The sequence below is a fragment of the Stegostoma tigrinum genome, chromosome 16 (genome assembly GCF_030684315.1).
Source record: "Stegostoma tigrinum isolate sSteTig4 chromosome 16, sSteTig4.hap1, whole genome shotgun sequence".
NCBI classification, from domain to species: Eukaryota; Metazoa; Chordata; class Chondrichthyes; order Orectolobiformes; family Stegostomatidae; genus Stegostoma; species Stegostoma tigrinum.
Genome location: NC_081369.1, coordinates 12,278,504 through 12,855,219, shown reverse-complemented (window position 1 = coordinate 12,855,219; position 576,716 = coordinate 12,278,504). Strand labels below are relative to the sequence as shown.

Here is a 576,716-nt window from a genome sequence, read left to right as displayed (position 1 = left end):
CAACCCAAACTCTGGGTTCGCTATGTAGATGTCACCTTCATGATTATTAAACGCACAAGACTGGAAGAAACCCATTGACACATAAACAACATCCTCACCAGAATAAAATTCACAAAATAAGAAGAGAACAATAACTGACCACCCTTCCTGGACATCATGGTAAAATGTAAGGACAACAGGGAACTCCAGACTGGCATATACAGAAAGACCACACGTATGGACCAGATATTTCTTTACATAAGCAACCACCCCAACACCCATAAATGGAGCTGCAACAGGATATTATTCAAATGGGCCACAACACACTGCAGCAACCCAGAATATTGCAAAGCTGAACAAGAGCACTTGTACAGAGTGTTTAAAAGGAATGGACAGCCAAAAAGCGCAATCCGCGGTTACCTCTGCAACAGACCACAACAAGAGGACAGAATACAGCCAGTCACCCTACCGTACATCAGAGACATATCAGAGATGACCACAAGACTACTCAGATCCCTACATATCAGGGTAACCCACAAACCAACAACCACCCCACAACAGCTACTGACGAACTTAAAGGATCCCATACCCACAACCAATAAAATGAACATAATATACAAAATACCATGTAATGTTTCTCATAGTCTTTGCAAACTGGAAGAAAACTGACAATACAGATACGCAAACACCAACTGGCCACCAAGAGACACGACCAGTTCTCACTGGCCTCATTACACACAGAATAAGGACACAAATTTGAGTGGGACAACACTTCCATAAAAGCACAAGTCAAACAGACACACTGGAATTCCTGGAGGCCTGGCATTCCAACCGGAACCCCATCAACACACTGGTTTGTATATCAGGTCTAGTTCACTGAAAAACAGAAGTCCAAGTGATGCCAACCGCCCCAGCAAACAGAGGCATTTAAATAACAAGTGGGACAAAACACCAACGCTTCACTAGAGGGACACTGACGATATTACCTAGCAGGGTGACGAACTGTCTGCAATCAAACACACCAGCTCGGCGAGCAAGTCTACAACCTCATCCACACAACCCCAGCTACCAATCTTCACAAAAACTTCAAATAAAATGTTAGCCTCGTAATAATGGTCATAAAACTACTGTATTTTAATTTTAATAATCACCATCTGGTTCATGGAAAGGAAATCTGCTGTAACCTAGCAAGCCACTCAGTTCTATCAAACCAGTACAGCAACGTTAAATAAAATAAAGAACTGTGGATGCTGGAAATCCGAAACAAATGCGGAAAGTGCTGGAGAAACTGAGCAGGTCTGGCAGCATCCATGGAGAGAAAACAGTTAACATTTTGAATCCAGTGACCCTTCTTCAGTTGAAGAAGAGCATTCGGGGTTAGGCAACTCATTTAACAGATGTATTAACAGTTACTGTGTAACTTTTGGTTGTCATTTAAACCCATCTAGACATCAGGAAAAGAAATCTGCCATCTTTTCCCAATCCAGCCTACATGCATTTTGAGAACCTTCATCATGTGGTTGGCTCTTAACTCCCTCTGAAATAATGCTAGTTAAGAAAGTGACCCACCACAAACTTCTTGAGGGCATTTACCCAGGAATGAGCTTAAAAACAATTGAGTCAGGGCTGAGCTAACTCTGTAGCCTGCACGTTGATGGTTCCTAGAAGATGGGAATTTGCACTGCCGTTGATGTCATACCACACGCAAGGTAAAGCTCCCAGTTAAGTCAAACTAACTTCACGTGTTTACCAAACACAGATTTCACTCCTGATCTCAAAACATTGAGGGTTTTAAGTTCTTTCGGGCTGAACCAGACCCTGGCAAGTAGGAGCCAAGGGTCAGAGGTCAGAAGATTGTGGCTTTGAGTTCCAATCTAGGAAACGTTGACTCAATGTTGACAGTTCATTGCGGAATACCAAGGGAGCACTGCACTATCAGAGGTGCTAGCTTTCTAATGAACTTTTAAACTGAGGAACAAAAACAGAAGTTGCTGGAAAAGCACAGCAGGTCTGGCAGCATCTTTGAAGAAAAACTCAGAGTTAACATTTCAGGTCCAGTGACCCTTCCTCAGAACTGATTGTTCCCAATTTATAGCATCCAGCAGTCCTTTTGGTTTCAAACTGAGGTTCCTGAGGCACATAAAAGACTCCAAGATGCTATTGGAGTCTTAGCTCTGGTTCTGTTGTTATCACACCTTTCAATCACAAGGCTCTGAGTTCAAGTCTCACCAGAGCTTGAGCATCTAAATCAAGGTTGATGTTCAACTGCAGTACTGACGGAGCACTGCACTGTTGGAGGTGATGTCCCTCAGATGAGATGCTAAACTGATTACTGTCTGCTTGCTTGGGTAAATGGAAAAGATTCGTGGGTACTATTTTGAAAAGCAGCAAAGTTATGCCTGGCATCCTGGTCAATGTTTATCTCTCAGTTAGCATCACGAGTAGATAATCTGGACATTGTGACTTTGCTGGGTGTTTTTTTTTCGGAATTCACTGAGCGCAAATTAGCTGCTGCTTTCCTACAATGCAACCGTGACTGCTCTTCACAAAAGATACGATATACGTAAAATGCTTTGGAACACCCAGATGTTGACAATGTTATGTAAATGCAACCCTTCTAAAGATGTGGTTTTCAACCCACTACAAGACCCAATGGCAAGAGGAATGAAGACCCGCATTGTAACACAGCAAGAATAAGGCGGGGTTGGCAATAACCAACCATTGCCCCTTGACCCCATCCTTCCACCTACTCTCCTTCCCTATTCTACTTTCCCTCTTCCAGGCTTTTTCTCTGCTCCCCATCCCTCCCTGCCCTTTCTCCTAACTGCTCCCTTCCTTGACCCTACCCCTTCTTCCTCTATGACTCCTTCCCACCAATCTCGCCTGCATTAGCCCAGTCAGCTGCCATTCTGAATCTAACAGGTGAGAGCAGCTGGCCCACATCCAGTGGGAACATTCCTACATAATTACTGTACAAATGGACTAACCACTGCTTCACAATGCTCTAGATATGGACTAAGCAGCACTTCATGTAGCTGTAACAAAACTACAGCTCCTTTATAATCTGACCTCCCATTAGAAAGACTGATTTCCATTAGCTTTTTGATCATATTTTGTACCTGATGACTGTTTTTACTGATCTGTACATGGACACCTAAATCCTTTTGGGGTCTCCACATTTTTAATGCTTTGCCACATTTAAAGCCATCTACACTTTACTGTTGCAAAATGGCTGGCTTGGTGAGTACCTGTGTTCAAAGCCATGCGCTAACAATTTTGTCAACATCATGAATCTACCAATGTCTCTTCGTAATTTTGGCTCTCATCAAATCCATGTGTCATCAACACACAAAGGGACACGGCTCTCTATGTGTTATCTAAGTCATCAACAAATAGAGTGACAGTTGAGGACCCAGCACCAATTATTGTGGGACACCATGAGTCAATTTCTTCCAATTCAAGTACACACTCATTATCTTTCTTTCTGACTTCTACTATCTAACTAATGTAACCTAGCTAATGCTATGTCTTTCATTCCAAATGCTATAACTTTAACTAATGTCTCTGATGTGCACTCCTATCAAATGCCTTCTGGAAGTCCCCAAATTGACTATATCCATAGACACTCCCTGTCTACTATTTTTCCTACTTACTCAAAAAACATTCGATTCCTTAGTCCTGATCCCTCCTTTACATAGCCATGTTGTATTTCCCCAGTCAGCTCAAATTTCTGGAAGTCATCAGTCACTCTAATTACATGTTCCAACAACCTCTGACTATCTGATCTCTACTATTAGGGTTTTCTTTCCTCATCTTTCTTAAATACATTTGCAATTCATCAGCCTAAGAGCAATTCTTAAAGTGAGAGAATTCTGGAAGATTATAACTAAGATTTCCACAGTTTCCTCACCTCATTCTGTTAAGCCCATCAGTTGGAAACCATCAGATCTTGGGACATTGTTAGTCTTTAGTGTAGTGATTGGAACGAGGTCAGCACAGGTCCACCTCTCAGATTATACGTTTTCTGTTTGGGGTTGTTAACCTGGTCCAATCAAGGAGCCCTGGCTGACAGATATAAACAGGAGTGAAACATCCTTTTCATTCTGAGAGCTGGCTCTGATCTAGCTGGGCCAATGTCAATGACTCTCTACTTGTCAATAAAGGGTGACTTGGTGATGGGATACTGGCCTTTGTGTAGTTATTTTAGAGGTGAAGAGAGAAAAGTATGCTCCTGAAAAATTTGCTTGCAATAGTTGTCTTTGAGTTGGGGTAAGCATTTCTGGTATCATGCCATTATTTGGGAACCCTGACTTAGTCGATCCTGCCATCAAAGACTGGGCTCAGTATGTGGAAAGAACTTTTTTCTGGGCAAATGACATTGGGGTAGACACAAAGCAACGAGTAATTCTCCTGAAGCTTGTGGATTGGCAGCTTTTTCAGTCATTCGAAGCCTAACTTCCCATCGGCGTCAGATACTAAAACCTTTCAAGAGTCGACAGATTTAGGTAAGGAATATTATCACCTCAAGCCTCCTCTAATTCTGAGATGCTGTCGGTTTTGTTCGGCAGATTGAGGGCGAGGGGAGTCTGTATTGGTATTTTTGACTATTTTAAGGCAGAGGCATGTGACTTTGGTTTAACCTTTAATGAGATGCTGAGAGACTGTTTGGTACTGGGATTAATGATGTCATCATGCAAAAGCGCCTACTAACCTGAAGCCCAACCGGACTTCCCACAGGGACTATAACTGGCTTCGTCATTCAACAATACGGCAAGTGGAGCTTTTCAGTTACAGGGTATTCTGATGGGAGTGAACACCCTCTCCAGGCCGACTGAGCTTGGGGAACGCCATTTGAGTGAAGGCAATTGTATAGCCTCACTCAGGACATATCCTGAGCAGAGGGACTCTAGGTCAGTCCACAGCAAAACCTCAAAGCAAAACCAAGCTTCGGCCAAATGGTTAAAATTTTCTTGAGGATCTGGACTGGAGAGCGATTGTACTTGCTGCCGGTAATACAGACCTGAGACAGCGCAAGAGTCCCACTAGGACTGAATGGAGTAAGAGAACTCAGAGGCTGGTGTCCAGGACAGTGCATGCCCTGCAAGGCCCACCTACTGCTGATTTGGAACAGTTAAGTTGCTTAGTGATATCCAAATCAGAACCAATCAAAATAAACGTCTAGTTAAATGATCCTCCAGCGTGGCAATATCAGTGATTGCAGAACCAGTCTTTCACCTTTAACTTTTGTGTAAGACCTTGGCCAGGCTGAGAACCCACACCAGGGAATCCTCACAGACCACGGGTACAACGTTGATACCAGCCTCTTATGAGAAGCAGCTAGTTCAGTTACCAGTTCAGGCCCAAGGCTGATGCGGCAAAATTAGTTGAGAAAGATTCAATGTAATTGGTTCAACATTTTTCAATTAGAAAAGAGCTGCCTGAGTGAAGTCCTAATGAAATACCCAGAAGATTTTCAGAGGGTGTAGGGACTATCTGAGCAGCCATGGCGACATGACATTTTGACCAGGAAGTAATTCCACGACTTTGCAAGGCCCGTCCAGTGACATTTGCCTTGTGTGCAAAAGTAGAGGCAGTAATCACAAGGCTGAAAAACAAAGGGATCATTAAACCAGTCCAGTTTGTGAATGGGCAGTGCCGATCATACCCATCATCAAGCCCAATGGGTCAGTTCTCCTTTGTGGGGATTTGAAACAAACAGTAAACCACTTTTCACAGCTGGATAAATACCCAACCCTCACATAGAGGATTTATATGCAAAGCTAGCAGGGGTGACTGTCCTTCACAAAGCTATACGTGAGCCATGCATACCTATAATTGTGATTAGATGAGGATTACCAGAGGTATGCTATGATTAATACCCATAAGTGTTTGTACAAGTATATGAGACTGCCTTTTACAGTATCATCAGCCTCCAAACCTAATACCTGACCATCTCGAAGGACAAGGGCAGCAGACACAAGGGAACACCACCATTTGCAAGTTCCCCTCCAAGTCACACAACAACCCGACCTTGTCCTACAATGAAACCACGATGAGTCAGATTCAGACAACATGAAATTCCTTTTGTGTCAGTGTTGTCAGCCATTTCAGGCAGGAGAACATCAAATCCCATGGAAAAATAAACGAAAATTCCAGACTGGAAACTCTTGACTGGACAACTCTGTCTAAACTTGTCATTATGACTCTCCTGACCATTCAGAGTGGTGTTAGGCCACACAATCAGAAAATCCTGGGCCTTTGTTCACCTGTTTGATGTTGCATTTTCCCTATGAAAGGATGTGCAAAACTTGCAGGTATAGCTACACTTAGGACAAAGATAAAAGTTTTCTTGATTGAAGAGAAGAAGAAATGGATGCAATAAGTGGAAATCTGTGGAAAGCAGACATTGTGAAGCAGTGGGAGATTCGACCATTACATTAGGCGCCTATTTCCTGCACATGCCTTGAAAGGGTGCACTAGTGTACTTTAGATCATTGTCGGACTCAATCTGTTTAACTTGGAACATACCGGATATTGCCACCAATGTGTAAAGGACTGTTGCATGAGTGGTGTTTTTGATTTGCTGCACAAACGTTGAAGTAGTCAGGGACCTGTATGTCATCATTTCCTTGGACATGAAAACTATTTGTGTGACATTACAAAACAGCTCAGAAAGAACGTTGTGAAACTTGAGAGATTGTTGAGAATGATGGAATCATCATCTTTCACACAACTTGAGAGTTGATCAACCATCAATATAGTCAAACGACAGTAACGTAGGCGGGAAAGTAAGTGGTGAGACTGGGGTTATTTTCCCGAGAGCATCGGAGGCTGAGGGGTGACCTTTTAAATGGTTATAAAATCTTGAGGGGCATGGATAGGGTGAATAGCCAAGATCTTTTCCTCAACCTGGGGGAGTCCAAAACTGGAGAGCAAGGTTGAAGGTGAGAGAGGAAAGATTTAAAAGGGACCTAAGGGGCAACCTTTTCTTGCAAACAGTGGAGCATATTGGAATGAGCTGCCAGAGGAAGTGGTAAAGGCTGATACAATTACAACATTTAAAAGGCATCTGGATGGGTACCTGAATAGGTAGGTTTCAGAGGGATATGAACCAAATGCTGGCAAATGGGACTAGATTAATTTAGGATATCTGATCGGCATGGATGAGTTGGATCGAAGGGTCTGTTTCCATTATGTACAGCTCTATGACTCTAAATAAGACATTTGCAAAGATGAATGGACCAAAATTTGGCAATGAAATTTAACATGTTTATGTGTGAGGTCAATCATTTTGGCTGGAGGAATAGAGAGGCAATTTATTACCAAAATGGAAAGAAACTTCAAATTGCTTTGATGCAGAGGAATCTGGGTATGCAGGTACAGCAGGCAGTGGGAATGCAAATGGAATTTTGGCATTTATTGCTAAAGGAATAGAATATAAGAGTAAGACAGTGTTGCTGCAACGGTACATTAGTAAGACCACGCCTGGAGTATTGTGTACCGTTTTGGACACCTTACTTGAAAAGGGATGCAATTGCACTGGTAGCAGCTCAGCGGAACTTCACTGGATTGGTTCCAGAGCTTGAAAGGCTGAAGAAAGATTGAGCAATTGGTCTGTACTCATTGGAGTGCATAAGAATTGGAAGAGATCTAATTGAGGTACATAACACACAAAAGAGGATCGAGAAAGTGAACATAGTTTGGATGTTTCCTCCTTGTGGGGCAATTGCAAATAAAAGGTTGTTGTTTTCAACCTCCAACCCTCCTGTCCCTTCCCTTAAATCGATGTCTCCTGGTAACTGGCCCCTTGACTAAGGAGAAAGTTTATTGCTATTGACGCCATCTATGCGCCTGTAATCTCATAAACCTCAATCAGGTCCCCAACCCTCTCCTGCTGTTGTGATTGGAACCAGGTGGATCTCATTGACAATGAGATCCCTGATTGGGGTGTTTAGCCTGGGCCAATCAGCTCCTCAGCCTGGCCAAAATGGCCATTAACAGGTCCAAGCAGCTGGAGGGGATCATTTCTGCCAACTATTTGCTCGTCTTCCGTGGCTGTGTTAGAGCTCAGGTAACCTTGGAGAGGGCACATGTGACATCCACCAACAGTCTCTATGCCTTTAGGGAGAGGTGGGCTCCACAGAGGGTGGAGTGCTTCATTTCCCCTTCCAATTCTATTTGGATCTGATCCCTACCCTCCACTTCACTATTTTTTCCATGTGGGCATTGCCCCTAGTGGGGGCCTGCTTGTCATTGGTTCCCTGGCCACATTGGCGTTTTTCCCCGGTGGTGGAATATTAATAAAGTTGTTTACAAAAGAAATATAAACAGGAGATTCAGAATCTTCCCACTTCAGGGACTGACTCTGAATTGGCCGGCTGCAGCCAGTGTGCTGTGCATGTGTAAATAAAAGGTGACATAGTGATGGGATACCAGTCTCTGTGCAGTTAGAATATAGAACACTGAGCAGTGCAGCACAATACAGGCCCTTTGGCCCACAATGTTGTGCCAAACTATTGTCCTGCTAAGATCAATCTACCCTGCATACCCCACATTTTACTATCCCCCATGTGCCTATCCAAGAGTCGCTTAAAAGTCTCTAAAGTATCTGACTCCACTACCAGTGCCGGCAGCGCCCACCACTCTCTGTGTAAAGAACCTGCCTCTGACATCTCCCCTATACCTTCTTCCATTTGCCTTAAAATTATACCCCTTGTAATAGCCATTTTCGCCCTGGGAAAAAGTCTCTGACTACCCACTCTATGCCTCTTATCTGAGTTATTTCACCTGCCTTCTCTGCTCCAAGAAGAACAAATCTTTCTTCGCTGCTGAATCCATCCGACCCAGGCAACATCCTGGTGAAACTCCTCTGGACTCTCTTCAGTGCACTTACATCTTTCTGACGGTACAATGACCCAGACTGTATGCAGTACTCCAGCTGGAGCCTGACTAATGTTATATACAGCTCCATCACAATCTTTCAGCTCTAGTATTCTAAGCTTCAACCAGTAAAGGCAAGAATTCATAGGATCCCAAAGTGTGGTAACGGGCCATTCAGTTCATACCAACACTCCAAGGAGCATCATTCCCAGACCCACCCCGACACCATCCCTCTACTTCCCACCCTAGACGCTATGGGCAATTTAGCACGGCCAACCCACGTAACCTGCACATTTTTGGACTGTGGGAGGAAACTGAAGCACCCGGAGAAAGCCTACGCAGAGATAGAGAGAATGTACAAAGTCCATACATGCAGTCACCCAAGGCTAGAATCAGACCCGGGTTCCTGGCACTGTGAGGTAGCAGTGCTAACCACTTAGCCACAGTGCTGCCTGTATGCTTCTGTATCTGTATGCTTCTATATCTGTATGCTTCTATACCTGTCCTACTGCCTTCAGGGATGTTTACATGTACACCAAGGTCTCTCTGATCCTAAGTACAAGTTATCACGTACTTGCCCTTTTGGTCCTCCCAGAATTTGGAAACCAGAACTTTGAGTGTGCTCTTTCAGGGAAGGAGACTTTGTTTGGACGCATTTTTTTTAGTGTAATATTCAGTCATTCTGGATCAAAACATAGACGTTGTGCTTTCTTTCACCAAAATGCAAGTAATGGATTTGTACCAGTTAGAGTGATATTGTTCTGTCCAATGCAATCCATTCCTGATTCAGCTTTCCTTGAATGTGAATGCTTTGCTTCCAAGGAGGGTTGGTGCAGGCTGGCTGTCACATATCGGACATAGTACTTTAAAGTTGCCAATAGCATCGAAGCTGTCTGGGTAAGTGTTAGTCCGGTCATGGGTGGAGTAGATTTTTTGGTCTGGAATCTTTGTTGCAACTGTTACCTCATGGATCGTAATAATACATAGATCAGTACATTCTGACTAATACTAGCTGATTCAATGAAGTATAAAGCTTCGGTTGTCTATTCCAAGGGGTTGTACTGATGTTTAAGTAGGATATTGCCAAAGTATGGGATGTCAGGCCCATTGTAAGCCGCTAGATTGAAGGAAAGGATTCTGTTTTTCTGACAGTATCCATGTTGTGTGTGACATGACCACAGGTACTGTCTGATGACCACAGGTACTGCTGAGGAGCTCTGTAAACTATGTCATTGCAGCTATTTCTTGGACTTTGTTAACAAGCTTGTGCACCTTGAATCGAACTTTGCAAATGTCCTTGACATTGTTGCTGGACTGATACTTCATCACAGGCTGCTGTGATGGAGCATTGTGTTGCATTTGGGTTTCTTTGCATCCTTGACATTCTGTGCATTTGAACCCAGTGTCCTCTGGTCCTCAATGTCCTCACAGCTTGCGTGTGTCATGAAATACCGGAGACCATCTAAGTAGATGAGACAAGCCACGTACAGACGGCTTGTGTTACGCAAGATTTTGATGTTTTACTGACTCTTCTGATGAGTGCAGTAGTTGTTACAGACTCAAGCAACCAAAGATGCTGTTGCCCACAATAACGGCATTGAACCTGTGCCCTTTTTCCAACAAGATGTGGACGTGCCAGTGTTGGACTGGGGTGGGCAAGGTCAGAAATCACGTGAAAGCCACCAACATTCAGAGCCTGAGTCCTTCTTCACCTTCACCGGTGATTGTTTCACCTGCTGCTTTAGGACACAAATTCAAGCCTGTGTATCCTGAGACTGTTTCACACATTAAGCTGGTCTTCTCAGAGTTTGAAAATTTTGACAAGATCTTTCCTGTTGGGGGTTGCTAAAGTATTAACTCTTCTTAAACCTTCCATTTCTTCTAGCCATAAGCCATGTGACTGTCCGCTTTTCTTTGTTGGCTATTTGATCAATGAAAGCAAGTTTCATTTTTTGAGAATAACTGAAATTCAGTCAGGAGATCAAAAGCATGCCAATCCATGCTGAGGATTTTGTTTTCTATTTTCACTTGGGAATTCTCAGTGCACCGTATCTTTACTGTATTGTAGAAGGATCATCACTGAACACCTGCTGAAGAGATTCAGGAGGCCTGACTTCATATCCTACCTGTTCCAGAGGTGTGTAATAATATGTCCAAACAGGCTGATTAGATAGTAGATTTTTTGAAGGTGCCCATAGTGTGAAATGGAAAACAAGGACTACAGTGATTAGAGATAACAAGGTGTAGAGCCAGATGAACACAGCAGGCCAAGCAGCATCAGAGGAGCCAGAAAGCTGATGTTTCGGGCCTGGACCCTTCTTCAGGAAAGGGTCAAGCCCTAACCCCCACTACCGTGATTAACCAACCGACCAACTCTGATTGAAAACAACATGGGGTGCAATACAGCATCAGGCCACCAGGTGTCAGTCCTACTCCAAATGATTTGGGTCATAGCTGCGCCAATTCAACAGAATGCTTCTTTCAGTTTGATCCCCCGAACGCACAGGCACAGGCAGTCTGAGGAGGGGCTCTCAACCCTCACTCGGTTTGTATAGTAAAAAAGGTCTACACTGAATTTCGGCTTTCACAACAGAGAGGTTGTACTACTAACGTTGTATTCAATTGTTGTGATTTCCTACCCTATGGACTGAGTCTCTAAGCACAATTTTCCACAACATATGAGCACATGACTTCAGAGCAGGAGTAGGCCACTCGGCCTCATGAGCCTGCTCTGCCATTTAAGAGGATCATGGCCGATATGATTACACCACATTCCTGTCTACTCCAGATAACCTCTCACGCCCTTGTTTATTAAACATACATCTGCCTCTACCTTAATGTTTTTTTCAAAAGACTGCTTCTATTGACTTTCAAGAAAGACAGCTCCAAACACTAATGAGTGTCTGAGATATAAATGTCCTCCTCGTCTCTCCTAAACAGTAACCCCTTATTTTTGGCCTAGATAGAAAAAACACATCCTTCCGACATGCAATTTGTCAAGATCACCCCCCACCCCACCCCGACCCCACCCAGGACTTTAACTGTTACTTTCAAAATTCCAGCAGATGCATGCCTAACCCGTCCAACCTTTCCTCATAAGGTGAGGAATACATGGACCCATTCTGGGTATCAGTCTGGTAAACCTTCTCTGAACTAACTAGATTAATTTGAAAGATTTATTGGGAGAGCGGAAGCTTTCGACTTTGAGAACAATAGACTTTCCTAAGGTAAGGGGATCAAAGCAGTCAGTGAAAACACAGTTAAATGGAAATGAAGCATCATTCTACATGAGCTAATGGAATGACTCAGCAACCATGGGGGAACTGAATGCCCTACTGCTGCTGCGATTGGAGTGTGCACGCTTTCCCCAAATGTTGCCACTGGCTCTGAGTACCATTGAGATGCCACAGCCTCCACCCGACATTGTTCAGATGAGAGGTTAAACGTGAAGGTTTTGAACTTGAAGTTTTCATACCGACTCACTTCTGTCAAAATGTCAAGCACAGCTGGGCAGATGCAAGACGCTGTGAGTAATTGGCAGAACCTCTCACAACTGCAGAACTCATCAGTGCTCAGCATTTACTTACTGAGTCCAGAGTTATTCTCTTCCCTGACTTCACTACCAATGGACTAACTTAAATAATTCATTGACTGAGATCTGCTTCAGTGCAACCCAAGGATAGAATCTGGATCCTCTCCGGTCTCAGAGACAAAAGACAAATGTTCAAGTCCTGGACCTGCTTTAAAGAATGACCAAAAGACAGAATCCTGGTGTCAGAATACTGCCTGAAGAAAGCATTGGGCTTTCAAGCAGCAGATAACCTGGCACATCTACGTACAAAGGGGAAATAAGATAATACAAAGCTGGTGGAACTTCAGACTATACACTGAGATAGAACAGAAAGATACAGATTAACAAATGGTGGGCTGATGTTCGGAAGGTGCTCTATAATAAACTCTTGATCTGGAATCAGTCCCTGACTTCTGCTGAAATAAGGGGAGGTGGTGGCCTAGTGGTATTATCACTGGACTGTTAATCCAGAGACCTAGACAATGTTCTGAGGACATGGGTTTGAATCCTGCCAAGGCAGACAGTGGAATTTGAATTCAACAGAAAAATCTGGAATTAAGAGTCTAATGATGACTCTGAATCCATTGTCGGTTGTTAGAAAAACCCATCTGGTTCGCTAATCCTGTATTGGCGCCGCCTCTTGCTCCCCAGAGGAGCTTGAACAGTTCATCCACTTCACCAACACCTTCCACCCCAACCTTCAGTTCACCTGGGCCATCTCCAGCACATCCCTCACGTTCCTCGACCTCTCAGTCTCCATCTCAGGCAACCAGCTTGTAACTGATGTCCATTTCAAGCCCACCGACTCCCACAGCTACCTAGAATACACCTCCTCCCACCCACCCTCCTGCAAAAATTCCATCCCCTATTCCTAGTTCCTCCGCCTCCGCCGCATCTGCTCCCACAATGAGGCATTCCACTCCCGCACATCCCAGTTGTCCAAGTTCTTCAAGGACCGCAACTTTCCCCCCACAGTGGTCGAGACCGCGTCTCCCGCATTTCCCGCAACACATCCCTCACACCCCGCCCCCGCCACAACCGGCCAAAGAGGATCCCCCTCGTTCTCACACACCACCCCACCAACCTCCGGATAAAACACATCATCCTCCGACACTTCCGCCATCTACAATCCGACCCCACCACCCAAGACATTTTTCCATCCCCACCCTTGTCTGCTTTCCGGAGAGACCACTCTCTCTGTGGCTCCCTTGTTCGCTCCACACTGCCCTCCAACCCCACCGCACCCGGCACCTTCACCTGCAACCGCAGGAAATGCTACACTTGCCCCCACACCTCCTCCCTCACTCCTATCCCAGGCTCCAAGATGACCTTCCATATTAAGCAGAGGTTCACCTGCACATCTGCCAATGTAGTATACTGCATCCACTGTACCCGGTGTGGCTTCCTCTACATTGGGGAAACCAAGCGAAGGATGGGGACCGCTTTGCAGAACACCTCCGCTCAGTTCGCAATAAACAACTGCACCTCCCAGTCGCGAACCATTTCCACTCCCCCTCACATTCTTTAGATGACATGTCCATCATGGGCCTCCTGCAGTGCCACAATGATACCACCCGAAAGTTGCAGGAACAGCAACTCATATTCCGCTTGGGAACCCTGCAGCCCAATGTTATCAATGTGGACTTCACCATCTTCAAAATCTCCCCTTCCCCCAACGCATCCCAAAACCAGCCCAGTTCGTCCCCTCCCCCCACTGCACCACACAGCCAGCCCAGCTCTTCCCCTCCACCCACTGCATCCCAAAACCAGTCCAGCCTGTCTCTGCCTCCCTAACCTGTTCTTCCTCTCACCCATCCCTTCCTCCCACCCCAAGCTGTACCTCCATCTCCTACCTACTAACCTCATCCCACCTCCTTGACCTGTCCATCTTCCCTGGACTGACCTATCCCCTCCCTACCTCTCCACCTATACTCTCCTCTCCACCTATCTTCTTTTCTCTCCATCTTTGGTCCGCCTCCCCCTCTCTCCCTATTTATTCTAGAACCCTCACCCCATCCCCCTCTCTGATGAAGGGTCTAGGCCCGAAACGTCAGCTTTTGTGCTCCTGAGATGCTGCTGGGCCTGCTGTGTTCATCCAGCCTCACATTTTATTATCTTGGTTCACCAATCCTACTGGTTGCAGCAAGACTCCAGACCGACAATAATGTAGCTGACTCTTAACTGCCCTCTGGGCAATTAGGGATGGGCAGTAAATGCTGGCTGAGCCAGTCATGCCCACATGCCATGGATGAATTTTTTAAAAACTGAGCCCCTAGGATGGTCACTGTCTAGCACTTGTGTGGCTCGAATGTTACTTTCCATCTAAGCCCAAGCCTAGATATTGTCCAGGTCTTGCTGCATCTGGAAAAACCATTTCAATATTGGTGGAGTTGTGAGTTTTGCTAAACATTGTGCAATGGTCAGCAAGCATCCCACTTCTGACTGTGAATGAGAGAAGGTCATTGATGAAGCATCTGAAGATGGTTGGGCCTTGGACACCCCCCGAAGGAACTCCTGTAGAGATGTCCTGGAGCTGAGATGAGTGACCGCCAACAACCACGGCCATCTTCCTACTTGCCAGGTATGACTCCTACCAGCAGAGAGTTTTCCAACTGATTCCTTTATGCTATGTTTAATCAAAAGCAGTTCTGTTGCAACTCTCTCTTTCCCTCTGGAATTCAGCTCTTTTGTCAATATTTGAACCAAGGCTGTCATGAGGTCTGGAGCTGAGTGACCCTGGCAGAGACCAGGAGGAAGCTAAGACGGGTCATCCACTTGGCTGATGATGGATATAAATACTATAGCCTTGTTTTGTTGCACTGATGTGCTGGGCTCCCACAGCCTTGAGGATGGGGTCGTTTGTGGAATCTCCACCTCCTGTTGGTTATTCACAACTGGATGTGGCAGGACTGCAGAGTTTTGATCTGATCTGTTGTTTGTGTAATTGCTTATCTCTGTTTATCACAATTCCACACCCTGACGTGCAAGTAGTCTGGTGCTGCTCCCTCTGTGTCTTCCTGCACTCTTCATTGAACCAGGATTAACTCCAGGCTTGATGGTAATGGTAGAGTGGGGGATATACCAGGCCATAAGTTTACAGATTGTGATTGAATACAATTCAGTTTTGGGCTGCTCGATCACATTTAGCATGGTATTCCTGTCACACAACCTATTTCAATCCCTTTCCACTGTTCATGCAATTTATCACCTGCCAATTTTTCCAGTATTTGCTGAGCTTCGAAGTTTGTCATTATCTCAGTGAGTGGAAGAGCTAACAATTGATATTAGTTACAGTACCCTAACAACATTGCAAACTGACTTTAACATGTTAATGATTTACATTTAGAGGATAAGCATTGGCTCTATTTCTTGTCTCTTATATATTCAGTATACACATACTAAACATTATGTCTGTTATCAGTCATTCTCAAGGCCTGCTTTTAATCTCGCCTCGTCATTCCCTTTGTTTCTTTATAGATATTTTTATTAGTCTCCTTTCAATTTTACCTTAACCTTTAAGACGATTGGCTTTTGGAAAAATCCCTCTGTGTAAATCTCTTTGTATGTTTTATTTCTTCTTTCTCTCTATTCATTTTGTTTCTTCTCTCATTTTCACGTTCCCTCCTTCATTCCAGACATACAAATATAAAAAGCTGGAGTAATGCCAGAGAACCACCCAAATCAATGCTGACATTGTACTCTGTATTTTCCTCACTGACCCAATTCAGATGTTACTTATTTCACTGTTAGCTACTGTAATTTAAGGCATACAGGCAGACATAACGATTGCAAAGATAAGAAATCTTTCTCGAGATCCTTCCATGATCTACCCATTGCAGTGTCTAATCAAAACACTCCAGAGAATTTTGTCTCCACTGCTCTGCACTGCTTTTGTTCATTGTCTAAACATGTGCTTCCTTATAATTACCCTAAGGTGTTTACTAGCTTTTGCATATAACCCCTTGTCTGCAGTCACACTAAACTTTACCAACTCCCAGGCATCTCTCAACAGCATCATTTAGTGCCTTTAAGCTAATAAAATATTCCAAGTCCTTTCAAACCAGAATTGTCAAACAAAATTTGACATTGAGATGTCAGGGTAGATGGCTGAAAGCTTGGTCAAAGAAATAAGTTTTAAGAAGTGTTGTAAAGAAGGAAAGAGAGGCAGAGATGTTCGGAGAGGAAATTACAGAACTGAAAGCCTTGACATGGCTGCTAATGTTCACGTGATGAAAGCTGGGCTATACAAGAGGTAAATGGCTGTTGGAATTAATACTTAGTACCTTCGTGAACCCTTTGCAGAGAGCCAAGAGACACAAAGGGAAGCTATAGGTTTGTCTAAGAAAGCGCAAAGCTTGAAGTTTTTCTCACTTCCCCTTCTGCCCCAGTTCCTGTTGCCCCTTGAAAATGATTAGAGGAGTATTGGAGCACAGTCCCTCAGCTTGGCCCTTCGGTGCAAACCTGTCATCAAGTTGTTTTCAAGATGGCTCTCTAGCTTCTACAATAAGCATTTACTGAAAAATGGAGCCCCAGGTATTAATAGGTACAATCTATCCTTGCGGTGCTCCCTTGATGAGCATCTTGGATTACTCCATGCTGTTATCCATGTTTCTGAAACATTCTTCAACACCTACACAGATACTGTTGCAGGTTCTCCAACATTCATTAAAGATAGGAACAGGAGTAGGCTATTCGGCCCCTCAAGCCTGCTCTGCCACTCAATATGATCCTGACTGATTATCAAGCTCAATACCCCTAATTCCACCCTCCCCCATGTCTCTTCATTCCCTTATCTCTTCATACCTACCTCCTCCTTGAAAACACTATGTTTTTGCCCCAACCACTTTCTGTGGTAGTAAATTCTACAGACTCACCACTCTCTGAGTGAAGAAATTTCTCCTCATCTCAGTCCTAAAAGGTTTACCTCTTATCCTTAAACTATGACCTCTGGTTCTGGACTCACCCACCACGGGGGACATCCTTCCTTCCTCACTAATGCTCTAAATATTTGCAGCAAGACATCCTTGTTCTCGCACTTAAATCCTCTCGCAGTGAAGGCCATCCTACAGTGCACTTCCTTTACTATCACCAGAACCTGTTATTTACTGGCAGTTACTGGAACACAGGGACACTCAGGTCTTGTTGAACATTTCCTCACTCAATTTACAGCCATTCAAATAATAATCTGCCTTCCTATTTTTGCCACCGAAGTTGGTAACCTCACATTTATCCACATTACACTGCATTTTCCGTGCTTTTGCTCGCTCACTCAGTCTGTCCAAATCATGCTGCAACATCTCTGCATCCTCCTCACAGCTCACCCTTCCACCCAGCTTTGTTTCAACTGCAAATGTTGAGATATTACATGAGGTTCCAACATCTAAATCATTCACATACATTGTGATAGCTGGGGCCTTAGAACTGATCCGTACAGTGCCCTGCTAGTTTCTGCCAGAAGATAAGACCCACTAATTCCGACTCTTTGTTTCCTTTTGACTATTCTGTCTGATATTCAGCACAGGGAGCCTGACACCAGGAGTAGACCATTCAGCTGTTCGGCCCTCTTCTACCATCAGTTAAATCATGGTTGATCTTTATCCAAACTCCATTTATACATATGCCTTGCAAAAATCCATCATTAAGGTCTTCATAAGAGTTTCCCTGATTAATCAATGGAGTTTGTGAGGTACAAGTTTATATATCCTGCTGTTGCTATCAATCTGACTCTAACCTGACACTCCTTCCTTTAAATTGCTGTCATCTCAGCTTGCTGTTTTTCCACTGGTGCTCTGTGCCTCACTGACTCTCACTTCTGAAATCTAATTCCCTGGATCTGGTGGGGTTGGTGCTTGTAGAATCTGGTGCTCTTGTGAGGCAGGTGTGCTCAATGCCACTTCCCTATCCTGGAAGACCCTTCTGCAAAAGGGAAAGTGAATTTGAATTAGTATGGGGTACACAGACAATGTGATGTACAGTGTAGCTGAGTGACTGAGTGGAGCAGATGGGGTACTTTGGTCAATAATTGAATCAAGTGATTCAACAGAATCAGTTGAAGGGAGCCTACGAAATGTGGACTAGCAAAGAAATAAGTTCTGCCTCCCTACATCCTCATTAGCCTCTGCCTTAGTTCCTCAGAGAGTCTCTTTCTTGCCGTAGTTGGGAAGGCACATATCAGTTGTTCCATCCCAGTGCAGGTTTACTGCTGCTGCTTAGGCGAAAGCGTCAATTGTAAAAAAAGACCATTCAAACAATGGTAGATAAATATGTTTGAACCTAATTGTTGATACTTCCTCAGGCACTGTGGTACTGGTGACTCCCATAAGCAGGGTGAACATCAGGAATGTGCCTGGACTGCCCAATGTTTAACTACACAACAAAATAACCAAAGAAGTTACAACAAAAGGATTCTCATCTTCTCCCCAAAAAAATCTAATGATCTGAACTGATTTTTCACACCCTTTTGAGGGAGACTGTGAAAATGTTTAGTGCGATGAGGCTACATGCTAATTATATCATTAGAATTGTAGTATTGCATTCACTCAACAGTAAACTGAAGTTTTACCTTATGCTGCAGTGATAATATCAGCTATCTCTGCACCAACTCCTGAGCAGAAGTGTGAAATTCCAAGACTTCACAGAAGGTAATTGGAAGGACAGAAGACTTTGAATCTGTTTTGAAAGAATGGGCATTTATAATTGAATTGTACATTTCAAGAAATTATATGAGTTGGTCCAGAAAATGTGAATGTTGTGTGACCAAAAGGAAGCCTGTTATTTTGAGAGTGAGCAAGTAGTATCTTACAGGAGATTTGAAAACTGAACGATGGGGTCACTGGTTTACGGGACACAATACGGTTATGGTGTTATAGTGTGTTGAGTGCTTACCAGTTTCAGAATGCATGCATCTCCTTGCTTTCAGTAGCATTTAATAATGCTCCATATCTTGGTAATCTTCCTTAGTCTGGAGAATGTTTTTCTTTCCCTTTAACGTCTCCCATGAATGTCAGAAGAGACAGCAGACTTGTACTCAAGTTCATTTCAAGAATTTCTGTCTACCTCAAAGGCTACCACCTTCTTCTACATCCTCCTCTGATCTAGGTTCTCTTCATTGACAGAGATAGATCTGGGACCTCTTCCAGCAATGTGTTAAGTACAGGTGAAGAGGGTTGGAATAACTTTCCTGTTTTTCTTCCCTCCCTATAAGGTGCATTCAGACTTTGAAGAATGGATTAGCTAATCCAGTGTATGTACTTAACTATCTCTGTGCTGGTTGTAAGGTTGTACGTCTTTTCTTGATTTTTTTCTAAAAATGGTAGGAGGCAAAGGTTAATAATTTTGAAAACAAATTTAGTAAATAAAATTAGATGGTTAATATAAGTCCCAAACTGCGATTCATGCACTGACTAACCACACACACAATTACAGATTAGAAGAAGAAGAAAGTAAAACTAGCCAAATACTAAGTCCTGAAACATTAAAGATAAATTTTGTGGAAGAATTACCGATGTAAAAGGAAAGCCGTAGTTATATTGAATGGGAGAAGAATGCTGATTAGTTGACAAGAGTACTGTCTTTGGTAGAGGCATTGCTATGGAGAATGCACCAGCTAGGTGATAGCTGAGAGCTGGTTGCAAAGCGAAGTTAAAATTTTAAATTTAAATGTGGCAGATTGAATCTGATTGGTTCAAGGCATTGGCCTAAGAAATGAGCCGGTGAATTGCTGCCACCTATTTTGCTGATTTGAAACATGCACAGTGCGTGTACATGTTCTTTCTGTCTACAAAGAACAGTGCCCTGTTTATATATCTAGCTCCTGTACGCACAAGGGTGCTTTACTGTGAGCCTGACTGACAATCCTAAATTGGCTGTCACTGTAATTTTTTGCACACTCAGGATTGTTTAATAAGTATTGTCCTATTGCAAAATCACATCTAATGTTGGACACCTTGCTTTGAGTTTTGCAAACACAGGGTAGTTGGACAATGCCAGCATCTACTTGTTGCAAACAGCTGAAGGGATATGCTGTTTGATATGATCCACCAGGCTTTGGGATGTACAGCCTACATACCTGAGGAGGGCCATCCACTTTATTGCAGACTACAACATATTTCATGCAGCATCTCCACTCAAAGGCTCTCGCCCATCTCATCCTCCACTACTGCTCACCCTTCCTGCCCTCCACTCCCTCACTCATTGGGAATACCTCATCATCTCTCCTCCTCCTGCATCATCATGAGCTGCTCTTCCATTCCACTCTCATCTCACTCAGTCCCTCCTTTTGTCTTCTCACAGGAGGAATTGCCCCATAACTGGGCAGTGGGGGCCAGTAAGGTGGTCAGTGTGGCTGATACTGCCCCTCTCTGAGGAGAAGATCCTAGAGACGGCAGGAGAGGATTGAGCCCACTCACATGGAGACACCAAAAACTCTGTCTTGAGGTAACCCAGTGAGCTTCATTGAGTTGTGCTGTTCTGCTCTTCTATTACCACTTACCATGAATGCATTCTTAACACACTCATGCTTCTACCTGTATTGCACAATGAATGGCCTCACTTCTCTCCTGCAGGCAGGAGCAACACTCACACAATCTCTGCTCCCAAAGACAGCAGCTCCACAGGCCATTAGCTCAAACTCCGTCTCTGAGGAAGCAGCCACAAATCTCTCAGGGGATACACCAGCAAGACTTTCTCCTGCAGCCTCCACCCGCCCAGTGCCTCTCACCTTGGTGCGTACTCAATTTTGATTTGATCCAGGAGCAGGTTCTGGTCAACACATCACTGGCACGTCCCTGCAGCTGGCTGAGGAAGAAACGGCCCAAGTCGTTGGGCCCCCAGAGGTCTGGCCAAGACCAGGGAGCTGCTCAGACCAACACACAGGATGATCCCATTGTATCTGATTTTGTAGAAATGCACAGACAATGACAGGGACAACAGACAGGTTGGTCAGTGACAGTGAACAATATTTCACTGACTCCAGTGTGCATGCATCAAATATCTCCATGTCAACGATGGTGGTCACCATGGAGGTGCAGGTCCAACAATTCAGAAATCGGGGAGGCAGTGGTGCAGTGGTAATATCAGTACAACAGTAAAGTGGAGGCCGAGGTGAATGCTTTGCAGTCGTGGGTTCAAATCCCACCATGACAGCTGGCCATTAAAGACTTGTCTAATGATAACCATTGTCAATTGTCATTAAAAACCCATTTGGTTCACTAATGTCCAGTAGAGAAGGAAACTGCCATCTTTACCTGGTCTGCCCTACAAATGACTCTAGACGTGGTTGATTTTTTAACTGCTCTCTGAAATGGCCCAGCAAGCCACTCAATTTAAGGGGCAATTCGGGATAGGTGACAAATGCTGGCCTGGCTTGTAAAGCCCACATCCACAAAAGACTAAAGAAGACTTACAATCCATCACTTTAACTGGTGTTGGAGAAACTTGGCAGGCTTGGCACCATGTGTGGAGAGAGAGAGAAACAATTCATGTTTCGTGTCAAAATGACTCTCTGGCCTTCCCTCATCGCCACTTAATTTCAAACTGTTCAAATAGTGCCTAGTGCACTTCTACTTTAGTTAAGATCTGAAACCTGGCTATTGAAGCTATTCTTGTTCGCGGTCCATTGATTAAAAATATCTGTAAATGTGTTCAGACAGGTTTTGACACAAGAGGCTGGTTTCGTTAGAGAGAAGAAGGTTGAGAGGTGACTTAATTGAGACATATAAAATAATCAGAGGGTTAGCTAGGGTGGATAGGGAGAGCCTTCTTCCTAGGATGGTGACGGCGAGCACGAGGGGGCATAGCTTTAAATTGAGGGGTGAAAGATATAGGACAGATGTCAGAGCTAGTTTCTTTACTCAGAGAGTAGTAAGGGAATGGAACGCTTTGCCTGCAACGGTAGTAGATTTGTCAACTTTAGGTACATTTGAGTCATCATTGGACAAGCATATGGACGTACATGGAATAGTACAGGTTAGATGGGCTTGAGATCGGTATGACAGGTCGGCACAACGTCGAAGGCCGAAGGGCCTGTACTGTGCTGTAATGCTCTATGTTCTAACCACTATCACTCAGCATCAGCAGTGAGAGGGGAACGGGGAACCTCAACCTTACTCTGGGTGCCTGTCACAGAGGCAGGGTAGTGTCAGCAGGCACCCAGACATAGGAGGACACACACACACGCCAGGACAGTTCACCTCCATCCTTCCTGCAATCTCAAACTGTGTGAAAGTTATGACTGAGGTAGTCAAATCTAATTCTGGGCACTAGAGTCACAAATGCTGCATGGTTGGTCCAGCAAATCTTCCAGTCAACAGGGTTTTCTACAGAGGAGTCCCCATCCACCCCAGCTGCGGGCCCCTGGGCTGTCCCTAGATATATGGAGAATAAATGCACTGAAAGCACAAAGGTGGTACTGATGGTACCTGATTTTAAATACACTTTCACATCTGTAGATATGCACTTTTCAATCATGACTTTTCTGATTAACTATCATTCTAGCTACCAGGTCAGAGTCAAATAAACTTTTGAGGAGAACTCTGATGTGAAAGGTAATAGGAACACCTTTTACCAGGGTTTTGTTTCCACTCATGTTCCATTCTCACTGTCACCTTGAATGTGCGACGATACGAGTGAGTACATACTTCACTGGAGGCAAAGATTTATTCTATATATGTGTTTAAAATGGAGACCATACCCATTTGAGAAAGGGAGATGATCAGATTTCAACTCATTGTGCAAACATGTCCACTCTGCTCTCACTGACAGACATAGAAACACCTGTCATTTCTTTTCCTTATTGTGTTGCGGTCCCTACGAATCCCATCAGCTTTTAGGCTCCCTATGTTCCTATCCAACTCTTTTATTTGACAATAATATCCCTAATTTCGCAGCTCAGCCCTTGACTGATGCACCATATGAACTATTCTCTATCCTCCCATTGGAGCCAGGATGACGATGGCTTGTGGAAATCACAACCACACCCCCACAGCATCTCATGTCCTCCCATGCTGTATCAGGTTACACTCTTTTACTCGTAGTTGCTGCTCCCATTATCATCGTCTATTCAGTGTCACAGCAGAATGCAGCCCATCTCCAGACTAGAATTCCCTACTTTCCACTATATTGACCCTGCCAAACCTCCCCGATAAATCTGTCCAAATCTGCCGCATTCAATGTGGGGAGTCAAGTGATGAAGTGTGTTATGAGTGAGTCTGAGTTCAGCCATGATGATATAGTGAGCTGGAATTTTACCCACACTGACTCCTGTGGAGGAAAGGTGGAGGCAACCACGGTCCCCAGAATATGCCATGAGATGTTGGTGAATGGACATTAAAGTGGAGCCCTGGAGAAGCAAGCAGCGAGTTGGAGCTGCCAGGTAATCGTTCTGACTTTCATGTTGCAATTTGGCACTGACTAGTTTCTCAGCAGTGAAGGGGACATCACAAGTTGCATGTAAATGGGGTGATACTAACTAATAATGGGATACAAATGTGTGGAAATATGGTAGTTACGAGGTTCAGAACCTTCTGCTGAAACCTTCAGGGAAAAGTCTGAATTTCTTGGTGTCAAGAATCATATTTTTACATTCCCAACATATTTTCCTCACTGAGCTAGCAAGAGCTGCAGATGCTGGAATGAGCGATAACAAAGTGTGGAACTGGAGGAACACAGCAGGCCGAGCAGCATCAGAGGAACAGGAAAGCTTTCTCTTTTTATTCTTCATTTTATATTTTGATGTTTCAGGTTGGGACCCTTCTTCAGAAATGGGGAGTAGTAGGGGAGCTCAGAAACAAATAGGGAGGGGAGGAGTGGGGCTGGGGAAGGTAAGTGGGACGGCCTTACGTGGGTGCAAGTTGACAGTGGTGGGGATTGGTCAGTGAGGTGGGAGGAGCAGATAGATGGGAGGGAAGATGGACAGGTTGTGTCAGGTTAAGGAGGCAGGGATGAGAGGGAGGGTTGCTCATGGGATGAGGCTGGGGGATGGGGAGATTTTGAAACTGGTTAAATTCATATTCGGGCCATCGGGCTGTAGGCTCCCGAGGCGGAATATATGGTGCTGCTCCTCCAGTTTGTGAGTGGCATCGTTCACTTCCTGCCGTTGCCCACAGAGCTCAAAGGCTGGGAAAATGGTTTTTCAAATCAGAGCCAGACTGTTCCTTTTTATTTTGGAGGTGTTGCTACTGGAAATGTTATGGTTTTGTTTCCTGTAAGATTCTCTGTCAATTTGCAGGATTGTGCAGATCGTTCACAACTCAGCAAACTGGGCTTAAGGCTTAGCTGTTAGACTGAAGGAACCTTGTGGAGGGAAAGCGGCCTGCCCTGCCTATACTTTGTTTGGCATAAATATGGCCGCTGTGAGCTGGTGGCTGGCTTTCAAACTGTAAAGGTCTCAAATAAGGAATCATGGGAATAAAATTACGCAACTGAGTTCTCACCACTCTTTCCCCCCACCCTCCCCCCACCACCACCACCAACTCAATCTGGGCCAAAACCTTTCACTGTTAATGGAGAGGGGGTTGCATTCTCCTATAATGAGTGCAACAGTGGAAGTTTGCTTACTGTGTCTGACAAGCATTGACTTAATACCAGCGCAGTATTCTCTTTTTCTCTTGGACTAATCCCTGCAGTTGTTTAGACTTGTCCCTTTAAATCCATTTTGGATTTCCGGATGCTTTACAAGCGTGAAGTTGTGAGAAGGTCTGGCAGCCGCCTTAAAGTTCATTAAAATGGTGGATTTAGTCCACCTCAACCAAGACAATTTACACTTGGAAAGTGTGTGTGAAACCTGCCAATGGATCTAAAGATACAGCACATCTTCATAACATATATTCAACAAAATCGTACCACAGAAAATGCTGGCATTCTTTCATATTTTAGCAACACTTTAAGAGCAGCTGCCAACTAAATTATGTGCAACCCCTCCCCAGGTGCAACACTCTCACAGTTGATGTACGGTGCAATGAATTAAATGAGGCAATTCCATGGATTCCAGTTTAAATCTGATGGGCACTGACATGTGGAGTCATTTTCAATCATTTTGAATCCACCCTTACATTAATGTAAATTACTATTGTCAGAAAGAGGAGAATGAGAGGTGGAGCGAGAAGCTAAGTATAAATTACTGAAATTCAAATCACATTAATGTATATTTTGGATCCTGTTACAGCCATCTAGGCATTAAATGCTCTAAATAAAACATCTTGTTGTCTTTTACAGCTTGAGCTGTGTAAAAACTTGTATAATTCAAGTTAAGAGCATGGAGTTGTTACGATGCAAAGAACTGCTTTTGGATTGGGATCATAATCTCTTTCCGATCTTGGGAAGATCTCTATTTATGAGGTGCTGAAAGATGATTTGGAATATTGCCTGATGCATGCATTATCTTGTACATTCTCCAAGGGAAAAATAGCTGGTTTATTTCACAATTAAAATAATGGCTTTATGACTAGCTCAGACATTCCAGTGAACTGTAAGCATTGGCAGAAATTACAAGCACACATTCCCATTGAAGATGCAATCAACTGAGTTGAGATATGCACATTGCAATAAGAAACCTATTACAAATAGAGGTGTGTACACTGAGGCTGGCACAGAGCTTCCAAGGAAGTGGTCATATTAATGCTTATTTCCACATGTCCCAAGACAGAGAGGAATCAGTGGAACTGAATGTAATTATAAGGCCAAGGTGCTGCTCCCTGTCTCCTAACCCTTCCTATCCTCAGCACTGTTGAGGTTATCCTGCACTGTTTGCTGTTGCATGCCGTTATACTGCTTCTTCTTTAATGACTGGATCGATATGGAGAGTTTCAGTGCAGGCCAGCCTGTCTGTCTGGATATTGATCACTGGGCTGCATTCATCATCATCTCACCCTCAGCTCTCTTTCCTGCTGTCAGCTCATTAATCATCCTCTGAAACAGTCCCATGTGTCCCACCCACACTAGTAACTGCAACCAAGCTAAGCTTTTTAGGATAAATGCAAGTCTGGTAAACATATCTGGATTGCATTTATGATGACGACAGGAGGCTGAAGCTTTTCATGCTCAGCAACAAATTATTAACAGCCACGTTCTTGCACTCATGGAAGAGAGAACTTTGTGATATTAGGTGTCCTTATGAAACAGTATTGTGTGAACCATGCAATAGGGTAATATATAGAACGAGGCATAATGACCCAATGGTCTATCTACCATACAGCTCTTTTGGCATTTGGGAAACAAGAGTGAAAAAAGCTGATTGGTTCAAGGCTAATATTGTTGTGATGGAACATTGCCATGAACCCAATTAAATCCATTCTCCGATAATAAAATGTGAGGCTGGATGAACACAGCAGGCCAAGCAGCATCTCAGGAGCACAAAAGCTGACGTTTCGGGCCTAGACCCTTCATCAGAGAGGGGAATGGGGAGAGGGAACTGGAATAAATAGGGAGAGAGGGGGAGGCGGACCGAAGATGGAGAGTAAAGAAGATAGGTGGAGAGAGTGTAGGTGGGGAGGTAGGGAGGGGATAGGTCAGTCCAGGGAAGACGGACAGGTCAAGGAGGTGGGATGAGGTTAGTAGGTAGCTGGGGGTGCGGCTTGGGGTGGGAGGAAGGGATGGGTGAGAGGAAGAACCGGTTAGGGAGGCAGAGACAGGTTGGACTGGTTGTGGGATGCAGTGGGTGGGGGGGGGGAAGAGCTGGGCTGGTTTAGGGATGCAGTAGGGGAAGGGGAGATTTTGAAACTGGTGAAGTCCACATTGATACCATATGGCTGCAGGGTTCCCAGGCGGAATATGAGTTGCTGTTCCTGCAACCTTCGGGTGGCATCATTGTGGCACTGCAGGAGGCCCATGATGGACATGTCATCTAGAGAATGGGAGGGGGAGTGGAAATGGTTTGCGACTGGGAGGTGCAGTTGTTTATTGCGAACTGAGCGGAGGTGTTCTGCAAAGCGGTCCCCAAGCCTCCGCTTGGTTTCCCCAATGTAGAGGAAGCCACACCGGGTACAGTGGATGCAGTATACCACATTGGCAGATGTGCAGGTGATCCTCTGTTTAATGTGGAATGTCATCTTGGGGCCTGGGATGGGGGTGAGGGAGGAGGCATGGGGACAAGTGTAGCATTTCCTGCGGTTGCAGGGGAAAGTGCCGGGTGTGGTGGGGTTGGAGGGCAGTGTGGAGCGAACAAGGGAGTCACGGAGAGAGTGGTCTCTCTGGAAAGCTGACAGGGGAGGGGATGGAAAAATGTCTTGGGTGGTGGGGTCGGATTGTAAATGGCGGAAGTGTCAGAGGATAATGCATTGTATCCGGAGGTTGGTAGGGTGGTGTGTGAGAACGAGGGGGATCCTCTTGGGGCGGTTGTGGCGGGGGCGGGGTGTGAGGGATGTGTTGCAGGAAATTCGGGAGACGCGGTCAAGGGCGTTCTCGATCACTGTGGGGGGAAAGTTGCGGTCCTTAAAGAACTTGGACATCTGGGATGTGCGGGAGTGGAATGTCTTATCGTGGGAGCAGATGCGGCGGAGGTGGAGGAATTGGGAATAGGGGATGGAATTTTTGCAGGAGGGTGGGTGGGAGGAGGTGTATTCTAGGTAGCTGTGGGAGTCGGTGGGCTTGAAATGGACATCAGTTACAAGCTGGTTACATTGGGAATACATTGGGGAAACCAAGCGGAGGCTTGGGGACCGCTTTGCAGAACACCTCCGCTCAGTTCGCAATAAACAACTGCACCTCCCAGTCGCAAACCATTTCCACTCCCCCTCCCATTCTCTAGATGACATGTCCATCATGGGCCTCCTGCACTGCCACAATGATGCCACCCGAAGGTTGCAGGAACAGCAACTCATATTCCGCCTGGGAACCCTGCAGCCATATGGTATCAATGTGGACTTCACCAGTTTCAAAATCTCCCCTTCCCCTACTGCATCCCTAAACCAGCCCAGTTCGTCCCCTCCTCCCAATGCACCACACAACCAGCCCAGCTCTTCCCCCCCACCCACTGCATCCCAAAACCAGTCCAACCTGTCTCTGCCTCCCTAACCGGTTCTTCCTCTCACCCATCCCTTCCTCCCACCCCAAGCCGCACCCCCAGCTACCTACTAACCTCATCCCACCTCCTTGACCTGTCCGTCTTCCCTGGACTGACCTATCCCCTCCCTACCTCCCCACCTACACTCTCTCCACCTATCTTCTTTACTCTCCATCTTCGGTCCGCCTCCCCCTCTCTCCCTATTTATTCCAGCTCCCTCTCCCCATCCCCCTCTCTGATGAAGGGTCTAGGCCCGAAACGTCAGCTTTTGTGCTCCTGAGATGCTGCTTGGCCTGTTGTGTTCATCCAGCCTCACATTTTATTATCTTGGAATTCTCCAGCATCTGCAGTTTCCATTATCTCTAAATCCATTCTCCATCATTATAAGTGAGATCCAAGTGAGGAAAATCTGAATGCCAAGAACAGCCACTCAAAATCTAACAGGCTACTTGGCATTGCACCAAGGACTATGGTTAAATCCCTGTAGGATACCTAAATGTCCTTTAACCCAATAAAAGTCAGGGCCAGGTGTGAAGAGATCAAAGGCAAAAGGTCCATCAGCAAAAAAATGGTCCATTGAAGTCAAATGCAGGAAAGGTCATCACTGACTGCTGTGAACAGATGGAGACACAGGTGGAACATTAATTGAGTTATATTCCAGGAAAAATACTGTCATACTGTCTGGACACTGTTGCAAACTTGCCTATAATAGCAGAGCTGCAAATCAAGCTACAATGAAGGAACTTAGCAAAGACATTGACCTATTTGCCACGGGAAAGCTCCAGGTACTGATGCCCTACCATGAACACATCAAGCATAGGAAACCCACACTCACATTGCATCTGCTTCTATACAAAGGTTTCTTCCCTGCTGGTAGGAAGGGGTGTTTCCGCAGGCCATACCTGATACAAAGATTGTCACCCAGTACGTGGACAAGAGTGACTATATTAATTAGAAACATCAAGATATCTCCCTGCTGAGCATCATGGAAAAAGGATTTCCCCGTATTGTTCTTATCAGATCACAGATGCTGTTTGAACACACTAATCCTGAAACCCAGGAAGATGTGGCATTAATATGATAGTGTCAGGCTGGCAGTTGCAAGAATAATGCCTTGAACAAAGGAAACTATTGTACATTGTCTTAGTTATACCTACAAGCTATTCAACCATGAAAGCAGAGGTGGTCTACATCAGTTGCTGGGGAAAATTAGCTGACCACCGAAAATGCTCAATGTCTTTCTATACATGACAACATGCTCAATGAGGTCAGCTATGATGGAGCAAATTTAGAACTTCATGAGATCCTCAGTGGGGTCAATCAGTGTCATGTTAGGGCACCAACATACTTTGACACGTTCATTTCTTTGCTGCTGTCATATGCCTTCAAGTCGCCTACAAAGAGAATAAACGTAGCTACCGGGAGTATCAGAAAGTTGGTTAGCTTTGCTCAACCTAAAATCCAAGACAAAGCTGGGCCACATCAGAGAGTTGGTTTACACTGACAATGCCACACTAACATCCCATACCATGAAATACCTGCAGCAAATGTACAGGCTCTCACATGGCTGGGAAGAGTTTGGCTTGACCATCAGCTTCAGGAAGACAAAACATCATGACCTATATGAGTGCCATAGTGCCACTGATCAGTGTTGCAAATACGACACTGAAATTTGCTGATAGCTTCACATATCCAGTCTCCATGATTGCCAACAATCTGTCACTTGATGCTGAAATCAACACACATCACAAAAGCTGCAGTTGGTAGATCCAAGCTGACTGAGATTGTGGAACAACAGCAACTTGCCTGATAACTCTGTGAGACTAACAAATCCGTGTCCATGGCACACCAAAGAAACTGGACAGCATTTACTAGGCAGAGAAAAAGCTGTTGCTACCTTTGCGGTCTCAAACATATCCTCAGCATCTCTTGGTTGGGCATTGTCACTAGCACAAATTAAAGGATGTGCATATACCAATTCTATAAGTCTCCCCTTGATGCTCATAATATCTGCACTAGCTTGGCCAGAGTCAATAGATGGATAATGGATGTATATCCAAAAAACTTCTGTACAGTGATTCGGCCATAGCATAACAACTTTCGGAAAATCAACACTCCTGCAACAAGGAAAGCTCAGAGCAAGGTATGAAGAAGGCAGCTATTGATACTGAAAACGCGGGCCAGTCACTGACAGTTGTGACTGCTGAAGGTGATTTTCTGGCATCAAAAGAGATGAGCAGAAACATAAAGCTGAAATGGCTGAAAAGAGAGTCCAGAGAAAACAGAGGCCAGCAAATTGTACACCTTCTCAGCTCAGCATCTTTCTCTGCAGCAAATCTGATAGAAAATGACGTGCCACAGTGGGATTCCTGAGCCACGCTAAGCAATGCTTAACTTAGAATTGACCCATCTTTGGCATAAATCTTTGTGTTATGAGATGGAAGGCTGCAACGTGTAATGGTCTATATATTCCAATGCATATGATATACATTGTGCAATCTATTAATAAATGTAGATTTCTGCATATTATTTGAGCAATATGTGTTGTAGGCATTAATATACTGCATATTTATTCTATAAGGTACTGCATGGTATGTTGAATACATTAAACTACAAATAGCCTGTACAAAAATTGTGTTCAGGTACTCTTTATAAATAATTTCTTTAAGAGCATTCTGTTGTTCATTCCAATAACGGGTTCATGTTTTCAGGAACTGTTTGTGATGTTTCTTAGTTCTTGAGGCCATTTAAAAATACAAAATAAGATCTATCAAACATATGTACATTTTAGACAAAAACCTGAAGAAGACTGGGTCAATAATTCAGAGTAAGAATGGTTGTAATCTTATGCGGTCACTTTTCATCTATATAGGATTGCAATATCTATTTAATAACTAAGGTTTCAATCTCTTCTATTTTTAATTATATCTGATCGATGGATGGAATAGTGCAGGTAGCTCAATGCTGTAAAATGATAGAATTTTTCAGCAAAGAAAGAGGTGATTTAGCATCATGGCGAAAGCAATCCAATTCATCTAATTCCCCTGCATTCTTCACAGCCCTACAACCTTTATTCCTCTTTCAAGGATTTATTCAATTCTCTTTTGAAAGTTATTGTTGAATCTATATCCACCACCCTTTCAGATTGTGCATAGATTGCTGTAACTCCCTGCACAATAACAAATTCTCCTCACGTCAGCTCCAGTTAATTTTCAAAATTAACTTAAATCTCTGCCCAATTGTTACTGGAAACAGTTGGTCCTTAATTACCTTATCAAAACCCTCTATGCTGTTGAACACTTCAATCAAATCTCCCCTTAACCTCTGGGGAGAAAAACCCTCAGTAGCTGTAGTCTATTCCTTTCTCTGAAGTCTTTCATCCCTGGTGCTATTCTAGTGAACCTTTTCTGTTTCCTCTCTGATGCCTTGACATCCTTCCTAATGTATGCTGCACAAAAATAAATACAATACTTCAGCTGGGGCCTAACCAATGATTTATAATTGGTTTAAACTCTCAGGAGATCCTCAAGAAGCCTCAACTTTTATCTGCCACTGCCAGCAAAGATTAATGGAGTAGAAATCATTATGTATTGTGTCTGTTTCTTATAATGTACACAGACATCAGATCCACTGACAAATTTATGGGAACTATTGAATTTAATGAACCATTGAATTTTGAGAAATGCATTGGGCTTGCCAGATGATCTGATCGAACAGGGTGCCATAACATGCATGAGAAATTCAGTGACCAACTCCAAATCTTAATAGAATTATATTTTGATTGGTTTGACTACCTCTTAATTTAGGGTTTGAATCTTAATTTTGTAGATGTCACCTAGAATAATGGTACAGACTTGGTTAAATAATGGCATTGAATGAGTTCTGACTGAAGGTCATTGAACTGAAAGTTTAACTCTGTTTCTCTCTCCATGGAGGCTGCTTGAGCTGGTGGTGTATCCAACTTTATTTATTTATGTGTGGCCTTTATTTCCAGCACACACAATATTTTTCCCACTACAGAAAGGTATTCATAAATTCTATAGGGAATGCAGCAGAAACTCCTTTACCAGTGTGTGATTCAAATATGGAACAGTCAACACATGAAAAGAAGTTCATATGAAGTACTGGCTTGTTTCTGTGCTGTATATGCGATGAACAAGGCTTGATAATTTTTAGCTGAAAAAGACCGTCAGGGGAGGGAGGGAAATCACCATGAAAATAATCAAGGTATTGACAGACCAGGAGTCAGTAAGCAAAGAAATGACAGGATGAGACTAGGTGTCATTGAAGAAATGGCAGCAGGTGTTTGGATAAGCACACGTTTATTGAAGGTGGAAACGTGATGGTGGACTGGAACACTGGAATAGATAAGTTTACAGGACATTCAGCAGCTAGTACGCTGAGGCAAAGAAAGTAAAGTAAAATAGAATTGTGTTTACACAATGTCCTTCACAAATCAGGAATTTCCAATGTATTCAAATGTAGTCAACACCCTTCGAGTACCATCTACCAAAAACTGCACTGGACCAGCCACATGAATACTGCAGCCACAATGGCAACTTAGAGGCTTTGAATCCTAAGGTAGAATCCTGCTGTCTTCCCAAAACTTGTGCACCATCTCCGAGAGACAAGTCAGGAGTGTGTTAGTATGCCCTCCACTTGCCAGGATAGGTGCAGCTCCACCAATATTAAAATTACACTGCAGCAACACATCAAGGCCTTTTCAACAGCACCCACCAAACCCACCTCTACCACCTATGAGGATAAGGGCAGCAGATACATGGGAACACTGCCATCTGCTACTTCCCTCAAAGTCACACACCATCCTGATTTGTAAATAAGTCACTATTCCTATAGTGTTACTGGGTCAAAATCTTGGACTGACTTACTTTCAGCGCTGTGGGTGTACCTACCCCAGAAGGGCTGCAGCAAGGCAGCTCACCACCACCATCTCAAAGTCAGTTGGGGATGGGCAATAAGTGGTAGCCCAGGCTGTGCTGCTCATATGCACAAACCATTCTTTAAAAAAAGTCACTAGACCCAAAAACGTTGATTCCGCTGTCTCTCCACATACGCTGCTAGACCTGCTGAGTTTCTCCAGCAATTTCTGTTTTTGTTTAAGATTTCCAGCATCCACATTTCTTACATTAAAAAAAAACTAGTTGTAATGTCAACCAGAGGTAGGGAGCATAGAGCACCAGATATTGGTAACTGGGTGCCTGCTGGACGATTGGAGTTAGTACTGCGAAAGCTTTGGAGATTGCAATCCCATTCGGACCAAACTTTTATTAGTTTCTGCGGGATGCCTTGCTCTTGTCACTAAGAGTGATAAATTCCGGTAATGCCGCGGCTTGTGGCACAGACAAAGTTGCAGTGCACGTCATGGAAGTGGAATATGCTAGGATTGAGCGAGACATGTCACTTGGCCGGGCTGGCTTCATTCCGCTTCCGCTCGTTCGGCAATCATCGGCAAGTTCCGGCCACAGGATAGGGTCATGTGGTGGGTCGGGCGGTCCAATGTGGAGGCGCGCGATGGGCAATGTGTAAACGAAGTTTCGTGTCGCCGGCGCGCAAGCGCAGCGCGACACCGCGGCTGATGCCGGTGGTATGCGCCTGCGCGTTTCGCTGTTGGCGTTTCCGTGTGCGCGCGCGCTGCAGAGGGGCGTTGAGGGGGAAGGAAAGAAGTTCCTCGGGAGGAAGTGAGAGCGCGAGAGACGCCGCTGCGAGCCTGGAGGAAGTTGAGAGCGTGAGAGACGCCGCCGCCGCGAGCCTGGAGGAAGTTGAGAGCGCGTGCGCGCGCGTGTTTGTGAGTGCGAGCCGGCAGCAAAAGAGCCGTGTCTGACCCTCCGTCAGAGAGCGAGAGAAGCGGGAAAGATGCCGCGGGTCGTCCCCGATCAGAGGAGCAAGTTCGAGAACGAGGAGTTCTTCCGTAAACTTAGCCGAGAATGTGAGGTGAGAGAAACCGGCGCCTGACCCGGGAGTACACGGCGGGGGGGAAAGTTTGCTCGAGTTGGCGCTCGGCTGAGTGGGGGGGATGATGATGATGGAGGGGAGGGGAGGGGAGGGGAGGGTGGTGGTTGTTGTTGTTGGAAGGAGAGGCCGGGTCGGTTAGGGTCAGGTCCCGGTGAAAGAGGATGGGTGCACATGGCCACCGGTTTTTATAGCGGAAATTTCCCCACTTTGCCCGGGAGTCCTGGTTGCCGGGAGAAGGGAAGCTTGCCGCCGGGGGAGCCCGACTTTTAATTACTCCGCATTGTCCGCTGCCGACGGTTTAACTTTCTTTCCGCTGTTTTCTTCTCCACAACACCCTTCCTCCTCTTCTCTCTCCCCCCCCCCCCCCCAACCCCCGCCGAGCAGATTAAATACACAGGTTTCCGCGACCGGCCGCACGATGAGAGGCAGATGCGGTTTCAGAACGCCTGCAGGGACGGCAGATCCGAGATTGTGAGTAAAACTGATCCTTCACTTAGTCACGGGCTCCAACCGAAAAAATAACGATACGCATTAAGTCAGCTGGCGGTGGGGTGCCGGGGGGGAGCGGTACCGTCAAGCTGCCCCGGGGGCATTCTTCAAACCCGGCTGCTACATTGTTCTTTGACATCCAAACGGGAAAAGCAGTGAACACCCGCTTGGTTATCCAGCATTGGGAGGCAGGGGTGCAGGAAAGTAGGTTACTTTTGTAGTTTGAACCCTGACGGAGGGTCCCACCCACTAGAGTGAATAACATTTTTTAACATGTTTTTGTCTCTGCAGCATTTTGAATTTATATTTCGGATTTCTCTTTATCGGTAGTATTCTTTTGATAGTGATGACAATTTTATAAATAAATCTTCATATAAGTAATCCTAACTACTCCAGTTGAGATGATCGACATTTTATGTCGGCTATCAGATGAACGCAGGACAGTCTGGGATGAGATAAAGTTCACGCTCGCCTGTTTTGTAATGAGTTAGCCTAAATGAGCTACCTCCTAAGGATGAAACTGGATAATGAAGACACTGAGCAGTATGCTTTTTCTCTTGACTGATCTGTCAATATAAATTACATTTGGAGCTGCCAACTATTTTTTTTAGTCCCCTTGGGAATGTCTGCTTTCCTGGAGCAGAAAAATAATTGGTCTCTAACATTTTTGTTTGAAGTCAATCGCATTACACAACTTTTAGACCTTTTGTGCCACACTCCTTTTTTCTTTTAATGTTTGCAGATGTACAGGTCTTCCCAATGGTTCATCTGGTATGCAGAGGTCGCAGTATATTTGTAAAGCATTTGTAGAAGCAAGCAGGATTCCACTTGAGAGAACAAGGTGTAGAGCTGGATGAACGCAGCAGGCCAAGCAGCATCAGAGGAGTGGAAAGGCTGACATTTTGGGCCTAGACTCTTCAGAAGAAGGGTCTAGACCTGAAACATCAGCCTTCCTGCTCCTCTGCTGTGTTCATCCAGCTCAAAACCTTGTTATCTCCGATTCTCCAGCATCTGCAGTTCCTACTGTCTCTGAAACAAGGATTCCACTTGATACAGACATTTCATTAAACTGCGATAAATCAATTTTGCACACGCACTTTGGGGATTGGGAGATGCTGGGATGTTATATACATCAGACTATCTAGCAAATGTGTATTTATATTAGGAGGAAATGGTGAATTACACATCATTTTGGTTGTATTTGTACAATCGCTTAGGACAATTTGTGGAATGGCAAATTGTCTTTGGGGCCTTCATAACAAATTTGAGTCAGCATACTGATAAGATCATTAGAATCGTAGATTTCCTACAGTGTAGAAGCAGGCCATTCAGCCCACCAAGTCACACTGACACGCCAAAGAGCATCCCAACCTTGTAGGCTTGCATTTCCCATGGCTAATCCAACTAGTTTGCACGTCCCTAGACACAATGGACAATTCAGCATGGCTAATACACCTAACCTGCACATCTTTGGACACTGGGAGGAAACCAACACACATGGTTGCCTGACACTGGAATTGAACCTGGTTCCTGGCGCTGTGAGCAGTGTTGATCACAGAGCTACCGTGCTGCCCATTTTTACCACTAAGATTTAAGAGGGTTTTCTCTTTATGATATATGTGAAATTAATGAAGGATTATTTTCCTTATTTTATACATACTTATTTTAAGCCGATACCACTTCTTCAGCTGAGATTAGATAACTAAGGCTGTTGCATTTGCTTTTAATTCATTTATAGAATAGGGATAGGGTCCGATAGTTGTTGACAATCCTTTAGTGCTCCTCAAGATAATGTGATCATGATCTCACGTTCTTGAATTCCTGCAGTTTGTGATGTTCATTAGAAACCAAAAGAATGAAATGCTATCTTTCTCAAAGGTTATGTCGTTGTCTCACTGCAGATTCTGCAAGATGTGTGTACTTAATATTTTCTGTAAATATTTCTCATGTTTGGCCTTTCCTCTATATTTTGATGATCTCTTCGTGAAGTGGTTTTAAAACTTTGATTTGTTTTAAAAGTTAATTATGTCTATTTGGATGGTAGACAGATGCAATGTTTTTTCAATGCATTTGTTGGATTGAGTTGCTGTTGTATGAATGAATGTGCTGTAATTTGACAAATTGAATCCCTGGTACACCACAGTCCAAAATTGGACATTACTGCTGCGTCAAAGAATTAATGTAGAGATTTGATCTCTTTGAAATTGTCTACTTTGTAGACTTACTGTTCTAGTCTTGCACCTGCATTTTCCTTCGTTTCCCTTTCTACATTGCTCGCTTCCTTGCTGTCACTGTCCAAAACAGAACATGCACATGATATTTGCACTGCAGGGTTCATGCTGCACTGCCAAATTGAATCCTGCAACTTTGAATATTTTATTGAAGACTGTGTAACTGAGCAATGTTAATATTGTAAAAATCTCTCTCTCATCCTTGTTTTCTCCTTACTTTCTCAAAAATGAACATAATTGCTGTATGTTTGGCTTTTCACAGTGCATAATTATTCTGGCACTGATTGTAATTTAACTAATGCATGGGATATTGATTAGTGCAGTATCCCAAGTTTCTGACATTTTCTGGGCCATGTGTCAAAGCAGAATCAGTTGCCTGTAACTGTATGCTTGATAAAACATGGGATCATCATTTCATTGTCATTCCAAGGTTTGGAGAATACTGTGCTGCCAATCAGATTATTAACTCAGGATGTTACTCCTGTTTTAAACAAAATGACTGCATTACTTATTTAAAGTCCTGCTCTCTGATAGAGTTTGTATTGATTTTTCTGAAAGGCTTTTGTGGCCTCTGGAACCAATCTATCTCTGCAGTTTTTTCCGGCAAATTGGCATGGAGAACAGCGGCAAACTCCCACCCGAGAGTACGTGGACTTCGAGCGTGATGTAGGCAAGGTAAGAAACTAATACTAGTTTTGTTCTGAGCAGGGGCAGTCTACGTAGCCTAAACTGCATCCTGCTGTAAGAATACATAGTTTTAAATGTATCTTGCTATATAAATATGAAGCAGAAAACCTTTTGCACAGTTACAATATTTGTTCAATTGTGCTGAATGTTTACAGTATGGTGAAGCAATTGGGAAAGCTATAAAAATAATTGATTATGTGGTCAGACAATAGATAAAATCCTTCAAGAATTATGCTGAGATTATAGTATGAGATGATAATAAGGACTGCAATCACTTATGGTAATTGTGGAATAAACTGTTTTTTTCTCTCATGGAAACAACTTGGAAGAATGAACTGGCAACAATTATATATGCCTGTAGCCAGAGAAGGAAAGAACCCATTAGAAACAAGGGATAAAATCTCCAATGCCCAGCATCTCCTTTTATCTCTATTTTGACTGGACTGAGCTGCAGGACAGTATTGGGTGATCAAAACAATTGTATCTGCATATGTAGGAGAGTTGTACTGAAAGGGATGAAATTTGGTGGACTGAATATCTCTCTTTGTTCTGCTGTTTTTTTTAAAACAACTTTTATCTTTTCAAGTCCGTGCTAATTCAGTAAACTAAGATGTGAACGTGGTGTTGGACAGTGGTGCAGAGAGTCAGAAGTCAAATGACACCAGGTTATAGTCCAACAGGTTTATTTGAAATCTCTCTGGCTTTTGGAGCGCTGCCCCTTTAACAGGTAAAGCTAGTAAACTAAAATAGCACGTCGACACATGCAAATTATTTTGGTGACATCTGTGTTGCTTTTTTCACAAAACACAAGTCGATTAAAGTATTCCAAAATGGCCTGTACGGTTCATGTAGGTGAATTAAAAATTTGCATTTTGAACTTTGAAAATGACTAATTTAAGTGTCTGAACATCCAGGAGCCCAGATTTTATAGATACCAAGTGGTTCCTAAAATAAACTTTTACGTATCATTTCTTTTCAATAAAATATTGATGCAGTTCAGTGAGAACCTGTTTGTTGATGGAGTACAAATGACCCCACCTCTTCCTCTGTTACATTGTTGACTGTATCGGCGCCACCTCTTGCTCCCCAGAGGAGCTCGAACAGTTCATCCACTTCACCAACACCTTCCACCCCAACCTCAAGTTCACCTGGGCCATCTCCAACACATCCCTCACTTTCCTGGACCCCTCAGTCTCCATCTCAGGTAACCAGCTAGAAACTGATGTTCATTTCAAGCCCACCAACTCCCATAGCTACCTAGAATACACCTCCTCCCGCCCACCGTCCTGCAAAAATTCCATCCCCTGTTCCCAATTCCTCAGCCTCCGCCGCATCTGCTCCCAGAATGAGGCATTCCACTCCCGCACAACCCAGATGTCCACATTCTTCAAGGACCGCAACTTCCCCCCCCCGCAGTGGTCGGGAACGCCCTTGATCGCGTCTTCCCCCATTTCCTGCAACACCTCCCTCAAACCCCACCCCCACCACAACCGCCCCAAGAGGATCCCCCTCGTTCTTACATATCACCCCACCAACCTCCGGATACAACGCATCATCCTCCGACACTTCCGCCATCTACAATCCAACCCCCCCACCACCCAAGACATTTTTCCATCTGCACCCTTGTCTGCCTTCCGGAGAGACCACACTCTCCGTGATTCCCTTGTCCGCTCCACATTCCCCTCCGACCCCACCACACCCGGCACCTTCCCCTGCAACCACAGGAAGTGCTACACTTGCCCCCACACCACCTCCCTCACCCCCATCCCAGGCCCCAAGATGACTTTCCATATTAAGCAGATGTTCACCTGCACATCTGCCAATGTGGTATACTGTATCCACTGCACCCGGTGTGGCTTCCTCTACATTGGGGAAACCAAGCGGAGGCTTGGGGACCACTTTTCAGAACACCGCTTGGTTCGCAATAAACAACTCCCCCTCCCATTCCTCAAGACGACATGTCCATCATGGGCCTCCTGCGGTTGCACCCAAAGGTTGCAGGAACAGCAACTCATATTCCGCCTGGGAACCCTGCAACCCAATGGTATCAATGTGGACTTCACAAGCTTCAAAATCTCCCCTCCCCCCACTGCATCCCAAAACCAGCCCAGCCTGTCCCCACCTCCCTAACTTGATCTTCCTCCCATCTATCCTTTCCTCCCACCGCAAGCCGCACCTCCATTTCCTACCTACTAACCTCTTCCCGCCTCCTTGACCTGTCCGTCTTCGCTGACTGACCTATCCCCTCCCTGCCTCCCCACCTATACTCTCCTCTCCACCTATCTTCTTTTCTCTCCATCTTCGGTCCGCCTCTCTCTATTTATTCCAGAACCCTCACCCCATCCCCCTCTCTGATGAAGGGTCTAGGCCCGAAACGTCACTTTTGTGCTCCTGAGATGCTGCTTGGCCTGCTGTGTTCATCCAGCTCCACATTTTTTATCTTGCTGCAGGTAGATGGGCACAAAGAAATCAGTGTTCTCCCTCTTATGTTAGAAGAGCATTGCAAATAATTTCACCTTCAAAATTTGCATATATTTCTTTTCAAGGCTTTGGACTGCTTAGTCTTCTCTTTGTCATGGGTGAATCTCTAGAGTCCATTATACTGTTTTAAAAAATAAAAATACATCATGGTTTATTCTGACACAGACAGCATGATCGTAATGTGTAGGTTGTTTGTGACAATTTTTGTTAAATGTTCTGGGCAAGCACCAGTATAGTGGTATTGTTGTTCAACTAATAATCCTGAGCCCCAAGCAAATGCTCTGGTGATATGGGTTTGAATTCCAAACTGGAAAATTTGATGTCAATAAATTCTGGAATTAAACGCTAATTCAGTTGTTGATTGTCATAAAATCCCATTTGGTTCACGGATGCCCTTTCGGGAAGGAAGTCTGACGTCCTCCTCTGGACTGACCTACCTATGACTCCAAACGCTCAGCAATGTGGTTGGCTATTACCTGCCCTGTGGAATGGCCTGAGACCCATTCAACTCAACGGCAATTGGGGATCAGCAGTAAATGCTCACCTTGCCTTTAATATCTATATTCCCATGAAATAATTTTAAAAACTTGTCCAAGAATTTTGTTTGGGGCTGACTGGCAGATTAAGGATTTAAAGGTTGAATGGATTAGATAGAAATTACTGTGAAATCAAACCAAGTTGTATCTTTAATTTGGTATCTACTGTAGTTGACATATATTAAGGATCTAGTATTGATTTTATGTAAGGTACAAAAATAATTCTTCAATGAAATTACTAACTCAGCTGCTTAACAACAGGTGTTGCAAGTCAGAGTCTGCAACTTGGTGAACGAAGTATCAAAGCCAATGAGGGACGTTGCTTCCTAATTGTTTAGTTTGTTCATGGGCTGAGGGTATTGCTTATAGGTAGCATTTATTGCCCAACCCTAACTGTCAGAGGGCAGTTGAGAATTAACTATATTGCTGTGGGTCTGGAGGCCAGATCAGGTAAGGATGGCAGTTTCGTTTACTAAAGGAAATTAGTGAACCAGATGGGTTTCTCGGACAAGTGGCAACAGATCAATGTCATCACTAGATTCCTAATTCCAGATATCTTTTATTGAATTTAAATTCCACCATCTGCCATGGTGGGATTCAAACCCAGAATGTTATCTTGGTCTCTGGGTTAATACCATTGACAATACACTAGACCATTGCCTCCCCTCTGTTTTGACTAATGGGTATTGTTTGAGACCATTGGTTTGCCTTGAAGCATCTAAACCAGTTCCTGTGCTTCATTTGTTTTAAAAGCATGAGTTTATTCCCAGATTCATTTTGAATTTCTGACCCTAGGGCACTTTGTAGTTGAGTTTTTAGTTTACCACTTGAAATGTTTCATTTTGAAATTGAGTTCAAAATTGTGTCTCAGTATCTGATTTTATCTTTATCTGGTCAAACATAAGATCATGATTTTGTAAGTATTGCTGTATACATGTTCATTTGTATTTTGTTTTTAGATTGATTTTTATGTAGCATCTCAAGTAACTGTACTGAGCTGATTATGTTCTCAGAATTGCACAACTCAAATTAAGAACCACTTCTAATGTAAACTTGCTTAGTGCAACACCTCATTATGTGGGTCATCAGTTGAAATTACTATGAATAATTTACACTGAAGATTTAAATTTAGTTTCTCTTTAAGTATGAAAATTCTGCCCCAAAATGTATTCGTTTGCCACAGACATGCACTTTCAGAAACCTACAATAACACCTGAGTCTTGAGATGGAAGGGCCAGTTGTTAAATTTTCTCAATTTGTATAAAAGCTTGAGTGAGCGCTATTGTAGAAACTGGATTGTCTGCAAAAGTATGAAGTACATTTCACGAGTCCACTGGCTTCAGAATGTCTTTTGCTGCATGGGACTCTTTCTTCTCTGTCTTAATTTCTCATCATTCCTTCAAGGGAAAAAGAGGTTGGGAACTAGACACTTGAGGTATTTTGAATAATGCATGGAAAACTTGACAGATTCTGTAGAAAAGCTTTCAGTTGGACAAATGAGTAATCGCTAATACATTAACCTGTCTATGGTACAGATGAACCCATGAATTAGGTGTAGGTCAGACAGTCATTCAGTAAGACCATAGTTGATCTGATTGCTTCATGAGAGGCACGGATAGAGTCGATAACCAGAGACTTTTCCCCAGGGCAGGATTGACTGCCACGAGGTGTCATAGTTTTAAGGTGTTTAGGAGGAAGGTATAGAGGAGACGTCAGAGAGAGGTTCTTCACCCAGAGAGTTGTGAGCGCATGGAATAGTTTACCAGTGGTAGTCGTGGAAGCTGAGTCATTAGTGACATTTAAGCGACTGCTGGACATGCACATGGACAGCAGTGAATTGAGGGGAATGTAGGTTAGGTTATTTTATTTTTGGATTAGGGTTATTCTACGGCACAACATCGTGGGCCGAAGGGCCTGTACTGTTCTATGTTCATGTTTCTGCGTATTCCCTCACACTCTTGCTGATCAAGCATCTGTCTACCTTTGCATTCAAAAAATGAAGAATTCTTCCTCAGAAGTTGGAAGCAGTTCTAAAGATTCCGAAGTTAGAATTTATCCTTCTGTAGCAGATACAAATTTAGTTGATGACCCTGCCATTACAGATTTGCCCCAGTAAACCTTCTCTTGAATTACTTTCAAAGCATTACCATTCTTGCTTTTAAACATGGTGAGCAATATTGCATACTCGATGAATTCCAAATGTGTTCTCACAAGTGCCTTTCCTCATCACTTACTCTACTTGTATAATGACCATTTTGTGATTCAGACACTAGGATGTCAAGAATCCTGCCCATGTCAGAATTCTGCACCCTCTGTTTAGATACTTTAAATTATCAGTTCACTTGCAGTAGCTCAATTTTCATGCTGTCATATTTGTACTTGTTTAAACTCAAAGTAGTGAGCAGGAAGTCATCCTTCTCTTACTCAAACTGTTTGAAATTCAGTCATATTCTCACTGCCACCCAGGGCTGCTTTTACTGAGGTTAGTAATTAATCCAGTATCATTGGTTAAAATCACATTTAGTTTCGCCAGCTCTCTGGTTGGCACTGTAACTTGCTGACCTAAGAAGTTGTCACGAAGACATTGATTCAGTTCCTCCTGTAGACTTTCTCCTGTCTGATTCTTTCCAGCCTATATGTAGGTTAAAATCCCCCATGATAATTTCTGTACACTTTGTCAATCTCCCATTATTTCTTCCTTTGATATCCTGACCCAATGTGTGGTTGCTTGCTGGTGGACTACGCATGAATCCCACGAATAACTGTCTGCCTTTGTTCTTACTTGTCTGTAGCAAGACACTTCCATATCCTGGTTTTTTGAATTATGCTCATATCATTTCTAATTGAGAGCAATTCTTCTACGCTTGCCTCACTACCTATCCTTCCTAACTGTCACGTACCCCTTCATCATTCGGTCCCAATCTAGGCCATTCTGCAGCTACATCTCAGTGGCTACTGGAATGTACTTAGCTTGTAGCAGTTCATTGGTTTTTGTTTTGAATGCCGCATGCATTTAAGCAGTGTCTTAAGTTTTGTCCTTATTTTTGTAACCTGCGGCCTTTATCTGTTGGTTTGCTTTTAGGTTTGCATTTTCTCTTTCTTACTGTCACTGTCTGTCATCTTCTACATTTAATTCCTTCCTCTTGCTTTTTCCCTACTCGTCAGTTGACCACAACTTCCCAAGTTTGGGCCTTTGCCCTCACTGTTTATAACCCACCTACTTCCCTAGTTATGCAGTTCGCAAGGACTCCAGTCCCAGTATGGTACAAGTACAGTTTCTTACTAGTGTACTTTCCTTCTTGACTTTGTTTCATCAACAAAATTTTAGCAACCATGCCCTGACTGCTTCATCCAAATCATTTTATGTAGATGTCAGACTTGTAGTTTTCTGCCTTCTGTCTCTCTCCCATGGACTTGAGTAAAGGAGTGATATTTCCTATTATCCAATTTAAAGGAACTTTCTGAGAATCTAGGAAATATTGGAACATTATTGTCAATACATCAACCTCAAGTGCTTGAATGAAATCCCATTGAGGTCTTGTCAACCAAGCAGTTTTGATAATTTCCATCATACTACTTTCCCTTGTGATTGAGATTTTTTTGGGTTCCCCTGTCCCTTTAATTTCATCTTTCTGGATTATTTCTTGTGATATTTTTAATTGACCTATTTAGGCATAAAACACACATGGAGCAGGTGGGATTTGAAACAAAGCTTTCTGGCCAGAAGCAGTACAACCCTACCACAAGAACCCTTACATTTTGTGTATTCTTAATAATGAAGATTGACGTAAGCTACCCGTTCATTGTATCTACCAACTCCTTATTTTCCATTAATTCCCCTTTTTCTATAGGTCTAACATCTGTACAAATTGTTGCGAAGTGTTTTTGTATTTCGAGTTAGATTTCACTTGTATTCAAATCTTCCCCGTCTCATTAAAAGTAGCAAAGAATAATTTAGAAATGTTGTTGGCCTACCACCCATTTTGTAATTACAGCAAACTTCCTTTTAATCGGCACCTTATGAGCTGGTACTTTTGATAAACTGGCAAAAGCTATAAACCCCAAACACTGGAAGGTTACCATTTTATCACAATCTCTGCAATGTCTGAGTAGTCAGTAGAAGGTGAGAGTGAGAAGTCCCTCTGTTGGCAAGTTTTATTTAAGATAAAGTTGCATTATTATTTAAGTGATTGCTGTTTTAAAAAGGGTAAAGCAATGATGTGTACACCCCCTGCTATTAGTGTGTGTTCTTACATTGATTATGTGGACCTTATGATCAACAGGAATTTTTGCTCAACTGGCACACTCCTGTCCTATTGGTGCATTTACTATATATGTTTTTTTTCTTTGAATTTGACATTCTCTGTAACTTGACCACCAATGGCAAGTTCTCCCCTTGGAACCTTCTTTTCTTATAGTAGTCTGAATTATCCCCTGAACTGTTAGCTGTTGTATCTCAACAGATCTTTTCCTTATCCTAATTAACCAGTTCACTTTAAGCTCACTTTGCTTTCATGCCCTCACAATTGCACATAATTTAGAATGCTAGTTTTGGACCCATTCTTCTTTGCCTTTTAATTGCCGTTAAAACAATCATGTTGCAATTGCTCCTACCTAGGATAGATTCTAATCCAGGCCTGAACAGATCTCCTGAGCTTTTGCGGTAACAGTCAGTGCTGGGCACTCACTCTTCGCAGAAAAGTATTCCAACTTGGTCACTGTGTTGTCATCGCGTTCCTTTTTGCACACACTCTTTCTTGTACTTTGGTGCTGTTTTCAGTAATCTCATCCACGCTAACCCCCTCACCCCATCCAATCTTGAAGCACCTTGGGCCTTTTGGGGACTTGCAAAAACTGAGGCTGCCGTAGTTCTACCTTATTTGCAGTCCCACCCTTTTCCCTGATCATTTACCAAATCAAAGACCCTTAAAGTGTGTGAGTAAGGATGCCCAGGTAATGTTCCCTTTGTGTTGCAGTTCTGTAGTTTGGCCTGTAGCTCAAAACGTAAATTGAAGAGCAGCAATCGCTTATTGCAAAAGTGGTTGTCATAGATCGTGCTGTTATCCAGGAGCTCCCATGTTTCACATTTGTAACACATCACCTGCCCTGCCATTCCTAGTTTAAATTCACTTTCCATTATTTTTCCTTCTAATTCCCATCAGATCCTGTATGATTGTAAAACTTAATCACTTAACCAGACTACTGGCCAAACACTCAGCACTCCAAATCATATTTGTCATATTGAATCCTCTTGTTTGTATGCTTCTGAGCTATGGTTGGCTCAACTGTGGTACAGAGTATATGAAAACCTGCCCAAAGGTGTTGTTTTTTTTTCAGTGCAGGAGAAATCAATGGTGAATGTAAACAAATACAGTGACTGAAATGAGTCTCCATTTGTAACAGTTATTTTTCCAGTATGTTGTTGCCATCTCTTTTTCTGAAACAAAACTTATTCCTTCCTGTTCAGCAGATTAGGACAATAAAGTTTTGTAGTTTGTTGATGTGACAGTTGTAAGTTCATAAAATAACAGTTGTAGGTACAGTACAATATCCGACAGGCTGTCCTTGCCTCCACGTGGCTTGCACATCCACTTAGTTAGATTTTATTTGGTTTCCTTTTGTTTCTGCTTTGAATTACAGCTCCAAATTTCATTATCCTTTTATTTTAGTTATATGTTTAATAGTTGTTTACTGTCATTTTTGTTGCTTCATTTTAGCATATTGAAGTGAAGTAATTGACCAATAAACAGGTGACCTTCCCAGATAAATAAAATTTCAGGGTATAAAAGAATAAAAGCAAATTAGTGAAATGATGATATCTTGATGTAAAATTTGTGTTAATGCAAATGCCTCGAGGAGCTATATTCTTGGTTTCATGATGTGACTGTCTTGATAAGTCAACATTCTTGTATGCAAAGTGTGGTTAATTGTTGAAACAATCAAGCAGAATGAGACTTGTTTTTGAGCTTCCAAACCTGTATGATTAAAGTGTTGGACTTCCCGTGATAACTTCCTTCCCGCCCTTGGGTCCACCTCAGAATCCACCCTTCCCAAAAAACAGTAATGATCTGTAGGATTGTAACTCCAATCAGGGAAACATGAAACCATGCAACAATTTGGATTTGTCTCCAATCACTTTGTACTGTAATACTTTATCTTCCAACTTCATTTACTTTAGCATTTTGTGCTCTTTTCCACTCTATTAATTCATCACATCATGGCTACCTTCTTCAACCAGTCCTGCTAATTATTGCTGTTTGATTTCACTCTATGTTTATTTAGGAAGAAAGAAATGGGAAATTTAGGGTTTGGGGCCTTGCTCATTTAAAACGTTTTTCTCTGTTATGGAATGAAGGAATTTGGGGTTTATACAAAACACCTGAGTAAGTAAAGCCAACATGGAATGGTGATAACACTGGAACTGGAGGAACACAGCAGGCCAGGCAGCATTGGAGGAACAGAAAAGTTGACGTTTCAACTCAGAACCCTTCTTCAGACATTGGAATGGTGGCAATATTCGAAAATATCTTTAATGGAAAATGAACATACATTGAAAAAATATCCGTTTGACTTAAGGATAAGGAAGTAATTTACTCTGTTGTGAATATATTTATAAAGCACTGTGAAGGTGAGGGGAATTGTATTTTACATGGAATAGTATTAGTACCTGGAAGCCCTCCCAGAAACAGCAGGAAAAGCAGAATCAAAGTATAAACAATGCTTGAAAAATGTGCGAATTGGGATTAACCAGTTATGTTTCAGAAAGTCACTTACGAGGACATGTGCTTCCAGAGCTATAAAATTCTGCCTTCCAATTTGGTTATCAGTCCGAAGTAATTCATCCAAGTTCATTATTTGTAGCACCTTCTGCTTTTTAATAAAGTGACCAAAGCTGATTTAAAAAGTTTTGGTCCATACTTTGGAATGTTATAGATATTTCTGGTCTTTATGTTTGAAAATAGAGAAATACTGGAAATCTTTTACATGAAAAAAATTATACAAATCCTTTGCTGTGGTAACTACTAAGTTTGGGCTCCCCTCTAGAAAAATGGCCTGATAGAGGCTAAGGCAATGAAAGGTTTTGACAGGGTTTACATTGTTGAAAACAGTTCTGCTATGGAGCAACACCACAGTTTGTGGCTATAATTATTAAAAAGCTAGTAAAATTCAATAAGAAAGTTGGGAAAAAGTTTAAGTCTAGAATAATTAGAATGTGCAATCTACTACTGTAAGGAATAATTGAAAGAGCACAAATTTCAGAGAAAATTAGATAAGTAAGTGAGGGAGATAGGAATACAAAGATGTGTTGACAGTATGCTGAAACTTGTGGGAAATATAAAGACTGGTATAGGATGGCTGGACTAAATGGTCTGTTTCTATGCCATAAAATTTCACTATATGGACAGTTTGGAAGCACTCTTAACTTTTACTTCATTTGTAAACTTTGACAGAGGTCTGCTAGTTTCGTTAAAGAGGAGGCTTTTAATTGCAACATGAGCAGCTATTGTGCCTTAAGTTTGGTGTAACCTATTGGAAATAAAGCACCACTTCCTGAAGTCACTACAAAAGTTAAAGATTTTATAAAAGTTTTCAGAATTCCTCAAATTACTTGGCAGCATCTGTGGAGAGAAAAACAGTTAACATTTCAAGTTAGTATCATCCTTCTTTCAAGCTGAGATTAAATTACTGGGGAGGAACTGGTTCCAAAGAAGAGTCATGCTGGACTTAATAACTCTCTTTCTCTCCCACTTGTAATGCCAGACCTGCTGTGTTTGTCAAGAATTTTGTTTTATTTCTGATTTTCCAGCATTTTCAATATTTTGCTTTTGCTTATCACCAATCTATTTGTCTTTTGGCCCCAGGTTGACAAAGTACGGAACAGGTTTCTGTGCTTAGCAAGAGTTATTATTTGTTATAGATCAATAGATTCTGACTGCAGCGAAACAGGTACGAATTGTCAACATATAACAATACTGGTTAAAACGCTAATCCCTGTGAACTTCTCTACACACAAAAAAAACATGATGTCTTGGGTGGACGGAAAGGCTGGGAAGGCAGTTCAATAGCACTGTCTGTGCAGGAAGGAAACAGTGACAGGTACACACTTTCATTGAAGTCTCTTTCTTATCAATTAGCAGTCACATTGCTGAAAGGAAATAAACCAGCTATCTCCAAACTTGGTGTTTGTTTTTTAACAGCTTCCCATCCAGAGGTTTGATGGCTTCTGCTATGAGCACTCACATCCCCAACCTGTTCACCTACCTGGGGGTCAATCTCCTATTTGTTGGCAGGCAGGAGGCTTTTTATCATTGATAACTGGTCACCATTTCAAAGAGCATTCGGCGCAGCACCCTGGCTCCAGTTCGACTTTTCCCCTTTGCTCAAATCAGCAGAAGTCTGAAACTAGAGTTTCTAGTAATTTGCTTTTTTTTAAAAAAGTGCAATAATCCTAGTCTTTTAAATCAGTCCTTTTCCTATTTCAATCCACAATCAAAAAATAGGAAAATAAAAAGATTCTGCCTTTACACATTTCCTGCATGTGCACGGATGTAGTGCCAGACAGTTTTTTAAAAGTTGATTATTTTTAAGTGCAACTCTGCTTTATTTGCCTGAATTATGCATTTTTTTGCAGATTGCTATCTTATGCTTATGTTATCAATAAAATCAAAATAAGTATTCTGAGCTATCATTCCAAGAGTAGGCTGTTGGAATGACGATGATTGACCACCACCACTCCAACATCTGCTCCCACCACCACCCCCTTCACCCCACCTTATCCAGAGCCAATTACTTTGGTTGCACACTAGGTGCTTTTAACTGGAGAGTTTCCATGTTGTTAAAATGCCAATTAAAATAGTACTTTGCATTAAATACTTTGCGATAGTCTTCTATCTACCAACTGAATTAACTGAACAGTGTTAAGAACTCAGTGCACAAAACCGTGCTAGTGAATGAACAATGAAATATTGGGCCTCTGCATTCTTTTATTATGTGAAGAACTTTGCATATCTGACTGATTCAGATGAGCTGCTTTGGAAACATGGAGCATACTTTAAAACTGGCTTGGCCCTTGAAGTACAGGATAGTTGGTTGGCGGGGATTTGGAAGAGTCATACTCTGTCCACTTTCTCATATCAGTCATTTACCACATTTTAAAATTTAAATGGCCAGCATCTGAGGCAACCACTTTGACAGCTCTTGTTGAAGACTAAGTATATAGAATGAATGCGAGAGTAGAGTGCTGAGGCACAACGTGGGAAGAGGGCCAGTGAGGTGAAGAAGTTTTAGGTAGGGTAGGGTTACGTTATCAACTCCTGGGTGATAAGAGACGTTGTTGGGTTCCACGGAAAGAGGGGAGTTGGTGTCAGGTTCTGCTTCAGGACGTGCAAGTTATTTGGGAACTGAACAAGTAATTGCCAAATAGGCTTCCTTAAAGTGCATGCGAAGTCGAGACCTGAGTGTGATGTTTTACTGCCATTCCAAGATCAGGAAAGGAGTCTCTGGATATAGTAGTCAAGGCCATTGTTTGGCATGATGCAAAATAAACAAATGAAATGCTGAGGAGGTAGTAGTTGAGGAACTGCAGATGCTGGAGAATCTGAGATAACAAAGTGTAGAGCTGGATGAACAGAGCAAGAAGGCTGACATTTCGGGCCTAGACCCTTCAGAAAATCTTATCTGAAAAGCTTTCTGAAGAATGGTCTCGGCTTGAAACGTCAGCCTTCCTGCTCCTCTGAAGCCGCTTGGCCTGCTGTGTTCATCCAGCTCTACACCTTGCTATCTTAAATGGAATGTTGAATTACTACAAAAATTGAGTAAATTGAATGAAATCAAATATGCCATTATAAAAACATTGGTCAGACCTTATAAAATATTTGTGCATTTTTATCCTTGCTTCTGTAAGGATATAGCTGACCTGGATGTGATCTTTTTCACAAGTTACTACTGCCCTAAAGTGTGACTACACACCATGCACTAGATCCTTCTTCCTCAGCAATCAGTCCTTTGCTAAACAACCTAACATTGGACAGTAATCAAAGTTTGAGGTGTAATTACAAGTCTTCTGAAGCAGTTTCCAGAATGACTTCTTACACCCAGGTTGCATTCCAGATGATAGTGAGCATGTTTTCACTTCAAAACTGAATGTCTTCTCAATGCTTAGGAAGTTCTAACAACAAAATGAGTGCCAGTCACACAAGCTTTCTGCACTTGAGGGAATGGAGAGTTGGAGGAGGGATTTGGTTGGGAAGTACATTCTGTAGTTCCCAAGGGGGAAACAACATTTCTATACCAAAAACAACAGTAACTTGGCAAATAGATTTGTTTTTGTCACTGGCAGGATATATGTGGTTAGATTTGGGAATGCCTGTAAGAAAGAATAGTAATGTTTTCTGCATGGAATTCTTGATAATTTAATCCTAGTGAAAAGTTATGTATTGCAAAATATTCAAATTATGCATAAAGCTAAAGGCAACTTTAATATCTGGTCACTAGCACAGTGCTTCCTCACTTCAGGATCTTTGGTTTATTCAATCACAGTGTGGGTGGCAGAATCATCTTGGCCTTCAGTGCTGTTTCTCAGCACATGAAATTTCATTTATTTTTTAAGGCACAAATGCCGGGAAATCATTGCTTTTTTTTTGGTGTGGATTTAATGTTTTAAGAAAAGTATGTAAAATTTAAATGGCTGTTCCGCAATGTTTCAGAAAATTAAGAATTTCTAGAAAATGATTTGAATTTTGGTCAACAATCACATCAAGTTGTGAGAGGCCTGTGTAACTAGGTTTTTATGCTCCCAGCTACATTTACTTGGTCAAAACCTGCGCAAATATGCATATGAATGCTAGTTGCGTGCTTGTTAATATGGGACCAGGAGAACAATTAGCTGCCTCTTACCAGGAACTGTTCAGTGCCTTGTGTAAAGTAGGTTTCAAGAAAGAAAGTGATTTTTTTTTACCCCCCAAGGTTCATCCTAAGCAGCTCTGTATGACTGCACTCAAGGGGCTGTACCCATGGACACGCACTGAGACAAAGGTCAGCCGTGCCTGGAAGATCGTCAACTCTATTTTGGAAAAAAAAAACTCCTGTTTACTATGCCTAAAACTCAGTGACCTTTCAGTGCAAAGAATTGTTCTCGGTGTTGTGTTCTGGCACATTTCAAGGAGGAGGACTATGTGCTGAAGAATGCACTAAAGCTTGGGCAGTGCCACAAAGGTATAATGGGAAACGTTCACTGTCTGTGGCCTTTCAGCCATGTAGTACCAAGGACTGGTAAATTGTAGAACCCCTCAGGCTGAATTCTTGAAGTGATTCACCAAAGAGTGCAAAGTGCACAATTGAGAAGTGGTATTTTGCATTTTTCATCATGTTTGCTTTGAAATGTTTTGTGATGTACTTGGATGCTTTATGAGCGAAGTAATTGACAAAAAAAATTGGTGACGCTAAGACTCAAGTTGAAATTTCACTTGGCAATGATTCCAGTTATCCTGCAGTTGGGACAACGTTGAAATGAGATTGCAGCATTGAGTCTTCCACTGACCACTAAGTGGTATCAGCTGGTTGTGTTAACACCCCAAGTAGCATCAGACTGGTTATGCTCATGCAAGAAAGAAACAATCACATCTGCATAAACTAACTGACCATTTGAATTTGAAAAACTTGTGCCTGTTCCCTGATGGAAATTTGTTTAGTGATTGATCAATAATGAATATTCCATAATTGTTTGTATGTTACACAAATGTAGAAAAGAATTTAGTGTGTTATTTCTCTATAAACATCACTAAAAGAACTGAACTGGCCATAGTCATCGTTGGCTGTGGTCAACTTGCTTAGTTTCTTTCATCACACATTCCTAAGATTCAAATGTACTTCACGAGATAAAGTATTTTAGGCTGTTCTGTTCTTGTGAAGGGCATGACGTCAACGTAAATCTGCATTTATAACTCTACCCAGTCGCATTATGCTTTATTCATTGTTTGACAGAATCTCTAATAGTGTTATTCGTGGTGATCTCTGTGTTTCAGATATCCCACTATTCCCAAAACCTTCGATTCCCTGGCCTAACACGAAGCTACCTACCTCCACCTTAAAAATAATCAGAGATGCTGTTTCCTCCACCAGACAGAAGGTCCAAAGTCCCTCAACCCTACAAGGGAAAATATTCCCCTTATCTGCCCTAAAAAGGCACCTCCTAATTTTAGCTTTAGCTCAGGACTTGCCCACGAGAGTAAATGCCCTTTTGACAAGCATGTTGTTAAGGCCATTCATGATCTTGTACTTGAATAAAATCACCATCTAGCTCTCACTCACTCTTACCCACATAACAAGGATGCAGACTATGCCCTCGTCGCAACATATTTTGCTATGTATCATTGTATTTTCTGCAAATTTAGTCACCACAAAGGTGGCAGATTTCTTCCCTTACAGGACATTAGTGAACCTGATGAGTTTTATGAAATTTGACAGTGGTTTCATGGTCGGTGTTAGGATGGCTTTCTAATTCAGTTCTTTTAAATTGAATCCAGGTTTCACCATCTCCCATGGTGGGATTCAAGCTTGTAATCCAACCTGATGTTCTGGGAACACCAGCCTGGTGAAACTACCACTGCACTATCGCTTCATTTTTTGTTTAGGCCAGTATATCCATACAACATGAACTACTGTTTTATGTATTAACCTTGCATGTAGAACCAAATCAAATGCCTCCCGGAATTCCAAGTACAATACATTAAGCTCCCATTTATCCAGAGAGCAGAATACTCCTTCAGAGATTTGCAGCAAATCAGTTAAACATAATTTTCCTTTTGCTGACTCTTCCAGGGTTCCTTTACTGGACGGTGCACAGTTAAAAGCATATTTTTTTAGTGATTCATTGTACTACATTTCCAATGACGTAATTCAAGCTAACTACCCCATTGTTTCCTGCTTTCTGCACCCAACTATCCCCCACCCCTAAAAAATGAGGGGCTGTTGTTGCTCCATTCCAGTCTGATGGAACATTTCCTGACTCTTGACAAATTTTGAGCAATTAACACCAGCATGCCTAGGAACTCAACCACCTCTTTGAAGATGAGAGTATGGAACTGAAGAAGGGTCCTGACCCTAAACGTCAGGTTTCCTGCTCCTCTGCTGCCTGGCCTGCTGTGTTCCTCCAGCTCCACAGTGTATTATCTCTGACTCCAGCATCAGCAGTTCTTACCACCTCTTTGAAGACCCTGTTTGGGCCAGAACATTTTTCAACCATCATGAATTAATCCTGTCCTAATATACAATTCAGTAAAGCCTGTCCTTTGGTCTTTCCAGAAAGTGCTGAGAGAACAAACTGAGTGCATTTTCAGTTGTTATGTTCCTGGTCAGAATATATTTGTAAGCAGCCCTGGTCATGAAAACAAATTACCAAAGTCAGTTCAGTACTGTGGTTAAAGACCAGGATGTTAGCCAATTCTTATTACCCAGTTTTCAATTAAAAAAAATCGAAAAATATGCGAATTCTGTGTTTACGTATTTCATCAAGTTGCAAATTTAGTTTGATTTCTATGCCTACCTACTTATGAGTAAAGAGCAAATCCTTCAGAATATAAAACAAAGGTGATGTTGTTTGATTGAAATGGGCAATGGCGAAAAATGAGGTGTTAATGGTTGCTACTGACTAAGAATTTAATTGGATTGACTTTTTTTGCAGGTGTTAGGATTCTTCTTGCACTCATCAAATACTGAAACTGCAGTTTTAGTCATGGAGCGCACCTTGGAACGGGAATGGTATTTATTCTAAATGCTTTTCATAGCTAAAATGTTTATGGCAGCTGCTGGAATTGGGAGAAAAGGTGCCTTGCTGAACTTTCATTTGTCTGAACAAAAGGGACTGTTGTGTATTACCAGTGTCCTTCAATAAGGTGGAGAGGTTAATAATGTAATTATAGCGCACTTAGGTAAGATTGTGGTACAGTCCAAATAACTGAAAATTTGTGTTCTTCATCCAAAAATAATTTCGGTGTCTACATTGAAGTAAGTTTTAAAATTAGTTGACTTCCCATCACCCAAAAAGATTTCTTGTTTTAGACTTCCACGCTGCAGACCAAATAGCGTCATGATCGTTAGCAATTTAATATTTGAACAGAATACCACCTTCTCAAATTTGACACATTGATCAGATGGTAATAAATGACATAGATGGCATAAAATTAGACATGTTTATAGACTAATGAGTAGGCATAGCTGACAAACTGATGTCAGTGCTCGTAAATGTGAATATTTCTACTTTAGGCTAGAATATACCCACAAGTTGAATGTGGGGAGGGACAGGGAAGTTTTTTTTTTAAGATTAAATTCGGTTACAATGGTGTCTGGAGTCTGCTTTGGCTAAGGGAAGATATCACTGTGGGGTCAGGATTCTGCTGTCAGGGTGTTAGGGTTCAGGCATATGTATGGTGTTTTTTTTGTGCAGGTGAATAAGAAAGAATGCTGTGTCCTAAGTTCGTAAGGTAGGCAGTTAGAGGTGGGAGTCAACAAGTTGGGCAAGGCGGCTTGCAGTGTGAGGCAATTCGTGTTGGAGTTTAGGTTTCTGTGTGGTTGGGGTATTCATGGCAGAGGGGTGAAAGCTCTGACTGTGGGAGGAATACATCCGCAGCACAAGTGTCAGGTAGCTGGGGTGCTCAGGTGTACACAGTGTGTATTTGGTGTCTGCTGTGATGGTCAGGGAGGGATGCCTCTAGGTCAGTTGCCATGGAGGGATGGTTTATTGTGAGTGATTGGTTTGTTAATTTTGTTATTGAGCAGGTTTTACTTTTGCTACTTTTTTAAACTAAATCATCTGAATTCTTCCGAATCTTCAGCTCCAGCCCAAGTTGAAGAGTCTTTATTGGAGAGTTCCTCGGGCTGAGTGATTGCCCCATCAGATCGTAAACATTTCAGGCAATTTACTGCATTGTCAATGCATCAGGACTTTGAAGAGCTACCAACATGTATTTTCATATTTGCAACCAGTCCGTCTCTATCTTTATGTTATTGAAGCTGAAAAACTGGATAAGTTGTTCCAAATGTCACTGTTTACCATGTTAACTTTTTTTAACGTGCAACTACAAGTTTCCTATAAGAGAAACATTTCGAAGGATTTTCACTTGGTTCATGTGGTTGTTAGGAATCCTGAATGTAACTAGGAGACAGGATGAAAGATTAGTTCACTTTCTTTTTCATTGTCTTGCCTTGGGAAATCACTTTTCTAAACTTTGAAACCATGTTTTTGCTAAATTTACTTGTAGCTTTATTTCTGTTAATAGCTCTGTGATAACTATTTTGTGTTCCTTCTCTTTAACAGAAACAATCCTTCACATGTCTGGTGAAAAATGGTCATTTGCACTTGTTCTGTGCAGAATGCTTGAAGATCAGATGCACTTAAAGTAATAGCACAACATAGCCAGGCACATTTTGGTCCAAAGAAAATACATGAATTAAGTGCAGGATTAGGTCATTCTGTGCCATTCGGTATGGTCATGGTTGATCTGGTCACGCCACATTCCCAGCCACTGCTGATTACTTTTCACCTCCATACTTGAAAAAAATCCATCTGCCTCTGCCTTTAAAAATATTCAAAAATTCTGCTTCCATTATTGAGGAAGAACGTTTCATAGACACTCAATCCACAGGTGGAGAGATTTGTCTTCAGACTTAAGTGGGTGACTGCTTATTTTGAAATGGTGACCCCCCCCAGTTCTAAATTCTTCACAAGAGGAACCTTTCTTTACAGATCCAACCTGTAAAGGCCCCTCATCAGCTCGCATATTTTAGTCAAGCTATTTCTAAAATCCCAGAGAATACAGACTTAACCACTGTTCATAATGTAACCTCCAACTTTCCTTAATAAGGTAGCCATGTCCTGGTATTAATACATGTTTGACTACCTCTAAATTATTTCCATGCATTTACATCCTTCTTTAACTGAGACCCATGCTCTGCACAAAATTCCAGACGTGGTTTGATTAATAACTGAGTTAGAACATCTTGACTTTTATATTCAATTCCAGTTGTAAAATATTAATTTTTGTAATTACTTCCAATACTTGATACTGATCTTTGCAGTCTCTGACACCAAGATCTCTGCATCTCAAGAACTCTGCAATATCAAACCATTTAAATGATTTTTATTCTTGCCAAACTGGATAATTCCACATTATACATTACATTAGACACCATTTTCCAGATCTTTGCCCGCTCAGTTAACCCATCTATACCCTTTGTAGCCTCCTTATGTTCTTTTCATAACTTACTTTCCTATTTATCTTATATATTGTTAGCTAATTTACCTCCACCCCTCATCCATGGCATTTATATACATTATAAAAGTTGAGACCACAACACTAATCCCTGTAGCATGCCACATGTTGCATCCTGTCAGGCAGGAAATTGTCCATTTGTCTGTTTTTCATACTAACTAGCCAATCTTCTTTCCATACCAAAGTCACTTCCGACGCAAGTGCTTTTATTTCTGCAGTAACCTTGGAGAGTATATAATATGAAGTGATAAATCCTCCCTTGGTAAATATTAACCCAGTTGACGTTCCAAGCTTTGAATTTACAGACATATTACATAAAATCTGTTATTGGTGTTGAATATTTACACCCAACAGCTCACGTACAAAAAAGTATTTTCATGTGAGGCTGACTTTGTAAATGAATATTGGGTCTTGATGAAGAATTAGTGTAATGTCGCATTTCAAGTAAGGTTTGCTGTTCTTACAAAGTCTTAAGTGAATTGCCAGACCCTGTGTGCTTGCTTGTTTTTGCTTGTGCCATGGTAGAAATTGGTCAAAAAACTCGAATTCACTCATTTACCTAAGCTTCAGTATTTTTATATAAAGCCACTTATGCTTAAGTGTTGTACAGCTGAAAGTCTCGGTAACTACTGTGATCAGTCAGTATGCCCTAATCCCCCCAAAAAAAGCTGTTTACAGTTATACCATCTGATCCTGAAGTTACTTAGCCTCTTGGCTTTTTTGTATATTGAACAATGATTAGGAATGAAACTAATGTTGACCGTTCTATGTGGTTGTGCTCATTTTCCATATTGACCATATATCATGATAAACATCTTGTCACGGTGGGCAGCAAATTACATCTTCCTCTAGGCCTGGTGACTTTTCACTTTGTTCGCCACTATTTTTTTGAATAAAAGAATGGCATGACCTGCCTCTAAATTGAATTGCGTGGAAAATAAGAAACTGCTCCATTCAGAGTGCATATTGATCAAACTATTACAGAAAACATTAACCCAAATATGCTTTTTGTACCTTGATTAGGCAGGTAAAACAGAGCTGCTGTTTTTGACCAATCCACCCTCTGTCGTTTCTATCGGACAATTTGAGGCATCCTACTGAGATGTCATTGCTGTGTTATCCTCAGGTCATTTTATGTTTAACTTCAAATGAGAAGAAACTAGCTTGTTTTGATGAATTCTGGCACCTGTGAAGATTCTAATGTTTAAGCTACACAATCTTTGTTGCTCCCTTGCTCAGTAGTAGGGGTTGGAAGGTTTTTGATAAGTCACCTAGATGAGTTCAAGAGTCAGTCACTTTTAGTCAGTGAGCTAGTGAGAGGCAGGCAAGGGTCTCCAGACTATTAAAGTGCTGCTGTCAGGTGGCAAAGTGCACGTTAACATCAGAGCTCTTAACAGTTCAATGGAGTTGCACAGCAGCTCTACTAAAGAGCTGCTTACTAGACAAATTTAAAATAACACTATAAGCCGCAGTGGCTTGGTGAAGCTAGTTACTTGGTTAAAAAGTTGGAATTGTATCAGTCATTAAATACTTGTGGGAAATCCTAGAAAATTTTGTCATTGAAGGAGGGATTCAACTACCGGGTTACTGTAGCATTTTGGGTCAGAATGATTTTGAGGAAGCTCTGAGGCTACCTCATCAAACATGAAGATTTACTATCGTTTGTTAAGAAGGCAAAGTTTTAATGATTTTTGGTGACTCATTGTTACTAATCTCAGGGTTTATTGCTAAGAAATCTGAGATCTATCCTAACCATGTCTGTTGTTTTGAAATGCTCTTGTGAAGGCTTCAACCAAAGTTTGTTAGTTCATGTTAATTCTGGATGTTGGAATACAAGTTGTGCTATTATAGGGGATGCATTGTTTCTACTTAAACTTTGTAAAGTGAAGTTTATAGATAACAAAGCGTGGAGCTGGATGAACACAGCAGGCCAAGCAGCATCGTAGGAGCACAAAAGCTGACATTTCGGGCCTAGACCTTTCTGAAGAAGGATCTAGGCCCAAAACGTCAGCTTTTGTGCTCCTAAGATGCTGCTTGACCTGCTGTGTTCATTCAGCTCCACGCTTTGTTATCTCGGATTCGCCAGCATCTGCAGTTCCCATTATCTCTAAAGTGAAGTTTATTTTGTTTTTAAAAACTTAAAGTTTGAAGTCCAGGAGTTAACAATTCTGAAATTTGATCTCGTTAATGACCAGTAAATATAATGGTCTTATCCAGGATTATAGTTTGAGGTAATATCATCTTGGATCATAACAAACTCAATAGGAAAGATTTCAAGAGGCCATAGTTGGTGGAATGGATAGACAGTTGCAATTTAGCTCAGAAGTGAGAGGTAATAAATAAGAGAAGATTTACAAAAGTAATTTCATATATAGTTTCTTCAGTTATTTGAATAATTAGACAAACTGGGATTGTTTTCTTTTTGGAGTAGAGTGGATCCAGACAATTTTTGATCGGTGCTCAAATTCATGAGGAGTTGAGTATTTTGGGGAGAAACATCGGTCAAGTACTGGAAGGCACGGATTTAAAGTGGTTAATCTGCTAAAGGCTATTTGAGAAAAAAATCAGTAATTACAATCTGGAATGCACTGCCTGAGAGGGTGCTAGAGATGGATTCAGTTGTGGCTTTGATTGAATTTGATGCACGCCAATAGGGGAAGTAAAATTGTGGGGTTGAAGAGGAAAGGGCTTTGGAATGAGATTAGCTAAGTTGTTCTTGCAGTGAGCGGACATATACATAATGGACTGAATGGCAACCTCCTATTCTGTGTAACTAACCTTGCATGTTTATCACCTTGGAGAAGAAAATTGCTTATTTTAGCCAATAAATATGTGGCAAAATTTGACAGTTTTTGCTAAACTTTTACTAGGTACTTAAAGTATAATGTTGATGCAACATCAAGTACATGTTCAAAACTGATGTTTCTCTCAGCATTCTTCTACAGCCTTTGCTTTAAATGCCTGAGACCAATCTGTACAATTTGTCACACAGGCAAATTCTAAGGAATGTACTTTAAGGGAAAGTGCAAGTCATGGAGTCTGTAAGTAGTTAGTTTAGAACAGACAAGGCAGCATAGCAGAGCCTTTCCAAAACCTCAGATTCTTTTGGAGCATAATGTGGGTTTTGGTATTTAGCTCTGTCCCATGGATTCACTTTCTGTTCTTTTAGTTAAATGAATGATTTGCCTCAGGAAGATAGTTTGTTTTTCACAATCCTTTTAATGGCATCAAATTTCAGTGTTGACCAACACATTCTCAGGAAAGTTGAAAAATGTATCTTTTGTATTCTGCTTGAAGATTGCTAATTTGCATAGATTCAGGGAAAATTACAGGATGGTAAAAATGACAAGTTGGAGTTAAGGATCAAAACTATATTTGCTTACATAAGTGCCAGATGATTGCTTAGTGTAGAAGGAGTAAAAAGGAGAGCCTGCATACTGGCTATTTCTGGATGGTTTATATGCAGTTTAAGGTGCATTTTAAATTTTTCCATATCTGTCGAAATCAATTGTAGTAGAAACTAATGGGAACAAACCGGGTGAAACAGTTACACCAATTTCATTGCAATTAATTATGGAAACTACTTGTGGTTCATGTAGGAAATATTACCTTCCCGCCATCTTCCCCATTCCCAACTAAGAAAAACTGCATTAGAATGCATGGGAATTTTCTCCACAGAACAAACTGATATTAATATTTATAATTTAAAAAATATTATTTAATCGCTGTTAAAGGTGTGAATTGTATGACTACTAGTATTAAGACTTAATATAATTTTTGCCAGTGGATATTGCAATAAAGTTGGTTTTTTTACATCTTTCTGGATAGGATTTTTGAGGAACATGGATGAGTAGAGCAGCAGCGTGGGTATTTGATCTACTAGTTGGCTTCCCAAAATTAATTCTGATTTTTGTCTGACAACTTTGTGGGTAGTTTGTGTGCAGCAATTCTCCAGACAGAATAACTCTAGGTAACATTCGATGTTCTCCTTTCCACTTCACTATGTTTCTGCTTCGTCCATTCTGATTGTTGTTTAGGAATAGAGGAGTTGGGGGTTGGAGGGGAAGAGTGACAAAGCATGTATCTGATTTATGCCAGAGTAGTTTGACTGTTTACTGCCTGCGCTTTTGGCTGATTGAACTTGTATCTTGTATTTGGGTGTTAGAATGTTGGATATAGTGGCTTAAGCAGTTTTTGAATGAACAGTGCAATGCCAGTTGACTCATTTCAGTTCATGCTGTTGGGCAGAGTAGTAAGTTAATACTCTGCATTTGTCTTTTTGCCTTGCCAGACTTTGATTTAAAGAATATGCCGCGTATTGTGTTAAGAATAATTGAGTGACTGTCAATGCTTAATACAGTTAATAGAGTAGGTGGAACAACAATTTCCGAAGTCCACGTGTTAAGTCAGACCCCCAAATATTGCTGTCCTACGTATCCGTAAGTTGTGTTACACCAGTTCCCTGCAAATAGACTCCGCATTAGGCAGGAATTGACAGAATTACAGAGTTGACCTATTTGCCTACTAAACATGCCAGAAAAGATTCATACTCATACGTTCAAATTTTTAATGTCCTACTAAATGTTCATGACTTCAGAAAAACCTCCTTGGCTGTGAAAGTTTCTGTTCACAAACATAGATCCTAATTTCCTCGGAATGTAATCATTGGAGATTCTGAAACCTTACCCTTGCTCTTAGCTCTCTCAATCCTATCTTCCTTTTACCCCTTCATTCACCAGTTATGCATGATTTTTGTCATTAACCTTTCTGATTTATTGTTCCTGGGTAAAACACCTGTGAGTCTGAGGATACTGAACTCTATTTGAAGAACCATGCCGTGTCTTGGGTTGCTTTACCACAACGCTTACCTGCAGAGGAAGAATTTGGGAGCATTAAGTCACCACGCAAAACTCATGAAAAGCCTTTGGTCACCTGTAGACATCCTTTTACCACTGATCTGGGCCCATATATCTTTTCAGTCTATGCAATTTCTGAGGCACAAGTGGGTTTTGAACTTCTAACATAGATTTAAGATTCACTCCCAACATATTTTCTCTAATTCTATTCAACAAAACCAAACTTGTCGCATTATACAATAGTCAAGAATATGACTACGGTTAAAAAGTTAGTTATTACATTCAAAAATGTATAAACTCCTTTAGTTGTTTCATTTTGTCAGTTGTTACCAGCTGGAACACTTGTAGACCTGAGTGCAAGTTTATAGGAATTTGATTTTTTTTTTGTTTTCCATTATCAGATTTAATTTGAGCACTCAGTTTTCATTCTTCCCTTGTTTACCGGCATTACTTTTGTGAAAATGGTAGTTGTAAGTGCAGGCACACATTGATATATAGAAAATTGACTTGCTAATGCTTTATTTTAAGTAGCCCTTATTGCTCAGAATTTGATGAGTCGCAATGAAGTCTTTTCTCTTCAAATAATTTTTGAATCTTTTGGTGTGGCTAGAAATAAAATACTTACAAACTTGCTTGGGACCCTTAGCAGCAATTCTTTGTTTATCATAGAGTAACAATTGAAACATTTTTTAATTCGTGGAACATGGGTGTCGCTAGCTGGCTAGCAATCATTGCCTGCCCCTAGCTGTCCTTGAGGTGCTGTTAGAGAGCTACCTTCTTGAACAACTGCAGGCCATATGCTGTAGGTTGACCCATAATGCCATTAGGTAGGGAATTCCAGGATTTTCACCCAGCAATAGTGAAGGAATGGCAATATAATACCAGATTGGGATGGTAAGTAGCTTTCAGAGAAACTTGATGTTCCCATTTATCTGCAGCCTCCATTCTTCTAGATGAAGTGCTCATGGGTTAGAAAGGTCTTATCTAAGGATATTCTATCAGATGCACTGCAGAAATTCACTAATAGCATACATTGTTGCTACTGAGTGTCGGTGTTAAAGGGAATGGATGCTTGTGGATATTTCACTAATCAAGCTGGCTGCTTTGTCCTGGATGGTGTCAAGCTTCTTAACTTGTTGGAGCAGCACTCATCCAGGAAATTGGGGAGTGTTCCTTCACACTCCTGAATGTGCTTTTTGGATAGTGGACAGGCTTTGGGGAGTCAGGAGGTGAGTTATTTGCTGCAGTATTCCTGGTCTCTGACCTGCTGTTGTTACCACTATATTTATATGGTGAGCCCAGTTGAGTTTCTGGTCATTGGTAGCCCTGAAGATGTTGATAGTGGGGAATTCAGTGGTAATACCATTGAATATCAAGGGGCAGTGGTTAGGTTGTCTCCTATCGGAGATGGTCATTAGCTGGTATTTGTGTGGAGCAATTCTTACTTGCCACTTGTCAGCTCAATCCTGGATATTAGCCATATCTTGTTTGAATATGGACTGCTTCAGCATCTGAGAAGTTGTCAATCTTCAGCAAACATCCCCACCTCTGATTTTCATGAATGAAGCATTTGAAGATAGTTGGGCTTAGGACACTACCCTGAGGAATTCCTGCAAAGATGTTCTGGAACTGAAATGACTAGATGTGATCCATTGGTCGCTTTGCTGTGTCTGTCACTTGCTGCTAATGCTAGTTGGCACTCAAGTAGTCCCATTTTGTAGCTTCACCAGGTTGTACCTTGTTTTTAGATATATTGCTCCTGGTATGCCTCCCTGCATTCTCCATTAAACAATATAGGGTTGATATCATGGCTTGATTGTAACGATTGGGTTGCAGATTGTGTTGGAATACAGTTCTGCTATTGATGGCTCGAGGTGCCTCATTGCATAGTCTTGAGTTGCTAGATCTGTCGAAGTCTCTCCCACTTAGCATGGTTAATAGTGCCACGCAACATGATCTCCTGCCTTTCCCTATATCGCTGTGCACTATTTCTGTCCAAATAATCATTCAACACCCCTATGAATGCTTCAATTGAACCTGCCTCCTCCTCATTTCCAGGCAAGACGTTATATAACTACTCATTGCGAGATTTTTCTCCATCATACTTGGTTTGCACATCACTTTAATTCTCTGTCATTCTTTTCCTTTTATTTCGGCAGCAACTTCTACCTATCTTCTTGGTTCAGGCTGTTCATGATTTTGAAAAGCTCCATCAAATCACTCCTCAGAGTTCTCTCCAAGGAGAACAGTTCTGACTTCTTCAATCTATCCTCATTCTTTAACATCACCTTCTTGCTCTTGTATTCTGTGCCCCTATTAATAAAGCCAAGAGCACTGTGTGTTAACTGCTTTGTCACTCTCAATGGTCTCTGTGTACTTTCACACTACAGTTTGAGAAAAGCAACACCTCTACTTCCCCAAGAGGCTAGGGAAATTCAGCATGTCCATAAAGTTTCTCTGAACTTTTTAGGATGCTGTCTTTGGTGTATCTATCTGAACGCATCATAGTGTGGTATGGCAACTGTTCTTCCCAAGACCAAAAGTAACTGTAGAGAATTGTGAACACAGCCTAGTCTGTCACGCAAACCAGCCTCCCATCTGTTGACTTCGTCTATACTGACCATTGCATTGGGAGATCAACCAACATAATCATAGACCCCTCCCACTATGGTTAAACTCTTCCATCCTCTTCCGTTGGGCAGAAGATATAAAAGTTTGTATATATGTTTGAACAGATTCAAGAACAGCTTCTTCCCTACTATTATCAGACTTTTAAATTGACCTCCTTAGTGTGAATGTTGACCTCCCACCGTCTCGCCCTCGCATGCTGTGCACCTTCCAGGCAGCTGTAATGTTCAATCTTGCAGTCATATATGGTATGATCTCCCTGTACAGCTCATAAGACAACACTTTTCATGGTACCTCACTGTGTATGACAGTGATCAAATCAAAATCAAACACAGATGCACCCTACTCTCCTCAGAGTCTTTCTTGGAAACAAAGTCCTAGCATCACACTGTGGGCCCTGTGCCATTGTGCTAAATGGATCAAAATTTAGAACACATCGAGGAACTCAAAACTGAGTATCTGTGGGGTATTGTAGGCCATCTACTGCAGATCTTATTCAACCATAGCCTTTAATTTCAGGACCCAGCATATCTTTTCCCTCTGTAATTACCATTAAACCAAGAAAGTATCTCTGATTCAACAAGTAGGAGAGTATGCTAGGAGCAGCACCTGGCTTGCCAATAAAGAAGTGCTGACCTGGTGCAGTTACAGCAGAAATACATCCATGATGAACAGTGAAGCAGCACATGATAGATGCAGTGGAATGATTCCCATATCAACTGTCAAATCCAGCTGTAAATGATAATGAGGGGTTGAGCCTAGCATCTTACTGCAAAAGAAAGAGCTGAAACATTTGGAATCCTCTTCAGCTTGAAATGCCAAGTGGGTTGAACCATCTCCACCCGAGTCCCCAGCATTGCAGATGTCTGATTTTAGCTGGTTTGATTCCCTCCGTGATACAGAGAAAACGGCTGAAAGAACATGTTACCAGAAAGTAAAAATACATCAAAAACAAAGACACTGTGTATGTTGGAAATCTGAATTCTGAAGAGTGGAATTGAATTTGAAACATAGCTTTGTTCAGAGATGTTGCCAGACCTGCTGAGTTCCTCAGGCACTCTTTATTTTGTTACGGAAGAGGTTGTGGGACGTGACAACATCCTGTTTCTTTCTTTCTATACTGAGGACTATTCCAGCTGTGCCCTTAATCAAACTGTTCCAATACACCTACAATATGGGAGGTCAAATATGGCATAAGAGCCAGACATATACAATAATAATGAATTTGGGTATGCAAATAGGCAGATCTTGGGTGGCTTTTATTTAATAACACAAATGAGAGAGACTGCACATTGTTGAAAAATGTACAGTGCCTGTAGAGGCTACAGTCCCACAAGTGACAATACCCTTCCAGTCCCTCTTCAAGCAGGCATTCATCATTTGAGACCTTTTTCAACAATGTGCAGTCTGTCTCTCGTGTTATTAAATAAAAGCTACCTCAGTTCTGCCTGTTGCCATACCTGACCTTATTACAGTTGTACGTCTCTGGCTGTTAGGCCATGTAGCGATGGTGATAAGATCTCCTGAAACACTATAAAATGTAATCTTGTTAATAGTGAAGCAATCTAATAAATTCTAATGATGTTCCAAAGTTTTACAGCCAATAGACTGTTATTGGAAGTGAACTTAGTTGGGAAATATGGCAGACTCTTTGCACGGAGCAAAGTCTCACAAAAACAGTCAGTAATTCAAGGATAAATGGTGTCTGGCATGCTGAGGACTTCCTGTTAATTTTGAATAATTTACAAGCTCTCTTGTCCAGCTATAAAGTCTTTTGGTTAAACAATGGAACTGCATATTTAGCTTTCCTGCTCCTCTGCTGCCTGGCCGGCTGTGCTCATCCAACTCCACAGCTGGTTATCTCAGACTCCAGCACAGGCGGTTCCTACTATCTCTGCATATTTAGCTTCATGCTCCCAACCTTTCAGATGGAATTTTTTTTTTCTGAGGTGCATTTTTAATTGTTTTTTGGTCACTTATTTCTACTTCCTCACTGTCTCTTGATCTTCTGTTTTCTACTGTTTACCCTTTCACTCTACCTTTTTCTCTATCCCTTTTTTTTAATATCACCAATTATTTTCTGTATGTTTCCATTAAGAAAATTTAATTTTACTTGGTTTGCCTTCAGATAGAGGTCCTGGTGAGTGAAAACTATGTTCATCACTGGAGTCTGCAAGATGTGAGTTTTTTCCCCTTCCTTCCCAACTCCTTGTACTTTGGCTCGGAACTGCCACGCTTTCCTGTTGTACAGTAGCCACTTTGTCTAGTACCAGCTGCTGATAAAGCAGATCCCAGGGTAATATTTTCCCTTCCTTACTGGAGAAGAAATCTGGAGTGGCAGCTCAAAAATCCAACAAACAGAAAATAAACCTAATCAGATGTTGCAAAAGATCTTTGGGACTAGGTATTACTCCAGCAAAGGGCAGAAGAAATCTTCTGTGGACTAAGTCTATTTAGCTTACTGTACATTCTGACCAGCTTGATAAGGTATCTATGGAGGAGAAAACGTAGTGCTTGATGCAAGTTCTGGCCTATCCTAAGCTTAGAGGTTTCACTTGTGATGGATTTAGCGTGCTTCTTTTTCTTGCGGTCCTTAGACCTGGAACAATTCCACTTAGTCCTGTATATCTGTGTCATGTTTAGCTAATTTAAAGCAATCTTGAAGTGTACATGATGTTAAAGTACACTTTCCTCCTCCTTCCTCGAACTTCCTGATGACTCCAATGAGTCAGGAGCAGGTGGGAACAGTGTAGGATGCAGTGAAAATAGTTGTGGTCTGTTAGTAGATGAATAGTCAGATTCATGTGACTGTGCAAGAACGATGAGTCAGAGCTTGGTTTCTACGTCGGAATGCAGATCTCTGAAAGACTCTTTTGGGGATTTATGATTTGGGGGAGGGCAGACGAGTTGTCTGTGGTCTCTGCCATTTCCTGTTGGTGTGGATTTGCTGGACGTTGCTGTGACTGCACTGATTCATGGTCTCCAATTACAGAAGCTGTGGGAGGGCATGGTTACAACTGCTACCTTCCTACCAAAACCAGAAACACACTTCATGAAGATAAAAGCAAGATTTTGAGTTGTAAGAAGAGAGAAAGGATTTAAGATGTGGTCATGCAGGAGCCCAAGGTTGACCAGTTGCCATGGATCAAGAAACGGCATCTGGCAAGTGTTAGCATTTTGCTCTGTCAGCTATAATTCATATGTTGTGTAACTAAGCATTTTAAGAGAGCTTAATGCTAAAGAACAGGCATAAATTTGTTTGCACGACTGAATTTGTGCATACGTTAGAAGCAAAAGTACTGGTAACCAAGGTATTTTAGCTTTGGAGTGGCCTAATCTCTTGAGCGGTGCTATGGAAATTGATGTCTTTAATTTCTAAACTAAATATTGAAATTGAACATATTAATTTCATTGCTGCAAATGACTTCCATTTATGTAAAAGTGTATTATTTAGACGAGATTTCTGCAGTTTATTGTTTAAACCTTTTTAGTCAACCAAGAACTTGTAATTTCTCATGCATCTAACAATCTGAAATGATTGTGTAATCTATTCTTCAGTCTTACTTGGGAAAGGGCAGAGAAATTTTAGTGAACAGAATAAGTTCATTTAAAATTAGAAACCGAATCTCATTGCACCCATTTCAGGTTTAACCTCTGGAAGCTAACCTGTTGGGGGGTAGATGGGCTCTTGATGTGCCTAAAAGATTGAAGAGGTTTTTTTGTTTTGCTGTTGGCTGGCTTTTCTGGACTCGAGAGACCTCAAGGGAGGTAAGAATGACTCTTTCAAAAATAGTGTGCTTACTCGACTACTGTTTGCATAGAACCTCCTCCCTGTTTCCTCACCCTCTCCCATCACCCTCTTCTTGCCACTTCCTCCTCCCTAGCTCTGAGCATGCGTACGCACGCGTGCACTTACAGACATCCTTTCTCTCTCTCCCGGAAGAATGGCTGCTAGTTCCCAATTCTGACTTGCAGTTAAGTGCCATTGTTTAAAATTTAGCAAGACCTCAGTTTCGCACACCCCACAGTCTCTACTGTAAATATCAAGACCATCCTTTGTGCTAATGTGTCGTCTAAATTTGCGTGTTTTGAAGATAATGAAAAATTAAATGGAGAGTCAGAAATGTAATAGAATCTCTTTGGGGGGTGGTGGAAGAAGACATGACTTCTGGAGGAAGTGTGTGGTTTAACGGTTTCCGACGTAAACTTTGTCCTCTTTCAAGCTAAACTGATTCTTATAACTTGAATAAAATTGGACTGATGTGATGGAGGTGTGATGTTAGAGAAAGATTGAGATAAATGGACTGAATAATCTGAACAGTAGTCTGTATAGACATTAAGGTATTGTATGGAAAATTTACTGACAGCTGGCAACTGTGCAGGCAGTTGGAGGCTGACCACGGTGTACAGGAAGTCATGAGGACAGAAGTGCAGGTCAGCTGACCTGTAGCTTGAGTCCAGCAAAATATAGCTTTCCTTTTCTTAAAAGGGATTTTCTTGCACAAAAGTCTTGACAAATTTTCTGTATAGAAGCAAAACTCTTGCCCAAACACTTTCTCCAGCTAATTAAGTAGAGAAATTTTGATTGAGAGGAAACTGATGAGAAACTTCAGGTGATAGGCTAAATTGAGTTTGCAGTTACCTCAGGTGTCAGTAGGTAGTATGCAACTGACTGTATTTTGTTCCCGGTGTGCTCCAGCAAAAAAAGTCCTTATATTGATTATGCTGTGATTATTGATCTTCCTTTTGTTGTCCACATGTTAATTGTTTGAAGGTAATTAGAATAGTCTAGAATAATGACAATATTCATAAAACCTTTTACTAAATGTTAGATTGTAACAGTTTCAACAACATTGAGAGCTATTGTAAAGTATTCTTGATGTGAGTTCCTTCACTTTCCTTTGAGAATTATAATGTTACCATTATTACTTGCGGTTTCATTATGGACAAATAGAATGTTGTTCTGAAGGGGACAAGTCCTGGAACTTTAGCTGTTTTCCTAGAACGCATCTGCCTACATCTTGTATTTCACTAGCAGAAAGCATGTATATAGCATAGATAAAAGACATGATTGAAGTGTGAATGTCACATCAAAGATTTCACCAAATATTTTTTCATTTCCAATGTTAATATTGCATTGTCCTTTGAAGGCACACAGTTTAAGGCAAACTGTAACACTCCTGTGCTGCTTGCAGCTAATGTATGACTTGGAGAAGAGTATTGCCAGCATTTTCTGTTTATTTCAGAAAGGCATATGTCAGAGAAGTGAAACCCTGATGTGTGGTGTCTTCTGTTGGCACTGTTGTGTTTAAATTTGAACAAGTTTCATTCCAAAATCAGTGTGAACTTGCTTTTAATAGCAACATTCCATAACCTCTATCAGCAAATTGAAACAATTAACATAAAATGCAGTAAGTCAAGCTAGCAAAAAAAGCCCCCTTTTTTTCAGGCTCCAAAAATAATGTTTTTGCTTATATGCTAAATGCATACAGCTTCGCTCTTTTTCATTCTTGTGTCCCATCCGGAAAGTTGTTCCCAGTGACTTGGCCGGTACTTATCCCTCTATTGAAAAAATATATTGCGTTCTTGTCATGTTGCTGTTTAAAGTCAGAAGTCGCACGACACCAGGTTGTAGCCCAACAGGTTTATTTGAAATCTCAAGCTTTCAAAGCACTGCTTCTTCAGATGAAGTCATCTGATGAAGGAGCAGGACTCCAAAAGGTTGATATCAAATAAACCTGTTGGACTACACCCTGGTATCATGTGACTTACGACTTTGTCCACCCCAGCCCTATACCAGCACTTCTGCAGTATTGCTATTTGTGAAGCTTGCTATGAAAAAATTGGCATTTCTTGTATTTCAACAATGGCTGTGTTTCAGAAGTATTTCATTGGCTGTGAAATTTTTCTGAGCTATCCTGAGATTGCACAATGTGCTACATAAATGCAAATCCTCTTTCCAATTTTTAAACAAGAATGTGGTATGTGGAAATTTTAATGCCGGGGTAGGTACAGCTAAGCAAATTAAGAAAGCCAGAAGAGTATTTATTCTTCCTTTAACACTTGTCCATTTTGATTTAAATTTTGAACAAAATAAATAACCAGGACCCTGAAATTATTACCTTACTCAATTTTTGTTTTGTACTCAATTAACTGAACCATAAAGTAGTCTAAAAGAAATCCTAACTGAATCTATCTGATCAAATCTTATGTCAGAACATGAGCTGGAGTAACCTTTCCTACTTCTGTGCCTCTTTGCTCTCATATTACAAAATAGAATAATTTTTGTGAGTAAATGTTCGAATCTGCAGTCAGTGTCCCAGATGGATACTTCAGAGGAAATAACTCTCGAGTCACTCCAGTTCTGAATCACTAAAATGAAGTACAAGTTTAAAAAGACTGCTAAGCATATAGCATATCTGGAATTTACTCTAGAGCAGAGTCACACCACACGGAGAAGAGTATTATTATGTGATTGTAGTCAGTATAATGATGGATCCTTAGTTGAAGCAAGGAAGCAGGAACCACAGAATCTGGTCTTCCCCATGGGTATGAGCACCTGTAAGCTGTGAAAGTAAAGGAGAAGGTTGTAAGGACATAGGATTCGTAGTGCGCAGGAGTGTGTGGTGTGCAAATTCACGTTCACGTCTGTGGAAAATCAATGATGAAGACGACAAATGGCAGAAACGTTGCGTTCATTGCATGTGAGCTAGAGGTCAGGAAAAGCACATTCATGAGGCCCCAGCTCTAGGTACACTTGACATGATTGTGCTGGTGGCTGTCCAGAGTATGAATTACTGCTACAGAGATAGTAGGAACTGCTGATGGTGGAGAATCTGAGATAAGATGTAGGGCTGGATGAACACAGCAGGCAGAGGAGCAGGAAAGCTGACATTTCTTGTCTGGACCCTTCTTCAGAAATGGGGGAGGGGAAGGGGGTTCCGAAATAAATAGGGAGAAAGGGGGAGGTGGAGAGAAGATAGGTGGAGAGGAGACAGACAGGTCAAAGGCAGGCTTGGAGCCAGTAAAAGTGAGTATAGGTGGGGAATTAGGGAGGGCATAGGTTGATCCAGTGTGGATGGACAGGTCCGTGAGGTGGGATGAGGCTAGTAGGTAGGAGATGGGGGTGGGGCTTGAGGTGGAAGGAGTGGATTGGTGGGAGGACAGGTTAAGGAGGCAGATACGATCTGGGCTGGTTGTGGGATGCGGTCGGAGGAGGGGAGGAGATTTTGAAACTTGTGAAGTCCACATTGATACCATTAGGCAGCAGGGTTCCCGAGCGAACTATGAGATGCTGTTCCTGCAACCTTCAGCTGGCAACGTTGTGGCACTGCAGGAGGCCCAGGATGGACATGTCGTTCGAGGAGTGGGAGGGGGAGTTGAAATGCTTCATGACTGGGAGATGCAGTTGTTTGTTGCGAACCAATCATAAGTGTTCCATAAAGCGGTCTTCAAGCCTCTGTTTGGTTTCCCTGATGTAGAGGAGGCCACATTGGGAACAGCGGATACAGTATACCACGTTAGCAGATGTGCAGGTGAACATCTGTTTGATGTGAAAGATCATCTTAGGGCCTGGGATGGGGCTGAGGGGTAGGCGTAGGGACAGATGTAGCACTTCCTGCAGTTGCAGGGAAAAGTGCCGAGGGTGGTGGGGAGTGCGGAGCGGACAAGGGAGTCCCGGAGAGAGTGGTCCCTCCGGAAAGCAGATAAGGGTTGGGAGGGAAAAATGTCTTTAGTAGTGGGATCGGATTGCAGATGGCGCAAGTGTTGGAGGATGGTGCGTTGGATCCGGAGGTTGGACAAGGGGGATTCTGTTTTGGTTATTATTGCGGGGATCGGATGTGAGGGGTGAGTTGCAGGAGATGTGAGACACGGTTGAGGGTGTTTTTGCCCACTGTGGAGGGGAAGTTATGGTCCTTGAAAAACGAGGACTGCTTTGTCGAACACCTGTGACAGGTTCGCAACAAACAACTGCACCTACTAGTTGCAAACCATTTCAACTCCGCCTCCCACTCCTTGAACAACATGCCCGTCCTGGGCCTCCTGCAGTGCCACAACAATTCCACCTGCAGGTTGCAGGGACAACATCTCATATTTCACTTGGGAACCCTGCAGCCCAATGGTATCAATGTGGACTTCACAAGTTTCAAAATCTCCTCCCCTCCCCCGACCGTGTTCCAAAACCAGCCCAGCTCGTATCCAGCTCCCTAACCTGTCCACTCACCAATCCACTCCCCACCCCCCCCCCCCCCCCCCCCCCCACCTCAAACCTCACCCCCATCTCCTACCTACTAGCCTCATCCCGCTTCCTGGACCTGTCTTTCCTCCCTGGATCGACCGATCCCCTCCCTAACTCAACACCTACACTCACCTTTAATGGCTCCAAGCCTGCCTCCTTGACCTGTCTGTCTCCTCTCCACCTATCTTCTCCTTTATCCTTCTTCTGTCTGCCTAGCCCTTTCTCCCTATTTATTTCAGAATCCCCTTCCCCTCCCCAATTCATGAATTATTACTGTTATGGTAGGTATGGACTTCCCATCCTGCTTGCTTGATGATTTGATAGCCTTGTTTCTCTGAGCAGCTACATTACGCCACGGCATAAGCATTCTGAAGAGAGAACTGAAACAAAACCTAAGGAAAAACTGGAAGCATACAACTCAGTTAGGATATGTAGAGAAACGAAGTCAATTTAGGGTCATTCTTTGCAACTGAGAAACAGGTGACAAGTATGTCAACAGCATCAGAAACTGAGAAGAAGGAAGCACAGACACATTGAAATTATAAATTCAGAGGGAGATTAGAAATGTCATGATGTAGCTGATATTTCTATTGAATAACAACATTGCTGTATTTAAAACCTGGCGATAAATGTGAGTTGAGCTCAATTTGTGAAAGTTAATATTGGTATGGTCAAGATATTTTGATCAAATTGCAGGATGTTTAGCAGAGAAATGAGATTTGTTCTTAAGTTTTTACCGAACTCTTTTCAGATGATATGTTGAACCGGTGCCTCATTTACTTGGTTGAGTTGATTTCAGTGACCTCACAGCAGTTTCAAGGAGACATGCAGAATGTCTGCAATTCTGCTTAAACTTATCCCTCAATAGATTAACTAGTAATTTGCCTTGCAGCCCTTTGGCATTCACTTCATCATATCTTCCTAGAAGGAGATCTTAGAAAAACTAATTCAGAAGGTAAGGACACTACATGTTACCTAACAAACGGGCTAATTATAGTGGAAGAAGAGCCCCTGAAAATCTAAGCAGATTTTTAAGAAAGTGAAAATAGGACTTAAAACTTTTATATTGAAGACAGTTCACGTAAACTTTTACTCTGAGATAAAATAACTGAAAGGGTGATTAAAATGATTAAACTTCATGGTTTTATTCTATTTTATTTCCTCTGACAGAACTCAGAATATAGGAGCATGCAAATTAAAACTTGGATTTTTCAAGAGTAAAATCATGATTCTGAACAACTTATCACGTCATCTTGATATGTGCTCGAAGAACAATCATAACTTCTTTAATCTCTACGCAGACTGAAATCCCTGAGTATGAAGTCCCCATCCTGCTTGCTTGATGCTATGATTGCCTTATTTCTATGAACAGCTATATTACACCTGTTCTGCATCCTGTCCAGGTCTTGACATCCTGATTCAAGCTGTTATCTGGAATTGGGTACCTGAGAGCTAGCCAGTGTTTACAAAGATTTAGCACAATTTTGCTCACTTTAATATTCTCTTTCTCTCTGGCTGCCTTCTGACTTGCCCTGCACTTTATCAATGTATGAAAATTACAGCAAAGTGTTACCCCCACCCTGCACTCTTAACATCATGCCATTTCAGTTCATACTGTCTCTCAATTCTTGTCAAAATAGCACCATTTCATATTTCTGTGTTGAAGTGAAAATCTATGCTGCAGTGTAAAATTGTTGAGTTGAGGAATGGTCACATGGGATATTGCAGTGCTGGCAGTACCTGAATCCATGCTTGGGGGATAAAAGCCAATTGAAATTCAACATTGCGGGCCATACAAGTGTTCAAAAAAGAGGTGATAGGAAATGAAGTCCTTCACAATAGAAAATAATTGATCTCAAAGATCTGACTTGTGCAGTATTGTCGTCGGCTGGGGTTGTAAAAGAAAAAACAGTACATATACTGGTATGCTACTGTGTGTGTGTGTCGGCCATAAAGTAGTGGAAAAGTGATACACCAAAAGGTTTGCAGACTAAAAACAAGGAGCGATTAGATTGGATACAAAATTAGCTTGACAGTGGTAGACAGAGGGCGAGGGTTGTTTTTCGGACTGGAGGTCTGTGACCAGCAGTGTTTGCAAGGATCTGTGCTGGGTCTACTTGTTTGTTACTTACAAAAATGATTCAGCTGAGAACATAGGAAATTTGATCAGTAAGTTTGTGATGACACCAAAATTGGCTGTATAGTCGGCAATGTAGAGATTATCTAAGATTTTCAAGGGAACTTGATTAGATTAATTTAGATGAACACTTGGTAAGACGAATAAGGCAGGACTTGTACAGTTAATGGTAGGCTCCGGGGGGTGTTATCAAAAAGATGTAGGGGTTCAGGTATTTCAGGTTTGTTGAAAGTTGTGTCGATAGGGTGGTAAAAAAGACTTGGCATGCTTGCCTCCATTGCTCAGATCATTGAGTATAGGAGTACAGGTGTTATGTTTTGGTTGTGGAGGCTGTTGGGGAGGCCACTTTTGGAGTACTTTGTCCATTTCTGCTATACCAAGGATATTATTAAATTAGACAATGTGCAGAGAAGATTTGCAAAGATGTTACCGGGACTGGATTTGAGTTATAAGGAGAGGCCGGATTGGCTTAGACTTCCTTGACCGGAGCGTAGGAAGTTGAGGGGTAACCTTTTATAGATGTTTACAGCAATGAGGGGCGTAGGTAAGGTAAATGGCAAGGGTTTCCCCTAGGATAGAATTCAAAACTAGGGGACAGATTTTTAAGGTGAGAGGAGAATGATTTTTAAAAAGGGACCTGAAGAGCAACTTTATGCAGGGGGTGGTTCGTATGTGGAATGAACTGCCAGAGGAAGTGGTAGATGCAGGTGAAGTTACAACATTTAAAAGACATTTGGATAAGTTAATGAATTGGAAAGGTCAGAAGGGATATGTACCAAACGCAGGCAAATGGGACTAGTTTAGTTTAGGAAACTTGATCAGCATGAACAAGTTGGACCAAAGGTCTGTTTCCACGCTCTTTGACTCTATAACTATTGCATTATGATGGGCTTCAGTTATTTTAATGTGCACCAAGATAATAATGCAATAGGCATAGAGGGAGAAAAGTTCCTTAAGCATGTTAAAGAGAACTTTTGGTCATTGTTTCCAGCCCAATGAAGATAGAAACACTGCATTTGGTTATGAGAAAAGAACTGGGGCAGCTTTTGATGACTGATCAAAATATCAACTTTCAAAATTCTGGAAGAAGACCAGGTATAATGGAGCAAAAAACTTTGTGGGAAGGGTAAACTTCGTGAGTTAGGTATAGAATTGATCGATTCTCTTTAGATAAGCAATGCCGATGCTGGAAATCTGAAATAAAAAGCAGGAAATACTTGAGAAACTCGGCAGGCCTGGAAGCATCTGTGGAGATAGAAACAAAGTTAACGTCCAAAATGACTCCCCTTCTAAGCTGAAGAAAGGTGAAAACTGGTGGTTTTTAACAAATTAGCTAAAGGTAGGAGGAGCAAGTGGAACAGAAGCGAAGGTTAGAGGGCAAAAGAGATTAGAGATCATAGTTGTCACAGAACAAAAGACAAAGGTCTTGACAATGATTATGGGGAAGAGAGGTCCAGAGCAATCATTAATAGAGGTGTTAATACAAAATATAGGTTGAGTGAAAACCAGACAATCAGTGGGAGAGAAGACAGGGAAACAAAAATGGAGGGCTCAGTTCATGATCTGAAATTATTCAACTCAGTGTTGAGTCCATGAGCTGTTAAGTCCCTCAACAGAAAATGAGATGTGTTCCTCCAGCCTGAATTGGATTTAATTGGAATGTTGGCTCACGTTTTCTAAATTAGGTCTGCTGCAATGAGGCTAATCCTCTTGAGGAAAGGAAAGACAAGACCCTTAAGACTGGAGCTCTTAGCTGACTATTGACGAGGTTAAAAAACACATGGAGGGGCTTTATAGTTATAAAGTAGGGTTATAAAGCTTGCGGAAAATCGGGGAAACCAAATGGAGGCTTGGGGACCGCTTTGCAGAACACCTACACTCTATTCGCAACAAACAACTACACCGCCCAGTCGCTTCAAAATCTCCCCTCCCTCGACCATGCCAAAACCAGCCCAGCTAGTTCCTGCCTCCCTAACCATTCCTCCCACCTCATCCCCTACCCACTAACCTCATCCCGCCACCCCGACCTGTCCATCCTCCCTGGACTGACCTATCCCCGCTAACTCCCCAACTGCATTCACCTTCGCTGGCTCTAACCCCGCTTCTTTGAACTGTCTGTCTCCTCTCACTCTATGTTCTCCTTTATCCATCTTCTATATGCCTCCCCTGTCACCGTTTTTTTTTCAGAATCCCCTTCCCCTTCCCCATTTCTGAAGAAGGGTCCCGACCGGAAACGTAAAGCTTTCCTGCTCCTCTGAGGCTGCTTGGCCCACTGTGTTCATCCAGCTTCACACCGTGTTATCTCAGATTCTCCAGCATTGGTAGTTCCTACTATCTCTGGTTATAAAGTATATTGTCTGTTCAAGAACCAAACTGAATACAGGTGGTACAGAGAAGATCTAAAAAGAAAAAGGGATTAAAGCATGACAGATTAGAAGCTAACCCGTAGCTTTTTGGTAACATGGTGGAAGAGTAGGGCTCATGGGAGATCAAAAAAGGCAGAGGACATCCCTGACTAAATTACTACTTCTGCATTTGATCTCAGTGGAGATACTGTTAATGTAGTAAAAAGGTGACTGTATGATATTGGATAAGATGAAAAAAGTATGCAAATTGGTAAGATTCAAAGCAGAAAAGCAATTTAGTCCACTTGGGATGTTTCTTCAGCCAAACTGAGTTCCTCTTGCAGCCAGCCATGCTAAGCGAGCTAAATAGACTTTTTGAACTGGAAGCAAAGGTGGAACCGACAGATGCTCTGACTGAAATACTCCAATCTTAATTAGTTAGAGTCTCAATCCTGTGCTGGGGATAGAAAAAGATTCCCCATATCTCTAACCTAAAAAAGTGAACTCTAATTTTAAAATTAGAGTCCTTTAGTTTTGGACTATAGAGTAAGTGTCCTTTCCATATCTACCCTGTCAAGACTATTTGGCATCTGTTGTACTACAAACACATCATCCCCTGCTGCTCTAAACTCCTGTGGACACAAGCCCTGCCTGTCCAACCTATTTTCAAAAGCTAGTGCACTCATTCCAGTTATCTAGTGAGCCTCATCTGAATTACCTGCAACATATTTTCTTTCTTTAAGAAGACCAAAACAGCACACTGTATTAGAGGTATTTTTAAAAATTATTCATGGAAGTGAAGATGGAGTCTCTGGTTAGGCCAGCATTAATTGCCAATCCTTAATTGTCCAAAGGCAGTTATGAGTTGACTACATGGTGGATCTGGAGTCACATGTAGGCCAGACCAGGTAAGGGTAGCAATTTCCTTTCCGAAAGGACTTTTTTTTTCCTGGCAGTTGTTTCATGGTAATAATTAGACTATCAATTCCAGATATTTTTGTTTTTACGTTTAATTCAGCTTCCACCATCTGCCATGGTGGGATTAGAACTCAGTTTCTTAGAACATTACCAGGGTCTCTGAGTTAACTGGACCATCGCCTCCCCTAAATTGCGGTGGCCTCAGCAATTGTTGTGGTCATTGCTGTGGTCTTGGCAATGTCCTGTATAACGTGAATATATCATCCTTGCTTCTGTGATAATGGGAACTGCAGATGCTGGAGAATCCAAGATATCGAAGTGTAGAGCTGGATGAACACAGCAGGCCAAGCAGCATCACAGGCGCACAAAAGCTGACGTTTCGGGCCTAGACCCTCCGTCAGAGAAGGGGCGGGGGAGAGGGTTCTGGAATAAATAGGGAGAGAGGGGGAGGCAGACCGAAGATGGAGAGAAAAGGAGAGAGGTGGTGGGGAGGTAGGGAGGGGATAGGTCAGTCCAGGGAAGACTGACAGGTCAAGGAGGCGGGATGAGGTTAGCAGGTAGGAAATGGAGGTGCGGCTTGAGGTGGGAGGAGGGGATAGGTGAGAGGAAGAACAGGTTAGGGAGGCGGGGACAAGCTGGGCTGGTTTTGGGATGCACTGGGCGAAGTGGAGATTTTGAAGCTTGTGAAGCCCACATTGATACCATTGGACTGCAGGGTTCCCAAGTGGAATATGAGTTGCTGTTCCTGCAACCTTCGGGTGGCATCATTGTGGCACTGCAGGAGGCCCATGATGGACATGTCATCTAAAGAATGGGAGGGGGAGTTAAAATGGTTCGCGACTGGGAGGTGCATTTGTTTATTGCAAACCTTGTGGAGGTGTTCTGCAAAGCGGTCCCTGAGCCTCCACTTGGTTTCCCCAATGTAGAGGAAGCCACACTGGGTACAGTGGATACAGTATACCACATTGGCAGATGAGCAGGTGAACATCTGCTTAATATGGAAGTCATCTTGGGGCCTGGGAGGGGAGTGAGGGAGACGATGTGGGGGCAAGTTAGCACTTCCTGCGGTTGCAGGGGAAGGTGCCGGGTGTGGTGGGATTGGAGGGGAGTGTGGAGTGGACAAGGGAGTCACTGAGAGTGGTCTCTCCGGAAGGCAGACAAGGGTGGGGATGGAAAAATGTCTTGGGTGGTGGGGTCGGATTGTAGATGGCGGAAGTGTCGGAGGATGATGCGTTGTATCTGGAGGTTGGTGGGGTGGTATGTGAGGACGAGGGGAATCCTCTTCGGGCGGTTGTTACGGGGGCGGGGTGTGAGGGATATGTTGCGGGAGACGCGGTCAAGGGTGTTCTCGACCACTGTGGGGGGAAAGTTGCAGTCCTTGAAGAACATGGACATCTGGGATGTGCGGGAGTGCAATGCCTCATTCTGGGAGCAGATGCAGTGGATGTGAAGGAATTGGGAATAAGGGATGGAATTTTTGCAGGAGGGTGGGTGGGAGGAGGTGTATTCCAGGTAGCTGTGGGAGTTGTTGGGCTTGAAACGGACGTCAGTTTCTAGCTGGTTACCTGAGATGGAAACTGAGGTGTCCAGGAAGGTGAGGGATGTGTTAGAGATGGCCCAGGTGAACTGAAGGTTGGGGTGAAAGGTGTTGGTGAAGTGGATGAACTGTTTGAGCTGCTCTGGGGAGCAAGAGGCGGCGCCAATACAGTCATCAATGTAACGGAGGAAGAGCTGGCGTTTGGGGACTGTGTAGGTGCGGAAGAGCGACTGTTCCACGTAACCTACAAAGAGGCAGGCATTGCTTGGGCCCATGCGGGTACCCACGGCCACCCCCTTTGTCTGTAGGAAGTGGGAGGAAGCAAAAGAGAAGCTGTTGAGGGTGAGGACGTGTTTGGCTAGGCAGATGAGGGTGTCAGTGGAGGGTGACTGGTCAGGCATGCGGGACAGGAAGAAGCGGAGGGCCTTGAGGCCATCTGCATGAGGAATACAGGTGTATAGGGACTGGACGTCCATGGTGAAAATGAGGTGTTGGGGGCCAGGGAATTGGAAGTTCTGGAGGAGGTGGAGGGCGTGAGGTTGGGATGGAACGTGTTGGTGAAGTGGATGGACTGTTTGAGCTGCTCTGGGGAGCAAGAGGCGACGCCGATACAGTCATCTATTTACGGAGGAAGAGGTGGCGTTTGGTAGGTGGGGAGTTCGTGGACCAAGGGAGAGAAAATTGAGCCCAGATAGGTGGAGATGAGTTCGGAGGGGCAAGAGCAGGCTGAGACGATAAGTCGACCAGGGCAGGCGGCTTTGTGGATTTTGGGAAGGAGATAGAAACGGGCCATGCAGGGTAGGGGAACAATAAGGTTGGAGGCTGTGGGTGGGAGGTCCCCTAAGGTGATGAGGTCATGGATGGTATTGGAGATGATGGTTTGGCGCTCGGAGGTGCGGACATGATCAAGGGGGCGATAGGAGGTGGTGTTGGAGAGTTGGTGTTTGGCCTCGGCGATGTAGAGGTCAGTGCGCCATACTACCACTGCGCCTCCCTTGTCTGCGCGTTTGATGGTGAGGTTGGGGTTGGAGCGGAGGGCTGTCCGTTCTGCGGGGGAGAGGTTGGAGTGGGAGAGAGGGGTGGAGAGGTTGAGGCAGTTGATGTCTCGACGGCAGTTGGAGATGGTTGAGGGAGGGTAGGAGGCCCGGGGGTGGTGTCCAGGAGGAGGACTTGCATTGGAGGCGGGTGAAGGGGTCAGTGGAGGGAGGGTTAGGCTCCCGGTTAAAGAAGTAAGCGTGGAGGCGAAGGCAGCGGAAAAACTGCTTGATGTCCAAACGTGACTGGTATTCGTTGATGTGCAGGTGGAGGGGGACAAAGGTGAGCCCCTTGCTTAGGACTGACGGTTCGTCCTCGGTCAGTGGGAGGTCTGGGGGGGGATGGTGAAGATTCGGCAGGGGTCTGGGTTCCCAAAACCAGCCCAGCTCGTCCCCTCCCCCCACTGCATCCCAAAACCAACCCAGCTCGTCCCCTCCCCCCACTGCATCCCAAAACCAGACCAGCTCATTCCTGCCTCCCTAACCTGTTCTTCCTCTCACCTATCCCCTCCTCCCACCTCAAGCCGCATCTCCATTTCCTACCTACTAACCTTATCCAGCCTCCTTGACCTGTCCGTCTTCCCTGGACTGACCTATCCCCTCCCTACCTCCCCACCTATACTCTCCTCTCCACCTATCTTCTTTCCTCTCCATCTTCGGTTCGTCTCCCCCTCTCTCCCTATTTATTTCAGACCCCTCTTCCCATCCCCCTCTCTGAAGGGCCTAGGCCCAAAACGTCAGATTTTGTGCTCCTGAGATGCTGCTTGGCCTGCTGTGTTCATCCAGCTCCACACTGTTATCCTTGCTTCTGTGTTCAATTTCTTTTGTTTTTAAAAAAGCATTACATTAACCACCTTAATCACTTGCTATACTGAATGTTGTTTGTGACTCGTGCACTAGAAAACTTGATCCCCTCAGTACCTTAGAATTCTGTAGCAGAACTGCTTTTAAATAATACTGTTCTATTCTTCTTACTACCAAAGTGAACAACTTCACGTCCTGTCACATCTGCCAGATTTTCTTGTGTTGTCTGTCAACTTATTTATATCACTTTGCATCCTTGTTATATCATTTACACAGCATACTTTCCTTCCTACAGGTAGTTCTCCTATAAGGCGATAGTTGCATCCTTGTGTGACGTCACACTATAGAAAATTGCCATAGAAAATCATGTTATAGAGAAATTTCTATCTGTACCGCAGAAAGTTTGCGTTATCCAGATAGCAGATATTCATCTATTGCGGTATAGCCAATTCGCGTTAATGAAACCTGTACCTTGGTGTCATCAGCAAATTCAGCCGCCATGCCTTCAGTCTCCCCAGTTAAGTCCTGACATAAGTACTTGAGGACCCAGTGTAGACTCCTATAGAACTTCTTAATTCATACAGTATGATAAACAAAGACACAGTTATGCCTACTACAGATTTGGTCAATCCCCTTAGTATGTTCGCGTAAATGCTTCTGGTTTGAGCAGTAACATCTCGTGAAGAAACTTGTCAAATGCCTTCTCACACCCTAAGTATAGTTCATCAACAGACTCACCTTTACCTACACTGCATTTACTCCTTCAGCAAATTCCAATAAATTGGTTAAAGATTTTTTTCCATTCACAAAACCATGCTGACACTTGCAAACTACCTTGGATTTTACCATGTGCTATTCTGCTTCCCGAAGACAGATATCAAGCTAGCTGTCCTTTTAGTTTTCAGTTCTCTGTCTTGCTCCCCTCTAGCTGTATTGGAAAGCAATGGAACCTAATTTATTCAACATAACACGTTTAATTCATTAGCCACTTCTTTGAACACCCTAAGTGTGGGAGATATTTATAATGGTTTTTCACTCACTACATTTATTAGCAAAGGGACAATGGCAGTAATGATTTTTTTTAATTGCAAAGTACCCAAAAACAAACAAAACAGTGGTTTGTCGGACTGAAGGAAGGTATATTGTGATAGGACTGGTATAAGCCACTATTGTTTTTATGTTTATTAATAGCTTCAACTTGGGCTTACAGGATATAATTTCAATTTTCAGTGAAGACCAAATTTGGAAATGTAGTTATCAGAGGTTGATTGTCCCAAACTTATGCACTATGACAGAAGGGCACATTTATAACATTCAAACAGCAGTCTTGTGATATGGTGTGCAGAAGCTTTATTTTTGATTTTGTTAAAAGCTGGAATAATTTTTTCTGTCTAGGCGAGGCAAAATCTTTTGATCGTTCAAGTAATGTTCTGAACTTGTAATAGTGGGAACCATGGATTTGTTGTATGATTAGATCATCCAAAATCTCTCTCAGCCTGTACTTGTGCTTGTCTTTGTGAAATGGAGTTGTGGCACATAATTCAAATAACTTCTGAAAGATTATTTTTATTTGAAAATGTTATTTCTAATTTATTTCAAGTGGTGAACGACCAGGTATGAAACCATAAACTGTTAAGCTATTCTCTTCTGTTTGGTTATAAGATGCTACAGATGCATTATTACACCATGTTTGAATACAATTGATTACAGCCTGAAAATATACGGATCCTGAATAAATAACCAAAATTTTAATCAGTCTACTGATCTACAGGCCTTTGTGGAAAGAGGGGTGTGCTCACGTATAATATGAATTGTGTACGATGTGCATGAGACATCAGTGTTTTCGTGAAACTCGGAAGCCACTGCTCAGAGTCAGTGCAGCTTTCTTCACAGACTTATCGCTTACACCTTCACTCTAGCATTTAGAATGTCATCTTCAAATGACACCCCTACTTTGCACTGAAGTATTTGATAGTTTCCTGGATAGGAAAACATCCTTCTGACATTTATTAAACAGGAAAATGGGTTTATGTTTGGTTTCCTTATAACATGATGTCGCCTTGTAGCTGAATGAAGAATTCAACTGATACCAAGGGAACTTATAAATGTTTTGATCGTCGGAGTAGTAATTTTAGTAATTATGCTATTAATTTATCAATTTCATAGTTTCAACATCCTTACTAGCTTGTGAAATACATTTGGAGCGAGCAATTGCCATCAGTTCTTTAAATTCATTACTGCAATTTGTATTCAAAATAGGTGTGCCTGAAGGCTCCAATGATTCTTAATGGAGTTTGTGTGATCTGGAAAGGCTGGATTGACCTCCAGCGACTTGATGGTATGGGCTGTCTGGAGTTTGATGAAGACCGTGCACAGGTAAGCAAGGAAATTGGGCCAATCAGTGTTGTTGATCGTAGACATACTATGCTACACAGTAGTGGCAGTTGGATTTTGCCTTTGATTTCTTGTTAAGTGCTAATAACACTGAATGTTTAGGCAATATTAAGTTAAAGAAGGCAGAAGTATTGTTAGTAGTTTGCCATTGTGCCAGCATGTTATGAATGTCTTGTTTTGGAATCTGACTTTTAGATTTAGGAATTAGTGTTTTTTGGTTGGAATTAATGTTTTAACTGTAGATAAATGGCATCTGGTTGTGAAATTGGTAAATAACCCAGGGGAATGTACTTTAAATGAGTTTGCAGTTAAAAACTAACCTATATTTATCTTAAGGTCAGAGGTATAAGTATAAATTTTGAACTTGAAATCTTGAAGTGTAAATCCATTCCTTGGCTTGTAAAGGAGTCAGACCGTCTACACTTAGTTAAACCATGTATTAAACCCTACTGAGATGCTGAATCAGGATGAAGTCTTAGTTAAAATGTTCTTGCCGACAGAAATAAGCAATTAAATGTGGAGAATTGACAGGCAGTTGTAACTTTGCTTTGGTATGTGCTACATCTCACCAGAACTAGTAAGTCAACTGGAGGTGTTTGGTTTGGTCAAGTACTAACTTCTTTGTTCACAGCAAAGCCCTATAGCAGAAAGCAGTCAACCAAGGGAAAGCTGGTTATCTGCTGACAGTTGGAACAAGGTATTGACCAATTCACAATCCCAGGAACTGTGATGAAAAGTGGAAGGTTATGTCGCCTGTTATGACATGGGGACAGCAAGCCAAACCAAATCAGCCTCCTTATGCCCGGATTCATAACATGATAAAAATTTAAAATATTCAGTGACTCTCAAAATTGCTCAATTGTCCTTAACTGGACTTTAAGAATAACAGTCAAATTTGGAACATGAATTAACAATTTATTAATAATATAACTGTGGCAGGGCATGGATAAGCAATAAGGCAGTCTCCTTTAGCTAGAAACGCACTTCCATGTTGACACAGTTAGAGATAAATTAAAACCAATTGTTATTTGCCAGTTCAACAGATTTGATTGGTACCAGGCCTTCAGAAATCCTTAGTTAATGGAGTTATAAAAGACATGTCAATTGAATTCCAAAGTCACTGATTCATGCAAACAGATTCAGTAACTTTCTATGATTACTTATCCACTTATTACAGAGGTCTGTATTCTTTGTGGAACAACTAAGAAGTTGACAACTGCAGTGAAAATCAGTGCAAAATCCAGGAGCACCATGGTTTTGCTTCAGAACCCTAGTCAGAATGTTTCACTTTTTGCCCCCTCTTTAAGCAGCATTGTGCCTTGCCAGCCTGCACTGATCATCCTTTGATCAGTTCAACATGCAACCAGTTACCAGTCCTAAGCCTAAAACATCTTGTTACTGGAACACCTATCATGTTCTTAATCACAGTTTAATTATTATACTATCTTTCAAGGGCAATTTCCATAACAAACAAATTCACTTGCGCACTCTTTTCCAAAACAAGCTGCTGTTCAAAGTTCAATTCTTGACTTTGACTGTCAGTTCCAAACAAAAAAAAAGTGAAATGAAAATAAAATAATGCAAGGACCCCCATAGAATCTTACCTCAGAGATTAGGAGGACACTAAGGAGCATTGAAGTTAATTTTAGAGGGCTGTGGCATATCTTTTGAGTTGGTCCTAACAAGAATTAATGTGCCTTTGGGATTTTGTAAGATGAAGAATCCTTTCTCAATTCAACGAAGTGGTAGGGAGGGGATGAGAATAAAGTGTAGAGCAGAATTTATAGCATTAGTTTTGGTTAGTTTGAAGTTTGCTTTTGTCTTTTTGAAAAGAAAAAAATGCTTTTATTTAAAGTATTGTGTAGTGATGAATGTTGGGTAATTGCTGAGGGCTTTGATTTTTTTCAAACATTGTCATAACCTTGTTAGGGGCTCTTAATTTTGAACTTGGCTAATGCTTCCAGTACAAAGAAAAAGACCTTTTAAGTGACTTCTCCCATTAGCATTGGCCCATTTTTTAGAAATGTTTAAGTCAGTGTACCTAAGCTATGCTTAATTTGAGATTTTGTTTCCCAACTCTGAGTTAACTAGCTCAACTGGGCAAAAGTACTGTAGCCATTGTATTAAAAAGTAGTATGAGGATGAATGCAGTTGAATTGTAAACTTATAGCATATTTAACACTTAGTGTAGCACAAAATATAGTATATATCATTAACACATTTGTCCTATTAACTGGTTTATAACTTATTATTTACATTGTGATGAATCATTGTAGTTAGGTCCTCCTTCCATGTTTGCACAACCTTTTGGGCTACTTCTTTTCAGAGCCCCTTGCATTCTGAAGAATGCATGACTTTCTAAAGTTGTTGGTATTGAAATGTTTTGTAATTTGATGTCTACAACCTAACAGTTTTTTCCATGGCATCAGCTTCCCCTACACTCTATTGATAATACTTTTGAATCAAAAGGTACAGAAGGTAATTTGGCTTTATGCTTGATTTCTGTGCTCCTAGCACACTACATGAAACCAACTAAGTATTCATCAGAATGGAGGGTGATGGACTGAGATGACACCCCTTCTTGCATGGATTCATTAATGATCTATGGAGCAACCCAATGTCTTGGGCAGAAAAGGGATATCCTCATTAGAGCAATTCTGACTACAATGAAAATAATGCTAGAGAAACTCAGCAGACATGGCAGCATTTGTGGAGAGAAAAGCAGAGTTAACAGTGAGTCTGATGAACCTTTATCAGAACTGGACTCAGCGTTAACTGTTTGTTTCCCTACAGATGCTGCCAGATTTGCTGAGCTTTTCCAGTACTTTGCGCCTCTTTTTTTGTGCAGAAGCCTTAAAGTAGAAAAATAATCCATCAGTACTGCCGCATGGGTCCCTATGAAATTGTACCATTGGAATCAATGATACAAAGCACTTCTAAAATTGTAACAATAACTAGATGGTGCTGGCCAGTAACTAATCTGTAAGTAGTTGATTCCTTGGAAAAGATGTTTTTGAAAGGACTCTTCTGCTGCTGACCCCATGTCCAGCTGTGAAAGTTTGAGCTCCGAAGTGTCAAAGCTGGTAACTGCACACCACTGTCACCTGCGCTAATATGAATGCTTGCATGATTCCTCCCTATTTAGGCATCTGTTTGAAGTGCTGAGGTAACGTGCTTAAAAAGCAGGTGCTAAGTATCCAGTTTCGGGTCGTGTGTAATATTTGCTCATTCATAGAATTATCTCTCCCGAATACTTTGGACCAGTAAAATTTATCCGAGGTAAAGTGAAATTGAATAGTAGGAACTGAATGCTGGGGAGTGATCCTTGTAGTAAGATACTGACGGCAAGTAGTGTATCAATTTTATCGAACTTCAAATTTCCCTGCTTTGTGAATGGGCTATTATTGCTTTGGATTTGTGCTGTATTGTGATGAAAAGAGGCATATCTTTCACTGTACTAATTCATTTCATTTTTATTTTTTACATTCTTGAAATAAGGAATTTCATGCTTATTGAGTGTTTATAAGATTTCAGAAAAGCGTTTAATGAGATTCAGAAAATCCTTGGAACTTATTACTAATTCTCATGATTATTGCTATTTTATTGAAACTTGCATTCAGTTACACCTAATTTTTTTGCAGCAGGAGGATGCCCTGGCACAACAGGCATTTGAAGATGCCCGAAGGAGAGCCAGAGATTTTGAGGAGAGGGAGAGATCTCATCGGGAGGACATGGAGGTGAGAGGTTAGGACACTTTTTGTGTTAAGTTAAGGAAGGCAGGCATGTTACTCTGCAATAGTATGTAATACTGTGTTCTCCCCACTCCTGGAAAATGTTGGGAAGGTACTTTTGGCAAAGACTAGTGTCATAGAAATTAGGAGCTGGGGTAGGCCATTTGACCGTTCAAACCTGCTTCTCTGTTCAGTATGATCTTGGCTGATCATACAACCCATGCCCTTTGATCTCTTTAGCTCCAAGTGCCATATCTAACTCCTTCTTTAAAAGCCTTCAATGATTTGGCCTTGATTGCTTTGCAGTGTAGAATTCCACAGGCTCATCACTCTCTCGGTGAAGAAATTTCTCATGTCATTGGGAACATTCATCTTGTGTTTACTTGTTTAGTTCTGATGCCATTTTATAGGTTTCTAAGATACTTCTTCCTCCCCCTGCCCAAAATTACTCTTAAAATCAACTAAATATAGTCCTAATCAATCCTGTCTGTCTTCATACATCAGTCCTGCCATCCCAAGCATCAGTCTTGTAAACTTTGTTGCACTTCCTCAATATCCAGAACAACCTTCCTCTGGTAGAGACCAAGATAGCATCCATTACTCCAGCTGTAGTCTCACCAAGGCCCTTTTCTCAAATCCTCTCACTGTGAAGGCCTTCAGTGACTGGTGGACAATGACATTCAGGCCTTGTTGCACCACCTCTTCCCAATCTATTGCCATGCAGATAATCTGCCTTCCTGTTTTTTGCTAAAGTGGATAACCTCACATTCGTCTACTGTGTATTTGTCCACACATTCAACTTGTCCAAATCATACTGAGGCATCTCTGCCTGCTCTTCTCAGTTCATCGTTCCACTGCTACCCAGGTTGAAAGTGTTACATTTTAGTTTTCTCCTATAAATTAGTTGTGTATATAATGAGCTCCAAGCATTGATCCCAGTGGTATTGCCTGCAACTTGGAAAAAGACCAGATAATTCCTACTCTGTTTCCTGCCGTCTAAGCAGTTCTTTATCTGGGTAGCTAATAGTGCTACTGAAATTAAGTGATGATATTTGGAAAACCAGATTTCCTCCTCTTTTATGGGAATGCACCACATTCATGGTCCGAAATTGTTTCCTTTGGAGTACGTGGAAGTCTGGAACTTCAATTACGTAGATATGTTGGAGAGGTTTTCCTCGAAGTTTGAGGTAGGGGGAATAGAGGTACTTGGTCAAATTTAAATAGGTAAAGATTGTTCCCATTTGTGGAAGGATCATGATCCAAAGTGCGCGCAGGTTTATGGTAATAGGACCAAGATAGGCTCGCAGTATTCCAGATATGGTCTAATGGCATCATGTGAATTAACAGTTATTACATGAAAATATTTGAGATTTGAAATGTACTGTCTGAATATAGAGGAGGCAGGCTGAATCAAGGCATTCAAGAGGGAATTTAAATTATGATCCAACAGAAAGAATGAAGGACAGTGAGAACATGCAGGACATGGGCTACAAGGACAATTACTGCTTTTGGACAGTCAGCACAGACCCCATAAGTTTAATGGCCACCCTTTTTTGTGCTGGAACCCTTCTTTACACAAAGTGAGAAATGATAAACAAAAAAAAATTCTGGAAATTCTCTGTGGCTGCATCTGTGTGGAAATCTGGAGTTCTGATCAAATTGTTCACCCCCAACATTAGTAATTGTCTCTCTACAGTTCTGACAAGATAATCATTTCTAGTTTTTTGTTTTTATTTGATTTCCATCACTTGAATTATTTTTCCTTAGTTTAACTGAGAAACTGTAACACTGGCTGAATGGCCATTTATAAAAATACTCCAGTTAGGACCAGCTGAAGTTCCTCTCAAAGTAAATTTGAACATGCTCGGATTGCCCCATTATTATACTAGTATATCATTTCCAATTTTTGCTGTGCCCAAATGTTAAGTAATCATCTGTTTCCAGTTTTCTGTTTCAAATTGAATCCATTATAAACTCTCTCAAAATTACAGCAAACTCCTTGTCTCGAACTGACTTAAATCCAGCCCAGATAGAGATTTGACCGTCATGGCCTCATTACTATAAGAAATGGGAACAGAAGCAAACCGTTCAGCCCATCAAGTCTTCTCAGCCATTCAGTTAGATCACGATTTAAAAATCTGTTTCCTTCAGCCTTAATTGTACTTAATGACCCAGCTTCCACAAACGTCCATTGTAAATATTGCTATATGTTCACTACCATCTGAAGAAATTCTTCATTATCTCTGTCTTAAGTAAGCAAACCCTTACACCTGAGAAAATACCATCTGATCTTTGTTCCTTAAGAGACTCAACCTGTCTATATCCACCCAGTCAACTCACCTACCTCCCCCTAGCATCTTTCATGGTGGTCTCATCTCATTCTTTTAAACTCTAATGAGTACAAGTCCAACCTACTCGACCACTCCTTTATAAGAAACTCTTCCATGCCTGGGATCAACCTGCTGAATCATCTTCTGGACTACCTTCAATGCCATTATACCTTTCCTTGGATAATTTGACCAAGATAGGTTCACAGTATTTCGGGTATGGTCTAACTAGTGCCTTGTATAGTCGTAGCAAGACTTATTATTTTTATATTCCATTTCCTTTTGGAATAGAGGCTAACAGTCCATTTGCCTTGCCTATTTACCTGCCTGGATGTTAGCTTTTTGTGGTTCATGCATAAAGAATTCCAAATCTGTGTAACAGCTTTCTTCTGTCTTTCTCCATTTAAATAATATTCAGCTCCTCTGTTCTTACTGTCAAACTGCATAACCTTACGTTTTCCCGTATTATATTCCATTTGCCCACCCACTCAATCTGTCTATACTTGTCAGCTGTTTGTGACCTCGTTACCTGCCTTCCCACCTATTTAGTGTCATACACAAACTCTACAATTGCACATTCATTTTCAAATTCCAGGTGATTAGTATATATTGTATACAAATTTGGCCTTAGCACTCCACTAGTTTTCGACTGCCATCATAAAAAAAAATGCCCTGCTTTTTCCCCCCAAGAATTGGTCTTTTATTAGCTAGCCAATCCTTTACCCTTGTTAATATACTATCCTCACCACCTTGGGCTTTTGTCTGATCTTATTAAATAACCTTTTGTGTTGTATCTTCTGTTCAAGCCTTTTGCAAATTGAATACTGGCTCCCCTTTATCCATCTTGCTTGTTATTTTTTCAAAGAATTGTAGTAAAATTGTCAGGCATAATTTCCCTTTCATGAAGGCAAGCTAACTCTGCTTGATCGTGTTGTATGTTTCAAAACGCTGTGCTATTACATCCTTTATAAGACTTAACATTTTCCCAGCAACATCCATTCGGTTATCTGGCTTAATAGTTACTTGATTTTTGTCTGCCTCTTTTTTTAAATAACATTGTAACATTGGTAGTTCGGTAATCCTCTGGGATTTTTCCAGAATCTAAGAACTCTCAAAATTACTGTTAATGCGTAACCATGTCTGCAGCTACTTCCTGTGATATCCTAGGATACAATCAGTCAGGCCTCTGGGACGTATCAGCTTTTTGCCACGTTAGTTTCTGCAATATACTTTTTCTGATGGTAGTTACTTTATTTCCTGCCTCTCTTCCCCTTGATTATTTAATATTTTTAGAATGCTGTTAATGGCCTGGACTGTGAAGAATGATGTTTAAGTATTTACTCAACTCCTCCTCTGCCATTTTCTGGTTCCTAAGACTCATTCTTGAAGGGGCCTATGTTCACTGTGGTCCTTCTCATCACTGTTTTATTTAATGAAGCTCTTGCTGTTGATTTTTGTTACTTGCCCTCAGTTTATTTTCTCTTTTTTGTTTTCAGTCAACTTTTGTTGGCTTTTAAAATTTCTCCGTTCCCCTTTTTGCAACTTGGTCATCATTCTTTGCCATTTTAACTTAAACATTAAACATCACTTCTGTAGTTTTGCATAAGCTGCAGCCTGATTTTAAATATTTGGTCACGAAAATGTGATTTGATCCATGGCAATGGGGCTTCTATTAAGAATCGTGAAACAAGATACAAAGGTTACAGTTGTAGTAATAGCTCACCTGTAGTTATTGTTCCTTTTTGATGCTCTGTAAGACTGGTTTGACAATCAGATTCCTGTTGAACTGGAGTCCATCTTTTGCACTCTCTGAAACATCCAGGTGGGTGGGATATCCAACGGCTCAGTGCATAAATACAGATTTAGCAATTGATCTATTTTTAAAATAAAGATGAATTTTAATATTTAAAACATAATTTCAAAAATATTAAACTAACCCAGCTGTGTTTGATCAGTTGGGTGTTCTGTAAGCATTCCAATATTATACAGTGGCTGTGATTTTTCCTGGCAGGAGACACGCTTCTGTTTTTCTTTAAATCTGTTTAAAGAAAAAAAAATTGAAGTGTTTCCTTATTTGAAATAACTTTAATAGAGAACAGATTACAGTTCATTCCTTTAGTAAACAGAAATAACTATCATTACTCCACCCACTCTATCCTCCACCACCCCCTACAGAGTTTGCGTCGCCAGATTTCACAGCATCTCGCAGCTTGCAAGTATTACCACTCTTGTCTGAATACAGCTACATAGATATGGGAGCACTGTTGATGTATAATAGTGTAACATGTCTGTTATGCCCCTCCATTCTTCCCCTCAACCCCTTTCAGCATAATCAATCTTTGTATTCCTTGCCTACTGTTCTTTCTTGCAACTGCTATAATCTATGTCTGTCAATCTTTCAAGTGCAGTGATCCTGCTTTTTGTGTCCCTTTGCTTCCTCCACCCCATCTGAGCATGCATGCATCCTCCTCTCCCCATGCGCCCTCTCTTATTTATATAGTAATCAGTTTCAGTTCGAAAGAACAATTCAGTGACACATGCATCAAGATCCATTAACAGTTCTGTACGTTTTGGTATGCCCTTGAGTATCACCATATTGAGCTGTCTTGAACTATGTTTGAATTTTGCTATTCCCTTCATGTGAAATTCATCTAGCTTCATGAAACAATGCCAACTGAACAAATGGCAAATTGTTCAGTTATATGCCTGTATTCTTAATCAAAACTACCCAACTCAATTATTAATAATGGTCTCAAGTCCAAATATTGTCATTGATGTTTTTCACTGAATTTTATTAGTTTTAGTTCACAATAAAAGTCTTCTATTTGTAGCACCTAACCATGTCTCCTACAACAAAGATTTTGATGTATTGCACTAGTTTTGAATAGCACTGTTCACTGCTGCTATGCAAGAAGCTATAATAGATTATTTTAGCAGGATCCCACGACTCGCTTGAGGTAAACAACCACGTGATCTGCTTCTGGTAGTTATGACTGTGGAAGAAATGTTGATCAGAGTACTAGAAAATCACTCACCACTCTGTTTTAGTGTTATGGTCAGTTTTTTAAAGTACACCCAAATCATTGGGATAAGATCTTGGTGCAATATGTCATCAGAAAAACATTTGATTAGTGTAACCCTTTCACGTGTATTGTTACTATTCAAGACTGCTCAAACCAAAGTATAATTCTGTGTTAATCCAAGATGGATGAGCTTTCACTGCACTGAATTCCATTTTCCAATGCAGTGTTTTTCGTGGGATGTCAGTATCACTGGCAAGGCCAGCATTTGTTCTTCATCCTTTGCCCTTGAAATATAAGGAGCAAAGATTTACCTGGATTTTGCCAGGAATGGAGGATTTGAGTCCTCAGAGGAGGCTGGATTGGCTGGGACTTCTTTGAAGCGTGGGAGGTTGAGGGCTGACCTTATAGTGGTTTATCATGTGGAGAGGTATAAATAGGGTGAATAGCAAAGGTCTTTTCAGAGAGCAGTTAGGGTTCTGACATGTGGACCAAACCAAATGAGACACTTCCTTCCTTGAGGAATGTTCAATTGACAATAAACGCCAAGATCACAATTAATGAGGTTATCTTGAACTTAAATTCCACCAGCCACTCTGCCCATGTGGAGACACAGCCTATAAATTACTAGTCCAGTGAAATTACCACTATGCCGCAGTTTCCTCTTAACAGGGGAAATGGTACCATTTAATTCTTTGTGCTGTTCTCAAAGTTAGCTTTCTGTGTATCTTGTATTAAGTCATTAAATGTCGCAAATAATTCAGGCTCCAGAATAGATGCTATAGGAATGCTCATCATTCCAATGTAAGTATGTGAGCATTGTCAAAGACAGCATTTGTTTTCTTTTACCACTTGAGATCAGTATGTTGCTTTGTAAAGGTGTTTTATCATACCCTTAGAATGACTGTCTTATTCCAACAGCAAGCGTTTTGAGTTTAAAAAGACATTAATTGTTATCATTTTTACCTCAAATTTTAAAAAGTGATATCTTGTTCACTTGTATCTCAATAAGCTTTCAAAAATACACATGTGGGTAAAGCAATATGGTTCAAACTTAATATTGTCTTGGACATCTCTTGTGACAGGCCTGTAGTTTCATCTTTAAATTTGAAATGAAATCCTGATAATGTGAAGGAAGCTCCCAGAAACTGCAACGTTTCTTTTAGTCAAATTTACTAGAGAACCAAGCCATAGGGGAGGTGCCAGAGGACTAAAGAGGGTTGGTGGCTAATATTGTGCCTTTATTTAAGAAAGGCTGTAAGGAGAAGCCAGGAAACTACAGACTGATTCTGATGTCAGTGGTGGCTAAGTTGTTGCAGGGGATCCCGAGAGAGGATCTACATGCATTTGGAAAGGCAAGAACTGATTGGAGATTGTCAGCATGACTTTGTGTATGGGAAATCATATCATACAAACTTGATTACATTTTTTTGAGGACTTAGTCAAAAAGATTGAGGACAAAGTGGTAGATGTTATCTACATGTTTAGTAAAGCCTTTGAGAAGGTTCTGCACGGTACACTAATTAGTAGAGTTAAATCAAGTGGGACAGCTTGCCAATTGGATGCAAAATTGGTTTGACAGTAGTAGACGGGGTGGTGATGGAGGGTTGGTTCTCAGACTGGAGTCCTGTGACCAACGGTGTTCTGCAGCATTCGGCAGTGGGTCCAGTTTTGTTTGTCATTTATATAAATGATATGGATGAGAATTCAGAAGGCATGGTTAGTAGGTTTGTGGATGGGACCAAAATGGGTGGTATAGTGGACAGGGAAGAAGCTTATCTAAGATTACAAAGAAATCTTGATCTGTTGAGTCTGTGGTTTGAGGAGTGCCAGATGGAGTTTAATTTGAATAAATGAGGTTACTGTATTTTGGTAAAACAAACAAGGGCAGGGTTTGTACAGTTAATGGTAGGACCCTGGGTACTGTTGTAGAACAGTGTGTCCCAGGGGTTCAGGTACCTGATTCTTTGCAAGTTGCATCACAGATAGATAGGGTGCTTAAGAAGGTGTTTAACATGCTTGCCTTCATTGTCAGACCATTGAGTACAGGAGTTGGGATGTCATTTTAAGGTTGTACAGGAGTTTGGTAAGATCACTTTTAGAGTAGTGTGTACAGTTCTGGTTGCCCTGCAATGATTAAGTTGCAGAGGCTTCTGAAAAGATTTACCTGGATTTTGCCAGGAATGGAGGATTTGAGCTATCAGAGGAGGCTGGATTGGCTGGGACTTCTTTCATTGAAGCGTGGGAGGTTGAGGGCTGACCTTTATAGTGGTTTACCATGTTGAGAGATATAAATAGGGTGAATAGCAAAGGTCTTTTCCCAAGGGTGGGCAGTTTCAAGACGAGAGGACATTCTTTCTCCTTTCATCTTAAAAATTTTTAAAAGGGACCTGAGGGTGGTTTGTGGATTGATTGGTTTGTCTGTGGAATGAACTGCCAGAGGAAATGGTAAATCCAGGTACAGTTACAATATTTAAAGGGCATTTGGACAAGTTGATGAATAGGAAATGTTTAGAGGGATTAGGCCAAATGCAGGCACATGGGATTAGTTTAGTTTAGTTTGGGAAACCTCAGCATGAATGAGTTGGAACAAAGGGTCTGTTTCTGTGCTGTATATCTGTGACTCTATCCATGTACCTCATAATCATATGCACCTCGATCCAGTTTTGTCTCAACCTTCCAAGGAAAACCGCTTCAGCCTAATAAAATAGACTGTCCAGCTAGGGCAATATCCTCAGACATCTCTTATGCACCCCCTCTCATGCAATCCTGTATATACTGTGGTAACCAGAACTGTACACAGAATCCAATTTGTGGCTGAACCAGCACAACCTCCCTACCGCTCCCGAAAAGGTAAGTATTCCATCTGAATTCATACCATCGTATCTACCTGTTCTGTTGCTTTCAGGGATCTTTAGATATACTCACCGATGTCTCTGATCTTTAGTACTTTCCAGAGTTCTACCATCCATAGTGTAATCCTTTTGTCTTATAGTACCCGTCCTCACTTCAGTACATTACCGCTCTCTCTTTTTCTGGATTAAATTCCATTTGCCATTGCTCTCCCCAGCTGATAAGTCATTAATATCGTCCTGCAGGTAATGGCTGTCTCTCCATTATATTTATCACCCTACTGATTTTCATGTCCTTTGCAAACTTTCCAATTTTATATTGGTACATTTAAATCCAAATCATTAATGAATACCACAACTAGTAAGAGGCCCAGCAACTGAGTCGTCCCACTGGAAACAGACTTCTCTCTACTATCACCCTTTACTTCCTGCCTCTCAGCCAGTTTTGGATTCAACTTGCCACTTTGCCTTAGATCCTTTTAAATATTGCTATCAACAGCAGAATTATACTCCCAACATATGCCAGGCTATGAGGTTGTAGAGCATCTCCCAGTCAACCATTGTGATCAAATCACAAGATGAACCCTGGTTACATGAAGAGTGCAGGAGGGTATGCAAGGAGCAGTGCCAGGCATACCTAAAAATGAGGTGTTCATGTGGTGAACCTACCAGACTGTGTGTTAAACTTGTTAAACAAGTGTTAGACAGCTAAGTGATCTCGCAGCAATGGATGGGATCTAAGCAGTGCAGTCCTGCCATATCAATCTTGAATGGTGGTGGACAAGCAAACAACTCAGTAGAAGAGATGGCTGCACAAATATTCCCATTGACAATGATGACAAACTCTGTAGCTGGAGTTATGCTTAGCACACAGGAAGAAGGCTGTGGTTATTGGATGTCAGTCTTCTTGGCTTCAGGACATCTCTACATGAGTTCCTCAGGGTAATGTCCTAGGCCCAACCATGATCAATGATTTTCTCTCTGTCATAAGGTCAGAAGTATTGTTATTTGCCAATGATTATGCAATGTCCAGCATCATTTGCAACTCAGCAGCTACTGAAGCAGTTCATTCATCAGCTATAACTGTGGGTGAGGTGCTGATGACTGGAGGGTGGCTAATCTTGTACCTTTAAAGCTTATAAGGAAAGACTGGGGAACTTTAGACCTGTTCAGTCTGACTTCAGTTATGGGTAAATTGTTGGAGGTGATTATAAAAGGTAGGATTTATGGACAATTAAAAAGGCAAAAAATTAATTAGGGATAGCATGATTTTGAGTGAGGAAAATGGTGTTTGTCAAACTTTTTAAAAAAGGTTGATGATGGCAGAGCAATAGACTTTGTTTATTTGGATTTTAGTAAAGCCTTTGACAAGGTTAATTAGTAAAGTTAAGTCACATGGGATTCAGGGTGAACTTGCCAATTGGATGCACAATTGGCTTACCAGCAGGTGACGGTGTAATGGTGGAGAGTTGCTTTTCGGACTGGAAGCCTGTGACCAGCGGTGTTCCACGGATCAGTTCTGGGTACTCTTTGTTTGTCATTTATAAATGATTTGAATGAAAATATAGAAGGCATGGTTAGTAAGTTTGCAGTTGACACCAAAATTGGTGGCATTGTAGGCAATGAAGAAGGTTTTCTTAGATTACAAAGGGATCTTGATCAATTAGCTCAGTGGGCTGAAAAATGGCAGCTGGACCTCATTCTGGATAAATGCGACCACAAACAAGGGTAGTGTTTATACAATGAATGGTGGGCCCTTAGGTAGTGTTGTAGAAGAGGGACCTAGGAGTGCAGGTACATAATTCTTTGAAGTTTGCGTCACATATGGACAGCTTGGTTAAAAAGATGTTTGGCACACTTGCCTTCATTGCTCAGTCCTTTGACTATAGGAGTTGGGACGTTATGTTGAGGTTGTACAGGACACTGGTGAGGCCTTGTCTTGGAATACTGTGTCCAGTTCTGGTCATCTGGTTATGGGAAGGATATTATCAGGCTGGAGAGGACTTGAGATTTACCAGGATGTTGCTGGATGTGGAAGGTTTGAGATGTAAAGAAAGACTGGATAGGCTGGGACTTCTTTTGACTGTAGGAGGTTGACAGGTGATCTGATAGAAGTTTATGAAATAATGAGGGGTAGAGACAGAGTAGTAGTTGACTTTTCCCTAAGATGAGGAATTTCAAGACTAGTTTTTAAGGTGAGAGGAGAGAGATTTTAAAAGAGACATGGAGCATGTTTTTACACAGGGTGGTTCACATGTGGAATTAACTTCCTGAGGAAGTGGTAGATGCAGTACAATTAACATAAAAGATGTTTGGATGGATATATAGATAAGAAAGGTTTGGAGGGATATGGGCTTAGGAGCAGGCAGGTGGGACTAATTTAGCTTGGGATTATGTTTGGCACAGACTGGTTGGACTGAAGGTATTGTTTACATGCTGTATGGCCTATGTTCAAATGCAGCAAGAGCTGGAAAATATCCAGGCTAGGGCTAACGAGTAACATTCATGCCACACAAATGCCAGGCAATGACCATCCCCAGAAAGAGAATCTAACCATGGCTCCTTGATATTTAATGGTGTTAACCATCGCCGAATCCCTCACTATCCACATCCTGGGGGTTAACAGCGACCAGAAACTCAACTAGACTCACCATATAAATACAGTTTGACTGTAGGAGCAGGCCAGAAGTTAGGAATCCTGCAGCAAGTAACTCACCATCTGGCTCCCAAAGCCTGTCCACCAACTACGAGGCACAAGCCGTGTGTATGATAAATACTTCCCACTTGCCTGAATGCGTGCAGCTCCAACAACACTCAAGAAGCTTGACACCATCCAGTACAAAGTAGCCTGCTTAATTAGCACCACATCCACGAGCATCTACTCCCCTCACTATTGACATTCTATAGCAGCATTGTGTACGATCTCCAAGACGCATTGTGAAAATTTGCCAGATATTCATAGCACCTTCCAAGGCCATGACCACTTCCATTTAGAAGGGCAAGGACAGTAGATGCATTGGAATTGCCTGCTACTACCCACAAGTTCCTCTCCAAACCACTTACTGCCCTGACTTGGTAATATATCATCATTCCTTCACTGTCATTGGGTCAAAATCCTGGAATTCCTTCCCTAATGGCATTGTGAGTCTGCCTTCCAGCACATGGACTGCAGCAGTTCAACAATACAGCTCGCCACCACCTTCTCAAAGGTAACTAGGGGCAGACAACAAATGCTGATTGGTAGCCAACAACACCCAAATCACATGAGAGAATTGAAAAATATCCTGATACCTCTAGAATCTAAAGCTATCCCTCCCCATTTCTTTCACCCACATATTCATCAATTGTATCGTTCTATTCCTATGCTCACTGCTGCATGGCACTGGGAGTAATCCAGAGATTGCTACCTGTTTGAAGTTCTGCTTTTCAACCTCCTACCTAACTCCCTAACGTCAGCTTGTAGTACTTTGTTTTTCTTTTTTTCTATTGTCTGGGTCCCAACATGGATCACGATATCTGGCCATTTACCCTCCCCCTTCAGATTGGCACTCTGACATCCTTGACATTGACAACCAGAAGGCCACTTACATCCTAGGCAAAAGTACCTGCCTGCTCCCCTACAGATGAATTCCCTACCCCTCTAGCAGTTCTGTATTACTTCCTCTCCATCCACCTACACAGCTGAACTGCCCACAGTGTTAGTTCTGGCTAGCCTCTTCAGAGGAACCACCACTCTTAATGTTTCCAAACAAAATACCTGTCTAGTACCCACCTATCTGGCCACTTCTGCCTCTGCCTGCATTTAAGTTGCAACATGACCACATTCTGAAATATGCAGTTTTCAAACCTGTCTGCTTTGTGAACTGCACTGTAAATCCTCCAACTGCTGGTTAACCTCTAAAACCCAGAGTTCAGACCTAGTGGGAGGCACTGCCTGCACACCTGGCCACCCAGACTGCCAAGAGCATCTTAAGATTTCCACCATTGTGCAAGATCTGCAAATCACATTCCTGAGTTCTCCAGAGGTATTGCAACCTAATAGGATATAGTTTTAGTTTACCCTTATTCTTTCTTAAATATAGACTAAAAAACGGTATCCTTACGTCTTGAATCCCACTCGGTCTACAGCTGGCCTGTCTGCTTTCTGGCAAGGGTCCTTACCTCATCTGCTGTATTGTGATGCTGACTGCCTGACACAGGACATCACCTTGCCTACTCCTCTCAATATCAAAATATCAATAAAATGGCTGAGTTTAGAGTGCAGATCAGGTAATTTGAATGTGGCCTAGTCAGATTGAGTAACAATTATGCTCTTATTGCATTGAAAGATGGTCATTGATGCCAGAGGAAAGAAATCTGTTCTTTCGGTTTTTTTGGTTCTTCCTCAGAATTGTACTGAGGAATGATCACTGGACCCGAAACATTAACTCTGTTTTTCCCTTCACAGATGCTGCCAGACCTGCTGAGCTTTTCTAGCAACTTTGTTTTTGTTCCTGATTTACAGCATCTGCAGTTTTTTTGGTTTTTAATAGATTGTCCAGTCCACTTGATTGCCTGGTCTGACTTATCTGGGGCTTCTGAGTGCCCTGATTGTCTTATGTTAGTTACTGAAGAGTATAAAAGTTATAAGTTGCTTCCCAGTGAAGACTTTTTAAATTTTGCACCTCTTGCTTGCATTAAGCATTTCTTGGATGTTCGTTATAAGTGTGCATAATTATATTAGGGAGCTGTGATTGAATAAAAGTATGAAGAATAATGAAAGGAATCCCACCTTGAGGGGTTAGATGAAATATTGTAATTGTAACAAAATTGAAAGTAGTTTCACGGAAATTAAATTTTAAGTTGGATCACCATTTGGGAGTGGGGGGGAGGAAGGTGAAGAATGAATATTAAACTTTCATTCTCGCATTGTTCCAAATTGGTGTGCCATCCTCCTTTCCCTTCCATTTACTGTTAGCTCTGGTTTCTGTTTCATGTGCATTGTGGCTTAATCTTGCCTATGCAGTAGTTGATCCATCTGAAAATTGAAATGTTATATTTTATGAATTCAATACATACGCCATAATACCTATATTATGGAATGATATCATTGTCACTGGATCAGAATTCTGGAAGTGGCCTCCAAAGAGCACTGTAGGTTTAAGTACTCGTCCCCTCATGAGCTACAGTGGTACAATAACACAGCTTACCACCACCTTTCCAAAGGTTATAACAATGAGCAGTAAACGCTGGATTAGTTGATATTGCATGCATTCTGAACAAATTACATAAAAACTAATGTTAGAAATTGCATCTCATGTCAACCATTAAAGGCTTTTGTAACTTTGAGGCTTTTAAGGTAAAGTGAGTGTCACTTATTTCTAAATTGGCTGGACTGAGCATGCTAAAGTGAGAAAAAATACACATGGCAGCAAAAGGAACTGACTGAAATTTGTTGCAAGAGGTGATTTAAAAAAAAATTATTAATGTATGTGCGTGTGGTGAGTATCTTGAAGAAAGTAATTGTCAGTCTTTTTATTGCACCGGAGCCCCCCCTCAGGGGAGATTTTATTGTCCAAAGCTTGTGATGTTGCTTTTAGCACCATCCAGTGTTTGTAACATGAATTGCATTTATACATGAAGAGTCCATTGTCATGGGAAACTAGTGTAGACATTGTTGAACAGCAAAACAAGATGGAAAGATGTTCTGCCGCTGTCATGGTAAACATTCTATATGCCTCAGTTGCTTCTGTTGTATTTCAGATTTCAGCATGTCATGCAAGTTTTGTAGTAAGAATGAATAGACTGTTGGTAATTATTTTAAACATGCCTTTTCATAGACTAGAGATAATGGGAACTGCAGATGCTGGAGATTCCAAGATAATAAAATGTGAGGCTGGATGAACACAGCAGGCCAAGCAGCATCTCAGGAGCACAAAAGCTGACGTTTCGGGCCTAGACCCTTCTTCAGAGAGGGGGATGGGGGGAGGGAACTGGAATAAATAGGGAGAGAGGGGGAGGCGGACCGAAGATGGAGAGCAAAGAAGATAGGTGGAGAGGGTGTAGGTGGGGAGGTAGGGAGGGGATAGGTCAGTCCAGGGAAGACGGACAGGTCAAGGAGGTGGGATGAGGTTAGTAGGTAGCTGGGGGTGCGGCTGGGGGTGGGAGGAAGGGATGGGTGAGAGGAAGAACCGGTTAGGGAGGCAGAGACAGGTTGGACTGGTTTTGGGATGCAGTGGGTGGGGGGGAAGAGCTGGGCTGGTTGTGTGGTGCAGTGGGGGGAGGGGATGAACTGGGCTGGTTTAGGGATGCAGTGGGGGAAGGGGAGATTTTGAAACTGGTGAAGTCCACATTGATACCATATGGCTGCAGGGTTCCCAGGCGGAATATGAGTTGCTGTTCCTGCAACCTTCGGGTGGCATCATTGTGGCAGTGCAGGAGGCCCATGATGGACATGTCATCAAGAGAATGGGAGGGGGAGTGGAAATGGTTTGCGACTGGGAGGTGCAGTTGTTTGTTGCGAACTGAGCGGAGGTGTTCTGCAAAGCGGTCCCCAAGCCTCCGCTTGGTTTCCCCAATGTAGAGAAAGCCGCACCGGGTACAGTGGATGCAGTATACCACATTGGCAGATGTGCAGGTGAACCTCTGCTTAATGTGGAATGTCATCTTGGGGCCTGGGATGGGGGTGAGGGAGGAGGTGTGGGGACAAGTGTAGCATTTCCTGCGGTTGCAGGGGAAGGTGCCGGGTGTGGTGGGGTTGGAGGGCAGTGTGGAGCGAACAAGGGAGTCACGGAGAGAGTGGTCTCTCCGGAAAGCAGACAGGGGTGGGGATGGAAAAATGTCTTGGGTGGTGGGGTCGGATTGTAAATGGCGGAAGTGTCGGAGGATAATGCGTTGTATCCGGAGGTTGGTAGGGTGGTGTGTGAGAACGAGGGGGATCCTCTTGGGGCGGTTGTGGCGGGGGCGGGGTGTGAGGGATGTGTCGCGGGAAATGCGGGAGACGCGGTCAAGGGCGTTCTCAATCACCGTGGGGGGGAAGTTGCGGTCCTTAAAGAACTTGGACATCTGGGATGTGCGGGAGTGGAATGTCTTATCGTGGGAGCAGACTCATAGACTAGTCTGGTTGACTTGCTTTAAGTCAACCTCTCAGTGGTAGAGAATTGACCATTATCTAATGCTTGCTTTTACTGAGGGATGTGGTCCATATATTCTGTGTTAAAGCCTTTCTGGGGCATGACTTCTCAAAAATAGATTAGTCACTGACCAGCTGCTAGTTATGTCTCATCTTAGGTGTAATTTTACTATCCTGTTAATCTCTTATGCAATCAGCAGTCTGGTATTAATGCACAGCAATTTAGAAAAACCCACTCTCTTCTGGGGCAAAATTGATTTTAAATTGTAATGCATCCCTTTTAAGAACCTTTTTCCTCTTTAATCCATATGTAAAATGATGTTTCAAATATGGACAGATTTACAGAATTAAACGTTATGAATGTGGAACTGTGCATCATTAAAATTAAAAATCAGTTTAATTGAAGATTAGATTAGATTCCCTACAATGTGGAAACAGGCCCTTTGGCCCATATAGAACATAGTGTACTCTAGCTGTCTTTACTTCATAAGCACATGGGCAAAAAAGATTGTTGTTTGGGTCCAAATGAATATTGACCGATTGCAAGTAAATGATAAGAAAATTCTATTGAACAAAGCTTCAAATATTTGATTATACCTGAAATAACTGCAGCTGCTGTAAATCAAGAACAAAAACAGAAGTTGCTGCAAAAGCTCAGCAGATCTGGCAGCATCTGAAGGAAAATCAGAGTTAAAATGTTTTGGGTCGGGTGACCCTTACTCAGAACATTCTTCAAAAATGCTGCCAGACCCACTGTGCTTTTCTGGCAACTTCTGTTTTTGTTCCTTCACATATTTGAGGTATTTGTAGCTTGTACATAGAAGAAACATCCTGGTTGGGTGCTATTATTTTCTGCGACTGTATTTTCTTCTTGGAAAGATAGGTGATATTCACCAAGCAATTGGGAGGGGGAGGTGAGTTGAATCCAAGGAAATAGGGTTTTGCATCTGTGTTGAATATATATATATATATATATATATAATACTGGTTAAGATAAATAAGCTTCATCTGAAGAAACCATCAAGGACTAAAATTTTGCCTAGAACACCAATGTGTAAAATTGTACTAAGAAACTATATTTAGAAGGAAACCTTTATATAAAAATACTAATTGGCTGAAAGCCTTTGGTTCAAGTTAGTAACATGTATCCAATTTCCCATACAGAGCAAAAAACAAATCTAGATGGCAGCACAATATCAAAAATAAGGGTTTTCTTGCAATCCTTAGACTGTATATTATCATTTGTTTAGTTATTGTTTACTGGAGAAAGGTGTCTCCAAATTACGCAAGTGCAAAGTCCATTGATGGGAGTGGCCAGTGACATTGAGCCCAAGATTGTGAAGTGGGAGCCTGGTGTCCCTTAAACTCATCTTACTTCATCTGAGACTGAATCAGTGATGGGTAACCTAGTCTGCTCATGGAAAGTGAGTGTTCTTTAAACATTAACATTAAACCGCTGTTTTCATTTAACCTATAATTCTGTTTAAAAATTGTTGATTTGTTTTCTCAATTTGGAGAAGTCTGGGTGAAGAGTTGAACCTTTTAAGATAAGTCGAACTGCTTTGACAGGACTGCTTATGGGCCCGGGTGCAGTAAATTGCCCAGCTAACTGGAAACGTCTTTTCTCCATAATTGAGTCCACTACAATGTCTCTGACTCCCCTAGAATAATTTTTTGCTCTCATAGGTCACAAGCTGGTGCAGCAAGGTTCCTAATCTAGAGGTCTCCAGCCTATTTATCGGGTTGTCTCTGGGCAGGAACCAGACAGAAGAATGATTAAATTAGCCCAACAGTAACTCCCATGCAAGGTACAGGTTAAAACTCAGACCAGTATCCATAAGGATAGGGTTTGTTTTTCAGGATGTACGTGCCATGTCCAATAAACTACTGAAATAATTCCATGGCAATCCTGCCCATTTTTATTAACATTTTTAATCTGGGCCTAACTTCTGTCAGAAATTGGTTTGGGTAAATATGCATAGACTCAGTAATCCAGGTATCTGTGAATACTGCTTTTATTTGATAACTCAAAGGATTATATTGTTACTAACTAGCCCAATATTTTATTGCATACTGTTAATTGCCCTAGTTTTGAACTAGTGCCTTGAATTGTTGTAGTTACGCTCATGGGCGACGGATTTGAAAGAGGCTGTCAGTGGCACCTTGGTGAATTACTGCAATACCCCTCTTTTATGGTACACATTGAACACCTGCTACCATTAAGGCACTGTGCAGTAATGTTTTTAAGGTGGTGGATGTGATGCTAATCAGGTAGATTGCTTTGTCCTGAGTGGTGTCAAACTTATTTCTTTGTTGGAGCTGTACTTATCCAAACAAGTGGAGTGTATCCATTGCATTGCTTACGTGTGCCTTATAGCCAAAAAAGAAATTTAAACTGCCTGGATCACCTGGCATTGACCAAGGTACTAGAAATATCAATGGTGCACACAAACCCCTAGTGACGGTGCAAGGTTCTCCTTCCTAACATTCAGGGTCTGGTGCAAAAATTGGGAGAACTATCCCAGGAATAAATCAAGCTGCAATTTAATGTCATCTATGAATATGACTGTCCCAAACATTGCCATCATCCTTAAATGCGTCCTGTCCCACTGGTAGGAAAGAGCCACCAGAGGTGGCAGCACAGTGGTATGCACTCAGGAGCAAATTGCTCTGCGTCTAGTCAAAATCGATTCTTGACCCCATCATATCTCATGCCGTCAAGCATGTGAAAGAAAAACAGATCAGCACCTATTTGCTACCAATGTGCGCACACCACTATCACCACCACCACCTCCCCCTCATAAGGAATCTGCATTCCCTGTTGAACACCATTTGAAGGAAGCGCAGAGGAAGATGAGGGCACAGAATACACTGAGTAGGGAACTTCAGTGTCTGTCACCAAGGGTAACTCACTAACACTGGCTGGCTCGGTCCTGTGGCATAGCTGCTAGACTGCAGCAGGTCATGAAGGAACAAAAGAACGGGAAAAACTTACTTTACCAAACCCTTGCCATTTTCCCTGTTGAAGCTGTGTGTATTCATTACATTCCTTGTGAGAGTAACCTTTACACTTCACACTAAGGATACCCACTGGAGTTGCCCCTCCCCCCCTCCAACCTAAGGTATTGACTCACTCATTTACATCTGTCTGGAAAAGAGAGTCCACAGACTCCAACTCAAACAAATGGTCTCTTTTTGACTTCAATGGAAGACCTTATGTATTTAAATTGCATCCCTATTTCTAGTCTCTCCAACAAGGGAATTGTCCTTTGACACTTATCGTCTTTGGTCAGAACATTGAATACAGGCGTTGGGACGTCATGTTGTGGCTGTACAGGACATTGACGCCACTTTTAGAATACTGCACACTAAACTTGAGAGGGTATAGAAAAGATTTACAAAGTTATAAGGAGACACTGAACAGACTGGGGCATTTTTCCGTGGAGTTTCGGAGACTGAGGAATGACCATACATAGGTTTGTAAAATCATGAATGGCATGGGTGGGGTGAATAGTCAGGTCTTTTGTGTAGTGTGGAGGAGTCCAGAACTAGAGGGCACAGGTTTAAGGTGAGAGGGAAAGGATTTAAAAAGGTCTTGAGGGATAATTTTTTTCACACAGTGGATGATGCATGTATGGAATGAACTGCCAGAGGAAGTGATGGAGATGGGTACAATTACAACATTTTAAAGGTCTCTGGATGGGTATATGAATTGGAAGGGTTCAGAGGGATTCGGGACAGATGCTGGTAAATGGGACTAGGTCGGATCGGAAGAACCTCAAATAGATCATCTCTATTCTTTTAAACTCCAATGGATGCACAACTTGTCCAACTTTTCTTAGATAAAACTAATTTCATGAGCTTGTGAAGCTTCTCTGAACTGCTCCTAATCCAACTATGTGCTCCTTTAAATAAGGAGCCCAGTGTGGTCTTCCCTATGCCCTGTACAACTGTAGCAAAACATCTCCTTTTGATTTTCATTCTCCTTGTAATAAATGAATTTTAAAAATTGCCTAATGAATATCGTGAGTCTGCACTGAAGAGGAGAAAATGCTAAGGAGACATGAAATATTGGATGGGATAACTGCATGTTATAAGAGGTTGAACATTTTTTTTGAAGGCATATGAATCTTTCAGCCCTGGTAAAATGCAGTCTGGGCTGTGAAAAGAAACAAAAAAAGCAGAGCCTCTGATCATTTATTCAATCCTAAGGCCAAAGTGCTAGAAAATTGGAAGACTGCTCAGCTGTACAGACTGTCTAAAAAGGATGGGAAAAGGAATGAACTGAATATTTACAGGCCTGTCATTTGATGGAGAAAATTCTGTGGGATGGCCAATATTGCTTCTGGCTGAGCACAGATGACCACTGACTAATGGACTGATTGGCCTCTTCCTATGCCACATGTTTTCTGTTTTGTTTTGATTCTTGGACTTAATATGTCTCTCTGGAAAGTTAAATAGGAAGGAATGAGGGGCAGATGGTAAGTTAATTGTTCATGGAATTGGATTAAATTCATTGGTCATTATAGGTTTTTGGTGAAGCTGATGGGTACAATACATTTTTTGTACGTAATGATACAAGCAATTGGATCTGTTAACCTTTCTGCACAGTATTCATGTTGCAAGCTTTATCAATTAATGGACATGGGAATATCTAGATATCACAGCTGGCAGACTCAAGATTAAGCCCAACTCAAACAGTTGGCCAGGCTCTTCTGAAACTTAGCTTTGGGAAAATAGATTTAATGGGAATGAAATCGAAGTATTTTGTGGCGTCAAATAGAAAATAACTTTTCATTTCGAGCGTTGGGTGATAGTTGCATGCCAACGATTGAATAAATAATCCATCAAAGTGATAATGAAAAGTGATGCTTGTCTCATATGTATTGCAACTTGTGCATTTTCAATACTATTCCTGGGTGTTATAGATTTAATATTGTGATTCCTTGAATCTGGTAGTAATATGTGGGAAACGGGTAAATGTGAAAGAAGATTTTTGTGCAAATAACCTGACATTATAATGAATATTGTAATAACTGTAGTTCTGATAAGCATTCAGTTTCAACTGCCTAATTTTCAGACCTGCAATAACCACAATGTTGTATAGCAGGTGTCGATAAGATATAGAATCAAAATTAGGCCATGAGGCCCATACAGTCTGTTCTGCCATTGGTCATGGCTAATGTTTCTCAACCCCGTTCTCTTGCTTTCTACCTGTAACCTTTGATCCCCATGCTCATCAAGATGCTCTATCTTTCTCTTAAATACACTTGGTGACTTGGCCTCCATAGTCTTTGTGGCAATGAGTTCCATAGATTGATCACCCTGGTTGGTTGAGAAGGTTCTTCCTATCTTATTTCTAAAGGGTTGTAACTTCACTCAGGCTATGCCCTCAGGTCCTGGTCTCTCCAACTGGTGGAAACATCTTCTCCATGTCCACTGTATCCAGGACCCCCCAATATTCTGTAAGTTTCAATGAGACTACATCTCATCCTTCTAAACTCCAGTGAGTACAGATCCAGAGTCCTTGACTGTTCCTCATGTGACAAGCCCTTCATTGCCAGAATCATTCTTGTCTTCTGGACCCCCTCCAAGGGTTCCTTTAGATACAGATAAAAACAATTCGGTGTTCCAAATCCTGTCTGACCAGAGCGTGCTCAGCCTCAGTAGTGTATCCCTACTCTTGTATACTAGCCCCATTGAAAAGAATACTATTATTGCATTTGCCTTCATAACTGCCAACTGAATCTGTATGTTAACCTTTAGAGAATCCTGATCTAGGACTCCCAAGTCCCTTTTATGCTTCAAATTTCTGAAGCCTTTCTCCACTTCGAAAATAGTCAACACCTGTATTTCATCTATCACTTCTTTGCACACACTCCTGGCATGTCCGTGTCCTTCTCCACATCCACCTCAACACTACCTCTCTTCTCCCCCCCCACCACCCCGCTATCATCTTCATTTGCTAACTTAATAACAATGCCATCATTTTCTTTGTCCAGATCATCAGTGTATAACATGATTAGTTGTGAACCTAACACTGACCGCTGTCAGCATGCTCAAACACCTCCCGTCTCCTGATGCCTTGATACCAGAAAACACAGTTTCTTACTTTCCAGTCATTCCCTGTAGTCTGAATACTATCTTTGTTTCTCTGAGAGAACTTTAAACATCTGTGACCAGATCTGGACAATATTAAGAGCAATTGTGCCTTGCTTTCCTGTGCTAAGCCATCACTAGTTTAAGATTACTTTGAAAATTAGAGGTACCAACCTGGTTTATTCTCCTACTGATTTATCTCCTTAAAACCTTCTATCCTGGCATCTTGATCTTCTAATGACTACAAGAAGCTCCTGGAATTATCTCTCATTGGGACAATGTTGTTGTCTGTACTGTTTACATGCCCCTGCCAAGGTTCTCTGCCTTACGTTCCTGCAATTGCTTTGTGCACAAAAACAAAAATCACAGTCCCTGCTCAGCCATAGCCTTGCATCCCGTATAATTCTGGTTTTTTCCCCTCTTTCCTCCCTCGTTATACAAAACTCAATTCTATCTCTTCAGATTACTGTGCCACCCAACGTCTCTTAACCTGTTGCCCTTAAACATTCTACCACGCTAAAGTCATGCCCATCTTTCTCAGATCCCATGCTTGAATCTGTATTCTGCTTTTTGCCATAATTGCCTGCCTTTACCATAGCACCAAATAGACCTAAGCAAAGTCGCAAGCATCTTCCTCCCTGACTTTTGTCTGAGGTGTTATTTCTTCTCAACTTGACTGCAGGTTTTTGCAGCCATACCATCCTGGAGAAGCAATTCCTTAGTGATATTGTTGCTAGACTATTAATCCAGACACCTCAGGTAATATTCTGGGGACCCAGGTTCAGATTTCACCGTGGCAGATTGCTGGTTGTTGCGGGAAATACCCATCTCGTTCACTAATGTCCTTTTGGGAAGAAATCGGCAACCTTTTCCTTTTCTAACCTACATGACTCCAGACCAATAGTAATGTGGTTGACACGCAGCTGTTCTCTGGGCAGTTAGGCAAAGAATGCTGGCCTAGCCAGTGAAGCCCATAACCCCATGAATGAATTTAAAGTCCTCTTCAATGTCTTATATCTATCCAGCAACATGAGATTGTTCTTGCTAGCTTTCGCATGCTCCCATGTGATTTCAGCCATATTTAGCAACTAATCACACCTTACTCCTGGACCGTTACCTCTTGACTGTCAGGGATCTAACTTTGCCTTGCTTTTCTTCATTCATAGAACATAGAACATACATGTACAGACCTTTAACGACAACATCAGAAAACAATGGAGTCAGCGGAGGCTTGGGGACCGCTTTGCAGAACACCTCCACTCAGTTCGCAATAAACAACTGCACCTCTCAGTCGCAAACCATTTCCACTCCCCCTCCCATTCTTTAGATGACATGTCCATCATGGGCCTCCTGCAGTGCCACAATGATGCCACCCGAAGGTTGCCGGAACAGCAACTCATATTCCGCTTGGGAACCTTGCAGCCCAATGGTATCAATGTGGACTTCACCAGCTTCAAAATCTCCCCTTCCCCCACCGTATCCCAAAACCAGCCCAGTTCGTCCCCTCCCCCCACTGCACCACACAACCAGCCCAGCTCTTCCCCCTCCACCCACCGCATCCCAAAACCAGTCCAGCCTGTCTTTGCCTCCCTAACCCGTTCTTCCTCTCACCCATCCCTTCCTCCCACCCCAAGCCGCACCTCCATCTCCTACCTACCAACCTCATCCCACCTCCTTGACCTGTTTGTCTTCCCTGGACTGACCTATCCCCTCCCTACCTCCCCACCTATACTCTCCTCTCCACCTATCTTCTTTTCTCTCCATCTTCGGTCTGCCTCCCCCTCTCTCCCTATTTATTCCAGAACCCTCACCCCATCCCCCTCTCTGATGAAGGGTCTAGGCCCAAAACGTCAGCTTTTGTGCTCCTGAGATGCTGCTTGGCCTGCTGTGTTCATCCAGCCTCACATTTCATTATCTTGGAGTCAGAATGTATCTGTGAAACTTACATACTAGCAACAATATTTCTACAAATTCATTAAAGTACAAATATTTTACCAGTTGAAAACGCAAGTTTGACATTGGTTACAAGTCTTTTCATTGGTAATTGATAGCTAATCTTCTGTAAAATGAATGGATGGATTTCCAGGAAAGGGCTGTGGTGGACAGGTAGCCTCAGTCCAGGAAGAATATTGGGAAATTAAGTGTTTAGTGGAAAAACCTCTCCATATTGCAGTTTGGTTACCTGGCTCCCTTTTGACTTGTTCATCTAATTTTGTTCTTTCTTGCTATATAGCAACGCAGGCAGGACCCCAATCCCGGCTCCAATCTGGGGAGCGGAGATGAGCTGAAACTACGTTAAACGTGCTCTGAGCAGCCTTGCCATGGGTCATTGTGTGGGGATCGAGCAGCTTTTCAGTGACACCGAATTCTTTAAGGAAATGAAGATGCTTTGGCCCAGATCAAGAACTTTGTCCTGTTCCCCACAGCCCAGGACTTTGGATGCTCCAGTCGGCACAAACTGCCAGGGATTGCACTATGTCCATGTTACAGTACCTGCATTTCCTGTTGTATGCATGTAGCTGGTAGCAATCTGTGTGTGACTGTTTTCTATGCAAGCTGTATTTTTTTATTCTGTTTTGGTGATATTTTTACTTGTCCCTTTTTTATGTATTGTTTAATTTGTTTCCATTTCTGACCTTTGGTTTAACCAAAAATGCAGCAAAGAAGTATCTCAAAATTAGGTCATAAAATGTTGCAGTTAAATTAATTTTTTTTTACATGTGGCAGGAAACCCAGAGATTCTATTTTCTGCTTTTTATAATAAATTCTGGGCTGATGGACGTTAAGGGCCTTAATTCTGTTCGCTTTTGCTTTTCTTGAGCACCAAGGAAATGTATTGTTTGCTTACTAGCAATTTTTAGTTCTGATTTTTGTATCCTGTAAAGAGATAGCCACATAAGGAAGCTTATTATCAGAGCAAAACTTAAAACATGTAAAATAAAAGCAAATTAAGGATAAATAGTCAACACAAAGTTGGAGAACAGAAGACTGTCCGACATGAACGTTCAGTTTGACTTATTTCTGTCATTTTCCAAATTAAATTTGACATGAATCAATAACGCCCACATAAAATTGATTTCAGCCTCTTCATCACAGAAAAGAACTGATGCGTAGTTTCTTTAAATCCAACATAATTGTTATTTTAGGCCACCCCTGAGTTCTGCTACTAAGTAAAATATATATTATCCTGAATATAGGCTGTAGTTTGGGCTGACAGAATGTGCACTGCTTACAGTTAAATTACATCATGTGCTGGACATATGAAAAGTGACCAAATGAATTCTGACAGACCCTGACGAATGTACGATATGTTCGGAATGGATGCTAGTGGCCTTGGTGGCTATTTCTTGCTCTGCAATGCATAAAAAAATCTTAATGCTGGCGTTAAGATTGGGGATGTCTGCTTTCTGCTATTTAGTGCAAATAATCCAAAACTTTTAAGTTACTGGTTTTAAGTTATTGATGCGATTTAATACGGTTTTTCCGATCACTATTTAAGTAGAACCAATTGCATCGTTTTTTTACGTAGTACATCTCCCTCAGGAGTTGCTTTGATTTATCAGAATAGCTTTTGCTACCTTTTGAATCTAAAGCATTTTCTTTTAAATTACTTTCATAATAAACTTCTGTAAAGTCAAACCTGTTCTGTACTTATTTTTCTTAAAATTAGAAAAAAGATTTGACATTAGACTGATATTAACTTCATAAATTCTTTTGGCACCTGTGAAATGTTTATTATTAAATGGAATTCATGGAGAAACTCTGAAATCCTGCAGCAGTTGAATCAAAATTGAAATGTAGAATTTCATTTTGGCTATGATGTCTTAAATTATAGCATTGGAGAAATGAACCTTGAGGGAAGTAATGGAAAGATAAATTTAGAGAGGAGCTTTGGTGATTAGCAATTGAAGAGTCACTCAGTCTCTAATGTGTAGAAGTAAATATCACAAGGGGAGCACTGGGATATTGCCTCCACTTTGTCCTTCCAGTCTGAAAGTCAAAGGGCACTTTTTGAAACAATGTTTGCTGCAGGGTGTTTATGCATGACAAAGTCAAGTTTAATGGATATAATATTCTATATTGCTCAGTGATACCGCTAACTTTTTCAAAACCAAAACAAATATGGCTTTAGAGAAAATTATGGGAATTTACAAGTTCAATAGAAACTTTGATTGCAAACGTTTGTCACCCTGCTAGGCAACATGGTCAGTGCGCCTCCAGTGAAGCAGCAGTGTTCTGTCCCACTTGTTATTTATGTGCCTTGGTTTGCTGGGGTGTTTGGTATTACCGCACACCACTGAAATCAAACCGGAAGTAATACCAACCACCCCAGGAAACAGAGGCATATAAATAATAAGCGAGACAAGAACACTGATGCTTCACCAGAGGTGCGCTGACTATGTTACCAAGCCGGGTGACAAAATGTTTGCAACCAAACCTACCAGTTTGGCAAGCAAGTCTACAACCTAATTCAAAACCTGAGCTACCAATCTTCACAAACGTTAAGATTTTTTGATTAAATTTATCATATTGACTGAATTGCTATGTATTTTCTACCAAAAATGATTAGTTCTTGGACCATACCCTGCCCTGCACTACGTTTGGTTCAAATCCATAAATTGTTGTTTCAAGAACCGACTAACAAGCAATGGCATAAACATTATCTTCACCTTGACAATAAAAGAAATGGGTGCAGAAGAAACTAATTTCACTTTTAACCGAGTATGGGGACATGTCTGATAGTATATTAGAATATCATTAGATGATGCATGGGAGAACACAGAGCCTGAATTCCATGAATCACAGTGCAAGACAGTGTTTGGGAATTTAAAAAATGCTACTTTGCCTAGACAAAGGATGTTTTGAAAAGAAGCAAATAAATTAGATATATTGATCTGAAGTCTAAAATGGTTTGAAATTGCTCCCAATTTTTCTATCTAATTTGACCCATCAAAACGAGGCAGGGAGAGGTTTAAATGCCAGGAGTTATTTACTGATCTTGAAACAAGCAGGATCTTGCCAGTCACTATTTAAATGTTTAGTGGGTTGTTCACAAAGATAGCCACTGTAAAATTGACATGTCATATTGATTTGGATGCTAGTAACATCATTAGAGCATCAATTTTCTTGAAGGGTAGATGTAGAGAATAGACTTGTTGAAGGCCATTTGGTCAAAGAAAACAAAGCTGTTTTTTAAAAAAATATATAGATCAGTTAGTGATACTTTGTGTGCACTAAGAGAATTGATTATCAGGGTTTAACAACAAATATTTGGAAAAACAACTCAGTCAAACTACATGGGGAAGATCCTCACTAACCAATTTCTTTGATTTTTAAATGGCTCATTGGACCAAGATGCCCTATGATATGTTTATAAACTGGGTGGAACTTTGTCAAATGTCTTCTCAAAGAGGTTTGTTATATATGTTTTTCAAAAATACAAGATAAACACAATGTATGGATAAGAGGGGTGGTGCAGTGGTTAGCACTGCTGCCTCGCAGTGCCAGTGCGCCGTGTTCAGTTCCACCCTTCCTGACTGTCTGTCTATGTAGTTTGTATATTCTCCGTGTCTGCATGGGTTTCCTCCAAATGCCAAGGTTTCCTCCCACAGTCTAAAGATGTGCAGGTTGGGTAGATTGGTCATGGGAAATGCAGGGATGGGGTGGGATGCTTTTCAGGGGGTTGATATGGGCTTAATGGGCTGAATGGCCTGCTTCTGTGCTGTAGGAATTCTATGATAAATTAGCTGAAGAGTAGAAGTCAAGGTTTGTTTCAGTTATGATGGATATCAACTGGGATGCAACAATGGATTAATGTGTTGTTAGTTAAATCAGTATGGATTAAGAATTCAAACCAGATCTTTGCATAGGTTTTCAGAGGTCATAACTACCCACAACTTAATCCATTTTGTTCTATCTGCCCATTGATCACACATGACATATCACTGTCTTTTATAACTTGTACTTTGATTTTCAAAAGAAAATATCCAATATAGAGAAATGCAGCTTTCCATCTTGATTTTTTGCTTTTTTTTTGCAATTAAACGGCATACCATTCTTTCTTGTGTGGAAATTTGCTTCAGCTGGTATAGTGAACTGGGTTAAAGTAACCCCTGCAGTTCATTTTTGAAACAAATATTTCCATGTTTCAGTCAGAATTTTGTTTATCCACTTTTTTTTTCCTCCCCTTGCCTACAGGTGCAAAAGTACAGTTGTGTGTGGGTAACAATAGTCAGCTTGCTCCTTACTCATTTGACCACTCAGAATGGCTATGTTCTTTGAAAATGGTTGGAAGATGTTTGAGCCAATCACAACTGTGTTCTGGCATTTGTGCGTTTTACAGAGAGACTGGAGATGCACCCTGCACTTGTGACCAGTCCAAACAATCCTTGTCTTAATTTATAGTCCCAATTGTTTCATGTGCTTTTTAGGAAAAGAAGCTGTTGATCCCCAAAAGAAAAGTTGGAAATTGAGGCAAGTAATATTGATGTGCTTCGGGGGGGGGGGGGGGTGGCGGCTAAGTATGTAAACTGAGGCAGAAAGGAATGGAAGAATATGTGAACAATGAGTTGAAATAAGGTGGGAGGAGGTTTGTATGTAACGTACGATCTATAGGTTTAAATTCTATAAAGTATTTGGCACCTGATTACCTTCTGAAAATCAGTACATGAATGATTACTGTACTACTTTTGTATTTAATCTTCTGTATTTTGAGAACTTGAAATAAGTTACTCAAATGCAACTCAATCATAAATTTATACCTGCTGTTGTCTTATGCGTTCTTTAAGATGCAGCCCAACTCTTGAAGTTTAGCTGCAAATGAAGTTGGACTATTTACCAATTTTGCTTTTTCCCTGGCTTTGCAAGCATTGGTGTGTTGAGGTTGCTGACTTGCTCGGTGAGCTGGCTTGTTCTTGTTCAGACGTTTTGTCACCATGCCAGATGACATCATTAGTGGAGCCTCCAATGAAACGATGTTATTCTACCCCGCTTGGAAGTTATACTATCTGGTCTGTTATGGTGAGTAGTGTCATTTCTGGTTTTGATCTGTATGGATTTGTATATGGGGTCCAATCCTAATGTTTGTTGATAGCATGGTTCTCCACCTGTAATGCATCTAGGAATCTCTGTGCGTGTCTGTTTGGCTTGGGCTACCATGGTTACCATGTCCCATTTAAACTGATGTCCTTCATTGCGTGAATGTACCGATATTAAGGAGAGTTTGTTGTACAGTTTTGCTGCTAGTTGAAGTTCGCGTATTCTGAACGCTAGTTTACTTCCTGTCTGTCCAGTGTAATGTTTGCGGCAGCCATTACAGAACAGCAACCCATTCTGATCAAACCCTCAATTTCCACAGCAACCACCCCAATGCCCACAAACAAAGCTGCGTTAGGGCACTATTTAAACAGGCCGGAGCACACTGCAACACTCCGGAACTACACAGGAAACAGGAAGAACACCTATACAAAATGCTCACTATAAACAGATATCCCCGCAACTTCATCCGCAGATGCCTACTAAACAGACAACAACAGGAGGACACAGTATACCCTAACACGCTGGCCACTGCCCTACCTCAAGAACATGCTGAAACTGACAACAAGACTGCTAAGACTACTAGGAATCATGGTGGCCCACAGCCACTCTGACACAAACTTGCAAGGAATAAAGCCCCCATTCCAACAATATGCAGAATCTACGTGGTTTACAAAATACCATGCAACGACTGCCACAAATATTACATCGGACAGGCAGGAAGGAAACTAGCCGTCAGAATGTGTTTCATGGGGAATTGTCCACTGCACCTGAATGCTCATTGTTACACTGAACTTCAACTAGCAGCAAACCAGCACAACGAACTCTCCTTAATCTTGGTACACTCGGACAATGAAGGCTATCAGTTTAATGGGGACAAGGTAACCATAGTAGCCTAAGCCGCACATAGACATGCATGGGAATGCCTAGAGGCATGGTTCTCCACCTGTAAAGCAATCAATGAACATACAGAATTGGACTCCATGTACAAGCTCATACAGATCAAAACCGGAAATGACACTACCTGTCATAATGGACCAGAAAGAATAAATTCCAAGTGGGGTAGAATAACATCTGAATGAGAACAAGCCAGCTTGGTAAGCAAGTCAACAGCCTCACCCACAAGCTGAGCTACAGATCTTTGCCAAAACTTAAAGGGTGTGCCATTTGCTATGTTCCTTTTCTCCAAGTTCAGGCTCCAAAATCTTTTAGAAAACCGTGCTTCATGCCACTGCTAGCTCCTTTACCAATCTTAACTAATATTCTAATTTGCAGCTGGGCTTACTTAGTGCCTAACAACCCATTGACATTTTTACAATATTGACCTTAAGATCCCATGGATTCATCCATGTTATAAAGTAATTTATGGGATGCAAATGTTGTTGGTTAGGCCAGCACTTATTGCCTGTCCTAAATCGCCTTGAAGATGATGTGGTTTTATATTACTGCTGTCCTTGGGGTGTATGTTAATTTAGGAGTTTTGCACAACTATCTAATATAAGCACCTAACAATTTGTAAGTTATTTTCTGATATTTTACTGAATTTGATAAGCAGCAGTTTAGATATGGTATGTTAGTTAATTAGATAAACAAAGTATACAACCATGACATTTGAAGATAGTTCATTGATACCAGTGAACTAACAGGTTGATGTGAAGTGCTTTGGCCCCAGTGTTTGGAGCAGCATCCTGTCTCAAGTCGAGGTGTTAGGGAATTCTTTCCTGGGTCTTCCTCCACTTCTGGGCTCTCTTCCAACTACCTGATGGGAACTGCTGTCTGGGGACCACCTGATGAGAAATGCTACCCACAGGTGTTTCATGAGAATTGTCCTCTGCAGCTGAACACTCATTGTTATGTCGTATTTCAAGGGACAGGTTATTTTGTCTGTCCATAAATTATCTGAACCCTTTTGCACAATGACCACGAGACAACTATCTAATGCATCAGATGACTATAATGCCCTTGCCCACTTTCATTTGAAGGTTAGTTTTCATTCCTTCTAAGAACACCTTTTCGAAAACAATTGACAGATAATTGACTGACACTAGTTTGGTGTGCGTCATAATCTGTTTCTCATAATTCTCATTTTTTTAACATGTTAAAATTTTGTAAAGTTAATTACTTCTGTTACGACAATTAAATAAAATCTCATGCTACACAGTAAATACTATGAAAGTTCAGCTTTTAAGGGACTTCAATATCCAACATTGAGGATATCGACAGTGGTGTTAGGGAGTTCCAGGATTTTGACCGAGCAGGTGTGAAGGCAATAAAGGTTCAGTCAGGATGGTGCGTGGCATAGATAGGAATCTGCGGGTGGTGGTCTTCCAAAGCATCTGCTGCCCCTGACTTTTAGTGGTCGAAGCTTTGGTTTGGAAGCTGCTGCCAGAGGAGCCTTGGTGAGTTACTAAGTACAGCTTTTAGTTCGTACACATGTGTATCAGTGACAAAGGGAGTAATGTTGGAGGGGTACAAATCAAGCACACTTTTGTCCTGGATGGTGTCATACTTTTAAGTGTTGGTGAAACTGCAAGCAGCTGGTAAGTATTCCATCACACTCCAGTATTGTGCCTTGTAGATGATGGACAGGCTTTAGTGAGTCGAAAGGTGATTTGTTAGGTGCAGAATTCACAGTCTCTGACCTGCTTTTATAGCCACAATACGTATATGGCTGGTCCAATTCAGTTTCTAGTCAATGATAACCCCCAAGGTGTTCAAAGGAATTCAACAATAATAATGCCATTGAATATCAAAAGGGGAGGTATTGAGGTAGTAAATCAGTGAACAGACTTATGCTCTAGGGATTTAGATTCTCATCCCACCAGGCAGCTGGTGGAATTCCAATTCAATTAGTTCTTATTCACTAAGTGCCACAAGGATAACTTATTCAAATCCTTGTAGAATTTTTGAATCTAATGTTTACCCTTATTGGTCAATACTGAGGCAAATTTTTGTTTTTCTCTCCTCATTTTCAAACATAAGATGATACTGCATCACAAATGTTCAATGCTCCATCCATTTCCTTGGTCTTATAAGAGACCTTTTATTAGACAGAAGATGTACTTGAATTCCAAGAGGATGCCTGAGTTCCATGATCACCATAAGGCAATTACTGGGCAGGAAAGATAGAGTCATTATTGTTAAAGTGGAATTTGTCATGAGGTATAAAAACGATGACTTGCAGTCATAGCATGGGAATAGACCCTTTGGTTCAATTCGTCTATGCTGAGCAGACATCCTAAATTAATCTAGTCCCATTTGCCAGCATTTGGCCCTTTTCCCTCTAAACCTTTCCTATTCATATATCCCGTCCAATTGCGTTTTAAATGTTGTAATTGTACCAGCTTCTACCGCCTCTGGCAGCTCATTCCATACACGCACTGCCCTCTATGTGGAAAAAGTTGCCTCGTTGGTCCCTTTTAAATCTTTCTCCTCTCACCTTAAACCTATTCTCTCTAGTTTTGGGCTCTCCTATCTGGGGGGAAAAAACTTTGACTATTCACCCTATCTGTGCCCCTCGATTTTATAAATTTCCATGAAATCAGTTTCTGAAGCTCTAGGGAAATAGAAACCAAAAGAACTGCACATGCTGTAAATTAGGAACAAAAACCGGAAGTTACTGGAAAAGTTCAGCAGGTCTGACAGCACCTGTGAAGAAAAATCAGATTTAATGTTTTGGGTCCGGTGACCCTTCCTCAGATGCGTCACCAGACCCAAAAATTTAACTGCTTTTCCAGCAACTTTTATTTTTGCTCCAGGTAAATAGCCCCAGCCTCTTCAGCCTTTCTCGATAGCTCAAAACCTCAAACCCTGGCAATATTCTCATAAATCTTTTCTGAATGCTTTCAAGTTTAACAACATCTTTCCTTATAGCTGGGAGACCAGAACTGAATGCAGTATTCCAAAAGTGGCAGAACCAATGTGCCGTACAGCTGCAACATAACCTCCCAACTCCTACAATCAATGCACTGACCAAGAAAAGCAAGCATACCAAGCACCTTTTTCATTATCCTGTTTACCTGCGACTTATGAACCTGCACCCCAAGGTCTCTTTGTTCAGCAAAACTCCCCAGGATCTTACCATTAAGTGTATAAGTCCTACCCTGATTTGCCTTTCCAAAAGGCAGCAGCTCACACTTATCTAAATTAAATTCCGTCAGCCATTCCTAGGCCCATCTGATTGAGGTCCCATTGTACTCTGAGATAACCTTCTTCACTGACCACTACACCTCCAATTTTGGTGTCATCTGGAAACTTACTAACCATAACTCCTATGTTCACGCCCAAATCATTGATATTAAATGATAAAAAGCAGAGCACCCAGCACCAATCCTTGTGGCATACTGCTGGTCACAGGCCTCCAGTCTGAAAAGCATCACTCCACCACCACCCTCTGTCTCCTACCTTCAAGCTAATTATTTATCCAGATGGCTAGTTCTACTTATGATCTAATGTGATCTAATCATGTTAAACAGTCTACCATTGCAGAACCTTGTCAAACATCTTACCATATAGACCACATCTGTCACTCTGCCTTCACCAATCCTCTTCGTCAATTCCTCAAAAAAACTCAAACAAGTTAGCAAGACCCAATTTCCCACACTCAAAGCTGTGTTGACTATCCCTAAAGCATCCTTGCCTTTCCATGTACACGTAAATCCTGTCCCTCAGAATCCCCTCCAACACCTCGCCTGTCACGGATGTCAGGCTCACTGGTTGATAGTTCCCTGGCTTTTTCTTACCACCATTCTTAAATAGTGGCACTTTGTTAGCCAAACTCCAGTATTCCGGCACGTCAATGATAAAAATATCTCAGTAAGGAGCCCAGCAATCTCTTCCCTAACTTCCCACAAAGTTCTGGGGTACAACTGATTAGGTCCCAGGGATTTATCCAGCTTTATGCTTTAAGACATACAGTGTCACCTCCTCTGTAAGATGGACACTTTTCAAATGTCACAATTTATTCCCCCAAGTTCACTGGTTTCCATTTCCTTCTCCACAGTAATCACTGATACAAAATACTTGTTTAGTATCTTTACCCATCTGTTTTAAAGTTCAGTTGGAGATTGCAAATCAACAAAGACTATCACAAGTAATACAAGAGCAGAGGAAGTAGACCTGCAATAGGGTTATGATGATGCTTGGCCTGCTGTGTTCATCCAGTTTTACACCTTGTTATCTCAGATTCTCCAGCATCTGCAGTTCCTACTCTCTCTGAAGTAGACCTAGTCTCCTGGAGAAAATAAGGACTGCAGCAGCTGGAAAAGCACGGCAGGTCAGACAGCAACCAAGAAGCAGCAAAGTCAGTGTCCTGACAAAGGGTTTTGACCCAAAATGTTGACATTTCTGCTCCTCGGACGCTGTTTGATCTGAGCTTTTCCAGCCTCACGTCTATAGATCGAGCCTCCTGATCTAGATAGAGTAAGAAAACATGAAATAGCTGGAGCAGACCAAATGGCCCCCTATACCTGCTCTGGCATTCAACAAGACGATAGTTGATCTACAGGTGGCCGTAACTCCACTTTCCCACCTGCCTCCTACAACCCTCATCTTCCTTGAACAAAAATCTGTCAAACTTAGCTTGGTCTCTGTCACTTACGTAAAAGAATGCCAAGACTTAATCATATGAACGAAGAATTACCTCCTCCTCAGAAGGAATTATTCCATGCTGTGAACTCCTTATTATGTGGGTTTTCATACCCAATTAATCTTTTCACAATTTTGCATTTTGCCAGGACCTAATTTAGGAATGATTACTACAAATCCTCTTAAATTTAGTGTTACAGCTGACACTGAGTGCAGTATCATTCAATTCCCACTCCTCCGTGGGTCACAACATAAAATGGGAATCCTTTTCCAGACACCAAGATGACTTATTAAATACCTTCTCTGTATCAAGTTATAAACAACAAGATACATCAACCATATTTCTTAATAAATATAATAATTGATTTTATCAAACCAGAGTGTATTCAATAAATATTAATTGGTTACCATACACAGTCAGTAAGATAGAAGTACAAATGCTTATCCTAATAAATATACACAAAACACCAGAAAAGTAAAAGATTTTTTCTGCGGAGATTTCTGCAAAAAAAAAGGTCTATTGGTGATCCTTGAGGGTAAAAGGATAATTTGTAGAATTTTCCAAAGACTGATGCTATAATGTTCTCACTGAGCTGGTCAAGTCACTGAACATGCACAATTGTGTCAGAAGTCTTGTGATCACTGCTTGTTCAGAAAGCATAATCATTACATGTTTTTTCGATCATACTTTTAAAAGGACTAGGTTTCACCTTGAACTCAATAATAAGGTTGTTTTTTCAAAAGTGAGAGGTCAGTTGGATAGTTTATTCTTCTGAAGCTTTCTTCCAACTCGGTTTGCTTGTGACAGCCTTTCCCCCAAATGAATCAGACCAGTCACTATTCAAAACATTCCCAGCAGGGATTGATAGCAAAGGAAGCAGTAATCACCAGTCATATAATTTACAGGAGACATTGTTATAACAAAATCTAATGTCCACAGTTAACTTTCGACAACCTCTTTTAAAGAAACCACTCCAAGATTTTTCCACAAAACTTGAAATTAACCTGTTTTCCACAATCTTTAATAACTTGAGTACTCTGAGCAATATTAAAGTGTTTTTGTCATGCTATATTTACGGACTGAATAAATGCAGATTATTACTTTTATTAACTTAATTAGATTTTTCTTTCATTGCTCAACTTAGGACATAAAAATATAAGCTGAAGAACAAAAAAAAAATGCAATGTACCCAAATGAATGAAGAATCAGGTGCCTCATAGGTGATAGGCTTTACTGCATTCGGTGGGATCTCTTAGGTCTGAATCCACCTTGAGGGTACTGAGCTGATTAAAATATGCCAATTGTGGAGGTTCTGTTATCTTTAGTCTCCCTTAAACAGATCAAACAAAATGTAATGAAAAAAAACAGAAACCCTGACCTGACAGCTTTTGGTATTTTAGTAGTTGTCAAACTGGTATTTGGCTTCCTTACAATTTCCTTCATTGGATCATCAATACTCTTCACAATTTAAGTCTTTTGTTCACATTGGTACTTTACACATTGCTCAACTTTCTTCATCTGGTTTTAAGTTACTTTCTCTTTTAAGATATTTACACTTGGGTTAGGACATTGAGTCTTGAGCATTAGATTGGTGTAATAAATGGAAGATAATTGATCATTTAGCCATTCTTTGCATAGGGAGGAACTCAAGAAAGCAATTATGAGAATAAAATGGGAGCATAACTTTATGTATTTAGATAAATGTTAACTATAAACTTGTCACTCGGCTAAAGTGAAACTAATACTTTTAGGAATAACTTCATAAGAGGTCACAGCCACAACTTTACATTGAGTGTCCTCTATTTGATTTTCATATTTAGTCAGGTTTAGATCAAGACAAGGCTTTTTCCCAGGGGTGGCAGGAGTCCATAACTAGAGGAAATAGGTTTAAGGTGAGGGGGAAAGATTTAAAAGGGATCTAAGGGGCAACTTTTTCAAGCAGATTATGGTGCATATATGGAATTAGCTGCCAGAAGAAGTGGTGGAGACTGGTACAATTACAATATTTAAAGGGCATCTGGATGAGTATATGAACAAGAATGGTTTAGAGGGATACAGGCCAAATGCTAGTAAATGGACTAGATTTATTTGGGATGTCTGGTCGGCACAGACGAGTTGGACCCAAGAATCTGCTTCTGTGCTGTGTATCTCTGTAACTCTATGAGAAAATACTGACATGAGATTAGGGAGAATCCCAATGTATTCTGCAAGTATATCAAAAGAAGAGAAAAATCAGAGAAAGAGTACAGCCTATAGGGACAAGTGGGCAATCTGCACATGAAGCCAGAGGACAGTGATCAGTGTTAAATCAATACTTTTCATCTGTCCTTACACGGAAGAAGGAGGATATAAATACAGAATTCATGATGGTACTTTGAAATTCTTAAGAATAAGATCAAAATGGTGTTGGAGGTTTTGACGGATTTAAAAGTAGATAAATCCCTAGGACTAAGTGAGTTGTATTCCAGGCTACTTCAGGAGATCAGGGAAGAAATTACAGGGGCCTGGCTGCAAATTTTTGCATCATCTCTGGCTAATGGGAGGTGCCAGAGGACTGGAGGTCAGGTCATATAGTTCCACTTTACAAAAATGGTGGTCGAGAAAGACCTGGCAACTATAGACCAGTGAGTCTCACATCAACGGTAGATAAACTATTGGAGAAAATTATAAATAAGAAAATTGATCTCCTGGGAGGCAAGGTTTGATCAGAGATAGTCAGCATTGCTTTGTCACAAAGAGGTCATGCCTAACAAATCTGGCGGATTTTTTCAAGAAGGTGACAAAGTATTTGGGTGAGGGTAGGACAGTTGATGCAGTTTATATGGATTTCAGCAAGGTATTTGACAAGGTACCACATGGAAAACTTATCAAGAAAGTAAAGATTCGTGGGATCCAGAGTAACTTGACAAGATGGATCTAAAACTGACTTAGTGACAGGATTCAAAGGATGATGGTAGAAGGCTGTTTGTGTGACTGGTGCCTGATATGTAGTGGCATCTTATAGGGACCAGTGTTGGGTTCCTTATTGTTTGTGATATTCATAAATTATATAGGAGGTATGCAAAATTAATTCTGCAGACGATATAAGGCTTGACCAAGTTGGTGATAATGAGCAGGAAGATGCTAGTTTACAGAAGGAGAAAAAATGGTTCAGTCAATTGGGCAGATCAATGTTGCATGGAGTTTAACCAAGCAGAGGCTTGAGGACCGCTTTGCGGAACACCTACGCTCGGTTCGCACTGAACAACTGCACCTCCCAGTAGCAAACCATTTCAACTCCCTCTCCCATTCCTGAGACAACATGTTCATCCTGGGCTTCCTGCAGTGCCACAATGATACCACCTGAAGGTTACAGGAACAGCACCCCATATTCGGCTTGTGAACGCTGCAGCCTAATGGTATCAATGTGGACTTCACAAGCTTCAAAATCTCCCCTTCCCCATACCGCATCCCAAAACCAGCCCAGCTTGTCTCCACCTCCCTAACTTGTCCTTCCTCCCACCTGTCCCCTCTTCATACCTCAAGCCCCACCCCTGTCTCCTACCTACTAACCTCATCCTGCCCCCTTGACCGGTCCCCTCCCTAACTCCCCACCTACACTCATCTTTACTGGCTCCATCTCCACCTCTTTGAACTGTCTGTCTCCAATCCACCTACTTTCTCCTCTATCCACCTCCCCGTCTCTCCCTATTTATTTCAGAACCCCTTCCCTTCCCTCATTTCTGAAGAAGGATCTAGGCCCGAAACGTCAGCTGTCCTGCTCCACAGCTGCTTGGCCTGCTGTGTTCATCCAGCTCCACACCTTGTTAACTCTTTCATCAGGATGTTGCCTGGGACAGAGCATTTCATCTATGAAGAGATGCTGCATGAACTCAGATGATTTCCTTTGAAGTGGAGAAAGTTGACAGGGGGTATGTGAGAGAGCTGTGTAAGTTCATCAGGGGCATGGATTGGGCGAATAGAAAACAGCTATTCCGAGTTGAAGGGTCGATAACAAGGGGGAATAATTTTAAAGTGAAAGGCAGGTGCTTTAGGGAGAATTTGAGGAAAATCTCAGAGAGTGGTAATGGTTTAGAATGCACTGCTTGGTACGTTAGTTGAGGTGGGAAACCTCACAACTTTTAAAAAGGCTATGGGTGTCATGCAGGAAAAGGAGACTAGTGAAGGTAGTGCTATATTTTTGGTGACACAGACTTGATGAGCCAAAGGGCATCTTCTGCACTATATGATTCCATATTTCCTTTGCTACTTTGTTGGGACTTTTGGAACGAAGTTATTATCAACATTTATTGAGTTTCAACTCTTTCAAGGACATAATGTAGAACTTTTGTTCTCCTTTATCCTGAAATTCTGGGTTTCATTACTCCAATGTTTTGAGACAGTCAAAACAGTGTGGTATTTACAATTGCCATTATTGTTAAGCAGTTTACAAACCACAGCCATGATTTAGCACCTCTTTGATTTCCAATCTTTTGAGTGTTAAGATGGTGTATAACTATCTCATGCATTAATAATGTAAGGACTGTAATTTTTTTTGCTGTGAGAAAGATCTATTTTCCTCCTGAGTTCTCTTTCTCATGAAGCATCTTTTGTGACAATTGGGCAAGTGGTCTGACAGCCCGCTGCCAATACAGCTAGGTAGTGCGGAAGTATTCCTGGCTGATTCATTGTTCACTTTTCCCACCTCACTGTGATACAATACCACGCAAATTCAATACTCAGTGCATGAGAAGGTGGAGACACAGTAATGTACAGAAATACTTTATTTGTTAAGCTGGTCCGGTAACATGGACGAAACCGGCTTCTGATTAATAAATGATATTTTAAACATAGCTGTATCTTCAGGCCTTTAATGTGTAGAAAGCAATTCTGAGGGGTGAATTTTACTAAAAATTGGCTAAGTGTCAATTTCCAAAAGTTTCATGGAAGTTTTCTCTGCAGAACCTCCACTGTTCATCTCATTAAGTATGTACCCCATCTCCCTGGCACCTATCTTGTATTCTGCCATTGCATCCAGATTCTGACCCATCTCCCACCAATGCAGCATTTTCCCTCAGTAATTCTAACCAATCCTGTACTCCAAACCACTAAGCCTTCCTGCCCTCTATATTTCCTACTCACGCAATCAGGATACCTCACCACCATTTCTGACCACAAAGGACATCGTCCCTTGACTGACCATCATCCTCTTGACTTTTCACTGCTGTCAAACATGACAAGCTGCCTGCTCAGGAAAATAGTAAACTTCATTTAAATAAGGCAAGATCAGGGAATAACGAGATGTTTGTGCGTGCCAGCCAGCCAATTAGCACTCACTAGCAAGTTTCTTGTCTTGTCATTAAAACTTTGAGTGGAAAATCAGGCCTTTCACCTCAAAGTTCAGAAACTAAATTTTTCTCATCTTGCCATATTTTCTCAACTGACTCAAGATTGGTCACATCATTCAGGGACTGAGAAAACTCCCCCCAGAGTGTTACTGGCCCCTGAAGCCATGTAGTTTTGTGCTGAGCTGACAGTAGTGGAAATCCCTTGGCAGCGGTGAGAGTGTGCAATGCAAGCTGGCTGACAGTTTAAAGGTACACCATGCTGAGAGGTATTATTTGAAGTGTATAGATATGCTTAAATGGTATGCAACTTTAAATAAGTTTTTTTTTAATAAGCAACCTCTGACATATTTACTAAATCAGATCAAGACGTTTTATGGTAGTCCCAACAATATTAACCATGATTTCCTGTTATAAAGAAAAACTCGTCTGTGGTAACTGATCACTTCATGTGAGTTCTGCCTAACATTTTATTTCCTCTGAAATCAACGATCCTTTACTTTATGAAGTGATCATACTTGCTGCACTAAAAACAGAAAATATTCAAGAAATTCAGCAGATCTGGCAGCATCTGTGGAGAGAAAAAAACAGAGTTCTTGTTTTTTGAGTCAAATATGACCCTTCAAAACTCCTGTTGTTATATTTCCTTTGTGCCTTTGGGTGCCCAGGATGCAAATCAAATTGTCATAAGTGGGTCAATTTTCTTATTGAAAACTGCTATCTTCATCACAGCCACTCTCGCCATGTTTGCTGCCTGGCAGGCTTCTCGCTGCGCTATGTGGCTGGGCTGCCTAACAGTAATGTCAGGAAGCACTTCATATAAAAAGTTAATGGACGGGGCAAGGTGAGTTGAAAATTTCAACACTGCGGTTGATTTTTGGTCAACAAAGGCATTAACGAAAATGGGACTAAGTTGGAAAGGTAGAATTACTTTGCAGATCAATGATGAATGAACGGTAGAATAGGTTTGCATAGCTGAATCATCTATCTCTGTTCCCGTGTTACTAGTTATCCATGCAAACTGCAATTAGACAGAAATTTCCTGGTGCACTAAATGGCATCAGTTCAGGTTCCAATTTAGCTATGCTTTGGTGGCTTTTGAAGGTTTCCTATTTCAATGTATTAAAGAAATAAATGTGATACATTAGTGGAAAAAAAATGTCTAGGAGCCACAGATGAATGATAGTAAATATATCCACTGTGTGAGTTATCCTTTCTTGATAACAAATCATGCCTATTATGGAACTGTGGATCTAAAGTTGCAACTCGCAATGACGAAGTCTCAAATAGTCAGCAGGATATAGAGTTTCAAACTTATAATGCAAAAATAGGACCCAATTTTAGGATAATGTTTTTGGTATTCAACTCCAGGACCCAGATCATGCTGAGACATTGTGTAAATGCACATTAAAATACAGGAGGGTAATTGTATATGTGAATCCTGTGGAGAGAAATAATGTATGAGCAAAGCTTAGCTCTGCCAGTGATGTCAACCAAACATACACATAGCAATTTGCCATAAATAGAACATTGCAAGAGGCCACTTACAATAGGGAGGACTGTGGGACTTCTATACCGTAAAGCAGCATTTCAAGACAACATAACAATGAAAGTGTTCGGCTGAAAAGGCTTCTAAACAGGTTAGAATTATGCTTTTTTTGAACTCCGTAATCAGCATTACCTTTTGATACTATGGAGATTAGAGTCAAATCTGGAGAGAATTTGGAAATATCAGTGACAAAAGTATACATGTTATGGAACAAGTTAAACAACTTTCAAGCAATTCATATTTAGACAGATCCATGAATGTAGCAAAACATATTCAAGAGTGGACAGTGAGAGTCTTTTTCCGAGGATGATGACTTCAGCTTGTACAAGGGGACATAGCTACAAATTGAGGAGTGATAGATTTAAGACAGATGTCAGGGGCAGGTTCTTTACTCAGAGAGTGGTAAGGCTGTGGAACGCCCTGCCTCCCAATGTAGTTAACTCAGTCACATCAGGGGCATTTAAACAGTCCTTGGATAAGCATATGGATAATGATGGGATAGTGTAGGGGGAGGGGGTTAGATTAGTTCACAGGTCGGCGCAACATCGAGGGCCAAAGGGCCTGTTCTGCGCTGTATTGTTCTATGTTCTATGTTCTAAGTATATCAGAGACCAAAATCAACCAAATGGTCTTTGAACAAAAATCCATTGACAAGAATCATGGTTGATCTGTTTTTATCTCAAATTTTGCATACCTATCTACCCCATTAGTTCTTGATTCCGCTGCCTAACAAGAATCTTTCTGTCTCTACCCTAAAAATAATTAATGACCTACATTCCCTCGAATTTTTTTGTATTCTGCATTGATCTCTGAGATCTATGCTTCGTAGCGATGAAACCAGAAGTCAATGCTGGCAGTGGCGCCAACAGACCAACTGATGATTGACCACACATTTTCTGGGAACATTGTCAATGATCCTGCTGCCATTGCCTTCTGAGGGAGAGACTTCCAAACTCGGAGAAGAAAAAAATTCTCATCTCTGTTCTGAAAGGGTGACGCACTAAGGTCCACCTAATCAAGACCAATTCGGATCTTATACTCATCACTTGAGTCATTCTTCATTCTTCTGAACTTCAGTGGAAACAAGCCCAGCATATCCAACCTCAAACTAAACTCAAAAAACAATCTGTTCATTCCAGATAACAATCCAGTAAACGTCCTCTGCACTTCCTTATATCTTACAGAACAGATAGCCAGATCTCCCCTGCACCTCACCCCACCCCCATACCCTTTCCATTCTCCATGCACCATCCGTTATTGCCCCGGAAAATTATGACCAAAGGAATTACTAATCCATTAGCTACCTATTTTAAGACACTCAGATAAAGTCCATCTGGACAAAAAAACATTTGTCAACCTGCAACTTCATCAATTCACAGCAATTTTCAGCCAGAAGAACTAAGTGGATGATTCATCTCAGCCTTCTCTGATGGGCTACAGCATCACAGATACCAGTCTTCAGCCAATTTGATTCACTCCACGTGATATCAAGAAATAGTTGGAGGCACTGAATACTGCAAAGGCTATGAACCCTGACAACTGTCTAGCAATAGTACTACAGTTTTGTGCTCCAGAACTTTCCACTTCTGTAGCCGATCTCTTCCAATTGAGTTACAACACTGGCATCTAATGAACAATTTGTAAAATTGTCCAGGTACGTCCTGTACACAAAAAGCAAGACAAATCCGACCCAGCCAATTACCACTCCAACAGCGTACTCTCAGTCATCAGTGAAGTGATGGAAGATGTCATTGACATTGGTATCAAGCAGCACCTGCTCAGCCATAACGTGCAGTGATGCCCAGTTTGGATTCTGCCAGGGCCACTCACACTGGGTCCAACCATGGACAAAAGTGCTAAATTCTAGATGTGAGGTGACAGTGGCAGGCCTTGACATCAAGGACTCCTCGCAAAACCAGAATCAATTGGTATCGGGAGCAAACTCTCTGCTACTTGGAGTCATACCACGCACATAGGAAGGTGATTGTGCTTGTTGGAGGTCAGTCATTTCAGCTCCAAGACATCTCTGCAGGAGTTCCTCAGTGCAGGTCCTAGGCCAACCATCTTCAGCTGCTTCATCAATGACCTTCCTTCCATCATAAGGTCAGAGTGGGGATGTTCACCAATGATTGCACAAAGTTCAGCACCATTCATGACTCCTCAGATACTGAAGCAGTCCATGTTCAAATGTAACAAAATCCAGGCTTGGGCTGGCAAGTGACAAGTAGCATTTGTGCCACATAAATGCCAGGCAATGACCATTTCCAATAAAAGATAATCTAATCACCACCCCATGACATTCAATGGTGCTACTCATCACCGAATCCCCCGACAATGGGGGTTACCATTGAGCAGAAACTCAACTGGACTTGCCAAATACAGTGGATACATGAGCAGGTCGGAGGTTCTGAATGCCGTGACTAGTAATTCATGTCCTGACTCCCCAAAGCCTGTGCACTGTCTCCAACAATGTGCCGCTGCAACAATTCTCAAGAAGCTGAACACCATCCAGGACAAAGCAGTCCATTTGTTTGCCTCCACATCCACAAGCATCCATTCCCCCCATTACTGATAATCAGTAGCAGCAGCATGAAGTCCCTACAAGATGCACTACAGTAACTCACCAAAGATCCTTAGACAGTACCTTCCAAAACCAGACCACTTCCACCTGGAAGGTCAAGGACAGCAGATACATTGAAACACCACAAACAGCAATGTTCCCTTCCAAATGATTCACCATCCTGACTTGGAAATATATCATTGTTACTTTGTATTCCATTCAAAAGTTATTAATTAATCTTATCACATTGCACATTATCAAGTCCAGGCAAAATCAAAATGTTTGTTCATTTCATCCAGTCTTTCTTTACTATCTATTATTAACACCCCATTCTCACCCTCTAGAGGATCAACTGTAATTTTATCTACTCTTTTTTTGTTTGAATCCATTTACACACTTGCTATCCATTTTACATTTCTGGCTACCTTTCTCTTATATTCTAATTTCTTCCTTATGATTAACATTTTAGTGTCTACCTTTCTTTATATTTCAACTAATCATCTGACCTGCCACTCATCTGCACGCAGATATATGCATTTTCATTAAGTATGATGATTTCCATAACTGCTCTGCTTAGCCACAGATGGTGGGTCCTCGCCTAAAATTTTTATTTATTACAGGAATATACTTATTCTGTGTATTCTAAAATATGCCCTTAAGTATCAGCCGCTATGTCTCTATTGATCTATCCCATAGGCAAGTATGCCAGTTCACTTCAGCTGGCTCAGCTTTCATGCCCTCGTGGTTCCCCTTATTTAGGTTTAAAACACTACTGTTATATTCAATTTTCTTCTGTTCAAAATTGATGCAAAATTCAATTGTATTGTGGTTGGTACTACTAGGGATGCCATAACTCTGGGATTATTAAGTAATCTTATCATACTGTACAATATCAAGTCCAGGCCTCTCTGAAAGCAGGATTACTCCCAGGGGACTGGATGATTGCAAATGTGACACCGTTGTTTAAGAAAGGTGCAAAGGACAACACAGGAATCTACGGACTGTCAGCTTGACATCAGTAGTAGGAAAACTGATTGAAGCCACTCTATGGGATAAGATAAATTATACCTTAGAAAAATAGCTCAACACTTGGCAGTCAATATGGCTTTTTCAACGGCAGGTATGTCTGATAAATTTAATTGAATTCTTTGATGAGGTTACATAGGCAGTGGGTGAGGGTCGTGCTGTGGATGGTGTATATTTGGACTTTCAGAAATCATTTGATACAGTGCCACACAGCGGGTTTGTTAACAAGTTAGAAATGTTTGGGAGTTATGGATCCTTGGCAGCATGGATTAGAAATTGGCTAAAAGAAAGGAAGCAGATTGTAGGTATAAATGGGCATTTCTAAGATTGGACACAGTGGTGTTAGCCATGAATCAGTGTTGGGACGCTTGTTTTTTCTGAGTAACATAAACATTCTGGACATGGGTGTGGAGGACAAAATCTCTAATTTGCAGATGCTGCTAACCTAGGGAGAATGGTGAGGGTGATGCTGAATGACTTCAGAGGGGCACTGACAGACAGGCAGACACCTGGCAAATGAATTTCAATGCAGAGAAATGTGAGGTAATGCATTTTGGTAGAAGAAACACAAAGAGACAACCCAGGCTCATTTATACATCTTTGAAGGAAGGACAGAAACAGAAGCACCCGATGGTTCACAGGTACCTGATTCTCTTCAGTCACAGAGCACAGAAACAGACCCTCCATTCCAACATGTCCATGCCAACCATAATCCCAAGCTAAACTGGTCCCACTCACTGAGGGTGGTGTCGCAAATTGAAACAGTTGTTAAGAAGGCTTTATAGGATCCTTGGGGTTATAAATGGAGACAGAGAGTATAAAAAAAAGGAAGTGACTGTGTCTACACCTTTACAAATCATTGGTCAGATCATATTTGGAGTATTTTGTTCAGTTTCATAGAATCCCTAGTGTAGAAACAGGCCCTTGAGCCCAACAAGTCCACACCATCCTCAGGGCATTCCACTCAGACCCATCCCCCTATAACCTACCTAACCGACACTTCCCAGAACACTACAGGCAATTTAACACAGCCAATCCACCTAGGAAACCCACACAGGCACAGGGAGAGTGTGTAAACTCCACACAGACAGTCATCTGAGGGTGGAAACAAACCCAGGTTCCTGGCACTGTGAGTCGGCAGTGCTAACCACTGAGCCACCATGCCATCCAGTTCAATTTGGGCACCTTATTTCGGGAAGCATGTTAAAGTGCTGGAGACAGTTCAAAGGAGATTAGCTAGAATGATACCAGGAATAAGAGCTTTTGGATAGAAGGAAAGATTAGAGAAATTGGGCTTATTCTCAGATTAAGAGGTGACTGTATTGAGGTGTTCAAAAACCACAAACAATTATGTAAAGAAAGATACAGGTATACTATTTACACTAGCTGCTATGTCAGTAACTGGGGTCACAGTTTCAAAATTGTCAGCAAGACAGCAAGGAGTGAGATGTGGAAGAATTTCTTTACTCAGAGTTGCTAGGGTATGGAACGTGCTGCCTGTGAGAGTGATGGAAGTGGATTCCATAGATGTTTCAAAGAGAATAGGGTATATATTTGCAAGTGATGAATTTAGACAGTGGAGATAGGGCTGGAGAGTGGGACTAGCTGGGTAGCTGTTTTGGGATCCGATACAGATCCAATGGGTCAAAAGGCCTCTTTCTGTGCTGTAAAATTCTAGGACAGCACAATTCTATAAACTTTTTCTGGTCAGTTCCAAAATGTGGTCCTCTAAGAAGCTATCTAGAAAGCATTCTATGAACTCCTCATCCTCGCCACTACTGCTTATCTGATTTTTCTAGTTTATACATAAAACACATGTTTGTTGCCATTGCTTTATCTCAAACACCCAATATTTCACTCAGAGATAACCAGAACTGCAGGTACTGGAGTCAGAGATAACACAGTATGGAGCTAGACTCCCCACCCCCAAACCCGTCCCTTGTCCAATTCTACCCCTCATTCCCACCTCCTTGACCTGACACTACCAGTCCACTGACCAATCCCCACTACTCCCTACCTGCACTCACCTATTACCATCCCACTTACCTTCACCAGCCCCACCCCTCCTCCATTTATATCTGAGCTTCCTTCCTCCTCCCTATTTCTGAAGAAGGGTTCTGACCCGCAATGTCAACTTTCCTGCTCCTCTGATCCTGCCTGGCCTGTTGTGCTTCTCCAGCTCTGTGTCATCCCTAATGTTTCACCTTATATATTTTATCCCACATTGCCATTACTGTTAAGGGGCCTGTGGACCTCTCCTATTGGTTACCTCTTTCCCTTACTATTCCTCATTTTCACCTAAGCTGATGGCATTGACTCTTGATTTGCTAAAGCTCTTTTACAGCATACTCAGTCAAATGTGGCCTTGATATCAAAGGCATTGCCTCTCACCTCAAATCAGGAACTCAGCTTTCTATGTGAGTGATTGTTTGGAGTGGCTTCTGCTGCTCGGGTAAGAACAGGATCCAGCTTGGTTGTGAGGCTATCGTGGTTAAACAGTCTCCCAAAACATATCATCAGAGTCCAGTCACTGAGTGTGGGACAGTCCATGCCTGTTACTGAACGATGCCAAAGAAACACTCATTGCATAGTGGTGTTGGACGTCACCCAAAGTAATTCCAATTGCGGGTAATATTTTTGGACTGGGAGAGTTATGTTGGGCTGTTGTACATGTTCTGCATTAAAGTGCATCACCTCAGTTGAAGTGTCTTCTGCTGCAGATGGTTCCGTCCGGGGAATCCCATTCGAAATGGCCTAAAGATCCTCCTGCAAGCTGCTTCATGACTGTGCCCTGTGTAACTTGTTGATGGTAACCACGGCAACGCAGTCCTTTACCGCGCCACCCACCCTCCCAGGAAAAGACAGGACTAGTATCACATGGTGTGCAGGACCACGTGACCGGGCCCCCTTCAGCGCCCGATCCGGCTTCAGTTGGTCATGTGAGGGGTGCCGTGCGACCTCCGCCGATTGGCCGCTGGCCCGGTTGAGGAGGGCCGTGTTTACCGGTGTGCGGAGCTCTTGGCGCACGCCGTGTCCGCCACTCACAACGCTGTGAATGAAGCAGCCGCTCGTCGACATCGACCGGAGCCTGACTGCGACCAACGTGTTAACGGGAAAGGGTTAGACAGGAGGAGGAGAAGGGAAGAGGTGCGGAATGTGACCCGGAAGCGATTCTGCCGGAAGTGGCTCTGTCTCATCAGCTGATGGTGATGGTGAAGAGGTGGCTGTTATTGTTCGGGGGTTGAGAAGACGCCAACGGCCCCTAGACGTGGAAAAGATCGCCTTCCGCATTCCCCCGTCCCATCTTGCGACAGTTTTCCCACCGGGGGCACAGTGACACCCGGTTCCTTCTCCCCGGGACGGATCGGCACCCGACCCTTTATACCCGGGAGGCAGCAGCTCCAGGGCTTCTGTACCCGGGAAAGAGTGGACCCCGGGTCCCTATCCCTGGGGCACAGCCAAAGCCGGCTCCTCCTCCTCCTCCAGCAGCAGCAGCAGGACAGCCGGGCCTGGATCCACCCGCCCCCTCGCCTGCAGCCGAGCCAATGCTCGATCTGGAAGTGGTGCCCGAGCGGTCTCTGGGGAACGAACGATGGGAATTCGCTTTAGGTAGATATAATCTAATGTACACTCTGTGTGGTGGATGGTTGTTTTGTCCCTGTTTTGTCTCCCCGAGCAAGAAGGGTGAAAGGCGCAAAACGATGGGATATCATCTCGGTGTATCATATGGAGAAGAGGAATCGTATTGTTCCTATGAGGTATAGGGAGAGAGATTGTTTATATGATGGAGGAGGGAGTAATACTGTTCCTGTGGGGTTAGATGGCTGCTCTAATTCCTTTCAAAGAATCTGGAGAGATTGTTCCTGCGAGGTATGGCGACTTTTCAATTGACATCGGTTACTTGGATGCTAGTGTATATTTTAAAATTAACTTCCTTATTCTATTGTAGCCCAGCACTTGAAACCGCCCCCCCCCTTCTAGATTTAAGATGTAAATCTATTCTTCTAACAGATCTTTAGGATAAGGCAGCATCTTCTTGGGTAGCACTTCATCAGCTTTAGGGGTCCATTCCGTGCATTTGAGAAATCTTAGAAAATGGCCAGGTACAGATTCCTCATTCGGACCATTGCAGCTTGTTGTCTGAGGCAGTTATATCTGACTACTTGTTGGACTGGCTAAAAGCCATGCTATGTAAAGAGAAATGTCCATTTTCTGTTAATCTACCAGCTGCTAATCAATATCTGTTAAGTACTTTTAGTTATTGTAATTGTCACAGGATGATCTTGACTTATTGCTGTTTTGTTGTCTGACTTGGCATCCTGAAGGTGGAATTTAGTGTAATTCACTACTTTTAATCAGGAGTGCATATAATCATTTATATAATGTCTTGTGTTGGCCTCTGTGCTATGAGCTGCTGGCCAATTTCTATTAGAAATCCATTTGTTCTTTGGAAATTAAACAGTGTCTCTTGGGAAACTGGAATGCTTGATCAGATTTTATATCATGATTTAAATCAGAGGAGGTGAGCTAAATGGTGAATTGGTGCCCAAACACTCTCCAGGGAACAGTACAACTGAGCTCAGTGGTTTCAAGAACAGCTGCTAGGGCAAGTATTATCATGCTGTCCCAGGGCCCATTTTAGGCCATAACAGTGCAGGGTTTTGGTGGATTCTAAGATTATCTCATTGCAGATCAGTGTAAAGAAGGCTGTTTTTAGATGTTATTCTGGGTTCCTGACTCTCCAAGTCCCATTTACCTATAATCTCTCACCAAACCTACATTGGCTGCCAGTCTGGCTGCACCTCTTTTAAAATTCCCTAATATCCTTGTTTTAATTCGTTGCAATACTGTTGATTGACTAGGTCCAAAGCTGTGAAATTTCCTGTTAAACAGCACCACTTTTCCCTTTTTAAAATGTTGCGTAAAACTTATCACCTTGACCCAGCTTTTTGGACAGATCCTAATGTCTCCTTGTGTAGCCGTCTAAATTTTGTTAATGCTCTTGCGAATTGCCTAGCATTGCCTTGAAGGGACAATATAAAAGCAAGTTATTGTTAATGGTATCAGAGATAATGGGAACTGCAGATGCTGGAGATTCCAAGATAATAAAATGTGAGGCTGGATGAACACAGCAGGCCAAGCAGCATCTCAGGAGCACAAAAGCTGACGTTTCGGGCCTAGACCCTTCATCAGAGAGGGGGATGGGGGGAGGGAACTGGAATAAATAGGGAGAGAGGGGGAGGCGGACCGAAGATGGAGAGTAAAGAAGATAGGTGGAGAAGGTGTGGGTCGGGAGGTAGGGAGGGGATAGGTCAGTCCAGGGAAGACGGACAGGTCAAGGAGGTGGGATGAGGTTGGTAGGTAGCTGGGGGTGCGGCTTGGGGTGGGAGGAAGGGATGGGTGAGAGGAAGAACCGGTTAGGGAGGCAGAGACAGGTTGGACTGGTTTTGGGATGCAGTGGGTGGGGGGGAAGAGCTGGGCTGGTTGTGTGGTGCAGTGGGGGGAGGGGATGAACTGGGCTGGTTTAGGGATGCAGTGGGGGAAGGGGAGATTTTGAAACTGGTGAAGTCCACATTGATACCATATGGCTGCAGGGTTCCCAGGCGGAATATGAGTTGCTGTTCCTGCAACCTTCGGGTGGCATCATTGTGGCAGTGCAGGAGGCCCATGGACTGACCTATCCCCTCCCTACCTCCCCACCCACACCTTCTCCACCTATCTTCTTTACTCTCCATCTTCGGTCCGCCTCCCCCTCTCTCCCTATTTATTCCAGTTCCCTCCCCCCATCCCCCTCTCTGATGAAGGGTCTAGGCCCGAAACGTCAGCTTTTGTGCTCCTGAGATGCTGCTTGGCCTGCTGTGTTCATCCAGCCTCACATTTTATTATCTTATTATTGTTAATGGTATTTGTTTTTCTCACTGCTGATCTTTGCTCTGTGCTTGAAATGGGTACGATGAAAACGCTTGCCCTGTGCATTGAAATATCCGCCTTCAGCAATATTATGATGTTCGGAAGGAAATGAAAGTGCCACATATGCACTTGCTGTCCCCGTGCAGCTAATGAATTATCTGGTTGGTCCTGTACAACAGTGGCTTGCATTGTTAATACACGCTCACCCGCTATTATTATTTTCAGTTTTCTGACTTAAAAATATTTGATTTATAATGAAACTTTTACTGTTCAGTCTTTCATCTTTTTATAGTAAGCTGTATGCATGTTCCAACCAGTTCCATGTCTGTTTTCTTGGGGTATGGCATCCACAAATATACAAATCCTTAAAACCTTAGCTTTGACATCCTTCCGTACTGATCCTGTGCTGTATCGTACACCTCTTGGCTCAAAATACTTAGATGTTCAGAAGTACGTAGAGGAAACTGTTTTGAAAAAAAATTGATTCTGAGGTGCACTTGAAATGATGCAATGGCAGCAATGAATTCCTCAATCAGATGTAATGCAAACTGTAGTGTGCTCTTTAGCAATCACATTAGTAAGGAAAGTTGACCTTTTTTAACTGACTGTTTGGTGAAATGCTATGTCTTGTTTAATTTTTAAGGCACTTGTCTCACTCAGGGTTGTAATATTCAGGCTTTGTTACCCCTTTGGGAAATCATACAGTCCATAGTCAGATTTTTTGATAATTTTTTTAATAATGTACATTTATTTGGATGTGTAATGTGTCACCTTGATTTGATTTTTAACTGCCTTTTTTCTCGTTTTCTCAACATTATATGCTGCTTGGGTGAGAACGCTTTTGCTGTGGAAGTTAATAGGCTGCCTGCTCTTGGCTTCCGAATACACATCCTCCATTTATGTTGGGCAAATTCATGCGAACATGATCTGCTCCTTGTGATGACCCAAATAAAATTTACACAGTATATAGAGCTTGATGGTGACAATGTGTTGTGCCACCAGTGTTAGTGTGGAAAGAATCCTATTGCCTCTTGTGCCTGCACTAACTCTCCAAATGAGCAATATTACTTAATGCCATTCACCAGCCTCTTCACCATATGTATGTTGGGTTGTTTATGTAAGCATGCCGTCATGACTGTCCATACTGAACTTGTGTCCACTGCGCTTTTAGGCAGTATATCCCAAGGCTCAAAGTTTTTTTTTGTTCTTGTCACATTTTGCTTTTTAAAATTGCTTTAAACCCGTGCCCTTTAAGCTTCTAGTGTACTGCTGATATCTAAAGTCAGACAGTCAGCACAGAACTATTTCTGTCCTTCACCTGCATTGTACCCACTGCTTCACCTGCACCATTCCAATATGGATGACCCCTCAGTTATTTCTAAGCATGATGGAGCACTGCCAGCAACACATTCTATAACTCAGTCACATAGTGTGGTAGATTATAATAATGTTGTCATTGTTCATCAGTATCTACACTTTGCTGACCTGAAGGTCTTCACTACTGGACATTACACCAAGGATTCCCAGCTCTGTAGTAGTAAACACACCTTGATTATGGGTATTATTAAATGAAAGAAGAAGAGTAGGGCAAAGTCCAAACACTTGGGATGATTCTCTAAAATGTTATTTGTTATCTTCTTACACTTCAGTTTTTTTGCTTCACACACGATGGGAGGGTGTGATGATGGCCAGTTATCCCTCACCTGCTGAATATCTGGCCAATGATCAGATTAATGTCAATTGCACAATTTTCAATCCCTATTTTGGCCACAGTATTTTTGGGTTAACATCATTGTGCTAGCTTTAGGGGGAAAAAATCCATAATGCTTTTGTGGTTCAGCAAATAATCTCCAAACACTATCTTTGGGCAGAGAACTCGACAGCAGCAGCTTCACGTGCTGTAGGTGAGTGAACACGGTTGATTCGGCCCAAAATAATTAGTGCCTCGGTGCTAAAATCATTCATAATGCATACTTTTTAATGCAGAGGACAGTTGTTACTGTCTCTTGACTGATTTAAATGACTAGATTTGTTTCTAAAATGGGCATTTTAAGCATTGGGAATTTGACCAACTCGAGCCAGTTCCGTCAGATAAGTTAACGCGCTGGCAGGTTTCCTCTTCCTCCCAGTTCCCACCTTAGAAGACCTGTTCTAGCCTTTCCTGCTTTTCTCTCGGTCTTTTTCAGTCAGGCTTTGTAGAGGTTTGGAGTTGGAACAGACAGAGAATCAACACTATCTGAATGTCAGTTGCCTGACAAGCATTGGGTGTTCTTTTACACATGCTATGGGCTGTTTCTTTGAACATCATAAATCTGCTCATGTGCCAGTTGTGAACCTAAGAAAACTACCTGTGATGCTATCCTGTTGATGGGAATAAAGTTCTATTTTCAAGTTTAATTTTAAATTTTATTAATGAGTCTCAATTATAATCCAAAATGGAATGGCTCAAATGATTGTGAATAATGTTTAACAATGCAAGTGCACAGTAAATCGATGTAGTGTAATCCATGCATAAATACAAAATCTTGTGTATTTATTGGGTTTGAAGTTGAGTAAAACTCCTATTTGAGGCTGTATTGTTTAATTTTATAATCAGTTGTCTGTCACAAAGACCATGGTTCGTTCCTCATGCTAAGTTTGCCAACTTTAAATGAGATTTTTCTATCCTTTCATCTGGGAGACTTAGGTTAGTGATCGGACTAAAAGATTGATGGTTGACTCTATGCCAGTGTGCACTGTCGCATGTTGTTTGTTTCATGAGTTCACAATATAGTGAAGTCGACGTTACTGTATCATTATGTCTTGATCACTGATGTGTGTGAGTGTGAAAGAGTGAGTGAGATTGGTCAGCTCCACCATTTGATCGTGGCTGATTTGTTTCTCACCCTGATGCCTGTAATCCTTGATCCCTGTATTAGTCAAGAATGTATCTATCTCTGTCTTAAGTACACTCAATGAGTTCCATGGATCGATTCCTCCTCTGGCTGAGGAAGTTCCTTCCATCTCAATTCTAAAGGGTTGTTCCTTCACTCTGAGGCTGTGCCCTTAGCCCTTAGTCTTTCCTATCAGCAACATCTTCTCCAAATCCACTCCATCCAGGCACCTCAATATTCTGTATGTTTCAATCGTGCTATAACTCCAAGTACAGACCCTGTTCTTCAAATAACAACCCTTTTGACACCAGGATCATTTTTGTAAACCTCCTCTGGGCTCCCTCCAAAGCTGGCACATCATCCTTTTAGATACAGGCTGCAAAACTGCTCATACTATTTCAAACCTTGTCTGACAAGACCCTTATTCGGCTTCCTCAAAATGAATGCTATTATTGCATTTGCCTTCCTAACTGCCCACTGAACCTGCATGTTAATCTTAAGAGAAACCTGAACTAGGCCTCCCAGATCCCTCTGTATTTCAGATTGCTGAAGCCTTTAGAAAATAGTCATCACCTCTGTTCTTCTATTCTGCATAACATCATACTTTGCCACATTATATTTCATCTGCCACTACTTTGTCCACTCCTAGTCTGTCCAAGTCCTTCTGTAGCACCCCCCCCCCCCAACTTCCTCAACGTTACCTGTCCCTCCACCTATCAATATGCTATCTGCAAACTTAACAACAATACCCTCGGTTTCCTCATCCAGATCGTGAATATACAATATAAATAGTTGTGGTCCCAACGCTGACCCGTGTGGAACTCCGCTAATCTCTGGCTGCCAACCTGAAAAAGACTCCTTTTATCCCTATCTCTACCCATGTACCTTGCCACTGACACCATGGTTGTTATCTTAATAGCAGCTTCCTTGCAACACTTTGCCAAACGCCTTCTGGAAATCCAAATAGATCACGTCTACTGGCTTTTCTTTGTCTAACTTGTTTGTTACCTCCTGAAATAAGTCTGTTAGAATTCTCAGACATGACCTCTTCTTGAGGCCCTATTTTACTATGCACTCCACAATCTTGTTCCTAATAGTGGACTGCACAATCTTACTAATAACTGAGGTCAGGTTAACTGGCCTATAATTTTCCAAAATTCTGCTTCTCTTCCCTCCTCAAATATGGATATTACATTTGCCATTTTCCAGTCATCTGGGACCCTTCCTGAGGCCACTGATTCCTGAAAGGCCACCATCAATGCCTCTACAATCTGCTTTGCTATTTCCTTCAGAACTTTGGGGTATTGTCCATCTGGCCTGGGTGATCACTCCCACTTTCAACTTTTAATCTAGTAGTTACTAGAGTGGTAATAATGGCCATTACTGGAGTGATATGCCTGTCCTGAGAGATGTGGGAGATTGGGAAGAAGTCAAATGTTCCTGACAACTGAGCAGGAACTGTCTACCTGCAGCTCCTGTCAGAATGCATGGATCAGTTGGACTCAGAGGGGCATCCGTTATGAAGTTGTGTAGAGTGTGTGGTTCCTTTTTAAGAGACAGTGCTTTTCTAAGTTTAGTGATTTATACAGAAAAATGTCTGTATGTGGCTGAAGATGCACAGCCAATTCTGAAATTGAAACGTGTATCAATTGGCTGTGTGATTGGAAACCTTAGGCTTGTCTTGATGTTTTGGCAACACACTAGATTCAGCCAATTAATTTAAACCAAGCACTTAACAATTGAAAGCCAAGTGAATTTAAATCTGATGTTTTTGACAACCTCAGACCACTGCTGTTGTAAGAAGATTGATATGTCAAGGGAGATGAGGAGAAAACTTTTGAAAGTCAGTGAGAGCAGACTGCCTTCTGAGAAATATGCACCCAACTCTCTCAAGGAATTGCTACACATGCTAAGAAAGCACCATCTTATCCATTAAAGGTGCTGTGGCACTTCTAACTTAGTCTTCACCAAAAACATCCCTGACAGCAGGGTCAGCAGAAGAAAGGCGTTTATGGCTGGAGAGACGGTGGAGAAGGCAGAGCATTCCAGAAGAACATTCTGTGTGGACTTTGAGAGACTAAGTTTTAATTTATTTTCCTTACTACCTGAGTTATATAAGTGGGATTTGTATTTATCAGAATAGCGTACTAGTGGAATTTTGTTCAGTTAGGGAATAGTTGGGGGGGGGGGGGGCAGGATTTGTTTGATTTGTTAGTTCTATTAATCTGTGCACTTAGGATTAAATAAACAAATTGTTACTTGTTACTTATAAAGTGAATAACAGGGATTTTCTTTCTTTTAACCTCTGCTTCTATGTAACGCATCCAGGAGGCGGAAACTTTTATAGGTAGGAGTTTCAGGCATGTGGTTACACAAGACATTGATCCGGATAGAAGGGTGACTGCCAAGCCACTTCCCCTCTTAAACAAGTATACCAGTTTGGATACTGTTGAGGCAAGAGTGGTGGGGGAAGCAACCGTAGCAGCCAGATCAATGGCACCATGATTGGCACTGTTGTACAGCCAGGTGGGTAGAAGTGTAAATGGGGTAGTAATAGAGGATTTTGTAGTCAAGGCACAACTGTTTGTGGCCTTGAGTGAGACTCCAGGATGGTATGTTGCTTCCATGGTGCCAGGGTCAAGGATGTCTGAGTGAGCACAGAACATTCTGAAAGGGGAGGGTGAATGGCCAAAGGTTGTGGTCCATATTGGTGCTAATGACATAGGCAGGAAGATGAGCTGGTGCGAAGAGAATTTTAGGGAGTTGGGTAGAAAATGAAAACCAGGATTGTAAGCTAGCGATTTGCTCCTTGTGGGTTAGTATTTAGAACTACCATGTAGCTATTACAGAAACTTGATTGAGAGACTGCCAGAACTGTCACCTTGACATTCTAGGGTTTGGATGTTGCCGGTATGATAGAAAGATGTAAAAGGGATGGGGGAGTTGTAATACTAATTAAGGAGAATGTCACAACTGCCCTGAGAAGACACCTTGAGGGGCTCATTGAGCGAGGCCAAATGGTTAAACTCAATAAGAAAGGTGCACTCACTACGATGGCATAATACTATAGGTCTCCCAATAGTCAACAGGAGATAGCGGAACAGATAAAAGGCAGATCGTGGAAAGATGCAAAAACTGCAGGGCTGTTGTAGTGGGTGTTTTTAACTTCCCCAATGTTGACTGGAACTTCGTTAGTGTCAGGGGCTTAGCTGGGGCAGAATTTGTTAGGTGCATCCAGACAGCTTTCATGAAATAATACAAAGGTAGTCCAACTAGTGAAAGGGCTGTACTAGACCTTGCATTGGAGAATGAGTCTGGCCAGGTGATTGAAGTTTCAGTAGGGGAGCATTTTGGTAACAGTGATTATATTCCATAAGTATTTTTAAGATAATTATGATTAAGGATAACACTGGTCATCAGGTGAAAGTACTAAATTAGGGGAAGGATAATTACAACTGTACTAGGCCAGACCTAGAGAGATTAAATTGGGTACAGCTGTTTTGATAACAATCTTTTAGAGACCAGTTGATCAGTGTTTAGGACCTACATGTTCCTGAGGATGAAGGACAAGGATGGCAAGATCTGGGAATCCTGGTCGATGGCACATTTTTGAATGTTCAGTGAAAAGGAAAGCAAATGTAAGATTTAGGAAAATGACATCAGGCAAGACGGTTAAGTACAAAGAGAAAGTAGGCAAGAACTTGAGGAATTAGGAGGGCTAAAAGGGGCAATGAAATGTCCTTTTGTAAGTAGACTTAAGCATTCCAAGGTGTTTTAAATATATACTAGGAGCAATAGGCTGACTTGAGAAAGGGTAATTCTGCTGAAGGACCAAGGGAATTTATGTGAACCCTGAGGAAATGGGTGCTGCCCTTTTTAAATGAGTACTTCACAAGGAAAGGGACATGGATGATAAGATTAGGGAGGGGCTTGTTAATATCAAGGAGGTGGTGGTGTTGGGTGTCTTAGATCAAAACGTTAATGTAGCTAAGCCCTGCAGGCCTGATGAGATCTATCCCAGGATACAGAGGGAGGCAAGGGATGAGATTGCTGGGGTCTTGACAGATCTTTGTATCCTCTCTAGCCATAAATGAGACTGAAGAATAGCCAATGTTGTTCTTTTTATTTAAGAAGGCCAACAGGGATAATCCAAGAAACTATACCCAGTTGAGCCTTACAACACTTGTAGGGAAATTTATTGGAGTAGATTCTTAGGGACAGGACTTAGTCACATTTGGAAAAGAATGGACTTACTGGGGATAGTCAGCATAGCTTTGTGTTGGGGAGCTCTTGTCTGTCACATTTGAGTTTGTGATGGAGATGATTGAGAATAGCGCAGTGGTTGTTGTCTCCATGGACTTTGCTCAACATTTGACAAGGTCTATCATAGGTTGGTCCAGAAGATTGTCACATGGGATCCATGGTAAGTTAGATGCAAAATTGGCTTGTTCATAGAAGACACAGCACTTGTTGTGAAGAGATGTACTTTAGTCAGAGAAAAATGGCCTGTGATGTTCTGCTAGGATCAGTAGTGGGCCCTCTGTTTGTAACTTATTTGCACAAATGAATTGGATGAAAATCTTGGTGTGCAGGTAACATGAAAACTGGAGTTTTGGATGGTAAGGAAAGCTGTAAAATGATGCAGCAGAATAAAGATCGGTTGGAAAGTTGACAGATGGATTTAACCTGGATAAGGTGATGCATTTTGGGAAGTCAAGTACAAGAGCAAAATACGCAGTAAATGGCAGGACCGGTAAGAGCGTTGATATACAGAGAGATCTTGTGTTGCCACTTTCAAAAAGCTGTGGACTTGCAACCCAAGTGGATAAAGTGGTCAAGAAGGCATATGGCATACTTGCTTCCATTGGTTGAGGCATTGAGTATAAAAGCTGGCAAGTCATGTTGCAGCTGGAATAAACTTTAGGCCACATTTGGAATATTATGAGCGATTCTAGCTACCACACGAGAGGAAGGGCCTGGAGGCTTTGGTGTAAGAGGTTTGTCAGGGGTTGCCTGCATTGGAGTGTTAGCAAACAGAGGTTGAACAGACTTGGATCGTTTTTGCTAGAGCATCAAACGCTGAGGGGCTATGTGACAGAGTACTGTCAATAACATTGAGGTATGGATAGGTGGAGTCTTTTTTTATTCCCCCCCAGGGTGGAAATGTCAAATAGTAGAACATAGAACAGTACAGCACAGTACTGGTCCTTCGGCCCACGATGTTGTGCTAAACCTAAGGTCTGTCTAACCTCCACCCCAACCTATGCCTATCTAAAAGCTGCTTTACTGCTCCTGATGAGGCTGACTCCACTACCCTGTCCAGAAATGCATTCCATACCCCTACCACTCTGAGTAAAGAACCGACCTCTGATATCTCCCCAATACCTACCTTCACTCACTTTAAAACTATGCCCCCTCGTAATAGCTACCTCCACCCTAGGAGAAAGTCTCTGGCTGTCTACTCTATCTATACCTCTGATCATTTTGTCGTTCTAAAGAGAAAAACCCGAGCTCTCTCAACCTTTCCTCAAAGATCTTCTCTCCATTCCAGGCAACATCCTGATAAATCTCCTCTGAGCCTTTTCCAACACTTCCACATCTTTCCTGCAATGAGGTGACCAGTATTGGACCCAATACGCCAGATGTGGCTGAACCAGCATTTTGTTTAGCTGGAATATAACTTCACGGCTCTTGAACTCAGTCACTTTGTTAATGAAACCTAACAAACCATACGCCTTCTTAAGACCTCTATCCACCTGGGTGGCACCTTTCAGAGAACTGAACATGAACTCCAAGATCCCTCTGCTCCTCCACACTGCCAAGAATCTTTCTGTTAATACTGTATTCTGCTTTCAGATTTGTCCTTCCTAAATGAATCACCTCACACTTTTCAGGGTTAAACTCCACCTGCCACTTCTCAGCCCAGCTCTACATCCTAACATGTCCCTTTGTAACCTGGAACAGCCCTCCCCACTATTCACAACTCGATCCATAACTAGAAGTCATGAGGTTTAAGGTGAGAGGGAGAAAGTTTATTGGAAATGGGTGAGGCAAGGTTTTTTGTACAGAGGGTGGGAGATGGCTGGGGAGATATTAGAAGCAGATATGGTACGAACACTTTCATAGAATTCATAGAATCCCTACAGTATGGAAGCAGGTTATTTGGCCCAACAAGTCCATACTGCCCCTCTGAACAGCATCCCAACCAAACCCATTCCCCTATCCCTGTATTTCCCATGTCTAACCCACCTAACCTAAACATCCCTGGGCAGTATGGGCAATTTAGCATAGCCAATCCACCTATGCCCCACGTCTTTGGACTGTGGGAGGAAGCTGGAGGGGATTTAGGCAGACACGCCGTCTAGACAAATGTGGATCACATGCGTACAAATGGAATTAGTTTAGAATGGCATCATTAGCATAGTCTTGGGCCAAAGGGCCTGTTCCTATGCTGTTCTGTTCTATGTTCCATGTAATGGTCGGGAGCCTGTACATAACTCCCATTAGTCTTTTTCTCCCTTTTTTTGGTTTCTCAACTCTATCCACAGAATCTATGCCTGGCCACCCAATTTGGCTTCCTGCTATCAATTTTAATTTAGCTTCTTACTAGCAAGTCAACCTAGTCCACTCTGCCCATCTTCTGATAGAATGTGAATCCTTGGATATTTAGCTCCTAGCCCTCATCCACTTGCAGCCACATCTGTGATGCCCACAACATTGTACCCACTAATTTCAATCTGTGTAATATTCATCTTGTTTTGTATACTGTGCACTTTTAAACAGAACAATCTCAGTCCTGCATTGACTGCACCCAACTCAGTTTTCCCTATATCTACTGTGTCTGAAATTGGACTCGCAACCCTTTTCCGTACAGTGTCTGATTACTTGCGGAAACTTTAATAAATTGCCCCGAGCACCCCCCTGACCCCACCCTGCCTTCCCTATTTAATGAGTTTCAAGTCTTTAATACCACCCTGTTTAGTCATTCCAATGGGATCCTGGTCCCAGATCAATTCAGATGGAAGTCTGACCCAATTGCACAGTTTCTTCCTGCACCAATATTGATGCCAGTGCCCCACAAAATGGAACTTCCCTTTCTCCCCTCCCACTCCTTTTACTCATGTGTTTATTTCCGTAATCTTGTGTGTTTGCCAATTTGCACATGCCTCAGGTATTAGTCTAGAAATTACAACCTTTGAGGTCTTGTTTTTAAATTTTGTTCCTCAATTGTGATATTCCCCAAACAGGATCTCTTACCTATGTGAACCACAAGAATGAATCCTGCCCCTTCCTCTCCAGTCTTGTGGTCTGACTTCAGTTGTGGGTAAACTGTTGGAGGAGCATAGAAAAGATAACATTTATGGACTTTGAGAGGCAAAGATTGATTAGGGGTAGTCAGCATGATTTTGTGCAAGGAAAATCCTCAAACCTGCCAAATTTTTCGGGAAGTTACCAAAAAGATTGAGGTCAGGGCAGTAGATGTTGTTTACTTGGACTTTGCTACAGCCTTTGACAAGGTTCTGTATGATAGACTAATTCATTAAAGTCAGGTTCATGAGATTCAGGGTGAACTTGCCTCTTAGATGCACAATTGGCTTAACAGCAAGAGACAGTGTAGTAGTGGAGAGTTGCTTTTTAGGCTGGAAGCCTGTGACCAGCGGTATTCCACAGGAATTGTTTCTGGGTCCTCTTTGTCATTTATAAATGATTTGGATGAAAATATAGAAGGCATGGTTTAGGAAGTTTGCCGATGACACCAAAATTGGTGGCATGGAAAGCAATTAAGGTTTTCTAAGATTACAGAAGGATCTTGATCAAATAGGTCAATGAATTGAAAAGCGGCAGTTGGAGTTCAATTTGGATAAATGTGAAGTATTTTGGTGTAACAAACAAGGGTAGTGTTTATACAATTAATGGTAGGGCCTTGGGTAGTGTTGTCGCACAGAGGGACCTAGGGATTCAGGTATGTAATTCTTCACAGTTTGTGTCACGTATGGACAGTTTGGTTAAAAAGATATTTGGCACACTTGAATAATAAGGATATTTATAGAACTGGAGAGGTTTCAGAAGAGATTTATCAGGATGTTTCCAGGTATGGAAGGTTTGAGTTATAAAGAGGCTGGATTGACTGGGACTTTTTTCACTGGAGCATAGGAGGTTGAGAGGTGACCTCATAGCTTGAAAAATCTATACCTCTCATTATTTTATATGTTAGTTGTCTTTCCCTTAGGATGGGGGATTTCAAGACTGGGGGGAACCTTTTTAAAGGTGAGAGGAGAGAGGTTTTAAAGACATGAGCCAAATTTTTTACATAGAGGGTGGTTTGCTTGTGGAATGAACTTCGTGAGGAAGTGGTAGATATGGGTACAATTACAACATTTAAAAGTCATTGGATACATGAATAGGAAAGGTTTGGAGGGATATGGGCTAGAAGAAGGCACGTGGGACTAGTTTAGTTTGGAATTGTGTTTGGTATGTTCTGGTTGGACTGAAGAATTTGTTACCATGCTGTATGACTCTAGTGCAGCAGTAGTTGCTATTCTGAACTTATCCATAGGTACTGCATCTAATGCCTGTAAGCAATATGGAAATACACTATTTTGCTCAACTGTCATTGTTCAACACTGATAGCCTCAAAAGTTAAGATATTGATCTTTGCCCTCATTCTATATTCATGTGATGAGTATATTATTTCTATTAAACCTTGATCATCCTATGGCAGTTTTAAGGTAATTCCGTTGGCGCTTTCATTATCATTTTAAGAAAAACTAATTTCAGAAATGAGCATTTTATAACCTACGCAACTAAACTTTCTGTCCATAAGTCATATTGTTTTGCCTAAATCTGTTGTCTTTCCTGCTCAATCCCTTCGTTTATTTTTGTCCCTGTTTATGTCCATAGTCCCTTGGACCTACTGAGCAAACTGGCTGGGACTTGTATTGATTTGCAAGATTTTTTTGACTTTTTCCTCCACTTTTTAATCCCCTGGCCCCTGCTATCTTTCTTTGTCTGATTGAGCTTTATTTGTGCAGTGCGTTAAAATAATCAAATGTAATTTTTAAATGGCTTTCTAGTGGTTAAACAAGTGTCTAGATGAAAAGTCCAGGTTACAAGCTGATTCTTCTACATGGTGTTTTTTTTTTCAGGAATGCCATTGGCTCAGGGTGTTGCTATTCTCCAAAAGCATTGTCGTATCATCAAAAATGTGCAGGTTCTTTACAGCGAACAGGTGAGTGAGATCAACCTCTGCTTCCCATTCATGGAAGCAGCATTTCTTTCAATTCAGTTTGTGTTATTTTGCACTTTGTTAAGGGTGTGTATGATAACTCCAGATGTTGATACTGTGTAAATGAGATTCTGGTGTGACACCTAAGCTTTACTTTTGCAGTCTGATGGTCATGGTGATCAACCACTGGATATATTTACAAGAGGGTGCCAATGCATTTTAACAAAATGTAAATTTACATGTAAGAGAAAAAAAGACACGAAAACAAATTTGCAATAAACAACAAAGAGATTAAATCCTTTTTCCCCAGCAGTGTCCTTTGCAAACATGCTACTGTAGTGACATCTGACTCCTATCTTCTCGCTGAAGTTGTTTGTACAACTGACAAGGTTTCGAGCAGCGTCCCTTCACCAGATACAATTCTCTTTGTTACCATCTGTTGCCTGTGATGCACAGGTATGAGCTAACTTTTCGAATTCTAAGGAAAACTCTGAGCTTTCCCCAATCTTTACATTGCCAAAATCTCTTGAGATTTCTTTTCCAGCTCTGTTGGCCAGGAGACTTCCAAAACTAACCTACCCTCTGTTAATATGAATCTTTCTTTCCTGAACTGGACTGGCTTGTGTGCTCTTTTCATCTGTCCTTTGAGTTGTAAATTATAACTTGACGAATACTTCACCAATTATCCCATTTAGGTGGTATTTAAACTGAATCATGATTTATTGGAAAGGCTGATTTGAACCAAAGCCAGAAGAGTTTCTAATCTTTTAAAGTTACCTTCACAGGATTAAACCCAAAGGCTAGTTAGCTTTATTTGATACCCAAGTTTTTAAATAATAACATTCTAGAATAAATCTTCACTGCATGTCTCTATTAACATTATCATGTTTGCTCTACTTAATGGTCAGTATTTCACATTCGCTGTCCAGCATGATGTTTAAAAACAATGCCGTTATGAGTGAAAAGGAGCACAAAGAGAAACTTCTGTGAAATTCTGTTTGATTCCTGTCTGAGTAAGAGAGTAATGGCAGAGAGTAGCATTTTTTGACCTGCCAGTAATTTACTAATGGAATTACTTTCCTGAACTGGGAGAGCTTGATTTTGTATTTAAAATATTGATATTTCCAATTACATTCAGAATGTCCAAGGTTAATAGCTATATATAAGGAAGCTGGTTTGTACCTTGTTCTCCTGGCATTAGTCCATACGGATTAGACTGGAAAGCAGCAGTTAATTTGCTGGCTGACTGCCCAGTAGGTCTTCAGTTGAACTTGGCTAAAGTATTCACTTGTTCAAGTAGCTGATTGAATTGAGATTTTCCCCTTAAGAAATAACTCCACAGAAATTGGAATAAAGTCCAAAAATTTAACTTGCATATGAGTTCCATCAGTATCCTCTGAAGATATTTTGTGGTTAATAAAACATTAATTTTAACTTATTTTTCTTCCTTTTGCTGTTCTGATTAGATGTGTTATGTATTCCTGGCAGTGTTGTTTTTTTTAAATTGAACTTTTGACATCTATTTTAATAATGAAAATTGTTGAAGCTTTCTATGTCTTTCAACATTTCATCCTAGTGACCATTTCTCCTGAGAGGTGGTGTTTTGACTAGTGTGGAAAAGAATATGACAGCTGAGACTAATCCTCCACTTCCCATCACAGAAGCATGTCTGGGTATGAACAGACTTCTGCCAACAAATTAGGGGAAACAGTATTCTATTTTATCATAATCTTGGTGCTATTTGTTTAAAATGGATATTTGCCTAATTTCAAGATAGCTGAATTATCAGTAGGACTAGTCCAGGTTTGATCTGTAAACAATTTATGGAAGCCTTGTTCCAAGCATAAATAGGCCAAGCACAATAGGCAAGATATCAGTGAATATGCTCATTTGTTCAAACATGCTATTGTCACCCTGTTGATAGGTGGTTATAACTAATATTAAGCATGGAAGGCTGACAATCCCATGCTGTTCCACAAGAGAAATGATGCTAAGATCAACTTATTGTTACTTCCAAATTAATTTGAGTGACTGACAAGCATTAATTCAGGACAAGTCTGATATAATACAGTGCCGTTCTAGCATTCGACCTTGGTTAGGCCTTATTTGGAATCTGTCTTGTTTTATGCCTTTGCAATGTTTGAGAGGCCCAACAGATTGACCCAAGAATAAATTGCAGTGACGATGGGCAATTAATGTAAGAAAATAACTGCTCAAGTGTTGCATAATAAAATTAAAATGACCAAAAATATTAAGAGGGATGATTTAAAGCATGAATTTAAAACGTTGAGCTTCAAATGAGATAATGTAAGAAATTCATTGTAAATTTGCTCTGTCATCAAGTATGCCTACTTGGACTTCCTATAACATCGCTTATCTCCTACACTGTCTGAATTTAATCATCTTTATACATGCCTTAGTTGCCTGTATACTTAACAATTCCAATTTCCCTTGTTTTGGAGAAGGGTCACTGGACATGAAACCCTGCTTTCTCATCACAGATGCTGCCAGACCTCCTGAATTTTTTTTAGTGATTTCCAACATCTGCAATTCTTTGCCCCTCTTCCTCCCCCCACCACCCCCTCCAATGTTTTCCTGATTGACTTCCCATTTTTCAACCTCTCCAAACTTGGACAGAGATTTAGAAAAGTTCATGTTCTAACTCTCACCAGATCTTACTTGCCCATCGCCCCTATTGTCATTGACCTACGTTGTTTCGTGGTCCATCAATGCTCTGCATTTAAAATTCTCTCATTCTTGTTTCAAAATCCCTTGGATAGTTTACTACACAGTCTCTTAGTACAGCTCTACAACCCTGTAAGGTATCTGGTATGTCACAAATCTGACCTTTCGTGCATTCCAGGTTTTACTTCATTATTTGATGGCTGTTCCTTAAGGTGCCTAATCTTGGGGATTGCCTCCCTACATCTCTCTATTTCCTGTTATGACCCTCTGTAAAACCTACCTCTTTGAACCTTTTGACTTGCTTTAATATCTCCCTGCGTGGCTCCATGTTGTATTTGGTTAATTGTGCCACTGTGAATCATAAGGGTATTGTGTAAGTGCTATCTGTTGTAAGGATAGTTTCAATGTTTGCCACTTGTGTTTTTGTCTTGCTATGTGTTGTTACTGTACACAAGCTTCCCCTTGCCCATCTATTGACCCTTATCAGCATAAGCCTTTTCCTTCATATTCCTATCTAGACTGCCCTTCACTGAATCTTGGCTATAACTTAGCAGTTGCTTGTGATAGCACGATCTATTTTCTAATCATCTTGGCAGTATTAGTGGCTCGTATTTATGGCTGACAGAGGTGGTACTGTACAAAAAGATTATTGGCCAATAGTATTCTGTTTGCTGTGTTGTCTTTTATAGAATCCTTACACAATGTGGGAACAGGCCCTTCGGCCCAACAAGTCTACACCACAGCAGCTCACCCAGACCAATCCCCCTAATCTACACATCCCTGAATGTTATGGACAATTTAGCATGACCAATCCACCTTGCCTGCACATCTTTTGACTATGGGAGGAAACCCATGTAGACATGGGGAGAATGTGCAAACTCCACACAGTCACCTGAGGATGGAATCGAACCTAGATCCCTGGCGCTGTGAGGCAGCATTGTTAACCACTGAGTCAGTGTGCTGCTCTAAATGTCTATTCCACCAATTCACCTCTTTCCAGTTCCCAGAATTGATTCTAATTGCAATTTTAATAACTGCAAATGTGAATCTCTAAGCTTCTAGAAACGCATTATTGATGTAAAGAGTCAACTTTAAATCATTCCAGAACAGAAACCTTACTTTGTACGCACACTAAAACAATTGCAAATGATTCCTGCTGTTTCAACCCTTCTAATCAATTTTTGATGTAATTTGCTAGCCTTTTCCAAAGTAGTATTCAGTCTTAAATGGCCCCTATGGTATTGTCAGAGGCTTCTGGCAGCCCATATACATTGCATTTCCTAGATCCATCATATCTGTCACATCAACTGTTCCGTCAGAATTATCTGTCTCAAATAACACCGTTTTGGGCAAGAGCCCGGCTGCATATTGAACAGAAGATATAACCAGACCAACACCAGGTAGGATACATGAAATTACACTAATGTATGCTCCTTCATAACCAGTCAAAGCTTTGATAATTTTTAAAGGCTCAAGGCTTGCCATTCCTGATCTGATGGGTGCATGTGATATTAAGCTGCTTAAAGCCTGCTTCATTGACTTTTTTCTACCTCTGGTGTTAAAATGCAAATCTCTATTGCCAAAGGTACAGAATATGTAGTCTTCAGGTTACACAGCAAATTTAGACACTGCACCTAGATTCTTTCAACAGGCTTACTCTTGCACCAACTCTGGCATCCACTGGGCAAAAGTATTTTTGACATGGGAATATCGTCTGCAACCTCCCTCCCTTCCAACTCGTGCACCACTCCAGCAGGCCGGTGTCGTGTGAGTTTCTGTCTCCTCAGTATCTGGAGACAGGTATTGTGTGCTGCCTTGCCACAGTTTCCCACAACCCAAGTTTAAAAGTAAAAATAAATACTCATTGTTGCTGCAATGCAGATAGCTGCTGTGATTTATAATTGATGTTCTTTCTAGGTCATCTTTGAGTTCCTAGGTTTTAATGAGAGCGATCGTTCAAGAATTTAAATGCAACAATTTGCATGTAATTCAACAAATGCTGTGTACGAGGTTACTTCATTCTTTAACAGAATTTTCTTTTCTTTTCTTTTCAGTCGCCGCTCAGCCATGACCTCATCCTTAATCTCACTCAGGACGGAATCAAACTACTTTTTGATGCTTATAACCAGAGACTAAAGGTCAGAGATGTGCCTGTTCTTTGCTTTCCTGTAACGGTTAATTGTTTGCAAGTTAATTCTAGTGTGAAACATTGATATGATAAGGCACTAGCTGTGTCATAATGTACTAACTTCATTTTCCACGATTTCCCATGCGTAGCATAGAAAAATAAACCTGAGCTATAATCAGGATAGGTAGAAGAGAGTAATTAAACAAGAATTGACAGGGAAAATTCATTCCTTCATTTAAGTCATCTATGCTTTTTTTTTATGATATACTTTATTTATAGCTAAACCAGGAAATATCCACAATAAAATATGAAAATCTAATTAGGAATTTTGTGTCCTGAAGTAGAAAGGCCAGTTTGTATCTGACGTACTTTGGTATTATTTGAGGAAATTTTCCTACATTAATTTCAGCATCTTTGATAGCAAAAACAAAAGCTTCCTAACAGATTTGTGTTCCATAACAATCTCCTAGATTGGAACTCAAGTTTTGTAACCTTGTACTGATCCATTTCTTGAATGTTAGCTTATACTATGGCATGCCTTTTGAAGTTGGATGGTGTAGACGTTTAAAGTTGTAGACTGACCATACTTTGAATCAACACTGTTTTCTCAAAAATAATCTCTCCAGCCGGGATAACTTTGCATTCCCTGAACCTTCTGTTTTTGTTCTTTCTATTCCGTTGTATCATTTGTGTCACATGCTCCAGTCCTTTATGCGGCTTAAGTTTGTGATCTTGTCAGGCATCACTCAACGATGAAGGCACCCCTAAAACCAACCAACCAAATCCAAATAGTCCAGATAAATTAAACATTATTGTAGATAGCCAACATTTTTAGAAATTTTGAAAGCAAAGAGATTGCATCAAAGGTGTTTCTCAGCAGTATGAGTGGAGGGGCTAGAAAATGCAAAGTTGATGTGTTACAGCCTCCATTTTGGCAGAAGGGTGTAATTATTGTCTGTTAAGCCTACATTGTAAGCATGCACATCAATCCTACAACAACTGCTCACCCGAACTAAAGACCCAGTCCCCACCATGGACAGGACCAATGTCTTCTATGAGATCCCCTGCAGACGCTGTGAGAAACACTACATCGGACAAACAGGAAGGAAACTAACAACAAGAGTACATGAACACCAACTGGCTACAAAAATACACAACCAGTACTCACTCATTTCAATCCACATGGACAAGGAGAACCACCATTTCAACTAGGACAACACCAAGATCCTAGGACAGGCTAGGCAGAGTCAAGCACGAGAATTCCTGGAAGCATGGCACTCCACGAAGCAGGCCATTAATAAACACATTGAACTCGACCCCATATACACTCCGCTACGGAGGAAACTCAAGTGAGGCAATCCATTGCAACGCACCCCAGAGTTTAAAAGCCAGGCGGGAAAACACACCGATGCTTCATCGGAGGCTGCACTGAGGATGTTACCAAGCACGGTAACGAAACATCTTCGGAACAACAAACCAGCTTGGTGAGCCAACCAAACTCGACATGCACATTAGAATTTATAATAAGTATATTTTTATTTCTTGAGATATAAGGAGTCAGCGTTCATTGCCTGTCACTTAATTTGCTCATGGGAGGTCTTAAAGTGAACCGTGCCCTTCAGCCCATTTCTGAAAAAGGCTGTAGGCCTGAAACATCAGCCTTCCTGCTTCTCTGCTGCTTGGCCTGCTGTGTTCATCCAGCTCTATACCTTGTTATCACGAAACAGTATGTTACCTGTAAGGAAAGAAAAAGCCAAAGGGATCTAAGGGATAGGGCAGCAAGACCACAAAATTATTAAAACCACAGTTAACAGTGTGTAATGATGAGTGGTTTTTGATCTGGAAAGAAGCATAGTGATGTCTTCTTTGGGTGTTGAGCCTTTCATGTCAGGTTTAATGCAGTCCTGTACTTCCATGCACCAGGACTGTTGATATAGTTGTGAATTTGGTGCTTTTATCATGGCTGTCTTGACACTTTGTCTCACCTTAAAAGATTTGTGTGTGTGCACCTCAGATTCCTCTGTTACTGCAGCCCTACTGTTTAATCTGAATTGTGGGTATCTTACAGAAAATAAACTGCAGCAGTTCAAGAAGATTACTCCCTTCTCGAGGGCAAATAGGGATGAGCAATAATTGCTGGCTCAACCAATGACGCTCATAATCCCATGAATGAATTAAATAAAATCTTCCTCCATTCTCAAACAGTTATACACTATTCCTCTATCGTCATTATATTTCTGAGCTAATTTTTGTATTCATGCCCCTTCAAAGCCATGGGCTTAAATTATATGTGCACATCCATGGTGGGCTCTACTTTGAGGCCTTGCTCTCCTGGGCGTGATTTTTTTTAAAAAAAACTTTTCTCCCCCACCACCCCAGGTCATGGAGCATTTGATTTCTCCTCTGATCAAACCAAGATTATTTTTCAATTCACGCAGCTGATTGTTTTATAGCAATATATCAGTTAACATGTATTTTTCTCCCCAGACTGCTTTGAGTCTGACTTTAGGTAATTCACGAAACTGAGTTGGAATGAAATTCTGTGCCATAATCTCTCGAGATTCATAATCGCAGAAGTGGCCAGTCAGGATAACGACACATTTTTATTGAACGTTGCCAAGATTTATATCCTGCTTCATGAACAATCAAAATTTCTTCTTCAAGCTAAATTTAAAATTGAAGTTGTTTCTTCTTCATGCATTTTAATTTGTATGGAAAAATGAATTAATTTTAGGTTGCTTGCCCTTCTGTAAAACCCTTCCTCCCTCAATGCGTTCTATACCTGGGGTAAGAGTTTCCCTCTCTGAAGGCCTGGTAGTTTGAGAAAATTAATATTGTTTTTAATTGATTGCCTCCTACTCTGAAGGAAGTCAGCATTTATTGTAAAACCAGAGGGTCATTTATATTCTAAACGTTCCATGTTTGCTTCTCCTGCTTCTACAGAAGTCAGTTTTTAGTAGGCTGGGCTGTTGTCTTGGCAGGAGATTTGGAAGGCATTCACAGCCAAATCCAATCCAGTCGTTGAGCACCGACATGATATGAAAGTCCAGCCAAAATCAAGATATCGATCAGAAATAGAAGCACAAGCTGATTTTTCTTTCTTGCACAGGCTGAGATCAGTTCACGTGGAATAATCAGAACAAATGCTTTAGTCTTGTGTCTTGGTTACTTTTGCCAATTTATTTGTGAAACATGCCTATGAATGAAGGTTTGGATGTAATGTATGCTGTGATTTCTCCATTTTTCATTGAACATTCTTGATTTTCCATAAACCAGAGTGGGTAGAAGATTTATAAAATGTAAAGTAAAACAACCTGGTCGTCTTTCTCTAAGCATTGATAATACACCCCTATTCACATCTGAAGTAATGAAATCAACTCATCCCATTTTTTTTTCTTCTGTTTGCATAGAAAGTTAACGTGTGTATAGTTGGCAATTAGGGAGGCAAAGAGCAGGTTGTTAGGGGAATGATGTTTAATGATAAGGAAGTCTGACTATGATTATTATAGGGCTTTGGTGAAACTGCACGTGACCTACTGTGTACAGTTTTTTCCTCAAATTTAAGCTACGATTGCTGCTCTACCTTCAATGCAAGCATAACGTTCACTAGACTGGGTACTACGATAGGGAAACTGAGTAGATTGAACTTAAGCTAATTTATCATTCTTCTAAATTAATTATTAAAACTTAAGATTCAGAAGGATGTGAATGGATAGACATTGAAGTTGCCTATGCTACATAAGGTCTACAGAAAACTGGCACATTCTCACCTAAGACACTGACCATTTCGGACTAAAATGAGTTTCCTAGCTCTGCATCTTTTAGGAGGATATTCTGGGAGAAATGTGGTTAGCCAATCAGAACATGAATGCCAAGGTGGGAATAATTCTTGGAATCCAGTTTTAATTTTGAAGATTAATCCTTTTGAGGACCAGTACACTATTACACCAACTTTCGTCACCACCTGCCTATATCCTGAGGCACTAATGTTTTATACTATTTGCTGATTAGCTTTATAGTTGTTGGAAAATTGCAGTTCATTTTCACAGGACCAAATGGAACAGTTCTGATGAAGGGTCCCAACCCGAAACATCAACTTTCCTGTTCCTCTGACCCTGCCTGACCATCTGTGTTCCTCCAGCTCCATGCTGTGTTGACTCTGACTCCAGCATCTGCAGTTCTTGCTATCCTTTGGATCAAGATCATGCAGAAGTCAGTAACTTGTAGCAAATCTTGCTTGCCAAATGGCAGGCTTTGATTAATCCTGGTGAGTGTGTCCTTGCTCAGAACAAGTCAGAGCCCCTGTGCAGCTAGCCTCCACTCCCAGGATCTTAGTGTGCTTGTGGACTAATCACCTTAAACTCAGTCCATGAGGTGACTGTTGCTCGAATTGGATGCATATTCACAAAATTATTGTTTGAAGCGCTCCCTGAAAAAGCAGTTTCAACAAAACTTGGAGTTGGTGACTAATATTTAAAAATGACAGGTTATTCGGAGAATACTGTAAAATATGCAATGCCTTTGCATTTTGACAGGAATGAGCTGATGGAAAAGGAGTATATCCATACGTGCGATATTGCAATTTGCACAGAGTATTCCAAATGGAATTAATGGCAGCGGGATTTAACATGGTTTTTGTCCTTCTCTGCTCACCCCTTCCTGCCCACCATATCCCAGTCTCTGGTGTCTTCCTACACTTTCCTTTCAGGCAGAGTAGAGTGGTTTTGACTCTAAACTGCTCCCTCTGAAGAGAAGTGCACATGTTGTGGTTTGTGGTGAGGCTTCATCCTTTGAGGCTGACGAGCAAATACTTAACGTGAGCAATCACGCTTGGACCCCAAAACATACACCCAGTGAGAACCACTGAGTGTAGAGCAACGTTTAGAGTGGTGGCATAAAGCTAAAATCAGATGTCCTATTAGTCAAAAACAACAGCATTTTCTTTAATTAATCATCACCTTATAACTTAATTTGCATTCTGTCATTTGCACTGAACTTTATTGCAGTGATTTTTTTTCAATGCTACTTGAGTGAGCTAATGGTTTTTCTCAGAGCTGTAATGCCTGACTACTTTTGACAGTTCAGTTAATTAAGTTTTTTTTCCTCATTTGGACAGTGTGAGAGTTGCACTTCTGGTAGAGTGTGGTGTACTGATAAACCACATGGGATGGAATTTGCATTTCATATATTCCAAGCTTTCTGTCTTTGTCATTTCAGTGGCTCTTGGTCAGGTGGGATTGAAAGACAACAGCCAAATCCTGCTTTCCTGCTGTTTTCTGGGCGATGATCCTGTTTTGGGGTTAACTCCACTTGCCCAATTTCATCATCAAACTGTGTAATAGAGCTGCTCAGGGAGTTAGTCCATGTCACAACTGCTAGTTGGATATCTAAATACAAAGTCTAGCCACTTGGCTTACCATCTTGCATTTTTTTTAAATCTTTAACCTAATATCTAGCCTCTGGTACTAATCTTGCCCTATCTTTCAGGTTTAAGTAATCTTGTAAAGTTGGGGGAGAAAGGGGGGATTTTGGGGCAATAGTCTTGCTAGTTAGTATTAAGGGTTTGTTCAAAAATGGGCAATAATTTAGTATTTACTACTAGTTGCACTTAAACTGCCTGTATTTTCCAAAAACTCTAAGCTATTCAACAAGCACCATGGAAGTTGCATTACTGTATTTGTTGGCCTGACAGACAAGTGAAGCCTACAGATGCTTCATGAGCCAGTTTGTGCTGGGAGTGACACACCCACCTTGCCAATCTATTATCAGGACTGCAAATACCCAATTTCTGCAACCTATGTAAATATTGAGAACGTGACTTTGTGTTGCCGTGTACATGTTCCTTTAATAAATTGGAAATTTTAAAAGGACCGGTTCATTGTCTCAGTCCTTCTCTTGGTGTATCCTCTTAGTTTGGCTCAGTTAGCTTTCCCTTACCTACGCCCTGGTTAGCAGGATTGATTGGAGCTACTGCTCTGCCAGGAATGTGCCTAATTGAAAGGGTATGGGTGAAAAGCCTAGGGCTCTATGCTGATAGTGAGGTGTTTGTCTCTGGCACTGACTGGTATTTAATGAAGCTGCTGTCTAAAATGGAGTTTGTTTCCTTAGCGAACTTTTATTGCATTTTGTTGGTGTTACTCATTTGAGGCTATTATAATCCTACTCTTAAGGTTTAAAAGAAAAATTTTATCAGAAAGACTGAGATTCTGCATAAGGTTCACAAGTCAGTCCAGCCCATTCCCAGGGATTCAACCTTGGGGACGCCAGGAATTGGCATGGATCAAGATTGGGTGCTGATCGGTCGCCCAAAGCCAAAACTAAGTTTCACACTGTGACCTTGCAACCAGTGCACAAGTGACTGATCAGCAAAATTATAATGTAATCATACAGCATGGAAACGGACTCTTCAGTTCAGCTCGTCCATGCAGACCAGGCTTCCTAAACTGAACTAGTCCCATTTGCTTGTATTTTTAAAGAAACATGGGCCAACATTTTTCTAAACAATCTGAAGGGAAATTGAGGGACAGCTGTCGTAAAGCCAAACACTGCAGCCCTGAGTGAGGAATTGACAGCTAGAGTTTTAGCAGTGAGGTCCAAGAAAGGAAAGAAATGCAGCGAGACCCTATTTGGTAGGGAACCACGGGGGTACTACTTGAAGCATAGAATAGATAAGTGACTGGATCTGTAAAGTTAAAACTGCAAGATCATTTTTGGCAAGGAGTTATACTGCATGTACAGTTTGATAGATGCCGTGAGGAGACTGCTCAGCAGAGGAAACAACCCAGTACAGACTCTTTCCAAGGTTTAAGCTCTTTCATTGCCAAAATGTCATAGAGCTGCTCAGGGGGTTTATATCATTATGATTCCTAATAAATAACATTCTTATTTACATAAAACAAATGGTGTCAGAGCTTGGCGTAATGAATATAGCTTGGGGGCAGAAAAGTAAGGGATAGATCAGTTGAAAGGAGTTGTAATAATTTCACTAAACTTTCATTACTTGTTACAGTCCTGCAGTTCCCCACTTCATTGTTTATCCAGGTAGTTCATTCGGGATCTGTGATAGGACATAGCCTAGGGATCCTGAATTATGTCAATTTTTAGTTTTTGCTGGACTTGAGGCAAATCTTTTTTTTTGAGCTTTACAAGAGCAAATCATCATTTTTAGCTTCACAGGCCTGTGCCATTCAACCTCGGCAGAGAAGCTATGACTGTGTTATGTTGTTTCAGTGTCAAAACAGAAAATCAGTCTTTTCAAACATCTGAAGTTGATGTGGTGTCAATCTTTGTCCTTTTTATTTTTTTGGGTTGAGCTGAGGCATTCAGAAAATTCAGATTTGTTTGGAATACAGAACGTGCCATTTGATAAAAACAATTTTGTTGCATTCCTGGTCTCGTGGGGAATGCCACAGTGTCTTTTTGTTTCAACTTGTGCATCAACCTTTTGTTTTCTCCTTTTGGTTTTAAATTGATACTTAATAGTTTTGAGTTTTGTGCAGACAATAAGAAACCCATGTTATCTAGTGTTCAGACCTCCTGAGTCAAACGTTATGGGTTTGAGTGGAATTTTGTGTATAATCCAGTGCAGTACTGATACTTCAAACCAAGGTCCTGTCTGCCACCTCAAATTGTTGGAAAAGGTTTTCTTTGAAGAAGAGCTGCCAAATTCCCCGAGTATCCTAGGTAACATTGATCACGTTTTCAAAATTATGAAACAGATCAAATATTCATTTTTTAAACATTGTTGTTTACCAGATCTTGAATTGTTGTAAATAAGAGCAATTTGATAAATGAAGTTCTAGCCCTGAAATAGATATGACAATGGGATAATTTGATTGGAGTTCTTGTGATTTTGAAAAGAATGGAATGGTAGACCGTGACACTTTGTATTTGTGAGGCAGTCTGAAAGAGAATATTCTTCCCATACTCCTTGCTTGTTCTCCTGTGATTGTCTCCCATTCCCTCCCCCTCCCCACCCCCCCCAAAAAAAAACTTAGTGTTACTACCCAGTTATGCAGAAGTAATTGTTATGACTCACTTGGGCAGTGTGCAGAAATCAAGCTTTGCTACTCCTAGAATTGTCACAATAGTCAGATGTTTACAAAGTACACAGTTTACCAATTTACCTGAATTTCAGACCCAGATTAATACAGACCATGGATCAGGTTTCACCAGTGAACAAAAATTACTGTTAGGAAAAAAAGACTCTAACAACAGGTTATACAGTTATAAACAATTGGCATATAACACTAATATTTTAACCTCTAATCCCTTGATAAACTCGCAGATAAAGTAAGGTACATTTGTGGATCAAGGGGGTGAAATGGGAAACCATTCTAAATTTTCGATTCCCAGGTTATACTGTTGAGATGATCCTTATGACTCAGTTGGCACTTTTTCTTCAATTGTCTAAATCCATCCACTGGTTGCAAAGAGGCTAAAGTTGGCTGGCTCACTGAATTAAACATCATAGCTTACAGCAACCTTTGCCGGAAAGACAAATTTGTTTTCTTGAGGTTTACACTGCTCCCGAGTTGGGAAAGAATTGAACATTTATCACTCATATCTTGCTCACTCACTTGAGAACCAATTGCAATTATGGATGGCACAACGGTTTCTGTCAGTAATAACTGGTCACTAGTCCATAGACCAATCAACTTATCAGCAAAAGCAGTATCTATACATCCCTCAGTCTAAATTGTCTACATCTCAAACTTCAATTACTACTCGTTCACACAGTTATTTATATGATGATTGTCAGGTTGCTTTTTTTTAAAACTATAGCTGCTCTTTATATCACTATTTTGCGACACGATATAACAGGCTACAAAGCAAAGTCAAACAAAATCATGGGCAACAGTACATCTCTTCTCAAGCTCAATGCATTCTGCACTCTCTTTGAACAGAGTGAAACAACATTACCTGTCCCATCAGCCTCTAATACACCTATACTCTCAATATTGCCACTGACGTTAAATCAGCCTTCCTAAGGGTGAAGCCACGGAAAGTGACTGGCCTGGATGGAGTCCCTGGCCATGCATTCGGATCCTGTGTGGACCAGCTGGTGGGAATATTTGGAGACCTCTTCACCCTCCTTACTGTGATCTGAAGTCCCAGCCTGCTTCACGAAAACCACCATCATCCCAGAGCTGAAGAAAAATCATGCAATGTTGCTCATTGACCACCACCTGTGGCTCTGACCTCCATAATTAGGAAGTGCTTTGAGAGGCTGTGCTTATGGTTGTGCCATAATTAGGATTTGCTTTGTGGTGCATGTCAGTTCCAGACTCTCAGATTGCCTTGATTCCTTGCAATTCACCGACTGGTGCAACAATACCATGGCAGATGCCCCTCCCTGGCCCTATGTTCATCCCTGGAACAGCTGGCCAGTAAGTATACCTATGTCAGGCTCCTACTTATTGACTTCAGTTCTGCTTTCAACACCATAATTCAAAACAAACTCTTCTCCGAACGCGAGGACCTAGGTTTAAAAAAAACTGTCAATCAGGAACAAAAACAAAGTTGCTAGAAAATCTTCACCATCTGTGAAGGTAAAAACAGAGTTAATGTTTCAGGTCCAGTGACCATCCCTCAGAACATTAAATTGTTTTTTCCTTCACAGATGCTGCCCGACCTGCTGAGCTTTGAGCAATTTTGTTTTTGTGTCAGGGACCTAGGTGTCTGCTATGCCCTCTGACTAACTGGATTCTCAGACTTGGTGACCAACAGACCGCAGTCAGTAAGGATAGGTGTCAACACCACCTCTGTGATAATCCTCAAGATCGGTGCCCTGCAAGACTGTGTACTCAGTCCCCTACTATACTCCTTATGCACATGACTATGTGGCCAAATTCTGCACCAATGGCATTTGCAAATTTTCTTGTGACACCACCATCGCAGGCCGGATCTCAAACGACGACAGGATGGAGTACTGGAAGGCAATGGAGTGCTCGACAGCATGATAAAGTTGGCAATCTCTCCAGTGTCAGCAATGCAAAGGAGCTGGTCATTGCCTTCAGGAAACAAAGTGGAGGGCAGTCCCCTGTCTGCATCAATGGTGCTGAGGCGGCTGTGGCCAAAAGCGTCAAGTTCCTGGGAATGGCAATCACCAACAATCTGTCCTGGTCCTCCCACTTTGACACTTTGGTCAAGAAAGCACAGCAATGCCTCTACTTCTCTTTTAAAGGCCAAGGAAATTTGACATGTCCATAAATGCTCGTAGAAATTTTTATAGATGCACCATAGACAGCATCTTACCTGGATGCATTACACTGTGGTATGATAATTGCTTTTTACCCAAGACCAAAAGAGATGAATACAGCCCAGTCCAACATGCATTCCATCTTTCCATCATTGTCTTCATTCTATACTTTCTGCTGCATTGGGAAAGTGACCAAAATAATCAAAGACACCAACCCCCTGCCACCTCCCCCAACCCAGTTATGCTCTCTTCCACCCTGTTCTATGAGCAGAAGATAAAGTTTGTATCCATGTACAGATTCAAGAACCACTTCTTCCCTGCTGTTATCAGACTTTTAAATGTTAATATTGATTTTTCTCTCTCTGCAACGTCTTTAGCTGTAATTTTGTATCCTGCTGTCTCCAATACCCTGATGCACTCGTAAGTTACGAACTGCCTGTAAAGCATGTAAGACAACATTTTTACCTCAGAACATGTGACCAGTAATTTCATTTCCGTCCACTTCCTTAACAACACCAAGATAAAAAGACAGTGGTCCTTACACAATCCATGGCCATGTTTGGCCATCCTGAAGATGTGATCAGGCTACTCCTTGTTAGTTAATGTCATAACTGTTTACTGATACCACTGCCATTAATAGCTAAGTACAATAGAGGGTGTGTGCAGTATTGCAGGATTGAGCCATGAAAAGCAATGGATTATCATGCTTGTCTTTTTTAATGTGTTTGGATAAACTATACACAAATTGGCATAACTGGCTACAAGTCCGAGAGGCACAACACTAAATCATGGCTCTTTAACTTGAATTGAGACTTTTCAGTGCCCTGGTATTAATAGACCAATTATACTGACACCTGCAGAGATTTCCTGACAAAGACATCAGGATGATCTACTCCAAACCAGATTAAAGACTATTTTATCCATCAGTTTGATAGTTAATTGTCATTTTAATAACAATTCAACTTTAATATTTTTCTGCTACCTACTGACAGCCTGTCACTTCCCCCATCCCCACATTCATCGGTGAATTATAAAAGTTGAAGAGCTATTTTAAAATTATTTTTCACAATTTGATATGCTTTATGATCAAATCTGATGGTAATGTTGTGCGAGTTAGATCCCAGAGTAGAAGTTGACGGAACAGATTAAGTTTAATTTTTGCAATCTGGTTACTGTGGTTAGTTACTGAATATAGTCACACGACTGTTAATGTACTTCTAACAAGAGATCATAAGTTTATGATAGAAAGCCAAGTATGTATGACACTTTGGAAACTTCTTAAAATATACAAGGCAATCGTTTTGAGCCTTTCTTTCCCAGCAGCATTATTTAAAAGCATTCACCTCCAGTGATGTGGTACTCCTACCTCCATGCTTTCTTTTTTCTTTTTCTTTCTCACCTGACCATGCTAAGTAGCTTCCTTTTGGTGAATTTCTGCACTGACACCAAATGTGATTCTCTATCTCTCCCTAAGATGTGGGTACTGGTGCTAACATTTCTCAATGACGTTGGAAGGTGGTAAAGCTTGTGGCATTTTGTAGTTACTCAACCACCTTTTGATGGAGAGTTGCTCCTTTTTTTAAACTTCAACAGGGTTACATGTTCATCTAATTTTTGCAGTGACCACTCCAGGATTCATGACAGCTACTTAAAAATATAACACATTTGTTTTCTGTGCCCTATTATTTAAAACAGGGTGGTAGGGAGGAGTCTAAACAACACAATTGCAATGTACATGGAGTGCCACCAGAGAGAGATCTTGCTCTCCAAATCTAATGGGATATGTGAGACAATAGTAAAACTGATTTTTTTTTATTTCCCACCCGTTTAGGTCATTGAAGTTTATGACTTGAGTAAAGTTAAATTGAAATACTGGTGAGTATTTTTACTGTTGCCCTCGTGACAATTTTTCTAGAATCCTGTCTATAGACCAATGAAAGTAATGTTGCCAATGCTTTTGAAAAATGTAACTGAGAATTTTCTGGGAGAATAACCCCAAGAGACCGCATGCTATATTTGTCTTTTTGTGCCCTAACCTTTCTAAAGGTAATGTATTTGAGTTGTTTTCTTGTCCCCCTCTGTAAATCAAAACTGTACCTAGACTTTTTGTGCTTAGCTTTAATGATGGAACACCATGGTAACATAAGGGTAGAGCAAGATTTATACTTTGACCAAGCAGAAACTTAGCAAGTTGAGCACAGTCAGAGACCAAAGCTCAAATCCAACTTTCTTCAAGTCACCACTAAATGATGGCAAGTGTCGTTTATGCTACGCAAATGCCAGGCTATGACTATCACCAATAAGAGAGAATCTAACCACTCCCTCTTGACATTCAATATTATTACCATTACTGAATCCCCCACTATCAACATCCTGGGGGTTACTATTGACCAGAAGCTCAGCTGGACTCGACACATTATCGCAGTGGCAACAAAAGCAGGCCAAAAACTAGGAATACTGCAGCGAGTAATTCATCCCCTGACTCCTCAATGCCTGTCTGCTATCTACAAGGCACAAGTCAGGAGTGTGATGGAATACTCTCCACTTGCCTGAATGAGTGTAGTCCCATCAACACCAGAAGCTTGACACCATCCAGGAAAAGGCAGCCTGCTTGATTGGCACTATATCCACAAGCATTCATTCCCTCCTCCACTGACACTCAGTAGCAGCAGTGTGTGCTATCTACAAGATGCAGCGCAGAAATTCACCAAAGATCCTCAGACAGCACCTTCCAAACCCATGACCACTTCCATCTAGAAGGACAAGGACATCAGACATGTGGGAACACCACCACCTCCAAGTCCTCCTCCAAGTCAGTCACCATCCTAACTTGGAAATATATCACTGTTGCTGAGTCAAAATCCTGGAATTCTCTCCCTGATAGCAATGTGGGTCAACCCACAGCAGGAGGACTCCAGCAGTTCAAGAAGGCAGCCCACCATCACCTTCTCAAGGGCAACTGGAGGTGGGCAAGAAATGGTGGCCAGCCAGTGATGCCCACATCCCACAAATGGGGAAAAAAAAATCCCAGAACTGGTCATTCAAACCATGCCTGAAGTTTAACGGTTTGAGGAACAGACTTTGGATTCCAATTAAAGCCCACGACACTAGCTTTTGACGCAATAATCAAAGTACTGTTGCATTGCTGCAGACTCGGCAGATTTTGGAGTTAGACTTGCAATGCTAGTACCATAGTGTGAGCCTTTTCAAAAGTAAGTTGGTGCTTGTGACCGTTTGAAATGGAAGACCTATAAAGTTACTGTAATAATTTCTTGTGTACAAAGACAACACAGTTTCATTCTCTCATCAGTTACGATCTTATTTAGGAGTTTATAGACGTAAAGTTAAACAACACCGAAACAGATGTTTTTGGCCTGACTAGATATCCTAAACTGACTGACTGATCTTCCAGCGTTTGGTCATGTCCCTCCTAAACTCTTCATATTCATGTACCCATCCAAATACCTTTTAAATATTGTAATTTATACCTGCTTCCTCCACCTCTGGTAGCTCATTCCATGCACGCACAATCCTCTGGATGAAAAAGCTGCCCCGCGCAACTCGCAAATCTTTCCCCTTGCCTTTACCCTCTAGTTTTGGACTCCCATTCTGGGGAATAAAGGCATTGACTTTTTACACTATCCATGCTGCTTGTGATTTTATAAACCTCTAAGGTCACCCCTCAGCCTCCTACGCTCAAGGGAAAATGCCCCAACCGACTTAGCATATCCCTATAACTCAAACCCTCCAATCCTGACCACATCTTTGGAGAACTGGTCCGAACCCTTTCACATTTCAAAATCTTGCCTATAGCAGGGAGACCAGAATTGAAAGCGGTATTCCAAAAGTGGCACCCCCACTGTCCTGAACAGCTATAACATGACATCCTAACTCCAGTACTCAATGCACTGACCAATGAAGGCAAGCAGACCAGATGCCATCTTCACCATTCTGCTTACCTGTGCCCCCACTTTCATGCAACTCTCCACCTGCACACTTAAGTCTCTTTGTTTGGCAACGCTGTCCAGTTGTATATGTCCTGCCCTAGCTTGCCCTACCAAAATGCAACATGTTATGTTCATCTAAATTAAGCTCCCTTTTCCTCCAATCTTCATTAATCGTGTACTAAAAAGCTTTTTCCCCTCTGCTACAAAACATTCCAGCTGGTTCATCCTAGACCAGTGGAGCTGAGATTTGGATTTCAACTCAGTGGAGCTGCACTTTGACATGCATTTTTTTTTCCTGGTTTACAGCACTTGCCTGTCCCATATACCCCTGGCTTTCCAAATCATAGTAGGTCTGGTTTTTTTAAGAAACTGCTTCAAATGACATATCAGAACATTGACTAAAAACAAACATCCATGAATTAGAATTCATCTGAGGCTTGTCCTTCCCCAGTTTCTTTCTTGAAGATTTTTTCGTAACCTCAGTTGCCAGATTGAACATTTTTGATATTCGTATCCCTGTCGCTGTACCTTCCTGTCACTTTTAGCAGTTGGGGTCAGTAAAATAGGTCCTGGTGGATGCTGCTCAGACGTTTCCACCAAGTGATTTGTGAAGAAAGCTCAGGATGCTTCAGAGTCTCCTCTCCAACTATGATGCCGCTAAAAGAAAGATCTCATTTAAGAATTTGCACTTTGGTAATATAGCCATGTTAGCATAGTTTTATTGGCCATAAAACTACTCTCTTCATTACAATTTATTCTTAGCCAACCACAGAATATTTATTCTGGCAATTTACCAGCACTTGTCACAGTAAAGAAACAAGGATATTGCAACAAAGATGCCATACTTCTACCTTGTAATTAGTATTTGCATATCACTGCCATAGGAAAAATATTTCAGTGCCTGTCCACTGTCAATTGAAAGAAGAGAGTTTTTAGTGTTATAGAGTTTTAAGTGGGAAGGTGGAAGTTTGTTGTGGATATTGAGAAAATACTAGAAAGGGCTGGGTGATTCTACCGTAGGTGGCAATAGAAGTTAAAACATCAGGCAAGAACACAACTCCTTAGAGAAGGATTGGATCGGTGGATGGAGGGAGGAATGACAGTGACATCAAAAATTCCAGAGAACAGAAGGGAATGTCTATGGCCCACAAGGTCTATAGCTAATTGAGTGAAAGAGGAAACATAAAAGTTTAGGAACCACACTGTTGTTTGTTTATGTGAGGAGTTATTTCAGGATATATAATTACGCTATGGATTTGAGACATTCAGTAAGTTGTTCTGAACCTTTTTATAAAGCTTTGATCAGACCAAATCTGGTGAAAACGCTTGGAAGGATGTGATATCTTTGAGGGTGGAGAGGAGATTTACTAGAATAATTCCAGTGGTGAGTGACTTCAGTAACAAGATTAGGTTGAGAAGCTGCATTTAGACAAAGTATTGAATAAAGCGGTTTGTACTAGCAGATGGTACAAGGACAGTGGAACTCTGGTTTAAGTCTTTGGGTATAGTGGGATGGTTTCGGAGCCGTGATATGAAGCACTTTTTTCTAAACAGGAACGTGATAATGACAATTTGCAGGTGCAAGGGTTATGCAACCGGACACACTGACTTTCAAAAAGATACAGTCTAGAAACCTGAAGGAATTGAACTTGCATGGGATAAAATCAGGTTGACTGAATTCCTCTGTAGAGCTGATATGGATTTGCTAAACTCAGTGACTACGTTATGTGCCTTCATGACTGATTCAGAGGTCGCAACCTCTTTCTCTACCATTTCAACCGTCATAAGCACCCAGTATATGTATGAATGTTGTAAAACATGAGAAGTAAGAGCTGGAGAGGCTGTTTGTTTCTTTGAGCCTGCTTCATCATCAATCAAGGTTGTAGCTGATCATCCCTTCAGTCCCTTCGAACACTTTGCCATAGAGTCATACAGCACAAAAATGGACTCTTCAGTCCAGCCCGTCTGCACCAACCAGGTTTATTAAACTGAACTAGTCCCATTTGCCTGCATTTGGCCCATATCCCCCTCAACCTATCTTATTCATGTACCTATCAAAATGTCTTTCAAATGTTGTAATTGTACCTGCCTCCACCACTCCCTCTGGCAGCTCACTGCATACACACGCCAAAAAAATTGCTCCTCAGGCCTTTTTAAATCTTTGCCTCTCACTTTAAACCTATGCCTCCCTAGTTTGCACCCTTTCTCCCCCTTTTCTTCTCTCCCACCTTCAACATGGCTCATTATAATATTGAGACCATGAATTTTCTGACACTGCATATATAATTGGCGATCGCTGTACTCTCCATAAACCATCATATGTGATGTTAAAAAGGTATATTGTTTCTAAAAGAAGCTGTGGTAATGTGCGTTTAATTTTCAGTTGGTTTTCTTCTTAAGGCCACGTGTTTTCAAGTTAATAAAAGTCTCAATTTCTCAAAGTTTCTCATATCTTGAATGTTTGGTCCATTCAGCCCACAAATGCAGTTTACTAACTTAATTTTCAATCCGTCTGATCGTACAGTGCTCAGTGGTGATTTTGAAACTGATTTGAGAGCTGGCTTCATGGCAGCTGATCAGGACCACACAAGATTGTTTTGTGTTTTGGTATTCTTTGACTGGCCTCCTAACTGTAGTTTCTACCCTACAATTTATCCATTGGATACATAAACCACCAGGACTGGTCTTGATTGGTGCTCACTAATCTCCATCAAAACTCTTCCTTCGTGTTTGGTATAATTGAATTACATCTGGATCTGGAAGGGGAAACACCTTAAATCTTGCTTCAAATCATTAAACAAGAGTTGTTGGAGGCACTGATGTGGGAGTGGTATTTGATTCTAACGGCATCATAACACTTCCCTTTCAAGCTTCCACAAATATTGGGGCACATGGAAGTACTGAATTTCAACCACATCTTTGGGGTGAACTTTTAAACTTAGAGCAGAAGCGCTGGGAAAAAACAAGGGTTGGGTTCCATTACAGTACTTTGCCCCTTCACAGGGAACCTCACTCAAATTGTGTAGTGTCAAGCAGTGGGGAGGCTGTAGAAAGAATGACCATATCACTGGGAGGAACGGTGAAGTGTTGTCCCATTATGTATTCAGTTTGTAGCAAACTACAAACAAATAAAGCATTTCTGCTGTCAGTCTGCCATTGTGCATGATTTCCAACTATAATAGATCACTTGCTTGACTTATAGTGGAGGAGTTGGAGAGACAAATACATTATAACCTGTTTTTCCCCCTCCTGGCTTTGTTTCCAATCTGTATTTGTTTTTTAAATCTTTGATTTGTTCTTTATTCCACTGCAGTGGTGTACACTTCAACTCTCAGGCTATAGCTCCAACCATTGAACAGATTGACCAATCATTTGGAGCAACCCACCCTGGAGGTAAGTGAGATCTGTGTGTTTACAGAAAATTGAATAAAAATACTATAAATTTTAAGCCTGAATGAAGTGAGTTGACTTAAGGTAAATGTGATTTTGCATGTACAACATGGTGGGAGGGATCTAAGAAGATGCTTTACAGTTTGTTTACTTGATGAGCTTCACTAATTTTTAACAATTTGTAATGCTCCCTTTACCTTCATTCTAGTGTACAATGCAGCTGAACAACTTTTTCATCTCAATTTCCGAGGGCTTTCCTTTTCCTTTCAACTGGACTCCTGGAAAGAAGCTCCAAAATTTGAGGTGAGGAGCCCAGCTCCCAAGTGTCTTTTACCTTGAGGAGAGTTATAACTTTGCTCCAACTTGGGTTGAAGTTGTCCGTTGTTTGGACTGTATCACTGCTTGCTTCTGCTCAAATCCACAAGTCCCCACCACTCCCACCAATGATGGCTTGGTTGGTAAAAGCACCGCCCAATTTGGGAACTGGCACCAACCAGGAAACTCCAAACTTGATCATGAGTTTTGGATTAAATTTACATGATGGAGCTGCCAAGACTGGAAATTCTTTACAGCAACTAGAAGATTGGTCAAGTTTTCTACTTTATATTACTATCAATTGATTCTTGCTCTGAGCATCAGTTAAGGATTTTGAATTAGGCTGGCTGTAAAGCACTCAACCTACAAGCCTGTCATCACTCATTATCTGGAAGAGAAGCTGTTTGGGAATGAGAGAGACAGGATGAGAATCCTTTTTGGTCAAAAAAAAACTAGGGGGACATGAAAAAACACTGACAGGCAAAATGAAGACGTCTTAAAGGAGTTTTATAAATGTGTTGGGATAAGAGAATTGCCAATAAAAGAGTAGGGCCTATTCAGGATTGAAGTGGTACTCCTAGATGAGATATATGCCAGGCTGCTGTTGGGTGGAGAATGCAGAGGCCTGGACATTATTTTTTTGAATCCTCACTGGTCACAGGAGAGGTGCCAGAGAGTTGAAGCACTGCTAATATGGTGGCATTAGTCATAACGGTGATAAGGATAAAACAGGCAACTATAGGCCAGCAAATTTAGCATCTGTGATGGGAAAACTTTTGGATAAAATTGAGAAACAGAATTAACCTCCCCTTGGAGAGCCACAGATTAATCAAGCTAGTCAGCATGACTTTGTCAGGGGAGAATAATGTCTAACAAATTTGATTTGATTTTTCCAACAGGTGACTAGGTGTGTAGCTGAAGATATTGCAGTTGATGTACTCTGCATGGACTTTCAATCTTTTGACAAGGTCTCACAAGATAACTGGTTTTAGCTTCTTAACCAGTCTTCGATCCAAAATTGGTTTAGTGGTAGGAAGCAGAAGATCATGTTTGAAGGATGTTTCTGTGACTGGAATCCAGTGTGGCTCTTTTGCAGTTTGTTGTGTACACTAATGATTTGGACCCGAATGCAGGAGGTATGATCAGTACGTTTGCAGTTTACATGAAAATTGGTATGGCAAGCAGTGAGAAGGTAACGTTTTGGGGTGATATTGTTAGGTTGGTCAGATGGGCTGAACAGTGGCAAATGAATTCAGTCCTGAAAATTGAGGTGATGCATTTTGGGGTGCAAACAATAAATGGAAGGACCCTAGGAAGTGCAGAGGATGAAGAGGCCTTGGTGTGCATGCTCATAGACCCTTACAAGTAGCAGGGCACGAAGGTAAGGTTAGTAAGGCATAGGGATATTTGCCTTTATTAGTCAAGGCATTGACTACAAGAGTAAGGAGGTTATAATGGTGCTATGTATGTTACGATGCAGAAATTGCAAAGAATGGATCCGACATGTTAATTCTGCTTTCTTTCCACAGGTGCTGCCAGACTTGGAGTTTCTCCAACAACTTTCTGTTTTTGTTTCACTAGGATGTTATCTGGACTAGGGTGATTCAGTTATGAAGAGAGGCTAGATAGGCTGGTGCTGTTTCTCTGAAAGCAGAGCTGGCTGAGGGTATCTGGAATGTACAAAGTTCTGACGGGCACAAACAAGGTAGATAGGGAGAAACAATTCCCTTTACTAGAGGGGTTGATAACCAGTGGCATTGATTTAGGGCAAGGAGCAGGACATTTGAGACATGTTTTCCTCAGAGCATTAAAAGTATGTGTAATTATATGCCGAAAAGCAAAGTCAAGGTGGGTATCCTAAAGACGTTTAAGAACTATTTAGATGAGCATTTGAAATGCCATTGGAAATAACAATGGGTCAAGTGCTGGGTAATGGGATTAGAGTACATGGATGTTTGACCATTGTGGACATGATGGGCCAGAAAGTCCCCTTCTGTGTTGTTTAAAAACGCACTCAGCACATCTGGCCAAGCTCAGTTTTCTGTTATTCCTCTATCCACTTCCTAAGCTGAAGTTTAGGTCATTTACAGTGGACCTAAAAATTTTTCCTGGTCTCTACTACTTGCATTGTAGAATCTAATAGAGTGAGAAATATAGCTGCTGAGCCAAAGACAGTGAATTCTGGATCCAGTTTGTTTATAACCACTCATCCCCAGGTAAGATCCTTCTGCCAGTTTGCTGCATCTCTCTCTCTGGTATGAAACATGAGGCAGAAGCAGTGAGACATGCCACTGTGGACCTGCATTGGCGAGTGCAGTGAGTCGAACCAAAGGGAAGTGATAACCTTTCACCTCGTTCTCTTCCAGGTTCAATACCTCTCCTGGTTGTAGTTCCAATATTGTGCCAACCACGCCCTTGGGACAATTCTTGGAAGAACCTGATTAATGCAGAAGTCGTGAATATGTGGGGTTATGGGTCAATGCCACTTTTACCTTTGCAGGAAACACACTTTCTTGGTGAAAAACAAAAAGAAGCCCCACAGTGACTAGACCGGGCAGGACATGGAAGGAATGGGAAATTGAGTTGTCCTGGGGCTGAGATTGAGGCATAACAGATTCAAGGTGTGCAAAAGGAAGGGGTGAGGACAGTGGAGCAGATGGTGAGGCAGAATGCACGCAAAGTGTTGGAATAATAAGCACAACCTACTTTAGATTTTATAACACTGGAGAGACAATCCTGAAGATCCCTGGGGACTACTGGAGGCTTTGAGGACTGAGAATGATGAAAGCTGTAGATTTGGTGGAAAGAATGAGTTCGGTGTAACCAGGGAGTTATAGGCTTTTTGCTTGGCTAGTGAGATTAGGACTCTCTCTTTCTTTTTTTAAAAAATTTCCCTTTTGGTCATTAGCTCTTGCTGATTTTAATAAAATAAATGTTTGACAAATTTGTGTTTACACAGCCCAAATTTGCCCATGGCCTGGCTTCCCTGCAGATTCCCCATGGTGCTACCGTGAAACGCATGTACATATACACTGCAAACAGTCTACAGGATACAAAGTAAGTAGCCTGTCCAAGCGATGAATATCCTGTGATTTCCTCAATTGTTTGTTGCCTTATGTCATACTCCCATTGTGCAACATGTTTTTCCAATGTACAAAATTCTGTGCTGTATGTTAATTTTAATGAAGCAGTAAATTAAAGTGAACTGAACACTGAATATCAACATTATGACAATTTCAAAACAAATGCCTAAAACTGCACTTTTCTGGTAATGTCTATATTGGCCTTGCATGAGAAACCTGGAATGTGTTTGGCAACAGTGCCCCTTTAATGGGCAGCACCTCTGTGATGTATTTTGAGTATCCAAAGCCTTGTTTGGTGGGGGGTGGGGGTGGGGGGGTGTTAAAGTCTAGACTTGGTTAATCAATGGCACTTGCTTGCTGCATATGTGCATGAGAATTGTTCTGTAAAATATTAAAGTCATGCTACACAACAAAGTATTTTCATTCTCAAATTTAATACACAGTACTAAAATTATGAGTCTGAGACTCTGAGGATAATATATTTCAGTGGGTTTTTTCCCCAATTACATTTACTAAGTGCAATAATCTGGCTTTTATAGAGCTCCTATGATGCCACTGAGTTGTTTCTATGGTAACGTGTATGCAGAAACTGTTGAAGTATTAAGCGATACCATGGGACCCCTGGGCCTCCGTCTGCGACTACTGACAGCAGGTAAAACAAAAATCATTGATATTGACGGAGGAGGAGGAAGTCTGACCCACTTAAGAGTACTAAAGTAATGGCTCCTTCATTCTGTTTAGTGAACTCCTGGGTACACTTTTGTACGTAGCTCTTCAGTTGTGGTGTGAAAGAAAGCCAGGAAATTTATCCTGTTGCTGTAAAACAGTAGGAGCCACTCCAGGTGATGGTGTGTACACCCTGCTGGTGTCCAGTGCTTGTCATTGGCTGAGGTGAATCTTTTGAGTATTATTTAATGAGGTCAGCCTGATAAACATGTACTTTTTCTTCTGTGAATCCTACCAACAGTGTGTTATTTTGCATGACCTTTGATGTAAGCTTGGCTCAGTTGGCAATCCTGGTTCTGAGTCAGAAGTTTGAGTTCAGGCCCCTATGTTGAACCTCTGAGTCTCAGCAAGTGTTTCAGTAAACACTGAGGAGAAGCTGCATACCATCATAAGCCTCATATTGAGACTGTTATCTCACTGCTCAGGTAATTGAGGGGTTTTGAGAATGCCAGTTTCTTTAAAGAAGAGCAAACCTTCATATTTCGAGTACAATGGCGTTTTTTTAAATCTGCAGGTGATTGCTTAGCTTGTGCTGTTAGTGGCATTTGCTTCTTAAGATAGCTTGAGTTTGAAATGTTGCAAACTCATACAATATCTGGCTTTTTGACCCCTTTTAGGGCGTATCTTTCTGATCGTCATGGCTTAGAAACATTTATACTGTGTCTAATCTGAGTTTTATGCTTTGTAATCTAAAAATTGGAAACCCCTACTCGCGCAGTTGTGAAAATGTGAGTTAAGACTTCACTAAAGCATGTTTTAATATATATCAACATACAGCATTTATGGATTGAGTCCTTGGTCTTTGTGAGTCTAACATTTTAAATCACCTTGCTACGGTCAGATTTTGATAAATATAAGTTGTAGCTGTGATGCTTTTCAGACTGAACTCTCACAGGAGCAAGAGATAGCAGGATCTGCCGATGCCAGAGAATCTGAGATAACGCAGTGTGAAGCTGGATGAACACAGCAGGCCAAGCAGCATCAGAGGATCAGGAAAGGTGACGTTTTGGGTCGAGACCCTTCAGGGAAAAACAAGGGTCTCAACCCGAAACGTCAACTTTCCTGCTGCTCTGATGCTGCTTGGCCTGTTGTGTTCATCCAGCATGACACCGTGTTAGCTCTCAGGAACAGAGCAGTTTGTCTTTCCGGAATGGTGGTGTGTGCTTTCTCATACGGTGACATTCTGCATGAAGCCAGAAGGGCCACCCCAGAGCTTTATTGGTATGATGGAACGCCAGGTAGGTGGCTTGTGTAGTTCTGAGTGACTTCAAAACGGCAGGGAGTTCGTCACCAAAGTTAGAGCACCGTATTTTTGAATCTCTACTGGAATGATGCTCCACTCCCCCTGCTGGTTAAGGTGATTAAATGTATGCCTAGCTGAGACCTATTCTGCAGCATTTAAACTAGGGATGACTATTTCCCAGTCTGTACTCAGTCGGTTAAACTCTATATATGGAATGCTCTGCCCCAGAATGCAGTGGAGGCCAAGTCTCTGGATACTTTCAAGAAAGAGATAGATAGAGCTCTTGGAGATAGTGGAATCAAGGGTTATGGGGATAAGGCAGGAACAGGATACTGATTGTGGATGATCAGCCATGATCATAATGAATGATGGTGCTGGCTCGAAGGGCCGAATGGCCTACTCCAGCACCTATTGTCTATTGTCTGGCGGTACCACAAATGATCTGTCACTGGTTTAGAAGAGGAAAATTTTTTTATTTCTCAATCTTCATCAATTCTGCTGACTGCAAACTATGTCAATGTATGTTGATAAGATTTAATTTGGCTGTGATGATTCCTATGGTTAAGTAGTCTGTTCCTTCCCAATCGAGCAGAAGGTACAACTACTTTGGATCAGTGAGGCAAGGAAGTCTCTCGTTAAAAGTGGAGCAATATGCAAATATGAATGTCTATTTTAACAAAGTATTTGCAAAACTAGAAATGCAGGTTTAATGATCTTTGTAGCATTATCTGAAGGGCAAACAACATAATATTTGTTGAATTCTTTCATTTTGAAGAATGCTTAGTGGTTAAACTAACCATGTTTTGGAAAGTGAAACACTGCTAGTCAGGAAGTCTCCGCATATAGGCAAGAACTTTTCAAAAGTTGATTTATGAGACGGGGTTGGTTGGGAGCGGTTGGGATGGTTGGCGAGGTATGGTGGTGGCGGATGTTCTCGGGTAAAGGGACCGCTGGAAAAGGGAAGTCTTCAAAAATGAGATAATGAGAATCCAGAGACAGTATGTTCCTGTTAGGATGAAGGGCAAGGCTATGAAGTGTAGAGAATGCGAGATGACTAGGGAAGTTGAGGTTTTAATCAAGAAAAAGGAGGCATGTCAGGTATAGACGGCAGAGATCAGGTGAATCCCTAGAAGAGTATAAAGGCAGTAGTGGTACTCTCAAAGGAAATCAGGAGGGCAAAAAGGGGACATGGCAAATAGGGTTAAGGAGAATCCAAAGGGATTCTCCAAATACAGTTAGGACAAAAGGGTAACTAGGAGGGGAATAGGATCCCTTAAACAGCAAGATTGCCTACGTGTGGAATTGGGAGACACTAAATGAACTTTTTGCATTAGTATTCACAATGAGGCAGAATTATGGAAGACATACAACATGGAGTATAAATAGCAACATTTAAAATGCTCACATTAGAGGTGGTGATGTTGGATGCTTTAAAATGCAAAAAGGTGGATAAATCCTTGGGAACTGACCGAGTGTACTCTGGAACCCTGGGAAGCTGGGGAAGTGATTGCTGGGCCTCTTAATGAAATATTTGTATCATCGATAGTCACAGGTAGGTGCTGGAAGACTGGAGGTTGGCTAACATGGTACCACTATTTAAGAAAGGTGGTAAGGAAACCGCCAGGGAGCCTGATGTTGGTGATGGGCATGTTGTTGGAGTGATTCCTGAAGGACAGGATTTGTGTATTTGGAAAGGCAAGGACTGATTAGGGATAGTCAATGTAGCTTTGTGCGTGAGAAATAGTGTCTCACTAACTTGAGTCCTTTTAAAGGTCCAATGGGAATCGAGGGCAGAGCTGTAGTTGTGATCTACATGGACTTCCGTAAGATGTTTGACAAGGCTCCTCATGGTAGACTGCTTGGCAAGGTTAGATCACATGGAATACAAGGAGAAGTAGCCACTTGGATACAGAACTGGCTCAAAGGTAGACAGAGTGATGGTGGGGGTTTTCAGACTGGAGGCCTGTGACCAGTATTGTACCACAAGGATCGATGGTGAGTCCACAGCTTCTTGACATTTATATGAATAATTTGCATGTGAATGTGGAAAATATGGTTAGTATGTTTGCAGATGACAAAATAGGTGGTGTATTGGGCAGGAAAGAAGGCTACTTCAGGGCAGAGAGATCTTGATCAGATGAGCAAGTGGGTGAGGAGTGGCAGATGGAATTTAATTTAGATAAATGTGAGGTACTGCATTTTGGAAAGGTAAATCAGGGCAGGACTTATATACTTAATGGTAAGATCCTGAGGAGTATTGCTGAGCAAAGTGACCATGGAGTGCAGGTTCATATTCCTTGAAAGTGGAGTCTCAGGTAGATAAGCCCTTGAGGAAGGCATTTGGTATGCTTGCCTTTATTGGTCAATGCATTGAGTATAGGAATTGGGGGGCCATGTTGCAGCTGTACAGGACACTGATTAGGCCACTTCTGGAATACTATGAGCAATTCTGGTTGCCCTGCTATAAGAAGGATGTTGTGAAACTTAAACGGGTTCAGAAAAGACTTTCAAGGAAGTTGCCAGGGTTGGAGGGTTTGAACTGTAGGGAAATGTAGGAATAGGCTGGGGCTATGTCCCCTGAGTGTCAGGCTTGAGGGGTGACCCTATAGAAGCTTATAAAGTCATGAGGCACGTGGATAGGGTGAATAGACAAGGTCTTTCCCAGTGGATGGGGGTGTCCAAAACCTAGATGGCTTAGAATTAAGGTTAAAGAGGAAAGATTTTAAAGAAATCTAAGGGACAACTTTTCCATGCAGAGGGTAGTGCATCTGTGGAATGAGCTGCAGGGGAAGTGGTAGAGGTTGGTACAACTGCAGCATTTAAAAGGATGGATATATCATGAGGAAAGGTTTAAAGGGATATGTGCCAAACGCTGGCAAATGGGACTAGATTTACTAAGGTTATCTGGTCATCATGGACAAGTTGGACTGAAGGATTCGTTCCTGTGCTGTACTCTGACTCTAACTACATTGAGTTAGCTGTGAGGGTAACATGTGGGATGTATCCTGTGTTCTTGACCAGTGGGATCAGGCTTGGACTATGTATGTTCTGTGCTTGACTCCCATGTGTAGTACCTGTGCTATGGGAGTGTGCAATAAGAGTTGATGTGATGAAAGAAAAACAATCGGCAGCCATTTATTTAATACTCTGACACACTCTTTGCTATACAAAGGACGCAACTGTTTTGTTTTTCCTCCAATACCCAGGTTCAGAGTATTCCAAGCAATTTATCATTCTTGATACTCTTCCTTAAGTACGTAATGACTTCTCTTGGTGCAAAGCAAATGTTGAGAGAATACAAATTTTCCCATCTGTATATTGTCTTAATATTTTATGTCCCTGAATGCTTCCCTTACTTAGCCTCTTAATAGATTTAGAGCTTGAGCACCATGAGGGAAAGGAATTAGTTACTATATTATTAATAACTAATTATCATTAAATATTTAAACACTCAATAGTAAGGTAGTGAGAACCTATAAATGGAAACTCTACAATTTCTGAACCTTGACAGTTCTGTGTGTAGCTGACGTCTGTTTACAGTTTTAATTTTTCTTGATATTTTGTAGAAGTTGGAAAGAGCTAGATTTAGCACATGCTTCATGGGTAGGTAAATCCTAAATGGGAGTTCCAGTAATTGTAAGACAACTATCTGTGAGCCTTGGAGTGGATATGTTAGCTCACTTTGGCACTTCATGTTGTGTTGTTATTCTGTCAGCCTCTACTTGATACTGTATGAGAATAGTTCTCCCACATCATGAGGAAAGTTTATCATTTTCTACAAGCTGAAATACATTTGACTGAGTAACTGGGACAAATTTTTCTTCAGAAGTATCTCCTATCCCTGATGTGCCTGTGCCTTTCTGCTGTGCATTTCCATCCTGACCCCCTCTAATGAGCTCAGAGTTTGATCAGTTCTTTGAAAAGAGATGTAATGTCTTCCTGACCTAACCCCCCAGAGGTCTAGCCACATGATAGCATGATAAAACATGGACATCATTGCCTGGTTATCAATTAAACAGTCTGCCTCGGAATGCTTCTGGCCCTGCTTGAGTACGTTAGGTGTTCAGTGCTTGCTGTCCTTTGGGATTTTGCCCACTCCTTCAATAAATAATTAGCAAGTCCACCAGTTGGATCCAAGTGGACATCTTCACTCAAGTATAAATGCAATAAAGCCACTGTACCACTTGTTCTCCTACAATTCTCAGCTATTCTCAAGATGAATATCACTGGGGTTAGCATTTGAGTATTCAGCAGCTGAAGTTGTAATGTTGCAGGTACACTAGGTGTGGTAAGGAATAGTGTGGGGGGGAGGTGGCAGAGGCAAGTTCTAGGATTTTGACACAGTGACAGTGAAGGGACAGCAATAATATTTCAAATTGGGATAGTGTGTTGCTTGAAGGGGAGCTTGCAGATGTTCCCATGTGTTGCTACCCATATTCTTTTTGATATTAGTATTTGAGAGGTACTGTTGGAAAAGGCTTGGTGAGTTATTGAAATGCATTTTGTAAATGATACACAGTTCTGCCACTGTGCACCTGTGATGGCGGGATGAATGCATGACTTGGTGAATAGAATAACAGTCTATGGGCTTCATTTTTTTGGTGTCAGCTTTGAACGTTATTGGAGCTTTACTTCAGCAAGTGAAGAGCATTCCACTGTCCTCCTTACTTGAGCCTTGTAATTGGCCTGGTTTTGGGGTACCTGGATGTTGGTCATTGCAGAATTCTCAACTCTGTCCAACACCAACCACATTTTTGTGGTTGGTCCAGAAGCTATCCATTGGAACATCTTTTATCATCAACTTGCAGTAGCTCTCTACTAGCCGCCTATTTCAAATTTATGAACTGTCAAACCCTCAGTTTGACTCGTTCCTTTGGCGTGCCTCAGGATGAATTCAATAAGCAGGACATTAAATTTAGTTAATGTTATTTAGCTACTTTCAGTAGCATCATGTTTTCATAAAAATTGACTGATCATATGTCTCTTGCCTGCCCACTCTTCAGTTGAGGCCCCATTGACTTTTTGAGGTGCATCTCACAGTGGTAACTCAATTTACTGCTGATAGCCTAATGCATAACAAAAGCCAGCTTCCACCTGTGTGTGATTGTTGTTCTAGACTGGGAATAGTCTGGAGGATGAGATTGGCCAAGAGAATGATGGAGCGATTGACTGTGGCGATAACAAAATCACAGGTGATATTTGGGTGAGGATGCCAGCTAAATAGCCTCTAATTCTAATTTACGTAATAAAATTGTATAATGGTTACAACCCAGAAGGCGGCTGTCGTTCCTTTTATATCTATGCTGGCTCACAGCAGTCTTCCCAATGCAGCTGCTGACTGCATTCAATAGACAATAGACAAAAGGTGCTGGAGTAGGCCATTCGGCCCTTCGAGCCAGCACCATCATTCATTATGATCATGGCTGATCATCCACAATCAGTATCCTGTTCCTGCCTTATCCCCATAACCCTTGATTCCACTATCTTTAAGAACTCTATCTATCTCTTTCTTGAAAGTATCCAGAGAGTTGGCCTCCACTGCCTTCTGGGGCAGAGCATTCCATATATCCACCACTCTCTGGGTGAAGAAGTTTTTCCTCAACTCTGTTCTAAATGGCCTACTCCTTATTTTTAAACTGTGTCCTCTGGTTCTGGACTCACCCATCGGCGGAAACATGCTTCCTGCCTCCAGAGTATCCAATCCCTTGATCTTGTACATCTCAATCAGATCCCCCTCATCCTTCTAAACCCAAGTGTATACAAGCCCAGTCGCTCCAATCTTTCAACATATGATAGTCCCACCATTCCGGGACTTGACCTCGTGAACCTACGCTGCACTCCCTCAATAGCAAGAACGTCCTTCCTCAAATTTGGAGACCAAAACTGCACACAATACTGCAGGTGTGGTCTCACCAGGGCCCTGTTCAGCTGCAGAAGGACCTCTGCTCCTATACTCAATTCCTCTTGTTATGAAGGCCAGCATGCTATTAGCTTTCTTCACTACCTGCATGTTTGCTTTCATTGACTGACATACAAGAACACCGACATCTCGTTGTACTTCCCGTTTACCTAACTTGACTCCATTGAGATAGTAATCTGCCTTCCTGTTCTTGCCACCAAAGTGTATAACCACACATTTATCCACATTAAACTGCATCTGCCCTGCATCCGTCCACTCACCTAGCCTTTCCAAGTCATCCTGTATTCTCATAACATCCTCCTCGCATTTCACACTGCCACCCAGCTTTGTGTCATCAGCAAATTTGCTAATATTACTTATAATGCCTTCGTCTATATCATTAATGTATATCGTAAACAGCTGCGGTCCCAGCATCAAACCTTGTGGTACCCAACTGGTCACCGCCTGCCATTCCAAAAGGGACCCATTTATCACTGCTCTTTGCGTCCTGTCAGCCAGCCAATTTTCAATCCAAGTCAGTATTTTGCCCCCAATAACACGTGCCCTCATTTTGCTCACCAGTCTCCTATATGGGACTTTATCAAAGGCTTTCTGAAAGTCCAGGTACACTACATCTACTGGTTCTCCCTTGTCCATCTTTGTGGATACATCCTCAAAAAATTCCACAAGATTAGTCAAGCACGATTTCCCCTTCGTAAATCCATGCTGACTCTGACCTATCCTGTTACTGCTATCCAAATGAGTTGTAATTTCACTTTTATAATTGACTCCAGCATCTTTCCCACCACTGACGTCAGGCTAACTGGTCTATAATTTCCTGTTTTCTCTCTCCCTCCTTTCTTGAAAAGTGGGACAACATTAGCAACATTAGTGGGACAACAGTCTGCAGGAACTGATCCTGAATCTATAGAACCTTGGAAAATGATTACCAATGCGTCCACGATTTCTAGAGCCATCTCCTTAAGTACCCTGGGATGCAGACCATCAGGTCCCGGACACTTATCAGCCTTCAGACCTAATAATCTATCCAACACCATTTCCTGCCCTAATATAAATTCCCTTCAGTTCATCCATTACCCTAGGCCCTTCAGCCACTACTGCATCTGGGAGATTGCTTGTGTCTTCCCTAGTGAAGACAATACCTTTTCAACTCCCCTGCCATTTCCTCGTTCCCCGTAATAAATTCACCCGTTTCTGACTTCAAGGGCCAAATTTTAGTCTTAACCATTTTTTTTCTTCTTACATACCTAAATCAGCTTTTACTACCCTCCTTTATATTTTTGGCCAGTTTTCCTTCATACCTCATTTTTTCTGTGTATTGCCTTTTTAGTTATCCGCTGTTGCTCTTTAAAAGCTTCCCAGTCCTCTGGCATTCCGCTCATCTTTGCAATGTTATACTTGCTCTCTTTTATCTTTATACAGCCTTAACTTCCCTCATCAGCCACAGCTGACCCTGCCTCCCCTTAGGATCTTTCTTCCTCTTTGGAATGAACTGATCCCGCACCTTCTGCATTATATCCAGAAATACCTGCCATTGTTGTTCTACTGTCATCCCTGCTCGGGTATTGTACCATTGAATTTTGGCCAGCTTCTCCCTCATAGCTCCATAGTTCCCTTTATTCAACTGCAATACTGACACTTCCGATTCTCCCTTCTCCCTCTCAAACTGCAGATTAAAACTTATCATATTATGGTCACTACCTCCTCATGTCTCCTTTACTTTGAGGTCCCTGATCAAATCCGGTTCATTGCACAACACCAGATCCAGAATTGCCTTCTCCCTGGTAGGCCCCAGTACAAGCTGTTCTAAGAATCCATCTCGGAGGCACTCCACAAACTCCCTTTCTTGGGGTCCAGTACCATCCTGATTCTCCCAGTCTACCTGCATTTTGAAATCTCCCATCACAACTGTAGTGATACCTTTGTGACAGGCCAGTTTCAACTCTGATTCAATTAGCTGGTACTGACATTTTGGTTTTTTTAGCTGTGGTTGTTAAATCGTTGAGGAGCTCCAACTGTACGGATTAATTACAAACTAGAGCATAAATAGAAATTCACTAAGTCTGCTTAGACTGCTCTTTCCAAAGTCTCTGGCCACTTCCGCCTAGAATGGCAAAGGCAGCAGATTTTTAAAAAAAAAACCTTCAAGTTATTCTTCAAGCTGCTTTGCCATCCTGACTTAGAAAATTACTGCCATTCCTTCACTGATAGTTCAAACTTCTGGAATTCCCCCCCCAAATGTACTGCAGATGTACCTGGACCAAATTGACTGCAGTGATTCGAGAAGGCAGCTAGTTAGCAGTATGTAAAAGACAGTTTGGTGGGGGAGGGCAATGAATGAATGCATGTTGGACCAGCTGGAGAAGCTTACATCTCCGATTTAAATTTTTAAAAAATGTCAGCTAATAGTCTATGAATAATGAAGCTATTGCTATCTCTAAAACAGCTGATCCGCAGTTTACATCAGAAAGGTACATGGAACTGCTGAGTGCAGTGACCAAAATGTGAGCAATCTTTGAGTTCCACGCAATAAAAATGGAATTTGGTTTGTTCATTCAGCGTACATTTATTAGCTTGATTCTTAAAGGGCACATTTGCAAGAACAAATTCTTGAAATGCTAGTTAAAAATAAGGAATGTCATGCAGTTGCGGGATTTTAATTTAAATTGTGCTATCTTTATATTTTAACTGAGAGATTGTTGGCTGCTACAGAATTTATTATTATTTAACACGGTAGCACAGCTACAGAGAATGGGGATTTGTTGAGGACTCCTTCTCCATCTTTAGTGCTTGAAGCCAGACAGTGTTTTTTTGTTTGAGAATGCTGACAGGTTTCCCCTTTCCTAATGTCTGCTTGTGTTTATTCAAGGCTAGTACAATAGCCTTGCAGTGTATTCAATTTTTCACTTGCTGAATCCAGCTGAGATTCTGCTTCATTGGGAAGAGGGCAGGGATTGTTTGAAAGCTGAACGTGGACATTTCATGGTGCAAAACATTGAGACAAACTGCTTTTTCACCAAGTGCCAGTTTTTAATTAACTTGAATGCTCTTGCTGTCTAGAGAAAGCTGCAGTTATGTTTCCCAATTCTTTTAGTGTGCTGAACTGCTTCTAAACTGCCTCTGCCTCTCTCTTCTGATTGCAGGTTGTGCCCCTGGAGTATTGGCTGATACAAAGATGCATACGTTTGAACGCTGCGTGTATTTTGGGGATTCTTGCCAGGATGTGTTGAGTGCTCTGGGATCTCCACATAAAGTCTTCTACAAGTCAGAGGACAAGGTAATTGTGACTTGGGGATCAGGTGTGGATGCTGAGTATGTCATGGCTCAACGTATATGCTCGATTTGTGAAAGTTAAACCCTGAGGGTTGTACTGTAAGTCGGACACTGAATGTACTTGTGACAGCTCTTAGGAGTTGTAGCATCTGTATGTGCACACTTCATGTCATGTAACTTCCTCCTTCTGACTAATATTAGTGACTGTTAAGCAGTGACAGCACTTTTCTATTCTGTACAGTTTCAATTCAGGGCCTGAGAACTATGAACCCATATCCAGTGTTCTCTGATAATACAAAAATCTCCTTACTGGCTGTAGAGATTCTAGTTATGAAACCATGTACATTTTACCCAATATTACTGTAGGCCTTGTGTAGTGATACGCTTACTCCTATGCAACATTGATTTATGCACATTGCGCCTATTAACTGATTGCTTTTGTTTCCACAGATGAAGATCCACTCTCCCTCCCCTCACAAGCAGGTTCCCTCCAAGTGCAATGACTACTTTTTCAACTACTTTACTCTGGGAGTGGTATGTATCTGCAGTCTCGCTTATTGGATTAGCTTCTTGATGTTTACTTTCTACAACTTTTGTCTGTCTTTTTTCCCTCTGCAGGATGTTTTGTTTGATGCCACCACACATCAAGTGAAGAAATTTGTCCTTCACACGAACTACCCAGGTCATTACAACTTCAATATGTGAGTGTCAACTGCAGCAGTATGCCTATGTCCAAGTGGGTCTTGTTGACTTAGCCTTCTGTGCTGTATAATTCTATTTTGTCATTTTTTTAAACAGTACTTGTCATTTTTAAGTAAGAAAAAAAGTTCAATATAATTTTAAGTATTTGCATTCACAATCCAGGCAAAAATTGATGGTCTGTGTGAATGTGGAAGCATTTGGATGTCAGATTTTGTGTGAAGATCATGCTAGAGTTGCCACTGACTGTTCAGCTGAGGCACATTCCACATCGAGATTCCTGACTGAACTATAGCAATTTGAAAGTACAGAATCCTGACTCTCGAGGAACTGTATCTCATCTATAGATCACTCAGCAGAAGGCTTGCAGCTGCTGCAATTGTGTTTTCTGAATGTATTAGTTGCTACCAGACTGCCCTGCTTTCGAAGTAGGCCTGTATATTTCAGTGCTGCAGAATGAATGTTGAGAGCAATTTCAGTATATTCTGGCACTGCTTCTAATTGCACACATGTGCATCTTCATGCGAATTGAAGAAGAAATTGAGCTACTTCAGTCATAAGCAAGTGGAAAATATACCTTCATCAGTATGATGGGCCTCACGGGCAGTACTCTTCCTAAGTATCGCTTGTGTCAAGACCTAGTGGATAGGTGCGCTCTGGGGCCAAACTCTTCATTGGGTTCAGCAGCTCAAGCTCTGGCATATCAGCCATACAAAGATAAGGTGGGAGAATGGTCAAAATTGGCTGTCCAGTGAATGCCTGCCAGAAAGTGTACACCTCTGTTTATTAACCAGGTTAGTATTTGCTCAAGTGTGCCTCTTAACAGGTGAGCACCTTACGATCAGTGTTGTAACTTGAGCAAAGTATTTGAATAACATAGACTACCTTGGGTAATAATCCCTTTGTGCTCTGAGAGGTGAACCTGTGAAGATTCATGAAATAGTTACAAAATCTGGGTTGACTTGGACATCGAGCTTAAAATGAACCACCTGTGCAGGAGGACCCTTTTCTGTTCAAACAGTCCGCTGTTTGCATTTTAAATGTCCATGAACTTTCTTCACAATATGGCCAGCATTGCTTGCTAGATTCTGTGCGTGAGTAAACCTTAAATGTGTATGTGAGCTGAAAAGTTGAGGTCAACTGCTAATGAGAATGAAACCCTAAATGTTTTTATTAACTGTAAAATGAAAGGCCAACTTGTATGCAAAATATTGGCCTAAACGGATGCTGAGCAAAATGCAGAAGCCTTGTATGCTAAGTCGACATGCGCAACTCGAGCAACAGCATTTGTTGTATGCTCGAGAAGAGTGGTAAAACTGAGCTTGAAGCGGCCACTGGTTTCTAGCAGACTAATAACCGATGCCTTAACTTTTTTAATTGATACGCAAACTACCGCATTAACTTTGTAGTATTACTGCAGATTGGCTGAGATCTGTGCCTGTAACTGTCTGTCTCTTTTGTTCAGTCGCTGCCCCATGTTTGTTAAAACTGAAGTGTAGTTTATTTAAATTAATTCAGCCTGGGGTCAGACATGGAACAGCAAGCAGTGATTTTACTTCTCTCCACCCATACTGCCAGTATGTTGTGAACATGTTTAGCAGACGACAAATTCATTTCGAAAGGAATTTTAAGCCCTAATTTTCAGGACTGATGTTATTTGGAATGCACAAGTCTTGCTGGTGCTGTATCTAGTTATCGGGTTTATTGTTGAAACTAGATTCAAAGATATTTGTTTTTATTCCATTGTCCTAGATGGCCTACCTTTCTCATTAGCGTTTCTACATTTCTTGGAGGTTTACCATTCAAGTTTCTGGAAAAGGAGAAATTTATACTTAATTTATGTCTGAAAAGGAAGTGTTGGTAGAAACTTGGGCTTTAAAGTGGCATTTTTTGCTTTCTATATCAGGCTAGTGATCTGTCAGAGAACTCCACTGCAATCGCAGGGCATTGTTTGTTAGTTTTGAGCAATCCTTTATTCATCTCCAGTTTTAACTTTGTCTTCTGAGCAGCATCTGACATTTCAGGTTGGGGTAGGAATTCTGACTCTCCTAAGTGTCAGTTGTATGTAATATGTGATTTCAACATCTCAGACGTTTTGTGGGTGGAACTGATATCGTCTGAGGTATTGTGGTTTTGGGGTCTTAACTCTCCTGGCTACTGGAAGGGTGAAAAATCACTGTTCTATGGAGTCAATGACTCTGGGAATTCATTTAAAACTTTTATCCCCCCCACAGATACCATCGCTGTGATTTCAAGATCCCACTTGCAGTTAAACAAGGTGAGATCCCTTTCTTTTGGGGATTGTGGGGGAAGGTGCATTGTGATATTTGTGAAGTAGATAATCCCACAATTCAAGTCAGTTGTCCTTGGTGGAAGAGGTTGCAGCTCCATGATTAAATGATTTTCCAAGTGGGCCACCGTGCCCAGAGATAAGGGAACAATTGAGAGAATAAATGAACAGATCGTGCTCGGTTTATCTATTAATTAGTTTAAACAGCTTTTAAATTCAGTATTCTATTATAGTTCAAAGTAATTTCATTATTTTAAAAGGTTTTTTTTTAAAAAGAATGTTTACCTCTGTCTAATTACTGGAACCTCCTGTCCAGCCATCAGAATTTTCATGGATCTAACGCATATGCTGCTGTCTGAAACTATGACCCAGAACATGAATGAATTTGCAGAGATCCTGTCTTCATTCTTGAAGTAAATGTGGTGTTTAATTGATTGTAACAACATGGCAAGTCTATAAAAGCTACAAAGTGACAGGCCAAAGGAAATAGAAAATGCATGAGGCCAGAGAAATACAGAGCATTTGGCTTGAAGAGAATGGCAGATAGGGAGAGGGAAAGATTTGATAGCAACAGCAACTGCCGCATGTTTCGGGTTCAATGTTGGTAGATAAGAGATGCATGGGTAATCCGCTTTAGAGTGCAAACAAGAGTTTGGAAGAGCTCAAATTTATGGAAGGTGAAAAATGAGACTGACCAGAAAATCAATAAAATAGCATAGACTAAAGGTGCTAAAAGCCTGAGAAGAAGGTTTCAGTGCCAGGTGGAACACAGGAATTGCTGACTAGTGAAAGAAAATGGTGCATCTAGTTGACTTTCCATCATTTGGTAGTTGCCCCATACAGCAATAATGGCATTATTGAATGAAATTGATATCATTAGCCAATGAGTCTACACCAGAACATATTAGTGAACTGATACAGAGCTAGAGGAAGATTGTGCAATGAGACTTTCTTATGAGTAGGGTAGGGATTTGTAAGCTCAATTTGAGATTGTACAGGAAGTTGAAGTTAGGGTCAGCTTGGTCCATTAGTGATTAGATCAGAGAAGAGGGAGAGGTCCTGGCTTGGGTTATTTGGGTGAATGCATAGAGAATTGTGGGGTATGCAGTTACATTTAGAACTTCATTGATCCTTCAAATAATGTAATTTAAATAGCTGTAGTCATAATCCACAAAATATTAAGGCTGCAGGTCTGCAACTGGTGCCAGTCAAGCCTCCCTGCATGTGCCCCCCATCCACCCACCCCCATTGACATTTGCTGTGTCTATTTGAATAGTACTGTTGTGACAGAGGCTGGATTCCCACCTTGGATTGCAACAGAAAATAAAAATACTTGCTACGGATACCAAGATGAGCAATTAAATACCTTGTCTGTTCAGGTTTTAAGCAAAAGATCAATAGACCAGATTTGTTAGTAAACAGTCACTGGTTTGTGATCAAAACAAATGCTTTTAATAAAAATGCAATAATTCGTTAATATAGTGGTACAGAAATACAAATAGTTATTTTTATAAATAGCCATGAAAAATATGTACATGCATGAAAGTTGCTTTCTTCGCACAAATTGTCTTTCTGACCAAAAAAAAAACACACTGGTTAATGAATTATTGAAGGCAAAAGGATAAAGCATAGAATGTTCCAGATTCTGTTGCTCTGATATCTTGGCATGTTTGGTGAAGTCACAAGCATTTGCGTTGTCTTACAGTTATTGCAGACAGAATTTGCTCAGGAAATGTAATTGTAGTCTACCAATCAGATATCGAGAGTTCTGATTTCTAGAAAGCCCTTTTCAAAAAAAGTCTCCAGTGTACACAGTGAATTTTCTTTAAATAACCTCTTTAAAAGAAACCATTCTAAGTACGTTCACAAATCTTAAAATTTTTTTTTCTACTCAGTCCTTTTTAAAAACCTGTCTGCTGAGCAATATTAACTATAAAGCAACCTCATAACTACCCATTTCTGTTCAAAGTGGAGATGCCACTTGTGGGTCTAATGTAATTAACTTAATTTATGTGGTGGTTCCTTCTCAGAATTTAATTTCTCAATTGTTTTTGTAAAAGGATTGTCACTGCCCTATTTTGCCATCTTTAAGTGGAATGGGAGTGAACTGCAGGATCTTTCTTTCAGAAGCGGTTCTTTGATTTGGTTAAAATAGTTATGGAAATATTTTTCACTGAAATTGCATAAAACCAAGACATCCTGGACAATTTTGAAAATTGGCATCTATCTTTTGTGCGTTTTCAGATTGCATTGAATTTGAGTTTCAACATTCTGGTGAAGTTATCTAGTTGGAGCTCAGTGGAGTTGCTTTATGCCAATGCTGCAATACCCAATCTAAGCCACCCAGCAATATTGTTGGTTGGAGTTCCTTCACCCAAAGATAGTATCGCTACTGATTATGGTAACTCTAGTAGTGCCAAAAACAGGAAATCCTGTTTATGCTTGAAATTAACTGTAATATTTCTTCCCAGCAGCCACATGTCAACCCACTGCTTACTTACAGATGTGTGAATCCATTTGTGAAGTAGTGGGTAGCAACAAGCTGGTTAACTGAAAAAAAAATCAATGTAACATAACCCCAATTGCTAACTTGGGATTTTGGAGCAAGATGTCCAATCGAAATGTGTTGATTTGTATTATGACTATAATACTTCAGTCAAAATATCTGCATTCATCACTGTAATTTCCTTTTTGCTGTCTGGAGTCGTGTGCTGCACTGATGTTGTAGAGCTTTTTAAAGTCTATTACACGGGAAAAGAAGACAGATAGAGGGTAAAGTAAGGCCCTCTTTTATAGGAGGAATTAATACAATGAGCAATGTTGGATCTAACAGTCAAGAAATAGACTGTCCAGATCCATTCTCATTAAGGCTTCACATAATCAGCAGTGATAGCTAGGGTTGTCTCAGTTAATTTGGAAGGATGCAGTGCCTTTCATGTTTATTGGATTTCTTTCCACTATCACACTGAAAAGGAACCATGATTAAATGATGGCATCAAAGTTAATGATAAAAACAAAATTTTATTCTGTTGGTTGGAGATGGTATTTCTGTTGTTTCCCCATGCCTCTGCAGACACAACATTGCTAAGACTTGCCAAGGTTAACCAACTTCATTGTTTCTGTAGGCTGGGTTGGAATCAACATGATTTACTTTTTAGTTTCTTATTGCTGATGGCTGTTTTTATCAACAGATGGTGGTGCTGATGGACACGCACAAACATGTACTGTAACCACTTACAGCAAGGTGAGGAAATGGCAGTGCAAGTACTGAATTTCATCATTCTTCCCAACCCTAACTCCTGTATCTGCCCTCTTTTAGGAATGTCAAATAGAATGCTCATTCATCTGTCTTGATTTGCATAATGGAAGTTAACAGAAATTCTTATTTTCCATACATTTCTACAGACTTGATAAATTGGGAAACAGATTAATTCTGAATCTAACATAATGTCAAACTGATACAAGGCAGTTTAAGAGCAAATTCTAAAGACGACTGTTGACAAGTGTTTTTCGAGGCCCTGTCTGCGATCCTGCTCCCAAATATTAAATGTATTTCTGTCTTTTCCATGTTATTACTACCAGAAATGCTCTCCTTACAAATATGTCTGTGTGAGCATCAGGAATTGTATGCAAGTTGGTCACCTGATCTGGAAAACGATGTGATTATATGACAGACAGGAAACTTGTAACAAAGATGCAGGCTATCTCCTTTCAGACCATACAGAGAGCTAAATTTGAACAGCTATGGATTTGGAACTCAAAATGTGAAATAACACTCAGGAGGAGGATACATTTCTTCAAGGCTTTTAGCTTGCACTCATCAGGGCAGTTCACAAAAAGTACCAAAATAAAAGCAAATCTACCAGGGCAATATCACCACCAATCAAGAGTCCACTTGCCAACCAATCAGTACTCTCTCATACAGTATAAATGTTTTCTTTTTACTTTGGCATTGGTCTGATCTGTAATAGATGAGAAACTTCAATGTCTTCTCTCAATACTCCACAGTTTGGCAAGACGGAACTTTTAAGACTTCATTTGTAAATCAGGAGAGTGGACTTCGAAACAAAAACTGAAATTGCTGCAAAGCTCGAGATCTAGCAGCATCTGTGGAGCAAAATCAATTAACATTGCAGGTCAAGGGACTCTTCCTCAGAGCCCTGTATCAGCAATTTGTTTTGTTTCTGATTTACAGCATCCACAGTTCTTTCTGCTTTTATTAAATTGCGTTTGACACTGCTGTGCTGCAAAGAATGTACCTTTTTTTAACCAGTTCAGAAAGGTCAAAAATACAGCTGTGTGGTGATCACTTAAGGTCAATTATGTTTTGGAGACGTTCAAGTTATTACGTTTTGAGAGGGGGAGACTGGCTTGAGGTACCTTTTTGGGTTGAAAAGCTACATGGGAATAGCCTTTGGATTTTCAAGTTTCAGTTTCTCTCAGATTAGAGATGGAGCTGTTGAGCTTTGACCTTCAGAAAGCTGACAGGCAAAGTCCGATTTTTTTTTTTTGTCTCGCCTTCTGAGTTGAGAAAGAAACAACACTCAAGACCATGAACTTTTAACTCCTGCAAAGATCCAGGTTCAACTGACCAGGTATTGCACTGACAATCTTTTGTTGTTCTGTGGTTGACAACAGGGTGACTATCATCTAAAACAAAGGAATTGAGAGAGTCCCTTCAGTCCACTCTTGTGACTTGGACTCTTGATCCACTGAATTTGTTCCCCTTTGCCTCTTTTCTATGAGTGAATTTCTGCAGAGCTGTCAGCCGTGTTTGTCTTCATTGTGAAAGAATGTGTGTGTGTTTGGATTTCAAGGCAATAGAGTTTTAAGTCTGCTTAGGAGTTGGTCCATTTTGCCACTTGTTAAATAAGTTTTAGTTTTGCTTACTCATAAATCCTGGTGAGTTTCTACTGTCTTAGATCGCAGTTAACCAGGCAAATTAATTATCTTGGTGACTCAGTTGGTCAGTTGCTGCCATGTATTTGTAGTGGCTCGTAGAACAGTGGGATGTCTTGTTCCTGTCCTGTGGTTCCTCTGTTCAAGAAGGGGAGTAGAGACAACCCTGGTAATTATAGACCAGTGAGCCTTACCTCAGTTGTTGGTAAAGTGTTGGAAAAGGTTGTAAGGGATAGGATTTATAATCATCTAGAAAAGAATAAATTGATTAGGCATAGTCAGCACGGTTTTGTGAAGGGAAGGTCGTGCCTCACAAACCTTGTTGAGTTCTTTGAGAAGGTGACCAGACAGGTAGATGAGAGTAAACCGGTTGATGTGGTGTATATGGATTTCAGCAAGGCGTTCAATAAGGTTCCCCACAGAAGGCTGTTATACAAAATGCGGAGGAATGGGATTTTGGGAGATATAGCAGTTTGGATCGGCAATAGGCTTGCTGAAAGAAGACAGAAGGTGGTGGTTGATGGGAAATGTTCATTCTGGAGACCAGTTACTAGTGGTGTACTGCAAGGGTCGGTCTTGGGTCCACTGCTGGACAAGGGCGTAGAAGGATGGGTTAGTAACTTTGCAGATGACAGTAAGGTCGGTGGAGTTGTGTGTATTGAAGAAGGATGTTGCAGGTTGCAGAGAGACCTAGATAAGCTACAGAGCTGGGCTGAGAGGTAGCAAATGGAGTTTAATGCAGACAAGTGTGAGGTGATGCACTTTGGTAGGAGTAACCGGAAGGCAAAGTACTGGGCTAATGGTAAGATTCTTGGTAGTGTAGATGAGCAGAGAGATCTGTGTCCATGTACACAGATCCTTGAAAGTTGCCACCCAGGTTGACAGGGCTGTTAAGAAGGCATAGTGTTTCAGCTTTTATTAATAGAGGGATCGAGTTCCGGAACCATGAGGTCGTGCTGCAGCTGTACAAAACTCTGGTGCGGCCGCACTTGGAGTATTGCGTACAGTTCTGGTCACCACATTATAAGAAGGATGTGGAAGCTTTGGAAAGGGTGCAGAGGAGATTTACTAGGATGTTGCCTGGTATGGAGGGAAGGTCTTACGAGGAAAGGCTGAGGGACTTGAGGCTGTTTTCGTTAGAGAGAAGGTTGAGAGGTGACTTAATTGAGACACATAAAATAATCAGAGGGTTAGACAGGGTGGATAGGGAGAGCCTTTCACCTAGGATGGTGACGGCGAGCACGAGGGGGCATAGCTTTAAATTGAGGGGTGAAAGATATAGGACAGATGTCAGAGGTAGTGTCTTTACTCAGCGAGTAGTAAGGGAATGGAATGCTTTGCCTGCAACTTTAGGTACACTTAAGTTGTCATTCGATAAGCACATGGACGTACATGGAATAGTGTAGGTTAGTTGGGCTTGATCAGTATGACAGGTCGGCACAACATCGAGGGCCGAAGGGCCTGTACTGTGCTGTAATGTTCTATGTCATTACCCATGCACACTCCTCCCATCAGAGTCAGGACAAAATTACCACTTGTGAAAAAGTGACCTTGTCTCTTTGAAAACCTCACTTTGGATTTAAGAGCTACATTTTCCCATTATTTCCTCATACTGAGTGTTGTAGTCCGTCACTGTCTTTGTTTCTGTCCTGGGCCGTTTTCAACAAACTGAAACAGTCCTCCAGCTGTATATACTTTGCCGTACTGTACACAGACTGGATGTGAGGCAATTGTTGTGAAGGAAGGAGAGGTGTATTAGGACTTAGTGGTTGAATTTCAGTTGCTGCATTGAGAACCTCAAGAGATGAGGCCATTTGGTTGCATTACTTTATTTCTTGTTCCTGCCTCTCTGGTTCAACTTTGATTTCCGAAAATAAATGCAGTGTGGAGTTAATGGAAGGCTTTTTGAACAAGCTTACTTAACCTCTGATCACTAATATTGGCCAAGGGAAAGATTGAGTTGCACTAATTGAGAATAAAAGAATAACCTTCGCTTTGCCAAGCCCAGACTTAGTGAAGTTGTGATGCTGCTTTAATTAACTCTTCAAGTAATTAATAATCGACCATTATATCAGTAAAATATTGATCTTACTATTTCAGTGGGATGCAATTCAGGAATTGCTTGGACACCCCATGGAGAAGCCAGTGGTTCTTCACAGGTAGTACATGAGCAAATGAACATATTCTGTAACAATTACAAGTGGGGTCAGAGTCTGAGAAATAACAGACAACTTGAGAACTGAGGAAATGATTAAAATTATTACTTAATAGTAAGCCTGACTGTCTGCTGTCCTTTCATTCGGTGCATATGTATGTAGGGTCACAAGTGTCACAAGCTTAAAATCAAGTGTTATGTGAGATCATATGAATTATTAGCAAGAATAGGCCACTTGGCATCTTCCACCATTCAACAAGCTCACGATTTGGTTACTCAACATTACTTCCTTGCCCTGAAAATCTCTCACCCTTTGCTTATCAAAAATCTAAATCATTTCCAAATAATCAAGGACTCCCTTTCCGAAAAAGTAATGGAAGCAGAGTCCCAAAGATTCAATACGGTCCTTATCTTTAATAGATAGCTCCTTATTTGTAAACAGTCAGCACTAGCTCTGGATCTTCCCTTGAGGAAACACCCTTTCCATGTCTCAAGACCCCTTGGCATCTTCTGTCTTCTCAAGTAATCTCTTACATTTCCAGACTCCAGTGGATACCATTCAGGTCTGTCTAGTGTTTTCCCTGTCAAACCTCTTCCTGATAAGTCAACCCACCCATTCCAGTTAGCAATCCAGTAAATAATCTCTAACTGCTTCCAATACATTGACATCCTCCCTTGCCTAAAAGCCATCTTGTACACCGTACTCTAGAGGGAATCACCCTTTATAATTGAAGCATCACCTGCTGCTTTTGTACTTAATTTCCTTTGTGATTAAACAATGGAATTCTATCAGCTTTCCTCATTTCTTGCTGAATTTGCATGTTAACCTTCCAAGGACTGCGATGGTAGGATTTCTCTGCATCTCAGAATCTCTTATTTAGATAAAATGCCTTTTACTCATTCTGCAAAAGTGGACAATCTCTCAAATTTCCACACTAATTTCATTTGCCAAATCTTTGGTTAAGTGAGTGGGCAATCTATAGTCCCGTACACAACTTACATTTTTATGTATATTCATCAGCACATTTAGTTACCATACCTTTTTAGTCCCTTTTATCGGAGTAATTTATATAAATTGTGAAAACTTGATGTCCCAGCGCTCATCTATGTGACACGTAAATTGTCAGCCAGAAAGTGACCCTTTCAAACTTTGTTTCTGGTTGGGTTTGATAAAAATTGTCTAACTCATGTTATCACCTCCAACACCTTTTTTGTTTTCTGCAATAACCTTCATATGGCAATTTGTGAAATGGCTTCTGGTAATCAGACTTCAGAAGTGTTGGTTCACCTTTATTAACATCATATGTTGACTCCATCTGGTTCCCTTGAGTTTTTGAAAGTGTCTAATCAAAATGTCTGCCTTAACCTCTGTAACTTCCCTATGACAAATGTTGAGCTTTAAGTTCTGTAGTTTCCTGCTTTGTCTCTCTCCTTTATTAACTGAAGGAATTACACCAGCTACTTTCCAATCTAAAGGAACTTCTCCAAATTGAGGGAATTTTAGAAAATTAAAACCAATACATCAATAATATCTCACTAGGCATTACTTTGAAAATCTCCAGGATGAAGTTTGTCAGGTCCTGAGGACCAGTCAGGTCATAGTTGTGACAATTTGCCCGGTATGACTTCGCTGCTGATTAGTAACTTCAGTACCCCTCTCCCTGCTAATTTCTGGGATGTTGGTTGTAACCTCTATACATTGAAGATTGAAAGTTGTTCAGTTCGTCTGCCAACCCCTCGCTTTCCTTATTAATTCCCCAGACTCTCGTTCTATTAAACTAACTCTCTCACTTTGTTAATACTACTTGTAAATATCTATTATTGGAACATAACAATGTTACATTGCAGAAAAAAGCTATTCAATTAATTGTCTGCTCGGGTTAAATTAGCCAGTCATTCCAATCCAATTTTCCAGCAATTCATCCATGACCTTGCATGTTACAGCACTTCAGATGCAGATCTAAGTAACTTTTAAACTGAGTTGAGGGTTTCTGCCTCAACAGCAAACTGTGCAGTGAACTCCTTGTGTTTCCTTAATCATTCTACCAATTGCCTTAAATCTGTCTCACCAGATAATTGGCCATCTCAGCTGGGGAACAGGGTCTTCCCTGTCTGTGGTCTGGGCTCCCCCATTATTATACACACCTCCATTAAATCACCACTCAGCCTCAGGGAAAACAGCCCTAGCTTAATCAATCTTCCTTCAGACCTACAATTTTCTAGCTCTGGCAACATTTTTGCAAATCTCCTCTATACTTCCTTCAAGTGATTTATAGGTATTGTAAACATTCTGGTCAAATGTTTTATGACCTCTTTGTGGGGACAAAGGTAGGACATGCACCCAGACTTTTAGACAGGGACATTACCTCTGTGCCACAAGAACCCCCTTGAGTATTTGTATCCTTCCTGTAATGTGATGACTATAATAGTACATAAAGTTCCAGTTGTGGCCGAACCAGTGTCTTGTATAGTTCGACCAAACTCCACTTAAAATAGTAAGACATACTCTTCTTTTACAAAACCAATTTGACTATCCCTGATTAGTGTGCCTGTCTCTTAGCAGCTAATCCATCTTGCAAGATTCATTCCACTATTTTGCTACTAACTTTGGTTAGACTGATTTGACCCATGATTATTTGGCCTGTCTTCTGTACATTTTTAAAAAATGTTACAACATTTGCTAACCTCGGGTCTTCTAGTACCTTGCGTGTATCTAATGAAGATTGTAAAGTGATCCTTGGAGTATCTGTTATTTCCTTCCTAGATTCCTTTTAACAGTCTAGGTTACAATTCACTCAGCCCCCTGGTGCCCTCAAGGAAATCATTCCCTTCAGTGCTTCCCTTTTCATTAAACTATTCAATTAAATAAGAATATACTGTTTAAATAGAATGTCTGCATATTCCCTCTGAAGTCAGATAAAATACCTGTTTAGATCCTTGCTCATAACTTGGTCATGGATATTGAAGACATCTCATGACCCAACACTTTCTTAATGCACTGATAATTCATTTTTGAATTTTCATTAATGTCTTTGCCAATTTTGTTGTATCCTCTCTTTTAGTAGTCCTCATTTCTTTTTCACTTTAACCTTCCCAAAACATTACCTTTGAGATTGTGTTAATCTCTCTTGTTTTTTTTTTGTGCCCTGCACGTCTGTGAATAATCTGGGATTTCTAGATTTTGCAGTTATCACCCTTTTTTTTCCTTTGTGCACATCTACACCATCTCATGTGGAATTGTGACTTTTGAATACTTCCCACTACTGCAACCAGTCCACCTTTTTCCAGCTTTGTATAGTTTGACTTCTGGATTTTAGATCTCTTACTCCAGTTCTAACTTTTGCCCTTTCCATGCTGATGCTGAATCTAACTATTTATAATCGTAATCTCCAAAATGGTCAGTTACTGCCGTGTCAGCCACATGTGGAAACATTCTCTTGATACATTTAAACTAGTTTTCTCTGCGGCCTGTTGTTTCTGTGCATATTAAACTTTCAGGCATTCTTTTACTTTTTATGTTCTACATTGCACATGGGTGCTGTAAACTGGCCTACGTCCAAGGAATGTTACTCATTTCACAATGCTTCTGGTTATCCTGATTTTTCTTAAATCCAAATCATTTTCCAATCAGTCTAGTGTGCTGTGGATAATTACTTTGCTAAAGCAAAGGTGCATGAAACATAGATGGGGAAATGAGCAATCAACATCCAACAGTTAACATTACTGGGCAGAGTGGAGTTCTATGCTGGATAGTGGTTATGGAGTTAAAACTAATTTAACTTTTTTTGATGCTGACGCAGATCCTCTTCAGCAAACAACACAAACCCTTTCGGCTCAACTTTCTGCTTTGGATTGCAGCGCATGATCTTTGAGGTACGATTTGATCTCTGCTTCCCTGCGTTCTTGGATGGAAACCATACCTGTTTTTCTTACCTGTGACCTTCAGAGGGGTGTGGCTGTTGTCAGGCTGGATGAGGCTTAACCATAATCCTTCTAGGTAGATAACTATCAACACCAGCCATCAAACCTTAACAATAGTCACTGAATTACATAGTGCGAGGGCAGTCAACATATAAAATGGTATGTTCAAGCCATAGGAGATGTAAATAGCAAGGGTAACATGGTATGTATATGTGTGTGTGTGTATATTTCTCCATAAGTGCAGGTATGCTCATATAGATTTGTCTCCCATATGTGTGCGTGCATTATTTGTGTGTATGTAAATATATTTTTAGTATTTGAGGTCATTGTATTCCTGTGCTTTCTATTTGCAGGTTATGCAGAACAATCACATAGCGTCAGTAACGCTTTACGGTCCTCCCAGGCCCAGCAGCCAATCTCGAACCACGGAACTAACACAATGAGCCTCAGTCTCATTTGAACTAACCAGGACTCTACCAGTTTAGTACAGTGTGCCTTGATTTGCTGCCACAATTGTACAGAACAGCACGATCCAGTCAATGCTGCATCCCTGGCCTCGTCTGGATTGAGGAGGGGGTGGGTTTCTGGTTTGTCAATGGCCTCATCACTGCTGATGGTCCCTGCCGATGAGGAGTGCAACTCCATGCTTGCATTAAGCCAGTTTCTGTCCTCAATTGTACAGTGCAGATCAGCTGGGTCCTGCCTTGGCTTGAGTCTTTAGAAGTTGAGGAAGCAGGCAATGGAGCTGCAGATACAAGAAGCACAAGTTGTACAAGCCTTGAATGGGCAGTGTTTCAGGTTTCAGTTTAATAGGTGTTCCTGTAGTGTTGTGGTACTCCATACACTCATTTCTGTCCCAGCACAAAATGCAAAGGCAGAAGTTTGTCCACGTGTTCAGGCACAGCCTATCTCTCTAGCTTAGACAGTAGCACGTTTTTATAGAAATGGTTACATCATTTGCACTACATACACTTTAATTACTTGATTAATCGTGTTTTATCCACTGAGGAGTGTCAGGGTATAGTGCCAGCTAATTGGGTGAGACTGGGGTGTGGAGAGGAGTCCAGTCCATGCACACAGCCGGTCCCGCTGCTCGGGGGTTTGAAGGGGGAGTGATGATTTATTCACTTCATCGCACTATATTGGGTTGAATTACAATCCTCTGCCATGTCTTGAATTGCATGTTGTTAATTTGATGCCAAAGACATATCTTCAATGTGCTTACTTTCCTCATCTCTGTGCTATTTCCCATGACGGAACTGCACATCCCAAGATCGTCATTGGTCATTAGCAGGTTTTAGTCAGCAGCAGAAATTGTACACTGTACACAAGCAGAGTTGAAACTCTGCTCTTCGCAGTATTCACAAGAGGTTTGTTCATTCATAGGAAGATGTGAAGCTACTTGGACTGTTCCCTCGTCAAAATATTGAGAGCTTAGTGCTTTTCTTTTTTTAATTAAAACTTTTAGCCATCACTCATTTTTACATTGTACATTGTAGCAACTTGTAATTAATAGACAAATTTTGTGTGTTTACACTGTGTGTATAAATCTGTAAATAATGCATTTTGTAATTTTAACAATGTACAGGGAGTGCCTGTATAGTTTAATGGTGAACAATGAGAAGGAAGTATTTTGAATTGTAATCAATGTTTTGACTCTGGACCAGTAGCAGGGACATGTGATGTGTGTTATGGTGAAACTTTGCGTTCTGTCTTCCTGTAAACTGTGAGATTGCAAACTGTTGTATCCAACACACGTGGATGTTGTTTAAAGACTATGTTACAGTTTACTTTGAAGCTGAAAGCTGTTCTCTTGTAGCTGTTCATCCTTAACTAAACCTGCTTAGTTTAGTGTTTTTTTTCCTGTGCTCCTTGCTTACCATGGGAACTCTTTGCCTCTTCATTCACTTTTTGTTCTGCGCAGTCCTGACTTTTATTTAAAAAAAGAAAAAGGAAAAAAAAAATGCACATTAAGAGCATGTATTCTGCCTCGCAAATAAAACTGACTCCAGTTCACTGTTTGAGATAATTGGATTTGACTGGTTCTTTTTGGAGTGTGGAGAATGGGTGGAGAGGGTCTCAGCAGTGAGGAATAATCACATCATTTTCTAGTGGAGCCTGAACACTGGATATCACTTCTTGAGATATGGGCTTACTGTACAAGTTTCTTGCATGGAAATTGCAGTAGATTTGACTTTCTTTGTTTTTAAAAAAAAGGGTTTAGATGGGACTCTTTCAAAATGTCAAGGAGGATAGGGGTGATAATTGAGAAGTTAATGTGAGGCAGGGTATAGTGGCTGAGTTTTGGTGTTTACAGAGGCAAGTAGATGGGAGATAAGCCTGGAGAAAACTAGGGTAAATAGGTGGTAGTGGTGAAAAAAGTGTAGCTGTGTATTTTGACAATACTGGAGTGATGTAAGGTTAGATGTCATCTTAGTGACTGACATGAAATTTAAAGCTCGGTCCTGGGAAAAGCAGGATGACCAGATTTGGTATAACTTGACATGACCTGAATGAAGGCTGGAATGGGGATTGGCATTTGATAGGGTGCTGAAAACCAATGGCACAAATCTATTGGGGAAAAGTTTAGCCTCTTCATAACCTCTGGTAAGGTTGCTTCACTAGCTCTACGTTAACAATAGCAGTCATGTAGAATGGAATTTCTATGGTGTATGCACGTAAAGAAGCCAACTCTTACCTTTTAAATTGTCAGTAAGATCGAGTAATAGATGAAAGCTAAGCTCTCGAATTTGAAGTGAAGCTGCAAAGGTGAGCATAGAAGGTATTAAAAATATACCAGCTATATCAACAAAAGTAGAAGTAGACTCTTGCAAGAATAACCCAATGCATCTATACAGAGCAAGGAGAGGATATTATGCTGACCATGCTAAATGTGATTAAAGAGGGACACATCATTTCATTTGCAGTTGATGTGATTTATTTGGGAGAATGGTCCCTCTCCTGAAAGCTGAGTCAAGCTAGTGAAAACTGTGTGTCAGAAAATACCGAGTGAAATGAGAGGATTGCAGAAGGTAGGCATTTTCCGAAGAAGGGTCTAGGCCTGCTGCCATGATGCTGCTTGGCCAGCTGTGTTCATCCAGCTCTACACCTTACGTGAGAGGATTGCAAACTTTGTTTGTGATTGACTGAGCCTATCTTAATGATAGGAGGAAAAGCATGCTCCAGATGCATGTGGACATTAGGGGGTGTCAGTGGAGCTGGTGAAGGAAGCATGTAGGTATAAAGTGTGTCAGTGAATCAGTATAAAGGAAGCTTGATTATGGAACAGTGGTGATAATGCACAGAGATACAGTAGCAGAATACGAGACATTAAAATGAGGTAACTCTCCCAATAGCCTGAGGATCAGTCTTGAAGCAAAAGTTGAACTTTGAGATTTTCTGCTCTATATACTTCTACATGCTTCTCGTGCCAGCTCCATTGACTGCCTCTGTCCACATGCATTTGGGACCTACTAATGCCTCTCTTGATGGTAGGATGAAAAGTCAATCTTGGTTGAGCTCATTATCTCCTCTTGTTTTTCACTTTGTATTTTTAGCCAGCATGTAACAAGCCCAGAAAGAGGGGGGAGAATTCTCTATGCAGTCTTAAAAAATGAAGCCAGCCATGACCATTTTGGGGCTTGATCATAATAGAGTTAAATCTAGCATTATTATGGAAAGAGACAAAGCAGGAATAAAAGTTCTAAATTCGGGTTGGAAAAGTGTTTTGAAGCTTAGGGCGTGATCTGGCACATGTAGACTAGATACAGCTACTTGAAGGAAAATTGGTGACATACCATTGGGAGGTGGTCAAAAGCAAGGTTCTGTAAGAACATTGTACACATGTACCGACAAAGAACAAGAGTGGCACTGCCAAATTCAGAGCCTTCTGATTATTCAGAATTTATGGAAAAAAGCCTTTGATAGTGACAGAACAAAAGTGTTGTAGAAAGCCTAGAATGACAAAGTACAGGGTGGGTGATATTTAAGGGAGATTTGGGCAAATAGAGGATATGACCATATTGGCAGGTAAAATCAGAGTGCCCAAAGATGTTGTTTCAATACGTTTTAAGATCAGGAATAAAACTAAGTAGGGCCCCCCAGTGATTTACTATGGGCAGGATTTTTAATGATTACGTTGTCTCTGGCTACATAAAGGAGAGGGCTGATGCAGATTTTCTTGTGAAAGAACATTGCTAAATATTAGATACACAGCTACACGTTTTTTGCGTCAACCATCTATTTTCCCTAATTTTCTCCAAGCTGATCTCTATATTAGGGAGATACTGACCCTTGAAGCTGGTTAAATAATCAGGTTTGGATGCATTGTATCCCAGGCTATTAACAAAGGGGGAAATAACGGATATGTTGAAGATCATTTTTCAATTCTCACTAGGTGGAGGTGAGGTACCAGGAGGTTAGAGGTCTGTGAATGTTGTACCATTGTTTTAAAATGGTGTAAGGAATAGGCCATACGAACATAGACTACCAGCATACAAGTTAGATGCAGGAGTAGCCATTTGGCTCCTCAAGTCTGCTTCACTGTTTAAGAACTGGATTGATCTGATTATAACCTGCACTACACATTCTAAACTCCACCCTACAACCTTTCATCTCCTTGCTCACCAAGAATCACTAGCTCTGCATTAAAGACATCTGAAGACTTGATTTGCATTGCTTTTTGAGGACAAGAATCTCAAAGGTGTTCGAGCCTCTCGGAAAATGTTTATTTTCTGTCTTAAATGGCTGATCTCCTTATTTTTATATTATGACCCTTTCTTATAGATTATCCCAGAAAAGAAAACAATTACACCAAATAATTAGACTGGTATGTCTGACTTCAGTAGTGTGCAAGATTCTGAGATATAGGGGAAACTGCTACTTAGAAAGCTATGGGTTAATGAGGGAAGTTGACACTGTTTACTCAGGAAATGTCATGTTTAACTAAATTACATTTTATGAAGGATAGTGTAGTGGATATTATCTATATGAATTTCAGTAAGGCATCTGAGATGGACCCACATGGCACTAGGATCAGAAATGTGAAAATCAATGGGATACAAAAGAATGTGGCAAGTTGAATTTATAATTAGCTCATTACTAAAAAGGAACACCAAAGGATAATGGTGAAGAATGATTTTGCAAATGTAAAGTGGTTTTCAGTGGTCTTCTGAGGGGCTGAAAATCACAGGGGGTCAGGTGGCATTTGTGGAGAGAGCAAGCTAACGTTTCGAGTCAAGATGACTCTGAAATTCAGAGACTTAACATTGGTTTGCTCTCTTTCCACAAAGGCTGCCTGACCTGCTGTGATTTTCAGCATTTTTTTTTTGTTTTCTGTACAGATTCCAGTATCTGCAGTAATTTGCCCCTACATTGTTTTTGAAAGGGTTCTGGGTTTTCATTTGTGTTTAATTATTTGGACTTAAATGTGGGAAACACGATTGGGAAATCAGTAGATGACAAAAAAATTGATCATGTAGTTGATTGTGAAGTTACAGCATGGAAACAGACCTTTTGGACCAAAGTGCCCCTTGTGTGTTTTTTTTTATTAAAAAGTCTTTCTCTTCTCACCTTAAAAATAAGCCTTCTAGCCTTAAAGTCTCCCACCCTAGAGAAAAGACACACGTTATTCACCTTATCTATGCCACTCATGATTTTATAAACCCCACAATCTCCTATGCTCCAGTGGAAAAAAAAAATCCCTGCCTATCCAGCTTCTCCTTATAACCTAAACTCTCCATTTCCAGCAACAAGCTCGTAAATCTCTTTTTAACCCACTCTAGCTTAATAATATCTTTCCTAGAGCAGGGCAACCAGAACTGAACACAGTCTCCAGAAGAGGCCTCACCAACATCCTGTACAGCGTCAGTGTGACATCCCAACACCCATACGCAAAGGTCTAAGTAATGAAGGCAAGTGTGCTAAATGAATAATAATAAATAATGAACTATGAAAATAGCTGTCAACTCCAGAATGTTACCGATGGATTGGATGAATAGCTAGAAAGGTGGTAATTGGAAGACAATCTGCATAAGTGGAAGGCAATGTATTTGGATCGACAGAAAATGCTAGGGATGTACAATAAATGTAAGGATATTGAGAGAAGGGAAGGATATGGCCCTTGGAGCCTATGCCAACTGGTTCTTGAAGATGACAGTACAGGTTGATAAAGTGGTAGAGAAAGCATATGAAATGTTTTCCTTAATTGGCCCACAAACACAGAAGTACAGTGCTAAAGTTATTTAGGACACTAGTTAGACTACAGCTAGAGTCGTATATGGTTCTGATCACTGCATGTCAGGAAATACATAATTGCCCTGGAGGGAGTCCACCAAAGATTTAGAAGAATGTTTTCAGGCTTGGAAACGGGTATGAGAAAAGATTGGATAGTGTAGTGTTCTCTTTGGAAGAGAGGAGGCTGTGAATTAGTTGCATAAATTCTATAAAATAATGAAGGACTGGATAGACCAAACCAGGCAGATATATTTGCCCTGAGTGGAGAGGTCATTTACCAAGGGAGACTCATTTAAGGTGATCGGTAGAAGGATTATAAGGGATAGAAAATAAACTTTTTTTTACAAAATCGGTATTGAAGTCTGAGGCACATTGATCTTATTGAATGGCCTACTGCTGCTGTTTTTATGTTCATCTGGGGGTTGGAGGGGGTGGAGTCTGGAATTCACTGCTGGATTGATGTTGGAGGCCAAAGCCCTCCACCTATACAGAAGGAACTTGGATTTGTACCTGAAGTGCTATAACCTGCAAGGCTATGGTCCAAGGTGTTGGAAATTGTGATCAGAGCAGGCTAGCTTTTTTTTTCCTCCTCGGCCAGTACAGACATGACTGACTATATGACCTCTCTATGCTGTAACTTTTGTATAATTATGTGGTACCAGCTTTACAGCCTGTTACATTTGAATTCTGCCAGTTGCCAGTTCTGACCAAGGATCATCAACACATAACCCCTTCTCTTCTCTGATTTTACTTTACCTGGATATTTTCAGCATTTCATTTGAGCACAAACCAAATGGAAAATGGTTGACTCAAACAGGATCAGACATTGAAACAGATTCTGGCCATTAATTCATTGCAATCTTGTTCTGTGAGAATGGGCCATCTATATTATAGTGTTTGCACTTCAAATTGATGCTTTGTTTATGAATTCATTTGAGGCATCATCATAAATACAAATCCTTCCTAACAAAGAGATATTTAGCCTTTTTTTACTGTTATAGATATTAGCAAATGAAATAATTCAAGTCACTTTTTGCCCTCCCATTTTTTAAAAATTGTGAAATACAAAATTCCTATGTAACTCCTAATGTCTTATGAAATTTTTCTTTTGTGATTCAGGCTGGCCTCTTAAATTACTTCAGGCATACATGTAACATAATTTAAACTGCCCATAACCGGAAACACGTTAGTTATAGTCATAGAATCTAGTTGCATGTGATCAAAGACTTAGTGGGCACATTAATCACAAATCTGTCTCTGTTCACAATCATGCTAGACAACAAGATTTGCACCAAACAAAAACATTTGTGGTGAGAAAGTGAAGCCCAGTAAGAAGGAGCACGACTTGAAACCTGAGCTCTGTGTTCTCTCCATTAATGCTGCCAGACTTGCTGAGATTCTCCAGCAATTTCTGTTTTTGTTTCAGATCTTCCACATCCACAGTTTAGTTTAAGACTTGCACCAGACCCTTTCTTCCGGAGAGGTAACAAATAATCAAATTACAGGTAACTTACCTTGTGCAACTGACAATTGTAAGTTATTTCATTGAGATGCACCATTCCTTTACTGAGGACTGTGATTGTTTGACACAACATGTAAATGTTAATTATCCTCAGTTTGAAAAGGTTTGAAAACCTGTACTTATTGAGATTGTACCCAACTGAAAACAGGTCTAGGTGAAGTTTATTAATTGGGTTTTCTGACTGTGGTATCAGATTTCTGAAAAATTAACCAATGTTTTTGGTTACTAAGTTAACAAGCTAATTAGGAGGAATAAACAGGCTGCAAATTACAATTTCAGCCCGTGACCAGAACTGTTAGAAAACTTATGTTTCTTTCTGGCAGAAAGAAACAGACATGGGCTCTCAGTGAAGCAGTGTGTGTCAGCCATTTAAAAAGACTGAAACAATATGTGGGCTCTTCAGGACACTGGCTTTTGCCAGAGTTGACCAGACCATGTGTCCGAAGGTCACACAGCTGGTCGGCTGAAGAGGATCTCAGGGAAGCAAAACGGTCAGAACTGTTGTGACTTGTGGGAGAGATTCCATCAAAGTATATCTTGGTGGTAATGTTATATGTGAATGTGAGATGAAAAAGCAATTGTCGGAAGCTACTTTAGAATCAGACCTTACGTGATGAAGAGCAGTTGAGTTCTATAAGAGAATTGGGAAGGACAGCAGGTGGTGCCATATGGGTGCCGCTGCCTTTGTTGCATTAGCTATTTAAATTGTAATTTATTGGTTCTAGTATATAATTTCCTTGTTAATACATGTTCACTTTTGATTGATTTTGTCATTAGAATAAAAGCTTTTCAAAAAGTGAAATCTTGTCCATTGATTTCTTCTGTTGGAGTAATTTGAGAGGTTCAGTTCTTTCACAACATTGGTCTCTCATGGGATCCTAACAGAAAATGTGCTGTATGTCTTGCAAGCATGGAATGTCCAAAGAGCAGGCAGACCTGAACGCCTGACACGTAGCAACTCAGATAATGCTACTGCTGCATATTATATGAAACCCACAGTGTTTCATACATCATCTAATCTCACCAACCATACTACCTCAACACTTTTTAATCTATTTTCCCAGTAACTTTCTAATTCCTTTTTAAAACCATTACATGTTTATTTCAACAGTTTGAGCCAAATGATTCTGCTCCTGTCAATCTCAACACAGAATTTTGTAACCTCAATTTTATGCAGGTATTTTGTAATTATTAGTTTTTATTTTTGTTAAGTTCTGGTTGAGGCAATCATAACACTTGATTGACAAGATCCCTATTAGATCTCTGCAAATCTCTGGTCACCTGTGAAGAGTTTCTCTCAACAATTGTGTTGAATTGCCTCATTTTAGTGAAAACAATGACTTCCATTTAAGCTCCTTCATTAAAGGTATTGTAGTTAAAACCATGTCCCCATGAGCAGTCTCTCTGCATTGCGTGGGAGAAACGTTTGTTAGAAAGACAAATTCAATGTATTTTTGGACCCATATTTTGTTTCCTTTTACTTAGAAATCCTGTTTGCCCTGACATTCAACTCTTTGTCATATTGCTACTGCCTTCCATTTCGTAGATACAATCATACAGCATGGAAACAGACTGTTCTGTCCAACTTATCCACACTGACCAATCTGACCTAGTCTCATTTGCCAGTATTTGGTCATATCCCTTTCAACCTTTCTATACATGTATCCATCTAGATGCCTTTGAAATGTTGTAATTGTACCTGCCTCCAACGCTTCCTTTTGCAGCTTGTTCCATACATGCACCACTCCCTGCATGAAAAGATTGCCCCTCAGGTCCCTTTCAAATCATTCTCCTCTCACTTAAGCCTATGCCCTCTAGATTTGGACTCCATCACCCTAGGAAAATGACCTTGGCTCTTCACCCTAACCATGATTTTATAAAACTCCACAAGGCTACCCCTCAGCCTCCGCGATCCAGGGAAAAGCTCAACCTTTCCCTATTACTCAAATCCCCCAATACCCTTGGAAATCTTTTCTGAACCCTTTCAAGTTTAACAACATCTCTTCAATATCAAAGAGACCAGAACTGAACACAGTATTCTAAAAGTGGCCTCACTTGTGTCCTGTACAGCTGCAACGTGATGTCCCAACTCCTCTACTCAATGCACTGGTCAATAAAGGCTAATGTGCAAAATGCCTTCTTCATTTCCCTGTCTATCTACAACTTTATTTTCTTTATTCGACCATTAGTTGTAGAAGTGCTGTTCTGGTTTGCGCTACTGAATGGCAACGCTTCACATTTATCTAAATTAAACTCCATTGACCCAACTGATCAGGGTCCTATTGAGATAGTCTTCTTCACTGTCCACTATGCCACCTATTTTAGTGTCATCTGCAAACTTACTATCCAAACCTCCTGTTTTCAAAACTAAATTATTTGTATTCATGATGAATAGAGTGGACCCAGCACCAATTCTTATGGCACACTGCTGGTCACAGACCTTCTGCGAAAAGCAACCCGACGTCTCCTACATTCAAGTCAATTTTGCATCTAATTGGCTCACTCCCCTGGATTCCATGAACTCTAACATAACTAACAAATCTACCATATAGACCCTGTGAAATCTTTCTAAGGTCCATATGGACAAGCTCTGGCTTTGTCAATCTTCTTTGTCACCTCTCAACCAATTTAGTGAGACACAATTTCCCGCACACAAAGCCCTAACCAGTTCCTACCCTTCTGAATGCATGTAAATCCTGTCCCTCAGAATCCCCTCCAACACCTTCTGATGTAAGGTTTGCCCATCTATTCAGTACAGCTTTTCTTAAATAATGACACCATATTAGCCAACCTCCAGTCTTCCAGCAGCTCACCCATGGCTGTCAGTGACACAAATATCTCTACAAGGGGCCCAGCAATCTTTTTCCTAGCTTCCCACCAAGTTCTGGGAAACACCTAATGGTTTCCCAGGGATTTATCTACGTTTATGCGTTTGAAGACATCCTATTCTGTAATATGAACACTTTTCAAGACATCACTATTTATTTTCCCAAGTTTCCATGTCCTCTACATTAAATACTGATGAAAAATATTCATTTAGTATTTCACTATCTGTGGTTCTGGACATAGATAGCCATGTTGATCTTTAAGGAGTCCTATTGTCTCCCCAGTTACTCTATTGCCCTTAATGTTCTATAGAATCACTTTGGATTCTTCTTAATTCTATTTGCCAAAGCTATTTCATGTCTCCTGTTTGCCCTCCTGATTTCCCTCTTAAATATACTCCTACTGCCTTATACTCTTCTGGGGATTCACTCAATCCCGGCTGTCTATAGCTGACATATAAAGAACAAAGAAAATTACAGCACAGGAACAGGCCCTTCGGCGCTCCAAGCCTGCGCCGATTGAGATCCTCTGTCAAAACCTGTCATCTATTTTCTAAGGATCTGTATCCCTTTGCTCCCTGCCCATCCATGTACCTGTCCAGGTACAATTTAAAAGACACTAATGTGTCTGTGTCTACCACCTCCGCTGGCAACGCGTTCCAGGCACCCACCATTCTCTGTGTAAAGAACTTTCCACGCATATCTCCCCTAAACTTTCCTCCTCTCACTTTGAACTCATGACACCTAGTAATGGAGTCTCCCACTCTGGGAAAAAGCTTCTTGCTATCCAACTTGTCTGTACCCCTCATGATTTTGTAGACCTCAAACCCTGTCTTTCTAATGAAAATAATCCTAATCTACTCAATCTCTCTTCATAGCTATCGCCCACCATACCAGGCAGCATCCTGGTGAACATCCTCTGCACCCTCTCCAAAACATCCACATCCTTTTGGTAATGTGGCGACCAGATCTGTATGCAGTACTCTAAATGTGGCCGAACCAAAGTCTTATACAACCGTAACATGACCTGCCAACTCTTGTACTCAATGCCCCGTCCGATGAAGGAAAGCATGCCATATGTCTTCTTGACCACTCTATTGACCTGTGTTGCCACCTTTGGGGAACAATGGACCTGAACACCCAGATCTCTCTGTTCATCAATTTTCCCCAGCACTTTTCCATTTACTGTATAGTTCGCTCTTGAATTAGACCTTCAAAAATGCATCACCTCGCATTTGCCCGGATTGAACTCCATCTGCCATTTTTCTGCCCAACTCTCCAATCTATCTATATTCTGCTGTTATCTCTGACAGTTCCCTTCACTATCTGCTACTCCACCAATCTTAGTGTCATCAGCAAACTTGCTGATCAGACAACCTACACCTTCCTCCAAATCATGTACAGATATCACAAACAACAGTGGTCCCAGCACAGATCCCTGTGGAACACCACTGGCCACATGTCTCCAATTTGAGAAACCCCTTTCCACCACTACTCTCTGTATCCTGTTACCTCGCCAGTTTTCTTTTTAATCAATCTAGCTAGCACACCCTGGACCCCATGCGACTTTACTTTCTCCATCAGCCTGCCTTGGGGAACCTTATCAAATGCCTTACTGAGGTCCATGTATATGATATCCACAGCCCTCCCCTCATCAATCAACTTTGTCAAGTCCATGCCGCCTATCACTGATAAGCCCATTTTCTTCCAAATGGGAATAGATTCTACCCCTCAGTGTCTTCTCCAGCAGCTTCCCTACCACTGATATCAGGCTTACCGGTTGATAATTACCTGGATTTATCCCTGTTACCCTTCTTAAACAAGGGGACAACATGAGCAATTCTCCAGTCCTCCAGGACCTCATCCGTGTCTAAGGATGCTGCAAAGATATCTGTTAAGGCCCCGGTTATTTCCTCTCTCGCTTTCATCATTAACCTGGGATAGACCCCATCTGGACCTGGGGACTTGTCCACCTTCATGCTCTTTAGGATACCCAACACTTGCTCCCTCCTTATGCTGACATGACCTAGAGTACTCAAACATCTATCCCAAACCTCAACATCCATCATGTCCCTCTCCTTGGTGAACACCGATGCAAAGTACTTGTTAAGAATGTCACCCATTTTCTCTGACTCGACGCATAATTTTCCTTCTTTGTCCTTAAGTGGGCCAATCCTTTCTCTAGTTACCCTCTTGCTCTTTACATATGAATAAAAGACTTTGGGATTTTCCCTAACTATGTCTGCTAAAGATATCTCATGTCCCCTTTAGCCTTCTTAATTCCTCTTTTCAGATTCGCCCTACATTCCCAATATTCTTCAAAAGCTTCATCTGTCTTCAGTCGCCTAGACCATATGTACGCTTGCTTTTTCCTCTTAGCTAGTCTTGCAATTTCACCTGTCATCCATGGTTCCCTAATCTTGCCATTTCTATCCCCATTTCACAGGAACATGTCTCTCCTGCATGCTAATCAACCTCTCTTTAAAAGCCTTCCAGACATCAAATGTGGGTTTACCTTCAAACAGTTCCTCCCAATCTACGTTCCCCAGATCCTGCCGAATTTTGGTATAGTTGGCCTTCTCCCAGTTTAGAACTCTTCCTTTAGGACCAATCTCATCTTTGTCCATGAGTACTGTCAAACTTGGGAATTGTGGTCATTTTTTCCAAAGTAGTCCCCTACTGTAATTTCAACCAACTGGCCAGACTCATTCCCCAACACCAGGTCCAATATGGCTCCTTCCCAAGTTGGGCTACATATGTACTGCTCTAGAAAACCCTCATGGATGCTCCTTACAAATTCTGTTCCATCTTGACCCCTAACACTAAGTGAATCCCAGTCAATTTTGGGAAAATTAAAATCTCCCATCACCACCACACTGTTGCTCCTACACCTTTCCATTATCTGTTTACATATTTGTCCCTCTATCTCACGCTCGCTGTTGGGAGGCCTGTAGTACAACCCCAACAAATGAATGAAGGCCAAATAAATAAAGGCCGCTCCTGCTCGAGGTAAACTCTTTAAAGTGGGAATACTTACCTTCCCAGCAGCCTCCTGGTGCTCTCTCTCTCTCGCTTCTCCCAAAAATGAAGCATGTTTCCTTCTTTTTCTTGAACAGAGCCTCAATTTCTCCAGTCATCCAGCTTTCCATACACCGACCAGCCTTGCCTTTCACAGTAACAGTGACATGCTGTCTCTGAGCTCTTGTTGTCTCATTTGTAAACGCCTCCCACTTCCCAACAGTCCCTTTACCTTTGAATAGTCTCCCCCATTAACTTTTGAAAATTCCTGTCTAACACCATCAAAATTGGCACTACTCGATTTGAGAACTTTAACTTTTTGTTCAGGTTTATCCTTTTCCATATCTATTTCAAAGGGTAGAGTTAGGATCACTTGGCCCAAAGTGCTCCCCACTGACACCTCAGTAACTTGTCCTGCCTTATTTCCCAAGAGAAGGTCAAGAATGGCTCCTTCTCTCATAGGTATATCCACATATTGAAGAAGAAAGTTTTCTTGTACACACTTAACAAATTCCTCCCCAGCCAAACCCTTAATACTATGACAATCCCAGTCTATGTTTTGAAAGTTAAATCCCCTACCATTACAACCCTATTACTATTTCTGATGCCTGAGACCTCATTATATATTTGCTTCTCAATTTCCCACTGACTATTGGGGGACCGATAGTACAAACTCAATAAGGTGATCATCCCTTTTGTATTTCTCAGCTCCACTCAAATAACTTCCCTGGATGTACACCCAGGAATATCCTCCCTACGTATGGCCTTAATGTTATCCCTAACCAAAAGCATCACTCCCCCTCCTCCCTTGCCTCCTTTTCTATCCTTTCTATAGCATCTATGCCCCAGAACATTGAGTTGCCAGTCCTGTCCATCCCTGAACTATGTTTTTCTGACAGCTATGATATCCCAGTCCCGTGTTCCCAATCATCACTTTTGCTCTTTCCTCCCCTACTGCTTTTTCCTGCCTTTGTGCTTGCTTAAAACATTTCAATCTCTAACTTTGAAAGGTGATTGACTTGAAATGTTGATTGAATTCTTCCTTCCATAGATGCTGCCAGATACACTGAGTATTTGTAACATTTTCAGTTTTTATTTCAGATTTCCAGCATCCACAATATTTAACTTTTCTAATACAGATCCAATACTGATCAGGGTTGAACCCTGAATGCTCAGAGCTTTAACATGGCAGCACACACTGGCATCCTGTGATTTATAAGGCTCTCCATTTTCTGTTATAGCTGCTTGGTAGTACAGAATTTAAGAGACATGTTGTTAAAGCTTTTTGTCTGCACTCATCAGGACAGATACAAGAATGTCAATTTCAAATGAAATCATAATTTATACTGCATATGAAAAGGTTGCAAATTGGTTGTCAAGTAGCTGCTGCTTGTTTGAGGTAATGACATGGAAAATGCACCACAGAACTGTTGTGCCCACATGCTTTTACTTAATTCAGAAAGGGCAATATCCAGAAATGTTCCTTTGTCCCACAGAGGTCATCTCTCTGCACATAAACATAAGAACTAGGAGCATGAATTTATGTAGCTTCTAGCAAGCAAAACTCAGCCATATTTGAGACTGACTAATCATCTTAAATTGGTTATTTGTGTAATTTATAGGGCACTTGGGATTGTTCAGTAGGTGCAAGCTGTGTATAATCACATATAACATTCGACTTTTTTTCTTAATTTTGCCAGAATGTATAGATTGAGCCAGTTAGCAACCTGCCTATTGTGACTATTTGAACATGTCTTGTTTGATAAGTTTACACTCCCTACATTTGGTAGAAGCTGCCAATATTCATAGTGCACAGGCCTGTCCTCTGCAGGAGAATGAAATATGAACAGGCATTGTGCCTTTTTCAAGTTAAACAAATGCATGAAGGATATCCGTTTCTTGGTGCATTCTCCATGGCAATGCCTCAACCAATCAGAGTAGATTTGTCAGCCAAATGGTACTCTTGTTCTCATGCAAAATAAATTATTGCCTTCTTTAAAATGCCACATTCTTGCATCTGTACTTAGTGTAAGATAAAACGTTTTGATAGCATATCTCTTGTTTACAACAATTTTCCATTTTGTATCTGCCTCTAAAATGCTTAGAATAATGTGGCTTAGATGATTTTGAACTCGCCATTGTTGGTGGATGATGTGGCTGTGGCCATATAGGTCAAAGTCCAATTTTGAAAGCTTATTGAATTGTGTCAAAAAATTTGGCTGCAGCACTGAATTTTGGTGGAATTGCAATAAGTGTTTCTGACCTCTGATGAACCGAGGAGCATGGGGAACAAGGTGAAATGGAGGGAGAAGAAGGAGCCACTATCCAAGGCAAACATCTGCAATGGCTCATGCATACTGAAAATCATTCCAAAATAAATGCTGAATATTGTTAAGTGGCTGTCTGCCATTTATATCAGCAGCTGGGGGTCACAGCAGAGAATGGGAATGGCTGGTTCCTCTACCGAGACCCTATTTTACATTATAAGCTGAGCATTCTACCTTCTCTCAGTACATCTGCTGTGAATTCTGGGAGAGTCCTACATTTCCAACAACATTCCCTGGCCTTCCATCACCGAGAGGAGCAACTAAATTTATGTTTGCATTAATAGTACAATATTGTACTCTGTCGGGTAAGCATCTTTGCCTATTCTTGATTGTGAGTTGTGTAAGAGTTGGTACTGCTCGGCACAAACAGCCCTAAACAGGTTGGTACATTGTTCCCCAAAATGGAAGAATTTCTGTATTTTGACTGGTGCTTTGATGACAAGCTGATTTATTTGTTTAGGGGGTCTTGTGAACTTGAACTTCAAGAAAAGAGCAAACTGACCTGCTTTAAGCAATTTTGTGACGGATTAGATGAAGAGATTTCTCATCTACTGCTATGTGAGCAACTGAGGTAATTTTAAGTTATGAAACTCTGTTTTATCCGGCCAAATCTAGGACAATGTTGTTATCATAACAGTTTCCAGGCAAGTTGCCAATACATTTGGACAAAACAAATATTACAAGTTGCTTTCCCCATCATGCTTTTGACATTTTTCAAGGTGGAGAAAGTATATAATAATATAAAATCTAATTATTAAAGAGATGTTAGAATTACAGTTAATCCAGATTCTATAACTGGTGTTTATTGAGCGAAGACAAAGTATAAAAATTCAGTTATTTTTACAATGTATTTTTACAAAAATGGGACTGCCTAGAGCAGTTTAAAGTCCTTTAATATTTATACTGGCTCGGCCCTGCATGGGGTGACTCCATTAACTAGCCTGTCACACTAGTACAGATAGAAAATGTGAAATAAAATTGCATTTATGTAGTGATTTTGATGACCAAGTTTTGAAGTGCTTTGCAGCCAATGCAGTATGGTCACTGTTGTAACGGAAGAAATGTGATAATCAAAACAGGAACATGACAATGACTAGATAATCTGCTTCAATGATGTTGAGCAAGGGAGAAACAATGATGTGGACCCCAGCGATAGCTCCCCTGCTCCTTGTCAGAACTGTGATGTGGGATCTTCTTGGTCTACCCAAGTAGGTAGTTAGGACCTTGGTTTGAACATTTCATCCAAAAAGAGAGCTCTTCCAACAGTACATCACGCAACAAATGTATCAGGCCTGATTTATGTACTAGGGTGGGATTTAAATCTGGAATCTTGTGATTCAGAGATGACAATGCTGCAAAGTGAGTTATGGCTGGTATGGATGGAGGGAGAGGCAGTGGGGGAGAGGAGGGGACAAGACAGAATGTGAGGCAGATGGAGTGGGGAGAGAGGAGGGGAGCTGGGGTTCGGAATTTTTATTCCACTCACAGACCTATTCCTCATATCAGAAACTCCTGGATGCTGCATGTCTCTGGATTGCTAAAAGTGAGACCTGTTGTAGTCTTGTCAAAACTGTAGGGAATTTATTTTGCAATTCAACATGCTAAATTACTCTGATTTACAAAGTATCAGAGAATTCTTGCAAACAAAAACATACTAGATTGTATACACTTAGAGGCACAGGCTTAGGCTAGAATGCTTAAACAGTGCTCACCATAAACTTGTGATTTTCCTGAGAAATACGGAGGTGCTAGAGGATTGGAAAGAAGTAAATGTGACATCCTTGTTCACAAGAGTGTCAAGACATTCCTGGTAACTACAAGACAGTCAATTTAACATCAGTGATGAGTAGTAAGAATGATAATCAGATTGCCAAAGCTTTTTGCCATGCACTCATAATGACAAACTCGAGAATGCCAAATGTTAAACAATGACAGCTATTTGTACTACCGGAGAAAAGCATGCCCATATGATGGTAAGCCAAATCTAGTTGGCCTGAGGTGTTACCATGTTCACAGTTCACAGTTACCCAGTTCACAGATAATTCAAAGAATGAGCAAAGTTTGAACATTTTCCTTTTGTCTACAAAGAGCAGGACCTAGTATATGAACATATATCACTCCTAGAAAACATTATCAACTTGACTGATTTTCTTAAACAAGCTGTTAGTGCAGGTGTTGGCACACTCAGGATTGTTTGCTAGTTATGTTAGCTAAGTAACTGAAAAATGATGTAATGCAATGCATGTTGTCTCTATGGGTTTTAAGAAAACATTTCACGAAGTTCAACATATGAAAATTGGTTAATCAAACTGAAACTCTTGAAATAGGCCAGTGTCAGCTTGGATAAAATAATAACCTTGATAACAGAAATTAGCCAGTTGTGTTAAATCCCTTTCAGGCTGGAGGATGGTAGTCAATGGTGAGCTTAAATATTTGAAGCACGATTTTTTCTGATAAATAAACGACTTGAATTTTGGGATACAGAGGAACATTTCAAAATTTGCCAATGATTTCAATGTTGGCAATGTGGCAAATCTGGGTGTGAGTTTGCTCGCTGAACTGAGATATCACCTATACAGCGTATTCAAAAAGAATGGGTACCCTATGAACGCAGTCCGCCGATTCCTCAGCAATAAACCCAAACAAACAGACAAAACGGGCTCAGAAACCATAACCACTCTCCCCTACATCAAAGACATTTCCGAAATGACTGCCAGATTACCCGGACATCTTGGCATCAGGGTAGCCCACAAACCCACCAACACACTAAAACAGCAGCTAATGAACTTAAAAGACCCTATACAGACAACAAATAAAATGAATGTCATCTACAAAATACCTTACAAGAACTGTGACAAACACTTCATTGGACAAACTGGCAGAAAGCTAGCCACCAGGATACATGAACATCAACTAGCCACAAAACGACAGGACCCACTATCACTCGTATCCTTACATACAGATAAGGAAGGACACCACTTTGATTGGGACAACACATCCATCCTAGGACAAGCCAAACAGAGACACGCACGAGTATTCCTAGAAGCATGGCATTCCAACCGGAACTCCATCAACAAACACATTGATTTGGAGCCAATCTACCACGCCCTGAGAAAAAGAACAGGAAATGACATCACCAACACAGGAAATGAGATCACCAAACCAAGGAAACCTAACCAGATAAATAGAAAGCGGGACATAACACCAGCGCTTCGTCGGAGGATCACTGATGATGTTACCTAGAATGGTGACGAAACGTCTGAAAACTAACCTTCCAGCTCAGCGAGCAAACTCACGCCCAGAACCTCAACCTGAGCTACAAATCTTCTCAAAAATCGTGGCAAATCTGTGAGGATGATACCTACTGACTACCAAGAATAGGTGAACAGAATGGGCAGGTAAGTGGCACAGATGGTATTTAGCACAGAGAGGTATTAAATGATGCATTTGGCACAAGGGTTATACTGACAGACAAATCAGAACACTATACAAAAACAAAGGTTCATGTGCATGGATCTCTGAAGGAGCCAGCACACATTAAAAATAAGTTAGAACAGCAAATGGGATTGAGGTCTTGAGTTCAAAGGCAGATTCACCAGAAAGTCCCGGGGATAAAAAAAAATTAGCTCCAGGAGAAACTTGGATTGGTCCCAAGAAATAGACTTGACAGAAGTTCACGGGGTCAGTATTTGTTGATGCCAAAGTATGAGGAGATGGATTTAAATACTTCAGGAAAGGGATGTAAGGATAATGTAAAGAAGAAACCTTTTTCAAAGCAATGAGTGATAATGACCTGGAATTCACCACCTGGAAGGATGGTGCAGATTAACTTCAAACTCCCAACAGGTAGGATGAATAGTTTCAAAATGACATTGGATGGACACTTCTGGAAATTTCTGGGCGATGGGGATTGTAAGGGGAATGGGAATGATCGACTTGTTCTGTTGGCCACTAGTAAGGAGCGGATGGGCCACATTGCCTCCTGTGTGCATCGACGGGGTTATATTTTCAGTTTGTAAGCAGCCAGCAGGAACTGGCTTGTTTTCTTTTTGTTTGCACAGGGCTGGTGTCTGCAGGGCCTCACCATCGCCAAGATTGGCTGATGCCAGCTCTATCATCCCAGTCCTGGCCTGTGCCAATGTGTTCAGCACCTCCCTACTGTTCCTGGCTTACGAACGCCGGAAAGATTCAGTCTATAAGATGCTAAACGGTAGGTCTGAGTGAAACCATTGGTCAGGAAGAAATGGCTGTGATTTAGATGAACCCATCCCTCGTGTTTGACATTATAAACCATTGTGCTTTGGAGGTGCACCTATCTGTTGCCATGGGTGACTTTAAATAATAATATTTTTAAAAAAGAAATATTTATAAAACATTCAAAGTACAAATTTCCAAGGGTAATAACTGAGGGCTTGTCTCCAAGTAACGGGAGAGAGCTTCCCTTTCTGTCCTCTGTCAGTGCTTTAATGTCCAGACAGAGGGGGACGGGGACTTCCGCTTGACCCGCCACCTGAAGGGGCGCTTCATGGACCCCTTGCGAGCGCAGTCCAGCTTCGGGTCGTGGAGGAGGCTCCACATCAGCCAGATTTCGGGCACCTTCAGGCTGTGGACCACCATCAGCTCCTTGTAGAAGCACGGGTCAAACGTCTGCATGTGGGGTGCGGCTGAGGGCCGGACGATGCCGAATGTTCGGAATCCTTCATGAGTCAGGGGTTCGAGGCCGATCCGCAGCAAGCACATCCCCAGAAAGACATCGTCGATGGGGAAGAGATCTACCTCCTTGCTGGCTTGGTACAGCCTCCGAGCGGTGTGCACCGACATGAGGAAGCCCCCACCTCCCGCGTAGACAGGGTAAACCCCTGGGCCGTACATCATCTCCGGGATAAAGTATTTACTCTTGTTGGATCTGATGGGCAGCGCCTGGTAGATGATGTGACCCACGAAGAGGTCATCCTTGGGGTCGGCGTCCGCCAAGAAGTCGGCGATGTTCTCCACGTTGACGAAGACATCGTCGTCCCCTTTGAAGACGAACTCCGCAGAGGAGCAGAACTGATCCAGCCACTTGAGAAAGTGGATCTCCTTCAGCGTGAGGTTGAAGAACGTGTCCTGGAAGTCCCACAGGAGAATGTCCTGGTAGGTCTGGCTCTCCTGCTCCAGCAGGCGGCTCCAGGAAGCTAGGGAGCTCTGGTTGGCTGGGATTCCCAGCAGGAAGAGCCTGCGGACCTGCAGGTGGCGGACCTCGCCCTCCCGCGCCCAGGTTTTGCGAGCGACTTCGCGCCTTTCGAACTCTTCCACCCTGGACTTGATAGAGATCAGTAACAGTTGTTCTCCTCGCACCTTCCGGCACTTGTTCTCCTGGTTAATGATCTGCCGGAACTCCCGGCAATCCTTTTGCCAGAGGTACTGGCGGTAGTTCCAGGGTAAAAGGTTGGAGGGCGCTGATGTTAGCCTTTGCTCCCGGGCAGTGTCTAGCTGTTGGCCTGGCTGACAGACCCTCTCCGACCCTGGCGAGCTGCTGGTCAACGCCAGCCGAGTTGCTGTCTTGGTGCTCCCCAGCAGGGCGTACCTCTCGGTTCCGGCTTGCCGTCTTTGCTCGGGCTTATCCAGCCACGGGGTGTCCGAGCGCATTTGGATGTAGAGCAAAATACCAAACGTTGTTAGCAGGAGGAACGTGCAGAGGAGATCGCCTTTCCGCCGCAGCCTCATGGTCCCAGAAAAGCACACACAGCCCTGGCCGATGGATGTTCCGCACAAATGTATACAGTTTTTGTTTTAAATAGACCACAACTGGGCTGGTTATGCTCACTGGAAGTTCCTATTGGGTGATTTTATACACTTTGGAAATTCAATGGAGGGTTGGCTCTGGTTGGTTTTATTCAAGTAGGAGCCCACACTCCGGCACTGGGGTATTTTTATTCAGGTCTGGAGTTCACACTCTGCCACATGGACGATTTCATTCAGATCTGAAGTTCACAGTCTGGCGCTGGGGTGATTTCATTCAGGTCTGCAGTTCACAGTTTTCCACTGGGATGATTTTATTCAAGGCTCGAGTTCACAGTTCCTGCACTGGGAAAGTTTGTTTTACATTATCATATCTGTAGAACAGAGACAAAAGCAGAGTTAAATGAAACAGCTGTCCAGCCTGCCACGTAGAACCTTTACTGCTGGATATTGAAGCGGTCCTGGAAACTAGGTCTGGCAAGAAACAGTAACCTTGGTGAAAAAAAAGACATAAATAAACCCTGTGGTTTCTGTATAAAAACCAAAAGAATTGTGGCTGCTGTAAATCAGAAAACAAAAGTTGCTGGAAAAGCTCAGCAGGTTTGGCAGCATATGTGAAGAAAAAATCAGAGTTAATATTATGGGTCTGGTGACCCTTCCTCAGAACTGATGGTAGCTACGAAAATGACACTCTATTTTATATTTACTCCCACGTTACACGGAGTATTAACCACTTAACAAATGCTTGCCCCTTTTCCTGCTGCAGCCATTTTTGCCTAATCTTTTAAGATTTGAGATTTAGGCTTGGAAAATATTGGAGCCAACTGAAGTGGAATTTCAAACAAAAACAGAAATTGCTGGGAAAACTCAGCATCTGTTTGGCAGCATCTGTGGAGAGAGAAGCAGAGTGAACATCACAGGTCCAGATACCCTGCTTAAGAATGTTAACTACTTTTTCTCTCCGCAGAGACCTGCTGAGTTTTTCCAGCTTTTGTTTCAGGTTTCCAGCATCCAGAATTCTTTGTTTCTTTTTCTGTGAAGTGGAATTTCACTGCAAACATTGTGAATGTCTGCCTCGTGAATTTCTGTCAGGTTGCAGAGAAACAGCAATCCACTTGCCAACTACTTCACTTGTTTATAAATGTATCTGATTATATTATAATATTTGACTGTCAAATGTGCTACATTGTAATCCTCCATCTCATTCTGACAATTAAAACTTAACTCACAAATCTCACTCAATCTCATAACTGAGGCCCAATACATATACACCCATACTATTGCCAATCCCCAACACACTCCCCCATCCCATCCCTAATCCCCAACACACTCCTCCATCCAATCCCTCATCGCTAACGCACACCCCTATTCCATACCTGATTCCCAGCACACCCCTATCCCATCCCTCACTCCAACGCACAACCCGATCCTATCCCTAATTACCAACACACTCCCCAATTCTATCCCTAATCCCCAACACACTCTCCCATCCCATCCTTAATCACCAATATATACCCCTATCGCATCCCGAATCTTGAACACATACCCGTATCGCATCCCTGATCGCCAACACACTCCCCCATCCCATCCCTAATCCTCACACACACCCTCATTCCATCCCTAATCCCCAACACACCCCTATCGCATCCCGAATCTTGAACACACACCCGTATCGCATCCCTGATCCCCAACATACTCCCCCATCCCATCCCTAATCCCCAATACACATCCAATCGTAATCCCTAACACACTCCTCCAGCCCATCCCTAAACCCCAACACACACCCCCATCCCATCCCTAATCCCCAACACACACCCCATCCCATCCCTAATCCCCAACACACACTCCCACATCCTGTACCTAATCCCCAACAAACACCTCCATCCCATTGGCATTCCTTCTCATATCTAAAGGACAGTACACACATACCAATTCCCATCCTATAACTAATCCCTAATACACACCCCATTCCATACCTAACGCCTAATACACACCCCAACTCATACCCAAAGGGCAATTAACTAACACTACCATTTTATACTTGATCCCTCACACAGACACACACGCACACACTCACACACACAGAAATGGAACCATCCAATGCACGCAAAGTCCCCATCCAATGTCAAATCTCCAACACACACCCCCGTCCCATCCCTAATCCCCCACACACTCAATCATCCCATCCCTAATCCCCAATACGTAGCCCAATCCCATCTTTAATTCCCAACACACATGTCTATCGCATTCCTAATCCCCAATGCAAGCCCCCATCCTTAATCCCCAACATACACCCCCGTCCCATCCTTAATTGCCAGCACACATTCCCCATCCAGTACCTAATCTCCAACATACACCTTGATCCTATTCACATTCCTTCCTATACCTAAAGGGCAACACACACACACCAATCCCCATCCTATAACTAATCCCTAATACACACCCCATTCCATACCTAATCCCAAATACACACCCCATCTCATACCTAAAGGGCAGTACACCAATACCACCATTTTATACTTGATCCCTGACACATACACACACGCACACACACATGAACCGTCCAATGCACACAAAGTCCCCAACCAATGTCAAATGCCCAACACACACACCCATTTGATCCCTAATTCCCAACACACACACTTATCCCATCCCTAATCACCAACACATACCCCCATCCCATCCCTAATCCCCAACACACACTCCTATTGCATCCCTAATCTCCAACACACACTCCATACCATCTTTAATCCCCAACACATACCTCATGCCTAATCTCAAACACATACCCCCATCCAATCCCTAATCCCCAACACACACCCCTATTGCATCCCTAATCCCCAACACAACCCATCCCATCTTTAATCCCTGATACACACCCCATCCCATTTCCCCAAAACACACACCCATCCCTAATCCCCAACACATTCCCCCATCCTTAATCCTCAACACACACCTCATCCCATCTCTAATTCCTAACACACACCCTTATCCCATCCCTAATTGCCAACATACTCCCCCATCCCATCCCTAATCCCCAACACACACCCTATCCCACCTTTAATCCCCAATACAAACCCCATCCCCTTTCCCCAACCCATACCCCATCCATAATCCCCAACACACTCCCACATCCCATCCCTAATCCCCAAACACACCCCCATCCCATCCCTAATCCCCATCACACACTCTTCCATCCCGTACCTAATCCCCAGCATATGCCTCCATCCCATTCACATTCCTTCCCACAACTGAAGAGCAATACACACATACCAATGTCCATCCTATAACTATTCCCTAATATACACCCCATTCCATACCTAATGCCTAATACACACCCCATGTCATAGCTAAAGGGCAATACACCAACACCACCATTTTATATGTGATCCCTGACACACACACACACGAACCATCTAATATACACAAAGTCCCCATCCCATGTCAAATCCCCAATTCACATATCAGATGCCCCCTGTCACTCAGGGGTGTGTGTGACTCTCTCACCAGTTTGTGATTCCAAATTTATGTGTCAATGTATTTTAACTGACATTTTAGTCTCTGGGCTGGTGCAGGGAATTTATGTAACATGGGAGCCCATGGGTCATCCCCCTCCTCCTTAGAGCTGGAAGTCTGTCCCCTTGTGATGACAGCTGTCTGTTCTTGTTGGGTTAAATCTCCAATACATATACTCATCCCATCCCAAATGCCCAGTATGCACACACATACTTTGCCAACCCCATGTTAGCTATCACCATCAGCAGGGCTGCATTGTGAGTTGCTGCTTGTGCAGTGCCGTGATGAACTCAAATTGAGATGTCGAGTTTCTGCCTGAGGGTCTTCTCAGAGGAATGGGAAAGGAACAATGGAAGTGGAATGTGTGACTTCAGACACACATGGAAAATAGAAGAAATTCAACACCAATCAAAACCTACCTTTAGGCATTTGAAGTGGTGGTGACTCTTCAGGATATTTCTCCGAGCGGTCAGTGGGCTGGAGGCCCAGAATGGGGCAGCTTGTGGTCAGTGGGTTGGAGGGCCGGAGCGAGGCGGCTGCCTGTCTGGGTGCCCGAAGTGGGTTGTCCGCAGGTTGGAAGCCTGGAGTGGGGTGGTCAGCAGGCTGGAGGCCCAGTGCGATCATCCTGTCACAGATGGCAGTCAGTGCTTGCGAGCCCAGTGGGGTCAGTACAGCATAGGAGAGAGCAAGACCATATGTGCAAAGCCCCTGTTTTGGAGTGACTGTAGGCTGTAGAAGACTGAAATGTCTTTCTTACAACTTTATTTCTTTATTTCCCTAATTTATACTATGAAGAATGGTAATGTAGTACTTTTAGCTTTTTTGTTTATTTCTCTATTTTTGTACTTAATCTATTTACATACATAAGGCTTTCAAACTAGGTACTTTGTACCTAAGATCGTGCCATGTGTGGTGACATTTTACACTTTTCATTGTATTCCTGTACTTTTGCACTTGAGTACATGTCAAAATAAAACCTTATTCTAATTCTAATATGCCCACCCGTCCAATATCTAATCATATACAAACACAACCAGTCAATATCTAATCACCAAAATGCATGCCTATCCTATACCCTCATCCCCAAAACGCACATCCATCCCATATCCTAATCACCAAAATGCATGCCTATCCTATACCCTAATCCCCAAAATGCACATCCATCTCATAACCTAATCGCCAAAACACACACCCATCCTATACACTAATCCCCAAAACACACACCCATCCTGTACCCTAATCATCAAAATCCACACCCATTTCTTACCTAAATGCTAAAATGCACGCCCAATCCATACCTAACAAACACGCATACCCATCCCATACCTAACCGCAAAATGCACATGCCAACCCACATAGCTAATACACGCACCCACATCTTGTACTTATTTCCCAATACCCAAACATCCCATAAAACTCAACAAACACACACACACACACACATAACCAGTGGCCGCTTACAATCCATGCCATACCTAATCCCCATTGCACACATACATCCCAACCCACACCAGTCCCTTATCTATTCCCTAATTCATACACACATCCTATAGCTAATTTCCAACATCTAAGCCCATTGCATACCCAATAGCCAACACACACAAACCAATCCCATACGTATTGCGGAACACCAGCATATCTCTCTGCCATCCTGTTCATTCCAGTATCATAACTTGTTCTGCAATACAGATAAACATCAGACTCGAGCACAGCACCGGCATAGTGTATATCTTCTACCATACACGTTCCCGTTATAAAATAGAAGCTATACTTGCCACGACAAAAGGCAGTTCATGTAAACCCTAACTTTGGCCTTTTGCTGGGATCCTGTCTGTGACAGGCAGAACGAGGGAGGGTGCTGCGAACTCAAACCATTGCTGCCGCCCGCAATCCGAACATCTGGAGGAGAAAGAATCCACTCGGCCCGGGGACAACGAGGGATCCTGGAGAAAACCCAGGAAACTTAAGGAGACTGCTGGGAGAGAGCAGAGACATTGGAACCCTCCCCCTGCTGCAATCCAGCGTGTTTCTCCTTTCAGGAAGGATATTGTTTGTGACTGGAGGCAATCCGCAGATATCTAATACCAGTGCTTTCCAGAAACAGAGCTCCCTTTTACCTGAGAAGAGTCAGTGCCGAGTTTAAAACAAACTGCTTGGAGTTAGCAAGCTGGCTGTAAGGGGCAGAGAAAAGGAGCCGCTCGCCAGGAATCCGTGGGAGCCAAGGGAAGCACATCTGGATTGCATTATATACTGGGAGTTGCCTGAGCTCAGAAGCTAGCCATCGGGAACAGGGGGAAGGGTTGGGGAGAATGTGCAATTCCAGAACAGCGCCGCGGCTCAGGCAACACCGACATTGTTTCACCTTCGAAACCTGGCGCTCATGAATGAGGAGAAAATATTCTGTCTCTTCAGTCCAGGCGCTGACCTACGAGCGGTGTTAATTCCGACCCCATCACCCTCAATAGAGAGTTACACAACGACTCAGCGGCGGAGACGGTCCAAGAACGCAGTGTGACCAGAATACCAGTGGCACTCAGAATCTGCCCAGTACCAGAGTGTGTAATCACCACTCCTTCAAAGATCTTATTGTCAGCTCGGTGATTATAGATTTCGGTTCTGTTTCAGTACACAGTCTATGCGGAAGGAATGTTATTCGTTCGAAGATGATAACTTTTAGCTAAGATGCTACAACTGTGCTTCGGTGAACTGAAGATTCACTGCCTGTTCAGAAGGCTGTGCGGTTAAACCCCCTGGCGTGTTTTGCAGAAGAGATAAGACCGACTCCTAGTTCCCTGGCTAATATCTATCGTCCTGCCAACAGCAGGAACAGATTAACTGTTCATGACCGTGTTTGTATTCGTGGGAGCTTGTTGTGTGCAGATTGCCTGCCGCATTTGAGTCATTACAGCAGTGGCTTCAGGAGAGTTTCATTGTCTGCAAAGTGCTTTGGGGTGTCCCCAGAAGGTGATGGTGCCATGTAAATGCAATTGTTCTTTCTTCTGAACGGCCGCCGTGGGGCGTATCTAGTAATGAACTGAAAGAACCACGCCACAGGATCTCACATTTTTAAACAAAAACAGACTTCATATATAAATTTAAAAAAAAACAAACTTATCCCACTATCAGAGAAAATGGGAACTGCAGATGCTGGAGAATCCAAGATAACAAAGTGTGGAGCTGGATGAACACAGCAGGCCAAGCAGCATCTTAGGAGCACAAAAGCTGACGTTTCGGGCCTGGACCCTTCATCAGAGAGGGGGATGGGGAGAGGGTTCTGGAATAAATAGGGAGAGAGGGGGAGGCGGACCGAAGATGGATAGAGGGGAAGATAAGTGGAGAGGAGAGTATAGGTGGGGAGGTTGGGAGTCCAGGGAAGAAGGACAAGTCAAGGAGGTGGGATGAGGTTAGTAGGTAGGAAATGGAGGTGCAGCTTGAGGTGGGAGGAAGGAATGGGTGAGAGGAAGAACAGGTTAGGGAGGCGGAGACAGGCTGGGCTGGTTTTGGGATGCAGTGAGGGGAGGGGAGATTTTGAAGCTTGTGAAGTCCACATTGATACCTTTGGGCTGCAGGGTTCCCAAGCGGAATATGAGTTGCTGTTCCTGCAACCTTCGGGTGGCATCATTGTGGCACTGCAGGAGGCCCATGACGGACATGTCGTCTAAAGAATGGGAAGGGGAGTTAAAATGTTAAAATCTCATGCCTGTGGACTCCCAAGTTTCAGGCTGAGCTCCATTCCCACTCCAAACTACCTGCTGTGTACTCACTACAGGGTTACTTTGAATCCAAGCTAAGCACATCTTGCAGCATATTTTTCCCTTCTGAGCCTCGTCCACAAACTGAGTGCGAGCTAACCCTGAATGCGTGCAGTGAACCCGAGAATTCATCATTTTTCTGCTTAATGCGCAGGCATGGCTCTAACATTTATATCTTTCATTCAGTCAATGTGTGGAACTAAAACTCAAACTGAACTGCTTGTTTTTCTGAGCAAAACACACAAATAAACCCTACGGAACGGGCTGTTTCCTGAAATATAATGCCACAGCAACATAATTACCTAGGATGTTACAAACTGAAATGAACATTAACTACGAGCTTAGAAACCAAAACTTTGACTCTGTGACCCAAATGAATACTTTACATCCTTAGTCAAGTTAACAATCAATTTTTCAAACTTGCTGATCTCACCAAGGAACTCCCTTTTAGTTTTTCATCTGGCAGTTATATATTTTTTTAAATTGAGATATATTTAGGCCTCTTGACTCCATAACAATCTTAGAGATAGGCTTTCTATTGCTTAGGTTTTCTCATTTCCAACCCTGATCAACATTTGAACTGCCATTACTTGACATGTTCTTGCAATTTCTAAAGTTCAGCATTTTAGTTACCTCACCTGTAACAAATGTAATCTTTCTCAAACTAAATGCTATTTCTAAAATATTAATATAAACCATAAAACGAGATCAATATGGCACATTGCATTTAGTTAGATGCATGATACAAAAATGGAGTATTTTGTTGAAAAACCATCTTTGCATAGTCCATTTGCCCAAGAAGGTAATTAACTAACAGTGTAAGTAATGGGAATCTCATCTCAAAACAGAAACTTAGCAAAAGAGAGCAATTCAGTCACCATCTGGGGAGAGAACAGGCAATTTAATGTTTTGAGTTCAGATTCTATTTCAAATTAGAAAATCAGTTTGCCCAAGCACTGTTATAGGGAGATTATTCCCCTCAACTATGATAAATCCATTAAATTATGTCATGATAACAAACAGAATAGGCATTCAGCAATTTTACATTGGTAAACCGTTAAACAGAAAAATGATGTAGTCCTTTCACATGAATTCTGAGTCCTGAGCTGCAAGTCCCAAGATAAAAGGACTTCACAGAAAAAAACAAGCTTTCTCCAAAGCACAGGAGTCATCATTCGTAAAAATGTTACATTAGTGTCCAAGGTTGTGAAATCTAACTGAAATTTTGGGGACATTAACATGTCCCTGAATTTTTAATAAAGTACAGTTGGACATTTGCTTAGATTTCCATTGTCAACAGCTTCAAAGGGAAAACAAAGTCATGACAGTAATTGATCCATATGCTCCAATATTTTTCTCATGATCACGTTACTATTATTTGGAAATTTCAAGCTGAGTGAAAGTTGCACCTTTATCTTTTAGTTGAAATAAAGATGAATATTAATAGTTTAAACACTTCAAGCTGAGAAAAGACTTCTTACAAATGATGAAGAGAGATAAATTGGAGTAATTTCAACAAGCAATATCTGAGAACACGTATATGATAAATCTGTAACAAAATAATGTGCTTTACTTCCTGGAGGCCAACCTGTTCTAGCAAAATAATACTTCATCCAATGTTATCCACTCTTGTATGTTAAACTAAACCATCATGAAAAAAAACACAGTTAATTATGTTCTAATGCAACATGTTACTTGTGTGTGATATTGTCATGTTAAAGATGATACATACATCTCACATTCTACTTACTCCATCATGACAAATAGGTAGGCCAAGCACTTTCCCATGAGCACAGCACACGTAAATAATAAAATGCTTCTTCATTCTGGTTCATGACATGAACATCAGCTGTAATACCATATAATACCATGTAATACTATAGCTTTATCTTTCTTCCCAGCTAGAACTCATAATATTCTTGATATAAACAGTTGATGATTTAAGGCATTGGGAATTTGCATAATCAATTTTGATTTTTTTTGTGAGTCTTTATTTGAATACATTGGTGAAATCTTTTATAAAACGTAAAGAACAATGTGGGCCTTGCATTGGTATATGTCAATGGCTAAATGGATAAGGACATTTCGAAATCATTTGATTTGATCAGCCTTTTGACAAATCTCTCTGTTCTCTCTTCTGTTATGTGCATATACCTTTAAAGCATCATGATCCAAGCTATATCCCAACCACTACCTGTAGTAGAGTTGCACATTCATGTCAGTCTGGGTGAAGAATGTCTCCTTATTTCCCTATTCGATTTAAACGTGACTATCCTGTATTTATAGTTTTGGATTCTCCCATAAGCTGAAACATTCTTTCCATATCAATCCTGTCCAATTCATTCAAACCAATGGTTTGGACATGTGGATTAAATGTAATATTTACATAGCAGATGGCAGAAAGCTAGGTGGGAATGTGTGCTGTGAGGAAGATGCAAAGTGATTTAAAGAAGATGTGGATGGACTTTGTCATGGGCAAAAACATTGCAGGTATAACACAATGTAGAAAAATGTGAATTTGTCCACATTGGAAGAACAGACATTCAGCTGGAGGTAGTAGGAACTGCCGATGCTGGCGTCTGAGATAACAAGATGTAGAGCTGGATGAATGCAGCAGGCTAGGCAGCATCAGAGGAGCAGTAAAGTTGATGTTTTGGGTCTGGACCCTTCTTCAGAAATGGGGGAGGAGAAGGGCGCTCTGAAATAAATAGACAGGGGGTGGTGAAAGAAGGTGGATAGTGGAGCGGATAGCTGGGAGAGAAGATGGACAGGTCAAGGAGGTGGTGATGAAGCTAGTAAAGGTGAGTGGAGGTAGGAAGTGGTAGTGGGGGTTGGTCAGTGAGGTGGAAGGAGTGGATAGGTGGGAGAGAAGAAGGACAGGTCAAGGAGGCGGAAATGAGATGGGGGGTCTGGTCTTGGGATAAGGTCAGGGATGGGGAGAATTTGAAGCTAGTAAAGTCCACATTGAGATTATTGGGCTATAGGGTTCTAAGGTGGAATATGAGGTGCTGTTCCTCCAGTTTCCAAGTGGCATTGTTGTGACACTGGAGGAGGCCCAGGATGGACATGTTGTCCAGAGAGTGGGAGGGGGAGTTGAAGTGCTTCGCAACTGGGAGGTGTTATCGTTTGTCGCGAACCAAATGTAGGTGTTCCACAAAGCAGTCGCCGAGCCTCCGCTTGGTCTCCCTGATGTAGAGGCAGCCACATCAGGAACAGCGGATACAATATACAACATTAGCGGATTTGCAGGTGAACATGTGTTTATTGTTTAGGGTGTTTTTGGCACCTGGAATGGGGGTGAGTGGGGAGGTGTAGGGGCAGGTGTAGCACTTCCAGCAGTTGCAGGGAAAGGTGTCTGGGGTGGTGAGACTAGTGGGGAATGCGGAGCGGATGAGGGAGTCATGGAGAGAGAGATCCCTCCAGAAGTCAGATAAGAGTGGGGAGGGAAATATATCCTTGGTAGGGGGGTCAGATTGCAGGTGGCAGAAGTGGCGGAGAATGATGTGTTGAATCTGGAGGTTAATGGGGTGATACATGAAGACAAAGGGAATTCTGTCTTTGTTTTTATTGCCAGGAGGGAATGTGAGGGCTGAGGTGCGGAAAATGCAAGAGATGCTGCAAGGGTGTTTTCGACCACTGGGAAGGCGGGGTGGGGGGGGTGCGAAATAGCAGCCCATGATAAATGGGGATACCTGGGATGTCTGGGAGTGGAATGCTTAATCTTGGGAGCAGATGCGGTGGAGGCGGAGGATTTGGGAGTGGAGGATCACATTCTTGCAGGAAGGTGGGTGAAAGGAGGTGTAGTTTAGGTAACTGTGGGAGTCGGTGGGCTTGAAATAGATATCAGTTTCAAGTTGGTTACCGCAGATGGAACAGACAGGTCCAGGAAGTACAGAGAGGTATCAGAGATGGTCCAGGTGAACTTGAGGTTGGTGTGGAAAGTTGTTAATAAAGTTGATGAACTGTTTGAACTCCTCATGGGAGCGTGAGGTGCCGCAATACAGTCATTGATGTAACGGAGGAAGAGGTGGGTGATAGGGCCAGTGTAGCTGCGGAAGAGGAATTGTTCCATGCATCTTACAAAGAGGCAGGCATAGCTTGGGCCCATGTGGGTACCCAGGGCCATTCCCTTTCATCTGTAGGAAGTGGGAGGAGTTGAAGGAGAAGTTGCTAAGGGTAAGGACGAGCTCATTTAGGTGGATAAGGGTGTCAGTGGAGGGGGACTGGCCCTTCAGGAGAGGAAGAAGTGGAGGACTTTTAGGCCATCTGCATGGGGAATGCAAGTATGTGGGGATTGGATGCCCATAGTGAAGATGAGGCGTTGAGGGCCAGGGAATTGGAAGTTTTGGATGAGGTGGAGGGCGTGGGTGGTGTCCTGGATGTAGGTGGGGAGTTCCTGGGGCGGGGGGAGAAAATGGAGTTGAGATAAGTGGAGGTAAGTTCAGTGATGCAGCGGTAGGCAGAGACAATGGGTTGGCCAGGATAATTGGGTTGATGGATTTTGGGAAGTAGATAGAAACGGGTGGTGTGGGGCTGGGGAACGAGCAGGTTGGAGGCTGTGGCTGGGAGATCACCTGAGGTGATTAGGTTATGGATGGTCTGGGAAGTGATGTTTTCGTGGTCGGGGTGGGGTCATGATCAAGGGGCATAATGATGCCACTCGGAAACTGGAGGAACATCACCTCACGTTCCTCCTTGGAACCCTACAACCCAATGGTCTCAATGTGGACTTTACGAGCTTCAAAGTCTCCCCACCCCGACCTCATCCCGAGACCAGCCCCCCTTCTCATCCCCGCCTCCTTGACCTGTCCATCTTCCCTCTCACCTATCTGCCCCTCCTTCCTCACTGACCAATCCCCATCCCAACTTCTCCTACCTACACATCACCTTTACTAGCTTCATCCTCACCTCCTTGACCAGTCCTTCTTCTCTCTCACCTATTTTCTCCACTATCCACCTTCTATCACCGCCCCCCCTCTCTCTCTATTTATTTCAGAGCCCCTGTCCCACCCCCCAATTTCTGAAGAAAGGTCCAGACCCAAAATGTCAGCTTTCCTGGCACCTGGCCTGCTGTGTTCCTCCAGCTCCACACCTTTTAAGACAGATGTCAGAGGCAGGTTCTTTACTCAGAGAGTGGTAAGGACGTGGAATGCCCTGCTTGCCAATGTAGTTAACTCAGCCACATGTGGGGCATTTAAACAGCCCTTGGATAAGCATATGGTTGACGATGGGATAGTGTAGGGGAATGGGCTTAGATTAGTTCACAGGTTGGCGCAACATCGAGGGCCGAAGGGCCTGTTCTGCGCTGTGTTGTTCTATGTTCTATTATCTTGTTGTCTCAGATATGCAGCTAACCTTTTAAATAATAAGGGATCAGAAGATAAACAAAGGGAGATGGAACGTCCTCAACAAGTTACTGAAGGCTAACGTGCAGGCACAGCAGGAAATTAGGTAGCTAAAGTGAGAAGTTTTTAATTGAAAACCACAAAATAATTAAAGTGATGCACAAGGTAGATGCAGGTGAGATGTTTCCCTTTGCTGGGGAGCCCAGAACCAGAGGTCACAATACCAAACAAAGGGAAAAAAAGCTCCTCATATGCTCAATATTTCCTAGATAACAGTGATCTCTCAGTCCTGGTATTTTTACACTTTTTGCTGTGTTTGTGTCCCTTCTGTAGTGTGAAGTTCAGAGTGTTTTAAGTTTAACAAATCTACAAATCTACTATAACAACCACTTTCAATTCATATATATATTTATATCCACCATATAGATGAATCCCAATACTTCAATGGCTTTTTAAGAATTATTTTACTCTTCTACCCTGTTAAGTTCCTCATCTTCTAAGGTCTAGGTGATCTTTCTAATTTTTTGACTGAAGTGCATTTCTGTCCATGAAAGTTTATTTGCCGATGAACTGCTTAGTATGTTTTAAAATCATATTTTCATATAATTTTGTATTTTTTCTCCGTGTTAGCTTTACTGCTAGTTTGATATTGTCTGCTAAAATTGATGTTGAGTTTAATATTCCTAAATCTAAATAATTCATATAAATTATGAATAACAGCAGTTATGAATAACTAAAATCCTTGTAGAATGCCACTATCAGCCTTTTCCCAACCTCAATAACATCCCTATATCCCCACTTTATTTTCCCGTTTTGGCCAATACACCAGTCACTTAATTATTCATCCCCAGTCACCACATGGCCTAACTTTTGTCATGAACCCACAACTTGTAGCCTTATTGAAGACATTATGCAAATCTAAGTATATGTCATTTAATCACTTGATGGAACTTGAGTATTGCTGGAAAATCATTTTTGTGCTCCTTAAATTGGCAAATTCCAATGAGTACATCCTGACTCCTTGCCGGTACACAGACATGGTCCCACTGCTCCCCACCTGTATACAGTCATGGTCTCATTGCTCCTTGCCTGTACACGGCCACAGACTCACAGCCTGTAGTTTGTCACAGTCCTGCTGCCTGTATATTGCCACAGTCTATCTGTCTGTAGTCTGCCACGGCCCTGCAGCCTGTACATTGCCACAGACTCCCTTCTTGCATTCTGCCATGGGCCCACTGCCTGTACATTGCCACATCCTCAGTGCCTGTAGCCTACCACTAATCCACTGCCTGTACATTGCCACAACCTCTCTGCTTGTAGTCTACGCCTATTCCAATGCCTATATATTGCCACATCCACACTGCCTGTGGCCTACCACTATTCCACTGCCTGTACATTGCCACAACCTCTCTGCTTGTAGTCTACGCCTATTCCAATGCCTATATATTGCCACATCCACACTGCCTGTGGCCTACCACTATTCCACTGCCTGTACATTGCCACAGCTTCTCTGCCTGTGGTCTACCACTGTTTCGCTGTACTCTGCCTGTAAGTGTACTTGGTGGTTATCTGTCAGGTGAACACTGCGCCTAAGCCCCGCCTCCCGCCGCCGCACTTGCGCACTGAGCTGGCAGCTGGCGGTCCGGCTCTGGGTCGGGTACGGCGCTTGGAGTGCTCTTTGGGTCGCGGTGACCGCCTTCTCCCGGCGGTATGAAGACGTTCTGCGGGAGGGCGAACCCCACGACTGGCGCTATCGAGTGGGAGGAGGAGGCCGAGGATTATGACTACCACCAGGAGATCGCGCGGTACGGAGCCGCCTCCGGTTTTACACGAGGCTGCCATGGAGACCAGGCCCCGGCCCCGGCCCCGTGGGCTCTGCCACCACCTATATCCCCCACCTCCCCAATCCCCTCCACTTCTGGAGGAGAAGTTGTTGCTTCAATTTAGTTTTTGTCTGCCTTGTCTGTGGTGACCGTGGTGGGTCACTGTAGGTACCCCGCGTGTAACAGGAGCTGTGTGTGTGACAGCAGTGTCAGTGTATGGATAAGGCCAGTGTGCAGCAGCTATCCACTCCACAGTGTACAGTTAATGCACTGTTGTCCCTTTCACGGACAGCAAACCTGACTGACCTTGTGTTAAAATGCCTGTGACCTTGTCCTGCCTTCTCCACCGATGCTCTATTCCGAAATGATTCTAAATTGCCTTGGATGCAATTAAATTTACTTCGTTTTCACAGTATGTAATGTTGCTAGTTATAGTTCTATTGCTCCAAAATGTAGTTTGCATCACCTTTACGTTTCTACATTAAACTTGATGTTGGGGGGCGGGGGGGAAGAAGTATTTTTGGTTCTATAGTTTCAATCATAGCACATGCTGGTGTGTAGCTGAATGGAGTTTTTGAAAGTGAGTGACATAGGATAAACCAGCCTGTTCTTTCTCTCCTTGTGCGGAGACCATTGCTTCTTTGGGTTGACTAGAATTAGGAAGTTAGTTTCTTTTAGTTGCTTTTGAAGTGTATTAATTTGTCACTTTATTTTACTTACTAAATTTTGAATGCTAATTTTAGTCACAGTACTTGTGGAGCTTGAATCTAATGATTTATAATAAATCAGAGAATGTGAGGCAAAGGTGAGAGAAGCCTGTAGTGCATACAGGAATGGGAAACTGAGTTACTCAGTAGTGCACAAGGAAATGAACATTATGTACAGAATAAATCAGAAGTGACTTCAAAATCTGTGTTTTATCCCATAGTTTTTCAACAGTACCTATGCTTAATATGGGGCAAACCACTCAATGTTTGAATGTCAGCTGAAGCTTTCTCGTGAGATTATATCTTTATCTTGTTACTGGACATCCAGTATTCTAAATGTAAACCATGTGATTGAGTAAGATAACTTAGAATCATTGGATTCCCAGATATCTATTAATCTGAATATCACCTGATCTTTTCAATTAGGTTACAACTAGAAAGTTACTCTAAACTAGTTTAATCAGTCGAACGTTATACTTTTCTGAGTTAAATGACCCATTTTTCTTTATCTTTCAATCAGGTCATCTTATGCAGATATGTTGCATGATAAAGACAGGGTAAGCGATTGACATAAAATGAAATAAATGTTAAAAAACAAAAGGACTGCAGATGCTGTAAATCAGGAAAGAAAACAGAAATTGCTGGAAAAGCTCAGCAGGTCTGGGAGCATCTGTGAAGGGAGAAACAGAATTAACGTTTCAAGTCCAGTGAGAGTCCCAGACACACTTTTTTGTTCCTTCACATATGCTGCCAGACCTACTGAGCTTTTCCAGCAATTCCTGTTTTGTTTCATGAAATAAATGTTTATTGGTTTTACATATGTGTTTGTTTAAAGGATAGAGGATGTATCAGTGTTGTGGACTGATTTGGACTTAAGCAAAGTATTGGACCGTAATTATCAACAAGATCCTTAGTCCATCCAGCATTGTACTGTCAAAAGACAGTGAATGTAGCACAGATCAGGCATTGAGTTTAAATGTTAAATTTTAAACAAGTTCTGTGCTGTTTGCAGCAGCTTTAGCTGTGATGGTTGTCCAAACTACACAAAGTGAACAGTACTGGAGAAAAACAAAAACAAAGTTGCTGGAAAAGCTCAGCAGGTCTGGCAGCATCTTTGAGGGAAAAAAACAAATTTCGGGTCTGGTGACCCTCAGAACTTCCTCTGTACTGGAGATCTCTGTTCATCAGCTAGCACCTATGTTTAAAAGTGAATGCTTTCTCACATTCGCTCTGTTGCTCTGAGTGGCATCATTTGCAGTCATGTGACTGCAGACTTGAGTTGCTGTTGGCTCCCTGTATCTAAGAGATACAGTTTTGTGAAATCAGGAACATTTTTAATAAGAATGAAATGTGTGTTATCATTTGAGATGATTGGCGAATCATTGTGTGAACCACTCTAGTGCTCCTGTTGCTTGTAACTACTGGCAGGAGATCTGCTGTCGTGGCACAACATGCCTTGTACTTGCTGCACGGTAGCTCATCTGCAACCACACACTGATATCCTTCATCTAGCTACATGTAGATCGTTGCACTTTGTCCCCTAGAAGAGAGATCTCTAGCTTTGCAGCTCCGAATAAATGGCCTAGGTATTGACTTGTACTTTTCTGAGTGTCATTTTGAGTTCTTTAAGCTCCTTCAATTTCAAGTACCTCTTCATGTCTTGGGTTGTTTAGAACAGATTCCCTACAGTGTGGAAACAGGCCCTTTGGCCCAACAAGTCCACACCACCCCTTGGAGCAACCCCCTATAACCCACACACCCCTGAACACTACGGGCAATTTAACATGGCCGATCCACCTAGCTTGCACATCTTTGGACTGTGCGAGGAAACCGGAGCACCTGGAGGAAACCCACGCAGGCACGGGGAGTATGTGCAAACTCCACACTGAGGCTGGAATCAAACCTGGGTCCCTGGCACTGTGAGGCTGCAGTGCTAACCACTGAGCCACCATGCTGCCCTTTTTAACATAATGTTAGATCATAAGGTATAGAAGCAGAATTAGGCCAGTTGCCCATCTAGTCTGCTCTGCCATTTGATCATGGCTGATTATGTTTCTCAAATTCATTCTCTTCCCTTCTCCTTGTAACCTCTGATTCCTCTACTCATTAAGAACCTATTTATCTCTCTCAAATACACTCAACACTTTGGCCATCACACCTTCTGTGGCAGTGAGTTCCACAGATTCACCACCCTCTACCTCACCTTCTTTTCATCTACATTTTGAAGGCCTTTTTTATTTTTGCACAGATCTTTTAGTTATTGTCCAGTTTCTGGTGCATTTATTCAAATAAATAGGATGTAGATGGTTATGAACTCTTGTTGCAAACTTCAGTTGTCTTGCCAATAGCAACAGGTAATAACCCTGTGAAATTAATCTTGCAGAATGAAAAGTACAACAGTGGAATCCGGGCAGCGGTCTGCAGGGTGAAACAGCGTGGCCAGCGCGCAATCGTCCTGGACATTGGAACTGGTACAGGCCTGTTGTCTATGATGGCAGTAAGAGCTGGTGCTGATTATTGTTATGCAGTCGAGGTGAGATTTCACAGGGGTTCAGGGATGTATTCCACTTCATATTTTTATTTTATATCATTGTATTTCAGTTTATAAGCTTCCAGTGAACTGATTTTGAAGTCTTGTTGACCCTACAAACCAAGTCAAATGGTTTTAGAGACCAGAAGCTGCAATAACAATTTAATTGCTTTATTGAACAGTGCTACAAAGTACGAAAGGAGTTACTGAATCCAGAGAAGCTGTTATTGGAATTAACTAAATGTGGAAATTGTCTGTTGATTGCACATGGTGAATGTGACATTTTTATGGATTGATTCTGAACTCTTCCTCTGTCTCAAACGCCTGATAATTTGTAATTAATTCATAGGGAAATCATGATTCATGCTGCCTGATTGTAATGCTCTTGAGAAATTGGAAGTGGGCCAGTGCCTTGAATCATTGCAGTCCACATGATGCAGATAACACCATAGGAAATAGAAACAGGAGTTGGCTGTCAGCCCCTTGAGCCTGCTCTGCCGCTTGGTTGGATCATGGCTGATTCAGCATTCCTCACTTTTTAACTTTCCTGTCCTTTCCCCATAACTCTTGACTCTCCTATCGATCAAGAATCTATCTATCTCAGCAATAAATATACATTAGGACCCTACTCCCAACACTCTTTAGAGAAATAAGAAGATATATCTTTACAACTGAGGCAGTTGAAGATGATTGGATCCAGGATTCTACACTGAGGAGCTCTTCCATTAATGTCGCAGAACTAAGATGATTGCAGCATTCAGAATCGTATTCCTTTTGTGCTATTGATGATTCCAACTTGTGGAGATTTTGCTATCAATTCCCACCAATGTCACTTTCTAGCAGGGTTCCTTAATGCTTTACTAGGTCAAATACAACCTTGATGTCAGAGTGTAAGGGACTATGTATTTGCAAATATCAGGGATTTTTGAGTTACAGAAAAACTTCCCGACAACCACCCTTAAATTGGTTAAGCTGCAGTCTGTTACATACCCATGAGTGCAGTGCACCATATATGTTTGGAGGTGTCAAACAGAAAATATCTCTCTCGAATTGTAAAGACTAAAATGAAGAAAATTTATTACAAAACTATACTTCAGCCTACATGATCAGTTGTTAAATTGAAGAGCGACTAATACTCGCCATATAATCTCTGGTTATCATGACTAAAATCAAACGATCGCTGAGAAATAACTATTTGCCTTGTGGTTGGGACTTCTGATCTGCAGGAATTGATCCAGAACCTCATCCTGAGCTACAAATCTTCTCAAACATTGTTTCCTTGTCTATATTTTTCCATCTATAACATTTGCGTCAAACTGTCTTTGTGGTCATAAAAAAAGTATAGGTTAAGTCGTGTAGCAGTAGTTTTACTCCTCTTCCATGATTAAACAATAAGTTTGTTGAAAGTTTATTGATATGTATTTCTGTTAATGATGAAACTTGGTCTGAATGAATTTTGTCCTGAAATTAATCATCTTGGTTGTTGAATTAGATGTTTACAGATTTGCGGTGGTTTGTGGAACATTGGGGCTGGATTTATTGGTGCATTCGTCCAGATAGAATTGTAATTTCACCTCCCTTAAGTTCAGCTGTTTGTTCAAAACTATCGAAACAACTTACCGAGAAGAGATATTGTGGCCTATGTATGATCACCTTCTTGTTATTCCTGCAGGTTTTTAAACCAATGGCTGATGTTGCACAGAAGATTGTGGATAAAAATGGATTCAGCAGCAAAATTAAAATCATCAATAAACACTCAAACAGTGTGACAGTGGGACCAAGTAAGTGCTCAGAAGTGGATAGACTGGTTGGAGGCTGTTGGTAGGGAACACTGAAGCTGCTGTGTGAATGTCAAGTTGTAGCACCCCATTGAAACAACTGCATAAATTGCTTTGTTTGTGCTCCATTTTGCTGTTTGAGTGGAATGATATGCAACAAGCACAGTGGCAGTTGATGTTAAGCAGAATGTTAAATTTGGTGACAATTGATTTCTAAGAACCTATAACAAAGGTCACTTGCCATATACAATAACAATAATTGTGGGGAGAAGCTCACCACGTGAGAAATGACTTTTTAAAACCTGACCCGATGCCATCCAGGCTCTAGATAGCAGTTACTGAATACAGTAAACAAAAAAAATTCTTAGCAGTGTTTTGCCAGTGGGATTTTGTAAAGTAGAGGAAAATTGACAATTGTGTTTTTGGTGGCGTCTCATGCATTTTGTTTCTAGAGGCCGTGATTGAAAATTCACCCAAATTGTTCAGTACCAAAGTGGACAATCTGCAAATGGTACTAATTTATGAAAGAATGAGTTTAGCTTGAAATCTTTTCAGGTGACTAACCAATTCAATGAGCTGTACTAAATACTGAGATTCCACTGTGGAATGAAGTCACCATTACTAGGCATTGAGAAGCAATCAGATCATCAGTTAATACTGCCAAGAATGAAGTGGGATTCTGAATGGTCTGCAACTGAAGAAATATTGTATGTGTTGTAAAAGCCGCTATGCAATGTGTTTGCTTCAGCTTATCTGTCCGATGTCAAAACAGACCTGTTTCCACAGAGGTGCCCGATACAACATCTCAGCAGCTACGTGAAATGGTTGAACCTGAGGGCCCACAGGCCATCAGTTTGGTTGGGGTGGTGGGAGTAAAGATTGCCATTGCTCCGGCCTGGGTATTCTGCTGCAAGGAGGCAATTTCACCACGTATAGAAATGCTCCCTGAGGCTAATGAATGTGCATGGTAAAGAGTGAGCAGCTGGCACTCCTTCAGCAGCTCCCACTGCTGCTGGCAACATCTTGGCCAGTCATTCTTGCCAATGATGTCAACTACATCATTGTGGCCGGCTGATTCGGAGAGGCTGACAGCAAACTGAATGCCACATCCTGATTTCTGATGGAAATGGTTAAAGATGCCAAGCCACACGATGTCTTTACCACCCCTACAGACAAGTGTAGCCTGGATGCCCTCATGGTCAGATAGGTCTAACTGCTCAAGGATAGATTTCCTGTTTGTGTCCCAGTCAGAACCACCAACATCAAGCTAGCGTTCACCTCTAACCGCTGCCTACTACTGGCCAACTGCCACCCTTAGGGCGGCCAGTGGGTCAGCAAGGAAATGTGCAAGCTGAACCTGAGTTTGTTGACTGTGGAACTCGAAAGGAATTGCAAGGTTGGAGAACCATGAAACCCCTCTTTGAGCCTGGAGTTGACTGATGGGAAATGGCCATGGCAAACATCAAGAGATTCTTCATTTTCAAGGGTGCTCAGAATGAGAGAAGAGATTGGGAAATCTTCCCAGACTCAAGAAAAGTATGCAGAACCTATTCTTGCAAACAATGGGGTTCAATGTCAAGGAGAAACTCTGAGGTGAACAGCCAGTAAGCTTTGCTCTTTGCCTCAAAGTGCTCGAAGATAATCTTCCAATCCAGGGTCATTCCCTGGAGCAGGATGAGATGTGCTTGCATTTCTTCTTCAAGAAAATGCACGGGTAAAGCTTCATGATCAGCAGCTGAAGTAAGATGATGGCTCGGTCATGTCATCTCAGTCTGACACCCTGGGGGACCAGCAAATCCTTTTAAGAAAGACTGTATGACGTGAAGCCTACAGACAGCAAGGCTTTCCAGTCATTCCTGATTTCTCTTATGGAGATCTGAGATGACAGCATGCTGGGGAGTCTGGTCCAGCCATTCATTCTAAATGAGATGACGAAGGCTGTTATGTCTTTTGAGAAGAGTAAAAGTCCCATGAAAGATGGCTTTACCAGCTGAGTTGTGTTTGGCTCTAGAGGGACTTGATTGGCCAAGACCTGCTGGAGGCAGGTCATGTGTGAATCCATGAGGAAGGGTATCATTACCCTCCTCTAAAAGCAGAAGGTGGAGGTGGCAATAGTTAGAAATTAGTGATCAATTTCATTGTTGAATGTTGATTACAAATTCCTGACTAAGGTCATCGCCAACTGGGCTGGGTCTGCTCTGATTCATCTGACCGAATCTGTGCTGTATAGGCTGGAAGATTTCCGAGAGTCTCGCACTCCTTGGAGATACGATTGCCTGTGTCAGAACAGGCTGTGCACACCTGCTTTGTCAGCCTTGACCAGAAGGAGGCCTTTGACAGGATATACACACCTCCATAAACTGTTGTCAGGCAAGGCTGCCCGTGCTCTCTCGCCTTTTTTTTATGGCATTTAGAACCTTTTTGAGGAGTCCATCAGGAAGGATGCAAGCCTGTGAGGTGTGACTCTTCCAGACAGCGAAGGTCTGCAGGTTAGAACGTCCCTGTTCATGGATGATGTTCTTTCTGATTGGATTCACTGTCATGAGCAACTGTGATCAATTTGAACTGGTCTTAGGAGACAAGATTAACTGAAGCAAAAGCCAGGCCATGTTCTTTGGGATGAGGGCTGACCGATCCTTATCCACTTCACCTTTGGGTCAGGTTATCTGAAGGTTCTGGGAATATAGTTCAGAGGGAGCACAGCATGCACATAAAACTTTGGAGGAGGGTGTTACCAAGATATGTCAGAAGCCAGCAGATGGAAGCACCATTCCTCCTCCATTGTGGTTAAAACCCTGGTCATCCGGTGTGAAGGACTCTTGATATTGTATGTCTGCCCATTCCCTGAACCTGAACCTGCACCACTGCAGTCACCCAAACCGCCATCTGCTTCATCTGGAGGTCAAAGATGGACCATGCCTACATGGGCACCATGTAGAAAGGTTTGGGGGACGGGGAACAGTGGGGAACGTTTACCCAACACCACCCTCATCATAAGCACCTGGACTAGTCTGTAAGACCTGTTTGTCAAAGGAAAGATTTGCAAAGGAAACCATCTCTGACAACAAGTCCTCGAGATCCTGTCGGAAAAGGAGAGGGTTGATCCTTTCAGATTCTGAGCAAACTGTCAGTCATTTGGCAGAATGCCTTGTCCCCAGAACTTTTCAACCTGCACCAAGACATATCTTGGTGGTGAGAATGGCACTACCCGTGAGATTCATTATGTGCACCTGGACTCTCGACCACTGCATGCTGCCTTTGAAACAGTCGCAGGGGGATGAGACCTGCACATCTCCTCCTGAAATGTGTCTTTACATCTTCCTGCAGACACTCTTTGCAGTGTGTTTTTTGTCAAGGCTAGTGTTAAGAAGCTTCATGATGCAGGACTGTGTGGGTTGCTTCCCAGATGCGCACAGAGACAAACTTTGACCTTGCTTAGAATTTCACCGAGTTGATGGTCTTCTATCTTTGGTCTATCCAAAAATTGTTGGTCTTCAATGTAAAGAGAATTGTGACTGCGTTTTGCATACTGGCACGTTCCAAGGTCCAGGACTATGCTGCTGCCAAGGCTCAATGGTGAAAGACTACTGTCAAAGGTCTTTCTGTTGAAGTATAATTGGGGTCCGTCAGTTTTCAGATTTCTCCCACATGCACGTGCGCACACCCCTCCAACCCGCCCACCCGGTTCTCACAAAACATTCAATTAGTTCCCTGCATGAGTAGAAAATGCCTGTTTTGCAACTGCAGGGCATATTGGAGGGATATTAAAATCCAGTGTGTAGTTTAGCTTATTTCCAAAACTGTGTAGAACTATTTTAGGACCTTTGCATGGACCTAATTTTTTAAGAACAACGTATATTTTTGCGACAAAAGACAGTAATATTGGAAACTGAAAAGAACCAGCTTGATTTCTGAAGTTTGTTAGATTTACGGAATTTGCCAAAGGAACATTGCTGAGCGCACAAAATACCTGTGAGAGAGAATGCACTGTTTCAATAACCATACCTTGGTTAACATACCATTAAGTGCTTGAATGATATACACTATATTGCTTTCTGTGCAGTCACTTCCAGGGTCACTTCATCTAGTGTTGTTACATGGACACAGTGATGTTTAATGAAATCCTTATTTAGCAGGCTATTCTGTGTATCTTCCTCACTGATTTCCATTCTTTTAGATGGTGACATGTCATGTCGAGCTAATATCCTGGTTACAGAGTTGTTTGACACCGAACTTATTGGGGAGGGAGCACTGCCGAGTTACGAACATGCTCACAAATACCTTGTTGAGGTAAGTTAGTGCTTGAGTGAATGGAGGCTTGATGCGTTGTGACTCCTGGCACATTTTATAGGCTCTCCAATCAAGAAATACATTAACATGGTTGATCTGTAACTGTCTGTTGCCAATTACATAGTTTTATCAGAAACTGTAAGGGAGTTCAGTTAGAACATATAAAAGGCATCTGGATAGATACATGAATAGGAAGGATTTAGAGAGACGGGCCAAATGATGACAAATGGGAATCTATCAGTTTTGGATATCTGGTTTACGCGGATAAATCGGATTGAAAGATCTGATTCTTTGCTTTATAACCCTATAATTATACAATTAATTCTAAAAAGAAGGATATCCTGGTGAGTCTAAGCACTCTGTTTCCTTCTATCCATCCCAAACATGGGTTGACAGGAAGAATGTGAGGCAGTTCCACACAGAGCCACGATTTATGCACAGGTGGTGGAGTCAAAACGAATGTGGGCCTGGAATAAAGTGTTGCCGATTAACATCCGACTGGAGGGAAGCAAGGGCGAGAGGGTCATTGTGCCACCAAGGGACATGCAGGTGTGTGCTGGGTCTCCCTGTGTCTATGATATCCAGCTGAACCAGGTGAACAGGAACCACTTCACAACCCTCACAGAGGTCATAGAGATGTTCAGGTACAGTATTGTGTCTTTAGTGGGAACATGAGTACTTGTGGATAGATAACAAGAATATTTAAAAAAAGGAGCAGGGGTACACAGTTTGGCTCCTCGAGCCTGTTCTGCTGTTCGTGATTCATCTACTTCAAGTGCATGTTACAGCCCACTCCTCCTCATGTTCTTGATCCAAAATCCATGATCTCAGCCTTCAAATGTATTCAATGTTGGAACATCCACAACAGCCAAGATTAGATAATTCCAAATCCTCTGTGGTAAATAATTCCAGATGTGCATTACACCCTAAGGCATATAAATTCCAAAGATGCCTAATCCTCTGGGCTGGAAGATCCCAAAGATTCACAATACTCTGGGACAGACTCAGTTCTAAAACATGCACAATCCTCTGGAAGAGACAGTTCGAAAGATTCGCAGATCTCTGAGTGAAGAAATTTCATCTTAGTCCTAAATGATTGTTCCCTGTGATTCTGTGTTGATTCCCCAGAAAAGGAAATCAATTTTGAAATATCTGCCCATGCCTTCAGAATTTTGCACATTTCAAATTGATCCCCTCTCATTCTTCCAAACTCTTGATAGTGGAAACTCAGTTTAGACAGCCTCTCCACATAGGACAATCCTCTGATCTTGGGAGCCAATCCCGTGAACTTTCCCTGGAATACATCCTTTGCAATGACATTATTTCTTAATTATGGGACTGAAACTAACTTGCTATGCTGGTGCAATCTCACCAAATTTCAATGTAATCAAAATAAAAGTTCTTACTGCTTTCATACTGCAGTTCCCTTACAACCTACATCAACATGCAGTTTGTCTTCTCAATTGCTTACTGTGTCTACATGCTAACTTAATTCTTCTTAACACATTCAGGATAAATGGATTTTATTGTCTGATCCTTATTGTCCATTCCCTATTATCTTAAGGTGTTCCTTGAATGAGCATGCTCATGTCTTGCTGAACATCACCATTTAAAAGCTTCACATTTTAAAAAAAATTCTTGTTTTCTATTCTAACACCCAAAGTGAATAACCTAATGAGGAAGAATTTTTTTCCCCTTGGAGGTTGAGAATAGAACTCTCTTTCCCAGAGAGTGGTGGAAGCATGGTCATGGAGTACTTTTAAGGCAGAGCTAACAGATTCTTGATTTGTAAGGGGGTCCCTTGTTAATTGAAGTAGCTGGAGATGTAGAATTGAGGCTACAATTAGATCCATGATGATCTTATTGAATACAGAGCAATCTAGAGGAGCTGATTGGCCTACTTCTGCTCCTAATTCATATGTTTGTTCATTTCCTTTCATTTTATTTAATCTGCTACCTTTTTGCCATTTCACCTAATCTGTCCATATCTCTCTAGTTGCCTTGTGTCCTTGCAGCTTACAATTCTTCTTTGCTTTGTATCTTTTGAAAGCCTAACATATGTTGCTCATAGTCAAGTATTATAAATCATTAATGTAAATTGTAATTAGCTGGGGCTTAAGTGCTGATCTTGTAGCAGTCTAATTACAGCCTGCCATCTTGAAAATGCCCTGCTTTTCCTACTCTTTTTGCTTCCTGGCCATTAACCATTCCTCTGTCCAGCTAATATATCACCTCCCAACTCCATGAGCTCTTATCTGGAAGATAAACCCTTTTGAGTGGTGGCTTAATTAATCTTTTAAGAAAACTTAAAAGTTCTATATCCGCTGGTTCACCTTTTATCTTAAAAGTTACATCCTGAAGAATCCCCAATAAATTTTTTTCAAAACATTCTCTCGTTTGTAAATCCATTTTGACGTTGATTTTCTAAGTGCATTACAAATTCATAAGCAATTGATTTGTGGTATCTTCCTGACTGTCAGGCTAACAGGCCTGTAGTTCCTTGTTTTCTTTCTCATTCCTTTCTTGAATAATGGTGTTACAATTGCTAACTTTTACTCCATGAGGACCATTCCAGAATCTTGGATATTTTGCAAAATCAACCAATGCATCCACTGTTGCTGCAGTCACCTCTTTCAGAATGCTTGATTGAAGGCCATCAGCTAGGGATTAAGAAATCAAAATTCCCATCAACTATCCAGTGAACTGTCTGTTTGGAGCTTTATTTGTATTGCTGAAGCTATTGATGCTTAGAAATGGAAGACTTGCCATTTAGGCATTTAATATTTGCACATAGTTCTTTGACATTAGGCAGATAACTCCAAAGTAATCAGTGCTTGGCCGAAGAACATATTAAATAGAAATTGAGAGAGTAGAGAGTTGGTGAATTGTGTAGGTACTTTGATGTTGCCTCACCTCATCAGAGAAGGTAAATGGAGCCTTGATTTTGTGTATCTTGACTTTCTGCAGAGTGGATTTCAGTAAAATGGTGAGCAGTTTGCCAGCCCGGCACACTGTGCAGGCCAAAGCGACTGCCGTTGGACAGGCTCAGGTTGTACTGTCCTGGTGGGACATAGACATGGACCCCAAAGGGAGTATCAAGTGTACCTTGGCACCATATTGGGTTCATCCAACTCCAAAGAATATGCAGGTGAGACAGCTTCCTGGTTCCTGTTCCATAAAATGGGCCACTGATAACTAGACAAACCTGGTTCTCCTTTGCGTTGGGGGACTTCTGTAAATCTGGGGGAAAGTTCATTTAAGAAAAGAAATAGTGCAAATTTCAAAGAATGCAGTTTGGGAAATACAAACCACTAGGAAATAGTCAAAATTATTTTTTGTTAACAGTAAGGAGAATGGAGGGGTTGCGCCGTTGTCACTAAATGACTAAATTGTAACCTACTGTAACAACTCATGGCAACAGGGTATTTTAAAATATATTTCATTTTGTAAGTTGGATGCAAGCTTACAGTATTTTTTGTTAGCCAGTTATCTTCCATTTTTGACTCACGGTGTCCCAAGAGAATTTATAAAAGCAGTTTTAACTGTTTTGTGAGCTTTTACTCTTCTACATATGTCTTTTCTACGTGCAGCTACATAGATATGTCACTTTACCACAAGTTTTTGTGCCTGCGTTTTCATTGTCTGATCTCTGAGATGAAGGCTGGTTTGAAACCGTTACTTTTGTGTTGACAGTGGCGGGATCACTGGATGCAGTGTGTGTACTTCTTACCAAAGGAATTATCGGTTAATGAAGGGGAGTGTCTGTATATTTCAGCAACGCATGATGATTACTCTGTGTGGTACAGCCTGGAACGCAGCAGGTACAGAATGTGAAATAAGTGCTAAAAGTACAGAAATTCTTGATTACACCTGGAAGAGTTAAGGTGCACTTGGGATTATGGTCCCAGCTACTTTTCTCCCTAAACACATCTGCCCATTTGGCGCAGTTATACAGGAACACAGATAAACACATGAAATGAGCAGGTGTAGACCTTATGAATGCTGAACCTGCCTTGTCATTCATTATGATCTTGGCTGATCTTGGATTTAATTTTCCCAGCAACTCCTCATTATTACCAATTACCTGAGAGGTGTTTATCTCATCCTTAATAATACTCAATGAAGAAGCATCCACAGCCCTATGAGAATAGGATTACAAAGATTGACAGTATTTTGAGTAAAGAAGCTTCTTATTTTAGTTCTAAATAATCAGTCCCTTATCCTGAAGCTGTGTCCCTCTGTTTTAGATTTCCTAGCCAGCAGAATTGAGTATGCCCTGTCAAGTTCCTTGACAAACTAGTTTGTTCAATGTGATCACTTCTCATTCAAATAAACTCCAAGGAAAATAGATCCAGTTAACACAGCTAATTATCATAAAACAACCCTCTCATCCCAGAGACCAATCCAGTGAACCATCACTGTCCTGCTTTTAATACAAGTGAATCCTTCTTTAAACATCGAGACTAAAATGGCACATACTATTTTGGGTATGGTCTCACCAACGCCCTGTACAATTGTAGCAAGACTACTTTATACTTTACTCTCCGTTCAATAAAACATGCCATTTGCCTTTATAATTGCTTGCTATACTTACGTGCTATCTTTTGAGCATATTCAAGTCTCTCGCAGTATTTAGGAATGTCATAATTTTTAAAAAAAAAACAGCTTTTCAATTCTTGGTATGAAAATGAATAACCTCACATTTTCCCACATTTTACACCATTTTCCATAATTTTGCATGCATACTAAATCTGTCTATATTGAGTTGCAGCCTGTGTCCTTCTCATGGCTCTCATTTCCACCTAATTTTGTATTATAAATAAAGTTAGATACTGTAAGTGTAAGGCATGAATATAGATTGTAAATTGCTGAAGTTCAAGCACTGATACATGTAGCTCTCCGTCAGTAACTGCCTGCTGACTTCAAAATGCCTCATTTTTGTCCACTTGGCTCATTTCATTAACCAGTCCTCTATCCAGGTTAATACATTACCCAACTTCTGTGAACCCTTGTCTTGAGTAATACCTTGTGTAATGCTTTAATGATTGCCTTTTGGAAATCAGGCTGTATTGCATCCACTTTCCTCCTTTGTCTACCGTATTAGTTGCAATTATAAAACAAAAGTTTTACTTGTCACATAGAAACATGGAAGACAGGAGCAGGAGGCGGCCATTTGGCCCTTCGAGCCTGCTCCTCCATTCATCATGATCATGGCTGATCGTCCAACTCAGTAGCCTAATCCTGCTTTCTCCCCATAATCTTTTGATCCCATTTGTCCCAAGTGCTGTATCTAGCTGCCTCTTGAATGTATTCAATGTTTTGGCATCATCTATTTCCTGTGGTCATGAAATCCACAGGCTCACCGTTCTTCTGGTGAAAAAATGTCTCCTCATCTCCATCCTAAATGGTCTATCCTGAATTCTGTGACTATATTGAATTCTGAATTCTGCTGGTACTGGATATGTTCACCATTGGAAATATCTACTCTGTCTAGTCCTGTTAGAATTTTAAAAGGCTATATGAGATCTGCCCCTCATTCGTCTGAACTCCACTGAAAACAATCCTAACCGTAGTCAATCTGTCCTCAAATGTCAGTCCTGCCATCCCCGGAATCAGCCTGGTAAACCTTTGCTGCACTCCCTCAAGAGCAAGAGTATCCTTCCTCAAAAGGAGACCAAAACTATGCATGATATTATAGGTGTGGCCTCACCAAAACCCTGTATAACTGCAAAAACACATCCCTGCTCCTGTACTTGAAACTTCTCGCAATGAAGGCCAGCATACCATTTGCCGCCTTTACCGCCTGCTGCATCTGCATGCTTACCTTCAGGGAATGGTGCATAAGGATACCCAGGTCCCACTGCATATTTCCTTCTCCCAACTTATGCCATTCAGATAGTAATCTGCCTTCTTATTTTTGCTACCAAAGTGAATAACCTCACATTTATCAAAATTATACTGCATCTGCCATTGATTTTTCCACTCACTGAATCTGTTCAGATCATGCTGAAGGATGTCTGCATCCTTGTCACGTTCACCCTCCCACCCAACTTGGTATCATTTGCAAACTTTGAGATCTTATATTTTGTTCCATCATCCAAATCGTTAATATGTATTGTAAATAGCTAGGGTCCCAGCACCGATCCCTGTGGCACCTCACTAGCCACTGCCTGCCAATTTGAAAAGGACTCAGTAATTCCTACTCTTTGTTTTCTCTCTGCCAACTAGTTTTCTATCCATCTCAAAACATATCCCCAAATGCCACGTGCTTTATTCTTGCACAATAATCTCTTTTTCAGGACTTTGTCAAACACTTTCTGAAAGTCAAATAAACCACATCTACTGGCTCCCTCTTGTCTACTCGACTAGTATTATCTTTGTAGAATCCCAACAGATTTCTCGAGCGTGATTTCCCCTTCAAAATCCATGCTGGCTCTGTCTGCACTGCTTTCTAAATGCTTTACTATAAAAGTTCTTGATACTGGAATTGAGAATTTTCCCCACTACCGATGTTAAGCTTGCTGGTCGATAATTCCCTGTTTTCTCTCTGTCTTCCTTTTTGAATATTGGAGTGACATTAACTACCCTCCAATCTGTAGACTCCTAGAAGATGACAACCAATGCATCCATTATTTCTAGAGCCACTCCCTTAAGTACTCTGGGATGTTGATGATCAGGCCCTGGGAATTTATCGGCTTCAGTCGGATCAATTTTCCCAGCACCATTTCTCTACTAATATTGATCTGTATACTTCTTCCTTGGATCAGATACTATCTCTAATTTCCTTTATAAGCCATAGATTGGCCCTCTTGCCCGTTCTGCTTTTGTGCCACACAGGAATAAACAGTTGTTGCCGTTCCCCCATGCCTTCCTTGAATGTTTGCCATTGCCTATCCACTGTCATCCCTTTAAGTTACTCTCCCTAATTTATCAAGACGAACTCATACCTCATATCTTCAAATTTTCCTTTATTAAGATTCAGCAATCTAGTCTACAAATCAACTACCTCACTGCATCTTGATCAAAAAAATTTCTGTCATGTTATGGTCGCTCTTCCCCAAGGGGTCTCGCACAGCTAGATTGGCAATGATTCCCTTCTCATTACACAGTCGCCAGTCTAAGATGGCCTGCTCTCTGGTTGGTTCCTCCACATATCGGTCAAGAAAACCATCCTGTGTACTTTCCAGGAATTCCTCCTGTATGGCATTGTGGCTAATTTGATTTGCCCAATCTATGTGCAGATTAAAATCACCCATGATCACTGATATTCTCTTATTCCATGCATCTTGATTTCCTGTTTAATGCCATTCTCAATTTCACTGCCATTTGGGAGTCTGTATGACACCGACAAATGTTTTTTGCCCCTTGGTATTTCTCAACTCTACCGATACAGACTCCCCATTGTCAGAGCTAATATCCTTTCTCACTATGTTAATTCAGTGCTACTCTACTACCTTTTCCTTTTTCCTTGTTCTTCCTAAATACTGAATATCCTGGGACATCCAGTTCCCATCCTTGTTCACTCTGCAGCCATGTCTCTGTAATCCCAATGATATTGCACTTGTTTACACCTACCTGCATGATTAGTTCATCCACTTTATTGCAAAAGTTCTGCGCATTAGACACAAAGCTTCTAAGCTTGTCTTTTTACCATGGATTGTGTCACTCTTATTTTTCTCAATAGCCCTGTTTGAATTTTCTCCTTGGTTTCTCGGCCAATCTCTTATTCAATTTGCTACCATTTTTGTTTTTGTCCTTGCTCCCTCCTTCAGTGGGGGATGGGAACGTACATGTTAGCTCTAGCAAACACACTTTCTACAACATCAAACAAATAGAACCGTGTTGATTTTCTCTGATTTTATGATTTTGTGTGCATTGGCAAGATTTCCTTAATAGATTCCAGCACTTGCTTGATGTCTCGCTAATTGCTCCATAAATCATTGTTTTTTTATTCTCTTCCCCCTTTTTCTTGACTATTGGTGGTTTGTTTCCCAACTTCCATTCTGCCCATTGATATTCAGACTGAGTTGAAGTGTGAACACTAGTCTGTGTATACACAATGTCTTGTGTGTAAACAGTATACTATCCATATCTTTATTGTGCATGAACAATGTGCGCTCTCATCTTACATTTGCAAACACACTGCATTCTGTCTGGTTACCCTCACTTGTGTGTTTCTTATATCTTCTCTGGAAATGTTATATGACTGGGAAAATCTCAGTGGAAAAGCTAAGAAGTAATGTTTCTGTTCACCACCTGTTTTTTAATTTTGTGCTTTGCAGTGTTACATGTGGTCCTGATCTACTGAGTGAGCGCCCCCTCTGCTCATGCCAGGCTCATCTCATGTGTAACAGACAGCGCTTTGGAGAACTAAATGACCAGCAAAGGAATGAGGCATACATCAAGGCCTTGAAAGCAGTGAGTACTTCAGAATATTTCACAACAGCAGTAGTTAATGTTGGAATCAATAAACAAAGTTGCTAAGTTAGAGTAATTTGACATGAATGGAAAGCATTATGATTGATTATCTCAAGGTACAAAGATGAGTTTCGTGGAAGGTAACTAATTTGAGAGAGACCTTGAGAGAAGGAACTGTTAAACATTTAAAATGTATAAGGTTAAGAAACATAACACAAGTAGAAATTAGAGGTGTAGCTGTCAATAATCATAATGTGAGCTAAGTTGCAAACCAATAATGAAATACTTCATAACATAAATTTAATATTATTACAATGCACTTAGGAGAGGTGAATGCATTCATGTTCATATCCCACTGTATTGGAAGGTGTGTGATTTGATATTTTTAGAATTTGGATTTTGAACTAATGATCTATGGGTTTTGGTTTCTGTGTGTGCAGGGGTTTATTGTTTGGCTTGTCAGTATTTTTGGTGCCGTGATTTTGTTTTAAATCAATATGAGCGAATTCCTGGAATGGTGATAATGGGATTTTGTTTGAATTATGAGTTTTACAATCTGACAGCAAACATTGAAATACATTTATTTGCTTCCAGTTCAGAAGAATCAAGATTTTTTGTTTTGTTTTGTTTATATGATAAACCTATAGCTTGGAAAGCTTTTAGCTTCAATTAATCTGAAGTCCTAACTGAAGGTTGATGTCAGAAGCAGTTTCTCCTAGAGAAAGGAGTTGTTTTAGAACAGTTAGGATATAGGCCAGCTCAGCACAAGGACTTAGTTTGTAAGTTTCGGACAAGAAGTGTTTTGTTCTAACTGTGAAGAGAGAGATTTATGACTGAGAAAGTTCAAGCTTATGTTTATGATTAATAAAGATAAAAGCCATCAAGCTTCCAAAACTGGGAATTGGAAAGAACAGTTATATTGTATTAATAGCTGTAATAGAGAAGGGAGCTCTCTCTGAGTACTGTAAAGTGATTTAAAATGGATAGGATTGTATTTTACCTTTCAAATTGTGTCATATGCAAGTAGCTTGGTTTATTTTACTTTATCTTCATTTTTTGTGTAACAAGGTTTTTTTGTTAAAACTAAATCTGCAACATTCCACGCTGGTTTCTCAGTGAAAGACTACCTTGGTAAATGAAAACAAAAGCATGATCTATCAAGCCAGATTTCAGACTTGGATATGACTTATGCCAGTTATATATGTAATGTATACATATTAGATCATATGCAACTTAGTAACAGAAACAAGTCAGCCATGTTCCTTAAATTAACAAATAAAGAGTTTGTTTATTGCAAACAATAAAATGAGGGAAGTAACGGTAACAAACAAAGGTTTGAAATGTGCAAACATGTCCACCCACCCATCTCTTATACACAAAACCATTCCAAGTCTAGAAGAAAATCGTAAAACTGCAGAGTGTTATCTTAAAAATACTTTGTTGAAGTGATGGTTACATTCAGAAAAATGAATTATTCACAGATTGTTCAAATGCTGCTCTCTGGTCAAAATCATTTTTCCACAAGCTACTGGCACTGAGGTTTTCTCTTTGATAAATTTGGCTGGTTGCATTTCCTTTTCTTTGTTGATAGTGGTGCAGATTTACAATTCTCCATTGGAAAGCCACCACATGTAGCGGTTGAGGTCTTCTGATATTTTGTCAACTTTCATGCTTCAATAGGAGGGATGTTAGAGAAAGTGAGAGAGGACAAAGGCTGTTTTACCTATAGCAAGTTCTCTCCATGTTGAAACCCAATATATTCTTGCACCCACATCGGCAGTGCAATCTCTCTCTTGGAATGTAATGTAGATTCAATGATTCCAGTCAAGCAGCTTTTTTTTTAAAAATAAAATTCCTACACGGTTGCAGATGTTGGCTGTGCCAGTGTTTATTCCCCATCTGTAATTGCCCCTGAGGTGGTTATGTGGTGCCTTTTTGAACTGCTGCAGTCCATGTGCTGAAGGTACATCCATAATGCCATTGGGAATGGAATTCCAGAACTACGACCCACTCGCATTTAAAGGAATGGTGATGTATTTCCAGGTTAGAATGGGGAGTGACTTGGAGAGAAATGCGCAGGTGGTGCTGTTCCCATGCGTCTCCTGTCATCCTATATGGGAGTGGTTGTGGATTTGGAAGAGGCTGTTGAAGGAGCCTTAGTGAATTTCTGCAGTGCATCATGATACATGCTGCTAGAATTAAGACTAGATCATTCAGGAGAGTTGTTAGAAAGCAATTTTCCATACACAAGGTGGTAGAGGTTTGGACCTTTCTTCCACAGACAACAGTTAATCCTAGATTACTTCTTAGTTTTAGATCTGAGATACACTTTTGCTCAGCAAAGAGGTGGTATTGAAATTAGCCTACAGATCAGCCAGGATCCCATTAAATGGTGGATCAAGCTTGAGGGCCTGATGGCCTACTCCTGTTCCTGCACAGCTACTGACTGTGGGTGGTGGAGAGTGTGAATGTGGATGTGGTCCCAATTAAGTGGGCTGGATTATATCAGGCTTCTTGATTTTCGGTGGAGCTCCACTCAGGCAGTCAAATGGACAGTCTTCTGTCACACTCCTAGCTTGAGGACAAGGTTCTGGGAGAAGGCTTTGGGAAGTCAAAAGGCAAGTTGAATACTACGGGAGTCCTATCCTCTGACCTGCTGTTTTAGCCACTTTTTAAAACTGGCTAATGCCAGTTTGTGGTCAGTGGTAATCTCCATTGTTGATTGGGTGTGATTTGGTGATTTTTTTTTTTTCAAGACCTTCAAGATATACAAACCTCTAGCCAATGATATTATCAGTATTTCAGGTAATATGTCATAAAAATATTATAGTATTCAACATTATTAACAGAAGAAAATTGAGCTGCGGTGGAAAGTGTAACTAGCACTTTGATAGTAAGGGGTTAAAGGGATAATTAAAGTGTTGCCCTGAGAAGACAGTATGTCGCTGTGACCTCATTGAAACATGCTGGACAGGGAAACTTTGAAGATGATGTCTAGCGTGTACACTGAAGCATAGATCTGGATCTCTCCTGTTTTCTTTATAGAGGCAAATGAGGTGGTTTCTGGAGTCACTTAGTAAAATTTAACAATTTTCTTTCGCGGGCTGTGGGGATGTAGAAGGAATTTATTTTTCCCCATTTGAGCCCTGCTAAACCATCCAACTTTTTTAATGCAGCTGCAGCAGGTAACTTTTTTCTGAAGGCTCCAATTGAGATTTTCTTGAGGGCTACTTCTTGATATTAATTTTTGGTTTTCGAGACTTAATTTTCATTCTTCAGATTCCTTTGTTGGGTGATGCGGACAGATATTATCTTTTGTACTTATATTGACATATGGGTTATTTGCACGTGCACAGAAGTAGAGTTAGAAGAATTCATCAATATTCTCAATAATTATTAACTATCCATTAACTTTGAAGTCATGATACGCAAGGAGAATATGTTTCCACAGTATTAAATTAGCACAAGACCACAGGCGACAAAAAAATGTTTTTCAAAATAACTGATACACAATTCAGTCAACAAAAAAAATCACCTGAAATACATCTTTTAGATGGTAATGTCAAAGCTATGCATTTCCATTGAATATTCACAAGACTGGAATATTTTAAGCAGGTGTTACTACCCTTTTTTACTGCAATTTGGATCTCAATCTCGTACTTAAATTCAACAACTGACGCAGCGTTCATCATAATAGCACCCTGGCGTTTTCCCCATTTCACAACAGCTGAGCATATTAAGCCTTAAGCTAGAAATCCACATTATTTCAAGTAATAAAATAGCTAATTAATTTAAGGTTTCTTAGTTCCTAGTGAAGTGTTTCTTTGTTAACAGGTTTGAGCCGGTTCCTTTTTCTCGTTTTTTTTTGCAGCCTCCATTTCTTTGCCACACTATAAAGCTTCCCCCTCTCACTCTTTTACATCCAGCATGTTTCTTCCATTCCTTTCGTAGACTCCCTTGCCCCAGCATCTTTACAGCCTCCGACTCTCTCCTTTAACCTTTTGGACAATTTCTTTTTCACCATCCTCTTTTCAGTCATCTTCTTGATCACCAACCCTTTGAAATCTTACTCTATCCTTCTGCCAGCCCCTCCCTGTCTCTAACCCCTAGCTGAACAGTCTCCATGTCTTCCACCCAATATCTGGCAGCTTCCCTGAGTCTCCCATCCCAGCCCAGTTGCTTCCTTGTCTCCTTACTTCTGTTGCAGCCTCCCTGTGTTGCACCCCATGCTTTGTAGCAGCCCCCCCGCCCCCCTACCATTAAGGATGTACCCATCTCTGGCTCCATGTGGCAAAGTGACAGCTGGCCAATGACTTCTTGCCATTGGTCATTGTGATACTGCAGATCAGCCCTGGTTATCCCCTCAATTTACACTGCTTGCTGCACCTCTCCCAATTTTAGTTCTGATAGTTTCATCAGCAGTAAATGTGGTGGAGAGCCAGCATGTGATTTGTTGAAAAGGTGGTGTCTCTTCCCTTCCAATCTTTTCTATGAGTTACTTTTCTTCTATCGATTGCCCCATGAGTGAATTTTCCCAAGCAATTTGCAGACGTTAATGTCCACAGCCCCTGTGTGTTTTGAGTGCTGGGCTACAAGTGTAACATGGGACGTTGTGCTTGATTTTGCAACAGCTTACAGGTGTATCACTCCTTTAATGTTGCATAGCATGAGGAGAATGATCCTTCACATTGGTTTCTTCGAGGAAAATATTCAGAGAGTTCTTGATATTCCATGCTTCCTTTCCATTATAAGAGAATGTTTAGTCAATGTAGTGAACTGCTGGCTTTGTTGACTGAATTTAACAGAACAATTAAGTGTAGGAAATGAATTAGATGAATGCATTTTAGGGCAGGGGGTCTGAATGCCATAATTAGTGACAGCTGTGAAAGGACCCATCAGGGCCTCTTATTACTATGGGAATGTGATGTTTACACACTTACTGGTGTCTCTTCTCTCCTTCTACAGGTTGTGAGACCAGATAGTGTGTGTGTCACCATTAGTGATGGAAGTCTGCTGTCTCTCTTTGCTTATTTGCTGGGTGCTGCACAGGTATGGTCATTTTAGAGGAAGGCTAGAGGTTGAATTTGTCAGTATGATTTGCCTGGCAGTAATTGATTCTTTCCTGTTCCCTCTTTTCTCCTCTTTCAAGTAGAATTAACACTTGACCTTTTTGAGAGAATCCTTCTGATAACTTAGCTGTTGTTTTTATGTGAATGAAGATGGTGAACATAGGCTGTTTGTTCATAGAAGTAGCATGGGGGATTGGATCTTATTCTTGCAAGTGTTTCCAATAAATATTAATTGCTTATGGTTTTTGGCTGATTTCCTTTCCTGGAGTTATCAGACTCTTACCCTGACTGCCATTAGCTAACGAAATACTTACAGCATTGAACCTGGGACCTTTTGTAGCCTGTATATCTCACTACTCAATGTTTTAGTCAGCTGAACCATTTGATGCTCAGTTTGATAGGGCTTTGTTGAAGTTTGTTGGTGTGGTGTAGTGCTAAAACTAGGAGTCCTCACTTAATGTCCTTTGTGCACTTGAAAGTGAAGCTTCAAAATAAATAACATGAAGTAAGTCAGATTTTCTCAATGTATAAGCTAGAGGTAGACTCTTTAGGACATTTGTCATCAAGAAAAAAGTAATCTGTACACTTCTAAATGAAATGATGTTTAAAGTGAAATATATTCATAAATAAATGGTGTTGGTGCTAAAATAGTTCATGGTTGTCGTGGTGGACTAGAATGGCTTGCTGAAAAAGGCTCTTGACTCCCTGTTTCTATATTGTATCAGCTCTGACAGATGCAAGAAAATTATGAAAAGTTGACTTGACCACAGGACTCAGGGCACCTCATGGTCGTTCTGATGGTGAACAGGCTGAGAGAGCTGTGGAGGGTTGTAGTGTCTGCTGACTGCACTTTTTATCCTGGCTGATGGAAAACAGAGACTGCTTTACAACTGATAGATCCGTCAAGCTGCAGCAGATCTGCTCAAAGCACCCATTGATAGCAGCTGAGCTGAAAGAGTGCCACTAGGTTGAACACCAGAACTCTAGGAGACATGTTAACCATCAGGTTGGACTGGTGAAAATTGTAGGAATTGAGAATACCATCTGCCAGTACTTCGTGAGCTTATTAGTCAAGATAAAACTCAAACCTTCAGCTTTTGATGTTTAAGCTGTGGAATGGGAACTCTGGCAAATTGTTATAGTGTAGTTCATGGTAGTAGATTGATATGTGTCATTCCTCATTTTATTGGTGACTTATTGGTGAAACATTGATTCAGTCAATATTGTCTTGTTAAAACAATGTGAAGTGAGGAATTCAAAATCTGTTGCTTCACCCCCGGAGCCTGGGTTACAGTAAGTAAGCAGTGGGATATGGATGGGCTGAAAATGAGGTACTTTACTAGTGCAAGTTCAGGCCTATCTTTGAGAAGAAACGGAACGAAAGGAACTACTGTCAGCACTCAATTTATGCTGCACTCGTTGGGAACACTTTGCATGAGGGGAAAAAGCTTAGTTTTTGATGCTTCCAACTAACACAACACTTGACAGAAACAGGCCATTGAGTTTGAGCTGCTTCATAGTTGTTTGCTCCCAGTTTTTTTGGAAAACTAAGGAGAGGGTATGGTTTTATGTTCAGTTACTGTAAGAAATCAGTACAGCCTATAATGTTCACCAAATAGTTGAGCCAGATATTTATCTACATTGGGTAGTGACACTAACATTGTTAGTGGGATTTCTCCAATGAATAGTGGAACTTAATAACCCTAATTGCTTGCAGTGAGTTGGAGTGCAGTTAGTGTGTCTGCTTCCTTTTTCATCTGATCTTTTGCCTCAATATGCCTCTTTATGAAGTTATTCTGGTATTTCTCATGCATGGCAAGCCTTGTGCTAAACCGGATGATGTTTGGTTGTGACTGTAAAATTTACCAAACTACAATCTCATTTACTATAAACATGAGGGTATATCTAAACCGATTTGCTAACTTGTTACTTGATGAATTTATTGTTTTGTAGGTTTATAGCCTGGAGATTTCTGCCATGTCCAAACGAGTAATGGAGAAGGTGAGTTTGTACTTAAAGCTGACATTTGTGACAAAGTAGGCTGAATTCCAGACGTTAAATTATAGTCATCCCTCGCACAAAGGAAGATGGATGTAGTTGCTTGAGGCCAATAAGTTCAGCCCCACAATATTGTTGCAGGAGTTCAAGGAATAGTCCTAGACTTAACTACCTTCAGCTGCTGCTTCAGTGAGATTACCTCCATCACAAAGTAAGAATTTTAGTTCTAATGATTGCAGAGTTTTCAGTCCTATCCCTTAGACTTTAGCTAATTAAGCAGTCTGTGCATGCTTGCAGAAAAACCTGGAAAAATGTGCAAGTTTGAGTTGATATATGAAATAATACATGTGCCACACGAGTTATTAGCTAGTGTCTGTCTTCAACAACACTCCCATTGCCATTCAGTTGCAATGCCCTTTTATATCTTTTACAATTAACATGCTTAAACTTACTATTGATCATAAACTTTACTGGACAAACTAAATACTGTAATATCTACTGTAGCTTACAAAAAGAGGTAAAAATGACCCAGAGTTTCCAGTCACCTGCAACTTCAACACAGCACTACATTCCCACAAAATTTCTGTTGCAGGCCTGCAGCAGTGTTGCCTCAGCTACAGCATCCCGTTTTCCACTTGCAGACCCTGCTCCCTCTGGGGCACGACATGAGTTCAAACACTTTCTTGTTCTATCTTTACATGTCTTTTACCCACTCCCGAAAACAGTCCTCTTTAATCTCTTTAATATACCCTTCCCTATTCCCACATTTGTTTTTACTGTAGCCTTGTTTGATTCTGGCCTCTTTTTTCCCTCTGCCTATCACTTTTCTTATTCCCCCTTTCCGTCATTTGTTACTGTTTTTGATTCCCCTTCCTCTGAATCTTTGCATAAGTTCCCATCCTCCTGTCAATTTATTTTAAACCGTCCCCAACCACTCTAGCAAATGCTCCCTCCCGGGCACCATACCGGTCCTGTCCCTATTCCTGCTGCTGTTTCTTACGAAGTGCCACTGGGCTTGGGTAATCGTCTCATCTCTAAGTCAGAAGTTTAAGCATTCAATCCCTGCCCCTGAATTGAGCATACCAATGAGTGTAACTGATGTGGTGCTGTATCTTCAAATGTGCCATGTTGGAGGTGCGATTGCAACAGTTTGTATTTATAGTTCTTTAATAAAATGCCCCAGGTGCTTTACAGAGAAGTTATAAAGCATTTTCTTTCTCAACTTGATGAGGTAATATTAGGGCACCCAGCCATAAGCTTAGTGAGGTAAGTTTTAAGGTGCATCTTGAAGGAGGAAATAGAAAGTGGTTTGGGGCTGTATTTCCAGAACATAGGTCAGAGGTACAACATGGCTACCACTAGATCGGAGATGCTCCAGAAGCTAGAATTAGATGAATACAGATTTTTTGGAAGGTTGTTTGGCTGGAGAGGTTTAGAGAGCGAGGGACATGTCCATAGAAGGATTTTAAAACAAGGATAAGAATTTTAAAATCGAAGCTTAACTTGGTATTAGTGACGATAAAGACTAGTCCTGTAATAATTTTCAATAAAAGTAGCTAATCATCAACCTATTTCACGGAAATGTACTTGTTAGCTGTTCATCCTTACTTGTTTATAGGATCTTTCTTGATGAATGCTTTGCTTTGGTATCATCAGTGAGAGGGACCTTGTAGTCTGTGAGGACACCGTGAACCAGGCTGATATGCTCGAATAGGTTGATGTTAGGAAGGAGGAGTGCTAGAAATGTTGAAAAACATGAGTCCCCTGGGCCAGACAGGACATACCCAAGGTTATTACGGGAAGCGATTGCTGTGCCTTTGTTGATGACCTTTGCATTCTCACTGTCCACTGGAGTAGTACCAGATGATTGGAGGGTGGCAAATGCTATTCCCTTTCTTGAACAAGGGAATAAGGATAATCCTGGGAATTATAGACCAGTCAGTCTTACTTCTGTGATGGGCAAGTTATTGGAGAGGATTCTGAGACATAGTATTTATGATTATCATTATGATTATGATAAGCACAGTTTGATTAGAAATAGTCAGCATGGCTTTATGAGGCGCAGGTCATGTCTCACAAGCCTCACTGAATTCTTTGGGGATGTAACAAAACACATTGAAGTAGAGCAGTGGATGTGGGTTTTTGGATTTTGGCAAGGCCTTTGATAAGGTTTCCTATGGTAGGCTCATTCAGAAAGTAAGGAAGCACGGGATGTAGGCAAGTTTGGCTGTCTGGCTACAGAATTGGCTGTCCAGTAGAAGACACAGGATGGTAGTAGATGGAAATTATTCAGCCTGGAGCTAGGTGATCAGTGTTTTCCACAGGGATCTATTCTGGGACCTTTGCTCTTTGTGATCTTTATAAATGACTTTGATGAGGAAGTGGAAGGGTGGGTCAGCAAGTTTGCCGATGACACGAAAGTTGGTGGAGATGTGGATAGTGTGGAGGGATGTTGTAGGTTGCAGCAGTACATTGACAGGATGCAGAGCTGGGCAAAGAAGTGCCAGATGGAATTCAACCTGGAAAAGTGTGAAGTGATTCATTTTGGAAGGTCGAATTTGAATGCAGAATACAGGGTTAATGGCTGGATTCTTGGAACTGTGGAGGAACAGAGGGATCTTGGGGTCCACATCCATAGATTTCTCAAAGTTGCCACCCAAGTTGATGGGGTTATTTAAAAAGGTGTATGGTATGTTGGGTTTCTTTGGCAGGGGAATTGAGTTTAAGCCACGAGGTTATGCTGCAGCTCTATAAAACCCTGGTCAGACCATACTTGAAATATTTTGTGTTCAGTCCTGGCCACCTCATTATAGGAAGGATGTGGAAGCGTTAGAGAGGGTGCAGAGAAGGTTTACCAGGATGCTGCCTGGACTGGAGGGGCAGGTCATATGAAGAAAGGTTGAGGGAGCTAGGGCTTTTCTCATTGGAACAAAGAAGGATGAGAGGTGATTTGATAGAGGTGTGCAAGATGATGAGAGGCACAGATAAAAGTGGATAGCCAGAGACTTTTTTCCAGGGTGGAAAAGACTTATGAGGGGGCATAATTTTAAGGCAATTGGAAGAAGGTATGGGGAGATGTCAGAGCTAGGTTCTTTACACAGAGTGTGGTGGGTGCATAGAATGCACTGATAGCGGTGGTAGTAGAGCCAGATACATTGGACATATTTAAGTGACTCTTGGATAGACTCATGGATGACAGTAAAATGTAGGGTGGTTGATCTTAGAGTAAGATAATAGGTCGGCACAACATTATGGGCCGAAGGGCCTGTACTGTTCTATGTTTCCGTCCGATAGTGAGCCTACTGGGTAATAACTATACTGCAAAAGTAATCCAGCAGTGTTGTTTTCTGAGGACATCATAAAGTGTTTTGTCAATGATGACAGTTCTTTCTTGCCAGTTGTGATGTGACCAGGTTCAGTCTGCTAAACCTTTTATTAACATTCCTCAGATTTTAGCAGCTAACGGGCTGACTGGAAAGGTGATAATTTCTGAGAGACGTCCAGAGCAGCTAACGTCTATGGATTTGGGCAACAACCAGGTAGGACTTTGTGTTTGGATAAGGAATGAGCTAAGTTTAATTTGACCATGAATGTGTATCCTGTGGTTATATCATCTGTATTCCTAGTCCATTCAATTACTGTTTAAGGTCCAAATCCACAGCATCTTTGGAACTCTTCAGATCAGAGAAGGTGGGGCCCTGTTAATCTATTTGTCCTGTTTTGGAGGTTTCTAGTTCAGCGTAGTGGGTGCTTAATGTGTTGGCTGTCTTTCCATGTGATGTATTTAAGTAACTGCTGTGTCTATTATCAATATCATGTTTGAGCACATGATTCATTTAACTCTTGTCAGTCACAGTGTCATACAGCATAGAAACAGTCACTTCGGTCTGTCCAATCCATGCCGACCATAATCCCAAACTAAACTAATCTCACGTGTCTGCTTTTGACCAGTATCCCTCCAAACATTTCTTGTTCTAAAAAACATTTTCAAATGCCTTTTTGAACACTTGTAACTGTACCTGCATTCACCACTTCTGGATGTTCATTCCACACCCAAATGACATTTCGTGTTCAAACACAACGTTACCCCTTGCCTTTTAATTCTTTCACCTCTCACCTTAAAAATACAACCCCCTCCCATGTCCCCAGTTTGGAAACCCCACCCCCACTGTAGGGAAAAGACATCTGCAATTCATCTTATCTGACCTGTCATGATTTTATAAACCTCTATAAGGTCACCCCTCAACCTCATGCACTCTGGTGAAAAATGTCCCAGCCTATCCAGCCTCTCCTTGTAACTCAAACCCTCCACTCCTGGCAAAATCTTTTCTGAACCCTTTCCAGCTTAATGTAACAGATTGTAAAGGATTGAAAGAGGTGAATGGACAGAATTTCAGAACTTCAACTTGGGTAACTGAAGGAACAGCAACCAATCATGGAGCTATTTAAAAACGGAACCTCAATATTTGATTTTATTTACTATCACATTTACTTATTACATATATTTATGACAAATACGGTGAGCAGTGGTGTATAATGTTGCCACTCTCTGGCACCACCTTAAAACACCAAAAATAAACCATGACATGGAATATGAAGGTGGAAAAGAAGGAAATAAAGTTGAGAGTTCAACTTTACAAGTCATTCTTATTAAATGCCAAGCTATGAGCCTGGATCTGGGCTCTTCCAAACTGATTTTGAGACCAACCTGAGCATTTGGTTCCTGACCAATACTGACACATGCATGACCACAGGTTTGAGTGGAGCTTAGAGACCTATTGAAACACTCTTATTGCTGTCCTAGTACAGTGCCAGGTGATATGCTGTCTGCCCTTGAGGACACTGAGGGAGCTTCTGGTTACATTTTCATGCAAGTCTATAGTTGACAAGATGGACAAGGATAAACACGTTCTACCACTGGACACCTATTGTATGCTCACTGATGGAGGTAAATACATATCGGTTCTGTCACAGCAGAGTTTGACCCTGCAGAAGATTTAACAAGGCTATTCAGCAACATTGCTCTCACTGTCCCAACAAATAACCCCACTGGCCCATGTAACTCACTGATGGGATCTACTGCCCTTTCTCACACCACCCTCATCCCCTGCCCAAGATATCAGTCGTCAATCCAGTCTCTCCCTTGCTCTTCCACCTCCAGAGATCCCCCCTCAGAATAGAATTTTCACTAGTTTTACAAAAATACACAGCATTTAAAATATTAGAAAAATATGCAAAAAAAACCTGTCTTCTGCTTGAAAGAGATCATAATTTTAGCTATATCCCTATTTGCAGATCCTGTTTCAAAGATCATATGTAGGGAGCATAGTAATCTGTGGTCTCAAGGGTGGAAACAAGTTGAGAGAGAGAGACCAGTGGACTGGTCTGGTGAACTATAGAAGGTCAAAAACTGATGCACAACTCAGATGAGACAACTGTGTGCTTTTACCTTCTGAAATTAACTGAATCAAGCAACAGATCAAATACAAACGCTGCCCTCCATGAACTCCAGTCACAAAGATAACTGTAAGTATGGCTCAGTGGTTAGCACTGCAGCCTCACAGCACCAGGGACCCGGGTTTGATTCCAGCCTCGGGTAACTGTCTGTGCGGAGTTTGCACATTCTCTCCGTGTCTGCATGGGTTTCCTCCGGGTGCTCCGGTTTCCTCCCACAGTCTAAAGATGTGCAGGCTAGGTGGATTGGCTATGCTAAATTGCCTGTAGTGTTCAGGGGTGTGTGGGTTATAGGGGGCTGGGTTTGGGTGGGATGTTGCATAGGGCGGTGTGGACTTGTTGGGCCAAAGGGCCTGTTTCCACACTGTAGAAAATCTAATCTAATCTAAATATCTAAATGAATGTGGGCCTTGTGTCTCGTGATGATGAGAATACAAACTATATTTGCACAGAGCAATGGACAGACAGAATCTGGAATACTGTAAAAATCTGGTTTCTGACCCCATATCTCCGTATGATCACATTATTATTGAATCAGTTGTAATGCAGATCTGTCAGAATGATACCAAAGGTTAAATTGAGGAGAGGTTGCACAGTGGAGACTCATTCCCTCAGTATAGAGGATAAGGGAAGATTTAATTCAAGTGTTTAAAACAGTTATAGGATTTAAGTGTTTAACAGTAAAAGTATCAGAGTCTAGATCAAGGGAGCATAAACATAGACCATAAAAGGGTGATGTCAGGAAATATTTCTTCACAAAAGATTAATGGAAATCTATCCTCCAAATGTTTTGAGGTAAAAGTTGACTGCAAATATATTGAAGGGTGTGGTGCTGAAAAAGATTAGAGATAGCAAGAGAGACAGATTTGAAAACATGAAAATTTTAAAATAATGGCATTTCTTGTCCACAAGTCCCCCTCAGTTAGGATGACGAATGCATAGTACTTGCTGTGATGTGTGAAGTGGGCAACAGAGTTCTAGATGATGACCAGCCAGGAATGTGTTTTAGTTGTTAGGTTTTCATTAACAAAGGCTGCAACAGACAAAGTGTGTTTGTGGGGGTGGGGAAGTCGGGTGACAGTACACGTAGCTAGAAGTTCATCTTGGCTTGGTGAATGGGCTGTCTTATTTGCAGACATTTGCCAGGCAAGAAAGATGGAATCTGAGTTTAAGGAATTAACTTTGGACTGGGAGTGAATTTCTGCTTACCCACTACTGGGTGTCATTTAAGAAGTCTGATAATAACAATGGAGAAGTTGAGAGATGTGCTGGTGAAGTAGAGTTGAGTGTCATCAGCAAACTTGAGAGGCTACACCTTATAAACAATTTCACCAAGTGGCAGCGCACAAATCTCAGGTTTTGGAGTAGATTTGTAGCTCGGGTTGTGGGTGTTGTGGTTGGTTGGCTCGCCGAGCTGGTTCGTTATTTCGCAGACGTTTCATTACCCCGCTGGGTAACATCACTGCAGCGCTGTTGTGTTTTCCTGCCTGGTTTTTAAACTGTGGAGTCTGTTGACCTGGATTACTCCTTCGTAGGAAGGAAAATTGGAAGTGAGGTAGTCCAGCTCAACGGACTCCACAGTTTAAAAACCAGGCGGGAAAACACAATGACGCTTCATCAGAGGCTGCACTGATGATGTTGCCCAGCGGAGTAATGAAATGTCTGCAAAATAACGAACCAGCTCGGCGAGCCAACCAACCACAGCACATAAATCCTAAATATGACAGGTCAATAATTAGCAGTCACCAAAACCAGAAGAATCGTAGAGGAAGCCTAGCGAGTATAGATCGATAAGAATGGAACGTGCTGACAACCTACGTGGACAATGGAAGAGAAGTTTTGGTGTGATCAAGTATGTGAAAGGCTGTGGACTTGATAAAGTTTACCTTTATCATAGTTACATTTCACAGTCACATGACATTGTAAAGGCTGTTTGGATATTGTGTTACAGAGGGCCCGAGGGGAATTGGAAATAAACCAAAAAAATCTGAGTTCAGACCAGCTTTGAGGGGATGCTAAGAGGCAAGTGGGACCTGTGGGCTGATGGAAAGGAAGGATTTTGTACAGCAACTGAACGAATGGCTTTAATTGTAGTAACAGAAGCATGTAACCTCGGTTCACGTTTTGAGAAGTGACGATTCAGGGGAGAGGCAAGTGCACTTTAACAAATCAGTTTGAAGACAAGATGTTGAGTTTAGTTGTGGATGATTCTAGGATGATTCTTGAATATTGAGCACCTGCTCCTTTTAGTTGGCGAAATAATTCCGTGGAGGGAGACGATTGGCATTGCCTCAAATGCTCTCAGCCCACGTCCTCCCCACAGCTGTTGACTAATCCTTACACATTGCCTGGATATCTCACCATCCATTGTGGTCACAGGTACTGGTGCCTGACCAATTTTTATAAATTACCTGATACTGAGAATTCTACGGGGGAGGAGCATGTAGGTCCATAGTGTATGAGAAATCCTGCTCAGGTTCCTATGTCAGAATGCAATCAAACTTTTTGTGCCCTTGCCCTTCAATATGTTTCCTTTCTTATTTGAACCTGTTTATTTTCTTGCTTGGGTTACAGTTTCAGGACACTGTGGGTAGGCTTTTCCTCTTGGAGAAGGGGGACATGCCAACAAAACTCAAATCATCATCTTGGTGTTCAGCGATGTGCATTTTAGCTGTGCCTGTGTCTATAACCACTTCTAGTCCTAAAATCCACTGAGAATACTGTTACTCCAATTCTGGCACCTTATGCTTTCGTTACTTCCTTTAGCCCACTATTGGCAGTCATGCCTTCAGCTTTGTAACTCCTGTGTTTACGAATTCCCTCCTGAATACCCATTCTTCAAGATGTTCCTTAAAACCTACCTCTATGACCAAATCTTGGCAACGTTTATGCGCAGTTTAAATGTTCACGGTTTTTAATCTGAAGGTGAAGCAGGTAACTCTTGTTTTGATATACTGTGTTTTTCTTTGCATCACTGATTCATTTTGGTTGTTCCTGTTTTTGCAGGTGTCACTATTGATTGGAGAACCATTCTTCACCACCAGCCTCCTTCCCTGGCACAATCTTTATTTCTGGTATGCAAGGACATACCTGACCAAGGTCCTGAGAAGCGAGTTGACTGTGTTGCCACAGTCTGCCGTACTCTTAGCGATGGCTGTGGAGTTTGAGGTGAGTGAAGGAAAAGCTGCAGCATGTTGTGAAGCATATGGCCTCACACTAGAATTTGGAGAAACACAATCATAGAGGATAGACCATTCTGTACCTTCCATCATTCAGCTAAGTCATCGTAACTCCAACGTCTCATTTTAGGCCCTTATTCCTTAATATATTTTCTCAACTAATGGTGAAAAAAGACATGTTTTGTTGAAACCTTTCATCTTGCACTCATCAGAGCAATTCATAAGAAATACTAATGGAAAGGAAAGCAACATTTATACAGTTTGAGAGTTGATTGTTGTTTGATTAACAAGTGGATTCTGGTATCCAGTCTACTTCCAATTACCCTGGAACAGTAAGATATCTCAAATGTTTGAACAACCAGTGCTGTTTGCCCCAAATAAGATGCTGTCATCAAACCAAAAGAACATTCTATTTATCATGCAAGCAAGTATGTGGAGTATGACTTTCAACATGATTAGGATGCTAGGATTGAAAGCTGTGTATCACAATGACTGGCGGTTCGTGTCAGTTAACATGTCCCTTTGCCTGCTTACACTAAGGGAGGAACCCAAACAGTCTGAGGAAGCAAAGTTCTCAAAATTGTATGCAACATTAGATCTGATTTGGCTATTGAACAATTCCGAGTGCGCAAATAATTATGTCTACACCCAATGTATGGTGGTCAGTTGGTCTCATAGTGTGACACTTGTGTATATTGGAAGCTACGTATACTAATGCAGAGGCTTTTGTTCTTTAGAGACAGAATGAACACATACAACTGTGCATGTTCCACCTTAACAAAATAGGTGATAACCATTTTCTGGTTCCTCTCAAGAATGTACTGTGACCAATCAGAGATAACATGCCTGGTCTAAAATCTAAATAAAAGTTTGCAGTTAACTATCGGTCATCATCTAATTCTCCTTGCAACACCTCTTCTCAGTCAGAGTCTACTTGCCAACGAATCACCACCTTTCTCCCAATATAAATGTTGGTTTCCCTTTACAGTAGTCATTCTTCCAAATCATCCTGATGAGCACAAGACAATGTGTTCTCTCGGCACTATTCAAGTTCGGTTCTGCTAAAAGAGCTTTTCCTAAAATAAATCTTATTCTCAGCTTTGAAATGCGTACCTGATCCACCATCAACAATGTTTTGGAGGATAGATTTCCACTAATCTTTTTGTGAAGAAATGTTTCCTGACGTCATCCTTGTGTGGTCTATGTTTGTGCTCCTTTGTTCTTTGTCTACTTTCTCTGTTTACCCTCTTAAATCCTACAGTTGTTTTAAACACTTGTATTAAGTCTCCCCTTATCCTCTATACTCAGGGAATGTGAGTCTCCTAAATGCGACGTGTCCTCAATTTAACCTTTTTACCCTGGCATCATTCTGATAGATGTGCATTGCAACTGATTCAATATAAATGTAATTGTCCAGAGAAATTGAATCAGAAACCAGATTTTTGCAGTATTCCAGATTCAGTTTGTCCATTGATCTGTGTAAAAATAGTTTGTATTCTCATCATCATGAGACAAGACCAACATTCATTTAGCTGTTTACATTTATCTTTGTGACTGGAGGGCAGTGTTTTGTATTTGGTCTGTTGCTCGATGCAGCAAATTTCAGAAGCTAAAAACACAGCTGTCTCATTTAAGTTTTGCATCAGATTCATACTTTAAAAAGTTCACCAGACCAGTCCACTGGTATGTCTCCCTCAACTGTTTCCACCCCTGAGACAACAGATTACTATGCTCCCTGCACGTGATCTTGGATTCAGGATCTGCAAATAGGGATGTAGCTAGAATTGTGATTATTTTCAAGCAGCAGAAGACAGGTTTTTTTTGTTTGTATAAAGTATTTTTCTTTACTAATTTAAATGCAGTGTATTTTTGTAAAACTAATGAAAATCCTATTCTTAGAGGGGATCTCTGGAGGTGGAAGAGCAAGGGAGACACTGGATTGACCACTGTCAGAGAAGGGCCCATCTAGAAAGATGGAGAGAGACAGAACAGTAGATTCCATCAGTGAGTTACATGGCGCCAGCTGGCTTACTTGTTGCTTCATTGAGAGGAATGTTGCTGAATAGACTGATTTGATCTTCTGCAGGGTGAAACCATGCTGTGACATAGCCTATATGTTTTTAACCTCCACCACTGACCATATTTGTCCACTGTTAGAATGTTATTATCCTTATTTTCATGCAAGTCTATAACTGACAATGTAGCAAGAATCTCCCTCAGTGACCTTTAGGGCATTTAACACATCATCTGGCACTGTACTAGGACAGCAATAAATGTTTCAATAAGCCTCTAAGTTCCTGGGTTTAGGGGGAGTTATCAGTCAAGAGTGGGGTGATCACAGTCTACTGATCACGCTTGTGTCAGTGTTTGTCAGGAACCGAATGCTGGTGTTGGTCTCAATGTCACTGTGAAAGAACGTGGTTCCAGGCCCACAGCTAACAAGAAGGACTGTAAAGCTAAATTCTTAACTATTTTCTTATCTCCTCCTTTTATAATCCCATGTCTTAGTTTATTTTTGGTATTCTAAGATGGTGCTGGAAAGTGGCAACATTGTACAATACTTCTCACTGTATTTGTAACAAATGCATGTAACAAATACACAACAATAAATAAATCAAATCAAATCAAATCATCTCTGTTGGCTATGACTTCGTAGTCCTAGAAGCCAGCTGATATTCATTACTATGTTTGTAGAGTAAGGTAATGGGCAGCAAATTGGGATATCTCTGGAATGACATTCTTTTAAAGTGCGTGGACATGTGTTTATTTTAAGTGCATGGCATCTTCTAGTTTTTTTGGACACCGCTACTTGAAGAGGCTTAGTTTTGTGCAGTCTGTGCGGGTACTGGTGCGGCCTTGAGATTTGGAAGGAGCATTGCTAGGCAACTGCATCCTGGCAGTGTAGGATCCCTAAACAATAATGGATGCAGTTATTTCATTTACTTTCTACCATCTGCTTGTCACATGATTCACTGGAATGCATAGGACTCTTGTGGTGCAGTGGTAGTGACTCTAGCTCTGGGCCAGGAGGCCTAGGTTCAAGCCTCGCCTGCTCCAGAGGTGTGTGTAAATATGTGAACAGATTGTTTAAAAATATCTACAATAATAGTGCATTTGTTTATGATTGAAAGCAATTAATATCTGTCAGTTAGTTTTAAAATAGAACTTAACTTAAAACATAAGAGTCCCCGGGGTGGAGAGCTTTTGGAATCTCAAGTCCAGAATAACTTGTTCCTCCCAAGTATTTGGGACTAAACACATCATGTCTCAAATAATTCAATTACTCCATCCCAAAATATTATTTTCTGGAAAAAAAGAGCTAATTATCCCAGAATTGGAAAACTTCAGTTATAAAGATACCTTGGAGAAGTTGGAATGTTTTTCTTAGTGAGAAGAAGGCTAAGAGGAGATTTGCTGGAAGTATTCACAATCATGAGATGGTCTGGATAGAATAGATATAGAGAAACTGTTCCCACTTGTAAAATGATCAAGAACAAGAGGGTGCAGATTTGAAATGATTTTCAAATGTGATGTGAGAAAACACTTTTAAAACAGTGTGATTCAGGCCTGCAACGTACTGCCTGGAAGTAAGATGGGGACATGTTTAACTGAGGCTTTTAAGCAAGCATCAGATTGTTCTTTTCAAGTGATATGCAAGGATACAGGAAATGACAGGAGAATCACACTGTTATAATGTTCATTTGAGAGTTACTGCAGACATGATAGGCCAAGTGACCACCATCTGCACCATTGCACTTCTGTGATTTTGTGAATTTTTGCTTGGATGAAGCAGAGCAAGTTTATAATTTGTACAGTGGAAGATGCGATTGATCTTCTATTGACTTCCATTGTCTGCATGTGTCAATTCCTTGTTTTGCATGAGCAATCAGTACAATCTATTTAAACTAATCCCATTTACTGTTTATCTCTGTAGAACCTCTGGCGTATCCGTGCTCCCTGTGGGGTATGTGAAGGCTTTAATGTCAGCCTTATGGATGAGATGATCCAGGTGAGAGCTGGAGCTTGTTCTTATGCATAGACCTTGTTCCATTTATACAACAAGTTGTGCCCATAACTGGCAGCTGTTGTTTTCTTAGTCAAGTCAGTTGAAACTTTCAGCTGCAAGGATGATGCTGTGAAATGCCATGTTGACGTAGTGTGCAAGGGTTCGGGGATTCAGTACTTGGCTGTGCATTGTGTGGGAAAATCTAGAGGGAAAGTCAGTGGTATGATCTGGGAGAAAGGCTAAATAAATGGCATAGTTGTTTGGTCCAGGAGTATCCTGGGGAGACTGAGGAGGAAAAAAGTTGAGATAATGATCTTAAAAATCATAGCATATGATGTTTGGTAGTCTGGGAAATATTTTTAGGGCTTTGAAAACCTCTTGATCTTGCATGGATTTTCAGTAAACATCAATCTTTAATGTTTAATTGCACAACTTTAGAGTCTGCAGTTAATGTTGCTGTGCCTGAACCTTGTCTTGACGACATGGGCTCTTTATTCAGAAAATTGAGGCTTTGTGCTTGTCAAAAAGTGATAAACTCTTCACTCGTCTAGAGGCTTGACTAATAAATACAAATTAACTTCCACAGTCTTTTACTTTTGTTCAGTATGTGCTTGAATTGTGAGCAAAGGTGGTGAATTGTTAAATAATCTGGGAGTGGCTTCAAAAACCAAGAGAATGGTCTATCGGGAGAAATATACTCAGTTTTACAAGCTATTAATAGATTGATATTTTGCCATTTTACAAGTTCATTTCATGTCTCCATAAGTTGCAAAATTGTTACAGGGCTCAGCAGTGTAGATACAGGAAGCATTTTTCCTCAGACTGGGAGTTCGGATTCACAGTCTCCGAATGAAGAGTAGATGAGAAATCTTCATTCAGAGTGGTGAATCTTTTGAATTCAGAGGACTGTGAATGCTCAGTTTTGGCTATGTTCAAGACTGAGATCGATTAGATTTCTAGATATAGTTATTTTGTAGTACAGGACACAGGACCATTGCTGAAAGGAGGCACGTTTTATACAACCTTCTCAGGACATTCTACACAAATACAAATTCAAAAGAAAAAGCAACATATGTACAGCATGAGAGGAGAGTGCTGAATGATTGACAAGTTGATAGTGTTTCTATTAATCACAATCATTGAGAATGTGCCCATTAATGCAGATTAATGCCTGTACCAATCAGATCCATTTACCATTCAACCAGCACACTGTCCTCATGCACAATGAATGATTTTGCTTTTGTATTCTTTCAAAATCTTCTGATGAATGCAAAGTTACAAGATTTCTAGATATTTAAATGTTGATGTAGGAAAAGTGTAGGCAAATGGTTGAGGTCGAAGATCGTGATCTGGTTGAATGGCAATGCAGGCTTGAGAGACTAATTAGCCTTCCCCTCCTGTTTCCAATCACCCTGCGCTCCTGTATTAATGGAAATCCTGAAAGAGTTGCATTTATTCAGCATCCTCCCTCCTCACTGTTAGTGGAATACTGGCACCAGAAAATGTTGTCACTGTAATGTAGGAAATACCAAGCAATTGTACAAACAGCAACATGATAATGACCAGAAAATATGTTGTATTGATTGTGATTGATGGTCTACAATTGACCAGATGACCAGGGTGAATTCTCGTCCTCTTCAAATAGTTCTGAGAGTTTTCATGTCCTCCTGAGTGCCTAGGTGGGGTCTGGGTGCATTGTCCCATTGCAGCGTTCCTTCAATACAGCTCTGAAGTGTCAACCTAAATTTTGTTGGAACTTGAACCTTCTGATGTAGACAACTGCCACATTTGCACGATTGCTGACTCTCACCAACAGTGTATGCATTTGGCTTTACATATGTTAGACAGGTTCAGTCACAACTTTGTCTTGGTCTTTGAAAGTTGTAAAACTGGTAGCTGTTTCACATTCACTTATTCCACTCCTGAGCCCTCACTTGTTTTCTTTATATGTCCATGTTCCTGTCATTTTCACTTGTGCCTTCCTTTTTCAGAATTCATTGAATTTCCGTGAATGTCAGGAGGCTGAACCCCACCCACTTTGGGAGTACCCCTGTCGGGGACTCAGTGATCCTTGCCAGGTCCTCAGCTTTGATTTTCGCCAGAAAGTACCAGAGCAGCCAATTTACTCCACAGGATCAATGAAACTATTGAGGTATGGAATAGGACAAGTACTTTCCTGCAGCTAATATTAACCTGGAAAAAGTTAAATTGATCTTTGGAAAGGAGAAACTAGGGAGATATGAGGCATAGGTGCACAATGAAACCTTTCAGAATCAAAGTGATTAATTATTCACATGCAAACTCCGTATTAATTTATCGGACCAAGTGTGTTATGAATAACCCTGTGTTTACATGAATTGTTTAATGTCTAGTGTTTAATACCTGAGGTGTAGATGAATTCATCAAAGAAAGCCATAAATCATTGTTAGATTATGGTTTATGGTGATCATTTTCTCGTCCTGCCCTAGTTACTGTATTGTTGGTTTGTGTGACCGTCTTACTAGTTACAGGGGTTGTTATTGAATAGTGATTCACAACTAACTGGATTGTAGCCACACGTGCCAGGAAAAAAATATTTGAGGAACATTTGTTGCTGTCAAAGTTCAAGCAATTTCTTAGCCCTCGTGGAAAGTGGACAATTGATATTGCTTTGTTCTAGTTTTCTGTCTGTTAGTTGTCAATCTGTCTTCTGTTGGTCAGTTGTCTGTCTGTCTGATCAGTTATTAGTCAATTGTAGAGGGTTTTGTCTGTTGGTTTTTAGCCTGTGCCTACCAAAGTCATGCTGCATTGTACCTCACCTGTTCGTTAGGTATCCATTCAGTCCCATATTGAAATTATCAAGTATATTTCTCCCATTCACCAGTGGATTTTCTGTGTACAGTCAGTGCTGTCAATGAAATAGTTAATTTAGAAACTCTCAGTTCACCTTCCCTTTGTTACCCTACAGCCCCATCCTCCCTGTTCTTCTATGGTTGGTGATATATTAATGTTCTATTTATCATATACGCTAGAATTTGAAATTCTCAATATTTCTGATATTAATTGTTGGAAAATGGTGAATTTTCTAGATCAGGCTCTTGCCATGGAGTGGTACTTTGGATGGACTATTCCTTAACCGATGACATCAGCATCAGCACTGGGTTAACCAGACCCTGCTCTCTCACGGTAACCCTTTGTTCTGTTTAACAATGAGTTGAGCACAGCAGGTCGTGGGCAGATTGTTCTCAAACAGGAAGCAAATTTTGTGTTGCAATCCGTTTGAATTGTGGGGGAATGGAATAGAAATTGGGATGTTGCCATTGTGGTATAGGAGCATTGATTGTACAGGGAAAAGCATGTTAATCTGCTGAGTTTGGAGTCCCCACAAATGTTAAAACTCTGATTTCCAAGTCTTCCAAATAATGACTCTGCAGACGTTGCTTGCTGTGCTCCATATGGTTGTGATTTTCTGCTGTAGTGGTCAGTGGCCTTAAAACTTGCAACAGAAGGGATATGATAGAGGAAGAGGGGAGAGTAGGGTAGGGTGGGGTGGATCTGTGACAAGAAACTTTAAAATTCTGATGCCCCATTCTGCTGGAGGCCTAGCTTGAGGGAGATATCTTCTAAAAGCAGGAAACCACCAGTTATTTTGGGTGTGACTGGTTTGGGGAGTTGAACATGTCTTCAGTTGCCTGTGTTCTGATTCCCTCCCTAAGCTTCTCTGCTTACCTCATTTTCCTCCTTTAAGATTCTTGTTAAAGCCTGCTCCTTTGATTAAGCTTTTGATTATCTGCCCTGGTATCTCCTTAACTTGCTTGGTATATTTTATATTATATTTGAAGCATTCATATACTTTGTTAAAGGTGCTGTAACAATGCACATTTGCCATCATTCCTGAGCTGCTTTTGTTATGCTGTTGACAGGGTGACTGCAACTGGAGCCCACACTGCAAGCAAGGTGTCTACTTCCTTAGATCAGTGACTAATCCCAAAAGCTCAACAGATGGCCTGAATTCAGTAGTTTACGATGTGACCTTTCACCCAGAGAGTGGTGAGGTGGCCATGGATTTCAAGTCGGCCCCGTGACCAGCCTCAGCCTGCCTGATGAAGGAGGAGACGGTGCATCTTTGTCTCTTTGGACGATGTTAGTGACTGCTACAGGAAAACCGTATGCTTGAAACTAGACTCTAATGTTACTCATGGGAATCCTTTGGAAACTCAGAAAACATAAGATGTTTTTTTAACCCTCTTCTGAAATTGAAGGTGTACAAGCAAAATTGGTTAGTTTAGTCATTGCAGCTCAGCATCAAAGCTGTGCCAAATAAGCAGTGATAAGGAAAAGAGGCGAGGGTCCCATTATACTGACTGCTTGGTTCAATCTGCATTTTCAACTGAGTCAGGGGTTTTAAGTTTCACTGCAGAAGAAGAACACCACAATCTGGGTTGACAGTGCAGTACAGAGCCAGTACAATGGTGTGTATTTACACAGAGCTATAAACCAATTTGGAGTGTTTTCTTAGTTCTGTGATTTTAGTGTAATTTTCTTTTATTACATAGGGACTACACTCCTTTTCAGGCCTGCTGTTAGCTCTGAATCAAGATAATAATTCAAGTACTTCTCCAGACCTTGCAGCATATCTCGAAAGCTGACGCTCTGCACTACTGAGAACATCCTGCATTGCTAGGTATTTTGGTAAACTGATACATAATAGACCACTGTGGTGAGATCTTTGTGTACTTGGTTGCCAGGTTTATCTTTGTGGCAACGGTGCTGTCAATACAAATATCAGTATATGAAATATTTGAGGTATTCGAGAGCCATTATATGGCTATTGTTTTTCCTCCCATGTTGGATATTTAAGGATGTTCATCTCTCACTAGATGTAACTGAAAATTGAATTTCAGTTTACAAGAGTGAGGATGATTTCATCAATCGCTATGTTGTGCTGTGCTGTATTGTTCATTACCACTGTAGTCACCTGACCCTGGTTAAAGGAAGTATGTAGGTTGTTTTTATGTTGGCCCTCTTCTGCCCCTTAGCTTTACTTCATGGCCCTGCTTCTCATCAAGAACAAGCTGGTTTCTCACAAAAGCTACCACTAATGCCTTGTGCTCCATTGGTGAGTGTAATCCTAGACTGATCTAGTAACCATGGTCAGCATAAACCCAATGAGTTATGCTGGCTGTGGGTGATTCATGGTTTTTGTTCAGCCAGTCTTGCTGGAGTTTATTAAATTAAATATCAGAAACTGTGGAGTGTATTCTGACCAGTTGTGTCGTGCTTAAGATTATGTACATGTGCCGTGGACTTACATGAGCTAAGATTTTGCTGTCCTAACAGTGTTTTTGAGAATGTTCTAATCACAGACTCAGCTTTTGCTGTTTGTAAATCACATACTGATTAAAATAAGTCTCAGCACCATTTTAAAACTGTTTCCAAAACAAACAGGCTGCATCTGGTGGCTGATTTGTATGACACCGTTTCATTCTCCTTTATTATTTGATTCGACAGTGGTCTGCTTCACACTTCAGATGCGATGCACTGTGCTGGGATGTAGGATGTATGTGTGCAGCTGCGTGGCATGGGGAGTGTCTGTTGGGATGCCCTGAGTGTTGAAGAAAGTCGCTACAGCCTCAGCTGACATGCTTAAGGGGTTACAATGCTTCACGAGGAAGAGACATAAATCCTGGTCAGATAGTTTGATAAATCACTGTCAGCATCTCATGAGTGAGTTTTACCTTTATTATATTCCACAAACCTAGCCCACTGATGGCATGAACACCATTGATTTCACTGACTTCAGATTATAAATCCCATATCAAGACAATATTGCAGAGGGTGTTACTGTTTCCCACCACAGAAGTATCTGCCAAAGACTGCAGGCGCTATGCTGTTAAAGAAGTGTCTGCATGGAGCATGGATTAGATTGCCGCTGGAAAATGGGGTTACTGAAGTTATTTCTTCTTACAAATGGATTATGCTTGTCTTCATGCTTATCGTATATGTTCATTAAAATTGAATTGGGTTAAAAAGTTCATGATTATTCCTCTAAATTAAAATCTGCCTAAAAGAAAGTTGCCATGTGTAGCTGTACAGTTTCTAGCATGGATTACTGTACAATTGATGAATATTTATTTATATGCAAACCAATGATGCTAAACTTAATTGGCTGATCAATTGAGAGTTAGGCAGTGGTAGCAAGGTCTTTTACCCTCAGTTATCACTTTAAAGTGGGGTTATTTGTCAGCAATCAAAAGCAACAGCTGCTAATGTCCCACTTGCTCCTTCACTGCTGAACTTGAATTTCCTCATCTGGGACTTCTTGGAAGGAGGAGCTTCCCTGTGCTCTGCTCCACCCTGTACTGTTACCCTGTATTCCTTTGCCTGTCCACAAACCCCTTGTTTGTCATCATTCCTCAGCAGTAATGTGACAGTAATCCAGATGCTTAGATAATGCTTCAGAGACAAATCCCGTTAGGGCAAGTGAAGAAATTTAAATTCAATTAATTAATATGAAATAAATGAATAATCATCAAATGGTTGCAAAAATGAATAATCACTAAAAGTGCCATCTGAATCACCAGTGTCCTTTTGAGGGTGAAATCTGCCTTGAACTGGTCTGGTGTTTGACTTCAGATGCATTGTGGTTGACACTTAATTACTCTCTGAAATGTCGCAACAAGTCATTCTGTTGTTGGCTGCTCACCACCATCAAGGATGGGGAATAAATACTGACCTTGTACAGCATTCCCATGTCCCAAAGATGAAAATTTAGAAAGAAATTTCCCACTTGCTCCTTCTGTCAACTTCACACAGTTAATGTCAGTTTGGTTCCTTTGCTGTTTTCATTGCTGAACATGTCATGGCAAAAGGGTGCTGAAGATAAATGACTGCTGACACTGAGTCGTGGCTAACAATTGTGCTTCTCTTTACTGATAAAACAGGTTGAATACACTTGGAAAAGATCATGACAGTTTACAAAAAGAATATTAAAACTATTTCTTAGATTCTAGTGAAAGCAGAAGAGAGGAGAAAAGTTACAAAAGTGTAATCTGACAGACTCAGGAACTATTTTGTACAAAGAGGGCCCACTGTGTCACTGTTAACCTGAGGATGATTCCTCTCTTGGGAGATGTCTGGAGAGGGGCTTATTTTCTCTTGCATTTGTGTCAAATAAATTTTGTTTGGTAAATTGTGTAAGAAATAGATCATTAGTGTTGATGTGAAAGGTTGTTACTTTACTCCTCTCCTTCCACTGCAAATGTTCATCTTTTAGTCTTCGGTTAGGATGAAGGACTCTATCATGCTTCTCTCTTGATGTGAACAGTCTCAATTCTGCATCTCACCCCTCCATTTGTATATCATTCTCTCTGGGACCTAGATCTATTCCCATTATCACCAGCACCAATCCATAGCCTATGCACATTAACCTTTCTGATCAGGTGGTACATTATTTGCAGCTGTCGGTAAATTCCACAATTTCTTTCTTCACCTGTTTCCCCACTCCATGCTACATGAAGTTATCAGATCAGCCAATGAACAGTGGAGTAGGCATAGTCTGTTTGTTACGTTAGGCTGCAGAAGAGTAGTTGAAAATATACTATTAATTTTTGATTTTGAAGGAATCCTTTAAATAAAGTCTTGCCTCAAGAATGCAAACAATCCAAATTGAGGCAATACTTCAAGATTGTATACCTTAAAAAGAAAAGACAAGCTTCTTTAGCGGAAAAAGACTTCAAATGTGCCATTGTGATTTGCTTTTCATTAATTATGAGGGACACTGGATCTCATAGGATTGCCTGTCTTTACCTTACCTCCACTGAACATTGGAATTCAAAATGATACAGGCATTCACACCAACATGTTGAATTCTGGAGTACATCTGATACAATCCTGAGAATATTCATAAGAATTAGTTGTAACAATTAATTTGTTAATTATTTGATATGCCCCTATTTGCACATCTCCTTTCAGAGAGGGAGAGTGGTTAAGGTAATAAGTAAGATGGGGTGAACAATGGGATTGGTTGAAGGGACAGCTGCCAGTAATGTCTCCTGATCAGTACAGCATCAGTTGACTTCATGAAATCATGGCTGCAGCACAGAGAGAGAGGTTATTTGACCCCTTATGTCTACTGACTTTCTGTGAGAGCAAACTTCTGCTTTTCCTGCAGCCCTACAACATTTTCGCCTTCTATAATTATCCTAGTTCTCTTTTGAAAGCTACAATTGAATTTGCCTTCACCATGTTCCTGGGCAGTGAATACATTCCAGATTCTAACCATTCATTGCACAAAAAACACTTGTTCTCACGTCAATCATTGTGGAAATATATAGATTTGTGATTTTAGTTGCTTAAAATACCCCTGGACTGTAAAAGGCAAGTAATTGTCAATGTGTGCACCCGTGCTCTGACAGGGGAGGCAGTGGCCTAGTGGTACTATCGCTAGATCTGGAGACCCAGATAATGTTCTGGGGACCTGCTTTTGATCTTATCAATCTTGGTGACTTCAGTGGAATAGTCGATGCAAACCTCCTTGCTTGGGGTCATCTGAGAAAACACGATTCACAGTTGTAATAGCAATGGTTTCTTGGAGAATATGTGCTAAACATGGGTGTTTAATAATCAATTTTCACCTTGCTAATTTCAAAGGATGTCTTGCATACCCTATTTTATTCATTAGCATCTAATCAACTGATTGTGTCATCACCTGGTGGAGGAGCAGGAGACAGGGTATGCATACAACAAAAAATCCTCATGTCACCATTGCCTCTTTTGCAAATCACCATAAATCTGTGTCCTCAGATTCTTAATCTTGCCACTAATAGAGCAATCTCTCCTGGTCAACTTTGTCCAGACTCCTGGTACAATCTCTTAACCTTTGCTTCTCTAAAGAGGACAGCACTACCACGTGTAACAAAAATTCCTTGTCCCTGAGGCCATTCTTTAGATCTTTTCAGCAGCCTAGCGGCCTCTTATCTATCCTAATATCAGGTCTCAGGGGAGGAGGGTGGAGTTTGGTGGTGGGTGGATCTGGGATTAAGTGTGAAGTATGGCTATCAAAGATAAACGCAAAACCTGCCCCATTATTCTCTAGAATATATTGTGCTGTAACAGTGTATTGTTTTGACATTGTTAGGTCTTATACTGGCTTGTAATCAGGGACAGATAAGAAATAATGGGAAGATACATTGGATATTTTAAAACAGGCCTCTTTATCGTCTGTGGTAGATGTAAAAGATCCCAGAAAGAAGAGCAGGGGTGTTCTTCTCCACATCCTGGCCAATGTGCCTGTACTAAAATTACAAAAATTGATTATCTGAACATTATTGCCTTATTTGTGGGATCTTGCTTGCATTAATGAGCTGTTGTGTATGTTACAATTATTACTATATTAAATTGATTGTAAAGCACTTTGGACCATCCTGACGTTCTGAATGGCTTTATATCGATGCAAGATTTCCTGTATGAATATTATCTATATGTTCCCAGCATAGGAGGTTCAAAGCTATAAAATATTGAGGAAAGCAAATAAAACCAGTATAGATGGCAAGAGGATTAACTTCTACAAGTCTGAAAATTGTTGGAGGAAGGAAAGATGAAAAGGAGGAGTCTTATCTCATTGGAGCCCTGGAACTGAGTCAGTGAAGAAAAGACAGCACGATGCTATCTTGCTGATTTAAAGACAAATAAAGAACACTTAACAGCTGGTGAAGCAGTTGGTGCTGAGTCCCAGGGAGAGTGTTTTCCTTCAAGAGGCCAACATGCCAGATGCTCACCTCAAGCTGTTCCTTGGGAATTGAGCTAATGGCAAGCTGCCAATATGGCTAAGATTGACATTTAACAGAATTATGTCTGTTCAGCAGGTCGCCTCCACACAGAACTACTTGTGGATAACGATGGGAAACCACTACGAACTCTACATTAGTACATTAACTCCAGTTAATTCCAGTTAAAGGAGCTGCTCACAGCTATTAATGGCAATGAGGGCTCAACCAGTAAATACCACACAGATTCTATTCCTCTTCAGCAAATCAATCCCGTACAATAGGCATGTCTAGCCCCACATTGACTCTAATTGTCCAGATAAGATATAAAACAGTGCTCATCGTAATGTTGAAGAGCATTTGATGAGTCAAACTACCGACCTGTCAGTGCTACAGAATGCAGTGTCTTTACAGTGGAGTGTTATGGCAGAGAACTCCCCAGACATAACCCCCTCAATCAAGGGGAGAATTAAATGGCCAGAAACTGAATGAGCTGCCTAATATTTATTTTTATTTGGAAACAACAACTGATATAGATTTTGTTACTATAGAAAATGAGAAACTAACCTATGGTCCACTGCAGCTATTTTGGAATAGACATGTTGGAAATGGGATCTTTCCTGTAATGAAGGAACAGTACCAGTAAGCCTTAAGTATTGATCATTTCAGTTTTTGTTATTGATAGGTTTTGTAATCCCCCTTATTCATTCATGGGATGTATATTGTTGACTCAGGCAAAGTTTATTATCTTTACCAAATTGCCCTTGAGAAGGTGATGGTAAGAGCCATCTTCCTGAACCACTATAGCATTGGGTTGTTGATACACATACAATGCTATTACGGAGAGCAGTCTCAGAATTTGATGCAGTGATGGTGATAAAACAGATATATAGTTCTAAATCTGGTGGTATGAGACTTGGAGGAGAACTTGCAGCTGTTTGTGACAGAGCAACTGCTGCATTTGTTTTTTCTAGGTGGTGGAAGTAGCCAGTTTGAAAGGTGCTGTCAAAAGGGCTTTGGTGAGTTGCTGTAGTGTATTTTGAAGTTGGTATGTACTGCTGCCACTGTGATCACTGGGGGAGGGAATTTATGTTGATGGATGCGTTGTCACTCAAGGAGGCTGCTTGGTTGTGTGTAGTGTAAAGTTTCTTGAGTGTTGATGGAGCTGCATTCATCCAGGCAAGTGGAGAGTATTCCATCACACTGCTAATTTGTATCTTGTAAATGATGGATAGGCTTCGTGGACACAAGAGGCGTACCACAGAATTGCCAACCTCCGATCTAATATTGTGGCTACGGTATTTGTATGGCTGGTCCATTTCAGTTTCAACCCCTCTGAATGTTGATAGTGGACGAATTCAGTGATGTTAATGCTGTTGAATTTTGAGGGAAGATGTTTAGAATCTGTTTTGTTGGAGCTGGGCACTTCCTGGTGCACTGTCTGTGGTGTACATGTTACTTGCTTCCTAATGGCCAAGCCTGAGTTTTGTTGAGGCCTTGCTAAATATAGACATTGACTTTTTCAGTATCTGAGGAGTTGTGCATGTTGTTGGACATTGCGTAGACATCAGCAAACATCTCCACCTCTGAACATGTAATGGAGGCAAGTTACTGGTGATGTGGCTGAGTACACAATCTTGAGGAACTGCTGAAGCAATATTGAGGGATTGGAGTGATTGGCCTCCAACTACCACAACCATCTTCCTTTGGACTAGTTGTAACTCCAGCTGGTAGAGTATTTTCTCATGATTCCATGGACATCAGTTTTTTCTCGGGCTCCTGACACCACACTTGTTTTATTTTGAATTCATTCAAGAGATGTGGGTGTCACTGGTTGGGTCAGAATTATTTCCCATCACTAATTGTCCTTGAGCTGAGGGACTTGCTAGGCTATTTCATTGGACAATTACAGGTCAACTACATTGCTGTGGCTGTGGCTAGGGGTGGTAGATTTCCCTCCCTAAAGTGAACCAGATTATACCCATTGTTGAATACCGTAACTGCCATAGTTGCCATCGGACTAGCTGTTAATTCTAGATTTTTTTCATTGAATTCAAATTTCCTTATCAGCTATGGGATTTCAAAGCCACGTCCCTCAGAACATTAACCTGGGATGCTGGATTATTGGTCCGATGACATGACCAGTATGACACAGACTGCTTGGTCAAATGTTGCCTTGATGTCAAGGCAGTCACTGTCAACTTGTTTCTGGTGTTCAGCACTTCTGTCCCTATACTTGAACTAAGGATATAATGAGGTCAGGAGCTAGGGGACCCTGATGTATTCCAAACTGTCAGTGTAGATAAATGCCTGACTAATGGGTCTGTAATTGGATTTTTGCTGTGTTTTGTGTTCAGGACATATCAGGGCAATTTTCCAAATTGTAGTGTAGATGCAGTTGTAGTAGTTGTAACAACATAGCTAGTGTGCCATCTAGATCTGGAGCAGAAGTCTTCGGTGTCATTGTGAGAATGTTGCCACAGCCCATAGCCTTTACGCTATCTAGTGCCTTAATTTGTTTCTTGATATCACATGGATTGGATTGGATTGGATTAGATTGATGGCTGGCATTTGTAAAACTGGATCCTCAGGAGGACACCAAGATGAATCACTCACATGGTACTTGTGGCTGATGATTTCTGTGAGTACTCTAGCCTTTGTTTTTGTACTGATGGGGGGAGCCCAGCATAATTCCACATGGAGTTATTTGCAGAGTCACTGCTCCAATCGTTCAACTGTACATTACCATTCTAGATGGGCAAGACTACAGAGCTTGGAACTGTTCTCTGCACAAGCGTTAACAACACCCCCCAATCCCTATTAGGAATGGTTCATACTGCGTGCTGCTCATGGAGCAAACACTTCCTAATAATCCTAAACCTACAACCAAACCACACTTCCCAGACACCTAGTATTGGCCACAAGAAAGGAGAGAGGCAATTTCAGAGATTTCCCTGTGCAATTTTTGTATCTTAATGCCAATCACAGGGTATTAACGAGCTCTCAGGTGTTACATGAAAGTGAAGAATAAGGAGAAAAATAATTGACCTGCCTATACAACAAAACATTCTGCATGTCATGTGAGCTGTGTAATGGTTAAGGTTGTCTGACTTACCCTGGACAGGGTTGGCAGTGTTAACTGTGGGTCTATCAGGCAGTATAGGTAGTGCTCACTGGCATGCCCCTCACATAGAGTCAGCAATGCTCAGTCATTCCCTCCAGAAAGGATTGTATGCACTTTTTACAATGTCGGTAGTTCTCACTATCATAACTCTCACTCCTGTAACTGCTGACAGGTGAAGGATTCACTGAATGAAAAGTGAAAGACATGACTTAATTTTAAGTTGCAACAATTTTCACTGTTAATCACAGGTCATTTGTCGCACTGTAAACACTCAGCACTACAAATGAGAGGGTGTGGTTGACGTGGGGTTTTAGACCCAGTAACTTTCTGTAGGAGCTACAGTATCCAGACAGGACTGATTATCACCCCAGTCAAAAAAATACAATACTACAGCTGCTAGAAATTGTAAGTTTAAAAAGAAAACAAAATACTGGAAACATGCAGCTGGTAGGTGTAAAACGTTAGTTCTGTTTCTCTCCACAGAAGTTGACATAACCTGCTGAATATTTCCAGCATTTTTTTGTTTTTATTTCTGATTATCATCCCATATTTGTTTATTAGACCAAAGGTGGGATAATTCCCTACCTCCATCTTTTACCTTGGAACTCTCACCTCAGTAACAGTGCTGCTGGTCCAAACAGTTTGTATAGACTGAGCTTTCGTTGTGAACAGGTCTCGTGTGGTTTCCATTAAACCTGACAAAATTCAGCATAATCATTTTTAATTGGCAATAGCAGTCAGTTTCCCTTCCTTGCTGACCCTGTTTGAGGGGTTAGTCATGTGACTGTATGTCAAAGGTCACATGACAGCCACACCTGAAATACCAGCAAGGTGGGGTTTTGGGTGACTGTGTTCGAGTAACAACTGACAGAAGGGTCCAGACCTGTGCTTGCAGCTAATTGCATGTTGGCTTTAAGATATACGTAGATAAATACACACACACTTACCTGCAGAGAGGGGGCATGCACTAAAGCTGTTAGGAATGGGGCACACACTAACACTTACTGTGTCATTGCCATGTAGCCATGCTTAGTGAAAGGCAAAAAAGTGATAGATTCTTTGAAAGTTATACAAAGGATTATGCAAAAAAAGGAACATCGAACACATTTACATACTGGTCACAAACTAAGTTGTGCTAGGCATTTAGAAAAAAAAAACACCTCAAGAATGGCACTAGTCCAAGGCAGTGAGGAATATCTAAGTCATTTTTCACACTCCACTGTTCTGGGAGTCCAGAGTAAGGCCTCTCCCTCCGGAGTAGAACATGGCAATAACCATCTTTGATCATTGCCCATGACACCACCTTCTAAATAATTTCTATAAACAAATTCAGCGGGAGGCCTCGGGCCTAGGTTTGGTCGGGTGTCACCCATATCTATGCACCTGAGATGCAAACCACCCTTGTTCCCACACGGGTAACATTTTCCTGAATGGTTTTTGCTGTTTCCTGAAGTCAAGGGTCCTCTTCTCCAGTTGATACTGCGAGACGCATGGCCACGGCTAGATGATCAGTCAGGCCGGCCAGCTGGGTGACAAAGCTGAACTCTTCCACTTCCTGCAAGTAAAGAGACAACCGTCGATGATGAGATGTCAATCAACAACTATTACAACCCTGCAGATTCTACCTGGTTATCCTGTTGGACCCTTACTCATCAGGTACTTCACTAGTGAATGCCCAACTATGTTCTTACATATTTATACCTCAAATATAGATTTTTAGAACCCTGCCAAACTGTTTCCTCGGGTTCCAGGGGCCTCAATGGTAACTCAGTAAAGTTTCTAATTAGAAACAGGAAACTTTCGTACACACTGCTTCAGCTGCTGCAACTGAGGAAGCAGTTGAGCACCACACTATCAGATTTTTAAGTAATGGGCAAAATGTTGAACAGTAAGTGAACTAGTGAATGAAAGGAGAATAAATGATGAGAAACATTTTTATCCATTGTGTCGTTATCTAAATGTACTGTCTAAAAGGGTGACAGAAGTACATTTTTGTTTAGATTCCCTACAGCGTGGAAATAGGTCCTTTGGCCCAACAAGTTCACACCACCCCTTAGAGCATCCCACCCCAGACCCATCCCCCTATAACCCCCACACCCCTGAACACTACGGGCAATTTAGCATGGCCAATCCACCTAGCCTGCACATCTTTGGACTGTGGGAGGAAACCGGAGCATCCGGAGGAAACCCATGCAGACTCAAGGAGAATGTGCAAACTCCACACAGACAGTTACCCGAGGGTGGAATCGAGCCTGGGTCCCTGGCGCTGTGAGGCTGCAGTGCTAACCACTGAGCCACCGTAATCAATTTCTTGATTACTTTCAAATAAGTATAAGTTACTTGAAAATATTACTGGGGTGTGGGAAAAGAGAAAGGTGGTGGGACTAACTAGATATCTTATCACAAGAGCAGGCACAATGGCTGAACAGTCTCCTTCTGTACAAAAGATTTCAATAATTATATGTTTTTACTAGATAGACCAAGCAGTTCCTGGACCTGGAAAGAAAATAATAAGGGGTCCCAATCTTTACTGTCCTCTGGCAACCTTCACTCTCATAAGATGATGGCTTGAACACTGGTGGTCAACTCTGTGTTGAGCTAATACAGCTCAGATGCCCCAGTTTGTGAGAGCACTCTCTACAGACAATAGGCTGAAAAGATGCAAGAATCACCACTCTCTGTTTTGTCAAGGCCCCCCTTCTCAATCAGCTGAGCTTTTAATTTCTCCTTGCCTCTTTTGATGACCCTCTGAATGGCTGGCCTTCAGAGGCCACAGATACCAGTGGCTGTCTCCCAATTCTCTTGTGTTGATTTTGTTCATCTTTATATCTCATGTACAGATGTCTTTGTAGTGGAAATATGGATGTCCATTAGGCCACACAATCAGTATGCTTCAGGGCCCAGAAGTTGGTCACCTTGTACCACCACCAGATGCTGAGTTCAAGTCTGAGACAGTGAAGATGGAGGCTGTTTAGCCTTTTTCTTCTGCCTACGATGTGCAGGGGAGAGGATTGAGGAAACAGGCTTGGAGATTAGTGCTCTTGGTCATGTTGCTGTTGTTTCAAATTTCTTACCCAGTTTGGACAAAATGGCTGCAGCTTTTGCAATGCATATGTTGAATTCAGCATCAAATGACCAATTGCTGGTGATTGTGGAGCCTAGGTACATGAAATTAACTCTAAGTTATTATCTTGTGCATTCATTTATTCTTATATACAGTTCCGCTGGGAGCTAACTTCCCTTTGCTGGACATTCTAAACTGTTTCAATAATTTGAAGAATTCTGTAGCCTTCTGGTGACTAATAGCTGACTATGTTAACTTCAAAACCAGTTCCATTAACTTCCTTGAGGATCTTTGTGTCTCTTTCCAACACGCCCTTCCACGGTTAGAGTGCTGGACAGATTTCACAAATTTAGTACCTACACTGTTCCTAAATCCAACTTCCTTTCTGTTCTCCTCACCACCTCTTCGTGATGTTTCCTATGGGAATTCATATACCCACCTCAACACCCCCTTCTGCAGGAATATGGCATGATACAATACATTTGACCTAAAGACACTGCTTTGAAAGAGATATCCAGATAGCCTCACCCCTCTGTTTTTTCCACAAAAGCCATGGAATCATCTTATTCCAATTTAGGATGCCAACATTCATTTACCACTCCTACTGGACCGTTTGTGCAGTGTCCATGTCAGATGGGGGAGAGCTATATGAACCGTACCACTTTCCAGTCAGGGTTGAGGCCTTCCTCAGAGTACAATGCATAGTCGATCCTCCGTCCACAGTTCTTCTGTGGCGCCTTTCTCCCTTTCTGACAAGATGAGTGATTCTTGCTGTTGGAGAAGACCAGGTACTCCCTGCGCCCCTCTTCACTCTCGAGCACCCTGTGAAGAAGGTTAAAGGTTATACTTCATTTTGTTTGCTCGTCATAATTGGTCCTTCTCCAAGGTCTGACGAGGCTGTGAGACCCGTCATAACTGATGGGCTGAAATCTGGGACAGGAGATTTATTTGTCCAGTACCATTTATCTTAAAACAGCATTCATGGCCAAATGATAGTGAGTAGAGAATCCAGCCCATGCTAATAGTTCGCAGAATTCTACCTGTTAGAAAGCCAGACAGAAGTGAGGTCAAGAAGGAAACTGATACAGTGACCAATGTCAGTGAAGTCAATGGCAGGAGCTGACACGTTGTTCACTGGTAATCATATTTTTGCCAGTTTGCTAATGGAAGTATTTTTGCATTAATTTGTTACAACGATGTAATGGTTAACCTCGATTCCCCAGAGATCAACTCTCAATAACAGACATGTTGTTCTGTGCCTCGGAGAATAGGAGAAAGAATGAATGCAAATGTAGAGCCTAATGTTTAAAATATTGGGGATTGTTGATGTAACCAGTATAACAAGTCAAGCAGTGGTTAGTATCAATGTGGTCAGCATGTAAAAGAGACCTTACTGATAACAAGGAAACCTTGGGAACAGCATGAGAACAAACAGTCTGAGAGCCAACAGCCTTCAGAGAAAATGTAAAAGTGACATCGCAAAGAAACATGAAAATTATAAGTGGGGGATATTTTGCTAATGTAGCTGTCAAAATTCAGACTATTTAATCATTTTGAATTCTTGTTAGTTTTACTGCAGGTTTACTAGCAGTTATAAAGCTTATTGGAAGTTGGAGGTTTTATGAAATGTAGATTAATTAAGAGAGAAATAAAGTAATTATCAACATAATAAGGATGGCAGGTGATGTGTTGGGACTGCAAGATGCAGGCACTTAAACAGCAGTAAGTGTCTGCTGCTGCGGGGCTTTTGGCTCGGGGCTTATGAGCTGGAGGCCAAGCTGTACATACAGTGATGCTTTGGGAATGGAGAAACTAACTAATAACGAAGGTTTAGCTAACAAGGTGTAGAGCTGGATGAACACAGCAGGCCAAGCAGCATCAGAGGAGATGGAGAGCTGACGTTTCGGACCTAGACCCTTCTTCAGAAATAATGAAGGTTTGTCAGAAAGGTACACAAATGGTTGCTGGGGATATTAAGTTACACAGAGGTTGGAAAATTCAGGTGGACAAAGCTTGTCTAGATGAGAATTTCATAAAATATTTGTTGGACATTTTCTTAGACTAGCACATTATGGTGCCAATCAGAGAACAGGCTTCGCTAGACCTGGTATTGTGCAACAAAATAAGACTTACAAATGACTTCACAAATAAGATGCACCTAGGTAGTAGTGATCATAATATAACTGATTTTCACATTTAGTTTCAGGGACAGATGGTGTGTCCAAGACTGGTAGTTAAACATAAATAAGGGCAAACAGGAGGGCATGAAAGTAGAATTGGCTAAAGTGAACTGACAAATCAGTTTAAAGAAAGAGCACTCAAAATGCAGTGACAGACATTTAAAGGGAAGTTTCTAAATGCACAGCATAGACACATTCCAAAGAGAAAGAAAAAAAAATCGAGGAGACAAATCACCATCTGTAGTTAACTGGAAACTTAGGGTTGACATCAAACCTAAAGAAAAAAACATACAATTACACAAAGAGAGTGACAGATCAGAAGTCTGGACATAACATAAAATAGTAAGGAATTAATAAAATATTCACAAAGAGGTAAAAATTAGAGTGTGTGCAAAAGCTAGCTAAAATTATAAAAGTAGATAGCAAAAATTTTGAAAGACACTTAAAGAAAAGAGTTAACAAAATATGCCTTGATCCCTATAGGCAGTGAGGCTGAGTACTTTAGGGAAAACAAAGATGAATTGAACTTTTTTTTGCATTGGTCTTCACTGAAGAAGATATAAGTAACAATCCAGAAAGAGCAGTAAATCAAGAAATCAAAGGGAAGGATAAACTCAAAAAAATTACAGTCACCCAGAAAATGTTACCGAGCAAACTGATGAAGCTGTGGGCTGACAAGTCCCTGGGTCCTGATGAATTTCATCCGAGGGTTTTTAAAAAATTAGCTATAAGATAGCTGATCTGATGTAAGTAAAATATTAGACCTCACGAGCAAGGATATTATAGGAAGCCACTTAAAGCAGTTCAAGGTAATTAGGCAGAGTCAGCAGAGGCTTATGACAGGTAAATCGTGTTTAACTATTTTATTTCTCTGCACTGTAGATAACGGGGAACTATTGGATGTACTGTATTTAGATTTCCCAAAAGCATTTCATAGCATTGGAGTAATTTATTGGCTTGGATGGAAGATCGGCTAGCTAACAGGAAACAGAGAATAGGCTTGGGTCTTTTCTGGTTGACAAGATATAATGAGTGGTGTGTCAGAGGAATTACTACTGAAGATGCAATTTATATAAATGACTTGAAAGAAGGCGCCAAAAGTATGTGTCACTAAATTTGCCAATGATGCCATGATTGGTTGTGAATGTAAAGTGGGCTTAAGAAGGATAGAAAGGAATTATCAATAGGAGAAGCATTGGCCAAGTGTTATTGGCAGCTAATGTTCCAGGGTCCCAGGTTTCAATCCTGCAATGGCAGATGGTGAATTTTGAATTAAATTTTCAAACAGGGAAATCTGAAATTAAGAATATACTGATGACCATGAAATCATTGTTAGGATGGTTTCAATGTTAGTCATTGTCTGGCTCGCTAATGTCCTTCAGAGAAAGAAATCTACAGTCCTCACAGTCTGGTCTACATGTGAGTCCGGACTGACGGCAATGTGATTGACTCTCGACTACCCTCTGAAATGGCCTTACAAACCACACTGTTGGACGGCAGTCAGCGACAGGCAAGAAATGTGGCCGTCCAGAAATACCAAGGTACCGCAAGTGAAATAATTTTAAAAAGTTTAAGAGTGGGAAATAGCTGGCAGATGAAGTACTGTTTGAGAAAATGTGAAATTATCAATTTTGGCAGGAATAATAAGAAAGAAGCATATGATCTAAATGGCGAGAGATTTTAGAACTTTAAGATGCCCAGGAATCTGGATGTTCTATTGCATGCATCAGAAATAGTTTGCATGTGAACTTCAAGTAATTCGGAAAGCTGCAGAATGTTATCATGTATTGCAGGGGGAACTGATTACAAAAGTACAGAAGCAATGCTTCAGGGCATTGGTGAGATCACATCTGGAATACTATTTTCAGCATTGTCTCCTTTAGTTAAGAAAGGATGGAAGTGCATTGGAAACAGTTCAGAGAAGGATTACTTGACTAATACCTGGAACGGCAGGCTGTCTTACAAGGAAATGTTAGTTAGACTTGTATTAGGTTTTAGGATGAATGCTGGATTGTAGGGGAGGTTGTGGTGCAGCGTTAATGTTAATAGACTAGTGACCAGAATCCCAAGCTAATATTTTGGGGATAATAATGTATTGAGCCTGATGAACATAGCAGGCCGAGCGGGAAGGCTGACGTTTCAGGCCTAGTTATCTCAGTTTATCCAGCATCTGCAGTTCCTACTATCTCTAATATTTTGGGGATTGTGGGTTGTGGTGAAGTTTGAATTGATTAAAAATCTGGAATAAATAGCTAGCCTAATGTAAACTGTGTAATCACCCTTGATTCATCTAGTTGACTATTATTCTTACCTGGTGTGGGAAACTAGGGATCAACAGGTAATGCTCAGTGGGTTAGCGCTGCTCACCTCCCATGAACAAATCTAATTTTAAAATGTGGGAAGAAAGTTTCCTTTACTGGATGAGTACAGACTTGAAGCGGTTAATTTTTCAAAATAAGAAGTTGTCAATTTAAGACAGTGAAGAAGACTTTATGTTCTCACCAGGGTTTATGAATCTTTGAAGATCTCTTTGTGACAAGGCAGTGTAAGCTGTGTCTTTTAATATTTTTAAGGCAGAGGTAGACAAGATTAGTGACAACCCAAAGAGCAAAAAGCAACTGGGGATCTGTAAAACTGTGGGATAATCAGACCAGCCATGATCAGTTTATTGAACAGCAGAGCAGGCTAAAGGGGCTTTAGGAACCAATCCTGTTGTTAATTTGTATGTCTACATGCTCTGAAGATAGTATTTTGAAGACAGCGCTTAGTCCTTCTCCTGTACTGAGAAAAGACTTCTAAATCAGAAAGCTTTTGAGAGATAGTCTTACTTCTGCAGATTATCTGGTGTGATAGTATCTTCATCATATAGTCCCTCTGGATCCATTAAGGTACCTGTCACAGAGACACATTTCATATATTAAAGCCAATGCAAACCGTTCTGAGTAAAGGAAAGATGATGGCATAACGCTAATGTTACTGGACTAGTCCAGAGGCCAGGTGAATTCTCAGAGGACATGGGTACAAAACCTGTCAAGATCTGGTCTACACATGACTCTGGGCCCATGGCAATATGGTTGCCTCTTGTCCTTTGAAATGGCCCAGCAAGGTCCTTCAGTGGAATGGGAAACAAATGCTGGACTTTTCAAATACATTTACATCCTGGGGCAGAATAAAGAAAACTCCCTGACAAGGAATTAAACACTCTGAGCCATGATATAGTCTGACAGACAAATATACTGTGACTCCAGTAGCAGTTAAGAGCTGGGAATTCTTTGGTGACTAACTCAACTCCTGATTCCTAAAGCTTGTAAAACGTTGACAGGACACCAGTCTGCAGTATGAAGGAATACTCTCCACTGAACTGATTAAGTCATTTTCACGATTCGAGGATGATATTGTTTGGGTCACAAGATTCCACAAGGGATCACTGCACAGTCCGACTGCACAGTCACTCCTTAACCCAAGGAACTTTGGGCTGGATAATGCATATTTGCAGGGCAGCACTTGCTTACTTCCCTTTCCTTTAATGCTGTTATTCTGCCTCATTGTTAAAGTCTCTGGCAGAAGTCTGCATGTGACTTTGTTGAACATGATGACATTGAGGTGCCATTGCTGTCCTCATGAGCTTGATGAGTTAGTGGTCTGATTTATGGTGACCATTTGAATTACGATCTTCACAATCAGTAAGACACACAGTCTTACTTCACCTGTCCTACCAAGGAGGACATCTTACACCAGACATTTTCTGACCCCTGGCCTCTATCTTGTTGCCATTAATGGCTTGACCAGGAGCAGGATGGCATCATTTAAGGACTTGGCAATGTGCAGTAGCCTCTGTACCAAAGCGAGGTGGTTCTCAATGGAGCCTGGATGACTTCAACTCCAGCAACACCCAAGAAGCTAGACATAATCCAGGACAAAGCAATTCACTTGATTACTATCCCACCCACCATCCTAAATATTTACTCCTTCCACCACCAGTTTACAATGCCCACAGTGTGTACCATCTACAAAATGCACTACAGCAGCTCACTAAGGCTTCTTTGACAGCATCTTCTAAACCTGTGGTCGAGAGCACTTGAAGGGCAAGGAAGCAGATGCACTGGGGGACCCCTGCAAATTCTCTGAAAGCCATATGTTATTCTGACTTGGAAATATATTAACATTCATCACTACCTCTGTGCCAAAATTTAAGAACTGTCTTACCAATACCATCATAGGTGAACCCGCACCAGATTGACCGTGTAGTTCAGGAAAGCAGCTCAGCACCACATTCTCAAGGATAATTAGGGATGGATAACTAATCCTGGCCTTAAACGGTTTTACGTAGAGTTACCAAAACTCAGCCCATTGAAAGCTACATTTGCAGTATGATATACTTTATAACCATAGCTTTGACAGCCAATTCCACACAACTTGGTTATTCATATTATGCAATCTGCTCCTTTGAACCTAGCCCTATACAATATTTGGATAACAACCACAGCCAAAAGACTGAAATCTAACAACAAATACAACAGATTGTGTATGAATGATAATACCTAATTAACAGATATATTTTACATTATTACAGGGCTTCTGGTTTCACGTTAGTGGAAAAATGGCAAAAATCTTACAGTAAAATTAGTAGAAACCCATTCACCTGCAACAATATACTAATTCTATCCACAAAAGAGGGCTTTGATAACAGAAAACATATGTTTTGTGACGGTGATAAATATTTTCTCATTTTAAGTTTAAACGGACCGCAATTACAAATGCATGTTATAGAGTGAGCATTAAAACAATATTTTGCAGATTCTGGAAAAAGGGCATAAATTTGTTTTGGGGAAGCAATTTTTGTTGTCACTAATTTATTTGTTAGATGATGTGGTCACATATGAACATTACTGTCCGCATTTGCATTTATGTGTGAGGTATTCGGACTCACACAGAATTAGAAAATTCAGTAATGCTTTGATAATCATACCACCCCACTACCATTTCTCTGATTAGTTGACCCTGTGCTTGAATGTTTCTGGGTCACGGTTTGGGATATCACAGGAGATCTGAGCACTGATGACATCTGTTGTCCTTTACTGGGCCATGTTTGAGCAGAAGGGGGAATGGCCAGTTTAGACTATATCACCCAGAATGCATCTTAAATGTTCAAACTGATGGCCACAGGACCTCGGGCTCTCACTCCAGGACGACTGGATCTTGAACACTGAGTCATCATCCTAGGTAGGACTATTCACTGTGTGCTGGTTTGCAAATGTGTTGAGACTGTTGTAAGAGAAACAGATCTACATGCTCAGACCACTTGGAAGACTCAGGCTCTGATGATGAGTACAGCATGCAGCCCCCCCTCCCAGGCCATGGCTGTGAGCACCAGCCACAAACTGAAAGTGTATCTATTTGTTTTCCAATTTCCACAATGAGGTAGGCTGTCCCACCCCCATAGTGGGTCCAAGGCCCACACCAATCACTCCATTGTCCCAACTCTCTAAACGAGTCCACTATTTCCAAGGCAGGTATCATTCATCTAGTCCACAGCCTTATTATGTGCCCACCACTCATCACCCTCTATCCTCAATTTCAACTGAGTCTCACATCCTCACTGAGAACCTCGTATCATCCAATCTCACTATCACCAAGTCCAAAGTCTCTTTCTCCCTTATTGTTAACTATGTCCCTCACTGAGGTTCATGCAATCTACCTTTACCCTCAGTGAGCCACTAGTTCCTCACCCAGGCTGTCATCCATGTCCCTCATCCTCACTAAAAGCATCATGTAATCCACCTTAACAGAGTCTTATGTACATCACCCTCACTGTAAGCACCAGGTCCCTCACCCTCGTTGTAAAATTAAGTAATACTAGTTGTTGCTGTGGGGTTGCACTCACCGATGGCCCAGGGCTGTTCCTCTCCAGGGCCTAGACGGCAGGGATCCCTGTAGTGGGTGAATAGCGAATGTTGCTGTTCTAACTTGTCCTCTGAAAAATGAAACGGGTGAGAAGTCAAAGTTGCATCTAGTCCATATTTTAAGAACCTACCCCCATAGTCCCCACATGGCTTCATATTTTCTATGATCTCTACCATATTCTCAAAGAATCCTCCTTTCCCACTCACTGGCATCCTCAAAATATGAAATTCATATTGCATTTAACACAGACTAATCTTTGTACATAACATAAACAAAAGAATCAGCCATTTAACATTTCCTATGGGAATAAACTCAGGCCATGGCTGTGAGCCATGCCTTGTTAATTACCTGCCTTGGAAACTTTTCATTAAACTACCAATGGAAGTCCCATTTTAAAAAAAAAACCTCTACTTCTCCCCAAAAGCACACTTTATTGAAAAGCTACTTCAAAGCAAAATCAAGCTACTACAAGTTAATAAAACTGTCAAGAAAGCAAAGCTATCAATCCTTTTGCAACTAAGTAAGTAGCCCTCACAGGGCTGAGTCCATTGGACATTCTTGGAGCTCAGGCAAGCATTCATAATAAGATCATCTGGGCTATTTTATGTAAAGAAGCATGCTAAGCAGATGACCACTGATTTGTCAAATGGCCTCATTATGAATGATTGATTGCCCACAAATACATAAACCTCCAATGTCTTCCTTCCTAATATTGGGGGACTTAGCCACAATTTGGAGAGCTGTGCCACAGATTAGCAAAGCAAAAGCCTGACATAGACATACTCATAGATTCATACCTTATACCACAAATCACCATCACTGGGTATGTCTTCTCACACTAGCCAGGCACACTCACCAGACATGGTGACACAGTGGTATATAGACAGGGGGGGAGCTGAACTGGGAATCCTCAGCATTGGGTACAGACCAGATGAAGTGTTATGGTGTAAGATCAAATACAGTCAAGGAAACCTCCTGCTGATTAATACCAATTGATCGCCCTCATATGCCACATCCCTGCATCATTACCACTGCCTCCCCCCAAACACCCTGACAACACCTTCACTGATTACTCAGTTGTCCTTCCTGTTGAACGTCACCTGGAGGAGGCACCCAGGTTAGCAAGAGCACAGAATGTAATGTGGGTTGGTGAAATAGTCATCACAAGAGTGGTTCGATAGCACTATTATTTACCGAACAAGTCGAATCCTACAGACGATAGATACTAGACCGGGTCTGTGGCAGGTTGTGAGGACACCAACAAAACGGAATAAAATATTTGACCTCATTTGCACCAATCTACCTGTCTCAGATGCCTGTCCATGACAGCATTGGTAGGAGTGGCCAACATAATAGTCATTATGGAGTCAAAATCCACACTGTCCACATTGATGATACTCTCCATTGCAGTGAGTAGCACTACCACTGTGCGAAATAAGACAGAACTTGAAAACATTTAGCAACTAAAAGCTAAGCATTCATAAGGCCCCTTGTGGGCTGTCACCAGCAGAAGAAATTCAACACAATCTATGTCATGGTTTCAGCAAATCCCCTACACTATCTTTACTATCAAGTCGCGAGATCAACCCTGGTCCAATGAAAAGTGCAGAAGGGCATGTTAAGAGTAGTACAGACATATCTAAATGTGAGGTGTCAAACTGGTGAAGCTATATCACAAGCTCCAGTCCTCATTACAGCCTTGGTCCTATCACGAACAAAAGAGCAGAATGCCAGGGATGAGATGGGTGACTTCCCTTGACATCAAGGCAGCATTTGACTGAGTGTGGCTTCAAGGAACCCTAGGAAAACTTCAGTCTGTTGGAATTGGGGTAAATTTTCCACTCATAGCTTGAATAAAGGAAGATGGCTGCAGTTGTGGGGGGGGGGGGCAATCATTCTCATTTCCAGGATATTGTTGCAGGAGGTGCTAAACATTTTCAGCTGCTTTATCAATGACCTTCCTTTCATTATAAGGTGAAAAATGGAGATGCTCACTGATAATTGCATTAAGTTTAGCAGCGCTCACAACTCCTCGGATACTGAAGAACTCTGTGCCCAAACACAGCAGATGCTGAACAATATCCATGGCATGATAAGTGTCATGTAAGAATTCACACCACACAACAACAAGGGAGAACCTAACCATTGACCACTTAGGTTCACGGGCATTACTATGGTTCATCTTGCCCCAACCCTTTATTACCACTGGCCAGAAACTGAACTGTACCAATCCTATAGACACGGGGGTACAATAGCAGGTCAAATGCTAAGAATTCTGGGGTGAGTAACGAAATAACTCCACAGAGGCTAGTATCCTGTCACCAAATCACCCTTTTTTACATGTAGAGAATCCTTGACAGTGATCCAGCTCCCTCAGAGCCAGCTCTCAGAGTGAACAGACTGTCAGCCATTCCTGTTCTTATTGGTCAGCCAGGGCTCCCTGACTGGACCAGATTAACAGCCTCAATCAGGGGACTCAAATTCTATGATGTCCACCTGGTTGACCTCATCACAATCACTCCAAGTAACTTACATTCTGTCTGCCCAATGCCCTTCCACCACCTACAAGGCACAAGTCAGGAATTCGATGGAATAAACTCCATTTCCTATGCATGGGCAGCTCAAGCAACACTCAAGAAGCTTGATACCATCCAGCATTCTGCTTGATTAGCACCCTTGTCACTACCTTCAACATTCACTTGCTTCACCAGTGATGCGTAGAAGCAGCAGAGTGTTTCAATTGCAAAATACAAGGCAACAACTCAGCGAAGCTTCTCCGACAGCACCTTTCAAATTTACAACTTCTACCACCCAGAACGATTGCAGATTCACAGGAACACAACCATCTGCAAGTACCCTTCCAAGACAAACACCATCCTGACTTGGAAATGTATCGCTGTCTCCTCTCTGTCACAGAGCTCTAAGTGTATGAACCCCAAACCCCCACCCCAACAGCCCAGTCGATGCCCCTATACCTAAAGGTCTGCAGGGATTCAAAAAAGCAGGCCACCACCACCTTCTCCAGACCAGGTGTGTACCACAAGGATCAGTAATGGGACCCGTGTGGCTTATTATATACATAAATGATATATTTGAAAATGCGGGTGGAATGTTAATCAAATTTATAGCCGATACCAAGATTGAACGTCTTATCCAGACTGCAAAATAGTCAGTGCGCCTGAATAAGATGAGTTTTGGATTTCCACCACTCAGTGCAATTTGAATGTGAGGAACAGCCAACTGGGTGAGACCAGAATGTGTACTCATCTAGATTAAGGTGCAGTAGGGGCAGAGGAGAATTGGTCATGGCTGGGATTAGCAAAGTTGTTCAAACCTGTATGTGTTCAGAAGGTTTCCACTAGATGGCAGCAAACAACAGTGAAAACGCTTCAAGCTGCTTGGTCTGATCAGGCTCAGAGAGACAGATGAACGAAAGTAGGGGCTGACAGCAATGGGCCAAACTGCAGTGATTGGATGCTAGGAGGCTGATAGCACTAGGCCCAGCTGCAGTGATCTGCTGGCAGGGGGCTGATAGCACTGGACCCAGCTGCAGTGGCCTGATGGCAAGGGTCTGACCGACCGGGTGCAGCTGCAGTGAACTGATGACAGAGAGCAGCGCTGGGGCCACAAATATTTATAGTGTATGTTAATAAGTTGGATGATGGAAGTGAATCTACCATTGCCAAATTTATGGATGACATAAAAAGTTAAAGACTGCATTAGATCAAAACCTCTTCCAGGGATGCCTAACCTGAAGAAGTTACCCTCCTCCCTCTGGACCAACCTCAGGGAATCTCTCTCCCATTGCAACTACCTGTCCGTCTTCCCTGGACTGACCTATCCCCTCCCTACCTCCCCACCTACACCCTCTCCACCTATCTTCTTCACTCTCCATCTTCGGTCCGCCTCCCCCTCTCTCCCTATTTATTCCAGTTCCCTCCCCCCATCCCCCTCTCTGATGAAGTGTCTAGGCCCGAAACGTCAGCTTTTGTGCTCCTGAGATGCTGCTTGGCCTGCTGTGTTCATCCAGCCTCACATTTTATTATCTTGGAATCTCCAGCATCTGCAGCTCCCATTATCTCTGATACTATTTTAACCTCACTGCGAAGCCTCTTCCAGGGATGCCTAACCTGAAGAAGGTACCCTCCTCCCTCCGGACCAACCTCAGGGAATCTCTCTCCCATTGCAACTACCTGTCCGTCTTCCCTGGACTGACCTATCCCCTCCCTACCTCCCCACCTACACCCTCTCCACCTATCTTCTTCACTCTCCATCTTCGGTCCGCCTCCCCCTCTCTCCCTATTTATTTCAGTTCCCTCCCCCCATCCCCCTCTCTGATGAAGGGTCTAGGCCCGAAACGTCAGCTTTTGTGCTCCTGAGATGCTGCTTGGCCTGCTGTGTTCATCCAGCCTCACATTTTATTATCTTGGAATCTCCAGCATCAGCAGTTCCCATTATCTCTGATACTATTTTAACCTCACTGCGAAGCCTCTTCCAGGGATGCCTAACCTGAAGAAGTTACCCTCCTCCCTCCGGACCAACCTCAGGGAATCTCTCTCCCATTGCAACTACCTGTCCATCTTCCCTGGACTGACCTATCCCCTCCCTACCTCCCCACCTACACCCTCTCCACCTATCTTCTTCACTCTCCATCTTCGGTCCGCCTCCCCCTCTCTCCCTATTTATTCCAGTTCCCTCCCCCCATCCCCCTCTCTGATGAAGGGTCTAGGCCCGAAACGTCAGCTTTTGTGCTCCTGAGATGCTGCTTGGCCTGCTGTGTTCATCCAGCCTCACATTTTATTATCTTGGAATCTCAAGCATCTGCAGTTCCCATTATCTCTGATACTATTTTAACCTCACTGCGAAGCCTCTTCCAAGGATGCCTAACCTGAAGAAGTTACCCTCCTCCCTCCGGACCAACCTCAGGGAATCTCTCTCCCATTGCAACTACCTGTCCGTCTTCCCTGGACTGACCTATCCCCTCCCTACCTCCCCACCTACACCCTCTCCACCTATCTTCTTCACTCTCCATCTTCGGTCCGCCTCCCCCTCTCTCCCTATTTATTCCAGTTCCCTCCCCCCATCCCCCTCTCTGATGAAGGGTCTAGGCCCGAAACGTCAGCTTTTGTGCTCCTGAGATGCTGCTTGGCCTGCTGTGTTCATCCAGCCTCACATTTTATTATCTTGGAATCTCCAGCATCTGCAGTTCCCATTATCTCTGATACTATTTTAACCTCACTGCGAAGCCTCTTCCAGGGATGCCTAACCTGAAGAAGTTACCCTCCTCCCTCCGGACCAACCTCAGGGAATCTCTCTCCCATTGCAACTACCTGTCCATCTTCCCTGGACTGACCTATCCCCTCCCTACCTCCCCACCTACACCCTCTCCACCTATCTTCTTCACTCTCCATCTTCGGTCCGCCTCCCCCTCTCTCCCTATTTATTCCAGTTCCCTCCCCCCATCCCCCTCTCTGAAGAAGGGTCTAGGCCCGAAACGTCAGCTTTTGTGCTCCTGAGATGCTGCTTGGCCTGCTGTGTTCATCCAGCCTCACATTTTATTATCTTGGAATCTCCAGCATCTGCAGTTCCCATTATCTCTGATACTATTTTAACCTCACTGCGAAGCCTCTTCCAGGGATGCCTAACCTGAAGAAGTTACCCTCCTCCCTCCGGACCAACCTCAGGGAATCTCTCTCCCATTGCAACTACCTGTCCGTCTTCCCTGGACTGACCTATCCCCGCCCTACCTCCCCACCTACACCCTCTCCACCTATCTTCTTCACTCTCCATCTTCGGTCCGCCTCCCCCTCTCTCCCTATTTATTCCAGTTCCCTCCCCCCATCCCCCTCTCTGATGAAGGGTCTAGGCCCGAAACGTCAGCTTTTGTGCTCCTGAGATGCTGCTTGGCCTGCTGTGTTCATCCAGCCTCACATTTTATTATCTTGGAATCTCCAGCATCAGCAGTTCCCATTATCTCTGATACTATTTTAACCTCACTGCGAAGCCTCTTCCAGGGATGCCTAACCTGAAGAAGTTACCCTCCTCCCTCCGGACCAACCTCAGGGAATCTCTCTCCCATTGCAACTACCTGTCCGTCTTCCCTGGACTGACCTATCCCCTCCCTACCTCCCCACCTACACCCTCTCCACCTATCTTCTTCACTCTCCATCTTCGGTCCGCCTCCCCCTCTCTCCCTATTTATTCCAGTTCCCTCCCCCCATCCCCCTCTCTGATGAAGGGTCTAGGCCCGAAACGTCAGCTTTTGTGCTCCTGAGATGCTGCTTGGCCTGCTGTGTTCATCCAACCTCACATTTTATTATCTTGGAATCTCCAGCATCTGCAGTTCCCATTATCTCTGATACTATTTTAACCTCACTGCGAAGCCTCTTCCAGGGATGCCTAACCTGAAGAGGTTACCCTCCTCCCTCCGGACCAACCTCAGGGAATCTCTCTCCCATTGCAACTACCTGTCCGTCTTCCCTGGACTGACCTATCCCCTCCCTACCTCCCCACCTACACCCTCTCCACCTATCTTCTTCACTCTCCATCTTCGGTCCGCCTTCCCCTCTCTCCCTATTTATTCCAGTTCCCTCCCCCCATCCCCCTCTCTGATGAAGGGTCTAGGCCCGAAACGTCAGCTTTTGTGCTCCTGAGATGCTGCTTGGCCTGCTGTGTTCATCCAGCCTCACATTTTATTATCTTGGAATCTCCAGCATCTGCAGTTCCCATTATCTCTGATACTATTTTAACCTCACTGCGAAGCCTCTTCCAGGGATGCCTAACCTGAAGAAGTTACCCTCCTCCCTCCGGACCAACCTCAGGGAATCTCTCTCCCATTGCAACTACCTGTCCGTCTTCCCTGGACTGACCTATCCCCTCCCTACCTCCCCACCTACACCCTCTCCACCTATCTTCTTCACTCTCCATCTTCGGTCCGCCTCCCCCTCTCTCCCTATTTATTCCAGTTCCCTCCCCCCATCCCCCTCTCTGATGAAGGGTCTAGGCCCGAAACGTCAGCTTTTGTGCTCCTGAGATGCTGCTTGGCCTGCTGTGTTCATCCAGCCTCACATTTTATTATCTTGGAATCTCCAGCATCTGCAGTTCCCATTATCTCTGATACTATTTTAACCTCACTGCGAAGCCTCTTCCAGGGATGCCTAACCTGAAGAAGTTACCCTCCTCCCTCCGGACCAACCTCAGGGAATCTCTCTCCCATTGCAACTACCTGTCCGTCTTCCCTGGACTGACCTATCCCCTCCCTACCTCCCCACCTACACCCTCTCCACCTATCTTCTTCACTCTCCATCTTCGGTCCGCCTCCCCCTCTCTCCCTATTTATTCCAGTTCCCTCCCCCCATCCCCCTCTCTGATGAAGGGTCTAGGCCCGAAACGTCAGCTTTTGTGCTCCTGAGATGCTGCTTGGCCTGCTGTGTTCATCCAGCCTCACATTTTATTATCTTGGAATCTCAAGCATCTGCAGTTCCCATTATCTCTGATACTATTTTAACCTCACTGCGAAGTCTCTTCCAGGGATGCCTAACCTGAAGAAGTTACCCTCCTCCCTCCGGACCAACCTCAGGGAATCTCTCTCCCATTGCAACTACCTGTCCGTCTTCCCTGGACTGATCTATCCCCTCCCTACCTCCCCACCTACACCCTCTCCACCTATCTTCTTCACTCTCCATCTTCGGTCCGCCTCCCCCTCTCTCCCTATTTATTCCAGTTCCCTCCCCCCATCCCCCTCTCTGATGAAGGGTCTAGGCCCGAAACGTCAGCTTTTGTGCTCCTGAGATGCTGCTTGGCCTGCTGTGTTCATCCAGCCTCACATTTTATTATCTTGGAATCTCCAGCATCTGCAGTTCCCATTATCTCTGATACTATTTTAACCTCACTGCGAAGCCTCTTCCAGGGATGCCTAACCTGAAGAAGTTACCCTCCTCCCTCCGGACCAACCTCAGGGAATCTCTCTCCCATTGCAACTACCTGTCCGTCTTCCCTGGACTGACCTATCCCCTCCCTACCTCCCCACCTACACCCTCTCCACCTATCTTCTTCACTCTCCATCTTCGGTCTGCCTCCCCCTCTCTCCCTATTTATTCCAGTTCCCTCCCCCCATCCCCCTCTCTGATGAAGGGTCTAGGCCCGAAACGTCAGCTTTTGTGCTCCTGAGATGCTGCTTGGCCTGCTGTGTTCATCCAGCCTCACATTTTATTATCTTAGATCAAAAGAAGTTGCTTTTAAGGATGATTGGTAAGGCTGAGGAGCGCGATCAATTTAGAAACCATCCAAGGAGAACAAAGAAGCCAACTTTAAAAAAAAGAGAATAAAAACATGAATGCAAATTAGTGATGAGTGCAAAGGTGGACTGTAAAAACTTCTCAGATCTGTGTAAAAATAAAGATTAGGAGGACAAATATACGTTGTTACAAAAAGGAGAATTTATAGTGAAAAACAGACAGCTCTTATGATTGGTGAGTGATAATGGGAACTGCAGATGCTGGAGAATCCAAGATAATAAAATGTGGAGGCTGGATGAACACAGCAGGCCAAGCAGCATCTCAGGAGCACAAAAGCTGACGTTTCGGGCCTAGACCCTTCATCAGAGACGTCAGCTTTTGTGCTCCTGAGATGCTGCTGGGCCTGCTGTGTTCATCCAGCCTCACACTTTATTATCTTGGATTCTCCAGCATCTGCAGTTCCCTTTATCTCTGATACAATTTTAACCTCACTGCGAAGCCTCTTCCAGGGATGCCTAACCTGAAGAAGTTACCCTCCTCCCTCCACTCTCTCTGATGAAGAGTCTAGGCCCGAAACATCAGCTTTTGTGCTCCTGAGATGCTGCTTGGCCTGCTGTGTTCATCCAGCCTCACGTTTCATTATCTCTTATGATTGAGTGGTAGTGTCCCTACCTCTGAGAAAGAAAGCCTGTGCTCGAGTCCCATCTCCTCTAGACATGTGCTGTTTTAATGGAGAATGGAGAAATGGCAGAAAAACTAAACTTGGTGTCTGCCTTTGTGGAAGAAGTTACAGGAAATCTGTAACTTGCTTAATTGGGAAACTAAAAGAAATTAGTATTCATAAACAGTCAATACTTCAAAGGTTATTGGAATCATAATATTTCCAAAACAATAGATTCCAGAACTTTCCCAAAGACTGATGTCAGCCTAAATGGCCTGTAGTTTCTGGCTTTCTTTCTCCCTACTTTCATCAATTTGATTCACTCCACACAATATGAAGAAGCAGCTGAAGGCACGAGACACAGGAGTAGAGAATTTACAACATAGAAAAAGACCATTTCGTGCAACTGATCTATGTTGCTGTTTATAATTTATGTTGCCATACTCTGCTCTGGAGGAAAGTAGTTATATCCTTACTTGAGCAGGGATGTGGTTGTACTGAGATTCACTAGATTGATCCCGGAGATGAGAGGTTTGTCTTATGAAGAGGGATTGGGCAATTGAAACACATACCTTCAGGAGTTTAGAAGAATGAGAGATCTAATTGAGGTATATGTAGAATGCTAAAGGGATTGACAAAGTAGGTGTAGAGAGGATGTTTCCTTTTTTGGGGCAATCTAGAATGAGAGGTCTTAGTTTTTAGGATAATGGGTAGCGGATTTAAAACAGAAACGCAGAGAAATTACTTCTGTCTGAGAGTCGTGTATTTGTGGAATTTACTACCTCAGAGTGTGATAGATGCCTGGACATTGAGTAAATTCAGGGAAAAGATAGACACATTTTTCATTAGTAATAGGTTGAAGAGTTGTGAAGATCATTCAGGAAATGGAGTTGAGGCCAAGATGAAAGTGGCCAAGATCATATGGAGTAGCAGAGCAGGATTGAGGGGTTGAATAGCATACTCTTTCTTTTAGCTCTTATGTTCTTATATTTGGCTCCTTGAAACCCTCTTCATCCAACCCTATTCAGATATCCTTCTATTTCTCTCTCTTTCTCTGTGTTTATACAGCTTCCCCTTAAATAACCTATGCTATTTTCAAACTTGTGGTTGTGAAGACAATGGAGCTCGGTATTGAAGGAATGTGCTCCAGAACTGGCCATACCCCTAGGACAAGCTGTTCCAATGCAGTCAACACTTACAAAGTGTGACATCAAGAACTCCAAGTAGAACTGAAATCAATGAAAACTGGGGGGAAAACTCTCTGCTGGTTAAAGACATAAAAAGGCACAGAGAAACGTGGTGTGATTGTCAGAGCCAATCATTTCAGAGCAGGACTTGAGGAATTCTTCAGAGTAGTGTCTACGATGGAACAGATTGTTTGACCTATGACCTTCCCTGCATCATGAGGTCACCAGTAGGGTGCTTCACTGAAGATTGTGCAGTGTTCAGTCCCCTTTGTAACTCCTCAGATACTGAAGCAATCGATGACTGGATGCATTAAGATCTAAACAATGTACAGACTTAGGCTGATAAATGACAAGTGCATCAGACAAGTGCCAGGCAATGACAATTTCCAATAAGAGAGAATCTAATCATCCCTGATGGACACTTAATGACATCTCCACTGCTGCTTCTATCACTATCAACTTCCTGGAGGTTACCATTATCAGAAGCGTAACTGAGTAAGGTATATAAATATTGTGGCTCCCAGAGCTGGTAATTCTGTAGCAAGTAACTCACCTTCTGATCATGCCCTTTACAGAAACCCAGTTAGACTGTTAATGCACAATGCATGAAAAAAGTGTGAAAAGACCAAATGCATTATTAGAGTAACTGAATTAAATAATTGAATAACAGATCCATTAATTCTACTTAGAATGTCCTTAAGGCACTAATGTCCTGCATTGGGGATTAATGTTAAACCAAATCAGTTCAAAGCTAATTCTCACATTTAAATGTGATGCTCTGTTATTGATAAGTAGCTTGTTGTAGCTCAGGGACATTTCCCAGCTCAGTCTGCAGACAGCGTATCGGGAATGGCATATGTACTCTCTCCCTCACACCCATAAAGGTCTATTTCAACAGAGGTAATAGGAACTGCCGATGCTGGAGAATCCGAGATAACAGGGTGTAGAGCTGGATGAACACAGCAGGCCAAGCAGCATCTTAGGAGCTGAAAAGCTGACTTTTCAGGCCTAGGCCCGAAACGTCAGCTTTTCTGCTCCTAAGATGCTGCTTGGCCTGCTGTGTTCATCCAGCTCTATTTCATTGTGCTTACCAATGAATCACCTTCTTGGAGATTCTCCCAGCCACAGATAGTGGGGATTGAGTCAAGGAAAGAGTCTACTTGACTCTGTGGAGTCACCACAATTTGCCCAAGAGAGGGAGCCTGGTTAACAAGTCACAACCCTTAAACTGACAGCAAGATATTATGAGATAACAAGGTGTAGAGCTGGATGAACACCCCAGGCCAAGTAGCGTCAGAGGAGCAGAAAAGCTGACGTTTTGGGTCTGGACCCTTCTTACATTAGCTCTTCTGCTCCTCTGATGCTTCCTGGCCTGCTGTTTTCATCCAGCTCTATACCTTATTATCTCAGATTCTCCAACATCTGCAGTTCCTCCTATCTCTGAGCAAGATATTATGGTTTGTGTTACTCAGAGATACCTCAAAACATTTTATTTCAATTGATTTCTTTTCAAAAAGGTCTGTGATTGTTACGCAGACATTAGAACAATTATTTCACATGGAGAACCATCTCACAAACTGTGACATAATGACCGCTAAACTGTTTACAGTGTTGTAACTTGTGCAAAAATTGTGCTTGAACACATCAATATTGACAGCATAGTGAGACCATCAACGTACAATCCAACAGTCTGATGGGGTTTTAACGCCTCCTCTGACAATGTAGGCTTCTCTCAGTATTATACTAGAGTCTGGAATATACACTTGAATCTTAGGTCACTAAACCTGAACTGTCCTCAAACTGTTCACACTCATTCTTCAAGAACACACATATCTCTGTAACTCATTGAGAGCTGCAGTTTAAAACCAGTCCAGTTTCCATCGGCTGTAGTGAATGCAAGGGAGGTGTTAAATGCCCAATCTTGAAGAGTTGAGGATGTCATGGATCAGTATTAGCACTCTTGTTCCAGTGTCCAAAGGCCATGTATTAAAGTTGCATTCCATTAATGGGAGGATACTGGATAGTTAGAGGGCCAGTTCTAAGATACCACTGCAATTTCGGTGAGTCAGTTCTGAGCACAGCACTCTCGAAGGATTGTGCTGAGGGTCTATAAATACATAAAGCAACAAAATAAGAACAGAAATAGAGCATTCAGCCCCTTGAGCCTGCTCCACCACTCAATTAGATCATGGCTGGTCTGTTTGTGTTTTGAGTTTCACATTCACACGTTTCCACACTAACTCTTGATTTCCCTGTGTAACAAGAATCTATTCACCTCATCCAAAGTTTCACAACCCTTACAGAGAAAACAAAATCTCCATCAGTCCTGTCTTTTAAACACTGATGGAAAGAAGCTCAGTCTGTCCAACCTTTCCTGCTAATTCAAGGTGTCAAGCTAGTAAAATTCCTCAGAACTATCCCCACAGCACTTACATGATTATTTAATTAAGAAAACCAAAACTGCACACAGTATTTGAGGTATGGTCTCATGTCTGCCCTGTATAACTGAAGAAAAACACCCAGTCCTGATGAAGGGTGTAAAAACCGAAACGTCGACTTTCTCTCTCCTCTGATGCTGCCTGGCCTGCCATGTGCGTCCAGCTCCACACTGTGCTGACCCTTACTTTTATGTTTGTTTCTTCTCACAATAAGGATGGCATCCCTTTAGATTTGGTGATTATGTGCTGTAGCTGCGTACTAACTTTTGTGACTACAGTACTGTCGGGTGGGCAGTGCTAAGGGAGTGCTGTGCTGTCAAAGAATCAAACTGATGGTGTGCTGTATAACTGAAGGGCAGTACTGGGGGAGTACTGCACAGACAGGTGGCTTCCACTGAAGGAGCATTGAACACCTAAAAGTACAGTTGTAGAGAATACTGCACTGTCAAAGGGTCGGTTCCACGGGACAATTATGGTATTGGATGGTCAGTAGTGAGGGAGTGCTGTATCATTAGACTGATAGTATTGAGAGAGTTCTGCACTGTCGGAGAATTAAACTCAGGGACCTCTATGCCAGCACTTATTGCCCATCCCCAGTTGCCCATAAGAATGTAGGGGTGAGCTACCCTCTTGAGCTGCTGCAGCATGTGTCTGCACTATTACTGAGGTAAAACTGAGGGAGCGCTCCACTTTCACATGGTCAGTACTGAGGGAGTGCTGTGCGGTTAGTTGGGCTGTATTGAGAGAGTGCTGCACTGTCAGAGAGGTAAAACCCGAGGAGTTCTATTGGATGGTCAGTACTGAGGGAATGCTACGTGTTTAGAGGAGCAGTTTGACCCTTCAAAGTTCTGAAGAAGGATCACTGGGCCCAAAATATTAATTCTGCTTTCTCCCCACAAGTGCTGCTAGACCTGCTGAGTTTTTCCAGCAATCTCTGATTCTTTTTCAGATCTTGAGCATCTACAGTTCTTTTGATAATTAAATCCTACTTGGTTGATGTGTGGGATCTAATCAGTGGCACTGGGATGGTTGTAATACTGGCTGTTGTCATCTATAGCTGTGCTTTGGATCACTGAAGAAACCAGGGATGCCAGGAACAGTTGGTGTTAGAAGATTAATGCTCCAACCACCATTATTGTCCCTCAGATAGTGCTGATGCAGGGACTCACCTGAGGAGCAGTTGTCAAAGTTAAGATCTCCTAGCAAGACATCAAACGCCAGCAGATCCTCTGGATTGGTGGGACTTGATGAAGAGGTAGATTTTTGGAACTCAGCCAGCCAGTCCAGCAGGTGGTCCATCTGTTCACAGCGAATGGCGGCATCTCCTGAGCGAGAGGCAGATGTTAACAACATTGCAGAGTTTTCTTAATTAAATACAGTGTTTGATGTAGTGGAAACTGAACAAGCAGCCACATGATATCTTCTGCAGAGTGGTGCACAACAGAGCACATTAACGAATAGTACTGGGAATGCCTGACTCTCAGGCAGTTGTATTCGATCCCAATAATCAATTTTGTTCATTCTGTGTTTAGACGTTTGTTGATAATACCCAATCTTGGCTTACACATTCTCAACCATGAAGGCGCAATGAGTTGAGTGGGAGCATCTGCCTGTTTCATCAATTCAGAAAGTCCTTTGAATAATACAAGCTGAAAACAAATTTTAAACACTTGAAGAATGATCCAGAGCATGAAAGACAAGAGGTACAGTTCAGGGAAATAAAAAACTGCCTTGTGCATTTCTGAAGGTTAAAGTGAGCTGTCAGACATCTGGCGATCAATCTGTTGAGACTGGGGATAAAGACAAATTAACTAGCTTCTACAAACTTAATCCAGGAGAAAAACACTTAATGCTCCATCATATCACTTGTGCACATTCAACTGGATAGCAAAAGAAGATGGGGAGTTGATGATGATGTGGAGAATTTGTGGGATATTTGTCCAGGAAGGTGTAGGGTAGGGGTGGTTGCTGGCCAGGGCAAGCTGGGAATTTGACAAAAGAGAATTTGCATGGATGTGAGGAGTTAGACCATGAGACCATAAGGCATAGGAGTGGAAGTAAGGCCATTCTGCCCGTCAAGTCCACTCCGCCATTTAAATCATGGCTGACGGGCATTTCAACTCCACTTCCCTGCACTCTCCCCGTAGTCCTTGATTCCTTCTGAAATCAAGAATTTGTCGATCTCTGCCTTGAAGGCATCCAACGTCCCGGCCTCCACTGCACTCCGTGGCAATGAATTCCACAATTCCACCACTCTGGCTGAAGAAATGTCATCTCATTTCAGTTTTAAATTTACCCCCTCTAATTCTAAGGCTGTGTCCACGGGCCCTAGTATCCCTGCCAAACAGAAACAACTTCCTAGCGTCCACCCCTTCCAAACCATACATTATCTTGTAAGTTTCTATTAGATCTCCCCTCAACCTTTTAAACTCTAATGAGTACAATCCCAGGATCCTTAGCCGTTCATCATACGTTAAACCTACCATTCCAGGGATCATCCGTGCGAATCTCCGCTGGACACGCTCCAGGGCTAGTGTGTCCTTCCTGAGGTGTGGGGCCCAAAGTTGGACACAGTATTCTAAATGGGGCCTAACTAGAGCTTTGTAAAGCCTCAGAAGCACATCGCTGCTTTTATATTCCAACCCTCTTGAGACAAACGACAACATTACATTCGCTTTCTTAATCACGGACTCTACCTGCAAGTTAACCTTTAGAGGATCCTGGACCAACACTCCCAGATCCCTTTGTACTTCTGCTTTGTGAATTTTCTCACCATTTAGAAAATAGCCCATGCCTGTATTCTTTTTTCCAAAGTGCATCGTTTGACAAGAGAGTTGGTGAAGGTAGGAGTTGGTCTGGTGGGAAGGGAGAATGGGAGAGTGGCCACAGTATGGGCAGCTGATGCTGTTGCTTTTTTGAGAAAGGGAAGATAAAACATGGAGAGCTCATGATGCGGGGTGTTGGCATGGTCAAGAGGAGTCAAGGAAGGCATGGAGCATTAGCAAAGGTAAGAGTTGTTATGAAGTGTGGGGGAGTTTGCAAAGAAGTTGGGGCAACAGGGTACGTTCTCTTGAAAGATGGTTAATTCAATAGAGTTAGAGAAGGAAGGGTGCTTGGAGAGAGTTGTGTTATTGGATGGCATGGGCAGTTGGAAGGGTTAGCATGGTGGGGTTCTGAGGATTTTGTTAGGGAAGGGTGGGTGGGTGGAGCATTCTCGGATAGTTGGAAGGGAGTTAGTGAAGGTGGAAGTAGTTAGAGAAAGGAGAGAAGCTTGGAGTTGGTGAATTTGAGAGGGTCAGAACAGTTTGCTAATTTGGGAAAGGTTGTTTCCTGAAGAAATATACTGGTTGACTCTTCTTTTCTGTTGAAAAAGATCAAATAAATTAAATGAAAAAGAACAATGTTCTAAAATTAAGCAAAGTCAGGGGGTTAGCAGATAAAGGAACTAATTAATCAGATCAAAGTAGGTTTACCTGCCAGAGCTTGCAAATGAGTGCAGGAAACGTAACCCACAATCCTTTGGTCCTGAGGCGTCGTTCCAACTTGCACCTTTGAGGATCAATGGAAGAACAATTAAAAGGGTCTCACTGGTAACAGTTCTCTCTCTATTAATTAAATTGTCTACAGAAGGAGATAGACATTACAGCATATAATCTGAAGTATGGGGAATGAACTTTTATTTTGTTCATTCGCAGGATGGAGATATCAATAGCCAGGCCAGCATTTATTGTCCGTGAGAAGATGGCAATGAGCTGCCGTCTTGAACTGTAGATCTATCCCAAGAGTGCTGTTAGGGAGAGAATTCCTTTACCTAGTATCAGATGAAGGAAAGAGATGAAGGAAAACACAATAGTTCCAGGTCAAAATGGGGAACTTGCAGGAAGTGGTGTTCCAATGCATCTGCTATCCTCGTCTTGCTAAGTGGTAGAGATCATAGGTTAGGAAGGTATAATCAGAGGAACCTTGTTGCAGTATATCTTGTAGATGATACACTCTGCTGCTGTTGTGCATCAATATGGAAGCAGTGTGTCACCCCACAAAATCCATTCTGATGATAATAGGCTATTTAAGTGCAAATTGACTTGTTGAATCGAGAGGGCTCTTTGAAAAGAATTGGAGTTTTTCCACTAGTCTAGATTCAGCAAAATGTCTAATAAGTACATAAACTAGATGCACTTCACACAACAGTAGAAAACACTAGATAATGAAATGTAAGGCTGGATGAACACAGCAGGCCCAGCAGCATCTCAGGAGCACAAAAGCTGACTTTTCGGGCCTAGACCCTCACTATCCAGTTTATTGACATGGCAGACATCAGTCCCAAGATGGTATGATACTGTGCTTTGGAGCTCCAGGCTGAGGCAGTATAATTCAATATTAATCAACTTCAACTGTGTCTGATAGCCCATCATATTTGAAAAGATCAAGATATCAGCGAATAGGGCCAGAACCGTCTCAACTCACTCTTGATGACTGTGTACAAAGTAAAATCATCCACGTAACTAACATCAGAGACAAAAACAAAGCATTGAATCCCAGCATACATTATGAAACTAAACCTTCTCTGTTGCTTCCCTCTACCCCTTAACAGGCCTAGTGTTATTTGCATGGAGTTGTGGGGAGTCTGAAACCCTCTGCCTCATTTCAGTTGATAGGAATATTCCAGGACATGAATTCGACAATCATAATGGAATTGATGTGAGGGAGACAATAGTCATTCAGTGTGTAGAAATATTTTGTCCTGAGCCACATTTTTCACTACCCATGAGACCCACATTATCCAGACGCAATGGCCAAAGTTCATGCTTACTCTCAATTTTCCTAGTGATTACTGGTGTATTTATAATGGTCAAAAAGCATCAGTGAGTATTGAAATAGGCAGTAATATTTCTGCGTGCATTTCCTTTGTAATGGGTTGGAGTTTTGTTAACAGCAGAACGGGGTTTCCATCACTTGAAGGCAGAGCGCCTGAACATTTGGAGTTGCTTGAGTTTTGGTTAATATTTAATACAGTCTGTACTTTGCCTCAGGCCTGTATACTTTCTCCTCCCCCCTGCATATGTCAGGCATACAAAGTACACAAATCTCCACACAGTCAAATGTAAGTAATTTTTCAAGTGTTGTGTGGATATGAAATGGTAGCAAAGAGACTATGATTATTTTCTTCAAGAGTATATATACCGGAAAATATACAGGCTGATGGGCCTTGCTCTCTTTAGCAGAGTAAAGGTAACTCACTATAAAGCTGCTCAACAACATTATGTATATTGCTATATAACTGTATAGAGTTGCTGTTCATTGAACAAGATTGGTGTATAAGTTACTGAGTCACTATGATTTTCCAGAGTGCTTACTGTTCAACTAGGCAAAGATTTGCTCTTGCCTCTAATTAAAAATTTTGGCCCAGAAAAATGTTGTTGCAAATCTGCTTTGCATTTGTTAAATAAATGTCTATGTGGCTGTTCTGTAGGAGGGTGCATTGTTTCCATGTTGACAGTACATCACATCATCCTTTCCCTCCATCGGAGTTGGGCTCGCTTTAATTGCATTTAAAACAAGTTCACTACTGATGGGCTTGGTTTATTGGCTTCTATTACAGCGGAAGATGAGGGACAGGAATGAGCAAGGGCAATTGAGTAGAAGAGGGAAGAAGTGGGCATTTTACAGGAAGCTGGACCCATACTGGGTCTTCAAGAAGCATTTTCCCTCCCTTAACTTCACTGACAAACATTGGCTCAGGCACATTGACTTACAAAGGTGGTTGTCACCAAGTTATGCCAATGGTAGCATCCATTGCCTCACACTGCGGCATGGCTAGCATAGTCTGTGGGTGTTAAGGTCACGTGGCCAATATTTTCTTCCCCACCACAGCCACCTCAAGGGTAGAGTGTGGACTCAAAGTCTTATGAAGGATCTGACGGGCAGGGCCTTTCTGTTCAGCCAAGCTAAGTCTCTGTGCATGTTTGTAAGTTGTGGTAATAAGGCATTCCACCAATAGAAGTTAATAATCTGGGTGAGAAAACCATAGACAGGAATGGAATAATTGAGTAAGCCTGAAGGAAAGGAACATGTTTATTCTTGACTATCAAAATAAAGCCATCATTCACGGTGTATATAGATTAGTGCCAGTCAGGGATGGACAGTTCCACAGACGAATCCATAGGTCTACTTTATTTTTATATCCAGAAGTGTTCTTACACACAACTGAACATGTTTTTTTTCCCCATTATCAAATCACTGTGACATTTTTACTATGCTTTTAGCTGTTGGCTGGCACCAGTAAACACCCTTGCAGCCAATTAGATATTGACATGCAAAGCCCATTATAGGCAATACAAGCCATCAAACATGAGGGCTCAGGGGAGAGACAGAAGGGGATAAACCAAAATGGAGTTGGAGGCAGAAATAAAACATTCACTACCCAGCAGTGGTCATCTCTTTCTGAAGAATTGAGAGCATTGATGGACGCCACATGCTCTCTCTCCAAGGACACGCAGGCACTAATGCAACCACAGAAGAGAGTCGGCATGTATGCTCCCCTCCAGAGTCCACAGCCCTGGACATGTTTATAGCCAGCCTGGCCAGGTGCAAGCCCACGAGGAGGTCCTCAAACCTGTCCACACCCATCAGTAGCAGATGCCCAAATATCAGAAGCATGGAGCTGAAGTGCAACTGAAAACACAACAAAATGCTTTGCAAATAACTCAAAAGGAGGTACAATCATTCACAACCAATAAAAATAGTGTGTCTGCCTGTTTTAAATTTTTATTTTGTTTTGGGTCTTTTTTTTAATATACAAATGGTTCAAATGATGAGCTCGAGCTGGGAAAGCTACATTGGTGTTTCCACACTACATTGATGATCCCATATTACGTTAGGGTTTCCCACCCTCCCTCCTCCTCTGACCGAAAAAGAGGGGCTCTGTGAGGAGGATGACTGGCAAAGTAAAGGTGTACGAGGCAGCAGCCATTAAGAAAGTGGGCCAGTGTTAGAGTGGAAGTGCTGAGGCCCTTGCCCTTGAGGAGAATGACAGGAGTAAGGGCTCTTAAACTCTCTTTCTGCCTAAGGCAATGGGGATGGCAGCTACGTCAGCAGCATGTTCTTCTTGCAGGATGTGGGAGACCAGGGAGACTTCCAGTGTCCCTGATGGCTACACCTATGAAGAAGTGTAGCCAGCTGCAGCTCCTGGCAGGGTGCAGTGAACATCATTGATAAGAGCTACAGGAAGTGGTTGCTCATAAGGTGCAGGCTGCAGGTAGCTGGGTGACCACCAGAAGAGCTATGGGGGGAAGGCAGATAGTGCAAGGTTCCCTGTGGCCATTGCCCTCAATAGTTGGTATAGCGCTTTGGAAACTGTTGTGGGGGGGCAGTGGTTTGGGGCTGGTAGTTGTGGTGATGGGGGAATGACCTTTCAGGGACTAGCTGCAGCAGTCAGGTCAGTGGCACAGTGACTGGCTCCGAGGGTCAGAGGGAAAGGGTGCAGTCAAGACAGAGCGATACTGATAGGAAATTCATTTGTGAGGGGGACAGGCAGGAGTTTCTGTGTCTGCAGAAGAGACACCAAGATGGTGTGTTGCCTACTGGGTGCCAGGGTAAAGGCTGTCTCTGAGCAGTTGCGGAACATCCTGAAGGGGAAGGGTGAACAGCCAGAAGTCATTGTGCGCATCAGTACAAATGACATAGATAGACAAAGGGATGGGGCTCTGCGAAATGCATATTGGGAGTTGGGTAAGAAGTTAAAAAGCAGGGCCTCGATCTCCAGATTACTCCCAGTGCCACACTCCAGTGAGTATGGAAATAGAAAGATATGCCAGATGAAAGCATGGCTGAGGATCTTGTGTAGGGGGCAGGGTTTTCAGTTCTTGGATCATTGGGATCTTTTCTGGGGTAGAGGTGACCTGTACAAGAGGAAGGGCTGCACTTGAACTGGAGGGGGTCCAATATCAATGCTGAGAGATTTACTAGTGTTACCTGGGAGGATTTCAACTAGTTTGGCAGCAGGGTGGGGGTCTGAATAAGAGAGGGGCCATTCAGAAGTCAGGGGAAAATACATTAGCCATCGAGAACAAGGTTATTATTCAGGATAGCCTGGGGCACAGTAAAGGGAGGGAAAAGGTTTCTGATCCGAAGTGCATTTATTGCAATGCACGAGGCCTGGCAAGTGAGGCAGATGAGGTCAGAGCATGGACTGGCTTTTGGGGACTGGGATATTATAGCCATGACAGAAACATGGTCGAGAGAAGAGCAGGACTGGCAGCCAGTGTTCCAGGATATAGCAGCTGCAGGTGTGACAGCAGTACAAGGAAGTGAGGAGTGGAGTTGTCCGTTTGATCACAGAGGACATAACAACTGTGCTTAGAGAGGATATTCTTAAGGGGTCATCAAATGAGACCATATGGTTCGAACTTAGAAACAAGAAGGGGACAGTCACTCTGTTGGGACTGTACTATAGACCTCCCAAAAGCCAGCGGGTACGAGAGAAGCAGATGTGTTAAGAGATAGCAAATACCTATAGGAATTATAGAGTAGTACTGGTTGGAGATTTTAATTTCCCCCGTATTCACTGGAAAAGGCCTGGATGGGGTGGAATCTGTCAACTGTATCCAAGGACGTTTCCTAAATCATTATGTAGAGGGCCCCAGATAACAAAGTGTGAAGCTGGATGAACATAGCAGGCCAAGCAGCATCTTAGGAGTGCAAAAGCTGACGTTTTGGGCCTAGACCCTTCATCAGAGAGGGGGAGTGGGGAGAGGGTTCTGAAATAAATAGGGAGGGGGGGGCGGACCAAAGCTGGATAGAGGAGAAGATAGGTGGAGAGGACAGTATAGGTGGGGAGGTAGGGAGAGGATAGGTCAGTCCAGGGAGGACGGACAGGTCAAGGAGGCGGGATGAGGTTAGTAGGTAGGAAATGGAGGTACGGCTTGAGGTGGGAGGAGGGGATAGGTGAGAGGAAGAACAGGTTAGGGAGGCAGGAATGAGCTGGTCTGGTTTTGGGATGCAGTGGGGGAGGGGACGAGCTGGGTTGGTTTTGAGATGAAGTGGGGGAAGGGGAGATTTTGAAGCTTGTGAAGTCCACATTGATACCATTGGGCTGCAGGGTTTCCGAGCGGAATATGAGTTGCTGTTCCTGCAACCTTCGGGTGGCATCATTGTGGCACAGCAGGGGGCCCATGATGGACATGTCATCTAAGGAATGGGAGGGGGAGTTGAAATGGTTCGCGACTGGGAGGTGCAGTTGTTTATTCTGAACCGAGCGGAGGTGTTCTGCAAAGCGGTCCGCTTAGCTTCCCCAATGTAGAGGAAGCCACAACGGGTACAGTGGATGCAGTATACCACATTGGCAGATGTGCAGGTGAACATCTGCTCGATATGGAAAGTCATCTTGGGGCCTGGGATGGGGGTGAGGGAGGAGGTGTGAGGGCAAGTGTAGCACTTCCTGTGGTTGCAGGGGAAGGTGCCGGGTGTGGTGGGGTTGGAGGGGAGTGTGGAGCGGACAAGGGAGTCACAGAGAGAGTGGTCCTTCCGGAAGGCAGACAAGGGTGGGGATGGAAATATGTCTTGGGTGGTGGGGTCGGATTGTGGATGGCAGAAGTGTCGGAGGATGATGCGTTGTATCCGGAAGTTGGTGGGGTGGTATGTGAGGACGAGGGGGATTTGCTTTGGGCGGTTATTGAGGGGGAGGGGTGTGAGGGATGTGTTACGGGAAATGTGGAGACACGGTCGAGGGCGTGGAGATGTCCAGTGTTGCACCATCCCGTGTAGGGCCCTACATGGGACGGTGCAACACTGGACCGTCTCTTAGGAAACAAGGTCAGGCAAGTGACGGGAGTGTCAGTCGGAGAGCAGTTTGGTCCAGTGACCATAACTCTCTTAGTTCTAACATAGTTATGGGAAAAGATAAGACAGGTCCGCAGGTTAAGGCGCTAAACCTGAGCAGGCCAATTTTGGGGCCATTAAGCAGGATCTACCAGAGGTTGATTGGGGGAGTCAGTTTGAAGGAAAAGGAATGACTGGCAAATGGAAGACTTTTAAAAGTGTGATAAGAAGAGTGCAGGGATAGTACGTGCCTGTTAGACTGAAGGGAATAGCTCGCAGGTTCAGAGATCCCTGGCTGATATTGAGGCTCTGGTCAGGAAAAAGAAGGAGACACACATTGGGTTTAAACTATCAGGCTCAATTGAATCCCTAGATGACAATGAAAAGTGTAGCAGCATGCTCCAAAAGGAAGCTAGAAGAGCAAAAAGAGGGTATGAGATTGGTCGGGCAGATTAGGTTAAGGATAATTCCAAGAGATTTCACATATATATCAGGAGTAAAAGGGTGGCTAGAGAGAGAATAGGTCCCCTTAAAGATCAGCGTGGCAGTCTATGTGAGGAGCCACAGGAAATGGGGGAGATTTTTAATGAATATTTCTCCTTGGTGTTTTACTGAGGAAAGAATCACGGATGCGATGGAAAGGGGAAAGATCTATGAAGAGTCTGAAGGGGAACTTCTTTATACTGAGAGTGGTGCGTGTATGGAATAGGCTGCTGGAGAACATGCTTGAGGCAGGTATAATAGCAACCAAATGCGGGTATTTGGAACTATCTAAGTGGGCACCATTGCCAGCATGTACCAGTAGGGATAGATGCCAGTATGTACAGGCAGAATTGTGCTGGCTAAGGAAACAGCAAGTTCTGGAGAACAAGCCTTCAGTTTTGTTGCCTGAATGTTGTCAGGGTTGTACCTCCAACTATTTCTTGATATCATGTGGAATGAATCAAGTTGGCTGAAGACTGCTTTTGTAATGCTGGGGACCACAGGTGGAGGCCAAGATGGGCCATCCATGTGGCGCTAGTGGCTGAAGATCCTGTGAATACTTTAGCCTTATCTTTTGTGCTGATATACTAGACTCTTCCATCATTGAGAATGAAACTATTTGTGGAGTTTTCTGGTTCAGTGAATTGTTTAATTGCCTACCAACACTCACAATTGGGTATGGCAGAACTGCAGAGCTTAGTTCTGGATCATTGGTTGTGGGATCACTCAGCTCTATCATTTGCTGATTCTATTATTTGGCCTGCAAGTATTCCTGTTTGGTAGCTTCACATCTAATTGTTTGATAGGCACGGTGCTGCTGCTGGCTTGCCTTCCTCGACTCTCTATTGAATCAGGTAATGGTTGAGTGGGGGATATGCCGGGCCATGAGATTGTAGACTATGTTGCAGTCCTGTCGCTATTAACGGCCCACAGTGCTTTATTGATGTCCAGTCTTGAGTTGCTAGATCTGTTCAAAGCCTGTCCCATTTAGCACGGTGACAGTAACACAGAACGTGATGGAGAGTATTCTCAATGTGGAGGTGGGACTTTGTGTCCACAAGGACTGTGTGGTGGTCACTTTTACTGATACTGTCATAGACGGATGCATCTGCACCTGGCAGATTGTTAAGGATTAAGTTCAGTATGTTTTTTCTCTTTTGTTGGTTCCCTTACCATCTGCTGAAGTCCCAGTCTGGCAGGTTATGTCCTTTAGGACCCAATCATCTTGATCTGTAGTGCTGCAACCAAATCACACTTGGTGGCGAGCACTGAAATCCCCAACTCAGAGTACATTTTGTGCTGTTGCCATCCTTGGTGCTTCCTCCGAGAGTTGCTCAATAGGGAGAAGTACTGAATTATCAGTCAAGGGAGGATGGTACGTGGTAATCAGCAGGAGGTTTCCTGATGCCAGGAGTCATCATGAGGTTTGTAATCAATGTTAAGGGCAACTTCTCAACCCTCAGAGCAAGTCCCTCTTAACTGTAAACCACTGTGTTACCACCTTTGCTTTTGAAGCCCAGCATGTAGGACAGGACATATTTAGGGATGGTGATGGCGGTGTCTGGTACATGGGTTGTTGGGAATAATTCTGCAAATACAATGATGTTAGGCTATTGCTGGACTAGACTGAGGCAGCTCTCCCGATTTTGACACTAGCCCCAGATGTTAGTATGGAGGACTTTGCAAAGTTGTCAGGGCTGCTTCTGCTATTGTCATTTCCGGTGCCTAGGCCAATGCTAGATGACCTACATAGTTTTATTGCTTTGTTTCATATCTATTGTTACAATGGGATGGCTTGCTAGGCCATTTCATAGGGAAGGTGAGGGCCAACCACATTACTGGTGTCAATTATGGGCCAGACCAGGTGAGGATGGTGGATTTCCTTCTCTGAAGGACATTTGGACAGTATGCTTCAGTAATTTTCAACTTTAAATGTTTCTTGGGCTATATACATGGCATGAAATGTATTTTGTAAATGAATTCATTAAGACTATTATAAACATATTAATTATATATTATTTGGGAAATAAGTTGAATTTTATTGCTTGTTCTGTATTACTAAAGTCAAAATGTTTTATAATGTATTTTCTTAAATTTTAAGAACAAAATATATTTTTGGAAAACATGTTCAAGAGCATCTTGGCCTTTAATTTTGTTTTACAGGTGCTTTCCAGGATGCAGCTCATGTTCTAATCAACATTTTCGAAACTGGAGTTAATTGTTCTGTCAGGATGATGGCCAAGGTAATCTACATAGGGAGGATTCCCTATACCTCCATAGCATAACAGAAAGGAGAAATATTCTGGTCAATACTCCCCCATCAGCCAATTACATGACAAACAAATCATTTGATGATTATTGAATTGTGAAGTTAACTCTTTTTCCTCTCTTTTCTGGACCATTTGAATGTTTCCACTATCTTCTGATTTTATTTTTAGTCATTGCTATCTTTGTTACTTGTGGAAGCAGTGTTTGAAAAATGCCAGTTACATTTTCGTCACTGTGATTGTAACCGATTGTGTGAAGTTTTTTATAGAATCAAAGGGTGATTATGGTAGACAAAGAGGCCATTTTAACCCGTCAGATCCATTCTGTACCTAAAGCATCGAAATCAGTCGCATTAACACATTCTCTCACGGTGGCCCTGGGAGTTTATTTCCTCAAATGCCCACGTTTTCCTTTTGAAATCATAAATTGTTCCCGCTTACATGTTCTGTGTTAAAAAAAGTTCTCCTTCTCAGTCCACTTCAACCTTTCAATCAAAATCTTTCAGGTGTGTTCTGCAATCCTTGTACAGTCAGCTAATGGGAACAATTTTTCTTTGTTTACATGCCACAATTTTGCATGCCTTTACAAATTCTTCATCAATCTGCTTTGCTCCAAGGAGATCAATTTTCGATCCTCCAACTTTGCCTTGTATCTACAGGGAATATCGCTTCTCTGTGAAAAATATAATCCGCTATTTGTCGGCACACATTCTACCCATGACCCTTCTCAGTTGATTAATATCATCTCACTGCTACACATCTAAGTATAATGTCGTCGGTGAATCTTAACATTTTACTCTCTACCCAACATCCAAGTTATTGATATATACACGTGTTTAATTGAAGATAACACTCAATCTAGAAGTGAATACCACCATATGTTATCCTTTTAGCTTTCCTTTCTATCATTAAACCAATTACCTTTTCCCCAGGTTGATACTAATCCTTCTATTCTATTTCCCTCAGTTTTAATAATGTGGGAAATTGTAATATCTACTACATTCACTTTATTGTTTCATCAAAAAATTCAATTAATTAATCAAATCCACATAAGATTTGTTTAATTAATTTAAAACTTTCCAAATGACTATTGATTTATTTTCTCCCTGATTATTGTTTATAAAACCTTACCCACCACTGACTTTGAACTGACCAGCCTGCAGTTGCCAGGCATGTCACAACATCCTTTCTTGAATAAGGAGCTATGACCATTTGTCACTTTTTAATCCCGTAGGACCTTACATATATCTAAGGAAAATCTGAAGACTGTGGCAAGCTATTTTGCTGTCGCCATATGCATATCTTTCAGTAACTGTGGGATGTCCAAAGGCACTATACAGAAATTCTTTCAAATGCAAATGCCATTAATTCAGCACATTTATTGCAATTATCGTATAACAGTTTAGATTTATAATTTTTAATAAAAGAAAGGGATAGTTTTATTTTACCATTGAATATTGTTAAGGTCTAACATGTTTCAGCTATCTCAAAGCTTTTGCTCCACTATTAATTGCTGAAATGATAACTTATCCTTTGTGTGAGTGGCAATGAATTCAGAAAACCCAATATTCCAGCTCAGAATTCTGGTCCCTAGCAACTAATTCCATTTTCTCATTAAGGAGCAATTGAATGCGTCATTTCCATCACCAAATGCAATGAGGCACACAGAAGCACAAAACTTCAAATGTCAGATTGATTCTTGCCAGATGAGTCTGTGTCGTGACCTTTTCTTTTTCATTTTAGAGACTGCTGCCAATCACAGATTAATTATAGCCTTTTGTGAAGAAGGAGGTAGGGGTCAGACTAGAACCTGCCCATTGCACAGCTACTGTCAGATGTCTCAATCAATACAGTGGAAAGAAGAGAGAGATTCCAGAGCTAAGGAAATGGTCATTTGCTCACCTTTGTCTTTTAAAAATAGAAGAGACTGTGCAGTTGTGTGACTGCATGCATTCTTTGGCAATTGTATGTCTTATAAAGTCTTACTATAAGACATGGAAACAGACTCTTTGGTCCAACCAGTCCATGAGGAATATAATCCCAAACTAAACTGTCCCACCTGCCTGCTCCTGGCCCATATCCCTCCAAACCTTTCTATTCAGGTATCCACCCAAATGTCTTTTAAAACATTGTGACACTTCCTCAGGAAGATCACTCCATGCATGAACTACCCTCTGTGCAAAAAAATTGCCTATCATGTCCTTTTTAAATCTCTCTCCTCTCCCCTTAAAAATGTGCCCCCTAGTCTTGAAATTCCCCATCTTAGGGAAAACACAACTATCATCAACTCTATCTACACCTTTCACTATTTTATAAACTTCTGTCAGGTTGCCTCTCAATCTCCAGTGAGAAAAGACCCAGCCTATCCAGCCTTTCTTTATAACTCAAACACAGCAACATCCTGGGTAAATCTCTTCTGAACGCTGTCCAGTGATAATATCCTTCCTAATACTGAACCCCAGAATTGGACACAGTATTCCAGAAGAGGACTCACCAATGTCCTGTACAACCTTAACATACGACCCAACTCCTTTGTTTTGTGTGTGTTTATATGTGTGTGTGTTTATGTGGTATTTTGATGCCAGCATGTATGCAATTTCTTTCAAAGGTGTCAAATTTGAAAGTGTCACCTATCTATAGTGCAAAAACCAATGATTGGCCAAGAAATTGCTTGTTGGATGAAATGTCCTGTTGTTTAGAAATAGACAAATCAGATCAGCTCCACACTCTTCCCAGCCCCTGGAATTTTGGATTCTTGGTTTTCATACTCAGGAACCTAATCTTAACTTTACTTTGTTAAAACAACATTCCTCTAATTGTCAGTACTCTTAAGCAACAGCTCTTGCACTTTCACCCTCCACATACCCTATCACAACTCTCATGCATGAACCAGTTTTACATTCGGTCAACTGAGGGTCCCCATTATCCCAAATGTAGTAATTGCAGTATCCCAAACTCTAGCTTCCTGTCTCCTTACAAGTCTCCTCAAGTTTTTATGGTCTCTGACCCCCAAGTATTCATTTAACATTAGTCTATCCGATTAGTTGCTTTTAAATGGTATCAGCTTCAGGGAGTCAGTGCTGTTGTATTCCATAACAATCCACTTCCTTTCCACCATTCCTTCTCAGGTTGTTTCTCCAACATCCACATCTTCCAATTTCCAACCTGAAAACCCAACCTCTATCCTGTCCAATTTCTCCTGCTGCAACTCTAATGCCCAAGGAATGCTTTTCCAAATGATGTGATTTCTGGATAGATATGTCAGTATATACAAAAGCCACGTTAAGTCATCAGGCACACGCAAGAGAGGTAGGAGAAACTGACAGAAAGTGAGCCCAAAGTAGCGAGCAAAAGACTGAGTAATATGATGTTGTAGCAATCAGGAGCAGGATCCCTCGAGATTTCCATCCCTTTTGCTTCAGTCATAATAAGAACATTTAAAAAGTAACAAGTTGAAAAGAGAAAATAGTGGAAATACACAGCAGGTGCTTCAGAATCTGTAAAAACATCAATGTTTTCTTTGGGAGATAAGAAGGATGCTGAAGGAGTAATCTTCTGTTTTACAGCTCTTGTACTCCAATTAGAACTGGATTCACTGATCAAGGGCAGAATTGAACTTGCATCCTCTGTGACTGACATAACTTGCATCATGCCAAATGGGCATTAACTTAACAAGTCACATCTGGGGTTGATATAGGCGATGCATTCAAGCCTTGTTTCAAAGTGAGTTAATAAGTGTATTGTGCATATTTTTCACAGCATTGAAGTACAAGTGAAAATAACATTGGCGTTGCCTGTTCCAAAAGAGTTAATTGGATGCCTGAAACTTGTAACATTTCCAGTATACATTACCACACAATGTAGTGCAAAGACCCTTGGGGTGCTGATGAAAGTTACCAAAGGCAGCAATTCAGAACTAGCTCAGACATATCAATCCATGGAGTGATGCAGCAAGGAAGTAGGCAGTGAAGCATATCGAGGTTGTGGCAATTGGGTGGGCGAGAGGTGGAGAGGGTGGTTTAGGTGGGGGCACAGCGGGATTGGGTGCAGGAAGGGAGAGAGCAAGGGCAGCTGAGAGCTACCACCCACACCTTCCTGCTGATCCTCATCCAGCTGCCTCCCCAGTGATCACCATCTTGTGAGCTCCTTAGCATCATGACTCGCCTGTGCTTGCGGCCCTCTTCAGTCCTATGCCTCAGTAGGATGGGTGTTGGAGGTGTAGTACAGTCTCAGCCATAGTCTCACTTGTGGTGCTGCTGAGTACAGAGGAGTTGCCACCATCTGATAGAGGAGCAGTTCTCAGTGACCTGATTGTCACTGCTCGGCATCCTTGACCCCGGGGAAGGCCCACCTCTGGCCTATCAGCTGCCTGAAGAGATATGGCCAGCCCTAAACAAAACAAGATGGGGCTCTCACCAGCTCCTCAGCTGACTGTTGAAACCCACATCACCTCCACACAATTCTACTCAAAAATAAATTTATACAGTCAATTCATAGACAGTTTTGTGAAGGGAAGGTCGTGCCTCACAAACCTTATTGAGTTCTTTGAGAAGGTGACCAAACAGGTAGATGAGAGTAAACAAGTTGATGTGGTGTATATGGATTTCAGCAAGGCGTTCGATAAGGTTCCCCACAATAGGCTATTGTACAAAATGCAGAGGAATGGAATTTTGGGAGACATAGCAGTTTGGATTGGAAATTGGCTTGCTGAAAGAAGACAGAGGGTGGTAGTTGATAGGAAATGTTCATCCTGGAGACCAGTTACTAGTGGTGTACCACAAGGGTCGGTGTTGGGTCCACTGCTGTTTGTCATTTTTATAAATGACCTGGATGAGAGCGTAGAAGGATGGGTTAGTAAATGTGCAGACGACACTAAGGTCGGTGGAGTTGTGGATATTGATGAAGGATACTGTAGGTTGCAGAGAGACATAGATAAGCTGCAGAGCTGGGCTGAGAGGTGGCAAATGGAGTTTAATGCAGACAAGTGTGAGGTGATGCACTTTGGTAGGAGTAACCAGAAGGCAAAGTACAGGGCTAATGGTAAGATTCTTAGTAGTGTAGATGAGCAGAGAGATCTCGGTGTCCAAGTACACAGATCCTTGAAAGTTGCCACCCAGGTTGACAGGGCTGTTAAGAAGGCATACGGTGTTTTAGCTTTTATTAATAGAGGGATCGAGTTCCAGAACCAAGAGGTTATGGCGAAGTTGTACAAAACTCTGGTGCAGCCGCACTTGGAGTATTGTGTACAGTTCTGGTCACTGCATTATAAGAAGGATGTGGAAGCTTTGGAAAGGGTGCAGAGGAGATTTACTAGGATGTTGCCTGGTATGGAGGGAAGGTCTTACAAGGAAAGGCTGAGGGGCTTGAGGCTGTTTTCATTAGAGAGAAGAAGGTTGAGAGGTGACTTAATTGAAACATATAAAATAATCAGAGGGTTAGATAGGGTGGATAGGGAGAGCCTTTTTCCTAGGATGGTGACGGCGAGCACAACGGGGCATAGCTTTAAATTGAGGGGTGAAAGATTTAGGACAGATGTCAGAGGTAGTGTCTTTACTCAGAGAGTAGTAAGGGAATGGAACGCTTTGCCTGCAACAGTAGTAGATTCGCCAACTTTAGGTACATTTAAGTCATCATTGGATAAGCATATGGACGTATATGGAACAGTGTAGGTTAGATGGGCTTGAGATCGGTATGACAGGTCGGCACAACATCGAAGGCCAAAGGGCCTGTACTGTGCTGTAATGTTCTATGTTCTATAAAGTGGACGTCATTGACTGGAGAAATAAGCAGCAATTTCAAAATAACACCCAATTAGTATCCCGTTTTCACTTAAGCTTTGCATTGGACTGTGAGAAGCTTATTGGTTTCCAATCAATTGGATTAACATTGAGTCCTGATTATGTCATAGACATCCCCACAAGTTACTGGCACTTATATTCTTTTCCCTATCTTTTTATTGCCACCATTAGTTCCATAGCCCTAGCACATCACGTACCAATATCATCTGACTAAACTAGGCCCTACTTTCTTTCTGATGTCAATAGATCTTTTGCAATGCCGAACAAGCTGCTGCCGCCTCAGTTCCAGCACACACTGAAATTCTTACTACACTGATACCCTAGGCTACTCTTCAGTGCTCCACATTCCAATACTCTGTCCCAGTGCTGCCACCTCCTGTGATGTTTGCTCACGAGTAATGACAGACCCGATGCCTTTTCCTGTATTTGATGTTTCCAGAGTCATGGATGCTGTTGATAGCGGTCCCACACATAATGACCAGACTTAATTACTAGCTTGACCCCAGTAGAAAGCAAGATATTGAAGCTCTGCATTTATTGCCCAGCACTGTTAAGCCATTTATTTATTTATGTTATACGCTTTGCACAAACAGTATGACACCCCAGCCTCTTCCTAAGACAGCTTTCCAGCATTTCATCCCTAACCCCTTTCCCATTCAACACTGGATACTCCCTGTGTGTGCCCACAAATTTTCCTACCTATATTCATCTTTAAAATAAATCAGAAATAAAATGCGGTCACAGAACTAGCTCTTCAAAGCACCAATTAAAATAATACAGTACTAAATAAAAGAATTATTTACATAATTGTATAAAAACTGTATCGGACTTAAACAGTCACCATTGACCTGATTATCCAAGACTATGGCCCTCCATTGTTATAGAAAAGTATTTCCTGACTCATCATGAGCAAGTCCATGGGAGCTCCACGAGCATAAGTAATTAAAATGTGCTACATATATTAGCAATGGGGATTAGTGCTTTTTAACACCATTTTATATTCATGTAATTGTTTATTTTAACATGTTGTCATTTTCCACTGAGTGTTTGATAGTGATAATAGAGCCACATTTTTTGTGAGAGACTGCTGGAACAGCTGAGCAAAACACTGGCGCTTTTGCTTCCATTGCTGGGATTCTTCAGACTAGACCGCTTTATCTTCTCTAGATTATTTTAATGCAGTACTGTGCTGTGTCTGGCACTTACAATTAATCAGCTTATGACAGGTGTTAGAGACTGGCTCCACTGGCAGTTGATGGATCTTTCGAGGATTGTAGCTTTGAGTCACAGGAGTGTTAACCTGCACTCGCTTCTCCCAGTGGCTTATAGTGCTTTTACACATGATGGCTTTTCGACTGTGTGCTCTGAGGAGGGAAATAGTAATTTAATAAGGGTTCTGACTTCCCTCGGATAGCTCAAGATTAATTTACCTTGCAATGATTGAGCATTGGGTCTCATTAGACTGAGAAATGACAGTGTTCACAATGGCTCTGTTGGATGTACTGTAATCTCAAGCCCTCTGAGGTGAGTTAATGTACAAGTTGAGCCATCATAGTGAAGTCCTTCAACACTTGAAGAAGAGGTGATCAATTAGAGAACATCTATTCAGCAATTACAGACTGAATGATTAGAATAATTTGTTCCCTCTCTACTCATATTAACATTTGAGATGTTCCAGGAATTAATAGGAACTTCAAAATAACTGGTCATTCATTGAACGAGGCTCTGTCTGTCACAAACTGTCCTCATTCTGACTCATACGTTACTTTAAAGGGACATGTACTCTCTTGAAAATCTATGTCTTTTCATGCTAATTGGTCTATAAAAAAGTGGTAATTGCATTGATATGAATCATTTTACCATTAGCCTTTTGGTACCAACATTTTGAAAATGAGAGCATGAAAATAATAGACAGTTCCTTCACCCCAGAAAGGTTACCCTTATGTTTAATTATGGTGCTGACTTGTTAAGTGACACACACACAAAAACTTTCACTATGGTTTTACTCACAACCTATCTCCCTCACCCTACAGTTCATGTGCTCTCTTTTTCTCTCATCCTTATAATCTCTTCCTTGTCCTCATGCTTTCTATAAGTCTGTATTTTGTTCCCACTCTTGCTCCCATGTTCTCTTGCTCTATTTCTTCCTATTGTTCTTGCTATTTCTGTTTCTCTCTCTCTCATTCGTCTGTGTTCCACACAAGTCAACCTAAATCTGTCCTCATGTAACCATATCAACATGTTTGACGATTTGGTTTTCATGCACACTGATCCAGCTTGCTCTTAAATACACCAATACAATTCATCTCAATTATTCTGTGGTAATTAATCGCATGGTTGCACCACTCTGGCGAAAGATGTTCCTCCTGAATTCCTCATTTGCCTTGCTGATCACTTTTTAACATTAATGGCCACTGGTTTAGGTGTTTCCCACAAATGGAAACGTCTTAATGTCTACCCTACCAAGCTTTAAAACTAAATTTAAAGATTTCTATCACATCACTACTCAGCTTCTCCCTTTGAGAGAGCATAACCCCAGTCTGTTCAATTTTATTCACACTCTCACCAGCATGCTCTTGCAATTTTTCATGTTTCCATAGCTTTTCATCCTCATCATTATTGGTTCACACTTCTGCTGCCCCTTACCTTCAAGTCCTGTTTGGGCCAGTTAGTACTTATTTACTGAAAGATAGGAGGCTATATTTTAAACTAAGCCTCTTATCACAATTTGGATGGGTTGCTCAAATGCCTGTTGCACAACCAGCTGAGGTGTGAAAATGAAAACACAAGCCATGTCCCGAGCAGGACAAGGCACCAATCAGGACAAGAGCCACCTTGCCCAAGGTAAGTGCCAATGCTTCAAGCTAACTAATTGCATTAGTGACCAAGTGCAGGATGGAGATTTTATGGGTCCTGCAAAACATGCAATATGGTGGGCACAGTGATTTGATTAGGTCGAAGCTGATGTTTTGTTTTTTGGATGGTAGATTAAGCCTCATGTTGTTCTCTGGCAACATCCCACTTGTAACACATTTGCGTGCCATGAAAACCCATTACATGAAAATCTTTTGCGGTTACGTCCTATGTTAAAGTGGTGCACGAGAATCTCTTGGCACCTGGTTCTCTTTTGTTTAAAGGTGGAATGCAACAGTCAGCTTTGTGCAGTTCTGCCTAAGAGCAGTGGTTTTCTTTGACAGACTCTGCAACACGAAAGGTTGGGGGGGGGGTGGTGGGCGGTGGGATTCAGGAAGATCACAGCTTGTAGGGAGGCTTGGGACGAGCAAGAATGATTCACATGTGAAAAGGCTGTGGAGTGGCATCAGGGACATGGAGGCGTGGAAAAGAATCCAAGGGAGCAGAGAGGACGGGATAGGAGTTCATCGAATTGTAAACTAGGAAGGACCTGGTGTCCTAAATATGTTGGACAAGGGTAGTGGTAGGAAGGGAAAATGTGGGGCCTAAAAGGTATAATCAATGCTGTCCAACTGTGGGTACACAGTGGGTCCATCTCAGTGTGGTGGCTGACAGAGTCTGTATAGTGTTTTGAGTTCACTTACAACATTATAGTTATCCTGACTGAGAGTGATCCCAGACAATGTTCTCAACAATGCAGAGAAAAGGAGGGACAGTGACCCTTCCAGTTTATACAATATTATACAGCCTAATTGAAATTACTCCACAGAGGCTGGTATCCTGTCAGCAAGTCTCCCTTTATTTGCACAAGTATGTTACTTGGCACTGGTCCGGCTTTATTAGAGCCAGCTCTCAGAGTGAACAGGACCTTTAAACCTCCTGTTTATAAGGGTCAGCTAGGGCTCCCTGATTGGGCCAGGATAACAGCTCCAATCAGGGAACTCGCATTCTCAGTTCCATCTGGCTGATCTCATTACACACACGGCATCCCTCCTCCTCTAAATTGGGGGATGTAGGCCCATTAATTTTCTTGTAGCCACTCCTGGGGGTGTTTTTGCATCAGTCCAATTCTCCCGACTCAGCCTTAGTTATGGGTGGCTAGTCCCGGACCATAGCCCACCTCTTGCACCCGAAGTATCTCATAAGAAATTCATCCTGTTCTACAGGTGGTAATAGCACTGAGGCTGCGGCATTCACTGTGCCCAACTCAGACTCCGAGGTTTCCTTCAGGCTAGTTGGAGTTGGAGTACCCATGAGTTACAATGACCTTTCCAGCTATTCGGACAGGCTGGGTACGTTTTGCTTCTATGCCATTTGCGAGTTTGCAGGTTTCATGTAGTCCATGAGCTTGTTCAGGACTGCCTCACCCACCCTCAAACATTGTATGTCATGGAGCCCGACCTCGTGTCAGTCATGCCTCTTATTCACGCAGGACCATTTCCATCGTATGCAGCGCGAAACATTGTCACCTGAAAGTAAACTGTCTCCCTTGCTTAGAGGGGTCTTGTGTGCAGCAATGGCATTCCGGATTCCATTTCATCCGGCAACACCCCCCGCACCACACCCCCCCCAAAGCCTGGGAGGATTAGATTTAACCTGGTGTGGAATCTTCTGCCCAACAGCAACTCTGCCAGGGCTATCCTTGTAGTTCCATGAAGGGTTGATCCGATATTCGAATTGGAACAGGGACGGTTTGGGATTGAGTGAAGCTGTAGGCTGTTTTTTTAAGCCTGCCTTCAAAGTATGGACTGATCTTTCTGCCAAACCATTGGACAATGGATGGTATGGAGCTGTCCTTATACGCTGAATGTCATTCCACTTTAGGAAATACTTGAATTCCCTGCTGGTCAATGATGGCCTGTACTCTGTGACCAATACTTCCCGGAGTCTGTGTGTTGCAAAGAATGTGGGTTTTCTGTTGTCGTTGCTGTGTTTGATGAATGAACTCTATGCATGTCCAGCTACTTTCAGTCAGCATCCACAACGACTAAGAACGTTGAGTCTATGAAAAGGACGGAACAAACGTAACTGAGTCCAGAGTTTACCCATCATTTCCATGAATGTAGGGGAGCTGCTGTCTGTAATTTTGCCCAGATTGGTACTCTGGGCACAGCCCCACTAATGCAGCAATGTCTGCATCCCAATCCGAGCTATCAGACATAACCTCTTGCCAATGTTTTCATTTTTGACAGCCTTAGATGACCCTGAATAATTTCAGCCAGTATCTGATGGTGACCTTTGCTCAGGTCAATCACTCCCCATAGTGAAATACTGTCCTCTACGGTGATTGGTCTCACTAGGTCCAGAAAGGTTTCAGTTCTGGTTTTGATGGCCCTTTTGTTCCCCTCATCACCACCAGTTGTTTTAGTTTTGCCAGGACTGTATCTTCTTGTATTCACAGTCTGATATTGTCAACAGTGACCAGAGAGTCCAGAAAGTTTGAAACCAGAACGAACTCTTTCAGTGGCAGTATCAATGGTAGTGTATAGCCAGCGGGAGGCACCTCATTTGCTTCTTAGCCTCCCAGATGATATTCTAACTTGTAATCGTACGTACTTAGAAGGCGGGCCACCACTGAATTCAAACTGAAGCTACGGTTGGCCCAGCCTTTTCCTCTTTGAGTAGTCCTAGCAGGGGTTTGTGGTCTGTTACTATTACAATTTACATCCATGAAGGTATCAGAGAAACTTTCTCACACCAAAGATGACCACCAAATCTTCCTCCTCTATTTGGAAGTCAAAGTCAGCCAAAGTCTGGGAAGCACATGCTATTGGTCATTGTGCTCCACTGGGCCATCTGTGAGCCAACACTATCCTAATGTTGTACAGGAAGCATCCCATCTGCACCATATCTCACTTGGGATCATAAAGCACCAACACCTTAGATGATGGTAGCTGCTTCTTCACTTCTCTTAAGGCTACATCTTGGCTATGAGACCATTTCCAAGACTGATACCTTTTCAGTAGCAGATGTAAGGGTGCCAGGATGGAAGTAAGGTTGTGTATGAACTTTCCATAATAATTCACCAGTCAAAGGAAATACTTAAGTTCTGGTACAGACATAGGAGCTGGGGTATCTTTAATTGCCCAAACCTTATCTTTCAATGGGTGTAATCAGGTTTTATCAACTCTGTAGCCTAAGTAGATCACTTGGGATGTCTGGAATACACATGTTTCTCTTCTGTTCAGGATATGTCCTGAATGAGTCAATACAAATATCTTCACTCAAGTAGTATCATCTTTTGGGCTGTCCATTGACATATACTATAACTTGCGTGCTCCATTGGCTGCATCTTCCAATGATAAAGCCAATTGTAGTGCCTGTTTGAAGTCCAGTTGAGCTTAGGCCAGTGGGTGCTTTTGTATGGTTTTGTGAAGTTGGATAAAGTACTTGTGGATTAGGAGGCAGGAAGTTAGAAATCAGTGTTTGCAAAATGTTGTGGGGGAAGCATTATGTGGTCCCTTTAAAAGATCATGTGCTTTGTCTGTGCTTAGAGGTTTAAAATGGGTGTCTGTGAGCAGAGCTTGAAAGTTTGCAAGTACAGAGAGCACTTTAATTGAAACTTTTGTAATTAAAGGCCATATAGTTAGCAGGGAAAGCAGCAGGTTTTTACCATCACAACAACTACTGAAAGTAGCCAATTTTAACCAGGTACTCAGATACCAAAAACCTATTAAATTTAAAGTCTGATGGTTTTGACAACATAGGACCAAGCCTGTTGTAAGAAATATTGATATGTCACCAAGGGTATAAAAGAATGGCGCAGTTGGACAAAGATGCCAGAGCAAGATGCCATCCGCCAGAAATAATGGCCCTCAGCTCTCAAGAGAATTGCGAGCTCTCAGCCTCTATGTCATAGAGAAAGCAGCATCTAAATAACAATGGTACCAACTGCACAACTAGTTAATATTCCTGACAGAAGAATCGACAGAGAAGGCATTCCTGACAGGAGAAGAACATTCCGGAAGACTTGCAATCTGGCTGTAATTTCGAGAGGCTAAATTTTCTTATACACATATCTTAAAAAAAAGTGGAACTTGTATTTATTGAAATGGCATACCTTTAGAATTTTGCTTTATTTGGGAATAGTTAGTAGTTCAAAGGGACTTATTCAGTTGTTAATAGTTTAGTTAATTTGTTCACTGTTAGAGTTAGACAAATAAGTTGTTTCTAGTTGATTTTAAAACAGGTGTTCGGGATTTATTTTATATAACCGCTAGAAGTTGCTGAAAAGCAGGTTATACCACTTTTCAGTGATAATGGGAACTGCAGATGCTGGAGAATCCAAGATAATAAGATGTGAGGCTGAATGAACACAGCAGGCCAAGCAGCATCTCAGGAGCACAAAAGCTGACGTTTCGGGCCTAGACCCTTCATCAGAGAGGGGGATGGGGGGAGGGTTCTGGAATAAATAGGGAGAGAGGGGGAGGCGGACCGAAGAGGGAGAGAAAAGAAGATAGGTGGAGAGAGTATAGGTGGGGAGGTAGGGAGGGGATAGGTCAGTCCAGGGAAGACGGACAGGTCAAGGAGGTGGGTTGAGGTTTGTAGGTAGGAGATGGAGGTGCGGCTTGGGGTGGGAGGAAGGGATGGGTGAGAGGAAGAACACGTTAGGGAGGCAGAGACAGGTTGGACTGGTTTTGGGATGCAGTGGGTGGAGGGGAAGAGCTGGGCTGGTTGTGTGGTGCAGTGGGGGGAGGGGACGAACTGGGCTGGTTTTGAGATGCGGTGGGGGAAGGGGAGATTTTGAAGCTGGTGAAGTCCACATTGATACCATTGGGCTGCAGGGTTCCCGAGCGGAATATGAGTTGCTGTTCCTGCAACCTTCGGGTGGCATCATTGTGGCACTGCAGGAGGCCCATGATGGACATGTCATCTAAGGAATGGGAGGGGAATGGGTGGTGTGTGAGAACGAGGGGGATCGTCTTTGGGCGGTTGTGGCGGGGGCGGGGTGTGAGGGATGTGTTGCGGGAAATGCGGGAGATGCGGTCAAGGGCGTTCTCAACCACTGTGGGGGGAAAGTGCTCAAGGGCGTTCACCCCACCCCACCAACCTCCGGATACAACGCATCATCCTCCGACACTTCCGCCATCTACAATCCGACCCCACCACCCAAGACATTTTTCCATCCCCACCCCTGTCTGCTTTCCGGAGAGACCACTCTCTCCGTGACTCCCTTGTTCGCTCCACACTGCCCTCCAACCCCACCACACCCGGCACCTTCCCCTGCAACCGCAGGAAATGCTACACTTGCCCCCACACTTCCTCCCTCACCCCTATCCCAGGCCCCAAGAAGACTTTCCACATTTAGCAGAGGTTCACCTGCACATCTGCCAATGTGGTATACTGCATCCACTGTACCTGGTGTGGCTTCCTCTACATTGGGGAAACCAAGCGGAGGCTTGGGGACCGCTTTGCAGAACACCTCCGCTCAGTTCGCAATAAACAACTGCACCTCCCAGTCGCAAACATTTCCACTCCCCCTCCCATTCCTTAGATGACATGTCCATCATGGGCCTCACCCCATCCCCCTCTCTGATGAAGGGTCTAGGCCCGAAACGTCAGCTTTTGTGCTCCTGAGATGCTGCTGGGCCTGCTGTGTTCATCCAGCCTCACCTTTTATATACCACTTTTCATACTGCTTTTGCAAATTATCTGGTGAGGTGTTCCTCTTTGGGTATTTTGGTTCTGGTTCTCAGCCGGGTGGCCAACCTTTGCTTTATAACTATGGTTACATCATTAAATAGTCTTTCTGCATTTCATTAAGGGTTAAACCAAAGACACATGCCTCTGCCAGTCAGTTTAACTTTGTCAAAAATCCTGAAACAGATTCCCCTGGTTATAGAACTTTCAAGTAAATCTGACAGTGCCTCAGAATTAGAGGAGGGTTAGGGTCATAATATTCATTCAATGACAAACAGTCAGAAGAATTACTCATTGCTATTGATCTGCTGTAATGCTATTTGCTTAAAAAAAACACATTCTTTCCACATACTGGTCCCTGTCTTCAACTGCAGAATCAAACGAGTCAAGATTCTCAAATAACAGCATGATGCCAGAAATGCTTACCACAACTCAACTGTTGCAAGCAAATATCTTCAGGATCTCATTTCCTTTCTCTCTTGGTCACCGGAATAACACCACAGGCTGCTATCCTATCACCAAGTCATTCTTTAATTACATGCATAGTACTTGATACGGGTCCGGCTTCCTCAGAGCCAGTTTTCAGAGTGAGGAGAACCTCTGACACCCCTGTTATATCTGTCAGCTAAGGCTCCCTGATTGATACTGCTAATCTGGCCCATTCAGGGAACCCATATTCTATGATGCCCACCTGGTTGACTTTGTTACAATCACTACAGTAATGGGTACAACACTGCACATCAACATCAAAATGCCCCATAGAGTGATGTGTGTAACATTGGACACTCACACTGTCATTGATTAAATGGTTAATGCAAAGCGCAATGTTGTAGAAGAAACAATAAAGAATTTTCCCTAACTCTCCTGCAATCATCAATACATTTGAGCCATGAGTCTCGTCAACACATTTGGCTTTCTGACTCTGTGAGTCTCATCCAATAATGATGCTCAAAAGAATCGAGTGAAACCATTGAATTGTGAAATGCTTTCAAGTTAAATTCAGATTTGAAAGGCACTCATGCTCCTCGTCCTCTCAATAAGTCTTGTTAACTGGAACGAAATTGGACAGAAAAGTTGTGGCCATGACGCAGGGCCTCCCCATTTTGCCCAAATTTTTAACAATATATCTTACCTGCGCCTGTTGCATTATCAGCTGATAGCGGGTTTCACCTATGAAATAGAAGAGTGGAAATAGTGCCATCTGCAGGTTTGTCATCAGGAATGCTGTGTCATAGTTAAAGTTCCACTCCAAGCTTCTGCTCCAAATATCTACTCTGACAATTACAAGGAGAATTGAGTGGCCAGTTGTGATTAAGTATATTCCTAGAGGTTTCGTCATATGATTTGCCTCCAAACACCAGCCATTAGCCGGCCACCACATCCATCCTTGCGATGTATTGCTTTTGTCAATTGATTGGCAGAAGGAATCAATACCCAGTTGGATGTTGCTTTATTGTCAGCCAAACGTTTTTTCCTAACATTCAATACTTTGCACTTGGCAAAGAGAAATATTTTAACAAATGACAAAAAGACATCTTTTTTAAAAAATGACCCTGTGTCCTTTCTCCAGGAATGCATACAGCAGTGTCCTGGAGATTGAGCTTCAATTCCTGGAGGGTTAGCAATCCTGAAGGTTGGATTTGGAAACTATGCAAGAAACCTGGCTGATTGCAATTTGAATGCTCTCCCTCTCTCTCTTTGAGAAAGATACTTAATTCATGCAACATAAAGCATCAGCACATTGAATTATTGGTTCTTCCAGCTAAGTGGGAGGCAGCTTGAAAAACAACTGCTTTACAGATCTTCTTTTAGTTTCTGACATTTGTAACGCCATCTTGAACCCAGAAGCCAACATAAGAAGAGGCTTTCTGTTTCATTATTTATAACAGACAGCAAAGCAGCTTAGAGCTCTCACGCAGATGTGATTATTCAGTAAATCCTTCATCTTGCACAGAGGTCAGGTTATCAGTGATCACACTATTAAAGTCCACACATCTGGTAACAGGAACCCAGCACAATAGAGCATAGAAGCAAGGACTTTTGAGATCTCTTCATGACAATCATTTATCTAATTCCAGGCAAGATGTCAGCTTTGATTGGGTTTAATCATGTTGCTAAGGGCACTTAAGGTGCAGTGGTTGAAAGGAACAGGAAAGAGCAGATTTTCAGGCTTTAGTGAGGTTTGAACAATGAACAATGGAGCAAACCAGGTGAAGAGTACAGTGTGTTAACTGCATGCAACCTTTGATGATTGGCTCATGTTTACTATTGTTTGCAAACACCAATGGTCATTTATTGGAAGATTTGAAAAAATACAACAAAGGTGAAATTCCTTAATCCTTAAAGTCTTTTGAAAGAATGGAACAAATTTTAATCTAATAGAAGGAAAGAGATCTCAGGCAATACTAAACCAGCTGTCAGCAGTGACTTCATTGGTAACATTGCTGTCTCTGAATTTTAACCCCACTCCAGAAACTTGTCCAAAATTCATGTTGACTCTAGGGCTGCCCTGTTGTAACTGCTGATTTTCAAATATGACATTATACTAGACTTCATCTTCCAACTCAGACGGACATGAAAGATCGAATGACACCTTTCAAAGATTAGTCATTTTGATTAATACCTGTCCCTCAACCAGTATCACTAAAACACAGTACCTCATTTTTGTTGTGGGCCTTGCTGGGTTTGCTCAGTTATTCAAAATTCATGTGCCAAATATTTCCAAATGGAGATTTTGCCCCCATTTAAAACAGCAACAATAACTGTTCCCGGTCAGTCCTGAGTGAAACCCCTGAAGGAGTTCTCACACAGTGAAACATAAATACCTAAAAGGTCACAGTAGGGTCTGTCGAATGTGTCTCAAGAAACCATCAGCATGTTGACATCCTACCTATTTCCCATCTTGCTGTCTTATTAGTAGCTCTAATATTGTTGTCCAATAAGCACCTTGAAATAGTTTCTGGTTGAAAAGGAGTTTGAAATATTAGATAAAATCAACACAGCAAGAAAGCAAGTCGTGGAGGGACTAACCCCTTTCAAAATGGATAAATCACTAGAGCCGGATGAATTATAGCCTAGGTTGTTAAAGGAAGCCGGGGAGGAAGTAACAGATGCTTTGAAGATAATTTTTCAATGTTCACTGGATATAGGCAAAAAGACTGGAGGTATGAAAATATCCTACCATTATTCAAAAATGGCAAGGGATAGGCTACATATTTTGAGCTCAGTCAGTCTGATCACAGTGGTGGGCAAATCACTTGGGAAAAGAAAACAAAGGAAGGAAATACACAGTAAACATGAGGCACTAAGATAAGTAGAGGAAGTGAGAGACCTTGGAGTAATTTAAGGTGGCCGGACAGGAGGATAAGGTGGTGAAGAAGGCATAGGAGATGCTCCCCTTCATTGGGTGAGGTATTGAATAAAAGAGCAGCATTTCTGAGGCACCAATTAGGCCCCTGCTGCTGTTTTATGTACAGCTCCCAGCACCATAATACAGGAAAGACTTTACTGTTCGAGAGATAGAAGGGTCTATGAAGATGAAGGGTCTGGGCCTGAAACGTCAGCTTTCCTGCACCTAAGTTGCTGCTTGGCCTGTTGTGTTCATCCAGCTCCACAGCTTGTTAGCTCGAATTCTCCAGCATCTGCAGTTCCCATTATCTCTGAAGTATTGATGAACTTGGCTTGAGTGGCTCTAACGGAGGGGTCAGTTATATGGAGGCCCAGATTTAGGGTGACTGGTAGAAGAACTACAGGAACAGGAGAAATAGATGCTTTCATCAAGAAGGTGGTGAGTGTCAGAAATTCACTGTTCAGTTTGATGTTTGATGTGGAAACCCTTAATTTGTTTAAAAGGAATCTGGATCTGTGCCTGAAGCCTTTTAAGCTGTAAAGTTATGCTGTTCCACCTTAAAAATGTTGAACTGTATAACCTTAAGCTACATGTCCCTGACTTCCTGTTGCTGGAAAAGTTCAGCAGGTCTGGCAGCATCTGTGGGGGCGAAAACAGAGTTAATATTTCGGGTCCAGCGATCCTTCCTCAGAACTGATGGTGGCTGGGAAAACGTCAGTTTATATTCAGAAAACAAGGAGGTGGGTGGGGTACAGAGTAAACGATAGGATAGAGCCCAAAGAGAGAGAAAGACAGTTGGACAGACAAAGGAGTTGCTAACGATCAGGCTGGGAGGGTGAATAGTTGTTAATGGGGACTGTTAGTGACTAACAACAGGGCGTGTAATGGCAGGCTGTGTGGTAACAAGGCCTGGTGTGTGGGGTGGTGGGGCTGGAACATGGGAGAGTTTAGGCCCTAAAATTATTGAACTCAATATTGAATCCGGAGGGCTACAGGGTCCCCAAGAGGAAAATGAGGTGTTGTTCCTGTGTTGCGCTGGGCTTCACTGGAACATTGCAGCAAGCCGGATATAGAGATGTTGGCCAGGGAGCCAATTTATCTTGGATTCTCCAGCATCTGCAGTTCCCATTATCTCTGAAGTATTGATGAACTAACATTGTAGCAAACCGGATATAGAGATGTTGGCCAGGGAGCAAGATGGTGCAGGCCACAGGTAGTTCAAGGTCTCTTTTGCAAGCAGAAATGTGAGGTGGTTGCCAAGTCTGCGCTTCGTTTCCCCAACGTAGAGGAGACCACATTGTGAGCAGCAAATGGAGTAGACTAGATCCTTGGAAGTGCAGGTGAAGTGTTGATTCACCTGGAAGGTATGTTTGGGCCCTTGGATACTGGGGAGGGAGGTGGTAAATGTGAACATGTTGTGGATATACCTACGACACAAGAAGGCAGCCTATTTTCTCTTGGGCAATTAGGGATAGGCAATAAATGCCAGCTTAGTCATCAATTTCCACACCCACAAACAATTAAAAAGAAAACACATGCAGTCTGTAACTGCTGGTATCTCAGCTTACATTGGTACACAAGTTGAAGTCTAAATACAGTCGCAGAAGCTCAGCTTTTTGAAACGCAAAATCAATTTGCTGCCACACAAGCACGGATCATGAATTCAAACACCAGTGTTCAAGGGTCTTATAGGGCGTTACAGAAATCCAGTAGCCCTTCAACAGATGACCTATGTTGTAGATTTGCCACAATTGGGTAGTAATGCTTGAGTTATAGAGCATGGTCTACTTTCATCCCTCAACAATATGCAGTCTCGGTCACTGAGAGATAATAGCTTTCCACCTGACATGCTGTAGCAATTTAGTTAACACAACATTGGATCACTGGGTTAAGCAAAGGCACACAGTTGATCTCAATTAGCCCACTTTTGTATTCAATATGGCATGTTTCGATTTATAAATTAGGCTTTTCCCTTTGTTTTGTGACAGTCAGTGACAGAGAGAAGGTTAAATGTGGGATTGATAATGGATGAGGAATTGAGGTTTGTGTTTACTAATCTTGCAGTTGCATAGTGGATTTGCCAAGAAAGGTAAAATTGTTTCCACAACTGAAGCTACAACCAGTAGAAATTAGTCATAGAGTCATGCAGCAATGGAAACAGGCCCTTCAGTCCAACTCATCCACGTTGACCAGGCATCCCATACTGACTTAATCCCTCTTACCAGCATTTGGTCTATATCCCTCTAAACCCTTCCTATTCATGTACCCACCCAGATACCTTTTAAGTGCTGTAATTGTACCAGCCTCCACCACTTCATCTAGCTGTTTGTTCAATACACACACCACCCACTGTGTGAAAAAGTTACCCCTCAGGTCCTTTTTAAATCATTCCCCTCTTACCATAAACTTATGACCTCTAGCTTTGGACTCCCCCACCCTGGGAAAAAGACCTTGACTATTCACCTCATCCATGCCCCTCATGATTTTATAAACTTCCATAGAGGCAGCCTTCAGCCTCTGACGCTCCAGGGAAAACAGCCCTAGCCTATTCAGCCTCTCCCTATAAGTCAAACACTCCAGTCCCAGCAACATCCTTGTCAATATTTTCTGCACCGTTGCAAGGTTAACAACATCTTTCTTATAGAAGGGCAACCAGAATTATATGCAGTCTTCCAAATATGGCCTCACCAATGTCCTGTACAACTGTAGCATGATGTCCCAACACCTGCACTCAATGTATAGCAAATTAGTCAGTAACCAATCCAAAAATTGTTTGAGATAGCAGGAACTGCAGACGCTGGAGAATCTGAGACAACAAGGTGTAGAGCTGGATAAACACAGCAGGCCAAGCAGCACCAGAGGACCCTTTCTGAAGAAGTGTCTAGGCCTGAAACATCGGCCTTCCTGCTCCTCCGGTGCTGCTTGGCCTGCTGTGTTCATCCAGCTCTACACTTTGTTGTCACCAATCCAAAAATAGCTGATGATCTGTTTAAATAGCTCTGGTAGGGGTCCTACCTGGCACTGAACATTTATTCAGCTATTTGAGTCTAAGAGAGGGCATTTGCTGGTATGTTAATCCCAAATGGCCTCACTGGCACCAAATCAGTGTCACACTGATTGTTGTCATGATCTACCTGCTCTGTATACTTCAGGGACCTGGCATCATATATGCACTGAAGTGGTATCCAGTGTAGCTCACACAGAAATGAGAGTGTCCCACAGGAGCTGTTTTGGATCCAAAGCAGAACTCCAGCGCCCAGTCTTTAAGAACCATGTTCTGCAGTCCAGCAAGCTTGGGATATCCATAAATATATTACATTCTCAGACTTCTTACACATACTTCAAGAATAACAGTTAATATCAGTGAGGAGCAGATCACAATCAATTTTTATTAATTGAGATCATCCACAAATGTACCTAAGTGTTACTGTGTCATGCGGCAAGGTCAGAACAAGTTTCCTAATGGGGAGAGACAATGGTCCGGTGGTATTATCATTAGACTATTAATCCAGAGACCCAAGTAGTGATCTGGGGGGCCCAGTTCAAATCCCTTCATAGCAGATGGCAGAGTTTGGATTCAATTCAAAACCTGGAATTAAGATTCCAAATGATGACCATGAAACATTTAGGAATAGAAATCCATCTGATTCACTAATGTCCTTGTGAAAAGAAAACTGCCATTCTTCCCTGGGCTCTCCTACATGTGATTCCAGGCCCACTGCAATATCGTTAACTCTCAACTGCAACTGGGCAACAAGGGATCGGCAATAAATGCTGGCCTAGTCAGCGATGCCTGAACCCCATGAACAATTTTAAAAAAAAACAACTGGATAAAAATATGTAACACTGAAGCCTAGAAACTCTATCAGGATTCTTTTGTCTTTGATATGTTCAGCTGGACAACAGTATTACAAATGATGCAACTTCAATTGGTTCCCACAGATTGCAAATTTACAGCAAAAGGTAGGATTGTATAACTACAACAAGCTGGCCAATACACTAAATGCAATTGCATTTTACCAAATAGCCCTCTTTTTATAAAAATGGGAAAAATACATGCACTGCCTTTTGCCGTTACAAATTATCCAAGTTATGCAATATGCATCGTTGTAAAGGAAATCTCAATTCATTAACAAAATTGCTTTTAATTCTAGTCAGTTCCATTATGTCAGTCTTTGAACATACATGTATGCTTTGCATACATTCTCTTTAAATCATGCGGATCTCCAAAGAATGTATACACTTTGTTGTTGGCTTTTCATCTGGTAATTACTCATTTTTAGGATAATGCTGTTTCGCAGCGAGTGTTACTGCTGTGAGATGATTTATGGTATTGAATTTCCCAATCGGAATAATTTCTACACTTGTGAATTGAGGGCCATTGCCACTCATCTCAATATGCTTTCAGGTATTCTGCAATCTTATTGGTAGTCATTAGCAACTGTTGGTCTAACATCTAGTAGTCAACATAATAATTGATGATAAAGAAGATAATCAGTTCCTATGAGACTGAAGAGGTCTACCTCCATCTTCATCCATGGTTTGTTTGGAATATCATGTGTCCTAAGTGTGTCTTTGGCATACTTAACTTCATAGTTATTACAAGCACTTGCACTAGCTGATGTAGTCCTTAATTTCATTGCTCATGTTTGGTCACTTCTATTGCCTTCCTTAGACTAGACTCAGTTTCTTGATGGCTGCTGCATTTCTTTTCTCATCTTCTGACTATTGTCCTATGAAATTTCACCTTGAGCCGTCATTTCATTTCTATGTATCTAATTCCTTCTTATGTATAATCTTAATTGAAAGGCGACTTTGTTATTAACATTGTAAAGCTTCAGCACTGGTATTGTCATTACTATTTTTTATTTTAGTGAAAGCTGTTTTTTGCTTCCCAATGAAGCAGCACATTCTTTGCAGTCATCTTGCATAGACGTTCACACTTTGATGACAAATTGGGCAATAACTTAGTTAAATAGGCCTCAAATCTAATAAGTTGTTGCACTCCTTTCATATGTGTTGCTCATTGCATCTCTGCTACAGCTCTCCACTTGTCAGAGTCCAGGCCAAGCTATTTTGCTGTTTGTACATGGCCTACATACTTTAAGTATCTCCAGCTGCATCTTTTTCTCTGGACAGCACTCTCTAGCAACAGTACCAGATTCTGACTGTGGCCTGCAACAGGCTCTTTATTTCATCGCCACATCCAAGGATTAGCAAGTGAGTCATCCACTGTAACTTGCATTATGGGAAGATCTCTGACTACCTTGTACAGTCTGAGTTCTCAAACTTCAAGGGTGATGGAAATGCCAAACTGCAAGTATAATCATCTGTCTTCCCTGAATTGCACCAAGAAAGTAATTAGAAAACAGTTGCTTTCATCTAGCTTCAATTACCGGTAACCATCCTTCACATTGAGGGTAGTTAACACTTTTCTCTTGAAAAGTTGGGGCAAAATTACTTCAATAGTTGCCATGGAGTAGTAAGATCTCTTTGAAATTATGTGGAAACAATTTTCCAGGGTATTTTTCACTGCTATCCTTGATGGGAGTTGCCACTTCCTTAGTTAATCCCTTTCCTTCAGTTCTTTCATTTCATTTTTCAGGCTGAACTTGAAGGCAGCTGGAATTTTCTTGTGCAGTTGCTGGATGAGTTTCATGTTCCAATCTATCTCGAGATGATATTCACAATGAAGACATCCAAGGCCTTTGAAAAACAACTTTATAATCTTCTAAGATAATGGGAACTGCAGATGCTGGAGATTCCAAGATAATAAAATGTGAGGCTGGATGAACACAGCAGGCCAAGCAGCATCTCAGGAGCACAAAAGCTGACGTTTCGGGCCTAGACCCTTCGAAGGGTCTAGGCCCGAAACGTCAGCTTTTGTGCTCCTGAGATGCTGCTTGGCCTGCTGTGTTCATCCAGCCTCACATTTTATTATCTTATAATCTTCTAAGATCTGTTTGGCACTCCAGGACCAAGCGGACTGCGAAATGCTGCAAATTTTGTCTGGCAAATTCAGGGTTACTTGTCCAGGCTTTGGACATATTTCCACTGAGATAAGTTGCTTTTGCTCTACTATTTGGCACTCCAGATGTTGACTCTTCCCACTGCAATGGGTCTCAGCTCTTGGTAGAAGTATTGTTCCAACATATAGTTTCAATGTTACTTTTAAGGGCTGCATTTTTGGGTCACCACCTTGAGTCACTGTGAAACTCGTTACGTGTGCTCAAAGCACCAGTGTCAATCTGACATTTCATGTTCGCTATCTGGCTTTTTTTGCAACTTCGTGAGATCTAAGCTACAATACAGCTTGTAGCATTCTTTCCCACTGATTGCAAGGTCGTAACTCTTTTTTTGCTCACATTTTTAAAGTTAATTCTACTGCTATTTCGCAATTTTGCCATTGAGATTTGAAAGAGAATTTCAGTTTTGTCCTTTATCACCTCTCTGCTCCACGGCAGCAGGGAATGGAAAATAAATTACACAGTAAGCTAAAATAGCTGCTCAAAGTTGCAGACTGTTTTGTGTTTATTATTTATTCCTTGGTGTTTCTATAGGTACCTGTCTCTCCTGCAGCTCCAAAAATCCCACACTTCAGCTGGATATTCCATGCTGTCTTTTTCACAGAAACTGGCTGTCTTGCAGCTCTCTGTATTTTCAGCTGCATCAATCGTATACCATGTTACAGGTGATATGTACTCACTGACATCCAAAGGCTGCAATTAAAGGCACTTACAGCTGAAGTAGAGTCACGTGGCTATGAAAAGCCAACCAGTACACTCAGCACAATTTCATTTTTCCAAACAAACAAAACGGCCCACAGAAAAGTGAGGTTTCAATCTTTTCTCCAGGCTCTAAGCATATCTTCAATAAAGATGTGAATTTTGGGGATCTCCTTCCCTTCTTCTACCCTTTCTCAGACACATGGACTTTCTCTGGTTTGTCAGATTACACTCCCTCCATCCTCTAATGTTTCCACTTGTCCCTTATCCAGGGTTTGTTGATTTATTATCAAAATTTTGTCTCATCATCCCTTTCATCAATTCATCTCTGCTGCCTCAAACCCCATCACAGATAATTCCTCTTCCTCTTTTCTAATCATCCCATCTTTCTCAGCTTCTTTGCACTTGTTCAAGATCATCTGCTTGAAACATTAACACCATCCATCTCTCTGCGCGTGTGTGTGTGTGTGTGTGTGTGTGTGTGTGTGTGTGTGTGTGTCGCTCTCTCCATATCCAGCACTGATGGTAATTAGCTTTTAATGTTAACAGCACTAAGTTTCTTTCTATTCATTCAACAGAGGACAGCCTCATTGCTAGGCCAGGATTTATTGCCCGCCCTAATTTAGAATCAATTGTTGCAGGGTCCAGAGTCACATATAAGCCAATCCATGTATGGATAGCAATTTCTTTCCCTAAAGGGCATTAGTGAACTCGATGGGTGTTTCCCAACAATTGATTCATGGTTATCATTAGACTCTTTATTCCAAACTTTTTTTTAATTGACTTCAAATTCCACCATCTGCCATGGTAGAATTCAAATTTAGGACCCCAGGACATTATCTGGGTCACTGAATTAACAGACCAGTGATAATACCACTAGGCCATCACCTCCCTGTTAAAATTCCAGAACTCATTAAATGGTTCGTTAAAGGTCACAATTCTCGTATGCAATTCCCATATATGACCTGATATTCTGAAGTCAATCATGGAACGTGTGGTCATTGTGATGGGCAGGATCGAAACAAATAAGTTCAAATGGTTCTAACAGCATGTTAATATTAGTTCTCAAGAGCAGCCATTTCAAGTTCTTTGACCAGCTGCATTTTGAGCTGTCCCTGTTGGCGAGGTGCACAAGGAGGAGCACTTTAATACAGGGTCAGGTTAGAACTTGTATATTAAACATTCTTACTTATGTAATAAATTGCCTTCATTTCATTGTCATTCTGATTCTGTCAGCCTCAGATAATTTCCATCCCTATCAACAATAGTCTGCTATAAAATCAGACAGAAAGCACACACACACAGATCACATACTAAATTAAATCTCATGCAAGTCAAAATACACAAGAGATTGGATAAGTCATCAAGTTCCCCACCATACACCTAAGAATGCAAATTCCATCAGTTTACAATAAGTACATTGTGGAATGCCAAATGTGGAAAGGGAGCTGGAGACTGGCACTGGATTTGAAAAAAAACACTTAAAAGCATATCTGATTACCTCCAATCACAGTGAAATTGGGGAAAGTCACTTGCCTTCCCCTCACCAACTAGCTTCATGTAACTGAATTGTGCTCCTTCCCTCCATTGCTTTAAAGTGAAATACACCAGAGAATACTGAGCAAGCTCGTAATCTTTCTCATTGCAAGTGTATTGGTCAATTAAAAAGATTGTGGTTTATGTCTGACGCAGATGTGCATGCATGTTTATGTCCACAGTTAACTGTAGGAGTTTGTGGTGGAGGTTTCAAGAAACTAAAAGAGAAGTTAAGCCTTTCAGAAAAAAGTAAGAGAGCTAAGGGCTCTTTCCGGTCCAACACTTTCCTTCCCTTTGAACTGCAAAAGGTGTTGCTGCATATGTGCCTGCAAAGAGTATTTGTGTCTTTTCTTATCCCCTAAGAGTTAGTCTTGCTGCTTGCTTGCTTGAAGGTGCAGAGCAACCAGGTTTCGCAACAGAATTAGATGAAAATTTTAGAATGCAATCAATTTGTCTCCATGCTTTTGAACAGCTTAGGTCCCAGTCCTAAATGTCTGCCATGCTCCATCCCAACATATATCAGTAGTCTTCAACTTCTTGAAGCACAACATCACTTTCTGAATTTAAAGTGCATTCCAGGTTCTACCCTAAAGAAAATATATATCGAACAGTTTATTTTTAAAGCTATATAAATCTAAAACCAAACATGCATAATTATCTATTTTGACTTCCATTCACTAAGTATCAGTGTGACACCTGTGATTGTATATTAGCTGCCAGTGCCTTGGAGTCTGGGCTGTCATTTGAGACTGCAATCAAAATACATCAAAAGGTATTTGTGAGCTGGGAGCAATACCAGGACTTGATAAAATTAAATTGGGACAAGGCTATCTCACTGAGGTATGTGGAACCGATGTAAGCTTTCACTTTAAAAACACAGGATGTGTTTCTCTTATAAGTCCCCCAAATACTGCTGTCCCATGATCTGACTTTCAGCTAAGTATCAACTTGCATCGTAATCAGGCTACGTTACCTGACACACCATAAATGTTCACATTGTGCAGTAAAAGTTTTGCATGTGCATCCTGACAACTTTTTTGGGGTGTCATCAGACATTGTTCAGTAATTATTTCCATATCAACTCCAGCTCTCTGTAAATCAAACACATTAAGGAACTTCTCTCCATCTTTGGTCTACCTCCCCCTCGCTCCCTATTTATTCCAGTTCCCTCCCCCCATCCCCCTCTCTGATGAAGAATCTAGGCCCGAAATGTCAGCTTTTGTGCTCCTGAGATGCTGCTTGGCCTGCTGTGTTCATCCAGCCTCACATTTTATTATCTTGGATTCTCCAGCATCTGCAGTTCCCATTATCACATTAAGGAATTTGGTAGTCCACCCATCAATTTCTACTGGAAGGAATGGATATGAGACAAATATGACAATTTGTTTCATCACATCCAGTTCCTGAAATTCTCTGTTAAATTCCTTTGCTTTGGGCAGCATGCTGGCTCAGTGTAGTTAGCAATGCTGGCTCACAGCATCAGGGACCTGGGTTTAATTCCAGCCTTGGGCAATTGACTGTGTGGAGTTTGCACATCTTCCCCATGGCTGCCCGGTTTTCCATTGGCTGCTCTGGCTTCCTCCCACAGGCCAAAGATATGCAGGATTGGCCATGCTAAATTACCCACTGTGTCCAGGGATATGTAGGCAGTCTGAGGATAGGGTAGGGATCTGGGTCTGTAATGGGATGATCCTTGGAGGGTCAGTGCTGACTCGATAGGCTGAATGGCCTCTTTTTGCAGTGTAGGAATTCTTTGATTTGATTTGCTAATCTCATTATGTTTGCACAGAGATTTTCTGGGTGGAACCCTCTTATCTTTGTCCTTGATTTTTTTTCTCATATTTTCTCCAGACTCAGGAAGTATTGTGGATTTTAGTTTTTAGTTAGGAGGTCGATAGATCCAATTTCAATTTAAACAAACTGTATAGTTTCCACCTGTACTTGTCCTTCCAAAATGCATCGCCGCATATTTGCCTAGATTAAACAGTCCAAGCCTCCAACTGATCTATGTCCTGCTGTATCCTGTGAAAATCCTCCTCATTATCTGCAACTCCACTAATCTTTGTATCGCCCTCAAACCTACTAATTAGACCAGTTATGTTTTCCTCCAAGTAATTTATGTAGACCACAAACAGCAGAGGCCACTGATCCCACTGGTCACAACCCTCCATTCTGAAAAGCATCCTTCCACTGCTACCCTCTCCCTCCTATGACTAAGTCAGTTCTGTATCCATCTTGCCAGCTCACCCCTGATACTGTGTGACTTCACCTTTTGAACCAGTCTGCCGTGAGGGAATTGTCAAAGGCTTTACTGAAGTCCATGTGGACAATATCAACCTCTTCCCCTCGTCAATCATTTTTGTCAACTCCTCAAAAAACTAAGTTAGTGAGGCATGACCTCCCCTGCAGAATACCATGCTGTCTATCGCTAATCGGCACACTTGCTTCTAAGTGGGTATCATTATTGTCACTGAGAACATTTCCCTATCACCACCTTGAGGCTCACAAGGCTGTAATTTCCTGGATTATCCCTGCTACCCTTCTTAAACAATGGGATTACATTGACTATTCTCCACTCCTCTGGGGCCTCATTTGTGGCCAAAGAGGATACAAAGATGTCTGTCAACCCAAAGAGGGTACTGAGATGTTTATCAAATTATTTACTCAGTCTCCAGGTTTTTCTGGTCCCAATCATTCTCTGACATTCCCAGTGAGAACATAACATCAGCTGGAGTGTAAATTGAGCATTCAAGTCAATTTGAGTCCATTCTCTCCGATGGATTCAACTAAAGGCAGGATAAATATTCTCTGCAGAATTGTATACAAATCTTTGATATAAACAATGAATAGAAGCAATTCCATGGTAGCAACTTGTAGGACGCTGCTACCCAATTATAATGCTAAACACATTTGAAAGACTACTCATAAATCCTATTTTCATTCTCCCAATTAACTTTCAATTCAATTTGCTACTCTCTCCTAATTGCATACCACTTAATCCTCTCTTATGGTCTCCTGTGTGTTTCCTTGTTCAAGGATTTTTGAAAATAATATTTTCTACACAAAAGTGCATTCCCCATCCTGGATTTTATCCCTATCTTCTCATTTCTAATGTTGCTATTGGAACTGTGCACCAGTTTTGTTTTCTCACTTTCGCTATTTCCCATGTGATGTATTTAATATTCTAAATACCAGCAACGAGCATGACAAACTCACAATTTAGCTGTGGGGAATCTTTTCATCATTGCAACTTGCTGTCATCTGTAAATGCAGCATCTAAGAGCAGACTATTAAATAGCCTCCTGTTGAATCAGAGAGTGTGTGCCACTGCTACATTCTTTGGAGAAACATCTGACTACCAGACTAGTCCCATGGTTCATTGATATCTTTCTTTACGTTCACCTCCAGGTGTCAGGGAAAGGAAGGAGGTAATCTTTTCTGAAAATGACATCAGAAGGCTCTCCTGCCAAATCAAGGAGGCCTGGAGAGAGGTGACACAGGAAATGAGCTATTATATGTCATCTGCTTAACCTGGGTCCAATACAAGAAACAGGTCAATGACCTGCAATTCACAAGCGTAAGCGCTATCAAAATGATAGCCTTACTTCAATAGGAGTCTCTTGTGTGATCATCAAAACGTATACATGCAAATGGGCAGCTGTGCCTTAGTGATACATTGAAGCCAAAGCATTTGGAAGTTTGCCTTTTGTGTTTGGATGCAATATATTAATGATAGGACACTGTGATTTGTATTGGAGATGGAATCAGACAAGGTGGTTAGGGGTCATTTAACATGTTCTGTACTTGGTCATGCCAGGCAGAGAGAAAGATGCACAGGAGAAGGGGCTGGTGACCTGAGGGTTCGCACAACAGCTGAGGTGGGAGTGGTGGAATTCGCTGGGAAAGCGGGAATGCAATCAGCATTAGATGCAAGCTGAACCACCAGGACCTGGCATGGAGGCCTTGGCCTGCTCCAGCTTGGTGGTTTAGGTCCAATTTTCCAGTGTACCCTGAACCCAGGAATTGTTAATTGAACTGCGATGAACTTTTCATTTTTGTTTTTTCTTATTTGTGACTTCTGTCATTATTTTAGGTGCCATGGTTTGGCGACTTGAAAACATTATCTTTTGTAAAAATACTCATGACAATAAATTATTATTCCGTTCTAAATTTGAGATATCTCATGCAAATCTGATTGATCAAGTTCTGTGAAGTTATTTTCAATTAATCATGGCTTGCTATTTGAAACAAGAGAAAGCCAACAGATGAAATTACTGAGTATCAGTTAGTACTTTCAACACACAAGCTGTCTCTGTTGGCCGGATCCATAATCCCACAACAGGGGTTCTCAATCTTTCTGCTTCTGAAACCTCCCCCAGCCATATACATTCTACAGATAATGCTTAGCATGACAATCCTTTTATCTAAATGAACATTCATCTTACAATTACGAAAACAAACATAGCTCGTCCTTATATATAACATGCTTGGTGACTGTATGCATTTGTAATTTGGAGGATTCCAAAAATTCATTGTTCAGTTTTTATGCATAACTTACACATGGTATATTTCACAAATGAAACTGAAATTCAGGTAGCTGTCTTTGTACCTCCTTACTTTTGTGGAGTTAATTGTAACTTTCTGTTTTTACACTCATACCTTTATGCTGTTTTTCAGCTCTTGTAGTTAAACTTGAGGAACAAAGTTCTGCATCATTACTCTGTGGATTTTGTTGTTGTGAAGCTGGAGGTTGAATTAAAAATGGACTCATGACTGCAATTTATTGTGCATTTACAATGGTTTTTCTTGTTCTTTGAAATTTATTTTCTTTTGCTGACATATCTCAATTGCATCCTAGCTCTGAGACACCATGTTTGTTAAAGACAAATTATGTTTAACCAACTTGATTGTGTTTTTTGATGCGGTAACAATATGTTGATGAAGAGATAACAATGGATTAATGAGGGCATTCATGTGGTGTGTATGGAATTTCAAAATAGCTTCTGAATAACGTCTAAGCCCAGGAAATAAACGGGCACTTTTAGCATGGAAACAAAATCGGATAAAGAACAGGAATAAGATCGAACAGTTATATTTTGGATTGAAGGGAGATACACAATGGAATTCCCCAGAGGTCAGTAACAGGCTCAGCCTATCATCCTCTATATTAATGGCTTGGATTTAGATATACAAGACACAACTACAAAATTTGAAATAAGCTGGTGAAATGGTTGGAAATGTTGCATTTAAAGATTAAATTTGACGTAGAGAAGTGTAAAGCAGCACATTTTGTATTATCAAGGAGGAAAGGCAATATATAAATTAAAGGGTGCAATTCTAAAGAGAATGCTGAAAAAGAGAGCAACACGGTATTGTGCACAAATCATTGAAGGTGACAGGGTGGTTTGAAGCAGTGGTTAAAAAAATTGGATTCTGGTCTTTATAAATACAGCATTGAGTACAAGAGTAAAAGAATTGATGGTGAAGTTGTATGAAGCAAGGATTTAGGCACAAGGGGAGTCTTGTTTTCAGCTCTGAGCACTCCACCTTGGGAAGGGTGTGAAAGCTTTATTGGGTAAGCAAAGACATTTATCAGAATACTTCAAGGGATGAGTGAGCTTAAGCTAAGTGGATAGATTGGAGAAACTGGGGTTGCTATCCTTAGCAAAAAAGATTGAGAGGAAATTTGATTGAAGCATTCAAAGTCATGAGAAATGTAGGCAGAATGGATCTGGAGAAGCTGTTCCCATTTGCAGAAGAATCAATGATCAGAGAGGTACTGGTGAAAGAAAACCAAACGTAACATAAAGGAAATCTTTCTTACATAGTGAATGTTTATGGTCTGGCATATGATGCCTGAAAGGTTGGTAGAAGCAAATTCAATATTGGCTTTCAAAAGGGATTAGCTAAGTTAAGTAAAGGGAAAACAAATTTCAGGGTTACAGAAAAGGATGGGAGAATGGAACTAGCTCTTGCAGAGACCCCATATGGAGTCAATAGGCTAACTGGCCTACTGTGCTGTTACCATTCTATGATTCTACAGGACTAGTGACTGTTTTAATTTCTATTCTTTTAGTATATAGCAAAAATTAGGAGTGGACATAAATGCCATTCTTGCCAACATCCAAAGAATAGAAAGAGAGATTAAAAATTCCAGCTCCCTCCCAAACCATCAGTAAAGCATAATATTCCAACCACAAAAGTACAACCATATCATTAGAAATCTCATGTAGATGAGCAAAAGATTAAATGCCGCATCTGGATTTATAAACAGTCAGAAAGCTCAGCTGGATAAACAAAGGAGTCTGCACTTCCTGTAGGTGCCTATTGATGGATGCTCTACAGTAGATGTACAGTAATTTGCTTACTACTGCTGTATGAAGGGATACTTTGCTAAGTCATATAGTGCCCCCATATTAATTCTTAGTTCTACAAAGGAATAGAGTATTGGGTTTTAGGACTTGATCTCTTGCCTCATTTGTTGTCTCACTCAATTGTTTCTTGGCCTGTACTCTCTCTAAACTGTCAAGTTCTTGTCCAAAATCCAGTACAAAATAAGTAGAAATTTCCTTGAGTTAAACATTGGGAAGACCAAAGCCATTGTCTTTGGTCTCTATAACAAACTCCATTCCCAAATAACCAACCCTCCTGCTAGCCCTAGCAACTCTCAGAGACTGAACCAGATTAATTTAACTCTGTGTGTGGTATTTGATCCCAAGATAAGCTTTCAAACACATAATAGCATCATGACTAAGGCTACCTACTTCCAACTCATTAATATCATAGGACTCCCACATCTCATTGGGTACTGAAACATTCATCCATTCCTTTGCAGCTCTAGACCTTGCTATTCCAATGTTATCTTGACCTGCCTCCTATGTTCTAGCTTTGGTAACTTTGAGGACATTCTAAAATCTGCTGCCTGTGCTCTTATGCAACAAGTCAGTCTCACCCAACAATCCCATTTCAGTGAGCCACACAAATTCCCGTTTGTCACAATTTTAAAACTCTCAGCCTTGTTTTCAAATCCCTCTGTGGCTTTGCCCTTTCTATGTCTGTAACCTTCTCCACCTCCACAATACTGAGACATCTTCACTCATTTAATATCTGTTCTCTTTAGCACCAATAATTATAATCACTGCAACTTTGGTGATCCCTGCATGCATCTGTGTAGCCTTAAGCTCTAGAATTCTATCCCTAAATCTTTGCATTTCATTAGCTTACTTCCCTTTTTTAAGACTCTCCCTTAAAGCCTCTATCATTGACCAAGCTTTTGAAACTCTATCCTAAAACCTTCTTAGATAACTCAGTGTCAACTTTTGTTTCATTATGCCCCTGTGAAGTGCCTTGAAGCTTTATTATGTAAAGATGCCATATAAATGCAGGTTGCTGTCAGTTATTCCTCCACGTGTCATCTTCCTCAGCATTCATTTCTTTTTAACATTTCATTTAATATAAATATTTATAAACATTTTCAACAATTGTGGCCTACCTTCACAAACAGGGCACCCTTGTCTGCCAGTGAATCATCTCCTTTCCCATTAGGATAACACTTAAATTCAACGTCTAAAATTGGGTAACGGCTCGCAAAAAACAGCCCGCTGTTCAAAAACTTGAAGCTGCAACAGCTGTGCCAAGCATACCTCCCCACATCATACAGTATGTATTGAAAGTAGGGGTTTAGTTGTGCTTTCAATTTCTCTGCTGCCCGCTTGTCAAACACCTCCTGTAGGCAGAGGAAGTCCAGATTGGCAGGAAAGAAAGCTGAAAGCTCATGGTCAAATGTGTCACCCAAATGCCTCCTTTTCTTCAGTGAAGCTTTCTTCATGACTGAGGCCTTGTAGACAAATTTGTTGTTGGTGCCACCGCTGCTGTCCATTGCACCATCGGTGATCCTGAACTTGATCAGAGATTCTCTGGAAGTGGTGTTGCTGTCTAAACTGACACCATCTCCTTCGCAATGTCTATGGTTGGGGGTCTGGCATTTCTCATCGTCAGTTTCAGTTTCTCCTTGCTGCTCTGAAGGCTCAGTTATGGTGACCTGCACACCAGAGATGTCCACCTCCTTGCCAGGAAAGTGGACTGCCTCATCGCCAGCAATGCGAACGATACAGGAGTTGCTGTCTCCATCATTTTGCTCCTCTCCAGGCTTGGAGTCCTTGCCATCGTCACTGTAGTTGCCAATGAAGTTGTCTCCTTTGTAGTCCATGGAGGAAGTTCGTTTGATGCCCACACAGTTTGCACGGTTGGCACTATCTCCACCATGAGGGCATGCCAAACTGCTCCAACTTGCTGCACTTATGGATGTGTTGGTCGGGGAGTCTATGTAAATCTTAATTTGAGGTCGGCTGGCACCATTTCGTATTCTTTTGCCAACCTCCGAGGACCTAATCTGGGTATTGGAAAGGTTGGTGAAACGGGCCAAGGAATCGGGCAATAGACAGACGTTGGCTGTGGCAAAGCAGAAACTTCTCCCACCAGCTGCTTTCCAATAGCCAGGCCCTGTTGCTGTGCTGGCATCAGAGCTGTCCTCAAATCCGGAGTAAATGTACGGTCTACGAGCTGATTGGAGAGGGGCCCAGACCACAAAGCCTATCAATGCAAATGGCAGAGAAGCAATCAGCAATGCCAGGCAGATTGGAATGATAATTGCAAGACAGATCACCCGCAGGTAACATGGATCATCTCCTCTTTGATGCTTCTCATAGGTGGTAGGCAGAAAGGAAACCAACAGCCGATCGGTCAACCAATAGCAGGGAAATATTAGTATCCAGGCTAGGGAATGAAGAGTTTGTAGAAAGGAGTTCGGAAAAGCGGATGTGTACAAAACCATGGCAACTGAATGATGGCTACAGTCTACAAACTCCTACATCATGCCAGAGTCATTATTGGGTTAGTAAAGTTGTCAGGTGGCTCAGATGACTCTAGATTTAATCAATGAAAAGACAATTCCATCATTTTCTTATTAAGAAAAGTGAAAACTGTACTGGTCTGGTCTGGTCTGTGGAGATCAATTCAAATCCCATTGGAATAGTTCAACTGAATACAATTTTCCACAGAATGGCACCCGGAAATCACCTACAGGAAAAGCACAAAGAAAACTGTTATTGATAGCATGAACTGGAATTTGCACTGTGCTAACAAGGATGTACTGCAGAGTCTGCAATTGACGCTATGTATTAAATATGCAAATTAACTGTTACTCAAGTGCATAGCAGATGCGCTAAAAGCAAATTTCCTATTCTCCAGAGGCCTGTAGAGAAGATGAGCTACGCAGTCCTCCTGCAGTGAGTTCTAACGTACAGGCAATGTATTTTCTAACAATTTTTTAGCATACATCAATTTTTAAATTCTATTCCACATTTAGCACATATTGGCAGAATCAAATCATTTCGCATCATGCATACAACATTGATAACAGGCATAATCAACATCTTCTTTCTCCAAAAGCCAATCTCCATTGTATTACAGTAATTCTCCTTACTTTTACTTCTCAAACAAATAAAATACAGTCACTTCAGATCTCCCACAACTATTTGAGATAGGAAAGCATCCACAATCAACCACCTTTGGGCTATTGCTCCCATGTGGAAGTTATTCTCAACTGCATGCTCACCAACATTCTGTCTGCATTCAGTCAGGAAAGTCACTCACAGACCTCATCACAACTTTGGCACAAAGATCAACAAAAGGGCTGAATCCTGGAGTTGAGTGGAGAGTCACTGCTCCTGACAACAATGCTTGTCCGAATGTGGCGTTATGGAGCCAGAACGAAATGAAAGTAATTTATGGGCGGGGGGAGCACTGATCATTGGCTGGAGTCATAATTAGTAGAAAGGAAGATATTACGATTGTTTGAGACGCATCATTTCAATCCTAGAATATTGTTGCACGAGTTCCTCAGAATTGAGTCCTAGGCACAATCATTTACAGCTGCTTCATCAATGACCCTTCCTTCCTCATAAGGTTAGAAGTGGAAAAGACACTGATGATTACATATTGGTCAGTTCCACTCACAAATCCATCATTTGTGGAAGAAGCCAAAGCCCAGAGATAGCAAGGCAGCACAACACTTGGACTTGCATTGATAAGTGACAAGTAACTGAGTAGCCCACCATAAGACAGTATCTCCCCTTCAAATTCCATGGCATTACCTTTGCTGAACTATGAGCAATTTAGCACGGCCACTCCACCTAATTTGCACATCTTTGGATTGTGGGAGGAAACCAGAGCACCCAGCAGACACAGGGAGAACGTGCAGATTCTGCACAGATGATTGCCTGAGGTCAAAATTGAACCTGGGCCTCTCGCGCTGTAAGGCAACAGTGCTAACCATTGACCCACTGTGCCATCCTTCTCAGACACTGAGGTTTGCTCAACACTAGATGGAGGGGGAGAACCTCCAGTCTCTGACAGGCCTTCCGGCTATTCTGAGGGTCCAGGTATGTTTTACTTCTGCGCTGTTTCTGGGGTAACAACATTCAGGTGATCCACAAGTTTGTTCGGGTCTGTATTACCTACCCAAACTTTGTTCGTGACGGGAACTGACCTCGTGCCAACCTCGCCTCATACCCATTCAGAGCTATTTCCATGGTTCTGGCACCAAACTTCTTCCCCTGAATTAAATAATCTGTCTTGCTTAGAGGCAGCATGTGGCCGGCGTTAGCATTCCTGCTGCTGCTTCACCCTCCCACCAGGTCTGGGAATATCGGGTTTAACCTGATGTGGAATCTTATCCCCGTCAGCAACCCTCCTGGAGCAATCTTTATTGTTGCATGTAGGGTGGTCCTATAATTGAACAGGAACCAGATCTGTTTGGTTATCAATTGATGTTGTAGGCTGCTTCTTTAAGCCTGCTTTCAATGTTTGGACCACATTGTCCGCTAGACCATTGGACATTGGATGGTAATGAGCTGCCCTTATGTGTCGAATGCCATTTGACTTTAGGAAATATTTGAATTCCCTGCTGGCGAATGATGTCCCATTGTCAGTAACAAATACTTCTGGGAGTCCATGTATCGCGAATGATGCTCGCGGCTTCTCAATCGTGATCCCTGAGTTTGCCAAATGAACTTTAAGCATATCCAACCACTTTGAATGGGTGTCCACAATTACCGGGAACATTGAGCCCACGAAAGGACCTGTTTCATCAACATGCAACTAAGTCTAGGGTTTTCCTGGCCATTTCCATGAATATAGGGCACAGCTGGTAGCAATTTTTGTCCTTGTTGGCACTCTGGGCACTGCCCCACCAATGCAGCTATGTTGGCATCCAACCTTGGCCACTAGACATAATGTCTTGCTAGAGTCTTCATCTTGGTAACCCCTGGATGACCCTGGTGGAGTTCAGCCAGTATCCGGTGGCGACCTTTGCTCAGGACAATCACCCTTGCTCTCCGCAGTAACATGACATCCTCTACAGTGATCTGGTCTGGCTGGGTCCAGAAAGGTTTCAATCCTGGTTACAACTGTCTTTCTGTTTCCCCCATCACCACTGGCTGTTTTAGATTCACTAGGACAGGATCTTTCTGTGTCCACTGTCAGATGTCAGTGGTGACTGAATGCGTGTCTAAGAGGATCAAACCAAAACTGACTCTTCTGGGGACACACCATTGGTGGAGTATCTGCCAGTGGGAGGTGGCTCAAGGCATCCATATTTGCCACTTGGCTTCCTGGGCGGTGTTCTAACCGGTGCTTGTACGCACTGAAAATAAGGGCCCAACACTGAATTCTACTGAAAGCTATGGGTATCATCAACTTGTTTTACATCAGTAGCCCTAGCAGTGGTTTGTGATCTATTATTATGATAAATGCCCACCTGTAAAGAACTTTCTCACACCAATGATGACGGCCAACTCTTCCTCCTCTATCTGGGCGAATTTGCGTTTGGCATCAGCCAAAGTCCAGGAAGCATAAGTTATTGGGCGTTCCTCTCCATAGAGCCACCAGTGAGCTAGTACAGTACCCTGATACAGTACAGGGAGGCATTGCATGTCAGCATTACCTCTCACTTTGGATTGGAGTGGGCAATATCTTAGATGACGATAGTTGCATTTTAACTTGCCTGAAGGCTACTTCTTGGCTACACAAACATTTCCAAGGCTGACCCTTTTTCAATAGCAGGTGTAAGGGTGCCTAGATGGAGGCTATGTTGTGTATGAATTTTCTGTAAGAACTCACCGCACCAAGTACAGAACTAAGCTTCGGTACTGACGTGGGAGCCGGAGCTCCTTTGATTACTCTCACTTTCTCTTCCAATGGGTATAACCTGGTTTTGTCAACTCTGTAACCCAAGTAGGTCACTTGGGGTGCCTGGAACACATATGTTTTCCTGCTAAGATGTACGCTCACGTGGGAGAAATGTTTAAACACATTGTCCAAGTTCTTCAAGTCCTCTTTATTGGTCATCCCTGTTCTTAGTACGTCACCCAGATAAATGACAACTAGGGTTACCCTTGTAGAATGTTCTCCAGTCTGCTGGAGAAGGATGGAAACTGATGATACCCCAAATAGAAGCTTTGTATATTGATATAAACCTTCATGGGTATTAATTGTAGCAAACTTCTAGGACTTCTCATCCAGTCACAATTGCAGGTAGGCATGGCTCATGGCCAGTTTCATGCAGAATTGCCACCGTGCCCCCCCCTACCAAAAAGCCTTGCATACAAGTCCTCTATGTGAGGGGTTGGGTAGTTATTCAGCTGCAGGAAGCAGTTTACCGTTTGTTTAAAACCCAGTAAAAGGCAAAATGAGACATCAGGCTTCATAAATTGGTATGACTGGTGCTGCTCATTCCGCAAACTGTACTGGTTTGATGATCCGAGATAACAAAGTGTGGAGCTGGATGAACTCATCAGGCCAAGCAGCATCTTAGGAGATGCTGCTTGGCCTGCTGTGTTCATCCAGCTCCACACTTTGTTATCTCGGATTCTCCAGCATCTGCAGTTCCCATTATCTCTGGTCTGATGATCCCTTTGATTTCCAGCCTTCTGATTTCAGCCTCTATGTTTGCCCACAAAGCAAATGGCACTGAGTGGGCCTTGCAATATCTTGTAATTGCTTCCTGATCACCATGTGAATTGGTTTTGGCCCCTTTGAAGTTCCAAGCCCTTCCTGAAGTGGTCCTGGGTATTTCATTAGTATTTCACTGAGGCAGCCATTTTCTCATTGAAAAATATTGAGCCAATCCAGGTGAATCTTTCTCAACCAATTCCACCTCAATAAGTTTGGGCTTGAGCCTTTCACTACTATCAGTGGTAACTGCACCAGCTGCTTCTCATAGGCGACTGGAACTGAAGTTGTACACTTCATCTGAAACGGTTCCCCAGCGTATGTTCTCAGTCTGGCTGACGTCATTTAAAACTTAAGAGTTGGCGTCCGGAGCGAATCTTGTTAAAGACTGATTCTGCAACCACAGTTACAGTTGTGCCAGTATTGACCTCCACAGGAACTGGGTGACTGGGTCATTGTTGTGGGGTTCTGCTGTGATGGCCGAGGATCTCTCTGCTCAGGATATGCCCTGCAATGAGACTCTGCGATTGCCTACACCTGAGTGGTATTCCCCAAGCTCACTTGGAGAGGTGAGTCAATCCAATTCCATTGGGAAGCCCTGTAGCTCCAATGCTCCACTTGCCCCATTTCCTAATGACAATGCCAGTTGTAGCACGTGTTTGAAGTCCAGTTGGGTTTCAGCTCGTAGGGGATCTGCATGGTCACATCATTGATCCCACACACCAAATGATCTCTCAGCATTTCATTCAGGCTTAACCCAAAATCTTATGCTTCTACCAGTCGTTTTAACCTCAAAAATCCCGATATGGATTCCCCCGGTTCTTTAACAGCCGAATAAAACTGACAGTGTCTCAGAATTGGGGTCATAATATTCCTTAACCAGCTCCATCAGCTCTCGGAAGGTTTTAACGTCTTGTGCCTCTGGAAAAGTTAAGCTCCTTATAACTGAGAATGCTACAGGTCCACAAGCAGTCAGAAGAATTACTGAAGAATTACAAGCTTTTGTGCTCCTGAGATGCTGCTTGGCCTGCTGTGTTCATCCAGCCTCACATTTTATTATCTTGGAATCTCCAGCATCTGCAGTTCCCATTATCTCAGAAGAATTACTGATTGCTTTTCATCTGCCCCAATGTGATTTGCCTGGAAAATATATTGCGTTCTTTCCACATACTGGATCCAGTCTTCAACAGCAGGATCAAATGAGTCAAGCTTCCCAAATAAAGGCATGATGCCAGAAATGCTTACCCCAACTCCAAGATGACTGTGGCCAGTGAATGTGAGCCTACATTCATATTTAATTGATTGGTCTGATACTGAAGTCAAATCAAAGTTCAGTTTCACACCTATCTATTATACTTGCAAGCAAATACCATTGGTCTCCTCATGAAATTAAAAGATATCACAAAGTAAGTAAAATGTCACAGATATGATCTGACTCAAGGAGCACACATTTCTTAACAGTATCATGTAAGACTATTGAGATTCTGTTGTTGTGGGGAGTTGAAATTCCATATTGATATTCTGGTGAGTATTTCGATCATTTTTGCAGATTTACAAGAGTCATGCATTTTGAATTTCCAGAGAACTGGTATCTTAAAATCATTCTAGAGGTTAATTCACATTTAATCTACTCTGAAAGAAGTTTTTTTGGGAATTTAAGACTTTAAACAGTGAATTGAATGTTGGCATTAAAGTATATTCTTAATTTATTCACGAGCAAAACTTCATCAACTCCGCTTTATTTTTATGCATTATTCAATATTAGGCATTATATTCAGTAGCTATTGTACTGTATATGTTAATTGGTAATGTTATTGGATGGACTGAAAATTGTCAATAAAGAAACATATACTAGGAATTCAGCATTTTGACTTTCTAGTGTTATCAGTTTTAGCTTTAACACATCACTGAACAGCTCTGCTATCATACAGTGAGCCTGCTGAGCTGTAAGCAAATGCGTTTCAGCAGATAATATCCCTGGTTTCCAGATTATCCTCAATTCATCATATCAGCTCTATTTGCAATGTCACTGAACCAACCACTGTCTCCAGGAATAGCCATGCAATGATTTTTAAATAAGAAGAAAGCGTTCAGCATTGTTAATCCTTAAAAGATTAAAGTGGAATTGATGCTGTGGGAGCTCAGCTTGCAGCAACTTGTTGTCGCACCATAGTTATGGCGCACTTTATATTGCAACTTAACATTGAAGACATGCACAATTTTCCTTTCATTGCTGTATAAATTTGGAGGTAGACGCAGCCTGTCCAGGGAGAAACTATACGAAAAAGGGGTCTCAGCTCTTAGGTTTGGTGTTGCATGGGGATGCAACTCTACAGTCAAACAACAACAAATTACAATCACTAATCTCTTTTAGCATAGTAAAATAGTCGAAGCATCTTCACATGACGGTAATCAGACAAAACTTCAAACTGAGCTACTTTAGGAGGTACTAAGATAAACATTTCTTTAAGTATTCAGTTGTGGGATATGGAGGTGGCTGGCTGGGCCAGCATTTATTGCCTGTCCCTAGCTGCCCTTGAGACGTGAGCTGCCTTCTTGAACTGCGCAGTCCAGCTGCTGTGGGTCCACAATGCCATTAGGGAGAGAATTCCAGGATTTTCACCTGTAGGCAGTGAAGGAGCAGCGATATATTTCCAAGTCAGGATGATGAGTGGCTTGGAAGAGAACTTGTACTTGGTGGTGTTCACATGTAATTGCTGCTCTTGTCCTTCTAGATAGAAGTGGTCATAGGTTTGGAGATGCCATCTGAGGAACTTTTGTGAATTTCTGCAGTGCATCTTGTAGATAGTACACACTGCTGCTGCTAAGTATCAGAGGTGGAGTGAGTGGATATTTGTGGATGTGATGCCAATCAAGCAGACTGCTTTGTCCTGGTTGTTGTCAAGCTTCTTGAGTGTTGTCATTGAAGTAGGTTTTAAGGAGCATTTAAAAGTGCAGAGATAGATAGGTGGGGAGGTTCACGGGGAGAACTCTAGAGTTAATCACCCTGATGATAACTGTAGGCACAGTTACTAAATGTGGAGTGATGAAAATAGAGAATGTGCATGATGCCCAATTCGTAAAGTTGAGGATTGTAGGGCTAGAGGAGGTCACATTAATAGAGACAAAACCAAAGAGAAATTTGAAAACAATGATGTTAATTTTAAAATTCAGTTGGAATTTTGGTATTGAAACATGGTCATATAGACTGCTCAAAGGGTCAGCAGGCCACTTTTTCAACCCATCTGTGGCCAACTTAAATATTAAGCATGGTTCTCACAAACATTTAATTTTGAAGTATGTGGACAAAGAACTCTCCTCTCCTGGTGAGGAGAACAGCAGTTAAAACACTTAATGGGTTATTTGAAGCTGATAAATTCAAAGTTTGGTTGTATGAGGCTATCCGATCCTTGAGACAGGGAATTGAAACCACTGTTCGATTAAGACCAATAGAGGTGATAGAGGAGAGAATTCTCTCTTGTGTAAATATTATTAGGGAGCACATTTGGGATTAATGTCATTATTTTATTGTATTTCAAATCATTAAACTTATGCAAATCATTCAATTTACATTAGATATAAATAATTTGGTTTATTACGTGGTTTCCTTCATTTCTTTTGCAAAATAAACTTTTATTTTATAGTTAAAACTGAATCTTCCCATTGATTGTCTACCTCTTAGCGTAAAACTACCTCACTAAAGTGGAGAAAAAACAAAATATAATCTGCCACAATCTAGATTTCAATCTTGCAATTGACTTGTCCAGTAATAAAATCAGCTAGGATAAAAACGCACAACATAAATGCAAATAAAACTCACCCTGTTATGGTACATCCATGGTGGACAGGAATACAGCATGAAAGATAATGCTCCACATAGTAGCTGGGTGGCTGTGTCTTATATCTAACTCCCATCTCATTGCCAGATTTTGGACTTGCTTCTTCTGAAAGGGCTCTATGTATTAATATTTCATACTAATCTGCAGTGAGAAAAAAATGTGTACTTCTATAATGTCTACAGCTCATTTGGAGAGGGGATAGCTTAGAGGTATTATCACTGGACTGTTAATCCCGAGACCCACATAACAATCTGGGACCTGGGTTCGAATCCCGCCATGGCATATGGTGGAATTTGAATTCAATAAATATCAGGAATTAAGAGTCTAATGATGACCATGAATCCATTGTTGATTGTTGGAGGAAAAACCCAACTGGTTCACTCGTGCCCTTTAGGGAAAGAAACTCCCATCGTTACCTGGTCTGGCCTACATGTGACTCCAGGCCCACGGCAATGTAGTTGACTCTTAATTGCCCTCTGGGCAATTAGGGATGGACAATAAATGCTGCCTGGCCAGTGACACCCTCATCCCGTGAATAAATAAAGAAGAAAAAAGCTCATGAGGTACTTCTGAAGTTAAATCACAAAAGCAGGTCCCCAGATGATGCCATATTCCTAGCCCTGCACTCATCCCTGGAATATCTGGACAACAAAGGCATCTACATCAAACTCCTACTCATTGACTACAGCTCTGCCTTCAACAGCATTATCACCTCCAGACTGATCTCAAAACTGTGAGACCTTGGACTCAGCTCTGCAACTGGGTCCTCAGCTTTCTGATCCATAGTGAGGGTAGGTAACTGTACCTCCTCTACAATAGCACTCAATACTGCAAGCTGCGCCCCCCCCCCATTACACCCACTACCCCATGCCAAGGAGGTGACCTATGCGTCCTACTGTACTTCCTCTACACTTACCACTGTGTTGCTAAATTTTGAAAAAAAGCCATCTACAAGCTCGCTGATGACACCACTGTCATGGGATGGATATCTAACAATGATAACTGAAAATAGACAAGGGAGATAGAAGTCTTGGTGACGTGGTGCAGTGAAAACAATTTGTCTCTCAACGTCAGCAAGACTAAAGGACTGATCATTGACTTCAGAAAGAAAGGAGAAGAACATGCCTCCATCCACACCAATGGAACTGAGGTTGAGAGGGTGAAGAGCATCAAGTTCCTCAGTGTGACGATAACCAATGACCAGTCCTGGCCTTCCCACAGAGAGCAACAGCCAAGAATGCACAACAACGCCTCTTCTTCCTCACGCGGATCAGGAAAATTGGCATCTTCATAACATCCGTCATCAACTTCTAGATATGCACCATCGAAAGCATACTGCCTGGGTACACAGTGGCCTAGTATGGCAACTGCACTCTTCAGGACTGTAAGAAACTACAGAAGGTGATGTGCACAGTCCAGGCCATCATGGAAGCCAACCTTCCACCTGTGGACTCTACTTACATAGTTCACTGCCGTGGAAAGGCAGCCAACGTCATCAAAGACCCATCACACCCTAGTAATGATCTCCTACCGCCTCTTCTATCAGGCAGAAGATAGACAAACCTGAGCAGGCTCAGGAGCAGCTTCTTTCTGACTGTTATCAGACTATTGAATGGACTCAAACCTCAAGTATAACAATCTGCAATGTAACCTGTATGCCTCTAAGTCTTTTTGATTTGTATGTCCTTTGCTTGCCGTGATAAGACCATAAGATCATAAGACATAGGAGCAGAAATTAGGCCATTCGGCCCATTGAGCCTGCTCTACCATTCAATTGTGGCTGATAAGTTCCTCAACCGTTTTCTTCCTATAACCCTTGATCCCCTTGTTAATCAAGAGCCTATCTATCTCAGTTGTAAATGTACTCAATGACCTGGCCTCCACCACCTTCTGTGGCAGTGAATCCCGTAGATTCACCACTGTCTGGCTGAAGAAGTTTCTCCTTATCTCTATTCTAAAAGGTCTTCTCTTTACTCTAAGGCTGTGCCCTTGGGCCCTAGTCTCTCCGACCAATGGAAGCAAATTCCCAACATCCACTCTGCCCAGGCCATTCAGTATTTCTTAAGTTTCAATTAGATCCCACAGTTCTCCAACATTCCTCATTTGTGATCTGCCTGTACCGCTCGCAAACAAAACTTTTCACTGTATTTCAGTACACATGACAATATATCAATCACTGTTGCAAAGTAAGAAGCAAAGTAGACAGTTTACACATAACAATTTACCAGCAATGGGAATGAAATTGTGACGAGGCAATTCATGTTAGTAAAAACAAAATATTGCAGATGGTGGAAATCTGAAGCAAATGTGGAGATTGCTGGAGAAACTCAGTAGGTCTGGCAGCATCAGCGGAAAGAGAAACTGAGTTAATGTTTTAAGCCTGATGTGGTTATTCTTCAGACCTCCTTTAGAATTTAAACAAAAGCCGAAATCAGAAACAAAATCAGAAGTTGCTGGAAAATCTCTGCAGGTCTGGCAGTGTCTGTGAAGAGAAATCAGAGTTATCATTTCTGGTCCGGTGACCCTCCCTCAGAACTGATGGTAGCTAGGAAAATGTTGGTTCATACGCAGAAGTAAAGGTGGTTGGAATGGGGGGTGTGCGTAAGGCTAAATGATAGGTGGAGGTAGAGTCCAAAGAGACAGAAGGACAGTTGAACAGACAAAAGTGTGGTTAATCCTTTAGTCCATACCCCCTCCTCCCATCCTATCTTCTGCATATAAACCAACAGTTTCCTAGCTACCATCAGTTCTGAGAGAGGGTCACCGGTCCTGAAACGTTAACTCCAATTTCTCTTCACAGACGCTGACAGACCTGCAGAGATTTTCCAGCAACTGCTGTTTTTGTTTCCCCTTTAGAATTTGTTTTAGTGATGTTAATTGAAGGATAGTCTTGACCAAGACATTAGGAAAAAATTGGAATAAAAACAGAAAGTGCTGGAGAAACTCAGCAATCGAACAGAACCATTCCAAAGAAGAATCTTATTGGATTCAAAATGTTCACTTTGTTTCTGTCTTCATGAATGCTGTCAGACATGTCTAGTTTCTCCAAGACTTTCTGTTTCTATTTCAGATTTCCAGCATCCACTATATGTTGCTTTTACAGGGAAAACGTATCCTGTTCTTAAAACAGCCACAATGAATTATTAACATTCATCTGAGCGGGCAGACAGGCCTTCAAATGACACTAGCTCAGACAGTACGATACTCATTGGTGCACTAGAGCTTGGACCTATTGTTGGGAATATACATTTTTATTTAAGGAATGGAGGAACATGAATATGATATAATTTGGATACTCCAGATTAAAGAGGGCTTTTAGTTAGTGATTTTTGGGAGTTGTACTGACCATCTAAATTTGAACAGCATTGTAAACGTACTGTTTACAAAGAGTCTTTGAGACTTGAGACTTTGGGGAAAACTGCTAATCAAAGAGTCATAGCCATAGAGATGTACAGCACAGAAACAAGCCCTACTGTCTGACTCATCATTGCCGACCAGATATTCCAAATTAATCTAGTCCCATTCACCTGCACTTGGTCCATATCTCTCTAAACTCTTCCTTTAGACACACCAACGCTGACACCTTTTAAATGTTGTAATTGTACCAGCCTCCACCACTTCTTCTGGCATCTCATTCTACACACACACTGCCCTCTGCCTGAAAAAGTTGCCCCTTCGGTACCTTTTAAATCTTTCCTCTCTCACTTTAAACTTAGGCCCTCTAATTTTGGACAGCCCCCTCCAGGGGAAAGACATTGTTTATTCACCCTATCCATGCCCCTCATTATTTTATAAATGTCTATAACGTCACCTCTCAGCCTCCGACGCTCCAAGGAAAATAGCCCTAGATTATTCAGCCTCTCTCTTTAGCTCTAAACCCTCCAAACTGGCAACAGCCTTGTAAATCTTCTCTGCACCCTTTCAAGTTTCACAACATCCTTCCTATAGCGGGGAGACCGGCTTTTAAGAGGGAGATAAAAGATGGGCTTTAGTATTTTAATTGCTAAACTGTGCTGGAAGTTGCTGAGCAACAGCTTTGAACTAAACATGCTGTTTCAATACACACCTAGGGTGTCAACTGAAAAGAAACCACCTCCTAAGACTTCTGCAGCAAAAATAAAATTGCTCTCTTAAAAAATAAGCCACATTGCAGCAGGACAAGCTACAAAGTGCTTTCTGGAAACCTGAGAAACCTACTGAAGCTTTAATTTCTTTCCAAACTCTGAAAGCTGACTGCTACTTTCCTTCCAAGATCCATGTCTAACTGACTTTCTATCTGAGCAGAAGTCTGATTGGAAGATATCCCCAGTACTGATGAGCTTAAAGGATTCCACTCCCAGAGCCAGCAAAACTGATGTAATATGCAAAAGTACCATGCAAGGCCTGTAAAAAACACTACATAGGCCAAACCAGAATAAAACTAACAACATGGATACACGAACGCCAACTTGCCACCGAGCGACATGACTAAACAGAAACATGACGGGGAATTTCTGGAGGCCTGGCATTCTAACCGGAAGTCCATCAACAAACACATTGAGTTAGACTCTGTGTACAAACCACCAAGAAATGGAACCAGAAGTGATACTAACCACTCCAGCAAACCATGGCATATAAATAACAACTGGGACTGAACACTGACATTTCACTGCAGGCGCACTGATGATGTTACTTCACAGGGTGATAAAACGCCTTCCAGCCAAACCCACCGGCTCAGCAAGCATGCCTACAACCTCATCCACATCCTGAGCTACAGACCTTCACAAAAACTTTAATCCCTCCTAATTCTACAGCCATTAGCATTGAAATCTCAATGTCAGGAATTTGATTGAAACTGTGAGATATTTTCCGTTTTTTAAAATCATATGAGCTCAGGCCCTTGGCCCCACCAGGGTATTTTCCCATTTGCCTGTTTTCCTAAACCCATATCACCGCTACAGAGTTGCCTTTTTCCTGTCTGTCATGTGATTATGTATATTTGGGACTAAGGTGCTAAATCTTAATTCCACATGGTATCTCAGTCATTAGCCAAGGTTTTCCAATTGTTGTAAAAATGGTTTGCCTATAATTTACACTTGCGGTTTAGTTCATGGAGTAATGGGGATTGCAACACACTCCTCCAGCTACAGATACAACAGGAGTATTACAACTGAACTAAAGCAGACACTGAGAATAAAAACTGAAAGAACTGTGGATGCTATAAACCAGGAACAAAAATAAAGTTATTGGAAAAGCTCAGCAGGTTTGGCAGCATCTGTGAAGGAAAAAACATAGTTAACAGTTCGAGTCCAGTGACCTTTCCTCTGAGCTCAGAACACAACTTCACAGATCCTGCCAGACCTGCCGAGCTTTTCCAGCAACTTTGTTTTTATTCAACACACTGAGAATGATCATTTACATGTGATGTTAAAAGTAGATGAATTTATGAGAAAATCTGCTGAGGAACTAAGCTTCTTGTTTGAAATTTATTTGTCGATCACTTTGCTCCAGATTTTCATTCCCAAGGATGTGTGCAGAATCGGGAAATACAAGGGAATAGCTCGCTGTACAGGGGAATAGCTCGCTGTACATGGGAAAATGTGGCCCAAATGGCACGATCTCCATTTTGAGATGTGGGTACAGGACAGAGTTTGGCCTGTCACTCTTGGACATGGATTAGAGGTGGCCACAGGTAATGTTGAGTATTTAGGCAGGCTGGTTAAAAGGCCCACTGTAGTTCTCTGGGACTCTGTGACCTTCATATAGTAAATTATTATATCCTCTAGAACTCGTATTTATTGACCTCCCAACCCATTTCCGATGCTGGTACATTCCACCCTTGGGAGACTGTGTGTGTGGAGTTTGCATATTCTCCCTTTGTCTGCATGGGTTTCCTCCGGGTTCTCCTGTTTTCTCCCACAGTCCAAAAATGTGCAGGTTAGATGGATTGGCCTTGCTAAATTGACCATAGTGTCCATCGATGTGCAAGCTAGGTGGATTAGCAATGGGAAGTGCAGGGTGCCAGGGATGGGGTCAGGGTGGGTCTGGTCGGAATGGTCTTCAGAGAGTTGGTGTGTGTTTGATGGGCCAAATACCTGCTTCCATAATATAAGGATTATATGATTCCAACTAATGCCAACCCATGCTGATAACGCAGTCCCAAAGCACTTTAAAACTCCCATATCAGCTTAGTGCTAACAATTCATATTCTGAAATATGTCTCCCACTGTTAGGCTGTTCAGGTGGTGAATATTGTTTTTAAAATTGTGGTCAACTCAAGGGAGAAGGACTGACTATTGAGAAAGCATATGATATAACTCTCTCAGCCTGCCAAAGTTGTGACAGCACATAAATGTGAATGCAGGACAACAAAGGGGTACAGACCAGGATCCTTATCAAATCTAACATCTTTTTCTCATTCCAAATGGATGGCAATCGCTCAACCTTATGTTGGGACTTGACAGCTTCAAAAGAATGCATTTCCTTTTCTGGGATCCTGCAAAAGATCTACGTTTCATTCCCCATTAAAAAGGTCAGTTTAGACACAGATACGAAGATGAAACCGTTTACAATTCGGAAGTCAAGTCAAAATTGAATTTTACAACCAGCTTTCAAATACATCAAAGTCACTGCATCTGCCATGATTCAGTGTGTGAATCTTTAGGGTTTTCAACATAATATGATGCAATTGCCTGACAAGAAAGCTTCAATGCAAGGACCAACACTGTGTATTGGCAGTGAGCTTTGACAATAAACAGATCAATCTCTGTGAGGAACTGGACTACCTGCCTCTAACTCGTTCCGGTGCTCCTCAAGAAATGTTATAACTAATTTGTGTCAACAAACCTCATTAAATTTCCCAAACACATGGACATCACTCAAAAGCCTGTTTCCTTTATCATTATCGGGGCTTCCCAAGGTTGAAGCTCATATAAATGTACTTGTAGCCACTGCAAATGGTAATCTACCATAATAACAAAGTGTGAAGCTGGATGAACACAGCAGGCCAAGCAGCATCTCAGGAGCACAAAAGCTGGCGTTTCGGGCCTAGGCCCTTCATCAGAGAAGGGGATGAGGTGAGGGCTCTGGAATAAATAGGGAGGGGGGGAGGCGGACCGAAGATGGAGAGAAAAGAAGATAGGTGGAGAGGAGAGTATAGGTGAGGAGGTAGGGAGGGTATAGGTCAGTCCAGGGAAGACGGACAGGTCAAGAATGTGGGATGAGGTTAGTAGGTAGGAAATAGAGGTGCGACTTGGGGTGGGAGGAAGGAATGAGTGAGAGGAAGAACAGGTTAGGGAGGTAGAGACAGGCTGGGCTGGTTTTGGGATGCAGTGGGGGGAGGGGATGAGCTGGGCTGGTTGTGTGATGCAGTGGGGGGAGGGGATGAACTGGGCTGGTTTTGGGATGCGGTGGGGGAAGGGGAGATGTTGAAGCTGGTGAAGTCCACATTGATACTGTTGGGCTGCAGGGTTCCCAAGCAGAATATGAGTTGCTGTTCCTGCAACCTTCGGGTGGCATCATTGTGGCACTGCAGGAGGCCCATGATGGACATGTCATCTAAAGAATGGGAGGGGGAGTTGAAATGGTTCGCGACTGGGAGGTGCAGTTGTTTATTGTGAACCGAGCAGAGGTGTTCTGCAAAGCGGTCCCCAAGCCTCCGCTTGGTTTCCCCAATGTAGAGGAAGCCACACCGGGTACAATGGATACAATATACCACATTGGCAGATGTGCAGGTGTACCTCTGTCTAATATGGAAAGTCATCTTGGGGCCTGGGATGGGGGTGAGGGAGGAGGTGTGGGGGCAAGTGTAGCACTTCCTGCGGTGGCAGGGGAAGGAGCCGGGTGTAGTGGGGTTGGAGGGCAGTGTGGAGCGAACAAGGGAGTCACGGAGAGACTGGTCTCTCTGGAAAGCAGACAAGGGTGGGGATGGAAAAATGTCTTGGGTGTTGGGGTCGGATTGTAGATGGCGGAAGTGTCGGAGGATGATACGTTGTATCCGGTGGTTGATGGGGTGGTGTGGTGTGTGAGAACGAGGGGGATCCTCTTTGGGCGGTTGTGGTGGGGGCGGGGTGTAAGGGATGTGTTGCGGGAAATGCGGGAGATGCAGTCAAGGGCGTTCTTGACCACTGCGGGGGGAAAGTTGCGGTCCTTAAAGAACTTGGACATCTACCTTTACTGGCCACCCAGTCTGCTGAGAATGCTGTGGATCAACATATGGACCAGTCAAAATCACTCTACAATTTTATAGCCGCGTCTTCTTCTGATTCTTGTAAACTTGGTGGGCCAAATTATTTTTAACTTGTTATTGTGCTTAATGTAATTAGTTTATTTGTCACATAGTGATCAAGTTTTTACAGACTGTAGTCCTTACTATTTGAATAAAATTGGATTTAATTGAATTGCATTGAATTTTATGAATGCCTTTTTGTACTATATCTAGTAATTTATATTTTACAGAAATTGTGTCTATGGTTTTCATTTCTGAAATCTTTGCCGATACTACAACATGCTTTAACTCAAAGAAGCTAAAGTGCAAGTATGCCCAGATAACAATTGCCTTAAGACTAGCATTGCTGTTATGTATGGCAACAGTCCATGAGAAATACAAGTACCTACCTTAGAAAGCTACCTTAGAAAGCAGCCTGGCCATACCTGACTAGCTGCGATCTGAAATATGCTTCTTGTTAATTAACAGATTGAGGGAGGGGAGGAAGTAAGTGAAAAACAAACAAAAACACATATTACAGAACCCACTGAGAGATAAACAGAGAGGGTTTTCTAATTGGCTGGTTGATAGTAGCTGATTCGTTATTTACATAAAGTAAATTAGTTACACAAATAACTATTCAGTTTTCAAAATATCTACCTTGTTTATCGTTGGAAGCTGTGAAGATTTTAAACTGCAATTAATTTTAGTAGTTGATGTAAGAGTGCAATACAGCAAGACAGGAACTCCACCAGACATCCTGACAAATGAAATGTCAACCTGTTGGTGCTACAAAACAGGACTGCTTACGTGTCCAACAGCACAAGCAACAAATGATAGACAGAGATTTCACAACCTACACTATACTCTATGCAAACCTACGCTCTGCAGTCCTGCCATGTCCAGTTATGAATAGGGGTGGACAATTAAATATCTCACTGAAGGAGCAAGATGTTCCACAGATGTCTCACAAACTACTCATCTAGTAACACAGCCACTGCTTTATCATTCCAACACGGTGGTACAATTTTTAATAGGATTCTGCTTTTGTTGATGGCCCAGAGCACCTCATAGTTGCCCAATTCTGAGCTGTTAGATCTATTCTGAAGCTATTACTTTTGCTGGGGTGACACTGCACAATATATTGTCAATATATGAAGATGGGTGTTCATCTCCACAGGGAGTGTGCAACGGTTACTCGTACCCATACCATCACAGAAAGGCGTAGCTGTGACAGCAAGATTGTTCAGGACAGGTTCCATTAGATATTTATAATGTGTTTGTTCTCCAACCATGTTCAACAAACCCAGTCTACCAGTTACATTCCGGAGAATGCGGCCAGTTCACAGTCAGTAATACTGCGACCAAAGTCACTCTCTGTGATTGTTTTAAAGTTTATAAAAGACATTTTTAAGGTAAACTATTTTTCTTATTAAGTTGAGGATCCAACATCCAGTTTACAATCTTACACTTTGAGCTTAGGTGCCCATTGCTTAGAAACCACTTGCCTGGAGAACCAGACTCCCTGATCAAAGAGCACATCCTGCCCTAGCACCACCTTCATAAGAGCTTCCCCAGCTCAACCAGCATGACATTTCCCATACTAATCACACTGTGGTCTCCTTGAGCCACACTGCAAATTTAATACCAAATTCATTCCTAGTTTAAATGATGAACTGCTTGCCACATGACAGGTAGATCACAGGGTTGCACCAAACAGTCAGTCAATCAATAAAAACATAATTGTATTTGTTTCATAACAACTTGCCCGAGAAACACTAAAAACAGTGATATATAAAACTGATATCTAATTTAGAGCAAAAATCTAAAGAATCTAGAACATACCATCTTTAGCTGCTTCCCTCCATCATAAGAACCAAAAGAACTGCAGATGCAGTAAATCAAGAACAAAAACAAAGTTGCTGGAAAAGCTCAACAGGTCTAGCAGCATCTATGAAAGAGAAAACAGAGTTAACATTTCGGGTCCGGTGACCCTTCCTCAGAACTGAGTTATTAGACTGATGAATGGACTCTTTAACTTCAAATAATGATGATCTTGTTAATAAAGTGTGGGGCTGGATGAACACAGCAGGTCAAGCAGCATCTTAGGAGCACAAAAGCTTTTGTGCTCCTAAGATGCTGCTTGACGTGCTGTGTTCATCCAGCCCCACACTTTGTTATCTTGAATTCTCCAGCATCTGCAGTTCCCATTATCTCTTATCTATGATCTTGTTAATGTTGATTTTGCTTTGCGCACCTCCTGTGCAGTGTAACTTGTATATCTCACTCTGTCTAAGTACCTGATGTTCTATATGTCCTTGCTTACGATAATCTACCTGTACTGATTGCAAACAAAGATTTTCACTGTGCTTAGGTACTAATGACTACAATAAACCAAATCAAATAGAATTACTCATTCTAGTCAGGAATTAAAACATGAAGAAATAAATCAAATGATATCCATTATCTTTGTCCCGAGTACGTGCGTACATGTATATCAGCAACTAATATGTGCAATTACGGTTGTCTTTTAAATAGTAAAATGTCCTTACATGCTTCAGAAGAGGATAATCAGTCAAAATGTAACACTGAGCCACTTTAGGAGATATTAGGTAGGGGACCAATAGCTTACTCAAAAAGATTATCAAAAGTGACTTGAAGGAGAAGAGTGTGTGTAGAGAGGGAGGTTTAAGGAGGGAGTCAATTTTGGATCCTAGGCTGCTCAAAGTGTATTGCCAATAGTGGACTATAGAACATAGAGGGATAATATCATAGTAGATGCTTGCATATAGTCACATAAAAGGTAAACTCAGATAGTCATGACAAACCATAGGGCTACTCACCCATTAGAGAGAGACAGACAACTGATGGTCACCACACCTCAACAAGGGGAAAGGTTGAGAAGGAGAGTCCTTAATGGGGACATCAGCCAGTGCAGGAATTGAACCCACATTGTTGGCATCACTCTGCATCACAAACCAGCCAACCAAGCTAACCACCACTCAACAGTTACATAGGATATGTAACTATACACAAATACAGACATGTGCTCTTACCACGCATTGTACACTGACATACCTAAAGTGATACATGAAGGTGTAGGTGAACGCAGTTTATTTTTTCCCCAAGTGAACTCACTTTGCAAAGGTTCACACACACTCCCAGGAGCCACGATGCTAAATTCCAAATGGGAGAAGCAAATAAAAATAGGAATGTAATGTTGTCATTGCTGAAAACACATATATTCTTACACAAAAATTAAACCACATATGAGAAAACCATCAACCACTCAAAAATACTGAATTGTAGCTGCAATTAGAAATCTGACAACTCCTGGATTCCTCATGCAGAGCTCAGTTTGAAACATGTAGTTTCCAAATGTAGGCAAAATATGGCTTGCCCATATACATCATATAGAATAATATATCCAAATGATTATCACCTACTACCCTTTCACAGCTGTTGTATCAATACTCCTCAACGTTAAACATCACTTGGAGGAAGTACTGAAGATGGCAAAGGCACAGGCTGTCCATTGCCAAAAGTGGCTCATGCCATCATTTCTCACAGAATGCTGAAGAACATATTTGCCGGACTAGGCATGTTGCATGGGGTGAGAGAGCCTCCATCAATTTACCTGTCACAGCTGCATCTGTTCAAGATGGGACAGATAAGGGAACACACAGCACAAATCATTGTGAAAGACATACCAAGCAAATCATCCATTGTGTTATGTGGCACCACCACTGATCTGAATGGTAGAGATTTAATTTGGAAGACGTTCAACAGCTTAAAACTGAGCATCCGAAGGCACTGTGGGCATTCAGCAACAGCAGAATTGTATTCAACTGTAAAATCATGTCCCAGCATTTGTCTTTGACTCTACATTAAGAATCAAGACTTGGGAGCAACTCTAGTTTAATGAATATTGCAGGAGGGCATGTCAGGATCAGTACCACCATGCCTAAAAAAAGATGTCAACCTATTGCCCTGTTGCAGCTACAACACAGGGCTACGTGACTGCCAAAGTGCAGAAACAACAAAGCATAAATCAAGGTAAGCAATCCCACAACAAATGGATCAGGTCAAAGCCCAACATGCCCAATCTTCCCTTATAAGTCCAAACATCAATACCAGATGAAATGAACTTTTCATGATACATGTAGTGGGATCTCTACATCTCTCAGCTCTTCGCTCCCTTTTCTGCTTTTTGTTTTTGTCTTTGATTCCCCTTCCTCTGACTTCTTGCATAGGTTTCCATAGACTCCCTCCCCAACTAATCTAGCAAATACTCCCCAAAGGGTATTTTTCCTAGAGCTTGCCCAGGTGTAATCCATTCCAAAACTTAAAACCAGGTTTGAGTTAACAAATGAGACATATAGTGTTAGACATTGACTATCTTTAATAAAAAAAGGCTCTAACCATCAACCCTGAATCTGTCACTATCAGCAGCCTATGTGTGACCAACAAGCAGAAGCTGAACTGGACTTTATAAATACTAAGAATACAGGAATGGGTCTGAGGCTAGGAGGTCTGAGGTGAGTAACTGTTCACTATCTCCAAGGAGCAAGTCAGGAATGTGACTGGTGTATCTGGATGAGTCTAGCACCATAGCACTTAGGAAACTTAATATCACTCTGTATATGGTAGCCTTCTTGATTTTCACACCTTATACACCAACCTCAACATTCCTCCCAACTCCAATGTACAAAGGCAGCAATCTGTAACTTATATATTACTCATGGAAGTAACTTCTCAAAGCTCCTTTGACACATCTTCCAAACGTACAACCACTGCCTAAAAATCCATCTCTGGGTATTCTCCACGTAGTTTTGAAATGTGGACTCTTCACACCTTTGTTTCTACTCTCTTTCCTGGTTGCGGATCCCTTTTTATCCAGCTCCCTCCTTTTTATCATTCCACTAATTTTGTGGCTGCCTCTGAAAATGATATCTTGAGTGGTTAGGTTTATGGGAGAGCTTATTACCCTCAGCCATAGTCGCAGCCTCTCCAGCTCTGCAGATTCTACACTCCTCTAAGTGTATTTTAGGTTTGGGTGTAGGTAATTCATTAACTCAATATAAATGTGCATATTTTTATGGAGTTGACTCACATGTCCAAAATAGTTTGCTTTTGCCTTTAGAATTATAAATTTGCTTGTGATATTCCCTGGGGATCAGCTCATAAGCTCATTAGATAGCAACTTTTGTCCCTTCGTAATTAACTGACATTTTGGTTATCTGTGTGGAATAGACTGCTTGGTCATTCCTGTTATCTAACCCTGAATCAGTCAAGTCCATATTACTAAAGACCATGGTAACTATCTTGCAAACTTTTCTAAAATAGCAAAGAAGGGAACCATCCTCTTCAAATGTAGGAATGAATGTGGCACATCTGAGGACTTTGAAGCTTGATTCTGTGGTTTGGAGATTTGGACTGTTACTAGTTTGCAACACAGGGCCAAAATTGGCCATTCTAAATTGCCACTCAATCGGCGAGATTGAGCCTGACAGAAAATTGGCTAAACTAAACTAAACAGCTGCCAATGACTATCAACTACAGAGAATAGTGGAAACTGAGGTCAAAGAGGTTATAAAGGGTCATGTGGAACCAGTTACAACCAGCCCACGGGTTATGTATTGGAGAAGTACTGATCAGACTTTCTGACCCCAGCGTAGATTTCACTGTGAAGACTTACAGCAAGGCTTGTGGTGCAAGGCTGTGACAACCCAGGAAGACCCATGAGAAGATCTGCCCTGACCTGCGAGTCCCACCTTCGTGGAACAGAGCCAGTCGTACATCAGAGAGGAAGGAGATTCCAACTGGCCAGCCTAAACACATGCATTGTTGCAGGTAATATCCTTTCTCAGACAGATAGAGCTAGATAAAGGGTGTATATTGTGGCAATTTGGGAAATGCTCTTATGATGATTTTATTAAGAAATATTTAGTTAATAAAACTGAGTTGAACTGTAAACCAAATTTTGTGTTCTTTTGATTGCCTCATTGACAAGAGCCAAAAATGTTTTTAATCATAAAACTGGTCAAAGTGCCCAAAGTGCGGTGAAAGGAGCTTTTCCCTTTGGAGTTGGAAAGCACTCTCCTCCATCTCTCTTTCTTCCCGTTCTCTTTATTTTTGTCTGTACTCGAGCAATTTTTTTAAGGATTTTACTAGCTTGAGTTGGGTGACAGGATGTTGATTGGTTTTTGGTCCTAATTCCACACTTAGCTGTTTTAATTGTGCACTAAACCTAGGTGCTCAGCCATCACTTCATTGATTTCATTCTTTTATGTTGGGTAGTTTCACTTGTAATTCCTTAGCTACAACCTTTAACTGGTGTGTGCTCCGAGTGCCTAACACTTTGGCAGTTAAACAATCCTGATATATGAACAACTTTGAATCAAGATATGCTATTTTCTAACGTCAGAGTTGAGAAAGTTTTGTTTGGTTGTTTATTTTGTTCAATAACACCCAGATTGGGTGTTTATTTTGTTTAATCAACACCCAGATACCCAGTTTGGCTATCCAATTTTCCCCTTTCAGTTTTCAATCAGTTTATTTTGGTTTGTTTCTCCACCTTAGACTTTGGTCACATTGCTGGCTTGTTTTATTGAACCAATCTTAGATGTGACTCCACACAATTTCCATTGTGGATGTATTGTGAGTTTTAAAACAAGTCTTACTCCCCATTCTCACCACCTGACCATAAAAAGATTGTGATCAGAGATAATGAGAACTGCAGATGCTGGAGAATCCAAGATAACAAAGTGTGGGGCTGGATGAACACAGCAGGCCAAGCAGCATCTCAGGAGCACAAAAGCTGACATTTCGGGCCTAGACCCTTCACCATCCCCACACTTTGTTATCATAAAAAGATTGTGATGATTTTTCTCATCATTTGTAACAGTGAGGGTGTATTTCACCCACTCCCTCTGCTTGTGCACTCCCACTTGTAGAGACTGAACAGTGCTGTGCTCAAGGCAAACCAGAAGTCAGGGTTTCCTCATATACCTGTACTCTTGAATGTATGGTGTGAGGGAGTATTCTTTGCAACATAAAAATGCTTACATATATACATATAAGGAGACATAGATCTAGAACAAACAAAGGGATTATTCAGCTAGTTATAACATAAAGATAAAATTCCAATTTAACTATGTCCTTGGTTTTGAAATGGAGTCTGAGGGTCCAAAACTTTAATTAATAATCTGGAATTCCCATCTGTGGATGGGTTGATTGGCTAGACAACTGCTGAGGATTTGTAGTCAGTTTCTTCTCTCTAACAGGTTTTAACTTTCAGAATGCACAAAAGCAGATCTGTAGCTGTCTTTTTAGAGTCCTTTGTAGCCCAGAGTTAGGGGTGTTGATTTTGTCAGTGAATGTGGCAAGGAACAGTGTTGACCCCTAACTGTCTGCCATTAAATAAAATGTTGGCATCAATACTATGGGAGTCATGTGGCCAAGCCTATTTGGGGAGGAACAGCAGTTACTATTGACAGAAAGGCTTACATGCAAACAGCCAATTGTCTACAGCCCACTTCAGGGGTTTAGCGAAAAGTCATTAACATATCTTGTAGGATGGATGTAACTTCAATTTATTGTGTAAGGGTCTCCAACTTGAAATTGATTTTTTCTGTCACTGTAGATCATAAAACAATAGTTAGCGTTCCATCAGCAGGTATCTGGGCGTCGATTGTATTGATGATGTCGACTTTGGAGAAATTTCAAGTATTTTGCCAGTTCAGTCCCATGAGTTATTATGTTCTTAAACAATCACAAAATATATTGTTTCAGAGATGGTAGGAACTAAAGATGCTGGAGAATCTGAGATAACAAGGTGTAGAGCTGGATGAACCAGCAGTCCAAACAGCATCAGAGGAGCAGGAAGGCTGACATTTTGGAAGGGTCTAGGCCCGAAACGTCAGCCTTCCTGCTCCTCTGATGCTGCTTGGCCTGCTGTGTTCATCCGGCTCTACAACTTGTTATCACAAAATATTTTTGACATGTATTAACAATTGGTTTTTCCTCCATTTAAGACATGAACCTTATTTTGTCAATGATGGCATTTCTTTAGTGAGAGCAGAGTAGGTTTGCAGAACTGAACACATTATGTGCACACAGTTGTCTTTTATAGCTATGAGAGGGAATGAATACTGTGCATTCATGCATAAGTAGACACGTGGAATAGCTTGAAATTGGAAAAATGTATAAAATAGCCCAGCTGCATCAACCACTATATCACCTTCCTAATTTTATTTTCCACTGGTTCCCTGCTGTTGCATTTTAGTCATTCCTATTGACTCCTGTGACTAATTTTGAGAGCAACAACTAATAATGTTAAGCAAAATATTGATAGGGCCTAAATTCAGAGTACTGACATGTCTAATGCTTAGTATAGTGATAATCTCAACTTGCCAATAGGGTACCCTTCATCGTTGAGTACTTCCTGGGAGTGGAGAAACTATGCCATGTTCTTCATAGCTTTCAACACATCGTCAATGACACTGAGCACCTCATCAAGATCTTCCTTTTGCCTCCACTTCTCACCTTCAAACAGCTGCCAAACCTTTAACAGACCATTGTTCGCAGCAAACTACCCAAACTTCAGGACAACATCGACCACTACAGCATACAACCCTGTGTGGAGCTGGAGGGACACAGCAGGCCAGGCAACATCAGAGAAGCAGGAAAGTTGACATTTTGGATTGGGACCTTTCTTCTTCTTCAAAAGAATAACTCTTCAGTGAAGTATATTGAAAGACGTTACTTTGTTAAAGATGCTCTATAAATGCAAGTTGCATGCAATGTGCATATTTGCTAACAGTAGTGCAAGAGAATAGTAAGTACAGATGCTCAAAGAAAATGAAAACACCTTCTGTAATAAACACTTCTGTTATCTATCTTCTGGGCTGTTCACAGCAGTTCGTAGAGTTTAATCTTTATTTCCTGTAGACTCCATAACAGTTGTGAAGCGTTGCTGGTCCTAACTACACATCTGTGTGAGTGACAACCCATAAAACATGTTCCACACTGGCCTGCTGTCTCATCAGATTTTCTCTTATTGATGAAAGTGCTTTCTAACACAAATAATATCTGACATGTGTGACAATTCTGATTATACTGCTATGGTTGGTTCGTTAAAATAACTGGAGCAATGCACTCCCCTTTGTGCCCATATTCAGTGCCCTTTACATTGTTTGTACAGCTTGATAGTGACAGATGCAAACGGTTGGCAGAAGACAAAGATGCAGTTATTCCTGACCCTAGTTTAGGTGCCAAAAATATCATCTCCTCAATTGCTACAGGATAAAAGCTCAGCAACATGATAAGCTTCTTTCTAATGCATGAGGTTCTTTCAACCAAATTAATTTCAAACACTAATGAGCAGGGTATGCAGGGGTTCCACTTGCCGTCTGCACCCTGGGGAGCCAGAGCTGATTGAAATGTTCATCACAGAACCTCATTCTACATTACCTGTTCAGGCATAAGAAATTCCAGAAAGAGGCACGTACAGAACCTGGCAGCTGAGAGACCTAATATTGCGGTGCTGTAACAATAATTGTAGGACTTGATTGTGTCAAGCGCAGCATGTCACATCCCAGGATAAAGAGTGCACTTACATAGTAATTGCATCCTATCACAAATGCTGATATAGGAATGAAGTATTTGGAAATGAAAATGACAGTTAAAATCTAGATTAAAAAGTAGCCCATCCGGCACCTTGAAACATTTAATTAGATCATGTCTAATCTTTATATCAACTTCATTCACCCAATTTAGTTCTTAATAGGCTCGCATAACAAAACCTTTCATTGTCAGTTTTGACATTTTCAATTGACTCTTCACCTCAACAGCTTTTTTGGGAAAGCATTCATGATTCCCACCCCCAGTTATGCTTTCTGATAGCATTCTGTATGGCTTAGCTTTAAAACTAAGGTGACATCTTCTTGTAATAGATTCTTTTCAATCACCTTAATTAATCACCTTAAACACTCAAAACAATACCTTAATCTTCCATACTCAAGAGAATACAGGCTTTGTCCTGATCATTTAACCCTTTTAGTCACAGTATTAAAGATGTCATCACCTCCAAAATCCAAACCTACATATCCCACAATTCCTTATTTGGTTTTGTCCTCATTAGAGCACAGGAGCGTAGGACTTAGAAGCTGGAGTGGGTCATTTGACATATCAAACCTGTACCCCCAATTAATACAATCATGACTGTTCTCGTTGTGGTCTTCACTTTTCTGTGTGCACTCTTTAAACTTTGACCGCTTTATCTATCAAAAGTCTTTTTAACTGAACCTTGAATAAAATCAAAGGCACAACCTTCGCTGCCTTCAGAGGAAGAAAATTCCATGCACAGATTTATAAATTAGCGCAGGAGTGGATCACTTGGTATCTTGAGCCTGTTCCACCATTCAATGAGATCATGGCTGAACCAATCCTTCCATTTTGTCACCTTTCCCTATTAACTATTCACTACCTTGCTTACCACTGCCTTTAAAAATGTTCAAGCACTCAAGACATTTCCAAAAATTTATTGCCCTCTGTGAGAAAAAGCTTCTTTTTAACTCTGTTTTAAGTGGATAATTCCTTATTTTTAAACAGTGACCACTAGTTCTAGCTCAACCACAGGAGGAAAACAGTTCTATGTCTATCAAAAGCCCACGGGATCTTATCTATTTCATTCAAGTTGCCTCTAAGTCTTCTAAAGTTCAGTGAACACATATCTAGGTTGTCGAACCTTTCCTCACAAGAGAACATTCCATTCCTAGTATTAGTCTAGTAAATCAGCACTGAACCACCTCCAATGCATTTATATACTTTCTTAAACAAGGAGATTCTATGGAGTACTCACTAATGCTTTGTATATCCCAAAGCATAAACTCTACTTTTGTATTCAATTCTCCTCACAATAAATTATGCGGTTTTGGTAATTTTCGTAATTACTTGCTTCATTTTCAAACCAACCTTTTGCGACTTATACACTAGGGCACAGGATTTCTTTGCATTTCAGAACTTTGCAATTTCTGACCATTAAAACGATGTGCTTTTTTTTATTATTTTGGCCAAAAAGGGCAATTTTACATTTTCCCACATTATACTCCATTTGTCACATCTTTGCCCATTCACTTAACCTATCTATTTTAGTTGGCTCCTTGTGTCCTCTTCTTGACTTACTTTCCTACCTAAATTTGTGTCATCAGCAAACGTATCAACTGTACCTTTGGTCTCTTCATCCAAGTCATGTATGTAAACTGTGAAAAAAAAACAGGCCCTGGCATTCATTTCTGTGGCACACCACATGTAACGAAGTGCCAAGCAGAAAGTGATCTATTTATGCATATAATCTGCTTTCTGTTAGCCAAACAATTTTCTATCCCTATACATGGAGATTTTATTTTTGCAGCAACCTTTGATGTGGCATCTTCTCAATGTCTTCTAGAAATCTAAATGCAGTACATCACACATTACTTTCTAAAAACTATTTTGACTTAGGCAGATCATCTTAAACATGTCTAAGTGCTCTGCAACATCTTCCCTATGACAAGTGTTAAGCTAAAGGTCTGGAGTTTGGTGTTTTCTGTTTCCCCTCATTTTTGAATAAGGAGTTACATTTGCTCACTTTACAATTGCTAATTCTAGGAACTTTTGAAAAATTAAAATTAACACATTAACTATCTCACTAGCCATTTCTTTAAGATCCTTGTACACCATTTTTCTATTCTTATTGCAAAACTGGACAACATTATGCCCACTCTCTTGACCTGTTTACATCCCTAGTTGACTCTCTAAACAAAAGCAAAAATAATGTCGATGCTGGAAATCTGAAGGAAAACACACAATGATTGCTGGAGAAACTCAGCAGGCCTGGCAGCACCAGTGGAGAAAAATAGAGTTAACATTTCAAGTCCAACATAATGGTTTAGAATTTCACTTGTGAATGGTGACTAGCAGATGCAAGTAAGGGCCACTGTTTTTTGGACTATAGATAAAAATTCTGAAACATTACTGCTTTAAACCGAGGAAACCATGTGAGAAAATATTTTCCATTTTAAAAACAACTTCCTACAACACATTGTCAGCTGTAACTTTTCTTAAGCCTAGCAGTGAACAAGAAATTTGGATAGAAACGCACTGCCTATGAGTGTTCAAGAAAATTTTGCCCAGTGACAGTCCTTTGAATGGCTTTTTAATTGGAGCGATTTGTTGTGGACTCAGGAGGGCTCAACAATTTGATTGGTTTTTAGGTCAGTAGCTACAGCAATGGGTGTGAACAACAAAGCAGAAATATCCAGCCTACATTGAGAAATCATCTGTCTCTCAATTCTGTATGGAGGAGTTAAAGAAAATGTTCAGTAGCTAGCCATTTTTCTTCACCTTTCTCTAAATTTTATTAAGCAAACCCACTGTTGTAAGGAAAAGGGGGAAAGTACCGTCAGAGGGACTGAAAGGGTGAATCCTCACCCGGTGACTTGAAAGACTGAAAATCAGTGTGTCTACAACTTTGCATCATTAGCATAGAATCAGAAGTGGTCAAAAGAAAGCTGAAAGGAAACAATGCATCATCTGTGACTCAGGCTTACGCCAAAACTTCATGGACTTCTTTTCCTTCCCCACTCACAATATTGTGTGTGTATGGGAATTTTAAAAATGGAGTAAAGCTTAAGCCGATGGGGGCGGTTGTGGCGGGGGCAGGGTGTGAGGGATGTGTTGCGGGAAATGCAGGAGACGTGGTCAAGGGCGTTCTCGACCACTGCGGGGGGAAAGTTGCGGTCCTGGAAGAACGTGGACATCTGGGATGTGCGGGAGTGGAATGCCTCATCCGGGGAGCAGATGCGGCGGAGGCGGAGGAATTGGGAATAGGGGATGGAATTTTTGCAGGAGGGTGGGTGGGAGGAGGTGTATTCTAGGTAGCTGTGGGAGTCAGTGGGTTTGAAATGGACATCAGTCTCCCGCATTTCCCACAACACATCCCTCACACCCCGCCCCCACCACAACCGCCCCCAGAGGATCCCCCTCGTTTTCACACACCACACCACCCCACCAACCTCCAGATACAACATATCATCCTCCGAAACTTCCGCCATCTACAATCCGACCCCAACACCCAAGACATTTTTCTATCCCCACCCTTGTCTGCCTTCCGGAGAGACCACTCTCTCCACGACTCCCTTGTCCACTCCACATTCCCCTCCAACCCCACCACACCCGCCACCTTTCCCTGCCACCACAGGAAGTGCTACACTTGCCCCCACACCTCCTCCCTCACCCCCATCCCAGGCCCCAACATGACCATCCATATCAAGCAGATGTTCACCTGCACATCTGCCAATGTGGTTTATTTTATCCATTGCACCCGGTGTGGCTTCCTCTACATTGGGGAAACCAAGCGGAGGCTTGGGGACCGCTTTGCAGAACAACTCCACTCTGTTCGCAACAAACAACTGCACCTCCCAGTCGCGAACCATTTCAACTCCCCCTCCCATTCCTCAGACGACATGTCCATCAGGGCCTCCTGCAGTGCCACAATGATGCCACCCGAAGGTTGCAGGAACAGCAACTCATATTCCGCTTGGGAACCCTGCAGCCCAATGGTATCAATGTGGACTTCACAAACTTCAAAATCTCCCCTTCCCCTACTGCATCCCAAAGCTAGCCCAGCTCGTCCCCTCCCCCCACTGCATCCCAAAACCAGCCCAGCCTGTCTCTGCTTCCCTAACCTGTTCTTCCTCTCACCCATCCCTTCCTCCCACCTCAAGCCGCACCTCCATTTCCTACTTACCACCTCATCCCGCCTCCTTGACCTGTCCATCTTCCCAGGACTGACCTATCCCCTCCCTACCTCCTCATCTATACTCTCCTCTCTACCTATCTTGTTTTCTCTCCATCTTCGGTCTGCCTCTCCCTCTCTCCCTATTTATTCCAGTTCCTTCTCCCATCCTCCTCTCTGATGAAGGGTCTAGGCCCGAAACGTCAGCTTTTGTACTCCTGAGATGCTGCTTGGCCTGCTGTGTTCATCCAGCTCCACACTTTGTTATCTGGGACTTTATTATTTGGTCTGATTATAACTTTAAATCCACATTCCCACTTGCCCCCGTTAAACCTTCCAACCTCACTTAACAAGAACTATTCAATGTCTTTTCGTTTAAAAATAAAGGATTCTGATAGCAACATCTTTTCAGGAAGAAAATTCCAAAAACTCTTGACAAGATTAATTTTCTCTCTTATGACCCCCTGAGAAAAAAAAACCTCCTAATCGCTGTTTTAAATGGATGGTCACTGATTTCTAAGCAGTGATCCCTGGTTCTTGATTCTCCAATAAGAGGAAACCTCCTTTCCACATCTACCCTGTTAAGACTCTTCAGAATTTGATATGTTTCAATCAAGTTATCTCTTATTCTTCTGAACTCTAGTGGACACAAGACTAGCTTACCCAACTTTTCCTCATAAGTCCAACCATCCATTCCAGAACTAGATTTTCATGATATCTATACCTGGATCTCCACATCTCTCTGCCCATCCATTGTTTCTAGCCTCTCGTCATTTAGAAATTGTTCTTAAACCAATAGAGGACAGTTTCAGACTTCATTGTATTGTTAATTTCAAATTCATCAGGCAAACAATTTCCTAATTCAATAAATTTCTGATTCCTCTGTATATATTGCTCCTCCTATGGTGGAGTTATGGATAGTGCGGAAGGATGTTGCGGGTTACAGAGGGACATAGATAAGCTGCAGAGATGGGCTGAGACGTGGCAAATGGAGTTTAATGCAAAAAAGTGAGAGGTGATTCACTTTGGAAGGAGTAACAGGAATCAAAGTGCTGGGCTAATGGTAAGATTCTTGGTCATGTGGATGAGCAGAGAGATCTCGGTGTCCATGTACATAGATCCCTGAAAGTTTCCACCCAGGCTGATAAGGTTGTTAAGAAGGCATATGGTGAGTTAGGTTTTATTGGTAGAGGGATTGAGCTTCGGAACCATGAGATCATGTCACAGCTGTACAAAACTCTGGTGTGACCACACTTGGAGAATTGCATACAGTTCTGGTCGCCGCATTATAGGAAGGATGTGGAAGCTTTGGAAAGTGTGCGCAGAAGATTTACCAGGATGTTGTCTGGTACGGAGGGAAGGTCTTATGAGTAAAAGCTGAGGGACTTGAGGCTGTTTTCATTAGAGAGAAGAAGATTAAGAGGTGAGCTAATAGAGACATACAAGATGATCAGAGGATTAGATAGGGTGGACAGTGAGAGCCTCTTTCCTCGGATGGAGATGACTAGCATGAGGGGACCTAGCTTTAAATTGAGGGGTGATAGATACAGGGCAGATGTCAGAGGTAGGTTCTTTACTCAGAGAGTAGCAAGGGCTTGGAATGCTCTGCCTGCAACAGTAATAAACTCGCCAACTTTAAGGGCATTTAAATGGTCATTGGATCAACATATGGATGATAATGGAATAGTGTAGGTTAGATGGGCTGCAGATTGGTTTCACAGGTCGGAGCAACATCAAGGGCCGAAGCGCCTGTACTGTGCTGTAATGTTCTATGTTCTCCGAATTTAGCAAGCCATATTTTGAGGTAGTTTCACTATTGATACTATCAACATTTGTCTTTGCTACTCCTACAAAACTGAAAGCATTCTACTGAGTCTGCATACGCTGGTTCAAATGGAAATCCTAGTCAGCTGCGAGCTGAGTTGCTTCACCAAAAACTGCAAGCCTGAGCCAATGGAAGTATAGATTTCAAATTCAGTAGGAACACAGAATCTTAATTCAGTGGGTGTACAGAATCCTAATCAAATTATTGTACAGAGTCCTAAGTTGGGCGGCCCAGTGGCTTAGTGGTTAGCACTGTGGCCTCACAGCGCCAGGGACCCAGGTTTGATTCCAGCCTCGGGCGACTGTCTGTGCGGAGTTTGCACATTCTCCCCGTGTCTGCATGGGTTTCCTCCGGATGCTCTGGTTTCCTCCCACAGTCCAAAGATGTGCAGGCTAGGTGGATTGGCCATGCTAAATTGCCCGCAGTGTTCAGGGGTGTGTGGGTTATAGGGGATGGGTCTGGGTGGAATGCTTCAAGGGACAGTGTGGGCTTGTTGGCCCAAAGGGCCTGTTTCCACACTGTAGGGAATCTAATCTAATTCAATAGGCTACCTCTGGTGACTCCAAGGATATATACTTGGTCTCTTTCTATTATCTACAATTTCACATGTATTAAATTGATATAGCTTTATTGTCACATGTACTCACTGGAGAACTGTGAAAAGTTTACAAGTGACCACGTACAGTGCCATCTTAAGTATAAATTCTAAGGAAAAATTAGAAAATTAAGAACTAAAAAGTTCAGAATAACATTGTGGGCCTTGCCTTTAGTCCATGCCAGCTCTTGCCTCTGTACAGCACTGGGCTTCACTTTGAGGCTCCCAAGGCTGGAGTGGTGGGAGTCTGACTATAGCTCAATGATAGTTAATTAGCTGTAAAGCACTTCTGAAGATGGGTCCAGACCCAAAACGTCAGCTTTACTGCTCCTCTGATGCTGCCCGGCCAGCTGTGTTCATCCAGCTGTACACCTTATTATCTCTGGGCAAGTGTAAGTCTTTTTAATTGAGTGTGGCCAGTACCACTGCCACTAATTCCTGTTACATAGCTGTCACACAGTTAGTGGGAATCTTGAAGTAAATCTGCAGAATACTACCAGAAGGAAGCAGAGGTCTTTTCACCGACATCCTGAGTATTCCTTGCAAAGTTATCTTACAAACACCATTGCCTGCCTGAGAGCCGCACCCTGGGAGCTGGTGGCAAGAATATAGCACATTGCAGGAAAACCAGTTGCTACAGTGACCCTACCACAGTGAGACAAATAGCAATACACAATCAAACTGATTGACTAGTGATCCCATTGTGACGTTATTCAGTTTTTATTCCTAACTGGTAATGCAAATTCAATGCTCATCAGCCACTGAGTTCAAAAGGTTCTGGCCTTTAGAAACACAGCAGAAGAATTGCTAGTGGTCACGCCTGTGCGTGCATTCCGCATCAGTGTGTTTACTGTGACAGAATGCACAGCAGTAAGCTTCAATTATTAAATCCAAATAAATGATTTAGATTATATGATTATTCAGTATTAAACAGAACAGTTGATCGCATTATTGTTTCTGTTCACTTTTCCACTCCTATATAACTTCTAATTCTTACAGATCACATTTCCCTTCATCATTTTCCCAGACCTAGGCACATTCCTTATTCCCGGTTTCATAACCTGTTCCTCCTCTGATTCACAGGATATAACCTGTCCCTGGTTTTGTTTTCAATGTGTACATTTTCTTGTGGTGCTGGGCAGTGGATGTCAACAGCCTACGCAATTTGCAGCAGCTATCACAGAAGATGCCATCCCAACCTGATATCCCTATACATCAAGCCATGTGCTCAATAAAACCTGCTCCCTGATACTCAGTTCAGATTCTGTGAGGGCCACTCAGTATCTCGCCTCACTACAGTCTTGGTACAAATTTGGACACAAAAAGCTGAACTGAAGAGGGAAAGTGAATGTGACTGCTCTTGGCATCAAGGTAGCGTTTCACTAGTGTGACACCAAGGAGCCCTAGTTCAATCACAGTGAATGGGAATCAAGGGAATTTTTGTTGCTAATTGGAGTCATATTGACAGAAGAGAAGATAGCGGTAGTTGTTGAAGATCAATCATCTCAGCCACGGGACATCACTTCAGAAGATATTTTCTGATCAACCTGCTCAGTGATGTTAGTACACACCGATGGAGTGGGTGGGATTTAATTCAGACCTCCCAGCTCAGAGTTAGGGGCATTACCACTGCACCTGGGGTAGAAATTTTTAATTGACAACACATATTTGACATAAGTTGGACTTGATCCCAGGCCAGCTTTTCAGGGCAGATATTTTTAACCAACGGAAGACATTCAGAGATGTTATTGCACACCTTTGGAGCAGTTGGGTCTCATACACAGATGTCCTGGCACTAAGGCCTCTGCACTATGTGAGCCTGATTTTGCAGGATAGTGTCCTAGGCCCACTGATCATCAGTTGCTTTACCAATTACATTTTCTTCATCATATTTAATTGGAGGTGTGAATATTTTCTTATAATTGCACAATGTTCAGCACCATTTGCAACTCCTCAGCTGAAGCAGTCCATGTTCCAGTGCAACAGATCCTGGACAACATTTGGCATTATGTTGGTAAGTAGCAGACAACAAGTCATGCCACTGACAAGTGCCAGTCAATGACTATTTCCAAAAAAGAGAGAGTTCAACCATCCCTCCTTGGCGTTGAATGGAATTCCCATCCCGGAATCTCCTGCTGTCAACATCTTGGTCATCTTTGACCAGAAATTGAATTGGACAAGCATTATAAATACTGTAGCTATGATGGCAGGCCAGAGGCTGGAAATTCTGAGATGAGTAACCCACCTCATTCCTGAAAAGCATCTATAAAGGTACAAGTCAGAAGTGTAATGGAATATTCCTCACTTTCCTGGATTAGTATAGCTCCAACAAAATACAAGAAGCTTGACACCATTCAGAACAAAGCAAACTGCTTTTTTGACTACCAATCTAACACTTTCAATGTTCACTCCTTCAACCATTGATGATGTACAATGGAAGCGGGGTGCACCATCTACAAGCACTGTAATAACTCACCAAGGCTTCTAAAGCAGCATCTCTTGAACTCATCTACCATCTAGAATGACAATGGCAGCCAATATATAGGAACGCCACCACCTGCAAGTTACCCTCCGAGCTAAACAAACATTCTGAAGTAGAACTACACCATCAATCTTTTACTGTTGCTGGGTCGAAGTTTTGGACCCCCTCCTAGACAGGCTTACCAATATCACACGGACTGCAGTGGCTCAAGAAGGCAGTTCATTGCCACCTTGTTGAGTTCAGTTAGGGATGAGCAATAATGATGTTTGAGCCAATGATGTCCACATCCTTTGCCACTTTGGTGCTTCTCCCAGTTGGTGTTAAACATGGAGGAGGCTGATTACTTAGTAATAGTTGGATGTATACAGTTGGAGGTAATCAGCAGGAGGTTTTCTTGCCCATATTTGAAGTGATGTTATGACAATTCAGTGTCTAGAGTCGATGATGAAGACTCCCAGAGCAACTCTCTCCCAGTTGCGTAGCAGCCTTTGCAGGGATGGAAGCAAGTTCAATAGTAACTTGCAAAAGGGAATGGGATAAATGTCTGGGGCAAAAAAAATAAGATTTGGAGGTAACAGCAAGAGAGTGGAACTAATTGGCCAGCTCTGCTAGCAGACACAACGTTATGAAGGCCTTCATCTGCACTGTTTCATTATTATTTATACGTGGCTCTGTAGTTGTTTTGTGGCTTCTGCTGGTGACCTGATTAGTCACTGAACTCTCATTGTGTTTCTCTTCACTCAAGTTTGTTAATTGGTATTTTAATTCTGTTAAGGGTGATTTGTTGGTAGAGCCCAGCATAATCAGAACAAAAATCAAGGCTAAAGTACTTTTACTCATCTTCAGCTAGAGCTGCTGAGAGGCTTATTCATTTCAGCCTCTTGCTGAGGTCTCCAGTTTCACTGATGTCAGTCTACATCTAATTTTAGTCACACCATTTGATATTAAGACAGAGTTGAGGGACTACATTCTAAATTTTCTGTATGCTGTGACAACATCCCAGCAGTCGTACTGAAGGTTTGTACTCTAGCCTCACTTTTAGCCAAATGATACCAGTACAGCTATAGCACTAGGATTTACCCAACAATATGGAAAATTGTCTAGGTAAGTGCTATCCAGAAGAAGTGAGATAAAGGTCCAGTTCAGCCAACTATTTCCCCAACAATCTACTCTCAATCTGGAAAGTGATGGAAAATGTCAACTACAATGCCTTTATTGGTACTTACATTGCAATAGCTTTGTTTTTGATGTTCACTTTGTGTTCTGCCAGGGGTCCTTCTGGACTCATCTCAGCCTTTGTCCAAACATGGACCAAATGTTGAACACAAGAGGTGACGTAAGTGTGACTGCCCTGGACATCAAGGCATCAGTTAACAGACTGTGGTATCAGGATCCCTAACAAAATTGAAAAAAAATGGAAATCAATGAGAAAGATTGCACTGGTTGGAGTCATAGTGAGCACAAGGATAGCCTGGCTGTTGAGGGCCAAGCATCTCACCCCCAGAACACTGTCGCAGTAATGCCTTTGGCCTCAATACCTGCAGCTGCTTAATGAATGACCTTCCCTCCATCATAGGGTGTAAGTGATGTTTGCAGATGAATGAGCAGTTTTCAGCACCACTTTATGACTCCTCAGATACTAAAGTAGTCTGTAGTCATATGCAGGAATATCTGGAAAACAATTAATTGATCTCATGATGATAAGCGGAACCATCTCCATCAAGAGAGATACTAATAATCTTGTCTTGAAATTCAGCAGCATTACTGTCACTGAATTCCTCATCATCAACATCTCAGGGGTTACTAACGACCAGACACCAAACTGGGCCAACTGAACAAATACTGTGATCAGAGATAATGGGAACTGCAGATGCTGGAGAATCCAAGATAACAAAGTGTGGAGCTGGATGAACACAGCAGGCCAAGCAGCATCTTGGGAGCACAAAAGCTGATGTTTTGGGCCTAGACCCTTCATCAGAAAAATGAAGGGTCTAGGCCTGAAATGTCAGCTTTTGTGCTCCTAAGATGCTGCTTGGCCTGCTGTGTTCATCCAGCCCCACACTTTGCTATCTCTAAATAGATACTGTGGTGGCCAGAGCACAGCAAAGTCTGGGCTCACTAGCCTGTGGCACAACGCTTTGTACATTTGTATTCCAAGATCACTTTGCTTCTCTACTCCACCTTCCCATTCTTCCTACAGATTAGTTGCATTGAAATGTATTTGTCCACTACTTTCCCAGTTTATTAAAGCCCTCGTTCCTCAGTTACCAGAACTCTGTCAATAACTCACCTCCTGACACTCCAGAGCTAGCCCACCATCTAAAAGCATAAGTGAGAAGTGTGATGGAGTGCTCTTTACTCATTTAGATCAGTATAGCTCCAAAAATGTTCAAGAAGCTCAACACAATCTAGAACAAAGCTGCATGACTGGGACCCAATCACTACTAAATATTCACTCCCTTTATCACTGATGCACAGGAACAGCCGTCTATCATATACAAATGTGTTACAGTAATTCACCAAGTTTCCTTTAACATCATCTGCCAAACCCATGACCCCTGCCACCTAGGACAAAAGCAGCAGATTCATCGAGCACCAACACTTCAAGAACTTGACATCATTCCTAAAATGTGATGCTGAGAGTTGAACACAATGCTTCAGCAGAAACGTAATTGTTCATAAACATTTTCCTCTGTATTCAATGCCTATATTAATAAAGCCAACGGTTCAATATGAAGCATTTACTTCTCAGACTGCATAGGAAGGAAGGAAAATAGAAACAAGTGTGATAGTTCAGATACATGGGAACCTTCCTTTATTACCAGACTGCCATACAGACCACCCTTGCAACAGGTCAACCCTATTTGTTGTATTGATATGAGCTGTCTCCCAGTGACTAAATTCTCGAGAATCACCAACCTTCAAATGATTTATTCTGCTCTCATGATCTGGAGTAGCTGTAGAGGGGGACTTTTTACCTTCAACAGCACAGTTGTACCTGGTGAGTCAGTATTTATGTAAGCTCACGTAACATAAGAAGAAGATATGGTAATGCATTGCTGAAAGATTCAATGGGCTTTTATTACAGGTACCGGTGTCACATGTATATTCCAATCACAGGCACTGTGTGTCTGTTTTGTACTGAGCAATTCTGTTACAAACTGTTGCGGTCTTCCCTCAACATGTCATGCTGCAAGATACCCTATTAAGATGGAGACAGGGCTTTATAACACAGGTTTTCAACCAGTGTTCTGGAGCACACTGGTATGTCCTGAGAACAGCCCAAGTGTGCCATGAAATTTTGTACAAAAGTAAAGAAATTCTATATTTCACCCTAAACAACTTAAAACAAAATTAAACTAAAACTCATCGAAATTAATTATCAAAGTAGAAGCAAAATATTGGTCTCTCAGTTCTAAAATTTGCAATCGTTCTAAATGCAGGGGACCACTGGCACAATTGAGATCTCATGATAATTTAAACTAGTGAGTGAACAATATTGTTTGTGTGCTTTTTCTGTTGAGACAAGACAAAACGAGCTAACGACCAAAGGGAGCACTTGCCAGTGGAGCAAAATTTGCAGGCGCCCTCTCATCAATTGCTTCTCAGATCAAAGCACTCTGGGAAACCTGGTAGGCCCAGATTTCCCATTAACCAGGTAAATTGCAATTGTCTCGAACAGGCATTTTGCTGTGATCTATTAAACTTAAATTATGTATTAGCTCATTCCTTTTGGGGATCAGATTTAGGGCCATGATAGTTAGAAATAATTGAATCCAGTAGATTTTGAAAATGTGTTATTATGAAATATGAAACATTAATTTATTTGATCCCTCCTTAGCTTGTTATATGCACAGTGCTGCAAACCTCTCCAGGAGGACTGTAACCATAGCAAATGCAAGTAAATGTGATGTCTATGAGCAATCAATTTAGCCAAAAAAATGGGTGTGCTGTGGAATTCAAGATAACAAAGTGTGAAGCTGGGTGAACGCAGCAGGCCAAGCAGTATCTCAGGAGCACAAAAGCTGACGTTTCGGGCCTAGACCCTTATCTCTGTGCTGTGGAATTGTTTGTTTCATTGAGGTTTGCCATATTACTGAAAAGATTGGATCTTTGCTTAACCAACACTGCCCAACCCAAATGAACCAGCTATTACCTTGTGCAAGTACTCGAACTGAATGTTGCAGTTACACACATAAACAGTGACTACGCCTTAAAAAAATGCCCCTTTTCCATGGAATGATTCTGAAAGATGCTATAGGAAGCTATACAAGTGTAACTTGTCACCACCTATAGGCTTACCTGCTGTATAATAAGGACTAGCTTGCTGATACTTCTACCACCTGCTGACTGGAAAGGTATCAGAAACAGTTGTGTTGTGTGATAGCATGGGCCGAGTGCACATACGCAGACATTTTGATGTAGGTTTGCAACAATTGTATACTGGCAGGATGGAAGTGTGGAATGGGAACTGTGAGGCAGCACTTGCCATAGCCTCAGCATGTTAAAGGTATTTTGCAGCCATTGGAATACTTCTCAAGGGTAATGCAGGAATTGTGGCAAAAATATTTGTCCTTTACATGGTCCCACAAACAATAATGGAACAAACATAATGCTTCCAAAATCTTATATGCCTTTCTGAGAGAGAGGTTGAAGACTTGGTTTAATGTCACATCTGACAGCTGATGCTCCTGACAGGATTGCATAGGGCAATGTCAGCACAAATCTTTGGAATATGGCTAGAACCAATTTTTTGACTTAAAAGTGAGAGCATCTTATCACCATGTCTGACCTTACAGGGCTCAATGTATATGGCTTCATAAACAAGAATATTTGAAATATCTTACCTGGGGAGGATACGATGAGCAATGCAAGACCCTCTGCTCACCTCAATCAACACGTGTCCAGTCTTTGCACGCTTTCTCTTGCTTCTGAGACTACAAGCGACAGACTCAGTCCACATAATGTACAACCAACCCAGCTCAAACACCTCAATATTCCAGCCCCTACCATTCTAATATTCTTCCATCATCTCTGCTCAGTGACCCCAATTGCCACGATGCAAACATAGCTAGGGCCATAACTTATACAACACTCACAAGAATGGCAAGCTCAGAAATTGAATATTACCGGCACCTGCAGTTGTCTCAGTGTCTGACCACAGCATAATTTCCATGTTCCTGAAGTGATCACAGAAATCTTCAAACTGTGCAAGCAAAAACCAGCAAAAGTTTATCAGCGTCTAAATGAACCAGCAGAGGTTCTTTTGTGAAACTTAGTAAGCACCGATATTGTCCACTTTTGCATCATACATCCTCTCGAAATGGTGCCAGTAATTATTGGTAAACCTTCTTCATTAAACATGCATAATTTACCAAGTTGTACATCGAAGTGCCTGATCTGGAACACTACAAGTGTCTGAAGAGTGATCTGTGGGAGACTGGAGGTTATTTGTAATGGCACCTTGCCTTGAAATTCTGTTACCATTGTGAACAAAAATCTGTTTTGAAGATGGATGTACTTACTTTACTTTTCATTTCCTGCTTGCTAGGAGACAGGCATAGTGCTGTTACCGCACAACCCCCACAGGGTTGATTATGTATCAGCCCTGCGTCCACTGCAGACCTCAGTTCAGTATTTTCAGTCACCACTGCAAATACCACTGTGGCCTGTTAAAATGGGTAGCTCTAGAGAAATTAACTGCTGATAATCAGGAACAAATAGTCAGTTGAGAGAGGGATCAGAGATAATGGGAACTGCAGATGCTGGAGAATTCCAAAATAATAAAATGTGAGGCTGGATGAACACAGCAGGCCAAGCAGCATCTCAGGAGCACAAAAGCTGACGTTTCGGGCCTAGACCCTTCATCAGAGAGGGGGATGGGGAGAGGGTTCTGGAATAAATAGGGAGAGAGGGGGAGGAGGACCGAAGATGGAGAGTAAAGAAGATAGGTGGAGAGGGTGTAGGTGGGGAGGTAGGGAGGGGATAGGTCAGTCCAGGGAAGACGGACAGGTCAAGGAGGTGGGATGAGGTTAGTAGGTAGATGGGGGTGTGGCTTGGGGTGGGAGGAAGGGATGGGTGAGAGGAAGAACCGGTTAGGGAGGCAGAGACAGTTTGGACTGGTTTTGGGATGCAGTGGGTGGAGGGGAAGAGCTGGGCTGGTTGTGTGGTGCAGTGGGGGGAGGGGACGAACTGGGCTGGTTTAGGGATGCAGTAGGGGAAGGGGAGATTTTGAAACTGGTGAAGTCCACATTGATACCATTAGGCTGCAGGGTTCCCAGGTGGAATATGAGTTGCTGTTCCTGCAACCTTCGGGTGGCATCATTGTGGCAGTGCAGGAGGCCCATGATGGACATGTCATCTAGAGAATGGGAGGGGGAGTGGAAATGGTTTGCGACTGGGAGGTGCAGTTGTTTGTTGCGAACTGAGCGGAGGTGTTCTGCAAAGCGGTCTCCAAGCCTCCGCTTGGTTTTCCCAATGTAGAGGAAGCCGCACCGGGTACAGTGGATGCAGTATACCACATTGGCAGATGTGCAGGTGAACCTCTGCTTAATGTGGAATGTCATCTTGGGGCCTGGGATAGGGGTGAGGGAGGAGGTGTGGGGGCAAGTGTAGCACTTCCTGCAGTTGCAGGGGAAGGTGCCGGGTGTGGTGGGGTTGGAGGGCAGTGTGGAGCAAACAAGGGAGTCATGGAGAGAGTGGTCTCTCCGGAAAGCAGACAGGGGTGGGGATGGAAAAATGTCTTGGGTGGTGGGGTCGGATTGTAAATGGCGGAAGTGTCGGAGGATGGTGCGTTGTATCCGGAGGTTGGTAGGGTGGTGTGTGAGAACGAGGGGGATCGTCTTTGGGCGGTTGTGGCGGGCTGGGGTGTGAGGAATGTGTTGCGGGCAATACGGGAGACGCGGTCAAGGGTGTTCTCGATCACTGTGGGGGGAAAGTTGCGGTCCTTAAAGAACTTGGACATCTGGGATGTGCGGGAGTGGAATGTCTTATCGTGGGAGCAGATGCGGCGGAGGCGGAGGAATTGGGAATAGGGGATGGAATTTTTGCAGGAGGGTGGGTGGGAGGAGGTGTATTCTAGGTAGCTGTGGGAGTCGGTGGGCTTGAAATGGACATCAGTTACAAGCTGGTTGCCTGAGATGGAGACTGAGAGGTCCAGGAAGGTGAGGGATGTGCTGGAGATGGCCCAGGTGAACTGAAGGTTGGGGTGGAAGGTGTTGGTGAAGTGGATAAACTGTTCGAGCTCCTCTGGGGAGCAAGAGGCGGCGCCGATACAGTCATCAATGTACTGGAGGAAGAGGTGGTGTTTGGGGCCTGTGTAGGTGCGGAAGAGGGACCGTTCCACGTAACCTACAAAGAGGCAGGCATAGCTGGGGCCCATGCGGGTGCCCATGGCCACCCCCTTAGTCTGTAGGAAGTGGGAGGAGTCAAAACAGAAGTTGTTGAGGGTGAGGACGAGTTCAGCTAGGCGGATGAGAGTGTCGGTGGATGGGGACTGGTCGGGCCTGTGGGACAGGAAGGAGCGGAGGGCCTTGAGGCCATCTGCATGCGGAATGCAGGTGTATAGGGACTGGACATCCATGGTGAATATGAGGTGTTGGGGGCCAGGGAATTGGAAGTCCTGGAGGGGGTGGAGGGCGTGGGTGGTGTCACGGACGTAGGTGGGGAGTTCCTGGACCAAAGGGGAGAAAATGGAGTCCAGATAGGTGGAGATGAGTTCGGTGGGGCAGGAGCAGGCTGAGACGATGGGTCGACCAGGGCAGGCAGGTTTGTGGATTTTGGGAAGGAGATAGAAACGGGCCGTGCGGGGTTGGGGAACAATGAGGTTGGAGGCTGTGGGTGGGAGGTCCCCTGAGGTGATGAGGTCGTGAATGGTGTTGGAGATGATGGTTTGGTGCTCGGGTGTGGGGTCATGATCGAGGGGGCGGTAGGAGGTGGTGTCGGAGAGTTGGCGTCTGGCCTCGGCGATGTAGAGGTCAGTGCGCCATACTACCACTGCGCCACCCTTGTCTGCAGGTTTGATGGTGAGGTTGGGGTTGGAGTGGAGGGAGCGGAGGGCTGCCCGTTCTGCGGGGGAGAGGTTGGAGTGGGTGAGAGGGGTGGAGAGGTTGAGGCGGTTAATGTCTCGACGGCAGTTGGAGATGAAGAGGTTATCAGGCAGTGAAACAACTTTACAATCAATCTGATTGAATTAAGCCCTGTCTAAACTAAAAGAAACTGTGTAATGCACGATTTTCTATGATCTTAACTGCAGCATAAATAAGCCATTAACAAGACAGCTTGGATCCCCTGTCCCGACTCCTTTCTCTCCCTTCTTGAATCCATTGGCTCCTGGTTGGAACTTTTTACACTATTTTCCACAAATTTCACAGATACTGCCTATCCCCCTGGTGTTACTTACTCTAAGTGAACTTAAGAATGAGCTTTTCTGCTAAAGGGAGCATCACAGCAAAGCCTGACCTAACTCCATCTTGGCATACTTATTTTCATTGGGGATTGCAACATGATAAGATACAAGGTGGCGGTGGAATTAAAGCTTGATGCACAAGGTAATGATTCTGAAAATGTTAATGCTGGATACTGCATTAAGACCGTAAGACATAGGAGCAGAAATTAGGCCATTCAGCCCATCGTGTCTGCTCTGCCTTTCAATCATGGCTGATAAGTTCCTCAATCCCATTTTCCTGCTTTCTCCCCATAACCCTTGATCCCCTTGATAATCAAGAACCTATCTATCTCAGTCCTAAATGTACTCAATGACCTGGCCTCCACAGCCTTCTGTGGCAGTGAATTCCATAGAATAACCACTCTTTGGCTGAAGAAGTTTCTCCTTATCTCTGTTCTAAAAGGTCTTCCCTTTACTCTAAGGCTATGGCCTTGGGTCCTAGACTCTCCCACCAATGGAAGCAGCTTCCCTACAGCCACGCTGTCCAGGCCATTCAGTATTCTGAAAGTTTCAATTAGATCCCCCCTCATCCTTCTAAACTCCAATGGAGATAGTCCCAGAGTCCTCGAACGTTCCTCATTTGTTAAGCTTTCCATTCCTGGGACCATTCTCATGAACCTCCTCCGAACCTGCTCCAAGGCCAGTACATCCTTCCTGAGATATGGGGCCCAAAACTGCACATAATACTCCAAATGTGGCCTGACCAGAGCCTTATAAAGCCTCAGTAGTACATCCCTTCTTTTATATTCAAGTCTTCTCAAAATAAATGCCAACATTGCATTTGCCTTCCTGATACTGACTCAACCTGCAAGTTTACCTTGAGAGACTCCTGGAATAGAACTCCCAAGTCACTTTGCACTTCAGACTTCTGAATTTTATCCCCATTTAGAAGATCGTCCATGCTTTTATTCTTACCAAAGTGCATGACCTCAAACTTTCCCACATTGTACTCCATCTGCCATTTCTTTTCCCACTCTCCTAACCTGTCCAAACTCTCTTGCAGTCTCGCCACCTCCACCTTGTCCCTCCACCTATCTTTGTATCATCTGCACACTTAGCCAGAATGTCCACAGTTTCTTCATCTAGGTCATTAATGTACAAAGTGAAAAGTTGTGGTCTGAACACTGACCCTTATAGAACACCACTTGTCACCAGCTGCCATTCTGAGAAAGACCCCTTTATCCCCATTCTTTGCTTTCTGCCAGACAGCCAATCTTCTATTCATGCTAGCACATTGCCTCTAACACCATGGGCCCTTATTTTACTCAGCAGCCTCCTGTGTGGCACCTTATCAAAGGCCTTCTTGAAGTCCAGGTAGATAACATGCATTGGCTCTCCTTGGTCTCACCTGTTTGTTACTTCCTCAAAGAATTTTGGCAGATTTGTCAGGCATGACCTCCCCGTGATGAAATCATGCTGACTTTGCCCTATTTTACTATACACTTGCAAGTCTTCAGAAATTTCACCCATTACAATGGACTCCAAAATCTTACCCACGACCGAGGTTAGGCTAATCGGCCTGTAATTTTCCATCTTTTGCCTTACTCCCTTTTTAAACAGGGGTGTCATGTTAGCGATTTTCCAGTCCGCTGGGATCCTCCGTGACTGTAGCATCATGCTCCAATTAATCTGATAATGCCACCAGGACTTGTGTGAGGAAAGGCAAAATATAATAGCTACTCAAAGAGTAATTTTACATCTACCAATAGTCTTAGTACCAATGTCTATCACAATTAATTAATTTATATCTGATTGTTACCATTGCAACAAACTACATCTTGTTTAAGAAAAGAACGTCTTCTCATTGTACATTTAGTCTTTTTCTTCTACCATGTGAGACCAAGTAGGGCCTACGGCCCATCAGAAAAAGGGATGGTAACAGAAATCAACCTAAGCTCATGTTGGAAATAGTTGGAATTGCATGAAATGGTAAGCAGCAATGTGGATTCGAATTTGATTTAGCTGTGCAGATGACAGAAATTTCAAGTTAAATTTTTAAGAGTAACTTGGGCAGATAGTCTGCATCACAAGGACCTGAACAATTAAGTATACTGCAGGAGACAAACTCGTGGCAAGTTTCAACAAGGCACAATCTACAGTCAAGGAAAAAAAATACTTCAGACCTGGTAAGAGAAGCACATAAGCAAGTGTGAACTAAAAGCTAAATGGTTATGGATCTGGAAAATTAGTCCCATCAGTGTTTGCAGATTGCATCAGGTACCAATGAAGAGTAGAAATAGTCTGTTACAAAGCAAAAGAACATTAGACGTTCTGTGGATAAGTTAAAATACGTGATGAGCAAGGGGAAAACTTAAAAAACGTATAGTTATAGGCTGAAAAGTTGAGAGAGAAAGGAAAAATGACATCCAAGTCACACCAATCAATTAGGTACCATTCTTCATGCCACAGCAACTGTCACAATAACCACACTGTCATTGTTAGTTATTACATACCAATCATGCCATTGGCCATTATGCACTCTCTCTCTCTCTTTTGACTTGCAGATACCAGTGGATGTCTCTAACCTCTACTCAAAAGTGGCTGGTGACACATGGCACAGACATAAGTTTGATGTAGCACATTGTTGTACAGCAATACGTATGCCCCTTTGCTGAAGATACCTAACCAGCAGGGCAAGCTGTTGTTGTGTGATTGCACGAATTGGCATAGTATGGCAAAGCAAGGCAAGGCAAAACTAAGCAGGGATCCTGTGAACATTCAGGTAGGCAATAAATGAGTGAATAAAAAGAGAGTAATTCAGCAGCCTTGATATGTAGCATGGTCCAATCATGAACAGGGTGCCTATTTGTGTGCATAAAGAATCCTCATAGCAGCTTTCTCTGGGCAGTTGCTGGAGCGCAATGAATTGTAGCTTCCTAAGGGTTCTACAAGTTGATTGGAAAGGTGCCAAGACAATTATGGAGGATATACAAATGTCAGATGCTAATGTCTGTGGATGACGGCTGTGTCTAGCTAGTGTCCATGGATCATGCTCTGAGATGCTGTTTGGTGCTGAGGGACGCTCTTTACAGCCAGCAGTGAGATGTAGCCATCAAGGACTTCTCTGACTTCCATTATGAGAATTCTCAACATCTAGCTTGATGAGCTTCGAGCTTTGGTAATTACTTAGAGCTATGACATTACTGCGATTTCAAAGGCTTGGCTGAAAGAGGGAGAGGATTGACAGGTCAATGTCCCAGGTTTTAGATATTTCAGGTGTGATAGAAAGGGAAGTAGACAGATTTTGAAAGGATGTAAAACAGTAGGGTTGTTGCATTGGGTGATTTTAACTTCCCCCTATACTGACTGCGACTCACTAGATGCTAGGGGCTTAGAGGGCAGAATTTGTAAGGACTATTCAGGAGGGACACTTGACACAATATGGAAATAGTCCAACCAGGGAAAGGATTACACTGGGCCTGGTTTTGGGAAATGAGTCTGGCCAGGTGAGTGAAGTTTCTGTGGGGGAGCATTTCAGGAGTAGTGACTATAATACTGTGAGTTTTAAGATACTCATGGATAGGGATAATGCAGCCCTTGGGTGAAGGCTTTAAATTGGGGGAAGGAAAACTACAACAGTATTATACAGAAATTGGAGAGCTTTGCTTGGAGGCAGCTGTTTGAGGGTAGACCTGCATTGGATATGTTGGAGTATTCCAAACAACAGTTGATAATAGTTCAGGAGTGACATGTTCGTAGGAGAATGCGGGCTAGGTACGGTAAGTTACATAAACCTGGGATAACCAGGGATGTTGTGACATTGGTCAGAAAGAGAAAGGAAGCATATGTAAGGTCTGGGAAGTTGCAAACTGAAGAAGTCCTTGTAGTATGTAAGGAAAGCTGGGAAGAACTTAAACAAGGAATTAGAAGGGCTAAAAGGGGTCATGAAAAGTCATTAGCAAAAAAGATTAGGGAGAATCCTAAGGCTTTTTATATGTACGTAAAAAGCAAAAGGGAAGCCACGGAAAGGGTTGGTCCAATCAAGGCCAGAGTGGGGAATCTATATGTGGAATCAAAAGAGGTAGGTGATGTCCAAAATTAATACTTTATTTTGGTATTCACCAAAGAGAAGGAGGATGATTTCAGGGAAAGGAGAGTCATGTTTCTAAGCCAACTTGCCAGTAAAAAAGAAAAGTTTGATCCATCATTAAAAGTTTTAAGATAGATAAGTCCTGAGCACCTGATGGGATCTATCCCAGAATATCGAGGGAGACAAGACAATAAATTGCTGGAGCATTGACAGACATCTTTGCATCCTCTTTGGCCACTAAGATCCCAGAAGACTGGAGAAGAGCCAATATTATCTTATTGTTTAACAAGGGTAGCAGGGATAATCCTGGAAATTACAGGCCTGTGAGTCTCATGGTGGTGGTAGGGAAATTATTGGAAAAGTTTCTCAGGGACAAGATCTATATGCATTTCGAAGCAAATGGACTTATTAGCGATAAACAGCCTGGTTTTGTGTGGGAGAGGTCATGCCTCACTAACTCAATCAAGTTTTTTGAGGAAGTGAAGGAGATGATTGATGAGGGAATAGTTTTTGATATTGTCTACATGGACTTCAGTGAATTCTTTGACAAGATGCCTCATGGCAGACTGGTACGAAAGGTGAAGTCACATGGTATTGGGGAGAACTGGCAAGATGGATACAGAGCTGGCTTTGTCATAGGAGGCAGAGGGTAGCATTGGAAGGGTGTTTTTCAGAATGGAGGGTGTAACTAGTGGTGTTCCACTGGGATCAGTGCTGGAACATCTGCTGTTTGTGGTTTGCAAAAATGATTTGGAGGAATATGTAGCTGGTCCAATTTGTATGTTTGCAGGCAATACAAAGATTAGTGGAGTTGTGGATAGTGAGGAGGGCTGTCAGAGGATGCAGCAGGATATAGATCAGTTGGAGGCATGGGCAGAAAAATGGCAGATGGAGTGTAATCTGGAAAAATATGAGGTGATGCATTTTGGAAGGTCAAGCATAGGTGGAAATTATACAGTGAATGGCAGAACCCTTAGGAGTATTGTATGCAGAGGGATATGTGCTAGTCCACAGATCACTGAAAGTGGCAATGCAGGTGGATAAGGTAGTGAAAAAGGCCTGGCATGCTTGCTTTCGTTGCAAGTGGATATACAAGTTATGCTACAGCTTTATAGAACTTTAGTTAGGTCACATTTGGAATATTGCATACAGTTTTGGTCACCATACTACCAGAAGGATACAGGTATGTTGGAGAGGGTACAGAAAAGGTTTACCAGGATGTTGCCCGGTATGGAGAATTTAGCTATGAAGAAAGGTTGGATAGACTGGGGATAATGGGAACTGCAGATGCTGGAGAATTCCAAGATAATAAAATGTGAGGCTGGATGAATACAGCAGGCCCAGCAGCATCTCAGGAGCACAAAAGCTGACGTTTCGGGCCTAGATGAAGGGTCTAGGCCCGAAACATCAGCTTTTGTGCTCCTGAGATGCTGCTTGGCCTGCTGTGTTCATCCAGCCTCACATTTTATTATCTTGGATAGACTGGGTTTGTTTTCACTAGAACACAGGAAGCTGAGCAGCGACCTAATAGAAGTTTGTAGGATTGTGAATGGCAATCATTATAGTGGATAGTATGAGGCTTTTGCCTGCGGTGAAGTGGTCAATTACTAGGGGACACAGGTTCAAGGCTGGGGGCAGGGGAAGTTTAAAAGAGATGTGCAAAGCAAGTTTTTCACACAAAGGGTGGTGAGTGACTGGCATGTGGTGCCGGAGGAGGTGGTGGAAGCAGACACAATAGCAGCGTTCTGGAAGTGCTTGGATGAATACATGAATAGGAAGGGAATACAAGGATATGGATCCTGTAAGTGAAGATGGTTTTAGTATGGAAGGGCAAAATGTGTCAGTGCAGGCTTGGAGGGCTGAAGGGCCTGTTCCTACGCTGTATTGTTCATTTCTCTTTGGTCTTTGTTTGCTTATCAGTACAAATTGGTCAGAAATGAAGCTGAATATTAATGAAGTGAATTATGCCATTAATAGGATATTAATTTGGAGGGAGTGCTCTGGCAATGCCTAGGTTGACTACTGGGACAGCAAATAGGGGAAGAGACACCCAGGTTCTTCAAGGGAATAGGAACTTCAAAAAGGTGAACACAGTGGAAACCCCATGGAAATGTAGATTTTTCAATATCTTTTTGAATTGACAACACTAAGAATGTGAATTACTCAGAAGGGATTGGACAGAAGAGTCCAATTTATTCTGTAAGCGTAAACCTCTCATTTGCAGTTGCATTGATTTGCTATTTGGAAAAAATGAATGTTGAACACTTTTGACAAGTTGGCCACACGTCGCAAACAGAAGTTGGCACCACCAAAACCATGCAATAACCACTCCTCGATACCCACAAATGACAAATGTCTCCGAGGGAACGCTTGTGAGAAACAATAGATGGAGGAATGAACAAAAACAATGAAGGCATGAAGGAAGGTGGAGCAGGCAGCTGGTTTGAATAGGTATGATTTCACTCTATATTCAAGGTGATAGTGGGATATATTGAGGGAGGGTGCATATTCTGTGTCAGTGACTTGACAAAGGGCCAGGAAAAGTCTAACAGGAAATATCAAAGTGCGTAATAGGCTTTTCTCATTGGTTGCCTCCAAAACAGTTGTACCGCCTAATTAATTAAGTGTATGAGATGGTTTGTGTTTAGCAACACATTATGAAGCAACAAAATATTTTTATGTTACAAGCCATTTGATCATCATTTTCTTACTAGAAGCAACTTGTCATTTTAAGGTGGAAAAGCAAAAATTAAAGTTCCAGGATTTTCAACCCTAATCTACACAGTTTTGTCAAAGAAATTCTAATATCATTGCGCCCTCTTTAGGCACAGCCTGGTACAGACATTAGAAAAGACAATTAAGTGTATTTTTGGTACATTGCAATAATCAAGAAAGTGGCGTGTAAAGTGTCCACACTGCTCACCTAGAGGGATTAGTGTAGATGCAAGTCACTTTATCATCAACACTAGTTTACATAAAACTGTGCCTGCAATGATTCAGTAGTCACACACTTACCTCAGTGTCAGGGGGTGTAGGTTCCATAGTCCCACTCTAGGGACATGACCAAAGTTGTCTATTTTGGCTCTTTAGTTTAATACTGAGAATCACTGCACCATCAGAGGTGCTGACTTACAGTTTGGATGTTTAACTGAAGCCCTGAGTCTCCTCAGGACAACTTCAAATGTCTCATGGTACTATGTCAAAGAAGAACATGAGAGCTATTCCTGTTGGCCTGGCTAATTTGCAATGTCCACATCATTGACACAAGTTGACTAATTGTTACTATTGCTTGGAACTGCACAAATTGGTTACTGCATTTTCTATATTTCAACTGTGACTGTTATACAAAAGTACTTCAGCAGCTATAAACTGCTTTGGGATATCCTGAGATCATGAAAGGCAGGATGAAAATGGAAGCCTCAGTAGATTTATCAAGTTCATAAGTCTGCTGTCTTCAGAAAGTGGGGATACTCATCTAAAGAGCAAAAGGCTTCAAGATGTTTAAACCCAGAAATCCAGAGGATCTCCATTTGGGGTAGATCACTGCTGCAGAGAATTCTCAACTCTTCAACTTCATCTCATTTTCTAAACTTGGTGGTATTTAAACATTGAAGTAGCATTACATGGTGCATTGACGATTGTTCATGTCAAAGTGGGTGGGGCACCAAATTTGTTGAAACATTACAGCTGACTGATTTAGCCACTGACTGCTGCTTTTTCTATATCAACATTACTACACACGCAGGAGGTCCAGGCAGTTTTGCTGCAGATCATGTAATACATGCATGCTGGTCATTCTTAAGGCACAATGCTTTTAAAAAGGGAGCTGTACCAAAAAATAATGCTGTAATGGAATTCCTTGTAAAGTTATCGTCAGGGTGATGTAGGGATCCAGAGTATTGGATTATGCACTTGAGGCACTAATGTTGAGGAGAAATGCCATGGTCCCACAGAGAAGTAAGGGGCTCTCAAGAGCCACTCTCAGAAGGAAATGGGAGTAGATGACCAGGAAGGTGAATTCCCGGAGCTGGATTCCAGGATTTGACAGAAGTGCAACAAGACATCTAGTGATTTAAATGGCAGTCAAGGTTAGTCAATGGAGATAACCTGAGTGACTGGCAAGCCAGTGAATGCATCTGATGCAGCCTCCAGTCACTATAGAGGATAATGGAGGAGTTTAGCTCCAACTTCACAGAGAAAATAGCTTGAGGTTTTCCCTCATATTTATTTTCCCAAAAGGGATCATAAAGATGTTGCTAGCACCTGCATTCAAGTATGGAATCCTAGTGCCACATCAGGTAGTTGTGAGTGCAAGCCCTAAGAAATATTCTAATAGTTTTTTCATACTAGAAGTGCAGCCACTGAGACAGGCACTGGCCATGTTGCTACACTACATAACTCGTGTTCTCAATAATAAGACCATAAGGTCATAAGACATAGGAGTGGAAGTGAGGCCATTCTGCCCATCAAGTCCACTCTGCCATTTAATCATGGCTGATGGGCATTTCAACTCCACTTACCTGCACTCACTCCATAGACCCTAATTCCTTGCGAGATCAAGAAATGGGCAGCCATCTGAATCCTGCTCCTGCTTGCAAACAATATAGCTTCTACCATTGGACTCTGTGACTGTTGTTAATTGATGAAACCTGAGCATTAACCAGGCCTAGAAATTAAATTTTGTCCAAATTAAGGTGTGACCTCAGTGTTATGCGGTTGCACCTGTCTAATGAGGCCAATGGCAAACTCCCAACAAATTGGGAGTCTCAAAATGCCCGTCTCAATTGTTGGGTCACATACATCGGGCACACAATGAGAAGTTGGCTCAGACATTGGCCAAGGTCAATAGGAGATCAGGGTGTTATGTAGGCCAATCAGCTGATGAGGTTGTGCAGCATATGTCAATCAACAATGGTTCTTAAGTTTTATGTGGAGCTAGAAGCAACAGGAGTGCTAGATTGGTGTACAAAAGATCAATATTTCCTGATAACTAATTCTTTAGCAGTGAGATTAATGGGTCTGTTGTTGACTGCGTCTGTTTTGGCTTCCTTTTAAATATAGACAACTGAGTTAGGTTTTTTTTTGTAATCAATTGATAGCTCCCCAGAGTCTAGTGACCTTTTCATAATGATTGTCAGTGCCTCACTAGTTTTGGTCACCACTCTGGGACAAATACCATCAAAGTCATGCGATTGATTTAACTTCTGCTTTCAATATCTATTTAAGCCTCTGTCTTGTTTATAATGAAATTTTGAATCATGCCGTGGGACTCTTTTGTGGTATTACATGTTCCTTGTTCTTTCCCTTGTGAGTAAATTGATTAAGTTATTATCCAGAACATTTGCTCTCTCATACACATCTCAGTTTCAAGGACATTTGCATCCTGCAATGTTCTTAACTTCTCTAAGACAATTCTTTTACAATTGTAAATAGCTATTATTGAAAAATTATAACTGTACTGATTTGCCTCTGCTTTGGTCGAGATCCATCAAGGTTGAATTTGGTCTTGTATAATTTTTAAAGCCAACAAGGAAACTGTGTAAAAAAATGGCTGCAGCTTTAAAAATCATGTTTGCCAGAACATGTGATTTGTATACAATGTTGCTTTCCCATGAATAGGCAACATGGCGCAATTGGCTTTGTACTAGTGGACAGTTATAGAACATAGAACATAGAACATTACAGCACAGTACAGGCCCTTCGGCCTTCGATGTTGTGCTGACCTGTCATACCAATCTGAAGCCCATCTAACCTACACTATTCCATGTACATCCATATGCTTGTCCAATGATGACTTAAATGCACTTAAAGTTGGCGAATCTACTACCATTGCAGGCAAAGCGTTCCATTCCCTTACTACTCTCTGAGTAAAGAAACTACCTCTGACATCTGTCCTATATCTTTCACCCCCCAATTTAAAGCTATGCCCCCTCATGCTTGCCGTCACCATCCTAGGAAAAAGGATCTCCCTATCCACCCTATCTAACCCTCTGATTATTTTATATGTTTCAATTAAGTCACTTCGCAACCTTCTCTCTGACGAAAACAGCCTCAAGTCCCTCAGCCTTTCCTCGTAAGACCTTCCCTCCATACCAGGCAACATCCTAATAAATCTCCTCTGTACCCTTCCCAAAGCTTCCACATCCCTCTTACAATGCAGTGACCAGAACTGTATGCAATACTCCAAGTGTGGTCGCACCAGTGTTTGGTACAGCTGCAGCATAACCTCTTGGTTCTGGAACTCGATCCCTCTATTAATAAAAGCTAAAACACTGTACGCCTTCTTAACAGCCCTGTCAACCTGGGTGGCAACTTTCAAGGATCTGTGTACATGGACACTGAGATCTCTCTGCTCATCTACACTGCTAAGAATCTTACCATTAGCCCAGTACTTTGCCTTCCGGTTACTCCTACCAAAGTGCATCACCTCACACTTGTCTGCATTAAACTCCATTTGCCACTTCTCAGCCCAGCTCCGCAGCTTGTCTATGTCTCTCTGCAACCTACAGCATCCTTCGTCACTATCTACAACTCCACCGACCTTAGTATCATCTGCAAATTTACTAACCCGTCCTTCTAGCCCTCATCCAGGTCATTTATAAAAATGACAAACAGCAGTGGACCCAACACCGACCCTTGCGGTACACCACTAGTAACTGGTCTCCAGGATGAACATTTCCCATCAAGCACCACCTTCTGTCTTCTTTCAGCAAGCCAATTTCTGATCCAAACTGCTATATTTCCCACAATCCCATTCCTCTGCATTTTGTACAATAGCCTAGTGTGGGGAACCTTATCGAACGCCTTGCTGAAATCCATATACACCACATGAACCGGTTTACTCTCATCTACCTGTTCGGTCACCTTCTCAGAGAATTCAATAATGTTTGTGAGGCACAACGTACCCTTCACAAAACCGTACTGACTATCCCTAATCAAATTATTCTTTTCTAGATGATTATAAATCCTGTCTCTTATAACCTTTTCCAACACTTTACCAACAACTGAGGTAAGGCTCACTGGTCTATAGTTACCAGGGTTGTCTCTACTCCCCTTCTTGAACAGGGGAACCACATTTGCTATCCTCCAGTCGTCTGGCACTATTCCTGTAGACAATGACGAGTTAAAGATCAATGCCAAAGGCTCGGCAATCTCCTCCCTGGCTTCCCAGAGGATCCTAGGATAAATCCCATCCGGCCCAGGGGACTTATCTATCTTCACACTCTGTAGGATTTCTAATACCTCTTCCTTGTGAACCTTAATCAAACTCTGTAGGATTTCTAATACCTCTTCCTTGTGAACAGTTGCTTAACAGTAATGTTTTGATTGGCTCCTGACCAGGTGACCATGGCTTGTATGGGGCCAATGTAGCCAGAAATGTATAGTCTGCAGAAAAAGCATCAAAAATATTTGTATCTCACTCCTGTGAGAAGGTATCAGAAAATATCTAGTAACAGTAAGCTGGCTTTCATTCATCTTTCTCTACAAATTTCTTTGCCAAAAGGAAACTAACAATGAAAAATTTACTTTCAAACGTACTGAAAAGGGCAAATTCTCAACCAGTGACTGAAAGACAGTATTGATATACAAACATCCATGTTTCATTGGCAAAGGTCTAAAAAGGATAGAAAGAAATTGAAAGGAAACAATTTATTAACTCTGTTGATTCGGAGATAATAGGAACTCGGGAGTTCCTACTACCTCTATTAACTTCTGTTGTCCAGACTTGTACTAATGAACAGCATTCCTTGATTAGTTTATCCTTCTTTTTCCATGATTAAGCTTGTGTTTCTCTATTTGTGAAGAGGGATATTATATCAATTTGTCTCCTACTTAACGTGTCAACAAACATCATCTTCCAATCCATATGTTTCAATTCTTTCCTCGTCATTTTGAATTTAGTTACAAAATTGAATTTGAAAGATTGGGGTAATTGTGTCCCAAATTATGTTAAACTTGATCATTCTGTGTTCATTGCTACAAACTCATTTCAAAAAAATGCTATTCAGTTTAAATGTGAATACCAGATTACATCTGGTAGCTTTTCAAATAGCTATCAACCTGATTTTTCCATGAACAGATATAAACTTGAGCAGGAACCAGATCTGGTTTCAACCACAAAGCTGGTAATGCTCTTTGCAAACAGTATAAGTTGTGTGTTACACATGTGCACGTGAATATGTTTTTGTGACTATCTTCATCTGAATCCGTGGTATGTGCAGGGATGCAGTTATGTGTGACAGTAAATTTGTATTTAGTTTTTTTGAATTAATGTGTCAGTTCAGACTGTTTGCATGTGTAAGTACATGTGCACGCAAAGTGTATGTATGAGTTTGTATTGATGTTTGAAATTTCGTTTGTGTGTCACTGTGTGCATATAACTGCAAATGTTTGGGAGTTGACATGGTGAATGAGTGTGTCAGTGTCTGTCTAAATGAGCATGTGCGTAAATATGTGTACATGATTGCAGAATGAAAATGTGAATTTGATAGTGAAGGTGAGTCTGTGTGTATTAAAACTGAAATGTGTGCATCAACATTTTCGTAAGCATGCTTTTAAGTGTATCAAAATGAAAATGTATGAGGAATTGTGTGTATTTTGTGTGGCCTATGTGACTGAGTGAAATTGAATGTTGAGAACATGTTTGAAAATAAGTCAGAATGTGAGAGTGAACAAGTGTATGAAAAGTGAGAACATGCTTGAGTGAGATGTGAGTGTAGTAGCATATTTACTGAGTTTAAGTTTCACATGGCAATGGTGTTTGTGCATGTAAGAGCACATGAGATTTACTCACAGAAGCTTGCTTTCACTGAGTCGATGTGAGAGTCAGGATGAGTGAGAACGTGAGAATAACTGAGTCGGCAAGTGTTTTAACAAGTGTGTGTCGATGCATGTAGTTAAATATTTGAGAGAGTGATTGATTGTCTTAGTAAGGGACTGTGTTAATTACTCTGTAGACTCTGGGTTACATAATTAGGGCCCTTATGGTGCAGACAAGAAAGCCTAGGTTCAAGTCCCCCCTAGGTTCAATAATAATAACATCCTTGAACAGGTTAATTAGAAAATACCTCCAAGGCCTAAAATCCTAGTCTCTAAATTTTGAATTAATTGTAACACTGACTGTAAAGTCTGGATTGCATCTGGCAGGTTGTTTACAGAATGTCAATGAACCCAGGCTGAGTGCTGAGTGGGAACCTGTCTGTGAATGAGGCTGCACACCAGTCTTGTGTATCTGTTTATTAAAAAGCTTGCTGTTGCACATAGCTAACTAACTATTTACCTCCTATTAATTGATTCCTAAAGTAATACTCAAAAATAAACAGGGTGCCCTCAAAGCCATTGCCTCTTGGTCCTTGAAACCACACACATCTAACAAATGAGCAGCAATGAAGATCCGACCAGCAGCTAGTAAGCAGTCAATTCCAAACAGCTGTCTCCTTTACAGGTTGCCATGGGAATACTGGATGCTTGCTCAAATATCTATTCGGTTTGTTTCAGTAAAAGAGTGAAGTTCACTGTAGTAGCTACTGTGCCAGCAGAGCGTAACATGTCAGAAAGCCATGATAGGTGAGAAGTGTTCATAAATTCACAGTGCCCTATGGAGTGATATAGATTACATTTCCAGGGAGAGATTTGTCTCAATTACCTTGTTTAATATCAGAAAAATTGAGAACTTCTGAATCAAGGAAGGTCATATACTCAGGAGCTTTAGGGTGCACACTTCTTCTCTTAGTTTTGGCTCAGTGGGGACATTTTTCCTTCTGTGACCAGAAAATGATGGATTGAAACCCCTGTCAGCACATAATCAAGATGCAATGTATATGCAACGATGATGGACTGCTGCACAGTCTGGAAAGCTGTGTTTTGGATGAAATGTTAAAATGAGGTCTAACATCTTTCAAAAGTAGAACTATTAATTGTTACAATTTTTTAAAAAGTTATTGTTTAAATGACACTCCTCTTAGCCGTTTTGGGGCCTCAGATCAGGAATGGACTAAAATGAACCATGGTCATCAATATAAATGAGGACAATCCTCTCATATGTGGGTAACGTAGAGTTTTTTTGATTTGTTCAAACAATACAATGCCACTCTGTTTGTTGTTGCTGGAGACTGCAGATTGGATTATAAACATGGAAGATTTGTTTGCAATAAAACCATACCCACCTCCTGTTTGACAGCCTTACATTCGTATCCCTGCACAGCCCAAAAGAGTAGATTTAGTTCTACTCTTGCGCACATTTATCTGCAGTAAGTGACTGCTACTCAATTGGGACACATTTCACTGCTGAATCTAGACCTGTTTGTCTCCTATTTCTTTCACTAAAGTCCTAACACCTGTGCAAGCTTTCATATCATTTGTAGACTAGCAAAGAGTTCTCCTGACCTCATTTATGATTTAACTTTTAAGGTTTGCTCTTTTATTATTCTTAATTTTTTTAAAACATAGAGATCATTAAATTCTGACAGGTTGCTATTTCACATGACTTGTCTTAATTATTTATTGGATTTGGAAATCACTGGCAAGGTCATTCACTGTCAATTCCTAACTGCCCTCAAAAATGTTGTAGTCCACCACCTTCCTCAACCACAGCGGCTGTGTGATATAGGTACATCTACAGTGATATTAGAGAAGGAAAGAAGCTTTTCTAAAGCCATGCAACTAGGCAGCAACCTGAAAGTTCTTCTCTATATCAAATGGACTCGAGTCAGGCAGTGAATCAGGAAATACAACACTGAACCTTTTTCTTGACAGCAATTTTATTCTCTTGTGTGCAGTCCAGTAGATTTACCACCAACCATGTCCCAATTGTCCACAAATATTATTCACTTTTGGGGATACATATAAGACAAATTAACTAACTTTACTTACTAAATAATCCTGCCACATCTCTTGTGGTACAGTGTTAGTGTTTCCTACCCCTGGTCCAGAAAGCCTAGGTTCGAGTCTCACCTGCTCCACAGCTGGAGAGTATATGTGCCATGGCTAGTGGTAAAAACATCTCTTTGATTTAAAAAAACAGGTTAATTAAAAATATACACAATACTAAGACTAATATATTTGGCTTTCTGGTCAGTTCCGTAACAGTCTGCTTTAGTCAATTACCTCGAAAACACTCTGCAACCTCCTTATCCAGGCTACTACTGTTATTCTGATTTTTCTAGATTATATGGAGATTAAGGTCATCCATTATAGTTGTTCTCATCTCTTTTTCATAAATACCCAATATTTCTTCTTGCACGCTTTGCTCCACACTGTGGCTATTGTTAAGACCTTGTAGATCACTTCCGTTAGTGACTTCTTTCTTGTACTATTCCTTATCTCCTTCCAAACTGATTCTGCATCCTGATCTGCTGAACTTAGGTCATCTGTAACCATTGCGCAAATAAATCTTGATTAACAGTTCTACTCTACCACATTTACACAGCTTTCTATTATTCTTGAATGTTATGTACCCTTAATATTCAGGATCTAATCCTTGTCATCTTGTAACCATATTTCAACAGTGGCTACCATACCATAATGAATTATTGCAACATGTGGTCTCAATTTGTTTGCTTTGTTATGAATGAAAGCTTAGTGGGATTATTTTGCTTTCCCATCACTTGATGCAGGTCCAATCTTCAGTACACAGCCAATCAATCAATAGTATTGAGGAACTGTTGACGATGGACATTGAAGTTCATCACCTAAACTACATTCCTGCTTTCAGCTTTAACTGAGTGGTTTCACTGCAGAGGATTATGGATGCAGTGGCTGGGGCAAGAAAGTTAAAAGATACTCAGTAAGAGGTTTCCTTGCCCATGATTGACAAAATGCCATTTATGAAGTGTAGAGTCAACATTGAGAATTTCTAGGGTTGCCTCCTGTAAACAGTCTGCCATTGTGCTGCCACTTCAGGTGGTGATGGAGGATTCTGGGATGTTGACTGATAAGTATGTTGCAGTTATTATCACTATGTCAGACTGTTGCTTGACGATTTTGTGGGTCAGCTTGTCTAATATTGGCCTAGATCCTCAAATGTTAATGAAGGATTTGCAGGATTAACTGAGCTTAATGTGCTTTGTTTGGTCAGTACGGAATAGTCTTCTGATCTTATTTTCATTATACATTTTCATAGTTTTTTTAAATAACATTGAGTGGCCTACTACATCACTTCAGAAGACAGTTAAGAGTCAACCACATCATTGGAGTCACATAAAGGCCAGAAGTGGGTGAGGACAGCAGACCTCCTTTCTCTACAGAAGCAGATGGGTTTTTGCAACAACTTTATAGTTTTCTGACTAGCTTTTTACTCCAGATTTATTTAATTAACTGAATTTAAATTCCCCAGCTGCCACAGTAGGATTTGAATTAATTTCTCTGCATCATCAATCCAGGTCTCTGGAAATTAGTCAAATAATATGATAACTACATTGCCATTGCTGACAGGTGATGCATTATTTGTGTGTTATTGTGGATGATGATGGTGTAATATGCTAATAGCATTGTCAGATTCTGATCTTAACACCTGGAAAACATGCGGCACATCTGATTTGTATTTTGTCTGTGTACATAAGAAATGCTACACCCTGATGTTATAGCTGTCTTTGTTGCAAATACAGAGTAATTCTTTGAATGGATCAAATTAAGACAATGCATTGGTAAAACTAAAATTGCAAGTCATACATCCACTTCACTCATGCTTGGTTTCTTTGCATCCCAACTGCAAATGTGCAATATTTAACCTGCACAGCATTTGCCTTAAATGCCTGACCTTTTTTCACAAGCTCATTTCAGATGGCGTGTTATCACAATCTAGCAATGCTTAGTGTGGCAGCAGTTTAGTGTGGACATGTTGAATGGAGGATATTCTTTAACATAAGTCAAATCTGAATCTGGGAAATGATGGTAAAGAACCCTTGTTTGTGCTGTTCAGTAACAACCTTTCAGGAAGTGGGAGCAGTCCAGTTCAGGGCAGGGCTTAATAAATATCCTGCAGGCCTACTTAATTCAGCTATCACTAGTGAGGCTGTTTTTGCTGCTGGAAATAGCACTGGCTCAGTATGATATCCAACTAGTGACCACATATTATGGACTAACACGCAATTGAGGTGGTATCTCAATGTTTGATCAACAGATTAAAGGTTTTATAGCTCTTTCAGTAATCAAATCTAGTCCATTTACAGGAGCTGCATATGTCTTGGGAAATGCTGACGTCAGAGACCCTGCTGATTGAGCCTGTTGATCAACAATTGATGCTGTGTTCAAACTGTGTCCCGTTTTACAGCTTAACAAATTTCTCTTTCAGGCTCAGCTAGGTCTGAGATATCATGTTTTCACCCAAGGCCTACCAGAGAATGTGGAGCTGTAATAGTCCTCTAACTTAGACACATTAAAAATGGCACATTGTTCCCTGTACAAGACAGCAGGATGCTAACCATCATAAAAGGTGCGCATAAGACATACAGATAATGTCACCATGTCGCTAATCACCATGCCAGGCAGAGAGGGAGTGAAACAGATAAGAAGATAGAAGTTACTGTATCAGAAACCCTTTTATCCTATTTCAACCTTCCCATATTTCACCTGCTTAAAACCTTTTATATTTCTATTTTTTCCCAGTTCTGATGAAAAGTTATTGACTTGAAACATTAACCCTCCATAGATATTGCCTGAGCAGCTGAATATTTCTGGTAATTTCCATTTTTAATTTCAGATTTGCAGCATCTACAAAATTTTGTTTGTGTTAGAAAGTGTATACTTTGCTATGGGGTTTTCGACTTTTTTTTGCATAGACTAGCGGTAGTAAAAGCCAATGATAGTATGGGAGATCACCCACTTACTGAAACAATTATGACCCAACATGTCTATCAGTAAACTGACTGGGTCAGATGGAACACTAGTTTTATACCCCATTTGATGTTATTTTTCACTTTACATTTGGGTTTTAAAACCGGTGTTGGACTATGGTCATAGATAGTTGTAGAGTTATACAGCACAGAAATAGACCCCTTAGTCCAACCAGTCCATGCCGAACATAATCCGCAACTAAACCAGTCCCACCTGCCTGCTCCTATCCCATATCTTTCCAAATGCTTCCCATTCATGTACTTATCAAAATGTCTTTTAAACATTGTAATTGTACCCACATCCACCACTTCCTCAGGATGTACATTCCACATGCAAACCACCTTCTGTGTAAAAAAGAAGCCCCTCATGCCTTTTTAAAATCTTTCTTCTTTCACTTAAAACTGTGTCTTCTAGCCTTGGAATCCATCTTTCCAGGGAAAAGACAACTGGCATTAACTCTAGCGATACCCCTTACTATTTTATAAACTTCTATCAGGTTGCCTCTCAACCTCCTATGCTCCAGTGAAAAAAGTTCCGGTCTAACCAGCCTTTCTTTAGAATGCAAACCCTGCATACCCGGCAATATCCTGGTAAATCTCTTCTGAACCCTCTCCAGCTTAATAATATTCTTCCTACAACTGGGCAACCAGAACTGGACAGATTATTCCAGAAAAGGCCTCACCAATGTCCTGTACAACTTCAACATGGCTTTCCAACTCCTATTCTCAAAGGACTGAGCAATCAATGCAAGCATGCCAAACACATTTTAACTATCCTGTTCAAATATGACACAAACCTCAAAGAATTATGCACCTGCACCCCTAGGTCCCTCTGTTCTACAACACTCCTCAAGGCACTATCACTAATTGTATCAGCCCTACCCTCGTTCGTTGTACCAAAATCCAATACCTCACACTTATCCATACTGAACTCCATCTGCCATTTTTTGTCAACATCCATTTGTCAAAAAACCTATCTACTATGCCACCCATTTTGGTGTCATCCACAAACATACTAACCCATGCCTTCTATATTCTCATCCAAATCATTTATATAAATGACAAACAAAAGAGGACCCAGAACCAATCCCTGAGGAACACCACTCGTGATTGTTGTCCAATCTGAAAAGCAACCCTCCAACACTGCTCTCTGTCTGCTGCCATTAAGCCAATTATGTATTTAATTGGCAAGCTCACCCTAAATCCCATGTGACCTAACTTTACTAATTAGTCTACCATGCAGAACCTTGATGTAAAGACCAAGCAAACAACATCTACTACTCTTCCCTCATCAATCTTTTTGCTAACTTCCTCAAAAGACTCAACCAAGTTTGTGAGATGTAATTTTTCTCACACAAAATCATGCTGACTATCCCTAATCAAGTTTTGCCTATTTAAATGTCCCTAAATCCTATCTTTTATAATCACCTCCAACAATTTACCCGCAATCAAAGTAAGACTCACAGATCTGCAGTTCACCGATTTTCCCCTTACAACCTTTCTTAAGCAAAGGTCAACATTAGTCACCCTCCAGCCATCAGACGCTTTGCCCGTAATTATAGATGATGCAAATATTTCTGCAAGGGGTCTTGCAATTTCCTTCCTTACTTCCCACAATGTTCTTTTACTTCTTACAGTCATTGAGAGTTTTCACATAGTCCTTCGCACTGGTTTGGAAGTCAAACAATTCTATACGTGCAGCATATGATCAACAAGAAAAAATCAAACCATGAGTCATGATAATTCCTTTCATATGAATGAAGGTTCACTATATATATTGAACCCTTCTCCCTGATGCCTCACATATGCAGACCAGGGGCTGGAAAAAAAAAACTATTCAGGTTGATGAGACATAGTTATACAATGATGAAGTTATCAACCAAATAAGTCAATTTGCAAGATTTTTCACTTTTTAAAAATTGTGGCTTATTCATATAAATTAACTCGGTTGCTCAAAATAATGTGCAGATTATTTCAAATATCACAAAACTAAAGATTGTATCACACAGAAGATGTAGAGGCACTAAAAAAATTTAGAATTAGTTGTCCTTTACACAAAGTTGTATCACATTGCAGCATGCTCAAGCAATTTAACACATAACAGAGGAGAGACAGTGGAAACCATGAGGAAAAGACAGCCCAGTACCGATGTAAGTCCAATAAATTAAGATAAAATATACTGAATATGAAAAATCCATAACATTAAAGGATATTGTTCTGCTAGCAGAAGGGCACAATAGGGATGATGACCATCTGGGCGTTAATCTATTCCAGGAAGGTCTGCGATGGGAGGCCCACGCTTAAAGCTGTGCCATTCATGGAGAAGACAAGAGCATCTTTCCAAAGATTGGACAGCCTGATTTAAATCCAATTCCATATCCTCCAATTGGCAAATGGCTTTTATTCCCTATTTTGTTTGTGGAGCCGAAGCTTAGCATTTTGTGTTGCCCAATCTTTTCTGATCTTGGAAGCTAACAGGCTGAGGCCTGTTTAACATTTGGAGGGGAGACTGCATGAGAATACCGGGTATAGTAAGCTTTAAAGACAGCTTTTGTGACGCAGGGGTAGTGTCCCCACCTCTGAGCCAGGGGGCCCAGGTTCAGATCCTACCTGCTCCAAAAGTGTGTCTGAACTGATTGGTTGGAAAATATCTATAAAACTAGTGCTTCATCCACACCCCTGAGTCTCCTGTCAAGGGAATTAAGTTAAATAAGTTTGTCCATTTTGCATCTCAAGTCTGTAGATGTCAATTATTATTATTGTTTGTTGGACAGTGCTGGCAGATAAACTTTTCTCAAGTTGACCAGCTATGCCTTAGTCAGCCCACTAACAGTGAATAATCAACCCTCCAACATCATTGCCAGCTATCCTTCAGTTTGAGGATGATGCTTACATTGGGTCACGAATTTCCACCATCGGTCTTCCTGTGAAAGTACTACGACAATTCCTAACCAACAGATCTGAGAGCAAAACAGCAAGGCTTCCCATCCGGTAACAGGGCCTGAAGTGCAGGATTTGTTTCCTTTTTTGTGTTTGCACTCTGCTTCATCCTTAATGTGTTGGGACTTTTGATGTTTTGGATTTTAATAAAACTCTTAAAATATATCACTTTTTGACTGGTTTAGCTATGAAAGCTAAAGTAAGCTATCTTTGAAGTAACACATCGATTCTGGATTATTTTGTTACGCTGACACAGAATTAGGTAAGCCAACAATAGATAATTTAAGATGTAGAACATCAACTAATTTTAATTAAAATGTTTTGATGACTCAATATTTGTTTTAAAAGGCTTTGCTAAATCTCCTTAAAAAGTCATCTTTTAAAGAAGTACATAAGATGGCAATTTGGAAAAAATCTATAAAATTCTGTTAAATTTAGCAAATTACATGTAACCTGATATGTACACCAGCACTACAACAACGTAATTTAAAGAAACTGAAACTCATTCAGCTTAAAATTTCAGTAATTCATATGAAAGAGTAATAATAATTATTAGTTCAATCATAAGGACTGGCTTATATTCACACATGTTTATGGTCAATATATCTTCATAAAGTGTTTTATGTTAAAAAAAATACAAAATCTTCGAATGTATTTTTAAGCTAAGAATGTAGACACAAAATGACCACAAAAAACAGATGGAAATCAAGTTAGAATAAAAATTAGAAAACAAGTTTATACAAATTACACGATGCTCCATTATGAGGATAATTATGTACAAAAGCAAGATTAATGAAGCTAAATTACAGAAAGTATCAGCCGATCAAAGCGCAACAAATATATTAAAACCTTAAGAAGGAGGGTCTCAAGAGTTTTTCAAATCTCAAGAAATACTGCTAAGTAGCTGTACTCCAACTGAATGATTGTTGTTCAAAAAACGGGGAGAAAGCCTTTTGTGGGACTGATCACTGCAATCAAAGCTGTGGAGCCTTTCGGATAAGTATGCTCCTTATTTCAGGCTATGTAATTAAAAAAATAGACCAGTGTAGGAAGGAGACAGAGAATAATTTTAATTACAGACACATAGTCTGTATATTAAAACTGAGACAATTTATATGTGATTCTTGTACATTTGAGCTTGACTCACTCAGCATTATAACTTCATAATTCTATACTACAACTCTGTAATAATTTATATTTTTATATAAAAGAAAATGTATTTGAGTTTAGTATTTGAACAGTCTTGTCATTTTCTGTGGGTTCAAATTCTTGTTCAGACCTGAGAGTTGAAACAAATTGTTGGTGAATTGGCTTGGTTCCAATTGGGCATTCATCCAAAAATCCTTTGTGAACTCAAAAGTTTGATGGACCTCGATGGACAAATTGTTACCCTTCTGAAAGATTGGTAACAAGCTCCTTCAAGTCCTTACGGTCAAAGTCACTACGTTCCAAGGAGAGATTCAAGGCATCTCTGATGTTTCTTTGTGGTTAGCCACCTTGAAAATTGGCTATTTGAGACTTGACAGGACAGCAACTAGTTTGGAACAGTTTTGGCCATACAGATAGTATTCAGTCTTTTGAAGTTGATTTTGTGTAAATAATTGTGGATCAGTCTTTAGGAAGGATACCAATGAGTCCAGATGTGGTACAGATCTTGACGGTAGAATTTGTCTCGTGCTTTTATGTGCTGCTGTCTCAGAGTCCAGGTCACACTGCTAGAAAGGACTGTGTTGACTTGAGAAGATTTTTGTTGCAGCCAAAAATATCTGGTGTTCTGAGGTGCAGCTTCTTGAGTTTGTATTTATTTGTTTGTTCTTAGCATGTGGGTATGAACCTATAAATGGCGGTCTGTACCATAGCTGACTATCTTTTGGAATGACAAGGCATATTTAGGACTGTGTCTGTGTGAAGCAAATATATGTGTTTATAAATAATTAATAAATGGTTAAGTTAGTTTAATATGCTTATAACTTAAATAATAATTAATACATTCCTCATTTAAAAAATACAAGAATAAGTGGGCACAGATTGAAAGCGATGTGCAAACGAATTAAGGATTATGTGAGAAACAACATTTTCACACAGTGAGTATTTAGGGTATGGTGTGTGGACATATGGCAGAGGCAGATTCAGAATGTGAGTTTGCTCGCTGAGCTGGAAGGTTAGTTTTCAGACGTTTCGTCACCATTCTAGGTAACATCATCAGTGAGCCTCTGACGAAGCGCTGGTGTTATGTCCCGCTTTCTATTTATTTGGTTAGGTTTCCTTGGGTTGGTGATGTCATTTCTCTGTTCTTTTTCTCAGGGGATGGTAGATGGGCTCCACATCAATGTGTTTGTTGATGGAGTTCCGGTTGGAATGCCATGCTTCTAGGAATTCTCGTGCATGTCTCTGTTTGGCTTGTCCTAGGATGGATGTGTTGCCCCAATCAAAGTGGTGTCCTTCCTTATCTGTATGTAAGGATACGAGTGATAGTGGGTCATGTCGTTTTGTGGCTAGTTGATGTTCATGTATCCTGGTGGCTAGCTTCCTGCCAGTTTGTCCAATGTAGTGTTTGTCACAGTTCTTGCAAGGTATTTTGTAGATGACATTCGTTTTATTTGTTGTCTGTATAGGGTCTTTTAAGTTCATTAGCTGTTGTTTTAGTGTGTTGGTGGGTTTGTGGGCTACCCTGATGCCAAGAGGTCCGAGTAGTCTGGCAGTCATTTTGGAAATGTCTTTGTTGTAGGGGAGAGTGGTTATGGTTTCTGAGCCCGTTTTGTCTGTTTGTTTGGGTTTGTTGCTGAGAAATCGGCGGACTGTGTTCATAGGTTACCCATTCTTTTTGAATACGCTGTATAGGTGATTTTCCTCTGCTCTGCAGATTCAATTAAGGCATCCGGAGGAATTAAGTGGATAGCTAGATAGAAATAGTGTGCAAGGGTTAGGAGAAGGCAGGAGATTGCACTAGATAATGTTGTTTGTTCGAAGAAATGTCCAGGCACGATGGGCCGAATGGTGTTCTTCAAGGCCATAACAATTGTGTAATTCTGTGGAAAGTATTTCAATGTGTGTGTTTTGATGTGGGTGCATTGAATTCATTTACTTATTCTGTAGCACAAATGCAATATTGTCAATATGTGTTCTTGAATTAATTATATTTTCCTAAATGTATGAATGTAATTAGATCTTGCATGTCAACCTATATTCAGTGGTGGCATGCTCATTTCTTATTGCACTTTAAACCCCATTGCATTATCTAGGTATGCATGTTATATATAACATTTGTAATCAATATTTTATAGATACACATACATACATATTCAGTGTAGTGGGGAAGGAGTTTTCCATTGTCATAGGTGCCATCTTTCAGATGACACGTTAAAACATGGCCTCATCCTCACCCCTAACTGGACATAAAAGATACATTTTATATGTGGCTGTATAAATTCCCTCACTTCTGTTTAATTTGTATCTCTCATGATCTTAAACATCCAAAGGTAGTGCAAGCTGACACCAGTTGGAGTTAGTTATCTGGCACCTGATGGTTAATTAGATGCCTTTATATACATCAGAATAACATTTAATAAACATTCAATCCAAGCCAGTGGCTCTGCATTAGCTTGGACATGTTCATTAAATAGATGATAAACATATACCTACTGTAAGATGATTAGGTGAGAACCTGCTGGTATCTCTCATTTATATTTTTGGTACTAGAACACACATAAATGAAATATGAAGATGATGGACATCAAATAGGAGACAGTTTCCAAAAACTGGATTTCTCAGGCTTACTGTCAGAATGGCATTGAAAGAGGCAAGGTAAGCCGAAAGTTCAACTAGCTGAGAAGGTCCACAGAAAACAGTGGTCGGCAATTCCTGCACCTTCTCAGCTTATTGTTACCACCTATAACAGATGCCACCACAGTGTGGGCCTCAAGAGCCTCAGCTCTTGCTATTTAACAAGACAGATTGCCGTCAAAAATGAAAAAGCAAGAAACATAAAGGCTAATCATCTACAAGTTTCACAGAACAAATGCCACAAAGAATTCAATTCTTAAAATACTAGGAAAGATCACAGAATATAATTAAATAAAATATACTTTTACTTAATTATGTAATTCAGTTTGCTTGACTTTATCTCTGCCTTCTTCCATATTATTTACAAAGAGTGTATTTTCGGATTCAGTATTAATAGAATAAAACTAGCGGCCTGTTTGTCACTGTCAGAAATCTTCCAAAAAGATATCACATAAATGGAGGACAATATGTAAAATGTGCTACAAGATTTTACAGATTCACATCACTAGGAATAACTTCTGAATGTCTGTAACTTTGTATGTTACTTTAATTCCCCAGAAATTATAGCCATCCTTGGGAATTTTCCTTTTGCTATAACTTTTTGATCTTACACACATATTGCTCCCAACCTAGGAGACATGGCGCATAAAATGCATTGTGCTTGAAGATATAGCCCTTGAATACAGTAGACGCACATTGCTGCCAGTGAAGACCAGTTTAGCATGTTTCAGTATCATGAGATGCTGAGGGCAGCACTGAATGCTACAAATTTAAAAGTCTTCAAAATGGATAGTAAAGAAAGGAAGCAAAAGCAACTTATGAACCCTAATGTAGAAAAACAGCTGAAAGCACTTCAAAGGAGCATAATCACACAAAATGCAGTGAGCCAAAGAAAGATATTGGAAGGTATGACCAAATGTTTGGACAAAAAAGTTGGTTTTAAAGATCGTTTGAAAATACTGACACGGTAGAAAGAGAAAATCTGGATAAAATAAGCTTGGTAAGAATGGAACCAGATAAGAACAATGTTATTGAGTTGGACAACAGGAAAAAATGTTAGAGTAGGATGTGTGATTAACTGTCAAGATATGCAGAGAAGTTGAAGGCACAGCTGGTCATTATACAATATGCACATAGAATGTTAGTTCTTGATTTCAGTACCATGGCATGGAGGTTGAGTGGGGGGACTAATTGGTTTGAAACATTTAAATATAAAGTTCCAAAGTTAAAATAAAAGTAAAAATGGGCATGGATTTTCAAAGTGAGATAAAGGACTGGAAGAACAGAGAGAACTAAAAGTGTTTAACTGTGATTCTTGGCTGTTTTTGATGCTGGTACAGAATTTGTATGGAAGTAACATCCCATAGAATACCCAATGTGCAAACAATTGAAACAACTCCCAACTCAATCTCAGTGAACATGGGCTGAGCTTGACTCCACTGATTGTACTTTCACCAACGAGATTCAATGTCTTTTGGGAAACAAGAGCCTGGTAAAAGGACAAACATTTATCTTGTACAAATATAAACTACAGTCAAATCTCAGCAAGATGATTCACATTACCTCAGTTAGGTCTTTGGAACCAAAGGATGTTGCAGTGTGAACTGTATCATACTTAAGGACATTATAGACCAATACTTGCAAAAAATGGTTGAAGAGAATGGAAGATCAGATTGGGGTACTTGTTTTCACTGAGAAATTTCCAAAAACGTGAGTGACATGGTGGCTTTTTTATTATTTTTATTTTTTATCTTTATTTCTCCCTTTACTAGTTGGTGGAAAGATTGAGAGACTAACTGACTATCAGTTGGGAATCGACACCTTGGAAGCATGGAGGGGAAAACACTCTCAGATCAAGTGAAGACATTGTGCATTGGAGGAAAATATATTTGTTGAGGATTCATGGGTCATGGTGCAGGATTATGGGTCAGGGTACAAGGTCATGTGTTCTGGAATATTGTGGGAAGTGGAATATTATGGATTGAGGAGACTGTGGATGGGAGATCAAAGATTAGGGAAGATGAAAGAGATGAGTCGAATATGGGTTGGAAGCGATTGTGGATTGGGAGGAAGTCGTGGGTTGAGGGAGCAGTTTAAAGATAACATCAGGGAGGAATTTAGTACATTTTGGGAAAATTGTGGAGGGAGGAGTTCATTGGTTTGGGACAGAGAAAATGAGCTGTGGGAGAATTCTGGTCAAGCAGTCAGGAGATAGTGGTTGAGGAAAGTCTGACAGGGGCTGGTAAAATCTGAGACTTGTGATTTTATGAACATACCTATATAAATCACTTGTCTCTATTTGTCTGACCCTTGAGCCCTCCATTAAAAACAAAGCACATTTGTTTGAGGTGGGTTTGGATGTGCTGCAGATGTTTGAAATTTTACATCTAACACCACTGAAGCACAAATCTTTTAGTATCCATGGTTTCCTGTCAACAAACATTCTCAATAAATTTTCTTTCTCAACAGTTTAGCTGTTACCATGGTTACTGCTCTCAGACTTCTGATAAACTGCAAACCACAAATTACAATCTACTGAGTATTAGCTTGGAGTTGTGCTGTCTTGCTTAGGCTGAGTTTCAGTCTGCTCCATGAAGATTGGTTAAGAAAATCAGGAATTCAGAGTAGACTCTAGTTCCATTTGAACCCCAGCCGTTATATGTGGCATGATGATGGAATAGTACTTGTTGACTTACGCACTGATATAAATCGCTAAAGTCCCACTGTCTCATGAGAGAGGGATGACTGCTGGTGGCTTAACACAAGGATCACCATACATCAGGTGAGAGGAGGGATTGAAAAGAGGAAGCTTCATGGTAGCGTCAGCTAGTAGAAGCAGTTGAACCCACATTGTTGATGTCACTATGCATTGCAAGCCAGCTATCCAGCCTATCTAATTGGCCTCATCAAGACCGACAGTTAAAGAGACAGAGTGTCTTCCTATGTCCAGTTGTGGTAAAACACTACCATTTTCATTCTTGCTCTTTGCTAAAACTTTGCTAACCCTATCGCATCAATTATTTCATTGATAATGTTTAACCACAGAAGCCTGATGAAATGGCTCTACATATTTATTTTAAGAAAGCAAACAGGATACTGATCAGGACTGGGGATTTTACTGCCTTGGAGTTGATTTAATTGAGGCATGCAGAGGTGGAAACTCAAACAACTGTAAGTTAATACATCTAACTATTTTTCCTTCCTCATCAATGCCACCCCAGTTTAACTATCTACAAATGTTTAGTATGAAGCCAACGAAACTCTTGCATTACATTCCACATCATGTTCACTTATGTTCAAATACAGTATACCTCACTTTTATTTGAACTGCAAATTAATTGAAACAACTATGAATAAATCTGCCATACAGGAAAAACTGAATAAAAATTATTGCTACTTCTGTAACATTTTATGAGACGAAAAAAGCGGGTTAAATATTACATCCACGCAAAATAGCTAAATTACTTACTCATCGGCAGATATACACCAGCACTGTGAGGATAGCACTGTCCTAACAGTTTAGCCTTCTGGGAAGAAGTAGTAAGTACTGCCACCAGTTTAAAGTCATTGACAGTCATCATAAAATAGAAAATCAAAATTGGAGGCTGAAGTCCAGACGACATTCCTGCCATCCCTGTTTTATTTAATTCTTGGAATGTTGAGGTTTTTTGCCAAAGCTAACTTTTTATTGCCCAGCCTTTTTGATACTAAAAAGGTAGTGGAAAGTTTTCTGTGTGAACCAATGCCATTAACATTGTGAAGGTACTCCCGACGATAGTAAAAGAACAGCAATAAATACCACGGGTTTGTGATTTGGAGATGACAGTGTTCCAATGTTCCAACTACTGCCCTAGTTTTTCTAAATGGTAGGGATTGCAGGTTTATCAAGACATTTGTCTTTGAATGTTTAAGGTGTTGGATGGTGATACTAATCAAGTGGATTACTTTTGTCTTGAATGTGACAACAAAACTCATTGTTTGTGGATGTTGCTGAAGAAGCTACAGCTGCACCTTCCCACAGAGTGAATTTGAACATCAAGAAATTAAAATGTGAATATAGTCATTTTATAATGTCATCTACTGGAAGATATAGGAAAAGGACTGAGACATGGAAATGTTAGTAATAGAAGAACACTGATTTCTCACTTGATATTTAGAATCGAATATCTCTGCTATGGCTTGAGAACAATGGGACCCAATGCACATCTCTGGCTTAAAAGGATGCTGCAAATTTCAGGTCTCCTTTAGATGTTCCATCATGTTCAATTATGATGATTAAAACCAAAAGAGGTTCTTGTGCTGTTTACAATTAGGTTGGTGGATTGTACTGGTCAATATTGAATTACACAATAGTTGGATGGTCTATCGATTATTTCTGTACATTTTTGTAAATTTGTGACATGGATGTAACACTTGGAGCACACTGGGAAAAAAAATTAACCATGCTTTATATGGCTTCAGAGAGAATGAAATTGTTCTGTTAGGTTAAAGAGACAGGCTTTAAGGAGTGTCTTAAAAGAGGAAAGTGAGATAAAGAGGCAGAGAGGTATATGGAGAATATTTCATTATTTAGGTCCCAGGCAAGCTGAAAGCACAGCCATCATTAATGGAGTGATTAAAATATAAAATGCTCAAAGGCCTGAATTAGATAAGAACATACCCTGGGGGTCATGGGGTGAAGGAGATTACAGAGAATGGGAAGGAAAATGCCATGGAAGATTTAAAACAAGGCTGACAGTTTTAAAACCAAGGTGTGGGTTGACCAAGAATCAATGTATGTGGTAATGGGTGAACAGGATTTGGTGCAAGTTAAAAGATAAGCAGCAGATGGTTGGCTATTCTCAACCTTATGGAAAGTAGAATGAGGGAAACCAGCAGGAAAGTATCAAGTCAAATGGTGACAGAGGCAGAATGAAGGTTTTAACAGCAGATGAAATGAATGAGGGGTGTAGTCAGAGATAATGGGAACTGCGGATGCTGGAGAATCCAAGATAACAAAGTGTGGGGCTGGATGAACACAGCAGGCCAAGCAGCATCTTAGGAGCACAAAAGCTGACGTTTCGGGCCTAGGCCCTTTATCAGAGATGCAAGTTACTAAGGTGGACATAATCAGTCTCAGTCCTGGTGTGATCAGAGGTTTCTCTAGGGTTCAAACGTGTCACCAAGATTATGAATTGACTGAATTTGAGCCATGCTGACTCATTTAATTTAAAAAAAACGACTAAACCCAATATCAAATCTAGACAGTGGAGAAGAATGCCTAAAAAGGACTAAAATATGACTTGGAGCTTGATTGGAATTTATTGCAAGATTTTAACTGTTTTTGTGGTGTTGATAGAATATATTTTGTGTTGGAAGTCAGCCCATTTTTCTGCTGTAGAATGTTTCTATTTATAATTAATGGTTCATTTTTAAAAAGAGTAAAAAATCCTACCACTGAGCTAGCATCTTCCCTCAATATGTCTTAGATTCAGTCTAACAACTTCTTATTGGTGACTTCAAGATAACATTGTATATGGACAGTGGTGGCACCCAGGTTAGCTCTCTACCATCTCTCTCAGTCCCTCTACTGTCTGTGTTCTGTCAGAATGATTGTCCAAAACTCAGTTATAGAACAAATACAGCTTCTACCAATTACTCACATGAGAGATCAAAGCCATCATCTTTGACACCACACATGAAATTCGTGCCCTTGTGTTAGAACCCTTGCTGGGTTTTCATTTTTTAAAATCAATTTTGGCTTGGAGTTGTGAACTGAGAGCTGTAAGGTGACCTTTGGACAGTGATTATAAGCTTGTGCAAAAGAAAAGAACAAACAAGTTGTTCTGTGTTATGAGGTCAGTCTTAAATGTTAATTGCATGTTGTTTCATGTCAATAAGTGCTCTATAGACACTTTGACTTTGGAGAGGACTTATGTTCAAGTCGATGGCAGATGTTGAATGTTAACTGGGACGTCATGGAGAAACTATTAGTTTGCCAGGTAGATGCTTGAGCTTGGATTGGTTTTTGGTCTATGCTTTTGGATCAGAAGAATAGTGCCCGTGAAAGCTACAGGATGGAGATTTGATTACTCCCTTGCAATGGCCTGGTGATATTATCACTGGACTGTTAATCCAGAGACCCAGATAAAGATCTGGGGACTCAGGTTTGAATCCCACCATAGCAAATTGTGGAATTTGAATTCAATAAATATCTGGAATTAAAAGTCTAATGATGACCATGAACCCATTGCTGATTGTTGGGAAACGCTATCTGGTTCATTAATGCCCTTTAAGGAAGGAAACTGCCATTTTTATCTGGTCTGGCCTACATTTGACTGCAGACCCACAGCAATATGGTTGACTTTTAACCTCCCTCTGGGCAATTAGGGATGGGAAATAAGTGCTGCCTGGCCAGTGACGTCCTCATCCCACAAATGAATAAAGAAGTAAAAAATCAACTTATTGGAAAATTCAGAGAGTAGAATTTTAGTTAAAAGTATTAAGTGAAAGTTCCTCAGAGCCAACTGGAAGCTATCTGTATGTATCTGTGTTATCAGAAAGCATACAAGAATAATCCCAAATGTTGTTGATGTTATGGTTCATGCTTGAGTGAACTGGCCAGTTATATCTCACTTATTTATTTTTCTTTTTGATTTATTTCTTACCTATGCGTGTTTGACTGTCTGTCTTTGTGTGACAGTGGTGGTTAGAATCAAATGGATTGGATTTAAATCATAGACATTAATTAGAATACCTTGTGGTTTAACTTTAACTAAAGCTGCTACATTAATAATTAATAGTTAAATCTTTTGTTCATGCTTGAAACCTGATGTTTGGTATCAGTTATTCACAAAATCTGGTAATAGTTACTCAAAAAGTCAGTGTTAGGAGCCATTGGCATCAATTTTAAGAGTCATTAAGTATTTTAATTTTACAATGTTGTGAAGATAGAGGTAGAGCAGTTGATTTGATTTGGCAATCTATCTCCATGTTGTAATATTAATTTGATGCCACTTCCAGTCCATGACTCAGACTGAACAAGATTGTTTGTAGCCTCTGTATTCTATGAATGAGGGGTGAAGTCAGGCCAAGTTACTAATTGGATAATCTGAAACCACAGCTTCTCCCTCACAAAAACCATTACTGTTATCTCTATACCTTGACCTGTGTTTGAATCTGCCTCAATGCATCTGCTGTTCAAACTCTTGTCTATGCTTTTCTCACCTCCTGACAACTATTCCAATGTTTTTCATGTTTTATATTCCACAAATGTCAGCTTATCCAAGATTTTAGTACTTGTATGCTAATGATTATTTTTTATTCACTCATGGAACATAGGCATCACTGGCTGCTCAGCTGTTATGTGATCGAATCCTGCCACCTATTGCTTTGCTCTTCAGTAATTAACTTTGGCTCATTGTTCTTTAGTGGCCAAGCTTAAAATTCTCACCATGTTTAAATGTGTCCATAGCTTCTGTAATGTACCCCCCAACATTTAGCTCCTCTGTTAATATTCATGTTTTTAGCCATCCAGCCACCCGCTTTGAAATTACCTTCCTAAATCCCTACACTTCATGACTTATCCCTCTTCCCATAAAACACACATTTTGACCAAGGTTTTGGTCACTCCCTTCTAATATCACTTATTTTAGCTTCGATGGGGTGCCTTGGTATGTTTCTGTGCATTAAAAGGCACAATGTGTGGGCTTGTGAATGAAGAGGAGCCGATAGGCATGCTGTACTTGGATTTCGAGAAGGCAATGACAAGTGTTTTTTTGCTCATGAGATCTGGACATTGCTGGTTAGACCATTTGTATTGCTATCTCTAATGGGCCGGGAGAATGTGGTAGTGAGTTGTCTTCTTAGATCACTATAATCCTGAGGGTGTAGGGACTCCCACAGTACTATTAGTAAGGGGGCTCTTGGATTTTGACCCTGTGACAATGAAGGAATGGTAATTATATATCTAAGTCAGGATGCTGCATGACTTGAAGTTGGCTTGATGAATTAAGGTAGTGCCTCTTGGAAATGGTTTATGCTGTGCCACTGCGCATCAGTGATAGACGAGGTGAATGATGAAGGTGCCAATTAAGAGTTTCATCTTGAATAGTGGCGTTCTTCTTAAATGTTGCTGTAGCTGCACTAATTCAGGTAAATGAACAGTATTCATCGCATTCTTGACTTGTGCCCTATAGATGGTGGACAGTCTTTGGGAATTTTGGAGATGAGTTGCTTGCTGCAAAAGTTTAAGCCTCTGACTTTATCTTGTGGTACTGTATTTATATGGCTGGTCCAGATCAATTTCTGGTCAATGATAACCCCTAGGATGTTGTTTCCGGGGGATTCAGCAATGATAATGTCATTAAACATCAGAAGGTGATAATAAATTCCCTCTTGTTGGAGACAGTCATTGCCTAGCACTTGCTTGGCCTGAATGTTACTTGCCATTCATCAGCACATGGCTAGATGTTGTCTGGTTTGCTATATTTGGCAGCGTCAAAGGTGCAGAACAATGTGTAATCAGTAAACATTTAACTTCTGACCCACTGATGGAAGAAAGTTTGTTGATGAAGCTGTAGAAAATGGTTGAGCCTGGGAAACTGCACTGAGGAATTCCTACTGTGACATTCTGGGGCTGAGCTGACTCACCTCCAAGGACAACCATCTTCCATTATGTTGGGGGTACGATTCTAACCAGTGGACAACTTACCCCACTTCCCATTACATAGTTTTACCAGTGTTTCTTAAAGCCACACTATAGCGAATGATGCTTTGATGTCAAGGGCTGTCACTCTCATTTCATCTCTGGAGTTCAGTTCCTTTCTCCATGTTTGAAGCAAGGCTGTAATGAGGTGAGGAGTCGAGTGGCCTGATGAAATCCAACCTGAGTGTCTGTGAGTAGATTATTACTAAGCAAGTACTGCTTGATGGCAGTGTTGATGACACTTCCCAATATTTGCTGATGATGCAGAGTGGCCCAATTGGCTGGTTTGAGTTTATTCGGCTTTTTGTCAGATAAATGTCTCTGTGGTAACTGCATTGGAATCACTTGGTTAGGAGTTTGGCTACTTCTTGAGCACAATTCTTCAGCACTGTTGCTAGAATGTTGTCAGACCATAGACTTTGCAGCGTCCATTATTTTCAGCTGTTACTTGATGTCACAAAAAGTGAACCAAATTGGTTGGACACTGGCATCTGTGATGTTGGGGACCTCATTACAGAGACCTAGATGTGTCACTTTAAAATGTATTCAGCAAATTAGGAGTTTAAGTTGTAAGCGATAATATACACGCATGGATAGAAGATTGGGCTGCTGACAAAAAACAGGGAGCATTCCGAAATAGGTCTTTCTCTTACTGGCAGAGTTTAATGAGTTTGTGACCTACAGGGTTCGGTGCTTTTAACAATTATATCCATGACTTATGGGGCCCAAGATGTCTAAATTTGTTAATGACAAAGATAGGTCAGAAAGAATATTGTAAAGTCAGCATAAGGAGTGCAATGTGGGAAAATGTGGAGTTCTTCATTTTGGCAGGAAGAATGAAAAAAGCAGACTATTGTTAAATGAATTTTGAATGCAGGTAGATCTAGTTATTCTAATGCATTAATCACAAAATATTATTTATGCATGTTAGCAATAATTAAGAAGGCTGATGAGATCCTATCCTTTAATACGAGAATAATTGAACATGAAAGCAAGAATGTTAGGCTTCACTTGTACATAGAGTTGGTGAAATCACATTTTGAATACTGTGTACAGTTTTGATCTCATTTGAGAGAGAATGCAAATTTTATTGGAGGTGGTTCAGTGGAGCATTTCTAGTTTGATATCAGAATGTGCGTTGTTTTATGATGAAACATTGGGCAGAATTTTCCAGTAGTATTTAGAGAAGAGGTAACCCTATTGAAGTGTATAAGTGTAGTAGTCCTGCGTAGTCCAGAGAAGGGTGGACATGGAAAAAATATCTTCACTTGAGGGTGAGCAGAGAATAAGATGCCCTGTTTTAAAACTAGAGGACAGAAATGAGGAATAATTTTTTTTAAACTCAAAGTTGATTAGTATTTGCGAGATATTGGCAGTATGCAGAGCTGGGCTGAGAAATGGCAGATGGACTTCAACCTGGATAAATGCGAGGTGATGCATTTTGGAAGGTCGAACTTAAATGCTGAATATAGGATTAAAGGCAGGATTCTCAGCAGTGTGGAGGAACAGCGGGATCTTGGTGTTCAAGTGCATAGCTCCCTCAAAGTTGCCACCCAAGTAGATAAGGTTGTTAAGAAAGCATATGGTGTTTTGGCTTTCATTAACAGTGGGATCGAGTTTAAGAGCCGCAAGGTTATGCTGCAGCTCTACAAAACCCTGGTGAGACCACACTTGTAATATTGTGTCCAGTTCTGGTCGCCCTATTATAGGAAAGATGTGGAGGCTTTGGAGAGGGTGCAAAGAAGGTTTACAGGGATGCTGCCTGGCCTGGAGGGCTTGTCTTACGAGGAGAGGTTGACTGAGCTCGGACTTTTCTCTCTGGAGAGAAGGAGGAAGAGAGGTGACCTGATCGAGGTGTACAAGGTAATGAGAGGCATGGATAGAGTCGGTAGCCAGACACTTTTCCCCAGGGCAGGATTGACTGCCACGAGGGGTCATAGTGTTAAGGTGTTAGGAGGAAGGTATAGAGGAGACGTCAGAGGGAGGTTCTTCACCCAGAGAGTTGTGAGCGCATGGAATAGTTTACCAGTGGTAGTCGTGGAAGCAGAGTCATTAGTGACATTTAAGTGACTGCTGGACATGCACATGGACAGCAGTGAATTGAGGGGAATGTAGGTTAGGTTATTTTATGTTTGGATTAGGATTATTCCACGGCACAACATCGTGGGCCGAAGGGGCTGTACTGTGCTGTACTTTTCTATGTTCTATGTTCTATGTTCTGTTTGGAATTCTGCCTCAGAAGGAAGTGGAGGCAAGGTCATTGAACCTCTTATGACTGAGCTAGGCAGATTCTTGTCCAGCAAGATGGAAGGTAGATGGAAATGTGGAATTTGAAAAGCAAGCAGATCAGGTCTAACCTTATTTAATAGCAGAGCAGGGCTTGAGAGGCCAAAATGCCTACTTCTGCTTCTCATTCATATGTTTGAATTGAATATGTTTGGTGATGGTGACTGATAGCATTGGCTCAGTGGTTTACATTGTTCCACAGAAAATTTGCCAAAAAGCAAAGAAAAAGGTACAAAGTGGATAAACCAAGTCTGCATAAGTCTCTGGATGTAAATGGAAATCTAATAAGTATAATGACTTGGCAGTAAGACCATCGAAATGTAGTCAGCATGTATGCAATTTGAATAAAGCACAACATTTCAGTATGCTTGACAACTGAGTAGATCTTTGAAGCATAACAACAGCACAGATCAGTTGGGTGGAATGATCTGTTTCTCTGTTGTAGTTTTGATTCAATTTAGAAACTTTTTACTACTGTTATGAAAACACCTGTATCATTTTGTAGGATGAGAGCATGGAACATAGAACAATACAATGCAGAACAGGCCCTTCGGCCCTCGATGTTGCGCTGACCTGTGAACTAATCTAAGCCCCTTCTCCTACACAACTCCAAGACATTGTGCAGACACATTTTTAAATTTTATAGACTTATTTATTTTAAATGAAATTCTCACAATACTTGGAATTGCAATACAGGTAATCAAGGATGGCAAAGAATGCTGGCCTAGCTAGCAACACCCACATACCATGAACAAATAGAAATAAAGGTAATCTGGGAGTAAAATAGGGCATTACCTAGCTAACAGTGATCAAAATAAGTCTTGAGTTATAGTAATTATGTAAAGAGACCAGAAATTATCCAATGTAAAAATGCTCAACAAAGAAAATGTCAATTTTAGTGTTTAAGAGGGAACATATCATAGATGGACTGAAATTAGTGATTGCAGGATAAAGCCTTAATGGATGTAAGAGCACTCTGATAGAAGGAAAAAACAAAACAGTAATGGGCATTGCCCTTAATGGACTTTGCATGTAAATTAATCAACTGAAAACCACGGCTGATTTACTGATGGCAGTTAGCATATGAAAAAAGAATACCACGGGTGATTTGGTGACAGGAAAACATACTGTTAGATTTTGTCTAAGAGCACTTCTGTACATAAAGAAAAAAAATTAGAAATAAAGCTGTAATGGACTAATGGAAGACATTCAGGGAAGAAATAGATTGGGTACAAATTAGGCACACTCCTTAAAGGGAAAAGGTAGAGCATTCAAAGCTAAGGTGGCCTGTATGACAAAGGAAATAAATGATTAAATTAACCAGCTTATGATAAATAAGCGCAAGGTTCAATTAATAAACATTAACATTAGAGAAAGTACAGAAGAGCATTGATAAAGTTAATATGCGAGGCAAAGAGAAGTGATGAAAAAAGATTGACAAGCATCAGTAAGTTGAACCACAAAACATTTTATGTTGGGCTAGGTTTTAGCTGAGGAAAGAGTTAGACCTGCGAAGGAATTAAAGGGAAATCTCCATGTTGAAGTAGAGAACTTGGCTTAGTAGTAAATGAGTACATGCATCTATCTTCTTAAAAGCAGGAGATATTAACGTTACATTGTCTGGATGCAACCATAACATTGAAGGTGCCGCCATCAGTTATTACATAATGTTTAATGGGCCATCACAATTCACCATCTCTGAAAAAGCCGTTATCAACATCTTGGAGAATTACCATTGACGAGAAATTGAACTGGACTGGACATAGAAGTAAAGTGCCAACAAGTAAAGGCCAGAGGCTAGGAATCTTGCAGGAAGTAACTCACTGCCTGAATATCCAATGCCTGTCAATCAACTACGAGGCACAAGTAAGGTGTGTGATGATATATGGTTCACTTGCCATGATAAATGCAGCTCCAACCATACTCAAGCTGCTTGACATCATCCAGGATAAAATAACCTACTTCATTAGGACCTCATCCACAAACATTCATTTGATCCACTGACGCTCAGCAGCAGTATTATGTCCTATCTCTTTGATGCATTGCAACAACTCACCACGGCTCCTTAGAGAGCATCTTTCAAATCCAAACCTACCATCTAGAAGGGCAGGGGCAAGCGACAAATACATAGGAATATCTCATGTTCCCCTCCAAGCGACTCACCATCCTGACTTGGAAATATATCACTCTTCCATCAGTGTAGTTGGTATAGAACCTGCAAATTCCTTCCCAATGGTATTGTGGATCTACCTACAGCAAATGTCCTGCAGTGTTTCAAGATGTGTTTCATCACTAACTTCTCAAGTGCAACTACTGACAGACATTAAATGCTGGCCTAGCTAGTGATGCCCACAATCCATGAATGAATAAAAAATGAAAAGGTCTGAAGTGAGCAGCTACAGTACCATTTGCAGGCAAATGACAGATGACTGTCACCTTGGCAAATAGGGTCAATCTTTTCAGATGGCAAAATATTGCTAGTGCATCACAGCCATTTTAAGGATTGATTTGTAATGTTACATCATTTGGGCAAGAGTAACTTGGGGGTTAGGATTCAGACACCAGACAGGAGGTTCATGCCTATTGTTCACAAAACATGCAGTATCCACAGGTGTGTCTCAGGCATACTGTATTGGTGTTCGTGTGATGCTATGGTTGTTTGAAGAGCTTCACATTGCTCAAAAATGAAGCTCCCTACCTCACAGAATGTAAAAATTACCTGCCCAGTCTAGGTGTGGTGGCAGCAATTTTCATCTCTTTTATGCACTTGTTATTTTCAGCATGATTGAAGGAAACTGCAGTTGTTCCTCAAGCAGAGAATTTCAGGCTCAGCCTCTTAAGTTTGGTGAGAACTTGAACATAAACATACCCTTTTTGGGAGCCCTCCCTGTCAACCCCATGGGATTTGAACTTCCCCGAGTCCTAAATCTTCTACTGTCCCCAACCCCTGGTGTATTGAGTAAAAATGCCACATTGAGTAGTACGCTGTCCCCAGCATTGAAGCTCGAGTGCTGCTGACTTTCTGTTGCATGCTTCTCCCACATTATACCTTTTGCTTCAATTCTGTATCTTTCCATCTTTTAAAGGTGGAAAGGCATTCTGCCTCCAATCCCCAAAATTAAGTTCCCATGCAGCAGTGACCCCAATAATCTTGCTTGACTTTAGCGACTTACCACGGCAGCCCCAAATGATGAGTGACCAAACTCATGACTCACGTCTGTACAGCTCCCCAACTGTCAGCATATGCTCCCCTCGACTGGTCGCACTGGACTTACTTGGCCTACTCTGTCGATCCCCTGACCCTGACCACACCAAATGGTGACCAACCACACCCAAGTCCCTGGATTGTTATCAGAGGCTGCTCTTAATATTCCGGGTCCCCCTGTTCTGCCAAACAACAGAAGCAGCATTCAATACACAGGGCTATGTAACCCTACAGCCAACAGCTTCATTTTAATGTCTACAGTCCTGTCACGTCCAAATGAAAATGGTGGTGGAAAATGAAACAATTAGTTAAAGAGGACGCTCCACAAATACCCCAATCCTCAAGGATCTGGCAGCCCAGGAGCCAAGGCTGGAATATTTGCATCCATCTTCAGCTAGAAGTGCCAACTGGACAATATATTCTAGCTTCCTCCTGAGGATCTGTGCAGATGCTAGTCTTCAGCAAAAATTATCTCTCCATTTGATATCATGAAATAGATGAAGGCATGGAATACTGTAGAAGTATGGGCCTTGACAACATTGGGGCAATTGTACTGAAGAAACATGTCTCAGAACTCATTGTGCTCCAAGCCAAGCTACTTCAGTCATCTACAACACTGGCACTTGCCCAGCAATATGGAAAATAGCCCAGGAATTTCTTGTTCATGAAAAGCAGGACAAATCCAATCCGGCTAATTACTATCTTATCAATCTACTCTCAATCATCAGCCAAGTGATTGAAGGGGTCATTGACAACAACATTTAACGGCATTTACTCATAAATAACGTGCTCACTGCTGCTCAGTTTTGGTTCTGCCAAGGCTACTAAATGCTTGACCTCATTACAGCTTTGATCCAAACATGTACGAAAGAGCTAAACTCCAGAGATAAAAGAGACTGCTCTTGACATCGAGACAGCATTTGATGAAGTATAGCTACAAGAAGCCCGAGAAATATTGAGTCAATGGAAATCAGGAGAAAACTGTCTGCCAGTTACAATCATACCTAGTGTAGAGGAAGATGGTGACGGATTATGGAAGTCTGCATCTCAAGATGAAATGCAATAACTTACCAAAGCTCCTCCAACTGCACCTTCCAAACTCATAAGCTTTATTATCTAAAAGGGCAGCAGCCGCAGGAGAACATGTCCCCTGCCTCTGTTAGAAGTATAAAAAAGAACATATTTTCCAAAATCTTTCAGTTCTAAAGAAGAATCATTCTGGGCTCATCATGTTAAATCTGCTTCTCTCTGCTGCCAGAACTGTTGTTTCATCAGCATTTTCCACGCTTGTTTCAGATTTCCAACATTCACAGTATTTTTCATTTACACAAATACAATGTCCGTTTTTGTCTTACCTATGACTAGTTTTTCAAAACAGAAATTGACCAAATGTTTGAATGAGCCATTTTAAGAATGTTTCGTACTTACACTGTGAATAATTCTTTCACTTTCATAAATATATGTCAAACAACACCATGTTTACATGCTCTTCTGACATTGCTAGCATTTTAACCAAAGTATTGCCCAAGGAAGTCATTGACATTTACTCTAGATCAAGCGATCATACAAAGTGTATGAATAAGATAGAGAAGTGACAGAGTCTGATATCTGCACAAAGAGAGACAATATGTGCATTTGCAACCCCACCTTTGAGAAGGGAGGAAGCTGGTGACATCAACTGAAGCAGCCAAAGGACCCACGGGAATAGGGTCCCACATGGAGGGAGGAGGCAGGAGAAAGGTCCACCATCACCCCCTCTGCCCCCCCACTCCCGATCACTAGGAGACAACAGCCAGCAGCGCTAAGGGTACAACCACAACCACATGATATTACATAAATGACCCCTTATGATGCTCAACAGTTAAGAGATATAGCCAAGGATGTAAGGGATTGTCAGCCTGAGGATGACCGTCAGGAGCTGTTCCAAGCTACCCATAAACAGCGAACTATACATGGGTTAGATAATGAGGAGGAGAAAAAACTAATGCTGATGTGTCTCCATCCCACTATACATTCAGCTTTGGCCAAGCCAGAAAATACAGGAGTGGGAGCATTGGATGAGTTAAATGAGGCTGTACTGACAGTCATGGGAGCTAATAGTGGGGACCTAGTGGAATCCCTGAATAATTGTAAGGGGAGCATCCAACTGCATTTGTCACAAGACTGTAGCTAGTATTCCAGAGTGTATACGACCCTGGGCTAGACCAGAAAAATGTAGCTGCACCTTTTGACAAACGAAGAGTCCGTATGCTGGTGTCCCATGGGACAGAGGAGTCGCGAAAGGCATGTGACATGTTTGACCCCTCTGACAACATACACAGAGGCATGGGAGTTGAAGAAAATGGCCAGAGCTTGGGAAAACAAGACAAGATGGCATAAGCCTTAGGGAGGATGAATGGTGCCTCTGTGAGATCAAAGGGCAGCACAGAGAAATGAAGGAAAGGGACCATTACAAGGGGACCACCACCATCCTATCAAATGGCAAGAAGAGGAAATGGGTGCGGATGAGCATCCCCGACTACAGGTGCAGGGAGTGGTAGGAACTCAGGGGGAGTATGGAAGTGTTTTGAATGTGGTGAGGAAGGACCCTATGCCAGAGATTGTCCAAACCCCTGGAGGGGTGGGGTAAATCAGAAGCAGGCCCAACCCTTGTCCCTAGGGTTACCACAATCTGTACCACAGAACTGGTGAATTCCACATTTAGGCCATCGGGCTGTAGGCTCCCAAGGCAGAATATGAGGTGCTGCTCCTCCAGTTTGTGGGTGGTGTCATTGTGATGCTGGAGGAGCCCCAGGATAAGGAGAGAGTGTGTATAGTGGGAGAAGTGTCAGCCCCACTGGCATGAGTGAGGAGTTGATAATGTGAGGAACTGGACAAAGCGAGGAAGTGTTTGCCAAGCCGAATCGCCTCTACAAACAATTCACGTATTTGGCCAGTAAAGAAATCAGACAGGAGTTGGCGACTGACTCGGATCATTGAGAATTAAATAAGGTAACACCCTTAACACCATCCACAGTGGCTGCTATCCCCGAAACCATGATTAAACACAGTGAATCTGCACATTTGGCCAATCCCTTTGTCCAAGGACTGTCAGTTTAAATTTGCTTTTACCTTTAAGGGACAGCAAATGTATGTGGACAGCTTTGCTGCAGGGATTTCACAACTCCCCATCAATATTTCATTCATGGCTAAGCAATGGGTTGGGAGACTTTTCTAGGCCAGACTGCCTGATACAATGTGTTGATGATTTGTTTCTGCAAACAGGAACCAAACAAGAGCATTACCAACTCTGGAATGAGTTGTTGCAATTGTTAAAGGAGCCTGGGTTAAAAGTAGATTCGAAAAAGGCTCAGATAATGAGACAAGAAGTAAGTTACTTAGGATTGTGTTAACACCAGGAAAAAAAAGAGATAGACAATCAAAGAATTGGAATGGTAGCTGGACTCCCTATCACCATAGATGTGAAGGGATTAAAATTATTTTTGGGTTTGATTGGGAATTTTAGAGACCATATTGATGCTTTTTCCACAAAGGCAGTAGCACTAACAGTATTACTAAAGAAAAATACCCAATGAGAATGGAAGTCAGAATGCATGCAAGCAGTAATAGCTTTGAAACAGTTTGGTGAGTGATCCTGCCCTAAAACCCCCAAATATAGCTGGACCTTTTTCTGTGGGGGTGGCTGCAACAGACTCCACAACATCAGCGGTCTTATTGCAACAGATACACAGTCAATCAAGACCAGTGGCCCATGCCTCGCACATGCTGAAACCAGTAGAGCAGAGTTAGAGAGCATGTGATTGGCATTTATTGGCAGTATTCTGGGCAGTACAATATTTTACCTGCATTGTAGAGTTGAACCCAATAACAATTCTGAGAGAACATGCACCCATTCAGATGTGTATTAATGACGGCACAGTGAGCCAAAACAGAATTGGTAGATGGACACAGTTATTAAATGGAGAAACATGGAGGTAAAAAGGGTCAAAAGTGCTACCATGTTAGCAGATAACTTGATTAACCAGGGGCAAGTCATGAATGTCAGGTAGTGACAGTAAATGATCCCAAGGGGCCATTTGTATCAAAACAAAAAGAAGGGAATACTGGTAAAGAGAATACAGGGAATATCCAAGACAAGAGACAGACAAAGACAGAAATAGGAGAACAGCAAGGGAATATTGAATCACCCTTAAAAATTTTTTGTTGAAATCTCTTCATCTCTGCAGGACGGCAAATGGAGAACTGGTTGTGGTACCTAAATGGAAGATGAGCAAGGGCAAGAATTGGATAGCATAGCCCTCAAGCTGCCAAAAACAGTAAGTACGCAAACGGCTGAGTTAGCAGCAGTGGCATATATACCCAGATAAATTCCACCCAGATCTACTAAATATTCGGACAGTATGTACATGTGCAACAGCCTGATGGAGTACATACCCTTATGGGAGGCTAGAGGCTTTGTGTCAGCAGATGGAAAGGCCCCACCATCTGCCCCATTGCTGAGGTACATCTTTAAAAGGGCAAATGGCAAAGAATATGGGGCGGTGAAAGTGAAAGCTCATTCTAAGTTATCACCAGTGAGAAATAGAAAGGCAGATGAATTGGCCAGATGAGGGGGCAGTGGCAGGAGAAGAATGGCAGCTGCAGATCAAGGGAATAGGAATGCAGAAAGAGAGAGAAGTAGCCCCAATCCACTTAACAGGAGAACAAAGTAAAGATAACGAATTACATTAAGTATTAGAAGGGAAGGAGTCAGAGAAATATAAAGAACAAAAAGGCTTACACGTACAAGAGGGTGTAGTACTGTGTGAAGGGAAATTTGTTGTACCAGAGAGAGAAAGGAATCAGATGATTTATTGGTATCATGACACAAGGCCAATGGAGGGGCCCTGGACAAATGTACAGATTGGCTTTGCAGGTCTCCTACTCCCAGCTACCGGAAGATGTAAGTACATCCTGTTGATAGTAGATATCTTCACCAAATGGATAGAGGTGTTTCCCACTTAAACTGCAATCACTGTAATCCTGATGAAGGTCCTGTTAGAAAAGGTTTTCACACATTGGGGTTTGCCAAGGAGTATTGAATGAGATCAAGGGACACATTTTACAGCCCAGGTGACGCAGAATGTCATGGCACTGCTAGGAATAAAATAAAGGTTCCATATATCCTGCAGGCCCCAATCCAGTTGAAAGGATTAAATCGAACTTTGAAGAATAGGTTGGCCAAAATGGTGTAGCAGCAACAGACCACTTGGATGGCTGTGCTTCCTTATATCCTGATGATAATAAGATAAACTGCAGCATCCTCTACAGAGTTTAGCCCTTATAAGGTTGATGAGGGATCGAGAGATGCAAGTCGATGGCGTAATGAAAAATACATAGTATAAGAGCTGGTTGAGGGTGTAAAAGAAGCAAATTATTTGACCACAAATAATATGGAAAGGAATAAAAAGGTAAAGCCCACTGTGATTCCAAGAAAAAGCCAATGGAACTGCAGTGGGGCAACAGGTAATGATACCTGTACATCAAAAAAACACCCTTCCTGGCCCCTAGGTTTGCATGACCATATGAAGGGATAGACAAACAAACCCATCAGTATACACAGTGTTAACAGCCCCTAACAAGAATGGCTGGTATATTAACCAGTTAAAACCATTTGGAGGGGGTAGGGGCGGGCAGAGTAATTATCATCATATACACATAATATTGGGAGAATGTGATGTCCCAGGGTTTGGAAACTTAGACTGAGACTGGTTTTGGAACCCAGGCCAGGGAATTGTGGGACTAGAACAACCAGACCAAAATGGAGATATGGCAGGTGTACCACTATCTCCCAATGGACTCCTCGGGTTCATCAATCGAAAGGAAAATGAAAGAAAGAGAAAAAGGCAAACAAAATGAGTGAAAAATCCACCCTTCAACCAAAACGGATGAGAGGAAAGGACGGAAGGCTGGAATCAGCCCTTGATGTACATGAATTGCTGAGAGGGTAAAGACATTAGCACTATAAATACAACAAGAGGAATAAAATCAGATTGACTGCACATAAGAGCAAAAACTACATTTGTTTTGTAGGAAGAAGAATCATGAGGACATGGAAGGTCATCATTGTTGTTTTCCTTGGAATGAGGGTTCCTTCTGCAGTGAATACTTTCAGTTATTTTTTATGAATGAGAGGGGATAATATCAGTTGGTTGTGAGCAATGCATAAGAGATGTTTGAAAAAAATGTCATAGTAATGGTCACTTGTTGGGAAGATATGTGGGTTTTTGTGTCTTTTTGGCCTGTCCCTGGACAGTTCCAACCCTACTTTCCAATCTTTGTTCTAGCACCTAAGAAAGCAGACGTCCTGATTAAGGGTGTAAAACTGAAACACCAACTTTCCTGCTCCTTTGATGCTGCCTAAATGCTGTTATCCTCCAACTCCACACTGTATTGACTCTGTCTCCAGCATCTGCAGTTCTTGCTGTCTCCTTATCTGTCACATGGTCTGCGATAACATTAATCCTTAAGGGACTAATGTGGTTTAAGGAAAAATTTCCTGAGGGTCTGAAATTCTGTGTAATTACGAGTCCAGTCAATTGGATCATGGTGGAATGTAAGCCTGGGATCATGCCAAAGGTCAGAGAGATTGAGGAAAATTTAGGTCCAGGAACAGGATCAGCTTTCATGCTCTAAAGGGACAATCTGCCATGGCTACAGCTCAACCTACAATCACAATGAACCCTGGAATGACCTCAGTGCCACAGTGTACCGAATCTCAGAGAGGTACAGGGGAAGTAGGATTAGTTCTGGAAGAAATGGAAGAATAGTTACTCTAGTTCCAGGATATTGGCATGTACAGGTGGTGTTTAACCTGGAAGATAAACAGGTGTCATCCTGGTGTAATAGCACAATCCGACAGCTCTTCGACCACCTACGCCAAAAACAATTTAATCATAGTGAATTCCCACTAAAAAGCAAAAGGAGGAAGAGGGGATTGATAAGGTTAGCAGGAGCAGGCTATGTGTCAGGGGTAGTGACTGTTAATACCCTTGACATAGCAGAATTGCAGGCTTGATTAAGTTCCCTCAAGCAAAAGGTGACGGTAATAGGAGGTCAGGGATATTGTGATCATGAAATGATGGGTAGAATAGAACAGCAAGCGGCACAGGTAGCTGTGAGCACCATCAAAATGTTAAGACACCCTGAGAATATTACTAACCGTAGACTGAATGGCTTATAAAGCAACTCGCAATAATAAAGCAACATTTTATTCAACATATACTAGCTAGCTTTGTCAATGGTTAGCTCAAATATGTTGCAATTAGACACTCATAGAGCATCAGACTGGGTGTCAGATGAGCATCTGAGGACATGGGTGGGGGAGAAGATGTCCCATGTCACCTCAGAAGTCTCACTCTCACCAATCGGGTCTTGAGCACATGTGATGATAATGTAAGTCAGCTGTATATTGGTGCGGTGCTTCATATACACAAACATGGGACAATTTGAGACACCCCCAATGCAAGTTCACAATGTGGGTAAATACCATGAAGGAACTTGGATATCATTAAGTCATGCTGTAGTTCTAGAGGAATTTAAAAGTGGGATAGATTTGTCTCAATGCCATCAAGGGGGAAACTACTGGACATGTCCAGAAGAAATAATTAAAGAAGAGCTAACTCAGTGTGGATTTGCTTCCTTTGAGAACTGTTCTATGTCCATCCTGCCAGTGAATAACCGAACTTTTCTTCAGTATGCCTTAGTAAGAGGAACCTGCTATGTTGCCATGGTAGCCTTAGTGTACCGAAAAAGAAGGACATGGTATAACCTGGACAAACACAATGTGGCAATCAGCAAAATCTCTTCTGACTTGATCATTAGCCACAAAGTTTTGTCTAAGCCAGAACCCGACGAGAAACTGTGCACCCAAATGACACAGATGATGATTTACGCTGATGCATAGCTACGGAACTTCCCATCTATAGCACACTTCGCCACAGACTGGGTAAAGATCATTTTTAAGGCAGGGAAGATTATCCATAAATGGGCTCTGTACGAGAAGGAGATTAAAACGCATTCAGAAGAGGCAAATAGAGACTTGCAGGCTCCAGGCTTCTGGAGTAAAGTTTGGAATTGAGGACTGAACACTCAGGCCCATCCGTGGAGAATTTTGTTTCAAATTTCCAACATCCATGATTTCTTTGTTTTATTTTAGTGAGCAACTCTCCAATACACCTTCAATACCACTTAAATGTACAACTCCTAGCACTTATAAGACCAAGGGTAAAAATGCTTGGGAATACAACCATCTGCAAGTTCCTCTCCAAATCACACACCATCCTGACCTTTAATTATATCACCTTTTTCTCACAGATACTGGGTCAAAATCCTGGAACTCTCTTCCCAACCATACAGTAGGTGTACCTGCACCACACAGACTGCAGCAGTTCATGAAGTTGGTTTACTACCACCTCTCAGAGCTAGTGATGCCCATATTCTGTGAACGAATTAAGAAGAAAGTCACCCCAGCTTCCCAATCTATCTGAGTAACTAAAACCCTTCATCCCTGGAACAATACTCATAAGTTTCTTTGAACACCTTTTTTTAATGCATCCGTATCCTTCCTACAGTAAATGCCCAGAATTGAACAGCTGAGGCTGAACCAGTGGGTCGTAAATGGTGACAATTTTTTGTTTGGTATTTTACTCCGTTGGCAGAATTCTGCACAGGCAACAGAAATTACATCACCAGGTCTGAAAGTGGCACTTTGATGGGTAACAGGACCCAGGGTTACATTTTGTCGGTGGCAGCCATTGACTGCTGTCAATGCTGGCATCCTACTAAGGACAGGGACTCTCACCAAGAGCTGAGGCGTGATAGATTAAAATCCTCAGTAGGATGTGGAAGATGAGGAATCTTCTATGGTAATACGCTCTCAAAGACAAGTAGCAAGCCTGAAGGCACCTTGCTCAAATGAAGGTTTAAGAGGGATTCCCGAAGGCAGCACCATTGTCACAGAGCTGACCATTGTCACTGATTAGCTTCTCCACGAACCATTATGTACCCAAGAAGAAGTTCCTACCCTCTCTGAGCCCACCGTGAGGTTGTCAGGATTTACCAGGCAGGCCTTTAGTGTGCACATCACACCCAAGTCTAGATCGTCAATATATGTTTAAAAAAATGGTCCTAATACCAACCCCTAAGGAATCACACTGTGTATCTTTCTGCAGCCTGAGAAGTAACAGTTCCCCACTACTCATTGTTTCCTGTCAGTGAGCCAATTCATATCCATGCTACCATAGTCCAACTTATCCCATAGGTTTAATTTTGCCTAAAAGCCTGTATTTGGTACTCTATCAAATACTTTTTCAAACTGTATGCACACTATATCCACCACATTATCTTCATAAACTCTCTTTGTTACCTCATCAAAACCTCAATAAAGTAAATTAAACGTGATTTGTGCAGGCTTTCAGTAATATATCCATATGTGTACAAGAGACTGTTCTTTAAAGAAATTAGAACATGTAGACTTAAAAATACGTTAGTTATGTAACACACCACCTTCAGTAGAAGAGTATATTGAATGTTATGTGCTGTACTGTTGGTGTCCAGTTTGAAGCACACATTTGCTTACTCACTATAAGCAAAACCAAAAAAGAATTTGTTAGTGTTTAAAATTGAACTTCAGACACAGATTGCTCACTGGAATAACAGATTGACCTTTCATGCTAAGGCCATTTTATTTGCACTGAGCTTAATAAACAATTTGTCATAATACAATATGTAGCAATGTTGAGGAAAGAATGATACATTTGAATCTCGCCATAAGAAAACCCTGACGTTTACATGCAGAAAGGTATTAGAATGGGTGTACAACTTTTAGGATAGAATTGTTACATAGCGCACTTTACTTCCTGTAGGTGAATCTCGCATTCAGCATCACAATAACTATTTCAGAATAAAAACAGTAAGTGCTGGAAAAAGTCATTAAATCTCGTAGACAAAGTAGGAACTGCAGATGCTGGAGAATCTGAGATACCAAGGTATAGAGCTGGGTGAACACAGCAGGCCAGGCAGCATCAGAGGAGCAGGAAAGCTGATGTTTTGGGTAAGGGTCCAGACCCGAAAAGTCAGCTTTCTTGCTCCTCTTATGCTGCTTGGCCTGCTGTGTTCACCCAGCTCTACACCTTGTTATCTATATTAAATCTGGCAGCATCTGTTGAGACAGAAACAGAGTTAACATTTCAAGTCCAATACGACTGTTCTGAAGAAGTGACTTTTGTACAAAAATATTAATGCTATTTCTCTTTTCATTGATGCCACCTGACCCAATGAGTTTCTCCATCACTTTCTGCATAATGCTTTCAAATTACTAGCATGCTGTATCATGGAATAGATTCCAGACTAGATTGGCAGTGTACACTTAAGACAGTTACATAACATCACAACATGTGATGTTCTTGCATAAAGGTTTGCTTATCTTTCGTCAGACGCTTTGTACAATGGGGTCAGTGTAGTGTATTCAGTGAGTCATTTACCTACAAGTAACATGCAGTGTAATCAATATTCATAGAACCCCGACAATGTTTCAGATTCTAATATTAAAGCAGTATAAATCGTGTTGTTAATAACCTTCAAGGCATTCATCTCAACAAGACACTAATCTAGCGAGTTTTGAGAAGATTTATAGCTCAGGTTGAGGTTCTGGATATGAGATTGCTCGCTGAGCTGGAAGGTTAGTTTTCAGACATTTTGTCACCATTCTAGGTAACATCATCAGTGAGCCTCCGACGAAGTGCTGGTGTTATGTCCCGCTTTCTATTTATCTGGTTAGGTTTCCTTGGTAATCTTTGTGGTTTATGTTAAACAAACTAATGCATTGTGCAGAACTCAGACCATATTGTACTGGCAGCAGCATTTGGCCTAAGAAATTACAGTGAAGGCACATGCAGGGAGAAAGTGCAGCTATCGTGAGAATCACCCTTCATTCATTCCCGTACTACAGCTTGAAGCATATAGAAACAGAATCATGTGAAACAGAATGTTTGTAATATAATGTTGACATGACTTTTAATTTTCTCATCAACTTGTCCAGAGAAGTTATTACACATCTCTGCAGCAGGTGGGATTTGAATCCAGATCTCCTACCTTAGAGGTAGGGAGACTCCTAACTACAAGATTCTTGACAGGAAGTTTAATTTGAGTACTACTATTACAGAGTATTTCTAAAAGTGCAGAAATATCAACAAACATTTTCTTACTGACAACCTGACACCTGCTCTCTTCACTCGTGAAGAAAATCATAAATTGGCAAGAAGCTGTTGTATGCAAGAAAGAGGAATTGCCTAGTAGTGATTTAGAACATGGTTTTGAGAGCTCAATTTTAGAAACAGTAGAGAGACTCAGAGGACACATCCAGAGATCTGTTTGTAGACTTATTAGAGAAAAGAATGTTTCAACTTGTCAGTGTTAGGGGAAGACATTGGTTTGAAAAGTCCACTGAATTTGTAGCCAGGACAGCTGCTGAACTGCAAACATTATACATTTTAGATACAAAATCCGGGAAGATACTACAGCCAGTTTCGATAACTGTGAAGGATGGAGATCTTAAAGATACGTTGGTCAGGACATAGAAAAGACCATTTCCCATATGAGAACGGGTTCTGTTATAGTAGCACTGTAGGCTAGTTCACACTCATTTCAATTTTAGCTCCTGTTATGATCTCAGGTAGCAATACTGGACAAGTCAGATTTCAGAGTGAGTGCTGACTTGATAGAGTTTTATTTCTGCAATTTGGTTGCCTTGGTGGTCAGTCACCGAATATATCCACTAGAGGATACCAAAACGCTTTCAACAAAATAACATAAAGTTATGACATAAAAGGAACAAATACAAAGCTATCTGTAAATTAATATTGATCTGACAATAAAAAATGGCAAGGTTCAACTATTTTACCCAGCAATATCCTTTACAGATACTCAATCCAAGTAAGTATTCCTACTATCTTCACTGATTAATTTCTTACTCAATTGATGAGGTTTCAAGTGCTTCCTCTTCCAGAAGAGGATTACTTTCTGCACATTCACCACATATGATTTTCCCTGCTCCTCCCTGAGTCACACACACAGACCAACTCACTGACTTTTATTTGACTTTGGTTACTTAGAGTCTGCTATATGGCACATCTGCCAATATGGATCTTTTATTCTGGACTCTGTTTTTCACCTCTGACTCTTCTTTCTGTAGATCACACAAGCTTCAATAAGGCAGGTCTCTGATGATTATTGGCTGCCTGAGTTGTTGTCACCCAAAACTATGAGCTGTCAAAACCCTGGCAGTGTATGTGTAGTGTTTTACAGTTGCACCCTTATTACGTCTTCTAGAATAGGATCACATATGGATAGGGCTCCATAAGCAATTGTAAGACATGTTCTCACGTTTGTACAGCATAGAAGATGGTTGAACTGAGCAAATGTATATTAATTTCATTTATATTAGTGCAATTAAACACAAGACAAGTTCATAGAATTCCTACAGTGTGGAAACAGGCCCTTTGGCCCAACAAGTCCACACTGAACCTCAAAGCCTCCCACCCAGACCCACCCCACTATAACCCAACTAATCTACACACCCCTGAACACTATAGGCAATTTAACATAGCCAATCCACCTAGCATACACATCTTTGGGCTGTGGGAGGAAACTAGCGCACCCAGAGGAAACCCATGCAGACACGGAGAGAATGTGGAAACTCCACACAGATAGTTGCCCGAGGCTGGAATCAAACCTGGGTCCCTGGGGCTGTGAGGTAGCAGTGCTAACCACTGAGCCACCGTGCCATTCCTTTCAGATAGTGAACAGTGAATCTGAATTAGTTGGAAATTAATTTACCTGCATTGATTTGATAATTAAGCCTTGTAAAGAAATAGTTGTGGATGGAGAAATCAATGGTTAAGATAGTCATCTGAAGTATTTTCAGTTATGGCTCAGTTGTCAACTTCAATTTTTTTTTATTAGGACATTGCAGGACTGGATTTTCCTATGCTAGCTTATCCTTTAAATTAGGTAGCTTAGTTTTCCAATGTTTGACCACCTTTGATCAAGATTTTATGTCCCCATGCCAGTCTGTGTGCCAACAAATGCCCTATTTCCCTAAACAACCTCACCTCATCCCTCTATCATATACACCTTTGGAATAGGACCTGACTTCCCAGTCCATTTCCCTCCTGCCTGTCTCTTCTCCATCCTCCCTGGAATCATCATCTGACTTGAAGTAATAGTTGCGGTGCTTCGGCGTCTGCTAAAGGAAAGCAAGGGAGCCTAGTAGAAGTTTCATCTCCATCCACTTCCACACGTTAAAGCCTCAACACCATAAAAGAACAAGGGCAAGGTCTCAGCTAGAAGCATAAGCATTTCTGCCCACTCTTTGGGGGTCTTCTGTTCTTCCAAATCTTCTCCAGTTGCTGGCCTCACTCCACTGCCACTGGATCTTCCTTTGTAATGAGTTTGAGAAGGACAAAGGTTGTTGCAAGGTGCCAGTCTTCAGAGTCAATGACCCTAAACCATGGAAATGAACCAAAGTTATCATTGGGGATTAGTGGATTTGTTGGAGACCTTACTCCTAATGCTACCTTACAATGAAAAGGAAAATCCAGCTATAATGCACATAAGCCCTTGTTTGTACAATTAAGCAGGCAACAGGACATTTAAATGGCCTAATCTTGAAGAAGAATTGGTTAGAAGTGAAGTTTCCTTCAATGGCAAATTCCCAATTATGTGCCACAGCCGCCTTCTCCATCATCCTCCAAATACTGGAACTGCTTACATAGAGAACGTAGGAGGGAAGCTGTCTTGAATATGGGACTCTGCATAAGAACAGCTGGTCCAGAAATTTGGCTAGAGATAAGAGGCAGAGTCAATGGTGTTTGCACAGAGGATCAAGATGAACTACAATGCTGATTAAGATGAAGGCAGTGGATATGAGGGAAGCTGCCAAATTAAATTTTCAGAAGACCTTTCCGTGGTTACAGCTGCCAGGCTGCTAATTGCTCTAATTATTCCAAAACTTATCCTGTGCAGTTCACCAAATGATTGTCATCCTTTGTAAAATTGCATCAAGGCACAAAAGTAACAAGAGTCTTGACAATGGTAACTGCAGTTCCAGTGAATTTCAGAAGAGGTTTCAGACAGCAAGCTGGTGTCAGACAACCTATTTGTTTCCTATCAAGCAGAATGGGTCAGATGCCTGTCTCTATGGCGCTGTATAAACATTCAACATCTCAACATGCTTGGAGGATGACACACAATCAATGATTACAGCCCCACTGTTAAGCTTGGACACAGAGACTACAAGCTCTTGAAAATGTCTTATGATAATGTATTGGACATATTTGATCATACAAATATAGAAATTACAGGAAGGATAAGTCTAGAGTTGTCATGTGCTCTGTAATAAAATTATCTTATATATTATGTATTGTGCCTTTACTTACTCACAAACCCACAATCATATATTTAAGCATAAAAATATGACTCAAAATAAATTGCAACACAAGCATTTTGGTGATAGCATTATGTCATATGTTTCGTAGGCCTGAAAGAACAGATTTTCTCCTCTGTCAGCATCCATGAGCTACCTAATGTAAACCTATATCATTTTTACCCACACAAAGCTAAAATATTTTGGAAAGCTGAGCATTTAAAAAGCACAGAAAATGGTGGAATTATTCAGCAGGTCTAGCGACATTTCTGGAGAGAGAGGAATTTAATGTTTTATGTCTGTGACCTTTTATCAGAATGGGAAGAGTTAGAACCAAAAGGTTTTAAGCAGATGAAATGGGGGAGTCGGGAACATAAGAAATGGAAAAATCTGTGATTGTATGGAAGATAGGCGATATTAAATGACAAAAGAATTAGTTACAATGAGACAGTACTGATGGGACAAAAAAAAACGAATGGAAAAATGACGCACCCGGAATAGGTGGGAATTGTAAAATGCTAAACAGGTGCCATTCAAAAACAAACATGAAAGATAAATTGAGGTAAGATGAGCAGTTGAGAATCAAGATTACCTTGCGGTGGATCTTCATTTAATTGCCTTTCAAACTTCAATTTTATCCTTATTTTTGTGTTGCCTTTGCTTTCAAATGGCAAGGTGAAATCATGCCAAACACATCTTGACTTTTCTAGGCCAATCAGCAACATTGGTCAATCTTCAGGGACCCAACATGCCTCACCATTATGTGCCACCTTAACTATACAAACATAGGAGATGTTATACCTGTCTTTTCAGACCTCCCCTCCTCAGGATCCTAAACACTCCTTCCAGGTTAAGAGGATTTATTAGTACTGAGTTGGAATCACAGTATGGTTTGCTCTTTATTTGACAGTCCAAACATAGTTTTATAACAGCTTTGCAGAATATCTCCATTTTGTTTGCAAGCATGACCTCCGGCTTCCAGTCGCCAGTCATTTTAATTCTCTACTTTGCTTGTATGTTCACCTCTCTATCCTTGGCCTGCTGTAGTATTCCAATATTGCAAACTTCATGAAAACTTGTGGAAGAGCAGCCCATGTTTCACTTCAGCACTTCACAGCCTTCTGGACTCATCTTGAGTTTAACAATTTCAGAAATTAATCTCTGCTTCCATTTTATTTCCATTTCTTTCTATGCCTCAGATCTATCCTTGTTTTTCTCTTATTTTTGCTTTCAGAAGGCAACAAGATGGCAGGTTTCATCATTCTGCAATTTGCACCTTCTCTTGACACATCTATTTTTTCATTGTTAACACAGTGTGGAGCTGGAGGAACACAGCTCGCCAGCCAGCATCAGAGGAGCAGGAAAGCTGATGTTTCACTTTCCTGCTCCTCTGATGCTGCCTGGCCTGCTGTGTTCCTCCAGCTCCACACTGTGTTAGCTCTGACTCCAGCGTCAGTAGTTCTTACTACCTCTATTGTTTCATTGTTTTTTGTTTTCTGTGGTTGGCTTTTTCATTTTTTCCTGGGGTTCATTTTTAACTTTGCTCTGAAAAGACTAAATAAGCCATTCAAGACAGTGAAGGACAGGCAATATATGCTTGCTAGCAGCTCTCACATCACATAAAAGAATAAAGAAAAGGAAGTTGTAGTGATTGTCATGAGCTTAGCCAGGTGGCGCTCACAGACTATCCATTCCCAGATTGGAGCTGTTAATCTGGTCCAGGGAACACCACTTAATAAGTACAGTCAATTAATAGTTTCACTCAGAGCATACCATAAACAAAGGGACTCTAGAACAGCTACAGGGAAACCTCAAAACAAATCCAAGTCTTGGCCAAACACTTAATTTTTTTTCAGTTATCTGGGCCAGCATGGCATTGTATTTGCTGCTGGTATGCGGACTTGAGACAGCATCAGAGCCCCACCAGACCTAAGTGGAGTAGGAGAACTCATAGACTGGTACCCAGGAGAGTTCATACCCTGGACTATCCACCTACGTTTGGTTTGGAACAGATAAATTGCTTAGCAAACATCCAAACCAAAATAAACATCTGGTTAAATGGTCACCCAGTTCTACGGAAGTCAATATCAGTGCAGCTGTTTCAGTGATCATAGAACCAATCTTTAATAAAATTTGCCCAAGGCTCCAGCCCATCAGTTTGCACGAAGGGTACAACTTTGGATCAAGTCTCTTATGAGAAGCGATTACCACTGATTGTAATAAAAACCTTGGACCCAAGCTTGGTGGAGCAACATTATTCAAGAAAGATTCATCTAGATTGGCTCAACGTTTTTCGAATAGGAAATGGCTGCCTGAGTGAACTCCTAATTAAAAACTGGGACATTTTTCAGGGAGGTCTAGGAACTACCAAAGAAACCAAGGCCACCATGCATGATGACCAGCAAGCAATTCTACAATTCTGCAAGGCCTACCAATGCTATTTGCCTTACTGGTAAAAGTACAGGCAGAAATCAAGAGGTTGGAAAGTGAAGGAATCATTGGGCCAGTGCAGCTTGCAGAATGGGTGGCACCAGTCATACTGACAGTGATGTCTGATGGGTCCATTTTCTTTTTGTGGGGATGTTAAACAAACAACAAACTGCTTTCACAGCTGGATAAATACCCACTCCCTGGCTTAGAGGATTTACATGCAAATCTAGCGGGGGGCTGACATAGAGTCATAAGGACAAATGGACAAAAATTACTGTCACCTGCTCCCCCTCCATGGGAACAGTTGGGTAAACCCTGGGCTCAGTTACTTGTCCATTGTGCAGGTCCTTTCATGGGCTCAATGTTCTCAGTCATCGTGGATGCCCACTCAAAGTGACTGACCGTACATAGAGGTCATTTGTCAAACATGTGATGATAGAAAAACAGTGCACATCTTTTGCAATACACAGATTCCCAGAAGTGCTGGTCACAGATAACAGGTCATCATTTGGCAGGGAATCCTCTGATTCTGCCTGGCCTGCCATGTTCCTCCAGCTCCACACTGTGTTAACAATGAAATAATAGATGTGCCAAGAGAAGGTATGAATTGCAGGAAATTTGAGTATTTCCAAATGTCAAATGATAGTCCTTTTATTAAGGCAGCTCAAATCCATCTATCTGACAGAAACGGCAGCCAAAACTTTGAAGGCAAGTTTAAGAAGACAGCCTACAACATCACGATGTACGCAACTGTACCTCTCATGCAGCTGCAGCTCCAGCAGAGTTGCTAATGGGGAGAAGGCTCCACACCAGGTTACATCTTATCTTCCCAGACCCAGAGGAGGAGCAGGGTTAAGTGGCATCAGGAACACCAATGACGGACCACGAAGTGAGACAGGCAGCTTAGTTCAGGGGACAAAGTTTGGTGCTGAAGCCATGGAAATGGCCCTGCACGGGTCAAAGGCATGGTCAACGTGAGGTCAGGTCCAGTGATGTATAAAATTTGGGTAGTTGCGATAGTCCTGAACAAGGATGTGGACCATATAAAAGCCTGCAAACCCACTAATGGTGTAGAAGCAAAGCATGCCCAGCTTTTTGACTGCCTTTCCGGCTGTTCCAGAACTCATGGGCTCTCAGTGTCCATCAAGCATTGAAGATGCCTTGGAATCTGCGATGGACATGCAATTACTTTGCAAATGTTGAATTTTAAATGTAGAAAAATTTGTTCACAAAATCTGCCCCTAGCCATGCTCAGGAAGTTCATGTTAAATAATTTCATGCTTGTTTCTACAGAGAGATATTGAGACAGACAAGACAACAACTTATCTCGATGCGGCCACCTCGATGCCTTTGCTGCCTGAAGAGGTGGATGAATTTCTTTCAAGCCACTCCGGTTGCAAGAGGCAACCTACTGTACTTTATATACCACCCACAGCAGAGGCAGGGTTGGAGGCTCCTGACTCGGTGCTTAAATGCCCCAGCAGGAGCTACAAAATAAAAAGAACTGACCAATGTCCTCTGACTCAGAAGGGGAGGGATGCAGTGATTGTAATAAGGTCAGCCAGGTGGATCTCACAGAATATTAGTTCCCTGATTGGGGCTGTTAATGTGGTCCAATCAGGGAGCCCCAGCTGACAGATATAAACAGGAGTATCAGAGTGTCTGTTCTCTCTGAGCGCTGGCTCTGAGGAATCTGAAAGACTGTCAAGGACTCTCCACATGTAAATGAAGGGTGGCTTGTTCACAGCCTCTGTGGAGCTATTTCAGGAGTCACCACTCTTTTTGTCCTGCACACCTATGTCTTTTGTCATTTAAACTTTGCTGACTTCTATCCACTCACAGGCCTTTCCTTTTGTTTTTTCTCTAACCTTTTCATTTCACATGATTAAAATCTTTCACGCTTCCAAGTTTTCACAAAGAAAAATAGCCACAGACGTGAAGCATAAACCTCACTTCTCTCCATGGATGATGTCGACCTGTGAAATATTTTCAGCATCTTCTTACCCTTATTTCATTTTACTAATCTATATAACATTGATGAGCATATAATTAAAGATGTGTTATTGGATTAGCTGCTAAATGTGGGTACAATTGATGGCAAGATAATAAAATGTGAGGCTGGATGAACACAGCAGGCCAAGCAGCATCTCAGGAGCACAAAAGCTGACGTTTCGGGCCTAGACCCTTCATCAGAGAGGGGGATGGGGGGAGGGAAATGGAATAAATAGGGAGAGAGGGGGAGGCGGACCGAAGAATGTCATCTTGTCATCTTCCACTCCCGCACATCCCAGATGTCCAAGTTCTTTAAGGACCGCAACTTCCCCCCCACGGTGATTGAGAACGCCCTTGACCGCGTCTCCCGCATTTCCCGCGACACATCCCTCACACCCCGCCCCCGCCACAACCGCCCCAAGAGGATCCCCCTCGTTCTCACACACCACCCTACCAACCTCCGGATACAACGCATTATCCTCCGACACTTCCGCCATTTACAATCCGACCCCACCACCCAAGACATTTTTCCATCCCCACCCCTGTCTGCTTTCCGGAGAGACCACTCTCTCCGTGACTCCCTTGTTCGCTCCACACTGCCCTCCAACCCCACCACACCCGGCACCTTCCCCTGCAACCGCAGGAAATGCTACACTTGTCCCCACACCTCCTCCCTCACCCCCATCCCAGGCCCCAAGATGACATTCCACATTAAGCAGAGGTTCACCTGCACATCTGCCAATGTGGTATACTGCATCCACTGTACCCGGTGCGGCTTTCTCTACATTGGGGAAACCAAGCGGAGGCTTGGGGACCGCTTTGCAGAACACCTCCGCTCAGTTCGCAACAAACAACTGCACCTCCCAGTCGCAAACCATTTCCACTCCCCCTCCCATTCTCTTGATGACATGTCCATCATGGGCCTCCTGCACTGCCACAATGATGCCACCCGAAGGTTGCAGGAACAGCAACTCATATTCCGCCTGGGAACCCTGCAGCCATATGGTATCAATGTGGACTTCACCAGTTTCAAAATCTCCCCTTCCCCCACTGCATCCCTAAACCAGCCCAGTTCATCCCCTCCCCCCACTGCACCACACAACCAGCCCAGCTCTTCCCCCCCACCCACTGCATCCCAAAACCAGTCCAACCTGTCTCTGCCTCCCTAACCGGTTCTTCCTCTCACCCATCCCTTCCTCCCACCCCCAGCCGCACCCCCAGCTACCTACTAACCTCATCCCACCTCCTTGACCTGTCCGTCTTCCCTGGACTGACCTATCCCCTCCCTACCTCCCCACCCACACCTTCTCCACCTATCTTCTTTACTCTCCATCTTCGGTCCGCCTCCCCCTCTCTCCCTATTTATTCCAGTTCCCTCCCCCCATCCCCCTCTCTGATGAAGGGTCTAGGCCCGAAACGTCAGCTTTTGTGCTCCTGAGATGCTGCTTGGCCTGCTGTGTTCATCCAGCCTCACATTTTATTATCTTGGAATCTCCAGCATCTGCAGTTCCCATTATCTCTGATACAATTGATGGCAGACTGGTTGCTGCAAGCTCTACGATAAATTCTGATATCTGCTAAATTAGATTAAATTGTCACAACTCCTTAGTGAAAACTATGAGGTGGGTAATAGTGGACAGTGGAAGTCTGTGAAACTAGGGTCCTGTCTGTTGCTGCAGAGCTTAGCTGTTATAACTCAGTCGGAGCTCCAGAGTGCACTCGGAGCTCATGATTCCAAAATGTCCCAAATAGAACATGAGAAAAAACTTGCACAGAATATAAAGACAGATAGCAAAAGTTTCTATAAATATATAAAATGAAAAAGAGTGCTAAAGTAAATGTTGGCCCTTTAGAGGGTGAGAAAGGGAATTTAGTTACGGGATATTATGAAATGGCCGCGGCATTGAACAGGTTTTTTTATCGGTTTTCACAGAGGAGGACACTAATAACATGCCAGTAATTGACAAAGAGACAAATGTAGGTGAGGACCTGGAAACAATCATTATTAGAGAAGAGGTAGTGCTGGGCAAGCTAATGGAGCTAAGGACTGATAAGTCTCCTGGGCCTGATGGAATGCAGCCCAGGGTACTAAAAGAGATGGCGGTAGAAATAGCAGGTACACTGGCAGTAATTTTCCAAAATTCGCTGGACTCTGGGGCAGTCCCAGCAGATTGGAAAACAGCAAATGTGAGGCCACTGTTTAAAAAGGGAGGTAGACAAAAGATGGGGAATTATAGATCACTTAGCTTAACCTCTGTAGTGGGGAAGATGCTTGAGTCTATAATCAAGGAAGAAATAGCAAGGCATCTCGATAGAAATTGTCCCGTTGGGCAGACGCAGCATGGGTTCACGAAGGGCAGGCCATGCTTGACAAATTTTTTGGAATTCTATGAAGACATTACGAGCAAGGTGGACAATGGGGACCCAGTGAATGTGGTGTACCTAGATTTCCAAAGGCCTTTGACAAGATGCCGCACAAGAGGCTGCTGCATAAGATAAGGATGCATGGTATTAGGGGTAAAGTATTAGCATGGATAGAGGATTGGTTGACTAACAGGAAGCAAACAGTGGGGATAAATGAGTCCTATTCTGGCTGGCAATCAGTGACTAGTGGTGTGCCTCAGGGATCGGTGTTGGGACCGCAATTATTTATAATTTATATAGATGCTTTGGAGTTGGGGACCACGTGTAGGGTGTCAAAGTTTGCAGATGACACTAGGATGAGTGGCAGAGCAAGGTGTGCAGAGGACTGTGAAACTTTGCAGAAGAACATAGATACATTGAGTGAGTGGGCAAAGGTCTGGCAGATGGAATACAATGTGCCTTACACACCTGCAGACTAAGCTTAAATTCTTACGGATTCTGTAAGAAAGGTATAGACCCTGAAATAAAGTTAACAGACTTTTGATAATTGATTATAATCACAGATGGGACTATGTCTTTAATGCAACCCGAGATAAGTTGTTGTCTTGTCTGTCTCAGCTTTTCTCTGCGGAGACAAACATGAAATTATTTAACATGAGCTTCCTGAGTATCCAAGGACCAGACTTTGTGATGGTTGAACAAATTTTTCTTCATTCAAAATTCAACATTTGCAAAGTAATTGCATGTTTCTGATCAATCCCACGTGATGGAGCCAGGCCGAAAAAGAAAAAACTTCAGGTACAACACCAAATAAGAATTACTCTTAAGGATTCATTATAGCAGCACGTATTGCAAAAAGAAGATATTCAAAGAGAAAAAATCAAGGAATAATAGAAAGTTATGCCACATAAGGGAGCCAATTGTCCAGGCTAGTTGAAAAATTACCAAGCAGCCCAATTATACTTCCTTGTTGCTGGTCTGTAGCTCTGTAGATTATAACATTTCAAATGCTTATCCAAGTATTTTTTTTAAATGAAACAGGGATTGCTGCTTCTATCACCGTTTCATGGGGTCAATTACAGACTTTCACCACTATCTGGGTGAAAAATATCTTCTTAACTCTCTTCGAATCCTTTTAAGAATGATATGGGGGAGGGGAAGGGGCTCTGAAATAAATAGAGAGGGCGGGCAGTGATAGTAGGTGGATATTGTAGTAGATAGGTGGGAGAGAAGATGGACAAGTCAAGGAGGCGGGGATGAGGTGGGGGTTGGTCTTGGGACAAGGCCGGGGGGTAGGGAGATTTTGAAGCTAGTAAAGTCCACATTGAGATTATTGGGTTTTAATGTTTCCAAGGTGGAATATGAGGTGCTGTTCCCCCAGTTTCCAGGTGGCATTGTTGTGACACTGGAGGAGGCCCAGGATGGACATGTCGTCCAGGAAATGGGAGGGGGAGTTGAAATGGTTCACAACTGGGAGATGTTGTCATTTGTAATGACCTGAGTGTAGGTGTTCCACAAAGCGTTTTCCGAGCCTCTGCTTGGTCTCCCTGATGGAGGGGAGGCCACATCAGTAACAGCCAATACAATAGACCACATTAGTGGATGTTCAGATGAACATCAGTTTAATGTGGAAGGTTTTTTTGGATCCTGAGATGGAGTTGAGGGGGGATGTGTAGGGGCAGGCGTAGTGCCTCCTCCGTTTGCAGGGAAAGGTGCCGAGGGTGGTGGAGATAGTGGGGAGCGTGGAGCAGACGAGGGAGTCGCAGAGAGAGCAGTCCCTCCGGAAAGCAGATAAGGGTGGGGAGGGAAATATATCTTTTGCAGTGGGGTCAGATTGCAGGTGGCAGAAGTGGCCGAGAATGATGCGTTGAATCTGGAGGTTAATGGGGTGATATATGAGGACAAGGGGAATTCTGTCAATGTTTTTATTGCAAGGAGGGGATGTGAGAGCTGAGGTGTAGGAAATGCAAGAGATACGGTGAGGGCATTTTCGATCATTGTAGGGAGGAAATTGGGGCCCTTGAAAAATGAGGATATCTGGGATGTCTGGGAGTGGAACGCCTCATCTTGGGAGCAGATGTGGTGGAGACAGAGGAATTGGGAATAGGGGATTGATTTCTTGCAGGATGGTGTGTGGGAGGAGGTGTAGTTTAGGTTGTGTGGGAGTCGGTGGGCTTGAAATAGATATCAGTTTCATGGTGGTTACCAGAGACAGAGACAGAGAGGCCCAGGAAGGAGAGAGAGGTATCAGAGATGGTCCAGGTGAACTTGAGGTTGGGATGGAAGGTGTTAATGAAGTGGATGAACTGTCTGAGCTCAAGGGAGCCCAAGGTGCCGCCAATACAGTCATCGACTTAATGGAGGAAGAGGTGGGCCAAGTTCCCATTATTCAATGCCTCCTTTTAACCCTCAACAGCTTCTGTTAAGCCCCATTATTATGTGCTGGAGTTCTATAGCACAGAACAATACCATACAGATAGATGTAATTCACCCATTATACCTGGGTGTTCTTTCCAAGAGAGAAGTTCGTCAGAGAGTCATACAGCACGAAAACAGACCCTTCAATCCAAACAGTCCATGCCGAACAAAATCCAACTGTACTAAGCTAGTCCAACCTGCCTGCTCCAGGACCATTTGCCTCCAAAGCTTTCTATTCATGTATTCATCCAAATGTCTTTTAAACATTGTAATTGTACCCATATCCACCATTTCCTCAGGAAGTTCATTCCACACATCAACCACCCTCTGTGTAAAAAATTTTCCCATAATGTATTTTTTAAAATCTCTCTCTTCTCACCTGGAAAATGTGCCCCCTAGTCTTGAAATCCCTCTTCCTAGGGAAAAGACAACTATCATTAACTCTATTTATACCCCTCATCATTTTATAAATTTCTCAACCTCCTACACTCCAGTGAAAGAAGTCCCAGCCTATCCAGCCTTTCTTTATAATTGAAACCTTCCATACCCAGCCACATCCTGGTAAATCCCTTCTGAACCCTCTCCAACTTAATAATATCCTTCCAATAAATGGGCAACCAGAACTGGACACAGTATTCCAGAAGAGGTCTCGCCATCTTGCAACTACCACTTCCATTTATCTGTTTCTTATTTTTTTCTCCAAATGTTTATCTAATTTCCCTAAGAGCACTAATTTGAATTTGTATCCACTAATATCAGAGAAGAAGGGCACTGTAATTTTTATTTGCACTTTGTTGTCACACCTCACTGGAACAGTGTACTGGAAATTAAGACATATTATTTCTGAAAAATGTTATTCATCACAAAAGTTATAGATTTTTAAAAGTATGCAAGGTTCCCCAATTTACTTGGTTTTTAGACCCAGGTTGACAGAAAACATGGACTAGACTTCTGCACTTAACAAAAAAAAAGCTAGTTTTCACAAGTTATTATGTTCCAGCCATAGGTAAACAATTAAGACCCATTAGCATATAACTCTACTTGTTAAAACTGTAATCTCCTTATAAATTTCCCTTACAAATTTATAAATATACAGGGAAAAATAGTGTTGTAAACGGAGGGAAAGACTGGGAAGACAGTTCAGTGGATGGTGTTCATACGGTTACTGAGATGATTCTCATGATTTTCATGCTGGTCAGACAGTGCTTCTTGGTCTTCTTTCTCTGACGGATTTCACTAGTTTGCAGGAGGCACAGGGGCTGGTTCACATGTCTAAATATTGTCTGCTTGTAAATTAGAAGTCACAGCTTACTGCAACTGCTAAGATAAACTGGTTTTCTTCAGACTTAAAGTACTTTTACCGCTTAGAACTGATAGACCTTGTGAGATGGTGGTTGTCTGAAGGCTTCTCTGCAACATTTTCATAATCCCAAGCTATTTAACCACCTTCATTCTTATATCCCTTCTTTCCAACCCCCTCTTCCGAATACAACCATACCCATCTTAACATTTCTTAAAACTTGAGCCTATTCAACCATTTCACTCTCAGGACAATATGACGGCAACTACATTATCTTTTGCAACAATGTGCTCAATGGGTTATGATCAGTGTAAATTATCAGTTCCTTGTTGGCATGTCAGACATAGGCTTCAAAATGTTGGCGTGCTGACAACAATCCTAAAGTCTCTTTTTCTATGGTAGAGTACTTCTGATACCAGTTTAGTTTCTTAGAGAAGTATTCCATTAGCTCCTCTATTTCCAAATCATCATCCTGTAACAAGACTGCATCAACGCCACCCCCCCCCACCCCCCCCCCCCCCCCCACATATCCCCGCCCACCCAAGCCAATAGCATCAAAGGGCATTTTGAAAGGTCTGGAAAAATCAGGGACAGCCAACATTGATTCATTTATTCAGATTGCTGTTGGCTTTTCTTAAATGCTGCAACCAACCACTTCTCCTTTTCTCTTCAACAAATTTGTTAAAAGCACAACTATGCACAAGAGGCTAGGAAAAGTCACATATTCCTAAAAACCTCATGATTTTCCATCTAGTTCTATGAACTGAAAATTCTACTAGAGCCTTCACTTTTGCTATTCTCAGCAAAACTTGTCCTAGTCTGACATAATATCCCAAGTAAGTTGCTCTTGCTTTTCTAAATTCATTTTTAGAGAAACTTATTACTAAGCCAGTTGGCAGTAATTGTTTCTGTCTCATGTGCTCTTCCTATTTGCTACTATATGCTACAACGTTATCTAACTAAATTATAAAGTTATGAACTCCAGCTACAACATGATTCAAAAGCATCTGAAATGTAGCTGGGGTATTCTTTAACCCAAATGGCATCAATCAACATTGGTATTTCCCTTTGGTATAGCGAAAGCAATATTCCTTTGGCCCTTGAAGTCAGTAGCATTTGAGAGTACCATTCAATAGACCATTTCGGAAAGGAATGAAGCACTGCCAACCCTTCCAATGCAGTTTACCAACCAAGCGGGCAGAGCAGGACTAGTAAAAATGAGGAAAAGCAAAAATATTTAGAGGCAAGGAATGGATCCAGCAGGCAAAGGACAAGCGCAGTGTAATAGCATTTACCATTGCTGAATCCCTCCCTACCAACATACTGGTGATTACTGTTGACCAGAAACAGAACTGGACTAACTACATAAATGCTGTAGATACAACAGCATAATAAAGTCTAGGAATCCTACAGTGAGTAACTCACCTCCTGACTCCCATACCTCTCTACCATCTACAAAGCACAAGCGTGAAATGTGATGTAATGCTCTCCACGTACCGAGATGAGCACTGCTCTAACAACACTCAAAAACTTGACATTATCCTGTACAAAGTAACCCCACTTGATTTCCACCATGTCCAAAATTATTCAATCCCTCTAGCTCTGATGCACAGTAGCACTAGTGTGTGCCATCTGCAAGATTCACTGTAGAAATTCACCAAGGCTTCTAAGACAGCACAATCAAAACCCATGGCCACTACTATCTAAAACAGGCAGTAGGTATATGGGAATATTACCAACTGCAAGTTTGCCTCTAAGTCACTCACCATCCTAACTTGAAAATGTATTGCCATTCTCATTGTTGCTGGGTCAAAATCCTGGAACTCCCTCTCTAATAGTTTGGTGTGAGGGCTACAGCAAATGGACGACAGCAGTTTAAGAAGACAGCTCATCACCACATTCTCTTAGACTTTATCTGGAAATTAATGCAAACAACTTTATCAAATACCCCCTTGACGGTTTATTTCATGCAAGTTACTATTGGACACAAGATTTGAAATTTGAAAACACTTTAAACATTTGTTTAAGAGCATCACTCATTGAAATCTTTAGTCAAATAATTATAAATGGAAACATGGATGCATAATTTTCTGAATGAGCTGGGCCAAATCTGGTGAAATAAATGTTAAATTAACATTGCTTAGTTACTGGGAGTCAATATTGGAAAGATTCAACAGGTTCTCAAAGTTCATTCAGGACACCAAAATCCTTTATTTCTCTCAGGGCAATTCTTTTTATTTATGACAGAACCACTCTCAGTAGAAACTTGTTCATAACTTTGTAATGGGGCACACTGGACAGGATGAGTATAATTCCTGCAAGAGAAAAGATGGCTAAGGTGTGATGTTTAAAGGAATTTACAGAAATAATTTATGCAATTCATTGTATATAGCTTATTCCATAAAAAAACTTTCTGTAGTTCTCTGTTGAAGTCCAGATCCTGAGTGAACATTCCCTGTGTTTTTCTTCAAACTGAATGCCCCTAGTATTTATTAGTGATGTGTCCTACTGACTCCTTACTGCAATTTGCAAAAGAGAACCAGATGTTTCACACTCGTGTCCTGAAGGTGTATACTGAAAAAAGGACAAAAATATTGCAATGCTGGAAATCTGAAACAACAAATACAAAGTCGTGGAGACATTCAGCAGATCAAACAGCATTCATGGAAAAAATACAACTCAGTAACTTTTCAGACATAAACTATTCCTCTAAACTGTGAATAGGTGCAATACTAGATAATACAGGTGTGCAACACGAGCATCATGATTTATAATGAGATGCAGTGGCACATGAGACAACATACAATGGAGCATTGAGAGTAACAAAACTATTATTGAAAGGCTACTGCAAAGACGTTTTGTATGCATGGACAGGCATCCAGATCATGGACTGAATCAGGCTGCGTCTCAGCGTTGCTCACTTGCTTTCATGGCCCTCAGTCACCTAGCGCCTCTCTGCATTCTTGTAGCATCCATGCCTTGCGTTGTCATGTCACACCAATTAATTAAGCCACACAATAAGCAGTTTGTTTTGTTGGTCAGCAGTACTCCAGCTAACTGACTAACACACATTATGTACGGTTCCATCACAGCCTCAATGCTTCTATATTCAATGCCTCAAGTGATGAGTGCATGTATCCACAAGCTTTATTAACCAACTTATCCACCTGTCCTGTTGTCCTCAAAGATCTATGGACATGGATATCAACGTCCCTCTGATCCTCTCTAGTTTCTAGAGTCCTACCATTCATCATAAATTCCTTTGCTGTTTTAGTCCTCTCCAAATACATAACCATAGATGTTGTCCATATGGACTTCAGCAATGTGTTCAACAAGTTCTGCATGATAGACTGGTTAGTAAGGCTAGGTCACTTGGGATCCACGGGGGAGCTAACCAATTAGGTACAAAATTGGCTAGAAGGTAGGAGGCAAAGGGTGGTGATGGAGGGTTATTTTTCTGACCAGATGCCTGTGACCTGTGGGGTGTCACGAAGGTCCACTGCATTTTGTCAAATATATAAATGATATAGATGTGTACATAGGCGGTATGGTTAGTAAGTTTGAAGATGATACCAAAATAGGCTGTATAATGGACAGTGAAGAAGATTAACCCAGGATATAACAGGACCTTGGCAAATATGCCAAGGGGTGACAAATAGAATTTAAGCAAACCAGGGCAAGACTTATACGGTTAATGTTAGGGCCTTGGGGAGTGTTGCCAAACAAAGAGACCCAGGGGTGCTGGTGCATTGTTCTTGAAAGTGAAGTCACAGGTAGACAGGGTGGTGAAGAAAGCATTTGGCACGCTTGCCTTCATTGGTCAGAACATTGAGTATAGAAGTTGGTATGCTATGTTCTGATAGTATAGGACACTGGTGAGGCCACTTTTGGAAAACTGCAAACAACTCTGGTAATCCTTCTGTAGGTAGGATACTGGTAAGCTTCTGAGGGTGCAGAAATGATGCACAAGGATGTTGCCGGGTCTGGATTGTTTGAGTTATAGGGAGAGGTTAAATAGGCCGGGGCATTTTTTTCTCCGGAGTGTCAGAGACTGAGGGGTGGCCTTATGGAAGTTTATAAAATCATGAGGGGAATAGATAGGGTGAAAAGCCAAGGTCATTTTCCTAGGGTGTGGGGGCCAAAACTAGAGGGCATAGGTTTAAGGTGAGAGGGGAAAGATTTTAAAAGGATCTGTGGGGAAATGTTTACATGCAGAGGGTATTGTATGTCTGGAATGACCTGCCAGAGGAAGTGGTGGAAGTGGGGTCAGTTACAACACTTAATAGGCATCTGGATGGGTATGTGAATAAGAAGAGTTTAAAGAGATATGGGCCAAATGCTGGCAAATAGGACAAAGTAGGGCTGGCTTTATCTTATCAGTCTATGTTATTTACCTCTCAAATTCCCAGCCTGACATAAACACACAAACATCATAAGCAATATTTTGTGATACAGTCTATATTTGAGGAATCATAATGGAAACAGTTGTTCTAACATCTGTTTATTCTGCATCATGGCAGACCTGCACCATAGTTTGCCTATGAGCCAGAAGAGACTTATGGGTATTGAATGTAGCATAGTCTTAGAAATCCTTCTCTATTCGCAATCGCAGGTATACCTGGCTCATGTCCAACTTCGTGAAGGACAGCGCCCCTGCTAGTTTTATGTATAAATCCTCTATGTGAGACCTTGGGTATTAATCCAGCTGCAAAAAGTGGATTACTGCTTGTTAGAAATCGCCACAAAGGTGAACCAACCCATTATGCTTTACAATCTGCACAATCAGTGCGGCCCACTCCACAAACTAGACTGGTTTGATGATTTCCTCGCTTTCCAGCCTCCTGATTTCTGCCTTTACTTTTGCAAGCAAGGCAAATGGCACTGGATTGGTGAAGTCGGTGCACTCGCACAATTGTGGAAATGCTCCCTGGTCAACACATAATGTGGCCTTGGCTCCTTTGACAGTCCCTAGATTTTCTTGAAAAACATTCAGGTATTTAACTAGGACTTCACTCAGGCAGACATTTTCTAATCAAAAAATGTTGAGCCAACTGAGATGAAAATTTTTCAACCAATTTTGTCCCATTAAGCTTGGGCCCGAACCTTTTACAACAATCAGTGATAACTGATCCAGTTGCTTCTCATAAGAGACCAGAACTGAAGTTGCACTCTTAATCTGGAAAGCTTCCTTGGTATAAGTTCTCAGTCTGGCTGAGGATTTGTGCAAATTTAAGGGCTGGAGTTGAGAGCAATTTTTGGTATTGTCTGGTTCCACAATCACTGATACAGCTGAGTTGGTATCAACTTCCATGAGAATTATGTGATTATTTAACCAGACATTTATTTTCATTAGTTCTAATTTGGATGTTGCTAAGCAATTTAACTGCTCTAAAGCAGCTCTCGGTAGACTTTCTAGCTTGTCTGCTCTCCTGGATACTGGCCTATGAGTTCTCTTATTCAGTTCAGGCTTAGTGGGACTTGTTTCCTTCTCGAGTCTGCACACCGACAACAGTTAAGATGGTCTGCCAGCCTGGATTCTCAAGAACATTTTAACCATTTGGCCTAGGTTTAGTGTTGTTTTGGGGTTTTGTTGTGGGCTGACCAAGTGTCTCTGTTCAGGATGTGTCCTGAGTGACACTATGCAATTGCCTTCATTCAAGTGGTGTTCCCTCAGCTCAGTCAGCCTGATGAGGGTATCCACTTCCACTGGAATACACTGAAACTTATATGCTCTTCTTGTCACATTTTCTAATGACAAAGCCAGTTATAGTGCCTCTTGGAAGTCCAGTTGAGTTTCAGCTAGTAGGAGCTTTTGCATGGTCACAACATTAATCCCACTCTCGTCGCCACTGAAATAATTTCACTAAGACCAGTATCCTGTAACAAAGTCACCGTTTATTTACACATGCATAGTTCATGACACCAACCCAGCTAACTCAGAGAAAGCCCCTAGAGAGTGAACAGAACCCTTGACATTCCGGTTTATACCTGTCAGCCAGGACTCCCTGATTGCACCAGGTTAACAGCCCCAGTCAAGAAATTCATACACTATGATATCCACTCGGCTGGCTTCATTTCAATTACTACATTATACATTTCTCCAACCACATGCACTTTGCTCCATCAGCACTATCAACCAGGCTGAACTGAAAACATACCCTGGTATGCCCTAACACTTAATCTTAAATTTCAAACACTGTGTGTAATAAAGCAAGTGTGTCCCTGAATATTGCTCATAAGGTAAACCACAAATTCTGCAAATGTCAGCACAGCCGGTGGGCACTTGGTCCAATGCATTTTTGTTACACTACCATCGGTCCCTGGCCAAGGGGCCCCAGTTTGTTACAATTCTAGGTAGGACACCCCAAAAGGTTATGCTAATATTGAAAGCAGAGTCACAGGTAGACAGGACAGTGAAAAGGGTGTCTGATATGTTTACCTTTATTAGTCAATCCATTGAGTATAGGATTTGGGAGGTCATTTTATGGCTATAGAGGACATTGGTTGGGCAACTACTGGAATTCTAAGTGCAATCTGGTCTGCTGGCTATAGGAAGGATGTGTGAAACTTGAAAGGGTCCAGGAAAGATTTACAGGAGTGTTGCCAGGGTTGGAGGGTTTGAGCTCTCGGGAGGCTGAATAGGCTGGGGCCATTTCCCTGGAGCATTGGAGGTTGAGGGTGACCTTATAGAAGTTTATAAAATCATGAGGCGCATAGGTAGGGTGAATAGTCAAGGCCTTTTCCCCAGGGTAGCAGAGTCCAAAACTAGAGACATAGGTTTAAGGGGAGAGGAGAAAGATTTCAAAGGGTCCTAAGAGGCAATGTTTTCATGCAATGGGTGGTGTGTATATGGAATGAGCTGCCAGAGGAATTGGAGGAGGCTGGTACAACTACAAAATTTAAAAGGCATCTGGATGGGTATCTAAACGGGAGGAGTTTAGAGGGATATGGGCCAAATGCTGGCAATTGGGATCAGATTAATTTAGGATATCTGGTTGGCATTGACAACTTGGACCAAAGGGTCTATTTCCACGCTGTGACTGTTCTGTGACTCTGTGACTCTACGTGAGGATGAATGAACAGGCTCCATTCCTAATTCAATCACACCCTCAGTCATGACAAGGTTATTTTAAAATGGATTCTTTTCCTTGTGGATAGCTTTTCTCAAACCAAAATTATTTGTGGACTGAATCTTTAATTTCTTTATCAGAGTTTTTGGAAAGTTTTATTTTTTGCAAGGAATAGTGAGATTTCTCACCTCATTAGCTTCTTAATTCACCCTTATGCCATCCCTCTCGTCTGATTCTAGTTCCATCTTAACATGCGCTGTCACCATTCAGCAGATATCCGCCAAAAAGACCTGCATCCCTATTGCTGCCACTATTTTAAAGGCCATTGTGCATCTGACTAAGAACAGGAATTCTGAAGCTGCCCTACTTGGTGATGGACAGTCACTCTGGAGATGTCGGATGGTGCTGCAGTCCTCTGACAGGTCCTGGAAGTCCTGTTGAACAGGGCGATCCATAGGACAGAAATCCTTTCCTGGAGGACTGATGGAGAAAGTCACAACAATAGAGCCTCTAGCCTGGTCTGAGGTTGCTCCCCAGTCAGTGCTGTTTCCATGGTGTGGAGGAATGGCCAACAGTTCGAGAAAATAAATGACCTATTCTGCTCTGCCATGGTTAGTGCCACATTCTTTTATCCGCCACCCCACACTCACTCTATTTCTGTACTGATTCCACCTCATGCCCTTCCACAGTCACAATTGTCTGAAACATCTCCATCACTTGCTTCCAGCCCACACAACCTCCCACACCTGAACCTTGCATTGCCTCTGCACCTGTCTACTCACTTACCCCAACACCTCACTGTCTTTCGATCACCTGCACCAACACTAGCAGCTGTGCCACCTAGTTTCACCTCAGTCATTCACTCCCTTTCTCTCATTTCAGGAGAAGAGGCCAACCCCTCCCCACCCTCAAACTGCACAAAAAGGCAGAAAAGGGCCCAAACAGGAAGAATGAGGAGAGAATTCTGTCCCTCACAGGAGGAGACTGGGACCAGGGTAAGTGCTGTCGGGATTCCAAGACATCTATGGCTCACCAATCGAGTAACTACCACCCTTCTTTCCACTTCATCTCTCACAGTAACCTTACTGTCAGTATCATTCATTGCACATCACTTTGAATCTTTGGCTGTGATGCTTTCTCTCCCTTGCATCATGCAAGTACAGGGGGTTGTCCACAATCTGAATGAAGAAATTGCCTGCTCCACCAGAAGCCAAGTTCTTAACCTTTGAGGGCAAGAGTACTGAGGCTTCAGAAGAATTGGCAAGGGATCGCCTTTTCTTGCCCCTTCAGTTCTGATCCTGACACTTCAGTGGCATGTGAGGCTTAAAAGGTGTGAGAGCACAATCTGGTGAGTACCTCAATCTCACGTTCTGCAGCTAGCTGAGGAAGGAACACTCCAGGCCATTGATACTCAGGGGTCTTTTGGAGACCAGAAACACGCTGAGCACCAAGGAGGGAAGGACCCAGCACTGTTTGAAATAAGGGATATCGTTCACATGTGCAGGGAGGAACAGGAGTGACAAAAAAGCTGCTCAGAGGCAGCAAGAGTGTTGCTTCACTATGGATACACCAATGCCTCAAGCATATGATCATCTGACTGTGTCCATGAACATGTTTTCAGCTGTCATGGAGGGCAAGGTCTGGCATTCTCAGGGTCTGTTGAAAACATACATATACCTGCACTCGACCACCCCAGCCACTGTCCTCAGAACAGAATGACTTGTTCAAATAGGATTGGGGAACCTGGTGTGTACCCCAGGTGTCACTTCTTCATAAGTAGACAGGGCTGGTCTTCTCAGGACACTTCAGCAGTGACTTGGCCTCCAGGATGGATGCACTCCTTCTGATCCTTACATGGTGCAGCTGTGAGAATGACATAACACTCTGCTGTACAGCGAGGTGCACATCTCCTTGACGGAGGACTACTGACCAGCAAGACAAGCTGCCTGGTTGTTTGACTATGTGAACAGCATGGCATGGCAAGGTATGCAGTAGTCTCAAAGTAAGTGAGCACTTCAAAAACAAGCAGGCAGTCCCGAGATGCAGCCTCATCCAGTCTGCGAGCTGGTTGCCTGTCCCTTTGCACGAAGTCACCTTGCAGCAGCCTTTCAACGTTAGTCTCGAGGATATCCTGCAATGCAGGTCTGTGCATCCCAAGCATCCTGCAAGTGTTTAGGAGACTGCCATGAGGATTGCGGAGAGCTGGAAAATGTCAGACACTAATATCCATGGACAAGGTGAGCATGCAGCTACTGCCTATGGACTGTGCTCTGAGATGCCACTTGGTGCTGAGCGACATAGAATCTCTACACAGCCAGTGACTAACTGAAGTCACCAGGTATCCATTCTGAATTCCATGGCAGAATTCTCAATATCTAATTTGTTTGAGCTGTCTGGTAAGTTTGGAAGTTAAATATTAATGAGGTGGGTCATGCCATTAATAAGGCATTTAACAAGCAATAACCCACAGAATTTGTAACTTTATTACTGCCTACCTAGAATCCTGTCTTACCATCCAGCGGATGCATTAAAAATTTAACAAGTTGCTCCTAATGTTAAACATGGAAACATAGGAAATAGAAGCAGGAGTCAGCCATTCAGCCCTTCAAACTGTGTCAGTTAAGATGATCATGGCTGATCATCCAACTCAGTAACCCTATTCCTACTTTTGTCATACTCAACGATCCATTTAACGCTAAGAACTATACCTATATCTTCTTGAAAACATTCAATGTTTTGGCTTTAACCACTCTATGTGGCAGAGAATTCCACAGGTTCGCCACTCTTTGGGGAAAGAAATTTCTCCTTACCTCAGTCCTAAATGACCTATCCTGTATCATTATACAGTGATCCATGCTTCTGGCCTCCCCAGTTATCAGGAAGATCCTTCCTGTGTTTACCGTGTCTTGCCCTGTTAGAATGTTATAGATTTCTATGAGATTGCCCTCCTCCATTCCTCTAGACTCTCGCGAATATCATAGAATCATAGTATCCCTACAGTGTGGTAACAGGCCTTTTGGCCCAAGTCCACAATGACCCTCAGAGCACCCTACTCAGACCCATCCCCCTATAACCCACCTAATCTACAAATCCATGAACACTACGAGCAATTTAAAATGACCAATCCACCTAACCTGCACATCTTTGGGCTGTGGGAGGAAACCGGAGCACCTGGAGAAAACTTACGTAGACTTACGGAGAATGTGCAAACTCCACACAGACAGTCGCCCGAGGCTGGAATTGAACACAGGTCCCTGGCGCTGTGAGGCAGCAGTGCTAACCAGTGTGCCACCGTGCCACCCCTACCCCTAATTTCCCTTGTAGGACCAAATTACTGCTGGTGCTAGAATCTGCACTGAAAACAGAAACATACTAGAAATCACAGCAGGTGGAGAGACAGTAAGCTAACGTTTCAAATCTAGATGACTCTTCATCATAGCCCAGGGGTTATATCCCAGAATATGGATATGACACAAAAGACATGTTGTACTTTACACGTACTCTACAAAAGAGCAGGGATTAAATAGAGATAGAGAGCTGATGTGTTTGTATGACCTGCTGTGCTATGAAATTCACAGCTTGAGAATAGCCATTTGACACATTTGTGTTGCAAGTTAAAAAAAAGTGTCGTTCTGAGTGCTAAAGGACCAACCAGCCACTACAGTCACTATCAAGGGGCTCTGATGAAGAGTTATCTCAATTCAAAACATTAGCTTGCTCTCTCTCCATGAATGCTGCCTTACCCACTGTGATTTCCAGCATCATTTGTTTTCATCCTAGTTTCCCTTGTTCACCATGGTTGGATCACTTTTCACATTTAAATCAAGATGGGCCTCAGCAAACATCTCACATCATTTTGTCACAAATCCCAACAATACCCAAGTCAGTCAGGCCCTCATAAGATACTGTCCTAACTTTTAACAGGAGCCAAGTTAACCAAACTTTCTTGAGTTAAAGAAAGTATTATTTTATTAGTTATTAAATGGCTGAAAAGGTAATAAAACAGAACACACATACAAACAAATTGTAAACATGAATTAAGTTCAAAAATCACAGTTAAAAAGTATATGAATCAATCTCTGGGTTCCATGAAGAGTAAATAATCAAATGTTGTGGCCATGAAGTTGAATGAAACTGGTAATGCTGGCATTAGTAGTTGATTTCAACATTCTTGTTTCTGAAAGTTAAGTGACAGGCTTTATTTGTGGTTTCATTTTGACAGTGACTTTATTGGCTGGTTACTCTTTTAGCACTCAGAGCTACAGAGAGTTTTTCTTTACCTGCACTGCAAAGGTGTCTAATAGGCTATCCTCAAGTTAGACTTTCATAGCACACTAAATCATACTAACACACCATCTTACTAACACTAATCCCCTGTTCTTTGTATTCCTGAAGTGTAAAATACAACATGTCTTTTGAGTCATGTTCACACTCTGGGATATAACCCATAGAAGAAGACTTTCTTGCTGAGAAGTAATCAATTTTTGTCTTGCATCTGTTCCTTTTTAAGTTGCTCTGTAGTTTCCCTGATATTTTACAGGTATAATATTCCATGGGTTCGAACATGGGCTTTCAGCTATCGGTGAATTTCATTTTCTGGATTTACATTATCAGCTATTATTGGCTTGTACATTTTTTTATTCAAACCACATGTCTTGTTTAAAAGTTCAATATGTCCTTAAGTAATTCAGGGTTATGATCCATTGTCATGGATCATAGTTAATTTGAACAGAAGCTATCAACCGGATGGATGGAGTCGGGGTTGCCGGGGGGTGCGGGGAGCGGGTAGGTTCTAGTTTGTGTTCACCAGCACATGATTCCTCCATTCAACATGGGAAAATTTCTGGTACACAAGTAAACACAGAAGACTTCATCAAACCCACTTGCTCAGTGCTCCCCCTACTCTTTGATTTTATTCTTGAATGCAAATCTGCATTCACTAATGAATGTTGAATATCACACACAGCTTACAGTAAGAGATATAGCTGTGAATAGCACATACCTTATGGTAGAAGATGCACCCTTTAATATTACACACAGTTTACAATGAAGATTTACTCCTGAATGTTACACAATTTTATGCTAAATATCACAAGTAGACATGAACGAGGATATTTCTGAATATCACATAACCTTAACACACATTTTGTTAAATAAAGCTTTCCTCAAACACATTATGTCCACTGTATGGCTTTACAGCTATGACTAGCTTTAGGTATAGTGGAACAATAATAAAGATCCAGGAGGGACTTCATGCATCTTCAGCAGATGAGTGCTTTTATATCTAGATATAATAGTTCCTGTTAACTGCAACCTAAAGTCCTGAGTGTCTGATAGAGGGAAACTGATAATGCCAACTAAAGTTATATATTCTGATTTCTGCAGAGTCACACACTGTGGAGCCAAGTTCTGTCAGTTACTGATATGTCAACTCATTAAATTGTTTTCTCTACTGTAATCACTGATTCCTGAGAACAGCAGATCCAACTCCTCAGTGGAAAACCACAGTTGTTAATAGTCATTATAAATACTGTATTTTAACCGGTGGACAACTATCAGTCATTGTTGGACGGTTGACCTCTTGGGTAGCTGTGAAGAGTAGAGGATTTTGCAGAATCTGGACATGTTAGCAATAGAGGGAATGAGATCAAAGTAGTTTTCTGAGGTAACATCTAATGCTATTTGCTGTTTTCTATGTTATCACTAAATCACAAGATAATTACTGGTGGGAAGGTATCATTTAACATATCTATCCAAAGAGACTTTTAACACCCTACCCTACTATAGCAACATAGAATTGTTTAATTATTTCCAGGGTTTTTGTTTCCATTACTCTATCTGGAAATACGTACACACATTAACAATTCTACTTTGAAAGGAATTTCCCAATGTTAGTCCGAAAATTAAATACAACCATTTATAAAAAGTTGTGAGACAATAAAATGTGAGGCTGGATGAACACAGCAGGCCAAGCAGCATCTCAGGAGCACAAAAGCTGACGTTTCGGGCCTAGACCCTTCATCAGAGAGGGGGATGGGGTCAGGGTTCTGGAATAAATAGGGAGAGAGGGGTAGGCGGACCGAAGATGGAGAGAAGAGAAGATAGGTGGAGAGAGTATAAGTGGGGAGGTAGGGAGGGGATAGGTCAGTCCAGGGAAGACGGACAGGTCAAGGAGGTGGGATGAGGTTAGTAGGTAGATGGGGGTGCAGCTTGGGGTGGGAGGAAGGGATGGGTGAGAGGAAGAACAGGTTAGGGAGGCAGAGACAGGTTGGACTGGTTTTGGGATGCAGTGGGTGGGGGGGAAGATTTTGAAACTGGTGAAGTCCACATTGATACCATTAGGCTGCAGGGTTCCCAGGCGGAATATGAGTTGCTGTTCCTGCAACCTTCGGGTGGCATCATTGTGGCACTGCAGGAGGCCCATGATGGACATGTCATCTAAAGAATGGGAGGGGGAGAGGAAATGGTTTGCGACTGGGAGGCGCAGTTGTTTGTTGCGAACTGAGCGGAGGTTTTTGCAAAGCGGTCTCCAAGCCTCCGCTTGGTTTCCCCAATGTAGAGGAAGCCACACCGGGTAAAGTGGAACAGTCCCTCTTCCACACCTACACAGGCCCCAAACCCCACCTCTTCCTCCGGTACATTGATGACTGTATCGGCGCAGCCTCTTGCTCCCCAGAGGAGCTCGAACAGTTCATCCACTTCACCAACACCTTCCACCCCAAACTTCAGTTCACCTGGACCATCTCCAGCACATCCCTCACCTTCCTGGACCTCTCAGTCTCCATCTCAGGCAACCAGCTTGTAACTGATGTCCATTTCAAGCCCACCGACTCCCACAGCTACCTAGAATACACCTCCTCCCACCCACCCTCCTGCAAAAATTCCATCCCCTATTCCCAATTCCTTCGCCTCCGCCGCATCTGCTCCCAAGATAAGAGATTCCACTCCCGCACATCCCAAATGTCCAAGTTCTTCAAGGACCGCAACTTTCCCCCCACAGTGATCGAGAACGCCCTTGACCGCGTCTCCCGTATTTCCCGCAACACATCCCTCACACCCCAGCCCGCCACAACCGCCCAAAGACGATCCCCCTCGTTATCACACACCACCCTACCAACCTCCGGATACAACGCATCATCCTCCGACACTTCTGCCATTTACAATCCGACCCCACCATCCAAGACATTTTTCCATCCCCACCCCTGTCTGCTTTCCGGAGAGACCACTCTCTCCGTGACTCACTTGTTCGCTCCACACTGCCCTCCAACCCCATCACACCCGGCACCTTCCCCTGCAACCGCAGGAAATGCTACACTTGCCCCCACACCTCCTCCCTCACCCCCATCCCAGGCCCCAAGATGACATTCCACATTAAGCAGAGGTTCACCTGCACATCTGCCAATGTGGTATACTGCATCCACTGTACCCGGTGTGGATTCCTCTACATTGGGGAAACCAAGCAGAGGCTTGGAGACCGCTTTGCAGAACACCTCCGCTCAGTTCGCAACAAACAACTGCACCTCCCAGTCGCAAACCATTTCCACTCCCCCTCCCATTCTTTAGATGACATATCCATCATGGGCCTCCTGCAGTGCCACAATGATGCCACCCGAAGGTTGCAGGAACAGCAACTCATATTCTGCCTGGGAACCCTGCAGCCTAATGGTATCAAAGTGGACTTCACCAGTTTCAAAATCTTCCCTTCCCCAACTGCATCCCTAAACCAGCCCAGTTCGTCCCCTCCCCCCACTGCAGCACACAACCAGCCCAGCTCTTCCCCCCCACCCACTGCATCCCAAAACCAGTCCAACCTGTCTCTGCCTCCCTAACCTGTTCTTCCTCTCACTCATCCCTTCCTCCCACCCCAAGCCGCACCCCCATCTACCTACTAACCTCATCCCACCTCCTTGACCTGTCCGTCTTCCCTGGACTGACCTATCCCCTCCCTACCTCCCCACCTATACTCTCTCCACCTATCTTCTCTTCTCTCCATCTTCGGTCCGCCTCCCCCTCTCTCCCTATTTATTCCAGAACCCTGACCCCATCCCCCTCTCTGATGAAGGGTCTAGGCCCGAAATGTCAGCTTTTGTGCTCCTGAGATGCTGCTTGGCCTGCTGTGTTCATCCAGCCTCACATTTTATTATCTTGGAATTCTCCAGCATCTGCAGTTCCCATTATCTTTATAACAAGTTGTGGTTGGCAAGAAACAAGAGCGAAATTAAAATATTGGAACTCATGGGATCTAGGGCAATTTGGCAAATTGGATCCAAAATTTGTTCAGTGGCAAGAAGCAGAGGATGATAGTTGAAAGATGCTTCTGTGACTGAAAGCCAGTTTCTAATGGCATTCTAGGATAACAAAGTGTGAAGCTGGATGAACACGGTTCGCAATAAACAACTGCACCTCCCAGTGGCGAACCATTTTAACTCCCCCTCCCATTCCTTAGACGACATGTCCGTCCTGGGCTTTCTGCAGTGCCACAATGAAGCCACCTGAAGGTTGCAGGAGCAGCAACTCATATTCCGCTTGGGAACCCTGCAGCCCAATGGTATCAATGTGGACTTCACAAGCTTCAAAATCTCCCCTTCCTCCACTGTATCCCCAAACCAGCCCAGCTTGTCCCCTCCCCCTACTGCATCCCAAAACCAGCTCAGCTTGTCCCCGCCTCCCTAACCTGTTCCTCCTCTCACCTATCCCCTCCTCCCACCTCAAGCCGCATCTCAATTTCCCACCTACTAACCTCATCCCACCTCCTTGACCTGTCTGTCCTCCCCGGGCTGACCCATCCCCTCCCCACCTATACTCTCCTCTCCACCTATCTTCTCCTCTGTCCATTTCGGTCCGTCTCCCCCTCTCTCTATTCATTTCAGAACCCTCCCCCCATCCCCCTCTCTGATGAAGGAACTATGCCCGAAACGTCAGCTTTTGTGCTTCTGAGAGGCTGCTTGGCCTGCTGTGTTCATCCAGCTTCACACTTTGTTATCTTGGATTCTCCAGCACTTGCAGCTCCCATTATCTCCAATGGCATTCCAAGGGGTTCAGTGCTGGATCCATTGCCATTTGTTGTGTGTACATTAACAATTTAGATAAGAATGTAGAAGGTGAGTTTTCAGATGAGACAAAAGTTGGTGGTATGGTAAAGGTCAAGAAGGAAAACTTTAGACAACAGTGTGACTTGGACAATTTGGTCGAAAGGGCGGCACAGTGGCAAATGGAACTGAATCCCGAAAATGGTGAGGTAATGCATTTTGAAAGGATTAAAAAGGCAAGGGAATACACATTGAATGGAAATAGAAAATACACAAGATCAGAGGAACATAAATGTGCAGCAGGACAGATGGCTAAGAAGCCATACGGGATATTTGCCTTTAATAGCCAGGTCATTGAATATAGGAGCAAGGATGATATGGTGGGGGTGTATGTGACATATCTGAAGCCACAGCTGGAATACTAGTGTAGATCTGATGGCCACAGTACAGGAAGGATGTGATTACATTAGAGAGGGTGCAAAAGAGATTCATCAGGATGTTGCCTGGGCTTGAACAGTTTGGTTATGAAGAGAGACTAGATGGGCTGGGATTGTTTTCCTTAGAGCAGAGAAAGCTGAGAGGTACAACGTTCTGAGGGGTATAGACAGGGTAAATAGGATAAAACCTTTCCACACGGTGAAGGGGCCAATAACCAGTTTTAAGGTTGACACAGGAGGTTTAAAAGAATTTTGAGGAATAACAAAATCGCCCAAAAGATGACGGGTATCTGAGTTCACTGCCTGAAAGGATGGTAGAGAAAGGAGGCGTCAAGACATTTAATAATGATTTAGATGAATACTTGAAATGGCACAGCCGATAAAGCTGCAGGCCCACAAACGTGACTTGAACAGATGGGTATTTTATGACGACACAGACCCGATGAGCTGAAGATCCCATTCCATGCTGTAAAATCTCTTTTATTCTCTGACTCATACAAACAGCTGTGGGGCTGATCCCAGAATCTGAGATCTGAGTTACACTGAAAGATCAGATAGGAGCATTTCAGTTGGCAAAAGAGATGTCTGAGAGCTGTTCTTGTAAAAGTCAATAAGATTGTTAAGACTGAAGGGAAAATGGCATTACAACTATCTGCACTAGCCTACTTTCAATTAACCAGTACTGCCCAGTATCTATTGAATTCTTTATAAAACAGTCAGTTCATCATTCAGTCTTCTCCCTTGTTTTCCAGCACTCTGGAATGAATGCCATCAATCCCGATTGGAGTCACTTACTTGAACCCATTCAGTCTATTCAGAATATACAGACTGTCAGTTCATTGGTTCTACTTGGGATCTCTTTGCCCAGGGATGTTATTCTTAATGTTTTCCCTCGTTAATTGAATTAAGATTTCACTTCAAATATTTATTATTTTGTGCTCATTCAAGTACATGTACATTTTTCTGGATTTTGCCAACACCTTATTGTTGATAATGTTGTAAAGGATGTTGAAGAAGTTTTCCCCAGGAAAGGGGATGGGTTAAGAAATGGGAAAAAAAAACAAATTAGTATTGTATTGAATGGAGAAAACATAAATATTACTGGGGGGGCGGGGTGTAAATCTTATGTTTATTTAGCTAAGTCTGAATTGCATCAAGATTTTTAGAGGAATTTCCACCAAGGCCTAATGAAATTTCTTGTTGTATTTTACCAAGCCTGTTTCATGAACAATCTGGTCCACTCCTATGGTGTCCATCACACCGATTTCTGAGCCCACCACATCACACGCTGTTCCCAGAACAACTCGCCACTCAGTGGATATTCTGGAATTCATGGGCCTATGATATATTTAAAGGCCTGTTGTGCAAAAGGTCGGTCTAGATCTGCCCTACATAGTTCCTGACAAATAATTATATGTCAACAGTTCATAATTGTTTATCTGAGTTAGAATTTGACTACCTGTGTTAAATAGTAACTATTTTTATGGACAGAAATCTAATTTGCATGCTCTGTCAACCTGGGTTTGAAAGACAGTTAAATTGGTGAAGTCTGTGCAATTTTTAAAATCTTTAACTTTTCTGACAACTGTGGGAATAGTGGGCTTGATTTCCAGTACACTACTCAAGCGAAGGGTAACACAGAGCTATGGTGAAATATAAATGTATAATTCACTGGAGCAGGACATAATTGTATTCCATTGCAGAGTTCCTCAGAGAAGTTCAAGAAGCATTATTAATGTCTTGTGAAAGGAATCTGACTAACAGGGAGTATCCAGAATTTTCCCACCATTTAACAGAAATTAAAACTATTGCTGAAAGATGCTGGTGTTATGGTTGTGGAATATGAATCTCATAGAACAAATCATGTCTGGATGTGAAATGTCTATTAAGTATTGGAAGTTACCACCACGCTTGCTTGTAGGCGTCCCATATGCCCAGGAATTTCATGAAATTGTGGCGAAGGACTTAAAAGGAAGGGACAAGAATTAAAATATTTATTTGTTAATTTTTGTAGATAAGGCTACGAGGTTCACATTTATGGAGTCTTAGAGTCATACAGCAAGGAAACAAACTCTTCAGTCCAACTAGTTCACACTAACCATGTTCCCAAACTAAACTAGTCCCACCTGCCTCTGTTTGGCTCATATCCCTCCAAACCATTCCTATTCATGTACTTATCCAATATAGTAATCAACAAGGACAAACAAAAAGTAGTAGATGAAGTTATGAAAATATGGGTTGGCCAGCTTTTAAAATGCAATGAAAATTTCTAACAGATAATGAAGGAGAATTTGCAAATGATGGGTTTAGACCCATATGTAAGAACGAGAATATAGCAGTTATGAACACTGCTGTAGAAGGTTCATTTGCCAATGGCCTGTATGAAAGAAATCATGCAATAGTTGATGAAACGTTACACAAGATACAACTTGGCAGATGTGCTGTGAGCTCCACACAACTGCTGCAAGGGAAGTACATGCCAAATATTCTTCATGAAGAGTTGGAGGGTATAGCCTATATCAATTGGTATGTGGCTGCAAACCAAAATTACCTTCCATATTCCGTGACAATCCTCTAGCCCGAGGGGAGAAGACGATTAGTTCCACTTTCTCCATACACCTAAATGTATAATATGCTAGTAGGAGAGTGTTTATCAAAGCTGAAGCATCAGAAAAGATTATTTAAGAGTGCCGGGGTGGGGGGGTGCAAATTCTGTTCTGGTGACCATTTGTCTCAAGAGATAGGCGGAGGGAATGGAGTAGTCTGGCAAAAATGATAAGACGTGAAGTGAAGGCTCTACTGCAAGATAGGTATCAGACTGTGAAAGCATATCCTTCACAAGTAATCGGGATGTGCTGAATTTTCAAATATTGAAAATGTTGAAGAAACTGATAATGATGAAGCAAGTTGTACATCACATTTCCACCTATTCTAAGACTGAATGGCCTGCTTCCACACTGTAGGATTCTGATTCTATGAAATATCTACCACGCTTTGTGTGTAGAAGTGCTTCCTAACATCTCTCCAGAAAGGTTTGGCCTAATTCTCAGACCAGGCCCACTAGTTATACCCATGGAAATAGTTTATTTTTATTACCCCATCCTTTCCAGTTAGTATTTTGAAGATTTCAATTGGATCACCTCTTACCCTACTAAACTCTTGAGAAAACAGGCCTAATTTGTATAATCTCTCCTCATAAATTAACCCCTGAAGTCCAGGTATCTTTCTTGTGCACACATGTCGTACTCCCTCCAAGGCCAGTACATCCTTCCTAAGGCGTGGTAACCAGATCTGCTCACAGTACTCCAAGTGGGATCTAACCAGAATTTTGTATAACTGCAGCATAATATCTGCATCCTTGCACTCCAATCCTGTAGATTTCTGTGCAATAATTGAGAACAAGAAAGCAAAGCCCAAGTTCAAGTAATGATTCGGGAAATACAAACAGGGGAGGAAAAGAATTTATACAGTGGAAAGGACCTTTAGCAGGCAGTAATAGAGGAATGCTCTACTGAGAACTCAACAAGACAAGTTGCTCTGCAAAAACACAATCAAGTTTATGATATGCAATTTCCCTCACATAAAACTATGCTGACTATCCTTAATCTGTTCTTGCCTCTCCAAATGCACTTCTTCACACAAGGCACAGATGATTAGTACACTAAATGCAGAGTCTATTAGTTACTGACCAAAGGCCGCAGCTTACAGAAACTGGGGAGTTAAAATAAACTGGCTTTCTTCAAGCTTTAGGTATTTTACTGTAAAGAAGAATGCACTATCTACCCTTTGTAGTCCGAATGCTTATTCCGGTATCGTGGACACTCACAAACTATCCAGCTACTCGGGATGCAATCAGGTAGTCATTGTTAGGCTGATCGCCTTTGTCATCACTGAATTTGTCAGTGTTTCTTTTACATTATCTGCAAAGGTCACTTGTCCTCCTCTTATCTCTCCTAACATGTCTTTTAATCCATTTAGAATCAGATTTCACAGAGGGAGCTTGTTGGTTTCGGGAACATACTTACCTTGCATGTTAAAAATAGAGTAAAATTCCTTACAATTACATGGAAACAGGTGACTTAAGACCCTCCCTACATTCATTGCCCCACTCAAGCATTCTTCTATCCTTGCTTATCTAACTCTGTTAGAATAGCCCAATGTTTCCATCTCCCTTGTGTCTATCCGGCTTCCATTAAAATGCTTCAGTAGTACATTCGTTTCATTTCTTGATGAATGGCCTATATTGATGGTGTCAATTTTTACATTTTCACAGAAGCAATTTTGTCCCCCCACGTCTGTCAAACCCCTCATCATTTTAATAGGTCATTCCTTAGCCTCCTCAGCACATTTCAGACAAGATCTGGTTTGTTCATTCTTTCCTGATAGCTTAACCTCATTGTTCTAGTACATCATTTTTGTATCCTTTCCACTTCTTCCATTCCTTTGTTAAGAGCACGATGACCAGAATTGAACACACTATGGTGGATGTAGTTTAGATTTTGCTTTTATATTCTATTTTTCGGCTCTTGTCCTCTAGAAATAAACCCGACGACTTTATTTGCTTTTTAGAAATGCCCTGTGTTGCTATTCTTAGTGATTTTGTCTGTTTGTACTCCCATATTCCTTTGCTCCTCTACCCCATGTCACACTTTATTTTACCTATTTTTCCTTTCAAAATGTAACAAAACAAACTTGATTATTGAAACTAATTTGGCAATTATATTCTTCAAGTGTTCTCTCCTTTATTTTGCACTCTCTCACACAATTATTACACACTGTGAAGTCTAGCATGGTAAACCTCAATTTGAAGAGGTACTTTGGTAGTCACATCGATATTGGGGATAATTTCTACATTTAAGTTATGACCATCAAGCCATAGAAACATCACAGAGCAAAAGATCATTCACCATGTGCATTGAATAAACTAAACAGTCTGTTTAAATTCCACTTTTACGGCTCCTGGTCTGTATCCGTGCAGATACAACGCTTCAGGAGCAGATCAGGTTCTTTTTTAAATGAACTGAGGGTTTACACCTCAACAACCAACTGGGCCATGAATGCTAGATACCCACCACCTTCCAGGTGAGAAAATATTTCTTCTTGCCCCCACTGATCCTTCAACCAGTCACCTTACATTTTTGCCACTGATAATTGTCCTCTCTGCTATGGGAAACAGAACTTCCCTATTCACTCTATTAAGTCACACCTCCTCTTTCTCTGCTGTTAGGCCAGGTGGAAGATGATTTACACCTATTGGTGGTGAGCAGAAGCATTTAAAAGACACTTTCTTTGATTCATTTTTTTTTGCTTAGCCATTGGTCAAAATTTGGCATAAAACATTTAAGCTGCTGGAGATAAGAAAACTGTGGTGCAGCCTTTAAACTGAGTTCAGTCTACAAAGGTAAAAGCCAAAAATATTGAAAACACTCAGCAGGGCTGGCAGCATTGAAAGGGAGAAATTGAATCAACTTTTCAGGCTTGTGAACTTGAACTGGGAAAATTTAGAAATGTAACAGGCTTTGAGCAATTGGTAGATACAAAAAGGTCTGCAACAGAGTCGAAGACAGGTCTGATTAGATGACAAAAGGGATCTTCATGCAAGGTGAAAGGAAGTGGTAATGGAATAAATAATTATAATACAAAAGATGTCTGGAGGAAGTGTGATGAAGTCGTATGAGTTTATTCAGCACCTTCTGATTTTATTTTAGATATCCAGCTTCCAAGTTTTTACATTAGATTTCAGCCTACAAGCCTAACATCAGTTTAGCTGCAACCAGTTAACGTAGAAGATCTTGGCTGTCTTGTTAACTCTTGGACTCTCAGATTTCATCATTCATATGAAATTTTTCAAAAATCTCTACGCCAAGCATTTACAGCAGGCAGATAAATACATCAACATAGTATAGTGCTTAGGCACAGAACGAAACAGAATCTTCTTTACTCCTCCTGGCACTAAATTAAAACTAATGGTTACATGGTAGTCTCTTTTTCAATCTAGCTCAGACAACAACATGAATGCAGGATAATTCTGCTGTCGGCATCCATGCTGACTGATCTACATCTTTTATTGTTGATGGTGTGCTGGCTTTTGGTACACAGTCTGCATCCCTGCCCCATCAAATTTTGCCCGGTCCTCTTCAACCTTTGGTCAGCATGTCAGTTTGCAGTGAATCCTAATTTCTCTATGCTGCTTTTATTTTGAACAGGATGCTTTTGAATTTGATCTGTCAATGAAAGTATAATTTCACTGCGAATCAGTGCTCACGGTATCCACACTCCTGTTTGAAAATGCATTTGATCATTCTTGCTCAGTGCTGACTGAATATCTGTGTCTAAGTGAACCTCACCCATGTCCTATGCACTCAGGGTGGGTGGAAGGAGAGCTCAGCAACAGCATGCTACACTGCACTGACTGATTATGATTATCAAAGGAGGACAACGCAATTCAGATTTGTCACCATACATATTATTAGCAAGCTTCAAATAATAACAGCAAACTTATTATCTGAAAGCAAAACACATCATTTAAATTACTTGAATTTAATATGAGATAGCCTTTGTAAAATGTCACTTGATACCGAGTAAATTACATAGTAGATTCACAGTCTCAACAGAGTGAATTTAAAACTAATCCACATCATCCTCTTGAGTTATTACACAAACCAGATCATGGGATCAGGCACAAAGATTTTGTCAATTATAAAATAAAAGATCAAACAACTGACAGTTGGCAATGCTTAGTACTGGTTACAAAAGCCTCCAGTAATCTGGTTGGTGACCCAAGGGAGCCAAGCCACCTTTGGCTTATGTCCAAAGTTCAAGGATGGATGGACATTAAAAAAGTACATGCCTACATAACATGATTCTGACTGTGGACGTACGAAAAAGGCCAGATTACACATGAACCAAATGAGTTAGATGCATATCCTATGGTCAAAAATGCAACAGTCAGAAGTGCGACATTTTCTATTTGATTATTAAAATTACTGAAATTATGGTTTGATCAAAAGACATTGTTCACCGAAAGAGGATTAGAACTTAATGTCAATCAAATGCTATGATCATTCAAAAATTATGAAGCAGCAGGGGCTCCTGGATATGTCTGTAATTCCTCCTATCCTGCTACCCACCCAACCTCATATCCAACCCTCGTTTCTCCCCAGGAAGCCAAAAACATGCATGGAAATTACAACACAGAAATAGGCCATGCAGCCAACCTGATTCATGTTAGTGTTACACTCCACAAAAAACCTTTTCCCATCTGACTTTATTTAACCTTACTTAAATAATATCTGTTCCATAAATGCATTATTATTTGATTCAATTGCTCCACGTGGTAGCAAATTTCACTTTTGGCAGGAAGTTAATAAGAGTTTTCAATACTAGACAGAAGCACCATTTCAAAGAAACACTAAGCTAGGAATTCACATGGAGAAAGGAAAAACGTACATTTTAAGTTTTAAATTGTTCATCCCTAGATTTCCTGAAATGCATGTCTTTTCCTTGAAGATAATTATAGACAGATATACTTGCAGCATAGTGGAGTGTTTGCGGAGTAGCTTCATATCATAATACAAGTCTCATGTCCTGTTTTGATTAGGTGATAGTCAAGCGTGTAGCTTGCTCCTCATTTAGATCTGTAGAATATTTGACAGAGGCTTAGCAAATCTGGTGAAGGACCAGTATTTCAAAAAGAGGAAGTTACGATGATAACACAGTTGGCTAATTTCACATTATTGGAACATAGCCAGTTTCAGTTGACAATTTACTCAGTTAAAGAGTGCTGTGTCATTAGATATACTTGCTGGATGGATCAACTGCTGAAAGGATTGTTTGCGGTTGCCTGTGGAATGCATGTGAATGAAGGTCTATGACTAAAGGTCATAGCACAAATTGTAAAGTATAAATAACAGCAGCCCCATCATCTTGACTATATAATTGGAGACTTCAATAGCTACAAACACCACACCAAACACCTTCAGCACCCTTGTTTCTTCAGTCTCTATATACACTAAAGACTAAAGACTCCAACACTGAGGTGTTGACTTGTGGCAACTTATCAGGTATTTGAAAGAAATGAAAATAGAAAGAGATGTACAAATGGTTCAGAATAACAAACTGTAAAATTGCATTAACTATATGTGGTTGCATTCGTATATTTAATATAAAACCAGTGAACAATAGTATGAACTCATGGGATGTAAGTCACACTCCAGCATTTCTGATTTCAAGGTATTATTATAATTATGGTGGTCTAATAACAGTATCCTCTCCCAAGCCAGTCAGCGTTGAGGTGTTAATTACTGCTGGGCAGGATATGTTGTTTCTGTGCCTGACACCAGATTTTCTAAGCAACAGTTGTACTTGGATTCAGATGTGGCTGGAGATTTGCAGAAAGTAAGTGGAAATGCTTTGGGATATACTTGAAGCAGGGATGTGTTTGAAGAAGTCAACAAACTTCACCAATTCAAAGTTCATTGGAGGCTCTGACTTGTGACTGACCAAAATGGTGAAGGTTAATTTTGGGAAAACACTAAACACATCGAGTGACATTGTAAGGAACAGACACAAGTGAAGTTCAGACAATGGAGAGAGCACACAACTCATTTACCCTACCCTCCAAGTACCACCCTCCCCAGTCATTTGTGGCAGAGTTTTCAGATTGCACATTGGTCTCATAAACCAATTCAGAATCCATCAAACTGGAGTAGAAGCAAGTCATCCTTTATTCTGTGCGACAGCCCAAGAAGAGAAAGAAAAACAATGTGGTGTTACTCTTACAATGTATTTAAATTCAGCTGGTTCTGCTGAAACATTCCTAAACTTTACTTGTGATTTTGCAAAATGTTCAGTTTTGTTGAGCCTTTCCAATAACACAGGATCTTACAAGCTGTGCAGGTCATACAAACAACAAAAGTCCATCTCTTGCTCCATTAAACTTTGAGGAACAGCTATTTTCTTTTTATGCGATGTGGGTCCTCTGGTTTAGTCAATATTTGTCACTGTTCCCTAATTGCCCTTGAAGTCAATGATGGGCAGCCTTTTTGAGCAACAGCTGTCCAGTTGGTACAGGTATACTACAATGCTGTTATGAAAGGACTTAGCGCATTTTGTTCCAGCAACAGTGAGGGAATGATGATAGGATTCCAGGTCAGGCTGGTGCATGACTTTGAAAGGAGCTTACAGGTGGCAGTTATGCATCATGCTGTCCTTGTCCCTCTTGTCGATGGGAATCATGGATCTGGAACCTTGCACTGTATTTTGTGTATCATACACACTACAGTACATTGGTAGTGGAGTGGTTGAATTTTTAATAAAGTGGATAGAGTGCTGATCAAATGAACTGCTTTCTGCTGGGTAGTGTTCAGCTTATCAAATGTTTCTGTAGCTGCACACATCCAGGCAAGTGGATTATCCTATTACATTTGCTTCTGTCTTATAAAGGGTGGACTTATGACCATATACAACAAGGATAGGCCATTCTGCCCCTCAAGCTTAATCCTCTATTCAATAAGATCATTTTTTTAAAAAAATTAATCATTTTTGTGGAATGTCAGCATTACTAGCTGGCCAGCGTTTATTGCCCATCCCCAAATGTCCGTAAGAAGGTGCTGCGAGCTGCCCTCTTGAACTGCTGCATTCCACCTGCTGTTGGTTGATCCACAATCCTATTAGGGGTGGCATCCCAGGATTTTGACCCAGTGGCATGAGGGAACAGTGATATATTTCCAAGTCAGGACGGTGAGTGGCTTGGAGGGGAACTTGATGATTGTGTTCCGATATATCTGCTGCCCTTGTCTTTCTAGATGGAAGTGGTTGTGGATTTATAAGGTGCTGCTTGAGGATCTTTGGTGAATTTCTGCAATACATCTTGTAGATTGTACACACTGCTGCTACTGAGCATCAGTAGTGGGGGTAATGGACGCTTGTGGATGCAGTGCCAATCAAGCAGGCTGCTTTGTTCTGGATGGTGTCAAGCTTCTTAAGCATTGTTGGAGTTGCACTCATCCAGGCAAGTGGTGAGTATTCCATCACACTCCTGACTTGTGCTTTGTAGATGGTAAACAAGCTTTGGGGAATGAGGAAGTGAGTTACTTACTGCATTATTCCTAGCTTCTGGCCTGCTCTTGTAGCCAATGCATTTGTGTGGTGCGTCCAGTTGAGTTTCTGATCAATGATAACCCAAGGATATTGATAGTGGCGGATTTAGTGATGGTAACACCATTGAATGTCAAGGGATGGTGGTTAGGTTGTCTATTATTGGTTGTGGTCATAGCCTGGCGTTTGTGTGGTGCGAATATTAATTGCCATTTTCAGCCTGGATATTGTCCAGATTTTGTTGCATTTGGACATGGACTGCTTCATTTTCTGGGGAGTCACAAATGGTGCCGAACAATGTGCAATTATTGGCGAACGTCACCACTTCTGATCTTATTATAGAAAGTAGTCCATTGATAGAGCAGTTTTAGATGGTTGGGCCTAAGATGTTACCTTGCGGAACTGCTTCAATGATGTTCTAGGTCTGAGATGATAAGCCTTCTAAGATTAATGTAGAAACATCATTTCACAATTAATTTAGTTTAGTTATAATCACACAGACTAACAGCAGCCAATGCAGGTCTTAGTTCTGTAATATTATATGCCTCTGCTTCACTTGACTAAGAAATGCACCACAGGGCTGTGAATAATCATGGAATTTAAGGCAACACACTACTATTTTAGAGTCGCAGCTGCAAAGCTGAGCGGCCCCTGTCTAGCCTCAAAGCCAAGTAAGAAAACACACATACTCTCAACTTATTAGCTAGCCTTCATCACTGACTGAGATGGCAAAAAGGAAGTCATTGCAAAAAGACAAAAAAAGAACAACTGCGCTCTTTACCTTTTTAAAGAAAAATTATAAGTGAAGTATTATAAGTCTAAAAACTCATTTTTGACTAAATGTAACCTATGTATCAAACTTAAATTTGTAAAGTTTGTAACATACGATCCTTTAGATTTTCATTATTCAACACTATTTCATTATTTCACACATCCGAAACTTGTGTTCGCATCTTCTTACCTTCTATGTTAGTTTTTTATATAGCTTTTGAGTTATAAGCAACATTTCATCATATATCTTTGCCTTTAAAATGTGAAGATTAATCTAAACTGTTCCCAAGCATTCATATACAGGGGAATTAGCTAACAGATGGCTCCAAGGAAAAGCAAATGGTCAGTGATATAAGTGCAGTCCTGATTTGATGTAAACTTGTCAAAGAAAACTTTGAACTACCCCTTTTCTAAATGAAATGCTCTAAAATGATAAAAAATGAAGCTTAATGAGCAGGATTGACCCATGGGCAATTGACAGCATAAGCAGCCACTCGGAAGATAGTGAGAGGTGGCATCAGTCAATGTTTATCATCCTGAAGAACCATTTGGAGATTGATCATGCATCCCCCAAACTAATTAGCAATAAGCCTCGCCTAACCTAGGCAAATCAGAAATATAATGATGTGATAGTGACTTGGAAAATGTTGATAAGCAAGCTTTCAGGGACCAAAGCATGCAAGAGGTTTGAAAGTGAAGGTATCCTGCTGTCTAATTGGAAGTGGAGGGCACTGGGGAGAGATTGGCTGTTAACCTGTGTGCTCAGCTAAACTGAAAAGCAAGATCCAAGAAATGCTCATAAATTTGCTGCCTTACCTTAATGGCAATACTTGCCACCAAAGTTTCCTGAGATGCTGCACCAGAATCACAAATTAACAAATTAATGCTGGGATAACACAGTGAGGAGCTGGATGAGCACAGCAGGCCAAGCAGCATCTGAGGAGCAGGAAAGCTGACATTTCGGTTCGAGAATTGAGTTTAAATTATAAGACCTAAAATTTACAGCCTCCAAAAGCCATTTTCTTCATGCAAGTAAGACTCCAACAATAGGTTTTCCATCCCCTCCACCACATCCCTCAAATCCAATTGACTTCAGTTTTGCTGTCTTTGATGTCAAAGGCAGTCACTATTGTCCCTCTCTTGAGCTCAGCTTTTTTACTCATTTTTGGAACAGGCCTGCAATGAAGTCAGGAGCTGAAGGGTGAACTCAAACTGAGCTGGTTATTCCTAAACAAGTGCTGCTTAATAGCACTGTTACTGAAACCTTCAATCATTTTTGCTGACCAAACAATAACTGGGTCGAATGGTTAATCTTGTGTTTTTTGTAGGGAGGTGCCGGTGTTGGACTGGGGTGGACAAGGTCAGAAATCAGACAACGGTTTATTTGAAATCACAAGCTTTCCACTTCACCTGACTCTATACCACTGTGCTGTCATGTCTGCTGGTTCTGCTGGCTCTGTCATGCTGGTGGAACATGACCTATCCAGGAATGGTAATGTTGGTATCTTGGACATCATCAGGGTAGGATTCTAGAATATAACAATGTCAGAATTTTGCTTAGCTAGTATGCTAGACAGATCTCCCAATATTTGCACCAATCCTCAAATGTTAACAAGGAGAACTTAATAAGATTTACTAGTAGGATATACTCATTGCTGGCTGGGCCAGCATTTTACTTGTCCATCCCTAGTTGTCTTTGATAAGGTGATGGTGAACTGCCATATTGAACTGCTGTAAGTCCACATGTTGTAGGTTAAACCAATAATACTATTAGGGAGGGAATTCCAGATTTTGTACCAATGACTCTGAAGGAACAGCAATATATTTCCAAGCCAGGATGGTGAGTGGCTTGAAGGGGAACTTGCAGGTGGTAATGTTAGTAAACACCTGCTAGTTTGATGCCAGCTAGTCCTCTTCAAGTCATTTCCATCTTCTTTCATTCCTTTCTAACTTTGTTACATCTCAGCTGAGTGGTGTGCTAGGCCAAATCGGAGTCAGTCACATTGCTGTACATCTGAGAGATTGGGCAGACTTCCTTCCCTAAAGCATACCTGTGAACTAGTTTTTTTAATGACAATTGATGATATTCAAATTAGGACTACAGATTTTAATTCTGGGTTCATAAATTGAATTTAAAGTCCACCAAATACAGTTATGGCATTTGAATCAATGTCACCAGAATGTTAGATTGGGTCTTTGGGATTGCAAGTTCAGTGACATTGCCAAGGTGCCACTGTCTCGCTGCAAATGTATCTACAATTTCCTGATAGCTCATAACATTTCATAGCAATTTTGACATTGCCATAGTTAATTGGCACTTTTTCATTCAATAGCTTGTGCAATTTCTTTTACAAAAAAAAACTGCATGATGGAAACTCTTCAACTACATGATGGAAATTCCTGCCAGGCAAAGTGTTTACACCCACTCTGAGCAGTTTTCCTGACTTGACCTCCTGCCAATAGGTGTACTCTCAAAGAGAATGTATAAGAGCTTATTTTCAAATGCTAATCAAATGTAAATTTCTTAAAGAAGGAGCCTGTGAAAATCCTCTTTTTACAAAATAGCAATTACCTTTAAAATGCAGATCCAGTTTTATCTGTTGGCACCTTTCAAAGCAGTGCTCCAGTTGTTAACCACATCGTGTATGATTGTGACAAGAAATCCCTAATTTTATACTCTCAGCCACTTGCAAGAAAGGCCAGCATTTCATTTGCATTCTTATTCACTTTGTATATCTTTGTGCTAACCTTTGTATTCTGTACATGAGTAAACCCTGATACCCTTGTTTCACAGCATTCAGCGTTTTCACTCTACTTCAATAAAATTTCCTCCTTCTATTCTTCCTTCCAAAATGGATGAATTTACATTTTCCCACATTATACCCAAATGGAATATTCCTCCCTTCACTTAACCTATCTCCAAAGCTTTGCAGATTTTTCATGTACTCCTCACAACTTGCATTTTACCTACCTTTTGGATCCTCAGCAAATTTAGTTATGATATACTCAGTCTCTTTGACAAAGTCATTAATATAGATGATAAATAGTTGGGGATTCAGCTCTCATTCCTGTGATACCATGTCATTTCGAATTTGTCAACACAAGGCTGACTCATTTATCCTGACTACCCTGTGTTCTGTTAATTTACCAATCCTCTATTCAAGCTCAGAGTATATTACTTCCAACACCATGAGTTCTTGTGCAGGAAGATTTAATAGGGCAACTTATCTGAAATATTTTGGAAATATGAATACACTGTATTTTCTGATTCACCCTATTCATTCCATCTCAAGGTACACTAATGAATTTGTAAGCACAATTTCTTTTTCATAAACCATTTTGACCCTGCTTGATTAATATGATGATTTTTTGAAAGTTCCTCAATCGATTCCAACATTTTCCAATGACATATATCAGTCTAATTGGCTTATAGTTTCCAGATTTGTGTCTCCTTTCCTGAAGAAGAATGTTACTTTTGAGGATTTCCAGTCTACTAAGGCTTCTCCAGAATCTGGAAAACTTTACAAATTGCAAACAACGCAATCCCCTTCTCTGCAGCTACTTCTCTCAGAACCCTCGGAACCAGGCCATTAGGTCAAGGGGATTTGTCAACCTTTAGTCCCCCACATGCCTGGAACTCAACTTTATGTGATAATGAAAGATCTAAAGTCCCTTTTCCTACTTCCACCATGATTTTCTATTAATGTACTAGAATTTTTTAATATCTTCTGCGATGAAGACAGACACAGAAAGATTTGTTTAAAGTCTCTAACTTTTCCTTGCATCCCATTACGAATTCCTCACTCTCATCCTTTAAGGGACTAACATTTAATGTGCCTGTTTTATCTACTTGAAGAACACTTTACTATTTGACTTGTATTTCTTACTAGTTTATTCTCCATTTTCTTTCTTTTTTCTTTCTTTAGTAATCTTTTGCTGGTTTTAAACTTTTCCAATCTTCACTTACTACTAATCTTCACAAAATTTTGCAATATTTAGTAAAGATGATGAGGTCCTCACCCATGAGTTGGACAGCCAACCAATCACGTCTTTTTGAGGAAAAACCTGCTCTACTAGGTGCAGCTTAACTGGAAGGTGACCGGTCTCCCCAATAATTAAAAAATCAAGATGCCTAGGAGCAGCAGTCCTGTCCACCCAGAATTATGAACCTATCAAGGGCTGTCAGGTCTACTGACATGGAAGCTGCCCAGCATTGTCACTGGAATTCAAGCCACAGGTGAGCACTTGGGGGTTGGTGACAGCAAGGGTAGGGAGATGGCTCTCAACAGGAACCTCCCTTCCCAATACAGGTTCTCCAATAAGGTGCTATATGCCTTTAAATAAGGGACACAACTTGGCAGCTATGGACTACTCCACATGGATTCTCTTGTTGTCCTCTGCTTATGAACTCTCTACCTGCTGATGGCTTAATATCAGTGATGGTGGAATAAGGCCTTTAAGTGCCCACTTAAAGGGCCAACTGGCACAGTAGTTGGAAGACCATCTGCAGGCCTTTTTCAGTGTCTGAGGTGTGGAACACTCACACTCCAAAATCCAAAATATACTAGGCAAAACATCTCAGTAATCAGAGGGGGTATCTGAGCACCCTACCTCTACCTCTACCTCTGCTGAAGAAAAATGGTGTACACCTCATAGATACGTAGGGAAGATGAGCAAATGATTTGCAACTATTCAAGGGTATACATTTGAATGTATTTCACAATGTTAGATTGTATACTACAGTCTCTACTTAATTTTTGAACCATCAACATTACTTGATTCTACAACTTTCCAATGTTATCCATTTTGTGTTGTTGCTTAACAAGTGTCCTTTTCTCTTGTGATTAAAGTAAGATATAAATTGACACTGAGCAACAGGAGTCTGCAAAGTGATGATTAGTTGTGTGCAAAACTGCTTTGTGGGATGAGCAGTGGATGACTGTGAATTTTGAATGTCGTAGTTAGAAGAGTGAGCCGTTGGAATCCTGCAATGATGAATATATCCTAAGCATCTAAGACAGCAATGAGAATTGGTCTGGAGAATTTCACTGGTCACTTCACATTCATCGTCCTTCTAGGTACCATCTACAAGTGCTCTTTATTGTTTACTTTGCTTCTTTCACTCATTCAGATATCTTCACTGTTGGGCAGTGTGAAACACACCACAAGTATTCTGAAGTTGGATCAGTGCTGAAAGATGTTTCCAGAACTATATATCAGACATTTGCTCAATGGCACTTCTGGTAATCATGTGACTTTCATTTTATTGTTTCTGGGCTTCGTTGGTTCGGGTATCTGGCACAGTTTAGTTAGGTATACCTTTTATTCTTCCATGGTATGTGGAAGACCAGTATTTGTCACCCATCCATAGCTGCCCCTGAACCATGTGCTAGGCCATTTTAGAGGAAGTTAAGAATCAGCCACATTGTTGTGGGTCTCAAGTCACATGTAAACCAACACAGGTAAGCATGGCAGATTTTCTCATGTAAAGCATATTAGTGAACAAATGTTTCATTATCATTGCTGATTACCAGCTTTCAGATCCAGATTTGAATGTTAGAATTTAAACTGTGATGAGATTTGAACACATGTACCCAGAGATTCAACCTGGGCCTCTTTATTACCAGTCCACTGACTTTCGCACAATATCATCATCTCCACTCACTTTCATGCTGACACTTGTTCGTTCTGTTTTGAGGCCAGGCAGAGTGGGTTGCAACAGGACAAAACTATTATGCCTAAAAATCTTGTGCGTGTCTGCATAAAGTTGAAAATGGTGGTCTGCTGCACAGTGAATGGAGAGTAAGCCTGAGAATGAAGTGGATCCAGTGAAATTGCAAATGCTATGTTATTATCACTGTAATTGATTGATATCAAAGCTGAAACTGAAAAATCTCTCTCCCAATGCAGCTCTTTGGCACAGCCTAAAGCACCAGCGTTAACTACGCAAATTGACATGGAGTGGTAGACTTTCCTGTTTGTGAAAGTTGATTGGTCAGTGGAACAGATGTTTTGGTGACTACATCAGTCCCTTTTATTGAGATTCTTTTTTTTGAGATCCACTACCAAGTTGATTTTCCCAGTCCACCTGCACATTGAAGTCTTCTCCCATGATTACTGTAATATTGCCTTTTTTACATGCCTTCTCCGTCTTCTGATATATTTTCTTCCCTACATCCTGATTACTGCATGAAGGTCTATCATAACTTCCACCAGAATCTTTTTTCCTTGATGATTCCTCAACTCTATACGTACAGATTCTACGCCTTCTGACTCTACATCACTCCTTGGTATTGATTAATTTTATTTCTTACTAACAAAGCAACTCTACTCCTTCTGTCCATCTGTGTGCCCTTTCAATGGGGTATTTAATTTAATTTAATCCTTGGATATTTAATTCACAGCCCCAATCCCTTTGCTGCCATATCTCTGTGATACCCACAATGTCGTATTTGTGCTATAAAAGCTCATTCACATTGTTTTGTATACTGCGTTCATTTAAGTACAACACTCTCAGTCCTGAGTTGACTGCCCCGCTCTTTCTCATAGTTGTCTCCTTATGTGCTGTCCCTCAAGTTACGTTCCTGACCCTTTCCACAGTCTGTCCTGGTGCCTGTTCTGGAAACTGTAATAATCTCTGCTGAACACTCCCACCTTCACTTTAGCTTTTTCTGTAATGTTTCATGAAACTGAATCTCTACTGTTTAGTTAAAAGCCCTATCCACAGTCCTGGTTATGTGATTCTCCAGGACTCTAGTCCCAGCATGATTCAGGTACAGACCGTCCCATCAGAACAGCTCCCTCCTTCCCCCGTGCTGTTGCCCAATGTCCCATGAATTTGAACCCGTTTCTCCCACGCCTATCCTTAAGCTATGCATTTACCTCTTTAAATTTGTTGACCCTGTGTAAATCTGCTTTTGGGTCATGTAGTAATCCAGAGGTTATTACCTTTTTTTGTTCTGCTTTTCAATTGAGCCCCTAGTCCTCATTTTCCATCAGCAGAACCTCTTTCCTCTTGCAAACTATACAACTGGTACCTACATGGCCCAAGACAACTGGATCTTATCCCTCCTACTCCAAGTTCATCTGCAGTGCAGATGAAATATCCTGAAGCTAGGCACCAGGTAGGCAACATAGTCTTCGGGACTTTTGATCCTGGCCCTGAGAACAGTATCTATTCCCGTAACTATACTATCACTAATTACAACTACATTTCTATTTTGTCCCCCTCTCTTGAAAGGCTTCCTGTACCATGGTGCTATGGCCAGTTTATTCATCTTCCCTACAGCCCCATTCTCTTCTACGCAGGAAGCAAGAATCTTGAACCTATTAGATAAGCTGAAGGGATGAGGCTCCTTCTGCACTACATCTTGTATCCCTCTGCCTGCCTTGTTCATATTCACATCCTCCTGTCCCTGACCACTGACCAAATTCAAAGTAGTTCATCTAAGGGGTGTGACTGTCTCCTGAAACACAATATCCAAGTAATTCTCCCCTTCCCTATGTAGCACAATGTTCAAAGCTGGAGTTCCTCAAGCCACCAACACTTGCACAGATGTGGTCATTAGGAATCAGCAGCTCCCAGGTCACACATATGACATATCACCAGGGCCTGCATCTCTATTTTATTTACTTGGCTCCTAATTTGATTTTTAATAAATTCCTACTAATCTTCTGGCTTGCAATCTGTAAATATTTTCTCTATTTACTTTCAATTTGCAAGTAACTTATAATAGATAGTCAAATTAGTAGCTATCTCCAATGAATGAACTTGGGGGTGTTTACCTGTAATGTCACTCTTTTGTTCTGAGCCCTGAAAATAAAACTGTTGAAGAAACCTTACAAACTATGAGCCAAAAACAGCAAGCAAAAAACACCTTTTCCCCTGTATACAGAATTCCCTCACTGCCTTCACATATCCTGAATTATATACTCACTTGGGCTGTGTCTCACTCTGGATGTGATCTCTCCTTCCTGACCATGCAAAGCTTACTAATTGTTTACTATATGGCCTTAATGATAAATCCATACAAAAGGAGCTTCTTGCAAAATCAGAAATAGATTTAATAAGGTTCCTGGAGATTACTTTTGCCATGGATATGGAAGAAGGTGGCCAGACATTACAAAGTGGTCTGAGCATTGCAGTCTACCAGTTGGGTGGTAAAATGCAAGCAGCAGCAGTGGCTTAAGTGAAGGGCCAGGTCCATGCGAGTAAATGAATATGGGAACTGGAAAAGACAGGAGGTACAGAAGATTAAACCAACAGCCATGGACAGACCCTGAGTGTGGGAGTGTTTCAGACGTAGGAGAATCCACCCCATGCCTGTGCAGGTTTAGGGAAGCTAAATGTTTTGGATGTCAGAATAAAGTACATTTGAGGCATAAGTGCAAGTATGAGCAGAGCCTGCCTAGCACTAGTAAATCACACAGTACAGGGCTAGTGTGTCAGATGGAAGATAGTCCTAAGGTAAAGCAGACATTTATGTGTGCTAATAAAGTAAAAGGAAACAAAATGGCCCCATTTACAATGGAGTTGTTGTTAAATGCAAAGGTGTCAGGGTGGAAGTGAACACTGAAGCCTCCACCACAATTGTGGGGCAGAAAACCTGCCAGTAACTTCAAGAAAGCGTGAAACCCTTGAGGCTGAAAATCCCTGGGACCAGGCTGATGGCATATGTGGGGAGGCCTTTAAGAGAATAGGTACAGCAGTGGCTCCAGTGAGTTACCAACAGTAAATACTCAGAAATAATTGTGCAGTTTGCATGGAAAGAGCAAGTGAGAATAAATATGCAAATATATATTTTAAAAATGTTTTTGTTTTATCCCCATTTGACAAAGGAATGCATTTTAAGTACAGTTTCATTTTTCTACAGATGAAAGCATTATTAAAGTGTGTATTATGTAATTCTACTTGGATGACTTAAGTTTTGAAGTATTGTGGACCGGACATTTATTTCAAGTTTTGCTGATCATTCCAGATGTGGTGCATTTAAAAAAGGTCGTTGAATGTTCCCGGTGGGAACAGGAGTCTTTTTAACCAGGCATCCTTGAAATCACATGATTGTAAACGGCTGTTTGCTTTGCAAGTCATCCTTGCCAGGGCCAGGTTTCAATATTGACTGACTTGGCGAGATTTTGGTTTTATCTCGTCCAGTTGGAGGAAAGCCTGCTAAGAACAGATGGTCCAGCGATCTCGCTCTCTCCTGAAAAGAAAACCCACTGCATCATTCAAGATAAATCCTATTTCTTTCCTTTGGAACAGTGATTGAAAGAGTATCTCAGGATTGTACTTCTTGTGCAAACTGTGTCTGTAAGATTTCAGAGAAACAACGGCATGACATTAGTGACTTGGCTACATGTGGATCAACATCAGATCAACAGACTCCAGAACATCCTATACTTTATCCTTTTGCTTTCAAAAATACTTTGCAGGCAATATGAAAAACAAAAATATTTTGGCAATCTCCACAGATAGATCTTTTATTTTCCGCACCCACCGCACCCCCCCCCCCCAGCCCCCCCCCCCCCCCCCCCCCCCCCCCACCACCCACCACCACCAACTTTTCCTTAAGTGTCTGTGTGTATGCGTTTTGGAAATATTCACAGCGATAAGCATTTTATATTTCTAAGTTACAGATTTGTGCATATATTCCAATTATTATAAGTTTAGTATTAAATCAAAAATGTATTAAATAAACCCATAATTGGGTTCATTAAGGAACCTGGTTGTTATGCTTAAAACCTGACAAGGATGAAGTATTTAATGTTATCTCGATAGTGGGAAAAGGTTATTTATTTTTATACTGCAACCCATATGGTACTGGATATCCACCGCCTTCATCGTAAAGAAGTAAAGAAACATTAAGGGTGACTTTGACAAAGCATAGTGAGCTCTTACTTTATTCATTGGTGGGACATGGGCATCGCTGCCAGGACATTTATTACCTATCCCTGGTTGTTCTTGTGAAGATGGTGGTGAGCTGTCTTCTTCACCCATTGCAGTCCACATGCTATATGTTGGCCCACAATGCCGTTAGGGAGGGAATTCAGGACTTTGACCCAACGACAATGAAGGAATTATGCTTTATTTCCAGGCCAGGATGGTAAGTGGCTTGAAGGGAAATTGCAGGTAGTGGTGTTCCCATGTACCTGCTGCCCTTAACCTTCTAGATGGAAGTAGTCATTGGTTTTGGAAGGTTCTGTTGAAGAATCTTTGGCAAATTTTTGCAGTGTGCCTTATAGATAGTACCCACTGCTGGTACTGAGCATTGATAGTAGACAGGTTGGATGTTTGTGGATGTGGTGCCAAACAAATGGGTTACTTTGTCCTGGGTGATGTCAAGATTCTTGGGTGTTGTTGGAGTTACACTCATCCAGGCGAGTGGGAGGTATTCTATCACTCTCCTGACTTGCACCTAATAGGTGGTGGACAGGCATTGGAGAGACTGGAGGTAATTTAGGAAAAGAAGATTTGCAGGGCTTGTTTCAAGATAGGTTTGAGACAGCCTTTCTGAAGAAGGGTAGCTACTTCAGGCTGCCTTAGCAAAGACCCTGAATCAAATGGCTGAAGGTTTGATCACATACAGAGCACAGTCAGTGTTGCAACTTTGGGGCTAGCTACCACCCCATATTCACTAGCATGGGGTGGCACAGTGGCTCAGTGATTAGCACTGCTGCCTCACAGTTGCTAGGGACCTGGGTTCGATTCCAACCCTTGGGCAACTATCTGTGTGAAGTTTGTGCATTGTCCCCATGTCTGCATGGGTTTCCTCCAGTTTCCTTCTACAGTCCAAAGATGTGTGGGATAGATGGCTTGGGCATGCTAGATTTCCCATAGTGTCCAGGAATGTGCAGGCTAGGTGCATGAGCCATGGGAAACGCAGGGTTTCAGACATAGGGTGGGGAATGTGTCTGGGTTGGGATGCTCTTCAGAGGGTCAACTTGGACTTGAAGGGCCAAATGGCCTGCTTCCGTACTATAGGGGTTCTACAATTCTAAGCTGAGCTAAAACCAGTACTGTCATCTCTTTTTTCAGAAAAGCCTACAAGCTGAAAAATAAATGAGATGCAATACAATGCTGTCCAAGTACAGAGCCATACAGCATGGAAACAGACCTTTCAGTCCACGCTGACCATGTTCCCAAACTAAACGAGTTCCACATACCTGAGTTTTGGCCCATGTCCTTCCAAACGTTTCTTATTCATGAACTTATCCAAATATATTTTAAACGTTGTAACTGTAATTGCATTTACCATTTTCTTTGGGAGTTCATTTCACACCCAAACCACTATATTTCTTTTTAAAAAAAGTTGCCCCTCATGTCCTTTCTAAATCTTTCTCCTCTCACCTTGAAAATATGCTCCCTAGTTTTGAACTCCCCACCCTAGGGAAAAGATCATGACATTCACCTTATCTATGCCCCTCACGATTTTGGGCACTTCATAAGGTCACCTCTCAACCTCCAAAGCTCCAGTGAAAGCAGTCCCAGCCTTTCCAGCCTATTTTTATATCTAAAACCTTCCATTCCCAGCAACATCCTGGTAAATCTTTTCTGCATCCTATCCAGTTTAATAGTATCTTTTTTCTACAACAGGGTAACCAGAACAGCACCTGGTACATATCTTCAGGAGCGTAGGTTTGGTGAGAAAAATGGATAATTTACTTGTTCATTTCATGGCATCCACCTAAAGGTAGCATCCTGGGCAAAAGCTGGACTCCAACACATCCTATGGAATAACATGTTTTGACACATACATGTACAATAAATTCTTAATGTTTAAACCAGCTGTGTCTTACAGGAACTAATAAGAGCTGGCCATTTAGTGTTTACGGTCACTTCCACCATTCAATTAAATCATGACTAATTCTTATCTCCCTGGCTTGATTCTGTACCCTTTAAAACTTAGCAAAACGTGAATCTGTCAGTCTCAACTCTGAAATTTCCAATTGACCCCCTAACCTCAATCATGTTTTGGGAGAATTCCAGAACTCCACTACCCTCCATGTGAAATTGCTTCCTAATATCATCCTTGAATGGCTGTGATATAAATTTGAGGGCTTGAGAAGAATATGAAAACAACACATTATTTGTCTGGGGAGAGACAAGGGAAATGAGAGATTTGGGTGTCCTGGTCTGTGAAACACAAAGTGTGCAAGTCTAGCATGTGAGCAGAAAGGCAATACAATGTTGTGAGTTATTACAATGGGAACTAAATATAAAAGAATGGATGATTTGCCATATGTACAGGGTGCAACAGGGGAAATCTTATCTCAAATGCTTTATACAGTGTCAGTCTCCTTATTTAAGAAAGGACATATTAGGATTAAAAGCGGTCTATAGTAGTTTCACTCAACTGATTCTTGAATGAGGGAGTTTTCTTAAGAGGAAAGGTTGAACAGTTTAGGTCTGTATCCTATGGAGCTTAGGAGAATGAGAAGTGATCTCAGTGAGAAATATAAGATCATAATGGGATTTGACACGGTGAATGCTGAAGAGATGTTGCCCCTTATGGGAGATACAAGACCGACGGTAAACATAAAAATAAGCGTCCTTTCAATTGGTCTAAGAATCATTCCATACAGGAGAGGGTCTTCAAATCTGCTCTGACAAAAACTACCCTAAATCTACACTAGTCTCACTTGCCAGCACTTGGCCCATTGCCCTGAATATAAAGATCGAGGTTCGGGAAAAGTGCTTTTATTCTCTCAGGGGGCTTGTGAGTCTGTGAGAGTGGTGGAAGGCAAGGGCATGAACGCTTTCAAAGCAGAGGTGGTTATATGCTCAGCTAGCAAGGGAGTCAAAGGGTGTTCAGGAAAGCGAAATTGAAGCTAAAATCAGATCAGTCATGATCTTGCTGAGTGAGATAGCAGACTCATAAGGGTGGATGACTTGTGTCTGCTCCCAATTTGTATGTTTGTGCATTCTCCCTTACTTCAACTTTATACCAGAATAGTGGCTCTGTAAATAGTCACCAAAATCACTTAATCACTTTCAATGCCTCAAAATATCATCCTTAAATTTAAATATTCAGGGGAACACAAACTCTCCTCAAGTAACCTATCCTCATTGTTTAACCTTTTAAGTTCATTCTCTAATAACACATTATTCTTTGATACCACAGAAAAGCATGTTTGAATTTCTAAAGAAAAAATGCATAAGTTAACCCACCATTACATCCATGAATATATGTTGAGTAGATTGGAAAACTATAACAGAACAGATAGCTGAAAGGAGGCTAAAAGGTGCACACAGAAACAGCACATATTACTGCTCAAAATACAAGCCTAATTGGATTGGTTTCAACAAAGAGCATCACGAATACACAATTAGAAGCAGGAGGTAATTACTTTACATTGCAAGTGTTGTCCCACAGGCATTATACTAGAGTATCACTAAATTGTAAAACTGGCAACTGGAAGGGCTTAGAAACAGCTGCTCTTTAACTAACTAATGGTCTCAATACTATTGGGGAATACAGTGCCTTAATTTCCTTAATGTTCTGAAGCAATATAGTTTTATTCTGAGGCACAATAACCCACAAATGGAATGAATTTCTAAACACTGATCACTAACCTATCTGAGAAATCAAACTTCAAGTTAATATTTGTATGGAGCCTATAGGGGAATCCTTATCTTTGTAAGAAGTGCCTAATCAATGAATGGGAGCATAGATATTTAACAGGAATGAAAGAAATGGTGTCTGTCACAAAAAGAATCAAGTAAGCTACTGTCTAGACACCACATGGGGTTAATTGATTACAAGAGTACAGAGATGAGCAGTAATATAAAAACTGAAAGAACTGCGGATGCTGTAAATCAGGAACAAAACAGAAGTTGCTGGAAAAGCTCAGCAGGTCTGGCAGCATCTGTGAAGAAAAAAATCAGTTAACATTTTGAGTCCAGTAACCCTTCCTGGTGACTGAGGAAGGGTCACCAGGCCCAAAAATGTTAACTATGATCTTTTTCTTCACAGATGATGCCAGACCATGCTGAGCTTTTCCAGCAACTTATGTTTTTTGAGGATTAATATTTTGCGCTCACATGGACCAGGTGCCCAATTGCATAATTGCCAAATGGCCCAAACATGCATCTGAATCTGGTTTTTTAGTTAGCAATCGTAAAAATCATTCTGAATGTGTGTGCTGGATGCTCGATACAATAACACAAAAAAAAAATCAGGAGCAGAAGTAATACACTCATGAGATGCTACTAACACATTCATATTAAAGGCATCTGTGGGCAGAATATCAATTGTTTCAATCTTTTCTCACCTTTAACATCTTAATTTTTGAGCAGAGAAATTTCAATGTTTTCCCAGGATCAGAAACATGGGCCTCTTTTTGGCAATGTTGCTCACAATAAATTGAGAATATGCTGCTCTATGAGACGACTTGATTTGAGTTTTTTGAAGAAGAAACAAAGAGGATTGATGAGGGCAGAGTGGTAGATGTGATCTGTATGGACTTCAGTAAGGCATTTGACAAAGTTCCTCATGGTAGACTGGTTAGGAAGGATTGAACACATGGAATACAAGGAGAACTAGCCATTTGGATACAGAATTGGATCAAAGGTAAAAGACAGTTTGGTGGTGAGGGGTTGGTTTTCAGACTGGAGTCCTGTGACCAGTGGTGTGCCACAAGAATCACAAGTCCACTGCTTTAAGATGTTTATATAAATGATTTTGATGTGAACATAGGAGGTATGGTTAGTACATTTGCATACGGCACCAAAATTGGAGTGGGAGTGGACGGCCAAGAAGGTTACCTCAGAGTACAATGGGATCTTGATCAGGTGGGCCAATGGGCTGAGGAGTGGCAGAAATGGAATTTAACTTAAATGTGACGTGTTGCATTTTGTAAAGGCAAATGGTAAGGTCCTGGAAAGTGTTACTGAATGAAGTGGCCTTGGAGTGCAACTTCATAGTTACTGAAAGTGGATTTGCAGGTAGATAGGATAGTGAAGAAGGCATTTGGTAATCTTACCTTCATTGGTCACTGCATTGAGTATAGGAATTGGGAGTTCATGTTGCAGCTGTACAGCGCATTGGTTAGGCCATTTTTGGAATACTGCATGCAATTCTGGTCTCCCTGCTATGGGACGGAGGTTGTGAAACTTAAAAGGGTTCAGAAAAGATTTAAAAGGATGTTGCCAGGGTTGGAGGGTTTGATTTATAGGGAGAGGCTGAATACACTGGGGCTATATTCCCTGGAGCATCAGAGGCTGAAGGGTGACCTTATAGAGACTTATAAAATCATGAGGGGCATGGATAGGGTGAATAGCCAAGGTCTTTTCCCTGAGATGAATGAATCCAAAACCAGAGGACATAGCTTTGAGGTGAGAGGAGAAAGATTTAAGAGACCTAAGCAGCAACTTTTTCACGCAGCGGGGTTGTGCATGTATGGAACAAACTGCCAGAGGAAGTGGTGGAGGCTGGTACAATTACAACATTTAAAAGGCATCTGGATGGGTATATGAACAGGAAGGGTTTAGAGGGATATGGGCCAAATCTGGCAAATGGGACTAGACTAATTTAGGATATCCAGGTCAGCATGGACGAGTTGGACCGAAGGGTCTGTTTCTGTGCCTATGCAACTCTAATTCTATAACAAGGAGGAAATAATTTTCTTTCACGTCCTGCCTTTCAGTACATCAGGGCATCTCAAAGCATATTACAGTCAATAAAGTAACTTGAAATCTAGTCACCTGAAATGTGGGAGATTCAGCAATTAATTTGCATATGGTAAGCTGATCCATTTAGCAGTGAAACATTTTTCAGTATCCCACTAGAGTTTTTGTCTCAGTATTATGCCCATGCCTCTCGATTGGAACTTGAGTTCACAACCTCAGAGGTGAGAGTCCTGACAGGTGTATTAACCTTTACCATATAACACAAAAGTAAGCATTTTGTCGCAAATTTGAAACTGATAGATTAACTGTTGTAAATAGAGCATGCTCAGTTGGACCTGTGGTTATAATCAGTTTAATATTAGCATACAACATAAATAGTATGATAGGCTGAGAAATTATAATTGTGCGGAGAAGCTTGAGCAAGATAATTTCTGTTCAAGCAAGGAAGACAACAGTGAGCTTTAAGACAATTTCTAAATTGCAAAACTCTTGGGGAAAAACAATAGTGTTTCTTCTGATTGAATAGCGAGGTCAAAGTATTACCAATTTAAAATTAGCACTGAGAGAATGATGACTGGAGCTGGGAGAAATGTATTTACAAAGTTTTTCTGGACTATGGGATGATTAACGACAGTAAGCAGTGAAGACAGAAAATTTTGTGCGTTTTAAAAGGAATGGCAGATAAACAATTCAAAGTTAAAGATTTTTCAAGAAGATCTGTAGCTCGGGTTGTGGATGAGACGGTAGTCTTGCTCATCGAGACAATGTGTTTGGTTGCAGACGTTTCATTGCTCTGCTAGGTAACATCGTCAGTGCGCCTCCGGAGAAGAATTGGCGTTCTGTCCCACTTGTTATTTAGATGCCTCAGTTTGCTGGGGTGGTCAGCATTACTTCTGGTTCTGTTTTTCAATGGATTGGACCTGATATACAAACCAATGTGTTTGTTGATGGCATTCCCATTGGAACGCCAGGCCTCAGGAATTCCCTGGCATGTCTGTTTGGTTTGTGCTATTATGGATGTGTTGTCATAGGCCAAACTAAAAGAAAACTGATAATAAGGATACACGAACACCAACTTGCCAACACGAGACGAGACCAATTCTCACTGGTCTCAGTACACATGGACAAAGAAAGGCACAAATTCAACCGGCACAATACATCCATAATAGCACAACCCAAGCAGAGACATGCCAGGGAATTCCTGGAGGCCTGGCATTCCAAACAGAACTCCAACAACAAACACATTGAACTGGAGCCAATATACAAACCACACAAAAACAGAACCGGAAGTAATGCCAACCACTCCAGCAAATGGAGGCATGTAAATAACAAGCAGGACAGAACACCAGTGCTTCACTGGAGGCACACTGATGATGTTACCTAGCTAAAATGTCTGTAACCAAACACACTGGCTTGGTGAGCAAATCTACAATGTTAAACCATTCAAGTCATAGAATATGGGGAGAGCAGGGTAGAAGGATTAGCTTCAAATACATTGGCAAAGGGCTGGTGTGAACATAATAGATAGAATAACACATTCTATGTTGACAACTTCTATGGTTCTTCATGGTGATATGGGACATAGCACGTGCTGGAAACACTGATAAAGTGTAGTCGCAATATCACCAAGTTTTCTCTTACAGTGCTTTGGACTATAATCACTTTTTTGTAATGTAGGAATGCCATGTAATGTACGATGTCTATCGCATGGTGTACTGATTTAATAAGGTTAGAACACATGGGATCCAGGGAGAGCTAGCCAATTGGATATAAAAATTGGTTTGATGGTAGGAGACAGAGTGTGGTGGTAAAAAGTTTGTTCAGACTGGAGACCTGTGGCTGATGGTGTGTCACAAGGGTTGGTGCTGGGTCCACTGTTTTTGTCATTTATATAAACGATTTGGATGAGCATATAAGAGGTATAGTTAGTAAGTTTATGGATGACACCAAAATTGGTGCTATAGTGCACAGTGCAGAAGGTTTTCTAAGAATACAACTGGATTTTGACCAACTGGACAGTGGGCCAAGGAATGGGGGATGGAATTTAATGCAGGTAAATGATAAGACAAACCAGGGTGGGACTTACACAATTAATGATAGGGCACTGGGGAGCATTGCTGAACAGCCAGACCTAGGGGTGTAGGTGTATAGTTCCTTGAAAGTAGTGTCACAGGTAGACGGAGCGGCAAAGAAGACATCTGGCACGTTTGCCTTCATCAGCTAGAACACTGACAATAGGAGTTGGGATGTCATGTTACAGCTGTACAAGACATTGGTAAGGCCATGTTCAGAGTACTGCATGCAATTCTGCTTCCCCTGCTACTGGAAGAATACTATTAAACTGAAAATGGTGCAAAAAAGATTTCCAAAGATGTTACCAGATTTGGAAAATTTGAGTCATAAGGGGTTTCTCCCCCCTGGAGTGTAAGAGGCTGAAGAGTGACCTTATTGAGGTTTATAACGTATTGCAGGGCTTGAATATGAGAAAAGCCAAGGTCTTTACCATAGATAGAAGAGTTCAAAAATAGAGGGCATTGGTTTGAAGTGAGAATGGAAATATTTAAGAGGGACCTGAGAGGCAATTTTTTTTCATAGCGGGTGGTGCATATATGGAATGAGCTGCCAGAAGAAATGGTAGAGGTGGGTATAATCACAACATTTAAAATACATTTGGATACGTACATTAATAGGAAAGATTTAGAGGCATATGGGCCAAACGCAGGCAAATAGCACTACTTCAGTTTAGGAAACCTGTTTGGCGTGGACAAGTTCGGCCAAAGGGCCTGACTCCAAGCTGTATGACTTTATGACTCTAAATATTGCAGAAAATCTATGTATGTCAAGACTCCTGAACAGCTATTGCATTATGTTGAGATAATCTGTTTACGTGATATTGGATGAGGGATAAATATTGACCAGGGTATTGGAGAGAACTACCATCCTCCTATTTAAATAGTACCATGTAATCTTTTGTAAACTTGAAACAGCAGGTATGGTCTCGGTTTAACATTTTAATCATCTGATGAGTGACGTGGGGGTTAACACATGGTTTAATGTGGGGAGTAGTTGTGCATTCTACATTTGCTATTGGAGTATATTTTCAGTATGTGTTCAGTATCATGCCTCTGATTTTGTGCGATACTGAAATAATGTCAGTATCATCATACTCAATACAATTCATCAAGTACATCGCAACACAATTCCAGAAAGAATAGTCCATTAGCACAGAATAATGACCTATAATTTTAGTTATTCATATACACATATATAAGTACTAATGTTTAATGTTCTTAAACCTCCTGCTATTCATGTATCTATACACATTGTCTATCATATGGTAAAAACCTTTCTTGAGCTTTCAGCTGCTGCTTAATGTAACCCAGTTCACTTTCTTTTCAGAATTCAGCCCATTAAGGCCAGAAACTATTTCCATTCATATCTATTGTATAAATTGAAAGGTTGTTGCCTAGTAACAATGTTTAATACATAGCTGTACAATTACTGTATCCACAGTTTGTGGGTTTCTTCAGCCAGTGGCATCTGTAATGCTTGTGTGTCCTTAGATTCTAGACTTCATTAGGTGGTATGCACAAAGTGACCATATTGGCATGGTGAAGATGTTTGCATCATGTACTCAGGCACTCATTTGTTAATAGAGTCAAGCTAAGGGAAAACCTGTGAAGGCAAATGCACTTTGCTTTGCTACAAAATCAACTGGGGCCTTGACACCACATTTACATTCCAGATTAGTGTCAATTGGAAGTAGCTTTGCCCAAATCTGCAGAATACAAATGCACTATTATAGATTTCCTGTTTGCGTGATGTATAGTTACATTTCCTAATTTTTTTAGTTTTTGTTTCTTTCACTCATTGGTCTTTTTAGTGTTACCATAGTTCTCCAGTTGATCAAGCCCCAGAGGTCTGGTCTGGACAATACAACATATGTACTCAATGTACTGTGCTACTGTACTAGCATGGTGTTTCTTGACGTATCGTGTGCAAAATAAATTTCAAACAAATGTGCAGAATATTTTTCAGTTTACGTGAATTGAAGATACATAAACTTCTTGAGGTGTAAATGATTTTGTTCTGCAATGTATTGTGAGTGATAGCAAACCAGCTGGCTTCTTTACACTCCACCTGAATTTCATTTCATATCTACAAATCAAGTAGAGTCAAACAGGCAGCTGATTTGCCACTGACCACTTTCACTTCTCTTTTTTTAATTCATCCATTTGCGGTATTTGAATGATTTAATACTGTTTACAAATTATATTACCATAGCTTCTCTTTTAGCTTCCTGGATAAAGATTCTCACTTGTGACCAAACATAACATACACCCCAGATGGTCCCAGGTTTGATTATCAATCGTTGATAAATTAGCTAATCTTAGTTCAATTTAAGTTGCTTGGTGCAATTAACTTTAGTATCGTTTGGTCTAGGAGTAGGCAAACATTAACCAATGCTTAATGATAACCAGCACTTTCAATGTTGACGTAAACAGGATTAGAATTGGCTCTGTTGTCCCCACCACATATTCATCATCTGATACTGTCCAGATTCACACATGAATAAATTCAATTGAGGTAAACAATTTCACTTACTACTAGCAAAATACTGCCATTTGCTCTCAGATCAAGTTAACTTTAAGGGGAGGGGAGGTGATGGCCTAGTGGTAGTATTGGTGGACTGTTAATCTAGAGACCCAGATAATGTTCTGGGGATTTGGGCTCAATTCCCACCACAACAGATGGTGGAATTTGAATTCAATTTTGAAAAGAAAATCTGGAATTAAGAGTCCAATGATGACCATGAATCCATTGTTGACTGTTGGAGAAACACAAGGAACAGAAGCAAACTGCCATCCTTAGCTGGTCTGGCCTAAATGTAATTCCAGATCCCACAGCAACGTGGTTGGCTCTTAAATGCTCTGGGATGGGCAATAAATACTGCTCTAGCCAGCGATGCCCTCATCCCATAGTGATTAAAGAAACCTTGCCAAAAGATCTGACTGCTCCCTACTGGAGATCTTTCAACCTTTTCACAAAGGTACTCTTAATTTGAATACAATCTTTACTACCTAATAAATAGATAGTATGGGATAATGGCCACTAAAGATAGTTGTTATGCGCCATTCTAACAGCAAGGCAAAAATGGTACCTCAGATTTCCCGGAGAAACAAGTGGCAATTTGTCTAGACTTCAAGAGCTGAGGCCTGCTTTGACCAGCTATCTTATTTCTTTTCAGCAAGTTGCAGATGCAAAGGAATTATTATTTATGCACAAGTAGAAACAGCATCAATTTATTCTATTGAAACCAGCAGTACATTCACCACCTATACAACCCATTCATGAAGAAGCACAGGCAAAGCCTATCTATCTTCTTTCCAGTATGCATATGCAACACTTTTGCAATTCGATTCAATTGAAAATTACATGTACAGTTTATCCAACACCAGCACCACTTAAACAAAATATATTCAGTCCCATGAATCAGGCCTAATTGTGTAATCTTATCAACTTAACAACGCAGGCAATGTTGGCTGCCAGAGCTTTTAACTGCGTCCATTCCATTTCCCATAATTCCACCTATCAAACATTGCACACATCAGTCATGGTAGCAAATGGGTCCCCCTCTGGTAATTCCAACACCTTCAACCTGATACACCACTAAACACATTGTATACCAACACTACCACCACCTTTTCCAACATTCCAAAGAGACCACTCCAGCTATGGCACTTTGGAATTCACTCTTCAATTTCCCAAACACAGCCTTCCTCTTCATGTGAAACTGCAATTTATATGTACTTCTTTCAAATTTGTTATACTGTATTTCCTGTTCACCATATGGTCTCCACTTCACTAGGAAGACTGAACACAAACAGCTAATTGTTTTGCAGAAGATCACAATTCATTCTGCAAACGTAATGCTTAATTTCCTATCACCTTTCATTTTAATTATCAACCTAATTTCTCCTCTGATCTCTCAATCTGCTCCAAGAAAGCAATGTTTAAGTTCAACTGATCAAAGTAGGTGACAGCCATTTTCTAGTTCAATCCTCAAGGCAATGCCTTGACAAAGCGGATTTGACCTGTCTGGTTTATTTTTAAACAAAGCTTGGCAGTTAACTGTCAATCATAATTTGACAGGTGCATTCTTTTTGGAAACATCTCAACCAGAGTCCATCAGCCAATTGATCAGTGGGTTCTTCTTATATAGTATAGGAATGTTGTTTTCCCTTTTTACATTGGTAGTTCTTGTGAATTATCCTCATAAATACAAGACAAAAAGCTTTGACAAGATATCTGTTTTTTTCAGCAAAATTCAAATACTGCTTTTGTTTCATATTCCCAGTATCAGTAGCAGTTAGTTTTTGTGTTGTTTTAGTAATGCTGGGAAAAGTCTACTAATTTCTTTCTTGCCTTCAGACAGGAAATAAGAAAGCTTGTGACCTGATTGACTAAGATAGGAAGGGTAATTTCCTTTCTTGTCACTTTCTCTTGATACCCTGGTTACAGTGCTATTATTCTGAACTTTACTCTTGCTTTTATTCTGAGATGCAAATATGTTGATGCACACGTCTGTTTTCCTATGTCAAAATTGTTTGAAATAACGTCATAGTAGTTTACTCTTGCACACTCTTTTCTTGAATTTCCCTTGTCCCTAGAATCCTCAGAATTGTAAAACATATGTTTGCATTATGATATGACTGCTCGCTGAATTAACTCCTTTGAATTTTTAAAAATTGAATATCATCGAACCTGTACCCAGGTAGCTCACCTTTTCAACTTCACTGAAGTGAGTCTCATTGTGCCATGTTTCCACTTTCCATGCCAATTATCTGTAACATTCCTTTTGCTAATATTGCCAAAATTACAAGCAAGTAAGGGTGAGAGCAAGCTGAAATGGGCTGAGAATGCCTCAAATTATTTCATAAATTTAGGTTTCAAATTAATTCTCAGGGTGTGGGTGTCACTGGCTAGGCCATCATTTATTATCCACTTGAAATTGCCCAGAAGCCAGTTGTAAGTCGACTACATTGTTTGAAGTTGTATGTAGGCCAGACCAGATAAGGATGGCAGTTTCCTTTTCTGTAGGGCGTTATAAATTAAGATAGGTGGTACAGTCAGCTTGAAATTTTGTGTAAAGTCCAGTCATGTTGTTGCAGGGAAAATCATTCTCTGCCAACTATTAAAAATAGTGAAATAATTTTTAAATTTTAATTTAGCTCTTATTGGCTACAAGCAGGTCAAGAGGCTAGATATTCTGTGCAAAGTAACTCACCTTCTGTCTCCTAAAAGTTTATCCACCAGGGACAAGTCAGTATTGCAATGGATTTATCTACACTTGCCTGGATGAGTGCAACTCTAACAACACTCAAGAAACTTTACACCATCCGGGACAAAGTAGCCCAATTGATTAGAATCCCATCCATCACCTTCAGTATTCATTCCTTCCACCATTGCTACTGTGCATCGATGTGTACCACCTACAAGATGTACTGCAATAACTCAACAAGGCCTGTGAGATAGCATCTTCCAAAACCATGACCTCTACCATCTAAAAGGACAGGGCAGCTGTTGCATGGGAGCTTTACCTGCTGCAAGTTTTCCTCCAAGCCACACGCCATTCTGACTTGGACCTGTATCATCATTCTTTCAATGTCATGTAACTTCCTTCCCATGATCACCATGAGTATAACTGCACTCACAGGACTGTACCAGTTCAAGAAGCCAACTCACCATTACTTTGTCAATTCCATTAGAGTCAACAGGTTTTACAAAGGATAAATTATGTTTGACTAATTTTCTAGAGATACTTGAAAAGGTAAGAAGCCAAGTGGACAAAGGGGGTCCTGACGATGTACTATACATGCACTTCCAAACGTATGTGATAAGGTGCCAAATGAAAGGTTAACAAACAAAGTTAAGATCATATGGCATTTGGGATAATATATTAGCTTAGATGGGTGATTAGCTAGCTAACATAAAGTGGAGAGTCAAAATAAATGTCATGCTGATAGTAATGGATAATGAGGTGGCTTCTATGGCATAATTTCAAATGCGTGTTTTTCTGGTTGGCCAGCTATAGGCATGGGGTGACATGGGGTCTTATCCTTGGGGCCCCAACTAGCTACAATCAATATTTTTGATTTGGATGCATTAGAGTAGTCTGAATGGCTAAATTTGTAGATTACACAAAAACATGTGGGCAAGTAAGCTGCAATTTAAAAAGTAAAGAATAAGAAATTTACAAAAGCATATGAATAGGTTAGTTGAATGAACAAAAATTTTTAGTAGATGGACTTCAACATGGATAAATGTGAGGTGATCCATTTTGTTCAGAAGAAAAGGCAATTTTTGTAAAAATCTAAATGAAGAGAAACTTCAAAATGGTTTGTTGTGGAGGGATACAGGTGTCCTCCTGCATGTGTTGCAGAAAGTGAGTATGCAGATACAATAGGTAATAAGGAGGGAAAATAGAATTTTGACATTTGTTTCTAAAGGTATGGAGTAAAAAAATTATTATTTAAGGAAGGATATAATTGCATCAAAGCAGTTTAGAAAGGGGGATGAAAGATTTTAACTTGAGGAGAGACTAAGCAGTTTAGGCCTATACTCTTTGAGGTTTGGAAGAATGAAAAGAGATCTACCTGAGGTACGAGATGCTAAAATGATTTGACAAAGTAGACATAGGGGGGATATATTCCCTTGTGAGGCAAACAAGAATGAGAGGTCATAGTTTTAGACTTGGGGGTGGTAGAGTTAAAAGAAATGAAAAGGAATTATTTCTCAAAGAGATATGAATTTATGGAATTTACGACTCAAATTGCAGTGGTCACTGGGACACTGAATAAAGGAGGACATGAACAGATTTTTAATTAGTAATGGGTTAAAGGGTTATAGGCGGGTCAGGAAATTGGAGTTGAGATGGAATCAGCCATGATCATATTGAAAGATGGGGCAAGCTTGAGGGGCTGAATTGCCTACTCCTGCTTCTGGTCCTTTTTGTCCAAATGTTCAAAGACAATGAAGAATGGCCAGTTATGTACACATCCCATAAACAAACAAAAAGAGAATGGTTACTCCATATACTAAAACGGTCATCAGTACTTTCACAGTTGGGGTTGGTGCCATCAGCTAGTTGAACAAACTTCAGGAAGAGACCATGTTTTACAGCTGATGACACCGTGTTCTATATTGCACAGTCGTCAATACCAGTAACCGTATGTGAACAGACTAGCCTCACCTTTATTCTATCGTAATGAGTTTTTAAGTGATGCCATCTCAACCTTTTGATGACTGGACTCCTACCTGGCATTTGTGAGGTTCACCACAGAAGTTGTTAGTGCAGGTAGGGTAGTGACTTACAAATGAAGCACATATATTGAGCATGCCGTGAGAAAACTCTCAATGTAGTGATTCAATTCCTACTATATGGTCATCATGATTCTGTAATCCTTGAGGAAAAAAACTGACTGGAAGAGGGTAACAGAGGCAGCAGTGTTGGTGAGAAAGCTTCATAAATGTTCTGGTGGCCTTCGAACCTGAATAATCATCATCATAAAATCCCTGCAGGTCATTGGCCCATCAAATCTACACTGCCCCTCCACAGAAGATCCCAACCAGACCCCTATACTATCCCTGTAACTCTGCATTTTTTCCATGGCTAATCCACCTAGACTAAACGTCATTGGACGCTTTGGGCAATTTATCATGGCCAATCCACCTAAACTGCAAATCTTTAGAGTATAGGAGTAAACTGGAGCACCCAGAGGAAACCCACGCAGGCACCAAGAGAATGTGCAAACTCCACGTAGACAGTCATCAAGGCTGGAAACAAACCTGGGTCCCTGGTGATGTGAGGCACTAGTGCTAACCACTGAGCCGCCATGCCACCCACAGAAGCAACTGATCTCGGTTAACCCTAAATAGGGCAACTGCTTTTATTGATTATGAATAACGCACTTATGGACTCTTTACACCACCTAGAAGTAATGTGTATATAATTGGAAGGATAGCTGAAGGCCATGGTGTGCTTCTCCTACTCTGTGTGGGAAGTCAGGCAAGATTCTAGTTCACCAGGACCAGAACGGATGTAGGAAGGGTCTCCGGCTACAGCTGCTGGAAGCCTGAGTTTCAAAACTGAAGTAGCAATGGGGGTGCTGTGTATTGTATATTGCACATAGAGAGCTGGCCATTTAATGAACTAAGACTATACAGCCAGGGAGGCAAAGGATGACCGCCAGATGGAGAAAGAAGACCAAGTGGGCAATGCATTGATCATTTTTGGCAACTCTCCTGCAAAGAGATGTACAGTTTTGGATATTGTTTGTGGGTAATAGCCACTCAGAGGAAGATAGCAACAGCCAAATTTGTTACATCATGGTTGGCTCTACTGCAGGGGAGAGAGGAATAAATGTGGGAAGATAATTTTAATTGGAGCTTCAATAATAATGGGAACAGATAGACATCTATGTGGCCACAAATGGGACTCCAGGATGGTACAAGCCCAACCAGGTGCTCAGCTAAACGATATCTTGTTGCAGTTAAAGGACATTCTGGAGTGGGAGGGTCAACAGCCATGATCGTCATACACTTCCCTTCTTACCATCCTTAATGCTCTGTGCGCACTTCTGCCTAAGTGTTCTGCTGTGGGGCTTGTTACTGTCCCTGGTGAGGATTCACTCTATCAATTATCCACTACACATGGCACAATTCCTTTTTCTCCCTTAGTTCTTTCAGTACCACAACTTGCAGCCAGCACTGATGACTGGGTTTGTAAAGGGTGGTGACGTTAAACATATTCACTCGATTAGGACCCTTATAGTCGGTTGCAGACCAGTGTGGTACACTGCTCACGGTGCCAATTGTTGGAGAGGGATTTTAAAGAGGAGTCATGAGTCCTATATTCAGCAACACAAGTCGATCTTTATTAGGAGTTCCTTACCTTCCTGTAGAGAATCTAATCTAATCAACACAGCATTAGCAAGGTCTCTGGTGACAGACTTCAAGATGCTGCTCCTCTCCCAATAAAGTACAGGATATTGACACATTCTGCGTCACAATGATTGCATGCAATGTTGACATCAGCGCTTGCACCTTCCCTTCTGACACAAATTCAGACAATAGTCAATGATGGAGAACTCTATGAACAAATGTAGATCTTCCCATGATCGCCTGATTCTCATGATGATTACCAAACATCCTTATCAGCTATCCTTGGGCTTTTACAATGTATCTTACATCTGCACCCATTATTCAATCATCCTTGCTATCAAGCATATTCTGTGTACTTTTGTTTGCAGTTCCCCATTTTTCATGTGCTGCACCATGACGTCCAGGAATGGGAGCTGTTTGTTCTTCTTTTCGCTGGTGAATTTTATTCTGGTGAGCGTGTTGCTTACAAAAGTTTGTGTGTCTCCGCTAAATTGGTCCGTTTAATGATTGACTGCATTTAATCCTCCCTCCTAGCATGATGAGGGTTTCTCGCTACTCTAAGGTTGCCCTTCAAGAGGAATTTACTTAAACCCCTGATGTCAGTTTGTTGGCTGTGTTTATAATTTGAACATATTATTGTGGGATCAGAATCTTCTCTTCCACAAACTTTCAACTAGCTGGTGAAAGGGCTTCTCTCAAGGTATTTCCAGAGTTCTTCTTATCAAAACTAGTCTCTGTGTCCAAAGCTGGTTGTCTACAGAAATCGAATTAAATTCTTTGTTTAACAAACTAAAACTGAAATTACTCCAATTTACTATGTATGTATGTGCGTACACGTGTATGCACAATAATTACCTAAAGATCTTCATTAATTATGGGTCTAAGACTAATGCTTAGCCTACAAGGTACACCATCACACAGTTTAGCCAAGGAACTACAAAGGATACTCAGGTACCTAGTCAACAAGTCAGCCCGCTCAATCCACTCAGCCCAAGGATTCCTCAACTCCATCAAAGACATAAGGATAGATGACAAGGAGACCATGATATCGCTTGATGTCACTGCCCTATTTACATCAGTAGACATACCACTAGCAAGGGAAACAATGACAGCACTACTGGAACAGGAGCAAAACTCCACTGAAACCATCTCCACAGACAACATGGTCAAACTACTGGAATCTATGCCTCACCACCTACTTCACTTTCAATGGCCAAACATATGAACAAATCAACGGGACACCCATGGGATTACCTGTCTCCAGACTCATAGCAGAGGCAATGATGCAAAGACTAGAAAGGGCAGCCCTTCTGCAAATCCAACCAAAACAATGGATACGGTAGATGGACAACACCTTTGTCATCACTAAACTGATCAAATTAGAGGAGACACACAAACTTTTATAAACAACACTCTCAACAGAATAAAATTCACCAGAGAGGAGGAGAAGAACAAACAGCTCCCATTCCTGGACTTCATGGCAGAGGGCAAGACAAATGGGGAGCTCCAAACGAAAGTACACAGAAAAGCCACACACACTAACCAGGTACTGAACTTCAACAGTAACCATGCCAGCGTACACAAATTAAGCTGCATGCGAACACTATTTAAACTGCCGACAACACACTGCAGCAACACGAAACTGCATGAAGAGGAGGAATAATGCCTCTTCCAGGTTTTCAGGGATAACTGATATCCAAAGAACTGGGTCAGAAGATGCCTACAGGAACAACATCAGGAAAATACTACACCCCCGGACGCACTCCTCTCACTATCGTACATCAGGAACACATCGGAACTCACCACAAGACTCCTATGACCGCTGGGCATCAGAGTGGCACACCAGCCCACATCAACCCTATGACAACTGCTCACCCAAGCTAAAGACCCACTCCCCACCATGGACAGGTCCAATGTCAACGACAAGATCCCCCGCAGAGACTGTGAGAAACACTATATCGGACAAACAGGAAGGAAACTAACAACAAGAGTACATGAACACCAACTGGCTACAAAAAGACACAACCAGTACTCACTCATCTCAATCCACATGGACAAAGAGAACTACCATTTCAACTAGGACAACTCCAATATCCTGGGATAAGCTAAGCAGAGGCAGGCACAAGAATTCATCGAAGCCTGGCACTCCACAAAGCATGCTATTGATAAACACATTGAACTCGACCACATACATTCCACTATGAAGGAAAACCGGGAGTTAGGCAATCCAGCTCAACGGACCCCAGAGTTTAAAAACCAGGCAGGAAAACACACCGACGCTTCATCAGAGGCTGCACTGAGGATGTTACCAAGCATGCTAGTAAAACGTCTGTGAAACAAGAAACCAGCTCAGTGAGCCAACCAACCTCAAAATGCACAACCTGAGCTACAAATCTACTCCAAAACCGTAATGTCAGTCTAGTTTCTCCCCATCTATCCATACAAAATAATGTTTTAGATTAATTTGCCATAAGGCTTAAAAAAAAGCTTCCCTTATCAGAAATGTCTGGGGTTTACATTTTTGCTTCTTCCCACTACATTTCTATGAGCTTCTTCCTTATCTTACCTGGTTGCCATGAGTACGAAGGTTACAATTCTGACAGTATAAAGTACTGCTTCAGCTATCTATTCTCTTCAACCCATCTTATGTCAGCTAAAAGCACAGACATTCATTTTATGTTACATTCAGCCATGGGTAGCTCCTACAGTACCAATGATATATGTAAGAAAAGAGCAGAGGTTCTGAAAGAGTTTAGTGAGTTAGGAAGCAATTTTAAAAGTAGAATGTCAAAAGTAGTGATCTCAGGATTGCCATATGCTGGTCAGATTTAATTAGAACATTATCTTTTGAATACATGGTAGATGAGATGGTGTGAGGGAGAGGATTTCATATTCTGTTGTCATTCAGATAATAATCCACCTTCCTGTTTATGTGGATAACCTCATATTTATCTATATTATACTTCATCTGCTATACATTTACTCACTTACTCAATTTATTCAAATCATGGTAAAGCATCTCTGCATCTTCCTCACAGTTCAGCCTTCCATCCAGCTTTATGTTGTCTGCAAATTTGGAGAAATTATATTTAGTTCCCTCATCTAAATCATTAATTTATGTTGGGGGTCCAAGTACTGTTCCCTGCTACAACCTATTGGTGATTAGCTGCAACTCAGAAAATGACCCATTTATTCCTGCTTCTTACTTTCTGTCTGGCAAACAGTTCTCTCTCCTTGTCAGTACAGTATGCCCAATCCAGTGTATTTTAATTTTATATGCTAATCTTTTGTGATTCCTTATTGAACACCTTCTGAAAGTCCAAGTAAACCACATCCAGAAGTTCTCCCTTATCAACTCTACTGGTTACATCTTCAAAAATAATTCCAATAGATTTGTCAAGCAAGATTTCCCTTTCATAAATCTGTGCTGATTCTATCCAATCCTGCCATTGTTTTCCAAGTTCTCTGCTATTAAATTTTTTTGGAATGGATTTTAGTATTTTCCCCACTACCAAAGTCAGGCTAACTGATCAATAATTCTGTTTTTCTCTACCTCCTTTTGTAAATAGTGGGGTTACTTTAGCTACCCTCCAAGCCAAGGAACCATTTGAGAGTATATAGAATCTTGAAAGATGACCACAAATGCATTCATTATGTCTAGGGCCGTTTCCTTAAGTACTCTGAGATATAGATTATTGGGTACTAGGGATTTGTTGACCTTTAATCCCATTTCCCCAACACCACTATTTCCTCTAGCTCCTGTTGCTCTTTCACTAAATCATGTGCTCCCCAACATTTTTGGGATGTTATTTTTGTCTTCCTTTGTGAAGACAGTACCAAAGTATGTATTTATTGGGTTTGCCATCTCTCCATTTCCAATTACAACTTCCCCTGTTCCTGATTGTAAGGGAATATATATTTGTCAGAACTAATTATTTTCTCATCACATACAAATAGAATCTTTTACAGTCAGTTGGAATTTTCCCTGTAAGCTTACTCTTGTACTCTATTTTCTCCTCTTAAATCAATCCCTTTGTCCTTCTTTGCAGAAGTCTAAACTGCTCTTAGTCCTCAGGTGTGCTGCTCTTTTTGACCGATTTATATATCCCTTCCTTGGATCTAATATTACCCCTAACATCCTTTGTTAGCCATGGCTGGGCTGCTTCTCCTGTTTTGTGTCAGTTACTCCAATTATTCCTTTTTCGTTACACACAGCCAGCCCAGGATGGCTTGTCTTCTATTTGGTTCCTCAATATATTGAGAACCATCTCTTACAGACGCCAGGAATTTCACTTCTACAGTATTGTTGCTGATTTGATTTACCCCATCTTTACGTTAAAGTCCCCCATAATTTCAGCAATATCTTTAGTATTTGCATTTCTAATTTATTATAGAATTCTTTCTGCAATATTACAACTACAGTATGAGGACTGTATAAAGACCCCACTATCATTTTTGCCTCTAAGCCCTACCCATGCAGATTTCACTTCTCCAGAGCTAATATCCTTCCTAACTATTACATTAAAGTCCCCTTTAACCAGCCATGCTATCCATCCCACCTCCTTGTCCTCTGTCTATCTTTCTCAAAAACAGAATACCCTTGGATATACAGCCCCCATCCCTGGCCATCCTGTGGCCAGTCTCTGTAATCCAATCTATATCATATTCATTTATATCTGTTTACATGACTATTTCATTCACTTTATTGTGAATGGTCTGTGCATTAAATGAATAGGTACTGAATAGGATAATCAGCCACGATCATATCAAACAGTAGAGCAGGCTTGATGGACCAAATAGCCTACTCCTGTTCCTACTTTGTTTTAAGGTTTCTACGATTCATAAAATAAAAGATTCAAGATTTCCTTAAACACATAATTGTAATTCCATGTACATTTACATCATACATTCAGCAACATCGACATAAATATGGACATGTTGGTAGCCATGTATTTACAGTGTAATTATTTAAATGCAAATAGAAAGCATAAATATACCATGTCAAAAATATGTATAGATGTTCAAAGATATATTTATGCATTATTGCAAACTGCAGATGTGGAAACTCTGTGTGCCAATCATCAGTAATCTCCTTAGCATTTGTGATTGCATGAAAAATGTATTTTGAATGAAATTTTCCACCATGTGCAAACAGCATCCAATGCTGGCATAATTTGGTTTGTCAATTGTGTTTTCAGTACTAATTTAATCTAGCTTTTCATGAAACTGGTAAAATACGTATTTATGTAAACGCAGTGCAAGTGCTGCCCTTGAAGGCATGTTCTGCTTAATGGACCACATCCAAAATTGCATGTGTTTATCATTTATGGCTTCCAAGAATTGAACCATCATCCCAGCAATTACAAACAGGGTCTGGAATGTGAAAACAAATCAGTAAATAATGTTTATTTCTGGAAATTAATGCTTTGATATTTGAGCTGTTGTTCCTCGAATCAATGCATAGTTTGCTTCTTAATGGACTGGAAATCAGGAAGCAACAAGCCTGGGAACTGGTGCTTAGGAAGCATACAGATGGTTCTTTTCATCAAATAATGCTGCACTTCATCTTGGTCAATTGAAATGGGTGTTAGAATCCTGGTTGATTTTCATTATTGTTATTTTATTCTTTGATCACTTTATTCTGGAGCTGTGAACTGTGAATTGCGAGTTGTAGATTACTTTTGGACTGTGGGCAACAGCTTGTGCTAAAAGGAAAACAGACCAAACTAGCTTTTGTTTATTCATGAGGCCAGACTTGGCAGTTAATTGCTAGTTGGTTCCTGATCAAAAATCACTTTATCACCAAGGAAGAAAATTATGTTTTAAAAGACAGCTGAAGTTGGCTATTAATGAGGTTAGTACCTGGGAATTAGTTCCAGTAAGTCTGGAAAAGACCTTACACTCAAGCAGATGGCACATGTTAATGGCAACTGGAACCTTGGGGAGGAGGTGATTAGTCTGTCCAGTTTTGTCAATGTTTGAGTTGGGGTTTGGACTGAAAAGGAATCTGGCTGTTGATGCTACAGCATGAAAATCTGAAAGCTTCCTGTCTAGCCTCCTTTATCAGTTCAGAGGACGGAAAACTAAGTTATAAGTATTATTGCCTTTATCGGTGTGAACTGTAAGGGCAACCCTGATGACATTTCTGAAAATCAGCAAAGAAACCACCACCTACGCCTGTGGAACAACAGGTTATGAAAATTAGCTATCTGGCTAGTTTTGTTTTGTTTATCCTTAACTGCATTTGATTCTCTTTTCTGTGAAAAGAACTGAAACAAAGGTTTTTGGATTTAAAGCATAGTCCAATTAGTTCACTTTGTTTAACTTTTGCTCTGTTAAAATTACTGTACTTCTAAAGTTACATTTAGAGTAAACAAACAATTAAATAAATTGCTCAGTCTTTTATTTCAGCTACAGTCTTGGTTACAAGAATTAATTATTTACAAAGTCTGGGATTGGTTATTCATAAAGCCTGTTTAAGAAACATTGCAGTCAACTTGAGGGACTCTGGAGGTTTTAATTTTACTGTGTTGTGAATACAGAGGTAGAAAGGCTGATTTGGTCCAGCTACTGTATGTGTTATAGAACAGGACAGAGAGAAGCATGAAGTGAAGTGAAAGGACGAGGGAAATTAACAAAACAAGGAAAAATGTTAAGAGTATTTGAAAAAAGATCATGACCAGGGGACAGTACAAAAGAAATGAAAAGATTAGAGGCAGGACAAAAGAAATCAACAAAAGGATAGAGAAAGAGGGGAGCAATGCATGAGAGAGAGAAAGAAATTAACTGAGTAAAGGAAGTAAGTTAAATGTTTTACATGAAGGAATTTTTGCTGCTTTCTTTAAAATGATCTTTTCAACTAAGTATCAGGCAATTCTTTGCTAATAAGTGAATGTTTGCTCCAAGGCCATTATTGGTTTTCGTAAGGCTGAAAGAACCATTCAACGTTCTAAAGAAACTACTGGATGAAAGGAAAAAGTGAAACAATGCTTTAACACGATCAATTTATTTACTCTACAGCTGTGTGCAAAGCTGAGCAAAGCAACCTAAAAACTTTATTGGTTAATGAGCAGGATGTTATTTGTAGCTGAACTGTCAGGTGTTTGAATAAGATTAGAGACAATAAACTGCAGATGCTGGAATCTAGGTAGACAAACAGGAGGCTGATAGAACACAGGAAGCAAGCAGTTGATGTTTCAGGTACTAACCTTCTTCAGGATTTGAATGAGATGGTTTGTGGGCAGGCATCATGTTTTTTCTACATGGAAAGATTAATTTACTTTACCTAAAGTTTTAGATTGTCTGTCTGCTGATTGTGCATTTAAAATATCCTTTTCCAGACTGGAGATGGAACCTGTCAGCCTGAATCCCTGATTGTCGCTGTGGAGGAACAATGTAATTCCTCGACTAAGTCATCCAATGCTTCAACTTAGAATGCTTCACGCAAGTGCTAGGTATTCAACAGGAAGAAACTTTTTAAAAAAAATTTCAACACTGACATCACTTCAAGAACATTTGGAAGTCAGCAAAATCAAGCATGGAAAAAAATGAGAAATTGGTGAAGATGTTTGACAACATCAGATATTTCATTAGTGTGTGCTCTTTACCTGCTTCTCACCCTCTCGCTCCAGGAATTTTCTCATCCTCCTTAGTTCATCTGTTCAATGATTCATTAATGTTTCCTCCTATCTATACCTCAAACTTTAACTAAATCATTTGAGAACGTGCTGACTGTGCTCTGTGATCTGTGGTCAAAGAATGTTACAGAGGGGAAGTCAGGGTCTACAGTTTTGAAACACAAATGAAGTGTTTTGTTCATAATCGACTTCACTCATTCAAATTGAATGAATCTTCGATAACTGATCTTCCATACTGGCGGGACACCACTACTTTCAGGAGCTGCACGTATGCTGCAATTAAGTATGCCGGCATTCCTGCAAAGTAAACGCTGCCTTTTGCCCAGTCTCAGCAATTATCACCGAAGAACTGAAAGAGACCAATCTTTTGGACATCTGTGTGTAGTGAGGAATGGGCAGACTCCCAGTCGGATATACACTGAAAAATTCATGAACAGTAGAAAGTAGGCCACGACAGCAGCTTCTATTCTAGGAATGGTTGGAGAATTAGAACGGTGGCTGCTACAGAAACGGTTTAGTTTGCATTTATATCCAGGCTGTTCAGAGTTCCCCGCTGTGTTGCACAGCGTCCCGCTGGCCATATGTCAGTATTCACCGCTGAGGAACAGGATAAATATGCGTGACTGTTTGGGAATCGAGCACTGGAGTTCACTAAAGCTAAGCATGAAAACAATAATGGCACTAAGGCTGGACAAATCCTCCTGACCTTTTGAATGAAAGCAGGTGTGGAAATTGCTGATATTTTAACTAAAATCTTCTTCTAAAGCGCTCTCGATTCAGGAATCGTCTGTTTAGTTCAGAAAACTGTAATAAACTTTAAACGTTTAAAACAAAATGCCAGGACAGGGGGGAAAACAACCAGAAAACTCAGTGTATTGTCTAAGGTAATTCTGGAACCTGAACAGTGGTGCGGGAGAAACATCTTCAAGCCACTGAGTGGCCCGAAAATAAATAATAATGACGATTCAAATAAGGACACAGAAAGGAATGAGCATATGCCCCTTTCGGTTAGTCAGAGACAAAGGAACAGGAGTGTTCAGAGCAGCAACTATCTGATTTGTTAGTGATTCCAAATTTTTTTTTCTTAAAAAAAAGACATTCATGCCTCTGGTATTGAACAGCCGACAGACCAGGTGAAATCCGGATCAATGATATCTGCGATAACAAAGTGTGGAGCTGGATGAGCACAAAGGCTGACATTTCGGGCCTAGACCCTTCATCGGAAAAGGGGGAGGGGGACAGGGTTCTGAAATAGGGGGAGGCGGATCGAAGATGGATAGAGGAGATGAGACAGACAAGTTAAAAGGGCGGGGATGGAGCCAGTAAAAGTGAGTGTAGGGGGGAGGGAGGGAAGACAGGTCAAGGGGGTAGGATGAGGTGAGTAGGTAGGAGTTGGGGTGCGGCTTGAGGTGGGCGGAAGAACAGGTTAGGGAGGCGGGGACGAGCTGGGCTGGTTTTGGGATGCAGTAGGGGGAGGGGAGACTTGGTGGTAATGTGGATTTCACAAGATTTTGGAATCTAATTAGAGGCAGGGTGACTGAACGTTTAAATATATTGCTGATTAGACAACATGACTTTTGTAAATGTGAGATATGTCTTCTGATTTAATGTAAAACTGGGAAACTGAAAGCAACTCCAACCTCCTTGTTCCCCAACCCCACACTGCCCGCTTCTATCTCCCTCCAAAAATCCACAAACCTGCCTGCTGTGGTCGACCCATTGTCTCTGCCTGCTCCTGCCCCACCGAACTCATCTCCACCTATCTGGACTCCATTTTCTCCCCCTTTGGTCCAGGAACTCCCTACCTACGTCCGTGACTCCACCCACACCCTCCACCTCCTCCAGAACTTACAATTTCGCCGGTCTCCAACACCTCATTTTCACCATGGACTTCCAGTTCCTATACACCTGCATTCCCCATGCAGATGGCCTAAAGGCCCCTCTGCTTCTTCCTGTCCCGCAGGCCCTACCAGTCTGTCTCCACCGATACCCTCATCCGCCTAGCTAAACTTGTTCTCACCTGCAACAACTTCTCTTTTGATTCCTCCCACTTCCTACAGACAAAGTGGGTGGCCACGGGTACCTGCATGGGCCCAAGCAATGTCTGCCTCATTGTAGGTTGTGTAGAACAATCCCTCTTCCATATCTACACTGGCCCTAAACCTCACCTCTTCCTCTGTTACATTGATGATTGTATAGGCGCCACCTCATCCTCCCACGAGGAGCTCGAACAGTTCATCCACTTCACCAACACCTTCCACCCCAACCTCAAGTTCACCTGGACTATCTCTAACACCTCCCTCACCTTCCTGGACCCCTCTGTCTCCATCTCAGGCAACCACCTAGAAACCGATATCCATTTCAAGCCCACCGATTCCCACAGCTGCCGAGAATACACCTCCCACCCACCTTCCTGCAAAAAATGTGATCGCCTATTCCCAATTCCTTCACCTCCACTGCATCTGCTTCCAGGATGAGGCATTCCACTCCCATACATCTCAGATGCCCTTGTTTTTCAAGGGATGCAACATTTCCCCCTCCCCCTGCCCTGGCAGTGTTGAGAACACTCTTGACTGTGTCTCCTGCATTTCATCCCTCATACCTGTCCCTGCAATAACCACCAAAAGAGAATTCCCCTCATCCTCACGTACCACTCCACCAACCTCCAGATCCAACGCATTATCCTCCTGACAATTCCGCCATCTGCAACCCGACCCGACCACCAAAGACATTTTTCCCTCCCCACCCTTGTCTGCTTTCCGGAGGGACCACTCTCTCCGTGACTCCCTTGTCCACTCCACACTCCCCCTCCAGCCCCATCACACCCAGCACTTTTCTCTGCAACTGCAGGAAGTGCTACACCTGCCCCCATATCACGTCCCTTGCCCCCATCCCAGGCCCCAAGAAGATTTTCCACATCAAGCAAATGTTCACCTGCACATCTGCGAATGTGGTATACTGCATCCACTGTTCCCATTGTGGCCCCCTCTACATTGGGGAAACCAAGCAGAGGCTTGGGGACTGCTTTGCAGAACACCTACGCTCTGTTTGCAATAAACAACTGCACCTCCCATTCACAAACCATTTCAACTCCCCCTTCCATTCCTTAGACAACATATCCATCCAGGGCTTCCTGCAGTGCCACAACAATGCCACCCGAAGGTTGCAGGGACAGCAACTCATTCTGCTGGGGAACCCTGCAGCCCAATGGTATCAATGTGGATTTCACAAGCTTCAAAATCTCCCTTCCCCCTAATGCATCCCAAAACCAGCCCTGCTTGTCCCTGCCTCCCTAACCTGTTCTTCCTCTCACCTATCCCCTCCTCTCACCTCAAGCCGCATCCCCATTTCCTATCTACTAACCTCATCCCGTGCCCTTCACCTGTCCGTCCTCCCCAGACTGACCTATCCCCTCCCTACCTCACCTCTACTGGCTCCATCCCTGCCTCTTTAACTTGTCTGTCTCATCTCCACCTATCTTCTCCTCTGTCCATCTTCGATCCGCCTCCCCCTCTCTCCCTATTTATTTCAGAACCCTGTCCCTCTCCCCCATTTCTGATGAAGGGTCTAGGCCCAGAACGTCAGCCTTCCTACTCCTCTGATGCTGCTTGGCTACTGTGTTCATCCAGCTCTACATCTTGTTATCTCAGATTCTCCAGCATCTTCAGTTCCTATTATCTCTGAAAGCAGTTTATTGACTGGTTTAAGTTAGGAGTTTAGTTGTGGTAGAAGATGATATGACTGAGTTTTCACAAGAAGACAGTTACCATTGCTAATACCTGAGATATCATTGCAAGAATAAGACTCATCTTTCTAGAGGCTCTTGAAATGTCAACGGAAGCTCACAAACGTCCCGTCGCTGCAATAAAACCCCATGGTTAAAGTATGACTCCTGAAGTTCAGCATCTGTGTCCACCTGAGCAGAATTTGAAGTGTTCTACCAGTGACTGTCCCTTCTGCAGTATCTGATCACAGGTGCTGTGCTCCTCACCAAGCACCACCCTATCTTTGCAAAACTGAACCCAGGTTGAAACCTCTATCTCTGCAGATAGAGGGTGTTCAGAGTATCTGATAGTGCAGCCCCAGCGTACTGGTCCTCCTCTGAGGACTCCTCGGGTTCATTGCTCATCACTTCCTGCACTGGTATTGCACCTGTGGGATATGAAAGATGTCTATTTCACTTACGTTCTGAACAAAATAGAGTTCTAAGTTAGCATACTGCAGCTCATGCCGTTTTTAATATATTAGTGAAACTGATGAGTGACAGTTATCGGCAAAGTGTGATGTAAAATTTGGCAGCATTACCAGTTGACGACATCACTTGTATTTCAATCATTAATGGCTTCTACAGGTATCAACTTGGCACTCTTTATAGTTCAGCATGACACTATACCCAGCTCTGTTGTCCTGGTATAGTGTACTGACTTTTCCTGCCAAGGGGACCGGAAGTAACCAAGTGCTAAGATAGTCATAGAGGTGTACAGCATGGAAACAGACCCTTCAGTCCAAATCATCCATGCTGACCAGATATCCTAAATAAATCTACTCCCATTTTGCCAGCTTTGGCCCGTATTCCTCTAAACCCTTCCTATTCATATACCCATCCAGATGCCTTTTAAATGTTGTAATCGTACCAGCCTCCACCACTTCCTCTGGTGGCTCCTCCTGTACACCTACCACCCCCTGCTTGAAAAAGTTGCCCCCTAGGTTTCTTTTAAATTTTTGCCCCTCACCTTTTAAACCTATGCCCTCCAGTTTTGGATTAGCCATCCCACCCTATCCATGCACCTCTATGATTTTATAAACCTCTATAAGATCACCCCTCAGCTTCCAGTGCTCCAGGGAAAATAGCCCCAGCCAATTTAGTCTCTCCCTATAGCACAAATCCTCCAAACCTGGCAACATCATTGTAAATCTTTTCTGAGCCCTTTCCAAGTTTCACAACATCCTTTCTATACCAGTGAGACTTGAATTGCATGCAGTATTCCAAAAGTGGAGGAACTAATGCCCTGTACAGCCACAACGTGACCTACCAACTCCTATACTCACTACACTGACCAATGAAGGCAAGCATACCAAACATCTTCATTATCCTTTCTACCTGTTATTCCACTTTCAAGTGGAATGAACCTGCACTTCAAGGTCTCTTTTGTTCAGTAACACTCTCCAGGACCTTGCCATTAACTGTATAAGCTCTGCCCTGATTTACCTTTCCAAAATGCAGCACCTCACATTTATCTAAATTAAACTCCATCTGCCACTCCTCAGCCCATTGGTCCATCTGATCAAGATCTGCTGTACTGAGAACCTTTTGCTGTCCGCTACACTTCCAATTTTGGCACTCTCTGCAAGCTTACTAACTATACCTCACGTGTTCACATTCAAATCATTTGTATAAATAACAAAAAGCAATGGACCCAGTACCAATCCTTATGGCACACTGCTGTTCATAGGTCTCCAGTTTGAAAAACAACCCTCCACCACCATCCTCTGTCTTCTACCTTTGTGTCAGTTCTGTATCTAAATAGCTAGTTCTCCCTGTATTCCATGTGATCTAACCTTATGGAGTGTTAAAATGTTTTAAGAGGGAGTGAATATGACTGAAGTTCAAGGAGAAAGTTGGTTAGAAAAGAATATGTGATGGCATAGTGTATCAGTTAGAGATGTGTAGTGCAGAATACTTGTAGCAAAGCAAGAGTGATGGCTGCCTAATGACACTGGCAGGACACTCATCTTGTTTGTCATTGAACCTCTTTCAGCAGTGCTTCCAATTTCTGGCCACTCCATGTGCTGACAGCCTTAGCCTTAGCAACCTGAAGTCGCATTAGCTTGGTGAGGCTGGCTTGCCTCCTGCAATCATCAGGGGGGAAAAAAAAATTCACTTCTCTTCCCCCCCAAACCGTCTCCTCCATTACCTCTGGGAAGAAGGCTGTGAATTGGGCACTGGTCCTGCCATACTCCTCCTTATTGCTGCTTCTGGTGCCTCAGCTGTCTGCCCTCCTGTCCCAGGAACCTGGTGGCAGCTGATAATTGGTTTAGTTTGGGAAAGAGCAACCGCAAGGCGGAACATTTGGTTCCTGCCCTAAATATAGTTTAATCACTCTGACAGGAACTAATATGAGAACATTCCAAGATCTATGATTTCAATTTTTGTAACAATAAAGTCATATGATCACTTAACAATACCTTTTCAAATATAAGCAAACAGCCTGTTTTTTCCATCCCTAATATTTTAAGAATAATAAATAAACGTGTTCAAACAAACAAAGTAAGAAACATGTATTTTCTAATGTCATAATACTCACAGTAGCGCCTTAAATTAAATTCTAACTGCTAGAGACTCTCTCGGCAATCCTGAAGGATTTCAACCCTACTTCACCCCAAAGGTCACTATTCTCACCTCAGACACAAAGCAACATTGTCAGAGAGATATCAGTAATTGATTGTACTACTGGGTGTTTCTCACAACTGAAGTGAACATGGCCAGAAGTTTTCACACATCTGCCATTTGCCTGTTTTTACTAGACTACAGCGATCCAAAGCAAGAAATCTGGGAATTCAGAAAATAGCTAACTGACAGGATTATATGACTGCTGCTCTAGTTTGAAACAGCTTTGCTCTTTTCCCTATTGTGTGTGTGAATGTTTTCATTAACTCAGTAATTTTGCATTTGCTTTTGTTTACATAATTCAGACTTGAGCGCTTAAATTTTAGTCTTCTGCTGCTTAGTCCAGGAAAATGACTTGTCCCACCTAACAAATCTGTTTAGAACTCGAGTGTTGTTAGTGTGTGATAATTAGGTTTATTGAAAGAATACAGTTTCGTCGAAAGGCTGTTGGGCTTCTCTGCTCTAAATTCCACTATAACATTAAGCATTACAGATTTCTTAACCTGTAATATGGCCTTCCCCCCAAGGTCTCCAACATTACACATGCCAGCCATCAGCTAATTCAATTAACTCTATGTGATAGCAAGAAATGGTCGAATGCACTGCATACTGCAAAGACTTTGAGCCCTGGCAACATTCCAGCCAAGCTATTCTAGTACAGTTCTGGCATCGGTATTGACCAGTCAGAGATTCGTGTGAAAAGCCCTCCATTGGTTGGAGTCAAACTTAGCACAATGAAATGTGGTTGTGGTTGTTGGAGGTCAATATCTCAGTACCAGGTCATCACTGCAGAAGTTCCTCAGAATAATGTCATAGGCCCAACCGTCTTCAGTTACTTCATTAATGACCATCCTTCGGTAAAAGGTGGGTATGTTCATTGATGTTGCATTACATTCAGCCCCATTTGTGATTCCTTAGATACTGAAGCAGTCCTTATTCAAATGCATCAACACTCAGACAACATTTAAGCCTGGCTGATTAGGAATATCCACATCACAGAAGTGCCAGGCAGTGATCATCTCCAACAAGAGAGAATTCAACCCTCACCCTTGACATTCAATGGCATTACCATCACTGAATTCTCCCACTAACAACATCCGGGGCTTACCATTGACGAGATCATACAAACACTGACGCTACAAGGGATATCAGTAGCTGAGATTTCTACAGCATGTAACTCACCTCCTGACTCCGAAAATCTGTCCACCATCTACAAGGCACAAATCAGGTGTGAGGGAATGCTCTCACTTGTCTGGACGATTGTATCTCCAACAATACTCATGAAGCTCAACACAGCCTAGGACAATGCAGCCTATTTGACTGAAATGCCATTTAAATCCTTTAGCATTCACACTTTCCTCTGCTGATGCAGAGTGAGAGCAATTTGTGCCATCTACAAGATGCACACGATGCATTCACCGAGGCCCCATAGTTAGCATCTACCAAGCCTGTGATTCCTACCAACTAGAAGAATGAGGACAGCAAATACATGGGACCCAACACCACCTGCAAGTTCCCTCAAAGCTCCGCACCATATTGACTCGGAACTGTGTTGCCATTGCTTCACTGTCATTGGGTCAAAATCCTGAAATTCCATCCATAACCACATTGAGTTTATCTATACCCAATGGAGTGCAGTGGTTCAAGAAAGCAGTTTCACCAACTTCTTAAAGCCTGTTCGAGAGAGGTGATTGCTAATCCAGCCAACAACTACCTACATCCATCCTATGAATGCATAAAGTATTGAATTTAAAGCTGGTTCACAATATGGAATCACTTCAGATAGCAAAACTGTAGATCTATCCATATCAAGCCAGCATTAATTAAATTTTTAAAAAGTAGTGAGAGGATTGTGACAAATTCTGCATTAAACAGCAATTGAAACAACAGTATAACGGTAAAATTTGGGAACTTGCACCCATTTTTATTTTGTCCTGGTTATTCACAATTTTAGATGCCCTAAAATTATTTCTTTCCGTCTCTGCCAGTCAATCCTGAATTCTGTACTAGACTATCTGATCATAGAAACAAGTGAATCCCTACAGTGTGGAAACAGGCCCTTCAGTCCAACAAGTCCACACTGACCCTCAGAGCATCCCACCCAGAACCATTCTCCTATAACCCACCTAAACTACACATCCCTGAACACTATGGGAAATTTAGCATAGCCAATTCACCTCGCCTACACATCTTTGGATTGTGGGGAGGAAACCAGAGCACCCGGAGGAAACTCAAGCAGACATGGGGAGAATGTGCAAACTCCACACACAGTTGCCCAAGGCTGGAATTGAACCTGGGTTCCTTGGTGCTGTGAATCAGCAGTGCTAACCATTGATCAGATAGGCCAATGGGCCGAGGAATGGCGGATGGAGTTTGATAAATGTGAGGTGCTGCATTTTGGAAAGGCAATCAGAGCTGGACTTATACACTTAATGGTAAAGTCCTGGGGTCTGTTGCTGGACAAAGAGACCTTGGGATACAGGTTCGTGGTTTCTTGAAAGTGGAACCGCAGGTAGACAGGATAGTGAAGAAGAAAGCATTTGATGTCCTTACCTTAACTGGTCAGTGCATTGAGTGTACGAGTTGGAAGGTGTCACTGTACAGGACATTGGTCAGGGCACTTTTGGAATAAGAACATAAGAACTATGAGCAGGAGTAGGCCATTCGGCCCTTCAAGCCTGCTCCGCCATTCAATAAGATCATGGCTGATCATTTCGTGGACTCAGATCCACTTACCTGTGTTCTCACCATATCCCTTAATTCCTTTATTATTCAAAAAAAAATCTACCTTAGCTTTAAAAGCGTTTACTGAAGTAGCGTCAACTACTTCACTGGGAAAGGAATTCCATAGATTAACAACCCTCTGGGTGAAGAAGTTCCTTCTCAATTCAGTCCTAAATCTGCTCCCTCTAACCTTGAGGCTATGCCCTCTTGTCCTAGCTTCACATGCCTGTGGAAACATCTTCTCTACTTCTATCTTATCATTCCCTTCATAATTCTATGTTTCTATAAGATTCCCCCCTCAATCTTCTGAAAAGACAGCATCTGGATTCAAACTCGAATGCAGCGTCCAAAAACCAGCGTGCTCACCATTACACCATGGTAATCAGAGCAAATAATGCATTCAATTCTGCTCCCCCCACTGTAAGAAGGATGTTTTGAAATTTGAATGTGTTCAAAAAAATTTACAAGGACATTTGCCAGGGTTGGAGTGTTTGAGCTATTGGGAGAGGCTGAATTAGCTGGGCCTATTTTCCCTGCATGTCAGAGGCTGAGGCATGACATTATAGAACACTGAGTAAGGGTCACTTGATCTGAAACATTAACTCTGATTTCCATCCACAGATGCTGCCAGACCTGCCTAGCTTTTCCAGCAATTTCTGTTTTAGTCTAGTCGAGGTTTTGTGCAAGTTTAAGGTTTGGAGTCCCAAACGAATTTTGTTAAAGACTGGTTCTACAAACAAATACAGCTGTGCCGGTGTCAACCTCCATTAGAACCAGTGGCCTTTTAACCGGACGTTTATTTTGATTGGTTCTGATTTGGATGTTGCTAAGAAATTTTACTGTTCCAAGCCAGATGTAGGTGGGCTTTCCAGGGTGTGCACACTTCTGGATGCTGGCCTTTGAGTTCCACTACTCAATTCAGGCCTCGTCAGACTCTCTTGCTGTCTCAAGTCTGCATCCCAGCAGCAACTACAGTGGCTTGCTGGCCAAGTTCCTGAAGAAATGTTAAATGTCTGGCTTTGTTTTGGGGATTTGCTGTGGGCTGACCTAGAGTTCCTCTATTCAGGATATGTCCTGAATGAGGCTATGCAATTGACTTCAGTCAAATAGTGTCCCCCAATCTCAGTGATCCCAGCAAGGGTGTTCAATTTCATCGGCGTACTCTGTAAACTCATATGCTCAACTTGCTGCATTTTCTAATAACAAAGCCAGTTGTAGTGCCTGTTCGAAATCCAGTTGGGCTTTAGCTAGTAGGTTCTTTTGCATGGTACCCCAACACTGACTCTCCTGGTTCTCGAATTGTTGAGTAAGAGTCTCAGATTTAGAGGAGGCTGAGGATCATGATATTCTTTAACTAAATCTCTGAACTCTCGAAAGGTTTTAGTATCTGGTGCCTCAGGAAACAATAGGTTCCTAATAATGAAAAATGCTGCGGGTCCAAATGTTGTCAAGTGAATTACTTATTGCTTCCATCTGCCCCAATGTCATTTGCCCATAAAAATAACACACTCTGGTGAAGAGTTATCAGACTCGACACATTAGCTCTAGTTTCTTCACCCAGATGCTCCCAGACATGGTGAGTTTCACTAGCAATTTCTGTTTTTGTTTCCAGCATTGCAGTTCTTTGTTTTAGTAAACTTAAATTCCACTCCTACATACAAGGCCTCATGAATGGTTGCCAAACAATACAAGCCCAACAGTGGTGGCGTTTAAACATAAATTTTGTAAAATTATTTAGCATTATTAAGGGTTCTGATAGGATAAATTAGGAAAAATTATTTCCTTTGGTTGGGATGTTAATGATCATGAGATGTCAACAATTTAAAATAGTTGCTAAATATTTGAAAAAAAGCTACAGGAGAAATGCTATTACACATTATAAGCATAGAGTAGATACAGCAGAAGCCATTTCATATTTTATAGAATTGCTACAGTGCAGATAGAGACCATGCAACCTATCCAGACTGCACCGAACCCCTAAAGAATATTCCACTCAGAACCACCTCTTTTCAAAATCAAAAATTTAAAACAGCTTGAAGTATCATCTCTAAGGATTTTCTCATGGTTGCAGTCCTGGAACGTGTTTTGTAACAGATTGCCACTAAGTCCCAGATCTGTAAGAATTTCTAAAGGAACTAATCATGTTTACTAGTCCAGTGCTCATATTTTTAATAGATTTTGTGGTGTACTTGAGCAATTCATGGGACCCACTGATTTCTTACAGTTTTGGTGATCTGCTTAGGAAAAGAGATAGGTCGTACATCATATAAAAGTTCCACTTCACAAATCACAAAAATCCACATTTAAACATTGCTGGAAGATTGTAACATTGCACAGGACAGGGATGAGAGGATAGATTCTTTACAAGTGGAGTTTAAATGATGACATTATTTTACTTCTGAATTTTAAAAGCACAATGGCAGGTCTCTGCATCACTGAAAATCAAATGAGTGGAACAAACACTTTTTTCACTGTACAATCCATGTTCATTGTTATAAAACTGTCTGTAATGAATGACAGTTTAAAGATAGTATCTCATAAAATATTAGGATTCCACACATTGATATTGTTCAGTGAAGTAACAGCTTTATCTAATGCCTGGTTAAGTGTCTCGGAGACCTCTCAAGGTTTCATGTACAATGAATTACAAAGTATAATTACAAACTTTGAAATACAAAGTTTCTGTGTCTGAGAACAACAGCAGCCATTTTACACAACATGAACCCACGTTTATGAATGCAATCAATGATCAATGGGAGAGAAAGAATGTTGGCCAAATCACAAAGAAAATTATGTGTTCAACTCTGGCGCTTTGATGTCTGTATGTTGCAGTAACCCCTACAGATTCCCCTAGTGTGTTGACAGCTAATTATGTATACATTATGTATATGAATATAGGCTTACTAAGCTTGTAACTGAGAAGATCCATTAAAAATTAGGTTTTTTTAGATGATAGTCTTGGCATTTTACATTTAGTTCATTCAACTGACATTGATCAGTACTTGGGATACTGACTTACACAGACACAAAAGCAGATTTTAAAACTACTATGGACTCTTTAATGTCCACTAAATGAGTAGATGGGGCTTTGATTTGACATCTCATGCCAAGAAAGATGTCTCTGATAAATGACTACTCAATTAGTCCTGCACCAAAGTATCAGTCTACAGTAAGTGCTCATTTTATAGACTGGGACTTGTAATCATCACAGCATGCTACTAACTGAGCCACTTTCAATCAGGAAGGTCATCTTAGCTCATCCTTCCAGCATGATCCTGTAATTCCCTACCACAATGATCATTCAATTATTTCCATAAATTATTTCAGTACTTTCATTTATACTACCCTTTCTGGAAATTTAATGTATGTGTTCATTTTCCATATGAAGAACTTCTACTATCGGTCATAAACATCCCCTAACTACAACAAACCAGTAACGTCTTGTTCTACTGAAAGTTTAGTTTGAATTAATCTTCTGAATCTACACTACCCACACTGATGTTATTTCATATATCTCAATAAGGTCACCTTACTTTAAGTTGGAATGCCCCTAAACACTCTTGTCTTTCCTTATAACTGCCATCTGATGTCAACAATCAACCTTGTGCTTTATATCTTAACTGTCTTCAGGTGCTGAATATCTCCCTTTGGGTCTCATGATATTCAAACTGGCCAGAGCACTGTATATTTAAGATTTTTTTTCATTTTGTATTCTATTGCAGTTCAATTGTTCAACAAAACTGGTTCACAGGTTCAAGTTCTGAATTAGGCAAGACAAATTTTGATGGAATTAGGCAGGAGCTTGTGGGGGTTGATTGGAGCAGTTTGTTTGCAGGCAAAGTGACCTTGAATAAATGGGAGGCCTTTAAAAGTGTGACAGCTAGAGTTCAAGGTCTATATGTTCCTGTGAGGGTGAAGGTTAAAGTTAGCAGGCGTAGGGAACCTTGGATGACAAGAGATATTGAAGCTTTGACCAGAAGAAAGAAGGAGGCATGGGTCAGGAACAGGTAGCTGAGATCAAAGGAATCCCTGGAGATGTATAGGAAATGTGGGAGTTTCCTGAAGAAGGAAGTCCGGAGGGTGAAAAGTGGATACGAGATAGGTTTGGCTGAGAAGATTAGGGTGAGTCCAAAGAAACTCTTTAAGTATACTAAAAGCAAAAGAATAACTAGAGAGAGAATAAGACCCCTCAAGGACCAAAGAGTACGTGTATGTGGGGAACTGCAGGAGATGGGTGAGGTCCTCAATGAATACTTCTCCTTTGTATTTACCATGGAGAAAGACACAAAGACTTGGGAACTTGGGGAAGTTAGTGGTGATATCTCGGGGACAGTCCATATCATATTAGAGGTGGTGTTGAAAGTATTAGAATGTGTGATGGTGGATAAATCTCCTGGTCTTGATCAAATATATCTCATAACCATGCAAGAGGTTAGGATGTTGTGCCCTTATTCAAGAAGGACTGCAAAGAAAACACTGGGAATTATAGACCATTAAGCTTAATGTCTGTTGTAGGTAAATTAATTGAGAAGATTCTGAGGGATAATATATACGTGCATTTAGAAAGACAGAGTTTGATTAGTCGTAGTCAGCATGGCTTCATGCGTGGGAGATCATACCTCACAAATTTGTTAGAGTTCTTTCATGAAGTGACCAGGAAGGTTGATGAGAGCAGGGTGATATACATGGTCTATATGGATTTCAGTAAGGCCTTTGATAAGGTCCCACATGGTAGGCTGCCCTGGAAGTTAGATCGCATGGAATCCAGGGAGAGTTGGCAAATTAGGTAGACAATTTACTCAATGGTAGGAAGCAGCGAGTAGTAGTGGAAGGATACTTGTTGGACTAGAGGTCTGTGACTAATGGTGTGCCTCAGGGGTCCATGCTTGGCCCATTGCTGTTTGTTATCTATATTAATGATTTGAATGAGAATGTACAAGCATGATTAATAAGTTTGCAGATGACACCAAAATTGGTGAAATTGTGGACAGCGAAGAAGGTTATCAGAAACTGCAGCAGGATCTTGACCAGCTGGGAAAGTGAGCTGAGAAATGGCAAATGGAGTTTTATATAGATAAGCATGAGGTGTTACATTTGGAAAGTGCAATCCAGGTAGGGTTTCATGGCCAATGGTAGGGCCTTGGGGATCAGGCACACAGTTCTCTTAAAGTGGAGTCACAGGTTAACAGGACAATGATGAAGGTTTTTGGCACACTGACCTTCATTAGTCAGGGCATTGAGTATAGAAATTGGGAAGTTATGTTGCAGTTGTACGGGCACTTGGAGTATTGTGTTCAGTTTTGGTCACCTTGATGTAGGAAAGATGCTATTAAACTGGAAATAGCACAGAAGAAATTTACAAGGATGTTGCCTAGACTCAAGGGACTGAGTTATAGGGAGAGGTTGGACAAGCTAGGACATTTTCCTTTAGAGCATAGGAGACTGAGGGGGGATCTTATAGAAGTGTATAAGATCATGAGAGGCATGGATATGGTGAATGCATTCAGCTTTTTCCCAGGATTGGGGAATCAAGGTCTAGGGGGCATCGGTTTAAGGTTTTGTTTCTGATTTCCAGCATCTGCGGTTCTTCAGTTATTTTTTATTTTTTCTCTTGTTGGAGACGGTCACTGCCTGGCACTGGTATGGCATGAATGCTACTACCCACTTATTAGCTCAAGCCTAAATATTGTCCACATATTGCAGCTGCAGATGCATACTACTTCTTCATTTGATGAGTTTCACAAATGGTAGTGAAGATTGTGAATTCATCAGCAATATTTCCATTTCTGATCTGATATTGGAAAAAGATTATTGATGAAGCAGAAGATAGTTGAATCTAGGGCACTATCCTGAGGAACTCCTGCAAAGATGACCTGTGGCTAAGATGTTTGGCCTTCGGCAACCATAACTGTCATCTTTGTGCTAGATATGTCATAACACAACTAATGGTGAAATCCCCACTCCCCCAATTCTCATGCTTATTAGTTTTGCTAGGGATCCTTGATCGTCCAGTCAGCTGTTTTGTCCATGTTTGGACTAAGCACGTAATGAATTCTGGAGCTGTGTGGCACTGGCAAAATCCAAATTGAGCACCATTAAGCAGGCTATTGCTTAGTATGTGGTGCTTGATGTCTTTCATTATTTTGCTGGAAATTGAGAGTAAACTGATCTGTAGCTCGTTGGCTGTATTGGATTTATGTTTTTTTTTGTGGTTGGGATAAACCTGGGAAACCTACTATGTTAGGAGCATGCCAATGCTGTAGCTGTACTTGAATAACTTGACGAGGGATGTGGCTAGTTCTCAGCATACAGCTGAAGACTTGCATTTGTAATCTTGAGGTGTCCAAAATAGATCATCCACTGATAGTTCTGGCTGGAAACTGTTGCAAATGCTTCAGCAATGTCTTTTGCCCTGATGTGTTAGGCATCCCTTTTGTTGAAAATTAGGAATTTTGTAGGGTCTCTTCCAATTAAGTATCTAATACTTCTTCATCTTTCAAGATTGCAGTATTGCAGAGCTTTATTCTGATCCCTCACTTGTGGGATCATTTAACACAGACTATAGCATGTTGACTCTGCCTTTTAGCATGTGAGCAGACTTGTATTGTAACTTCACCAGATTGGTGCATCATTTTTGGATTAGACTGGTGCTGCTCTTGACGTAGTCTCCTATACTTCTCACTGATTGAAGAAAATATTTCAGGGTTTGCTTCTAATTGAACGTAGTTGATTTTCAGTGGAGCAAATCTCAAAAGAAAAGGAAAGCACACTCTGGAAAAACCACAGATGCATTTATTTAGTTTCTATTTATTTTTATCTGCATCTGTTGCCTCTTTGCATGGTTTCAGAAAGACTTTTCTCCAAAAGGTACCATTCTACAGAATGCACTGTCATGTTCATTGATGTACATTCTCATTAATATATGGCCAAAAACAGTTAAAAATATTCAGTGATTATTTTTGAAACTGTGGGAGGGTGCACATTAACACCTGTATCATCCAGTGCCTCTGTCAAGCCCCTAGCAACTAGCCTTGCTTTAGCCTTATAAGTTCAATCTGCAAGCCCATTTTGAGTACAAATCCAACAATCTGGAACCTCAGAATAAACCCCAAACTTTTTTCCACTACATAATTCCCTTTGTTTTGACCCTTATTATTTTATGTTATTAGTTAATTGGCAACCACAAATATTCTACAGTCATGAAGACTTCTACCTTTTTAGCATTGTTCCAGGCTTATTTGTGACTTTTTTTTACTTTGTCTTCTATTTACCTGGTCTGAGAATTAAGATTGACAGATAACTATTCTTGTTGCATCTCCAGGCAAATATGGTTTAACCAATCAACATTTTCTTCTCATGATATATAAAGCGGTGTTTGTTTTTCAAGTCTACTTCTTGTGCTCTAGTCTGAGTGCAAGATGAAAAAGTTCAAACTAATGTCTCATTTAAGCAATATTAAAGTCTGGATTTGCAATTAATTCTGATTAATCATGAGGAATGAAACTCAGTTTGACTTGTATGTTTGAGTCCTGTCTTACTACATAGTTTCCTGTTCCATATCATACTCTCATTTGTTGCATACCAAATTCCTTTTTTGAATTAAATTTGTCTCTCTGATGGTCTCATATGATACTTCAGCTCTCTGAATCTATTGACTCTCAACTTTGTGGAAAACCTGTCTCCTACACTTAAGAGTGTCAAATGTTCCAAGAAGAAATGGAATTAACTGAAGTACTTTTTATATCAGGAGAACTATAACACAGTGTAAAAGGCAATTTGGGATTCTGTCTACGGGCTAATTGATAGGGACTATATTGTCCAGCCATCTGAAATAAATCATTTGCAATAGTAAATTCCCCTTTATTGACTTTGGTCATGATCCAATTCTGGTTTCTAACCCTTTTCCATAATTTTGTTTTTAAATAACCATTTTGTGCTTACTGAGTATTATTATGAAAGTAGGAAATCTACATGTCTACAAAATGTGGACATAAAGTATTTCCATCCCTATCATGTCTTTAAATTTGTTGAAACCAGCTTGTTAAAATCATGCACCAATGGAATCTTACAATAGGACATGATGGCATACTGTAATAAATTTTACAGACTTCACACTTCTCATTTCATCTCTTTTATTTATCTTGTATATTCTTCATCAAAAACACCTCTGTCTTTTAGCAAGATTTTTGATTTTTTGACAAATCTAAGTAAGTTTAAGGCACTTTGCATTTTGACTCATAAACTTATCACTGGATGTCAATGATACTTGTCTAATGTTTTAATAAGAAACATCGGATTTTGTTAAGGAAATACAATAATGTCCTTACTGAATAAACTACAGGTTCACTGACTTCCAAAATATTGTGCTCCATTTTAAGTTTATTTTGTGCATTTTCAAAGAAGATTAACCAGTATAGGTATCTGAGTAGACACTGCATCCCCATTTTCAAAATTGGCTTATTCTAGCCCTTTTAGATGAAACAACATTCTTTAGTAGCATCAATATGTTGTCATCATTAAACCTAATGATATGATATCTAACATGTAATACATTTGTACCCTTTTACCCTTGTAAATCCTTTTTTACTTTGTGAATGAGGATAATACTTTAACAAATCGTTACACGTGCTGTCAAATCAAAGCCACTATTGAGCATTGCACAGTTCGATAAGTACTCAGCAAACACATTCATAGTTGAACTAAAGCTTCTGGTGACCAATATAATTTGTTTGGGTTCATCATTATTTCACTCCCTTACTCAGAATTCTTTTTCCCATTTTGAGGACCACTTTGGGCAATTCATCATATAGTGGCCCATCAAGTCCCAGCTGAGGCACCTATTAACTGTTCCTTGAGTATTACTAGGATTTTAGTTTTATTCATTTATGGATGAAGGTGTCATCCATGAATCCAGGCCAGCATTTATTGCCCACCCTGAATTTCTCAGAGGGCAGTTATGAGTCAACCACATTGCTGTGTGTCTGGAGTCACATGTAGGCCAGGTGAGGAGAGGATGGCTGTTTCCTTCCCTGGAAGGACATGAGTGAACCAGATGGGACTTCCCAACAGTTGGCAATGAATTCAGTCACCAACTACTGTCGTTCCAAATCTGATAAGGTGCTTTCTTTCTCAATCTGCGTGCCTTTAATTGTTACATTGTATTGGCATGTGTTCATTGCCAAACTTCAGAATGATTGAAGTAATCATTGAGCCTCTTATTTGTGGCACTATGCATTAATTTATTTATTCTGTTTATTCTGATGGGAATGACCATTTCCTCAAGGTTGTTTTTAAAGTAGCAGACAACAAATGGAGGATAACAAAGTGTGAAGCTGGATGAACACAGCAGGCCAAGCAGCATCTCAGGAGCACAAAAGCTGACGTTTCGGGCCTAGACCCTTCATCAGGGAGCTCTCTGATGAAGGGTCTAGGCCCGAAATGTCAGCTTTTGTGCTCCTGGGATGATGCTTGGCCTGCTGTGTTCATCTAGCTTCACACTTTGTTATCTTGGATTCTTCAGCATCTGTAGTTCCCATTATCTCTGACAACAAATGGAGTACACTTTTCCAAAAAACTAGAGATTAGTTAGGGTCATTGCCTGTCCATATGACTGACCTTAGCACAATCTGGCATTTAAGTGCTACTTCCGTTCCAGAGATTCTCAAATTGAATGCCTTGTTTTTTTATAGAGTCTGTGGTATATGCTTAAATATTTTGTTTTCCAGAATAGATCAAAATTTTTCCTTGCCTCTCAAGCACTCAACGCATCATGTTTCTTGTAAATTGCATCCAATAACTCGACTAGAAGTTTCAGACTTTCATTATAATCCAAGTGATGGGCATCCAGCTCAAAAAAATATTTTATTTCTAATTTTACTCCTGAAGTAACAACATCAAGATCATACTTCAACTTCCCCCCTTTTTGGTTGGAAGGTGACACATGTCTATAGGTCTACTTCCTTTTCTCTATTACTCAGAATGGAAGAACATTTCAGGGCAATCATACCACGACAATTTACACTTACTTGAGGTCATTTTCCACAAACACAACTGGGATTGTAGCTTTTCTGCTTGAATATTGTCTTCCGTGGCTTCTAGTCTTCAAGCTTTTTAGGTAATCATTATCTACAACCAATTTTCACTCCCATAAGTCAATTAATGAAGGATATAACTGAAGTCAAACTTTACACACTTATATATTTTTATAGGGTTACACTCAAAGTATATACATCATAACCCAACAATTAGTTTCAGTATATTTATAAGCATTCAAGTGAATTACCAGTAATTACTATCACCACGATCAAAGTTGGTATAAACCTAAGTTTTGTTGGTGACATCAACATGCGAGTTGGAAAGGACATAAAACCTCTGGGGAGATGTAACTGGCAGACAGGGATAGGGAAATCAACAACAACAACAGTATCCTGTTCCTGACATTATCTAGATCATGATCTTGTCATAACTAAAACCTTGTTCCACCAAGGGACAAGTGAAAGGTCTCATTGGTAACACCCTCACTCTAAGCTGTGGTACCTACTCAATTACTTCACCATTGGAGCAAGAAATCACAAAGACATATGTATCACCTGCATCATGACAGGAGCTCATGACTGCTGGTTGGCCAACTGCCTAATTCATTCTATCATTAATGTCAATACTGCTCTGAAATAACAACGGCAACAGAAGCAATGCTACAGGAAAATCAACATGGAGGCCCTCAAGGGCCCTGATAATATACCTCTTTTAAGCCAGCATCTCAATACAGACCTGATTACTGCCAAGACCAGAAACAGTGAATGTGCACAGTACCTGGTCTGTCCTCCAGTTCACTATACCTTTGATAGCTCCTCTCCAGGAGGAAACTTATCTACAGAACAAATAAGGAACTAATTAGCCACCTGCAAGCCAGACCCAAGATCATTCCATCCTCTGTCATTGATGGTTACTTCTATAGACACTTGGAGGCTCCATGCCCTTGTCAATACCTACACCATTGTGCATGACAGTATTTGTCCTACACTAAACATTCATAAGACATAGATTATCTTTGTTATCTTGTTATCTCGGATTCTCCAGCATCTGCAGTTCCCATTATCATAGATTCTCTACCAATCTGTTTTACCACTGTGTGCTGTTCACCCAACCCACACCCACTCCCACAGTTATCAAAGGTCATAATGAGATTCTGAACAACGTTGACCACTTTCCATACCTTGGGAGCCCAGTGTTAACAAGGACTGACATCAATGAGGTTGAACACCATGGGCACCAAGTGCATAGTCTACACAGCAGCAATGATGCAGATGTGGACTATGTATAAAAGGCATCTTGGAACACCTGAGAGATACCCACCAATGTTGCCACCCTCAAGATCCTGAAAATCCATCGGCAGGATAGACACACCAGGATCAGTGTTCCTACTCAAGCCAATACACCCAGCAAATAAAATCTGAAAGAACTGCGGATACTGTAAATCAGGAACAAAAACAAAGTTCCTGGAAAAGCTCAGCAGGTCTGGCAGCATCTGTGAAGGGAAAACAGGGTTAACATTTCTGGTCTAGTGACCCTTCCTCTGTTCTGAGGGTCATTGGACCCAAAACGTTAACTCTGTTTTTTCCTTCACAGATGCTGACAGACTGTTGAGCTTTTCCAGGAACTTTGTTTTTGTTCCCAATACTCCCAGTATGTATTATTTTAAAAAATTATTCATTTTTGTGGCATGTGGGCGTCACTGGCTGGCCAGCATTTGTTGGTTTTCCCTAGTTGCCCTTGAGAATGTAGTGGTGAGCTGCCTTCTTGAACCACTGCAGTCCTCCAGCTTTAGGTTGACCGACAATTCTATCATGGAGGGAATTCCAGGATTTTGACATTGCGACAGTGAAGGAACAGCAATATATTTCCAAGTCAGGATGGTGATGGCTTGGAGGGGAACTTGATGATGGTGGAGTTTCTATGTATCTGCTGTCCTTGTCCTTCTAAATGGAAGTAGTCGTGGGTTACGAAGGTGCTGTCTGAGGATCTTTGTTGGATTTCTGCAGTGCATCTTGTAGATAGTACATACTGCTGGTACTGCACGTCTGTTGTCGGGGGAGTGGATGCTTGTGGCTGCTTTGTCCTGGTTGGTGTCAAGCTTCTTGAGTGTTGTTGGAGCTGCACTCATCCAGGCAAGTGTGAAGTATTCAATTGAACTCCTGACTTTTACTTTGTAGATGGTGGATAGGCTTCGGGGAGTCAGGAGGTGAGTTTCTCGCTGCAGCATTCCTAGCTTCTGACCAGTTCTTGCAGCCACTGTGTTTATGTGGTGAGTCCAGTTGAGTTTCCAATTAATGGTAACCCTCAGGATGTTGATAGTGGGGGATTCAGTGACGGTAACACCTTTGAATGTCAAGGGGCGGTAGTTAGATTGTCTCTTATTGGTGATGGACATAGCCTAGCATTTGTGTGGTGCGAATGTCACTTGTCACTTGTCAACCCAAGCTTGAATATTGTCCAGATCTTGTTGCATGTGACCATGCACTCCTTCACTATCTGAGGGGTTCAGAATAGTGCTGAACATTGTGCAATCATTGGTGATCATTCCCACTTCTGACCTATTGATGGAGGGAAGGTCATCTATTTAAGCAGCTGAAGATGGTTGAGCCTAGGACACTACCCTGAGGAGCTCATGCAGAGATTTCTGGAGCTGCGATGACTGACCTACAACAACCATGATCATCTTTCGATGTGTCAGGTATGACTCTAACCACCAGAGAATTAGCCCTGTGATACCCAATGATTCCAGTTTTGTGAGGGCTCCTTGATGCCATACTTGGTTGAATGCAACCTTGACATCCAGGGCTGTCACTCTCACCTCTGGAATTCAGGTCTTTTGTATAAATTTGAACCAAAGGTATAATGAGGTCAGGAGCTCAGTGGCCCTGGTGGAACCCAAACTGGGAGTCACTGAGCAGGTTATTGCTGAGCAGATGCTGATTGATAATGCTGTTGATGGCATCTTCCATCATTTTATTGATGATCTCAAATGTAGACTGATGAGTTGGTAATTGGCGGGTTGGATTTGTCCTGCTTTTTATGTACAGGACATACTTGATCAACTTTCCGCATTGTAAAATAAATGCCAGTGTTTATAACTGTGCTGGAACAGTTTGTCCAGGGGATCAGCAAGTTCTGGAGCACAAGTCTTCAGCACTATTACCAGAATGTTGTCAGGGTCTGTAGCCTTTCCAGTATCTAAAGCCTCTGACTATTTCTTGATATCACGTGGAGTGAACTGAATTGACTGGAAAACTGGTATCTGTAATGCTGGGGACCACTGGAGGAGGCCAAAATGGGTCATCTACATAGCACTTCTGGCTGAAGATTGCTTTGAAAGCTTCAGCCTTATCTTATGCACTAATATGCTGGGCTCTTCCATCATTGAGGATGGGGATATTTGTGGAGCTTCTTCCTTCAGTAAGTTGTTTAATTGTCTACCACCATTCAGGACCGGATGTGGCAGGACTGCAGAGCTTAGATCTGATCTGTTGGTTATGGGATTGCTTAGCTCTGTCTATCACTTGTTGATTATGCTGTTTGGCATGCAAGTAGTTCTGCTCGGTGGTTTCACCAGGTTGACATCTCATCTTCAGGTATGCCTGGCGTTGCTTTTGGCATGCCCTCCTGCACTTTGTTGAACCAGGGTTGATTTCCTGACTTGATGATAGTGGTTGAGTGGAGGATATGCTGGGCCATAGGGTAACAGATTGTGCTGGAATACAATTCTGCTGCTGCTGATGGCCCACAGTGTCTCAGAGATGCCCAGTCTTGAGTTGCTAGATCTGTTCAAATTCTGTCCTATTTAGTACAGTGATAGTGCCACACAACACAATGGAGGTTATACTCTGTGTGAAGGCAGGACTTGCATCCACAAGGACTGTGTGGTGGTTGCTCTTTCTGCTACTGTCATGGACAGATGCATCTGCAGCTGGCAGATTGATGAGGATGATGTCAAGCATGTTTTTCCCTCTTGACTCCCTCACTATCTGCCGCAGGCCCTAACTAGCAGCTTCGTCCTTTAGGATCCACCCAGCTCAATCAATAGTACTGCTGCTGAGCTACTCTTGGTGGACGTCAAAATACCCCACCCAGAGTACATTTTGTGCCCCTGCCATCCTCAGTATTTCCTCTTAGTGTTGTTCAACGTGGAAGAGTATCACTTCATCAGTTAAGGGAGGACGGTACGTGGTAGGGATGAGGGAGTGGCAAAGACAGATAAATGTTGGGGAGAAACGAGGCAGACGAGGAAACAAAAGCACAAGGTAGAAATACAACCAGCTAACACAGGCGAACAGTTCAGATGATCAGAGTATTCATTCCTCAACTTCTTAACCCCTTTCTTTCACCCCTCCATCGGCAACAAAGCCACAAAGACCAAGTAGCAGCAAACAGCACTAAGAAAACCCACGCAAAATCCACACCCAAGCAAACAGAGGTCAGGAACATTTCACGTAGCTTCCCACAAGAGACCAATTTTAGATCCGCGTCGTCGGGACCAAATCCATGTTCAGCGAGGTCCGACTCTGGAAACAGTGCTTGGGTCAAGGGACGGCAGAAATCTGTGCGTCTCCGGATAAAACAGCCTGTCAGGACCTTCACCGTTAGTAATTTTGTCACATTGGCTGGGCAAGAAAATCACAGTGGCGGTGATAAAATAACTAATAGTGTTGGCGCTAATTGTGATAATCATTCCTGACACAATTATTTATTTTCTTAGAGCAGCATTCATGGCTGTTTCTCGAAAATTGCGTACAATGGTAGTGTGAGACCAGGTTCTGGTCCTTTGGGGCCAATTGATAACAGTCACTCTGGAGCAGGAAAGATCCCGAGTACTTTATAGAATCGCCCTAGCTCAAAGAAGCGGCTGCTTCCGAGAAAACCCTGAAGCAGCTATTGTGTGATTTCAGACCGATAGTAATGGGATGGCCTGTGGACATGACCGATCAATAAAATGCTGGCGTCAAATCCATTAAGGGGTCGAGCAAAAAGATACCTGCTGGTCCCAGATGCGGGAGGGAAGCATAACATCGAGGGGGAAGGCAGGGAAAAAGGAAAGAGCAGAGGTAAATGGAGCAATGGGGAGGCGAGGTGTGGGGGAAGGGAGAGGAGACGGGTAAGGGATGTGGGATAGGAGGGGAAGTAGAGGGAGACGAATAGGAGAGATTGGGGGACAAAGAAGGAGCGCAAGGGGCGTGTAAGGCGAGAGAGAAGGCGTGGGAAGAGGACTAGAGGAATGGTGGAGTAAGGTAGCGAGAGGTTTGAAATGACAATAGCTTATAGAAATAATGGCAGTCAGTCGGCAGATATGACATAGAATGAATACAGTTGTCGAGAGGTGATGAACAGAAACAGATGACTGCAAACAAAAAGTGAGTAAGGAACAAAGAGAAAACGCTGTGAGAGATATGAAGGAATGAGAAGAGCGTGTGGGAGCTATGATGGTGATCAGAGAGAATGAGAGAGGCAGAAAGTAGGCAACCCTGAACATTGAGACTATTAGTTCCCTCACTCTTGAAACTGACAAGTCATCCCAGTGACCTATGCTGTAGTGATGCCCTCGCCCAATATGTAAGTATTCCTCCAGGTTACTAGTGGAGAGTGGTCATTACTGATATCCTATTCTGTCCATCTATTTGACAAATAGAATCTTTCAGGGATCGAATCCGAGAACTAGTTACACGCATACACAAATACAGCTGACCAAGACACTCAGGGACCAACAGACACACCCTAATGGCCACGTATCTTAAGCATTATATTGGGTACTGCATGGAAGATAACTACTATATTCCCAATGACAGTCTTCTGCTCACTTAACACAGAGCAGTCCTGGACTCCCGCTGTCTAAACCCAAACATTTAATTTGCCACGTCCCAACATCATAAAATGGAAATCGCACTAGATATCGATCTTTTGTTCTTTAATAATATACATGGGAGGGAAATTTGGGAAGTAATATTTGCATTCTGGATGTAGATCTGTCAATTCTCCAAAAACAACTGCACTATTTTATTGGGAACCATTATTAATCAAGACTATTGTATAAAAAGATAGACTTTTTTTTACAGTGCCCCATACCTCCGTTAACACGATTTCAGAAAGACGTTACTTAAATCTTTAATTCCAGTCTCACGGTTACACGTAAGTATGTACCCAAGGCTTTCAAAAATTAAAGGTATTCTAGTAAATGAAAATAGGCGTTTTAAAAGTGCTTGACTACTTTGTCCTTATGGACAATAAAAACTGTGAATCACATACTATCTGAGCAGTATTATTCTTGTTTATCTAAGCGATTACGATGAAAGGCAATCATCAGGTTAGAAGAGTATTCATTAAGTTTAAAGAATGATACTGTACCTTGTGAAAAACTCATATATTTGGTCCAAATACCATACAATGAAACTGGATAAGGAATCTAAACGCTAGTATACGTTTGACAGGAGGTAGATAGACTACAATTGTACTTACTAATGCGAAATCCAGTCTGTTACCGATTTAACTTGCTCCGACTCAGCAACTGTGAGTCAACCCCTGATGGTTGTATTTACTGTGGCTGCAGTTTCCAGGTTTGCATTTATTTCCTCGACCGAGTCTGGTGGACCTTGTTATGTTTGGCGGGATTGTAACTGCCAGTCCCTGACGCAACTTTGAGGCTGAACCAATGCTGCTATATTATCTGTGGCTGTATTCAGTCAGTCCTAGCTGTAATTTCTGTGGTTGAACGCAGCTAGTGATTCGTACATTAGTAGTGGCTGACCCAATCCCTGCTTTCATTCTCTGGGTGCGTGCAAGTGGCTCCTATGTATATTTTCTGTGGTTGCATACAAGTCTCTGGTTTAGTTTCCCGGGCGGCACATAGGTAAGTTCTACTGCGGCTGAACAAAGCCAGTGTCTCATACAGCTTTATCCTTTCAGTAATGCTGCTTCTCCCACTGTCAGCCTGTGCATGGATCTCGCTCTCTGTCTCTTTCTCTCCAGTTACAGCACCACCCAACTACTGAACAGCTCCACATCCAGACGTCATCACAACCAATCACCAAGCGGGATCCCATAATATTCAGCTGCGCCTGCGCTCAGACTTTCAGGCTATTGTTCAAATTGTCACAGTCCCTGCTGATTTTTCCTGCACAGAGATCTGAATTGTACGGTTTTGTTTGAGTGATATATGGATGGAGGGGTGGATGGGAGGTGCAGTATTTGCTCTTTAATGAAGTTAATGAACTGCGATAAGTTATTAGCGAGCATTCGTTAGTAACATGCCTTGTCTGAGAATCACATCATCATAAAGTGGAGACAGCCCAGTAAGAGGTCATCATGTCTATTCTACCTCTCTGCATGGGGCATCTCAGCTAGTCCCACTGTACCCACCACCTTCCACATTGCCCTGCAAATATTTCTCTTGAGATAATTATCCAATTTCCTATTTACCTCTAAACAACACACCATGCTCACTTGGAGCTGTATCGCTGTCCTTTCACTGTCACTGTGTCAAACTGCTGGAACTCCCCAGCAGCACTGTGGGCACAGTTAACTACAAAGCTGCACTTCAAGTAGACAGCTCACCACCATTTCCCAAGGGCAATTAGCAATGGATAATAAATGGTGGCACAGTTAGTGACACTTCACGTCAATGAATAACTTAATTCTCAATTGAAAGCCATGATTTAAAGTGCCTCAGCTACATTTTCAAGCAGTGCATTTTAGGTCCTTAAAAAACTGTAGAAACGTTTGTCGTTATGTCACTTTTGCTTGGTTTGCCAATCACCCAAGTCAATATCCTCTGTTCTCGATTCTTCGAGCACTAGGAATGGTTTCTCCCTGTTTCCTCTGACCAGATCACTTATGATTTTGAACATTTCTATCAAATTTACTCTCAATCCCTAAGATGAACACCCCCAGCGTCTCCAAATTACCCGTGTAACTAAAGTATCTCCTTTTAAAAAAAAAACTGCAGATGCTGTAAATCAGGAGCAAAAACAAAGATGCTGGAAAAGCTCAGCACCTATGAGGGAGAAAACAGAGTTAACGTTTCGGGTCTGATGACCCTTTCTCAGAACTGCTGGTGCCACCCTCAGTTCTTTTTGTTATTGTATTAGGATAAGAGCTACACAGATTTAAAATAGAGGAGGAGAAAATATTTCTGTCAAACAGTCGTGAATCTGTGGAATTCACTATCAAAGAGTGAGGTAGATGCTGGAATATTGAGTAATTTGAGGAGATAGACGGTTCTTTAAAAATTAGTAGTGGATTAAAGAGGGATGAAAGTGGGAAAGAAAGTGGAGTTGAGGGTGAGATGAGATCAGCCCTGAACCATTGCAATGTTGGGGCTATACTGCCTCCTAATCTAAAGTTCCGACTTTGTACCCATGTCCACATTATTCCATGGAACTTAATTTCCTTGATCGCTTGCTGTGTCGTCCCTTTGTCAAACGTTACTCGAGAGTAACTTGTTCCGTAAAGAAGTTTAAACAGTCCCAACAACAACGGGCACCCTTCAAGCGGCACGAGGTCATGCCCAGACGCATGCGCTGATATTCCCGAGCATTCTGGGTAATGGTCCCCTCCCTACCGAGGAGGGAGGCTCGAGTAATCTGCCACCGGAAGATGCCGTTGCCATGATACTGGACCTGCGCGTTTGAGAGGAGAGGATGGCGACGGACGATTTGCCTGTGAAGCTGAAAGCGCGGGACAGGCCGGTCAAGGCAGCCGGCAGAGCGGAGATCCTTCATTCTCACCCCACGTCGTCGTCGGTTTCGCAATAGTACTTTGCCTACAAAAATTGCAAGCGAACAGATCGCAGGGGTCATAGAGGCAGCAGGTAACAAAATTGTCAGTGGCCAGAGAGAGGTATAGACTGAGCAACGAACTGTAAAGTAACGTTGTCAGTTGCGAGAGACAGTTAATAGGATACGGCACTTGCTGGGATGATGTAACTAATATTAAAGTTGTAACAGGCACTTAATAACAAAATGTTCACTTGAGATGGACAAGTCGTCATCCTCAGAAAAAAATGTAACCGCATATAATTTACGAACCTTCTAAGACACAAAATACAACAAAAAAGGTAAGCAGCTTAGGAAACTCTGAATTTACGAATGCAGGAACATTGCAAAAGGAGTTACAATACTCGTAATTATTCTGGCTAATTAACAACCTTTCTTTTATAACTGAAAATATCATTTTTTGGCAGAAACTTCGTGTGATTCTAGTTTGGGTCAGCAAACTCAGAATAACTTGGGGAAGCCAATATAATATAACAAATCATGGGATTCAGACAGGGGCAGCAATCTTTAGAAATTTTGCAGAGATAGACTTCACTTGAATGAATATTTGAAAAAAAGCAATAAATGGAGGTAGAAGCATAGGAACAGAAACTAAAACATAACAGCATAATAAAATGTGAGGCTGGATGAACACAGCAGGCCAAGCAGCGTCTCAGGAGCACAAAAGCTGACGTTTCGGGCCTAGACCCTTCATCAGAGGGGGGGATGGGGTGAGGGTCCTGGAATAAATAGGGAGAGGCGGACCGAAGGTGGAGAGAAAAGAAGATAGGAGGAGAGAGTATAGGTGGGGAGGTAGGGAGGGGATAGGTCAGTCCAGGGAAGACGGACAGGTCAAGGAGGTGGGATGAGGTTAGTAGGTAGATGGGGGTGCGGCTTGGGTTGGGAGGAAGGGATGGGCGGGAGGAAGAACAGGTTAGGGAGGCAGAGACAAGTTGGACTGGTTTTGGGATGCAGTGAGTGGAGGGGAAGAGCTGGGCTGGTTGTGTGGTGCAGTGGGGGGAGGGGACGAACTGGGCTGGTTTAGGGATGCAGTTGGGGAAGGGGAGATTTTGAAACTGGTGAAGTCCACTTTGATACCATTAGGCTGCAGGGATCCCAGGCGGAATATGAGTTGCTGTTCCTGCAAACTTCGGGTGGCATCATTGTGGCACTGCAGGAGGCCCATGATGGACATGTCATCTAGAGAATGGGAGGGGGAGTGGAAATGGTTTGCGACTGGGAGGTGCAGTAGTTTGTTGCGAACTGAGCGGAGGTGTTCTGCAAAGCGGTCTCCAAGCCTCCGACTTGGTTTCCCCAATGTAGAGGAAGCCACACCGGGTACACTGGATGCAGTATACCACATTGGCAGATGTGCAGGTGAACCTCTGCTTAATGTGGAATGTCATCTTGGGGCCTGGGATAGGGGTGAGGGAGGAGGTGTGGGGGCAAGTGTAGCATTTCCTGCGGTTGCAGGGGAAGGTGCCGGGTGTGGTGGGGTTGGAGGGCAGTGTGGAGCGAACAAGGGAGTCACGGAGAGAGTGGTCTCTCCGGAAAGCAGACAGGGGTGGGCATGGGAAAATGTCTTGGGTGGTGGGGTCGGATTGTAGATGGCGGAAGTGTCGGAGGATGATGCGTTGTATCTGGAGGTTGGTGGGGTGGTGTGTGAGAACGAGGGGGATCGTCTTTGGGCGGTCGTGGCGGGGGCGGGGTGTGAGGGATGTGTTGCGGGAAATACGGGAGACGCGGTCAAGGGCGTTCTCGATCACTGGGGGGATGTTGCGGCCCTTGAAGAACTTGGACATCTGGGATGTGCGGGAGTGGAATGTCTTATCATGGGAGCAGATGCGGCGGAGGCGGAGGAATTGGGAATAGGGGATGGAATTTTTGCAGGAGGGTGGGTGGGAGGAGGTGTATTCTAGGTAGCTGTGGGAGTCGGTGGGCTTGAAACACACACCACCCCACCAACCTCCGGATACAACGCATCATCCTCCGACACTTCCGCCATCTACAATCCGACCCCACCACCCAAGACATTTTCCCATCCCCACCCCTGTCTGCTTTCCGGAGAGACCACTCTCCCCGTGACTCCCTTGTTCGCTCCACACAGCCCTCCAACCCCACCACACCCGGCACCTTCCCCTGCAACCGCAGGAAATGCTATACTTGCCCCCACACCTCCTCCCTCACCCCTATCCCAGGCCCCAAGATGACATTCCACATTAAGCAGAGGTTCACCTGCACATCTGCCAATGTGGTATACTGCATCCAGTGTACCCGGTGTGGCTTCCTCTACATTGGGGAAACCAAGCGGAGGCTTGGAGACCGCTTTGCAGAACACCTCCGCTCAGTTCGCAACAAACAACTGCACCTCCCAGTCGCAAAGCATTTCCACTCCACCTCCCATTCTTTAGATGACATGTCCATCATGGGCCTCCTGCAGTGCCACAATGATGCCACCCGAAGGTTGCAGGAACAGCAATTCATATTCCGCCTGGGAACCCTGCAGCCTAATGGTATCAATGTGGACTTCACCAGTTTCAAAATCTCCCCTTCCCCAACTGCATCCCTAAACCAGCCCAGTTCATCCCCTCCCCCCACTGCACCACACAACCAGCCCAGCTCTTCCCCTCCACTCACTGCATCCCAAAACCAGTCCAACTTGTCTCTGCCTCCCTAACCTATTCTTCCTCCCACCCATCCCTTCCTCCCACCCCAAGCCGCACCCCCATCTACCTACTAACCTCATCCCACCTCCTTGACCTGTCCGTCTTCCCTGGACTGACGTATCCCCTCCCTACCTCCCCACCTATACTCTCTCCACCTATTTTCTTTTCTCTCCATCTTCGGTCCGCCTCCCCCTCTCTCCCTATTTATTCCAGAACCCTCACCCCATCCCCCTCTCTGATGAAGGGTCTAGGCCCGAAACGTCAGCTTTTGTGCTCCTGAGATGCTGCTTGGCCTGCTGTGTTCATCCAGCCTCACATTTTATTATCCTGGAATTCTCCAGCATCTGCAGTTCCCATTATCTCTGATACTACATAACAGCATAAGTTCTTTTAGTACCACAACAATTAAAGAGTATCCAAAAATGCAAAAAAACAGGGAAAGCAAAAAATACTTAGAAACTGAGGATAAGCATAACATCGTAAATATTTTGAATGATTACTTACGAAATAGGAGCAGATGTAGACTATTTGACCCCTTGAAATTGCTGCACCGTTCAATAAAGTCCTGTTTGTTCTTGAATTTTCATCAATGTCTTTTGAATTCCACGTTCACGCCCACCCCCATTAACTCTGATTCCCCTGCTTAACACGAATCTATCTACTCATGCTTTAAAAACATTCAGTGACCCTGCCTAAATAGCCTTGAGGCAGACGTTTCCAAAGTTGCTCAACCTACTGGGAGGGAAAAAAAATCTTCACTTCTGTCCTGATTTTAAAGCAGTGCCCCTTACTTCTGGTGTGACATACAAGATAAAACATCCTTTTCATATCTAGAGGTAACAAAGTGTGGAGCAGGGGGAATACAACAGGCCAGGCAGAATCAGAAGAACAGGAAAACTGATGCGAGAGATGTGTTTGAGGGCATTTTCAATCACCAGAGAGGGGGGAGTTACGGTCCTTGAAATGTGAGGACATCTGGGATGTGCAGGAGTGGAACGCCCCATCTTGGGAGCAGATGTGGCAGAGGTGAGGAAATTGCCCCCCAACACATCTCTTGTGTCTCCCACACCTCTGTCTTTACATCACCTCCCCTAACAAAGACAAAAATAACGACAGAATCCCTCTTCTCCTCACACATCACCCCACTAATGCATCCAATGTATCGTTCTCCGCCACTTCCACCACCTACATCTGACCCCACAATCAAAGATATATTTCCCCCTCCACCCAAATCTGGCTTTCATAGGGACCGCTCCCTCCGTGAGTCCCTTGTCCGGTCCACACTCCCCACTAAACCCACCACTCCTGGCACCATTCCTTGCAGCCACAGGAAGTGCTACACCTATCGCTATCCCCCCTCACCTTCGTTCAAGGCAAAAACCAAGCCTTCGACAACAGACATCACGGTTCACCTGAATGTCCGTCAACTTGGTCTACTGCATCTGTTGCACCTGATGTGGCCTCCTCTACATTGGTGAGACCAAGCAGAGACTCGGAGACCGTTTTGTAGAATATCTGCATTCTGTATGCAACAGACAACAGCTTCCAGTAGTGTAGCATTTCAACTCTTCCCCCCGCTCCCTGGGTGACATCTCCATCCTCAGCCTCCTCCAGTGTCACAATGACGCCACCTGCAAACTGGAGGAGCAACACCTCATATTCAACCTCAGGAACATACAACCCAATGGCCAAAACGTGGATTTTACCAGTTTCAAAATCTTCCCACCCTGCTCTCATCCCCACTTTCTTGACCTGACATAACCTGTCCATCTTTCCTCCCACCTATCCGCCACTCCCACCTCACTGACCAATCCTGACCACTGTCTACATGCACTCACCAATCACTATCCCACCTACCTTCCCTGGTCCCACCCCTCCTGTCTATTTATTTCTGAGCTCCCCTCCGCTCCCTATTTCTGAAGAAGGGGCCTGAACCGAAATGTCAGCTTTCCTGTTCCTCTGATGCTGCCTGGCCTGCTGTGTTCCTCCAGCTCCACACTTAGTTGTCACTGGCTCCAGCATCAGCTGTTCTTGCTATCTCATCCTTTTCATAACTGCCTTGTTAAGACCATTCAAGACCTGATACGCTTTAATGAAGTCACCCTCACTCTAAACTCCAGTTGAAACAAGCCCAGCCTGTCCATCCTGCCAATATGAATCAAGTTACTCATTCCAGCTGTCAGTCTAATAAACCTCCTCTAAAGTATCTCTAATGCGTTTGTATTTTTCTGTAAACAAGAAGACTAAATCAGTGTACGTTATTCAATATGAGATCTCACCAATACCCTGCGTAAGTGAAGCATAACCTATTTACTTTTGTGCCCAATACCTTTTGTAATAAAGAATAACATCCGGTCAGCTGCCTTAATTACTTGCTGTTTCTGCATACTAGCCTTTCATGACTCATGAACCAGGACATCTAAATCTCTGTGCACTTTGGAATCCTATAGTCCATTCAAGTAGTACTTTGCTTTTTAATTCATCCTGCCAAAATGAACAACTTCACATTTTCCTATGTTGTATTCCATCTGTGAGATGTTTGCCCAATCACAGAACCTACCTGTGTCTATCTTTAACTTCCTTAGGTTTTCTTCAGACATACTTTCCTACCTATCTTGGTGTTCATTAGCGAATTCTGTTAACATGCTTTTGTTCCTCTTAGCCAAATTATTGGTGTAAATTGCAATAAGTTGAAGTCCTAGTACATACTCCTGCAGGACTTCACTTCTCACACTCTGCCAATCAGAGAAATACCCATGCATGCATACTGTCTGTTTTCTGAACAGACATTTGGCTGCCTGGTGTACTGGCATGTTACCCCTTACATAATGAGCTTTTATTTTCAGCAATAACTTTGATGTGGACCTTGTCAAATGTATTCTGGAAATACAAGTATAGTACAACTCCCCTTTATCCACAGCACATGTTATACCTTCAAAGAACTCCAGTAATTTGGTTAAACATGATTTCCCTTTGACAAACCATGCTGACTATTCCTGATCACTTTGAGATTTTTTTTTCCTTTCTGGTGGTAGATACAACTGAATGGCTTGATAGACCATTTTAAAGGGCAGTTAAGAGTCAACCAACATTGCTGTGTGCCTGGCAGTGCATGTAGGCCAGACCAGGTAAGGGAAAGCATTTCATTCCTTAAAGGACATTTATGAATCAGATGGGATTTTCTGAGAATTGCCCTTTGTTTCATGTCATCATTAACATTTTAGTTCCAGATTTTAAAAAAAATGAATTCAAGTACCATCATCTGCCATGGTGGGATTCAAATCCAGACCCCTGAACACTGCCTGGATATCTGGATTAACAGTCCAGTGACAACACCACAAGACCACCACCACAACCAGTATGGGTTTGTAAGGGAAATCATGTTTGACAAATCTGCTAAAGTTCTTTGAGGCTATGAAGAGCAGAGGTGATTGAGGAAAAGTGGCAGATATAGTTTGGATGCATTTGAATTTCGAGAAGTTATTCAATAAGTTGTCACAGTAAAGGTTATTGCACAAGATAGGAACTCCTGTAATTGGGATTAATATATTAGCATGGATTGAGGATTGGTACCACACAGAAACAGAGTTGGGATTAATGAGTCTTTTTCAGGTTGGAAAGATGTAACTAGTGAAATGCCATAAGGATTAGGCCTAGAATCTCAATTGTTTATACCTACATTAATGGTTTGGAGGAGGGGCAGTGTGTAATATATCCACATTTATTGAAGATGCAGAAATAGATGGAGGGCATGTTGTGATGGAACATTAGGAATCTTCAAGGGTATCTGGATAGGTAGAGTGAGTGGGCAAAACTTAGCAGATGGTGTTTAATGTAGGAAAATATAAAGTTATACCTTTTGGTTAGAAGAATCAAAAGAGACTATTATTTAAATAGAGACAGATTCCATTAAAATACAACAAAGAGGGATCTAGGTGTTTTTGTGCATTAAGCACAAAATGTTAGCATGCAGGTGCAGCAAGTAATTAGGAAGGCAAACAGAAGTTTAGCCTTTATTGCAAAGGGGTTGGAGTTTAAAAATAAGAAAGTCTTGATACAGAGTGTAACTCCCGACTACACCAATACTGTGTACAGTTTTGGTCTCAGTATTTAAGAAGAGATAAACTGTTATTGGAGGCAGCTCAAAGGATTCTTGAAATTAAGGGATTGACTTATTAAAAATGACACTTTATTCATTAGAAGCATGAGGAATGATCCCAGTGAAACTTACAAGATTCTGAGGGGATAGACGGAATGGATGTTGAGAAGATGTTTCCACTAGTAGAAAATCTCAAACTAGGGACAGAGTTACAGAATAAGGAGACACTCATTAAAAATTGAAATGTGAAGATATTTCTTTTCCCAGAGGGTAGGAAATGTCTGGAATTCTGTACCCAGAGAGTTGTGGAGGCCAGATCACTGAAGTATTTAAAGAGGAAGGAAATAGATTTTTGAAATATCTGGGAGATGAGTGCTCTGAGGAACTACCTTGAAAGAGGAGTTGAGGCCTGAGGCAGATCGGCCATGATCTTGTTGAATGCCAGGACAGGCTTGAGGGATAAACTGGCATATCCCTGCTACTGTTGTTTCAGAGATAGTAGGAACTGCAGATGCTAGAGAATCTGAGACAACAAGGTGTAGAGCTGGACGAACACAGCAGGCCAAGCAGCATCATAGAAGCAGGAGAGCTGACGTTTGGGTCTAGGCCCGAAATTCGGTCTATATTATTAATGTAGATCAAGAAAAGCTGATGGACATAGTGCCGAGCCTTGGGGAACCCCTTACGTCACACTGAAAAAAAACAGTTCAACAATACACTTTATTTGTTATCAATCAGTCAACTTCACATCCATGCTGTCACTGTTTCTTTTTATTCCATGGGATTTAATTTGTGCTGAAAGCTTGTTATGTGGTATTTTATCAATTTTGTTGCGCAAAACCTTGTTCATGATATCGGCTGAATTACCTTATTTGCCCTTCTGTTATTTCACCAAAAAAACTCCATTAACTTAGTTAAATACAACTTTACCTTAACAAGTGATTGCCTTAAATAGTCATTGTTTAAACTGTCATAAAAATGCACAGATTATCATGGGAACAGCAGAGGGTTTGTATGAGACACTTGGAGAACTGGACCAAAAGTTCGAGGGGGTCCACCAATGTTATCAGAACTATGCTATCATTGGTATGCTTGTGAGTGGCTGTTTTCGTGGACAGGTTGTCAATTGCTGCGGAAAGGCAGGAGAACACTGAAAGGCTGCTGGAAGTGCATAGGGGCCTCTATTCTATTTCTTCAGTCATTGATGCTGAGCATCAGCGACAAGGCAAGAGGAAAAAGAGGAAACCCAAAGTCACTTCACATGCTCCTTCCTCTTTAGTAGGCTGTGTGGTGCCAGCAGGCACCTGGATGGAGGTGAAACCATGCATATGATTCCGAGAGGTTCCTGGAGGCACAAGGCCCCTCAACATTCATTCTGCCTGCTGAAATAACTTCAGAGGCTGATGTCCCATCACCAACTCACCCTTTATTCACACATGAACAGTTCTTGACTATAATACTGCTTCATACAGAGTCATGCACCAGAATGTCAGTATCTCTGACACTCCCCCTTTTATATGTCAGCTGGTGCTCCCTGACTGGACAAGATTAACTCATATTCTATGATGTCCAGCTGGCCGATCTCATTACAATTACAACACCTGCCATCTCCAACTGTATGGAAGTCGTAACTGAGGATGGTGAGCTTACACCTGGGCAGGCCACTGTCAGTATGTCTGAGCCCTCTATTCACAATTGCCCCAAGTCATCCACCAAATCTTCAAGGCCAAATGGGCTGCAGTGCAGAGCAGGCTTCCTCGACCCCAACTGGAGACATAGTAGAAAGGCAAGGAAAGAAAATGCTCTTTAGGCAGTATGGTGACATTGAAATACTAGTGCATTCCAAGACATTGTTCATCTCTGAGAAGTACCCTGGGTAAAAAGGATTTCAGACATCCTTCAGCCCTTATGCTCATGACTACAGCCAACACTTAGCACTTTCGTGAAGAGATCTTTTTCACTAATTTGACTATGTCTTACAAGCGAGTGTTCACTTGTTTAAAGTCAGGTGATGTTTAGTAATCCATTAAAATATAAACTCTACAGTGTAGCTCATTGTTCTGTTGCGAAAAGATGCTTTAAAGCATGACTTCTGTCACTTCAGACCATGGAGTTTAGTCTACTTAAACATTTCATGCTCAATTAGCAGTGTACAGGAATCCATAGATGCTGAAGTCAGAATGATGATGTGTGGGTGTGAAGGATGCATCAGGATGGCACTCAAACTGGTAATAGGCATAACAGAACTGCAGCTGTTAGATATATAATCATGCATGAAGTCTCAGAAACTAATTTTCCTTTTCAGAATGCGATATTGTAACCCTATTGGAATTATAACTCTTCATCCAATGTCCATGCGAATAGGTGGTGTTTTCATTCTCAAATGTAGGAGCAGCAGATGTTGTGAAGACTTCAAACAATTGTTAATTGTATCTCTTATTGTACAGCAGAAAAGGCAAAGGAAAGCAGAAACAAAAGCCACCTTCTAGAGCTCTGACAATGAGACTACATAGGCCTTGGGGAAGCATTAGCAGTGTCTCCAGTACCCTGTACCAACTCAAACACCGATACCTGGCTGCAAATATCAGTCCTAGAAAGGTTCGGAGCGCATGCTGGTGAGCACCTCACTGTGCCAACTCTGCAGCTAGCCAAGGAAGAAACCCCCAGATCACTTGGAGGATTGTCAAAGACTAAGGACTGCCAGAGACTAGGCACCTGCTTAATTCCAGACAGGAGAGAGCCCAACAGTGTCAGCAATCAGGAACTTCGCTCAGATCACAGGGAGCAACAGGGCTGGTAGTTAGGTACATGGGATGCAATGACCCTCATTGGCCAGAGGCTACAGGATTGCAAGAACGTTATGAATCCTAGCTTCCCTAAGCATGCAACCGTCCAACTGCCTCCATAGACAGTTGGCAGTTGCTATGGAGGACTAGGTCCTGCATCTTCCAGATGTGCTGGAGAAGCACACACATCTGCACTCCATTGCCTCAGCCATTGATCCTTAGGACCAATAGCAAGGCAGGAGGAGGAGGGAGAACCTGGTGCACAGTGCCGATTGTGCCTACCCCACAAGGAGGCAGGGTGATTCCAGAAGGCATCCAGCCAGAGGAGAAACATCACACACAGGCCCTTCAGAAATATCCTCTCAAAACATTCGGGAGATGGCTAGGTCCTCCATTTGCACCCTGCCTGCTCCCCTCACCGTTGGAAGTTCATGTCAAGGCACACTTACCTCTCACAAGATGACCCTCAGGGGCCCATCTATCAAAGGTGCCCCTAGGATTGGCCAACCAAGGTGCTAGGTAACAGAGCAACATCCCAGCTGCAGTCTGGGACAACATGAAGACATTGTGGAAGGGAGAGATAGAAAAAAGCCATTGAATGCACTTTGGTAGCAGTGATATTGCACTCTATACAAGTATCAAGTCTGTTATTTTGATTGTTTTGCGCTAAATCTGTTTGTTTGACCTCTGTGTAGCCCCAAATGTAACTGCCAGCATGATACAAAATGCATAATGGATCATTGTCTCTGTTGAGAGCCTATTGCAGCAGGTTGAAGCAAGGTGAACAAGCTGTGTATATATGGCTATGGGTTATGCTGACACCATTGTCCCTTTGTCCATTGATCGCATGAAATATGGGGATAACTAGCTATTTGGATACAGCACTAGCTAAAGGTAAAAGAAGGGTGGTGGTGGAGGGTTGCTTTTCAGACTGCAGGCCTGTGACCAGTGATGAGCCACAGGGACTGGTGCTGGGTCCACTGCTTTTTATGATTCATATAAAATGATTTGTATGTAAACATAGAAGGTATGTTTAGTAAGTTTGCGGATGACACTAAAATTGGAGGTGTAGTGCACAACCAAGAAAGTTACCTCAGAGTACAGCAGGATCTTGATCAGGTGGGCCAATGGCCTGAGAATTGACAGATGGAGCTTAATTTAGATAAACGTGAGGTGCTGCATTTTTGAAAGGCAAATGAGGGCAAGACTTAAACACTTAATGGTAAGGTACTGAGAAGTGTTGCTGACTAAAGAGATCTTCGAATGCTGGTTCATAGTTCCTTGAAAGTGGAGATGCAGGTAGATGGAGTAGTGAAGAAGGCATTTAGAATGCTTGCCTTTATTGGTCAGTGCATTGAGTACAGGAGTTAGGACGCCATGTTGTGGCTGTTCAGAACATTGGTTCGGCCACTTGTAGAGTATTGCATGCAATTCTAGTCTCACTCCTTTAGGAAGTTTGTTGTGAAACTAGGAATAGGTTCAGAAAAGATTTATGAAGATGTTGCCAGCATTGGAGGGTTTGAACTACAGGGAGAGGCTGATTTGGCTGGGACTATTTTCTCTGGAATTTCAGAAGCTGAGGGGTAGCCTTATAGAGGTTTATAAAATCATGAGGGGCCTGGATAGGGTAAATAGGCAAAGTCCGTTCCCCAGGGTGGGAGAGTCCAAAACTAGAGGGTATAGATTAAAAATGAGCGGAGAAAGATTTGAAAGAAGGAGCAACTTTATCACACGGAGATTGGTGTGTGTATGGAATGAGTCGCCAGAGGAAGTGGTGGAGGCTGGTACAATTACACCATCTAAAAGACATCCAGATAGATACATGAATGGGAAGGGTTTAGAGGGATATGGGCCAAATGCTGGCAAGTGGGAGTAGATTTACATAGGATAACTGGTTGGCATGGATGATTGGACTGAAGGGTCTGTTTCTGTGCTGTATATCCCCATGACTAATTGGGCAGTAGTCTGTGGAGTTGTACAGCACAGAGAGCCTGTGCTTCAGAATCACAAGGATTCCGGGGACCATACAGGTCCGTGTCCTGTACAGTGTGTAGGCCTGTGTGTCATGCGGTTGCACTGTGAAGGGTCTCACATTACTAGGCCATGCAGCTTCCTCCCTCACAAGTCAGGACACTTAGCTCACCCACTGCAGATATGGGTTGCTGATGTTTTCTTCTGCATTGCATACTTCTGATTTCCAGCATGATAGAAGATAACAGTGAATGATTTTTGAGCAGTGGATTTCAGCTTTCACTCTGTGTTGATGAGGCCCCAGATGTCCAAGGTCACTTCCTGATGGCCCTTCTTATGAACCTTGTAGACTTTGCAGCCCCCTAGGTCTCAACCCAACCTGTTCTCATCATGCTGCATCTGCCCTATTGCCACCCCCCACCATCCCCTGTCATACCAAATGTGGTTTTATATTGTCTTCACCTAGAGGCCAAGGCACTCCTGACTGTGGAAGGCCCCTTCCCACCACCTGCATTACTCCGTTCCTAACCATGCTTTACCATGTCCCTTTACAATTACAATCACACCATTTTGTACTGGTCATCAGCCCTGCTTCCTAATCTGCAGTTCTATATCCAGATGAGTAGGTTCATGGGTCTTCTTCCTGTGGCTTTGAGACATGGCTGCTTGCATATGCACTTGCAGTGTGTATACCATATGAGCTTCTGGCTTGTGCTGTAGGTTGTGAGATTGCTGTAACACACTGACATACAATGAGATGTACATCCCCTTTGACTGAAGATTGCTTAACAGTAAAGCAACTGCCTGGTTGTATGACTGCCTAATAGGCATGACACAACATAGGAAAGCAATGGAAGGCATTGATGCTTCACGCGTACTGGTGGGGTCTAAATAAGTCAATGCAAAGGGAGTAAGTGAGCAGCCCTGAGATGCAGTCTGGTCCAGTCCATTCCTAGATGCCTGTATGAGCGCACAAAGTGTCCTTACAGCAGCTAAGTTTGCCTTAAGACATTTCCTAAAGGTTCTGCAAGTGGAGCAGAGAATCATGAGGAGTTGGCAAGTGTTGAACATTAATGTCCATGGATGATAGGCATGGGTGGCTGGGTGTATGGATTGTACCCTCAGATGCTGTTTGTTATTGAGCAACTTGGAGGCACCTCAGAGTGAAATTTGCCAGGTACCCAGTCTGACTTCCATGTTGAGATTACTCGACATAGAATCATAGATCACAGAAACCCTACAGTGTGGAAACAGGCCCTTCGTCCCAACAAGTCCATACCGATGTTCAGACTTCCCAACCAGACCCAAACCCCTATAAACGCATGTACCCTATACATCCCTGAACACTATGGGAAATTTAGCATGGCCAATCCACCTAACCTGCACATCTTTGGACTGTGGGAGGAAACCAGAGCACCTGGAGGAAACCCACACAGACATAGGAAGAATGTGCAAACTCCATAAAGTGTGGAGGTGGAGGGGTGCAGCGGGTCAGAGAGCATCCATGGAGCGGGAAAGTCAATGTTCTCGATAGGGACTCTTCATAGTGACTGGTGAAAGATCCTGACCCAGAACTTCAGCCTTCCTGCACCTCAGATGCAGTCTGACCTGCTGTGCTCCTCCGGCTTCACGTTTTATCGACTCTGACTTTCAGCAGCTGCTGTCCTTGCTATCTCCACAAATCTCCAGGTGTGGGTCTTATCAAAACTTTATACAATTACAGAAAGACATCTTTACATCTGCACTCAAATCCCTTGGTGACAAAAACCAAATATTTGCTTCCTTTACTGACTGTTGGATCTGCACAGTAGCTTTTTTGTGACTCATCAACAAGGTCAGCCATGCTTCTCTAGGCACCAATACTCTCTCAACCTCTCACCATTTAACTTTTATTTATACCAAAGTGGCAATTTCACACATTCACATTATATTCCATCTACCACATTCTTGTCTATTCACTTGGTCTGTTCATGTTGTGAGAACCACAAACATTTTTCGAAAAATGAATCTGGAAAATAGACGTTTTGAGAGTGTGAGAGTGAGAGAGAGAGAGAGAGAGAGAAGATGGAACTGTCAGTTTTAACGTACAAACGGGTAGAAGGCACAATGCGCGACACATTGCCTAGCAATGGCTTTTGGACTGTTAAGTTTGTTTTGCCACAAATCAGGGAATGGTGCAATTGGTGAGAGACTTTCAAGAAGCCTGCGGGGAGCTCAAATTTCTTCCTGTCTCCTGGAAAAGGAAAACAACTTCCAATTGTGGAGAAGTTAGCAAGGAAAGTGTTCTCTCTCGCTCTCAAAATTGCATTATCCTCAAGAAAAAGACTCTGTAAACTGAACTGCCTGCTCATTAAAAAACATGTATCTAAGTGACCACCTACCCAAATTAAGTATCTTCCTCTACTCTGTTGCCTTCAGCAACATGAACTTGTTTGCAGAAACCAACAAAAACAGGGAAAGTCAACTCCTTCCATCTTGTGGTTTGGATTCTTCATACACAAGATGTTCTATTTGCTTAGTTTTCCACTTATATTAACTCTGCAGAACTGCATGCCCTGTCTCTGTATGAATGTGTTTGGGTTCGGCTTTAAAGGTGATATAGCATATATTTTCATAATAATAATTAATAATCTCTTTTGCTACTTGTTAAAGGCCAGGTTTATTCAAAATAAGTTTTTGTGTTTATTGATGAAGTCTGGCTGGAGTTTGTCTTTTGTTCTGACAACAGTAAAAGTAAATTTAACCATCTTGATGATTCATTTAGACATTTACACTTTTCAGATGCCTTATGGAATAGGGGTTTTTATTATATAGAAAGTAGGAGCAAGAGTAGGCCATTCATTTCTTTGGGCCTGCTCCGTCATTCGATTCAATCATGACTGAACACTGAACTCCATACCCTGTTCCCTGTTCCTCCCTACACTTTTTCATCACTTAGCCTGAATAAGTATGTCTAACGTCATCTTGAAACCTTTCAATGCTTTGGCCTCAACTGCTTTCTGTGGCAGAGAGGTGTACAGGCTCACCATTCTCGGGGTGAAAAAGTTTCTTGTCATCTCAGTCCTTAATGGCCTATTCTGCATCTTTAGACTACGATCTCTGGTCTGGACTCCCTGGTCAGCTAGAATATATTTAATGTATTTATCCTGTCTGATCATCCTGGAATTGTACTGATTTCTGTGAGATCACCCCTCATTCTGCTAAACTCTAGTAAATATAGTCCTAATCTATCCAGTCTTGCTTCGTACATCAATCCTGCCATGCCAGAAATAATGGGATGGTAAACCTTTGTTGAACACCCTCCATAGCCAGAACATCCTTCCTCAGTTAAGGAGATCAAAACTGCACATAATACTGTAGGTGTGGTCTTACTAAGGCCTTGTACAAACAGCACATTCATTTGTTCAGTCATTACAAAGACCACTCAAAGCCTCTTTGCATCCTCCTCACAGCTTACTTTCCCATTTTTTTTGACCCCACATCAACATCACTTACTGAGGTTGTGAACAACTGTGGCTCTAGCACTGACGTTTGCAGTAAGCCACTGATAACAGCCTGCCACCCTGAGAAAGACATGTTAATTCCTGCTCTGCTTTCTGTTTGCTCATCAATTCTCAGACCTGACTAGTAAATTACCTCCAAGCCCATACACACCAATTGTGCTTACTAACCTCTTATGAAGAACCTTATCAAGACTTCTGAAAATTCCAAATGCACCACAGCCATTAGTTCTTCTTAAATCAACATTACAAGCAACTTTCTCAAAAACGTCCAGTAGATTTGCCAAACATGATTTACCTTTCAAGATTAGGGTGGCATGGTGGCTCAGCGGTTAGCACTGCAGCCTCACAGCGTCGTTCAATTCCAGCCTCAGGCGACTGTCTGTGTGGAGTTTGCACATTCTCCCCGTGTCTGCGTGGGTTTCCTCCGGGTGCTCTGGTTTCCTCCCACAGTCCAAAGATGTGCAGGCTAGGTGGATTAGCCATGCTAAATTGTCCATTGTGTTCAGGGGTGTGTGGGTTATGGGGGGATGGGTCTGGATGGGATTCTTCAAGGGGCCGTGTGGATTTGTTGGGCTGAAGGGCCTGTTTCCACACTAGGTAATCTAATCCACACAGACGGTCACACGGGTGTGGAATTAAATCCAGGTTCCTGGTGCTGTGAGGCAGCAGTGCTAACCACTGAGCCATCATGTCGACATTTAGCTTGTTTCACATGTTTGGCAAAATAAGTTGCCTTGTTAATGAGGTGAGTTATGGTGTTAGTAAGGCTTGCCAATAAACAAACTATAATCCCTCTTAATTGGCAATTCCTTGCTGACTAGAGGGAAACTCACTGCACTGCTCGGCAAATCCATAAAAGATACAGTGAGTTGTTCTCAGTATCAAGATAAGCCTCACTGGATATCGCGCTCAATTTCATCGTAAATCCTTTCATGGTCTACATCATTCAAGCCTCCATAAAATTCAGTTCGAAGTCTACTAAGATTGACCTTATCCATTCAGCAGCACTTTCTTTGCCTACCACCTATTAAAAAACAATTAAAAATTACTTACTTTGATCTGTGGAATGTTCAGATCATGGGAGGAGGTAACAGTAGTTGGGGCTCATGCAGAAACAAATGAGTTAAGAACCTAGTGATTTTGCCAACCCACCATCCTGATGATTTGCTAAATCTTTGTAAAACATGCAAGATAGAACTATTTATGGTGTGTACTTTAGAATTGATATTGTAATATTCAAATATTTAGCATATAAAAATGTTTGTGAATCACTTTGTGAAGATGAAAGACGTTCACAAGAAAACTGACATTTGTAACAAGCTAAAGCTCACAAGATGCTATATTCTATTCACTTTTCTGTACATCGCACAAACATCTGAACAATAAGTAAAGACCTTTGGAAGAAAGTAGAATTGGTTGAAATGTGGATGCTAAGATATTTGGTATTTTACATAAAAATCCCATAGACCAATTAAGAAGTACTTGAAAATGTAAAAATGATTCTAGGACTTGACATCCATAAAAGAAAATGTGAGTATTTCATTCACTTCATCATAGCTCAAAGCTGTAGAAATCTCTCTTAAATGACAAAGTTGTGGGCAGTAGGAAAAGATCTTGACCTGCTCCTAGTTGGATGACAAATGTCAGGGAACATTTGCAGATGTGCTATCAGATGCGTCTGAGGATGGCATAAGATAGACGAACTTGGTGCAACGTGACAGCAGCTAGAAATTTTCTATCTGTGCCCTATAGTGCTGTCAACATCATTTAATGGATGATTTAGTTCCTAGCTTTTACATTTCATTGGGGTACTCAGTTCTATTCCATTTTTATACTGTATTTAACCTGAGGCCTCTTCTTCTCCCTGTAACTGTATTTATCTTCAGGATTTGCAATAGCTACAACTCACTTGGAAACCAATGCAAATAACAGGCAAATTAACAAACTGATGGCTGTAGTTTTACTTGTTGAGGGAGAATCAACATGATTGCTGTGTCTTTACTGTGAAGTTTAATATATGATGAGCTAGAAAATAGTTTGTATTTTATCTTTCATTTGTGTGACTCTTTTATCCAGCATCCAGTAGGTTTGTTTTTGATGGGGAATTTGTGCTCCTTTACTGCTGAAAAAAATAATGAACGACATTGAACAACTACCTTCATGGTTGATATTTCTGCTTCTAATCTTTGGCTTTTTCTTCCTTTGTTGAAATATGTGAAGATGGGATTCTTTAAATTAATTGTCCTGTTTTGAAAAGAATTACGCATGTATGATAGAGAGGACATGATGTAGCTGAGAAGAGGAGAGATACTGAGCAAAGTAGAGCGCAGAAGATTTAAGAAATACGCATGGTGACCAGAAAAACAGTTTACTGAGGAAACTGTGAACCATTTAACTATACATTTAATATTTTGTAGCTAATTCTTTCAATCACTGTCACCACCATTTATGACTGTAGCAATGAACTGCAAAATGCAGCTTTTGTTGTACTTACCTCATCTATTGCCTCCATCTAAAATACTGAAGTAATTTTTAAAAAAAATTAGTAACATAATATACGAGGTCACTTTTGACATAAATATAAGGTAAATTTTGAATTGTTTTAGCTATGAAGTCAGATTGCAGCTTTAATGAAATTGTTTCCTTAATTAATAGCGACTTTATTTGATAAAACAAGTTTTTATTTGCAAAATGTGGTGTTGAATGAAAATTTAGTTTTGTTTTTTGTGAATATGTTGTAAAAATATTTGTATAACAAATAGAGGAATATTTAAATGTTAATTTAAATAATATTTAAATATTAATATTTTATAATTAATTAAATGATGAAAACAAAAGGTTGATAAATGTCGGAGATTCTTTTGATGAATGCCTTGTCATTAGTGGTTCATTATCCTTTCAGTTATGGGCAGTGTCCTTGTTCAAACCATCTCTGGTAGCTTCATTAATAGCCTTCCATCCATTGTACATCAAAAATAGGGCTGTTTGCTAACAATTGGACATTGTTCACTTCTATGTTGTAACTCCTGTGATAATGAGAAGTCCCTGTCTGCCTTTATTAAGACCTGGACAACAAATGCCAGACAAAGATGATTGATTCCAAGAGAAAGTCTGATCCATTCCGCCTGATAATCAAAGGTGTTTTTTAGCCTGGCTCCCAGACTCCCTGTCCACCATCAACAGGCATAGGTCAGCACTGTGATGGAACATTTTCCAATTATATGAATAAGTGCAGCTCTACACCATCTAGGACAAAGTAATCCACTTGATTGGCAAACCTTAAACATTCACTCCCTTTACCATTAGGGTATTATGAATCTAGTGTGCATCATCCCCAAGCTGGACTGCATCAATTCATCAAGGCTCCCTTGACAGCACCTACCAAACCAGAGACATTTACTAAGTAGAAGTTCAAAGGCAGTATGTTTATGGGAATACCACCAGTTCTAGGTCACACAGCTATCCTGACTTAGAAATATATCACTGTTCCTTCCTGATTTTACTTTCACTTGGTATTGACAGATAATAATTGAGCAACTTGTAGAATCAGCATGTGATCCAATTGGCAATTTATGTATTCTGTCTTGCTACTCGTTGTTACCTGATTAAACTAAGGTTTAAAGAAAAATTTGCACAAGCTTTTTGATAGTTTGATATTTATTCTTGGCACCTTGGCTTTAGTTGTGTACTTACTGCAGCACCATCATTGCATTGAAGAGATTTTCCATTGATTTTGGGGAGGCGGTAATAGTGTTCATACCATAAATATCAAATATAGTCATGGCCATTCTGAGAATTTATAACTACTTGTCATCTATTTAATTCAGAATCATCTCCGAGAGGAACAGTTTCCATGATTCTTCATAGGCTATTGGACAAAATCTCTAACTGTGGGACTTGAGAAAAGCTGTTCTCTCGAGTCAGTCTTGTAACAGGAAATGCTGAGTGTTTTATTTATAAAATCTTTTCTCAGAATTACAGTATTTTGCCTTTTCTTCAGGGTCAACCAAATTAGACCTGCAGATGTGTATTAATAGTTAACATTTCAAGGAGTTTAGTATACATTTTATTATTATAAATACAATGTTAATCTGAGTTTTTAAACGTCTGGAGGAAGGGTGTGATTAATGCTGACTAGGCCAGTAGATATTACGCATCCAGAATGTCCTTGAGAAGTTGTTGATGAACTGCCTTCTTGAACTGCTGCTGTCCTTTGGGCCTAGATAAACCCATGGTGCTGTCGGGAAGGAGGTTATAGGCTTTTTACCCAGAGATAGTGAAAAAACAATAATATAGATCCAAGACAGGATGGTGGTTACCATGGAGGAGAAACTTGCAGATGGTGGTGCTTCCATGCATCTGCTGCCCTTGTCTCTTCATAGTTTGATGGTTTGACAGGTGCTTTTGAAAAAGCTTTGGTTAGTTGCTGCAGTGCATCAAATAGCTGGTATACACTACTGCAACTATGCATCAATGGTGAAAATAACGAAGGCTGAACATTGCAGCCTGCTTTGCCCAGGATTGTGTCAAGCTTTTTGAATGTTATTGGAGCTGAACCTATCCAGTATAGTGGAGAATATTTCATCACATTCCTGACTTGTGCCATGTAGATGGTGGACAGGCGCTGAGGAGGAGCTAGGAGGAGAATTACCCACTGCAGAAACCTTAGCATCTGACCTCAACTTTTGGCTATAATATTTATATTGCTAGTCCACTTCAGTTACTGGTCAATGGTAAACTGCACCCCAAGATGTTGATATTGGGAGATTCAGTGATGATAATGCCATTAAACTTTGAAGGGGCTGTGGGTAAAGTCTCATCTCTGTTGGAGATGGTCATTCACTGGCACTTGGGTGGTATGAATATTCCTTGCCATTTATCAGCCCAAGCCTGATTGTTATTCAGGTGTTACTATCTTTGGACACAGGCTGTTTCAGCATTTGATGAGTGGTAAATATTGCTGAACATTGGGCAGTCATCAGCAAAAATCCCACTTCTGAGTTTACAATGGAAGGAAAGTCATTGATGAAGCAAAGTCATTGATGATACAGTTGACGATGGTTGGGTCTAGGACACTCAGGAACACCTTAATTGTTGTACTTGGACTGAGATGGTTGGCATCCTACAAACAAAACCATTTTTTGTGATAGGTACAACCTCGGCCATGGTGATTTTGCCCTGTAATTCTCATTGACTCCAGTTTTGCTAGAACTCCTTGATGGCAACTTTGTCAAGGACAGGCACTCTCAATGGATCTTTGGAGTTTTGTTCTTTTGATTATGTTTGGATTAAAGCTTTGGATCAAAATGAGTTGATGAGCTGAGTGGTCCTGGCTAAAGCCAAACGGAGTATCAGTTAACAGGTTATTGTTGTATGGCTAGTTCTGGAGCAGAAGTCTTCAATAGTGTTGCAATAATTTTAATCAAGACCCATAGTCTTTGTGCATTCAGTCATTTCCTGTATGTTGTGTAGAGTGAATCAAAATGGCTGAAAACAAGTATCTGTGGTGCTCAGAACCTCAGGAGGAGGCCAAGATGGTTCATCCATTTACTACCACCTCTTCTGTTATTTTGTATGATTAATGTAACAACTTATAGGTTGTAGTGTAATGTAATAGTATTTATTCTTCTGATTGCCAAAGTTCATGAACTCAACTTATAAAGTACTAAATTCCAGTACATTGAAGAATACTGACAATAATACTCTGACATTTACATTTTGCTGGATATTAGGCAGTTAAATGTTTGGTCTTGACCAGGTTAAGGGCTGTTTATAGAATTAACTGACATTGATGGAAAGAACATTTCTTGTGTAATATTGCAAACGTTAAACTTGTAGTTGTTTTATTAAGAGCCATGGAGAAAAGCAAAGAGATTATTTTTGAACTGGTATAGCAAAGGACAAACTGATGTGATCTGGCAAATCACCCCATTTTTGTAGGCTGTCATTTTTAGCATTTCATCTTGCTCTATACTATAAGAAAGATTGAAATGAGATATGATAATCAGCTTTTCCTTACAGTTGCAGTGCAAAGAGCTTAGGGACATCAAACCTATTGAGGATCTGCGAGATAAAACTCCTGTCGTTTTTTTCCATCAGGAGGGAGTGTGAGTGTTGATTCTTTCAACTGAGATATGAAAAACTTTGGCAGTTTATTTCTGAATGTTAAAATATCACCACTTATTATTCAGGTGGCTCTTCAATACCTTTTTCACTGGGCAATGCTTTTGAAAACATTTAGACTTATGCCTTGGCTTTTCTTTTGCTATGTGATTTGTTCTTAAATTTTTGTGAACATGTTGGCTGGAATATTATTAAAATAACTCTATAGAAGCTGGTATTCCATCACCAAATCACACTTTATTTACACACTGATCCATCAAATCCCTACAGTGGGGGATCAGGACAATTGGCCCTTCAAGTCCACACCAACTCTCTGAAGAGCATCCCAACCCAAATGCCACCCCCCGACCCAAAGCAACTTTGTCAAGGACAGTCACTCTCAATGGATCTTTGGAGTTCTGTTCATTTGTTTATGTTTGGATTAAAGCTTGGGATCAAAATGAGTTGATGAGCTGAGTGGTCCTGGCTGAAGCCAAACGG

The 576,716-nt window shown here is 41.7% G+C and overlaps 5 protein-coding genes and 1 long non-coding RNA gene across 10 annotated transcripts; 3 read left to right on the top strand and 3 right to left on the bottom strand.

Moving 5' to 3' along the window:
• Positions 1-34,126: 34,126 nt before the first annotated feature.
• cbfb (core-binding factor subunit beta) lies at positions 34,127-112,763 on the top strand. Of its 2 annotated transcripts, none has more exons than XM_048546390.2 (6): positions 34,127-34,379; positions 34,785-34,871; positions 37,679-37,795; positions 83,850-83,966; positions 87,626-87,728; positions 111,358-112,763. In XM_048546390.2, the coding sequence occupies exons 1-6, from the start codon at positions 34,302-34,304 to the stop codon at positions 111,405-111,407; spliced, it is 552 nt and encodes a 183-aa protein (XP_048402347.1). In that variant the 5' UTR covers positions 34,127-34,301; the 3' UTR covers positions 111,408-112,763. The 2 variants fall into 2 exon arrangements, with proteins under 2 accessions (XP_048402347.1, XP_048402346.1); XM_048546389.2 differs by having other exon boundaries at positions 34,129-34,379; positions 87,626-87,721.
• On the bottom strand, positions 69,831-135,726 carry LOC125459684 (uncharacterized). The gene is made up of 3 exons (XR_007249081.2): positions 134,597-135,726; positions 91,766-91,916; positions 69,831-71,142 (listed from the first exon to the last, which is right to left on the bottom strand). It is a non-coding gene; the product is annotated as an uncharacterized LOC125459684 (long non-coding RNA).
• Positions 135,153-209,583, top strand: phaf1 (phagosome assembly factor 1). The gene is made up of 16 exons (XM_048546387.2): positions 135,153-135,814; positions 150,135-150,217; positions 154,954-155,037; positions 167,060-167,103; positions 172,489-172,568; positions 172,774-172,868; positions 175,840-175,937; positions 176,503-176,615; positions 186,996-187,129; positions 187,576-187,659; positions 187,744-187,826; positions 190,059-190,102; positions 193,306-193,358; positions 197,114-197,172; positions 200,969-201,041; positions 201,443-209,583. Exons 1-16 carry the CDS (start codon positions 135,751-135,753, stop codon positions 201,530-201,532), a joined length of 1,281 nt encoding a protein of 426 aa, XP_048402344.1. The 5' UTR covers positions 135,153-135,750; the 3' UTR covers positions 201,533-209,583.
• Positions 209,584-215,829: 6,246 nt separating this feature from the next.
• On the bottom strand, positions 215,830-222,749 carry b3gnt9 (UDP-GlcNAc:betaGal beta-1,3-N-acetylglucosaminyltransferase 9). The gene has a single exon (XM_059651617.1). The coding sequence runs from the start codon at positions 222,719-222,721 to the stop codon at positions 221,471-221,473; it is 1,251 nt and encodes a 416-aa protein (XP_059507600.1). The 5' UTR covers positions 222,722-222,749; the 3' UTR covers positions 215,830-221,470.
• Positions 222,750-236,975: 14,226 nt separating this feature from the next.
• Positions 236,976-280,055, top strand: prmt7 (protein arginine methyltransferase 7). Of its 2 annotated transcripts, XM_048546413.2 has the most exons (17): positions 236,976-237,154; positions 238,400-238,436; positions 240,263-240,412; positions 242,082-242,190; positions 246,365-246,477; positions 246,874-247,121; positions 249,445-249,625; positions 250,171-250,298; positions 254,760-254,895; positions 259,861-259,944; positions 261,918-261,965; positions 265,412-265,501; positions 270,423-270,584; positions 274,530-274,604; positions 276,593-276,753; positions 277,670-277,766; positions 278,504-280,055. In XM_048546413.2, the coding sequence occupies exons 1-17, from the start codon at positions 237,060-237,062 to the stop codon at positions 278,663-278,665; spliced, it is 2,076 nt and encodes a 691-aa protein (XP_048402370.1). In that variant the 5' UTR covers positions 236,976-237,059; the 3' UTR covers positions 278,666-280,055. The 2 variants fall into 2 exon arrangements, with proteins under 2 accessions (XP_048402370.1, XP_048402373.1); XM_048546416.2 differs by lacking the exon at positions 238,400-238,436 and having other exon boundaries at positions 237,043-237,154.
• A 3,699-nt stretch (positions 280,056-283,754) lies between these two features.
• smpd3 (sphingomyelin phosphodiesterase 3) lies at positions 283,755-553,289 on the bottom strand. Of its 3 annotated transcripts, none has more exons than XM_048546417.2 (8): positions 552,795-553,289; positions 357,162-358,747; positions 314,616-314,691; positions 312,312-312,467; positions 298,600-298,689; positions 295,544-295,607; positions 291,195-291,357; positions 283,755-289,026 (listed from the first exon to the last, which is right to left on the bottom strand). In XM_048546417.2, exons 2-8 carry the CDS (start codon positions 358,500-358,502, stop codon positions 288,925-288,927), a joined length of 1,992 nt encoding a protein of 663 aa, XP_048402374.1. In that variant the 5' UTR covers positions 358,503-358,747; positions 552,795-553,289; the 3' UTR covers positions 283,755-288,924. The 3 variants fall into 3 exon arrangements, with proteins under 3 accessions (XP_048402374.1, XP_048402375.1, XP_048402376.1); XM_048546418.2 differs by lacking the exon at positions 552,795-553,289 and adding an exon at positions 394,613-394,725; XM_048546419.2 differs by lacking the exon at positions 552,795-553,289 and adding an exon at positions 377,783-377,855.
• Between the last annotated feature and the right edge of the window lie 23,427 nt (positions 553,290-576,716).

Excerpts from the sequence above, each read along its gene's own strand:
- b3gnt9 (XM_059651617.1), bottom strand. The coding sequence starts at position 222,721 with ATGAGGCTGCGGCGGAAAGGCGATCTCCTCTGCACGTTCCTCCTGCTA.
- cbfb (XM_048546389.2), top strand. The coding sequence starts at position 34,302 with ATGCCGCGGGTCGTCCCCGATCAGAGGAGCAAGTTCGAGAACGAGGAG. Across the intron at positions 37,796-83,849 it reads TCGAGCGTGATGTAGGCAAG|GTGTGCCTGAAGGCTCCAAT; the intron begins GTAAGAAACTAA and ends TATTCAAAATAG. Across the intron at positions 83,967-87,625 it reads TTGATGAAGACCGTGCACAG|CAGGAGGATGCCCTGGCACA; the intron begins GTAAGCAAGGAA and ends ATTTTTTTGCAG.
- smpd3 (XM_048546417.2), bottom strand. The coding sequence starts at position 358,502 with ATGGTTTTGTACACATCCGCTTTTCCGAACTCCTTTCTACAAACTCTT. Across the intron at positions 298,690-312,311 it reads CTTTGACAACTGCTCCTCAG|AGGACAAGTTAGAACAGCAA; the intron begins GTGAGTCCCTGC and ends TTCATTTTTCAG. Across the intron at positions 289,027-291,194 it reads TCAACCCTGACTGGAAAGTG|GAAGTGGAAGAGTTCAGCTT; the intron begins GTACGGTTCATA and ends CTTTACTTGCAG.
- prmt7 (XM_048546413.2), top strand. The coding sequence starts at position 237,060 with ATGAAGACGTTCTGCGGGAGGGCGAACCCCACGACTGGCGCTATCGAG. Across the intron at positions 247,122-249,444 it reads GAGGTCATAGAGATGTTCAG|AGTGGATTTCAGTAAAATGG; the intron begins GTACAGTATTGT and ends GACTTTCTGCAG. Across the intron at positions 265,502-270,422 it reads TGGATTTGGGCAACAACCAG|GTGTCACTATTGATTGGAGA; the intron begins GTAGGACTTTGT and ends CTGTTTTTGCAG.
- phaf1 (XM_048546387.2), top strand. The coding sequence starts at position 135,751 with ATGCTCGATCTGGAAGTGGTGCCCGAGCGGTCTCTGGGGAACGAACGA. Across the intron at positions 175,938-176,502 it reads AACAGTCTACAGGATACAAA|AGCTCCTATGATGCCACTGA; the intron begins GTAAGTAGCCTG and ends TGGCTTTTATAG. Across the intron at positions 187,130-187,575 it reads TCTACAAGTCAGAGGACAAG|ATGAAGATCCACTCTCCCTC; the intron begins GTAATTGTGACT and ends TTGTTTCCACAG.